The sequence below is a fragment of the Phocoena sinus genome, chromosome 11, assembly GCF_008692025.1.
Source record: "Phocoena sinus isolate mPhoSin1 chromosome 11, mPhoSin1.pri, whole genome shotgun sequence".
Taxonomy (NCBI): domain Eukaryota; kingdom Metazoa; phylum Chordata; class Mammalia; order Artiodactyla; family Phocoenidae; genus Phocoena; species Phocoena sinus.
The window spans coordinates 88,996,739-89,484,325 of NC_045773.1; the positions used below are offsets into that span (position 1 = coordinate 88,996,739).

The window sequence follows — 487,587 nt, forward strand, 5'->3', positions numbered from 1 at the left end:
CTCATGGCACCCAGGTTTGGGTCTGTGTTACTGTGAGAATTCCTACCAGTAGCTGAAATTTACACAGTCATGGGAAACACAACATTTTTACCCGTGGACATTGCAAGTATTGAAGGATGCTTCAACATTCAAAGATCAGAATGACAGAGACCTGGTGCCTGTCTTCCTTTCTCCCTCCCTCCCTCCCTCCCTTCCTCTCTCCCTCCCTCCCTTCCTCTCTCCCTCCCTCCCTTCCTCTCTCCCTCCCTTCCTCTCTCCCTCCCTTCCTTCCTTCTTTCCTACTGTGGTAAACTGTATGTAACATAAAATGTTTACCATTTTAACCATTTCTTTTTTTTTTTTTTTTTTTTTTTTTTTTTGCGGTACGCGGGCTTCTCACTGTTGTGGCCTCTCCCATTGTGGAGCACAGACTCTGGATGTGCAGGCTCAGCGGCCATGGCTCACGGGCCCAGCCACTCCGCGGCATGTGGGACCCTCCCAGACCGGGGCACGAACCTGTGTCCCCTGCATCGGCAGGCAGACTCTCAACCACTGCGCCACCAGGGAAGCCCTATTTTAACCATTTCTAAGTGGCCTTAAATGCATTCACATCGCTGTGCAGCCATCACCATCGTCCATCTCCAGACCTCTTTTTGTCTTCCCAAACTGAAATTCTATCTCATTAAACAATAATTCCCCATTCCTCTTACTCCCAGACCCTGGCAACCACCCTTCTACTTTCTGTCTCCGTGAATTTGATTATTCTAAGTACCTCATATAAGTAGAACCATATGGTATTTGTCCTTTTGTGACTGGCTTATTTCACTCAGCACGTTTTCAAGGTTGATCCTTGTTGTGGCATGTGTCAGGATTTCTTTCCTTTTTAAGGCTGAACAATATTCCGTTGTATGGATGTACCATATTTTGTTTATCCACTCATCCATCCATCCATGGACATTGGGTTATTTCCACCAAGGCTCTCTTTTAAATTATGCTGTTCTCATATCTGTCCTCTCCTACCATCACGTTAAGCCAGTGCCCTTTCTTGGTAGACATTATTTAGTTGCTATCAACAGAAGTATCACCTCAATTTAGAGTCCACTGCCCTGTCACAAAAATGAGGCTATAATTGTGGTTGGTTTTCTGGCTATTTAAAGTGGAGAGGGGCTCTGATCCAAACAGAGCATGGGGGAAAACTAAGAGATGGGGTGAAGAGAGAATATTCCTGCTCTATTAAAAAAAAAATTTATTATAGAAACCTCTAAAATATATGGAAGTGGAAGAAAGACTAGTTCGATGAGCTTCCCATAAATCGCCATAGTCAATCATTGACAAATTACAAATATTTTTTCATCTCTACTTCACACACTGCCTCTCCCATCCTGGGTTGTTTTTCAATTTCCCCCTAACTCTTTTTATTTTAACAAGTTCAAACCTACAGAGAAATTTCCAAGAAAAGTGTTAAGAGCAACCATTTGTCATTACCTTCACACTTGTCTTGGAAATCACCAATTGTTAACATTTTGCCACCTTTTCTTTATATTTGTCTGTCTATCTATCATATATCTGTACTTTTTTTCTTGAGTCATTTGAAATTAGTTGCCTACATGATGACACTTTATCTGTTACTACTTCAGCATCTATCTAAAAACAAGAACGTTCTCCTTCATAACCAAATGCAATGATCATACTCAGGAATTAAACATTTATACATGATTAGCTAATAAACAATCCATATTCAATTTTCCCCAATCATCTCAACATATGCTGCCATATATATCTATATCTATATATCTATTTATTTATTTTAGAAAATCTAGGAAGGGACTAAGCATGACATTTCCTGGTCATTTCTCTTTAGTCTCCTTTAGACTCCTGACCCTTTTTGTCTTTGATGCCACCCAGCTGTTTTGGGGTGAAGGTCTTGCAAATATGTAATTTAATCTCTGAGATGGTGAGAAAGAGGATGATGATTGTTTCTGAATCTAGTGTCATCATGGACTCATAAATGTTTACATTGTTGTTAGCAGAGGTAATTCGGGAGTCGATAATATTTAGAACCTTCTGTTTGGCATCCAAATGTCTTCTGAGATATTTGCAAAGAGCAAGAATGATGAGCCATTAACTAATTCCAATAAATGAGTCACACATTAGAGAAACTTTTCACTTCTGCCTTTGGAACTGTTCCTGAAAGAAGGGCAGGTTTGCCTTTCATCTCGGCAGGGACTTACAGTTGGCTCTTTCTAATGTAAGTCTAAATTTATTTTTGAACGTTCACTAATTAAATCTTGTAAGACTCCCAAAAGTCAGGACATTTCTCATTTATATGTGAAGGAAGTGAACATGGGGGCATCTAGGGTATAAGACATCCAGACAGAGAAAACTGTCTCTGATTTGTTGACTATTTCCTAGGACCACATAATCTACATGAGAGCACTTAACAAGTATTATCTCTCTATTAGTGTGCCCAAACTCAAACCAGTGAGAATGCAAGATGGTTCCTAGTTATTTGTTTTGAATGGTTAAGGCTAGTAAGGTATCTGGATGCAGCAGAATTCTGTTGTCATGTAAAGATGTATTGGTTTTGTATATAATATTATTTATAATTTTGAAGAGTCAGAAACATCATTCTACTTAAATGCTCACTTAGGTCTTTAAAAAGGCCAAATAGACATTTCTAAAAACCATCCAAAAAGAGGATAAAAACTTTAAGTTTGGCTTTTTTGAAGGGCGAGTATACATAGCAGCCAGAACACAGACCTGCCTATTATAAGGTAGTGGACAAGGTTATTCTGATCTTTGTACCCATGGTTTAAATAATGATAAAAGAGTGTTGGCCTAGAATACTTGTTAGATGAAGTCTGACATTTTGAAGTTTATGTTTGTGTTGGGTACCGAGAGAAAAATGTTTTGTTCAAATTTTTTTCATTTCGCTGATGAGAGAGGTCTTGCTGAGGTCTGTCAACTGGGCCATTTAACAAAAAAACAAAAACTCCTTTTATTTTTAAATTCACCCACCATGTACCTAAAGTATTACCTTAAAGGACCCCTGCCTGTGGTGTCCAGCATTTTAGACAAGAGCCTGTGGACTCCTGCCACCGTATGGCTTACAAACAAAAAACTGTGAGCCTTTGGGACATTGAGATCATGAAGTAACACCAAAACAGTGAGCCAGGGAAACCCATGTGGCTGGGAGACAAGCAAGGAGGATAGTTCCTGAACTGTCAAGATGCCCTTGCTTAATGAAGGGTGGATTCAGAGGAAAACTGCTGGAGAAGTAAGAAGTTAAGATCGAAAGAGAATATGAACAGAGCTATTTACAAGGATTATGTACCTGCATGTCTTTCTGTGTTTTTGTTTTAAAAATTTATTTATTTTAACAAGGTTTGCTTAACTAAGCCATGGATTACCTAGAGTGGTTTTATTTTACATGTGTTTTGAACTTACATTGTCAATCTTTCTATGCCTCTTCTTGGAAATCTCATGGAAAACAGGGATTACCTTAATTCCACTTGGTGTCTCCTGGGAAATCAAGATAGTTTTCATATAGTTCTCTTTAACTAACTACAACATTTTATAGGATTCTGGGATTAATCAAGACTCATGACACAAACGTCTTCATGCTTATGTTGGTTTGGGGTAACAGATTTCCTTGTAGAAAGGAGGTTGCGATGAGCTGGGTATTTGGCAAATATAGGGAATATGGAGATGGTCACTTGCCCCAAAGTGTTGGGACTTCACTCTCTATGTTTACCTTTATCTGTTTGGGATTATTTTGTTTCCTGGCAGTGCTACAGCTGAGTGAATCTCAGAGGCACACACCTAGCCCTTCATTCCGTATAAGCTTCTTGTCTTACCCTCTCCACCAACAGAAAACTCTAATTGAGAAATCTGTTTCTTTATTACTTATTTCTCTTCCACAGTAAAAATGTATCGTTCTTTCTGATCCTGGTATTACACTGGGAAATAATAGCAGTAAATAATTATTAAATGAAGCATTTCCAATAAGGTACTGATGGACTAACAATGGATTGGCAGTTTCTATCTATCTCCAGACTTTCAAAACTTTAATAGGTCTATAGGAGATATAATGTTGTACTCTAAAGAAGTACGTGTGGTTTAGCAATGGAAACGTAGAAAAACAATTATGTAAGTTTGGATCTGTGTCCAAGGCCAAGTTCGTCATATAGGGTGATATGTGTGTGTTCAAGCTGTGAAGATTGAAGCCGTCAAAGTGGGATGTGATGTTGGTCATTATCATACTCCTCCCAGGCATTAGGGACCTTCCTGCTTTATTCCTGAGTGCCTATCCTCACACTACATTGAATACCAATGGTGGGGATTAGTAGGATAATCAGCATAATTGACCCATTCTGACGCTGGCCATCATGTCCCAAGGGGGATCTAGGGCTCAATACTCTATTAAAACTGGTGTTTAGCTGTCATTCAGACAGATAGCGTGGGGCTAGGCAAAAGCTGAGCATCTAAACATGGCAGCACGTGATTCCAATGGCAGGAATATGAGCTTAAAGTAAGCCTACAATTTCAAGGTATGGAGGAAAGGAAGATATCTTTGTACAAAGTCCAGTTGAAGTCTAGGATCTGGAGAAGCCAGTAATCAGGCAAAAGGAGAGCCACAGAAGGCCCACAGGAAAAATCTGAGATGGCAGATGCCTAAAAGAGGTTTAATAAACTCAGGAATTAGGAGACTGGACAAAAGGGTAAAATCACTGTGGGACCTAGAGAAAAGATAGAAACCCAGTTTTGAAGAGGTCTAAGTACCAAATCTAGGATGGCACCAGCAAGATAGATTTGACACTGGTTAACAACCTCCCTCCTTCTCTCCTTGAGATTGGTCCCAGAATTTGGAAATGTGTATGTGTTTTCAGTTAAACAATCTCAGTTTCTATATTAGAAACAAAGGACAATGGTTATGATAGGGATTCAGGCAACTTTTACAGAATCGAAAGGCATAGATATGGGGGTTAGTGTTCTATGCCCTGTGTCCAGCTTCTGAGATACAGTCTGGCTTTGTGGTATTCCTGAAGTCACACCTAATGGTAAGACATAGATTCTGTGCTATGGGCCTTCTCTCATAAGCAAGGTCGCTGATCTCAAGTCCCCTAAGCCCCTTTGCTGTCCTGGAGGTCTAAGTGACTTTCTGAAGCCTAGACAGCTTGGCCTTATCAGATAAATCTGCCTCCTGTGATTCAAGGAGGGGGTTTGTCAGACTGAGCATTTCTGTGAGGTGGTCCTACCTGCCTCATGAGAGGTGAATCCTATGAGGCAGAAAGGATCTGGGAATTCAGCAGTTGCCTTGGTTTCCAAGAAATGTCCCCACCCTTCAGTTGGTTCTGAAAATAACAGTCTGTTTCACTTGAAAAGGGAATGCATGCTGAGTTCTCTTCTCGGCTGATAAATTATGCTGTATTAACACTGGCATCAGTTTCATTTTCACTGTGTAAACATGAGGCAGCCCAGAGTGGAAAGAGGGTGGGAAGGGCCGGCTGCCAGGCCCCAGCAGAGATGCGTGTGCAGCGCTTTGAATGTTGGATGGTGTTCATGCTACGTTACAGTTGGCTTCCCCAACACCTGTCCCCAGCGCTCAGGCCTTTTTAAAAAAAATTATGAACACTTCGCCACCTACGTTGGTTGGTTTAGTGCTAGGTGATGTACATGGTTAAGTAAATGCTATGATTCAAATAGCCCTGAGAAAGGGGGCTCAAAAATGTCCAGTGTCTGGTCACTGGGTCTGTGATTCTATTATAGATTCATCTGTAAGGGTTATGATGTAACATTTTAAAACCTCCCTCTTCTACCATAAATATACTAGGGATGGAATCACATATTTATTTCACTAACCCTTTTACTGAGCCAGATCTTCTGTTGTAGGCAAGGCACCTTGGTCCCAAATTAAAATTTCTATTGCCATTATTGGCCATGAAGAACTTAGCATGAACTATTTCATCAATGATTCCAGTCAACCAACTTGACAGGTGCAACACAGGGTGACTAAATGGATAGTGAAGATTAAGGCACAGGAATAGCAAGATACATATCTAAAGAGCACAGACCTAGGTAGCCTGGCCAGGATCGTTGGTGGCCCAGGGACAAAGTGAGGGCGATGATGGACTGAAGGGAAGGAGTGGGGGTGTCACAGAGGGGAAAAGGACATAGAAGATGTAAAAATGGAAAACAATAACAAAACCCTTTCTCGGCTACACAGTTTTGTTTTAGAGGTCACTTGTACAGCCATACACTTTGGAGTAAGATGGTCCTTTTGAAACAAGAGAAGGACTTCTAAACATGAAAACTCAGTATATTAAAATCCATAAAAGTTAGAATTCTTATTTAGAATTAGAAAAGTAAAAACATTTAGTCAAAATGTCTATCTGAAATGTGAAGTTTTGTAGAAGATTCTCTAAGGCAGTGTTTTTCGAGGTGGAACATATCAGTCGTGATGGTGTCTGCTGTAGGTAACTGAAGATCCAACTCCACAAACAGGCTTAAATGAGAGGGACATTATTACCTTATGTAAAAAGACACCCAGGGCTTCCCTGGTGGCGCAGTGGTTGAGAGTCCGCCTGCCGATGCAGGGGACATGGGTTCGTGCCCCGGTCTGGGAGGATCCCACATGCCGCGGAGCGGCTGGGCCTGTGAGCCATGGCTGCTGAGCCTGCGCGTCCGGAGCCTGTGCTCCGCAACGGGAGAGGCCACAGCAGTGAGAGGCCCGCGTACAGCAAAAAAAAAAAAAAAAAGACACCCAGATGTCAGAGTGAGCTTTAGGGTTAGTTGAGTCAGTTGTTTAATAATTTCATAAAAAACCCAGTTCTTGCCTTCTGTCTACCCTAATAATGCCAGTGTTATTTAATCCCAGAAATGATCCCCCAGTAGTCATCAGATGGCTACTATGCACCAGGCTACAATATTTTCCTTGTTCACAGCTGGTGGGAGAGAGAGTTTCTCTCTTAACATGGAATTAGCTTCTTTCCCTTTCGTCTCAGTGAGCCACCCACGTTCACATACCTGCAGGGAATGGCATCCACTGATTGGCTTCTGCCTGAGCCCCTGAACCAGTTAGTAAAAGGGACTTTGAGATTATGTGATTGGCTGGAGGACTAATCGGGAACTAGAATCAGTTTCTCATAGTGCAGAACGAGAGACCAGTAGAAAATGGGATGAATGGTCCACACCCTAATTACCGACGCCACTATTGAGGTGGGAGTGGAAGGCACAGTCACTCCTCCCCCTTGCTCACGCCTGCCTCTCATTTATCTTTACCCTTCAAACACTACTTTGTACTTTCTAGGAGCTTCTAGGATTCTAGTTTGAAACCACTGTCAGAGCAAGGGCGGCATCAACCCAAGAAATCAAATAGGTGTGAAGTCTGAGTAATTACCTTCTCTAAAGGCTTAGAAATTCTGAGCTTACATCAGAGACTCTTTTACCACATATAAACGCTTCCTTGTCTGTGCAAGGAGAAGTAACCCAGAATAATGGGTAGGAAGTTCCCGGCCCCAAAAAAGAAAACAAAGCAAAACAACACAGAATTCCATAATTAAGAATTTCTTTAAAAAAGAAGGAACATAAGAATCCCAAATAGACTCTTATGTACGTCAACAAATATTCTATCCTTCATGTGCACTATTGGGAAGATTTTTTGTTTGATTTTTTTTAATGTTTAAATTTGTCAAAGGAACTTAAAAATAAAAACTACTTGGATGCAGATTGTTTGAAAAAAAATAGTTCTAGTTTGAAATCATGTTTTAGAACTGCAGGCATGGCTCTCAGCATCCCAAAGCACATGGCCTGGCAACTGCACTGAGCACCAACGAAGCCCACAGGAATCTGAAACAAGGCCACCCCAGGAAATCGGGAAGGCCGTGTTGATACTTACAGTGAGCTTCACACCAGAGCATTGGAAATGGTTAGTTTTAGCCATTAACTGGCAAAATGGGTCTCCTTTATGAAAATTTTCTTTTTTCTTTTTTTTTTTTTTTTTCACTTCTTGAGAAATCTCTAAGGAACTGTTTTGGTTGACCACTAGAGTGAACCAAATAACACTGTCTATTTTAACGTCATAATTTAATGCTGTTATTCTCTTGCCTATGTATCCTATTTGTAGAACTTAACACTAGTGTTTGCCCCAGATTGCATGTTCTTATAGGAACTTACTGCAGGTCATTTGCCTCTTTGCTCTCAAATGTATCCCATGCGTTTTCCCTGTATCACTGGGGCTGAATCCTTCATCAACATTTCCGGACTTCTTGGCCAACTTGCTTCCAGCTAAGTCCTAACAACAGGAGGCCCTAGTGGGAGATTGGAGGATCAGAGGGAAGGAGACATCAGATTATTTCCCTGATTCTCTCTGCCAGGAAGGGTCTCTTTTGTGTCTTATCAGTGCCTTCAGTTCCCACTAGTCAGTTCCTCCCTTCGTGTTCCCACCTCCTACCAGGCAGACATGCTACAATTTCAGCTGCCACCGGCTGAACTGTTTGGGTGCAAAATCTGACATACTTGGTTGAATAATTAGTTTGATTTCTTTGAAATCATATTTTATAAGAGCACCCGTGGCTCTCAGCTGCAACATCCCAATGCACATGTGTGGGCAGCTGCAATCAGCACTGAGGTCCCAGTAACGTCATCCCTTCTCGTTGTCCCTCTAGCCCTATGGGTGGTAGTAAGTAGCTCACTATGGTTTCTACTCACCTTCCTCCCCTGGTTGCTCCTTCAGCTATTGTAAAAACATTGAAAACATTTTCTACTATTACATTCCCCCTTTTGAATTATCTGACATAGGTTTGTTTTCTGAGTTGGAACCTGATGAATACTATAGGGAAATACTAGTTGCTTTAATAGGATGTTCTTTTGATATACCCGCCATGCTACCAACAGAACTACAAATGATAATAACATTCTTTGAAAGTGGAATCATCTTGTGCTAAATTGACTTCTGTTTTTCTTTGTTTCCTTTATAGAAAATTTAAAAATTTCTCCTGCAGACTATATGTTTTGCATTGATGCTTGTCCACATGTTTGGGTAGTGAGGACTTGAAGTCCTAAGTGTATCAGATAAGCATGCAGACTATCAATATGGCAGAAAAAATAATGCATTGAGTCCCTTGTGTGGCCTTAGTTTTTGCACCAATGTCTTTCAAATTTCATGTTAAATGTTTTAAGTGCTTTTCAATACCAAGAATGCTAGAAGAATCTTTTGAATTTAACTTAAAATTGAAAAAGCCAAATAAAGAAACTATGTTCAAAATTGACATATCTCCCATACTTTCCATTTAAAATACTGGCACATATTAAAAGGCATACATAACTTGTAGTTTTTGACCAAAGATCAGTTGAATTAAAGGGCAGCAGGGAGTGAGTATTGGTTAAGTCTGAAGCTTTGGTTGAAAATCCCCAGAGGGGTCTCAAGTCAAATTACATGGAAGCAGAAGCAGACATCCCTGGCAGGACTTGAAACACTCTGGGGTCAGCCATCTTGAGCACAAAGGTGGGATGGCTGAGTGCTTGTCTGTGTTAATTACTGCTTAAATCATTGGGTAGGATTAGCAGAATATGCATAACTCAGGTGGGTCTTCATTTGCACCTAATGACTTTGGTCTTTCCCATAGCAAATGCTGAAGTGTACTACGAGAAAGAAAACGTCCATAATTACTTTTTTTTTTTAAATAGAATGGCTATAATTTCTTTAGAGAAGGAGTTCAAGTTTTCCATTTTGCTTTTAAGAAGGACTCAGGAAAAGGTTACATTAGACAATTTTGCATAGGGCTGCTGACAAAAACCAAAAAAGTTAGAGTTGGTGGGGTGTAGAGAGAATGCCCCACCCCTTGCAAAAAAAAAAAAAAAAAAAACCACATAAAGCAAATTAAACAGAAATACAAGCAATCGCTCTCTCCTACACCCCACACAAAATAACAAAGAAAAATCTGTATTTTGTTTTTCAAGGTATAGTAGAGAGATTTTTTTTCTTTTAATATGCTTTCAAATCCTCAGGGACTTTATAATTTATCAAGAAAACACATTCTTCCTAATGAAAGGTTACTGACCTTCATGAATGTGACAGTTCAATTACAGCCCATTCATATGCAGAGCAGCGCTGATAAAGGATTTGGGAAATGTGACTAGCATAGCAAAAGAAGAAAAATGTCTAGGAAATTATTATTAGTTTAAAAAAAATTTTTTAATTGTGAAACAAGAATAATAAATAAGATTTGCTCAGGTAGTAGACCCTTCTGGGCCCCAGCAGCCCATTAGATTTGCTTCAATGGGTATGCTGCCTCTTTTTTCTTCCTAATATATCTGCCTTTTTAATCCTCTGAGCCACTAAACCTAACAAATCAGCAAGCCCTTCGGGTTCTGAAATGCAGGGTTTCAATTTTTTTTCCTTTTCCCTTTGACTGGCAGGGCAAGGTGGAACGTGTCTTAATGTTATTTTAAGTGCTTGACTACTATTTAGATGCTGAAGGGATGGAGAGTTATAAGAGGGAGTGTTATATACTCTCAGCCACCCACATACATGCACTCCAGCCCAAGCTCACAGGAGGCAGGCAGCAGAATAGTTAAGCCAGATCCTGGCTAGACTCACTGGAGCCAGCCTCAGCCAGACTTGGGTGACACCTGTGAGCTGCTATGTGCTGAGCCCCTCCAGGTGTGGGAAAGAAAATCCAACTGCCACTTTGTAGCCCAGAATGCCCCTCTGCCAGAGATCTCTGGAATATCCCAGAACCAGTTTCTTTTTTAGCAGCTGTTGGTAGGGATTCTCCTTTAACAATACCTTCTTCATTAAAAATAAGACAAAATGCATCAAAATATAAAATTCTCCTTGGGATATAACCAATATAAATATTTTAAACAACTCTGAAATATAATCGTTGTTTTCATTTTTAATATTTTACCTTGGAAATGAACATCAGCCACACATGTGTGGTGTGAGTTGTCAAACGGTAAACTTTACTGAGAGTTTTGAGAGAACATACATGTCCCCAACACCCATCATACTGCCTGGCACATAGTAATAATTCAATATTTGCTGAATGAATCCCCGTTCTTATAGCATTTCTCTCCACTCTGTTTTTGGATAAGTACTCTAGCCTAATTAGCAGTTATTCCTCTAAGATATTTACCCACCCTAATTTGCTCTTACAGGTTGCCTTCTTCCTCCACCACTTCTGGGCTATTTGACTTCAAATCACTTTCAGTCACATTGCATTTTTTAACATAAGTCTACTACAGAAGGCATTTTTAAGGGAAGGATTTGAAGAAGGAAAAATAAGGAGAAAGGGTATCAGTGTCACTTTTGTGCATTCCTAAACCTGACAAAGCATAATCCTTTTCCCTTAGGCATTAATATGTGAAGTCATACCTTACTGGCAGAAAACTTTCAAACAGACAATGAACAGCAGCAAAGATGGTACTGTTGAGTGTAGCCTAACTTTCTCCATTTCCGCTTCTCTTGAGCAATATTCTGAAAAGCTTTATCAGGTCTTCTTTGTAAATCAGTATGTTAGGAATTTGTGTGGAATGGAATTCAAATAAAATCACCTCAAAGTACTATTTCTTGAGTCTGAACATCCGTTTCAAAAAGACAACATTTGAATATAATATTCTGAGAAATTAAGATACTTTGAGAATATAATAATTTAAAGACTAGTAGGGTAGTCTAAGGTTTAGATTAGCTACAGTAAATATTTTAATGTGTGTCTCTTTTTATTTTGTCCAGTTTTTATTTTGTCCCATGTATAATCTGACTTATTCTATTTTTAATATGAAGGGAGGAGGTAAGTATGCTGCATCAGACACACACACACAGACGACACGCACACACTTTTATATACTAACACATACCTTAGATGGCAAGGAAGTTAGTGATTTGACAGTAAGATCTTTTTGAATTTTGAAATAAATTTGTGCCACTTAAACATGATTGATATATGTTTTTAATTAAAGTTCTATAAGCTTTATTTTCTCAAAGTTCACTTTTGTTTAGGTGTCTTATTTATTTTTTGCATAACCTGAAGGACATAGCAACATGTTGAAAGATGGTCAATAAAAATTTCCTTCAATTACTATTTTTCTGTGTGTCAGACCTAGACACATTCAGAACTCTGGTGTAGTTTTGGGAAGCTTATCAGTTCGGACTCAATGCTGTGAGAAAGTGAATTTGGAATTTTAAAAAGTACTCTAGATCAGAGTTGCCTGCTTTATACCTCTTGATACTGTTTCTGATGTTTCTTCTAAATATCCTTTTTTACTTTGTTAATTTTTGATACCACCCAGAACCACTATTTAACTACTAACAAACTTTCTTTGAGCAAATACTATGCATACAACACTATATTATTCATTTTTTTTATGGATAAAAAACAGAGATAGTAAGTGGTAGAGCAAACCCTCAAACCTGTGTTTGCCCGACTCCAAAATCTTTTCACTTAACCAATTCACTACAGTGTCAGAAAATGCACTTAGCAACATTTAACAGGAAATCTAACCCGAAGTGGCTTAAATAATAAGAAAATTGTATTATCTCATATAACATGTGATCACAAGTAGGGTGGCTGTATCATCGGATATTCAGTAGCTCAGAAATATTACAGAGAACAGAAATTCTTTCCGTCTCTCTTACCTGTTATTCTCAGTGGATATGTGGAGTCTCCTCATGGTCTTGAGATGGCTGCTATAGCTTTAGGCATCCCATTCTTATATTTCAATGTCAAAAGTCAAAATATGGTACGAAAAGCTCATATTTTTTCTGGACACTTTTTAAGAAGCATTTCTCTAAAACTCTCCCTCATATTTCATTAGCCAGAGCTGGGTCATATGGCCCTTTCTAAATAGATCATTGATAAAGGAAATTAAATTACCACAATTGATTTAGACAAATCAAAATTTATTGGAGCTAGAGCTGTCCTTTCCTCAAGGACACACTGCATGGAAAAAATGTGGGTATCAGAGCAAAATTTTGTTTCTTTATCAAAAGTGGGGCATAGTTCCAGTAGGCAACCAATAAAGTCCGTTAGAGCCATCTTGTGATGGCAAGGGACAAGGAGAAAGACAGGGAAACACTAAAAGGGGAAAGTTGGAGATCAGTGGGAAAAGAAAGAAAAAAATAGAAATCTTGTGTATAGCAGGTGTTCAATAATTGCTGATGACAGAAAATGAATGAAATACAATTTACAACAAAGTTAATCTGACACATATTTAATGATATGTGTTGTTCCATGACATTTCAGGCCAATAGTTTAGTAGTCCACATAAATAACTGTAATTAGTACTACTTTTTGACAGATCTTTATAGCTTATAATCTTTTCTGTTGTGAATTAACTAGTTTAAGAACAAGCATCAATGTTCAGAGGCTTTTTTTTCCACTCTTCTTACAAACGGTTGACCCTTAATCATATATTTGCTGACAAGTACTGGAATGATTCCCCAAGAAGTGGAGTAGCCCATGATTCCTCTGTTCTTCTCCACCTACCTGATGGGGTTCAGAAATGACCCCCTCTCTCACCCCCCTCATCTCAGAGAAGTAACCAGTGGCGACTAGAACATGTCAAAGTCTCAGGACCTATTGTTATCTGACTCAATCAGATCTGGAGGCAAGGCTTTCAGAAAGCACAGCAACAAATAACTGATTCCAGATCTTTCCAATTTTGGTAAGAAAGGAGAAACCAGAATCATAGTGAAAGTTCATAAGAGGTTTCCATCCTGCATAACAGAAACTGCACTAGATAATAATCTGGAAATTTGGTTCTTCTTTGGCCAAATCCTTTAATGGTTAAAGCTTTGTTTCCTTAAATGCAAAAACAGTGCTTGGGAATAACTGATCTCTAAGATTCTTTCTAGCTCTACCTTCAATAATTCTACCTTACAATTTTGCTTCGGGCCAGAATAGTTTAATTCAATTATGAGCAGACATATAGAATTGTATCTGAGGTGATTTCATATACTACTAGGAATCCTGATTTCAATTGGTTAAGTAGAATCCTGGAAATGTAGGCTACTCTCTGTGTTTTGGTGTTGCCAATAAAGGGCTCTACTATAGCTATAGGCTCCATCAACTCATATAATCTAAACGTGTGCTAGTTTCTTGAGAAAAGGTAAAGCATTTTGTTATATATATTGTTCTCTTTTTGGAACCCTGAGCCCAAGTTTGAAGTTTTTAAGCCAGTCCAAAGAAAACGGAGATCAAATATGACAATATTATTCTCTGTTATTATTACTGTGGTTGTTATTCTCTATTGGTGGCATAAGAAACTCCTCTGCTGCAACATCATTAGAATGCCAAAAAAAGGGAAATTTCTGAGGAATGTCCACCCTTTCCTTGATCCTGAGGATGCATCTTCTAGACAATCCGCAGCTTCAAAAGATGAGTTATTCTTGCCGATTAGCCTTGAATTCCTTGGTGGACCTTTCCCAGGCCATCTGAGATGGGACTACACTTGTCAGGGAAAGTGTGGAAGTTCTCCATCCCAAGTAGCTCTCTCCACATGCCCTTGCCCTTGTACTGTTATCCGTCACTCTTCTCTCCCACTCAGTGTGTCACTGGTCCTTTTTATTATTTCACTGTTGATCTCAAATCCTTGCCTACCCAGTGTGCTGACCAAAAACCATGCCCAGGGCACAGCGTGCCCCCTCCCTCTGCTGGGTGATTCCACTGCCAGTGCCATACATGTGTTACCAGGGGCAGGCTCTACTGTCATCCCCACCTCCACCTTCAGCAAGACCACTCTGACCTCTGGGCTCTTTCTCAGAGAAATCCTGAATAGTTTTACTGCCCTCGGAAGAAATGTGGTCCCTGGACACAACCTGGTTCTGCTAGCTCTTCCCACCTTCCCTCTTGTCCATCTTTTTCTTGGGGGAACTGAGGAAAGCGGGAGTCTTGGAGTTATGTTTTCTCTTTGGGGCTGTGCTCTCACATGGGCAGGAAGAGTCTAAGGTGAGAATTCTAGCTCTCCTGGAGGAAGGGTTCAGAAATGCTCATCTGTCTTCTTGAATCCCGAGAGCGCATTCGAGCTGTCGCTGAGCAGACTTGGCACAATTACTTTGGACACCAACACGTGTGTGCTTATGTTATTCGCCACCCCAAATGCCCAGCTTTCCAGAAGGAGAGGCTTCTCTTTCCAATCTATGCTCAGCCCTGACTTTCCAGACCTGTGCAGATTATGCATCCCATTCAGCTAGCATCTCTCTTTGTCCTAAGCAGTTCTCAAGTACCAGATTTTACATTCATCTAGTTCACTGATGTAATTTAAGCAAAGGAACCATCATGCACATAAATTTATCTGGGAAGGTTGAGCCCACAAGCACAATTTCACCTTTCTTTATGCTTACCTACTCTTCAGAATATGTGTTATTACCAAAAAAAGTACATTTCAAGGGTAGAAAATCTGAAATAATCATAGCATCTTGGTCCAAAAATGTGTACAAGAAGAAAAGGGGAAATGCTAGTAAATATTTGTTAATTTTCACACATTTACTGATTGTTGTTTGAAATGTTTTGCTTAATGTTACTTGATTTTAATAAAATATTCAGTCTAATTGGAGAAGATACGCATACTGGACGCAACCTCAGCATATGCTTTGCGAAATTAATTAGAAACTGGCTAGCGTGACTTGGTGAGACTAGGTTATATTCGCTGAACTTGAGATGAGAAATTTTCTTTTGTTTCTTTTAAGCAAGATGCAGGTGGTTCAATAAATGCCACTTAACTGGGGCAGACTTGATCGGGGAAGTTGCTGAATTGGGAAACCAATTAAGTCTAATGATAATTAGCATGCACTGCTGCTTAATTGGGATAGGTGGTCCATTGAGTTGGTATCACTGTAAGTAATTAAATGATGCTCTTGATGGATAAGAGATAGAGTCTTCTTGATGGTTTAAAGACTGAGGGCAATTTATTTCCTCTCTTGATCATGCTATTGGTGGTTGAGGAGAACTCAATTTCTAAATGATGCCTTCAAAAGTTCTACTTGTTTTAAAAGGCCCTCTGTGTGTGTGTGTGTGTGTGTGTGTGTGTGTGTGTGTGTGTGTGTGTATTTCTGTCTCTAACTGGACTGACAAGAAATGAAGGATTATGTATTTTTTTTTCAAATGCAAAGAATGAGACATGGAAAGTTTGAGTGACTTCCTCATAGTTGTAACCATATAGTGTTGGAACACAGATAAGAACAGGGAACTTTAGTATTCCTCTCGAGTGATTCAGCACGGAGTTTTCATCAGTTGCCCACCAGGTTCAGAGGGGCTCGATGGGGCAGTGGGAACAGCCTGCCTGGGAGTTTGCCGCTGCCCCGCAGAGATAAGACACTTTGCCTCTCTGGGCTTCAGGTGTTGCTTTTATTAAGTGAAGGTGTGGAACTAAATAGTCACTAAGACTCCTTCCGGCTGTAAAAACAAAAGTGCTTCAATTTAGTGGCTTTACTTAAAAATTGTTACTGGAGAAAAAAACTTCACTGTTGACATTCAAAATTAATAATAATCTTGGGCCCCATTTTAAAAAGTATTATTGCACAAGATGTAGCTGTGTGCTTTTTGTAAGGTTGGGAGAGAGGTGGGGGTGGGTACTCATGGAATGATTTTTGTCTGTGCTATGAACAAAGCATAAATCCACAGAGAGAGAAAGAACATGAAAGAGATACCCAGGAATCTGGACAACCTAAAAAATATGTGGAGGGGGCTTCCCTGGTGGCGCAGTGGTTGAGAGTCTGCCTGCTGATGCAGGGGACACAGGTTCGTGCCCCGGTCCAGAAGGATCCCACATGCCGCGGAGCGGCTGGGCCCGTGAGCCATGGCCGCTGAGCCTGTGCGTCTGGAGGCTGTGCTCCGCAAAAATGAAATAGAAACAGAAAGTGGAAGACAATGAGATGTATTAAGCTCTGTGAAAGGGAGAAGAACTTGGGTGAGGCGATGATGTAGAACACTGGTTCTAGGAGTCCTGCAGGACAAGACAGTTGAATAACCTTGGACAGAGCATTCGGGAAAGATGGGAATGGGGAAACCACGCTCCTTTGGGAAGCATGTCCCAATGGCCGAGTTAAGACACAAACAGCAGTTATTAGTGGGATCTACTTTACTTTTTTTTTTTTTTGCGGTACGCGGGCCTCTCACTGTTGTGGCCTCTCCCATTGCGGAGCACAGGCTCCAGACGCGCAGGCTCAGCGGCCATGGCTCACGGGCCCAGCCGCTCCGCGGCACGTGGGATCTTCCCGGACTGGGGCACGAACCTGTGTCCCCTGCATCGGCAGGCGGACTCTCAACCACTGTGCCACCAGGGAAGCCCCTACTTTACATTTTTTTGACTTAGATATGAGTTTAAGATATTGGATCAAAAACTAGTTTCATCTATATTTTTCCTATAAAAGTCAGCATAATACCAAGCATTTGGACCAAGATACTCAATCATAATAGAAATGTGATGGTTAAACAATGTGTAACAGCCAGCCTCCCCTAGCTCTTTTTTTTCGTTTCTTAATTTGTCTCTCTAAGCTCATCATTTACACATCACCTCAAAGTAACATCACCATCAATTCTAGATCGCTGATGACTCATTATTATACTTGGAATACTATCCAAATTTTCAGAGTCCTACATTGTCTTTTGAGTTTGCAGACTGCTTTAAATGTCTCATTGACCTGCTAACAGTAAATTCTGTCTAAATATTTATTTTGGGGTCATGGTGTGGAGATAAATATAGAAATATATGTAAATACATGCACATATATACACACAGAGACGAAAATATAATTATCTCATATTTTGGGAATAAAATAATATGTACTTGAAAATGTGTTTATTTTTTTAACATCCTTATTGGGGTATAACTGCTTTACAATGGTGTGTTAGTTTCTGCTTTATGACAAAGTGAATCAGTTATACATACACATATGTTCCCATATCTCTTCCCTCTTGTGTCTCCCTCCCACCCTCCCTATCCCACCCCTCCAGGTGGTCACAAAGCACGGAGCTGATCTCCCTGTGCTATGCGGCTGCTTCCCACTAGCTATCTACCTTACGTTTGGTAGTGTATATATGTCCATGCCTCTCTCTCGCTTTGTCACAGCTCACCCTTCCCCCTCCCCATATCCTCAAGTCCACGTGTTTATTTTTAAAAATGATTTTGCTTCACCTATGAGTCACATCCCAGTTAAAGCCAGTGACAGGGCACATTTAGGTTACTTTACTCTTTATTCCTATTTGTGTTAAGTTATTACATGCAGGCTTGTAAAAAGTCCATAAAACATTGCCAACTACAGTTTGAGAGAATGCATGTGGTTGACTTAAGAGTAAATCAGCAAACAAATAGACATAACATTGCCAGTGGACTCATTCAGGTTCAGCTGCCATTGCCTTTGTGGAGGAGTTATTGATGATCATGCACCCAATAGGAATCTGATGACAGTGGCCCCAATGGCATGAGTTCCAAGCTCCACTGTGAAATTTATCTACTTCTATTTCCTTTTTTTTTTTTTACTTTTGTAAATATAAAATCTACTTCTGGTGTTAACTTAGCATTATCCTATTATTATTTTATTACTCAGGTGGCCCTTGAAGAAAGATATCTTCGGCACATAGACTTTCTGAACCTTTCCTTCATTAAGAAAAAAACCTATCCATCTGGAATTAAGGGCCCTGGTACAAATAAATCAACAGTATCTCCTTTAAGTGTGTTCTTTGCTGTCACTTGGGAAGTGCAGTCAGGCTTACAGGGAGCAGAACTTTGGGGCAACTGCAGCAACCTCTCCAGCCAAGCTCCTTCACCAGGGGAACAAAACAGTTCACTGCAGCTTCAGCTTTGGTGACCTTTATACTCTGAATGCTTTACCGCTTGATTAAAAATGTGCTCATGCTTAAAGGCAGATTGCCAATGGGGTTTATACTAAGGTATAAACGTGGAGAGATTTATTAGAGGTACTTTATGTAACCATTTTTCGGGAATATGATTTTGTTTGAGAAGTTACTAGAGGCTGGAATGACAACTGCTATGTAACTCCCCAGTAAGTTTTCCAAATCAATTCATGTGGAAATCAAATTGCACCTGAGCAAATATTGAAGGGTGTAGCAAAAGGAAGGAATAGCTTTCATTTTGCAACCACAAATATTACAATAGCTTATGCACATATTTTAGGAAGACATTTTTTTCTTATGTGAAATCACTTTGCATGAAATTGCAGGATCAGTTTTGGTGGTGCGGATAACCTGAGTTGTTCTTTCACAACTATAGCCTCCAGGAGAATTCGGATGTAACTCCTTACAGAAAAATAAATGGGGAAAAGAGCTCATCTTATGTTTTGCCACCTAACAAACAACGTTAGTGGTATCATTTTACAACAAGATAGTAGATGGAAAAACACAACCTAGAAATTGATAAAAGCACTCCAAATCTTGCTATAAAAAAGATTATAATCATAAAACAGGGCCAATATTTAAAAATTGATAATGATAATAATAGCTACTTGTAGAGTGTTTAATGTTCCAAGCACTGTTCAAAGAGCTATACGTGGCTTCTATCACTTAATCATCACAGCATTTCTATGAGTTAAGCACAGTTATCACTGCATTGCACCACTAAGGAAACTGAAGCACAGAGAGATTAAGCATCTTGTTCTGTTATACAGACATTGTGGTAGAATTAGAATTCAAACTGAGACGGTCTAACTCTGAAGACCTTTCTCAAGCCATATATGACACACCCTCCTTACATGTACTTTATAAACAAAGATGGCCTTAGTGACCGGAGAAGATCAAACCATCGATACCAGGGTTTCTATTTTGAAATAAGCTTCAAAAAGTAGGAAAGATCCCACGAAGTTCTCCCTGAGTAGCAAGACCACCCGAGTAAACTTGTATCTCTCTCTCTCTCTTTTTTTTGCAAAGAAGACTGCAGAGGGTGAAAACATGAACTTCTGGAGCCAGACACACCAGCAATAAACACTTGGTAAGTTATCTAATTTTATCTATGCATATTTTCCTACTAGAAACGGTGATAAAAAGAGTGCACCTCAGATACTTTTTTAAATCAGGAACTAAAACAGATGATATTCCTCAGCTTCTCAGTACAGTGTTTGACACTTAATATACAACCCGTCAATGGCAACAGTCACTATTATTAATTAAAAACATTGAACGAGGAGCCTTAACTAGAACTGAGAATTCCAACTTATTTGCCATTTCTTATTTTCTATTCATATATTGTTTTTCTTTTCTCTCTCTCTCTTCTTTTCCTGTGGATATTATGAAGGGGAAAGATCTCTTGGAAGAGTATTTTATAACATCATGTTTGAACTCTTTGGGCAAAAAAAAAAAAAGTTCAGATCTACTTATAAGTAGCAATGAGGGATTAAAGAAAGGATTGAGACAAAAGTCAGTCTATGGGCAAGGAAAATGGCTTATTTGGGGAATGGTACTAAATTAAATTAATAAATTGAAAAAAATGCATGAAAAAGAGAGAGAGGACATGTCTTATACCAAGAAAGGGCATGCTTAGAAAGATTTTGACAGGGGGAAGGTGTTGTTAGCTAAACTGATAACAAGTGAAATGTCACTACTTTAGAGCCTAGATTCAAATGGCATCTGATTGCATATGAGTAAGTGGTGGCATTTCAGAACACTGCCTTGGACCATAACTGAGAAACTGTAAAAAAACATCCCCTCCACTGATTGTGTTTTTAAACCATTTTTAAAAAATTTTAGTCAAATTTTAGTTTTCCATTGACGTCTACTAAGAATCTGTTAAGAAAATTCATCCATTTAATGGCCATCTTCCAGAGCATAGTGAAATGGCATGGTTGTGGAGTCAGAAAGACCTGGAATGTAATCCCATCTCTAACATCTTGTGGTGCGTGATTTTGGACAAGTCATTTCATGTCTCTGAGCCTAACTATGATAACTGCCCCAAAGGTGGTTGTATGTCCTGTGATAATGTGCAAAGTGCTTTGCACAGCGGTGCTCGGCCTGTGGTCCCCAGCCGAGCCTCATTAGGAAACTTATTAGAAATGTAATACCTCATGCCTAACTCTGCAGGTGGAGTCCAGCAATCTGAGTTTTATCAAGCCATCAGGGGATTCTGATGCACTCTAAAGTTTGAAAACGACTGGCCTAGCATAATTTCTGACTCATAATTGGGGTCAGTAAAAAGCAAATAGGATTATTGATATTATATGGCAAGCTCTGGAGCTGAGGACACAGAAAGAAAAACAATGTTTGTGTTTCTATCTAGAGGACTCAACTGTCGAGTGTGATCAGAATACTTGAGACTATCCTTTGGTCTAAATCCATGGATCTCAGATTTAGCTCTACTGAAACAGCTGGGAAGGCTCTACACTTTTTTCTTAATAGTGGAAAATATATATAACATAAAACTTACCATTTTAAACATTTTTTTTGGTGTACAATTCAGTGGTATTAAGTGTATTCACACTGTTGTGCTACCATCACCACCAGCCATCTTCAGAGCCTTTCAATCTCATCAAACTGGCCTTTCTTCCTCACCCCGACCCCTGGCAACCACCATTCTACTTTCTGTCTTTGTAAATTTGACTATTTTAATCACCTCATATAAGTGGAATTACACAATATTTATCCTTTTGTGACTGGCTTACTTACGTAGCATAATGTCTTCAAGGTTCATCCATGTTGTAGCATGTGGCAGAATTTCCTTTTTTTTAAAGGCTGAATAATATTCCATTGTATGTATATATCATATTTTGTTTATCCACTCATCATCTGATGGACATTTGTCTTGCTTCCATCTTTCGGCTATTGTTAATAATGCTGCGTTAATAATGAGTGTACAAATATCTGAGTCCCTGCTTTCAATCCTATTCAGATTTCCCACTTTTTCCATAATTCAATCATGGAAGGTTGTGTGTTTCTAGGAATTGGTTCATTTCATCTAGCTTATCCAATTTGTTACATATAATTGTTCATAGTACTCTCTTACAATCCTTCTTGCTCCTGTAAGATAGGTAGCAATGCACTCCTTTTTTACTTCTGACTTTTTTACTCTTTTTTTTTAGCCAATATAGCTAAAGGTTTGTCAATTTTGTTGATTTTTCTGAAAAACCACTTCTTGGTTCTGTTGATTTTCTCTATTGTTGGGGAAGCTTTTTAAAAAAGTGCCGATGCCCTACTCCAGATGTCCTGCTTTAATTTAGTGTGAGATGGGGTTTGGGATATCAGTATTTTCTAAAGCTTCCTAGGTGGTTTTAATGTGCAGCCACATTTGAGAATCACTGTATAAGAAATTCTTGATTCTGGAGGAACTTAATGGCATTTCATAATTCACTATTTAGGTTTATACAGGGAAATTCTTGTAGAAAGATAATGTAAAATAATGCTATTATATGGAATTGGTCAGTAAAAAGTGGTAAGTTGGAATTTGAATGCTGGATTCCTCTTTTTCTTTTCAGTGATTTTTGTCCCCTCATAATGAATGACTACTTGTGTTAGGATGATGTAGTTAACAAATATTCACAATAGATTAGGTATTGTATTGAATAAGTAAAGTGTACATTTAATCTCTGCACTCAAAAGAACTGACAAGAGTCAAGAGAACCAAACGTATATCATTCAAGTTGATTGATAAAACTTTTATCTCTAATACTCCTGAGTTCACTTCCTAAGTTTACTTCCTATTACCTCCCCATTCCTAGAACTACCAAAACAAAACTTTCCAAGGAATTCCAACTTCTGTATTTCATGTAATCTAAGACACCATCCATTTTAAGATGCAATTATTTTTAATATTTTAATAAAATCTCCCCAAACAGAACTTTCAATAAAGATTGTGACACAGCATCAATTGTAAAATGCATCCTAGTTTAAGACCTATTAAAATGTGGAAAAAACTAGCATCTTTTGATCAATGAAATCTGCAGTTTTTCTCCTCACCTAAGCAGAGAGATAAATTGATGGGGACAAAATAATATAATGTATCTTAAGGCCCAGTATATTTAATTCATTGCTTTTTTTGCTGATGTGGGTTGTTTATGCCAAGGGATGCTTGCAATTATATGGCTAACCAAAGGATGGCTATATACCTATTTATCTGGGATAGTGGACTTTTGCTATAAGAGTCAAAGGGGACTTCCCTGGTGGTGCAGTGGTTAGGAATCCACCTGCCAATGCAGGGGACATGGGTTCGAGCTCTGGTCTGGGAAGATCCCGCATGCTTCGGAGCAACTAAGCCCATGTGCCACAACTACTGAGCCTGCGCCCTAGAGCCCGCGAGCCACAACTACTGAGCCCACGTGCTACAGCTACTGAAGCCTGCGTGCCGAGAGCCCTGCTTCGCAACAAGAGAAGCCACTGCAATGTGAAGCCTGCGCACTGCAACGAAGAGTAGCCCCTGCTCGCCACAACTAGAGAAAGCCCGCGTGCAGCAATGAAGACCCAATGCAGCCAAAATAAATTAATTAATTAAAAAAAAGAGTCAAAGGAGCACAAGAGATGTGTTCTCGATGTCTCTTCCAGTGCTCTTAATATAAATTCAAAACCTTAAGGCCTAAATGTTTACCAGCTAAATCAAGACATGTGCTTTCAATAGAAGGGGCAGTCAGACTGTCTATTCTAGATATTTGCTCTTGCCAGGGTGTATTTGTCGTGTCCAGATTGGGATGAAGCCAGTTCATCTCAGTCCAAGTCTCCACCTCACTTATGCTGAGAAAGCAGACAAAATGAAGCATCTGGATTAGATGAAATACTAAGACCACAAATCTAAATCTATGCCCATGATGGTGGTCCTGCAGAAACCAAATGCAGTGTGAAGAACTCTCCCGTGTTATTTGGGAATTTGGCCAGGTCACAGGAGGAAATTCTGAGTGGAAGATGTGAACATTAAAATACTACAGGAGGAATTCAGAAGATCATGATCACCTTCAACCCAAACAAATGAAATGACTTGCCAAGTTATGTGGCAGTGCTTCCAGATTAGAACTCAGGTCAAGTTGTCTGTGTAGAAAATAAGGACCCCCTTGGCTCATTTGCTTTTCCCCCCTCACACTTTTCTCTTCCCATGTACATGTTTTGTGAAGATTCTTAAAGTTTCCTCATGTAATATGCCACCCTCACCCCATTATTTTCTCCTTTGAAAATGTAAAAGACTCCTTTAAATAGAATTTGCTTTGTTGAATCCAAGATAACAAAGGATTAAAGAAACAGCCAGCTGTTTTCAATAGTTAGGAGGGGAGAAGGAACAAACTAGAAAAATTCCTGTTTTAGGCATGTTTAGCTGCTCTTAGGTGCCTTCTTCTTTACTTTATTGTCTTCTTCCCTTGGGCTGGGGCACCAGGTTATCATCCTCCACCCATGATCTTCAAATCTTATGAGGAAAAAGCAGCGTGACTAAACTGAACTCTATTTAAGTCCTCTCAAATTATCCACCCCCCACTGTCTTCCAGACACAGACATGCAAACTCATAGTTTCATATGTAGCCTTTTAGTTTTGCTTTTCAACTTGGGGGATATAATTCTTTTCAACTTCTCATTGATATAACCCTAAAAGTGCATGAAAAGGAGTGAAAGTAGCTGAAAATAACAACAACCAAGAATACAAAATTGGTTCTTGGACAGACTTCTGGAACCCTGAATAGCCAAAGCAACCTTGAGAAAGAAGAACAAAGCTGGAGGCATCACTCCCATATTACAGAGCTATAGTAAACAAAACAGTATGGAATTGGCATAAAAACAACACATAGATCAATGGACCAGAATAGAGAGCCCAGAAAGAAACCCACATATATATGGTCAATTAATTTATGACAAAGGAGCCAAGAATTACAATGGGGAAAGGACAATTTCCTCAATAAATTGTATTGGGAAAACTGGACAGCCACATGCAAAAGAATGAAACTGAACCTCTTGTCTTACACCATACACAAATATGAACTCAGAATGGATTAAAGACTTGAACGTAAGAGCTGAAACCATAAAACTCCTAGAATAAAATATAGGCAGTAAGCTCCTTGACATTAGTCTTGGCAGTGATTTTTTAGATTTGATAACAAAAGCAAAGGCAACAAAAACAAAAGTAAACAAGTGGGACTACGTCAAACTGAAAGCTTCTGCATGGAAAGGAACCCATCAACAAAATGAAAAGGCAACCCCACTGAATGGGAACAAATATTTGCAAATCATATATCTTATAAGGAGTTAATATCCAAAATATATAAAGAACTCATACAACTCAATAGCAAAAAACAAATAATCTGATTTAAAAATGGGCAGAGGATCTGGATAGACATTTTCCAAAGAAGACATATAGACGGCTGACAGGTACATGGAAGGATACTCTATATACTACTCATCAGGGAAATGCAAATCAAAACCACGATGAGATATCACCTCACATCTGTTAGGATGGCTATTTTCAAAAAGATAAGAAATAACAAGTATTGGTGAGGATGTGGAGAAAAGGGAACCCTCATGGTGCACTGTTGATAGGAATGTAAATTGGTGCAGGTACTGTGGAGAACAGTATATGAGTTCCTCAAAAAATTAAAAGTAGAACTACCATATGATCCAGAAATTCCACTTCTGAATATTTATCCAAAGAAAATGAAAACACTGACTCAAAAAGATAGATGCACCTCATGTTCATTACTGTACTATTCACAATAGTCAAGATATGGAAACAACCTAAGTGTCCATCAACAGATGAATGGATAAAGAAAATATGGAGTATATATAATGGGATATTATTCGGCTATAAGAAAAAGGAAGTCTTGCCATTTATGATGGACCTTAAGGGCATTATGCTAAGTGAAATTAGTTAGAGAGAGACAAATCAATATTTTGTCATGTATGTCTGGAATCTAAAAACAAATAACAAACTTATAGATACATAGACCAAATTGTTGGTTGCCAGAGATGGGGGTGGGGGTGGGTGAAATATGTGAAGGGAGTCAAAAGGAGGTACATACTTTCAGGTACAAAATAAGTCATGAGGTTGTAATGCACAACATGGCGACTATAGTTAACAATACTGTATTGCATATTTGAAAGTTGAAAGTTGTTAAGAGAGTGGATCTTAAAAGTTATCACAAGAAAACAAAATTCTGTAATTGTGTATGGTGATGGATGTTAACTAAACTTATTGTGATCATTTCAAAATGTATACAAATATATATCATGTCCTATCTCATGTCAATCTGTCAGAGCTTCTCTCTGGAGCTGTTAATTCCCTGGCACTTCTAGGCAAGGGAAGAATAGCCTTCTATGGATTGGGAAAAATCCCTTGGGCACAGAGATGCAGACCCTGACAGTTGGAAAGCATCTAGAGCATGTTGGAAATACACAGTAACTTTAAAATTCTCCAGTATCATTAATATGTCATTTCAAGTTATTTAAAGATTCAAATTACATACCACCATGTACAGTTCTTGAAAAACTTACCCAGAGTATATTCTAGCTATTAATTTGATGGACTATGTTAAAATGCAAGAAAGGAGAAAAAGCAGTAAACACAGAAATGTATCTAATTACCAGTGAATGTGGTAACAAATGTAAATTCAAAAGAAAAAAGTGATTTTTGAAAGAGAATATTTAATTTTTAAAAGCCAAATTAATTCAATAATGTCAGCATTCTTGGCTGTTACCAACAGATTTTATTCATCATGATCAGAAAGGGGAAGTAGAGGTGAATCAAAGTAAAATTATGTTAAATTTCTCTTTTTTCGTACAGAAGAATTTTAAAGTTACAATATATTTCAAATATAAATGCAAAGAAAACTGTAAGCATAATAGCAAAAAACAAAACAAAACAAAAAACCTAGGTCATATTTAAATAAATACTGAAATAAAATCACACTTTCCTGGACACAAGTGACAAAAATCAACTGTAGGTTGCCTTCATAGTGAAATAATAGTGGAGAGTCTCGTGAGACTCAAGGGCAACAGTGCAGTGGGGCCTGAAGATTAGAACTGGAGAGCCAGACACCTTTGGAACTCACTCCTGGTCCCACCTTTGCTCCCCTCTCCATGAAGACTTATCTCTAACTCTGCAGACTGATATTCTCTCTTTCCCTGGCCCATTTCAGAAAACGTGGCCATCGAAATCTCCTGCTTTCAACATTTCAAGTGTAAACTTTTCATGAGCTTTTTCACTAGCTTTTTACTTTACACCTGGAAGTCTTTCAACCCAGAGCAGTGGTTTGTTTGCTACTCGATAACTAAGATCTGATAAAAATGCAATGGATTGCATTTTCCCAGGCAGATAGCATAGTGGATCATTGAAGAATCCTTAACCACTATCTCATGAGCATTGAGCAAAGAATGAAGATTCAATCTATATATAATAATTGTCCCTATAAAGGAAAACAAAACAAATGGAGAAGCAATGGCAATAACCACGTAAAGAAGGAACCAACCCCATGCCTTCCAGATAGGGGTTCTCTAAAGAGAGCACTTAAACAAGAGGTGGAATTTAGCTACTTAAAAAGGGGCTTGTCTCCCTCCTTCCAAAAAGTGTGGACTAAGCAAAATATCCTATGATTTGTTAGGAACTGCTAGCAAATGGCTAATAAACTGGGGAACCTCTCTCAGGGTCTTTGGTAGGACTAATAATAGTGATATTAAAGATGCTAATGATAATAACAATGGCTGTAGAGATTTGAGGAAATGACATCTAAGCTGAGAGTTGAAGGATCAGAAGAATTAAGCCAGATGAAAGAGAAAAGGGAAATGTGTTCCTGCCGAAGTGAATCTGATACAGGGGTAAAGACCTAGAGGATAAAGCACAATATACTGAACATAAATATAGAATTGAGAATTGAGGTATGGCTGAAGGACAAAGTGGTGAGAAATGAGGATTCTCTTCCTGGCTTGTAGAAGGCTGGAGATTGAGAGAATGAGAAAGGTAGAAGGCTGGAGATTGAGAGAGAGGGAGAGAGGGAGAAGAGAGAGAGAGAAAGAGAGAGACTTGCTCGATCTCTGGTGTCTTTACTTATAATGGCACTAATTGCATCCTGAGGGCCCCACTCTCCTGACCTCATCTAACCCTAACTACCTCTTAAAGGCCCCATGTCCAGACACCATCACATTGGTGACAAAGGCTTCAACATAAGAATTTTGGGGGGACACAAACATTTCTGTTATATATGTATTCATACACACACACACAGAGTCCTAAAATGTTAACAATGGCTATCATTGGAACTATAATCTAAAAGTCCACAATAGGTTCTATAGGTTTTATATCTTTCTTTTGCCATCAAAGGTGCTCTCTGGTATGTTTTTGTCTTTATGTTATTGCATTGCCATACACATATCTGATTCATTTCCATCCTCCTTTCTTCCCTCCTTCCTTTCTTCCTTCTTTTAGTTACCTCATGACATACCTTCTTTAAATGTAAAGCTGTTACAGCTTACTCTAAAATCAATTTCCTTTGAACAACACCCTTCCACTATTATAGTACAGCTGCACCTTTGTAATGGTCTCATGCTATATGAGAGATTTTTCCAACTTTCTAAAGATACATTTTCTATTTATTTTATTATCTTTGTACTAGGATAAGGTCACATAGCATAGAAGTTAAGACCATGGATTCTGAAATCAGATTTCCTGGGTTCAGTTTCTAATTATATTGTTAGTAGTGTTGTAACCTTAGATAAGTAATTTAATCTAGAAATGCCTTGGTCTCACATCTATAAAATGAGGGCAGTAAACGTAACTACTTTACAGACATGCTGTAGGAAATCAATGAGTTCATGTGTATAAAGTACTTAGAACAGTGTCTGCACATACAAAATACTCAATAAATGTCAATTACTATTATCATATTCTATCGTGATTTCTACTTTTAAGGAATTGTTTCTTAAGGAATTGTTTCTTACCACCTTGTAGACTGTGTTTATTTAAAGCTATCTATTATTGTTATTTTAAAATGTATCTGTTATCAGTTATAATACTTGGGTTTAGAGCTTAACTGCCCCCTCTCCAGAGATATCTAGTTGATAAATTTTTTGTGAAAAATATCTTTCCTGATCTGCATAGCTGTATTACATTCCTTGCCAATTTATCATTCCATTTTCGTAAGCTAGAAGAATTAATCCTAATTTTTGATAACATATATAGAATCAGCCATTCTTTTCTATAATTCTCTTTTAAAGGTCATTATATTTCAACTAGAAAAGTGGAAAAAAAATGCTTCTCTTCCTTCCTTCCTTGATTCCTTCCTTTTCAAGGCTTTCAATATATTATCCACTCTTAAATCTAACTTTAAAAAATTTACACACTGCAATTTTATTTGGTCTTGTTTTTCACTCCTCTGTATTCACAGAATATGATTGTGGTCAGTAGGTTTGGTGAATCTGGCAGATACTTTATGATGCAAACTTGCAGCCATAATGCACTGGAAAGAACAGGATACAGGGAGTTAGGACATCCATGACCAAGACTAAAGCTTTCCAGAGTATAGCCTGTGCAAGTCACTTAATTTCACAAAGCATCATTTTTTTTCCCTCTAAAAGATGAGAAATGCAACTGGAGATCTCGAAAGTTCCTTTCAGTTTGGAAACACTTTGACTGTAGGAAGATGGCATATGTCTATGATCAAGCCACAACAGCCTGAACTACACTGAGTTCTGAACCCCAAAGCAGGATAGCAATGCTATTTGTCCCCATTCTATAGTGTTAATAGCAGGATTTCTTGAATTTCCTATACCTATAAGTTTTACTTGACTTTGGTGAAACATGGATGGGGTAACCACTGTAGCTTATGAGTGTAACAGTGGGTGTGAAATAGCTAAATGGTAAAATCTTAAGCTTCTACAACCAGCAAATGCCCCTGCAGGGGGTTCCTTCCCAGCCCAAGAATGATGCTTATGCTAAGAAAGAAGGAACACTGATAATTAAGAACATTTTATTTAATTTACAGCTATTCTAATGATTACCAAGATTATTCTTAGTGCTCGCTTCTACCTAATGAACTTGCAATTTGTTTAACTAGAAAAGAGCAAAATTTCAAAAGATGGTTTATATTTGCCCCTGTTGTTCTGTAAATGGGATCACCTTTATAAAAGCGTTCTTTCCTTCTCTCTGTTTAGGTTGTGCTTAAATTTTGTCCAGCAGAATTCTATGAAGTGTATTTCTCCCTTCTTGTCATAGAAACATAATTTTATCAGTGTTCAATAAGAGAATTTTTCCCCTTTCAAAATTGTGTGGGTTGAAAAATTCTCCTTGCTGTCAAGCTCTTCATGACTAATAAATGTTACCTGTATCAAGTCTTCTAATTATCTCCAAGATTTTGGATTTTAGAGCCAGCAATTTTATTATTTTACCATCTGTCAGAATGTTTTTGGCAGGGTTCAGTAGAAAAATAGGCAATGTGTATGAAAGCTTAACTAATTAAATACTAAACCTAAGTATAAAAATGATACCATGAAGTTTTGCTTAAGCCAACCTGCAACTACATTTGGTACTACTAGGTCCACGTGAATTTAAGTGCTTACCATGCCTTACCTCCTGACCATGTCATTCACACCAAAAGAAATTAAAGAGGAAGAAAAAAACACTTGCTTTTCTTAAATTTATTACAAAAAATTTTTTTAAATTTTTTTAAATGGCATTTATATTCATTTATTTATTGTATAACCAATACATATTCTCATGGAAAAATGAGCAAATGCAAATGGTTAGAAAAATTTACATCTAATATCATTCCATGATATACCCTCATTTTGATTTTCATCCTTCTAGATTTTCTCATATGCCTATACATAGGAATAAATATATATTCACAAAACTACGATCATACCATAACTTTGGAAACCTGTTTTTGTCAATTTATATGTTTATGATCATAAATACAGATCTACGTTATCATTTTTCTAGATGCTTAGAATTTAGGCAGACTCCCATTCTTCCTGTGATAAACAGCGCTGAGCTGGGATGACTGTTTGTGGTGCTATTATTGTGCACTTGTCCAGCCATTTCCTAGGGCCTCATTTCTTTGTTCTGAATTTTATTTTATTTTTTATACAGCAGGTTCTTATTAGTTATCCATTTTATACATATTAGTGTATATATGTCACCCCCAACCTCCCAATTCATCACACCACTCCCCACACTGCCACTTTCCCCTCTTGGTGTCCATACATTTGTTCTCTACATCTGTGTCTCTATTTCTGCCCTGCAAACTGGTTCATCTGTACCATTTTTCTAGGTTCCACATATATGCGTTAATATATGATATTTGTTTTTCTCTTTCTGACTTCACTCTGTATGACAGTCTCTAGATCCATCCACATCTCTACAAATGACCCAATTTCATTCCTTTTTATGGCTGAGTAATATTCCATTGTATATATGTACCACGTCTTCTTTAGCCATTCGTCTGTCAATGGGCATTTAGGTTGCTTCCATGACCTGGCTATTGTAAATAGTGCTGCAATGAACATTGGGGTGCATGTGTCTTTTTGAGCTATGGTTTTCTCTGGGTATATGCCCAGTAGTGGGATTGCTGGGTCATATGGTAATCCTATTTTTAGTTTTTTAAGGACCTCCATACTGTTCTCCATAGTGGCTGTATCAATTTACATTCCCACCAACAGTGCAAGAGGGTCCCCTTTTCTCCACACCCTCTCCAGCATTTGTTGTTTGTAGATTTTCTGATGATGCCCATTCTAACTGGTGTGAGGTGATACCTCACTGTAGTTTTGATTTGCATTTCTGTAATAATTAGTGATGTTAAGTAGCTTTCCATGTGCTTCTTGGCCATCTCTATCTCTTCTTTGGAGAAATGTCTACTTAGGTCTTCTGCCCATTTTTTGATTGGGTTGTTTGTTTTTTAAATATTGAGCTGCATGGGCTGTTTATATATTTTGGAGATTCATCCTTTGTCTCTTGATTTATTTGCAGATATTTTCTCCCATTCTGAGGGTTGTCTTTTCGTCTTGTTTGTAGTTTGCTTTGCAAAAGCTTTGTAGTTTCATTAGGTCCCATTTGTTTACTTTTGTTTTTATTTCCATTACTCTAGGAGGTGGATCAAAAAAGATCTTGCTCTGATTTATGTCAAAGAGAAAAAATACTTTCTATGGCAGTTAATATATAATTTCTTCTGAGAGTGGCTTCTTACTTAAATGACATAATTTTAGGTTATTAAAAATAACAAATTAACAAAGAAAACTAAAAACACAAAGTAATACATTAAAAAAAACATTTTATATTTGCCCAGAAATAATGTCTGCAGCGAGACCTAGGGTATCTTTTGTGATCCGTATAAATTCTTTTCTATCCATCACGCAGGGAATGTAGGCATATGAATTGCAGACTGCCTGAATAGTTTAGATACCTCATCGATTGAATCAGTTGCTTCTAAACAAAAATGCTGCATGTATGCTCTTTTACCTAAAGTAGATACCAGTTCTTTCTCTGCTATGAAGGTGCCACACTACCATTTTAATGGAGAATTGATGTGGTAGCATGCCCCATGCATTATCCTGAAAAGACTATACTGACACTCAGTGCTGGTATACCTGTTCACAGGTGCTTCTACATCTTTGGAGCCTGTATTTGAACTCCAACTCTGCCACCTCCCATCTAGCCATCAGGACATTATTTAACCTCTTCACTGTGCCTCAGATTCTGCCTCTATAGTGTAGGGATGATAAGAGTACGTATTTCAACAGACAGATGTGAGGATTAAATGAGTCAATATATGTGAAGCATGTAGAACACTGGTACATAGTGATGCCTCAATAAATGTTACCTATGTATATAAATATTATTTGTATCACTTGACATAGAAATTATATTAAGCAAAACTTCTTAAAACATATACGTATGCAGAAATACACATTGCAATGTTTATAACAGAATAATTATGGAAGCAATTATTGATATAATGACCAAATATAAGAGAAATAATAAGAGAAAGAATAAGCAAGTGATGGTATAGCCACGTAATGGAATATTAAATGAAGTATGTAAAGATTTAAATAAAATATAAATCCCAATATTATAATATTAAATAATAGAAACATGACATAAAATTTTGTAAATATAATTTCAGTTATATAAATCAATAAGGAAAGAATGAAATATAAAACAATGTTTGACCAGATTTATGGGTGATTTTATTTGTTCACATCTTTGTGTTTTTTTCTATAATAAATATGACTACAGAAATTAAGAGACAGAGAGATTTTACTGTTACTCCATGTCTCTTTACCTCCCCAGGCATCTCTTGACTGTAGAAATAATCACCCAGTGCCTCTGACCAAGCTATGTTTTAACCTAAGAGTAGCTACCCTCTGAGAATACTGCCTGTATCAGGGAGTGGGGAGAAAATGGTCTGGACCATGCTGACATTTATTACTATTGGCTGCCCAGTGAAGCAAATGTGCAAGCAACAAGAGAAAGGGGAACGCCTAGAAAGCTCTCCCTAGGCCAGGCCATATATGTGCACCCTGGAGCTCTCCCACTGGAAGCTGTTTGCCACACATTGGGACTCATTCACTTTTTTTCTCCTCTAGGTGTTTAGTCAAACTTTTTGTTAGTTGCAGTGGCATCTCCAAATTTGAGTTGAAGCGAGGAAGCCAGAAGCCTGGACTTGTTATTTGCTTATAAATACCTACTATATCATACTATATTGGATGATGATTATTTTAGTATGACTACAGGACAATATAGATGTCACAGAGGAAACAAGCTTGGATAATTACTGTGGAAATTAGGCTATGAGTATAATCATTATGGAACAGCATGACTTTTTTTGAATAAGAGTAATATGAAACAATGAATTATTTAGAGAGATATTTCTAGTAGGCGTTTAAAGAATCATACATGTGCTAATTTAATTCATAGGTAGAGTGAATTTTAGTTCTCTCCAGTGCACTCTTATGGTCAAATTGTGTTAACAATGGAAGTCTATTAGAGGAAAGAAGATGTAATAATCTGTATGAAGAGACAGAAAGAAATATTGTGCAAATGACCTCTTCTCCTAACAAATGCCACTTATTCACAAGAAATATACATATATATACTGTATCATTTATATGTAAACTATAAGTATGTTGACTTGTTTCTTGGCCAAAGTAGGAATCTATAATTTAATGTCAGAAATACACAGAAATTTTAACTAAAAAAAGACTATTGTGAGCACTATAAGAAATTAACATAGTAGTAAAAATTTTAAAGATGCAAAGTATAGGTACAGAGAACCCCCCCAAATATAATAATAATATATTACTATAGAACACATGTTAATTTGTATTCTACAGAGAGAAGATGCTTCATTTTTAAAGGTATTCATTGCATATTGTACCTATAAAGCTCCAGAGGAAACTTCAGTAAATTTTAAAAGGTAAAATTTTAACTGATCACATTTTCATATTGAATTGTTGCCAAACATTTTTGGAACAACAATCATTAAAGGTTAAGGAATCACCAGCAACAATAGAAAAAATCCAGCTTCTTAGAAATTAAAAAGTATCTGCTAAATACCACTGAGATCAAATTACAAATTAAAATGCTGGTTATATATTAAGATTGGCCAGAGTGTAGGAAAATGGGCATGAATATATACTATTGTTGTACAAACTGATACAACCTTTTGTGGAGTGCAGTGTGAGAGTGCTTATCAAAATTAAACATGTACATGCCCTTTGACCTAGGAAACGCACTCCCTAGAATCTACTGTAGAGAAATATTTATACATGCAGGCAATGACATGCGCACAAGAGTGGATATTTACAGCCTTTTTAATGTAACGTATATTTATATGAATAAAAGAATATTTGAAAGAATAAAGAGACTATTAGCAGTTGGTACCTTGAAAAGTTGGTTTGAGGTAATTTAGAAGAGAAAATTTATTTATTCATAGTTATCTATTTCTGTAGTACTTAAAATTTTATAATTAATAAAAAATGAAATACTGATATTTTCAATTTTAGAATATTTAGGAAATAATCCTACTGTGATTTAAAAATATTATTATGATATGTGGCTAAAGATAGAGTCAAACACCAATTTAGATCCTTCAATGCCAACATTATACTAGAAAGAATAAAAATATATAACTAAAATATTTGATGATATAAATTAAATATGTACAACAAAGCAAGTCTAATGAAAATAAGAAAAGTTTTAGAAATGAAAGTTGACAATTAATGTTTAGCATATATATCCAAGCAGTGGTTCTTTGAAAAATTTAATAAAATGGAAAACACTTTGGGAAGTCTAGAGAAAATGTAAATGTTCAAAATTAGGAAAGAAAAAGTATATAACTACAGAGAGAAAAATACAAAAATAATATTTTTATACCTTTAAACTTCTAAATTTATGTTTTGATGCAATTCATGACTTTCTAGAAAAAAATCACAAATTCATCCTTTTACCTAAACTATTGAAAAAACAAAATAAACCAAAAACCAAGACCTACTAAAGGTTCCAGGACCTGATAATACTTTAGAAACTAGTTTTCAGATTTTTAAGGAACTTAAAAATAAGTTCATAAAATAAGTGCCTATGAATATTTATTTTATCCTTTGGCTTATAATCTAACACTAATATTATTGTTCAAATTGTTCCAGTTTTGGCCATTGGGAGCATTTTCAGGTTTACTTTTTGTCCTTTAAACATGCTGCCATCTTTTCATATTTTCTTTTTTAAAGCATTTTCTTAATGTAATGCTCAAGGCTCAACTTGTATTTGCTTGTTCCATCCCTGGGATCAACCACTTATCGAAGGAGCCCTGGTTCCTTTTATTGGATAATGGTATTTAGAAGTCAAGAGCTGGGCACTAGGAGTGTTCATTGTTACTGAAGTGTCACTGTTTCTATGCCTTCTCACTAGACAGCAGTAGGAAATTTATCCATGTATGTATGTATCCATCCATTCAGGTGTATCAATGCATCTGTATTCATACCTATCTATCTACCTATCATCTATCTGTTTATCTACCTATATCTATCATCTATCTAATCATAAATTTATCCTGATATTTCTGGTCTAGTCCAGCACCATAGAGTAGACTACTCTTTGCACACAACATACAACTATATTTGCTAAACATGTGACAGATTTACCAACTATGCCACACTGTTTGCCTTTAGCCTTTTCCATTCTTAATTGAATTGTTTGTCCCACTATTGAGTTAAAAGTCCCTTGCCAGATACACAATTTGTAAATATTCTCTCCAGTTCTGTGGATTGTTTTCACTTAACTGATAGTATCATTTGCTGCATAAAAGTTTTCAATTTTGATGAAGTCCAAATTATCTGTTTTTCCACTGTCACTTGTCCTTTTTTTTTTTTTACATTTTTTTTTTGTGGTACGCGGGCCTCTCACTGTTGTGGCCTCTCCCATTGCGGAGCACAGGCTCTGGACGCGCAGACTCAGTGGCCACGGCTCACGGGCCTAGCCGTTCCGCGGAATGTGGAATCTTCCCAGACCGGAGCACGAACCCGTGTCCCCTGCATTGGCAGGTGGACTCTCAACCACTGCGCCATGAGGAAAGCCCATGTCACTTCTGCTTTTTAATTTGGATTTCATTTATCATAGTTTTATAGTTTTCCTCATATAGATACTGTACATATTTTGATAGGTTTATACCAAGTATTTCATTTTGGTGGGGTGCAAATGTAAATGGTATAGAGCTTTTTTTTTTTACATCTTTATTGGAGTATAATTGCTTTACAATAGTGTGTTACTTTCTGCTGTATAACAAAGTGAGTCAGTTATACATATACATATGTTCCCAGCTCCTCCCTCTTGCGTCTTCCTCCCTCTCACCCTCCCTATCCCACCCATCCAGGTGGTCACAAAGCACTGAGCTGATCTCCCTATGCTATGCGGCTGATTCCCACTAGCTAGCTCTTTTACGTTTGGTAGTGTATATATGTCCATGCCACTCTCTCACTTTGTCACAGCTTACCCTTCCCCCTCCCCATATCCTCAAGTCCATTCTCTAGTAGGTCTGTGTCTTTATTCCCATCTTACCCCTAGGTTCTTCATGACATTTTTTTTCTTATACTCCATATATATGTTAGCATACGGTATTTGTCTTTCTCTTTTTGACTTACTTCACTCTGTATGACAGACTCTAGGTGCATCCACCTCACTACAAATAACTCAATTTCGTTTCTTTTTATGGCTGAGTAATATTCCATTGTATATATGTGCCACATCTTCTTTACCCATTCATCTGTCGATGGACACTTAGGTTGCTTCCATGTCTTGGCTATTGTAAATAGAGCTGCAATGAACATTTTAGTACATGACTCTTTTTGAATTATGGTTTTCTCAGGGTATATGCCCAGTAGTGGGATTGCTGGGTCATATGGTAGTTCTATTTGTAGTTTTTTAAGGAACCTCCATACTGTTCTCCATAATGGCTGTACCAATTCACTTTCCCACCAGGAGTACAAGAGTGTTCACTTTTCTCCACACCCTCTTCAGCACTTATTGTTTCTAGATTTTTTGATGATGGCCATTCTGACCGGTGTGAGATGATATCTCACTGTAGTTTTGATTTGCATTTCTCTGATTAATGATGTTGAGCATTCTTTCATGTGTTTGTTGGCAATCTGTATATCTTCTTTGGAGAAATGTCTATTTAGGTCTTCTGCCCGTTTTTGCATTGGGTTGTTTGTTTTTTTTGTTATTGAGCTGCATGAGCTGCTTATAAATTTTGGAGATTAATCCTTTGTCAGTTGCTTCATTTGCAAATATTTTCTCCCATTCTGAGGGTTGTCTTGCAAAAGCTTTGTAGTTTCATTAGGTCCCATTTGTTTATATTTGTTTTTATTTCCATTACTCTAGGAGGTGGGTCAAAAAGGATCTTGCTGTGATTTATGTCATAGAGTGTTCTGCCTATGTTTTCCTCTAAGAGTTTGATAGTTTCAGGCCTTACATTTAGGTCTTTAATCCATTTTGAGCTTATTTTTGTGTATGGTGTTAGGGAGAGTTCTAATCTCAGACTTTTACATTTACCTGTCCAGTTTTCCCATCACCACTTATTGAAGAGGCTGTCTTTTCTCCACTGTACATTCCTGCCTCCTTTATCAAAGATAAGGTGACTATATGTGTGTGGGTTTATCTCTGGGCTTTCTATCCTGTTCCACTGATCTATCTTTCTGTTTTTGTGCCAGTACCATACTGTCTTGATTACTGTAGCTTTGTAATATAGTCTGAAGTCAGGGAGCCTGATTCCTCCAGCTCCGTTTTTCGTTCTCAAGATTGCTTTGGCTATTCGGGGTCTTTTGTGTTTCCATACAAATTGTGAAACTTTTTGTTCTAGTTCTGTGAAAAATCGCAGCAGTAGTTTGATAGGGATTGCACTGAATCTGTAGATTGCTTTGGGTAGTAGAGTCATTTTCACAATGTTGATTCTTCCAATCCAAGAACATGGTATATCTCTCCATCTATTTGTTTCACCTTTAATTTCTTTCATCAGTGTCTTATAATTTTCTGCATACAGGTCTTTTGTCTCTTTAGGTAGGTTTATTCCTAGATATTTTATTCTTTTTGTTGCAATGGTAAATGGGAGTATTTTCTTGATTTCACTTTCAGATTTTTCATCATTAGTGTATAGGAATGCCAGAGATTTCTGTGCATTCATTTTGTATCCAGCAACTTTACCAGTTTCATTGATTTGCTCTAGTAGTTTTCTGGTAGCATCTTTAGGATTCTCTATGTATAGTGCCATGTCATCTGCAAACAGTGGCAGCTTTACTTCTTTTCCGATTTGGATTCCTTTTATTTCCTTTTCCTCTCTGATTGCTGTGGCTAAAACTTCCAAAACTATGTTGAATAAGAGTGGCGAGAGTGGGCAACCTTGTCTTATTCCTGATCTTGGTGGATATGCTTTCAGTTTTTCACCATTGAGGACGATGTTGGCTGTGGGTTTGTCACATATGGCCTTTATTATGTTGAGGAAAGTTCCCTCTATGCCTACTTTCTGGAGGGTTTTTTTAATCATAAATGGGTTTTGAATATTGAGACGATCATATGGTGTTTCTCCTTCAATTTGTTAATATGGTGTATCACGTTGATTGATTTGCATATATTGAAGAATCCTTGCATTCCTCAAACCCCACTTGATCATGGTGTGTGATCCTTTTAATGTGCTGTTGGATTCAGTTTGCTAGTATTTTGTTGAGGATTTTTGCATCTATGTTCATCAGTGATATTGGCCTGTAGTTTTCTTTCTTTGTGACATCCTCGTCTGGCTTTGGTATCAGGGTGATGGGGGCCTCATAGAATGAGTTTGGGAGAGTTCCTCCCTCTGCTATATTTTGGAAGAGTTTGAGAAGCACAGGTGTTAGCTCTTCTCTAAATGTTTGATAGAATTTGCCTGTGAAGCCACGTGGTCCTGGGCTTTTGTTTGTTGGAAGATTTTTAATCACAGTTTCGATTTCAGTGCTTGTGATTGGTCTGTTCATATTTTCTATTTCTTCCTGATTCAGTCTTGGCAGGGTGTGCATTTCTAAGAATTTGTCCATTTCCTCCAGGTTGTCCATTTTATTGGCATAGAGTTGCTTGTAGTAATGTCTCATGATCTCTTGTATTTCTGCAGTGTCAGTTGTTACTTCTTTTTCGTTTCTAATTCTATTGATTTGAGTCTTCTCCCTTTATTTCTTGATGAGTCTGGCTAATGGTTTATCAATTTTGTTTATCTTCTCAAAGAACCAGCTTTTAGTTTTATTGATCTTTGCTATCATTTCCTTCATTTCTTTTTTATTTATTTCTGATCTGATCTTTATGATATGTTTCCTTCTGCTAACTTTGGGGTTTCTTTGTTCTTCTTTCTCTAATTGCTTTAGGTGCAAGGTTAGGTTGTTCATTCCAGATGTTTCCTGTTTCTTAAGGTAGGATTTTATTGCTATACAGTTCCCTCTTAGAACTGCTTTTGCTGCATCCCTTAGGTTTTGGGTCGTCGTGTCTCCACTGTCATTTGTTTCTAGGTATTTTTTTATATCCTCTTTGATTTCTTCAGTGATCACTTCGTTATTAAGTAGTGTGTTGTTTAGCCTCCATATATATATATATTTTTTAACAGATCTTTTCCTGTAATTGATATCTAGTCTCATAGCATTGTGGTCGGAAAAGATACTTGATACAATTTCAATTTTCTTAAATTTACCAAGCCTTGATTTGTGATCCAAGATATGGTCTATCCTGGAGAATGTTCCATGAACACTTGAGAAAAATGTGTATTCTGTTGTTTTTGGATGGAGTGTCCTATAAATATCAATTAAGTCCATCTTGTTTAATGTATCATTTAAAGCTTGTGTTTCCTTATTTATTTTCATTTTGGATGATCTGTCCATTGGTGAAAGTGTGGTGTTCAAGTCCCCTACTATGAATGTGTTACTGTCAATTTCCCCTTTTATGGCTTAGTATTTGCCTGATGTATTGAGGTGCTCCTATGTTGGGTGCATAAATATTTATAATTGTTATATCTTCTTGGATCGATCCCTTGATCATTATGTAGTGTCCTTCTTTGTCTCTTCTAATAGTCTTTATTTTAAAGTCTGTTTTGTCTGATATGAGAATTGCTACTCCGGCTTTCTTTTGGTTTCCATTTGCATGGAATATCTTTTTCCATCCCCTTAGTTTCAGTCTGTATGTGTCTCTAGGTCTGAAGTGGGTCTCTTGTAGACAGCATATATATGGGTCTTGTTTTTGTATCCATTCAGCCAATCTGTGTCTTTTGGTGGGAGCGTTTAGTTCATTTACATTTAAGGTAATTATCGACATGTATGTTCCTATTCCCATTTTCTAAATAGTTTTCGGTTCGTTATTGTAGGTCTTTTCCTTCTCTTATGATTCTCGCCTAGAGAAGTTCCTTTAGCATTTGTTGTAAAGCTGGTTTGGTGGTGCTGAACTCTCTCAGCTTTTGCTTGTCTGTAAAGGTTTTAATTTCTCTATCAAATTTGAATGAGATCCTTGCTGGGTAGAGTAATCTTGGCTGCAGGTTTTTCTCCTTCATCACTTTAAATATGTCCTGCCAGTCCCTTCTGGCTTGCAGAGTTTCTGCTGAAAGATCAGCTGTTAACCTTATGGGGATTCTCTTGTGTGTTATTTGTTATTTTTCCCTTGCTGCTTTTAATATGCTTTCTTTGTATTTAATTTTGGACAGTTTGATTAATATGTGTCTTGGCGTATTTCTCCTTGGATTTATCCTGTATGGGACTCTCTGTGCTTCCTGGACTTGATTAACTATTTCCTTTCCCATATTAGGGAAGTTTTCAACTATAATCTCTTCAAATATTTTCTCAGTCCCTTTCTTTTTCTCTTCTTCTTCTGGAACCCCTATAATTCGAATGTAGGTGCATTTAATGTTGTCCCAGATGTCTCTGAGAGTCTCCTCAGTTCTTTTCATTCCTTTTTCTTTATTCTGCTGTGCAGTAGTTATTTCCACTATTTTATCTTCCAGGTCACTTATCCGTTCTTCTGCCTCAGTTATTCTGCTATTGATCCCATCTAGAGTATTTTTCATTTCATTTATTGTGTTGTTCATCGTTGTTTGTTTCATCTTTAGTTCTTCTAGGTCCTTGTTAAATGTTTCTTGCATTTTGTCTATTCTATTTCCAAGATTTTGGATCATCTTTACTATCATTATTCTGAATTCTTTTTCAGGTAGACTGCCTATTTCCTCATTTGTTAGATCTGGTGGGTTTTTATCTTGCTCATTCATCTGCAGTGTGTTTTTCTGTCTTCTCATTTTGCTTATCTTACTGTGTTTGGGGTCTCCCTTTTGCAGGCTGCAGGTTCGTAGTTCCCCTTGTTTTTGGTTTCTGTCCCCAGTGGCTAAGGTTGGTTCAGTGGGTTGTGTAGGCTTCCTGGTGGAGGGGACTAGTGCCTGTGTTCTGGTGGATGAGGCTGGATTTTGTCTTTCTGGTGGGCAGGTCCACGTCTGGTGGTGTGTTTTGGGGTGTCTGTGGACTTATTATGATTTTACACAGCCTCTCTGATAATGAGTGGGTTTGTGTTCCTGCCTTGCTAGTTGTTTGGCATAGGGTGTCCAGCACTGTAGCTTGCTGGTCGTTGAGTGAAGCTGGGTGCTGGTGTTGAGACGGAGATCTCTGGGAGATTTTCGCTGTTTGATATTATGTGGAGCTGGGAGATCTCTTGTGGACCAGTGTCCTGAAGTTGGCTCTTCCATCGCAGAGGCACAGCACTGACTGCTGGCTACAGAACCAAGAGCCTTTTATCCACACGGCTCAGAATAAAAGGGAGAAAAAGTAGAAAGAGAGAAAGAGAAAGAGAGAGAGAGAGGGAGGGAGGGAGAGAGAGAGAGAGAGAAAGAAAGGAAGAAAGAGGATAAAATAAAGTAAAGTAAGGTAAAATAAAATAAAGGTATTAAAATAAAAAATAATTATTAAGAAAAAATTAAAAAACAACAATAAAACAGACGGATAGAACCCTAGGACAAATGGTGAAAGCAAAGCTATAGAGACAGAATCTCACACAGAAGCATATACATACACACTCACAAAAAGAGGAAAAGGGGAAAAAATAATAAATCTTGCTCTCAAAGTCCACCTCCTCAATTTGGGATGATTTGTTGTCTATTCAGGTATTCCACAGATGCAGGATACATCTAGTTGATTGTGGAGATGTAATCCGCTGCTCCTGAGGCTGCTGGGAGAGATTTCCCTTTCTCTTCTTTGTTCACACAGCTCCCGGGGTTCAGCTTTGGATTTGGCCTCACCTCTGAATGTAGGTCACCAGAGGGCGTCTGTTCTTTGCTTAGACAGGACGGGGTTAAAGGAGCAGCTGCTTTGGGGGCTCTGGCTCACTCAGGCCGGGGGGAGTGAGGGGTACGAATTCGGGGCGAGCCTGCAGCGGCAGAGTCTGGCATGAGTTGCACCAGCCTGAGGTGCTCCGTGCGTCCTACCGGGGAAGTTGTCCCTGGATCCCAGGACCCTGGCAGTGGCAGGCTGCACAGGCTCCCCGGAAGGGAGGTGTGGATAGTGACCTGTTCTCGCACACAGGCTTCTTGGTGGCGGCAGCAGCAGCCTCAGCGTCTCATTCCCGTCTCTGGGGTCCACGCTATTAGCCGCAGCTTGTGCCCGTCTCTGGAGCTCCTTTAAGCGGCGCTCTTAATCCCCTCTCCTTGTGCACCAGGAAACAGGGAAGAAAAAGTCTCTTGCCTCTTGGGCAGGTCCAGACTTTTCCCGGACTCCCTCCCGGCTACCCATGGCACACTAACCCCCTGCAGGCTGTGTTCACGCCGCCAACCCCAGTCCTCTCCCTGCGCTCTGACCGAAGCCCGAGCCTCAGGTCCCAGCCCCCGCCCACCCCGGCGGGTGAGCAGACCAGCCTCTCGGGCTGGTGAGTACTGGTCAGCACCGATCCTCTGTGCGGGAATCTCTCCGCTTTGCCCTCCGAACCCCTGTGGCTGCGCTCTCCTCTGCGGCTCCGAAGCTTCCCCCCTCCACCACCCGCAGTCTCCGCCCGCGAAGGGGCTTCCTAGTGTGTGGAAACCTTTCCTCCTTCATAGCTCCCTCCCACTGGTGCAGGTCCCGTCCGTATTCTTTTGTCTCTGTTTATTCTTTTTTCTTTTGCCCTACCCAGGTACTTGTGGAGTTTCTTGCCTTTGAGAGGTCTGAGGTCTTATGCCAGCGTTCAGTAGGTGTTCTGTACGAGTTGTTGCACGTGTAGATGTATTTCTGATGTATCTGTGGGGAGGAAGGTGATCTCCGCGTCTTACTCTTCCGCCATCTTGCCCCTCTCTCTACCACACTTTTATTTCTTTAAATTGGTTTCCATTTGTTTTTTGAACATATTCATCGTAGCTATTTTGAAGAATTTGTGTGTTATGTATAACACATGGACCTTCTCAGAGGAGTTTCTTTTACCTGTTTTTCTCGTGCTGCCTATCAATCACAGTTTCCTATAGGTTTGCATGTCTTGTACATTTTATTGATTTTGGGGCATGTAAATAATATATCGTTGCACCTCCAGATACAGATTTCATTTACCCCTTCCTGGGTTTTGTGTTTTTTGTTATTGCCTGCGTGTTTATTTAGTGACTTGACTAGATATTTAAGTGAAGTATACTTCTCCGACCATGTGCATTCTCTGACGTTGCACCTCAGAGGACGCAGCTTTGAGCATGCACACAGTCACCCTGAGCACCCTGCCCCCAATGCCCAAAGACAACAGTGGTTTTAGCTAGTCTCACTTGAACTCTCTTCCTCTGTTCTCTCTGTTAAGCTTCTAGCTGGTCTGCCTAGACTGATACCACACCCAGGCTGTTAGCCTCCACTTATTGCACTACTGTTTACAACAATGACCTGGGGCACAAATTCCTCCACAGTCTGATCCAGTTTAAATTATACCCTTGGTAGGACTAGTCTTTGAAGCCAGTCATTGAGGCTTTCTCTGACTCCAAGAGGTTTTCCTCATTTTTTCTCTTAAACTTCTAACTGGTTTACACTTAAACAGGGTTATGTCTCTTTATGTAATATAAGAAGCTTATAACACTATATTTCCAATTCCCCCTTTTCATTCATAGTGCTGTTATCATATGTTGCACTTTTCTATATGCTATAAATACAGTATATATTCCTACTGTCTTTGATTTATATAATCAGTTGTGTTATAGAGTAATTAAAAATAAAGCAATTTCATTTTACTTCCATTTCTAATGCTCTTCTTTTTTGTGTAGAGCTAAGTTTCTTTATATTGTTGTATTCCTTCTGCCCAAAGAACTTCACCCAATATTTATTTCCTGTTGATTAGGTCTTCTGTCAGATTCCCAGGATTTACTTTGTTTAATCTAAAAACATTTTTTTAATTTTTAAAATACATTTTTGCTGAGTAGAAAATTCTGGACTGACAGAATTATTTTTCTTTCAAAAGTTTAAAGATGTTACACCATTATTTTCTAGTTTGCATTGCTTCTCGTAAGAAGTCTGCCCTAACTGTTATCCTCAATCTTGTGTAGGTAAAGTGTCTCTCCCTCTGATTTCCTTCAAGATTTTCTTTACCTTTTGTTTTTAACAGTTTGAATATGATATACTTAGGTATGATATAGTGTGTGTGTGTGAATATGTGTTGGTATGTGTTTGGTATTTTTCCTGCTTGGTGGTCCCTGAGCTTCTCGTATCTGAGGTTTGATGTCTGTCATAAATTTTTAAAGATTCTTCACTTTTATGTCTTTAAATTTTTTCTCTACTCTGTCTCTTCACCTTCTGGGATCTTAATAACATGTATGTTAGACCATTTGATATTGTTTCACAGCTCTTGGTGATCTCGTCTGTTGGGTTTTCCTTCCCCTCATTTTTTATTTCAGTTTCAGTTTGTATAATATCTATAGACTTATCAAGTTCACTGAAACTTTCCTTGTGTTACAGGCTGTTATGTTGTTCTCTCTCAAAAGGAAAGTTATATTTTGAAGTCCTAATCCCAGCATTTCAGAATATGACTGTTTTGGGTATAGGGTCTCTTTTGGTGACCTCTTTAAAGAAATATTAAGTTAAAATGAAGTCATTAGCTGGGTCCTAATCTAATACTGCTGGTGTCCTTTCAAGAAGAGGAGATTAGGACATATAGACACAAACAGAGGGAAGTTCATAGGAAGACACAGGGAGAAGATGACCATCCACAAGCCAAGGAGAGAGGCCTCAGAAGAAACCAACCCTGCCAACTCCTCTAGACTGCCAATTTATGAGAAAAATTATGTTGTCAAAGTCACCCGATCCATGATACTCTGGTAGGGCAGCCTTAGCAAACCATGACAGCTTGGCCCTGCCAAGTCTACTAATAAGTCTGTCAAAGGTACTTTTTATCTCCATTACTTTGTTCTTCATTTCTAACACTTCTATTTGATAATTTCTTATAGTTTGCTTTTCTCTCCTGAAATAACCTAACTGATATTGCATGTTATCTATCTTTTCAATTAGTGCTTTTGCATATTAATCATAGTTATTTGAAATTCCTTGCCAGATAGTTCCAATGTTTGTGCCATATCTGAGTTTGCTTTTAAGAACTGCTTTGTTTCTTGGGAATTTTTTCCTTTCTTTTTTAATGCTTTGTAATTTTTATAAAGATAAGATATCTTATGTACTACAATAAAGACTGAGGTATATAGTGTTTACGCCTAGAAATGGGTACACCGTTTTTTCTGCTGGGACTTTACTGTGGGAGTTACAGTTAATCTAATTAGAAACTGAGCTGGATTTGAGATTTGTTGTTGCTATGGTTATGCTCTGTGCACTACATATTTTTTTAGTGAGTGGGGAGCGTTCTGTCAGAAGGTTTTTGCTTTTTCCTAATGTCTTCTCAACCCTCAGCTTTTAATCTTTCTTTTGTGCAGTGCCTCAAAGAGGGTCTATCTCTTGTAGGTTCCTTCTTACCCAGAGTTGATTAGCCTGGCCTAGAGGTTTGGGGTCTTCTCTATTGCCTGACTAAGCTTCTGTCGACATTAGGCCTAGACTGATACTTAAGCATATGCTCCTTTCTCTCCCATCTTGTAGTCCTGAGCCCAGTATGTATTCCTCCTCTTTCTCTAGTGGCAGAGGTTACTTTTCCATTCCTTTCCTCTATTGGCAACAGACAATAGTGTTTGTTGTCCTTCTCCCTTGAGAATCAAGCCTTTTGTTCTATACAGAAGATAGGGAAGAAGGGTCTTGGCAAAGTTCTCTCACTACTCCAAACCCTTTCAGAATATTTTTCCTATCTTCTTTTAGGAAGTACTATTATTACCACTACATGTAAAATATATCCTATGAGGTTTTAAATTTTTTTTTATTGAGAGGTCAAATTAAATCTTAAAAAGCTATGGAGAAGTCCTTCTCATTTCTCTATCAGTAACATAGAACAGAAATACAATGAAATATTAGCAAATGTGTTCATTTCTGGTAGTCATTAGGACTGTTCAGTGATAACTCAGTTCTTTCCATTTCAGTCACACTGTGAGTTTGCATTTTCCCACCCCCATGAAGTTGGGTATGTTACTTTCCTTGCTTTGGCCATTGGAAATTAAGTAGAAGTGTTAAGAGTTTGAAATTCTGCGTACTCTCGTCTCCTTACCATCAGAGGAACCTGTTATACTCTAGGTAGTGACAGGGCTTCCAGCCTGGCACCTAGAGTGAAGATGTGTGAAATGGATCCCACAATTTGTAATAAACATGTAATGTAAACAAGGAAGAATCTTTTGTTGTTATAAGCCACTAATATTTTAGGTGAGTTTTTTACCTCACCATTATCTAGCTATTCCAACCAATACTGCTGCATGTTTCAGGGAAATTAACTTCAGCAGTACTATCTACATTTCAGCCAACATCTGGGCTACCCCTGAATGTGGAAGACCCAGCTCTCGAATTACATATTTTATCAACAATCGATGGTATTCTTATTGTAAAAATGACACATTAGCATTTGCATGAAGATTGCAAGTTTTACTCAGGGACGTAGGAAGTTGGAAATAGAGCTGGTGTCTACTTTGTACAAATATCTTACCAAGGGTAACTAGGTTTCCTTAAATGTGTCTCTCGGCTTGTGTTTTTATTTTCACAAATCTCTCCAAGTTCCTGCTCTTCCTTCTCCATTTAACACATGTAACAAATAATATCCTTTCTTACATCCTTTGGGAATAACCCTTTTAGGCTAATGTGTTTGCTCTTATAAGTTATACTCTTCTCCTGTTTTAAATTGCCACATTACTCCAAAATGATTATGGTGATGTATGTCATTCAACCATTCACATATTTAATGAGAGACATGTCTGTTTGGAGATATAGATACATAGATATATTACCCCCCATATCCACTTAATGTCTACTCGTACAGAATTGCTGTGAAAAACCATGTACAATTATGTTTTCCGAACTTCTAAAACTTTTAGTTATACATATGGCCACTGTAATTTTCCTTTTAAAAAAATATATGTTTATGGTGAGATACATGATTATATATAAGGGAGAAATTATTTTGTTATTTTTCAATAATCACCAGTAGCTGAGGCAGTAGTAGGAAAAATTACACTTTAATTAGATAGAAGATCTAGCATTCCCATTCCTTTAAGGCAACAACAAAGAAGTTTGTGCACCCTGTTCTGAAAAGCTTATGGTGATACAGACAAGAACTTGGGGAGGCAGGGACTCATACTTGCAGGGTAGGTTGACAATGAATACAGCTCTCTCTCCACTAGTGATTAATTTTCAGATGATCTTATCACCGGCCAGTGCAGAAAGAGGTTCTGAGGGTGCCTTATAGGGAAGAAAAATCAGCCTTTGAGTTCTGGGCACCCGGATGTTTGACTTTTTCAGGTACTTTGCTCATTTGGTGATACCATTTCATGAGAGATTTTGTTTAGTTTTTCTATCAGTATTTCCCCTCACACTTCAGTAAAATGTAAAATAAACTTACTGGCTGCCAAAATCAAGCTTATAAGTAAACAGTGGTGGAGAGAGCAAAGGCAGAGTGCTGCACCAGAGGCCATGGAGAGGAATGAGGGTCCAGCCTTCCCTAAGCCTTTATGTGATCCTCCTTGAAATGACTAACAAAAACAGACTAAAATATCCAGGAGGAAAATATAATTTTTAAAAAGATTATAAAGCAAAGATGCCAGAAACAAATATGTGGCACAACGTGTTCTGAAGCGACTTCACTTCTCTCACTGTCCAAGCTGTTTGGGCTTGATTTCAGGCTCCAGGATATGGCTCAAAGGCACTGCTGTCTCTTGGAAATTTTGTCTGTGCCAAGAACCCATGGTCCAGAATGCCGCTGAGAGCCTGGCTTGGTTCTGGGGAACTGGCATAGACTCTGGGGACTTAGAGAGAAAAAACTATTTTTTTATTCTGAAACCTTCTTCCTCCCCCTAAACTAGTTCTATCTCTTTCCATTTTCTTCACCGTTTGAGATATCATGAGATAGATGGAAAGCAACCAGTAACATAGAATGGTAAGTGAGAATGAATTTTCCAAAGTTCTTAGACCAGAGTTATAGGGAAGAACACAAGTGAACTTTGCTCAAGCCTCCAATGAATCCTTTTAATCTGTTCCCATATAACCCCTTCAATCATTGCTCCTGTCGACACAATTTTATCTTTATCTGAATTCCTGTGGTTCTTACAGCTTCTATAATTTATGCTGATTCTTTATTTTTACTCTAGGATTATTCTTGGAGATTTCAAATTTTCATGGTCTCATCACAGTTTTGTATTCGCTTTTTAGCGTTTATACTCCATCTGTTGGAAGCTAGACATAGGTTCCCTTTCTTGCTTAACTCTTTCAAAGTACAACGTTATAGAATCCCTGTATAAACATGGCTGAGAAAGTTATCATAGTACACTCTTTGCTCCTGGACATCATACAATAGCAACAGAAGAACAATAGCAAAAATCCTCTAGAGCTCTAATTTTTTATCAAACCTGGAAGACAGGTATAATCCAAAAAAAGCAGGGATTTTGGAATTGTAAAAAATTGTTAGGATTCTCTTGGGAGGCAGTGAAAATATGAAACATCAAAAGTGAGAAGGGGCCCAACAGAAGTAGAGCTCGGAGGATAATAGCAAAATTATAGTTCTTGAAGGCAAGGGGTTCACCTTGAATTTAAAATTTAGAATCTTTTTTGGAAAAAAAATTCTGCTGGAACTGCAGTCAACAAGCTTTTGACAGAACCCCACCCTTCACAGTTTGACTCAGAGAATCAGAGGGATTAGGGGTACAACACATTCACACACAGTTGAGCCAAACTTGTATAGAGAACTCTCTATCTTTGTGGCAGCAAATTAAGATCCTTTTTGTAGTAAAAATTCAATGGTTACTCCGGCAGCAGCTTCCTCTCTTTCCCACCAACTCTGTAGAGATACAAATCCAAGAAAATCCAACTCATTCAATGACAAATAATATGAAAAGAACCAGCACAGCAACCATACAAAATTCTTACATGAAAACTAATGTGAAAAACAGCATCAAAACTCACTCCAAAATGAATACTCACAAGAAAAATGGTGACACAGGGACTAAATATTTGACCTCAAAATTTACCAATAAGTAAAATAATTAAGCAGTACCCTTTATAAATTTAGAGCACTAGCTAGAATTCAGAGAAGAGAGGGAATTACAACAGGAGGAGATGAAAGTTGAACTGGTAGAACTCAGGAAAAAGTGAAGAAAAACCAAAATCAGCACATAGACAAAGAGGAAAATGCAAGGAGCTCTATCCAGGATATACATACACTATGGCAAATATAGTAAAGGAAATAGATGATAGAAATGAGAAGAGTAAACAAAATGAATTAGAAATAACAAAATGACTGAAAGAGGGTAGAGATAAAATGAGATACAGAAGACAAGCAAAAATAAAAAATCCAATGTACATATAATTGGAATCTCTGAAAAAAAAGCAACAAAATGGAAAATAATTTAAAGAAATAATTCAAGAAAACATCTCCAAAATTAATATGTCTTGAATTTTTACGTTGGGAGGACAACATACTAGGGAATACTAACAGATCAAAGAAACAGATCGAGCAACACCATAACTATGCTAATAATGTCAATAATGCTAATAATGTTACTGAAACTTCAAGATTTAAACAAAAGGATCATTTTAGTGATCAAGAAAAAAGACTACACTATATATAAGGATAAAATAAAACAACCAGGCTGTCTGCATGTTTCACTACAGCCACAAACAAGGTCAGAAGTCAGTATAGCAACGTATAAAAGGCATTTAGTAAAAGAAAGGAAGAGACCCATATCTTATAACCAGGTAATATTATCTTCAAGATTTAAGTTTTAAACATATAAAATCTAAGCTCCTTTTAAGGAAAATACTAGAGGATAATCTTTAGCCAACTCAGAGGTGAGTGGGATATATGTGACAATAAAACTGGTGGTCAGCATTGAGTTTATTTACTGCCCCCTCCCCAAATTGAGGACAGAACAAATGTTGGTAGAATGTGGCAAAAAATAATAATAATTATTATCATTGCATCATCTGACAATATAGATATTACATATCAAAAAAACTGGAGAGGTGAAAGAAGATGGGTACATTTTTGGGTTAACTACTCTGTGACAGCTCAGGGTCAAAGATTATCAATGCTCATAACTCACATAACGGAAATATAGGCTTATTTAATATACAAAGTAAAATGAGGAAGAAAATCTTGATAAAGAAAATAAGATGGAGAAAGGACGGGTATAGGAAGAAAACACAGGAAAATTGTCATTATTATTCATATTAGGGAACTAATAGATACTATGTAAAGAAATATGTATCTAAAGATATATTAGGTAGAGACCAGCAAATCACAGCTTATGGGCCAATGCCTATTTTTGTACAGCATACAAAATAAGAATGGTACTTACAGCTTATGTCATGGTTGGAAAAAAAGGAACAATAATAGTTCACATGTGAAAATTGTATGAAATTCAAAATTCAGTATCCATAAAAAAGTTTTATTGGACCACAGACATACTTATTCATCTACATATTGCCTAGGGCTGCTTTTGTGTTAAAATGACAGAGTTGATTAATTATGACAGAGACCCTATGGCCTATGTTTTCTAATGCTAGTGAATTAGAAAAATGGTAGATCTAATCTACAAAGACAAAATCTGGTTGTTTAGAAAAACAGAAAATCATTAGCTAACTTAATCAGGAAAGAGAAAACTGCAAATAAAAACAAACAAAGAAACAAAACTAAACAGTAAAGGGAGAATTAGCCACACAGGAACTAAGGAAATTAAAGAATCTTAAGAGACTAAATTGAAAAACTTGGATGAAATAGATTTTTCAAGGAAAATATGATTTACACTAAATTACATCAAGAAATAAGAATCTAAACAGAACTATTTCAATAGAAGCAAAAGATAAAATGATCAGAAGGTTATTCCCAGCAAAACTGCAGGTTTAGACACGTTCACAGGGGAATTTAAAAGCAAATAAAACCAAGGCTATTTCAACTTTTCTAGATAATAGTAGACAAAGAATTCCTTAACATTATTTTTGGGAAAAAATGGTATAAAATTGATAATAAAACTTGACAAAAATGTTTTATACACAAATAAAATTATAGATTAATCTCAGTTATAAAAAAAACTCTCAGTTATAAAACCATTCCAAAGAAAATGTTAGCAAATGCAATCCAAAAGCATATAAAAAGAATAATTATGACAGAGGAATTTATTCCAGAAGTACAAGGATGGTTCATTATTAGGAAATGTATAGAGTTTATAATGTTAGAGAAAAATTATGATCATTTTCATATATGATAAGTCATTTGGCAAAATACAAGAGCCATTCTTCAAACACAGTCAGTTAAATAAGGATAGATGGACACCTTTTTCACACAGTGAACATATATTTATCTCAATCCAGAAGTCAGCATCAGGCTCAGTGGAGGTAGACTAGAGGCATTCCTATTAAAATCAAGATCAAGACAAGAATGCAGACCATCACCTCTATTTTCCCACAAAGTACTGGCATTACTAGTTAATACAGTTAGACAAGACAGAGGAAAACAAGAATAATAAACATTATAAACTGTAACTATGTGGAAATGACATGGTACGTTTGAAAATCCAAGAGAATCAACTGAAACACTACAAAGAGTAACAGAATTCAGGGAAGTAATAGGATACAAACATTAATAAGTAGAAAGCAATAAATTTATTATGTACAAAAAGCAAGCAGTTAGAACACATAATGGGAAAAACGTTTAAAACAGCAAAAACAAGCAAAACAGTATCTCTAGAAATAAACTTTAAAAAAGTGTACAAACCTGGGACTTCCCTGGTGGTCCAGTGGTAAATAATCCGCCTTCCAATGCAGGGGACATGGGTTTGATCCCTGGTCGGGCAACTAAGCCCGTGCACCACAACTACTGAGCTCTTGTGCCTCAACGAGAGAGCCCACGTGCCGCAAAACTACAGAGCCCATGCGCTGTGGAGCCCGCATGCCACAACTACAGAGCCCACGCACCCTGGAGCCTGTGCTCCACAACTAGAGAGAAGCACACTTGCCCCAATGGAAGATCCTTCATGCCTCAATGAAGATCCCACATGCAGCAACTAAGACACGATGCAGCCAAAAAAATAAAATAATATAAATAAAAATACTTTTTAAAAGTGTACAAACCCACGTGAAGAAAAATTAAAGCAAATGTGAAGGCAAAGATGGATTTTTCAATAAATGGTGTTGTAGTATAAGCCGTCTGGGGTAAAACAAAATGTTGAATCTGTATTTCACACCAAACATCAGGAACAATCCCAAATCGAATTTTTTTTTGAAGAAGTCAAGTCTTAAAAACAGTAGGAAAAAGTGGAAAAATTCATTTGTAAATCTGAAGTGGGGAAAGTCTTTTTTAACCAACAACTCAAAATCCAAACAAACATAAGAAAAGACAACATAAGAAAACAGAAAAGAAACTTCTGCAAGCAAAAGTAACAAAACAAAATACCATGAATAAAGTCGAGACAAATATAAATTGGGGGAAAATAGTTGTAATTCATATCATAGGCACAGAGATTTCTTAATATACAAATAGCTTCTTAAAGTCAATAATAAAAGACAAACAGTTGAATAGAAAAAAAATAGATTGAACAGTTCACAGTCAAAAAGCTTATAAAAACACTGAAACATACGGAAAACAGATATACCATTATTTTAACCTATTGGGTTAACTCAAATTCCAAAGTTTATAACTCTTCATATGGTGAAGCTAAGTGGAAGAAGGCATCATGCACTGCTGACAAACATGTAGCCACAGAACTTTCCAGCCCAGGTTCTGGGAGATACTGATCTCGGGCCTATGGCGGCTAGATAGATCCTGGTCAGTTAGAACTAGTAGGCTTATTCCCTTTGGCCACAGGCAATCTTTTATAAGGCTTCAAATCTTTTCCAGTTTATACACTTTGACTGTTACGACGGGAAAAAGCTTGGGAAGCCCTGAAATAGTACAACTGCTACAGATAGCAATTTGGTTATATCTATTAAAAATTATAAATTTGTGTAACTTTTGACACATTTTCAGTTTGGGAATTAATCCTATAGATATACCTGCAGATGTGTTCAATGAAATATATCCAAGGTTATTCAGTGTATCAGTATTTGTAACAGTAAAACATTGGAAACAATCCAAATGTCCATCAAGAATTTACTGGGGATTAGATAAATTATAATCACTCAAACAATGGGACACTAGGCAGTGACACTAACAGACAGAGAGCGAAACCATATACTGATACAGAAAAATCTCCGAGTAAATTATTAATCGGAAAAAAAGGAGTGTGCAGAACAATGTATACAGAATGCTAACTTTTGTCTAAAAACAGAGAAATAATACATATTCATATTTGCTTACATATGTATTAAGAAGCTGTGGAAGAATACATAGTAGACAGTGCTTTCCTGGGGTCAGGCAATGCAGGTTGAGGACTGCTGGAGAGAAATGGGGATCAAAGGTAGGAGGAAAACATTTCACTGTACATATTTCTGTATTTTGTAATTTTTTTATTTTTGAATAATGTAAATGTATGGCCATATCAAAACTATTAAAATGAAAACAATGCAGCCTTATCTGTCTCCAAAACTAGGAATTAGGAAAAGTGGTAGAATTAATGAGGAAACCTGTTACATAAAATTTCATATGCAGAGGAATATACATTGAATCCCTCAGGGCATATCGTGGTCAGGAAGTGGTAAATGTTCTCCTAAACATGTTTTTCCCCATACTGCTGGTAATGGCACACTCTGCTCTGATGTTTTAAGGAAATGAAAGAGTGGTCTCCTTTCTGAGCTATTTGCTTTCCCTCAAACAGGTTCAAAGCAGCTACATATTGGTAGTATACTTTTAAGGAAAGCTAGAATCAAATCATTATTCTAAGGCAATAGAGTGTGGAGATCCCAGACTCTGGGAGAGTCTGTTGGGCAGGAGTTTAGATTCTACCTTTAGAAACTTTCTTATTGTGCTATAAGATTAAGATCGCCTCATCAGAAAAAGAGAGATCATAATATTACCTACCTCCTGAGTGCTTATAAGAGTTAAAAATACATCTAACATGCCCAGGAGAGTGTGCACCACTTAGAAAAGTCTCCACAAGTGTTAGTTATTCTTTTTGTTATTCAGCTCTTATAATTGTCAATAATGTCTTATCCTATAAGTTCTACCATGTATTTCTTCTTTACCCTCCACTGTGCCCTACAGAAGGACTGTGTACAGCCTGCTGTTTTTTAAGTTAACTTGGAGAGCAGCCACCAAACTAGTTTTCTGACATTTTAGTTTTTATTCAAAGGACAGCTAAGTCTGAAGGTGACAGATTGTCTCCGAACTAGTACAGTGCAGTGACCAAACATGAGCCTGAGGATCAGCTAACTAGAGATCATGTCCCAGCTCCACAAATTACCTACATCTTCTCTATCTCAGTTTCCTCACCCCAATCAGCGGAATGCCAAGCTCATAGGGGTGTTGTGACAGTAAGCAGATGCTGCTTGCACGGTGCAGGCAAATACGAGATGCTGATTAAATAGGTGCTTTTATGTTTCTCTTCTACTATGTCATCATGACCCACCTCAGAGACATCTAGCACACAGTAAATAAGGAGAGAAAAGTTGCAACCCAAAGACAGATTCCCAGAACTAATGCCTAATATTTACATTGAAGGGAAGGCTGAGGTTAATTTTTTGGAAAACTTCCATCTCATCCATCGCCAGATTCTATTCCAGGGCTTAAAGGTCAAAACTGGTATCATTTTCTAACTTCAGAGGTTCATTATACCGTCTCCAAACTCTATGAAACATCAATTGTGCTTTATGTTTTAGATCTTGGCTCTTAGAGGAATACTCTCTTTTTTTCCTAAATAGTACAAGGTCACGTGTTATAAAAGCCTTACAATTCACAGGAGAGAATCTTGTGAGGGCTGCAGCTGTCCCAGATTTTACCGATGAAAGCTTTGCTTCTTTCCCTTGCCCCAATACCATTAAATGTTCATTTGGTAAATTTTATTTTACTATAATAATAGTAATTCAAATTAAGTTCAGAAGTGTAACCATCTTGCTTGCTACTGCTCTTGCTGTCTCCAGACCTTCTGGTAAAAGGTTTTTATACAATTTGCCAAAAGGCAGATATTCTTAAGCTGCCTTCCTGCTGTTTGAGTTGAGTATATCAAAATAAATGTACAGTCCATGATGACAACTTCTTTGAGAGCCATTAAGTAGAATGCTGCTGCCCTAGCCACATCTCTGGAGTCCTGGCTATCTAGTATATGGACTTCTGGGGTATGAGGTGCTACTTGTTTTCAGTTTCAATCTGTTCCAAGTCCATGGGGAGACCCCAGCGATGAAAGTTATTGCTAATGAACATAAAACTAAATAATCTACTGTACCAATACAAGCCTCAGATTATTAAATGTATCAGTGGATAGACCATCTGTCATGATATAAACTGATCAAAAATAGGTCTGGGAATTTATAACAAATTTCATTACACGGTAAAAGATTTGTACCCCAATGATAGAGATGCATAGTATATAGCTATGTATCATTAGAAATGTGTATATGCACATCTATCACTAGAAATACATATATATCTGGATTTCAATTTTACCAGTTTTGTAATAGGGATAATAACATCTCACAGTGTAGGTATTACATGCTGTCTTTATAAGTATAGGTATAAAAATTGAGTAAGAAAGTCAGTTAAAAGTTTCATTTCATGTATCTCAGTCAGAATGTAAGAAAATTTTAAAAAGTGTTTTCAGAGCCTGGGTATACCCTTTAGTAGGCATTCATCACAGCACCTTTAAAGTTCTACTTCTTGTCTTGAGGCAAAAATGATAATCTAGATGGGCTTGCAGAACTAACTAATTGGATAAATTAAGCATTGTTAACTGTAGTGACATCAGTAACCTTGGAGTGAAAGGCAGCTTAAATGTCATCTTTTCAACCAAATGCTTTTTATAAAAGTAAGTTATAACTTGGGTTTCTTAACTCTATTCCCTGTCCTTACTGTTTCTTTTTTTTAAGGAACTCTATTGGAGGGATTTCATGTCAGATAGAAAGGGTATCATGGAGCCATGAAAAACCATATATTCTTGGGTATATAGGTTTGCCCCTTATTTGAATCATATGACAGGATAACACTGAGTAGAACTTGTTGTAGTACCACACATAAACACTCAAAATGGATTATTTTTATTTTGTATTATGTTCTAGTTGGAGTCTATTAAACAAAAAGTCACCATTTTTCTACAACCACCAATTCTATAGCAGATGGTGTACATTCCTGGAAAGCAAAGACTGTGACTTATTCATATTTGTATTTCTATCAGTGCCTAGGTAATTTCCATATACAAGATTTCTAATAAATGCTTGATGGATATATTAACAGTTTCTTTAGAAAGTCCTTCTTGATAACTCATATATTTAAAGGAATATACTACTTGGTGTTATAACTTAGTACAGATTTATATTGTTTAATAAAGGATGTAATTCATAAAATAATTGGAATTTGCTATTTTTCCATGTGGCTTTGATGTGGATAATTCCCACAAGGAATGGATGGAAAGATGAATTTAATTAATGTTTCTTTCTAGGTCAATTTTTTCTGGAGGAATTTGTCAATGTTTTAGTATCAAATACAAATGTTACATGACTCCTTCCTCTCAGTGTTTTTCCTATTGATCTTAATTTCCAAGTGATAAATGTTCATTAGAGTTGCAGCATAAAATTCAATTTTTATTTACTAGCACAACTGCAGTGTTATGAAGGACAAAATTCACACTCCATCTTTCTCAAAGCTTTAAGAGACATTTTGAGGCTATTCATCAGTTTTCTTTGAAACCTACAAAAAAGAAACAGCCAAAGAGATGACACCATTTTGAGTAAGAATTACTCTCAACAAAGAGCAATTCTATCCTATCTATCTATCTATCTATCTATCTATCTATCTATTTGCCTATCTATCTATCACCTATCTCACTGAGATAGGTTCATTTAGCTGATGAGAGCTTGGGATCCCTAAGGATAAGCCCACAGATTAACACACAAGGGATTGGTTATATGACCATGAGCAGCTCTCTTGATCATGGGGACCAGGCTTGTACGTACATGTTCTGGTCACCAAAGGGCTGGGTGATGAGTCTGTGCACATGATCACTACTAGAAAAAACAACTCAGAATGTGAGCTCCATGTTTTGTGGATCTATAGTTTATACTTTGTTACTTATTTCTCAGTACCTCTACTTGGTACTATTCTGGGTGTTATGTAGGTATGTAGAATACATCAAATTGACCCAGGTACACAGGTAACACCCTCACTCTCCTATGCTCTCCATATTCTACTGTTTGCTTTTCTTCGTCCAGTGCTCATTTCCACATCAAGGCCTTCACTCCTGTTTTTCCTTCAGGTCCAAATATTCTCTTCCTTCCACTCCCTTTATTACCCTTCCTCTTTTCACCAGCCCAATTTCTAATCAACAATCAGCTCTCACTTTGAATGTCATTTCCCTTCATTATTTTCTGATAGCACCTTCCCCACCCCCAGATTTTATAGACTCTTAAAACTTTATATATGTCCTTTGTAAAACTTATCATTACTATGGTAGAAGAAATTGAGAGATTGTTATAAACTGTGTCTTCTCCATAGGATGTTAGCTCCATGAGGGCAAAGACAATGTTTTCTTGTTCTTCTACACATTCCTAGCATATAATAGAGATTTAATTATTATTTTTGAATAAATAACTAAAATTATGCTATTCTTATACTTGTAGGTTGCTGGAAAAATTGTATAATACTTCATACACAATAATTAAGCTTTCAGTAGGTTAGCATATACTATAATATTTTGAATCTGTGAGAAAAGGAGTTTTGAAATATAAGGAAAACACATGGGTTGGAAAGTTAAGTGAGGAAAAAGCAGGATACAGCACTGTAAGAACAATATGACCTAACTGGTGTATGCATAGGAAACCAGGAAGAAAATTCACTGAAATGCTCAAAGCATTTTTTCTCAAATGTTCAAAGATGAGATTTTAAAAATACTGTTCTGTAGTTTCCATATAATTGGGAAAGTAAAGTTATTAGAGAAATAAATATTTTAATTATTTATCCATTATTGATTAAACACTTTTTCCAGACTCTGGGCAAAAGCAAGCATTTGCAATAAAAACAGAGCCTCTGCCTGCTTGAACTTTAATTCTTATGGGAAGAAAGATCAATAAATCAGTAAATACACAAATAAATAAGAGAATGTCATATAGTAATAAGTACTTTGAAGAAATAACACAGGGCATCGTGGCAGAAAATGACTGATGGTAGAATTTTAGATGAGGGGCTCATGATGAGCTGCTCATGACAAAAATAACAGCTAACAATATGTAAACAACTGCTCTGGGCCAGGCAACCTGATGGACATCTCAAATGTCTGACCTCATTTGCTTTTAATAATCCTAAGAGACAGGTGTTGTTCTTATTCCCATTTTAATAACACAAGGAAGTGGACATTTAGAAAGATCACATAATCAAGATTTAACAGCAACTTTATGGCGTACCTCAATCACAGTATTTATCATATTGTACTCACTCATTTAATTCCCTGTCTTCACTGTAATACTCTCTGCTTCATGACTGGAGCACATATTTCAGAGGCTGAAACATAATTTAAAAATCACATGTTTGTTAAGTGAACAAATATATGAATTAAAAAAATTTTAAAAACAAGAGGAAAATTCATCATTAGAGAAAGGAAGTATTATTCTGAAAATTCACAAAAAAAGTGTTAATTCACAAAATAAGTGGAAAATTATTCTGTAACATGTACTCTTATCTGTTCATGTTCTTGTATAATAGAGGAAAAAGTGTCTATGAAATAAGAACAGAAATTCATAAAAAAGTGTTAAGGTGAATCATGGATTAAAGAGAGCTAGTTGGTTTTATAAAAAAACCTACAAGGTAGTTTAAAACATCATAACATATTTAAAATCCAAATTGCAAGATGTAAAAACTTTAATGGGGTAACTTAACACACTCAAACTTTGTCAACCTAAGTATCTGAAAACTAAACAAGGAAATTGAGCATTTGCAGTGTAATACAATTAATAAATTCAACATGATAGCCCATAAGAACCATACAAAGAAAAAACTGTAAAATTTATGAAAGATATCAGGAAAGGTTAATCAATAATGAGTCACATGTTCTTGTAAGAGTGACTGTTATAAAGATATCAATTCTTATATATTAAATTTACAGATCTAAATATTGTTCCAAGTACCACTTAAATATATTTAATTCTGGGGTTTTGACAAAATAATTAAAAGCCTTCCTGAAGGGCTTCCCTGGTGGCGCAGTGGTTGAGAGTCCGCCTGCCGATGCAGGGGACACGGGTTCGTGCCCCCAGTCCGGGAAGATCCCACATGCCGCGGAGCGGCTGGGCCCGTGAGCCATGGCCGCTGAGCCTGCGCGTCCGGAGCCTGTGCTCCGCAACGGGAGAGGCCACGACAGCGAGAGCCCCGCGTACCACAAAAAAATAAAGAAAAAAAAGCCTTCCTGAAAAATAAAGTTTTGGATACATTAGAAAAAACATGAATAGAGAAGACATAAGAATGGGATATTAGGTATTGGTATGTTTTGAAGCTGTAAAAATTTAATCAATAGAATGGAAAGACCATTGGGATAGAAAGCAGTATAGCATGGTAGTTATGTGCACTGGCATTGGTTTCTAAAAAATCTAGGTTTAGAGACATCTGTTTTCAGCCTTATCATGTAAAAAGCTTGGAAGTCATTACTCCCATTCTTAGAACAAGCAAATAACTGACTAATCAGAAAATCATTGACTTAGACTCATCACAGAATTGAGGTCACAGGGTAAACTGCCACCTTGAAATCTACAGAGACTGAATAAAGAGTATCACAGCTAGGGTAAGTTTACCTGTGGCAGAAGATGCTAGAGCCATAAACTGGTAGAAACACTTAAATAGTAGTTTAAATGAATTGCTGGAGGCTGAGTGTGGATTAGCTTGAGAATGAGAAACTCCTAGGGACCCAGTCTTAGGCCACCACAGTTTCACCTCCAGGAATCCCACCAAGGTCTCAAGAGTTGAAGATCCAAGAAAAAATCCCCTTGTGTCTTGGGCAGGGATGGTGAAAAGTAAACATTTAGACATATACCTAGAGTGTTTTTTCATAAGAAACACCTACTCTCCAAGGGAAACCAGAGCCTCATCTACCTGATAAAAGGTCAATTAGCTAACTCCAGCCCTGTCTAGGCTTCCTATATTACATAGGGAAGAGAAAAGGGCCAAGAAACTTCTCAAGGTCATGATTCAGGTACACAGGCCCAGAAAAAGACTGAGATATAAACGTAAGATTATTGGATATTTTCCCTCCCTGACACCTTACCACCACGTCAGTAGGGCTCCAGTAAAATAGCAGTAATTTACAACTGATAGAGTTGCAAGATAGAAGCCCTATTTAAGAAGGAATTCTTAGGGAAAACCAAAGACGTCAGAGAGAACAACCACAAAAATACTAGAGGAAACTGAAGCCTCTGGCAACTACAGCTGCAGCAAACATCACACACAGCCCAGCTCCTAGGCAGATTAACATAAAACTTCACTTCAAAGGCCAACTTACCTTTACATTTACCATTCTTATTACTTAATACGTTATGTTAGGACTTCAACAAAAAAATTACAAAACATGCTAAAAGGCAAAGAAAAACCACAGTCTGGAGAAACAAAGCAAGCCTCAAATCCAAACCCAGATGTGACACAAATATGGAATTATCAGATAGAGAACTTAATTATTAGTAATATGTGGAGTTCTAATGAAAAGGTAGATAATATGAAAGTGCAGACACTGTAAACAGAGATAAAATTCTAAACAATAATCAAAAGGAAATGCTAGGAATCAAAAACAGTAACAGGAATGAAGAATTCTTTTGATGGGCTCATCAAGAGACTGGGTATGGCCAATGAAAGAACTGATAAGCTTGAAGATATATCATTAGAAACTTCCCAAACTGAAATGCAAAGGAAAAAAAGATGAAAAAAGAAAAAAGAATACCTAAGTCTATGAGATGATTACAAATAGTATATCATACAGGTAATTGGGATAACAGAGTAGAAGACAGAATGTAACAGAGGAAATATCTGAATTAATAATGGCCAAAAATTTTCCAAAATTAACAACAGACAGATCCAGGAAGCTCAGAAAACACCAAGCATGGTGAGTACTAAAAAATATACTCCTAGGTCTATCATTTAAACTGCAGAAAATCAAACACAAAGAGAAAAATTTGAAAGAAGCCAGAGGGGAGAAAATATCTTACCTTTACAGCAATGAGGATAAGAAGAAAAAACACAAATTACTGACATCACAAATGAAAGAAGAGTCATCATTATTACATATCCTTGATATGATGTCCTGAAGTGGCACTTTATGGGATCTATATGAGGAAAACTATAGAATTCTGATGAAAGAAATCTAAGATGATGTAAATGAATGGAGTGTTATTGCAAGTTCATGGATAGGCAGACTAAATATTGTTAAGATATCAAGTCCTCTCAGTGTAACCTATAGATTCAATAAAATCCCAATCAAAATCCCAGAAAGTATTTTGTGGATATCAACAAAACTATTCTGGAAAGACAAAAAAAGAATTAATAGCCAACATAATACTGAAGAAGAAGAACAAAGTTGGAGAGCTGACATTATCTGACTTCCTTACTATAAAGCTACAGTGATCAAGAGTGTGGTGTTAGCAATAGATACATAGATCAATGGAACAGAATAGAGAACCAAAAATAGAACCACACAAATATAGTTAAATGATCTTTGATAAAGGAAAATAGACAATTCAATGGAGAAAGAATAGTCTTTTCAACAAATGGTGCTGGAACTATTGGACATCCATATGCAACAACAAAATAATCTAAACACAGATCCTACACTTTTAACAAAAATAACTCAAAATGGGCTATAGGCCTATATATAAAATGAAGAACTATAACACTTCTAGAATATAACACAGGAGAAAATCTAGTGACTTTGGATTCAGTGATGAACTTTTACATATAAGCCAAAAGCATGATCAATTCAAGGGAAAGTCTCTTCATGACTTTGAATGCTTTTTCTTTACAATTTGCTGAGTTTTTAAATTTATGGATGCCCAGCAGGCATACGTAGGAACATTCTTATCTGTTTTCCATTTCTATTAGCTTTTGTCTGTTGCTTTAATCTCTGTATTTTTTCATGAGCCTTCCCTTTGCTTACCTTAAACTTTTCCTCATTGTAATTATCAATTATGTGTGTTGTGGTTCTTGCTGTTTCTAATTTATTTGTTAGTTGTCTAATGATGTTATTTTCATCCTTAATTTGTTTGCTTAAGCCTATGATCTCTCTTCATTCTCGATATATTAAACTTGTGTTCTTGGGAAGCTTTTTTAATAGAAGAGATATATATATATATATATATATGATTGCATAATGTTAATTCTCTGAGGTAATTTGCAATCTATCTTAGAATACCCAGTCTCTGGCACTTACTAGGTTCCATTAAATGTACAATGCCAGGGTTCACCCCATCTAATAAGGAGGCATGCCGCATTCCCACAGAGGGATAGTCTTAGGGTCTAGATATCTCCCCCAAGTGATATAAGGTTTTGACATCCTTCTGAGTCAGTCCCTTTGGACCTTTCCCATTTCATTCATTTCTCCCTAGCAGCTACTGCCACTACTTCCTAGGAGGAGGAAGGAAATCCCAGATAAGGGTATCTTCTCAGAATGGATCTCTCACACTTGTGGGTGTTGGAGAGAATGCTGAAGTTTGGGTTGACTCATCAGTGCAACATTTGTGGGCGAGGGTAGTAGTTATTGGAGCCACGCTCATTTGCATTGTACTTTTGCCAAGTTCCTGAATTTCTTTCCTTGGTTTTTATTCCCTGACATTTATGACGTTGGATCATCCTTTCATAATGGGTCAATATAAGGGATTTCTGCATTACTACACTCAGAACACCATCATTGCCCTGGATCCTGTTCTCCCATCTGTGGGCGCCTGACTCTTTGGAATACAAAGACAAAATAGAATGAGCCATGCAGTTATTTCAGGTGCAAACCATGAACTCTAATTATAAAGTATCTTTCTTCAACAAGTCTTTGAACCCAACGTGAAAAATTCTCCCTAACAAATCTATTCATTCACTCTAGTACATGAAGTGTGTATGGTGGGGGAAATCATAAAAAATGATTTCTGGTGAAATTTAGAATGGCACTCTGAGGAATATGCTTTGTTGTGCTGATACTTATTGGGGATAATGAATACACTCTGAGTAGTTCTTTACTCTAGGAAGTTGTCCTCACCTTATGCTCAGTTCACTACATAAACACATTAGCCAGATGCTTTCTCAGATATATTCTACTGCTGTTGTTTTGACATGACCACTGACAAAGTGCTTCTGGCTTCCAGCATTGGGTCAAATCTAACATAGCCAAAGCTTTTCGTGCAGCTGTATTTTCCCATAGTTGTAATGCAATAAAGTTTGAGAAGGCCACATAAATATAGTCCTGTCACAAAGCTAGAGGTCACGGGTTGATCTGCATGAAGACCTTGTGGGAGGTGCTGAGCCTTGAAGGTTAATCCTGTAGAAAATTTGGGAGCCCTGAAGGTTACGTTGGAGACTGCTGGTGTAAGAGTTCACATTGTAGGCACTCAGTCTATACTTCATAATTGATTGATTTTCCTTCTGGAAGCTTACAAAGACCTATGGCAAAAAACAAATAAGAGGATCATTTCCCTTAACTTCACCCTAGCGTGCTTTTAAGTTTAGAGCAATGAAAACCAACCAATTTATTATTCTTGGAATGAAAACTTCACATTTTGTTTTGATTTTATATATGTAACAAGCCAAATTTAAGAAGGTGTTTATAATCAGGTATGAAACCTGAAATAGATTTACAAAGAGAATTATTTTGCCCTATCACCATTCCCCTCCAAAACAGACTAACACAATGAAAAATTGCAAATAATTCGTTGAAGTTCTTTCTAGGTTTCAAAGATAAATGAAGCGTTTAGTATCATCTCTAGAAAGTGCTCTTAAAATTCAGTCTTTGTCCTACTTTCTTCTTACATAATGGATTTCCAGAGCTGCGGAAAGGACAGCTTTATGCATGGTAGGCACTAGAGTACGGGATATTAGTGCTGGTGAAGGGAGTTTTAGCAACGCTCTCTCCTGTCCTTCAGCCTTCTAGCCCCTTCATAACCACCTGACACTCTTCTTCTGGGATTACAAAGAGCGATTGCTGTGGTCAGCAAGATAAGGCAATGCAATTCTTTTGGCCAGTCCCATACTGTTAACCACATTGAAGACTGATGGAAGTGAGAGAAGAGGAGATAAGAAAAGAGTTGCTTCTTCAAGGCCATCCTATACAAGCCGTTATCTAAGTTACAGGCTGTATCCACCTGCTTCCTTGGGAAAATGAAATTTAATCTCTTTGCATTGGGCTTAGGTCTGCAAACTTAAGAGAATGGAGATGTATCTTCCAACCAGAAAAGGATTTAGAGGAAGGCTTTTCTCCCGGACCAAACAGGAAAGGTCCATATAAGCCCCAGTCCCTCCCTAGTCTGGGCTATGTTCACTGTATCACAGGTAATTTGCAGCATCCTGGTTGAGGTAACACAACAGCAGACTTCAGGGCTGGACACACATGAACCTTGTTGAGGAGTAACAGGGTGAGCTCTTATGGCTATAAAAAGAAAAACATGCTTTCTCATTCACTTCAGAACTGTAGGAAAGAAAAAAAAGTTAACAGAGACAGCAGGCTGAATACAAAAAAATGCAATTATCTTTTATTCATTCATATTCCATTTGGTAAGAGAAAAATTATATGCTGTTGGGCTTGGTACCCTTTAAAACATTGAAAAATCAATCAACCACATAAATTAGGTACTTTGGAATTTTAGAGCCAATGCCAAGGACATGCCGTAGGGATTGCTTGTGAATTCAGAACTATTTTTTAATAAGATATATCACATTAAAAACATTTTGAAATGATTTGAAACAATACAATATAACAAAAATAAATGTGGAAGGAGAAATAATAACAACTGTGGGAAGGGCCTTCATTTGGGAAGGGAAAAAAAGTCCATGCAAAGCTTGGCCCTGTTCAATTTTAAATGTGGTATCAGGGCTTTATTTTTCAAAAGAAACTTCAAAAAGTCAAGCGTGCTATAAAGCCTGTGGTGACCTTATTGTACAGTGTGGGGATAGTCTTTGCCACATATTTTGCCTGAGAATTCATTATGCAGGGTTAACGGCTCCTCCCCAGCTAATGTCCACATTCCCTGGCAATTCTAAGGTCAGTCCTTGTACTAAAGCCCATGGCAAATGCTTCATGGACTTAGCTGCCAATGTGAAGGCAACACTGTGTGGATCTTCGACTGTCTATCCAGCTATCTAGCATTGCAACTATTCAGTTATAGGCTGATTGTCATCGGTGGACATTTGCATACACATTTTAAGCCACAAATTTATCAGTTGCTTTGTATATTTTCTGTTATCAGAGCTTTAACATCTTAACATAGTTATTAGTTAACACTTTTTTGTACTCTTCTAGTACAAAGCCCAACATATATAAAACAAAAGTGTAGTACACAATGCCAAAATATTCCCTAGCTTTTCAAGAACAGATTCTATTCAGTGTAATTTTAGTAGAAACTGTATTTTAGTCATACTCTAATATTTTAAAAAGATGTTCATCCATATATGTTACATTTGGGAATTGCCTTTATCTGATATTTGATTATTCATGATATATAACTTCTTAACTCTTTCTGGTAACAGAGTTTATTTTACACTGTGATATCTACCTATTTAAATAGTCATGTCTTAGTTATTTATGTCATCTGACAAACCATATCATGATACTTGAAATGTGTTTCTGGATTCTTTAAGGACAGAGCACAAGGGCTCTCTACATTAATGTAAACGGGGACATTTTGGTCATGGGAAAATCACCATCAGAAAAATAGAAGAGAGCAGAAACTCATAGGAGGGAAGGGGGAGCCCAACACCATGGTGGACACTGAATCCAAGAAGATGAGGACGATAGGGGACATTTTCTAGAGGCAAGAGGGTGGGATTGGCAAAGTTAAAAAAGGAGAAGTAGCTTTCATAATTTTTCTGCACTATAACAGCACTGTGTAGCCCCAGGCCTTCAGTGATATCTGCTGTACACTTACCTTTAGGCCAGTGGTACTCTGGGAATTGAAGCCATCCTGGCTTTTCCAGTGATAAGATAGAATGTTGAAAGAAAGAGTACATTCAAGATATTGAGTGTAGAGACTGAGAACAGAAGCAGGATATAAAGCCAAGTAATTAGAAGAAATATTGTTCCCTAAAGAATCTTTAGCAATAGTGGATAAGATGCTGGGTTTCCCATGTTACATGGGATAGGGGCGTAAGCCAATATATCATTACATTTAAAAATATTTAAAAGCCTTGAGAGGATCTGAAAATGTATAGGTTACATTGTTATCTCAAAATCCTTAGTAAAATTCTATTTAGGAGAAATATAAGAATGTGTCAAGGCAGGGGGAAACGTATTGTAACTAAAGTAAAACCTCAGAGTTCTGGTCATATTAATCTAAGTACTAAGTAAGGTGGGTCAGAGGGCACTGAATCCAGGAACTCTTAGGAAAAGAAGGTTGAAGTTAGCATTGAAATGAAAGGTGAGGCTTCTGAGATCAATTTGTTCATATAAACGTCATTATGTGTTCATTCTAACCCGAAGATGTGAAAGAATCCTACCTTTCTGCCCTTACACTTCTGCCAAAACTTAAAGCACTTGTGGGTATGAAATAGTTGTTTGTGATTAAATTATGTTTATATGATCAAACTGCAATGGTTTGACCTTTGTGAGGCCAGCCCACCTAGGATGATTAGCTGTGTGACAGGACAAGTTACTAACCATTCTGAAGCTTAGACTCCTCATATGCAAAATACTATAAACAGGCAACTCAGCAACTGTTGATAGGATCAAATGTAAAAAGTGTCTAGTCCAGGTCCTGGTTGAACAGTGATACCTTTTAATCCCCTTCCTCTTTTCTCTGGGAGTCCTCACCAAAAGTTCCCAAGGAAGAGGGGTCGTTTAGAGTCTACAGTCCAGGCAGAAAGCATTGACTGGGCCATTTACCAATCGCCACAGTTGGGATCAGGGTATGAGGGCTAGGGGAGATATGGGAGATACGAAAATAGTAATAGGGAAGAGTCAGAATGTCCTAGAATATGGCTTGACTTCAAGGGTTCGAAGTCCAGGAAAGCCCCAGAGACTTTCTGGACAAATAATCAAAGTCTGTGGATCTAACGGCCAGAAATCTGAGCAAGATGGGCTCTTGGGGAGTATTTTTTTTTTTAGGACACAGAGATTGAATGCTTAGTAAAGTAAAAAAAAAAATTGAAAACTTTATGCTTTGGCCAGTCTATTGGGAAGTTCCAATGCATGAGAAGTTCATCTCATTAGAGCCATTTCAAAAAGCAGCTCCCAGTTGGTTAATCAATGGAAGCAGTGCACTTGAACATTTTTTGAGTCATCATCAGGGCCAAATTTTATTACTTCTCACGACTACCTTAGGTAATCATTAGTAATCCAATACTTCCCATTCAGTCTGCAGAATTACTTTCCAGAATCAACTGCATCTATCAACTGCATCTGCCTCACGCCACAGCCTAGGCCAAAACTGGAATATTATGGCTCCATACAAACAGCACTGTACCAAGAGGAGGACGACTCGACTCTCGTCTTCCCTTTCACTTTCCTTCCAGACTTTCTCACCTTCTACCTGCCTTGTTCTAAAAGCTTCTGGGACTTATCACTGAGACTTATATGTCTTTGGCAAGCCTCAATTTCTTGGCCAATGCTATGTGATTTCTGGAGGACCAGATGGCAACAATATGCTGGCAAGTGCCTTGGAAAGTAAACGTGTTATGCAAAGAGAAGCCACTTAATACGAGAGAGTTTTGAGGGCAAGTGGTAGATGAGTGTTTCTCCCAGAGGTAGAGGAAAGGCTTGTGTTCCTTATTCAGCACCTTCCCGCTTTAGTTTCCGACTCTCCTTTCTGCTCTTGTCTTTACACATACATTTGTTCATGATTAGCCTCAGATTAGCCAGGTGCCTCTGCTAGGGATATACAATAATTTTTTTTGTTTATTTTGTGTTTGTTTCATCCCTACTTCAGTACATCATTAGGAAGGAATGGTGACTAATTGAAAACATTACTTCTCTACGTAATGGTCAGCACACTGCTATCAGGCACCATCTTACTTATGATGCTCTAACTAAGGGTAACTAAGGGTGACTAGAAAGAGTGACACACAGGGATGGTTTTCAAAAATGCCAAACCTGGATGCAGGAAAGTATTTGACCACTTTAGCAGAAGGACTTTAGAAACCAAGGCCAACTCTTCAAGAATTTACTATCAGAATATCAACTGAAAAGTGTCCTGGATAGCATCAGAGTACCAAGATTTTCAACAAACGTCCTCCAAGAGGGTGGGAGAACAGTATGATGTGCTCATAAAAAGTAAATGTATTAAGTTAAATTTATAGGCAGTACCTAAAATAACCACTTCTGCTGTTTAAGCCCATATATCTTGGAAAGATGTACCATGGCTCATTTACAGAGCTGTATGACCCATATGGACACGAATGCCTGGTATATAATAGGTCCTCAACAATTTTTGATACATTAGTAAATGTTTGTATAACTTGAGTGAGTAATTTCTCATTTCCCAGACTTAATTTAAAAGGGTATTATAGGGGCTTCCCTGGTGGCACAGTGGTTGGGAGTCTGCCTGCTGATGCAGGGGACACAGGTTGGTGCCCCGGTCCGGGAAGATCCCACATGCCACAGAGCGGCTAGGCCTGTGAGCCATGGCTGCCGAGCCTGCGCGTCCGGAGCCTGTGCTCCGCAACGGGAGAGGCCACAACAGTGAAAGGCCCGTGTACCGCAAAAAAAAAAAAAAAAAAAAAAGGGTATTATTATACTTATGAACGGAGAAAATCCTTATATGCTTTTACAGTTATCTACCTATCCAACAATGGCAAAAGCACTGCACTTGCAGTCAGAAAGAAACCTAAGTCTGCCACTAACAAATGATGAAACTTCAATTTCTTTATCACTAAATTAAAACAGTTAGCTTGAACATTCTGTTCTGCTGTATACCATACAACTGTATACAAATACAAACAAACAAATAGATCCTGGTTGATAAAGGAAAATCGTGGACTCTGCCAATGGCACAGGCCAGGTGTGGGTGCCATATTTAAAGGTGTGATTCAAGTTCATGACCATCTCTTTAATGCAGAAGAAATTTGGAGCTAATTATATTTTTAAAAAGTGTTACCAGGCTTTCTTGTTTAAATACTGATAGGGGCCTTGTATTCAACCTTTGAACATTCCCAGTAAATCCTCTATGTTCTGTTACTGGGTTCTCAAGGCAAACCTTGTACCTCCCACTGCTCCTAGGTCTCCCAAATTACAGAGAAGTGGGGTGGTTTTGTAGAGATAAGGAAATAAAGAGCAGCTGAGTTCCCCAAGGAGAAGCAATGGCTGCTCTGGTGAAGATGATCCAATTACGGAAAAAGAAATCAGAAGAGAGAAGCAGCTGCAGCTGGAAGCATGCTTATGGGATTGGAGAGTGTTTAAATCTGTGGTTCAGGAGGACCTTCAAGATGGCCTCGGAGTAAGACGTGGAGATCACCTTCCTCCCCACAAATACATCAGAAATACATCTACATGTGGAACAACTCCTACAGAACACCTACTGAACGCTGGCAGAATACCTCAGACTTCCCAAAAGGCAAGAAAATCCCCATGTACCTGGATAGGACAAAAGAAAGAAAGAAAAACACAGACAAAAGAATGGGACCTGCACCTCTGGGAGGGAGCTGTGAAGGAGGAAAAGTTTCTACAAACTAGGAAGCCCCTTCACTGGTGGAGACTGGGGGTGGGTGGGGGGAAGCTTTGGAGCCACAGAGGAGAGCGCAGCAGCAGGGGTGCTGAGGGCAAAGTGGAGAGATTCCTGCACAGAGGATGGGTGCTGACCAGCACTCACCAGCCCGAGAGGCTTGTCTGCTCTCCCCGCCAGGGGCTGGGAGCTGAGGCTCGGGTTTTGGAGGTCAGATCCCAGGGAGAAGACTGGGGTTGGCTGCGTGAACACAGCCTGAAGGGGGCTAGCTAGCCGGGAGGGAGTCTGGGAAAAAGCCTGGACCTGCCTAAGAGGCAAGAGACCATTGTTTTGGGGTGAGTGAGGAGAGGGGATTCAGAGCGCCACCTAAACGAGCTCCAGAGATGGGCGCGAGCCGTGGCTATCAGCGTGGACCCCAGAGACGGGCATGGGATGCTAAGGCTGCTGCTGCCGCCACCAAGAATCCTGTGTGCAAGTACAGGTAACTATCCACACTGCCCACCTGGGAGCCTGTGCCACCCGCCACTGCCAGTGTAAAATGATCCAGGGACAACTTCCCCGAGAGAACACACAGTGCGCCTCAGGCTGGTGCAACGTGATGCTGGCCTCTGCTGCCACAGACTCGCCCTGCATTCCGTATCCCTCCCTCCCTGCCCACCCGCCCCCCCCGGCCTGAGTAAGAGCCCCCTAATAAGCTGCTACTTTAACCCTGTGCTGTCTGAGCTAAGAACAGACGCCCTCTGGTGACCTACACGCAGAGGCGGGGCCAAATCCAAAGCTGAGCCCCAGGAGCTGTGCGAACAAAGAAGAGAAAGGGAAATCTCTCCCAGCAGCCTTAGGAGCAGCGGATTAAATCTCCACAATCAACTAGATGTACCCTGCATCTGTGGAATACCTGAATAGACAACAAGTCATCCCAAAATTGAGGTGGTGGAATTTGGGAGCAACTGTAGACTTGGGGTTTGCTCTCTGCATTTAATTTGTTTCTGGTTTTATGTTTATCTTACTTTAGTGTTTGGAACTTATTATCATTGGTAGATTTGTTTATTGATTTGGTTGCTTTCTTCCTTTATATATATATATATATATTTCCCGTTTCTCTTTTTCTGAGTGTGTATGTGCATTCTTCTTTGTGTGATTTTGTCTGTATAGCTTTGCTTTTATCATTTATCCTAGGGTTCTGTCTGTCCGTTTTTTGTTTTGTTGTTTTTATAGTTTTTAGGGCTTGTTACATTAATGGATTTGTTTATTGGTTTGGTTGCTCTCTTCTTTCTTTATTTTTTTAAACTTTTATATTTAATAATATTTTTATTTTAATAACTTTATGTATTTTATATATTTTCCTTTTTTTTCTTCTCCCTTTTCCTCTGAGCCGTGTGGCTGACAGGGTCTTAGTGAACTGGCTGGGTGTCAGGCCTGAGCCTCTTAAGTGGGAGAGCCAAATTCACGACACTGGTCCACCAGAGACCTCCCGGCACAATGTATTACCAAACAGTGAAAGCTCTCCCAGAGATCTCCATCTCAATGCTAAGACCCAGCTCCACTCAAGGACCAGCAAGCTACACTGCTGGACACCCCATGCCAAACAACTAGCAAGACAGGAACACAACCCCACCCATTAGCAGAGAGGCCGCCTAAGATAATAATAAGTTCACAGACACCCCAAAACACACCACCAGGCATGATTCTGCCCACCAGAAAGACAAGACCCAGCCTCATCCACCAGAACACAGGCACCAGTCCCCTCAACCAGGAAGCCCACACAACCCACTGAACCAACCTTACCCACTGGGGGCAGTCACCAAAAAAAAAACCGGGAACTACAAATCTATAGCCTGCAAAAAGGAGACCCCAAACACACAAGTTAAGCAAAATGAGAAGACAGAGAAATACACAGCAGATGAAGGAGGAAAGAAAAACCCAACCAGATCAAACAACTGAAGAGGAAATGGGCAGTCTACCTGAAAAAGAATTCCAGTAATGATAGTAAAGAGGATCCCAAATCTTGGAAATAGAATGGAGAAAATACAAGAAACATTTAACAAGGACTTAGAAGAACTAAAGAGCAAACAAACAATGATGAACAACCCAATGAATCAAATTAAAAATTCTCTAGAAGGAATCAATAGCAGAGTAATGAGGCAGAAGAATGGATAAGTGACCTGGAAGATAAAACAGCGGAAATAACTACCACAGAGCAGAATAAAGAAAAAAGAATGAAAAGAATTGAGGACAGTATCAGAGACCTCTGGGACTACATTAAATGCACCAACATTTGAATTATAGGGGTCCCAGATGAAGAAGGGAAAAAGAAGGGGACTGAGAAAATATTTGAAGAGATGATAGTTGAAAATTTCCCTAATATGGGAAAGGAAATAGTGAATCAAGTCCAGGAAGCACAGAGAATCCCATACAGCATAACTCCAAGGAGAAAATGCCAAGACACATATTAATCAATCACAAATTAAAAACAAAGAAAAAATATTAAAAGCAACAAGGGAAAAGCAACAAATAACATATAAGGGAATCCCCATAAGGTTAACAGCTGATTTCTCAACAGAAACTCTGCAAGCCAGAAGAGAGTGTTAGGACATATTTAAAGCAATGAAGGAGAAAAAACTACAACAAAGATAACTCTACCCAGCAAGGATCTCATTCCGATTCAACAGAGAAATTAAGCAAAATTAATTTTAGCTTTACAGACAAGCAAAAGCTAAGAGAATTCAGCACCACCAAACCAGCTTTACAACAAATACTAAAGAAACTTCTCTAGGCAGGAAACACAAGAGAAGGAAAAGACCTACAATAACAAACCCAAAACAATTAAGAAAATAGTAGTAACATACATATCGATAATTACCTTAAATGTAAATGGATTAATGCTCCAACCCAAAGACACAGACTGGCTGAATGGATACAAAAACAAGAGCCGTATATATGCTGTCTACAAGAGAACCACTTCAGACCTAGGGACACAGACGGCAAGTGAAGGGATGGAAAAAGGTATTCCATGCAAATGGAAATCAAAAGAAAACTGGAGTAGCAATTCTCATATCAGACAAAACAGACTTTAAAATAAGGACTATTGCAGGAGACAAAGAAGGACACTACATAATGACCAAGGGAACAATCCAAGAAGATATAACAACTGTAAATATTTATGCACCCCACATAGGAGCATCTCAATATATAATGCAAATTATAACAGCCATAAAAGGGGAAATCGACAGTAACACAATCATAGTAGGGGACTTTTAACACCGTACTTTCACCAATGGACAGATCATCCAAAATGAAAATAAACAAGGAAACACGAGCTTTAAATGGTACATTAAATAAGGTGGACTTAATTGATATTTATAGGACATTCCATCCAAAACCAACAGAATACACTTTCTTCTCAAGTGCTCATGGAACATTCTCCAGGATATATCATACCTTGGGTCACAAATCAAACCTTGGTAAATTTAAGAAAATTGAAATCATATCAAGTATGTTTTCCAACAACAACACTATGAGACTAGATAACAATTACAGGAAAACGTCTGTAAAAAATACAAACACATGGAGGCCAAACAATACACTACTTAATAACCAAGAGATCACTGAAGAAATCAAAGAGGAAATCAAAAAATACCTAGAAACAAATGACAATGGAAACACGACAACCCAAAACCTATGGGATGCAGCAAAAGCAGTTTTAAGAGGGAAGTTTATAGCAATACATTCCTACCTTAAGAAACAAGAAACATCTCAAATAAACAACCTAACCTTACACCTAAAGCAGTTAGAGAAAAAAGAACAAGAAAACCCCAAAGTTAGCAGGAGGAAAGAAATCATAAAGATCAGAAATAAATAAAAAAGAAATGAAGGAAACGATAGCAAAGATCAATAAAACTAAAAGCTGGTTCTTTGAGAAGATAAACAAAATTGATAAACTATTAGCCAGACTCATGGAAAAAAAAAAGGAAGACTCAAATCAACAGAATTAGAAATGAAAAAGAAGTAACAACTGACACTGAAGAAATACCAAGGATCATGAGAGATTACTACAAGCAACCATATGCCAGTAAAACGGACAACCTGGAAGAAATGGACAAATTCTTACAAAAGCACAACCTTCCGAGACTGAACCAGGAAGAAATAGAAAATATAAACAGACCAATCACAAGCACTCATTGAAACTGTGATGAAAAATCTTCAAACAAACAAAAGCCCAGGACCAGATGGCTTCACAGGTGAAGTCTATCAAACATTTAGAGAAGAGCTAACACCTATCCTTCTCAACTTTTCCCAAATATAGCAGAGGGAGGAACACTCCCAAACTCATTCTATGAGACCACTATCTCCTTGATACCAAAACCAGACAAAGATTTCACAGAAAGAGAAAACTACAGGCCAATATCACTGATGAACATAGATGCAAAACTCCTCAACAAAATACTAGCAAACAGAATCCTACAGCACATTAAAAGGATCATACACCATGATAAAATGGGGTTTATCCCAGGAATGCAAGGATTCTTCAAAATATGCAAATCAACCAATGTGATAAACCATATTAATAAATTGAAGGAGAAAAACCATATGATCATCTCAATAGATGCAGAAAAAGCTTTTGACAAAATTCAACTACGATTTATGATAAAAACCCTTCAGAAAGTAGGGAACTTACCTCAACATAATAAAGGCCATATATGACAAACCCACAGCCAACAAAGTTCTCAATGGCGAAAAACTGAAACCATTTCCTCTAAGACCAGGAACAAGACGAGGTTGCCCACTCCCACCACTATTATTCAACATCGTTTTAGAAGTTTTAGCCACAGCAATTAGAGAAGAAAAAGAAATAAAAGGAATCCAAATCAGAAAAGAAGTAAATCTGTCACTGTTTGCAGATGACATGAAACTATACATAGAGAATCCTAAAGATGCTACCAGAAAACTACTAGAGCTAATCAACGAATTTGGTAAAGTAGCAGGATACAAAATTAATGCACAGAAATCTTTTGCATTCCCATACACTAATGATGGAAAATTCGAAAGAGAAATTAAGGAAACACTCCCATTTACCAGTGCAACAAAAAGAATAGAATACCTAGGAATAAACCTACCTAAGGAGACAAAAGACCTATATGCAGAAAACTATAAGACACTGATGAAGGAAATTAAAGATGAAACAAACAGATGGAGAGATTATACCATGTTCTTGGATTGGAAGAATCAACATTGTGAAAATGACTATACTACCCAAAGCAATCTACAGATTCAGTGCAATCCCTATCAAACTACCAATGGCACTTTTTACAGAACTAGGACAAAAAATTTCACAATTTCTCTGGAAACACAAAGGACCCCGAATAGCCAAAGCAATCTTGAGAAAGAAAAATGGAACTGGAGGAATCAGGCTCCCTGACTTCAGACTATACTACAAAGGTACAGTACTGGCACAATAACAGAAATATAGATCAACGGAACAGGATAGAAAGCCCAGAGATAAACCCACACACATATGGTCACCTTATCCTTGATAAAGGAGGCAAAAATTTACAATGGAGAAAAGACAGCCTCTTCAATAAGTGATACTGGGAAAACTAGACAGCTACATGTAAAAGAATGAAATTAGAACACTCCCTAACACCATACACAAAAATAAAGTCAAAATGGATTAAAGACCTAAATGTAAGGCCAGACAGTATAAAACTCTTAGAGCAAAACATAGCCAGAACACTCTATGACATAAATCACAGCAAGATCCTTTTTGACTGAACTCCTAGAGAAATGGATATAAAAACGAAAATAAACAAATGGAACCTGAAGAAATTTAAAAGCTTTTGCACAGCAAAGGAAGCCTAAACAAGATGAACAGCCAACCCTCAGAATGGGAGAAAATATTTGCAAATGAAGCAACTGACAAAGGATTAGTCTCCAAAATTTAGAAAGAGCTTATGCAGCTCAATACCAAAAAAACAAACTACCAAATCCAAAAATGGGCAGCAGACCTAAACAGAAATTTCTCCAAAGAATATATACAGATTGCTATCAAACACATGAAAGGATGCTCAACATCACTAATCATCAGAGAAATGCAAATCAAAACTACAGTGAGGTATCACCTCACACCAGTCAGAATGGCCATCATCAAAAAATCTACAAACAATAAATGCTGGAGAGCATGTGGAGAAAAGGGAACCCTCTTGCACTGTTGTTGGGAATGTAAATTGATACAGCCACTATGGAGAATAGGATGGAGGTTCCTTGAAAAACTAAAAACAGAACTATCATATGACCCAGCAATCCCACTACTAGGCATATACCCTGAGAAAACCATAATTCAAAAAGAGTCATGTACCACAATGTTCATTGTAGCTCTATTTACAATAGCTAGGACATGGAAGCAACCTAAGTGTCCATAGACAGATGAATGGATAAAGAAGATGTGACACATATATAGAATGGAATATTACTCAGCCATAAGAAGAAACGAAATTGAGTTATTTGTAGTGAGGTGGATGGACCTAGAGACTGTCATACAGAGTGAAGTAAGTCAGAAAGAGAAAAACAAATACTGTATGCTAACACATATATATGGAATCTAAAAAAAAAAAAAAAAGGTTCTGAGAAACCTAGGGGCAGGACAGGAATAAAGACACAGACGTAGAGAATCGACTTGAGGACACGGGGACAGGGAAGGGTATGCTGGGACAAAGTGAGAGAGTGGCATGGACATATATACACTACCAAATGTAAAATAGATAGCTAGTGGGAAGCAGCCACATAGCACAGGGAGATCAGCTTGGTGCTTTGTGACCACCTAGAGAGGTGGGATAAGGAGGGTGGGAGGGAGATGCAAGAGGGAGGAAGTATGGGGATATGTGTATACGTATAGCTGATTCTGTTTGTTATACAGCAGAAACTAACACAACATTGTAAAGCTACTCCAATAAAGATGTTAATAAATAAATAACTGGGGGAAAAATATCTGTGGTTCAAACTCTAAGAAATCCTGTAATCCTTTCTCACCTTCCTGTCCTTCCTCCTCAACCTAACCCTATCACAAAAAACTTGGAAAGATCTCGTTTGGCAAATTGGCATGGGAACTTTGGGATGCAGTGGGCAGAATGTACTGCAATCTGAAATCAGCATGGCCACAGAAGTGGAGCTGTGGGATTGCGTGGGAATAAGATGTCCCAGAAATGTGCTCAATGCCTGTGTGTCAGATACTGTGTGAGAGACTCTTACATACCTTGTCACTTTACTCTTGAAAAATTATTTTCCTAAGTATTAAATATTTTCAAACATACAGAAAATAATATAAGATCACTGTATTCACCACCCAAATTCAACACAGGTTAATATTAATACAGGTAAATATTAATGCTAATGTTTTGTGACTTTGACGAAGACCTTTCTTTTTTAATGCAGAAATAAAATCTTCCACACTCAGTTGAAATACTACCTCTTCACACATCCAATTTTGTTTCCTCTCCCCTTTCTCACGATTCACCTGAAGAACAGAGGTGCTGTCCGTCTGTCAGAAGCACAGCATCTGACGGGGGAGTCAAAGCTGACCAAATGGGGGCCAGCAGGAGAGGTGCCATGATCGTGCCAAGGTAACTACAGGTGAGAGATATCCAGGGTTGGGGAGTTTCTGAAGAATCCATAAATATGCCCTGTGAAAGAAAGGGCAGCAATGGAGCATCTGCCAGATCCAGTTGGCACCGATGTCCAGATTGTAGTTATATCAGGAAAGCAACACCATTTCTGCCCTTACCTTACTCTCTCCCTATCTCCAAGAGTGCACAGGTCTTATAAATTAAATCTGTATCACTGATTCAGTCATGGTCCAACAGGAAACAGATGGCACTCTCAAAACAGTATAATTTGAGGAGGGTTTATTTACAACAGGACTGTTTACAAAGATATGGGTATAAGGGAAACCACAAAAGACAGCAAAGTAACCCAGGACTAATAGCAGCTGGGTAGTTAACCTCCAGTTCCATAGAAATAAGGGGAGGGAACACTTACTGGGACCCAGAAGAAGAGAGAGTTAAGTAGAGTCTCCTCCTTTGAGAGGAGTAGTAAACTTGTGGGATATAGCCAGCCTACCTCTTGGGCTGAATGCCAGAAGAATAATCTCTTAACATCAATTTCCTAACTCAGTCTGGTCCCCTGCTGTGGCTCCGTTATGAAGCCAGAGGGCATTGGAACCCATTTACATAAATTTATACAGGTCAGCCATAAATTTACATGCCACTGATATTTTAGCTGCATTACAAAGTTTGGCTATGTGATATTTCATTGTTTAGTTCTAAATACTTTGCATGTTCAATTACCATTTCTTTGACCCAAGGATTATTTAAATATGAATTTCTAAGTTTTCAAATTTGTAACTTTATGATTATCTTTCATAATTGACTAACAGTTTTCTTGCTTTAAAATTGGAAAGCATAGTCTTTCTTATAAAATTTTTGTTGTTATTTCTTGAGTCTTTTGTGACCCAATAGATGGTCAATTTAAAAATGATCAATTTGGGGGGACCTTGAAGATGGCGGAAGAGTAAGACGCGGAGATCGCCTTCCTCCCCACGGATACACCAGAAATACATCCACACGTGGAACAACTCCTACAGAACTCCTACTGAAGGCTGGCAGAAGACCTCAGACCTCCCAAAAGGCAAGAAACTCCCCAAGTAACTGGGTAGGGCAAAAGAAAAAACAGAGACAAAAGAATAAGGACGGCACCTGCACCAGTGGGAGGGAGCTGTGAAGGAGGAAAAGTTTCCACACACTAGGAAGCCCCTCCGCGGGCGGAGACTGCGGGAGGCAGAGGGGGGAGTTTCGGGACCGCGGAGTAGTGCACAGCGACGGGTGCGGAGGGCAAAGCGGGGAGATTCCTGCACAGACGATCGGTGCCGACCGGCACTCACCAACCCGAGAGGCTTGCTGCTCACCCACCGGGGCGGGCGGGGCTGCGAGCTGAGGCTCGGGTTTTTGGTTTTGGACGGAGCTCAGGGAGAGGACTGGGGTTGGCGGCTTGAACATAGCCTGAAGGGGTTAGTGCACCACGACTAGCCGGGAGGGAGTTCGGGGAAAAGCCTGCACCGGCCGAAGAGGCAAGAGACTTTTGCTTCCCTCTTTGTCTCCTGGTGCGCGAGGAGAGGGGTTTAAGAGCGCTGCTTAAAGGAACTCCAGAGACGGGCGCGAGCCGCGGCTGAGGGCGCGAGCCCCCGAGACGGGCGCGAGCCGCGGCTGAAAGCGCAAACCCCAGAGACGGGCGCGAGCCGCGGCTAAAACCGCGGACCCCAGAGACGGGCGGGAGACGCTAAGGCTGCTGCTGCCGCCACCAAGGGGCCTGTGTGCGAGCACAGGTCACTCTCCACACCCCTCTTCCGCGGAGCCTGTGCAGCCCGCCACTGCCAGGTTCCCGGGATCCAGGGACAACTTCCCCGGGAGTACGCACGGCGGGTCTCAGGCTGGTGCAACGTCACGCCGGCCTCTGCCGCAACGTCACGCTGCCTCTGCAGCTGCAGGCCCGCCCCGCACGTAGTGCCCCTCCTACCCCCATCCCCCAACCCCCGGCCTGAGTGAGCCGGAGGCCCCGAATCAGCGGCTCCTTTAACCCCGTCCTGGCTGAGCGAAAAAACAGACGCCCTCCAGCGACCTACACGCAGAGGCAGGGCCAAATCCAAAGCTGAGCTCCTGTGAGCTGTGAAAACAAAGAAGAGAAAGGGAAATCTCTCCCAGCAGCCACAGAAGCAGCGGATTAAAGCTCCACAATCAACTTGATATACCCTGCATCTGTGGAATACCTGAATAGACAAGGAATGATCCCAAATTGAAGAGGTGGAATTTAGGAGCGAAATCTATGATTTTTTTCCCTTTTCCTCTTTTTGTGAAGGTGTACGTGTATGCTCCTGTGTGACATCTAGTCTGTATACTCTAGCTTCCACCATTTGTCCTAGGGCTCTATCCGTCCATGACTTTTTTTTAAAAATTCTTTTTCTTAATAATTAAGTTTAATTGTAATAACTTTATTATACTTTACCTTCGTTCTTTCTTTCTTTCCTTCCTTCCCTCCCTCCTTTAGACAACGAATCACCCCAAATTGAGGAGGTGGTCTCAGGGAGCAGGATTTATGATTTTCCCCCCTTTACCTCTTTTTGTGAAGGTGTATGTGTATGCTTCTGTGTAAGATTTTCTCTGTATAGCTTTGCTTCCAACATTTGTCCTAAGGTTCTATCCGTCCCTTTTTTTTTTTTTCTAAATATTTTTTAATTCAATAACTATATTATACTTTATTTTATTTTTACTGTATCATCTTTCTTTCTGTCTTTTTTTCCTTCTTTCCCTCCTTCCTTCCTTCCTCCCTCCCTCCCTCCTTTCTTTCCTTCTTTGCTTCTTTCTTCCTTCCTTCCTTTCCTCCTTTCCTTCTTTCTTTCCTCATACTTCTACTAATTCTCTCTACTTTTTCTCCCTTTTATTCTGAGCCGTGTGGATGAAAGGCTCTTGGTGCTCCAGCCAGGAGTCAGGGCTCTGCCTCTGAGGTAGGAGAGCCAACTTCAGGTCACTGGTCAACAAGAGACCTCCCAGCTCCACATAATATTAAACAGCGGAAATCTCCCAGAGACCTCCATCTTAACACCAGCACCCAGCTTCACTCAACAACCAGCAAGCCACAGTGCTGGACAACCTATGCCAAACAACTAGCAAAACAGGAACACAACCCCACCCATTAGCAGAGAGGCTGCCTAAAATCATAATAAGGCCACAGACACCCCAAAACACACCACCAGACGTGAACCTGCCCACTAGAGAGACAAGATCCAGCCTCATCCAGCACAACACAGGCACTAGTCCCCTCCACCAGGAAGCCTACACAACCCGCTGAAACAACCTTAGCCACTGGAGACAGACATCAAAAACAACGGGAACTACGAACCTGCAGCCTGCAAAAAGGAGACCCCAAACACAGTAAGATAAGCAAAATGAGAAGACAGAAAAACACACAGCAGATGAAGGAGCAAGATAAAAACCCACCAGACCTAACAAATGAAGAGGAAATAGGCAATCTACCTGAAAAAGAATTCAGAATAATGATAGTAAGGATGATCCGAAATCTTGGAAGTAGAATGGACAAAATGCAAGAAACAGTTAACAAGGACCTACAAGAACTAAAGATGAAACAAGCAACGATGAACAATGCAATAAATGAAATTAAAATCACTCTAGATAGGATCAATAGCAGAATAACTGAGGCAGAAGAACGGATAAGTGACCTGGAAGATAAAGTAGTGGAAATAACTACTGCAGAGCAGAATAAAGAAAAAAGAATGAAAAGAACTGAGGACAGTCTCAGAGACCTCTGGGACAACATGAAACGCACCAACATTCGAATTATAGGGGTTCCAGAAGAAGAAGAAAGAAAGAAAGGGACTGAGAAAATATTTGAAGAGATTATAGTTGAAAACTTCCCTAATATGGGAAAGGAAATAGTTAATCAAGTCCAGGAAGCACAGAGGGTCCCATACAGGATAAATACAAGGAGAAACACGCCAAGACACATATTAATCAAACTGTCAAAAATTAAATACAAAGAAAGCATATTAAAAGCAGCAAGGGAAAAACAACAAATAACACACAAGGGAATCCCCATAAGGTTAACAGCGGACCTCTCAGCAGAAACCCTACAAGCCAGAAGGGAGTGGCAGGACATACTGAAAGTGATGAAGGAGAATAGCCTGAAACCAAGACTACTCTACCCAGCAAGGATCTCATTCACATTTGATGGAGAAATTAAAACCTTTACAGACAAGCAAAAGCTGAGAGAGTTCAGCACCACCAAACCAGCTTTACAACAAATGCTAAAGGAACTTCTCTAGACACGAAACACAAGAGAAGGAAATGACCTATAGTAGCGAACCCAAAACAATATATAAAATGGAAATAGGAACATACATATCAATAATTACCTTAAATGTAAATGGACTAAATGCTCCCACCAAAAGACACAGATTGGCTGAATGGATACAAAAACAAGACCCTTATATATGCTGTCTACAAGAGACCCACTTCAGAACTAGAGACACATACAGACTGAAAGTAAGGGGATGGAAAAAGATATTCCATGCAAATGGAAACCAAAAGAAAGCTGGAGTAGCAATTCTCATATCAGACAAAATAGACTTTAAAATAAGGACTATTAAAAGGGACAAAGAAGGACACTACATAATGATCAAGGGATCGATCCAAGAAGAAGATATAACAATTGTAAATATTTATGCACCCAACATAGGAGCACCTCAATACATAAGGCAAATACTAACAACCATAAAAGGGGAGATCAACAGTAACACATTCATAGTAGGGGACTTTAACACCCCACTTTCACCCATGGACAGATCATCCAAAATGAAAATAAATAAGGAAACACAAGCTTTAAATGATACATTAAACAAGATGGACTTAATTGATATTTATAGGACACTCCATCCAAAAACAACAGAATACACATTTTTCTCAAGTGCTCATGGAACATTCTCCAGGATAGATCATATCTTGGGTCACAAATCAAGCCTTGGTAAATTTAAGAAAACTGAAATTGTATCAAGTATCTTTTCCGACCACAACGCCATGAGACTAGATATCAATTACAGGAAAAGATCTTTAAAAAATACAAACACATGGAGGCTAAACAATACACTACTTAATAATGAAGTGATCACTGAAGAAATCAAAGAGGAAATAAAAAAATACCTAGAAACAAATGACAATGGAGACACAACGACCCAAAACCTATGGGATGCAGCAAAAGCAGTTCTAAGGGGGAAGTTTATAGCAATACAAGCCCACCTTAAGAAGCAGGAAACATCTCGAATAAACAACCTAACCTTGCACCTCAAGCAATTAGAGAAAGAAGAACAAAAAAACCCCAAAGCTAGCAGAAGGAAAGAAATCATAAAAATCAGATCAGAAATAAATGAAAAAGAAATGAAGGAAACAATAGCAAAGATCAATAAAACAAAAAGCTGGTTCTTTGAGAAGATAAACAAAATAGATAAACCACTAGCCAGACTCATCAAGAAAAAAAGGGAGAAGACTCAAATCAATAGAATTAGAAATGAAAAAGGAGAAGTAACAACTGACACTGCAGAAATAAAAAAAATCATGAGAGATTACTACAAGCAACTCTATGCCAATAAAATGGACAATCTGGAAGAAATGGACAAATTCTTAGAAATGCACAACCTGCCAAGACTGAATCAGGAAGAAATAGAAAATATGAACAGACCAATCACAAGCACTGAAATTGAAACTGTGATTAAAAACCTTCCAACAAACAAAAGCCCAGGACCAGATGGCTTCACAGGTGAATTCTATCAAACGTTTAGAGAAGAGCTAACACCTATCCTTCTCAAACTCTTCCAAAATATAGCAGAGGGAGGAACACTCCCAAATTCCTTCTACGAAGCCACCATCACCTTGATACCAAAACCAGACAAGGATGTCACAAAGAAAGAAAACTACAGGCCAATATCACTGATGAACATAGATGCAAAAATCCTCAACAAAATACTAGCAAACAGAATCCAACAGCACATTAAAAGGATCATACACCATGATCAAGTGGGGTTTATTCCAGGAATGCAAGGATTCTTCAATATACGCAAATCTATCAATGTGATAAACCATATTAACAAATTGAAGGAGAAAAACCATATGATCATCTCAATAGATGCAGAGAAAGCTTTCGACAAAATTCAACACCCATTTATGATAAAAACCCTCCAGAAAGTAGGCATAGAGGGAACTTTCCTAAACATAATAAAAGCCATATATGACAAGCCCACAGCAAACATCATCCTCAATGGTGAAAAACTGAAAGCATTTCCACTAAGATCAGGAACAAGACAAGGTTGCCCACTCTCACCACTCTTATTCAACATAGTTTTGGAAGTTTTAGCCACAGCAATCAGAGAAGAAAAGGAAATAAAAGGAATCCAAATCGGAAAAGAAGAGGTAAAGCTGTCACTGTTTGCAGATGACATGATACTATACATAGAGAATCCTAAAGATGCTACCAGAAAACTACTAGAGCTAATCAATGAATTTGGTAAAGTAGCAGGATACAAAATTAATGCACAGAAATCTCTGGCATTCCTATATACTAATGATGAAAAATCTGAAAGTGAAATCAAGAAAACACTCCCATTTACCATTGCAACAAAAAGAATAAAATATCTAGGAATAAACCTACCTAAGGATACGAAAGACCTGTATGCAGAAAATTATAAGACACTGATGAAAGAAATTAAAGATGATACAAATAGATGGAGAGATATACCATGTTCTTGGATGGGAAGAATCAACATTGTGAAAATGACTCTACTACCCAAAGCAATCTACAGATTCAATGCAATCCCTATCAAACTACCACTGGCATTTTTCACAGAACTAGAACAAAAAATTTCGCAATTTGTATGGAAACACAAAAGACCCCGAATAGCCAAAGCAATCTTGAGAACGAAAAAAGGAGCTGGAGGAATAAGGCTCCCTGACTTCAGACTATATTACAAAGCAACAGTAATCAAGACAGTATGGTACTGGCACAAAAACAGAAAGATAGATCAGTGGAACAGGATAGAAAGCCCAGAGATAAACCCACGCACATATGGACACCTTATCTTTGATAAAGGAGGCAGGAATGTACAGTGGAGAAAGGACAGCCTCTTCAATAAATGGTGCTGGGAAAACTGGACAGGTACATGTAAAAGTATGAGATTAGATCACTCCCTAACACCATACACAAAAATAAGCTCAAAATGGATTAAAGACCTAAATGTAAGGCCAGAAACTATCAAACTCTTAGAAGAAAACATAGGAAGAACACTCTATGACATAAATCACAGCAAGATCCTTTCTGACCCACCTCCTAGAGTAATGGAAATAAAAACAAAAATAAACAAATGGGACCTAATGAAACTTCAAAGCTTTTGCACAGCAAAGGAAACCATAACCAAGACCAAAAGACAACCCTCAGAATGGGAGAAAACATTTGCAAATGAAGCAACTGACAAAGGATTAATCTCCAAAATTTACAAGCAGCTCATGCAGCTCAATAACAAAAAAACAAACAACCCCATCCAAAAATGGGCAGAAGACCTAAATAGACATTTCTCCAAAGAAGATATACAGAATGCCAACAAACACATGAAAGAATGCTCAACATCATTAATCATTAGAGAAATGCAAATCAAAACTACAATGAGATATCATCTCACACCAGTCAGAATGGCCATCATCAAAAAATCAAGAAACAATAAATGCTGGAGAGGGTGTGGAGAAAAGGGGACACTCTTGCACTGCTGGTGGGAATGTGAATTGGTTCAGCCACTGTGGAGAACAGTATGGAGGTTCCTTAAAAAACTACAAATAGAATTACCATATGACCCAGCAATCCCACTACTTGGCATATACCCTGAGAAAACCAAAATTCAAAGAGAGTCATGTACCAAAATGTTCATTGCAGCTCTATTTACAATAGCCAGGACATGGAAACAACCTAAGCGCCCATCATCGGATGAATGGATAAAGAAGATGTGGCACATATACACAATGGAATATTACTCAGCCTTAAAAAGAAATGAAATTGAGCTATTTGTAATGAGATGGATAGACCTAGAATCTGTCATACAGAGTGAAGTAAGTCAGAAAGAAAAAGACAAATACCGTATGCTAACACATATATATGGAATTTAAGGGAAAAAAATGTCATGAAGAACCTAGGGGTAAGATAGGAATAAAGACGCAGACCTACTGGAGAACGGACTTAAGGATATGGGGAGGGGGAAGGGTGAGTTTTGACAGGGCGAGAGAGAGTCATGGACATATACACACTAACAAACGTAGTAAGGTAGATAGCTGGGGGGAAGCAGCCGCAAGGCACAGGGATATTAGCTCGGTGCTTTGTGACAGCCTGGAAGGGTGGGATGGGGAGAGTGGGAGGGAGGGAGACGCAAGAGGGAAGACATATGGGAACATATGTATATGTATAGCTGATTCACTTTGTTGTAAAGCAGAAAACTAACACACCATTGTAAAGCAATTATACCCCAATAAAGATGTTTAAAAAAAAAAAAAAAAAAAACCCCAAAGCTAGCAGAAGGAAAGAAATCATAAAAATCAGATCAGAAATAAATGAAAAAGAAATGAAGGAAACAATAGCAAAGATCAATAAAACAAAAAGCTGGTTCTTTGAGAAGATAAACAAAATAGATAAACCACTAGCCAGACTCATCAAGAAAAAAAGGGAGAAGACTCAAATCAATAGAATTAGAAATGAAAAAGGAGAAGTAACAACTGACACTGCAGAAATAAAAAAAACATGAGAGATTACTACAAGCAACTCTATGCCAATAAAATGGACAATCTGGAAGAAATGGACAAATTCTTAGAAATGCACAACCTGCCAAGACTGAATCAGGAAGAAATAGAAAATATGAACAGACCAATCACAAGCACTGAAATTGAAACTGTGATTAAAAACCTTCCAACAAACAAAAGCCCAGGACCAGATGGCTTCACAGGTGAATTCTATCAAACGTTTAGAGAAGAGCTAACACCTATCCTTCTCAAACTCTTCCAAAATATAGCAGAGGGAGGAACACTCCCAAATTCCTTCTACGAAGCCACCATCACCTTGATACCAAAACCAGACAAGGATGTCACAAAGAAAGAAAACTACAGGCCAATATCACTGATGAACATAGATGCAAAAATCCTCAACAAAATACTAGCAAACAGAATCCAACAGCACATTAAAAGGATCATACACCATGATCAAGTGGGGTTTATTCCAGGAATGCAAGGATTCTTCAATATACGCAAATCTATCAATGTGATAAACCATATTAACAAATTGAAGGAGAAAAACCATATGATCATCTCAATAGATGCAGAGAAAGCTTTCGACAAAATTCAACACCCATTTATGATAAAAACCCTCCAGAAAGTAGGCATAGAGGGAACTTTCCTAAACATAATAAAAGCCATATATGACAAGCCCACAGCAAACATCATCCTCAATGGTGAAAAACTGAAAGCATTTCCACTAAGATCAGGAACAAGACAAGGTTGCCCACTCTCACCACTCTTATTCAACATAGTTTTGGAAGTTTTAGCCACAGCAATCAGAGAAGAAAAGGAAATAAAAGGAATCCAAATCGGAAAAGAAGAGGTAAAGCTGTCACTGTTTGCAGATGACATGATACTATACATAGAGAATCCTAAAGATGCTACCAGAAAACTACTAGAGCTAATCAATGAATTTGGTAAAGTAGCAGGATACAAAATTAATGCACAGAAATCTCTGGCATTCCTATATACTAATGATGAAAAATCTGAAAGTGAAATCAAGAAAACACTCCCATTTACCATTGCAACAAAAAGAATAAAATATCTAGGAATAAACCTACCTAAGGATACGAAAGACCTGTATGCAGAAAATTATAAGACACTGATGAAAGAAATTAAAGATGATACAAATAGATGGAGAGATATACCATGTTCTTGGATGGGAAGAATCAACATTGTGAAAATGACTCTACTACCCAAAGCAATCTACAGATTCAATGCAATCCCTATCAAACTACCACTGGCATTTTTCACAGAACTAGAACAAAAAATTTCGCAATTTGTATGGAAACACAAAAGACCCCGAATAGCCAAAGCAATCTTGAGAACGAAAAAAGGAGCTGGAGGAATAAGGCTCCCTGACTTCAGACTATATTACAAAGCAACAGTAATCAAGACAGTATGGTACTGGCACAAAAACAGAAAGATAGATCAGTGGAACAGGATAGAAAGCCCAGAGATAAACCCACGCACATATGGACACCTTATCTTTGATAAAGGAGGCAGGAATGTACAGTGGAGAAAGGACAGCCTCTTCAATAAATGGTGCTGGGAAAACTGGACAGGTACATGTAAAAGTATGAGATTAGATCACTCCCTAACACCATACACAAAAATAAGCTCAAAATGGATTAAAGACCTAAATGTAAGGCCAGAAACTATCAAACTCTTAGAAGAAAACATAGGAAGAACACTCTATGACATAAATCACAGCAAGATCCTTTCTGACCCACCTGCTAGAGTAATGGAAATAAAAACAAAAATAAACAAATGGGACCTAATGAAACTTCAAAGCTTTTGCACAGCAAAGGAAACCATAACCAAGACCAAAAGACAACCCTCAGAATGGGAGAAAACATTTGCAAATGAAGCAACTGACAAAGGATTAATCTCCAAAATTTACAAGCAGCTCATGCAGCTCAATAACAAAAAAACAAACAACCCCATCCAAAAATGGGCAGAAGACCTAAATAGACATTTCTCCAAAGAAGATATACAGAATGCCAACAAACACATGAAAGAATGCTCAACATCATTAATCATTAGAGAAATGCAAATCAAAACTACAATGAGATATCATCTCACACCAGTCAGAATGGCCATCATCAAAAAATCAAGAAACAATAAATGCTGGAGAGGGTGTGGAGAAAAGGGGACACTCTTGCACTGCTGGTGGGAATGTGAATTGGTTCAGCCACTGTGGAGAACTGTATGGAGGTTCCTTAAAAAACTACAAATAGAATTACCATATGACCCAGCAATCCCACTACTTGGCATATACCCTGAGAAAACCAAAATTCAAAGAGAGTCATGTACCAAAATGTTCATTGCAGCTCTATTTACAATAGCCAGGACATGGAAACAACCTAAGCGCCCATCATCGGATGAATGGATAAAGAAGATGTGGCACATATACACAATGGAATATTACTCAGCCTTAAAAAGAAATGAAATTGAGCTATTTGTAATGAGATGGATAGACCTAGAATCTGTCATACAGAGTGAAGTAAGTCAGAAAGAAAAAGACAAATACCGTATGCTAACACATATATATGGAATTTAAGGGAAAAAAATGTCATGAAGAACCTAGGGGTAAGATAGGAATAAAGACGCAGACCTACTGGAGAACGGACTTAAGGATATGGGGAGGGGGAAGGGTGAGTTTTGACAGGGCGAGAGAGAGTCATGGACATATACACACTAACAAACGTAGTAAGGTAGATAGCTGGGGGGAAGCAGCCGCAAGGCACAGGGATATTAGCTCGGTGCTTTGTGACAGCCTGGAAGGGTGGGATGGGGAGAGTGGGAGGGAGGGAGACGCAAGAGGGAAGACATATGGGAACATATGTATATGTATAGCTGATTCACTTTGTTGTAAATCAGAAACTAACACACCATTGTAAAGCAATTATACCCCAATAAAGATGTTTAAAAAAAAAAAAATAAAATAAAAATAAAAATAAAAATGATGAATTTAAAAATGTTCATTGTGTGGTTGGTAAGATCGTATAGTCTCTAATCGTTGATTATAGAGTTCAATATACGTCTATTAGACATAGTTAATTTTGTTGTTCAAATTTTATATATTCTGACTTTTTTCTCTTATATGCTTTATCTAAGACTTTTAAAGTTTTATTTGCTTGGTGATTTGGTTTTTGTGGGTTTGGTCAACATTTTTAACTTTGCTTTTTTCAGTTTCTTATTGCAATTCCGTCAATCTATATGTTTATAAAAAATACAATTATGTAACTAAAATTAAAGTAACTGCCAAAATAATTTAGCATAGCTATGTAAATCTTACTATTTCCTTCTATTATTATAATAATCCTCTTTGTCCTTAATGAGCCTTTTTTGTCTTTAATAACTTTTTCCTGGAATTCTATTTTATCTATTACCATAGCTAAACAAGCTTTATTTTTGACATTATTCTGTCAGATATATTTTTCATCCTCTAATTTTCAAGCCTTTTGTGTACTTACAATTTGGATATCTCATAAATAACATACAGCTAGATTTTATTCTATATTTTGGTCACTGAGAAAAAATAAGAGGCAATTTAAATCTCTCCACTTTTATTGAGATTACTTATACATTTGGAATCTTTTTTTGTTTGTTTGTTTCTGCAACTATGCTTTTCTTTGCTTTACTCTTCTCCTTTCCTATCTTATATTGGATTGACCAAACTTAACTCCTTCCTCTCTCTTCCTCCCTCCCTCCCTTCCTTTTTTCTCTTTATATCTGGATTGAAATGTATACATTTATTGACTTGATTTCTATTTTCTAATGGCATTCTTAATTCAACAATGCCTAAAGTTAGGCAATTACTCTACTATACTCTCACAAAAATAAGAACCTAAAAATACTTTAAACTTTCCATTTTCCATTTTGTTATTACTAATTTGTGTTTATTTCTACTTTGTTCATAGACACCACCAAATTATTTATTTTTATTATTGACTGTTTGGAACTGACGCTTCCTTAGTTTTACCCATCAGTTTCTTTGCTCACTTTTGCTTCGTAATCACTTGATTCTTGAACTTTTGTTTCTTCCTTCAGGTTGAATTCCTCTCCTACTGATGTTCATTCTTCTGCAGTTTTTACAGCAAGGGTTTGTGAATGGTAAATTCTCCCAGTATTTTTTTTCTAAAATTATCATTATCTCACTTTTATGTTTTGGAATAGTTTGAAAATTTTAAGTTCATAGTTATTGTCTCTCAGTCCTTTGGGAAGTCTCATTTCTTTGTCTTTCGACTTCTTTGTTACTAATTTTTTTTTGTTGTAAGTAATCTGCCTCATCTCTCTGGTTGCTTTTAAGATTTTGTAAGATATCAGTTCCTTGAGTGTCATCACATATGTTTAGATGCAGAATTGTTTTTTAACCTTTCTCAGTGTGCTTCTTCAATCTGAGAACTCATTACTTTCTTCAGTGCCAGAAAAATCTCAGCCATCATTATTTTGAAAAGTGCCTCATGTCTTATTCTATCCAACTTATTTTTCTGGAAAGCCTACCATTTGTATTTTGATCATTCTCATTTTGTCATCTATAAATGTTGACCACTCTTTGCTATCATTCTTATTATTTGCTGTAGTAGTCTGTGTAATTTCCTCATATCTATCATCCATCTCTCTAACTCTCTCTGCAATTGTGTTTTTCCCAGCTGTTTAACCTGCGTGTTGAGTTTTATTTCAATGACTAATATTTCTACTTGGATATTTTACAAATCTGCTTTCCCAATGGAATCATTTTTTTATTATGGTTTTTATGTTCTCTTTTGTCCCTTTATCATGTTCAGTGTACTTATTGTGTCATCTATTTTAGATATCCTATTATCAGAAGTTCTAATTTTCCTTTTTGTTTTTGCTGACTCTTTTTCATGGCTGACCATTTCCTTGGGTGACTGATTTTTTAAACTTATCTTCCATGGAGCTTGTTCTTCTGTGGTAGCCTCATTCACCCTGGGTTGTGTCCTCATAGGAGAGTTATATTTTTTTCTCTTATGGTGTCTGGGATATCTTCAATTTAAGATCAATTTTTATGCATTCATTTATCACTTGTGATTCTTGAATTGGTAGCAGAAATTCAGACCCTTTTTTCCACCACAATCTCAAGGTGTACTTTTTCTAGTCTAGTTTCCATATAGAAGGAGCAACTCTTCCAAGGACCCATCTTTACAGAGAGGTTTCAGTTATAGGTCTTCACCTTTCATGGGTTCAAGGCCACATTTGTTTTCTCCAGCCTGGGCATTATAACCCTTTTTAGTTAGCTGTTTGATGTATGTTCTCATTTAATGTCCCTTAGGTGTCCTTAGCATTAGCCAAGTTCAAACTCTGGCTTTGATTTCCCTATTTATTTTAACAGCATGAGGATTTTCCGTTCCTCTATTTTGAGCTTTGTTATACTAAAAGCATCATTTTGTTATATCCTGTATTTCTAAGTGTTTGAAGGAGAAAGCAGGTGCACATTCCAGCAACTGAGCTTGCTTTTAATGTATTTGACAACTTTGTGAGGCAGGGATATTTTTAATTCCTTTTACAAAACCTCACGGAACATCTACAATGTGCAATGTTCTAAATCCTGGGAATACAGAAGTGACTAAGAGGTAGTCCGTGATCTAAGTTACATGCAAATAATGATTACAATTAAAGGTGAAAATTTATGAAATAAAGGTATGAATAAAATGATACAGAGAGAAAATCTGGCGCTCCATTTTTTTCGAGGGTAGAACTGAATTTCAAGCTATTGATAATGACTTGCCCAGTTTCAAACAGGTAATAAAGATAGAACCAGGATACATGTTCCACTTTTCTAACAGAAAATCTTGTGCTTTTTAAAGCATAAATAGCAGCTGCAGCTTCAATGTAAGTATTACTTTGTGAGCAGTGGGGGAGTTCACTTAGAGTGCTGGTTACATATCAGATTTATGATGAATAAACACTTATTAATTAAATACTCTTCAGAGAGCCTTGCATCTCTCACCCCGAGCCCCATTTGAGAAAAAAATTTTTTTCTCTAAGCCTGAGCTTTCTCCAGCCACTGCTTTCACAGCACCGAGGACAGAGAACTCAGGGGCTAAATGAAGGTAGATTGCAAACCAGAAATTGGTGTTCTAAAAGTTCTGAAGTGATAGAAGGCAACAGAAAAAGCCCTACTAGGATGAGAATTTAATTCTAGAGCAGAGGCTTGATAAGAGTTTTATATTCAGTGGGAGGGAAGGAGATAATATCTAGGACAGTTTATAGCCTCACTAAACAAGGACTTCACATTGAAAACATGTAGAGAACCACAGCCAAGCCTCCTGCTGTTCCCTACTATTGAGGAGCAGAGTCTTTTCAGAGACCTTACCTTAATTTCCTGTCCAGTTGGCAGCCTTTGAATTTTTCAATAAGTTTTATGTTAAATAATGTTGGGTTTTTTTCCTCTTTAAATGCCAATTTTGTCAGGTGATTGTGTGTCTGCTTTTGATCTGGAAAATGCTCTGAAAGGCGTTGTTTCATCTGATATTAATTTGAAATGCAAAACAGAAAGAAGGGGCAGGCAGATTTGCTACACTGATGATGTTTTGTAGCTAATTTGATTTATGGGATAGAAGGGAATGTCAAGAAAATCTTAAGTATTCAGTTCAGCAGGTATGTCTGATGGCTCTTATTTAACCCACCGCTATTTTCTTTTCAGAAAATACTATATGCATAGGGGGAAAAAAAGCCTATGGCTATCTGTGTAGCCTGTTCAACTTGGCCCAATAGTTCAACCTTAGCTGATTATCAGATTTCACAAACTTGTCCACTGGTGCTTTGTTTCTTAGAGTCTTGAAAGAATTTCAGTTTTCTTAACATTTCCAGTCCCTCACTATTAAAATACAATTCCTTATCAGCTAATAATTTAGGATTTGACAGCTACGGGTGATAGAAATATGGACTGAAGAAAAGGAGTTTTTCAGAAGGACAACATGGGACGATGAAAAGAGAAGACAGGGCATTATTTTAGGATCATATTTGTGTGAATTTGAAAGTATATCTTCCCCAGATCTCACTCCTTTACTCCAGATATATGTATATTAAACCACCAACCAGACACTCCACCTGCCTGTTGTATATATGCCCAGTGTGTCCAGATTGAATTTCCAAAGCCAGAAACTTGGGCAACAGTCTGACTCCTGTGTTGTCCTTTCCAAGTCCTGCACTGTAATATAATTGGCTATCACTTACTGAGCACCTCCGTATCACCTCCTACATGTCGGGCTATGTAGCAGGTGACAGATGTATATTAAACTATCTCATTTAATGGTAAGAACAGCCATCTTTGCAACCTGTTACTGTTCCATTTTTCAGGTGAGAACATTGAAGCTCAGAGAGCTTCAGTAACGTGCTCACGCTCAGCTCGGCAATAAGTGACAGAGTTATAATGCATTATCTTCAGTTTCCTGAACGTGCCTCAAGTGGTTTCTAGAAATTCCCTTCTCCACTTCTTTGTCTGACTATCCCTTATCTTTCTGTCAGGACTCAGCTTAAAATGCACTTCCTCCATGATCTCTGGGTTTTCAAGTCCGGTCTGAATGTCTCTCCCATCCCCATCACCAATATCTCTTCCGCTATGATTATCCTTATTGCATTAAACTTTGTTAAATTGTCTGCATCCACCATTATTTGTATATGAAGGTAAAGACTACTTTCCTTGCCATCAAATCCCTAGGCCATAGCATGTAACAGATACTAAGTATTGGTTTAAAGAATGGAAGAGTGTTAGGAGAATAAGAAACACAAAGTCTGTTGACTTCTGAATTATTGCCTTGGGCTGGCCCTTTCAAATTTTCCTTTTTCTAGAACGATTCCTCGTCCTCAGAGCTGTTCCATCTTAGTTCCCATGTGTAAAGCTCACTGCCAGATTCTACCAGTTGCTCAACTGCAGGGAGCAAATACAAGCATTTACCTTGTTTAACAAAGCAGAATGTTTGCATTTTGCTGTTTTATCCTATCAGCTTGGTAGGGACACGGCTTTCTTATTTATCCTTCCTTCATTATGCCATTTCATAGGATTACGGGGTGTCAATGTTCAAATGGAACTTAGAGACCATTTAATGAAGTCCCCCAGAGAAAACGTAGTCCCAGAAAGATAAGGCAATTTAACCAAGATCCTGCTGCTAACAAGCAGTAGCCTCTTTCTGTTTTATTTATTCTGTGTCTCTCCACAGTTTTCCATCTCTTGGGGTCAGATTGATCTCCATTTGGGAAGGTGGTCACACCTACTAGTCTGAGGTCTACCAACCTACCTTTGGACCCTCAAAAGGACTTTACTTCTTTGCGGTTTGCCAAAAATCTGACTTCAGTATTAAAAGAAGGTGTCCCCTTATCTGGTGTCATAACCTTAGAGCAGCCAGCAGAGTGATCAGTCACACACTAAGAAGAAAACACTGGACAGAACAACAGCCAATTCTGTCACGCCTCCAAGGGTTTGTAGCTCAGCCATGACATCTGGCTAAAGTATTTGCAGAGACCAGTACTGAACTCACTGAAGCCATGTACTCCATCTGGAGTCTAGACTGAGTGGCTCTCTCATTTGGGCTCACAGACTCTTCACACCTCCTGCACCTCTCTCTCTAGCTCTCTCACTTTACTTTTTCACTTCGCCAACTTTTTTTTTTTCTATCTGCCTCTACTGATTTTTTTTTATTCTTTCATTTATCCTTTCATTTTTCTTTTCTCAAATTACTTCTGGCTTAAGTTTTTCCAGATATTCCTGACAAACATCTTAGAGAAAAGGTTTTCCCAACAATGAGGAGTCTATCAGGGCATGATGTCAAACTGTATGGTGTCTTAGAAAGGTTCAAGACCTTCCACTAACCAGCTGCATCTCTTTGGAAACTCAGTATCATTGGGGCTTGATTTTTCTTATCTTTAAAATGAAAAAGTTGGATCACATTTGTCATATTCCAACTAATTTTAAAGTTGCAGAATCCTTTCTTCAAATAAAATCTTACAAGAAGCATCAAGATGGAGAAAATATTGGAAGAAAAGCTTTTCTGGCTAACATGGGAGTGTGGGGAGAATAACTGTTTCACCTTCAAGAGTTCCTTATGGATGCTGGGAGCAGTAGAGGTCCTGAAATGCACAGTTGGAAAACCCCTGGCCCAGATGATCTTTAAGGTGTCTTCTATCTAGTAGGCATGGAAAAAACAATAATGATCATCACATATTCTTTGCTCCCTTACATACCTCAACCCCTTGAGTTAAGTATTGCAATGTGAATGATCTGGCTAACATGGGCAGAAATGATTCATCACCTCTGAGTTGAGACAAAGGAAACTCATGTGTGATTCTTCATAGTTTCTTCCCTTGCTACTGTGACAAAAGAAGCTGCCTCTTGCACAGGGTGCAGCTGTAAGATTACGGACCCCTTGTCAGTCTGAGTCCTTGAATGTGCTGAGCAGAGAAACCTGTGGTGCCACGATGGACACGTTGTGATTGAAAAATAACCCTTTGGTGTGTTACGTCATTGGGATTTGGGAGTTAATTTTCATGCTGGAATAAAGCTAGCCTATGTTGATTAAGGTAGCAGGCAAGGACAACAAAATTATGAGAACAAGATCAAACTCTAATATTAGATCTTATTCAACCATCTGCTTGTGTGCAACCATCTCTTTCTACTGCGTCATACTGGCAGATAAAACCAGCAGTCCCTGTACTGGATTATTTGAATGAAATTCAGCAGAAAAGGGGTCTACTGATTAACATAAATGGGAACAATTTCAACGTCATTAATCCTGAACTCTTCAAATCCAAATAATTTTTAAACAGAATACTTTCCCCAAATAGAAGCCTATACAATTGTATAGAAGCCTATACAATTGTACAGAATCCTATACCTTGGAGATTAAAATGTTAGACCTCTGGATTGGCTGGAGCAGAGGCTGACTTCTCACTGTAACGCATGATGTCTAATGTCCTTCCTGAGGCTTTGGCTCCCCTCTCCCTTCCCATTCCTGCTCATTACCACCTGGGGGCAATGCTAGCTGAGGATTATTATTAGCACGTATCAATGTAAATACTCCAGCTTCTTCTGGGGGCAAGGGGAAAGTGGGGATAACTCTGAGTCATCAGAGTCTACGTTGATGTCTAGGGTCTATGCTGAATCCCTGAGTTTCCCAGTAGGATTAAGTTCCAGTTATTCAATGGGTTCACTGATAAAATAACATATCCTTTACTGGCTGCTTTCCTTTCTCTGTCTCACCCCTTTTCCCCCCAGTTGTTATTTCCTGGTATCACACCCAAAAAGCCACTTAGGGGCTTCCCTGGTGGCACAGTTGTTGAGAATCTGCCTGCTAATGCAGGGGACACGGGTTCGAGCCCTGGTCTGGGAAGATCCCACATGCCGCAGAGCAGCTGGCCCCGTGAGCCACAACTACTGAGCCTGCGCGTCTGGAGCCTGTGCTCCGCAACAAGAGAGGCTGCGATAGTGAGAGGCCCGTGCACTGCGATGAAGAGTGGCCCCCACTTGCTACAACTAGAGGAAGCCCTCACACAGAAACGAAGACCCAACACAGCAAAAATAAATAAATTAATTAATAAACTCTACCCCCAACATCTTCTTTTAAAAAAAAAAAAAAAAAAAGCCAGTTAGACTTGAATCCCTATCTCAAGATTTGGGTGGAACTCAAACTAAAACAACGGCCATCTATCCCAACCACTCTGGCTTCCATGGGCTCAGATCTCACCTCTCTCTAGGAGCTGTCTAAATGGATTTATTGGATAAGAGGCAATTTTAGGCAAGTGGGTGGGTTTTTTTTTCATGGATATCACAAAGGGCTTGAAGGTTTTTAAATTAATTAAAAAATTTAAATTAATTTGGAAATGTTATACCTTCTACTATGGAACCATAGATGTGCCTCCTGATGTGTTTTGCAGTTAAGGAGATTGCTAGAGCTCATCCCTCACTTGTTAAAAAAAAGCTTGTAAGAAGAGGTGGCACCATGCTTTTATTTTGAGTCTAACATTTCCATTGGTTCACAAGTAGAGGTACATTGTCACACGACCAGTGTCTCCAGAATGTTCCTCTTTTCCTAGGTCTAAGTAGTTCAGGGTTCTTGGGAGAGTGTTGAACTGTGGAATGGAAAGGAGTAATGGATAGAAAGAAAAGGAGTCAATTTATAGAAGGGCTTAATATCAAATAGTTTAGTGCACTGGAAACATTTGAGCGCATGAGATGGGAGCAATGATGTTTCCAGTCACAGTGTATTGACTGAGTTTATCATTTCAGGAGTAACACAGTAACAAGTCGTAACAAATCATGAGGTGTGGCCACAGAAGGGAGTAGCTAAGATGAAGTGGGGACAATGGAAAGAAGATCAAAGAAGTGTGGAGCCTCAGAGGGGGGTTGTATTTGTAATATGTGTTAGTAATGAACTTCATGTTTTCAAAAGCAATGTGCATTTTTCAGTCTTTGATTTCTCAGAAGTATTATCATTGTCTATTTCCTTTTTCTGGCAATATACTCCCCTTGGCTCCATGGCTCTACAATTTTAAGAGGTTTCTTTCCTACTTTTCTCTTTCCATATCCTCTTTTTAACATGCTGGAGTTCCTTAGGTGTAAGTCTTACACTATCAGTAATTCTCAGTCAGCCTTTTGCTCTGGGTAATTATATCCACTCCATGGTGTTAACTCCCACCTGGATGCCGATGAGGCCCAAATCAATGTCTCCAGCCCGGACTTTTTCTTGCGCTCTTTCAATAACTCTCTACTCGGATACCTCACTGGTACCTCAAACCCAACATGTTCATAGCAGAATTATACTCAACTTCTTCCCACTTCCCCCTCAAAAAAAAAAAAAAAACAAACCTTACAAAACATTGTTTCTATTCTTCTTTTCTCTATCTTAATAAATGAGGATGCTGGGACCCAAGTTACATGAAGCCAGGGATAGTTAGAAGTTTTGTCCACTGATGTATCCCCATTAGAACCATGCCTAAAAAAGAGTAGTTATTAAAAAAATACTTGAATGAATGAATCCTTGGCTTGTCTATCCTCTATAAAATCAATTAAATTCCTAGCTCTGATTAGCTGCTAGCTAAATTTATGTCCTCATCAGAGCGCAAAAACTTAGTAAGAATCCAAAAATAGGAAATAAGTTTATCACGTCATTATTAGTGGCACCAAAATTTAGTATCAATATATATGACTTTCAATAGAGAAATAATTAAACATATGACATTCCAAGACTAATAATAGTGCTTAAAAAGAACTTTGAATATGATGGGAAAAAGAATAATATATAATGGTACATTTTATTAAAGAAGCATGGATTATTTTAAATATCGGATATCTTGAGTATACATACATAATATGCGTGTACACAAGATCTTTAAATAACCCATGTTAAACATGATTCATGTTGTGCACAGAGGAAAGGAGTTTATATCTTAATTTCAAATATTTTGGATTTCAGAGAACAATATCCAGGAACCAAACGACTCTCTTTGGTTACATCAGGGTTCAATACTGAGAAGGAAGATGCAGCATATTCTTTCTTTACTCTCCTCCCAAACACCTACAAACTTAGTCTTTCATGTTGAGCAAACAGAGTTTTACGTAAGCCTCCTCATTGTTTCCATTAAGCTTTCCAGCACACACTCAATCACCCTTCTGTACTATTTTGGAATAAGCAGTGGTGAAATTTTGCTGAAAATTTCTTACTATGCCTTCAAGATTAATTCTCTCCATTAAGTGAACACGGATGGAAATAATTAACCTTTTACTTGGTATTAATAGAAAAAAGTAGAATTTCAGTAGTGCTAACCTACTTTATAGGCTATTACTTCTGTTGTCTCCATCCCATCTCTGTTCCCACATGTGACCATCTGGCTTGCAGAATGCAGCTGTTCGCTGGTGCTATTTGCATGACTACGGGTCCAAAGAGCATTATAGGAGATTAAGGAAACCATGCACATGTTGGAAGGAGACAGCTGAGTTATGTACCCCAGGAGTTCTCATTTTGGTTAATTTTGGAAAGTACATAGTACATCGCTGCTGGGCAATGGGATGGTTAAATCGCTGCTCTGACCTCAGAAAGAGACTGTGGGTGCAGCAATTGGTGTTTGGGAAAAGAAATATGTTTACAGTATTATATGTTCAAATGACATGTGAGATTTAGTAAGTGTGAATACAATATCCCCTGACTTTACTATACATCTACTCTAATCACAGGAAATGCAGTGTGGTGCTTGATATTGTTAGACACATAATCCTGCCTTCTATGGAACTGAGAGGACTTCTTGGCCCCTGAACTCTGCATTGGGACCAGAAATCTGGGTTTTAACAAGCCCAGCAGAAGATTCTGATTCATGCTCGGATTTGAGATCCACAGCCATAATTCTTCAGCCATTAACTCCAAGTGATGTTTCTTCCTACTGTTTTAGGTCCAACTGTGCTGGGGTTTTTTTGTTGTGGTGTTTCTTTAACCTCTTCCATTCCTTTTGCTTTTTCAGATACTCAGTATCTCCTCCTGGAAAACTGAAATAATTCCTGACAAATTTTTCTGCCTCAAATATCCATCTCCTTTGACCTTTTAGTCTTTCTTAAACAACTGTTTCATCATGGCCCCTTATTTCAAATCCCCAGAGTTTCTTCACTGCCACCTGGATGAAGTCCAATTGTCCTACACCATTTTTTAACATTCCATATTGTACAAATTTCTGACCTAACTTAAGAACTTATTTCTCCTTTCTGCCCAAATTGATTCTCACTCTGGTGAGGTTTATTTTCTTAATTTCTATAGCATTCCTTGCACGGATTTTTCCTCTGTGCTTTTGTATATGCTCTTCTCCCAGATGTAGATCAGTCTTCCTTAACCCTTCTTACGCTTTCAAATCCTAATCACCTTTCAAAGTTCCCTTCCTCCAGGAAGACTTCTCCATCACCTCATCACACCTTGATCTCTCCCTTCCTGTTCATTCCTCTCCTCTGACAACCACTTATACACTACCTTGTATTATTATATACATGCTGTCCTCATGAACTAAAATTTTGATTTCTACATCTTTGTATCTTTTCACCCAATAGCTTACATGCAACAGCCTTGTGTTCAAAAACTGTATTGGCCTTTGAGTCACAATACCAAAGTTTTGAAAAATTGACAAAATGCTTATCTTCAGCCAAAGTGTTATTCAGATGATTGAAACATTATTATTTATTACTTGGTCATAATTCACTGTACTAAGTGGAAATTACTGTAGTGCTTTGGGATAAGGGTAACTGTGATGAGAGGTCATTCTCTGTAGAGGCAGAGGAACTATGATGCCCAGTGGTAGTGAACAGCTCTGAGGATGAGTTTTTGGACCAGGATAAGGAAAATGAGCATTGTCGTCAGGGTGTATCGGAGAGTTGCAAATAGTCCAGAGACACAAAGATAATGTTCTGGGTTTTTTAGTTTGTTTGTTGCCAGTGATATAAAGACTGAAAAGAAGAAGGGAGGGAGGGAGGGAGGGAGGGAGAGAGGGAGGGAGGGAGGGAGGAAGGAGGGAGGGAGGAAGGAGGGAGGAAAGGAAGGAGGGAGGGAAGGAAGGAGGGAGGGAAGAAAGGAGGGGGGAAGGAAAGAAAAAAGAAGAAAGTTTACCCCTTCTTGCCTTTTCTGGAACAGAGGAAAAGTATTTTGGAAAATGATGTATATTCCCATCAAATATACATCATATGATAAAAGAAGTCCTGATTGTAAACTCCCGACAAAGCTCTGACTTGCTACAAGGTGTTGGTCAAGTTACTTTCTGACTCTCAGATTCTTCATCCATCAAATGAAGATCCATAGTGTTAAGTGCCTGACATTAAGCTTCTGATTACCAATGCACCCATTTCAAAGACATCCATATCGAATAAACATAGTGCCAGCTACACAACTAGATAAATAGCCAGGTCACTCTACCCATGAAGTTCCCCTTTTAGAAAGCCCCTGGCAACCTAGGTAACTGACCTCTTGAGTGACCCTGCTTTTCCCTTCCCATGCCCTAATTCCCACTCTTATGCTTTAAATTCTCCAGTAAAGAGTAAACCTATGAAACCTTAGGCACCCCACCCTAGATCCCAATAAAGGGAGCACCCAGGTTCACACTCTCTCTCTCTACCCAGGACCTCCCTGTGTGGCCCCAGGTGTGCTATGTACCATCCAAGAACTGTGAGGAATCAATCTTGTTTTTCAGAGTTCCCAGGTGGTTGTTTCTGAGGTGCATCTTTCAATCATAATAAGAACCACAAGGCCCAGTCCAGCCACAACACTGGCTCCATCCAGTCCAAGCAGGGAACTCCCTGTGGGGACTCACCACAAGTAGTATGGGCCCAGGCGAGTGTTCCCAGGCATTTCTAGTCATAGCATCACTACTGATAGTCTGACACCAACACAAAACAAGATCATACATCTTTTCCTTGAGGCTATTGTAAAGATTCAAGAGATAGTGGCTATTCTTGGATCAGAGTTTGGAAAATTAAATCCTTGTTATTTGGGGGCTAGTTTCAGGACAAGGTGTGAAGTGTGGAACACTCATAATACCAGAGGACGTGACAGCCTTTATTCCTATAGTCTACGTTCCACGCTGACCATTGAAGCTTTCAGCCCTACAGGAGCTGTGAAGAGGAGAAAGTTAAATGCTTGAATAGATATGAGAAAAATATCAGGGCTACACCTGTATCTGGAACAACAGATGTTCTCCCTGAGTCTCCCTGGATACAGAAACACCAAGGTCCATTTATTTTTAGAAGGTATCATTGCACAGAACCTACAGATTTACAGAGTGCCTGCCATGTGCCAGGCAACATGCTAGGCACATTTGTATGTGTTATCTCATTTCATCCTGCTCACACTTCCAATACAGGTAGCCCAGACAGGAAATAAGTCAAAAGAGGATAAGTTGATTTCCCAATAGCCAAACAGAGATTTTTTTTTTTTTTTTTTTTTTACTTCAAAGATGATGTCTTTTCTGCTGTGCCAGGATGAGATTCTGAAGTCAGCATAAGCTAGTAGTAGAAGGAACCTCACCCAAGAGAAGGTGAACTTATGCTCATTGTACAGAATATTTGATACAAATGGGAAACTGCATTATAGAGCCCTGAGCTCCCTACTTTATTTGGGATAAGCTATGCAAAGACATATAAGCTAAGAATATTGAAGAGTGGACATCAGTAAAGATATCACACATCCATGCCTAGGATACAGTTCCACAAAACTGTCAAGCAGTAGAGGATCCAGTTTCATGAATAACTAGCATAGATCACTCCAACTCTCAAAATCCTGGGGTTTTTGCTCCTCCGCTGCTCCATTTGGTATGTAGTGGACTTTGGACATCAGAGATAAGCCCCTACATGGTGGTTCATTAACTATTAAGGAATCATAGGTATAAGTATGAGATAGGTCCTCTAGCCCAGCCATTGGTCCTAAGCACTTATAAGGGGATGTTCCTGCATACTTCATTTGGTCCATTGGCTTCAGCATGCCCCTGGCCTTAGAATATCATTAAACATCCTGAACCTATTTCTTTTTCCTATTCTGTCCTCAGTGTCCTGTCAACCCCTGATTATTTTAAGATCCTCACAAAAAGAGCTCCTTCATGACTTTCCTCTTGCAAAAGAGCAGATTAACTCTCCTAGAAGAGATTGATAGCACATTCAGAAAGGCCCAATTTCTATAAACACAAACCAAGTCTTACGTCCAGCTTGGCAAGGAGATGGAGCAAGTCCCTATTATTTGCTCCCAATGCTTCACCCCTCAAAAGACCAACAAAAAGGTTGCTTGCTATAGCTATGAAAAATAAAATACAAGTTAAATCCTCAAGGCACACCACAAGACAAGCCTTTGGCAGCATGCCTTCGTTCATTTATATTTCAACAGAGCCCATTTTTCCATACTAAAATGAACATATGGAAATTAGAAGAAGGAAAAGGAGAGGAAAGGATGAATGCAGTAGTAAAAAGAATCCAAATGGAAGAATTTAGGTATCAGATTAATAGTGTATTTCTGAAATTTTGTTCTGTCAGTGCTTAATTAATCTGTGTACTAATCAAGGTAAACACTTGCTACTCTAACCTTGAAATTTCAGTGACTTAACACAGTAAAAGCAAATCTTTCCACACACCACAGCCCAATGCATATCAGCCCTTGGGAAACATGGGCCACTCTGCTCCACATGGTCATTCAGGAACCCAGCCTGCCACCTTTAAGAATTTCATAGTCTTAAATTACATCAACTGCTTTTGGCAAAGTGAAAGAAAATCAAGCACAAGTGGAGAATATATTAGGAAGTTTCTAAGAATCAGGACTGAAAGGGATATCCATCACTTTCTCCCACATTCCATTGGCCAGAACTCGGACACATGATCTCATCTATCTGCAATGAGAGCTATAAATATGGCTTACTTGTGCAAACAGGAATAAAAAGAACAGGGTTTAAAGAAAACCAGTTTTGTCTGTGTAACAGTTAGGGACCAGAGCTAGGAATTATTCCCCCCCAGTAGTACCCCTGGCTGAATGAGAGGGGAGTATCCAGCCAAACTATAGAAGTCTCTGGTTAGTTTTCTTACGTTCAAATTGTTATGTGGTAAAAGTAATTTTGACTCCCTTTTGCACTTAGTACAAATTCACAAAATGTACTATTAATTTTTTTCAATGTAGATGAAGAGGTTTTTATGTACTAGTTCAAATCTATATACCTGATGCTATGAAAACATTTGATAGGTGTCTATATTTGTGCTGGCTTAGAAATTTAAGAGATTTTCATGGGAAATTACAATTTGGAATGTACCTGGGATGGATTTTTTTTACTGGATGGTTTACTAACCTTGAACACTATAAAAAACAAACAGGCAAAAAAAAAAAAAAAAAAAAAAAAAAAACCCAAACCGGTGTGTTATTTTCTTCCAAAAACTCATTTCAGCAAGATATATTTTCTTCTACTCACTCAAAAATGCATGATAGGACTTCCCTGGTGGTACAGTGGTTAAGAATCAGCCTGCCAAGGCAGGGGACATGGGTTTGATCCCTGGTCCGGGAAGATCCCACATGCTGCGGAGCAACTAAGCCCGTGCGCCACAACTACTGAGCCTGCTCTCTACAGCCTGCAAGCCACAACTACTAAAGCCCAAGCACCTAGAGCCTGTGCTCCGCAACAAGAGAAGCCACCGCAATGAGAAGCCCGTACACTGCAACGAAGAGTAGCCCTTGCTCGCCGAAACTAGAGAAAGCCCACGTGCAACAAAGACCCAACACAGCCAAAATAAATAACTAAATAAGTGTTTCTTTAAGAAAAAAAATACAAGATAGCAAATACTCCATAATTAATTATAGCTCAACATCATGACAATAGTTAGGTTTGTTGCAATTTTCCCAATACTCCTCTAGGTTGTTATCAGAAGGCACTAAAATAACCCTAAACATGTTATTAGTGCTAATGATAAACGTTATGTGCATAGAGGTGTAGAGGTCAAGGTTTAACCAGAAAAACAAAACCAAGTTCAGATATCTACACTCAGGGACTTGGTTATACAAGTGATGGTTATACAAGTATACTGAAAAATAGATAGTCAGGTAACCCAAGAGATTCTCACAGCAGGAAGTCACTCCCACTCCTAGGTTGGAGAGACAAAGTGAGGAGATGGTGTTCCCTGAGCCCATGGACCAGCATCGCTTGATGGAAACTGGAATCATAGCAGTTATGTCTGGTAGGAGCTAATGATGTGGAATGTATGAAGCCAACACCCAAGAACCTGCCCAAAGCAAAGAAGGGATAAAAATAATTGGCTTATTTTCCCTCTTCACCTCCCACAAGGCCCTTTCTCTGCCTGCCATTGATCAAACACAGCCAAAGGGTGGATGGCAGACTGACTGGAAAATGCTTAACACCTGCTCTTCCCCTGATGCTACAGAGGACAGGAGAGTGAAGAGGAATGCATCTGAGGAAAGCAGCAAAAGTGATGAATGTACCAAGGAAGAGAGCATCGTGATTTATATACTGCACTGATTTAACTTACTCAATGCAAAGTGATGTCCTCCCTCCACATAGCTGTCTAAAGAACACTTGCCAGTTCAAAAGGATTCCAAATCCTTCCAGTCATGTCTGAGTAAAAGTAATGTTCAGTTTAACCAAATTGCTACCTAAGGTTTCAAATCACATCTAATCCACTCAATGTTTAGATTTCTGTCCTTTCTGAAGAAAAACAAAATAAAACAAACTATCAGTAAAGTAGTTGGGTAAGTGCATTTAGATTTAGCACATAGAAGGTCTTCTCCAAAAATGTCTTAGAGATGAACATAGGAAAGAGATTGTGTTCCTTGAGAATCAGAGTGGCAAATACTTTCAACTAAATGTCGAACCGACAAAACAAGCTGATAAACCCTGGGAACTCATTCTCTAATAAATTTTAAGTTAAAATTACACAAATAAATCCCCACACTTCCTACAGATCTCGGAAAAGCTATAACCGTTCTTTGGAGTTAATTCATAATAATGCAAATAACCTAAAAAAATAAATAATTTCAGACAGGCAGCTCTTTGAAAGGTGATAGAAATGAAACCAAGGTAGCAGAAATAAAGAGTTGGGTGCAAAAAGAGTCTCAGTGCAGTAATGAAAATGACACATTTTCAACCTGGCAGTGCTAAACCTTATGAAAGAAATGTCTAGAAACATGTAAAATGCTTTAATCGTTCATAAAAATAATTATGGTTCTCAGCAACTTTAGCCAAATGGATGTCACAGGAATTCTCTAAGGATGATGTCTAATGTGTACTTTGTCGTTGAAAGGATATTTTTTCAGAAAGTAGTGTGGTCTAAATGGAAAGAGACTGAACTATACGGCCAAAACAACATAAAATTAAAATTCAGATTAGGTATATGCAAAATGTATGGTCTTGGAACAAAGCATTTTACCACTTGGACCCTCAGGTTTTTCTTCAGTGAAAATGGGATATTTCTTCTCCTATGATTTGTAATAAGAATTAGCAATAATGCTTATAATGGATGTGACACATAATCAATGTTCCATAATTCTTGGTTATAATTATCTTATTATTTGAACATTTGCATATCACACATTGACAAACTAACTTCTTCTAATACTATATTTTTCTTCTCATCAAGAAATTGTACCTTCTCGGAAACCACTTCAAAAATGCAAATACTTTTGGGGGGAGTTACTCTTTTAAGCAGTATCTGTGAACAATGTGATTATTTTTAACACCTCTGCAAAGACTGATTGACAGCCACCTAAGAGCAATTTTGGCAAGGGTAGTTGGTTGGAAGAACTAGGACTTAAAGAAAGCTTTATTTCACATATTAATTGAAGTGTCTGTCGAAAGTGCAGGCAAGTAAGTGCCATCCCTGGCGTATTAGAATCCAGGAATCCTCATTTTTAATATCAAGCCAGTTGAATCTGATTCCTGTGGTGCAGGATCCCACCTTGAAGATCACTGCTTTAAAGACAATATGAGGAATTAGGCAGGAGCTATTGAGGGGCTTAGTGGTTATCTCACACAGACTACAGCTCCTTTTTACGATAAAACTGGGTCCAGGTTTTGCTAAGCTTCTTGGTTCTGCCCTATCTCATCGCTAGGAAAACAAGAATAGGCTGAGGGTAACCCAAAGGTTCATATGGCTTGATGCTAACAGCAGGGAGTTCAGTAAATCCCTTGAATGCTAGGCCCTGGTTGGGGGTGGTGGTAGGGGTCCTATAATTACATATTTAGAATTGCATTTGGCAAGATAAAAAATTCACTCTCTGCAAAGTATATTGAATTTATCAGTACAGGTAGCTCTGATTACCATGGAATGGGCAGCCCTCATTTTGCGCAGAGATGGAGCCTTTGCAGGCTGTTATATCCCTGACTCATGCCTAAAAATAGTTAACTGTGCTTCTTGCTGGCCACTTGACCTTGACCTTTCTTTCCTTGCTTTTTCTATTTCTGACTTCTCTCTTCTACATTTTGTACTCCCCACATCTGCCACCCTCACTTCTGATCTATCAATGACTTGAGTTGGCCTGTGGCTACAATGGGCACTGACCACTCCTATGCATCCTAGCCTAAATGAAAAACAGGTTTAATCACTGGTTTTATAATAACTATTATTAACAGTAATAAAAATTAATAGTAATAATCATGATTGCTTCCTTTATTCTTACTCCTGCCACTAGAAATATAAAAAGTAAATGAAAAGTTATGGTAAGAAAATTAAAAACAAAATTTTAAATGTTCTTATTATGTCTCATATTATCCCCATTAAAAACTTGAAAATACATAGATTCATTGTTATAAAACCATTCTTCAGGGCCAAGATGAAGAACCATCAGTAAATTCATACCAGATTCAAAAGTATTATAAAGCAATTATACTCCAATAAAGATGAAAAACAAAAAAACAAGAACAAAAAAAAAACCAAAGTATTACACATTTGTAGTTTGCCCCTTCTCCTCTAATGACTGTCTTTCTGTGACAGAAACACCTCAACTGCTAAATCAGAGAATAAATATGCAAACTTCCTTTGCTGGTAGAAGTCCGTGAAATGCATTCCTCCTGCTTTTTCAGTTTCTGCACGTGGAATTGAGTACCTTGTTCTTGGATCCAGTTGACAATCAAGAGAAGCACACTGTTCCATATATTAGCCTTAGCTACTCTGATTGCTTCAGACCTGGGTGATTTATGAAACCGATAGCAGACCTTCAGAATCAGAACGGGGCTAAGGCCCAGGTTCTTATTTAATCTGATTTCATGGAAAGCCCTCTTTTCCTTTTGGTTCAGAGGTGCTGTGAAGTATAAAACTTGAGCTGTATATCAATTTCCGGTTGGTGCAGGCTAGCAATTTTACATACCATGATCAGTTTCACAGCTGATTCTCTTCCTTACCCAAAATCTGGAGAAATGGTAAATTTACTGACTCTGGTTCTTAGTAAATAAGAAAAATATTTGATAATGTTTGTTAAAATCCTTAAACTCAAATAGAGCCACTAATTTTCCTCCTTTATCAGAAATATAAAGGTTTCACTGTGGCTTAAGTTATAATAATAAAACTACCATTTATTGTGTGTCATATGCTAGGAGATGTATATCCACTTATTCCTCCCCAAAACCCTGTGAGGTGGTATCATTAATATCCCCATTTAACAGATCAGACCACAGCAGCTTAAAGTTAAATAACTCGTTCATGGTTACCAGCTAGTATAAGGCAGAGCCAGGATTAGAAGGTACCAGATGATTCAATGAATGGAGGTCTGAACCACCTTGTGACATTGACTCTATGTTTCCCTCTGAAAGTTATAACTCTTCACCTCAGTGGTGTTCTCCAAGCTGGTGGTAAAATCATCATGGGAGTTCTGCACCTCACATATATTGCAGTAGTTTTTTTTTTTTTTAAATCAATAATCTTTTTCTCAAATGACCTTTTAAATTCCCTCCTGCCATCTCACTGGCCCACTTGGATCATATGCCTACTGAGGTGGGTCATATGCCATTGCTAAAAACATCCCAGTGGGCTGGGGAATGATGAGTGCTGATTGGCTGTGGTCTATGTTCCTGAACCAATTATTTTGACAAGGGAACTGAAATTATCCTTAGAAATACAAAACCCCTTTTGCTGAAAATGGTCAGATTTCCCTACATGGGGTGATGATGTTAGGAAGACACCTATTTGGAAAGGAACTGGGTTTTGAGTGGATGGCCAACAATTTCCATTACATCTGTTTGTACACTTCTGTTGTCATGTTTCACCTTCCAACTTTACCTTCTGTGTGCTTTCCTTATCTTCAGTGAAACTGGACTACCACTGTTAGCAAACATCCTCTTCCTAAGCCACTTCTGTGTCTTTGCTACTTTGTCGAGGCATTAAACACGGGCTTTTGAGTCAGCAATACCTAGTTTCAGATTCTGGCCCTACTTCATACAGTATGAATAACTTACCCTGCCCAAGCATGAGTTTCCACCACTGTAAAGATAGGAACAATATTGATTTCAGAGAGTTATATTAAGTATTAAATTAAAAGGAGAACTTATCACAATGCTTGTAGTAAAGAATAATAAATGATTCCTCGTCCCTTAAAGTTCCCTTGAAATACCTTCTTGCTAATACTGCAGAAACCGCTTCTGGTTTTTCATCCCCATTTATTCTTATCTTATTCAAGAGTTAAAAAATAACCAAAATATAGGAAGTGGGAAATACAGCAGCAAAAGTGCTTTCCTTAAAGTCTGAATTTAGACAATTGGCAAAAAGGACTTTAAAGTACATCCAGAATACTGGCAATGAACTCTAGGCAAGAAAAGAAGCTGCCTCGTACATCACTTTACATTCCCTCCAAAAAGTGGCTCATGGTGCCTAGAAAGCCTGACTATCCTTCCTTCTCCATTTCCCATCTGGCCAATCCCTTTATTTCTCACCACAAATGTCACTTCCTCAGGGAAAGGATGTTGCTTGATCTTCCAATCCTCCAAACTAAATTAAGACCCTTTGTCACTGGTTCAGCAAATGGCATCTTTCCCCTTCCGTAACCCTCGCCATATTGGTAATTTCAGATTCTCTCTGTCTTCCTCCCTGCCCTGTGATTTCTAGAGGACCCGAATGACTTTATCTATTTCACTGCCATAGTCCCGTTGCCTATTATTGTACGTACTCGGCACACACACAAAAGGCACTCAAAAATAGCTCTCAATTAAATGAACGAACAATTACAACATGGATTGAAAGGTGACAATGCTCAGAAATCAGAAAATTTGTTTCAAAAACTTGTTTGCTGTATATGCATGGAAAAGGGTAAGAAAAGTCAGCAGAAATAAAATATTCCTAAAATAGAATACAGATCTCTTTATAGTCCTGTGCGAGTACCCAAGGTCCAGGATGTCCAAAGACAAGTAAAAAGAAAACTACTTCGGGCAAGTGTTGATTCCAGTTGACAGACACTTTCTTATTTAATAAGCTCCATATCACTCTTATTAGATCAAACTATAGTTCACAGATGCAAAAAAGAAAAAAAAATAAAACAAGGAAGAAGAAAATGGAATATAAAAGAAAATGCAGGTAGACATGACAAAATTATTTAAATTAAAATCAAGCATGGAAGGCAAAACTCCCTCAAATATCTCTAAAAATTCCACAAAATATTAAAAAGAAAATACTTAGAATCACTTAAGTCCAAATGAAGTTCCTAATCTGATTAATATGCCAATCATATTAGACAGTGCTTTGAAAAATAACGTATGCAAGTCCTGCTATAAGACTTGCTGATTTATTTTCACTGGTTCCTGAAAGGTAGCACTGAATTTGAACACTTCAAATGACTAAAGATCCCAAATGCAGCTCCCTGAAAAACTGATAAAATCCAGTATAACGCTGTGTAAAGTTCCATGTATTTTCACGTTTTCAATTCTCCTTGAAAGGGGGAGGAATGTAAAGACTATAAGGTGATTCTGATCAAGAGATCTGCAACATGTGATTAGTGTACACTCTGTATTTTGAAAAGTTGAAGCCTGAGTGAAACATATTCAGAGAACCTTTATGGTAAGAGGGGTATGGTACAGAATACTGATTTTGAATTCAGATTTTCTTGAGTTTAAATTCTGATTTTCTATATGGTTTTTGGTCACCTATTTAATTACTCCGACATTGTTTTTGAAGCTATTTAATAATGATGATAATAATAACTCCGTATTATTTTTGTCTGACTCCGAACTGAAAATGTGACACACAGTGACCAAGCACCTGACACACAGTGTGTACAACAGCAAGTTTAATTTTATTATGTAAGAGGATAAGAAGCCGCCTCTGTCAGCCAGACAATAGGCAGCTTCCTTTAACATGGAACCCCGTTCATCTCAACATTAAAGTTGGAACCACCAGTGGTTACAAATACCCAGGTAAAAAAAGCAATATATTTGGCAGGTGTAGAATAAAGGAAGTGCTTTTGTCTGCAACAAGTTGCACATGTCACGAATCCTACTGACAGCTTTGGTGAGAAGACTTCAAAAGGAAAATATCTGTAAAACTGAGAAATGCATTGAGGACCCAAAGGAGAAAAGGACACTATTGCCAGCAAAAATGCCTGCAAGAAAGCTCTGTTTTCACTTGAACGTTTTCCTGCCAATCTCAAAACCACCAGTTTCTTGCACCAACTGCAAAAACAAATAGAGAGGAAACAAAACTGATGGATGAGTTCAAAATCAGATTTCTTTGAGTCTGTGATGGCAGGGTGGTTTCAGGGATAAGGATTGCTCCTTCAAGAGATCTGATTTCTTGAACTTAATTTCACAGTCTATCAGCTACCTGAGAGACATTATTTTCTTCGGCCTGGTCAAGTCAAAAGCAAGATTTCACAGATATAAAGAAAGGGAGGGAATAATGTCTTCTCTCAAGGGAATATTAACCCCTGGAGACATGAGCCAATTCCTTATAGCTTCTTGCCCCTCTAGTGTTTTCTGAGACATTGGTTAAATCATAGAATACCTTTAATAACTTTAACTTCTCCATGTGGAAAAAAAGACCCAACAATATCTTAAAGGTACAAAGAAGGACATTGCACCTCTATAAATGTAACTGTAAGACTGAAAATATCAGTGGTGTTATTCTTAGGTATATTAGCATGCCTTTAACACATTTCTCTTGAATACATTGGAAAACAGACCTCTTTGGCTAATAGACACAATGGCAAAATAATTAAACGATTTTCAGAAGATAGTAACCTTCTGTGGTAGATTTGTGGACTGTGAAATGTAAGAAGGCTAGTGGTGGTAATTTTGATTTATTTATATGTTAATTCATTTTTATGTATTTACATCTTTCCTTGTGCCAAAAAGGATTTAAGATGTCTAAGAACAATATTTATATGATTTTTAAAAATTAAAAATGACTTAGTGAGGGTATCAGGGCAAATAAGAGTAAGAAAGATAAGACAGATTTGATGTCAGCACAAAGGCTGCTGCCCACGTGGTTTTGTATATGTGCTGGTTTTGTCTGACTCAGAATTAATTTACAGTCAGTAAGCAGTTGACCAAAAAGCTATGAGCCAGCAGAGATTTTCACTTTTCAAAGACCCAGAAGAGAGAAAGCAGCCCTGAACGCTTGCTCCTGGAAACCCTATCTTGGGCCCCACTGTAACGGTTGGTGGCCCAGTCTGTTTTGATGAGGTTACTGCATTTGACAGCCTGTAATCCCAGTTTGATAACTGGTGAGACTTCAACATAGGGAAAAGTGTATGCTACAGACAATGAGAGTTAAACTTATTTCTCTGTCATGCTCTTTATTTTTCATGTGATTATCACAGATGTGCCTGCCAGGAAGGCATCAAAGCTTCTTGAGGCAAAGTCAAATCAGAAGAAAATAACCTCAGAATGTAAAGGGCAGCTTCTATGGTAGAGATGACCACTTGAATCTACAGAGAAGTTTCCAAGATCATGACTGTAACTTTTCTTTCCCTCAGATTCTTACCCAGGGATCTCCTATGTCAGGAATGACAAACAGATTTTTATATTGAGTTACAAATTAGGTCAACTGTCAGTTGGGAATAGATACCTAAAGCTTTATGTTGAGAACAATTCTGTGCTCATATCTGGGCCCAGTGGGCTAATGTGATCAATGAACAATATTGGCCAAGAGAGTGGGAAGCAGAGTGGTGGTAGTTGTATTGAACATGCGTGGTTTCGAATGCTTTCTGGTTCTTTGATTCTGATTATACTGCAGAGTTGTAGGAAATCTACTTTACGGTACCTGTATTTCTTTCCTAAGACCCTGTTAGAAAGGATAATCAAGAGTCAAACATTTTTTTCCTCTTTACAACATGCAGACTGACGGTCCTCTCCCATCCTGTGATTCCTCCCATCTGTATTTATTGTTGTCAAAAAAAAAAAGTGTCAAGATGCACACAGTATATACTGTATATTGAAAAAAATCCCTAATTCAAATAGGATTGAATTGAAATTGGATAAACACAGAAAAAGAATGCCAAAGCCCCATATACCCAGGCCTATGTCTTTCACAACTTTGCAGATTCTTCCATTATATTAATTTGCCAGAAATATGCAGTTTAGACAATCTTCTGCTTCCGGTTTGTAAGTGATTTCCAATTTTAGACTCTTCTTATTATGGATGGTAGGATGATTCCAGGTCCAACATAAGTCATGTTTGCCTTCTAAGGTTCTGAAGGTATTACTCAATCCTTGAGGAATAGGAAAATTATTGTGGACATTGTCATTATTAAAAGGGTAAACACAGATGTGTGTTGCCAGTGAATTTTTGAGCATACATAGTGTGAGAACATCATCAGTGGAATTCTAAGAACTTGAAATGCTGTGGGAAACTGGCTTCCAAGGAGTTATACGACATCTGACATGCAACTGTCCTTTCACTAATCATTTCATTAAGAGTCAAAATGTTCATAAGGCTAGTGGGCTGCTGAAAAGTGTTCATGGGAGAACATTTGAACTCTAGTGAAACTGTAACTGTAGGTTAAGATTTTTAGTTGACGATAACGATAATAGAACCTGACAGTTATTGCTAGTTTTCATGTATAAATGTACAGTATATTGCTCCATTACTAGAGTCATGCATGAGGTTGCTGGAAGGAATCAAACTTGCTCAGAGAGCTAAGATATCCCAACACCGGTAGCTGAATTTCTTTTACTGATGTTGGATGTATTTACATTTTAATTATTGGAATAGAAATCTGTTTGGTAGGATGTGAACAGGTGTCTCTGAAGAGATATCACAGTGGGAAACGTTCATGGAATTTCCATACTTGGTTTCAACCCAGTAGTACATATTTCATAACATTTCAGCTAAATTAGCACATCCATTTTTGTATTATATGGGGGTGGAAAAAACTAACCTTTTCGAGCTCTTGAAAATTAATCAGACTGTTTTAGCTTTCGTTTTGTGTTGAAATGAAAAAGAAAAAAGTTGCAAATATGAACTTCCACCTTGGCAGAATTATAAAGCTCATTCAAGCATGAAGAAAATCAATGCCAAGTCAGGAGAAAAAGGAAATGAGAAGACTCAGTTTTGGGGATCTGAAATATAACTCCCTGTGTACAATGAGTCCAATCTTTTTTTTTTTTTTTTTTTTGCGGTACGCGGGCCTCTCACCGTTGTGGCCCCTCCCGTTGCAGAGCACAGGCTCCGGACGCGCAGGCTCAGCGGCCATGGCCCACGGGCCCAGCCGCTCCGCGGCATGCGGGATCCTCCCAGACCGGGGCACGAACCCGCGTCCCCTGCATCGGCAGGCGGACTCTCAACCACTGCGCCACCAGGGAAGCCCCTGTGAGTCCAATCTTTTAAATGTCACCCCTGGTGGCCGGTGATCCCTACAGAGGCATGGACTTATGAATCAAGAAGTGCAGTAGAGCATGGTGGACAGGAGACACTCAGGGGAAAGGCCTCTTCAAGGCTGCTGGGCTTTTGGGGAATTTCATGACCTTCACAGATACGTCTAAGGTGGGTACTTGGGAGACAGAAGCTTGATGCTAATGTTTATGCCTCACATTCCTTTCAGTGGAATGATCAAGACCTGGAGGCTGGAGCTGAAGTTCGTAGCTGAGATTGCTGGCTGATCACCAAACCCATTTAAAATTATTCTTGGGGCTTCCCTGGTGGCGCAGTGGTTGGGAGTCCATCTGCCGATGCGGGGGATGCGGGTTCGTGCCCTGGTCCGGGAAGATCCCACTTGCCGTGGAGCGGCTGGGCCCGTGAGCCATGGCCGTTGAGCCTGCACGTCCAGAGCCTGTGCTCCGCAACGGGAGAGGCCACAACAGTGAGAGGCCCGCGTACCGCAAAAAAAAAAAAAAATTATTCTTGGACACACAGCTAGACTACACTTCCTAGCCATGTTAATGAGACCCAGCCAAGGGGATACACCACTTTTAGGCCTGATCTATTCAAAAGGAAACCCCTCCTTCCTCTTCCCCTTTCACAGCTTGATGCTGAAAACTTGGTGTCCTTAGAAGCCGTTTGTTAAAGATGCTGAAGCTCTAGGATAGAAGGAGCCTGAGCCAGGAATTAGTACTTGAGGAAAAGCCACTGGTCAGAAATATGCATTAGGCTGTTATATGAATAAAAAGTAAACTTTTATTGTATTAAGCCATTGAGATTTTGGAATTTTAGCTGCTAGTATCACCTTAAGTAGTAGAGACAATTTTCCTCATAATCTCCAGAAAGTCCTCCAAAGCTTCTCAAAATAAACATGCAACTGACGTGAAATGATGTACTTGCTAGAAAAGCCAGCTTTCAGGCAAGTACTCTTGAACTCAAGTCTCTCCTGTATAGAAATTGTGGAATAGCTTCCAATACCCCCCACCCCCTCATGCTTCCACTAAGGGGTACAGAGTGGAGAAAATGTCAAATACAACGGTATATTGTGATCCTACCAAAGGTAAGATCTCCAACTGAATTCTAGGTACTACTTTTATTTTTCTAAAAAACAAACAAAACACCTTGACAATGAGGTTAGGAAACTTTAACCAACTTAAGGCCTAAGAAAGTCAACGTGCTTTGTCTAAGGTGAAAGTTGTTTATTAAAATTGATCTTCTTGAATACTCTGTTTGCTGACACGCTTCTTTTCCTTTCGCATGGAGTATTGAAGCAGTGGAAAATCAGCCTAATCATGCGGCTGAAACATAGAATTTACAGAAGTCGTGAAAGCAAGGATTTATGCTTCCAACTTAAAGGGTAACCTCATGAGCCCAGACTGGCAGAACCAAAAGTCCACATCACTGTCAGTCATCTGGAAGTTTCCAAATGTTCACATGTTTGGCACTAAGTAAACAAAAGATCTGGATGAGTCACGGATTTTTTTTTAACTTTTGGGGAAATTCAGTACACAATGTTAAATGTTAATTGAGACCAGATATTTCACATAGCATTATAATTATATAACAATGTAGTAGCTACCACTATATAAAAACCATCAGGGATAGCTTTGATAAGAGGGTTATTCAGAGTCTACTTTACATGTTTTATTGTCTGAGAGATTCTGCCCACACATTTATAAAATATCTCTCCAGAGATATGACAATGGAGTCCTGAAAGATTTCCTATTAAGGTTTTAGTGTTTTCCAGTATATTCTGAATATACTTATGCTTATATGCTTATATGGAAATGTGAGGACTTGTATTAATGGGTGGTATTACTCCTGAAGAGCTGACTTTTTGAGGCTGATCTTAAAGAGTATGATGGCATAAATTAGTGAAGGGTAGGGCGACAGAGTTCCAGCTGTCGTGGGATGAGAGCAGGGAGGAATCACTAGTGGAAATTCACATTACAGAATCTTCCATTTAGGTGAGAGTTTAATTTACCTTGAGAAGGAAGCATCTAGGTATTGTCCTTTTGTGTCACTTTCAGCAGATTTTTTAGTTCATAATTTTCCTCTGGCCATGGTTGTAAGATATTTATGCTCGACTGTGTTCACTGTTTTTTGTGAACTTATATAAAAATTGCTTTTTTATTAGTCTATAAAAGCCATGTTTGGAGACAGACTAAAATAAAAATTAATGCAACTTATCACCCTACAGCACGGAACAAGTGCCTATTTCAGTCCCGTATTTAAGTACCACAGATGCGTTGAAACCTAATAAAAATTGTTCCCTGGCCCATCAACCCTAACCAGGGAGCAAGAAGCTGAAATCTGTGCATTGCCCACAACCAAAAGGGAAGTCTTTTGAGAGCTGCATTGTAAAACCTCTGAGAACTGGTATGTTCTGACTGGAAGCATAGAGTCTGGGCTTTGTAAAGAAGTCCAGACTTTATCACTTAATAAACACCTTCTTCCTCCGTTACCTTGACTTTAAAAAAAAAAAAAAAGTCCTCTTGATTGTGATATGCCTCACTTTGGCTTTAAAGTCTATCTTATTTTTTAAATTTTTTAAAAAAAGTCTATCTTATTGAACAAAAAAGTAGGCTGGTCCTTAAGTAATAATTGCAAGCAGTGAGATATATGAGATTTGCTAGTTTAAAGCACGTTCAGCAGCTATATTCCCATGTCCATGAGGGCATTCACAGTGTGATAGGAAATATGTCAAATGGACCCGTTTGACAAAATCATAGCGACCACAACAATGAGAACTGTTATTATTACTATTACTATATTACAAACTCAAAACCAAGAACTTGGCTCACAGCCCTGCAGATGGGATTGTTTCCCAGGAGATATTTTGGGCAGTGGGATAGCTCCCGGTTCACTTCTCAATGACACCCAGGGGTGCACTGCCGCTCGCCAGCACTTGCTGTGAGCCAGGTCACTGGCACACAGAAAGCTGAAACCTTCCTCAAGTTTTCCTATGTAGTCTTCTCATGAGACAGAAAGGCCAATAGCCTTCAGCATGTCGATGCGTCCTCAGCGTTCTCACCTCCTTCGGTCTCCAGCCCCTGCTCTGGGCCAGGAATCTTACTGTGTGTGTCGTGCCCTTATTCTCATCAAAAGCAGCCCTGGGTTTGGGGATGAGGGCGGGGTACAGAAGGAACCGATAGGGAAATACTGCCCCAATACTTTCTCCCTCAGCTTGCTTTTTAGATGTATTCTCAAGGACATGTCCATCTCTGAATGAGTATTTTTATTCCTAGACCCCACTCTTTTCAGCTGGCTCTCCCAATCCCTTATTTGAACTGTGAAAATTAAAAACTGTGTCTGGTTAATCTTTAAGAAAAGTATGCTGGCCCTCCCAACTGTGATAAGAAGCTGTTTAAAATGATCTGGGTGTTAAAGCAATCACAGCGGAAGAACTCCAGCTGAACAGATACCATCTGTACCCCCAGAGTGAGCACGTCCTGTCCAGCTCCTGACCCCATCATCTCTGAGGTGTTGCTCTTGGGGCTTAGTCCCTGAATACATGCCTGGGGTTCCCAGGACACAGACCGATTGGTTGTGCAATGAACACTTTATGAGAAACTCTTTTTCCCCCCTTTTCCTCAGGGCTTGAAATCAGCAAGCCGAAAAACATTTTATCCTAATATAGAAAAGAATTAGACAGCAGACGCTTCTTCACAGCAGCCTGCGTGCTGGGGAGAGGGAAAAAAATGGCGCAGCCCTCCCTCTGGCAAGAGTTAAGGCTGAATCATCATGGGAGTGTTTGTGTTAAAATTCACATTTTTCTTTTAGATAGTGGAACTATTATCACTGGGCTATGGACAGCTAGTCCAGAGTGACTTTGGTGAATCTACTCTTTTTCACCACATAAAGAGTGTGTCTTTGGCTCCAAGGGAACAAAACATACAAGACTATTATCGTGGGAGGAGAGCAGATAGAAGGAGACCCTGGAAAAAGTTGGCTGAGATCAAGAAGTGAGGAGAGCCAACAAAGTAATGAAGAGAATTTGTTTTCTTTTTGAACTCAGGGTAGGGATTTGGGTCATATCCCCATAATCATGTGAAAACAAAAGGTCACCCCAACGAATTATTTTCCCAGAGGCCCCCATGAGACAAGCTACAAAATCAATTCTACATTTCTATCTCATCCAACCAAAGACCACCACTAGGTGCTGGGATAATTTATTTGGCTTGGTGAGTGAAAACATATTTTCATCTATATTACCTCATTACCCAGAGGCTTATTCAGACCAGGAAGGGAAAGAGGAAAGAAGAGACAGTGAAGAAGCTCCTTCAATATTGGATTTTTTCCATTTCTAATGCTTGAGGTCTTCACCTATACACGACAATTGCAATAGATGTCTACCTTGACTCTTGCCACCTGTCTTTGTCTCATTTAATCAGTTCTTCCAATTGGCCCTTGTTTGATCTTTCTAAATATTGTCTCCTATAATCCTTTCCCATTGCTAGTTCCCCACTACCAAGAAAAGTCCATGTTCTTCAGCCTGAACATGTATAACGTATGGATGCTCCCTGATTCTTCCAATCCTACCTCCCACTAGTGCTGTTAACAGTCTCTCTAATCCAAGAGGCCTTTCTTCTCACTAGTCCTGGGAGATGTCACCTTCATTTCTATGGATTCACTCCCTTGATGATCCTGTCCCCATCAAAAGTCTGTACTATATTCTATACATCTGTCCATCCTGGTGTCTGTTCTCCAAGCCTCTCCTTCAAGATCAACTTCAGGGCTCCTCCAGTTGTAGATCATGTATCTCTGAATCCCTATAGCAGCCAATATTTATACTTCTGTAATGTTAGCACTTCATTCAGGCTTATTTGGATTTTTACAACATTATTGTGTATTTGTACAGAACGTCTTTCCCATGGAGAGTGAACACTCCTCTGTGACATGGACTGTGTCACAGACATTTTTATATTCCACATAATATCTCAAAAGAGTTTATATAAATATTCCAAATATTTTCCCCCAAATCCTTTCAGCATGTGGCCTTTAAACCTCATTGCCAGGCTCTGCAAATGGGAAAATACATCCAAATGAGGCAAACAGTCAGAAGCTCTTTCAGAGTCATCATCAAATATCGTTATGCCTCTGCCTCTCTTCTCCCCACTGGGTCACGAGATCATAGGAACCTTTGAGCTGGCCGGGGTACTAGATGACATCAAACCAAACACTCATTTTAGAGATGAGTACGTGGCCGGTCTTGATTGAGGTCGCACAGTCATTAGTAGAGTGCCGACTGAGAAATCACGTCGCTAGACTCACAGATCAGTAGTCTCATCCCTATTTGTTTATATTGCTTCTTGTCTTAGCTTTCTCATGGCTGCTGGAACAATAAATATTATTAATCTGATTTAGGGTTTGCCTGAAATAGCCCTCAGTTTTTCAGTGCATGTTTGTCAATTATGATTGTTTGCACTCTGATTATGTTTCAGTCGTTTCTTTCTAACATTTTAGAAGTTGCTTTGGATCTAATTAGCCATTTGCTTATGTCACTAATTATGCTCCATCATCAAAGAAGGGCCCCATTCTGTCTTCCGTGTAGTTGGGTTGCTGTTCATTTTTCTGCCCTCTGAGAGACAGCAAAAATCAAAATACTAGGCTTAGAAAAGATACTACCCAGAGGGAGTTCCTGTGAAAATGTTGATGAAATATTCAAAAGTAGACAAATGCTTACAATGTAAGAAGAAGAGTAGGTATTTGATGCACTTCAGAGGTATTCTAAGATTACTACTTTTATGTCTTGAAATGCCAAGAGGCATTCCTAGAAGGAATAAAATAAAAATATCAGTATGGTTTTAATAAAAGAATTTTAAAGCAAAATCCCAAAGTCCTGGAATCCAGCTTTTTATCAAGGCATTGGTCATTCATTTCCTTGAGTGCCAGTTTCCCCATCAGATGAGTTACACTTGTTCTGCACAACTCATATATTTGCTTTTATTGTTGGAAGTACATATAAAGTGTGTGGAAAATTTATTTACATATCAAATTTACTTTCTGTGGGCTTCAAGAAGATTGTGCCCTGGGCTGGAGTTTATTTTGCAGGCTTTGTTATACAAATTCCATGTGTATTAGCTGGGAAGAAAATAATAATAAGATTTCTATTATTTAAATGTGTGACTTACCACTCAAGCTACAAAACAGACGGAATCAACCACATAGCGCACAATTTTGAATTCTTTATGCTTCTATGCTGTCTCCCCGCCATTTCTCTCCAATCCCCACCTTCCATCACGCCATTCTAATCACTTCAATCAAGGTACTATTTTTTCCTTGTTCTTGTCCCCTAAGCAGTTAGTTTCACAACTGACAGGAGCTACTTAGGAGAGATCCAGCACCTCACAACACACAAACCATATATGATTCTGACAGTCCCTATTAGAGGTGGATGCACACAGGATAATGACAGAGCAGCAAATAAATAACTAGCAGTTTGGCTTATTTACACTGAAGGAGTTTTGCATGGTGGGGTAGTTACATACCCATTTATTGCACCCTCATTTGTAGCCACTGATTTAGTCTACTTGACCCTTTATTTGAGTTTTGCTGTGAATGCCCACATAGTCTCATGGTAAGAGAGATTCCCAGACCTGAGCAAAAATCCCTCACTTTCTCTCCCATAACTATCTTTAGGATCACTATAGGGCAATATAATGTGTTTCTGCAGAGCAACTTTCTCTTTTCGTATGTACAAAACTAATCCTGTTAATATAGCCACTTCTAATCTGAGTCTCAATTTCCACTTTCAGTTAAGATATTTTATAGTAGACTAAACTTTTCAGTGATGAGCTATGGGAAAAATGGATCAAATGAAACAAAGGATTACACAATTTAAATTTAAAAATAATATATACTGTTTACAATAGCCCAAAAATAAAAAACTGTCAAATACCTAGGAAAGAGGTGCAAGACTTCTGCAGTGAAAATTAGAAACACTAATGAGAGAAATTAAAGAACATCTAAATAAATACAAGCATATTCCATGTTTACAGATTAAAGACTCAATATTTTCAAGGTTTCAATTTTCCCCAAATTCATTCATATAGTTACCACAATTCCTATCAAAATCTCAGGATTTTGTTGCATTGCTGCAGTGGGGGGAGGGGGGAGACTGTCAAGCTTATTCAAAAATGTATATGTAAATGAAAGGCTATCTTGAGGAAAAACAAAGTTGGAGAACTTACAATACCAGATACCAAAACTTATTGTAAAAACTTTATAATTAAGGTAGTGTGGTACTGGCCTAATGATAGACAAATAGGCCAACAGAATAGCATCGAGAATCCAAAAATAGACTGGCAAATATACAGTCTCCTGAAGTATAGCAAAGATGTCACTGCAATGCAGTGAGGGAACAGATTGTATTGTTAATGAATGATGCTGAGTGAGACATATATTTATAGAGGAAAAATCAATAGAATTCATATTTCAAGGTGGCTTATAGAGCTAAATGAAAAAAGTAAAAACCTTAGGGCCCCTAGAATGTAACAACAGAACATTTTCATGAAATTTGGGTAGAAAATGATTTCTTAAATAGGACCCCCAAAATTACTAATCATAAGATAAATTTTGGTAAAATGGACAAAATTTAAATTAAAATGTATGCTTATTAAAAGACACCATTAAGTGACAAGGCAGGCTACAGAGACATTGGCAATGCATATATATAACAAAAACATACTGGAAACACATAAAGAGCTACATATCAATAACAAAAAGACATGACAGTAGAAAACTGAGATTTAAGATTTTAACAAACTGTTCCAAATGACCTACAGGCATGTGAAAATTGTCCACCTTCATTAGTTGTCAGGGAAATTCTAATTAAAACTAAAATGTGAACCTCCTACACACCCATCAACTGGCTAAAATAGCAAAGACCAGCAATACCAAGATTTTGTGAGTACATGGGGCAACTGGAAGCCTCATGTACTTCTGATGGGTGTGTGAACTAGTAAAGCTGCTCTGAGAAATACTTTGGCAGTATCTACTAATGTATACAATATGCACACTTTATGACCCCAAAGTATATGCTCAACAGAAATGCCCTTGTATCTGTGCCAAAACAAAGATGATCATAGCACTACTTGTAAGAGTCCAGATAGTAATGGACATTTGACATACTGTAGATATTTACAACAGGATACTGTACAGCAAAGAGAATAGCAACCTACTATCACAGGCAACAACCAGAGTGAATCTCTGTGAACATACTATATAGTGAAAGAAGCCAGACACAAAAAATTACGCACTGAATAATTCTGTTTCTATCGATTTCAAACACTGGCTAAACAAAACTATGGTGATAGAAGTCATGAGAAGTGATTACTTCGGCGAAGTTGCATGTATGGGCAGGGAATGCGGGGAGGCTTCTTGGGTGATGGTTAATGTTCTATTTCTTCATCTGGTTGATAGTGAAGTTAGGAGAGTGTGTTGACTTTGTATAATTTCATCACACTGAGTAGTTAACATTTTTGTTCTTTTCTGTATGTGTATTACGCTTCAGTAATAGTTTACCGAAAAACAGCCCAGATCCCCTAATTCCCTTACTTCTACTATTCACTCTAAGTCATTTAATTCAATTACTGTTGCTCTCTAAAACTGCTGTGCAAGATTTGTGTAGTATATAGAACTTGGCCTGAAATAATCAGGAAATTCCAGCTTTAAAGGTTTCATGTTGTTGTCTTTTAAAAATCAACACACATACAATCAAGCTGTTAGGACCCAGCTTGTCTACCAGAGATACGGAGATTCAGATCAGGAAGAGAATTTTAATATGGTCATGCATTATCTACAACCTGTAGAAGGAATAAAGGTAAGAATGAGAGTGGACTTCACTGAAACTAGACTTGTGATAAAAACAAGTCACTTTATTTCAATGACACTCACTTGTACTGTGATTTTTATCTGGTGCTTATTTAGTTTCCAGGCCCAAACCAAAAAGGCTTGTTTTATTCTTTCTTTTCATTCTTTTTTTTTTTGATTCTTCACTTCTGCAAGGTCAATGTAACCTATGGAAATTAAACTGCCCTTGCAGTTGCTTTGCAGAAGGTCACCGAACACGTAGTTCAGAAGGAAAGCCGGTGTGAAGCTAAAAGTATTTGTAGTCTGAACTACTTGTTCTGAAGTTGAATTTCAAAAACATTGTTTGAAGTGACTGTGATGTTATTTTGATTTACTACCCTTAGAAACAGCCCTTTTCTCAGTTGGTTCAGATTTGCAAGCCAGCCACATAAATTAAACAAAACAGAGTCTCATGGGAGGATTGATGAGGGAGAGAGAAAAGACTCTGGTATCATCCTGCAGGCCAGCAAAAGTGAATGTTTTTATGTAAAAGTTCTAATGTATGATCATTGCTGATTAAAAGTTCTCATTCTTAATTTCCAAATGATACTCTCGTCAGTCAGTTTAAATACTACGTGAAGTTTGGTTCATTCAGATGCATCACCTACAACAGTTCATTTGATTGCGACTGTATTCCTCTCTGGTTTCTCTTGTTTTGTTGCCCTCACTTTATACTTGGTCATCAAAATATAAAGACTGGGCCACCTTGAAGCAATATCCCCAAAGGAAGAACAGAAATAAAATCATTTGGGGGCATTTTTAGTGTTAACTTGAAATTTCTAGGTAAGGAAATATAAAACTGGTGGGAGTGAGAGATGAGAGGGCGAAAAACCATACTTAAGCTAATCCTAAGGAAACAGAATGATGACATCTTGTAACCAGGATTCTCTGAATAGGTGATAAGAAGCGAATAAATGGATTCACTGGTCATTTAACTTAAGGATGTTTGCTCTACTATAGTTCAATGTGTGCCTTTAGAAAACTTCAGTTTCCTAGAGATGTGGGTAGATACTAATGAGGCCATGTTAAATTTACTGTGATCAAATTCCTCATTGTAGGTGACTCTGGAATTATACTTCTCTAATTTAGCAAGCAATAAACTGGAGTTGTCTGAAAGTAAGAAAATAAATCTATTTAGTAAAAGGACATTCCACAGAAGGGCTGTTCATAAAAAATATAACTTTATATTCTAAACATTTTTGTGGCTAAAATTGCACTTTTTAATACAATGAATAGCCTCACTAGAAAACTCATACCACTAACTTAGCCTTACTTACTGACAAAGCAATTTTCACCATCTCTTAAGGGACAACAGCTGATTCTTCTGATCTATATGCTTTCTGGAGAGATGTCCACTTTCCCTGAATTAGTTTTCTGTTTGGAATCATAGCATTTTTTTCTATCCACAGTCTTTTCAAACAAATTCAGCATGCTGACTTGCTCTAATGTATATCACTGTATGTTCTAACACTAATAAATGCCCCTCCCCTTACCCTCACCATGACAGTGTTTGATCACATGGCACAGTGATAATTATGGTATGGAAAGAGGCACAAGTGTGTTAAGCTATTAACATGAAACACACCCTTGCTGCAAAGGGAATGGTTATACCAAGGCTTAAACCATATTCTGCAACTTTCTCAATGAAACATTGAGATATGCTGCTATTGATTCATGCCTCCCTGTAACCAACTTGGCAATACTGGAAAGTTTTTAGACGGCAGCTTTTTCCAGTGCTGATACTTTGTGATATGCATGTGTGCATGAGTACCTTTGCGTGAGTACTTTAACCAAGATGAATGGGCATTCATTGTGTTCCATTCAATGAATAAAACATTTAGAAAGTAATGCACTGTTACATCTTGTATCTGGCATGTAAAATTTTAATCAAGTGTATGACTTTATGAATCTATATTTGCAAATAATCAGCTCTATTGATAAACCAGAAAACTTAGATATAGCTTTCGTTTTCATGTTTTTGTAAATCAAGCGTTGCTGACTCTAGATTTTACGGAGTGGTTAGACAACATAAGTTGTTCCATTGAGTGGAAAATGAAGAGCCTCTGGTCCCAGCCTTCTAATGCTGTACTTGGCTTAACACATGGAAGCTAAATCATATACACATAATACTCTCATTTACATCTTGTTTTTAAAAAGGTTTTATTTTAATTTAATTTAATTTTTTTATACAGCAGGATCTATTAGTTACCTATTTTACATATATTAGGGTATGCATGTCAATCCCAATCTCCCAGTTCATCCCACCACCACCATCCCCACTTTCCCCCCTTGGTGTCCATACGTTTGTTCTCTACATCTGTCTCTATTTCTGCCTTGCTATCCGGTTCATCTGTACCACTTTTCTAGATTCCACATATATGCATTAATATACGATATTTGTTTTTCTCTTTCTGACTTACTTCACTCTGTAGGACAGTCTCTAGGTCCATCCACATCTCTACAAATGACCCAATTTCATTCTTTTTCATGGCTCAGTAACATTCCATTGAATATATGTACCATATCTTTTTCATCCATTCATCTGTCAATGGGCATTAAGGTTGCTTCCATGATCTGGCTACTGTAAACAGTGCTGCAGTGAACATTGGAGTGCATGTGTCTTTCTGAATTATGGTTTTCTCTGGGTATATGTTCAGTAGTGGGATTGCTGGATCATATGGAAATTCTATTTTTAGTTTTTTAAGGAAACTCCATACTGTTCTTCATAGTGGCTGTATCAATTTACATTCCCACCAACAGTGCAAGAGGGTCCCCTTTTCTCCACACCCTCTCTAGCATTTGTTTGTAAATTTTCTGATGATGCCCATTCTAACCGGTGTGAGGTGATACCTCATTGTAGTTTTGATTTGCATTTCTCTAATAATTAGTGATGTTGAGCAGCTTTTCATGTGCCTCTTGGCCATCTGTATGTCTTCTTTGGAGAAATGTCTATTTAGGTCTTCTGCCCATTTTTGGATTGGGTTGTTTGTTTTTGTGATATTGAGCTGCATGAGCTGTTTACATATTTTGGAGATTAATCCTTTGTCAGTTGCTTCATTTGCAAATATTTTCTCCCTTTCTGAAGGTTGTCTTTTCATCCTGTTTGTGGTTTCTTTTGCTGTGCAAAAGCTTTGAAGTCTCATTAGGTCCCATTTGTTTATTTTTGTTTTTATTTCCATTACTCTAGGAGGTGGGTCAAAAAAGGATCTTTCTGTGACTTATGTCAAAGAGTGTTCTTCCTGTTTTCCTCTAAGAGTTTTATAGTGTCTGGTCTTACATTTAGGTCTTTAAACCATTTTGAGTTTATTTTTGTGTTGGTGTTAAGGAGTGTTCTAATTTCATTCTTTTACATGTAGCTGTCCAGTTTTCCAGCATCACTTATTGAAGAGACTGTCTTTTCTCCATTGTATATCCTTGCCTCCTTTGTCATAGATTAGTTGACCACAGACACGTGGGTTGATTTCTGGGCTTTCTATCCTGTTCCATTGATCTATATTTCTGCTTTTGTGCCACTACCATACTGTCTTCATTACTGTAGCTTTGTAGTATAGTCTGAAGTCAGGGAGTCTGATTCCTCCAGCTCCGTTTTTTTCTCCCTCAAGACTGCTTTGGCTATTCGGAGTCTTTCGTGTCTCCATACAAATTTTAAGATTCTTTGTTCTAGTTGTGTAAAAAATGCCATTGGTAATTTGATAGGGATTCCATTGAATCTGTAGATTGCTTTGGGCAGTATAGTCATTTTCACAATATTGATTCTTCCAATCCAAGAACATGGTATATCTCTCCATTTGTTGGTATCATCTTTAATTTCTTTCATCAGTGTCTTACAGTTTTCCGCATACAGCTCTTTTGTCTCCCTAGGTAGGTTTATTCCTAGGTATTTTATTCTTTTTGTTGCAATGGTAAATTGGAGCGTTTCCTTAATTTCTCTTTCAGATTTTTCATCATTAGTGTATAGGAGTGTAAGAGATTTCTGTGCATTAATTTTGTATCCTTCAACTTTACCAAATTCATTGATTAGCTGTAGCAGGTTTTTTTTTTTTTTTTTTGTGGTACGCGGGCCTCTCACTGTTGTGGCCTCTCCCATTGCGGAGCACAGGCTTTGGATGGCACAGGCTCAGTGGCCATGGCTCACGGGCCCAGCTGCTCCGCGGCATGTGGGATCTTCCCGGACCGGGGCACGAACCCATGTCCCCTGCATCGGCAGGCGGACTCTCAACCACTGCGCCACCAGGGAAGACCTGCAGTATTTTTAACATGCATTTCTGATAATATGTCTCTACCCTGGAGTTTGCAAGCTTGTTAGGAACCGGAATGAGATTGCCTGTTAGCAGACGCCAATGCTTTACTGTCCCAATATTTTCTCTTCCTGTGATAACAACCATCATCATTCTCTTTTTAGGAGGCAGAAACCCATGCACAGAAATTTGTGTGCTGTTATTTGCAAGGTAACGATATTTGAGTAGTTACTCTCACACTGGTGTTAATTAGTTCACAGCATATTTAAGTCTGGGAACAACGCAAGTCAGCTAACATCTCTGAAGGACATCTTTTACACAGCTACATTATGTTCTGACAAAACCCAAGCAGCACTGCCAAGACACCAATGGTGCCTGGTAAACACAGTTTTGGCAAAGAGTGTAGAGGGATTTTTCTCAACTGGCAACCTGGCAAATCCAAGTTTACAAATGTGCCACCCTTGGTTAATCAGTGACTGTGTTGGCTTTTAATTTAATTTGAAGCAACGTGAGAAAAAAATCAGGGGGAAAAAGTAGATAAACAAGCCCACTAGTCTCACTGCTGGAGAAATGAAGTTACACAAGCATGAATGATCCGGTCTCACAAAGAGCTTGATGGATGTGGTTGCTTCTGAAACACAAGAACATCTGGCTACAGTGCACAGCTGAGGGGGGAAAAAAAAGAAGAGTCCAAATTCATGGACACATTTCTGTCAGAGACATCCGGCAAACAGATGGCACTGATACCAAATAAAGTCCCATAGACATGCTGAGACGTTTTTGAAAACTCATGTGTTCATAAATGCATTCTTTTTACCCCTTTATTTCCAGCTCAGTAACTTGTCATCAGCTCTTCTCTACTCGCTATCTTCAGAGCGATGGTATTTCTGTAGACAGAGGACTGAAGAGGGTCTGAATTATATTCTCGACCAAGTCTGGCCTGCTGTGATGGGGAAGAACGGTTCACCCTAATGGCAGGTCTCAGTCTAGGCTACAACCTATTGTTATGAGAATGAAAACTTTCCACTTAAATGATAGGTTAATATATTGTACCAGCCAGCAATAATTGAACACTTGCGTGCCAGACCGTGGATGAAGTGCTCATCTTATCTCGTGTAATCTTTGTTGCAGCTGTTGGTAGTGGCTACTGTTATGACCACAGGTTTGAAGATGAGGAAATTCAGGGACATACCTGAAGTTTTCCAATTCATCAGTGGCAAACATAACATTCACCCTTAGGTCCCTCTTGGTGAAAGGATGGATTCTTAATCACTTCCCTGCTTATGAGTATTTTGGGAAAATGATGCACTCTTTGTCTGTGGTGGGCAAGACTCAGGCAACCAGATGAGATGTATCAGTCAGAACAGTGAGTTGCTATAGTCTCCTGAACAGAGAATAATATATTGTTGGGCAAATACATATAGAACCTGAAATTTAAGAGGGATTTTTGCTTCTTGCTATGATCCACTTCTTGTCCAGATGACGCTTTAAGCGTGGAAGGGGGTGGGGGGGACAGAGTGCAGCAGTAGAGACTATCTGGAAGCACAATGGAAATTGGTATTTGCCGGAGGACTGCAGGCCTCTGATGAGTATGGCCAGCACCCCAGGGACTCACACATTGCCCCTCATCTGCCCCTAACTGAAACCAAACAGGAACGGGGTAATCCTAACAGAAAGGAAACACCCCTGGGTTTACTCACTCCCTTTCTCGTAGGTGATCACAAATGTCCACAAACATCAACAACATCCATGCAGACGAGATGTAAGAGAAATTCGAAGCATACATTTAGAAATCTTAAAAGTGCCTTGCACTCCATGACGTGTAACGGTATCAGCAATCCTACAGTTCTTAAAATCAGACATGACACTGGCAACTGGTGATGCTGAAGCAACGTATACTTTCAGTAAGTGTGACTCTAATGGTCTAATTCTTTCATGCATTAAAAGGATCTGGTAATAAGACCTTCTGCAGAAAAAGGCTTAAAAAGGCAAGAGTGATGTTAGTCCTGTTACATTATGTGTGTCATACAATTTGTGAGACACAGACTTGTGGCCTGAACTGATAGTGGAATCTGTATACGGCAATGAATAGCTTGCATATTTTCAGACTTCTGAGACAGTGAAAAAATCCACAGAGTAATTTGGTTCAGTTTTTAGATATTTGCAGCTAACTTGATCCCTTAGAGTGGCAGCAAACAAAGTTAGAGGACTTGGATTTCAGGTCCGAGAAGACATTTCACAGAACTGTATGAAAAAGACTTTATTCTTCCAAGATTCATATCGTTACACATGTAACAATACATGTGAAGATAAGGAAATGCCTGATAAATGTATACGATGTGAACTCAGAATGCAGGTTTTGTAGCTTATTGAGCGTGTTTACAATTGTTGCTTCTATTTCTATCCTCACTTCAGAGTGGGTCCAGGAGCTCTTACCGATTACCATGGAGGCAATAGCAAGCATAATGTTGGGATAAACCCATACAGGTGAAAAATGATTAAGGGGTCTCCTAACTGCACCTAACACCAGGGGAAATGTCATCAGCAGCGGAGTTTTTGGCATAGAGAGAGGGGCACTTCCCTTGTAAGCTGAAAAAACCCACAGCTTCAAATAAACCCCAGTCTGTGGAAGTGCTCTGGATGGGGGATGACAATAATAATCATGATAATAATAACTGGTAACATTTATCAAGTGTTTCTATATGTTCCAGGCAAAGTGTTTCAACCCTTTATGGACATTAACTCATTACAATAACCCTATACAGTAAGTTCTATAATTATTCTCATTTATCATTTGAGGTAACTGAAGTCCAGAGAGGTTAAAGAGCAAATCTCGAGAATCTTCTGCCATAGCAAGAAGCAAAACCAAGCTCGAAAATGACAGAATGTGGATTCAAATTCCAGTCCATTTGAATGTCAGAACCCTCAAACTTCACTATTATTTTTCCACTGAGTGTATGAGGGACCTAGGAGCAGAATGAACATATAATTTAACATCCTCTCTGGGACGTATCTGAAAGTGAAAGGAGGTGCTATTGGTAATTACACCAGGACAACAGGGCAAAAGGGGTATATGACCATACCACTGAAGAAGGAAGTTGATATGAGACGGACACTTGCCTGAGAGATGAAATGACAAATCTGGATCCGGTTGGATACGACTACATATCAACTCAACGCAGATTTTAGTAGGAAAATTTTCAAAAGAGAGGCCACTACCCCCAGACAGGCAGCTTCCTCTCATCTGCTTGAGATGAACACCTGCTTAAAAAGTGGGCATCTGTTTGCCTCTGCCTAGTTTTCAACACCTTTTTCTTAGTTTCATTTTGTGCTGTCCCAAGCATTTTTTAAAAATCAAGAACATTTTGCTTTTAAAACATTTATCTAATACTTTAATATACATTTTCTAGCTCAGGTTGTCATTAAAATAAGTTGTTTTATATAGAGACACTAAGGCAGAACCACAGAATCTTTACACCCAAATGACCATTTTCAAATGGTTTGGTTTTTAAAGTCTTGGCTCTAACAAAAATGTGCTTACAGCACCTGACTTAAAATGTTAGTTATCCCAGTACACAGGAAGCTGACGTTGGGGGAAATATCAAAGAAAGCAGTATCAATTCTAGCTATTCTCTCCCCACACATTGCCTTTCCCAAGGTGGTACACACATAATAGTAGCACAACTCCCAAACACAGCTCCAATACTGGAACCTCTGATCACATCTGACACAGTGGACCCATTGCCCGTTTTTCCTGAAACTTTGCTCTAATGACTTTCTGGCAGCTTCTTCTTCCCTCTCTTTACCTGCCCCTCTCTGCTCCTGTCTTTTCCACCTGCTCTCCTACCCCTCTAAATGTTGTCCCTGCCCCTATGTCTCACTATTGGCTTGCTTTTACTTGTTTTTCTCTATATGTCGTGTCATTTGTCAATCTCATCTGGTTTCATGTCTGTGATCAATATTTCCACGTGGTATAACACTTCCAGATCTTTACTTCCAGCTCTGGCATTCTCTCTCTCCCAAACTGTAAAACTCTGTCTATCTGAAACTTCCTGTCAAGATATCCTTCTGGCATCTCAAATGCAATGCATCCAAGCTGGTCTCCCCAGCTCTCTCTCCAGAGCACAGACACACATCTCAACCTCCCTCTATTCCAAGCATCCTCCTGCCTTAAATTTCCTCTTTGCAAATTGCACGTTACTTAGGCTCACAATCTTTTCATTCTTTTCTTTTTCCCATCTAAAATAAAATTGGTTGACAAATTCTCCCAGGTCTATAACTGCAGTACATCTAAGATCTATCCATTTCTCTAAATTTTTCCGGACAAAATTGTTCAAACACTTACTACTTCTTACCAAAAGTGTGCTAACTGGTCTCCCCAACTCAGTTTCTCCCTTACTCATATTCATCCAATGTAGCAGCAAGATCAGACGTCATAAAGAACTGTTTGGATCATATCATTTCTTTGTTCAAATTTCAATGCAAACAACCTAACTTATTCTACACTGTTCATATTTCTCAGCCTGGCACCCAAGATTCCAATATTGCTGTGACCCTACATCATTATTCGGATCTTACTTGGCATGACATTTCTTCTGAGAGTTCTTCCCTGAGCCCACAAGCGGGTTATGTAGCTCTGCTCTGAGCTTTCACAGCACCTGTTTCCCCGAATGTGCCCTGCATCATACTGTATTTTAAAGATTCATTTACCTGTTTATCTTCCCTTAGGCTTTATGAAGTCCACAAGGGCAGAAAGAATAGAACACCTATTTACAGTTATATTCCCAATCCTGGACCATGGGAGGAGTTTAATATACATTTGTCGAATTAACTAGCAAATAAATGAAATTACTCACATTAAACAAATAAACAGATCTACTCACTCCAAAACTCCGTGACTCTGGACCAAGTGACTCACTGTCCCCAGTTCAGCCATTTTCCTGTCTTGATGTGGTCCTTAGCTGGTCCTACTCACCAGTCTCCACAAGTTAAATTTAACCTACTTTGGCAGAAGTGTAACTCAAAATGCTCACTCCACCCTGAAACCTTCCTTGAGTCTCTTAGATATGAATGACCTCTTCTACTTCTAAACTCCTGCAATATTTTCTTTGTACCTCTTTTATGATACTAAATACGATATTCTTTTTTTTTTTTTTTTTTTTCCGCGGTACGCAGGCCTCTCACTGTTGTGGCCTCTCCCGTTGAGGAGCACAGGCTCCGGACGCGCAGGCTCAGCAGCCATGGCTCAGGGGCCCAGCCGCTCCGCGACATGTGGCACCTTCCCAGACCCGGGCACGAACCCGTGTCCCCTGCACCGGCAGATGGACTCTCAACCACTGTGCCACCAGGGAAGCCCTGATATTCTTTTTAAATTTTATTTTTAAAATAAAATTGTATACATTTAAGGCATACAACATAATGATAGGATGCACATATACATGGTGAAATGATTACTACAGTCAAGCTAAGTAACGTCATCTCACACAGTTACTTTCTGTTTTGAGAGCACCTGAAATCTACTTCATAGCATGCATTTCTTACCTCCCCAACAGCTCTGCAAGCTCTGGGAAGACAGGGCTTTTCCTTGTTTCATTTTTAACTAAGTATCTAGTATCATGCCTTACAGAAAGGAAAAGCTGAATACATCAGTATTTATTGCTTGCGATGACTGAATGAATTAACTATATCAACAAATTATGACACTATAGTATCTCAAACCATCAAATCTGTATTTCTCAGAACTCTTTTGTAAATTTTTGTCCAGAGGCAGATTTTTAATTTGAGAAATAGTGAGGTCCCCTCCCTCAGTAACTTTAAGATTTGCACTTAACTCCTCAATAAAGATCTTCTACTTGAGGAGCTGATTTCTGTGTGTGCATATGTGTTCGTATGTGTGCATAAATTCTATTAAGGTATAAAAGACAAATAAAAGTTCAAATATCACAGGTGGACCATTTGATGAATTTTCATAAAGTAAGGGCATACATGCAACCACTACCCAAATGAAGAAACAGAAAATTGGCACTTTTACAAAAGTCCCCTCATGGTCCCTTCCAGTCACTACCTCCCCAAGTGTAACCATTATCTTGACTTCTAATATAGATTATAGATTACTTTTTCCTGTTTTAAAATTTTATGTAGATGGAATAATAAAATATATACTTCTACGTCTGTCCAACATTTTATTTGTGAGAATCATCCAAGTCGTCGTGTGTAGCTATAGTTCTTTTTCATTCTCACAGATGATTAGAATCTACTGCATTAATATTCCGTAGTTGGTGTATTCATTTTACAATGGATGGACATTTTGGCTGTTTCCATGTTGGTACTATAGTGTGTAGTGTTGCTATGAACATTCATGTTCTTTTGGCAAACACATTTAATATGGTATAATATCTAGGAATAGAACTGTTTGGGTCACAAGACATGTGCATATTAAGGTTTAGAGGATGCTTGTAAGTATTCTTACAAAATGGTGGTATCAATTTATACTCTCAACTGCAGTGTATGGGAATGCCAGTTATTCCTCAGCCTCATCAAAAGTTGGTACTGTTGGAACACATGAAAGAATGCTCAACATCATTAATCATTAGAGAAATGCAAATCAAAACTACAATGAGATATCATCTCACACCAGTCAGAATGGCCATCATCAAAAAATCTACAAACAATAAATGCTGGAGAGGGTGTGGAGAAAAGGGAACCCTCTTGCACCGCTGGTGGGAATGTAAATTGATACAGCCACTGTGGAGAACAGTATGGAGGTTCCTTAAAAAACTACAAATAGAACTACCATATGACCCAGCAATCCCACTACTGGGCATATAGCCTGAGAAAACCATAATTCAAAAAGACTCATGTACCAAAATGTTCATTGCAGCTCTATTTACATTAGCCCGGAGATGGAAACAACCTAAGTGTCCATCATCGGATGAATGGATAAAGAAGATGTGGCACTTACATACAATGGAATCTTACTCAGCCATAAAAAGAAACGAAATTGAGCTATTTGTAATGAGGTGGATAGACCTAGAGTCTGTCATACAAAGTGAAGTAAGTCAGAAAGAGAAAGACAAATACCGTATGCTAACACATATATATGGAATTTAAGAAAAAAAAAAAGTCATGAAGAACCCAGGGGTAAGACAGGAATAAAGACACAGACCTACTAGAGAATGGACTTGAGGATATGGGGAGGGGGAAGGGTAAGCTGTAACAAAGCGAGAGAGAGGCATGGACATATATACACTACCAAACGTAAGGCAGATAGCTAGTGGGAAGCAGCCGCATAGCACAGGGAGATCAGCTCCGTGCTTTGTGACCCCCTGGAGGGGTGGGATAGGGAGGGTGGGAGGGAGGGAGGGAGACGCAAGAGGCAAGAGATATGGGAACATATGTATATGTATAACTGATTCACTTTGTTATAAAGCAGAAAGTAACACACCATTGTAAAGCAATTATACTCCAATAAAGATGTAAAAAAAAAAAAAAGTTGGTATTGTTGGGCTTCCCTGGCGGCGCAGTGGTTGAGAGTCCGCCTAACGATGCAGGGGACACGGGTTCATGCCCCGGTCTGGGAAGATCCCACAAGCCGCGGAGCGGCTAGGCCCATGGGCCATGGCCGTTGAGCCTGCGCGTCGGAGCCTGTGCTCCGCAACGGGAGAGGCCACAACAGCGAGAGGCCCGTGTACTGGAAAAAAAAAAGTTGGTATTGTCAATCTTTTTTGTTTGTATCATTCTGGTGGTATGAAGTAGAATCAATTTGGGGTTTGAATTTGCTTTCCCCTGATGAGCAATGATGTTAAACATCTTTCATAACTGGTCATTTGCATATCTTTTTTGTGGCATTCAAGACTTTTCCCCATGAGATTGTTTACTTTTTCAGTTTGATTTGTTGGAATTCTTTACATATTTTGATATTAAGTCCTTAGTCAAATACATGTATTGCAAATATATTCTCCCTCTCTGTGGCTTGCTTAGCACGCTCTTAAAGAGGTGAACTTCTGTTTTTCCTCTTTGATATTCTGGTTCAAGGACCATACCATTCAGGAAACATACCTGAATTTGGTAGATCGTACCTTGAATCATGGCTGCCTCTCGGTGCTTCCTGAGTTAGATGATGAGAAGGATGTGTCAGCCTCCATGGTAACTGGCGACTGTCCCAGAACTACTTGCCCTCCATGCCCTTTGGGAGCTAATTATCCTGGTCACACAGAGTCACATAACATGTAGACCATGGAGTAAACTGAGTGGGCACTTGGTTCAGTATATATAAATTGGGATCCTCTGAGTTCCAGCGTCCCTTACATGTTAGGTTTGGGGCTGATAAGGGAGACTGAGCTGGGACTTCACGTCTTTCTTCAATCTATGCAGCTTCACTTTCATCTTTCTTTTAAAAAAGAGGGTTGCTTAAGATTGCAAAAGTGGAATCTGTGCTTGAAAACCTAGATCTTGTTCAACCATCTAAAACAGTGCTTGCTGAACAATGGATTTCCATGTGTAGCTGCTGGGTTAAGTAAAGTTGCGTTTAATTGGTCAGAACACTGAGGCCTGGAAAAGTTGAATGATGGAGTGACCTTTATAGAGTGGATTTGGCACCTCTTATCCATCACTCCAGGGCATCCATTGCTTCAGTGACCACTTCCATGCTGGCTTTGTCCAGACATGCAGGTACAACAGGCAAAGCCCTGCCTTAGGCCTGGACTGTATCTCTTCCTGTCCTGGGACTTCTATGATATCAAAGTAGGAAATACCTCATGGGAACCCACTTCACACTCATACAGTGCAAGCCAGAAGGGCAGAGGAGTTAACAAGTATGGGTATCAGGTGCCAGTGGCTGAAGGCTTCACTCTTCTGTACTTGGATGGGCAGTTTAAGACCCATTTCATAATGCTCTTTTGATGCTAATGGGATGAAATTCTAGTCACCCTTTCTGGTAGCCAACTTGATAACACTTCCTTATATTGACTTTTTTTCTTTCCTATTTCATTCCCTCTGCCCTGTACACTTGCTCTTTACCATTACATCCCTCAGGAAACTACCTCAGCTACCTCTCATAAGACATGGTCTCAGTTCAGAGCTATTAATTTAGGACCAGACCCAAATCTTTGGACTTTAGCTCTAGAAGTTTAAAATGCATCTCTGTAATCCTCCATCCCAGTGAGTGACAGCACTGCAGTGAATCATCAGATTCTCATTTTATTATCTCTTTAAGACACATCACACCTAGAAGTAGAATTAAAAACAAAGAATTTTTGCTGGTTACTATGACTTCTTTTCCTAATAAAAAATTAAATACCCATTGTCCAGAAAACTTACAAGCACATGTGATATTTATGTGTATATTGCTTTTTAAATGTTTTTTTAGCAGAGCTGATTCTCTGGAAAAAGAATAGATTGTGGCCTTAAGTGCAGACTTGGACTGCTATGGTTGTGGGTTTAAAAGTCTGTGGTTAACTGTGATTATTAGTGCTGAACTTACATATTAATGGAGAGAAAAAAAGAAATGAACTGAAAGTAAATGAAAAACTCTCTAATGGATATGCAAATACCACGCAGATAACCAGGAGCAGACATCAAAGAAAATAAACTGACTAAAAGCCCAATGGGCCATATCACATGGGCAAGCCATCACATTCGAGGAAGAGGCACCCGAGAACATATACCTTGTCGCTAGTTTGTGCCAGACATTGTCTTAGGTGCTTCGCTCACATACTATGGGCCTCTGCAGGCACCCCTAAAATGATATGAGTAATAACGTATTTATCATAATTGCAGCTGTCCTTTATTAAATATGAGCCATGCGAAACATTTAAAACCAAATGTTATTTAATACTCACAAGAACCTTATGAGGTAAGTACCCTTATTATTCCCATTTGTCAGGCAATGAGATTAAGGCTTAGGAAAGCTGCTGTAACTCATCTGAAGTCACACAGCTGGAGAGGGAGAGAAACAGAAAATGGGTCCAGGTCTATAAGTCATGACCCTGTGTTCTTAAATTCGATTATTTCTGGAACTCCAACGACTTGCCCTCCCCTGGTGGACCCCCAGATATTAATCTTTCTCATCTCAGACGTTCTATGCTAACACATTTCAGACATGCTCCTTGCTGCAAAACTCTGTTCTTCATCTGTCTGATCACCTAAGTCTGGATCAGTTTCACCATCTACTGCTCACTATTTCCCGACAATCTCAACTATTCTCTTGCCTGTCCCATCCTCTGAAGTATCACTCTGGTCAGCAGTGTTTGGTGAAAAACTGCTCAGTAATGTGGGCAAGCAGACTTCCATTCATCCTACGCAGATGGAGTTTCAATGTAGTTCTTTTTCCAAGGCAATTTCTTCACCATGGGGAAGCAAGGTTAGCAAGTGAATGATTTACCATTTGTTTATGCTCAGGCTTCCTGAGAATTTGAACCATTTCTAAGAATTTCTGTTGTGATATGTCACAGACAGTCTCAAATACAAACGTTTATTTGCCAAATAGCCATTCTTGACCATTTTCTGGTGGGCGTGCTTTGCGGGTTTATTTAAAACCACTCTATTGCAAGAGCCACTTTCAAGTCCCAAAGTATGCTGACCTTTATGTAAGTACATTACAGAGATACATTAATACACACTTCCTTCATATACCATTTTTTCCTAGCACAACAAAATCCCTTTTTTAAAATAAACTTTTATTTTAGAACAGCTTTATGTGTACAGAAAAGCTGTGAAGATAGTACAGAGAGTTCCTGTATACCCACCTTCAGTTTCTTCTTTTATTGACATCTAACACTAGTATGGTACCTTTGTTATATTAATGAACCAACAGAGGTACATTTTTATTAACTAAAGTCCATACATTATTCTGTTCTAAGACCCCTTTTTCTGTTCTAAGATCCCAACCAGGACACCACGTTAAATTTAGTTGTCTCCTTAGGTTCCTCTGGACTGTGGGAGTTTCTCACACTTACTTTGTTTTCGATGCCCTTGACAATTTTTGAGGAGACTGCTCAGGTCTGTTGAAAGCTGTCCCTCAACTGGGACTTGCTGGCGCTTTTACTACGCTTAGACTGGGGTTATGGGGTTTTGGATGGAAGACCACAGTAAAGAGCCATTTGCAACACATGAGACCAAATGCACGTACCATCAACATGACTTATCACTGCTGACGTTGATCTTGACTGCCTGGCTTGGGCAAAGTTACTGCTTCTTCCTTCTTTCTATTCTCTGCTCTTTGGAAGAAAGTCACTACACTTTCCCCACTAAACGTAAGCACTGGTGAGTTATGCACTCCTTCATTTAGGGTAGAGCATTTACATAACTTAAGTGGAATTCTTCTGTATGGGTAATTTATCTCGTCTTCTCCATCTATTTATTTATTGAACCATTTATTGATATCAGCCTGGCTTCATGGATATTGTCTTTGGGTTATGAGCCAATGCTACTTATTTATTGTGTCGCTCCAAGTGTTCCAGCTTTGGTCACTGAGAGCTCTTTCCGTTGCCTCCTCTGTCCCTTCAACACACCCTCGTTGTTGTGAGGTACTTTTTGTTTCTTTGTTTTGCTTTTAGCACTACTTTACTTTCTGGCACTATAAGATGCTCCAGGCTCATCATCTCATCCTGTGTCCCCAGGCCTAGAAATAACCATTTCTTCAAGGAGCCATGGTTCCTTTTACTGGAGAATAGTATTAAAAACCAAGATCTGGGTGCTAACTGTGCTTGTTGCTACTGGTTGCTTTTAGGCCCCCTCATGCCAGTAATATGTTTGTACACTAACCCTTGGATATAGACATATCTATAAACATTTCTACATGTAGCCATCTATATCAATATTAAGTTTTACATGAGTCCGTAATGATGTCGCCAACTCTAACCCATTTCTTCATGGATCATTCTAGCCTCTTTCCCTTGTTTACCTATTAACTCCCACTCCTACAGTGAGAAACCTGGCTTCTACCATCTGCCAACCATTTATTTCATTGTTCAATTCCAGTACACATGTATAACGGTATCAGCATTGTTAACCCATACCACATGGGAAACAAAGTTATCATCTAGAGTATGGCACAATGCCATGTTTTTGAAATTCATGTATGAAAAAAATAATTCCAAAGAGATCCCTCCATGCTTTTGTTTGTTTATTTCTTCCTATTGATTTCTGCCTTTGGTCCACTTTGTAAAAGGAATAAAAGCTACAGACCAGAATAAACCACAAGTTATCTAGAAAAGGCTTAAGAACAAGCAAAAATGAAACCCACAAATACAAATAGAGAATTGACATGGCAGGGCTGTGAGAGGAGTCAGTGCAATTTCAGATACAGTTTTACCAAGCCCAGTGCAGACAGGGGCATTGCTTGCTGATGAGCAGAGGACAAAGCTGACTTTGGAGGACACACTATCTGAAAGCTCGTGACCAGCAACAGCACCTGTTGCTTCCCTTCTCGGGTACCTGGGCTTCAGAAACAAGCTTGACCCTTTTGATTGCTGGGTGAAGTTAAATGTAGATGACAAAACTAAAGGCTGTTTGTTTCTAATAGACTTGATTTTTCAGAACAGTTTTAGGTTCACTGCAAAACTGTGTACAAAGTACACAGTGTCCCCATGTGCTTCCTGCCCCACCTCCCCACCGCCTCCCTCACTACCACGATAAGGCACCACAGTAATGGATTTGTTAAAATCCGTGAACCTACACTGACACGTCGTTATCACTCGAAGTCCCTAGTTTACATTAGCGTTCACTCATCCTGTTGTACGTTCTATGGGTTCTGACAGATACATAATGACATGTATCTACCATTATAATACCATACGGAGTAGTTTCACTGCTCCGAAAACTCTCTGTGCTCCGCCTATTCATCTCTACTTCTCCTCTAATACTTGGCAACCACGGATGTTTCTACTGTCTCCATATTTTGCCTTTTCCACAATGTCATATAGTTGGAATCATACAGTCTGTAGCCTTTTCAGATTGGCTTCTTTCACTTCAAAATATACACTTAAATTTTCTGCATGTTTTTTCAAGGCTTGAAAGCTCATGTCTTCTTAGCACTGAATAATATTCCATTTTTTTGGAGGTACCACAGTTATTTATCCATTCATCTGCTGAAGGACATCTTGGATGCTTTCAGGTTTGGGCAACAATGAATAAAGCTGCTATAAACATCTGTGTGCAGGGTTTTGTGTGGACATAATTTTTCAACTCATTTGGGTAAATACCAAGGAGCACCCTTGCTGGATCGTATGGTAAGAGTATGTTTAGTTTTATTAGAAAAAACTGCCAAATTGTCTTCAAAAGTGGCTGTACCATTTTGTATTCCCACGAACAATGAATGAGAGTTTCCTTGGCAGCATCTGGTGTTATCAGTGTTTTGGATTTTTCACTGTTGGAATAGGTCTGTCGTCATAATTTGTTTTACTGTGCGGTTCACTAATGACATATGATATGCAACATCTTTCCCTATGCTTATTTGCCATCTGTACATCTTTTTTGGTGGGGTGTCTGTTCAGATCTTTTGCCCATTTTTTAACTTGGTTGTTTGTTTTTTCCTAGTAGAGCTTTAAGAGATCTGATTTATATTTTGGATAACAGTCCTTTATCAGATATGTCTTTTGCAAATATTTTCTCCCAGTGTCTAGCTTGTCTTCTCATTCTCTTGACAGTCTTCCCCAGATCAAAATTTTTTATTTTTAAAATCCGACTTATCAATTATTTCTTTCATGGATCATGCCTTTGAGGTTGTATCTAAAATGTCATTACCAAACTCAAGGTCATCTAGATTTTCTCCTATGTTACCTTCTAGGAGATTTTTGATTTTGCATTTACCTATTTTACATTTAGGTCTATGACTCACTTTATGTTAAATTTTGCAACCAGTGTTAATATCTGTGTCTAGATTCCTTATTTTACACTCGTATGTCCAGTTGTTTTAGCACCATCTTTGAAAAGAATATCTTTTTTCCATTGTGTTGCCTTTGCTCCTTTGTAAAAGATCGGTTGACTATATTTATGTGGGGCTATTTGGTCTCTCTAGTCTGTTCCATCGATCTATTTGTCTATTCTTTCACCAATACCAAGACTTTCTAGTAAATCTTGAAGTTGAGTAGTGTCAGTCCTGCAACTTTGTTCTTCTCCAATATAGGCTCATTTATAGACTAGTTCCTTCTGAATGTAGTACAAAGGTACTCAATTCTAGTACTCAATTCTAGTTTCTTCTCTCTCTCCTAGCTTTGACTTTTCCTACAGTGCTCACCCAGGGAATAGTAGACAAAATGGCATTCTGTTTTCTCTTTTTTCCTTACCTTAAGGAAATTTGATATCAGAGGCATTTTTAATTAATTATCTGTTTTGTGAGAGAGGAAGAAGTGGTCTTTCTATCTAGTTGGATGACTGGGTAGGGGTTGGGGGGACCGCTCCTGGATGCTTCTGGAAAGATTCCAGACACTCTTTTCCTGGAAGATACCTGGCAAACAAGCCATCACTGCCCAGAGGGATTTAGTCTGCTCTTGGGCCACACCCTCTCCTGTGACCACCAGGAATGGGACAAATAGTTTTAAACACTGACTCGTGAAAAGTACTTTTTTCAAATAGCGTTCAAAAATAAGGAGATACTACAGTAAGAAGATTTCACACATACTGAAAATCCTGGATTTTCTGAATTATATTTTCTAATGTTGATCACATAGGAAAGAATGAAAATGTTTTTTAAAATATAAGTATAATGTATATATTGTTCTAATTAGAAAAACAATCTTTCACATATTTAGTAGTGTTCAAAATAGGATGAAGAAAATGACTCAAAATGCTTAAGGCTAAAGCATGTACTTCAGATTGCCTTTTGTTATATAAATGTGATTCGTTTAATAATTCATATTTTGGAATACATTAATGCAAATAATAATTTTAGATTGTCATCAAATTTTTAAATATGCAACACAAGAAATTTTCATTTTTGTTAATATTCTCAGATAAAATTTGACACTTCAGACATATGCATAGTTTCACCCATGGAAAAGCATCCAAATTGTTTTAAGTAATATAGAATTAAGAAAGTTACTCATATTTTATTTAAAATGAATAGTGCATTTCTGGCTATGAAAAGTTACTGAAATAGGAAAAGTAAGAAATGTTGTGCTTTATTTTCTAGAATAACTGGAAAGGCACAGGGATATTTACAAGGTCCCCACAAATGATCTTGTAAATAATGTATTTCTTGGTTTTGGAAATGAGGTATTTACATAGAGAAAGACTCTTTAAAGTATCTAATTACAAAGAATGAAGATCAGATAGAATGATTCTTGAAGAGCAGCAACCAGCATCTACAAAGTCACCTGGGACTATTTTTAAACATCGGTATAAGATGCATTTTCTACTTTTTAAATAGCTGATTAGTATTATTTGGAAAATTTCACCTCCCAGTACTTTCTGAGTCATGATTCATCACATGTATAATTATCCCTTATAGATGAAGAGAGTTCACACACGAGTTTGTTGTTATTGTTTATGTGTTTCTTGTTTTTGGTCCAGTCCTTGATCCCATCAAGTTTGCTTTCAACAATTTACTCTGGAATGCACCCTAGAAAGGCGTCTGATCTAAAATTACTCTATAGCACTACTTCTCCCTCAGATGAATCAAACATACCCCACATTTACACAAGGATTAGGATGATCTTGTGGTTTATCATTCAAATAGGGCATTTTATTGCTGTTATGGGTTGTGTCCCCCCAAAATATATGTAAAGACCTAACTCACAGTACCTCAGAATGTGACCTTATCTTGGAAATAGAGTTTTTATAGAGCTAGTCAAATTCAAATAGGATCATTAGGATGAGCTCTACTGCAACATGACTGGTGTTCTTATAGAAAAGGGAAATTGGGACATAGAGACAGACCCACAAGTGGGGAAGATGATGTGAAGAAACACAGGGAGAATGCTCTATGAAGATGGAAGATTGTAGTGATCCATCTGTTTAATCCCTGGAATGCCAAAGATTGCCAGCCAGCCACCACAAGCTAGGAAAAGTCAAGAAAGGACACGTCGACAAGTTTCAGAGGGAACATGATCCTGGTAACCTTAATTCCAGACTTCTAGCCCTCAGAGCTGTGAGACAACAAATTTCTGTTTAAGTCAGCCAGTTTGTGGTACTTTGTAACTGTAACCCAGGTAAATGAACACCATCTTTTTTTCTGACCTCTCTTATTTCTGTTGAAAAGGGTGTTATGTTAGTACTTTCAGGGTGTTGTATCATTTTTCCCTGTTTTAAGATTTTCCTTTTGCCTTTGGTTTTCAACAGTTTGACTCGAACGTGCCTATATGTGGTTTTCTTTGCATATATCCTCTTTGGGTCCCATGTTTCTTTGACCTGTGATGATGTATTTCATAGGTTTAGAAATATTCTTTGAAATAACTTTTCTAATAATATTTTCCACATTTCTCTCTCTCTCTCTCTCACTTCCATATGGGATTCCAAATACACATTATGTTAGTCCTGTTTACCAACTTCCATATGTCTCATGACATTTTCTGTGTTTTAAGCTTTTTTCTCTCAATACTGCAATCTGGATATTTCCTATTGTTCTATCTTCCAATTCACTAATGCTCTCTCTTTCTCTCTTCCGTTAAACACATATTTTGAATTATCAATTTTAGGTTATTGTATGTTTTTAGTTCTGGACTTTCCATTTGAATCTTTATTATATATTCCAATTCTCCTGTGATAGTTACTGTACTTCCCAAACTGCTATCATTGAATATATTAATCATAGTTATTTGAAAGTCTGGTTTGGATAGAAACTGCAGTCTCGGCATCATCACAGATCTGTTTTATTGCGCAAATTCCCTGTTGGCTTTCTGTCACTTGGTCTCATTTACTGGCAAGCCTGGTAATTTCAGGTTGTCTGCCAGACACTGTATATGAAAAATTATAGGTGCTCTTGTTGAAGTTATCTTCCTCCAGAGAGAAGTTAGTCACCTTCTGGCAGCAAGTAGGTATGAGTAAACCATTTGAATACAATCAGGCATTGAGATTATTCAAGGCTATGTTTCAGCTTTGTGATGTTTTGCTTTTCCTAATTTACTCCTACTCCTATAGTGCAGCCCTCCAGAGGTCTCAACAGAAAGCCTGAGGTTTCACTGAAAAGGTCATAAACAGATTTCAATTCCAAGTTTTGTTCTTCAGAACTGTAAGTCAGGTAAATCTTCAATCTGCTTCTTATGAGCTGGTTTTGCTCAATTCCTTGACCTCTTGCCCCAGGTCTAGAGAGCTTAGGAACTGGCAAATTTCTTGAGAGAAAACTGAACACAGAACATAGAGCTAATTCCTCTGTGCTTCTTCTTCCCCCAGGATCTTTGATTTCCTGAACATGGGGACCTATTTTTGTCTCTCCAGTCTAGTGAGCCTACCATAGACACGAGGATTTCTATTTAGGCTAGGTTTCTCCACATACGTGAACCAACTGGAAAATCTTTGTTGAGTATAGGATTCAACTGAGTGACATCTTCTTTTCTCTAAGATCGTAGCCCATAAAATCTGTTAGCATTAGTTGATCTCTACTGTTTTCAAATAGCTGTCTTGTTAAATATATATTCTCTTATCCTATTTTTATCTGTTGTTCTCTAGGAGTTTTATTCCCTGACACGAACTTTTTTGTTTTGGGGCAGAAACCCATTTTTACAATATCTGTATTTTATCTATTTTTATTTTCTCTTCTCCATATCTTTCCACCACTTCCCTCATTTTCCTTATGTTCTTCATTCTTTTAGTAAATAAAATATGATCTAATTATGGAAGTAAGCATAGGATTGGTATTGATGATATATATACTAAAAAAATTTTAAAAAGGAATAGCCATAAATGTTGAATAAACTTAAAAAAGAAAGCCATCGTTCCTACTCTACGATTATTCTTTTCCATATGCCCTCAGTCCCTAAGCAACCGACCCAGATATCAAATCCAATATTTTTACCACTTTTAAACTTTCTGTCATGATCCTTTGCTTCACTTCTCTCTTTAGGTTTCCTATTCATCACTAGAAGCATTTCACTTCAAATACGTTCAACAATTTTTCTCTCTCCATCAACAGTTGAACATATAGTGCTAGCTTTTGTCATCTGTCCCTTAGTACACTAGTAGCACCCTTTTACCCTAAAATTACTATATATTGCTATCAGTAGCCATTCACACTCAGCAAGATCTCAATCCTAGCTGAACCAAAATATGAAAATTTTATACTGAGCTGCAGACTAATTTATCCAACTGCCTACCTGACATTTGCTCTATAAAGTCTAATAGCTAAGTCTATAATTATTAATAATATCCCCCAAACAGAATTTTTGTCCTCCCTACCCCATCTCCTTAAACTAGTCCTCCTCCTGAATCCTCAGCCACTATAAATGGCACTAGCATCCACCTAGTTGCTAGAGAAATAAATCTGGGAGTCATTGTTAGGTTCTACCCTTCCAGCTACCCAGGAAATGTATGTTGAATCCTCTTCTTTCCATTCCCACTGCCACCCTGCATCCCAATACACCATTATCTTTCTTAGATTGAGGTTAAGAGCCTCTTAACCTCAGTTTTTTGGGTTTTTTTTCTCTATATGGCTCCAACATTAACATTTTTTAAATGTAAAGATTATAAATGGGAGCTGAGAATAGGGACTATAGCTTGCGAAAAATACATAAAAAAGTAATCCAAGCACCACATTTTTTCATGAGTAAGGGGCCTGATCAGTAAGTGGTCTGCTGTAAGAAGTGGTCTTGTAGTCTGATGGCATTACTGCCTTGATTAAGGGCTTTATACCTTAGCTTTAGTAGCTTCTCATTGCTCTCAACACAAAATACTCACCACGGCCTATGCACACCTGCTTGAGCTGCCTGTTATCCCAAACCATCCCCCTCTCACTCAGCCACAGCCACACTGGCCTTTCACTTCTGGTCCTTCACCTTATTATCCCTTCTCTTTATAATTCTTATTGCTTATCTCTTCCATTTCATCTTTCAAGCATCAGTTCAGCAATCATTTTTCTGCTCTGTCTTAAGTGACCCTAGTTACCCCATCATGCCACATAGCTTACTGACTTTGCTATTTATGTAACAATGTAAAATCCTTTTTTTTTGTTTCTGTTTTTATTTATTGTATATTGTTTATTTTTGCCACTGTAATAAAGTTTTAGGAACGTTATCTATCATGTTTGCTCCTTCCGTCCTTAGAATAATAGCTGGCTCAGAGTAGGGGATCCCTGAATAATTACTGAGTAAATAAATTTTTGGAAGGGCTCTAAAGTTTCCTCCAAAGTTCCAAAAAGTTCTAATTAATCTATATTTTGCTGAAATAAAATGTAATTTCTCAGATATTAGCATTTGTAATAAAATGATTTATTCTTCAGCTTTATGTTCTGATTTTATATATAGTATAGCCAATTATATTTTACTGCAAGTCTAAAGCAGCTCTGTTATATCCTGGATCCAATAGGTTTTATGAGCCTTCAAGGGAGCCTAAACTATATTTATTACATTGTTTTTGTATGAAAATGTGGTCTGTGGTCCAAGTAACAAGAATTTTACTTCCAACAAACTTTGAGTTCAAAAGTAATTTTTACATTTATGACAGTACATACTGAGTTCTGAGTATTCATTATATCTTTGGGTCAGAAAGCAAGTTTCACTATGAACATCTGAATATCCATGCAGCAACCACATTAAGCCCTGTTTTCAGAAGCAGGGATGATGTAAAGAGCAAACAGGTAAATAGAATTCTTTTAAGAAACAAGGAAGGTATACGATATACAACTCCAGCCTTGTGTTAAGTACATTCTGCTTCTGACATTGGATTTGAATGAAATAATCTGATCAGAAAGATAGTCCTTAAATGGATCTCTGTACTACAGACAATGTAAAAATATCATTAAAAAAGAAGATATTTATTGGTACAGGTTTGGTGGTCATTCCAAAAATCTTTAGGGTTAAATTCTGTTCAGTTTCTTAAAATTCATCTGAAAGAAGATGTAGAGAAGGCATTCTCTTCTATAATAATGTTTTTGTTTTGCATTCATGTTTCTCTTTGATATATATATAACTAGTTTATGAGATTAATAGAGGGCTGTATTCTGTACTATTTAGCCCAATTATTTTTTACTTCCTTAAATAATTATTTTATATAAGTAAGAGTTTTATTTATATTTTTTTACATGAACAGGAATTTAATGTGTTTTCCTGGCCAGGAATTAAAATCTAATTCACTCAAAACAGATAATACCCTAATTCCTGTATTAATACTCACAAAGTGTTCTTTCAATAAAAATTATATAAATTTAATGACTCTCAGGGAAGAATTAAAAATACCTCCATGTCCATATATCAGCAGAACTCAACTTATACTTGTTATTCTTTTTTTTAAGTGAGGTATAATTGACATACAACATTGTATTAGTTTCAGAAGTACAACATGTCTAATGATTTGATATTGGTATATATTATGAAATGATCACCACAATAAGTCTAGTTAACATACATCACCATACATAGGTACAGAATTTGTTTCTCTTATGATGAGAACTTTTGAGATTTACTCTTTCAGGAACTTCCAATATGCAATACAGTATTAGCTATCGTTGCCATGCTGTACATTATAGCCCCATGACTTATGTATTTTGTAACAGGAAGTCTGTATGTTTTCATCCCCTTCACTCCCTGCTTCTGGCAACCACCAATCTGTTTTCTGTACCTACAAGCAATTTTTTTTATTCCACATGTAAGGAGGTCATATGGCATTTATCTTTCTCTGTCTGACTTATTTCACTTAGCACAATGCCCTCAAGATCCATTCATGTAACTGCAAATGGCAAGATTTCATTCTTTTTTATAGCTGAGTAATATTCAATTGTTTGTGTATGTGTATCATATTTTCTTTATCCATTCACCTTTCAGTGGACACTTAGGTTGTTTCCATATCTTGACTATTATAAATAATGCTGCAATGAACATGGGGACGTATATATCTCTTTGAGTCAATGTTTTTGTTTTCTTTGGATAAATAACCAGAAGTGGAATTGCTGGATTATACGGCAGTTCTATTTTTAAGTTTTTGAGGAATCTCCATACTGTGTTCCATAGTGTCTGCACCAACTTACATTCCCACCAACCTTTACTCCACATCCTTGACAACACTTGTTATCTCCTATCTTTTTGATAACAGCTCTTCTAATAGGTGTGAGGTTATATCTCACTGTGGTTTTGATTGGCATTTCCCTGAATATTAGTGACGTTGAGCATCTTTACATGTATCTGTTGGTCACCTGTATGGCTTGTTTAGAAAAATGACCATTCAGTTTCTCTGTCCATTTTTTTACATAGATTGTTTCGAGGGTTTTTTTGGGGGGGATTGGTATTAAATTGAATGAGTTCTTTATATATTTTTGGATATTAATTCCTTATCAGATATATGATTTGCAATTATTTTCCCCTATTCAGTAGGTTGCCTTTTCATTTTGTTAATGGTTTCCTTTGCTGTGCATAAATATATTTGCTATTCTTTTTTAAATTTTTTAATTTAATTTTTTATACAGCAGGTTCTTATTACTCATCAATTTCATACACATCAGTGTATACATCTCGATCCCACTTGCTCAATTCATCACACAACCATCCCCAGCTCCTGCGGCTTTCCCCCCTTGGCATCCATACATTTGTTCTCTACATCTGTGTCTCAACTTCTGACCTGCAAACCAGTTCATCTGTACCATTTTTCTAGGTTCCACATACATGCGTTAATATACGATATTTGTTTTTCTCTTTCTGACTTACTTCACTCTGTATGACAGTCTCTAGATCCATCCATGTCTCAACAAATAACCCATTTCCATTCCTTTTTATGGCCGAGTAATATTCCATTGTATATATGTACCACATCTTCTTTATCCATTCATCTGTCAATGGGCATTTAGGTTGCTTCCATGACCTGGCTATTGTAAACAGTGCTGCAATGAACATTGGGGTGCATGTGTCTGTTTGAATTATGTTTTTCTCTGGGTATATGCCCAGTAGTGGGTCATATGGTAATTCTATTTTTAGTTTTTTAAGGAACCTCCATACTGTTCTCCATAGTGGCTGTATCAATTTACATTTCCACCAACAGTGCAAGAAGGTTCCCTTTTCTCCACACCCTCTCCAGCATTGCTTGTTTGTCTGATGATGCCCATTCTAACTGGCGTGAGGTGATACCTCATTGTAGTTTTGATCTGCATTTCTCTAATAATTAGCGATGTTGAGCAGTTTATCATGTGCTTCTTGGCCAACTGTATGTCTTCTTTGGAGAAATGTCTATTTAGGTCTTCTGCCCATTTTTGGATTGGGTTGTTTGTTTTTGTGATATTGAGCTGCATGAGCTGTTTATATATTTTGGAGATTAATCCTTTGTCCATTGATTTGTTTGCAAATATTTTCTCCCAATCTGAGGGTTGTCTTTTGGTCTTGTTTATGGTTTCCTTTGCTGCGCAAAAGCTTTGAAGTTTCATTAGGTCTCATTTGTTTTTTATTTCCATTACTCTAGGAGGTGGATCAAAAAACATCTTGCTGTGATTTATGTCAAAGAGTGTTGTTCCTATGTTTTCCTCTAAGAGTTTTATAGTGTCCGATATTACATTTAGGTTTCTAATCCATTGAGTTTATTTTTGTGTATGGTGTTAGGGAATGTTCTAATTTCATTCTTTTACATGTAGCTGTCCAGTTTTCCCAGCACCACTTATTGAAGAGACTGTCTTTTCTCCATTGTATATCCTTGCCTCCTTTGTCATATTAGTTGACCATAGGTGCGTGGGTTTATCTCTGGGCTTTCTATCTTGTTCCATTGATCTATGTTTCTGTTTTTATGCCAGGACCATATTGTCTTGATTACTGTAGCTTTGTAGTATAGTCTGAAGTCAGGGAGTCTGATTCCTCCAGCTCCATTTTTTTCCCTCAAGGCTGCTTTGGCTACTGGGGGTCTTTTGTGTCTTCCATACAAATTTTAAGATTTTTTATTCTAGTTCCATAAAACATGACATTGGTAATTTGATAGGGATTCCATTGAATCTGTAGATTGCTTTGGATAGTATAATCATTTTCAAAATATTGATTCTTCCAATCCAGGAACATGGTTTACCTCTCCATCTGTTGGTATCATCTTTAATTTCTTTCATCAGAGTCTTATAGTTTTCTGCATACAGGTATTTTGTCTCCCTAGGTAGGTATATTCCTAGGTATTTTTTTCTTTTTGTTGCAATGGTAAATGGGAGTGTCCTTAATTTCTCTTTCAGATTTTTCACCATTAGTGTATAGGAATGCAAGAGGTTTCTGTGCATTAATTTTGTATCCTGCAACTTTACCAAATTCATTGATTAGCTTTAGTAGTTTTCTGGTGGCATCTTTAGGAGTCTCTACATATAGTATCGTGTCATCTGCAAACAGTGACAGGTTTACTTCTTCTTTACCAATTTGTATTCCTTTTATTTCTTTTTCTTCTCCAATTGCCGTGGCTAGGCCCTCCAAAACTATGTTGAATAGTAGTAGCGAGAGTGGACATCCTTGTCTTGTTCCTGATCTTAGAGGAAATGCTTTCAGTTTTTCACCATTGAGAATAATGTTTTCTGTGGGTTTGTCGTATATGGCCTTTATTATGTTGAGGTAGGTTCCCTCTGTGCCCACTTTCTGGAGAGTTTTTATCATACACGGGTGTTGAATACTGTCAAAAGCTTTTTCTGCATCTACTGAGATGATCATATGATTTTTATTCTTCAGTTTGTTAATATGGTGTATCACATTGTCTGATTTGCATATATTGAAGAATCCTTGCATCCCTGGGATAAATCCCACTTGATCATGGTGTATGATCCTTTTAATGTCTTGTTGGATTCTCTTTGCTAGTATTTTGTTAAGGATTTTTGCATCTATATTCATCAGTGATATTGCTCTGTAATTTTCTTATTTTGTAGTATCTTTGTCTGGTTTTGGTATCAGGGTGACGGTGGCCTCATAGAATGAGTTTGGGAGTGTTCCTTCCTCTGCAATTTTTGGGAAGAGTTTGAGAAGGATGGGTGTTCGCTCTTCTCTAAATGTTTGATAGAATTCACCTGTGATGACATCTGGTCCTGGACTTTTGTTTGTTGGAAGATGTTTAATCACAGTTTCAATTTCATTACTTGTGATTGGTCTGTTCCTATTTTCTATTTCTTCCTGATTCAGTCTTCGAAGGTTATACCTTTCTAAGAATTTGTCCATTTCTTCTAGGTTGTCAATTTTATTGGCATAGAGTTGCTTGTAATACTCTCTTAGGATGCTTTGTATTTCTGTGGTGTCTGTTGTAACTTCTCCTTTTTCATTTCAATTTTATTGATTTGAGTCCTCTCCCTCTTTTTCTTGATGAATCTGGCTAATGTTTTATCAATTTTGTTTACCTTTGCAAAGAACCGGGTGTTAGTTTTATTGATCTTTGCTATTGTTTTCTTTGTTTCTATTTCATTTATTTCTTCTCTGATCATTATGATTTCTTTCCTTCTGCTACCTTTGGGTTTTGTTTCTTCTTCTTTCTCTAGTTCCTCTAGTTGTAAGGTTAGATTGTTTATTTGAGATTTTTCTTGTTTCTTGAGGTAGGCTTGTATAGCTATAAACTTCCCTCTTAGAACTCCTTTTTCTGCACCCCAGAGGTTTTGGACCGTGTTTTCATTGTCATTTGTCTCTAGGTATTTTTTTATTTCCTCTTTGATTTATTCAGTGTTCTCTTGGTTATTTAGTAATGTATTCTTTAGCTTCCATGTGTTTGTGATTTTTACATTTTTTTCCCTGTAATTCATTTCTATTTGCATAGCGTTGTGGTCAGAAAAGATGCTTGATATGATGTCAATTTTCTTAAATTGACTGAGGCTTCATTTGTGACCCAAGATGTGATCTATCCTGGAGAATGTTCCATGAGCACTTGAGAAGAAAGTGTAATCTGCTGTTTTGGATGGAATGTCCTATAAATATCAATTAAATCTATCTGGACTATTGTGTCATTTAAAGCTTCTTTTCCCTTATTTATTTTCATTTTGGATGATCTGTCGATTGGTGTAATTGAGGTGTTAAAGTCCTCCACTACTATTTTGTTACTGTCGATTTCCACATATATAGCTGTTAGCAGTTGCCTTATGTATTGAGGTGCTCCTATGTTGGGTGCATATATATTTATAATTGTTATATCTTCTTCTTGGATTGTTCCCTTGATCATTATGTAGTGTCTCTTGTAACGGTCTTTATTTTAAAGCCTATTTTATCTGATATGAGTATTGCTTCTCCAGCTTTCTTTTGATTTCCATTTGCATGGAATATCTTTTTCCATCCCCTCACTTTCAGTCTGTATGTGTCCCTAGGTCTGAAGTGGGTCTCTTGTAGACAGCATATATATGGGTCTTGTTTTTGTATCCATTCAGCAAGCCTGTGCCTTTTGGTTGGAGCATTTAATCCATTCACATTTAAGGCAATTATCGATATGTATGTTCCTATGACCATGTTCTTAATTGTTTTGGGTTTGTTTTTTTAGGTCATTTTCTTCTCTTGTGCTTCCCATTTAGAGCAGTTCCTTCAGCATTTGTTGTAGAGCTGGTTTGGTGGTGCTGAATTCTCTTAGCTTTTGCTTGTCTGTGAAGCTTTTGATTTCTCTATCTAATCTGAATGGGATCCTTGCCGGGTAGAGTAATCTTGGTTGTAGGTTCTTCCCTTTCATCACTTTAAGTATATCATGCCAGTCCCTTCTGGCTTGTAGAGTTTCTGCTGAGAAATCAGCTGTTAACCTTATAGGAGTTCCCTTGTATGTTATTTGTCATTTTTCCCTTGCTGCTTTCAATAATTTTTCCTTGTCTTTAATTTTTACCAATTTTATTACTATGTGTCTCGGCGTGTTTCTCCTTGGGTTTATCCTGTATGGGACTCACTGTGCTTCCTGGACTTGGGTGGGTATTTCCTTTCCCATGTGAGGGAATTTTTCGACTATAATCTCTTCAAAAATTTTCTCAGGTCCTTTCTCTCTTCTCCTTCTGGGACCCCTATAATGCGAATGTTGTTGCATTTAATGTTGTCCCAGAGGTCTCTTAGGCTGTCTTCATTTCTTTTCATTCTTTTTTCTTAATTCTGTTCCACAGCAGTGAATTCCACCATTCTGTCTACCAGGTCACTTATCCGTTCTTCTGCCTCAGTTTTCTGCTATTGATTCCTTCTAGTGTAGTTTTCATTTCAGTTATTGTATTGTTCACCTCTGTTTGTTTCTTCTTTAGTTTTTCTAGGTCTTTGTGAAACATTTCTTGCATCTGCTCGATCTTTGCCTCCATTCTTTTTCCGAGGTCCTGGATCATCTTCACTATCATTATTCTGAATTTTTTTTCTGGAAGGTTGCCTATTCCACTTCATTTAGTTGCTTTTCTGGGGTTTTATCTTGTTCGTTCATCTGGTAGATAGCCCTCTGCCTTTTTATCTTGTCTATCTTTCTGTGAATGTGGTTTTTGTTACACAGGCTGCAAGACTGTAGTTCTTCCTGCTTCTGCTGTCTGCCCTATTTGCTATTCGTAAATGGATTTTATTTTCCCTGAATTTCAGCAAAACAACTTGGAAAATTAGTTAAATCTGTGCTATAATAAATGAATACTGAAAATTAAGATTACATATGTTTGTGGATGTGTATGTGTGTGTATGTTCCTCATATCACTGAAAAACGTTTTTACTCCTGCAAGCCTAATCTTAGGCATAAAACTTCTTATAACAGGCTGTATTGGTCAGTGTGTCCCTGGAAGAAGATATTTTGTATCTCTGAGGTAGCATAAGCACCATTAGACGTGGTGTCGCTATGGTAACTGCTTTCTCTCTTTTTCTAATTGAAGAGCATAGTAAGTAGTCTTATAAAATCCACCAACCCGTAACTTTCTGGTGCCTCAAGGTGGGTTTAACTTAACCACCTTCTCTTTGTCTTTATTTTTTCAATCTACAAGATTCAGGTGTCTGGCTATACCTGTTTTATGAGTCTGATGTGCCTTGAAACTTAACCCTTGGGTTGTTGACCACAGAGAATTTCTAAACAGAAGCTCAGTGTAGTTATAAAATCATGGAAAGAAGACAAAATTTGAATTGCAAGAACAAATGCACACTTCTACATGAGGCCATGCCTACAAAATTCAACCTGAATAAAACCACAGTATTTGATCAGCTGACTTCACCAGAACTTATATACACGTGGCACAGTGCAAAAACATCATTCTAGAAATGCAAAAGCCATAAAGGGTATTGGGTCAATATAAATCTTGAGCAACAAGCTCACGTATTTTAGTTTAAACAGAAATTCTCCAGTGGATCCAAAGAGCCCTATTTTCCTTTCTGACTCAAACACACACCTCACAAAATATCTATGCCTTAGTGCACAGATGTTGCATGGGGTTACATAAAACCTGTTGTAATTCTTTCCCCACCCTCCTTTGCTTCTTAGAGAGACAGATTCTTTCTGGTTATTTTGCTAGTTATTTATGCTCATGCTGTTAGTAAATCTCTTTAAAGACAAAATTGAACATAAAAGAGTTTCTAGTGCTCTATAGAAAAATAGGGCTCATAACTTGTTCTATTTGTGGGAGAAAGTGTAGCATGATGAGATTAAAAGATAATTCCAATAATTTAACCTGGTGTCAACAAGTACTCTCTTCCATGTAACATTATGATTTTCCAAAAGACTGAGTGGAAAAGGACAACGAGAGATAACTGTCTGCAAGATTATACTGGGGATTGACCCTGCACAATATCAAAGAATCACAAAGTTGAGAATTTAAAATTTACCTTGTCCAACTTCCCATGCAATTAGATCTTCTTTACAATATTACCTGATGTTAATCTGAAAACATGTTCTATCTAATCTCTCAGTGCTCCAAAATTTTGATACAACACAAATATAGTTGGTTTCTTTCTTAACATTGCTAACATCTTTTCACAAAGTGAATAATGTAATTTCTATTTAGGCAATGATTCTTTGCAGGGTGTTCCTCTGCCCAACTTGGAGAAAGCCCAGAGGAAATAAAGGGAATAGAACACGGAATTAGGTATAATATTGAAATGTATCCATAGTAGCTATGGAAGAAACACATCTCATTGAGCTGAAGGTATGCAGAAGTCCAAATGAGAGATATCGGGTATACTCCCCTATAGGTCTCTTTTGCTTATACTGTCTTTCCGAGTATGCAAAGAATTCAAGGCCCTAATCACTCTTTATCTCAACATTTTTTAGTGTTGTGTTTGCAGCGAACAACCTTGGTGGAGGAAATGAGGCAAAGAGCAGTCTTGCTTACTGCTTGCTATAAAACAGCAGGTTCCCAATATGGGCTCTCTGCATCACCCCTGTGGGCCATGAGGCCCAAGGAGAAAAGGATGCAAACTTCCTGGTGCTTATGCTGCTTGCTTTCTTGTAAGTAATGAAGCCCTTTCTCTCTGACTCAGGAGTCTTGTGTCTTCTCGCAGAATTTATGAAAGAGTAACAGGCTTATTTATCAGTTTGCAAGTAGAGTAAAATTTCAGACCAGATAGGAGGAAGTTACATTAATTCATCCCTGCATCCTCTTAGGAGTGACATTAATAGACCACCCAAACTGTAACCTGATTCTTGCTAGAAAAGTGGACTATAATTTAATTATTCTAAATCTGAAGCTATTACCTCAGTAAACGTTCTAAAAACAAGTAAAACTCTTTTAAAGCACATACAAAAGAGGGAAAGGATAGTACTGCCCAAATGTATGTATTAGTTCTATAAACAGATGAGGATCCCCCCACTGCTCCTTATGAGGCAGATAACTTTTAGACTAACATTATTCTGCCATGCTGTTTGAAACAGAATTTTGGACCCTTGACCACCTATGTATTTATACGATATAAAGTAATTTTGAGTCAATCATAAGCAGAATCTTAGCATGGTCTACAGACTGTGTCACCTTCTAGCAGAAGTGGCATTTGGGTCACAACTCAGGTTTCACATGAAATGTCAAATGTTTCCCTCCACAGATATCTGTTTGGGCATAGTAAGTATGTGTTTTCCATTGGAAACAGGCCAATTGTACTCTTGGTCAGAGTAGATAATCTTGGTCAGAGTAGACAATCTAATGATCCGTAGCTATCAAATCCACTAATGCGAGCAATAATATCTAAGAAGATAATCTGAAGAATGAGCAGTCAGTCTATTTCCCTAAACCATTATTTCCCAACTTTTAATTTTTTTAAATTGCTCTCTTATGGAACCTTTTCAGACATTCCCCCCTGAGGACTCCCTGCCTCCATTGAAACTAAAATACTAGAGATATAATTCTATTATAAAATTATGTAATAATAATTATATCAGGATGATACAATTGAACTTGTATATAATATGTACAGCATGAAGCCTAGCTTATAGTAGACACTTTATAAATACAATTTGACTCATTTCCCTTTTCCTAGTGGGAGAATCAGGGGCTTCAGATTGACCCTCAGGTTAATAATAGAAAAAATAAAGAATTTCTTTCCCTAAGTGTCTATATTACATTCATTTAACCTAAGAAAAACAGACCTCAATTAAGTCTTTTTTGACTAAAGTTAAAGTTCCCTACCCATGTCCATGTACATCTCCCTTCCCTTAATTGTGAGAGGTGCCCTTGAATATGATAGGACATCTCTGATTAAGTTACGTGGCAAAAAGGATTTTGCAAATGTAATTTTGCTTACTACTAATGCAAAGAACAGAGCCAGATGAGGCACAGAAGGCTGCAGTGGCAATGGAAGGCCTTCGTTCCGGCAGAGAAAGGAGATGCCGTATGCTCAAAGTCATCAAGCAGTGAGAGCAGAAGTGGGCTGTGAGGTAGTTACCAAGGAATTAGTTAACATATTCTCTATTAAACAACTGGGCAAGTAATGTCTTGGTACTCATAGCTCCACTTAAACCCATACAGCATGACTCACAATCATGACCATCCTGTGATACATCCAGAGAGCTGCCACTTAAGAAATGGAACTGTCTGTCAGGGGAGAATTAAGGACCATGGTGTAGGTGCTGGTACATGAAAAAGAATTAGAGCAAAGATTAAACCTTCCAAGAAACGAGATCTTTTAAAAGACAAATCTGACCAAGAGGGGAAAGTGATAATGTGTCCTCAGAGTAATTCATATTGGCTGGCTCCTCCAATGTGTGTATTTTTTTGATGTACAACTAAAGTCAGTCATGCTGCAATGCATACCTTACCCATGCACACAAAGCCTGCAGTCAGCCCACCCTTTCAAGAAAGACTAATGGGAAAGCAGACAGCATAGCGAGAGAGGAAAACCATTCTGGTAACCTGCTAATATATGTTCAATTGATGCTAAGTTCTAAATTGTGTGCTTTTGACTTTCAGTGAATAATAGGAGATGGGAGCTGCTTGTGAATGCTGGGACTATGAATGTCTTACATAGAATGAAAGTCATGGACCATCCACTATATCAAAACTACTTTGTGGTTCACTAATAAATATGAATGGGTAACCACGGGTCACCATACATTTGAGTCAAACAACAATGAGGCTTATAAAATCAACAGAAGAGGGCCTATAGAAAAGAATAATTGATTCTGGAAAGAAAAAGGTAATTCAGGAGGGAAACAGAACTTAAAAAATACTATTTCAGTACTCTCAGAGAGATTTGAGAAACTATCTTATCCAGAATTGAACAGAATCAAAGCACTAGAAACTGTTCTTAGAAATGATACATATGGCTGCTAAAATAAAACACTGAAGAGGATAACTGAATAATAATTTGGACACAAGTTATTTAAGTTGCTGATCTGAAATGTTTATCCCTCTCTGCACTTATACCTAAAAACATAAAGCAAAACCACAAAGAGATGAAAAACATGAGAGAAAATACTGAAACATGGGTAATATTTATTTAAAATATGTTTTATAAAGTGTTCAAAAACAAAGTAAAACAAATTGTTGAAGATGTAACAGGAAAATTTCTCTGAGCAGAAGAAAGAACTACATCTTTAGATCTGAAAAGGGATACAAAGTAATTGTGTATTAATTCATTGTTTGTTTACTTATTCAGCAAAGTTATTGAGCTCAGGTTATTCCAAATTTGGGGGATATAAAAATGAGTATCAAAAATAATAAAAAATAATTTTAAAAAAATCTGTGGTAGGCAGTATTTTAAAATGGCCTCCAAGATTCCCACCCCTTTTTGTACATGCCCCCTATAATCTTCCCTTGAGTATGGGGAGGAACCTAAAACCTAAAACTATGATGGCTCTTACTCCCATGCTACGTTACATTGTATGATAAAGGTGAAGGGACTTTGCAGATATAATTAAGGTCCCTAAACAGTTTGACTTTGAGTTGAGTTATCCATATCCAGAATAGTCTCCTAGGTAGGCCTGACCTAATCAAGTGAGCTCTTTAAAAGTGGATTTAGGACTTCCCTGAGCTTAGAGACTAGAAGAAGAAACTCTTTCTGTTGCTATGTTTGAAGAAGGAACTTTCCATGAATTCTACAGCATCAGGGAAATAAATTTTGCCAACAACCTGAGGGACCATGGAAATAAATTCTACCCTAGTCGGGCCTCCAGATGAGAATGCAGCCAAATAAACACCCTGATTTCAGCCTGTGAGACGCTGAGCAGAGGACTTTACTAAGCCTTTCCTGGAGTTCTCACGTACAGAAATTATGCTATAATAAACAGGTGTTATTTTAAACTGCTAAATTTGTGGTAATCTGTTAAGCAGTAATAGAAATCTAACACAGTATCTACACACATTATTGCAAAATTTCAGAACTTCAAGTGTAAAAGAAAGCACCATAAAGCTTTCAAAAGAAATTTTAAAAGCTATAAAAATCAGAATAACTTGAATATTTATTAAAAATACCATATTCTAGAAAACAATGGAAGAATTCCTTCAGTGTTCTAAGGGGAAATGATTTAAAAACAATTAAAACGAGAGAGTGAAATGGAGACATTTTCTGACATGCAAGGACTTTGAAAGTACACTGTCTGTATGGCATGATTTGGAGAAAATCATAGAATATAAGGTAAGAAAGAATCAATCTGACCTTCACCCCTGGAAAAGTCTCCTTAGAGGCATACACATGAATATGTGCCAAATGGGTCGCTTGAATCTGGAGTATTTGCAATATCAGTGTCATAAACGCCAATTATTGTTTTTCTTTTTATGTTTTTGTTGAGGTAGAATATATATAGACTAATGAGCATCAAGTTGGCTAATCTTTATAAGATTTAATGAATTTTTAAAGGTGTATACATCTAAGTAATGACTACCAAGATTAAAATATAGAACATTTCCAGTGCCCCCAGAAGGTTAACATTAAGCCCCTTTCCAGTCATACCCCTCCCACCCCAAAAATGGTAAATACCATTTCCACTTCTATCACCATTGATTAGTTCTGTCAGTTCTTGAACTTCATCTATATACAGTCCTATGTTGTGTATTATTTTGTGCTTGGTTTCTTTTGCTGGGAGAGTCATTCTTTTTTTTTTTTTTTTGCAGTACACGGGCCTCTCACTCTTGTGGCCTCTCCCACTGCAGAGCACAGGCTCCAGACACGCAGGCCCAGAGGCCATGGCCCACGGGCGCAGTCACTCCGCAGCATGTGGGATCCTGCCGGACCGGGGCATGAACCCGCGTCCCCTGCATTGGCAGGCGGACTCTCAACCACTGCGCCACCAGGGAAGCCCGAGTCATTCTTATAATCATGTTTGCCAGTAGCTCATTCTGTTTTCATTGCTGTGTAATATTTAATATATTACTTCACTTATATACCACAATTTAGCCATTCTCCTTTCGGACATTTGAGTTTGTTTTGGTTTTTGGCTATTATGAATAAAGCTGCTGTGAACATCCTTCCACAGTTTTTGGTGGTTGTATGAACTCATTTGTGTTCAGGCAAATACCTAGGAGTGGGATTGTTGGGTAAAAGGGTACTAGATAGTTTTATTGTTTTTAACATTTATATTGAACCTATAGGGAAAACATGGAAGGCTCACAGTAATAAAGTAAATCAAATAACAAAAATCTTGGCAACTTCAAAGCAAGGTTAAGACTGACGGAAGTAAAAGCTAGATGGAAAAAAATACCCCAGCTCATTTATTTATATCCATGAAACTATAATCAGGGTAAACTTTTTGGAACTCTATTCTGATAACGATTTGCCTCTACTTAAAAACCATTAAGTGCCTTTCCCTTGCTCTTAGGAAAAGGGCAAAACTCCTTAATAAAGCCTTCAGGCTCTGCATGGCCAGACTACATTTATCTTTTTGTCTTAACTCTCTGCTCTTCCTGACTTTCTCCACTGAGTCCCACTGACTTCTTGCATATCCAACTCTCCATGACTTTTCTGCCACAGGGCATTTACATGAGCTGCTCCTCTGCCTGGAATGCTCCTATTACCCTTCTGCACATAGTTAAATCCTACTCATCCTTCCGATCTCTTATCAAGGGTAATCTTTTCTGAGAAGCCATCTGAAACCTCCTTAATGTAAATTCTCGTAACTTTATTAACTTCTGGGTAGTACTTATCACTGCAATTTATTTGTTTACATTATCAATGATTGATTTTTGCCCTTTCATTAGGTGGTAATTTCCATAATGACAGGGTTTATGTCTGTTTTAGACATTTTGTTGCCAGAATCTAACACAGTATTTGGTCAATGTGGGCACTCAATAAATATTTATCAAGCAAAAGAAGCAATCTTACATGGTGAAGATAATTTTGAAATTGAAGAACCAGTATCATTTAAAATCATGAAGGTAATAACTTGAAGAACTTAAAATAATAATATAATATAAATTGGAATGCAGATAGGAGAAGACTCTAGTAAGTGAACTAACTTCCTCTTATTTCTAGAAAGGAGTCTTTATAAGCTATTGAAAGCCTAGTACTTATAATTATAATCACTATAAGAACTAAAATTAGAAACACTTAAATGTAATTATCTGCTTTTCCCAATCACCCTTCCCCACACTCCCAATGCAAACTCTCTTTGCTGCAAACTTCAGCATCTCAGCAACCAGGAGTGCTGTGCCTCAGACAAACAGACAAGGCTGGTGACACTAGAAGTACTTTCTTCCCTCTCATGGGGCTTTGCAGCTTGGAAGAGTTGGTATGAAACTTTCCAGGCCCAGCAGAGGTGAGACAGCATGACCTCGGGCCTTCTGCTAGACCTGCCTACACCTCCAGCCACACTTGAAACCCCAAAGGATAAAGGACCTGCAGTTACGAACATCCAGTCATCTGTCCCAAGCACAGTTACAGAAGAACAAGGGCTCCTGAAAAGAAGAAAAGGCTGAGTTTTTTCAGAACTTTATCCTTTCTCTACCGTGTGGTTGACAGGGTCGTGGGGATCCAGCCAGGTGTCAGGCCTGAGCCTCGGAGGTGGGAGAGCTGAGTTCAGGACATTGGTCCACTAGAGACCTCCCGGCCCCACATATATCAATCGGTGAGAGCTCTCCCAGAGATATCCATCTCAACGCCAAGACCCAGCTCTACTCAACGACCAGCAAGCTCCAGTGCTGGACACCCCATGCCAAACAACTAGCAAGACAGGAACACAAACCCACTCATTATCAGAGAGGCTGCCTAAAATCATATTAAGTTCACAGACACCCCAAAACACACCATCAGATGCACTCCTGCCCACCAGAAAGACAAGATCCAGCCTCATCCATCAGAACACAGGCACCACTCCCCGCCAAACCAGGAAGCCTACACAACCCACCGAACCAACCTTAACCACAGGGGGTAGACACCAAAAACAATGGGAACTACGAACCTGCAGCCTGTGAAAAGGAGATGCTAAACACAGTAAGTTAAGCAAAATGAGAAGACAGAGAACTACGCAGCAGATGAAGGAGCAAGGTAAAAACCCACCAGATCGAATAAAGAGGAAACAGGCAGTCTACCTGAAAAAGAATTCAGAGTAATGATAGTAAAGATGATCCAAAATCTTGGAAATAGAATGGAGAAAGTAAAAAAACATTTAACAAGGACCTAGAAGAACAAAATAGCAAACAAACAATGATGAACAACACAATAAATGAAATTAAAAATTCTCTAGAAGGAATTAATAGCAGAATAACTGAGGCAGAAGAAGGGATAAATGACGTGGAAGATAAAATAGTGGAAATAACTACCACAGGGCAGAAAAGAGAAAAAAGAATGAAAAGAATTGAGGACAATCTCAGAGACCTCTGGGACAACATTAAATGTACCAACGTTCAAATTGTAGTGGTCCCAGAAGAAAAAGAGAAAAAGAAAGGGTCTGAGAAAATATTTGAAGAGATTCTAGTTGAAAACTTCCCTAATGTGGGGAAAGATATAGTCAGTCAAGTCCAGGAAGCACAGAGAATCCCATATGGGATAAATCCAAGGAGAAACACACCAAGAAACAAATTAATCAAATTATCAAAAATTAAATATAAAGAAAAAATACAAAAAGCAGCAAGGGAAAAGCAACAAATAACATACTAGGGAATCCCCATAAGGTTAACAGCTGATCTTTCAGCAGAAACTCTGCAAGCCAGAAGGAAGTGGCAGGGCATATTTAAAATGATGAAGGGGGGTGGGGAACCTTGAAGATGGCGGAAGAGTAAGACGTGGAGATCGCCTTCCTCCTCACGGATACACCAGAAATACATCCACACGTGGAACAACTCCTACAGAACTACTACTGAAGGCTGGCAGAAGACCTCAGACCTCCCAAAAGGCAAGAAACTCCCCACGTACCTGGGTAGGGCAAAAGAAAAAACAGAGACAAAAGAATAAGGACGGCACCTGCACCAGTGGGAGGGAGCTGTGAAGGAGGAAAAGTTTCCACACACTAGGAAGCCCCTCCGTGGGCGGAGACTGCGGGAGGCGGAGGGGGGAGTTTCGGGACCGCGGAGTAGTGCACAGCGACGGGTGCGGAGGGCAAAGCGGGGAGATTCCTGCACAGACGATCGGTGCCGACCGGCACTCACCAACCCGAGAGGCTTGTCTGCTCACCCGCCGGGGCGGGCGGGGCTGCGAGCTGAGGCTCGGGTTTTGGTTTTGGACGGAGCTCAGGGAGAGGACTGGGGTTGGCGGCGTGAACATAGCCTGAAGGGGTTAGTGCACCACGACTAGCCGGGAGGGAGTTCGGGGAAAAGCCTGCACCTGCCGAAGAGGCAAGAGACTTTTTCTTCCCTCTTTGTTTCCTGGTGCGCGAGGAGAGGGGTTTAAGAGCGCTGCTTAAAGGATCTCCAGAGACGGGCGCGAGCCGCGGCTAAAAGTGCAAACCCCAGAGACGGGCGGGAGACGCTAAGGCTGCTGCTGCCGCCACCAAGGGGCCTGTGTACGAGCACAGGTCACTCTCCACACCCCTCTTCCGCGGAGCCTGTGCAGCCCGCCACTGCCAGGTTCCCGGGATCCAGGGACAACTTCCCCGGGACAACGCACGGCGGGCCTCAGGCTGGTGCAACGTCACGCCGGCCTCTGCCGCAACGTCATGCTGCCTCTGCCGCCGCAGGCCCGCCCCGCACGCAGTGCCCCTCCTTCCCCCATCCCCCAACCCCCGGCCTGAGTGAGCCGGAGGCCCCGAATCAGCGGCTCCTTTAACCCCGTCCTGTCTGAGCGAAAAAACAGACGCCCTCCAGCGACCTACACGCAGAGGCAGGGCCAAATCCAAAGCTGAGCTCCTGGGAGCTGTGAGAACAAAGAAGAGAAAGGGAAATCTCTCCCAGCAGCCACAGAAGCAGCGGATTAAAGCTCCACAATCAACTTGATATACCCTGCATCTGTGGAATACCTGAATAGACAAGGAATGATCCCAAATTGAAGAGGGGGAATTTAGGAGCGAGATCTATGATTTTTTTCCCTTTTCCTCTTTTTGTGAATGTGTACGTGTATGCTTCTGTGTGAGATCTTGTCTGTATACTCTTGCTTCCACCATTTGTCCTAGGGCTCTATCCGTCCATGATTTTTTTTAAAAATTCTTTTTCTTAATAATTAAGTTTAATTGTAATAACTTTATTATACTTTACCTTCGTTCTTTCTTTCTTTCCTTCCTTCCTTCCCTCCTTTAGACAACGAATCACCCCAAACTGAGGAGGTGGTCTCTGGGAGCAGGATTTATGATTTTTCCCCCTTTACCTCTTTTTGTGAAGGTGTATGTGTATGCTTCTGTGTAAGATTTTCTCTGTATAGCTTTGCTTCCAACATTTGTCCTAAGGTTCTATCCGTCCCTTTTTTTTTTTCTAAATATTTTTTAATTCAATAACTATATTATACTTTATTTTATTTTTACTGTATCATCTTTCTGTCTTTTTTCCTTCTTTCCCTCCTTCCTTCCTTCCTCCCTCCCTCCCTCCCTCCCTCCTTTCTTTCCTTCTTTGCTTCTTTCTTTCTTCCTTCCTTTCCTCCTTTCCTTCTTTCTTTACTCATACTTCTACTAATTCTCTCTACTTTTTCTCCCTTTTATTCTGAGCCGTGTGGATGAAAGGCTCTTGGTGCTCCAGCCAGGAGTCAGGGCTCTGCCTCTGAGGTAGGAGAGCCAACTTCAGGACACTGGTCAACAAGAGACCTCCCAGCTCCACATAATATTAAACGGTGGAAATCTCCCAGAGACCTCCATCTTAACACCAGCACCCAGCTTCACTCAACGACCAGCAAGCCACAGTGCTGGACAACCTATGCCAAATAACTAGCAAAACAGGAACACAACCCCACCCATTAGCAGAGAGGCTGCCTAAAATCATAATAAGGCCACAGACACCCCAAAACACACCACCAGACGTGAACCTGCCCACTAGAGAGACAAGATCCAGCCTCATCCAGCACAACACAGGCACTAGTCCCCTCCACCAGGAAGCCTACACAACCCACTGAAACAACCTTAGCCACTGGAGACAGACATCAAAAACAACGGGAACTACGAAAGTGCAGCCTGCAAAAAGGAGACCCTAAACACAGTAAGATAAGCAAAATGAGAAGACAGAAAAACACACAGCAGATGAAGGAGCAAGATAAAAACCCACCAGACCTAACAAATGAAGAGGAAATAGGCAATCTACCTGAAAAAGAATTCAGAATAATGATAGTAAGGATGATCCGAAATCTTGGAAGTAGAATGGACAAAATGCAAGAAACAGTTAACAAGGACCTACAAGAACTAAAGATGAAACAAGCAACGATGAACAATGCAATAAATGAAATTAAAACCACTCTAGATAGGATCAATAGCAGAATAACTGAGGCAGAAGAACGGATAAGTGACCTGGAAGATAAAGTAGTGGAAATAACTACTGCAGAGCAGAATAAAGAAAAAAGAATGAAAAGAACTGAGGACAGTCTCAGAGACCTCTGGGACAACATGAAACGCACCAACATTCGAATTATAGGGGTTCCAGAAGAAGAAGAAAGAAAGAAAGGGACTGAGAAAATATTTGAAGAGATTATAGTTGAAAACTTCCCTAATATGGGAAAGGATATAGTTAATCAAGTCCAGGAAGCACAGAGAGTCCCATACAGGATAAATACAAGGAGAAACACGCCAAGACACATATTAATCAAACTGTCAAAAATTAAATACAAAGAAAGCATATTAAAAGCAGCAAGGGAAAAACAACAAATAACACACAAGGGAATCCCCATAAGGTTAACAGCTGATCTCTCAGCAGAAACCCTACAAGCCAGAAGGGAGTGGCAGGACATACTGAAAGTGATGAAGGAGAAAAGCCTGCAACCAAGACTACTCTACCCAGCAAGGATCTCATTCACATTTGATGGAGAAATTAAAACCTTTACAGACAAGCAAAAGCTGAGAGAGTTCAGCACCACCAAACCAGCTTTACAACAAATGCTAAAGGAACTTCTCTAGACACGAAACACAAGAGAAGGAAACGACCTATAGTAGTGAACCCAAAACAATATAGAAAATGGAAATAGGAACATACATATCGATAATTACCTTAAATGTAAATGGACTAAATGCTCCCACCAAAAGACACAGATTGGCTGAATGGATACAAAAACAAGACCCTTATATATGCTGTCTACAAGAGACCCACTTCAGAACTAGAGACACATACAGACTGAAAGTAAGGGGATGGAAAAAGATATTCCATGCAAATGGAAACCAAAAGAAAGCTGGAGTAGCAATTCTCATATCAGACAAAATAGACTTTAAAATAAGGACTATTAAAAGGGACAAAGAAGGACACTACATAATGATCAAGGGATCGATCCAAGAAGAAGATATAACAATTGTAAATATTTATGCACCCAACATAGGAGCACCTCAATACATAAGGCAAATACTAACAACCATAAAAGGGGAGATCAACAGTAACACAATCATAGTAGGGGACTTTAACACCCCACTTTCACCCATGGACAGATCATCCAAAATGAAAATAAATAAGGAAACACAAGCTTTAAATGATACATTAAACAAGATGGACTTAATTGATATTTATAGGACAGTCCATCCAAAAACAACAGAATACACATTTTTCTCAAGTGCTCATGGAACATTCTCCAGGATAGATCATATCTTGGGTCACAAATCAAGCCTTGGTAAATTTAAGAAAACTGAAATTGTATCAAGTATCTTTTCTGACCACAACGCCATGAGACTAGATATCAATTACAGGAAAAGATCTGTAAAAAATACAAACACATGGAGGCTAAACAATACACTACTTAATAATGAAGTGATCACTGAAGAAATCAAAGAGGAAATAAAAAAATACCTAGAAACAAATGACAATGGAGACACAACGACCCAAAACCTATGGGATGCAGCAAAAGCAGTTCTAAGGGGGAAGTTTATAGCAATACAAGCCCACCTTAAGAAGCAGGAAACATCTCGAATAAACAACCTAACCTTGCACCTCAAGCAATTAGAGAAAGAAGAACAAAAAAACCCCAAAGCTAGCAGAAGGAAAGAAATCATAAAAATCAGATCAGAAATAAATGAAAAAGAAATGAAGGAGACGATAGCAAAGATCAATAAAACTAAAAGCTGGTTCTTTGAGAAGATAAACAAAATAGATAAACCGCTAGCCAGACTCATCAAGAAAAAAAGGGAGAAGACTCAAATCAATAGAATTAGAAATGAAAAAGGAGAAGTAACAACTGACACTGCAGAAATAAAAAAAATCATGAGAGATTACTACAAGCAACTCTATGCCAATAAAATGGACAATCTGGAAGAAATGGACAAATTCTTAGAAATGCACAACCTGCCAAGACTGAATCAGGAAGAAACAGAAAATAAGAACAGACCAATCACAAGCACTGAAATTGAAACTGTGATTAAAAACCTTCCAACAAACAAAAGCCCAGGACCAGATGGCTTCACAGGTGAATTCTATCAAACGTTTAGAGAAGAGCTAACACCTATCCTTCTCAAACTCTTCCAAAATATAGCAGAGGGAGGAACACTCCCAAATTCCTTCTACGAGGCCACCATCACCTTGATACCAAAACCAGACAAGGATGTCACAAAGAAAGAAAACTACAGGCCAATATCACTGATGAACATAGATGCAAAAATCCTCAACAAAATACTAGCAAACAGAATCCAACAGCACATTAAAAGGATCATACACCATGATCAAGTGGGGTTTATTCCAGGAATGCAAGGATTCTTCAATATACGCAAATCTATCAATGTGATAAACCATATTAACAAATTGAAGGAGAAAAACCATATGATCATCTCAATAGATGCAGAGAAAGCTTTCGACAAAATTCAACACCCATTTATGATAAAAACCCTGCAGAAAGTAGGCATAGAGGGAAGTTTCCTCAACATAATAAAGGCCATATATGACAAGCCCACAGCAAACATCATCCTCAATGGTGAAAAACTGAAAGCATTTCCACTAAGATCAGGAACAAGACAAGGTTGCCCACTCTCACCACTCCTATTCAACATAGTTTTGGAAGTTTTAGCCACAGCAATCAGAGAAGAAAATGAAATAAAAGGAATCCAAATCGGAAAAGAAGAAGTAAAGCTGTCACTGTTTGCAGATGACATGATACTATACATAGAGAATCCTAAAGATGCTACCAGAAAACTACTAGAGCTAATCAATGAATTTGGTAAAGTAGCAGGATACAAAATTAATGCACAGAAATCTCTGGCATTCCTATATACTAATGATGAAAAATCTGAAAGTGAAATCAAGAAAACACTCCCATTTACCATTGCAACAAAAAGAATAAAATATCTAGGAATAAACCTACCTAAGGAGACGAAAGACCTGTATGCAGCAAATTATAAGACACTGATGAAAGAAATTAAAGATGATACAAATAGATGGAGAGATATACCATGTTCTTGGATGGGAAGAATCAACATTGTGAAGATGACTCTACTACCCAAAGCAATCTACAGATTCAATGCAATCCCTATCAAACTACCACTGGCATTTTTCACAGAACTAGAACAAAAAATTTCGCAATTTGTATGGAAACACAAAAGACCCCGAATAGCCAAAGCAATCTTGAGAACGAAAAAAGGAGCTGGAGGAATCAGGCTCCCTGACTTCAGACTATATTACAAAGCAACAGTAATCAAGACAGTATGGTACTGGCACAAAAACAGAAAGATAGATCAGTGGAACAGGATAGAAAGCCCAGAGATAAACCCACGCACATATGGACACCTTATCTTTGATAAAGGAGGCAGGAATGTACAGTGGAGAAAGGACAGCCTCTTCAATAAATGGTGCTGGGAAAACTGGACAGGTACATGTAAAAGTATGAGATTAGATCACTCCCTAACACCATACACAAAAATAAGCTCAAAATGGATTAAAGACCTAAATGTAAGGCCAGAAACTATCAAACTCTTAGAAGAAAACATAGGAAGAACACTCTATGACATAAATCACAGCAAGATCCTTTCTGACCCACCTCCTAGAGTAATGGAAATAAAAACAAAAATAAACAAATGGGACCTAATGAAACTTCAAAGCTTTTGCACAGCAAAGGAAACCATAACCAAGACCAAAAGACAACCCTCAGAATGGGAGAAAACATTTGCAAATGAAGCAACTGACAAAGGATTAATCTCCAAAATTTACAAGCAGCTCATGCAGCTCAATAACAAAAAAACAAACAACCCCATCCAAAAATGGGCAGAAGACCTAAATAGACATTTCTCCAAAGAAGATATACAGAATGCCAACAAACACATGAAAGAATGCTCAACATCATTAATCATTAGAGAAATGCAAATCAAAACTACAATGAGATATCATCTCACACCAGTCAGAATGGCCATCATCAAAAAATCTAGAAACAATAAATGCTGGAGAGGGTGTGGAGAAAAGGGGACACTCTTGCACTGCTGGTGGGAATGTGAAATGGTTCAGCCACTATGGAGAACAGTATGGAGGTTCCTTAAAAAACTACAAATAGAATTACCATATGACCCAGCAATCCCACTACTGGGCATATACCCTGAGAAAACCAAAATTCAAAAAGAGTCATGTACCAAAATGTTCATTGCAGCTCTATTTACAATAGCCAGGACATGGAAACAACCTAAGCGCCCATCATCGGATGAATGGATGAAGAAGATGTGGCACATATACACAATGGAATATTACTCAGCCTTAAAAAGAAATGAAATTGAGCTATTTGTAATGAGATGGATAGACCTAGAGTCTGTCATACAAAGTGAAGTAAGTCAGAAAGAAAAGGACAAATACCGTATGCTAACACATATATATGGAATTTAAGGGAAAAAAATGTCATGAAGAACCTAGGGGTAAGACAGGAATAAAGACGCAGACCTACTGGAGAACGGACTTGAGGATATGGGGAGGGGGAAGGGTGAGTTTTGATAGGGCGAGAGAGTCATCGACATATACACACTAACAAACGTAGTAAGGTAGATAGCTGGGCGGAAGCAGCCGCAAGGCACAGGGATATTGGCTCGGTGCTTTGTGACAGCCTGGAAGGGTGGGATGGGGAGAGTGGGAGGGAGGGAGACGCAAGAGGGAAGACATATGGGAACATATGTATATGTATAGCTGATTCACTTTGTTATAAAGCAGAAACTAACACACCATTGTAAAGCAATTATACCCCAATAAAGATGTTTAAAAAAATAAATAAATAAATAAAATAAAATAAAATAAAATGATGAAAGGGGAAACCCTACAACCAACATTACTCTACCCAGCAAGGATCTCATTCAGATTCGACGGAGAAATTAAACTCTTTAAACACAAGCAAAAGCTAAGGTAATTCAGCACCACCAAACCAGCTTTACAACAAATGCTACAGGAATTTCTCTAGGCAGGAAACACAAGAGAAGGAAAAGACCTACAATACCAAACCCAAAACAATTAAGAAATTGTTAATAAGAACATACATATCGATAACTACCTTAAATGTAAATGGATTAACTGCTCCAAACAAAAGACATAGACTGGGTGAATGGACACAAAAACAAGACCTGTATATATGCTGCCTATAAGAGAACCACTTCAGGGCTTCCCTGGTGGCGCAGTGGTTGAGAGTCCGCCCGCCGATGCAGAGAACGCGGGTTCGTGGCCCGACCCGGGAGGATCCCACATGCCGCGGAGCAGCTGGGCCCCTGAGCCATGGCCGCTGAGCCTGCGTAGCTGGAGCCTGTGCTCCACAACGGGAGAGGCCACAACAGTGAGAGGCCCACATACCACACACAAAAAAAAGAGAACCACTTCAGACCTAGGGACATACACAGACAAAAAGTGAGAGGATGGAAAAAGATATTTCATGCAAATGGAAATCAAAAGAAAGATGGAGTAGCAATTCTCATATCAGAAAAAATAAGACTTTAAAGACTATTCCAAGAGACAAAGAAGGACGCTACATAATGATCAAGGGATCAATCAAAGAAGAAGATAGAACAATTGTAAACATTTATGGACCCAGCATAGGAGCACCTCAATACATAAGGCAAATGCTAAGATCCATAAAAGGGGAAATCAACAATAACACAATAATAGTAGGGGACTTTAACATCCCACTTTCACCAATGGACAGATCAATCAAAATGAAAATAAATAAGGAAACATAAGCTTTAAATGACACATTAAACAAGATGGACTTGATTGATATTTATACAACATTCCATTCAAAAACAACAGAATATTCTTGTGTATGGTGTTAGAGAGTGTTCTAATTTCATTCTTTTACATGTAGCTGTCCAGTTTTCCCAGCACCACTTATCAAAGAGGCTGTCCTTTCTCCATTGTATATTCTTGCCTCCTTTATCAAAAGTAAAGTGACCATATGTACGTGGGTTTATGTCTGGGCTTTCTATCCTGTTCCATTGATCTATATTTCTGTTTTTTGCGCCAGTACCATACTCTCTTCATTACTGTAGCTTTGTAGTATAGTCTGAAGTCAGGGAGTATGATTCCTCCAGCTCTGTTTTTCTTTCTCAAGATTGCTTTAGCTATTTGGGGTCTTTTGTTTTTCCATACAAATTGTGAAATTTTTTGTTCTAGTTCTGTGAAAAATCCCATTGATAGTTTTTTTTTTTTTTTTTTTGTGGTACGTGGGCCTCTCACCGTTGGGGCCTCTCCTGTTGCGGAGCACAGGCTCTGGATGCGCAGGCTCAGCGGCCATGGCTCATGGGCCCAGCCGCTCTGCGGCATGTGGGATCTTCCCGGACTGGGGCACGAACCCATGTCCCCTGCATTGGCAGGTGGACTCTCAACCACTGAGCCACCAGGGAAGCCCGCCACTGGTAGTTTGATAGGGATTGCATTACATCTGTAGATTGCTTTGGGTATTACAGTCATCTTCAAACTGTTGATTGATCTAATCCAAGAACATGGTATATCCCTCCATCTGTTTGTATCATCCTTAATTTCTTTCATCAGTGTCTTATAGTTTTCTGCATAGAGGTCTTTTGTCTTCTTAGGTAGGTTTATACCTAGGTATTTTATTCTCTTTGTTGCAGTGGTAAATCGGAGTTTTACCATAATTTCTCTTTCAGATTTTTCATCATTAGTGTATAGGAATGCAAGATTTCTGTGCATTAATTTTGTATCCTGCTACGTTACCAAATTAATTGATTAGCTCTGGTAGTAGTCTGGTAGCATCTTTAGGATTCTCTATGTAGAGTATTATGTCATCTGCAAACAGTGACAGATTTACTTCTTTTCTGATTTGGATTTCTTTTATTGCTTTTTCTTGCCTGGTTGCTGTGGCCAAAACTTCCAAAGCTATGTTGAGTAATAGTGGTGAGAGTGGGCAACCTTGTCTTGTTCCTGATCTTCGTGGAAATGGTTTCAGTTTTTCACCATTGAGGACAATGTCAGCTGTGGGTTTGTCGCATATGGTCCTGGGGTGTTGTTTGCAGGAAAATTTTTAATCACAGGTTCAATTTCAGTGCTTGTGCTTGGTCTGTTTATATTTTCTATTTCTTCCTGATTCAGCCTGAAAAGGTTGTGCTTTTCTAAGAATTAGTCCATTTCTTCTAGGTTGTCCATTTTATTGGCATAGGGTTGCTTGTAGTAATCTCTCATGATCCTTTGTATTTCTGAAGTGTCAACTGTTACTTCTCCTTTTTTATTTCTAATCCTATTGATTTGAGTCTTCTCCCATTTTTTCTTGATGAGTCTGGCTAATGGTTTAGCAATTTTGTTTGCCTTCTCAAAGAACCAGGTTTTACTTTTATTGATCTTTGCTATTGTTTCCTTCATTTCTTTTTTATTTATTTCTGATCTCATATTTATTATTTCTTTCCTTCTAAATTTGGGGGGTTTTGTTTCTTTTTTCTCTAATTGCTTTAGATGTAAGGTTAGGTTTTTTATCTGAGATGTTTCTTGTTTCTTAAGGTAGGACTGTATTGCTATAAACTTCCCTCTTAGAACTGCTTTTGCTGCATCCCATAGGTTTTGGATCATCATATTTTCATTGTCATCTGTCTCTAGGTATTTTTCGATTTTCTCTTTGATTTCTTCAGTGATCTCCTGGCTATTAAGTAGTGTGTTGTTTAGCCTCCTCATGTTTTTGTATTTTTTACAGATTTTTTCCTATAAGTGATATCTGGTCTCATAGCATTGGGGTTGGAAAAGATACTTGATATGATTTCAATTTTCTTAAATTTACCAGGGCTTGATTTGTGACCCAAGATATTATCTATCTTGGAGAATGTTCCCTGAGCACTTGAGAAGAAAATGTATTCTGTTCGTTTTGGATTGGAATGTCCTATAAATGTCAATTAAGTCCATCTTGTGTAATGTGTCATTTAAAGCTTGTGTTTCCTTATTTATTTTCAATTTGGGTGATTTGCCCATTGGTGAAAGTAGGGCGTTAAAGTCCCCTACTATGATTGTGTTATTGTTAGTGGGAATGTAAATGGATACAGCCAGTATGGAGAACAGTATGGAGGTTCCTTAAAAAACTAAAAATAGAACTACCACACGACCCAGCAATCCCACTACTGGGCATATAGCCTGATAAAACCATAATTCAAAAAGAGTCATGTACCACAATGTTCATTGCAGCTCTATTTACAATAGCCAGGACATGGAAGCAACCTAAGTGTCCACTGACAGATGAATGGATAAAGAAGATGTGGTATATAGACACAATGGAATATTACTCACCCATAAAAGAGAACAAAATAATGCCATTCACAGCAACATAGATGGACCCAGATATTACCATACTAAGTGAAGTTAGAAAGAAAAAGAGAAATATCATATGATATAGCTTATATGAGGAATCTGAAAAATGATACAAATGAATTTGTTTACAAAAGAGAAATAGACCCACAGACTTAGAAAACAAACTTATGGTTACCAAAGGGGAAACGTGAGGGTGGGGGGAGGGATAAGTTAGGAGTTTGGGATTAACATATACACACTATTATATATATAAAATAGGTAACCGACAAGGACTTACTGTATAGCACAGGGAATTTTGTAATAACCTACAAGGGAAAACCTTCTGAAAAATTATATATACATATATGTATATATAACTTAATTAGTGTACTGCACACTTGAAACTAACACAACATTGGAAATCATCTATACTTCAATAAAAAACTGCAAGAAAAATTGAAAAAAAACAAAAACAAAACACCAAGAACATTAGAATACACTTTCTTCTCAAGTGCTCATGGAACATTCTTCAGGATAGATCATATCTTGGGTAACAAATCAAGCCTTGATAAATTTAAGAAAATTGAAATCATATCAAGCAACTTTTCCAACCAAAATGCTATGAGATTAGAAATTAACTACAGGGGGAAAAAAACCCACAAACACATGGAGGCTAAACAATACATTACTAAATAACCAAGAGGTCACTGAAGAAATCAAAGAGGAAATCAAAAATTGCCTAGAGAAAAATGCCAATGAAAATACGATGATCAAAAACCTATGGGATGCAGCAAAAGCAGTTCTAAGAGGGAAGTTTATAGCAATAAAATCTTACCTCAAGAAACAAGAAGACCCTCAAATAAACAACCTAACCTTACACCTAAAGCAATTAGAGAAAGAAGAACAAAAAAAACCCAAAGTTAGTAAACGGACAGAAACCATAAAGATCAGATCAGAAATAAATGAAAAAGAAATGAAGGAAACGATAGCAAAGATCAATAAAACGAAAAGCTGGTTCTTTGAGAAGATAAACAAAATTGATAAACCATTAGCCAGACTAATCACGAGAAAAAGGGAGAAGACTCAAATCAACAGAATTAGAAATGAAAAAGAAGTAACAACTGACACTGAAGAAATACCAAGGATCATGAGAGATTACTACAAGCAACCATATGCCAGTAAAATGGACAACCTGGAGGAAATGGACAAATTCTTACAAAAGCACAACCTTCCGAGACTGATTGAGGAAGAAATAGAAAATATAAACAGACCAATCACAAGCACTGAAATTGAAACTGTGATGAAAAATCTTCCAACAAACAAAAGCCCAGGACCAGATGGCTTCACAGGCAAATTCTATCAAACATTTAGAGAAAAGCTAATAGCTATCCTTCTCAAACTCTTCCCAAATATAGCAGAGGGAGGAATACTCTGAAACTCATTCTACGAGAGCACCATCACCCAGATACCAAAACCAGACAAAGATTTCACAGTAAAAGAAAACTACAGGCCAATATCACTGATGAACATAGATGCAAAAATCCTCCACAAAATAGTACCAAACAGAATCCAGCAGCACATTAAAAGGATCATACACCATGATCAAGTGGGATTTATCCCAGGAATGCAAGGATTCTTCAATATATGCAAATTAATCAATGTGATACACCATATTAACAAACTGAAGGATAAAAGCCATATGATCATCTCAATAGATGCAGAAATAGCTTTCAACAAAATTCAACACACATTTATGATAAAAACTCTCCAGAAAGTAGGCATAGAGGGAACTTACCCCAACATATTAAAGGCCATATATGACAAACCCACAGCCAACATCATTCTCAATGGTGAAAAACTGAAACCATTTCCACTAAGATCAGGAACAAGACAAGGTTGCTCACTCTCACCACTCTTATTCAACATAGTTTTGGAAGTTTTAGCCACAGCAATGAGACGAGTAAAAGAAATAAAAGAAATCCAAAGCAGAAGAGAAGAAGTAAAACTGTCATTGTTTGCAGATGACATGATACTATATGTAGAGAATCCTAAATGTTACCAGCAAACTATTATAGCTAATCAATGAATTTGGCAGAGTAGCAGGATACAAAATTAATGCACAGAAATCTCTTGCCTTCCCATACACTAATGATGAAAATTTCGAAAGAGAAATTAAGGAAACAGTCCCATTTACCATTGCAACAAAAAGAATAAAATACCTAGGAATAAACCTACCTAAGGAGACAAAACACCTGTATGCAGAAAACTATGACACTGATGAAAGAAATTAAAGATGATACAAACAGATGGAGGGATTGGATACAAACAGATGCTCTTGGATTAGAAGAATCAACATTGTGAAGATGACTATACTACCCAAAGCAATCCACAGATGCAATGCAATCCCTATCAAACTACCAATGGCATTTTTCACAGAACTAGAACAAAAAATTTCACAATTTTTATGGAAACAGAAAAGACCCTGAATATCCAAAGCAATCCTGAGAAAGAGAAACGGAGCTGGAGGAATCAGGATCCCTGACTTCAGACTATACTACAAAGCTACAGTAATGAAGAGAGTATGGTACTGGCACAAAAACAGAAATATAGATCAATGGAACAGGATGAAAGCCCAGAGATAAACCCATGCCCATATGGTCACCTTATTTTCGATAAAGGAGGCAAGAATATACAATGGAGAAAAGACAGCCTCTTCAATAAGTTGTGCTGGGAAAACTGGACAGCTACATGTAAAAGAATGAAATTAGAACACTCTCTAATACCATCAACGAAAGTAAACTCAAATGGATTAATGACCTAAATGTAAGACCAGACACCATAAAACTCTTAGAGGAAATCTTAGGCAGAACACTCTATGACATAAATCACAGGAAGATCTTTTTTGACATACCTCTGAGAGAAATGGAAATAAAAACAAACAAATGGGACCTAATGAAACATAAAGGCTTTTGTACAGCAAAGGAAACCATAAACAAGATGAAAAGACAACCCTCAGAAATGGGAGAAAAATATTTGTAACGAAGCAACGGGACAAGGATTAATCTCCAAAATTTACAAGCAAGCTCATGAGCTCAATATCCAAAAATAAACAAACCAATCCAAGAATTGGCAGAGACCTAAATAGACATTTCTCCAAAGAAGATAATACAGACTGCCCACAAGCACATGATAAGGGAATGCTCAACAACACTAATCATTAGAGTAATACAAATCAAAACTACAATGAGGTATGACCTCACACCAGTCAGAATGGCCATCATCAAAAAATCTACAAAGAATACATGCTGGAGAGGGTGTGGAGAAAAGGGAACCACACCCTCTGTTGGTGGGAATGTAAACTGATACAGCCACTATCAAGAACAGTACGGAGGTTCCTTAAAAAAGTAAAAACAGAACTACTGTATTACCCAGCAATCCCAATACTGGGCATATACCATGAGAAAACCATAATCCCAAAAGAGTCATGTACCACAATGTTCACTGCAGCCCTATTTACAATAGCCAGGGCATGGAAGCAACCTAATTGTCCATCAACAGATGAATGGATAAAGAAGATGTGGCACATATATACAATGGAGTATTACTCAGCCATAAAAAGCAATGATATTGAGTTATTTGTAGTGAGGTGGATGGACCTAGAGTCTGTCATACAAAGTGAAGTAAGTCAGAAAGGGAAAAACAAATACCGTATGCTAACACATACATACAGAATCTAAAAAAACCAAAAAAGATTCTGAAGAACGTAGGGGCAGGACAGGAATAAAGACACAGACGTAGAAAATGGACTTGAGGACACGGCAGGGGGTGGGGGGAAGGGTAAGCTGGGACAAAGTGAGAGAGTAGCATTGACATATGTACACTACCAACTGTAAAACAGATAGCTAGTGGGAAGCAGCCACATAGCACAGGGAGATCAGCTCGGTGCTTTGTGACCACATAGAAGGGTGGGATAGGGAGGGTGGGAGGGAGATGCAAGAGGGAGGGGACATGGGGATATATGTGTATGTATAGCTGATTCACTTTGTTATACAGCAGAAACTAACACAACAATGTAAAACAATTATACTCCAATAAAGATGTTAAAAAAAAAAACCCTTCCTAGGATCTGTCATTAGCTAGAACAATAAGCACTTCTGAATAGCTAGTGAATAGCTAAAGCAGTACAAGTCTGTGTTATTATGTCTTTTCAATATTACTTCAAAATTTCAAGTTAAAATAGATTAAACTCACAAATGAAATTTAAAAAAATAAATAAAAATAAATGGAATTATCTCTAGGGAACATGTCTGGGGCTGGGGAATTGAGATTGGGGAGATGGATTTTAACTTTTAAAATTTTACACTTATTTTAAATTTGTTTTACTCTATTACCTTTATTCTAGTGCATAACAGAAAGCTGAAACCCAAGGTTATTATACATTTCCAACTTTAAAATCTTTGTAAGTATAGGGGTTCAGAACAGGCCTCCCCAAGATGTCTTCTTTGACGTGTGGATTATTTTGAGCTAAAGGTAGTGGAGTCCCTTTAAGCTCAAGAGAAACTACTGACCCTCCCTTAGCTACTTAGAGAAGTTTATATTGGAAACTTTTCCCAGAAAAGAATTATGATCAGAGATAAATTTTATCTAAGCGGACCCATCTATCTGGCAGGACAAACATCTAATTATTAAACATCTGCTCTTCTTATCATCCTGTGAATGACCCTCCTGTCCTTGGATTTCCCAGGCCCTTAGCCCATTCCTTAGCTCAGGATGGCATATACACCTCCTTTTACCTTTCTGCCTCTGATCTTCTCATGTATATAGGATTCCTGTACATATGAAGTTAAATTTGATTTTCTTCTGCTAATATGTCTCATGTCATTTTATTTCACGAGCCACAAAGAACCAAAGAAGGGAAGGGGGGGCAGGAAATTCCCCCCTTCCCAACAGAAGATTGGGGAACCCAATTTGCATATCTGCCCCTGTGTCAGGGGTCAGGTTTAGGGTAAGGCACATGGGATTAGGTATTCGAGGTTGTTGACAAATGTTCTAGATCTGTGATAAATTCAAGCCTTCTGGGGTAAAGTAATGAAGCCACAAACTGATTCAAAGACTATAAAGGCTAACAGCAGGTTTTCGAAGTTCACACAGTAATATGTCCAGGTTCCCTGGAATTAGTTCAGGCAGTCAGGGATTAGGGCAAAACATCGCTGTCCTGGATGGTTCCTGCATTTTCCCCACACTAGTCATAGGCTAGGTGGTAGGAGTACCAGGCCAAATTGGTCACATATCACGATGCCAGAGTGGAATAAAGGGAATAAAATATTTGTCATATTATAGGTTTCAAATAGAAGATCTCAACAGCTGAGGAAGAGCAAATACTTTTAATCTAACTGCTGAATCCAAGCTAAGGCGTTGGATCAGGAGAAAACTTGATCGTAAGGTATGGGAACTTGGGTGCAGGGTGGTCCATATTAATTCTGGTAAAGCATGACTGACTTATTGTCTAAGTAACTTTCTTGAAGGGCCAGGCTCTTGGCATTTAACATATTTAGTAAATGCCAACCTGTTCTCTATTCACAAAACTCTTTTTGAAGGCTTTCTGTTGCCCAGAGCCAGAAATAATTCTTCTCTTCTTCATCTCCCAAAGCACTTTTTCCAATTTTATGGCATTTAGCATGTTATGTTATGTACTCTGATTACGTATGTGCATTTGTTACTTCCCTCATTAATCTCTGAACTCATGGAAATTGGGGTATAGGCATTTGTCACAGGGACTGGCCATGGGCCGTGCACATCATTTGTGAAAGAAGATTCAGTACCAGAGTAAGTACTACCTGAGGACCCCAAGATGAGAAATTTTGCCCATCTCTTTTGAGACTGAATTGTCACCTGCAGTGTGCCTTATGACCATGCTTTGGATGCGTCACAGAATTCAGTGTTTACATTACCATATACAAGCTATAAGTATATACTATTATTTCCACTTATAACCTTTAGAGGAATGGAAATGTTTTCCATTGGTGTTAACAGGTACTACACATCTTTCTAGATTAGATATTCGTGTTAAGAAACTAAACAATGATTTTCATTAATAAGAACTGAGAAGATATTTGAATATGTCTGTTTTAATAATAACAATTTCTTCAGGCTGCATAGTTTAAGCTACTTTCTAAGATTACATCATCTAAATCCTTATAAAAGTTACAATATTTTTCCACAAAGACAAACTAAGACTCTACATATCCACTGTCTATAAACCTAAAATAATAATGAAAATGTCTTAAAGAAACAGAAGCAAAATTCATGCAAGCAACATTCAAAGCAAGCAATTTTCTGTGATTTTAAGCATATGCAAAGAAATTCTGAGTAACCTACACATTCAAGGTGTGTCTTCTAAGAAATAAAGATCTGGGGTCTACTTATGTTCCAGAGAATTCCTTTTGTCCTCTCCTCCTAAGGCTGTTATCTCTTGTTATTATGGATGAAATTGGTTTAGAACATAAAAACCAGAACTGATATTTGATCCTTGAATAATGCTGAAGATAATATATGCAGGAAAGTTTTTCCAAGCATGTCTGGGTATATACCTTTGAATTTTACTGGAAAACATGTCATTTCATTCAGAACTCTGAATTAAGATGCACAATTTTTTTGCTGAAGGCTATTTTAAATTAGGCTAATAAATTGCTACTCTCTGCCTTGCGTGATAATGCATTACATTATCTACTGATGTACATGTATTGTTTGACTCTAATGGTGCGGAAATTAAATGTTAGACATGGGCCAGATGTTCCTATAGATGAACATGAAGTATGACTCTGGCATAGTTATGTCTCACTGGGACAGAGAGAAAAATGTGGCAACCACCAAGAGCAACCACCTCAAAAAATATCCTCCGATATTGGTCTCGTAAGAACTAACATCGTGTAAGCCTAGACCTTCTCTTTGCCCTTGTCTTTGAGAAGTGTTATAAATGTCAGTAGTATTTGCACCTGTTCGTGAGGAAAGAAACCTTGTTTCCTAAAACACAGAATAAAACAAATCATGAGTATAAAACTACCTGGAGGGGTATCCAGAGATGGTAAATATCTGTCATCTTTATTGGACAGACAGCAGCTGCTTGGAACGTTTCCCTGGACTGAGCACCTCAACGTGGCAGTGAGGGGTCATTCCTTTGCAACTGCAAAGAGTTCACAGCAGGGTAGGAGGGATGTGGAAGTTGGGGGGAAGGGAAATGGCAAACAAATGGGCCTTATGGTGAATTTTAATCAAGATTCCCTGCTGGCTTTAAGCCCATTGGAAAAAAAGGAGGAAAAAAAGAAACCCATAATCTCCTATTTGAGGCTAACTTACGAATGGGATCGTAACTCAAATAGCAGAAACATGTCATAAGAACGAGGTGTCGTGGGGGAGTACACAGAGTGTTTGATGCTCTTGCTTCTACTGATGCTTAACAGACTACTACTAATATGTCAATATATATTTGGAAATCATCAGAGAAGTGGCATAGGAGATAAATACATTACATCATCTTCCCATAAGTCAGTCACCCACTCACTGAGAAATGTTTTTTTTTTTTTTTTTTTTTTTTTTGTGGTACGCGGGCCTCTCACTGCTGTGGCCTCTCCCGTTGCGGAGCACAGGCTCCGGACGCGCAGGCTCAGCGGCCATGGCTCACGGGCCTAGCCGCTCCGCGGCATGTGGGATCTTCCCGGACCGGGGCACAAACCCGCATCCCCTGCATCGGCAGGCGGACTCTCAACCACTGCGCCACCAGGGAAGCCCTGAGAAATGTTTTTGAAGATCTGTCCTAATGGATGCAAGGATGGGCTTCTGGAAGCTTAGAGGTGGGTGCACTTCAGTTGTGGATAAAAAAGTGAAGAAGGAAATCTATGGGCATGTTCAATAATATCCAAGAAGAACTGTGGAGATAGACAAACACATCTCAGTGCAAGGCTAGGTCAGTGTTTGCAAGTATCTTCTTTTAAAAGAGCTGCTGACTTCCAAGAGGAATATCATGAGAAAATGCAACATGGAGAAAGAGAAGAATTTATCCCTTCATGAGTTATTTCAGCTGCAAGTGTTGCTATCATTTTCCCCCCTCACTCTCTTGTGTTTTGCTTGAAATATGGACAGTGAGGGATTCATTGCTCTGTGCACTAGAGGTTTCATTCGTATGCTTCTCACTAACAGTGATATTTCCTTTCTGATTTATGAGACTTCATTTCTTTTTTCTTTATTTAGCATCATTTCTGATTTTTAGTCCAATAAACTGATTTCTCAGGAGTCGCCTAACTTTTCTCTTTTGCCTTGTTCATCTCTCTTATTTCTTTCTTTGTTATGTCACTTTTGGGGAAAAAAAAGTAGTGTTCTGAAAATCTTTTTCTTATTAATCATAAAGGCAAAGTAGTCAGTTTTTATCTCTGACATGAATTTTCTACACAGATGAATGTCATGCCATTCTGGATCTCCCTCTCAAGCTATACATGAACAGAAACCTTTCATTTTCCTATTATAAAATATTATTAGTCACATGTTCAATATGTTCCTAATGTCATCAACTCCAGGCAAATTAAAATAATCTATTCCTGCCTTCCAGGACCATTGAGGTTCATGAGTTGATAAGTAACTGTCGGGACCCTTCACCTGTTGGATAAAATTGCTCCCATTTCTCTTAGTCCCGGAAGTTTTCCTTCCTTATCATCTAACCAAATGGCTTCTAATGATCTCTGAAATAGACAGTTGGCAGACTACCCCTCGATGGGTTGATGTTGGCATTTTTGTGCTTAACAAGTTTCCTGGTTATTCTGCCAAAATCAACAATTGACATCTTAAAGTCAAACTGTTTTGCTCTTTTTTTTTATGTGCTAGGAGATATCTTTAATAATGAGACAGATTAAATGCAGTCACCAAACAAGCAGAGCAAAAAGGGGGGAATGAGGGAGAACAAGAAGAGAAAACATGAGTTTCTGATGGTCTTGCTCTTAATTGGTCATTTCCTCTAGACTCTCACGTCTTCAGCTTTGGTACAGTAAGTGGATGGACTCAGGAAGAAGGGAAGAAGGAGGCTATTTTGACCCTTAGCCTCTACAAGAAGAGTCATCTGCAGAACCATTATGAGTTCACTATGTATTTTACTGAGGTTGGAGACTAAAGCCTTAACTGGCTTTGTCCTCTGGACATGTTTCCCTGCACACCTAAAGAAGCAGATTACCATGGCAGGATAACCTGGGAATCCAGGATCCTTAATAATATTCAACTACTAAATATTGTGTAGCTAGAATGGTATATTGGTAGAGAACATGAATTTGGGAGTTAGGGAGGCTTGAAATAGAATCACATCATCACCACCAGTGGTCTGTATGGTCATGGCCAAGTTGTTTAAATCCCCTCAACCTCAGCTTTCTTATCTGTGCAGTGAATGCGACTACAGTACGCACTGCGTAGGATTATTGTGATTATTAAATGAGATAATATGCATTAAGATGTTTCATCAAGCGCTTAGTGCGTACACCCTTAATACATGCTATCTGCTATTAGTAAAGCATTAATACTAATCATAATCATACTGGTAACGGTTAGTAGGAAAACGGGTTTTTTAAAAAGTTCAGTCACTCTGGCTGTTTAGGATAAACTGAGTATTCTTCCTAAATCCAGCAGTCTTGGTAGACTGCAATCTTGAAAATAATTGGGGAATTGAGGCTAACACATACGAAACAACATGAATGCAGAGATAAAAACAATATTTTATATACGAACTTTGCTTTCAAAACTATTATGAGTTGTACCTATCCACTTAGGTCTTTTTGGTCTTAGGTCTTATTTTTTGCTTTGCTTTTTTTTTCTTCAAAGAGTAGCAGGAGGTTTCCTGTGTGAGTTCTGGACCTACTACAATCGCTCACTTGCTTATCAAACACTGCTTGCTTGAAACTGATTTGCCCAGAAATTACTAGATGTGAGGTCTTTATGTTAACCCAGAATATATCATCTCAGTTTGACCTCTGCCATCACTATTATTGTAAGGGTTTAGATTTGGCATCCAGTCCCTGCTTTCTTCAGCTTCTGAACCTTACCTCCAGTTTTTGGAATTGCTGTCCTTAATTTCACTCTGGCAGTGCCAAAAGACTGCTCAAAATGTTGCCATGGTATTTGTATTGTGTTTTACAGTTTAGCAAGTGTTTTTGCATGCAATTGGTTCATTTAAACATATGAATAGGCACTAAATTATGTAGCATGTAATGTGTGGATTGTAAGAGAGTAGATACAACAAACCAGTAAAAGATGTATTGGTCTAGGAAGACTTCGTATACTGGAGGATTGGGCTGAGCATTGAAGATGGAGCACGATAGTGTTTATCTTTCATACCGTCTCACTTCACTCATTTTGTTTAGTTTTATATAACAAATGAATATATTCTCCTTAGTGACAGCAAAAGCAACTGGGGTAAATTAAATAATTGTAGAAATTGAGAATTTTTTCATCATATGAGATAATAGATACTAAAAGATTCCTCTAAGAAAAACATTATTAAATCCATCAATAAATTATAGTCAATATGGATTTAATTTACATATTTTAAAATTAGTAACCTCTATGCCTCCTTTCCTCTGAGTTTATTGCTTTATAATATTTAATTTTTGAGTTTATTATATAACTGTGGTAATAATAATTACCCAGTGGTTTTACCTTAGAGTTATATTAAATGAATTATTTGACCTCCTGTCCTATTATCATGGTTTTCTTAATTTCTGTATTCTTTACTTTGATTCACCTCTTCATTGGTTGCATTTAATCTTGAAGTAGGTTTCTCAAAAAAAATTTCATTGCTGCTGAGTTTCACTGAACATGTTATTTCACGTGTGGAAATACTTTTGTTTTATGTTGTTTTCATCTGAAGAGAAAACTGATTTGATATAATGGAGATTTTGTTATATTATTTTAGGAACTGAGTATTTATTGTGAGACCAGTCAGATTTTCCCACATATATGTTACTTGCTTTTTCTTTCTGGAAACTTAAAGTGTCCTCTGTTATTCAATAACTTAACTAAATGTTTTTTATATTACTAGCTTTATATCAACTCTTCTTGGTAATGATGCATCCTACCAACTGGAAGATTCAGTCATGATTTTACTTCAGGTAAATTTTCCTGTATTATATCTCTGGTTATTATCTGTGCTATTGGTTGGAGTCTTCACTTCAGCAATATCAATCACCTCTATGGTGGATATAGTTTCCATATCTACTGCCTTTCTAATTATTTTAAACTTATTATCTCTTTACTTCTACTCACTATGAATAAATAAAGTCTTATCTCCATGATAATTTTCCGTTTCTTGCTGCTTCTAGTTTATTTATTATTTCTTTTTTATCTTACTTTTTTTCTTTACAACATCCCCTTTCTTCTTATTCTCATCTTTTTCTCTATTATTGTGTTTTCCTTGTGTTACTGAATCCATATCCTTATTGGATTACTCAATGGATACAAAGCACCAGCAGAGACTCTGCCTTGGTTCCTTGGATTGCATATTTTTTCATATTGAAGTAATATCTATGTTACCTTTCAAAATAAATGCCTCTCTACACTTACAAATTTTGATTTTTGTGGGTTTTAAAATAATTTCATAGCTCTCAAACCATTTCCTTTCCTTTTCTACCTTTGTTCAGATCTTAATTTTTCTCTGAAATAGTGTTTGTGATTTTACCTGGACATCATTCCCACTTTACCTGGGATCGCTTGTCTTCCCTTATGAACTAGAAGGCATACAGAGCAGGATGTAGAGAAGGGGAAAGCACAGCTGAGGCTGACTGCAGTCTTTGCTGAGCTCCCAAGTTCACTCTTATTGCTGAGATCCCACCAGATGTCCTTTATTAGACTCATTCCACCCAGCTTGGCATGAATTCAACTCTTTGGGGCTTTGGCTCACTCCCCCAACTTAGCACTATATGCTGAAGCAAGAGAATTGGGGCCTTCCTGTTTCTGTCAAGGTCCAGATATAGTTTGTAGAGCATTTACTCAGTGTTCATCTTGATTTTCTCAGGCACATCTACTCATCCCTTTAGCCTACTTCTTTTCAAGTTACAGTATTCAGAAGTATCCTTAGGATTTTTGTAACTTCCTATATCCTTAGTCCTATTTCCTGAGGTAGGAGCAGGGTTGGGAATCCTGTCAACTTGGTCATTATACCAGAATCTTCTTTCCTTTCACTGGTCATCACTTTTTGAAGTTTATAATTTTCCGTATTTCTTTCTACTGATGGAAATTTTGTTGTAGGGTTGTTTGTTTTTGCTTTTGTTTATTGAAGGTGGGAGATTCTGTACCACAATTTCATGGTGCCACCACCCCTCAGACTCAAAGTTATATTCAACTGTTTTTGTGAGATATGCATCTTAAAAATGTAGATTAAATACTAATGTATTGAAATAAATAAGAAGGTATGTGAAACACTTAAATTCAATGGCTTGGGCTATCAAAAATATTAAAATGTATCAACACTGAGTGTTCCTTTTGTATGAAGTTTTGGATCTAGTGGTGTGAAAGACATAAAGGCAAGTAAATAGAGACAGGGAAATGGACAGAGACACAAATATGCTTATGATTATTCGACAAAGGAGCATTAAGTACTTTCAATAACAAATCGTAGACTCAATGTTTAGGTGAGTTAGTATTCCCAGTTAAGGGAATATCAAAAGGCATAATGGAGAACACAGCACTGATAATGTATTTCAGAGATAATTAGGGAAGAGGATAAAGTCATAAATTTTAGATATGGAGGTAGAAAAGCTGAGACTTTAGTAGGAAAAAAACAAACTATACGATAAGCATATAATTTTACGCACACAGGTGCATTGGGGGCAGTGGGAAAAAAGACTAAAAGTGGAGTGTGGAGCTGCAGTGTAGGCCACTGAACACCAGAGTGACTTATCTAATGGATAAAACTAGATAAGTCTTACTATTGAAAGCCACGAATAGTTACAATAAGCAAATAGTAACAATAAGCAAGAGCATGATACAAATAGGTCAGCAAGGATGAACATTAAGCTGGTGGGAGGACAGAAGTTGAATCCTGAGATATTGCAAAAAATGCCACAGTAGGTATCATGAGACAGTCTCCCCTTGCAGCTTTTCCACACTACCCAGATGTGTGAGATAGTCATTTGACCCCTCCTGACCCCACTGCTCTCTTTGTAAAATAAAGGCGGTGAACTTGGGTTCTGATATTTATTCTAGCTCTCACATAGCAGAGGTCTGGATATTGTGATAAGGAAAACATGGGAAATACGAAGACTCTTTAGAATATAGTAATAATTTTTGCAAAAATAAATGGAGGGAATGAATTATGGTGATTGGAGTACTTATAGAAAATATTTTTGTAATTCAAGGGAACTTTCAGAGGAAGAATCAAGTAGGAGAAATTGTACTCTAAGATGATTCCAAGTGTCTGATTTTGTGTAACAGGAAGATACAGATGACCTTCAGAAGTGGAGAAGCCAGGCTAAGGAGCTGCTTTTAAGAACAGGATCGTTACATCAGCATGGAATATTGGGATGTTAAGGTAGTGATGCCTACATACAGTGATGGTAATTTGGCAGTTAGAAATACAAGTCTAATGCCATGAAAGAAAAATGTAAGAAATTTAATAATCAGCTTTATAAAAGTGATCACTGAACTATAAAAGTGGAATGTAGTTTGTGAGATAGAGAGGAAATAAATAGAAAATGCAGTATAAAGTCAACCTTTAAAGGAATGCTTAATAGTAGTTAAGATGCTCTAGGCAAAATATAAGGGGTAGAGAAAGGAAAGATAGTAACATGAATAATTTGTTCATTGATCAACCAATGTTCGAGGGGTACTTATTGAAAGACACTGAACTGATACTTTAGGAAGGAAAATTAAATTCCACCCTCAAATCTGACAGAAATATGACATGTGTTGTTTTTTAGTTTGGTTAATATGTACATCTATTAAGAGCTGTGGCTAAATGCCTTGAGAATTCTGAGAGCAGATATATTATTGAATACTTTTTACTGGGAGATACATGGGAATATTACTTTACATAGTAATTGGCATTTCTTCCAATACTTAAAGATAGATAAAATATTCATATGGAGAGAATTCGGTAGGGAAAGCCCCAGATGGAAACTGATACTAGTTGTGGTCCTATAGTAGTGGGGATGCTTGTAGGAAGCCTAAAGCACAATCTGATGGAGATCTGGGAATACTTGAGTCACTATTTATAGGGACTGTTTATAGAGGTGCTAGCAGGATTAAGGGATGAACAAGGGATGCTGAGGGGCCCAAGGACACACAACAGTGAGAGGTCACACCTAGGAAAGAGTGTTCTAAGAATCATTGAAGATTGGAGACATGGAGAGAGGACCCCCTGGCAGAGCTGTAGTCCTGGAGGGATACAGCCACTACAAGAGCCATGATGCTGAAGCAGGACGGGAGCAGGTGGGGAAAACACCCAGTCCCTTTTTTTTAAATTGAAGTATAGTTGACTTATAGTATTATATTAGTTTCAGGCAAACAGCATTGTGATTCAGTATTTGCACAGATCATAGTCCATTAAAAGTTATTACAAGATAATGGCTCTAATTCCCTGTGCTAGGCAATATATCTTTGTTGCTTATCTATTCTATACATGGTAGTCTGTATCTCTTAATCTCATACCCTAAGTTGCCCCTCGCCCTCACCTCCATCTCTTTCCTCCCACTCCTCAGTCTTCTGCCGTGACTCCCATCTGTAGATTCCAACAACAAGCAAGGGAGCAAGGGAGCTAGGTTACACAGTGAGGAGGGACAGCTCCCTGGATCACAGCTCTGAGGTGGATAGTGGATTGGGATAGGGGCCAAATGAAGAACAACCACCATAACTACTTAGTTGGCAGAGAATAAAGCATGTATATGATAAAAACAAATAATTCATTTTGACTCGAATAAATAATATATGAGGGTGAGAAGCCCGAAGTGTGCTTATAACAGTAAGCGGTGAGGGGAGCTTCAAGATGGAGGAAGAGTAAGACGCAGAGATCACCTTCCTCCCACAAATACATCAGAAATACATCTACATGTGGAACAGCTCCTACAGAACACCTACCTAAAGCTGGCAGAAGACCTCAGACCTCCCGGAAGGCAAGAAACCCCCCACGTACCTGGGTAGGGCAAAAGAAAAAACAGAGACAAAAGAATAGGGACAGGACCTGCACCAGTGGGAGGGAGCTGTGAAGGAGGAAAGGTTTCCACACACTAGGAAGCCCCTTCGCGGGCAGAGACTGTGGGTGGTGGAGGGGGGGAAGCTTCAGAGCCGCGGAGGAGAGCACAGCCACAGGGTTGCGGAGGGCAAAGCGGAGAGGTCCCCACACGGAGGACTGGTGCCAACCGGCAGTCACCGGCCCGAGAGGCTCGTATGCTCACCCGTCGGGACGGGCCAGGGCTGGGAACTGAGGCTCGGGCTACAGAGGCCAGATCCCAGGGAGAGGACTGGGGTTGGTGGTGTGAACACAGACTGAAGGGGCTAGTGCGCCACGACTAGCCGGGAGGGAGTACGGGAAAAGTCTGGGGCTGCCGAAGAGGCAAGAGACTTCTTCTTCCCTCTTTTCTTGCCTCTTTGTTTCGGGGTGCGGGAGGCGAGGGGATTAAGAGTGCTGCTTAAAGGAGCTCCAGAGACAGACGTGATCCGTGGCTATCAGCGTGGACCCCAGAGACGGGCATGAGACGCTAAGGCTGCTGCTGCCGCCACCAAGAAGCCCGTGTGCGAGCACAGGTCACTATCCACCTCCCTTCCGGGAGCCTGTGCAGCCCGCCACTGCCAGGGTCCTGTGATCCAGGGACAACTTCCCCGGGAGAACACATGACGCGCCTCAGGCTGGTGCAACATCACGCTGGCCTCCGCTGCCGCAGGTTCGCCCCACATCCGTGCCCCTCCCTCCCCCCGGCCTGAGTGAGCCAGAGCCCCCGAATCAGTGGCTCCTTTAACCCCATCCTGTCTGAGCAGGAACAGACACCCTCAGGAAACCTACATGCAGAGGTGGGTCCAAATCCAAAGCTGGAACCCCGGGAGCTGTGCAAACAAAGAAGAGAAAGGGAAATCTCTCCCAGCAGCCTCAGAAGCAGTGGATTAAATCTCCACAATAAACGTGATGTACCCTGCATCTGTGGAATACCTGAATAGACAACGAATCATGCCAAATTGAGGAGGTGGACTTTGGGAGCAATGATATATACATATTTTCCCCCTTTTTCTCTTTTTGTGAGTGTGTATGCATATGCTTCTGTGTGTGATTTTATCTGTACAGCTTTGCTTTTACCATTTGTCCTAGTGTTCTGTCTCTGTATTTTTTTTTTTCTAATATAGTTTTTAGCACTTGTTATCATTGGTGGATTTGTTTTCGTTGCTCTCTTCTTTCTTTTTTTAAATATTTTATTACGTTAAAATATTTTTTAATAATTATTTTTTATTTAAATAACTTTATTTTATTTTACTTTATTTTATCTTCTCCTTTCTTTCTTAATTTTTTTCCCCCTTTTATTCTGAGCCATGTGGATGACAGGCTCCTGGTGCTCCAGCCAGGCGTCAGGGCTGTGCCTCTAAGGTGGGAGAGTCAAGCTCAGGACACTGGTCCACAAGACACCTCCCACCTCCATGTAATACCAAATGGCAAAAATCTCCCAGAGATCTCCATCTCAACGCCAAGACCCAGTTCACTCAAAAACCAGCAAGCTACACTGCTGGACACCCTATGCCAAACAACTAGCAAGACAGGAACACAACCCCACCCATTAGCAGAGAGGCTGCCTAAAATCATAATAAGTCCACAGACACCCCCGAAAAACAAGACCAGACATGGACCTGCCCACCAGAAAGCTAAGATAGAGTCTCATCCACCACAACACAGGCACCAGTCCCCTCCACCAGGAAGCCTACACAACCCACGGAACCAACCTTAGCCACTGGGGACAGACACCAAAAACAATGGGAACTACGAACCTGCAGCCTGTGAAAAGGAGACCCCAAACACAGTAAGTTACACAAAATGAGAAGACAGAGAAACACACAGCAGATGAAAGAGCAAGGCAAAAACCCACCAGATCTAACAAATGAAGAGGAAACAGACAGTCTACCTGAAAAAGAATTCAGAATAATGATAGTAAAGCTGACTCAAAATACTGGAAGTAGAATGGAGAAAATACAAGAAACATTTAACAAGGACCTAAAAGAACTAAAGAGCAAACAAACAGTGATGAACAACACAATAAATGAAATTAAAAATACTCTAGAAGGGATCAATAGCAGAATAACTGAGGAAAAAGAACAGATAAGTGACGTAGAAGATAAAGCAGTGGAAATAACTACTGAAGAGCAGAATAAAGAAAAAAGAATAAAAAGACTTGAGGACAGTCTCAGAGACCTGTGGGGCAACATTAAACGCGCCAACATTCGAATTATAGGGGTCCAGAAGAAGAAGAGAAAAAGGGACTGAGAAAATATTTGAAGAGATTATAGTTGAAAACTTCCCTAATATGGGAAAGGAAATAGTTAATCAAGTCCAGGAAGCACAGAGAGTGCCATACAGGATAAATCCAAGGAGAAATACGCCAAGATGCGTATTAATCAAACTATCAAAAATTAAATACAAAGAAAAAATATTAAAAGCAGCGAAGGAAAAATAACAAACAAGGGAATCCCCATAAGGTTAACAGCTGATCTTTCAGCAGAAAAACTGCAAGCCAGAAGGGAGTGGCAGGACATATTTAGAGTGATGAAGGAGAAAAACCTACAACCAAGATTACTCTACCCAGCAAGGATCTCATTCAGATTTGATGGAGAAATTAAAAGCTTTACAGACAAGCAAAAGCTAAGAGAATTCAGCACCACCAAACCAGCTTTACAACAAATGCTAAAGGAACTTCTCTAGGCAGGAAACACAAGAGAAAGAAAAGACCTACAATAACAAACCCAAAACAATTTAGAAATTGGTAATAGGAACATACATATTGATAATTACCTTAAATGTAAATGGATTAAATGCTCCAACCAAAAGACACAGATGGGCTGAATTGATACAAAAATAATATGCTGTGTACAAGAGACCCACATGAGATGTAGGGACACACACAGACTGAAAGTGAGGGGATGGATAAAGATATTCCATGCAAATGGAAATCAAAACAAAACTGGAGTAGCAATTCACATATCAGAAAAAATAGACTTTAAAACACAGACTACTACAACAGACAAAGAAGGACACTACATAATGATCAAGGGATTGATCCAAGACGAAGATATAACAATTGTAAATCTTTATGCACCCAACACAGGAGCACCTCAATACATAAAGCAAATACTAACAGCCATAAAAGGGGAAATTCACAGTAACACAATCATAGTAGGGGACTTTAACACCCCACTTTCACCAATGCACAGATCATCCAAAATGAAAATAAATAAGGAAACACAAGCTTTAAATGACACATTAAAAAGGATGGACTTAATTGATATTTATAGGACACTCCATCCAAAACCAACAGAATACATTTTCTTCTCAAGGGCTCAGGGAACGTTCTCCAGGAGAGATCATATCTTGGGTCACAAATCAAGCCTTAGTAAATTTAAGAAAATTGAAATCATATCAAGTATCGTTTCCGACCACAACGCTATGAGACTAGATATCAATTACAGGAAAAAAATCTGTAAAAAATACAAACACATGGAGGCTAAAGAATACACTACTTAATAACCAAGACATCACTGAGGTAATCAAAAATTACCTAGAGACAATTGACAATGAAAATACAATGATCCAAAACCTATGGGAGGCAGCAAAAGCAGTTCTAAGAGGGAAGTATATAGCAATACAATCCTACCTTAAGAAACAAGAAACATCTCAGGTAAAAAACCTAATCCTACACCTAAAGCAATTAGAGAAAAAAGAACAATAAACCCCCAAAGTTAGCAGAAGGAAAGAAATAATAAATATGAGATCAGAAATAAATAAAAAAGAAACAATAGCAAAGATCAATAAAACTAAAAGCTGGTTCTTTGAGAAGAAAAGAAAAATTGATATACCATTAGCCAGACTCATCAAGAAAAAAAGGGAGAAGACTCAAATCAATAGAATTAGAAATGAAAAAGGAGAAGTAACAACTGACACTGCAGAAATACAAACAATCATGAGAGATTACTACAGGCAACTCTATGCCAATAAAATGGACAACCTAGAAGAAATGGACAAATTCTTAGAAACGCACAACCTTCCGAGACTGAACCAGGAAGAAATAGAAAATATAAACAGACCAATCACAAGTACTGAAATTGAAACTGTTATTAAAAATCTTCCAACAAACAAAAGTCCAGGACCAGAAGGTTTCACAGGCGAATTCTACCAAACATTTAGAGAAAAGCTAACACCTATCCTTCTCAAACTCTTCCAAAATATAGCAGAGGGAGGAACACTCCCAAACTCATTCTATGAGGCCACCACCACCCTGATACCAAAACCAGACAAAGATGTCACAAAGAAGGAAAACTACAGGCCAATATCACTGATGAACACAGATGCAAAAATCCTCAACAAAATACTAGCAAACAGAATCCAAAAGCACATTAAAAGGATCATACACTATGATCAAGTGGGGTTTATCCCAGGAATGCAAGGATTCTTCAGTATATGCAAATCAGTCAATGTGATACACCATATTAACAAACTGAAGGAGAAAAACCATATGATCTTCTAAATAGATGCAGAGAAAGCTTTTGACAAAATTCAACACCTATTTATGATAAAAACTCTCCAGAAAGTACGCATAGAGGGAACATTCCTCAACATAAGAAAAGCCATATATGACAAACCCACAGCCAACATCATCCTCAATGGTGAAAAACTGAAACCTTTTCCACTAAGATCAGAAACAAGAGAAGGTTGCCCACTCTCACCACTATTATTCAACATAATTTTGGAAGTTTTAGCCACAGCAATCAGACAAGAAAAAGAAATAAAATGGGGCTTCCCTGGTGGTGCAGTGGTAGAGAGTCCACCTGCCGATGCAGGGGACACAGGTTCGTGCCCCGGTCCAGGAAGATCCCACATGCCACGGAGTGGCTGGGCCCGTGAGCTATGGCTGCCGAGCCTGCATGTCCGGAGCCTGTGCTCCGCAATGGGAGGGGCCACAACAGTGAGAGGCCCATGTACCGAAAAAAAAAAAAAAAAAAAAGAAAAGGAATCCAAATTGGAAAAGAAGAAGTAAAGGTGTCAGTGTTTGCAGATAACATGATACTATACGTAGAGAATCCTAAAGATGCTACCAGAAAAGTACTAGAGCTCATCAATGAATTTGCTAAAGTAGCAGGATACAAAATTAATGCCCAGAAATCTCTTGCATTCATATACACTAATGATGAAAAATCTGACAGTGAAATTAAGAAAACAGTCCCATTTACCGTTGCAACAAAAATATCTAGGAATAAACCTACCTATAGACACAAAAGATCTGTATGCAGAAAATTATAAGACACTGATGAAAGAAATTATAGATGATATAAATAGATGGAGAGATATACCATGTTCTTCGACTGGAAGAATCAACATTGTGAAAATGAGTATACTACCCAAAGCAATCTACAAATTCAATGCCATCCTTATCAAACTACCACTGGCATTTTTCACAGAACTAGAACAAAAAATCTCACAATTTGTATGGAAACACAAAAGACCCCGAATAGCCAAAGCAATCTTGAGAAAGAAAAACGGAGCTGGAGGAATCAGGCTCCCTGACTTCAGACTATACTACAAAGCTACAGCAATCAAGACAGTATGGTACTGGCACAAAAACAGAAAGATAGATCAATGGAACACGATAGAAAGCCCAGAGATAAAGCCACACACATACGGTCACCTTATCTTTGACAAAGGAAGCAGGAATACACAATGGAGAAAAGACAGCCTCTTCAATAAGGGGTGCTGGGAAAACTGGACGGCTACATGTGCAAAATGAAATTAGAACACTCCCTAACACCACACACAAAAATAAACTCAAAATGGATTAAAGATCTAAATGTAAGGCCAGACACTATCAAACTCTTAGAGGAAAACACAGGGAGAACACTCTATGACATAAATCACAGCAAGATCCTTTTTGACCCACCTCCTAGAGAAATGGAAATAAAAACAAAAATAAATAAATGGGACCTAATAAAACTTAAAAGCTCTTGCATAGCAAAGGAAACCATAAAGAAGACGAAAAGACAACCCTCAGAATGGGAGAAAATATTTGCAAATGAAGCAAATGACAAGCAGCTCATGCAGCTCAATATCAAAAAAATAAACAACCCAATCCAAGAATGAGCACAAGACCTAAATATACCTTTCTCCAAAGAAGATATACAGATTGCCAGTAAACCCATGAAAGAATGCTCAACATCATTAATCATTAGAGAAATGCAAATCAAGACTACAATGAGATATCATCTCACACCAGTCAGAATGGCCATCATCAAAAAATCTACAAACAATAAATGCTAGAGAGGGTGTGGAGGAAAGGGAACACTCTTGCACTGTTGGTGGGAATGTAAATTGATACAGCCACTGGAGAACAGTATGGAGGTTCCTTAAAAAACTAAAAATAGAGCTACCATATGATCTAGCAATCCCACTACTGGGCATATCCCCTGAGAAAACCATAATTGAAAAAGTGTCATGTACCAAAATGTTCATTGCAGCTCTATTTACAATAGCAGGACATGGAAGCAACCTAAGTGCCCATCAACAGATGAATGGATAAAGAAGATATGGCACATATATACAATGGCATATTACTCAGCTATAAAAAGAAACGAAATTGAGTTATTTGTAGTGAGGTGGATGGACCTAGAGTCTGTCCATACAGAGTGAAGTAAGTCAGAAAGAGAAAAACAAATACTGTACGCTAACACATATATATGGAATCTAAAAAAAAAGAAAGAAATGCCATGAAGAACCTAGGGGCAAGATGGGAATAAAGACACAGACCTACTAGAGAATGGACTTGAGGATATGGGGAGGGGGAAGGGTAAGCTGTGACAAAGTGAGAGAGTGGCATGGACATATGTACACTACCAAGCGTAAAATAGATAGCTAGTATGAAGCAGCCGCATAGCACAGGGAGATCAGCTCGGTGCTTTGTGACCACGTAGAGGGGTGGGATAGGGAAGGTGGGAGGGTGGGAGATGCAAGAGGAAAGAGATATGGGGGCATATTTATATGTATAAATGATTCACTTTGTTATAAAGCAGAAACTAATAGAACATTGTAAAGCAATTATAATTCAATAAAGATGTTTAAAAAAAAAGTAAGTGGTTGGTGAAACTCATTAGGATAATGACAAGGGAAGAGGGGAAAAAATTCTTGTGAACTTGGTGCTTAATTCATCAGGGAAGTTCGGTGCCTTTCTTGAAAATCAGTACATGAAAGCATCAGGGATAAAAAAAACGACATCAAAAAATAAGAGATATTGCAAAAAATAAGTTAGAGTTTAGAAATATTAAATAACTGTAGCCAAGAAAAGGCAGTAGGAACAAAGGAGTTCCCTTATTGAATCCTTCTTTTCACCTTGTAAGTTGAGTACCAAGAATGCCACTTATTTCCTTGGACAAGGGCTGGGATCAGGAGGGACAGATTACTTTCAGATCTAGGTGATTGTGGAGAATTGGTGAAGAAAAAATAAAGGACAGTTCACACTAAGCCAGGAGTTCCTGGGAAATGTCTGTGGGACTAGTAGGAGGGAGGGCAGCAGTAGAGTGGGGAGAGGTGGAAAAGAGCTAAAGAGGAAGGAAAGAGTAAGAAGGGAAAGCAGAGGAAGGGGCTGTGTGCCTACAATGGTGACTTTCCATAGCAGGATCAGAGAGAACGTTGTTGGAAGGCTTAGCAAATATATATTAACCACTGTGAGAATTCTATAGTGAGGAAGACCAGCCAGGAGACCCTACTAGGTCTATAGTCTTAAAAGAAATCTTGGTGTTTGAAAGTGGGTGTCAAGAGGGACCTGGGAGGTGATGAACCATCACCTGCAGTGGTGTGTGGGGGCCGCTGGCTCTGACTCCTGAGAATCGACTGTACACTTTTCTTTCCTACTCTGGGCTCTGTGCCTCTTACTGGTACATGAAAGAGGTCATGGTAAGTGTATTTACACCACAAAAATTGACAAATGCTACAAATCGGGGTCCCCCCTCCACCTTAGAGCCAGTTGTTAAACATTCCCTGATCTGCTGCCACAACTCAAGTTGAGAATAGGCTGTTGCATCAAGCAGTGAGGATGGAACCCCGTGAGAACATTCTCACGAGAGGAGGGACACCCTCTTTGCCACGGTGAGTGTGTACAGAGTAGGTACAGGTATGTTTTTCCTTGAGATACTGTAACAAATGGCTGTTCACTGGTCAGAACCGTCTACTGATCCATCTGAGAGAATTCCAGAGGATACGACCGGAAGAAGTTGAGCAAATGAAAGTAAATCATAAACAACGCATCAGGCAAGCAGAATTCAGTCAAGAGAAAATTAACCCATTCCTTTGAACCAAGCATGCTTGGTGAGCCTTACAAGTTGAAGCTGGCGCCTTCTTCCTGTTTGCACCCACTGCAAGCATGTAAAATTACATCCCACCTACCTGAAGCCTGTCACGGTTTCCTGTGATCCTTTAGAAATCCTTTCCACTACATCCTAAGTTGCGGCTAGAAATTTCCAGCAATTGTGTCTGTGTTTTCCAATTCGTGGAGGAAATAAATACTTTCAAGGCCCCACTGTTGCCCTGTTCCCACCTTCTGAATCCTCATACTGGGTTCAGTGCTTTCAAATAAACTCTGCTGCCGAATAAAGAAGCTGTTATTCTAGGAATATAGCACTAAATGAGAAAAGCGAGTTATCAATTTTGTCTTCCTTATAATTTTCTGGGTCTCTCCCCCACCTTTTTCCCTTAACTTTCCTTTTTAATTTTTTTTTCCATGTGGCATGTTTTCCATGCCAGTCTTATACACAGGGTTTCTTAGGGACTAGAAACGCATAAGAAGCTTAACAAGTGGAGATCTACCTAGTAACTATAGTGCTCACATAGCAGAGTTATCCATCACTCATTCAATAATATTTGTTAATCATGACGTGTGTGATAGACACTGTTCAAGGAATCGTATATCATACAGAGCAGTGGCTCACGAAGTACATGTCGAAACAGCAAGAAGATGCAGCCATCAGGCATGTACTTTCTACCTTGACTTGGGTTTAAATTAAATGGCTTCTTATTTGTAACTGTATTTACCTGAACACGCCTGAGTACTGACCTTGTGAATGCCTTTTCCTTTGTTATTTTTAGTTTTTTAGCCTTACATCTTGGGAAATACTTAGTTTTCAGAGTGGACACAATTCAGGTTAGTCATACTCTAGGAAATATATTGAGATTGCTATAAAGGGTACTTGTGGGAGACTGCTGTGGATTTGTTCCCCCAAGGGCAGCCATATATGTCAGTGAAATGGTATGTGTGTTGGAGGGTAGAGAGGAGGGAGTCAAAATGTTATTTAAAGGATGGCTATAGGTCTTAATGCACGAAAGGATCGCCTCCATACTTCAGTTACCATGCCTGGCCTCTCTACCATTCATCACCCTTTTTCTAATACAATAAAAACCTTTGTTAAAATGTAAATAATATTAACCACCTATAACATTTCTTAAGGAACGTCCTAAACAGAGATCTGAGTGAGTTTGTCAAATTACATGTACGTTTTCACAGGAAAGGAGGGTTTAGGAAATAACTGGGGTATAGGCTTTGCAGAGAAGGATGTGCAGGGGAGGTCAGGAGGTTGCATGAGAGTACTCTGGGGAGGTGGCCTGCGAAAGAGGGGTATTACTAGGATGCAAGATCTATTGCAATTAGCAGAGATACAAAATAACACTGGCCAGAGAGAGAGAACTTTCTTTCTTTCTCACTGAATGGCATAGAGAGAGATGGCTGGGGCCAGTATTGTGGGGTGGCTTCATGAGGGACCTAGGGACCTAGGGACCTAGGGACCCAGGGACCCAGGCTCCTTCCCTCTTGTTGCTCCACATGCCGCCTAGAATGTTGTCTTCCCTCTAAGCCTCACTAGCTGAGGGTTCTCGAATGTTAGTACACATGTGCTCTCAAACAATTTTGCTGTGCCCTGCTCCACTGCCACTCTACCTGGTAACCACTACATCCTTCCATCCAATAGGTGGTTAACACTGGCACTCACAGATCCCACACACTCTCAGGCTCTACCGCCCACTGGTGGCTTGTTTTCGTGGTAAGTCTATGGGGTTATCTGTGGCTCAGCGGGGAGGCATGTTCTTTCCTCTTTGGTTACACTCTGGTCTAGAGTTCCTGAAATAAGACTGTTTATGCTTCATTGTTCTGCAATTGTCTCAGAAAAAATAAAACAAAATCATTTCAGCTTTAATATACAGTCTCTGCTCTCCACTGCCCTTGATATGCATCCAGAGAGCTAGGTTGCAAAACGCATCTGGGAGGCAGCAATCAAGCTGTATTCAGAATCACTTCTCCTCTCCTATAATGAAATATTTATCACAATAAGCTCATTAACGTAGGATCCTTCTTCCCCAAAACAAGATCTCTTATCCTCGTCTCTCACGCTAAATACCTTTCTTTGGACTTTGCCCTATTAGTTTAGCAGACATGCTCAGATCATTCACATTTAAAGTGGGGACTGAGTGGGCATAGTATTGGATATGGGTTGGGGCATAACATTTTGAAAACCATGAGACATGAGAACTGAACAATGAATTTCTTCACTGGGATCCCTCCCTAGCATGAAACATACCATTCAATACAGCAAAAGTCTCTGAAATTGTGACATTTGTATTGCTCTAATTAGCCAACTGGCGAGTGCAGCATCCCACTTGAGGGTTGAATGTATCTGATTGAAACTTCTGTTGTGATTGTAAAGTGAATTTAATCTCCCATGTTGTAAACGACAGTGACAATAAATTCTCTAACAACAAAAATAGAGGTTTTATGATCCAGCAATCGTGCTCATGGCTGTTTACCCAAATGAGTTGAAAACTTATGTCCAAAAATATGCACAGGGGTGTTTATGTCAGTTTTTTTCACAATTGCCAGAACTTGCAAGCAACCCAGATGTTCTTCAGTAGGTGAATTAATAAACTGTGGTACATTCAGACAATAGAATATTATTCAGCATTACAAAGAAATGAGCTATCAAGCCATGAAAAGACAAGAAGGAAACTTAAATGCATCTTAGTAACGAAAGAAGCCAATCTGAGAAAGCTACAGACTGTATGATTCCAAATATATGACATTCTGGAAAAGGCAAAGCTACAGAGACAGTCACAAGCTCAATGGTTGCTAGGAGTTTGGGGAGGGAGGAGTGAATCTGTGGAGCACAGAGGATTTTTAGGGCAGTGAACCTATTCTGAATGATACTATAACTGTGGATATGTGTCACTATACATTTGTCAAAACCCACAGAACGTGACAAGTGACCCCTAATGTAAAGGATGAACTTTGGGTGGTGATAACGTGTCAGTGTAGGTTCATCACAGTGACATACCACTGTGATGTGGGATATTGACAGTGGGGAGGTGATGCGGTGTAGGGACAGCGTGTAAATGCCAACTCTCTGTACTCTCTGCTTGATTTGGCTGTGAACCTAAAATTGCTCTAAAAAATAAATCTATTTAAAAGCAGGAAGTAACCTGGAACTTTCATGAAACAAATATTAACATCCTCAATGTAATCTATATTCCATTAAAATAAATGAAGGCCTACAGTCCACCTACAAAAATGTCTATTCCCAAATTCATGAACCCCAGTATTTTTTCAATAATAATTATACTAATATAGGTAAAATTTTTGTAAAAAAATCCTGAATAATTTAAACAAGAAAAAATCCACATTCTTCCTTCTTTGAGATTATATCCCATATGTTTCAAACCTGACACACTAAATATAATAATCTGGATGAGATCCATATCACAGTTCCCTGACCTTAAAGAATACAGAGGAGACAGATGTCAACAGTTGAAATGTGTTAATGTATGCCAGCTACTTGGAATGTATTATTTCATCGTAATCTCTATAACAGCTTTTACACAGATATTATTCCCACTTTACTAATATTTTGCATGAAACAGGGTCAGGATTTGGCCTTACAAACATGTTTTGTTTTGGAGTCCCTAATTCTCCAGGTACCCAAACTCCTAGATAAGAATACTGGGTTTCCTCAGGTTATTCGCTCAGAATTATATGAGAAAATTTAACAACTGGGCCAGAGGCCTTGAATAGGAGGAAACACTGGAGACCTAGCCCTGTGAACTAGAAGTAGGAAAGGATAGCAGAAAAAGTAGGAACTAGTCTAAGGCAGCTAAAACTGGGGTTAAAAGAACCCTCAGGAAGGAGAGCAGCACACTGATCCACGATGGGATAAGAAATGCAGCCATTTTCCTAACCAGGATGAGAAGGTTAAAGGAGGACAAGGAAAGGATGGCTACAGATGAAAAAAAATTAAAAAAGGAAAAAGAAAAGATGAAGATGAACCACAAGTGGAGGCACCCAGCAATTGTGGGCCAGTAGTGGGGAGTGGGGAGTGGTGGTGATGGTAAGCCGTAAAGGGGAAGGAGGGGGTTAAGAATTTTAAAAATTTTTATTTTTATATTTTACTTCTGAATCCTGGCTCTAACCAGCTTGAAATTGACCTCACTCTCACCGTTCCATGTACTGATATGGGAAATAGCATCATTAAAGCAACAATCTACTAAGTTTGTCTTTGAGGCTTTGAATCTGAAATATGGGGATGACCCTGACATTGGAATCCCGGTCACTTGCTCAATGTCAAGGTCAGGATCTTGCCAATATGCCACATCCCTGCCATGGAGTAGGAAGAATAAATAATAATTATTTCTAATAATTGTCGGTTAGCTCAAACCCAACTAACATTTTCTTTCCTTTTTACCCCCTTCCTCCAGATGATTAGACATGTTTCTGGCTCCTGTGTGTGTCTTCTGCTCCACTGATGAGAGTTGTGTGAAGCTGCGGTGGTTCTCAAGCCTAGCTGCATATGAGACACACCTGGGCAGCTTTTAGAAATAAAAAGCCTGGGCCTCACCCCAGTAAAACTGAACCAAAACCTTGGGGGCAGGGAGGGCCTGGGCAATGGTAGGTTTCAAACCCTCCCTAGGGGATTCTCATGTGAAGCAAGGGCTTAGAACAACTGATAGAGCACCTTTCTCTCTGAACTGCATGTTCAAAGAAACAAAGGATGAGATGTTATGTATTGAATTCTTGAGCAGGCTTTATATTCTTATATGTGAGCTAGGACCTCTGCTGTGAGATAATTTGTTAATAAAACTACCTTCAAAATTTTAAAGATTGAGATTTCTTGTTTTCAGCACGAAGAATAGCATATGCCAGTATCAAAAGGAATTTGGATTTAAACAGATCTGGCATTTTTCCTTTATATCTTTTTTTTTTTTTTTTGGTCAATTCATTATCATCTTTTCCAAGAAAAAGAGCAAAAAGTGAACATTTCCTTTGTATAATCACTTGAATGTGAATGCCAATAATTCCATTCTAAAAAAACCCCAGGTACACAACTAGGGTCTGCTAGGAAGAAAAATTAAATATATTAAATTCACAAGAATGGTTTCCAGATACTGAACCTTTAAATAACTTCAGGTTTTAGAGGGTCACTTATATCTGAAGTGTGACTAGCAACAATAAGAAGCTACAGGATCCTGACAAGTGCTCCAGCACTAGAACATAACATGATGAAAAACCTGCAAAGAATTGCTTGTTTCCTAGAAATACGAGATCTTGTTAAGAATTTTAAAACTATTAATTTTTAGAAGGGGGGTGATTTTCAGGACTCTCTATTTTAGGACTAAAGTCTCTTGTAATTGAATAAAAGTAAAAGGAACATTAAATATCAGCATTTGCTGTCACGAGCTAAGGATGTTTCCTTAGATACAGACTAAGTTTCTCTCCCCCAGGGCACCCTGCCATAGGGATTGCTTAGGATGTACGTTTGCACTAATGTGTACATCTGGTAAAATGACATACATGTGACCTTCAGTACTTTCAACCTGCGTGAAGCTTGCAGACTGCCTTTGGTGTTGACTTTCCTCTCTCTAGAGTTTGCAAGAAATTTCCATAGTTTCTAAGTAACTTGGTGTTTTTCACAATCTGTATTTTCCATTTATATACATATATACACACACACGTAACTCTATCCATGACAGAATAAAATCCTGAAATCTCACCTTCTTTACGAAGATTTTAAAAATTGAGTTCTTCAACTGACTAGACATGTTCACAAGACTCTCCTGGTTATTTGCCACCAGTAACTCTTGTATATAAGAACTACATCCCCTTGCTTGATGAAAAGGCAGGGCAAATGGACGCTTTTGTAGCAGGGAAGGACTTTCAGACTCATGAATATTAGGCCCCATTATGGTTGGCTTGCAAAGACCCCATGTCAGATCTATAAAAATATTTGCAGAACCTTGGTCCTCCTTGTCAAGTGGCAGACAGGGAAACATCAAACTCCAAAAGATGTGTTTTTTTGTTTATTTGCTGATGATTGCATGGTAGGAAATGAAAACGATCTATTAGATACTGAAAGAATTGATTATGAAATGTATTATGTATATAAAGCAAACAGTTTAAAAAATTTTTTTAAAGGATGGAAAAATCACAAACCCACCATACAGATTTGATAAACAGATCTGGGTTCCAGTCTTGCTTCTATATATCCTTACTTAATATTCAGTAATTTCCAAAGTATCTCCAAGCCTTAGGGTCTCAACTGCAGTACAGCCATAATACTTCCTACCTCACAGGTAGCTGGGAGGGATTAGATGAGAAAAGGTTTTCAACACACCTAACATGGCATCTGGAATATATGAGAGATAGGACTTAAAAAATGTCAATTACCAACTCCTTCCCCTTTGTCCTTAGAAATGTAAATGCAAAAGTAGTATTACCACCCAGGACTTCAGAGGAGCTGAATTCTGACACTAGATCTTAATAGTTCATTAAATTTTTCTCTTGGACCCTGAAAAAGTGCAGGGTGAAGCCAGTTCTTTGAGTATGAAAAGTAAAATATGATCCCTGTAAGGAAAGCCTGGATGTGTAAGCTGGTGTTGCTGGGTTGCTTTTATCTGGGATCATGATAACCCATTATGAATGTGCTTCAGCAACCTTGAAAGTGGATAGCAGCAAAGTGCAGCTCACTGTACAAAAGCAGTAGGAGACAATGCATCTTTCAAAGATGTTCTGAAATCCTGATCACGGTACTGTCACAGAGATTAATGGTAAATTATAAAGTAAGTGCATGATAGCAATACATTTTTAAATAAAAGTGAGGGTGTGTGAAATCATAATAGGCATCTTCTTTCTGAATTTCTTATTTCCATGTCTTTAGTGAAAGAAGAGACATAATCAAAAGTAGATTAGGAGCACAACCCAGAAGTTGGTCAGGATAATACGGCTTTAAAAGGTGAAGGTCATGTCACCTTCTCCATTTTAGCCTCTATTACCCTCCTGAAGACAAAGATAAGCATGTTTTATTTCATAGAGTAGCCACAAAACCAATACAGAGAAACTGTTAATACTTAGTGCAAATACCACTTGAAGCAAATACCCTCAAGAAAAAGAGACTTTGAGAGCAAAAAGGGACTTTGGAAACAATCGTACCCAGCTGTATCATTTTACAGGTGAGGAAAATGAAGCCCTAAGATGTAAAGAAGACATGGTGGTTAGTTTCAAAGCCTAGAATTGAACTAAGGCCCTCTGACACCATAGTGGTTCTCTTACCATCATTTGTATGGTTGGGTCTAAGAGTGTGAGTTGAAAGCATTCAAGTACAGCTACTATTTCCACTCTCTAACAGGATTCATTAAAAGTCACAAAACAAGTAAACGGTGATTTTCACCAACGAAAATGTTTTTATTCTAATCGAAACTATTTATTTCATCATCTATAATTCTGCACAAATTGAAAAGACTAAAAGGGTAGAAGAGAGTGATGGATAGGTTTTTCACATGGGGTTCAAGTGGAAGTGGTTTGATATAAAAAAATTATTTTATTTTCTTATTAGGTTTATAAAATTTGGCAGCCATGCCTATTTCCCTAAAAGTACTGCCTTTGGATTATACAACTTGGAGGTCAAGAATAATTAATGCTTCAAAGTCCTTCTCCTTCTTTGCCCAACTCCTGTTCAAATTTGTCTTCCTGAAAGAAAGAAAAAAAAGGCCCTGCAAAGTCTTGCCCAAGCCTGAGAAAGCTTTATGTTAGGTTGTAGGGAAAAACAAGGCAAAATAATATAAACAGCAACCCTGACAGCTGAGATGAGAGCCCTTCTCACCGTGCTTTCCCTGGCTGCTCTGTCAAGATCTTGATGCCTGGTGATGAACAGACTGCATGTGTGCAACAGAAGATAAAAATGATCTCTGCTGGCCCTTTCCCAGCCACAGATGTCATGGCCTTGACCTTAAATATCTTATTGCAGCCCCAGTTTGCTGAAATGCTCGAAGGCAAAATACTGTGTCACTCCACCTCAGTGCGGTGAGAGGCTCCCAGAGCCTGGGAATGCGTTCATATTTGGTGATGTCTTCCTGCGTCACTAAAGCAATCAGATGGATCCAGCCTGAGGAGACAATAAGGGCTGGACAAAAGCTGAGAGGGCAAACAGATGGGTAATAATCCCCTCTTTTATTATTCATGCCTATGGAGAATTATTCAGCAGAATTGAATTCTCTGACGAACAGAGCCCCAGACGGCTTTATGCAGTTAAAATTATGGGATTTTTCCTTTCTATTTGCTTCTGTGCTTTGAGGGAGATGGTAAGATGATATTCTTATTCATAACAGTAGTGATATTTGCAAAATAAAAAGGGATCCACTGATGTCTGTGACAATCAATAGTGTGATGCCAGAGAGCGCGAGCTCCATTCAGCCAGAGCCCCTTCATCGTGGATCAGAATATATGTGGGATATCTGTCAACACCCTCTGTAAGTTCCCAGGGTCTATGATGGACAGGGCTCTGGAAAAGAGATGGGACATCCGCTATTCAGAATTGACTTTGGAAATCAGAATGACCCGGAGAGCCAAGCAGATAATAACCGCCCCCCTGCATTTCATAAGTTTTGAAATAATTCAGTCATCTGTGACTCAGAAAGCTTCAGCCAATTGATTTGGGAAAAAGAAGTCCCCCATAACCCAGGATTAGTAGGCTGGAAAGTGAGGAGGCATTGGCTGCAATGGAAAGTGCACGGGCTACTTTCCTATTTTACATGCCCTCCCATGTCCCCAGTCCACTGCCTGGCTCCACGCCTGCAGGCGGTGTGGGTACCAGTGGACAGCAGGGGTGAGGCACGAACTCTAGGGCTGCTTACCACTGCAGGGCACCCCAGCCAACTGCTGCTATAATCTTGCTGAGTGTAGCTTTTGTAGGCTCACATTCCCCAGAAATGTAGCAGGATAGATCTTCTAAGCTTAGGCTTAGAACCTGACCAGATGTGGAAGAATTCTTTCAGACTCGATTACCTTTGTTTTGGGGCTGCTGTTCAACAGGTGTTTAAAAAAGAATAAGTAGTATAATAACCTATGCTATTGCATACCCTGGGAAAAAAATCTATTTCTCATCATAGATGTTTTGTTAAAGAAAAACAATAATAGCTACTATTTATTGAGTTACTAAGGACGTGTGTGTGTGTGTGTGTGTGTGTGCGTGTGTACACTTACAGTATGTATGTGGATATATATCTTTAGAAGTTAAGTGACTTTCTTAAGATAATACAATTAGTAAACTTTGGAGCCTAGGACTGCCTGATTCCAAACCTCAAGGTCCTTCCACAAAACCAAGCTACCGCATCTCTTGCACTCAGTTGCAATTGATCCTACACTGCCTTATCCCCTTAACTCTCTTTTCATATTTCCTTAACTACATTGTAAGCAACTTGAGAGCAGAAGCCCCATTCTATATTTGTCTTCCCCACAAAACCAAATAGGAGTCTAGAGAACACTCTCTTCAGGCCACAACCAAACTTCCTTGCGATGAAAGTCTATTGTATACATCCTGTGATTATTCGATACTGTTATGAGACCTCAAGACCTCATTTTGTTCGAAAGACATGGTGGGAATAGTTGGGATCAGACTACTGAGGGCCTTGTATGCCATGTATGGCATAGACACTGCTCACTGGATATCCATGTGCCCCTACATTTCCCAGCCTCTCCCCATTGGCAGCATTTGGGACATACAGCTAGTTCTGAGGGCTGGGCTGTGAGCAGAAATGACATGCATCTGGACCATGGCACTTTAGAGTTAATGTTCCTTTTCCATTCTTCTCCTTCATCATCATGGTGCTATGAGACGGTAGCATCACAAGATAAACAAAGCCTGCATTTCTCAATAATTGGATGAGAACTCTTTCATCAGACTTTGCTAGTGAAAGACACTTTTGTTTTCCTAAACCACTGAGATATAGGGGTTTACATACTACTACTGCAAACCCTATCTTCTAAAAATTTATATACCGTGCCATAAGATTTGGACTTTATTTTAATGGAATTGGCACATTAGAAGCTTTCGTATAGGGAAGCAGCAATGGAAAATATCTTAACTATCAAATTAGCTCTTTTTAAAATCACTTCCTTGTATTTTCTTTCCTACTGGCATTTCCCGAAGGTCATTTACTTTTCACTCATTCATTCAACAACTGATTGTTAATCATCTTATTTATCCACTAGGATATGTCTGGTACAGGACATTCAGAGATGATGATCTGGTTATTTATTAAATATAGAAATAAAGTATATTATATGCCAGACACTGTTCTGGTACTTGTCAAATATTTACTTATTTAATCCTCATAGCAATGCTAGAATGCACTATCATTATCCTCATTTTATATATTAAGGAAACTGGAACCCAGAGAAATTAAGTAACTTGCCCAAGGTCACAGAGCTGCTAGTGGGAAAAACAGGACTTGAACCCAGGCTGTCTTCCTCCAGAATCTGGGCTCTAATCCACCAAGTATGTTGATGACAGTGTGATAGTCTAATCAGTGCAGAAGATGGAGTCCTAACAGACCGTGATGGCCAACTTGGTCCTCGTCCCCCCAACCTCACCTCATGGGCCTTATTGAAGCTGAAAATTCCCCCCTTCTAATGCATCACAAATATCACCCTGGGAGTTAGGTTAAGACCAGGAAATTCTCAGAAAAATGCTGAGAGAACTAACAGGGAATTGATCCCATCTCTGCATTCCCTTAATGTTTTCTTTGCATTCCTATTAAGCCACTGCTTATACCACATCTTTATTTACTTACTTAGTTATACACAAGTTTTATTCATTTTGGTACGCTTACAGCACTTACCTCACTACACAAATATGCAGAGTAAATGTCTGACAGATGATGTAAATGAAAGAATGAGTAATATAACCTGAGCCATATCTACAGCTAAAATTTTAGCATCTTTGGATATTTCTGCTGAAATGGTGGGGTAGACAATCCAGCAGTTAATAAATTCTTTCTGCCGTATTATCAATCCTGATGATATAACACTTTGAACAAGTATTAACACTTAATTGTTGTTCCAACTGTGGAGTAATATTTCTATTCTAGTTCTGAGAAAATAATAATAAAGGGCATATACTGATTACTCAGTATGAGTTAGACAGTTGTTGTGGACTGTTTGTATCCCCCGAATTCATATGTTGAGCCCCAGTTCCCAAAGTGATGGTATTTCAAGGTGGGAAGTTTGTGATAATTAAGTCATGAGGGTATAGCCCTTGTGACAGGGATTAGTGCCTTTATAAGAAGAAACATGAGAGAGATGATCTCTCTCTCACCAACATGTGAGTATACAGCAAGAAGGCATTCATCTGCAAAGCAAGAAGAGGGTCCTCAGCAGGAACAGAGCCAGCCAGCACTGAGATTTTGGACTTCCCAGCCTCCAGAAATGTGAGAAATGTTTGTTGTTTAAGCCACTCAGTCTATTTGTTATAGCAGCCTGAACTAAGCAGTCTCATAAGGACTTTATATATAACTTATTTAATCCTCATAGTCATATACAGCCAATTCTCATTATTCATGGTCATTATGTTCTACAATACTGATCTGATGTTTCTAGGAGAAATAAAGGGTTAGGTTCCTGAAAGCATCTGGTTGAAATATTTTCTTTGACTGGTCAATACATAATCTTGTTTTATGTGTGTTTCTGTTGAAAGACACTTTATTTAATATATGATATTGATTAATTTACATTGAACTCATGGCCAATAGCACTCAGACCAACTCATGCCTGAACAAAGCTTCTCTAATGCATATATTTTCTCCATAAGGCACATCACAGCCCTCTTGCACTTAGAAGCACCAGATAGCATTTAATACTATGTTTAGGGTCAGTTTAAACAGTGAAATCACCAATAAAAGCACGAATATGTTAAACATGTGGCACTAAATAGACCATAAAAAGCACAATTGTTTACGGTATGAGAGCTGAAACAAGTCAGAGCATCACCTTGTCCAACCTCAGCTGGGAGTGTGCATGCTGGGCAACTCAAAATTTTCACCTTTCTTTGCATGCTTGCAAATGACCACAAAAATGCCATGAGTGTTGATCTTGGGGTCATAAATAAATTGTAGCGAGAGTAGGTAAATTCACAAACATGGAATCGGTGAATAATGAGTGCACAGGATGAATGCCTGTGTTCCCCTCGAATTTGTATGTTGAACCTCTACCCCCCAGTGTGGCTGGACTTGGAGGTGGGGCATCACCTCCAAGAAAGTAAATTAAGGTTAAATGAGGTCATAAGGGTGGGGCCCTGATCTGATAAGATTAGTGCCCTTAGAAGAAACATGGCAGAGCTCCCCACTCCAGCTTATAAATATTGAGAAGAAGCCACATGAGGACATGGTGAGAGGGCAGCTGTCTGCAAGCTGGGAGGAAAGCTCTCACCAGAAACTAAAACGGCCTGAACCTTGATCTTGGACTTACAGGTTCCAGAATTGTAAAAAAAAAAAAAGTAAATTAAATCTCTTTTGTTTAAGATAATCAGTCTATGGTATTTTATAATAACAGCTGAGTAGACTAAGACAATGAGGATCAACTATACTATCATAACTCCACTTTAAGGATGAGGAAATTCAGGCACAGAGATCATATGTAACTAGGACATAATGATAATATCTACTATATTTAATGGACCAGACTTCAAACCTAAGCAGTCTGAGTCCAGATTATATGATTTAAGTGCTGGAATATGTTGCTGGACTACTTCCCTTGATGAGACCACATGATTAGGCTGCCCTTCTATTTGAGCTCTGAAACACACCTCTTCCTTTCCTGACAATATAGGTTCTCCTGCAGCTCTTAGATTCCCTAATGGCTCAAGACTTAACAAAAGAGCAGAACATAGATATGACACATTCTTTGAGAGCTGGGAGATGATCCCCCTGCCTGGATAGGACTGGAACACCAGTTCTCTCAGCTTCCTGCAGTGAGTCAATCTCCTCTTGAAAATTTCCTCTCCTTGGTCATTTTGTATCCATCAACCAGGGAGAAAGCTTTCCCAGTGCACTGCCCATATTACTATATTGTAACAATTGAAACTATTAATTACTTTCTTTACATATGTTTGAGTGCAGCCAACATACTTTATTTAGTGATACTTGAGTTCATTGATTCTTAATACTTTTTGGTTCACGGACCATTTTGATAATCTCAGGAAAATGATTGACAGATTCCCCCAGAAAAACGCACATGCAGAATGACATCGAAGTTTTGCATAAATTTCAGAAGCTCAGGTACCTTCCCCCTTCTGAAAACCCTTGCTGTATTGATAGCCATCTCATTGACACAGGAAGGATGGAAGCCTCTGCTTCTCAACACAGTGTTAATGACAGCAAATGGACCATCTAGATGGGAAGGATGGGCATGAATGTGAAGGTGAGTCTCTGGTCATTGCAGAGCCTCTTTCATTACATCAGGCTTACCTTTATCAGGTTTCATTACATCAGGCTTACCTTTATCTTGTATTTCAACACCTCATCTTTATTCTCACAGTCCTTTAGCTGTTTGCAAGCCCTTCTCACTCTTAAACAGGAGCAAAGCACAACACGCACGTGTAAAGAAAGAAACGTTCTGCTTCCCTTCAGAGGCGCATTGGTTTCTGAACCTTGGGAAACGGGTGATGTTACCACATGGTCAGGCAGAGTTTCCAATGGCAACTGAAAGCAGAATAGCAGGAAACCAGTTCAACAGCTGACACCAAAATGCTTTTCCATATGTAAAGCTGTCTTAAACCCACAAGAGACACTGAGAATAAACTTTGTGCTTTCTTTTCTTTTTGCTTAATACCAAATGGGTCAGAGAGAAGCGCTGGACACTTTTAAAAATGCACTTATAATTTTGAATCCAAGCTGTGAGAGTACCCATTGGAGACAACTGTTCTCTCATGGCCTGCTTTGAATAAACAATCACGGCTCTGTGTGATATTACTTCTTAACTAGATTCTAGCATTGAACTCTTGGCTCGCCATGGTTACTTGCATTTTAAACCAGCGTCTCCTTTTCCTTCCCCTTGGCTAAGATTCCTGCTTACTTGGCAGTGGCTCCTTCTCATTTGAACTTTTGCCCTCTTTTAATCTCCACCAAATTTTAGTCTAAAAGAACCTTTCACAGGCACTTTTTGTTACTCTGAGTTTCTTTCTTGTGTGAGAACCAGCTTAGGGAGCTGGTTACTGGAAAACACTCAAGGGCCTCTCTTCCTTCTCTGGGAAGCCACCAGTGACAGGCTGTTTTGTGTGTGTAATTTCCTTTAAAAAAAAAAAAAATCGAGGAAGCACAAGATGCAAGCTGTTTGCTGAAAACAAAATGTTTGCTTTCAAAAGCAAGTGAACACACACATATTTGCATCTGTCCATGTGGCTTTGCTCTTGTCCATTCCAGGGCTACTCCTCCTTATTTCCCTAGCATATAGCACTGCTGAAATTATTTCAGATCAAAAGCCAAACCAGTGAAGACTTTATTCCCTCCCAACTTCCCATACCAGTTACATTTCAGAGAGGCGTTCCAGGTCCTCAACACCTGTGGAACCCATTTCCCTTTCGAAAGAAGAACCAGTATGTCAAGCCCTCTTCTCATTTAACAGTTAGATGATCTGCTTCCTACTTAAGCAGAGCCTACCGTCTACGCGGGACCTCACGCTTCTGCCTGTCCATTCTGCGGACTCACGCCCATGCCTGAGCTATAGACACTCCGTTCTGTTGTGCTCTCCTTGCTCACTCTAGCCATGCCTAAGCACCCAGACATGGCAGTTCCTTTCCCTGGATCAAATGCACCATCTCTCTACATTCCTTTTCCTGAACCTCAGAACATATAGGTCTCTTCAGAGCCACGAGCCCCACCAACAATCCAGTGTCCAACTGAAGCTGGAACCTACTTCACAGCCTGATAATTCAGTTCTACAAATTCTCCTCTACCCTTTGCTGAATATTCTAGACCTTCTCTCTCTTTCTTTTCACTCTGTCACTCTGAGTGACCTTCTTGCCTTCTACTTGACTCAGAAGACAGCAGTCTACCGGCTTACAACACTCCTTTTGCTCACACTCATTCTTTATTCACACCCATCATCCAGTCTTTCAGAAAGCCAATCCCTCCATCTGTGTGAGCTCTTGATAAAGACCTTCCAGATGCAGAGGAGCTGTGCTCCACATTTTCTTCACAATCACACCTATTTACTGTCTATCAGCTCCTACTCTCCTGCCTTCAAACATGCTGAAGTTATTAACAACAATAGCAAATTTCCAAGCAAACATTCCTGCTCTGTATGTTCTTCTAACTACCAACCAGCTTCTTTCCATCCTTAAAACCCCACACTTGAATTGCCTCTACCTGCCACTTTTATCCCCTCGTTCCCGCTCCTCTGCTCTCTCATGCCCTTTCGCTCGCTTTCATCTTCACCACCCTCCTAGGAATTTTCTTATGAAGGTCATCGATCAACACAAAGTTGTTCCCTTCATGTCCAGTCTCATCTTCTCCACTACAAATGGCCTGCTTTTAAGATAAAGCTCTTATTTTCTGGTTATCACAATGTTTTGATTTCCTCTCCTTTTATGCCTTCTGCTTCTTTATGGGTTCTGCTTTCCAAGGCTCATTCCTTAACTCAGTTACATTTATAAAAAAATTTTTTTGGATGTTGGCTCCATCATAACTCAAATGTAATGAGATGTGAAATAAGACTTTTCTTATTATCTGGAGACTATAGCTCAAGCTTCAATCCCAAGGATAATATGTCATAGGAAGGGCTGATATTCACCTAGTAGCTAAAACATAGACATACTTCTGGGCAGTTGGTAAACAGACACTTCCCTTAGCTCTACCACTCCACTACCTTGGCCTCTTCCCTGGAACCTCCCTGATTTTCTAATGATCCAGCAAATAGATAGTGGATCCTGGATCATCAAGGCCTTTCCAGAATGATGTTTTAATATCATGGTCTGAATCCATTCCAATGGTCTGCCATGATGGCCATTAAACACACTGAATATCTCTGTCAATAAGTCTCTCTATGTTCTAAAAAGCAGCCAAAAAGTTAACCTCAAAGGTTTCCTAAGAAGTGATCAGATGGGAACTTTTTTCCTTCACACCTTCCCCATCCACTCTATATAAGCAAAAGATAGGAGTGCCTGGAGAGGAAGATAAGTTGTGGAAGGAGAATCATCCACCTAATAACAAGTGCTGTTACCAGGAAAAATGCATATGAAGAAGGGAAGGAAGGTTTTCCCCACTAACCAAGTAAGAGGGGCTCCCTGAGGCTTTGAATGTCTGCAGAAGAAACCAGATCATAGATACTTTCAAGATGCAGATTTTTAGCCTTACCCAGTGCATCCAATTTTGATGAAGGAGGCCTTGGGAGCACTTGCCATTTAGGAGGAATTTATGTGTGTTCCTGAAGTTTGACAGTGCCCATAAAAACAGGTACTGGAACCTGCTGTCCATCTGGAAAAATCAGAAGATAAATGGCTGGCTGCGGTTGCCTTTTACGGCAAGACAAGGAAGAGAGAGTGGCTTGGGGAGTCGAGTACCCATAGTCTGGCACGAAAACAAGGAATGAATTTCTTTTTAGACTAAGTGATCTTGAGCTGTCTTGATGGACTCAAACTTTAAAAAATGCTTCTGGGGAAGTGGGGATGCGAACAGGATGGATCCCTCAGGACAAAGGCTAAAAGGATGTCACTCTTGGTCAGCTGGAAAGTACATCACCCATGTCATGAAGCAATGATCTGGAACAATCTCAGTGAACAGTGTTTGGAGATATTGGCTGAAGAACTCAAAAAAATGTTATACGTGAGAAAGCAGTATTTAGAAGCTTGCTATAATGGAGAACACACTGGCCATTTCCTATTAGCCAAGAAAGAACTACAAAAAACAGCAGCTAAATAAAGGCTTGAAAGAGGAAGGGAGAAATCCAAAGTTGAGTTCATGGCTTGTTCCCTACGGCAGGCCAGAGCCATGTGTCTAGCCTAAACCGTGAAAAGAAAGACTCTCAAATCAAATTAGATAAGGGACTGGAATTTTTATTTAAACTTGTTGAGAATTTTTTACTCTCTGAAAGTGAGCAATATGTACCTAAATATTCTTATAATCTAAAATGACTAGGAAACTAAGAATCACCTCAAAAAATAACAGGAATAAATTAGAGATATGACTAGCCATGTTAAAAGACAGAAATCAGAGAAAAAGAAAATTATTTTCTCTGTGTACCCCTGCTCAATAACTAGTTATACATGTTTTCAACTATTTTGATTACTAATGCACTTTTATTATTGATATTGTGATTTATAATAAGAAATAAATACTTGGTCTTTGTCCATTATCCCTGGCACATAGCTCCTAAAAACCTTGGACTTTCCCAAGTGATGGGAGTTGGGAATGTGTCTTTTGTTATGCTAATGAGGGGACTTTTGGACACAAGCAACCACAGAATTAAAGAGTTGGAACTTTCAGTCCCACCCCCGAATGACCCCCGGGGAGGGGAGAAGGGTTGGAGGTTGAATCCTGTTTACTATTTTTATCATTAGTAGATAGCATGATACATGGAAATTCAACAAATCACTTTTGAATTAATTAACTGTTAAAATAAGTAAATTTAGCCATAGAAAAGAACTGTCAGTCTCATTACCTATTTTACATTCCTATACCAGCATAGCCAGGAATTAAATGGGCTTGACTTTTGAACAAAACCAAGGAACAGGATAGTTTCATATAAAGAGAAATGGATTATTCTAGAATAAATATCCAAAGAAAAGAAAAGAAGATTTTCTTTGTGAAACACCCATCAGCTAAATTCTCTTCTGGAATCAAAATTCCATACACCTCTCAAAGATGCCCAACAATGTGAACTAAGTGGATTTTGGAATGGTTGGCTGATGGATGATGACATTAGCTGACTTTGGAATGTTTGGGGTTTATACCTCAATTATACATCACGTTCCATCAAATCTAACATGACGTTAATTGTTACAAGCACCATTATTTTACATACCTTCAAAAAAGAAAAGGAAAACCTGCTGATTATGATACAGTGTTTAGGAAATTTCTACCGTAAGATATACTTCAATATTAGAGATATTAAAATGTGAAAAAAATGTGTATCTTAAACTCAATTAAATATGTTAGATAAGAGTCAGAATTGTAGACTGAGGAAGAACCTAAGACTTCATCCAATCTAATCTTCATCAATTTACAAATGAACTGAGAACTCAAGAGTTTAAGTACAGACAGGTACACAGAAATAGAGCAAGTCAATCAACCTGTGAGACCAGATGGGCTGCTTTGTTTCAGAGTTAACATTTCATAATTCTGTGCACTAACATTAATATTAAAAAAGAGACTCGGGGGAAATATATGTCATAATTATGTTAGAGATAGATAATTTATCTCAACAAATATGTAACTTTAAATTCTCTATCCTCAAATACCTGAATCCTAGCATCTCCCCCAGTGAATCCAGGGTTTGCCTAGAAGGAGAAACCTGAATCCAGTTTTTGGTCATCAAGGAAATACCTAATGAGATGTATGTACGTCTAATGGTATACGGGATTTCTTTTCCTCTGTTCCTTAAATATCTTTCATTGGATCAAAGACTATTTTTATGGTGTTAGGCTATGTGACATTTCACAGGAAGAACAAATCAAATTTGCCATAATTATGATACATTTAAAATTCTACTTCTAATGGCAACTTTAAACTTGATCTTCTTCAGTAAATTTTAGCCTGCTTGCCACACAGCGCTATAAGTCCTGTTTTAAAAAACCACTTATTCACCTTCTCTTTCTTTCATTTTCCCCTTCCCTTAACACCGCAATTGAAAAACTCCCCCTGCCTCCACCCCCTCTCAAGTTCCCCCACCTACCTGAAACCTCAGGTCCTCCTTTCATTACCTTGCTAATAACAAAAGCATTTTCATTTTCTCTGGAACTCATGCAGAAGAAACATTTTAAGCTCAACTAAATAATTACCCATCTATTTTCTATTTCATCCCAAGGAAAAAAAAAATCCTGACTGAAAAATCACCAGGTTGTTGTCACCAGAATCCTTAATGTGAAACCTTCCTTACAATCTTCCTTCTTCAGCTTTCTGGTTTTGATGTGGGAAGTGGCAAAATTAAGGGCATTTGTGGGTTGTATTAGATAAATGAAGGCGTATTTAATCGAACCAGTCATCGTGAATGCATTCAGCATATGACTACATGCCAAAGGGGACCATGCGCATGAGTGCTGCGTGGTTATCTTCCAGTTTGCCACCGACCCCTTCAGCAGGCCTGCGAGGTACCTGGAGGAATGCACTCAAAGCAAAAGGCTCACAGTTCAGGGGCAACAGCTGGAAGGATGGTCGGGGGCTGCCAGCTACAGAATGACGTACCCAAGCAAGTAAAGACAAAGCCTCTCTTGGCAGATACCAATTCCAGTTGCTCCATCACCTTCATTTTGCAGCAAACACTCTGCCTAGAAAGGATGAAAGAAAATCATTATTTTAGTGAAGAATGCCTCTGACAACGCCACCTCAAAATTGTCTATTAATCCTTACTACTTACAAATACATACGTACATACACGAAACACACACACGTACATATACACACACATACATACAGAGCCAGTATTTTAATTGGCAAAAAGCCCTTTCTGAAGCCAGAGTTGGCCCCTGAATGAGACTGTGATTTAGCAAAGTGTGACTTGCTGTCCTCTCACTTCTCTTTTTTTTTTTTTTTTTTTTTTTTTTTTTTTTTTTATGCGTTACGCGGGCCTCTCACTGTTGTGGCCTCTCCCGTTGCGGAGGACAGGCTCCGGACGCACAGGCTCAGCGGCCATGGCTCACGGGCCCAGCCGCTCCGCGGCATGTGGGATCTTCCCAGACCGGGGCACGAACCCGTGTCCCCTGCATCGGCAGGCGGACTCTCAACCACTGCGCCACCAGGGAAGCCCCCTCTCACTTCTCTTAATGCCACCTTTCTTCTCCCTGTCTCATCTCAAAATGTCTCATTCCTGTTGTCTCTGACAGGTTTAAACTTCTTCCTGCTAATGTGCTTACTAATAACTAAGTACATATTTCAAAATTACTATCATGTCTGAGGCCTTTTTACTGGTAGCGAAAGGGTCTTCAAGGGCTGAGAGTAATTCAATGTGAAATGTGAACTTGGTAACTGGGAATCAGAAAATAAATCTCATTATTTCTTGGTCTTCTCAGCAGTTTGGTGGCCAAGAGGAGTCTATTTTATATATCATTTTCTTCTGCCAAAATACATTATCCATAGATATTTTCAAAAATATGGGAGCTGTAAAAGATCTTAACAGTCATCTTAAAGGATCTCCACATTTTATAGACTTAGAAACTGAGGCCCAGAGAGGCAAGAGAGTTATTGCCAGAGGTAGTCCCCACCCATCATCAGATTCCCAGGATAGTAGTTTCTAGAAATCTTGTCTTGGTAAAACTAACATTGCTTAAGGGCCCTGAATTTCTGGCACTTAGAAAGTTAAATAATTTATCATATGTCATTTGGGAAGGCTGAAGAACTATGTCTAACTTAAGGACCCCCATGTTTGATGGCATATCCAAACTCAACCAGTTTATTTCTATCAACAGGTCAACGGTTGCTTAAAAGGAGTCTTTCAACTTAATCCTATGGAGCCACATAGCCCTTGATAAAATGATACTGAACACCTCTGTGGTGGAAAGAAGCAGTCTGCTCCAATCCTCTAGGTGAGAAAGTCTTTGTAAAATCTTTTTGGCTATTTGCTTCTAGCACTATGGCTGACCAGGTGCTCTGAAGGCCTCCTTCTACTATAGTTTACCCAGGACACAGTCTTCAAAACACTGTTGTTTCCATTTGAGTTGGTGGAGATTTTCAGATTCCTTCCTTAATCCCTGCCATGGAAATTAGAGTGGATAACTGGGGACGGTAATCAGGACTCAGAAGGAACAGGCATGACCTGAGGATGGATCAGGATCATAGCACTGCTGCTGGGGACTGAGTCTTGGGCAAAAGCAAAGTAGGCAAGTTAAGTCTAAGATTTTTGAACTGGCTGACGGCTTTCAAGGTAAACAGAAGTTTCCAGCTATGGGCAACCAAAGCCACAGGCAGAAAGCACACCCACTCTGAAAGAAAGTCTTCTCAATTTTGAACCGACAAAATCTCACCAAAGAAATCAAGCAATGTGTTCATAATCAAAGATCAATAGCAAACAAAAAGGCGAGCTGTATTAGTTACCTGTTGCTGTATAACAAATTATTTTAAAACTTAGCTTTAAATGATAATAAATATTTATTATATCCCTCAGTTTCTGAGGTTCAGGAACTTGAGGATCTGCAATTTGGGCCCTGGCTCAGGGTCTCTCAAAAAGTTGTGGTCAGGGCTTCCCTGGTGGCGCAGTGGTTGAGAGTCTGCCTGCTGATGCAGGCAGGGGACACGGGTTCGTGCCCCGGTCCGGGAGGATCCCACATGCCGCAGAGCGGCTGGGCCCGTGAGCCATGGCCGCTGAGCCTGCGCATCTGGAGCCTGTGCTCCACAACGGGAAAGGCCACAACAGTGAGAGGCCCGCATATTGCAAAAAAAAAAAAAAAAAAAAAAAAATGTTGTGGTCATCTGAAAGCTGGACTGGGGCCGAGGATCCACTTCCAAAGGGACTCACTGACTTGGTCGGCATGTTGGTGTTGGTGTTGCTTGTTGGAGGCCTCAGTTCTCCTCCATGTGAGCCTCCCCCTTGGGCCAGCTAAGTGTCCTCAAGACATGGTAACTGGTTTCCCCCAGAATGCACGATCCATGAGAAAGGTATTCAGGCAGAAGCTATTCTATTTATGTGCCAATCTTTGATGAAAACAAGGACAAATTTACTTGTAATCTTGGGGCAAATTTAAGGTTAACCATGAATGAAAAAAATAATAAGTTCAATTATATTAAAATTAAGAAATTCTGTTCATCAAAAGGCATCATAAAGAGAATGAAAAAAAAATAAATAGCAAACTAGGAGAGATATTTACAACTCACTTAAACAATGTATTAGTATTCAGAACACATAAATAATATCTACAAATCAATAAGATAGAAAACCCAACAGAAAGCTAGGCAAAGACCACTAAGAAAAATAAACAAGTGTGGACAATATATATGTAAAAAGGTTCTCAATCTAGTTAACAGTCAAGGAAATAGAAATTACAACCATAATGAGGCACAATTTTACACCTATTTAGTTGTTTCAAATCAGAAGATCTGACAACACCAAGTGTTGGAGAGGAAGTGAATCAACAAGAAAGTCAGGCAACACTAGATTATTACAATTACTTGGGAAAACAATTTGGCAATTTGTTATGATGAATATTCACACACCTCATCTCCACCCAACAGTTGTATTTCTAGGTCAGTGATTTTGATCCTTGGAGAATATTTGGCAATGTATGGAGACATTTTCGGTTGTCTCAACTGAAAGGCACTACTGGCATCTAGTGGGTAGAAGCCAGGGATGCTGCTAAACATCCTACAATGCAAAGGACAGCTCTATACAATAAAGAATTATCTGGCCCCAAATGTCAACAGGGCCACCATCAAGGAACCCTGTCCTAGGTATACAGACAAGAGAAACTCCTGCACATAATGTGCACCAGGAAACATAGAATATATTCAAAACAACTACCACAAACTAGAAGTAATACTTCCCTTTTGACAAGAGAATAAATAAATCAACTATGAAATAGTTATTCAGTGAAATATATACGACTGAACTACAGCTACAGACAATAACGTGAGTGGATTTTAGTGATGTGATGTAAAGGGAAAAAGAGTAAATCTCATAAGAATCCAATGTGATATATTTAATGTAATATTCAAAAACAAGAAAAACTTAAAAATCTGTTATTTAGGGATACCTATAAACATATGCTTAAACTACAAATATAGGCTAGGAAATGATAATATAAAATTCAAGGTACTAGTTACCTCTTGTGTAAGACAAAAGGAAAACTGTGGAGGGTGGGTGAAGATAAACAGAGGAACACTGTTGAACACTTGGATTGTATAATGGGTTCACAGTTGTTTATTACATTATCATACTTTACAACTTGCATATAGATATAGATATTTACATACATATATATATGTCATATATCATTTTGTACCAACTATTATATTAAAATGTAAATAAACTGAAAAAATTATTCATGGCAGAAGTTGTAAGGATGGGATATACAATATGACCACACGAGTAGCTTTGAAATTAGGGCAATAAGTGGTTAAGAATCCACCTGGCAATGCAGGGAACACAGGTTTGAGCCCTGATCTGGGAAGATCCCACATACTGCAGAGCAACTAAGCCCGTGCACCACAACTACTGAGCCTGCACACCACAGCTACTGAAGCTCGCGTGCCTAGAGCCTGTGCTCCACAACAAGAGAAGCCACTGCAATGAGAAGCCCACGTACCGCAACAGAGTAGCCCCCGTTCGCCACAACTAGAGAAAGCCCACGGGCAGCAACGAAGACCCAACACAGCCAAAAATAAATTAATTAATTAAAAAAAAATAAATTAGGGCAACAAACCCACTGTTTATTTGGAGAGGAGATGCAAATACAAAAAAATTCAATATTTTTGTATTAAGAGTCAGGCTTAAAATGGAGTGTAATTTGCCCAATGTTTTCCTTCCTGGCAGTTCACTATAATACCAATCCCCACACAAATATTGTTGGCCTAAGCACCCCTTACTCTGAGATTTATTGGCAATAAACACGGGGCAAATAAAAGATAACATGAAAATTATAAGATATTTTTCCTCTTTCTGTATAATGTGATCATACACTGGTAGGGGCATAATAACATTATGTAACAAGAGGTGAGAAAGTAAATGATCTGTAGCTTTCCTTGTCCCCTAGGACAAGGGTGTCTTAGGGAAAACCCTGATTCCTTTTAAAAATCAAAGTTTAAACACAGGGTACTTTAAACCCTAGGTTGGCAAATTAAGGTAGCCCAAATAATCTGAAGTGCCATGACCCCTTATTAGCTTGAAGCAAAATTATAAAGATTTCCTTCCTTTTTCCTTTATGCTTCTCTCATTTTATTCTAACCAGGTTTTACAAGTGCCAACCTGCCCCCTTGTTCCTGTTCTCAGCTGACTTTCAAATAATCCCTGCTAGAGTGTTAATTGAAAAGTAAGGTATTAGCTGATTATAGCTTAGTATGATGCCTCCTAGGCTGCTTTTCATTTTCACAGGGGACTCATAAATGTTGGTGTGGGTAGCAGGGAGTGAAGGCTAAGAGATGACCTTCGGGAAGCTATAGCTAACTCCAACACCTGAAGAAGCAAATAAAGAATATCTGTTATGCAGCCTCTGAAAGGTTGGCAAAACCTTGCTTCAGGCCCTGTTTAAACATCCAGGCTCTGTCTACCACTTTTGGAACAGAGCTGCAATAAAACCTCTTACTTCCCTGACCCAAGAGGGAATATTTTATAAATTATAGTGTAGTGAATTATTTGGTCAACATTTAGACCTGAAATACCCTGAAGATGAGAAAGTTACAGAAAAAATAGATTTGGAGAAAGTACAAAGGCGAAAATTAATCAATAAAATGCTTAATGGTGTAAAGAGAAGAAACTTTAAGTGTCCAAGAATAAATGTTGAGTATTTCAACAAAACCCAGAAGGATTGAAGTTGAAGCTGTATAGAATAAAAGGGTGGGGGGTGCAGACAGAGAAGACTACTGTGGAGAATACAAGTGTGTCTTGTATCTTTATTTACAAAATAATTCTTCTACCACTTCCCTGCTTCACAGTACCTGATATTAGTAACTGCTCTGCCAGATAAGAAATGGTATCAGCCTTGTATAAAAGAGGTATCCCTGAATCAGGATGTGTAAGCCAACAGGAAACAGCTAGAATCAAATCCAAATGTGCAGTCCTGGTTTTTAAACTTCACTGTGCATAATCATCTAATGGTATTTATATAACATGAAGATTCTAGGACCCTAGCTGAGGTGATTCTGATTCAGCAGCCCTGCATCATGGCCTGGGACTCTGCATTTTAGAGCACTCCAGGGGAGTCTAATGCCTGCAGAGGGCCACAGTGAAACAGGCTTAAAGGAAGCCGAACCTTGGAAATTAACAAGACAATTTAAAATTTATATGTTAATATACAAGGCCAATTATAGCCAAGACGTTTTAGGAAAAAAACCCTACGAAAGTAAAAAGACTTACAGTACCAAGTTTGATTTATTATAAAACTACAGAATTATGACACTGTGGTACTGTCACAGTACTCCAACAAACAATGAAATATAATACAGAGTCTAGAAATAGATGATAGTCAGAAAAATCTATGTATCTACTTGATTTACAATAAAGGTGACATGGTTGATTGAGCATTGTGGAAAGGATGATCTTTTCAACACATGGTTCTAAGTCAATATTACATCCATATTGAAAGAAATAAATCTTGATCCCTATCACACACAATACACAAAATCAATTCCAGTCTTCCCAAGGCTGTCAGTCTTTACCAGGTATACATTTCATCAGAAAGAAAAGGATCTAAAGTCTAATCAGAGGTATATGTCTTTTAATAAGCCTTATTTTCATTTGTATTGAATTAGTAATTTAGGTAATCTTATTTATTGAGAGTAAGATTAAATCTTTAAGTATATTTTGGAAATTTTATTTTCCTCTCTCCACTTTCCCCCCATTTCGTTCCCCTTCTTCCTTCCCTTCCTGCTTTACTTTATGCTCTCCCACCATCTACACTTTTACTCTTTTAACTACGTGCATCAGATATCAGGGTAACAAATCAGCAGCTGCACATACCAAATCTGACCTATAGAACTATTTTAAAACAAATCGTGTTTTTTTTTTTTTTTTTTTTACAAAAACCCTGTTGTCAACATGATTGTGAGATTTCACAGAAAATTTAATTATGGAACATTTCTTGAAAATTTGGGAGATCTAGCTACCCTTAGCCAGCAGGAGTCCAAGGCAACTGCCTACTGGATTTTGTGCTTTAGACAGAGCAGCCCTCTCAGATTCACTTAATCCTCACTAGGCCTGCTTTACTAGTATATATGACCTGCCTGACTCCTGTAAGAATTTGTATTTAAGATCCCTGTTACCATTAATGCTTGAATAAAATAGCTAGATGTAAAAACATGTTTCTAAAAAATTATAGATACATAAATGTCAATATTGTTTTCTATTTATATACAGTTTTCAGTGTTCTACATATGGTAGCTAAAAAGATTTTTTCTTCTTTGCCTTTAGTTTTGGGCATAAATCCCACAGGAACATTAGCTCAAATTTACAGATACTGTGTGCTACAGATAAAATTGTTGCATTTAAAACCATATGTCACACTGAACTGTTCAAGAGGCATCAAGCCTTCCTTTCTCGCAGATCTTTGAAGATATAATTTTATGCTCAGTTAAGATGGAAAAGAGCATTAGGTTGGAATAGAAACCTATTTACTGTGGATGCATTTCACTAAATTATTTCACCAAATTACTAGGTAGAGAGACATTAATACAGTATGGTAAAGGATAACTTTTTCAATTTACATATGTCTTCCTCTATATTAATCAGCTGCTAGGGATTATAATTGTGATAGCAGCAGGATAAATGAGGATACTCCAAAGAGTCTGCCTCTTGTTTATTTACACATTCATATTTACATTTTAAAGATTACAATAAGAACCTCAATTCAGAAAGTGGCTTTGAATTCATTTAACACTTTATGGGAATTCTTGTTCTATTTCAGGCCATCATTATATTATGGCTATAGAAAGGCATAAAACTCTATTACGGTTTCATGGAGTCAAAAAAAGTCAACTTGAATTGTACAAAATAAGTAGTTCATATCTGTGAAAAGTCCTTCAGGAATAAGATGCATTTCACTATAACTATTTTCATTCCCATACACATAACTTGTATTTTTATTTTCAGACACAAAAGCATGTAATGGGAGCGAATGTTTTAAGAAAATATGACCCCGAGGGCCCTGTTCGCTTCAGAAGTACATCTCATACAAAACACGATTCAAATGACAACCAAACTGAATTCAGATCACAGCCTTGCAAGATTAGCTTCATTCAGCAGTTACACACACACACACACAAGCATTTTTTTCCTATCAAATGACAGGTCAAAATATGGAAAACTGGAAGTGACCATAGAGTACATCAGTGAAAAAATGTAGCTTAGTGGTGACCAGAACCCCTACACCACTTAACCGACCTAAGTCCTGAAAACAGTGACACTAAAATTTTAATGTTCTAAATAAATTTTTACGACTGGAGTAAATAAAAAGAATAAATAGTCAGTCTGGGATACATACATACACAAGCAGCCTAAGGCAATTTCTGACTTAGGAATGCCTGGACCACAAATCGCCACCATCACCATTTTGACTCATCTCTTTTAGGACTGAGAACTCATCCCCAGCATCTCACTTCGCCGGGTCCTTTACACTCCCATTCCAGCCCATTTCCTCTCCTCCATCCTGTCCCAGTTGCTTATTTTGAGCTCTAGGGTCAAAAAGAAATTATGACAACCCCTCCCCACACTCCCATCTCTGCCTCTTTCACTGTCCCAGTGTGCTGAGTGAGAAGGAAAAGAGGACATAGCCCTGAAAATGTGAAATGGGGATAGAAATCTAAAAAGGAAAAGGAAACTTTTATAAGCTTTTGACAGTCCATTATCATCCAAAATTCCCTTCTTTCACATAAACTTCATTCTGAACCTGCTCTTCAAAGCCCTGCATCCTTAAACATATTTAAAGCCCTTCTCCAGCTAAATTTCCTCTGGCCAGAGCATCTATCTTGAAAAGTACTCTTCCAACTCAATAGCCTTTTGTCCTCCTCTAGCTCCGAAGAGGCTCCCATCAGTTAATACTCCTCCTTTTAAATCTAAAAGTGCTTACCAAGTCTTCTGAATTTATAACCTTGCTTTGCAATCTTCAGAATCCTAATCAATAAATACCTGACAAGTTTCAAACATAAAATGTCCTATGAAAATTTCTTCTTACATTGGTATGACAGTGAATCCAAAATAAAATTCCCAATAAACCAGTAGTCGAACATTCAACGTCCCTCTTCTTGCTTCTGGGTCATCAATGTTGCTGGGGGAATTTGTATAATGTTATAAAATAAGGACCCTACAAATTTACGGCTTTCAGTGTCACAGGACAGCTAAAGCTCACAGCAAGTCTCTGACCTGACTTCAGTCTTCCTGTTCTCTCAAGCCCCTCCTTCAATATCTTTGTCATCAAACTTCAAGTGTAAGTGATGTGTGTGTATGTGTGCATGTATAGATAGATAGATAGATAGGTGGATAATCTGAATCCAACCAGAAGTCTTCTGTGTTCTCCAAATCTGTATCTCTCTTTCCTCTTTTCAAAATCAACATTGCCACTTGGGTCATGCTCTTTATCACATTTCTATCTCCATGGAGACCACACAATTCTAATTTCTCCTATTCTATCATATACCTCTTTCTCTTTGCTGGTTCCTGTTCTTCAGCTAATAGATACTGTGGTACAATAAAAGTATATATTTGGACTTTGACCCATGTTCCTAGCATAGAGCACCCCAAACACTTGGAATTCCCTGAGTAATAGGAGTGTCTTTTGTTATTCATAATGAGGCCCTCTAGAACACACCTGAGTCTTTGCTAGTGTGGTGATTCAGGGTGGGTTTCCTAGATAGTCTCAGGATGGGGTGATCACCAGAAAAACCAAACATGTGATTAGAGGGTGGGAACTCTCAGCCCCACCCCACCTTAAACTCTGGGGAGGGGAGTGAAGGGGAGTGGGGCTAGAGATTGGGTTATTAAATCTCCTGAACAATGGGACTCAAAGAGCTTCTGGATTGGTGAGCATGTAGAAGTGGGAGGGTGGTGTGCCCAGAGAGGGCATGGAAGCTCTACCCCCAACCGCACCGTACCTTGCCCTATGCATCTCTTCCATTTGGCTGTTCCTGAGTTGAATCCTTTGTAATAACCTGGTAAACTTACATGTTTTCCTGCATTCTATGAGGCATTCTAGTGAATTATCAAATCTGAAGGGGTAGGGGGTACCATGGGGAACACTTGAATTTGTAGCGAAGTTGAACAGAAGTGCATTTAGCTAGGGCAGTCTTGTGGGACTGATCCTTTAAACTTGTGGAGGCTGATGGTAACTCCAGGTAGTGTCAGAAGAGGATTTAATTGTTGGCCATCCAATTGATGTAGAGAAACAGAGAAATATATTCTGGTATATTTCATTCCTAGCTAGCTCTCCTCAAGTCTTTCTTTCTCTTCCCTTTAACTATGTAACTTCTTGAAAGACAAGTCCACAATAGACATTAGCCATTCCTTTCTTCATCTCTTCTCTCCTCTCCCTGCTCTTACCTGCCCTTCTCTCTTCTGCTCTTCTCCCAATCTCTGTGTACACATCTATATCCCCAGCAGTACCTATCTATGACTTTCATTAAAGCTCTGAGCTTGTATTACCATCTGCTAATTGGATATCTCCAACTAAAGATTTTACAGGCATCTCAAACTCAATATGTCTGAAACTAGATTTATTATCTCCCCTTTGCTAAAATATTCTTCTCTGCTACTTCGGAACCCAGTTAAAAGCATCATTTAGATTAATTACCCATAGTTTTCCCTCTTTGTTCTTCCTGTTCAATATGGACAAGAAGAGTTGCAAAGCACTAGGTTAGAGCTTAGCTATCCATTTAGCTAAGGATATCCAGCTAACCATAATGCTTCATTCATCAAACATTCAGGAATAACAGAAGTCCGTTTGCATTTGGGTGCTTCATTTGTGTCCCTTTTTGCATTATCTTCTTAATCAAGAAAGGGATCTATAATGACTGTGGATTTCCCTTCTATTTGAAATTCCTTTGTGTTCACATTCCCACTTCAGAAAAGAGGAGGGCAGTGCCAATTTTAATTAAAAATTTCAGGACATCAATTCACCTAGCCAGACATGAATTCCACAGAATGCTCTTCCTTAAAGATTATTTCCTAATTAATACACTGAGTATCTGTTATATTCATCTAAATAGGAATGGGATGAGAAACTGACATCACTTTTTAAAATCAGTTTTATTAAAGTATGATCCCCATGCAGTAAGCCACACCTATTTAAAGTATATAGTTCAATGAGATTTGACAATTGTATACATCTGTGTAAAGACCTCCACAATCAAGGTATAGAACATTTCCATAAAACCAAAAGGTTTCCTTATATCCCTTTGCACTAAGGCGCCTCATCTTTCTTTAATATCAAGGAAAAAACGTATCTGCATTCTGTCATTTGCATTTTCTGGAATTTCACATAACTGGAAGCATACCATGTTCACTCTTTCGGATCCAGATTCTTTTGTGTAGCATGAAGTTTTTGAAATTAAACCATCCTGTTGCATGGATCTTGCTTTTTATCTCCGAGTAGTTTTCTATTGTATAAATTCACCCCAAATTGTTCATCCATTCACCTAGTGATTGACTTGCTTCCAGTTTGGGGTTATAGTGAACAAAGCTTCTAAGAACATTCAGGTACTCATCTTCGGAAGGATATGTTTCTCTCCATTTCTCTTGGGTAAATACCTACCAGTGGAACTGAGGGTTAAATATTCAGTATAGGTTTAACTTGGTAAGAAACTTCCAAATTGTTTAACAAAATGGTTGGAAAGTTTTACATTCCCATCAGCAATGCTGATTCAGTTAATTTAATGATTATGTTTTACAAGTCTTCCATATTCTATTGATTTTATGACTACTATTAAAAAATTAACTACTGAGAAAGGAGTGTTGAAATATCCAGCTATAATAGTTTGTCTATTGCTAATTTCAGTTTGGTCAGATTTTTCTTCAGGTATTTTTTGAAGCTCTTAAATGCATGAACATTTAAAGTTTTTATATTATTTTGATAAATTGATTCCTAGATGAAATGTTCCCTTTTATTCCTGCTAATATTTCTTTTCCTGATGTGTACTTTGGTCACTGTTGGTACAGCCATTCCAGTTTTCTCTTGATTAGTATTTGCATATTATATTGTTTTCTATCTTTTACTTTTAATCTATCTATATCTTTATATTTGAAGTGTTTTTTCTTATAGACAGCATATAGCCATATCTTGCTTTTTAATCCAGCCTGACAGTCCATGCTTTTTAATTAGAATGTTTAGACTATTTACATTCAGTGCAATTATCTACAATATTGGGATTATATCAACCGTCCTATTTTTTTCTTTTTGTTTCATTTATTCTTTGTTTCTTTTTACTCCTTTTCCTGATTTCCTTTGGATTACTTGAATGTTTTATTCCATTCCACTTAATCTACACTAATAGCATTTTATTTTTTCAATTTTTTTTTGTCATTTGCATCTTTAACTTATGACAGCCTACTTTCTTTCTTTTTTTTAAACTTTTTATCTTATATTGGAGTAGAGCCGATTAACAACATTGTGATGGTTTCAGATGCACAGCAAAGCAACTCAGCCATACATGTACATGTATCCATCCTCCCCCAGACTCCCTGCCATCCAGGCTGCCACATAACATTGAGCAGAGTTCCCTGTGCTATACAGTAGGACCTTGTTGGTTATCCTTTTTAAATACAGCAGTGTGTACATGTCAACCCCAAACTCCTTAACTATCCCTTCCCTCCACCCTTCCCCACCAGTAACCAGAAGCTCATTCTCTAAGTCTGTGAGTCCGTTTCTGTTTTGTAATTATGTTAATTTGTATCATTTCTTTTTAGATTCTGCATATAAGCGATATCATACAATATTTCTCCTTCTCAAAGACGGCTTTCAAATAATGTACCACTTCAGGAATAATGCAAGAAACTTAGAACAGTATACTCATTTTTCTTCTTCTCTCCTTTGTGGTTTCCAATTAGGCCCAATTATAGATCACTTGAAGTTCTTTTATTTTTTATTGTTTTAGTGGTTTTTTTCCTTCATGTCAGTTTGGATAGTGTCTGATGCTAGATTTTCAAGTTCACTAATTTTTTCTTCTTCAGTGTCTAATCTACTTTTAATACAATTGAATATTTTTAAATGTATATATTGTATTTTTTCATGACCAGAGTTTGTGCTTTTCTATCACTTGTTTTGCTCATGTTTTTTTCTTTAAATTGAAAGAGCATAAGCATATCATTAAAGCCTATTTAAAATCCTTCATCTACTAATTCCATAATCTCTGTGATATATATTTCTATTTATTGGTTTTTCTCTGTCACTAGTCTCATTTTCCTACTTCCTTACATTTGTAATAGTTTTTATTAGATGCTGAACATGGTGAATTTCCCATTGTTGAATGCTAATTTTGCTGTTTTTTCTTAAAGAATTTGGACTTAGTTATGGCAAGAAGTAACCTGCAGTTCAGCTTGATACTTTCAAAACTTGTTTGTAAATGCTGTTATGATAGGTTTAGAGTTATCTTTACTCTAGATCTAGAGTAGACCTTCCTGTATTATGGTCTGAAAAGTGACTTTAAGCTTTCTGCTGTGTTTTCTGGGACGATCATAGTGCTCACCTTGCTTGTTTTCTTCTCTCAGGATCACCATCCTGCTTCATTTTTTGTCTAATGTCTGAAAGAGTTGCTTCATATATCTTGTTCATTTTTCTAGTTTTGTTCCCCTTTTCTAGACTTTTATGATGTGAGGATAAATCTGTTAATCCATAATGGCTGGAGGCAGAAAGTCTGACATCTCTTTCCAAAGAGACTTAGTGGGTAGTGATCTCTCTAAAATTTCTTTGGTTTTAAGAGGGAAAAGTTTACCTTTGCATGGTAGAAAACACTTCTTACCCCAAAGTTTACTCCATCTTTGTTGAATGGAAAATAAGTCAGTCGATAGTATGGTTTTTCAGTCTCACACCTATTTGCACTTAGAGAGGCAGAGGTTATTCTCTAAAATTCATACCATTTGTTCAGGAAAAAACACTGACTATTATATATGTTGCATTAGTTACTTACTACTATGTAACAAACCACCCAAAAAGTTTTGTGCCTTTAAGTAACAACCTTTTTTTTTCTCATGAGTCTACGGACTGATCAGTCAGTTCTGTTGATCTGCGTGGGCTTGCTGTGGCTCACTTACTGAACTGTGTTCAGCTGCAGGTCTGACAGTCTTCTCTGCCGCTCTTAGTTGAATTCTTTCACCTATCTTGGGCCTCAGTTGGGACAACTAAATTGGTTCCGCTTTATTCCATGTGGTCTACATTTGGTCTCATGGTGGTGGCAATTTTCCAAGAGAGCAAATGGAATTATTTAAGGCTTCTCGGACTGGCACAAACTTCTGCTGCACTCTTTTGGCCAACACAAGTCATAGGGTCAGCCCACATTCAAGGGTTAGAGAAATAGACCCTACCTCTTGATGGGAGGAAAGGCAAGTCATATTGCAAAGGGTTTGGATATAAAAAGCAGTGGAAATTTAGAGCCATTTTTACAATCCACCTACTACATATACTTTACCTATGCAAAATGATCTTATTTTAGGAAATCCACTAAGCTCAGAAAGATTACTGTGATCTGAAGTTTTCTCTCCTGAGCTTCACTAATCATGATGAGTCACTCTAGCATATGGGCAATGAGAACACTAGGAAATCTCATTAATCAGCCATCTATATCTGTCTCCTCTAGCCTCTGCCTATGACTATTTCCATCTCCTTTATTGTTATTTTTGCCAAATCTTAAAAATATGCCATAACCTATGATCAAGCAAATACTACTGAAATGAATACTAAAAGAAATACTAAATGAATAATAATAATAATGTACTAAATGAAAGCTATCCTCAGTGCCTTGGTGAAATACTTTCATTGCACTTTGCACCATCACCCTTATAACATTTATCATATTTTTCCTTTCATTTTAGCTATTTATTATTTATTTATTTATTTATCTTTGGGACTCACTCTTCAAACTTCCCATAGTCCCCAAATCTAGATAACTAAGATACTTAGGAGTCTCAGAATTCATTTTACCAATAATGACACTTTTGGCTGCAGCAAATGTCTAGTTTTCCTCATAGCATCACAGCAAATTTTTAAAGATTTTTAAAGAGAGAGAAGGCTAGAGAGCACAGAAGAAGGAGTGGGTGTGGTAGGCAAAATAATGCTACCACACACACACACACACACATACATGACCACATTTTGGAGCTGTGGATATGTTACCCACATGGCAAAAGGGACTTTGAGGTTGTGATTAATTAAGGACCCTGAGAGGGAGAAATTATCGTGAATTATCTAGGTATGTCCAACCTAATATCCACCTCCACCTCTCTTGGCTGTGGTCAGAGAGAAATGTGACAATGGTGGAAGAAGCGTCAGGGAGATGTGATGTTGCTGTCTGTGAGGATACAGGAAGGGGCCACTAGCCAAAGAATGCAGATATTCTACAGAAGCTGGAAATAGATTTTGCTCTGGAGCCTCCAGAAAAAAATACAGTTTTGCCAACACCTTGAATTTAGTCCAGTAAGACCTATGTTGGACTTCTGACCCACAGACTGTAGGATAATAAATATGTGTTGTTGACACCACTGCTTGTGGTAATTTGGTATAGAAGCAACAGGAAACTAGTATGGTGGGAATGCATAGAGATCAGAAGAGACATTTTCCAGAAATGCATGGCTGTTCTCAGGTGATCACATTTATGCTTTACTCAAAGATTCCTTTTAAAGTCATTGAATATAAGCCCCCTCATGAACAGTGAGGTTTCCTCTCCAAGGTAACAGTTATCAACAGAATTTTTTCTTCTCCATAATGTCACATCTCTGTGCACATGCATATATCTGAGATTAAAATAAAAAACAGAATAAGAGAAACAGAGGTTGTATAGGCAGGTAATATTATAAGCCTTCAAATCTCCATCCCTGTCATTGCCACAAACATTTGCCAACTGCCTGCTACATGGAAGGCATGTTGCTATGTACTGAGGATATAGAACTAAACACTTGGCTTTGACCCTCAATGCAATACCATTCACTTATTTGATGCCTTGCTTAGCTTATTTCTGAGCACTGCTCTTGGGAGGAACTAGTAAATGATTTTTAAAAGTTGACCTTTTTCTGTAATATAGTGTTTAACAATGGCACCTGATTTTCCCAATGATAATGGGTCCTGGAAGGCACTAAATCACCGAAGTGGAAATCTGTCTTATTTCCCATCCTGTGCCTACTAAGGTGAAGATTTAAGTGACATATTTTAGGAAGATCCAACAGAAACTGGAATAGTGAAAGGATCAGCACCAGCTGAAGGCGACAGGCCTATGAGCTCGTGTTAATGAACAACATATTGTGCAGTACCAACCAACTGAATAGAGGTATAGAAAGCCATTCCCAACTGTTGCGTATGTAGAGAGAGTGTCAATAAGGACTTTATTTCTGGCTGAAGGAAAGCTTTTCTTTTTAGAGATATTGGTGAAAACTGACCCTTCAAGGAGTGAATGATTGAGATCAAACCAATCTGTGATACCTTACAGTTGTATAATTTTGAGAAAGTTCCTCAACTTCTATGAGCTTCTGTTTTCTCATTTTTAAAGCATGTGTAATAAATTTCTGAATCACAGAAATGTTATCAGTATTATATCATATGGGGAAAAGATTGCAAAAGCACCTAATGATGTGTTTGGTCCATACACTATACATAAAAGGTCTTTTATTCATTGTTTCATTTATTCAAAGCCTACTTGGAATTTGCAAATACAGTGACACAATCCTTGAGCATAATGACTCCACGCACATAAGAACTGCTGACTTTCAAATTTTGAGATTTGCAAATGGAGTCACCAATCCGCCAAGATTTGCACAAAATGCTTCAACAGAGCAATTATAAATTAAGTCTCTCTTTTGTTTCATGTTTCATTTTAGATGTTTCATAACCAACTCCTTTGGAAAGGAAAAAACTATCTAGCACATCAGCATTTCTCTAGTACAATAAGATTTGAAGAGCTGAATGACAGTGTCTCCTGGAGAAGGGATTTTCTACTCACAGAAGCTGAGATGAAAATCATCTTTCCCAGTTTTACAAATTAGAAAATAAAGCCTCCACTGTCTTTTCTGCCAGTATTTTTCTGGTGTTGGAATTCTGATGGAAACATTCAAGTTTAATGCAACCTCTTTATCACTTTTGAAGGCAAGACCATGCATTTTTCTTTTATATCCTCTATGTTCTAATCCATAGTTAAGATATGTTTATCTTTATATATACATATATATGATATGTATTAGATTTCTGAAAAGAAAGAAAGACTGTTTTTACACGTCAGAATTAACTATATGGTTTTTAAATTAGAAAACTACTAAGGTGCATTTAACCTGCTTTAACCCTCTACCCGTAATTCTCAATCCTGGTTGCACAATAGAATGACTTAGGCAACCTTTAAGAAATATCTATATTCAGAAGTGCCCCTCTTCTAATTTAATTGGTCTGGGATGGGGCCCAGGGTACACTGTGCTTTTTTAAAAAGTTTCTCAAGTAATTTTAATGAGTAGCCAAAGATGAGAAATAATGACCTACACCAATGGGTTAGTGGTTTGTAGTCTCAGCAGTTCATTGGAATCACCTGGGGGAGCTTTAATGCTGATGTCCAAGGCACACTCCAGACCTATTAAATAAGAACCGGGGATGAGGGAGGAGTCAGTACTTTTTAAAGTTCCCCAGCATGTGCCACAGGGTTGAGAACCAGTGCTTCACTGTGCTAGTGAGTCATGACTATGATGTACATTAGGCATCAAATGATCCATCATGCAGCTTTATATTCCAGCTCACTGCAGCTGGGACTCATATTCAACTCATCTTTGTTTCAGATATGGAATTAACAAATTAATTTCAAGTTCCATCATACCTTTACTAAGATGAATATCGTCAGTGATCAGAGAACTGCCTCTAGTGCCACTGACATATTTGCTTTCACAATATTTTGAGAACTAAGAGTCTACTGTGAGCAAATATTAATATCATTCCATGTGATCGAATTTTGTCCCGGAATTGGCCTTGGACAATTCATGATTTCATGAGTATCGGGGTCTCTCAACCTTACTGATACCTTACGCTTTAGGCATTGTTGAACCATGCAGTTGGCTTTGGGTAAACTTTATAACCTTCATACTCACCACTTTTTAGTGTCTTCCAACCCCAGGGGAATACTTTTACTATTATAGGGAAGTATGGGGTCAATATTACTTATGTTATCACTATTTTTCTGAAGCTCAATCATGCCCAGAATTTCAGAGAACTTTCAGGGAAGCTACGTCTTCTCTTGGCACCTTACTATTACCTGTCTCTAAAGTAGAACCATCTTTGTGTTTCTCAGTATATATCTTCAACAAGCAATGGAAGCATCACTCTAGTGTTACTGAGTAATTTGACTTATTAACTATGAGAGTAGTCTTTAGTATGAGGAATTTTTATGCATTTTCTTACATGGTCTTTGCCTAGAAACATTTTATTTCGCGGTCTTTGTTGGCCCTCTTGTAAATCTGTTTTGGAACAGGTTCCTTGGGCAGCTGGATTTGAAATGAGGCTTTGTTAGTTGTGAAATCAAAATCACAGTCCTTCTGTGGTTTTGATGTGAGAGCTCCATCTGGAAATGGATCAGCCCTTACTGTCTCAGCATATGTCCCAGGGACTACATTCTCCCAATAATTCCAACAACGCTGTGGTTCCAAATTCAGCAGTTTCCCCCACCCCCTTGCTGTCATACATCCATCTATGAGCATCCAAACTTCAGGAAGCTAAAAAGAGTGTGGAGAGATATTTATAATGAAGAAATAAAATAGCCCCCGCATCAAAATTAAGTGAGGCTGAAATATTCTTCTGGTTTCTATTCTACTCAGGGTTACGGAGGGGCTTTACTTTGTTCTGACTTTGTTTACATGTAAGTCAGCTGAGTTCTCACCATTTCCCTGCAGATCAGCATTTCAGTGTCACAGACTGACCTTCTCTGCCATTAGGTCATCGGACATGCCAAACAACAAGGGGCCTTTCTAATTACAGAGCTCTGGGGCGCAACAGCGTGGCTCACATTGTTGAGGTGGAAAGAGGACAAAAAATGAGTTTTCTCATTCTAGGTTTGAGAAAAAATACAGAACAAAAGTGTCCATACCTCAGTATAGAATGTCCACACAATGCAGATGGCCACCATGCCCTAGATGGAAGAAATTCATACACTGCTTCCTCTGCCTTTTATATGAACCACCACAAATGGCCAGCCACAACCCTCAGAGATTGCTCTTTGATTTCTCTTGCAGTGTCAACTGTCAATGCCAATTTCTGGACCATGTCCATTGGCAACACAGGTGGAAACATAGTCATTAAAGCAGGATGAGTAAGAACTGAAGAATCAACCACCTTTCACCTGGCCTGGCATCCAGTGGGGAGGCTTCCCACAATAATAGTAGAGACATAGTTTCCTTCATGCCTCCCTTTATCCTGATCTGTGACAGATCCGTATGTATGCTCTGTTTCCAACTGAAACCGCCTGCTGCTAAATCCTTCAGACTGCTCTAATTCTAGAAGCTTAGTTTCAGATTACTGTACATCCTCTCAGAGGGAATGGAAGTCAGAGAGAGATCCTAAGGCCATAATTCCCAGAGAATAGCTCTGCTTGAAGATCTAGGGCTGCCATTTGAAAGAATGACCAAAAGGCCATTTTTTAGGTCCATGAGTCTCAAAAGTTAATGCCCATGAGTATCATTTCAGACACTTGTCAGAAATGAAGACTCTCAGCCCCCCTTTTTTTTTTCCAACTCAGAAGGTCTGGGTTCAGGCCTGGGGTGGGGTGGGGGGCCTGATATATCACTGCACACGATTCTGATGTAGTTGGTCTGTGGTATACACACTATAAGAGGCTTAGAAACATAGCAAGGAGAGTTTTTTATATTCTTCTTGAAAGGTGGGTTTTAAGGTATACTTGTTATCTATTCTCTTAGCTTATTTTGGGTACCAGGTAGCCTTGAGACTCTATGAAACCTGAAGGCATATGGAGTTCTCTCTGTTTTAGTGTGTCTAGGTACATGAATTGACTAGGATTAAATGGGGACACATCCAATCAATCAGCAAATAATAGCTGAACTCTTGCTCGGCTGAGAATTGTACCAGGTACTGCTGGCACACAGTGATAAGAAAAAAGTGTTACTAATGCATTTAGGGCAATGCAATTTACTTTGGAAGGGGAAACGTAACAGAGATGATGGAAGCTGAGCTTTGTTTTAAACTATTGCAAGAAAACTGCCAGGCATGGAAGAGAAGGAAGTTTCTGAGAAATAGGGAAAAAATCATATGCAAAAGCAAGGAGCTAAGAATTAGCCTTTTATAGTCTAGACATTTTAGGAAGTTCGACGAAGTTGGAAAAACACGTGGATGGTGAGAAGTGGCAGAAAATAAGGTGGGCAGGAGAGAGCCTTGAGATTGTATTACAGAGAGTTTTATACGACAAAACAAGAACTTTGATTTTGATCATGTATGGCACGAAACATTATTGAGAGAAACTAAAGAATCCCAAAACAAATGAAGTGCACCATATTCATAGATTGGAAGACTCTCAAAGACAGTATTTCAAAAATAACCATTCTTCCTAAATTGAACTATAATTCAAAGGAATCAGAATCTCTGAAGTTTTGTGAAACTTGATAGGCCTATTCTAAACTTCAGGCAGAGTGGTGCTGTCAGAAGAATAGCTAAATAGACCAACAGAAAAGCACAGAGATTCCAGAAACTGATGCACACACACAACGCCACTTGATTTATAAAGAGATAGCACTATACCACAGTGAGGAAAAAATGGCACTTTGAATAAATGGTACTGGGCCCATTAGCTATCTACATGGAAAAAACAATTTTTACCCATACCCCACTCCTTGTACAAAAGTTAATTCCAGATGGTCCATAGATCAAAAAGTTAAAGTTAAAATAAAAAACATTCCCAAAAATAACATCTTCTATACATTTTTTAAAACACTAACCAAAATGAAAAGCCTTGATAAATGGGACATTAGAATTAAAAGCCTAAGTTTATCAAAAGACCCCATTCTAAGAAGACCACAGAGTAGAAAATATTTGCCTCACATATAACAGACAAAGGAACGAAGTACCAAATACATAGAGAACTCCTACAAAAAACTGAGCCAAGTTTTTTTAAATGTTCAGAATATTTGAACAGGCACGTCACAGAAAAGACATCCAAATTAACAGTAAGCATGGGAAAATGTGGCCAATCTCATTACTCATCATGAACTGAAAGTTAAAAACGTAACGAACACAACTATATGCTCATTAATTAGCTGAGATTGAAGGTACTAACAACACCAAGTGCTACCATGATTTGGATTAAGGGACAGTCTCATATATGGCTGCTGGAAATAAAAATTGGTATAACCGGGCTTCCCTGGTGGCACAGTGGTTGAGAGTCCGCCTGCCGATGCAGGGGACACGGGTTCGTGCCCCGGTCCGGGAAGATCCCACATGCTGTGGAGCGGCTGCGCCCGTGAGCCATGGCTGCTGAGCCTGCACGTCCGGAGCCTGTGCTCCGCAACGGGAGAGGCCACAACAGTGAGAGGCCCGCATACCGCAAAAAAAAAAAAAAAAAAAAAAAAAAAAAAAAATTGGTATTAACCATTTGGGAAAAGTGGTAATATTTATAAAGACACATGTTCCTACCACCCAACAACTCCTTAGGAATATACTCAACACAACTGCATCCATATCTGTACCAAACTATGTATTAGAAATGTTAAAAGCATTCTTAAAGTAGCCCAAAACTGAAAAATTCAAATGTCAATCAATAGCAGATTTGATAAATAAACTGTGGTATATCCATACAATGGAATGTCATACTACAATGAGAATAAGCAAATTACTATTACACATAACGATGTGAATAAACACCAACTTTATAGTTGAGCGAAAGAAGACAGACACAAAAGAACCATACCATTATTCCCTTTATATAAAGTTCATATAAAGTTCAAAACAGGCAAAACTGATAGTATAGAAGTCCTGCAAATGGTTACCTTTGGGGAGGGAACATGAAAGAGTCTTCAGGAGTTCTAGAATATTCTTTTTTCATATGTGGTGGTTACACAAGTATGTTTACTTTTTGAAAATTGACTTAACTGTACACATATGACTTGTGTACACTTCTGTATTTATGATATAATTTAATACAAATTTTACTTCAAACATTTTCAAAGGAATTTAATCAGAATGGAGGAAGCATGCTATTTTCTCAGATGGGACATGACTTATTCTAGCATTATGTTGAAAGTTTTTTTCTTTTTGCTGATGTTTGTTTCCTCTAGGACAATGTTTTCAACAACAAATATCAAGCTGATTTGCCTTAAAAAAGATAGGTTGTTCTGCAAATGCAGGAAATAGATGAGACTCTGAATTGTGTGGAAATAGAAACGTGAGTCAGAAAAGAGGCAATGTTTCAGAGATAGAAATCACAGGACTTGAAGTTCAATTATCTACAGGACGAGGAAAAGGGAAGCTAAAAGTCACTCTGAAGTTTCTAGCTTGATAGATTTAATGATTATACAGTTGAACAACATGAATCTTTTTTTTTTATTTTGGACACATTTGGTTGGCAGTATTAGAGGGTTATCTAGATGGACATATATTTATGCAATTGAAAATATAGGGCTGAAACTTAGTAAAAAGGTCAAGACTACAAATGTAAATGTGGGTCTCTTCAAATGTGTGTTTTATGTTTCGAATTTATGTTTTGTGGCTAAAGCCCTGAAAATAAATGTATCCCTCTCCACCCTGAGGAAATGTGCTGGGTGAAGAGAGAGAAGGGTAATTAACAGAAGCTGGGAGCATTAGGAGGAGGTTTCAAGCAAGGAGCTCATTTGCAATTTATCTTAACTGCTTTTTTTAAGTGACCCTCACATATCTGAATATCTAAACACACAGTGGACCTAAGTAATTCTCATATTCTCTTGTTGTCCTTTAATATCTATCTTCTAAGTATAAGAATTATTTTAGAAGCATCACAAATAGTGTCTGGTGTTCCACAAAAGTTAATAAATCACTTGCATCTGAATCACAGTATTACCAGAAGACAGTATTAGATGGATCCTATTATAATGACAGTTATTTCAAAAGTATCCTACAACTTAAATAAAATTGATGTTAACTTAACATGTCTGTAGCCTCATAAGTGGATTTCAGAGGTGTGAATCAGATATCCATAATACTCTCCTGGAAAATGAATACCTTTCAGAAGAATCATATTTTAAATCAATGTGGAACATAAAATATTCCCAGGTTTGTATCAGATGATCAACATAGACTTATAAATTTATCTTGCTGCTAAAAATGTTAGTTTTATTCTAAAGCCTCTTATTCATCCATTACAATTTACTAAAGCTTACACCATATTCCCTGACGTCATACTAACAATACTCACTAAGGAAAGACAGACTCTACTCCCCTGTTTGTAAATCCATTGTTCTGGTTATCTATTGTTATGTAACAAATTACCCCAAAACTTAGTGGCTTAAAATGATGCCCATTTTATTAGATCTCACAGTTTTGGGGGTCAGGAATGCTGGCAGGGCTCAGCTGGGCAACTCTTCTGCTACATATGGCATTAATCAACATCCATTGATGGTATTCAGCTGGTGGATGGGCTGGGTAGAGTATTGATGTTCACTGCACTCAGATGTTTGGTGTGTTGGCAGAGATTCCTGGAACGCTGGGCTCAACTGTTGACTGTCACCTGGAGCACCTACAAGTGACCTTTCCAACATGGTGGTGTCAGAGTAGTTAGACCACTGGGGTGGTTCATGGTTCCTGGAGATGTTGTTCTAGAGGAAGTGGACACTGCTGGTTTCTTAAGGCCTAGCCTGGAAATGGGTATGTTACTTCTGCTATCATTTTGCCAGGCAGTCAGGAAAACTATTCAGGTTCAAGGAGAGAGAATATAGATAGGCCTCTAACTCTTGAGTGAACGTGTGTCAAAATATCTGAGGTTTTCTTTAATCCATGTAATAATTACAAATCATTTATGACCCTGAATTTTAAATGTTTGTATACCACCTTAGGTTGCAAAAATATAATGAAAGCAAACACGAAAATAGTCTAATTTCACGAAGTGCAATAATCTCTTTGAAAAGTATTTAGATCTGGACCTAGAAATATCTGGAATTAAAATTTGAGACTAAAAGTGAAATAGATGGTATGTATGTATATATTATGTATATACTTATAGATGGTATAAAATACATGATATGGTAAAAGTAGAGGAAAACTAGAAATTAACTCAATTATTTTTGATGCCTTTGTTTAGGGATAATAAATTTGGACTCTTTCACTTAGAAAAATAAATATGATTCTTGATTTTTCTCTACTAACAATTTAAAGGAATTCACATTCATAATTTTTTTTTTTTTTTTTGCGGTACGTGGGCCTCTCACTGCTGTGGCCTCTCCCGTCGCTCCGGATGCACAGGCCCAGCAGCCATGGCTCACGGGCCCAGCCACTCTGTGGCATGTGGGATCTTCCCGGACCGGGGCACGAACCCATGTCCCCTGCATTGGCAGGCGGACTCTCAACCACTGAGCCACCAGGGAAGCCCCATAATTTTTTACACGTGTAAATCTCTATGTATTTGGCTTTGACGCTTAAGTGTTCTGAAAGAGATTCACTGCATTTGTATCCCTCCTATACGTTAGGCCTGATGTTAAGCACACTGTTTATACAACTTATTTAATCTTCAGAACCAATCTTTGAATTGAGCACTATAAGCCTTATTTTATAGATGAGGAGACTGAGGGTCAAAAAAGATGTATGTATACGTGTGTATGCATGTGTGTGTGTGTGTGTGTGTGTGTATATATATATACACACCTGTGTGCTTATAAAAATGTGTTTAATATACAATAGGTATGCATTATATATGTATAGTAATAATATATGTATATATTTACATATATTATTACATAGTATACATACATATTATTTATGCATAGATATTTATTGTGATATGATTTACATATATATATATATATTTGAGGGACACTTTTCAGATTATACCTCCTTCTGTTCTTGAATAGAAGTTATTACTATGGTAATCTCTCAGGTGTATCATCCTACTGTCTAGTGCAGCATGCCAAAATAGCTTTTAAATTTTGAGATATCTTTTCATCATACATTATAGGTAAAATTTCTGTCCATGTCTTTTCTTCAAACACAACTTTAAAATTCAGTTAATATTAATTACTATCTGCAGTTTTTGCTGTAGATAAAACACACGATGTAGTTCCAATCTAAGGTTTCAAAAATAAATCTATGCCACAGCATAATCTGAGTTCCAATATTCCTTCTTCAGATGCTTGGCAATACTGAGCTGACAGCTGGGAAAAGCAGAGAAGATTGCCATGACATGATTGGGCAGGTCAAGACTAGTGTTAGCATGGTGCACAGGTCGGACTTTCAATCATCTTAATATCTTTCTGAGCTGGAGCACAAAGAATCTGATTGGTATTTGTCTAACACTGATTAGAGATATTGGTGTAAGACCTTCATTTGCTTTGTTCAGAAGGAGAAGTAACCTACCTACCTACCTAAAAGGAGCAGGTCGGAGATTCTGATTCAGACATGCTTCAGTATATCGGGCAAGAATGTCATGCTCCATCCTCCTTAAAGCACTTTACTGACCCAACAGTGCCCTGAGGATTAAGTCCAAATTCCTTTCCTGGCACCCTAAGTACTTGATCTGGCACCTGTTACTTCTCCAGCCCTGTCTCCACACCCTCTCTCGGTGGCACCCTGCACCTCAGCTGAACTGAATCTTCTTGTTTATAGTAGAGTGTGATGCTTTCACTTCTTTTTCCCTGCAGGTGTTCCCATTTGGTTGAGGAACTTGGGAAATTGCTGGGAAGCCCAAAATAGCAAGTAGGTAGAAAGATGCCCCAAGCCAATGTTGAATTGTATATAACGTGCATGCAAGATCAGCCCTAGCCCACAACATAGTGGGTAGATATAATTAACTATCCAGAGTGGAGCTGGAGGGAAACTTCAGCCCATATCTGAGCCCAACCAGGAGAAGCTAAGGCAAGGCAGACAACAACAGTGCAAACATAATCCAGGATACCCTACCAAGACCTTTGGGAGAAGAGAGATGGGCATGAAATAGGCGTCTGATTAGCACCCGTGAGTTAATCGCCATCTTCCCTCAACTCTAATTGCAAGACAATGTGGTTCAGGCCTACAGAACACCTCCCAGAGGTCTCAGGTTAGGAAGGATATTTGGGGGTAGAAGGTGTGTATGTGCTTCGCTGACAGAAGATGCAATGATAATTCATCATAAAAATGCGAGAGGGCTTCCCTGGTGGCAAAGTGGTTGAGACTCCGTCTGGCGATGCAGGGGACGCGGGTTCGTGCCCCGGTCCGGGAAGATCCCACATGCCGCAGAGCGGCTGGGCCCATGAGCCATGGCCGCTGAGGCTGCGCGTCCGGAGCCTGTGCTCCGCAAAGGGAGAGCCCACAACAGTGAGAGGCCCGCGTACCGCAAAAAAAAAAAAAAAAAAAAAAAGCGAGAATGATGGTAACTTTTCTGCATAGTGAAACAGGCATATCTATAAGGCTAGATGCTGTCTGCCTCAAAGGAGGATCTAAACTATGATTAAAATAAAACCTCAAATCAAAGTAACTTAATCAAAACTGGTATACCACGGGGAATATAAGTTGGTGCAGCCACTGTGGAAAAGTTTGGAGGTTCCTCAGAAAACTAAAAATAGAATTACCATATGATCCAGCAATCCCACTCCTGGACATATATTCAGGCAAAACTATAATTCAAAAAGATACATGCACCCCTATGTTCATAGCAGCACTATTCACAACAGCCAGGACATGGAAACAACCTAAATGTCCATCGACAGGTGAATGGAAAAAGATGTGGTACATTTATACAGTGGAATCCTACTCAGCCATAAAAAAGAACAAAATAATGCCATTTGCAGCAACATGGATGCAACCAGAGACCATCATACTAAGTGAAGTCAGAAAGAGAAGGAGAAGTACCATAAGATACCACCTATATGTGGAATCTAAAATATGACACAAGTGAACCTATCTGTGAAACAGAAACAGAATCACGGACATAGAGAACAGACTGGTGGTTGCCAAGGGGGAGGGGGTTGGGGAGGAATGGAGTGGGAGGCCATGATGAGCAGCAGATGGAAGCTTTTATATAGAGAATGGATAAAAAACAAGGTCCTACTGTATAGCACAGAGAACTATGTCCAGTATCCTATGATAAACCATAATGGAAAAGAATATTTTAAAAAAGAACGTATATATATATATATATATATGTATGTATAACTGAATCACTTTGCTGTATAGCAGTAGTTCACACAACACTGTAAATCAACTATACGTCAATTAAAAAAAAAAAAAAACGTACCACCACAGACAGCAGCCATACCTCAAGAAGGACAAGAAAAAGCCAAATGACTTTCAGCACCATAATTCAGAGTAGGGAAGCTACCAACCGTAAAAACATCATCCATCAACATGTGATTAGATTATTCTGTCCCTGAAAAAAAATATGATTATCTTTGTGAGCTGTTTATATTTTATAAATGATTAAGTTATAAAATCAGAGTCTCCCACTTGGAAAGAGACTAAAGACTGGACTGAAATTGATGGGCTTTACCTTGACCTGCACTCACTAGGCCTTTGGGGTCCTGAAATGACCAAATAGAAGGAAACATTGATATACATCCAGTCCAAGCTTGAGAGTTGCTAGACTCTGCAAGAGCCACAGGAAACCTAGAGGTTAGACTTCTTCTGCAACAGGGGAGGCAGGGCTTCTGAGGGAGAGCATTAAGGTTATCAGACTGAGAGATTTGACAGGAAACTGCCTGTGGATACGGGAACACCGGAGGAAAAAGGAAAAAAAAACTTATGGGTGAATAGAGCATTTATGAAGAAAATCCTATTTATAAAGGCTTTGATTGGTAAGAGCTTTTCTCTCTCAGGTCTAGGGAATGTCTAGTTAGCCAGCCCTTTAATCTTCAGAGCTTCTGGAGAGAAGTGGACAGAAAGTCATTGACTGCCTCAGGTAGATTATCACATAGGACCACTTTGGTTATCAGCAGAGAGAAAAGTATCCACTATTCAGGAAGCAACACAAAAGACCCCATGCATAAAAGATAGACCAAACTCCTAATTCTACCATGTAGGTTAGGGAAGGTCATCCCCTGAAATCAAAGATTTCAGTTTTGGTGAAGAAAGAGGGGCTTATTTTCAGTACCATAATTAGACCTCATTGGGGAAATCACATGTATTTTCTAAATTTATATTCACTTAAATGGATGTAGCAAATCAAAGCTTAAAATTGCCTAAGGCATCCATAGCACTGTGCAGAATTTTCAATTAATGGGTCCTGGTTCTCCTTTGTGCTGTTGCCTTATAAAAAATTTAATCTAAAAAAAGAGGGAATTGAAAGAAATGCCATTTAAGGGTATGTGTATCTCAAAACCCTAGAAATCTCTAGACCAGCTTCTCCCCATTCCGCCCCCCCGCAAAGACCCTACAAATATAAATAAAGCTTTAATACACGTTTTGTGAAAATTAGATCAGTGAGCTCAATGTGGAGGTATGAATTGTTTTGATAAAGATAATGGTGGTCAGTTATAGCAGAAGAAACAGGCAGTACATGGAAGAAGGGAAGGAAAAACAAAAGAGAAGTGAGGGAAAGAAGTTCTTTGGAGACTTTTGAGGTTCACTTCTCCCATCACTGTAGGAATGTTCCAAGGGCTGTAAAAATTTAGATAAGAATAAAATTTTGCTTCATTACTCATTTCAGTTGGATAGAAGCCAAGTCTGGACTGAGAAGTAGAAAATATTTCCATGTATGGAGAGCAGCCTTCTGAGAACATCAGTGGGGGAGGGGGAAGGATGGGTCTGGACCCCAGCATCTAAATTTTGGACTCCTAGCTACTCTGAAACAATATCAATCCATTTTACATGACAGACAAGTCTTAATTTGGATTGCCCCAGAAGCAGACCCTAAGACAAGTATTGAGGTCTATCGTGAGTTTAATGGTGGCCCCTCAAAAGATACGTCCACCCAGAATTTGTGAGTGTGACGTTAGTTGGAAAAAGGGCCTTTAAAAATGTAATTAAATTAAGGATCATGAAATGAGATTACCCTGGAATAGGGTGAGCCCAAAATCCAATGACAAGTGTCCTTAAAAGCGGGAGGTAGGACATTTAACTGCAGAGGAGGAAAAGGCATATAGGAGATTGGAATTATCCTGCCACAAGCTGAGCAATGCCTGAAGACAGCAGTCACCGAAGAGGTAAGCAAGGCTCCCTTGAACTGAAGGTTCCCCGAAAGTCTTCAGAGGCAGTGTGGCCCTATCGACACCTTGATTTCAGATTTTTGGCCTCCAGAACTGTGGGTGAATAAATTTCTGCTGGGGTAATTTGTGTGGCAGCTGCAGAAAACTAAAACAAGATGCAAGTAGTTTATTTGGGAGGCAAAAGAAAATATTGATAGGAGAAAGGAAAAGTGAGAGGGAGAAGTCAGCTAAAAAAAATAGGATATCTAGCTATCAGTGAGAGCAACTGGAGCTTACTATTCCTGGGGAAAGCCTGAGAGCCAGCATAAGATATATGCCTCAGAGTTTATGGATCTGGGGAGAAGGGAGCTGGGGTGTTTATACACTCATCCCAGTCAGCCATCGGCTGAGGGCTGCTCTCAGGGGTATTGGTTCCCCAGCACTTCCAGCTCCCATCTGAATAGCAAAGTTGGCTCCAGCAGCAGAAGAGCCCACACAAAGAACTGCAGGTACTATCTGCTGAGGTCTGGCCACTCTTGCAACGTCTTAACTATATTACTGAGTGAAGTACGGTGAGGTGAGACACATATTGAGAAAGGAAAAGCAGAAAGTGTCTTAACACTTTTGTTATGCTCACATTTCCCTGGAGAGAACACAGCAAGCCACGCACCCAGTCGGTCACAGGGCAGGAGAAAGTGACTGTTGGGAACAAGCACCATTATTGTGGTTTCCAAGGGAAGGACTGAGAGACACAGGGTAATTAAGTTTAGGATTGGCTCATCTGAATAATTTCAGGGGGCTCTGGGGTCATGGGGGCTGTCTCTAGTTATCTGGTACCTGGCTCTGAGGTGATTAAGGCAGGTGGATAGTGGGCCAGAGTATGAGAGCCCAATAAGAGAGATGACGGGTGGGATTGTGGACTTAATTTGCTGGTGAAGAAGAGGAATTGACCAGCTTCTAACCAGGACCTCAAAAGTAAGTTAAGGTAACATTTTAAAAAAACTATTTACAGGTAAGGGCAAGGAGATATGGGTAAAGTGACAAGACCACTACAAGAAAATCCCATTTTAATACACTGCAGTGAAAATAAGATACAAATTTCCATTATAACTTATAAAGCCCTGGAATGCACTTACAAGTCATTCATTAAAAGTCCCCTTAAGGGCTTCCCTGGTGGCGCAGTGGTTGGGAGTCCGCCTGCCGATGCAGGGGACACGGGTTCGTATCCCGATCCGGGAAGATCCCACATGCCGCGGAGCGGCTGGGCCCGTGAGCCATGGCCACTGAGCCTGCGCGTCCGGAGCCTGTGCTCCGCAACGGGAGAGGCCACAACAGTGAGAGGCCCATATACCGCAAAAAAAAAAAAAAAAAAAAAAAGTCCCCTTAAACAGTAACTTAAGAAATTGGTAAATATTATTCATCTGTGTCCACTGTCCCCTTATCAAAATTTGAAAAACATCCTTATCCATGTATGAATTTTTTCAGCCCACAAATGTTTATTGAGTGCTTACTCTATGCCAGAGACCAGACTCTGAGGATGCAATGAACAAAAGACGGCATTTCCTTATATCATTTACATGCTCTATAATTAGGGTGAGTGAGAGATGACAATTAAGAAGTAAGTAAATATATACAGTGTGGTAGATGGTAATTCTTTGGGGATTCAAAGGTCTTCCCATCTGGTATAATAATGACGACAAATTAAATGATATAAAAAAGCTTATTTCAACATCAAATAGCAATGTCCCAATTTCCAAGACATCCTTTCAATCACTGGTTGTTGCGGAAGTGTCATTTGATCCCATCTTTAGATGCTGCTGCACTCTGCTTGCCTCTACTCTGTCGTCTTGAAAAAGGATATGTACCTTTAAACCTAGAGAGCAGAGGTAACAGATCCTGTTTGAAATGGTTGCTAAGGGACCATTTTATAATTAGTGAACATCAACTCTGGTTTCAAAGGGCAAAGAAGGTCTCTCACATGAAAAGGGAAAATTACTGCCGGTGATTGCGAAAAGGCCGTCACAGGGTTTATTCACGTACACTAGTAGCATTATACTACTGCATAATTTCTTTTTTTTTCCTTTTTGTTTGGAGGCTTTCTCCTACCCTCACCCTTTATTGTTTTCTACAGTTTTATTTATTCCTTCTAATGTTTTTTGTACAGGAGACCAAGGGGAAGATCTGGGTAACACAGAGGGCAAGCAGGTCTTTTAATCCTTCAACAGGTAAGCAGAAGATACGCATGTCTTTCCTGCTGAAGGGCTAAAAGACTGAAGAGACACATTATCTTAAAAATGCCTGAAACTGCTTTTGGAGCTATACACGAGCCCAGGAAATTTTCTTTTTTTTAAATCAGAGATAGAAAGATTAAGCATGATTTCTGCAAAATTTTCATGGGAAGCAAGGGTTAGGTTAGGGAGCTAAGTATATCTGCATGTTTATATTCTTTAAGTATTGCTACAAATAGTTTTGCTGATTTTATAATTTGTTTAATATGCTTAGATATCTTCATAATTTTTTCATGAAAAAACTAGAATTTAGAAGAAAATCAGGTAAAACTGACTCAGATAACTCAAAGGAAGTCTAGCTGTTGGGGGCAAACAGACCAGGATAACATAATTGTTCATCTGATGACAAGTTAATTGAATTTCATGAATAATTATGAGAATGAAAAAAAGTTTTTACGAGCCTCATATTCAAGGCTTGTAAACATTGCAGGCATTAAAATAAGAGCTAAGGAAATGTAGAGAAAGTGTAAAGCTAATTTGCTTTCCATTCAGAATTTATATTTTATAATGCTGTCACATTTCTAAATGATGAGAACAATTTTATTTTTAAAAGTAAATGCTGGCAAGGCATTTTTACTCTAAGTATACTTTTGACATAAACTAACTCAAAAACAAAATCTGACTAGCTAGAGCAGTTACTTTATCAGGAAGATGTGATATTTTTTGCTTCCTTAAAGCTGATTCTCAATGAGATGAATAAGTAAGGAAAGACTTCCTAATATGTCAAATGGAGTTCAAACTATTCAGTCATAAGCCAAGACTTGCAAACTCCAAATTTATGTCAGCTTTCCACTTCAGATAAGATCTTTTTTTTTTTTTAATAAAGTATAGGAAAAACATCACCTTCATGTCCTTCTCTCCTGCTGTCCTACAAAATTTGCCCTCACTTTGCTTACATAGTCCTTGGTTGTTTGGTAAAGAGCTGGTCCTATGGGATCCTGATGGTAACACGATGGAGGCAAATGAACTGTTTCATTTCCCATATGTAAGTAATTACCAAAGGAATGGAAAGCTAGCACTTAAGAGATTTTTTTTTTAAGAGGGAATGACTACTCACAGTTATTTGAAATGTATCTAATTACAGATTAGGTTATGTGTATTTATCATAGGTGGGAAGGTTAGACTTTCACTTTGTTAAGAGGTGAACTAGAACACTGGTATGCACAGTGAGACTTCTGAAACCAAAGGATAACATCGGATATTTTCCTAGAACAAACTGGCACTAGATATTGGGGAAAATCAACATATCTGAGCAGTGTTGTCAGATAAGAAACATTTATGTGATGTTCACACCTAGTTCTTCCCACTGGCCTTTGTGAAACTGAATATTTGAAAAGACAAATACTAGACTCTTGGCTTATGTTCCCAAGTTCGTTTACCTTAATTTAGTAAGTGATATCTAGGAAACGGTTGACACTCTCTTGGCCTATACCAGAAGCTTCTCTGGAACTTAAGAATAATAAATGAATGTGTGAAAAATTAAACGAAAAAGGGAGGAGGAGACCAAAGTAAAAAGATTCTTCCCATCACTGAACTTTGCCATGAATCTGGCTTGGTACCAGGTACACTGGTTGGCTTCTCCCTTTCCAAACGTTTTAGTCAATGGGGACCATTGTAGATAGATGGCGAATCACTGAAGGAGCTCACGTGTGGGAAGGTTAGGTGCTTTCTGATTCCAGCCCTCAGCCCTTCCCTTCTGACTTGATCTAAGCTGCATCAGCAGGCGTGTGGAGAGAGCTTGCTTCTAAACTGATGATAATGGGTCAAAAACTGTAGTAGTATAGCCAGGGAAATGTAGGGCTAGGACGTACCACTCACAGGGGGACACGTTTTCCTTCATCAATTTGCCTTCCATGTGCGCAGAAGGTCATAGTCAGCTTTTACCTCTCCAAATGGAAACTCTTGGTTCCCATCTGACTACGCTGGTTTGTGCTGTTGCTTCCACAAGAGGACAGGCAGGGAAATATGTGTATGCAAAATGTCATATATCTTATGGTGTTAAAATGTACAAAATTATTACACATCCATTTCTACTAAGAACTGCTTTTTTAAAATTCCAACTAAGAATGAAACAAACATTTTCATTGCAAAACAGAATTTTTGCAGATCTGTTATGATTATTAGATAGGTAAGAGTTTGATTTCCCATGATCTAAAGAGAATTGTTTACAGACATCCACCTTCTAGTTAAATTTTAGAGTCCAAAGAAAGTCCACAATTGTCCATGGGCAACCAGCTAGGCCTCAGCACAGGAGGGCCACAACACCAATTTATTAAATGCATACCTGCCTCAAGACAATCTTTTCCTGGCAGATGCTCTAATTGTGCTCTGCGAGAGAGCCAGCCTGCCATCCCAAGAGGATGTAGTTCAAACACTGGTGCTCCTTGGAGGCTGACAGACGATGGGCTCCCCCTAGGGGCAGACGAGCTTCCGCAGAGGGAAAGCAGGTGGTAGGTTGCCAGGAAACCACCCCCTCGGTGCTCCTGACAGGAAAACACAGAAGCAGGTCTTCTTTCTGCACAGTGCTTGGTTAGGCAGTTTCATCTCTCTCTAGCACACCAGCTGAGTGCAGATCCTGCTTGAACACTCGGAAGCCAAGCTCATCTCAGTGAATCCCAATGGAGAAACTTTCCTATATCACTTTCTCTTTCTCTGGGGCCACCTCCCCTGATTTCCTTACACTCTTTATACTTGTCATTGTTGCTCTTGTAAACACAAGACAAAGCTTGAGGAGTGTTTTGGAAAAATAATGGCTGAGCTCCAGTAGCTGGCGGAGCAATGTGACTTAACAAGGGTACTTTATTCTTATGGCTTCATATCTACAGAGCTCTTTTCCTTCTAAAAGCTCAAAGAACAATTCCAGCCTTGATTTTTGCCTCTGCAAGACCCCATAAGGTTTAAGAAAATACAACTTCCAAAGGAGGCTCTAAAGAAAATCAGAGAGTATTTTTGTGTTTGCTATATTTATGCAGCATTATAAGATACTTAGTTATAGGTGTTTCTGGGCCAAGTTTTTTATTATTCTGATTATCCTTTGAATGGTCTTCATGTGCTTTAGGAAAATTTGCAATTATTTTCTTTATTTCCTCAGGTCTATGCTCCAATGTCTCTTTCTTGGTGAGGACTTCCCTGATTATATTACTTAAAATTGCAGCTCACTCCCCACCAGCACTCCCTCTGCCCCTACCCTGCTTTATATTTTTCCATAGAGAAAAAAAATCAGTTAAGGAAGTAGAAGCACTCAGAGTAGTATGGAACACGGGTGTGTTATAGAAATCAGGCCTGACCCAATTAGGAGAGAAGCTGGGGAAGCAGGGGTCTGCAAAGGGAACGGGGAGATCAAAGTCCTAACCCAGCCCTTCTGAAGTGGTGTTTCAGATGGACAAGTAGGCGCCTGCAAGAGAATGTGGGACGTGAAGCACGTCCAGCTGGAGCGGGGCAGCGCAGGAGAACCGGAAGAGAAGCCAATGGAAGGCTCTGCTGGTCAGCCTGGGGTTGAAGTAGGTCAGCAGAGCAGACAGTCAGCAGGAAGAGCAGGGGGAGAGGAGAGCAAGCAGGAATCCTCCGGCTCCTCTGTGTCTGTCTCTCCTGGGATCTAATCACGATGATCTTCAGATAGTATGGCTACTTCCTCACTGCCAGCTTCCCAACCTAGTGCAAATTCCATTTTCGGCTAACTCTAACTGGGAGCCATATAAGGAAAGGAATGAGGAGAAATATGGTTCCAGCTTAGCCAACTGGACACAGTACAAAACTACCACAGCCTTTAACCCCTCTTGCATACTACATACTTTAATTTTCTCTTCTCTGTATGTGCATGTGGGCACGAGCGTGTGTGCGTGCACGAGCGTGTGCACACACACACACAGTCCTAAACTCTATGAATGTAGGGATTTTTATCTGTTTTATACACCTCAGTGTCTAGAATATAGCAAATATTCAATGAATCATTGTTGATTGAATTTTTGATTGCCGGCCTTTGAATTACACCTGGGGGCAAAGCCTGAGTCAGGATCATTAACTTATGGCTGACTAAATCTAGGTTCAGGAAGTGAATAAGTGGTCAATTCCAAAAAACTAAGCAAGTCACTGCGTCATCACTGGACTCTTCAGGGTCTGCCAGTGCACAAGGCGTTGTCCAGCTAGCATACCATTTCTATTAGAAGTCGATTCGATCTACTACCAGCAGTGGCCTTATTTCTGTCTTTAAGCTCGGGGCAACTTACAGGTAGTTCAGGGTATGAAAGAAAGAAGGGCCAATGCTGATGAGGTTGGTTTGTCAGCCTTACCCACGGGAAACCAGGAATTCAGCTGCAGAGATGCATGTTTTTAGCACCAGGTGTCAAGATCTGGAGAATTCATTCTGTTAAGTGTCTTGAAAAAGGCCTTAATTCCTACAGCCTGAAGGACACACTTCCTCAACTTATTGTTTCCATAGCCAGATTTTATTCATAGCTGGCTGATCCTTAAAAGACATGAGTCCTGCCCCCAAATACGTCCACCATTGGACTGTCTGGTGGCCTTATATTTTAGAAGTAGAAATTCCTTAGGATTCTTCAGGCAAGCCTGTTTTCAAGAGTCCTTTACCCATGGAAAGGATCATACATTGAAGCCTATCATTTAATCACTTACAGAGGATTAAGAAATATAGCTAATTAAAAGACCTAAGAGAATCACAAATTGGGGCACATACCCTGATATGGAAGGCAGTAGGGCAGAACAGTGAAATGTAAACTGAAATCATTGCCCAGAACCTCAGAGATGACACGTCAGACACACAATAATTTGGACACTAAAACCTACCCTGGAGCCTTTTGGCTGGGACTGAGGCTTGATCCACTATGGCCCCTGTGTAACCTGTGACTCAGTTGGGATAGTCTGCATTGCCAATAAAAGCAAGCAATACAATGTGCCTTAAACAGTCTAGAGGGGTATCAGCTCACAGAAGTGAAAAGCTCAGCCTTAAGCCCTGGATTGACCAGAGCTCCAAATGCATTTCTTTTCTGTTTTCTTGTTGGCCTTTTCTGTCCATCACCCTCTGACTGCCTTCATAAGATGGCTGCCCACAGCAACCGATGCTACGTGTTTCCTCAGCAGTCACGTGCATCAGGAACAAAAGGGGCATTTTTCAACACCATTAAACAAAGTTCTGAGCGTGATGTTCATGGGAGTACTCCTGAACTAACCCCTGCGTCCAGAGAAATATAGGACTGACTGGTTTAGGTCAGGGTTATCTGAAAAATAACCCTGGTTGGTGGGGTAATGGGATGGATTGCCCTGAGACTCTAGTATAGGCCCCAGTGGATACAGTACTAGTTTTCTAGGGCTGCCATAGCAAAACCCAGAGATAGGGTGGCTTAAACAACTAAAATTTATATTCTCACAGTTACAGAGGCTGTAAGTCCAAGATCAAGGTGTCAGCAGATTTGGTTTCTCCTGAGGCCTCTCTCCCTGGCTTTCAGGTGACTGCCTTCTTGCTGTGTCCTCACATGGCTTTTCCTCAGTGCATGTGTGTATTCCTGGTATCTCTGTGAGTGTCCAAATAGCCTCTTCTTATAGGGGCACCAGTCAATTGTATTAGGGCCCATCCATAAGATCTCATTTAACGTCTTTAAAGGCCCTAGCTCCAAAAACAGTTCTCCTGGGGGTTAGGGCTTCAACACACTGGTTTGGGTGGGGGGAGCATAATTCAGTCCATAAAAGGTGCTAAGAGTAGGGATGATCCCTCTCAGTGAGCATGATTACAATAGTGTGGGGCAGAAAGAGATGTTGCGGAGATAGCCAAGATGTCCACTACAATCTGCAAAACCCCCTAAAGTCAGTTCCCTTTGTCCATGATTTAAATACAGGAAAAAAAAAAAACAACCCACCCACAAGTTAATTGCGTGTTGAGCTTCCCTAGGGCAGACTGCTGCTAGATGTGGGTCTCTTGGGCTTTATTGTTTTGTCTAAGCAAACGTTTCCAAAAGTGTATTCCAAGGAGCACTTGTCTTGTGACATACTCTACACACAAATGTTTCTTGGTTAAATAATGGGAAATCCTGCACAGTATCTTTATAAAGATCTTGAGTTACAAATTAGCATATTTAAATGCCCCAAATAAAGTCCACAGTTTAAAAAAATGTTTACTTTTATATAACACAGTGCTTCTCAAACTTCTTGCCAGCACGGCATTTTCCCAAATATCACCTACTAAAATTCCCATGGAATACCTTTTAGGAAATGCTCTTCTGAGGAAATGTTACCTTTTATTCAAAGTAGGAAGAGAATCATTGCAGAAGGGCAAACATAACAGGTTAAATAATGTGATAGGCATTAACGTTAGTCTAATTTAGTTTTACTTTGCTTTTCCCATAGAGGATTAAAGTTTACTGCTCTGGGAAAGGAAGCTGACAGATTTCTGTGCTAGTCTTTGGCTGTAACAGAAGGCTAGCTCTGGTGCTCACTTCACAGAAACTGCTCTAGCAGAACACAGGAAGCCTGTGGTCATCACCTATTTGCACCTGTTGCTGCCACAGGCTGAGAGAGACAGAAGCAGGAACAAGGGACTTTAAGGTTCAGCAATAATGAAGTGTTTGCGCCAAAAGCATTGTCCGAGAAGAACTCTGCAAAGCAGAAAAGTAAGGAGCCAGTGACCAGAGAAAATAATCAGTGGCAGCAGCTCAGAGACAAGAGAGGCTCAGAGCCTTAGTCTACAAGGACTATAGGGGCTCGTGTGCCAAGAGCTCAACTCCACCCCCTTGCTCATGGGATACTTTTTCCAATTTTAAACACTTGGACACCATAAGGAGTGAATACTTCCAACATATAACCCAAGACATCTGTTCAAGCAAAGTAAAACTGAAAAACCTGAAGATAATTTGGAGCCTTCGGGACACCTGTGAGTCAAATAACGCACACTCCGCCCCTTCTTTAAAAGTGCAGATGAGCTTGAACCTTCTGGGCATTTTAGCAGTTTGCCATCTGTACCGATAACCTTTTTCTGCAGTAAGGAGAGTCTTCTAGGAGGATGTAGAATCCAGGATCCAAGCTAAGGAAACATGTTTACACCTGCTACATCTGTTCAATCATTTGCAGGCCCTGCTTCACACTGGAGTCTGTGCAGGCACACTTTTGAAATCATTCTTGTCTGGTTAAATTTCACACATGCTCCATAAAAACAGAGAAGCAGAATGGAAAACCAACCTTAAAAGCTCCATGGTCTGGGGTTGTGTTTCCAGAGAATACTATCTCCATTTTCCTTTTATCTTAAACTATTGTGGAATCTAAGTCATCATTAATAAGGTTAAATATTTCTCTAGAGGTAGGTAATGCACTCACAAAAGATGGGAAGGGCATTACATTAGTTCTGTTGGAAAAGTAAAACCTGTAGACAAACTAACTGCAGTAAAGCAGCTGATAAAATAATAGGTTGAAAAACAACAATAATAACCAAACCACCTAGACAAAGAGCATAGCCATCTGTCTTTCCTCCGGGAAGAATATAACCCCAACCCATTTACTCTGATGCCAGTAGAGCCAGACACACTGGAATGTGCTGTAAAAAGACAATCAAGTCTTAAGAAAGAAACAGTGTGATTTGGGCAAACCATTCCGTAACAGTGATTCCTTTAATTTGTTAAATGGCTGCAGAAAGAATAGCACAGGTGAGTAGATGAAAAGTACTCAAGGGATTTCGTGTAAGAGCTGCACTGAGAAAAGTAAGGTACCTATATGCTACAGTCCACTTTGAGAACCTTTGAAGGAGTGTTGGAAAGCAGAGGCCAAACAGGATACCAATTTTGTAACAACACGGATCACCTCTGACCTGTTCCGAGCATTTAGGCCATGACATTCAAGGAAATTTACTGATACTTATACTATAAAGACCTACTTCATATTATAATAAGTACAACAGTGGTATTTATACTGAGAAATTTGGGGGGGTCCAGAGACAACAGGTGGCATGCAAGTTGATAATGAACCACATTTTAAAAGCAACCGTAATTCTGTTAGAGTTTCTTTATTGGGATCTATTTTTTTGCTCATCCAAAAATGGAATCTATTCTAAAGTGCAAAGTATTAAAACTAGATCATCTAGCCCAGTGTTTCAAACCCTCCTTCTTTGATTTTAAAATGAAACAACTAAGACATAGAAGACGGTACTGGTTCAGGGCATCAGAAACAATGGCAGAACCTGGACAAGAATCCAGTTTTCTGTTGGTAAGCCCCAGGCTTATGCAGAGATTCCTTCTGGCTACGATACTAAAAGAACCCAGTCTTCTCCACCCACAAGACACTGTGAGCGTGCAACAAACAGGTCATTTCTCTAGAAGACTTTCAGTTCTTGAAATTGGCTCAAACAATACCAAAGGTTAATATTTTCTATACATCCACTGAGAGATAAATACACAGCTCAAGAGTGTATGGTATCATTCTGCCTAATAAAACTTAAAGCTCGTGCTGCCTTCCCTTTCTGAAAGGGAAATACAAAATGAAAAGGCATTGTATCCCAAGTCAGCCATCACTACATTCACAGAACACATATGTGCTGCAACATACTTTTCGGGACCCTAGAGAAAATTTATAAAGAACTGATGCCTAATGGCAATGCTTTGTATATATAGTTCTTCTAACACAGTACTGGGATTTCAACTCTGTTATTGATGTTATAGTGGAAACGCATTACACCACAGAACAGGTCTGAGAGGAGACTTGAATTACCTTCCCTGAGATGACAGAACTGATCTAATACATTAGGCCAATTCAACTCAGACAGCTCTAATCCCCATTGCCAGCACTACAAAGGGACCACATGATGGATCTATGACAGAGGCAGGATTAGAACCTAGGTTACCACCCTTCCAAGCTAGTACTCATTTTATTACATCTGGTTTAAATCACCATAGTCTTCTAGTGGGCCAACTGAGCAGCATTACCTGATACTGACTGCTGATCAGGGACCAGATTTGTTCATATTCATCTTATCTTTAAGTCAATTTACACAAGTGAAAACCATTTTAGCTTTGGGTGGACTGAGGAGCAGGAAGTCAAAGCCTAGGATGCCTGGAGTGAGAGTTTTGAACAGAAGGCCCTTCTGTGGCTTTTTAGCCGCTGCCATTACCCATGGTGGAACTACCAACATTCCCCTCCATGTCTATACACACCCCACCTCTGATGTGGGAGGCCAACACTTTAATTCTAGTTAAGAAAATTTGCAGCAGGCTGTGCATACTTGCAGGCCGACTTTCCCTTCCAAGGTGTGATTTTAAGGGCAGCAAAAAGCTCTCCTTCTCCCCCAGATTATCATCTTGGCTTTGGGATAAGGCAACATCTCCTAAAAATCCACTGTCAAAATATAAATATTTAATCTGGGTGGAATAAATGAAATTAAGTAAATCATATTGTTGTCTTTCTAAAACCTTGTTTTAAAGGTGAAAGAATAAAACTGTTTGCCTTCAACTCCTCCTATAGCCCCATCCTAGTCCTACTCAACCCATACAGCTGACAATTAAGCTTCAGGCTTCCACGGCTTTCAGGTTCTAACTTTCATCTTCAACACCTGTAATGAGGATTTTCCACTACAGGTCAATAGCGTCTTACTGTCCTGCCTTGAACACTCATTCTTCGGAGTCCTACCCTCCCCCCTACAGACTCATGATGTTCTTTCTTCTTGTACAGTTTGTTCCCATCATCTCTACTCTTAAGGTTTACGTCAACTTCTAGCAACCTCAGCTCTTGGTTATACCTCTCTTCTCTGAGTCCTTGATGTTTCTGGGTCACGCACTGGAGAACAGAACCATGAGTTGCTTTCTATTGCTCTTTAATACTTGGTGTCCAAGTAGGCTTTCTTGTAGCTCCTTTCTACTTACTTCTCTAACACAGAGTAAAAAACCTGAATGTTGGGCTTCCCTGGTGGCACAGTGGTTGAGAGTCCGCCTGCCGATGCAGGGGACACGGGTTCGTGCCCCAGTCCAGGAGGATCCCACATGCCACGGAGCGACTGGGCCCGTAAGCCATGGCCACTGAGCCTGCGTGTCCGGAGCCTGTGCTCCGCAGCGGGACAGGCCTTAGCAGTGAGAGGCCCGCATACCACAAAACACACACACACACACACACACACACACAAAACCTGAATGTTTACAGGGGAACTTTATGACCATGAGTATTGGGAGGGGGAGGAAAAAGAAATAATTATTTCTTCAACAGCATTCACTAAGCACCTACTATGAACAAAGCACTTATGTGCCAAGTGCTGAAGACAGAGTAGATTATCCACGGGTCTTACCCCATAAGGAATTCGCTGACCAGTGGACGATACAGGAAAACCCAAGGAACCAGGGCTGGGAAAAGTGGGGCCACCAGCCCTTTTCCTAGTGTGGCCATAATAGCTCTCATATTGCATTACATTTTAGACACTGAAATTCCTAACATCAATGGTAACATGTGTCCATTTATATTACCACCCTCAAACACTTTTCTTGCTGATGAGAACCGCAGAACTCACTTAGTACAACTGAGTAATAATGTGAATTGAGTGCCTACTATGTGCCAGGCATGGTGCTGATTCTCTTGTCGTAGATTTATGTGTTAAAGCACAAAGAGTGATTTAGTATATAGTGACTCTAATATTTTAGAAAATCATACCAATGAAACCACCCAATTTAAAAAAGGTTTGTTTTCTTCCCCCTCTCTCCTTACCCAAACCTCAAGGTCAGATAATGTTTTGTCTGAAAGAGAAAAGTCAAGAGGAGACTTCCATTATGTCTTATCCTTCATTGTCTTAACTCTTGAGACTCAGACCATCTAGCCCTTTTATTATGAGATGGGCACCAGCTGCTCATAACTTATTCTGATTGCATCTTTCTAGTGGGAGAGGCTTCAAGACATAGTGGAAACAGCCTAGTCTTTGCCCAGACTTACACAGACTCAAATTGTAATTCCACAATTCAATGAGGTTTGTGGTCTTTGGGAAAATTAAAGGCACACCCTTTCTCTGGAATGACAAAAGCCTTCATTAGGGTGCACCACTGGGCAAGCAGAACACAAATGTGTTATCAGTCCCAAGCTCCTCCCTGTTCCCAGATGCTGCTGTGAAGTATACAAAATGCACAGCCTTGCATAGCCACCCAGACCACTCTCTTTGGTCATTACTTAAACTTGTGGAGCTTCAGTTTCCTAATCTGTAAAACAGGGGTAATAACAGTCACCTTCAAGGTTGTGAGGTGTAAGGGGATAATTTATTGAAAACGACTCATATATGGTTGGCATTCAACAAATATTCAAACTTTTTCCTTCATTTTACTGTATAAAAATTTCAAGTCTAGTTCATGCCTAAGCCTGATTTTCTGATGTTGTTTACCTGTCTCTGTTCCCAAGAATAAGTACTTTTCAAAACTGAGTTTTTTAATCTATGAAGTGAGAATTCTCGTATCCTTTTTTTTGCTTCCAAAATATTTTGAGGCTCAATTTCAAATGCCATGAATAGGTGTAGAACACACACACACACACACACACACACACACACACTTCTGTATACATACTCTTCTATATAATTATACATACCCTTTAAATTAATCAAGCTGATATTAGCAAATATTAATTGTCTCATTAAGATTCCTGTTAGCCAGAGCTGAAGTCAGGAATCCTTGAGAAATCTAATTGACTCAAGTTAATTGTAATTCTTCCTTGGGGTTTCAATGATAACTCCTACGTTGATTGTAATATTCTACATTTTGCATAGCACTGAGATTCTTGAAATGAATTATACTTATATGCTGATGAAACACTTGATCATAAAGACAAAGCCTATTGCATTTTATTTGGATTTTCTCTCCCTGTGCTCCATCCCAACCTCTTCCCATCCTCAATGTTTACTTCAACTCTTTCCTTTCTTTCTCTCTTTAGTTTTTTGTGGGTTTTTTAAAATGTATTTGTTGTACTATCTCTTTGTTAATCAGATTTGTGTTATAAGGTTCTTGTCCCTTTAAACAATCTTGGTGAGACATAGTGTAGCCAGGTAAAAAGAACATTTGCTCTAGAATCAGAAGAACCTCAGTTCAAACTCTACGTCTTTCACTTACTGTATAATCTTGGTAAAGGTAACTTGTATTAATTTTTGTTTTCTTAGCTGCAATAGTTCAATCACCCTAGTGTAATACTCAACATATACATGGGAGTAACTAATATAGCAGGTGTAAAGATGACCATTTAACATCCAGTAAGTTCTTTGAGGATATATCTCTTTACACAGCATACAATATGGATTTTTTTTTTTTTTTTAAACATCTTTATTGGGGTATAATTGCTTTACAATGGTGTGTTAGTTTCTGCTTTATAACAAAGTGAATCAGCTATACATATACATATGTTCCCATATGTCTTCCCTCTTGCGTCTCCCTCCCTCCCACTCTCCCCATCCCACCCTTCCAGGCTGTCACAAAGCACCGAGCTAATATCCCTGTGCCTTGTGGCTGCTTCCCCCCAGCTATCTACCTTACTACGTTTGTTAGTGTGTATATGTCCATGACTCTCTCTCGCCCTGTCAAAACTCACCCCTCCCCCTCCCCATACCCTCAAGTCCGTTCTCCAGTAGGTCTGCGTCTTTATTCCTATCTTACCCCTAGGTTCTTCATGACATTTTTTTCCCTTAAATTCCATATATATGTGTTAGCATACGGTATTTGTCTTTTTCTTTCTGACTTACTTCACTCTGTATGACAGACTCTAGGTCTATCCATCTCATTACAAATAGCTCAATTTCATTTCTTTTTAAGGCTGAGTAATATTCCATTGTGTATATGTGCCACATCTTCTTTATCCATTCATCCGATGATGGGCGCTTAGGTTGTTTCCATGTCCTGGCTATTGTAAATAGAGCTGCAATGAACATTTTGGTACATGACTCTTTTTGAATTTTGGTTTTCTCAGGGTATATGCCAAGTAGTGGGATTGCTGGGTCATATGGTAATTCTATTTGTAGTTTTTTAAGGAACCTCCATACTGTTCTCCACAGTGGCTGAACCAATTCACATTCCCACCAGCAGTGCAAGAGTGTCCCCTTTTCTCCACACCCTCTCCAGCATTTATTGTTTCTAGATTTTTTGATGATGGCCATTCTGACTGGTGTGAGATGATATCTCATTGTAGTTTTGATTTGCATTTCTCTAATGATTAATGATGTTGAGCATTCTTTCATGTGTTTGTTGGCATTCTGTATATCTTCTTTGGAGAAATGTCTATTTAGGTCTTCTGCCCATTTTTGGATGGGGTTGTTTGTTTTTTTGTTATTGAGCTGCATGAGCTGCTTGTAAATTTTGGAGATTAATCCTTTGTCAGTTGCTTCATTTGCAAATGTTTTCTCCCATTCTGAGGGTTGTCTTTTGGTCTTGGTTATGGTTTCCTTTGCTGTGCAAAAGCTTTGAAGTTTCATTAGGTCCCATTTGTTTATTTTTGTTTTTATTTCCATTACTCTAGGAGGTGGGTCAGAAAGGATCTTGCTGTGATTTATGTCATAGAGTGTTCTTCCTATGTTTTCTTCTAAGAGTTTGATAGTTTCTGGCCTTACATTTAGGTCTTTAATCCATTTTGAGCTTATTTTTGTGTATGGTGTTAGGGAGTGATCTAATCTCATACTTTTACATGTACCTGTCCAGTTTTCCCAGCACCATTTATTGAAGAGGCTGTCCTTTCTCCACTGTACATTCCTGCCTCCTTTATCAAAGATAAGGTGTCCATATGTGCGTGGGTTTATCTCTGGGCTTTCTATCCTGTTCCACTGATCTATCTGTCTGTTTTTGTGCCAGTACCATACTGTCTTGATTACTGTTGCTTTGTAATATAGTCTAAAGTCAGGGAGCCTGATTCCTCCAGCTCCTTTTTTCGTTCTCAAGATTGCTTTGGCTATTCGGGGTCTTTTGTGTTTCCATACAAATTGCGAAACTTTTTGTTCTAGTTCTGTGAAAAATGCCAGTGGTAGTTTGATAGGGATTGCATTGAATCTGTAGATTGCTTTGGGTAGTAGAGTCATTTTCACAATGTTGATTCTTCCCATCCAAGAACATGGTATATCTCTCCATCTATTTGTATCATCTTTAATTTCTTTCATCAGTGTCTTATAATTTTCTGCATACAGGTCTTTCGTATCCTTAGGTAGGTTTATTCCTAGATATTTTATTCTTTTTGTTGCAATGGTAAATGGGAGTGTTTTCTTGATTTCACTTTCAGATTTTTCATCATTAGTATATAGGAATGCCAGAGATTTCTGTGCATTAATTTTGTATCCTGCTACTTTACCAAATTCATTGATTAGCTGTAGTAGTTTTCTGGTAGCATCTTTAGGATTCTCTATGTATAGTATCATGTCATCTGCAAACAGTGACAGCTTTACTTCTTCTTTTCCGATTTGGATTCCTTTTATTTCCTTTTCTTCTCTGATTGCTGTGGCTAAAACTTCCAAAACTATGTTGAATAAGAGTGGTGAGAGTGGGCAACCTTGTCTTGTTCCTGATCTTAGTGGAAATGCTTTCAGTTTTTCACCATTGAGGATGATGTTTGCTGTGGGCTTGTCATATATGGCTTTTATTATGTTTAGGAAAGTTCCCTCTATGCCTACTTTCTGGAGGGTTTTTATCATAAATGGGTGTTGAATTTTGTCGAAAGCTTTCTCTGCATCTATTGAGATGATCATATGGTTTTTCTCCTTCAATTTGTTAATATGGTTTATCACATTGATAGATTTGCGTATATTGAAGAATCCTTGCATTCCTGGAATAAACCCCACTTGATCATGGTGTATGATCCTTTTAATGTGCTGTTGGATTCTGTTTGCTAGTATTTTGTTGAGGATTTTTGCATCTATGTTCATCAGTGATATTGGCCTGTAGTTTTCTTTCTTTGTGACATCCTTGTCTGGTTTTGGTATCAAGGTGATGGTGGCTTCGTAGAAGGAATTTGGGAGTGTTCCTCCCTCTGCTATATTTTGGAAGAGTTTGAGAAGGATAGGTGTTAGCTCTTCTCTAAACGTTTGATAGAATTCACCTGTGAAGCCATCTGGTCCTGGGCTTTTGTTTGTTGGAAGGTTTTTAATCACAGTTTCAATTTCAGTGCTTGTGATTGGTCTGTTCATATTTTCTATTTCTTCCTGATTCAGTCTTGGCAGGCTGTGCATTTCTAAGAATTTGTCCATTTCTTCCAGATTGTCCATTTTATTGGCATAGAGTTGCTTGTAGTAATCTCTCATGATTTTTTTTATTTCTGCAGTGTCAGTTGTTACTTCTCCTTTTTCATTTCTAATTCTATTGATTTGAGTCTTCTCCCTTTTTTTCTTGATGAGTCTGGCTAGTGGTTTATCTATTTTGTTTATCTTCTCAAAGAACCAGCTTTTTGTTTTATTGATCTTTGCTATTGTTTCCTTCATTTCTTTTTCATTTATTTCTGATCTGATTTTTATGATTTCTTTCCTTCTGCTAGCTTTGGGGTTTTTTTGTTCTTCTTTCTCTAATTGCTTGAGGTGCAAGGTTAGGTTGTTTATTCGAGATGTTTCCTGCTTCTTAAGGTGGGCTTGTATTGCTATAAACTTCCCCCTTAGAACTGCTTTTGCTGCATCCCATAGGTTTTGGGTCGTTGTGTCTCCATTGTCATTTGTTTCTAGGTATTTTTTTATTTCCTCTTTGATTTCTTCAGTGATCACTTCATTATTAAGTAGTGTATTGTTTAGCCTCCATGTGTTTGTATTTTTTAAAGATCTTTTCCTGTAATTGATATCTAGTCTCATGGCGTTGTGGTCGGAAAAGATACTTGATACAATTTCAGTTTTCTTAAATTTACCAAGGCTTGATTTGTGACCCAAGATATGATCTATCCTGGAGAATGTTCCATGAGCACTTGAGAAAAATGTGTATTCTGTTGTTTTTGGATGGAGTGTCCTATAAATATCAAGTAAGTCCATCTTGTTTAATGTATCATTTAAAGCTTGTGTTTCCTTATTTATTTTCATTTTGGATGATCTGTCCATGGGTGAAAGTGGGGTGTTAAAGTCCCCTACTATGAATGTGTTACTGTTGATCTCCCCTTTTATGGTTGTTAGTATTTGCCTTATGTATTGAGGTGCTCCTATGTTGGGTGCATAAATATTTACAATTGTTATATCTTCTTCTTGGATCGATCCCTTGATCATTATGTAGTGTCCTTCTTTGTCCCTTTTAATAGTCCTTATTTTAAAGTCTATTTTGTCTGATATGAGAATTGCTACTCCAGCTTTCTTTTGGTTTCCATTTGCATGGAATATCTTTTTCCATCCCCTTACTTTCAGTCTGTATGTGTCTCTAGTTCTGAAGTGGGTCTCTTGTAGACAGCATATACAAGGGTCTTGTTTTTGTATCCATTCAGCCAATCTGTGTCTTTTGGTGGGAGCATTTAGTCCATTTACATTTAAGGTAATTATCGATATGTATGTTCCTATTTCCATTTTATATATTGTTTTGGGTTCGCTACTATAGGTCATTTCCTTCTCTTGTGTTTCGTGTCTAGAGAAGTTCCTTTAGCATTTGTTGTAAAGCTGGTTTGGTGGTGCTGAACTCTCTCAGCTTTTGCTTGTCTGTAAAGGTTTTAATTTCTCCATCAAATGTGAATGAGATCCTTGCTGGGTAGAGTAGTCTTGGTTGCAGGCTATTCTCCTTCAGCACTTTCAGTATGTCCTGCCACTCCCTTCTGGCTTGTAGGGTTTCTGCTGAGAGATCAGCTGTTAACCTTATGGGGATTCCCTTGTGTGTTATTTGTTGTTTTTCCCTTGCTGCTTTTAATATGCTTTCTTTGTATTTAATTTTTGACAGTTTGATTAATATGTGTCTTGGCGTGTTTCTCCTTGTATTTATCCTGTATGGGACCCTCTGTGCTTCCTGGACTTGATTAACTATTTCCTTTCCCATATTAGGGAAGTTTTCAACTATAATCTCTTCAAATATTTTCTCAGTCCCTTTCTTTCTTTCTTCTTCTTCTGGAACCCCTATAATTCGAATGTTGGTGCGTTTCATGTTGTCCCAGAGGTCTCTGAGACTGTCCTCAGTTCTTTTCATTCTTTTTCCTTTATTCTGCTCTGCAGTAGTTATTTCCACTACTTTATCTTCCAGGTCACTTATCCGTTCTTCTGCCTCAGTTATTCTGCTATTGATCCTATCTAGAGTGATTTTAATTTCATTTATTGCATTGTTCATCGTTGCTTGTTTCATCTTTAGTTCTTGTAGGTCCTTGTTAACTGTTTCTTGCATTTTGTCCATTCTACTTCCAAGATTTCGGATCATCCTTACTATCATTATTCTGAATTCTTTTTCAGGTAGATTGCCTATTTCCTCTTCATTTGTTAGGTCTGGTGGGTTTTTATCTTGCTCCTTCATCTGCTGTGTGTTTTTCTGTCTTCTCATTTTGCTTATCTTACTGTGTTTGGGGTCTCCTTTTTGCAGGCTGCACTTTCGTAGTTCCCGTTGTTTTTGATGTCTGTCTCCAGTGGCTTAAGTTGTTTCAGTGGGTTGTGTAGGCTTCCTGGTGGAGGGGACTAGTGCCTGTGTTGTGCTGGATGAGGCTGGATCTTGTCTCTCTAGTGGGCAGGTTCACGTCTGGTGGTGTGTTTTGGGGTGTCTGTGGCCTTATTATGATTTTAGGCAGCCTCTCTGCTAATGGGTGGGGTTGTGTTCCTGTTTTGCTAGTTGTTTGGCATAGGTTGTCCAGCACTGTGGCTTGCTGGTCGTTGAGTGAAGCTGGGTGCTGGTGTTAAGATGGAGGTCTCTGGGAGATTTCCACCGTTTAATATTATGTGGAGCTGGGAGGTCTCTTGTTGACCAGTGTCCTGAAGTTGGCTCTCCTACCTCAGAGGCAGAGCCCTGACTCCTGGCTGGAGCACCAAGAGCCTTTCATCCACACAGCTCAGAATAAAAGGGAGAAAAAGTAGGGAGAATTAGTAGAAGTATGAGTAAAGAAAGAAGGAAAGGAGGAAAGGAAGGAAGGAAGAAAGAAGCAAAGAAGGAAAGAAAGGAGGGAGGGAGGGAGGGAGGGAGGAAGGAAGGAAGGAGGGAAAGAAGGAAAAAAGACAGAAAGAAAGATGATACAGTAAAATAAATAAAGTATAATATAGTTATTGAATTAAAAAATATTTAGAAAAAAAAAAAAAAAGGGACGGATAGAACCTTAGGACAAATGTTGGAAGCAAAGCTATACAGAGAAAATCTTACACAGAAGCATACACATACACCTTCACAAAAAGAGGTAAAGGGGGAAAAATCATAAATCCTGCTCCCTGAGACCACCTCCTCAATTTGGGGTGATTCGTTGTCTAAAGGAGGGAAGGAAGGAAGGAAAGAAAGAAAGAACGAAGGTAAAGTATAATAAAGTTATCACAATTAAACTTAATTATTAAGAAAAAGAATTTTTAAAAAAAGTCATGGACGGATAGAGCCCTAGGACAAATGGTGGAAGCAAGAGTATACAGACAGGATCTCACACAGAAGCATACACGTACACATTCACAAAAAGAGGAAAAGGGAAAAAAATCATAGATCTCGCTCCTAAATTCCACCTCTTCAATTTGGGATCATTCCTTGTCTATTCAGGTATTCCACAGATGCAGGGTATATCAAGTTGATTGTGGAGCTTTAATCCGCTGCTTCTGTGGCTGCTGGGAGAGATTTCCCTTTCTCTTCTTTGTTCTCACAGCTCCCAGGAGCTCAGCTTTGGATTTGGCCCTGCCTCTGCGTGTAGGTCGCTGGAGGGCGTCTGTTTTTTCGCTCAGACAGGACGGGGTTAAAGGAGCAGCTGATTCGGGGCCTCCGGCTCACTCAGGCCGGGGGTTGGGGGATGGGGGAAGGAGGGGCACTGCGTGCGGGGTGGGCCTGCGGCGGCAGAGGCGGCGTGACGTTGCGGCAGAGGCCGGCGTGATGTTGCACCAGCCTGAGACCCGCCGTGCGTACTCCCGGGGAAGTTGTCCCTGGATCCCGGGAACCTGGCAGTGGCGGGCTGCACAGGCTCCGCGGAAGAGGGGTGTGGAGAGTGACCTGTGCTCGCACACAGGCCCCTCGGTGGTGGCAGCAGCAGCCTTAGCGTCTCCCGCCCGTCTCTGGGGTCCGCGGTTTTAGCCGCGGCTCGCGCCCGTCTCTGGGGTTTGCGCTTTCAGCCGCGGCTCGCGCCCGTCTCGGGGGCTCGCGCCCTCAGCCGCGGCTCGCGCCCGTCTCTGGGGTTCGCGCTTTTAGCCGCGGCTCGCGCCCGTCTCTGGAGTTCCTTTAAGCAGCGCTCTTACACCCCTCTCCTCGCGCACCAGGAAACAAAGAGGGAAGCAAAAGTCTCTTGCCTCTTCGGCAGGTGCAGGCTTTTCCCCGAACTCCCTCCCGGCTAGTCGTGGTGCACTAACCCCTTCAGGCTATGTTCAAGCCGCCAACCCCAGTCCTCTCCCTGAGCTCCGTCCAAAACCAAAACCCGAGCCTCAGCTCGCAGCCCCGCCCGCCCCGGCGGGTGAGCAGACAAGCCATCTCGGGCTGGTGAGTGCCGGTCGGCACCGATCGTCTGTGCAGGAATCTCCCCGCTTTGCCCTCCGCACCCGTCGCTGTGCACTACTCCGCGGTCCCGAAACTCCCCCCTCTGCCTCCCGCAGTCTCCGCCCGCGGAGGGGCTTCCTAGTGTGTGGAAACTTTTCCTCCTTCACAGCTCCCTCCCACTGGTGCAGGTGCCGTCCTTATTCTTTTGTCTCTGTTTTTTCTTTTGCCCTACCCAGTTACGTGGGGAGTTTCTTGCCTTTTGGGAGGTCTGAGGTCTTCTGCCAGCCTTCAGTAGGAGTTCTGTAGGAGTTGTTCCACGTGTGGATGTATTTCTGGTGTATCCGTGGGGAGGAAGGCGATCTCCGCGTCTTACTCTTCCGCCATCTTCAAGGTCCCCCCCTACAATATGGATTTAATCAACTTTGAAAAAGATCTTTATGTAAGTAATTGTGACTTTCTAATTTGTTTTTGACAAAAGCTGTTTTGTTACTTTTATTTACTATTTTAATCACAAGTGTGTACTTGAAAGGGTGCTCTTCAGGAAAGATCATTCAAGCCCTGTCTCTTCTGTTTATTAGCTAAGTGACATTAGACGAATCATTTCATTTCCTGAATATGTTTTCTCACTTGTGAAATCAGAGTTGGAAAAGATCATCTCTATGGTGTTCCAGCTCTGAAAACTCTAATTCTAATTTTGCTTTACTAGAATAAAATACTAATTGCTCCTAATGAAAGGTGTTCAAATCAAGCCGTACAATAGCTTCTCCACAAATTCAAGTTGATAACATACAGTACTTAGGAAAAAACTGCTCAAGTTACACCATTAAGAATCTTTTGTTCTTCCTGATTTTCAGTTGGTGGATATTAATACTTATTACTGTTTTGTACTTAAGCTGCCATGTATGTGTTTGGTGCATACATGCTTTATAGTGTATGTATCATTTAGAGGACTATCAACTAAATAGCGCCCGAATTAATGTGTACTATTCCACATCCAGAGCCCGAAGAATATCCTTATAGATACTCCACAAAAACTGTGAGGACTGTGCCTATTTTAATCCTTCCCCAGTTTTCTGCCAGACACTGAACTCTATCCTCACACTCTATGCTTTGTTCCTCCAATTTAGAACCAAACATAAAGTAGCAGAGATAGAGTTGAATTTGTAACTATATTGTTGCCTCAATTATCAAAATTCAGTTCACAAATGGGCTTATATTCTTCTATATATATCTTCCTAAAGCTTCTCCAAAGACTTAATACCTAAATCAATTTTGTATTTCACATTCCATTTGGATAACTGTTGGATGGTAATGACATATCATATGTTTAATGTGTTCCCCAGATTGAAAGTCATTTAAATGTCTGTATTATAAGGCCACAGTTTCCAAAGGTGATCGCCCTGGTTTAGTTTGTGACACAAATGAGAAGTTTAAGTACCATTTTACATGTGCCATGAAAATACATACGGATGTACAGATACACATTACATGCATGCTATGTGTGGTTTATAGATTCTTTTTATTCAATATTGAAAAACAGCTAAATCTTATTAAAATCCATGAAGACTGAGCAAATAGGAAAATCAGATCAATCATCAACATGTTGAAAGACTGACTTTTCTAAAGGTGACATGATGCACTACAAAGGTTATGGGCTGGCATGTGGCTGACAGGGTCTTGGTGCTCTGGCCCGGTGTCAGGCCTGAGCCTCTGAGGTGGGATAGCCGAGTTCAGGACGTGGTCCATCAGAGACCTCCCAGCCCCACGTAATATCAAGTGGCAAGAACTCTCCCAGAGAGTGCTTGGTCTCAATGCTAAGACCCAGCTCCACTCAACGACCAGCAAGCTCCAGGGCTGGACACCCCATGCCAAACAACTAGCAAGACAGAAACACAACCACACCCATTAGCAGAAAGGCTGCCTAAAATCATACTAAGTTCACAGACACCCCAAAACACACCACTGGACGTGGTCCTGCCCACCAGAAAGACAAGATCCAGCCTCATCCAGCAGAACACAGGCACCAGTCCCCCACCACCAGGAAGCCGACACAACCCACTGAGCCAACCTTACCCACTGGAGGCAGACACCAAAAATAATGGGAACTAAGAACCTGAAGCCTGTGAAAAGGAGACCCCAAACAGAGTAAGTTAAGCAAAATGAAAAGACAGAGAAATACGCAGCAGATGAAGAAGCAGGGTACAAACCCACTAGACCAAACAAATGAAGAGGAAATAGGCAGTTTACCTGAAAACAAATTCAGAGTAATGATAGTAAAGATGACCCAAAATCTTGGAAATAGAATGCCGAAAATACAAGAAACATTTAACAAGGACCTAGAAGAACTAAAGAGCAATCAATGATGAACAACACAATAAATGAAATTTAAAATTCTCTAGAAGAATTAACAGCAGAATAACTCAGGAAGAAGAACGGATAAGTGACGTGGAAGATAAAATAGTGGAAATAACTACCACTGAGCAGAATAAAGAAAAAAGAATGAAAAGAATTGAGGACAGTGTCAGAGACCTGTGGGACAACATTAAACGCACCAACATTCGAATTATAGGGATCCCAGAAGAAGAAGAGAAAAAGGGACTGAGAAAATATTTGAAATGATTCTAGTTGAAAACTTCCCTAATATGGGAAAGGAAATAGTTAATCAAGTCCAGGAAGCACAGAGAGTCCCATACAGGACAAATCCAAGGAGGAACATGCCAAGACACATATTAATCAAACTATCAAAAGTTAAATACCAAGAAAAAGCAAGGGAAAAGCAACAATTAACATACAAGGGAATCCCCATAAGGTAAACAGCTGGTCTTTCAGCAGAAACTCTGCAAGCCAGAAGGGAGTGGCAGGACATATTTAAAGTGATGAAAGGGAAAAACCTACAACCAAGATTGCTCTAACCAGCAAGGATCTCATTCAGATTCAATGGAGAAAGTAAAACCTTTACAGACAAGCAAAAGCTAAGAGAAGACAGCACCACCAAACCAGCTTTACAACTGCTAAAGGAGCTTCCTTAGGCAGAAAACACAAAAGAAGGAAAAGACCTACAATAAGAAACCCAAAACAATTAAGAAAATGGTAATAGGGACATACATATCAATAATTACCTTAAATGTAAATGGGTTAAATGCTCCAACCAAAAGACACAGACTGGCTGAATGGACACAAAAACAAGACCCATATATATGCTGTCTCCAACAGATCCACTTCAGACACTAGGGAAACATACAGACTGAAAGTGAGGGGATGGAAAAAGATATTCCATGCAAATGGAAATCAAAAGAAAGCTGGAGTAGCAATTCTCATATCAGACAAAATAGACTTTAAAATAAAGCACTGGTCCAGACATTTTGGATGTAACAAGATTGTTACTTTCTCCTTCCACTCCTTGGTAAAGCATAGTATCTCTACTTCCTTAATGTCTACTTTGTTTCAACTTTTTGAGCACATACCTTGGCCCAGTACTGTACTAAAGGACAGTGTGCTGTCCTGGGAAGAGAAAGGTTTTTGTCATCAGACAGACCTGGGTTCAAAAGAAGTTTCTGTCGCTGTCGGTTGGGGGAATTATTTAATCTCTGTGTCCGTCTCCTTATTTGAAAAATCTCTGGTTTGTGCTTTAGAATGTGAAGATGTTCTGAGGAGGTTGTCATCAAAAGATCAGCAGACTGTCTACAAGAGACGCACTTCAGACCCAGGGACACAGACAGACTGAAAGTGAGGAGATGGAAAAAGATATTCCATGCAAATGGAAATCAAAAGAAAGCTGGAGTAGCAATTCTCATATCAGACAAAATAGACTTTAAAATAAAAACTATTACAAGAGACAAAGAAGGACACTACATAATGATCAAGGGATCGATCCAAGATGAAGATATAACAATTGTAAATCTTTATGCACCCAACACAGGAACACCTCAATATATAAGGCAAATACTAACAGCCATAACAGGGGAAATCGACAGTAACACAATCATAGTAGGGGACTTTAACACCCCACTTTCACCAATGCACAGATCAACCACAATGGAAATAAATAAGGAAACACAAGCTTTAAATGATACATTGAACAAGATGGACTTAATTGATATTTATAGGACATTCCATCCAAAAACAACAGAATACACTTTCTTCCCAACTGCTCATGGAACATTCTCCAGGAGAGATCATATCTTGGGTCACAAAGCAAGCCTTGGTAAATTTAAGAAAATTGAAATATTATCAAGTATCTTTGCCAACCACATCACTATGAGGCTAGATATCAATTTACAGGAAAAAATCTGTAAAAAATACAAACACATGGAGGCTAAACAATATGCTACTTAATAACCAAGAGATCACTGGAGAAATCAAAAAGGAAATCAAAAAAGACCTAGAAACAAATGGCAACAAAAACACAATGGCCCAAAACCTAAGGGATGCAGCAAAAGCAGTTCTAAGAGGGAAGTTTATAGCAATACAATCCTACCTCAAGAAACAAGAAGAAGTTCAAATAAACAACCTAAACTTACACCTAAATTAATCAGAGAAAGAACAAAAAAACCCCAATGTTAGCAGAAGGAAAGAAATCATAAAGATCAGATCAGAAATAAATGAAAAAAAAATGAAGGAAACGATGGCACAGATCAATAAAACTAACAGCTGGTTCTCTGAGAAGATAAACAAAATTGATAAAACACTAGCCAGATTCATCAAGAAAAAAAGGGAGAAGACTCATATCAACCGAATTAGAAATGAAAAAAGAGAAGTAACAACTGACACTGAAGAAATACAAAGGAGCATGAAAGATTACTACAAACAACTATATGCCAATAAAATGGACAACCTGGAAGAAATGGACAAATTCTTAGAAAAGCACAACCTTCTGAGACTGAACCAGGAAGAAATAGAAAATATAAATATATAGACTAATCACAAGCACTGAAATTGAAACTGTGGTCAAAAATCTTCCAACAAATAGAAGCCCGGGACCAGATGGATTCGCAGGCAAATTCCATCAAACATTTAGAGAAGAGCTAACACCTATCCTTCTCAAACTCTACCAAAATATAGCAGAGGGAGGAACACTCCCACACTCATTCTATGAGGCCATCATCACCCTGATACCAAAACCAGACAAAGATGTCACAAAGAAAGAAAACTACAGGCCAATATCACTGAAGAACATAGATGCAAAAATCCTCAACAAAATACTAGCAAACAGAATCCAGGAGGACATTAAAAGGATCACACATCATGATCAAGTGGGGTTTATCCCAGGAATGCAAGGATTCTTCAATATACGTAAATCAATCAATGTGATACATCATATTAACATATTGAAGGATAAAAACCATATGATAATCTCAACAGATGCAGAAAAAGTTTCTGACAAAATCCAATATGCACTTATGATAAAAATTCTCCATAAAGTAGGCATAGAAGGAACTTACCTCAACATAATAAAAGCCGTATATGACAAACCCACAGCCAACATCATTCTCAATGGTGAAAAACTGAAACCATTTCTACTAAGATCAGGAACAAGACAAGGTTGCCCACTCTCACCACTATTATTCAACATAGTTTTGGAAGTTTTAGCCACAGCAATCAGACAAGAAAAAGAAATAAAAAGAATCCAAATCGGAAAAGAAGAAATAAAGCTGTCACTGTTTTCAGATGACGTGATATCATACATAGAGAATCCTAAGGATGCTACCAGAAAACTACTAGAGCTAATCAATGAATTTAATAAAGTAGCAGGGTACATAATTAATGCACAGATATCTCCTGCATTCCTACACACTAATGATGAAAAATCTGAAAGAGAAATGAAGGAAAAACTCCCACTCACCAATGCCACAAAAAGAATAAAATACCTTGGAGTAAACCTACCTAAGGAGCCAAAACACCTGTATGCAGAAAACTATAAGACACTGATGAAAGAAATTAAAGATGATACAAACAGATGGAGAGATATACCATGTTCTTGGACTGGAAGAATCAACACTGTGAAAATGACTATACTGCCCAAAACAATCTACAGATTCAATGAAATCCCTGTCAAACCAATGGCATTCTTCATAGAACTAGAATAAAAAGTTTCACAATTTGTATGGAAACACAAAAGACCCTGAACAGTGAAAGCAATCTTGAGAAAGAAAAACAGGGCTGGGAGAATGAGGCTCCCTGACTTCAGACTATACTACAAAGCTACAGTAATCAAGACAGTATGGTACTGGCACAGAAACAGAAATATAGATCCATGGAACAGGATAGAATGCCCAGAGATAAACCCACACACATAAAAGAATGAAATTAGAACACTCACTAACACCATACACAAAAATAAACTCAAAATGGATAAAAGACCTAAATGTCAGGCCAGACAGTATAAAACTTAGAGGAAAACATAGGCAGAATACTCTATGACATAAATCACAGCATGATCCTTTTTGACCCACCTCCTAGAGAAATGGAAATAAAAACAAAAATAAACAAATGCAACCTAATGAAACTTAAAAGCTTTTGCACAGAAAAGGAAACCATAAGCAAGACGAAAAGACAACCTTCAGAATGGGAGAAAATATTTGCAAATGAAGCAACTGACAAAGGATTAATCTCCAAAATTCACAAGCAGCTCAATATCAAAAAAAAAACAACCCAATCCAAAAATGGGCAGAAGACCTAAATAGGCATTTCTCCAAAGAAGATATACAGATTGCCAACAAACACATGAAAGGATGCTCAACACCACTAATCATTAGAGAAATGCAAATCAAAAATACTAGATATCCCCTCACCCCAGTCAGAATGGCCATCATCAAAAAATGTACAAACAATAAATGCTGGAGAGGGTGTGGAGAAAAGGGAACCCTCTTGCACTGTTGTTGGGAATGTAAATTGGTACAGCCACTATGGAGAACTGTATGGAGGTTCCTTAGAAAACTAAAAATAGAACTACCATACGACCCAGTACTACTGGGCATATAGCCTGAGAAAACCGTAATTCAAAAAGAGTCATGTACCACAATGTCCACTGCAGCTCTATTTACAATAGCCAGGACATGGAAGCAATCTAAGTGTCCATCGACAGATGAATGGATAAAGAAGATGTGGCACATATATACAATGGACTATTACTCAGCCATAAAAAGAAACGATATTGAGTTATTTTTAGTCAGGTAGATGGACCTAGAGTCTGTCATAGAGAGTGAAGTAAGTCAGAAAAAGAAAAACAAATACTGTATGCTAACACATATATATGGAGTCTAAAAAAAAAAAAGGTACAGGAATAAAGATGCAGACGTAGCGAGTGGACCTGAGGACACGAGGGGGGGAAGGGGAAGCTGGGATGAAGTGAGAGAGTGGCATGGACTTACATACACTATCAAAAGGATGTCATGAAGAACCTAGGGGTAGGACAGGAATAAAGACACAGACCTACTAGAGAATGGACTTGAGGATATGGGGAGGGGAAGGGTAAGCTGTGACAAAGCAAGAGAGAGACATGGAGACATACACTACCAAATGTAAGGTAGATAGCTAGTGGGAAGCAGCCGAATAGCACAGGGAGATCAGCTTGGTGCTTTGTGACCACCTAAAGGGGTGGGATAGGGAGGGTGGGAGAGAGGGAGATGCAAGAGGGAAGAGATATGGGAACATATGTACATGTATAACTGATTCACTTTGTTATAGAGCAGAAACTAACACACCATTGTAAAGAAATTATACTCTAATAAAGATGTAAAAAAAATGTAAAACAGATAGCTAGTGGGACGCAGCTGCATCACACAGGGAGATCAGCTTGGTGCTTTGTGACCGCCTAGAGGGGTGGGGTAGGGAGGGTGGGAGGGAGATGCGAGCGGGAGGGGATATAGGGATACACATATACGTGTAGCTGATTCACTTTGTTATGTAGCAGCAACTAACACAACATTGTAAAGCAATTACACTCCAATAAAGATGTTAAAAGAGAAAAAAAAAAGAAAGGTTATGGGCTGGGCAAATAGGCAGATGTTAATTTGAATCTCAATTTCTACTTTGGTAAATTTTGGAAAGTTAGTCAACCAGTTTATCTGTTTGTTCACATTCAAGATGTAAAAAGTGATGTCTCTAGGACTGTTGTTAATGTGATAAAATGGAAATGTATTCAGCAGAGTAAGTAATATATGGTAGGTTCTCAATATATTCAATGAATTATTTCCTCTCGTACAAGTATTTCCACTTTCTATTTGCCGAGTATAGTCAGCTGAAATTGGTGTTTTCAGTTAGAAACATCACATAAAATCTCCCTATGTCAATGTTTTTGTGTCTTCTATATTTCAGATATAAAGAGAAAGAGGCCTTGTTAACAACCTTGCTATTTAAATATTTTCTTCATCAAAAATTATGTCATAATGATGGGTGTAGATTAATTTACAATCTGATATTTGTTAGTGCTTTTTGCTACCACCATTAAATCATATTCTGGAAATGATGTTTTCTAACCATGCGAGAAGGGAAATAAAATTTTATAATTATGAGAACTATAAAGTCATCCCAAATACATTACTTCAATTTAATGTCACATGTCTTGTATTTCACTTTGATTCATACTGGTCACTTTGATTCATATTTCATTGGCCAAAACAAGTGAGACATGCACACCTAATTCCAAGTGGGCAGACAAGTGTAATTCTACCATATGCTTGGAAGAAGAGAACTGAAATATCTGCAAACAATCCCATTAAATACAACGCAGTGATTCTTGGATTCTAGTTGCTTAAAATTATCAGAGAAACTTATTAAGAGGCAGGTGCTTGTTTGGGTTTCACTGCTAAAGATTCTGATTCATTAAGTCTGGAGTGGGCTCAAGGAATGAAGATATTTCAGAAACTCTTCTGGTAACTCTGAGGCAGGTGTCCCAAGGACTTCAAATGAGGACTACTTTTGTTAAAAATTTGAGTTCCCAGAGGACAGAATTCAGAATTATGTCTTAGGAATTAAAGGTCACCATAGTTAATTCACCAAATAACTATTTCCTGATATAACTGTCTAATACCATAACAGGGGAGGGAGGCATCACGAGGTAGGCAACACAGGGAGACAGATAAGGATTCAGTTCAACTGGGCTTGTGGAATTAGCTGCAGAGACAGATCATGAAGAAGTAACCCTCAGCTGTTTTCAGTCTTACTTCATCTTTATAATCACACTATCAGGGAAAGAAGATTGGCATTATTATTATTATATTCCCCACTTCTGTATTTCACAGATGAAAAGACTAAGGCTCAGAAAGTTTATGCAATTGCCCAAAGATATCCCACAGCAGTACTGAGATTCTCTAATCTCAGGATGGTATGGTTAAATGACAAAGAGAAGACTGGAAGTAAATACATGTCAAAATATTTATAACACACTTAGTGGATATCCTGTCTGAGCTCATCAAGGGGCCATGTCCTATTTTTTTACACTTATTCTTTTTTTTTTTTTTTGCGGTACGTGGGCCTCTCACTGTTGTGGCCTCTCCCATTGCGGAGCACAGGCTCCAGATGCGCAGGCTCAGCGGCCATGGCTCACGGGCCCAGCCGCTCCGCAGCATGTGGAATCCTCCCAGACCGGGGCACGAACCTGCGTCCCCTGCACTGGCAGGCGGACTCTCAACCACTGTGCCACCAGGGAAGCCCCACACTTATTCTTATCACAGCATCTAGAACACATATGGTGCTCAATAAACATTTCTTGACTGAAGAGCTATATCACTTTGTAATACAAAATATGGATAATAGATCCAGTTGGCTTTACATAATAGTGTGTCGTGAATCGTGACAGGTTTCTTTTTTTCAGTAGAACTGAAATAATCAAAGAAATCCAAAGAAATATTATTTTAGTAAAATGTTGATCTCTTTCTATTCTCTCTCCTCCTGGAAGTTCTCTGAAATCTCTGTCAATGGAGTTTGTTGACTCGGAATCACATTTTTGTTGCCTTGAAGTATGGGCATGTTTGAATGTTTACCATTCAGATCCAGCATAAAAGTGTTTTCTTTTTTAGGTAAGATCAGGCAAAGAGGTACTGAATGAATAACACTTGATTGGGAATGGTAAATAACCATGTAATTAAACTGCAAACACTGTGTGTGGTGATTTAATGTAATTTGAGGACTTGTAAATTACATGGTCATAAAATGGCACTTGGGCTTATGCTTTACAAAAATATCCATGTTTGCATGAGATTAATTAGTGGAGTTTGCATAAAAGACACTAAGTAAAAACACTTTCAGAACATTCTCATTTTTAAGGTTTTCTTATTCACAAGGCCTTCTTGAAAATTTTTTCCCCTCTCTGATCTTTAAGAAATTATTATCATTGTACACAGATTTCTGTAACTAAAAATTGGTCTGGATACATAAAACAGTTAATGGGTTAAGTTATACTTACAAATAAATTTTATTTTAGTTCTTGAAATGGGTTGGCCATTTTACAAGCTGATTTCACGATTACTTCTTTGGTTCAATTTATGGACAGTGCCCAAATGGGGCTTGTTTTGCTCTTGGAATGGTTCATGTACAACATTCTATAAATCAGACACCAAAGTTTCAGGAGAATAACCATATCAGAGTGGCCATTAAGTGCCTTTACCCCCACAGAATATTCTGCCCAGCAAGTGTCTTCTTCTGGTGTGATGGTAAGTGTACCATCAAGATGACCCTATCATCCGAGGCAGCCCTTATGTTTCTCCATGTCCAGGAAACTTTCACTTTACAAACTCAGACTCAAGCTACTAGGGTACTGTTAGGAATTTTCATAGGTCCATGTCATGGTGAAACAATGATGGAAGTGATGATGATATATAATTTTTATTAATGACCATTTTCCAGATGCTCTGCTAAGCATCACCTCATTTAATCCTCAACAGCAATGCTATTAAGTTGATATTATTCTCACTTTACACATGAGAAAACTGAAATGTAAAGAGGTTTAGTAACTTATCCAACATCACACAGCTACGTAGTGTCAGGGTTGAGGACAAACCCTGATGTGTCTGACTCCAAAGTCCTTGCTCTTAATCTCTGTAACGTTGCTTTAGTAGATTAGGTCTAAGAATCCCTTGAAACCCTGTGTCCAGCCTAGTTTCAGGGGTTTTTTGCATTAGATGCCTTATGCCTTAGGTGGATTTTTCTTCTTTTTAGCCAACAATTGAGTTAGCTAAGAGGAGACAAGAAGGCATGGCGACTGAGTTGCACATCTCACACATAAGGAGCTAACATTCCTAATTTGTTGTGCAACTGTCTATTGGTATCTTACATAGATCTTGGCTATATCAGAAATATCCCAGTCTGTTGCAAGAAATCTAGTTATTTCCTTTGGCAGAGTTGAGGGAGAGACAACATGGCATCGTGAGACAACCTGGCATGCCACTACAAACCACCTCCAAAGATCCAGGATGTATGGAAAGACTTTCAGTAGGAGGGCGTGATGGAGTGGTGGCTGGAATGCCTGCTCATATCATCTGGGAGCATGACCCTCAATTATCATGTGGTCAATGAAACACAGAGGTGGGTAAAGGGGTGGCAGAATTAGCCGTGTTTCCTGCTTTGTCATATTGAGAACCTGGTAATTTCACCCAAACTTTCCATTTTTCAACATGATGACTACCTTGTAAGCTTGATCTGAACAGGTCAAGGTATTAATTTCCAAATGCCTGATTATTAATACATTGCGAAAGAAGTATGACGTACAGTGCCAGATTTCAATAAACCAAAGTACTTACTTCATTAAAGCAAACAAATAATTGAAACTAGCCAGATACTTTTTAAAGAAAATCAGAGCACTAAGCAGGCCACGGGTTTGCAGTTTCATCCACATATTCGGCCCTTTGAACATCAACTACTTGTTAGCCATCATGTTAGGTCCTAAGAGGACAAACATGAATAAAATATAAACCCAAGTTTTGCCAATAGAGAACTACATATTGATTTTGGTTCAGTAGTAACTATTACTCACATAATATTGCGTGGTCATAAATTTCAACAAACTGGGAACAGTATGTGAGCATACATTTTTAGCACAGGTGGAGCTAATTACAGAGGGTTATTTTGATGTGGCCAGCAACATTACCCGCCCTTTCTCTGATCAGCAAACTTCTGTACAAGATTCAACATACTTTCGCCTCCCACATATTGTTAGTTATTAAGTCCAGCTGCTTCCTTCTCTGTAATACACTTAAAAATACCCTTCCTTTTTTAGGCTTCACCACCACATCCTTTTTCTAGGCCACACTGACCTTGTTCTATCAAACTGAAGCTGATAAAATAGTATTACAATGTGCAAAATTCCAGATTTTCTCCAATTCTGTAATTGTGAATGTGCGAAAAAGAAGAGTTTTGTTCTTTCATTTTGCTTTTAGTCAGTGAACCCTCATCCTTCTCACTTCGAATTCTGAAGAAAAGTATCACTTTTCAGGACGGTACAAACACAGCTTTTGCTCACTGAAGCGCAATTTTCAAGTATTTGATTCTTTCTCAGATTACTGTACTCCTAGGTAAATTAAATGTCAGTGTGAGGGACAGCTTCACCCACTTCTGTGGCTGCCCTTATTCAATCCAAAGCAGTCCTCAGGAACAGCCAGCACAACAAAGTGTGCACGATGAGGCAGGCTTTCTATCACATGCCAAAGCCTTTCTATTAAGGTTGGTTTGCAGGCTTCGCCCCCCCTCCCCCCGGCCTGTGCCCTTTCCAACCAGAAATTCCACAGAGGAGCTAAAAATATTCAGTGGATTTCAGAAATAGGATTGAGTAAAATCCTACCTTCAGGTATTACATAAAAGGAACCACCCATTTTGGATGACACCACATGAAGCAAACAGCTCATTTAAATAAACAAAACAATCACACAAGAAACGTGCCATATTTTCTTGGACTCCTAAAAATTAAAGAGAAAAGCAAAAGGACCAGAAACCTGGGGACCAGATGGGATGTAAGAAAAATGTAGGAAAGGGAAAGAGGAACGCTCTTCTCCCTACAATTCTCTCACAGGGCTTCCTTTCAGAGTGATCACCCCTTTCCTGCTGTCCTCCCCACCCCTGACCACAAGATCAATTGCCCGTGAGGGGAGAACCCAGCCGGTTCTCCCTGAGATTCCAGGTAGTACACCTGCACATTCCAGCCAAACTGAAGTCTGAGCTCAGTTTGGACTTGTTAGCGCCGGAGCCAACGCCAGGATCCCTTTGTGTGGGCAGGAGCGCAAATCACCTCCAGGTGTGTGTGAGAGATTAGCCCGTCAATAGAGCATAAATAGAGCCGCTCATCAACCCTCCCCACCTTCCTCCTTCAGCCCCAAGCTCCTGGGGTATGTATTAGGGAGAAAGGTAACATCATCTGCTAAGTTTTCCAGGTTCTTTTTGAAGAAAGTCTGGTTTTCAGTGGAACACGTTCTGCCTGGAGCAGGGTTCCTGGATCTGTCGTAGCCACAGGCAGCTGCAGAGACACACATGCTGGGAAGACAGGGCTCCTCCATCAGAGAGGGACTCAGGCCCCCATGAGGCTGCAAGTCCTTCCCTGGTCACTCTCTAACCTGGTCTCCTTCATGGCTCATTACTTAGGACCAGAGAGTTTGAAACTAAGTGGATTAGAAATAGCCCCAATGAACCCTCAGTTGGAAACACTCTCAAGGAAAAAAAAAAATACTCAAGTAATAGGTACTTTTACATATTGCTACTTCCTGAAGCAATGTGAGGGAACATAAGTATCAGAAATTTCCTCACTGAAAGCCAAAGCACAGAAGATCCAAATCTAGGATATTTTTTGAAAGAAAGAGCCTAATATTTTTTTATTCACCAGATCGTGGACCTATTACACACATATCTCTGCATAAATTTCAGAATACTGGAGCATCTAAGACTCACCATAAAAAACCTAGAATGTTAAATCCTGAAGAGTCCTGAGGGTTTACCTATTTATTTAAAGAAGAACCTGAAGACTACGTGAATGTATTTGCAGGATATTCTCTTCCTACAAACATGAGCTCTTGGAACTTTGGTATGAAGAGAAATTCCAAGGTTTGGGAGGAAAGCAGTATGTTTTGAAATTGACTTTGTTCAAAGCACTTAGCGTAATTCAATGATCCATGAAGGAGAGCCGTATCTGGGAACAGAACCAAGTTCTCCCATCAAACAAACTGGAGATGCAATCCGGTCTGTTGACACTAAAGGAATATACCACTTTTTCCACTGTGAGAAAAATCTGACCATTTTTGAAGCAAAATTAGACTCTCAGGCAGCATGATCTAGTCAGAATAGACCCAGATTCTTACCAGCTGCTGCTTGTGTTATTGCCATCCCTGGGCCAATAAGAGAGCAGACTGCTGAATTTGAAATGCTCCTTCTCTGTCTCTGGACTGCTATTTTGGCCACTCTGAGGATAGATAGCTGATTTTGAAAATGCTTTACATCAAAATGAATCTCACATTAGCACGCACTTCATGTTCATAACTATGTTACCCTAAGTAGATTTTTAATATTTTATTATAATTAGTATATGTAGCCTTGTGCCCCTCTCAAAACTAAACTTTTCTTTTATTAACCCCAGCTGTTACGGATTCTGCAACAAAAGGAACTCATCAGGGAAAGCAATAAACTAATCAACCAAGCAATATTTATTGCTTACTTGGACAGCTCTGGCAAGAGCTGCATAAAATCAGGCACTCTGGTATCTCCACCCTGGCCCCAGTAGTTACAAGGGTGGACAGCTGAGCTCTCTGAGGCCAGGTCCTGGGTCTTCCCAAGTGTTGGCACATTGCAACCACTCAGTGAATATTTATTTGATCAGTGAGCGAAAGACTTAAGATTTGGCTCTAAATTCTCCTCTATACTACCTTAGCAGAGGACCAGTTGGAATAATGTATGAATCTCAAAGCCCACTTATTTCCCTCTAGCTCAAAACTTAGGTTAGAAACAAGTCTGAACATTCAACTGTGCGACACACTGCGTCCTCATTTGTTTGTCCATCTTATCACGTGATGGGTGAAGGAAGATGAAATGGATTTTCTTTATTTCTGAAAGATTATACATCTCCCCTCATCAAAGAGACCCCACATTCGTCCTTGAAGCCTCGTTTTGGGATGTGATCCATATCAGAGATCCTCCACTTTCCACTGGCATGGTGTGAACATGGGTTAAGTGTAAGGCCCTTGAACTGTCTTACCCTAGTGTCCATTAAGTGGGTTATCAGGGAGTACAGGAGCCTCTGAAATTTTAAGTCCCTTGTCTTTTTTCTTCAATGAGAACCCATAGCTTCCACTAGATTCTCACACACACAATATTAAAATCTACAGCCCTACAAGTTACAACGTATAGGACCAAGGCTAACTCTGCGCCTGAAAGACAGCTCGAACCTGTGAAAGAAAACCTAAGGTACTGTGTCCTGACACCTGTGCTTACTTCCTAGTTGGAAACATAAGACTAATTTACAAAAGCTAGTTTACAGATATCACTTCTAAAAGGGAGTCTTCCCTTTACCAGAAAGAGTCACCCAGCTTCTCTTTACATTGTGATCTTTTATATCTGGAGTATGATCCAAATTATAAAATCACATTCCAGTACGCTTCTCAGGAAGCCATCTGATAAAGCCAATGTCTGTCTAGATATTCGCCTGATACATACGATATACTCAATAATTGTTTGTTGACTAAATAAATACGACAAAAAGGGCAGGAGGTGCATCTGCATTTCTATGGTTGCTTCCAACATGCATGGAAAGATGCGTGACGAATAAAGTTCTGGGATTCATTTTCATGTTTTCTGCCAAGATCTGATACTGAAATACGGAGCTAATCCACTAAACCTCACAATTATAAATGGGAGTTGTTTGCATTATACATTACTGTCCCAAAGTAATGGTGCTGAGCGTCTTTCAGTAATTTATGGAATAAATATACATGAAGACAAAAAATGAAAGATGAGGAAGGATCAATGATTGAAAAATATCACTACTGCAGAGAGGGGCTTTGGAAGCCATCAGACGTATACCTGTTCTAAACAATTTCACTGTATTGTTTAAAAATATATAGAGTACGCTGGAACTACGTTTTTACCATGCCACTAACCCTGAGTCAAATTTTGAATGCCACGATATAGAAAGACACAGAAAACTTTGAGGGCCAACATAAAGCAAGCCATAAAGATGGTTCAATTTTTCAAAAACCCAACATGAAGAATAAAGGTTATTGGTCCAGAAAATAAAAGTGAATGGGGGATTAATAACAAATCCTCAAGTATATCAATATTCTCACTTAGAGATGGGCACAGACCTACTCTTCCCTCAATAACCAGAAAAGAATAGATGGACTAAACAGTGGCATGAAGAAATTAGATGAGACATAAACAAGGGTTATCAGACTATTAAGTATCTCACAAAGGAAACTGGGCAAGTTCCCTTTCTGAGGGCTTTAGAAAACAGACGAATTTTAGCAAGACTGAATTGGTGATCTCGTCTCCTCCTCCAACCCAGTCGGTTTTTAATCTAATAGAAACAAATAAGGAATCAAATTCTGTCCAGTAAAAGAATTTCCTTTTTTGGCATCACTGCTGTATTCCTTTCGAAGATATGGCAATTGTTCAAAGAATTTAATACAAAAACAATCTGCTGGTCACTCAAAGAGCGATCCCATATGCATCAGCCACGCAAACCTGATTTCTTATTTCTAAAATGTGGCCCAAACAGCTTATCTAGTTTTCTGTGTGTATGATCATTGTATTTCTGAGATTAGACGTTCACTGCAGCAAAAGGCAATTAACTGAATGATGAGTCTGTGCTAATGTGCGTGCCTGTGTGGACAGCAGAGATAACTTAACATGCATCTAATGTCACTAGTCATTCATTTATCATCACTGCCATTTAATTTCAAAATACAATGATTTCTGAATCAATGGCAAAACACTTGAGAAAATAGTTTCTAACAATTTTATGAAAAAACAAGTTAATTGTACCTAAAACTATTTAACCGGTTAAACTTTATTCAGTATACTATAAGCCTTTTAATATACTTTGGTAACTTAAGGACCGCATTTTCAATGGTCTATTTATGTAAAGTTTTAGTCTATTTGCCATTACAACCATGCCTTTTCTTTTTGCATTTTAAGCCAAGTAAGAACTTAAGAGAATTTTGTGTTTAAGGTCATTGCTACAGAAGATGTTTAAACCAGCCTCATCATGCAAGTAAAACTACCTCACCTTTAAAGTCTCAAAAAAGGAGGCACACATATAGCATGTGACAAGACTGCAGGCACTAAGGGACTGCGGAGTTTGATAATCACGTGACCCTGGCTGGCCTTTTTTTCTTAGATCTAAGGGAAGTTATTATGGTCCATATATCTTATAGATCACAAGAGAGAGGTAGTGGGCAAGGTGTTAAAGTGCCTTTCCCCTTGGCTAGGGAGACCAGCCTTGAATATTTATTCTTTGTCCAGGCTCAGTGCCTCCCTTGGAATATTAAAATTATATGTTTTTCCAATTTGTGGACCAAGAAAGTGTCTGTCCTCCTTAACCCTAAAATAAAATTTTTAAAATGTTTTATTTACTTACCCATTTTACGCACTATGACTATTCATTTTTTCACCTAGAGGAAGGGACTTTGGATTTGACAGAGCTGCATTTAACTATTGATCATCTAATAGAAGCCCAGCACTGTCTTTCTGCAACCGATGAAGAAAATGCTTAAAGACAAACTAGTCTCATGGAGAGTTATATTAATTCCTACATTTAAAAAAATAGTTCTAGCAGATTACATTTACCGAAAAAAACTGAGCAAATAGTACAGAGAGTTCCCATATATCCCCTCACACACAGCCCACCCCACACCCCCCTAAGTCTTCCCTATTATTAACACCGTGCATTATTGTGATACATTTGTTATAACTGATAAACCAACAGTAATGCATTATTATTAACTAAAATCCATAGTTTACATTAGGGTTCAATTTTTGTGTTATACATTCTATGCATTTTGACAAATGTACAACGTCATGTATCCACCGTTACTATACCACATGGAATAGTTTCACCGCCCCAGAAAATCCCCCGTACTTCTATTCATCCCTTACTCCCTCACCCCAAACTCCTGGCAGCCACTGATTTTTTTTCACTCTCTCCCTAGTTTGGCTAGTCCTGCCTTTTAATTTTTTTCCTCCTTTAAGTCATCTTATTATTTTTCCATTTTTTAATTGAAATATAGTTGATTTACAATGTGATTAGTTTCAGCTGTACAACATAATGATTTGATATTTTTATAGATTACACTCATGCCAGCCCTACATTTTGATCACTTGATTTTCCCATCCCCTTTATCCACTTCCCCTTGGTACCTTCACTTTCTTCCTTATTCCACTTAAATTCCCTAGCCAAATATTATCACCACTTCCTTACATATACCCTTGACTCCCTTGCCCTCACTCACATCATCATACCCACTTGGCAAAACTACATTTTCTACCTAGTCCATGTGGACACACTGACTGGTCTCAAAGTAAATTCATGATCATGAACTTCAAAGTGAGCATCTATGCAGCCAGGCAAGCATAGGTCCATTCACGTGGTCACTCTCTCACTGGGTTATTTCAGACTATTTCCTCTTTCCCCAGTCTCCCAATAGGTCGTCTTCTATTCTTTCTATCAGACAATGGTGTTGCTTCCTGCTTCATTAGAAATCACTGAAGAGATCAGAAGACCTTCTCCCACTAACCAGCTGATGTACGATCCTGCCGGTTTTGCAGGATGAACCACTGTCCTATCCAAATTCCTCCTTTGTGCACTAGATCACATTCTTCTCACACACTCAGGGACATCCCTCCAGCTGTCCTCCCCTCTCTCTTTCACATCATTGATTTTTTTGCTCTCTTAGACTACTTTCACTGATGTACAAATCTGTTCTCACCTTAAAGGCAAACAAAACCTCTAAACCTCTTCACCACCTGGGATGGTTCATTTTATGTGTCAATTTGGCTAGGCCACAGTACCCAGTCTAGATATTGCTATAAGGTATTTTAGATATGGTTAACATCTAAACTAGTAGGCTTTAAGTAAAGCAGATTACCCACCATGATGTGGTGGGGGGCTCCCCTAATCTGTTTGAAAGCCTTAACAGAAAAGACTGAGGTCCCCTGAGAAAAAGAGAATTTTGCCTCCAGACTGCCTTCTGATTGGAGCTGCAACATCAACTCTTCCCTGGGTCTCCAGCTGCCAGCTTCTGTTTCTCTGGAGACCCCCATCTAATATACTGTGCAGCTCCCTCGTGCTACCATTCTACCACTCAATTTCTTTACTTCCTATTTACAACAAGACTTCCAGAAATGATTGTATGTTCTTGTTGGCTCCAAGTTTTTTCTTCCCGTTCTCCCTTCAACCTACGTCAATCAGGCTTTCATCCTCACCATTTCACTAAATTTTTCTCATCAAGTTTCCCCATAACCTCCTCACTGCTAAAGTAGTTGATCAATCTTTATCTTCCTTGAGGTATTTTATGCAGTCAATCTAACTCTCTTCCTGTTCCTTTTCTTTCCTTTGGCATCCAGGATCCCACACTCTCCTGAATTTACTCTTACCTTTTGGCCACCCCATTTTGGTCTCCTCTGATGGTTCTTTCTCCTTAACCTCTTTTTTTTTTTTTTTTTTTTTTTTTTTGCGGTACACGGGCCTCTCACTGTTGTGGCCTCTCCCGTTGCGGAGCACAGGCTCCGGACGCGCAGGCTCAGCGGCCATGGCTCACGGGCCCAGCCGCTCCGCAGCATGTGGGATCTTCCCGGACCGGGGCACGAACCCGCGTCCCCTGCATCGGCAGGCGGACCCTCAACCACTGCGCCACCAGGGAAGCCCTCTCCTTAACCTCTTAATGTTGCCCTTCCCTGGGGCTCAGTTCTTGTTCCTCTTCCCCACTCATTCCCACGGTGATATCACTCAGTCCCAGGACATTAAATGCTACCCTATACATCGATACGCTGGTGACTCCCAAATGGATATGTCCAGGTCAGACTTCTCCAAACTCCAGAACCGTATGCCCAGCTACCTAATCAACACCTTTGCTTGGATATAACACATATCTCAAATCAAAACAAGTTCCAAAGAACACCCAGTCTCAGGGCCCACACTGAAAACCTGCTCCCCTTGCAGCCTTTCCCATCTCAATTGATGGCAGCTTTCTTCTTTCAGTTGCTCAGAAGAAATCCTTGAAGCAATCCTTGACAGTTCTTTCTCTCACGTTCCGACGTTTAATCTAGCAGGAGATCCTGCTGGCTCTGTCTTCAAAACATGGTCACTTCCTACCGCGTCCCCTGCTATCCTCCCCGCCCCCATCCCTGCCACCATCACTTCCCACCTGTGTTACTGCCTCCTGACCGGTCTCCCTAGCCCCATGCTGACTAATCTCAGCAGTCCTAGGGCCTTTTAACAAGTACGTAAGATCACATCCTCAAAACCCTGCAATGGTTCCTCACTTCACTAAAAGTGAAAGCCTGCCTGCATACAGTAGCCACAGGGCCCTGCACACCTGGCCCACCAAACCTCTCTAACGCCCTTCCCTACTCCCCTCCAGCTCACTCTCCATTCTAGCCACAGTGGCCTCCTTACATTAACCACATATATCAGACATGCTGCCACCTTCGAGCCTATATTTGTTTTCTCTCGTCACCATAACAAATCACCATAAACAGTGACCAAAAACACATCGATTTGTTATATTACAGCTCTAGAGATCAGAAATCTGAAATGAGTCTCGCCGGGCTCAAATCAAGGTGTCTACATGACTGTGTTCCCTTCCAGAGGCTCTAGAGGAAAATTCCTTTTCTTACCTTTTCCAGTGTCTTGAGGCCACCCACATTTCTTGGCTCGTGGCCCCTTCCTCTGTCTTCAAAGCCAGCAACATTATTCCTTTCTGTGCCTTTCCTCCACAGTCACAGCTTCCTCTGACTCTCTCTCCTTCTCCCTTCCTCTGATTTCCTCTTCCACCCCCCTCTTGCACTTTTAAGGACTCCTGTGATTGCATTGAGCCCACCTGGGTAATCCGGGATTATTTCTCTGCTTTAAGGTCATATGATTAGCAACCATAATCCATCTGCCACCTTAATTCCCCTTTGCCACGCAACTTAACGTGATCACAAGTTCTGCAGTTTAGGATGTGGGCTTCCTGGGGAGTGGTGTTCTGTCTATCGCAGGGCCTTGCTCTAACTCTGCCCTCTGCCCAGAATGTTTCTCGTCTTGGCTAATTCTCTCATCTTCTTCAGGCCTTTTGATCAAGTCTCATTTCTTCCACGAGGCCTGTTTTGACTATGCTACTTAATCCTTTGCTATGACCCCAGCTCCACCATCAGCACACCTTATTCCACTTTCAGTTTCCTAAGGAGCTGAATCTAAAGTAGAGGTTCCTGTGCATGCAAGTTAATGAGAGTGTTTTCAGGTGAAGCTTGTAGGGGACGAGAAAGAGGATAGGGCAAGAAAGAAACTGGGTGAAGGTGTGGTTTACTTGAAGGAGCGTGGCCTGAGTCCTTGGGAGGTCTAGTTTCAAGTGCACTTGGCAGCACAGAACTGTCCCATTAGGGCACACCGATATACCCATATCAGCCAACGATCGCCCGCAGGCCAGCCCCCAACCCTGAGGTAAGGGGATACGGAACCTCCTCGGCCTATCTGAGAAAGGCAGCTCCATTGGCTGCAAACAGTACTTTTGAGAAGAGCACGGCCAATGCTCAAAGCAGCAGAAGGGACGGATACACTGGCCCAGTGGGGGCATCTGGGCAGTGCACCTACTCCGCTTTATCCCACTCTACATTTTCCTTTTTACATAATAGCTATCACCATTACACACTGTGTTCATTAATTACACATTACATTTTAGTCTCTATTGTCTGTCTCTTTCCACTGGTACATAACTTCCATGGGGTCAAAGATCTTTGTTTTGCTCACGAATGTACTCCAGACCTCTAGAACAGAGCATAGTGCATACTAGGCACTGTCTAATTAGATTTACCTTTGCTCATTGGGATCTAGCAATATTACACGTTTTATCACATTCTCTTTCTCTTAATTCTGCTTAAAAGAACTGGCTGCAATATATGACAAGCCCACAGCAAACATCATCCTCAATGGTGAAAAACTGAAAGCATTTCCACTAAGATCAGGAACAAGACAAGGTTGCCCACTCTCACCACTCTTATTCAACATAGTTTTGGAAGTTTTAGCCACAGCAATCAGAGAAGAAAAGGAAATAAAAGGAATCCAAATCGGAAAAGAAGAAGTAAAGCTGTCACTGTTTGCAGATGACATGATACTATACATAGAGAATCCTAAAGATGCTACCAGAAAACTACTACAGCTAATCAATGAATTTGGTAAAGTAGCAGGATACAAAATTAATGCACAGAAATCTCTGGCATTCCTATATACTAATGATGAAAATCTGAAAGTGAAATCAAGAAAACACTCCCATTTACCATTGGCAACAAAAAGAATAAAATATCTAGGAATAAACCTACCTAAGGATACGAAAGACCTGTATGCAGAAAATTATAAGACACTGATGAAAGAAATTAAAGATGATACAAATAGATGGAGAGATATACCATGTTCTGGATGGGAAGAATCAACATTGTGAAAATGACTCTACTACCAAAGCAATCTACAGATTCAATGCAATCCTATCAAACTACCACTGGCAATTTTTCACAGAACTAGAACAAAAAATTTCGCAATTTGTATGGAAACACAAAAGACCCCGAATAGCCAAAGCAATCTTGAGAACGAAAAAAGGAGCTGGAGGAATAAGGCTCCCTGACTTCAGACTATATTACAAAGCAACAGTAATCAAGACAGTATGGTACTGGCACAAAAACAGACAGATAGATCAGTGGAACAGGATAGAAAGCCCAGAGATAAACCCACGCACATATGGACACCTTATCTTTGATAAAGGAGGCAGGAATGTACAGTGGAGAAAGGACAGCCTCTTCAATAATGGTGCTGGGAAACTGGACAGGTACATGTAAAAGTATGAGATTAGATCACTCCCTAACACCATACACAAAAATAAGCTCAAAATGGATTAAAGACCTAAATGTAAGGCCAGAAACTATCAAACTCTTAGAAGAAAACATAGGAAGAACACTCTATGACATAAATCACAGCAAGAATCCTTTCTGACCCACCTCCTAGAGTAATGGAAATAAAAACAAAAATAAACAAATGGGACCTAATGAAACTTCAAAGCTTTTGCACAGCAAAGGAAACCATAACCAAGACCAAAAGACAACCCTCAGAATGGGAGAAAACATTTGCAAATGAAGCAACTGACAAAGGGATTAATCTCCAAAATTTACAAGCAGCTCATTGCAGCTCAATAACAAAAAAACAAACAACCCCATCCAAAATGGGCAGAAGACCTAAATAGACATTTCTCCAAAGAAGATATACAGAATGCCAACAAACACATGAAAAGAATGCTCAACATCATTAATCATTAGAGAAATGCAAATCAAAACTACAATGAGATATCATCTCACACCAGTCAGAATGGCCATCATCAAAAAATCTAGAAACAATAAATGCTGAGAGGGTGTGGAGAAAAGGGGACACTCTTGCACTGCTGGTGGGAATGTGAATTGGTTCAGCCACTGTGGAGAACAGTATGGAGGTTCCTTAAAAAACTACAAATAGAATTACCATATGACCCAGCAATCCCACTACTTGGCATATACCCTGAGAAAACCAAAATTCAAAAAGAGTCATGTACCAAAATGTTCATTGCAGCTCTATTTACAATAGCCAGGACATGGAAACAACCTAAGCGCCCATCATCGGATGAATGGATAAAGAGGATGTGGCACATATACACAATGGAATATTACTCAGCCTTAAAAAGAAATGAAATTGAGCTATTTGTAATGAGATGGATAGACCTAGAGTCTGTCATACAGAGTGAAGTAAGTCAGAAAGAAAAAGACAAGTACCGTATGCTAACACATATATATGGAATTTAAGGGGAAAAAATGTCATGAAGAACCTAGGGGTAAGATAGGAATAAAGACGCAGACCTACTGGAGAACGGACTTGAGGGTATGGGGAGGGGGAGGGGTGAGTTTTGACAGGGGGCGAGAGAGAGAGTCATGGACATATACACACTAACAAATGTAGTAAGGTAGATAGCTGGGGGGAAGCAGCCGCAAGGCACAGGGATATTAGCTCGGTGCTTTGTGACAGCCTGGAAGGGTGGGATGGGAGAGTGGGAGGGAGGGAGACGCAAGAGGGAAGACATATGGGAACATATGTATATGTATAGCTGATTCACTTTGTTATAAAGCAGAAACTAACACACCATTGTAAAGCAATTATACCCCAATAAAGATGTTTAAACAAAAAAAAAAAAAAAAAAAGAACTGGCTTGCAGTGGTGTCTCCTTTTCCTGCATTTACAGAGCATTTGGGCTACGCTATGTCTAATGTCCCGCACATGTATCCATGTCTGTCAGGAGACCAAGGTGCCAGCTGACCACACAGCTCAGTCTCACAGGATGAGATATCCTGGTGAGGTTCACCAAGATCTAAGACTTGGGCCTATGCTCTTCAGACCCAGAAATAAAAATTTGTCAGGGTATTCAAAGTTTACTGACTCAGGGATGCTAATTCAGACCAACAAAACTCATAAAAGGTATCACTATAGGCCCCCCAGTGCTAACTTGTTAGCTTATAATAGGTGTACCTTCTCATGAATAAGGCCGGCATACTCCTCAGCCAGAAGATGTGCAAAGTCTGGTGAATATGTTTGGCATATTAGTTAGAATTAGGTTTGGCTATAAGTAACCTCATATAAAGGCTACACAAGGTCATTTCTCTCCCACATAAAAGGTTTCTCTCCCACATAAAAGGTATGCCATCACAAGACATGTATTTCAGGGCTGAACCTGAAGCTCTGCCCCACGAAGTCCTCAGGGACCCCAGCTCTTTAACACGTCACTTCACTACTTCTAGGTGTGGCCCTGCATCCTCCTGGTCTAAGAGATGCTCTTCCATCCACATCCCAGACAGCAGGAGGGAGGAAGGGGGAGGAAAAGAAAGGATACAAACAGCACGTACAGTTGATTTTTAAGGGATGTGCCCACAAGTTTGCCACATGAAAATGTCCACTGAACATCCTGGTGACCACAGCTTAGTCACACGGGCCCTATGGGGTTGCAGGAGACACCGAGAACTGTCACCTTTGCTCTAGATGACCACGTGCACCACAGAAAACACTATTACTGTGGAGGAAAAGAGAATGAATGTTTAGGGACAATTAGCAGCTTCTTGTGAAATGTGTGTGTGATCATAGCAGAGCACTACAAAGTGGTGAGGACCCAGGTCTTTGTGGGAAGGATGAAACCCTCCTGCCTATGACTGATCCCACCCCTTTGATGCCCTAAACATCAACCTCACTGTCCCCTAAACAGTGCTGGGTAAGCACAGCCCATGCTTATTTCCTTGTCTCTCTTCTTTCTAGGTTCCTTGCAAATTCCACCCTCCTCAATTAATCTCTTTGTGAAACTGGATCCAGTACAAATGACTAGGTTTCAACAGAGGCCAGTTTCATGGGGGGCTACCAGGGCAGTCATAAGATCCGCACTCAGAAGGGTCCACGCGTGGCATTTAATGCCCTGCGGATCATCATCTCAGAATTCTTAATAATGTTACCTCTGGCTTTTATGTTTTGTAAGCAGAGCCCAATGGGACAATAGAACATGACCCAGGGCTTGGAGCTTTGGCTCACAGGCAGTCCTTCCTCGTGCTGCCCCCAGCGAACAGACTCTCTGCCACCCACCCACTGCCTCCTGGTGCCTAGGGTCCCACCTGATTTCTCCCTCCCTGCCTCTGCTCAGTGACCACTGCCATCCCCATTTCCTGGTGCCCACGGCCCCTGCCCTGAGCTCAGCAGGGGCCTCTGCACGATGGCCACACTTTTATAGTTGTGAAATGTAGACCATCGTATTTCCCTCATTTATACTCAGATAATACCTTCTCTGTCACTCCCAGGCACCTATCTTGTGTTGTAATCATTCACGCACGTCCCTTTAAATCTCCTCGGCACCTCATCAGGACCCTCACACAGAGTAGGTTGGCAGCAAATGTGGTTAAATATTTAACACATGTATGAATCCAACAAGAAAGCCCGCGGGTAGGTGTCCTGGGCCTTACCAGCTTCAGCACTGCCATTCTTCGGTTCACCGCAATGATGCCACAAGTAGGAGGACAACCCCTGAGGACTTTCAGTCTGTGGTCCCGGAGTTGCTGCTTTGTCATCAACTAGGCACCATGCCCTACGCGTCTCTCACCAGCTTCAAATCAATAGACATCACTCAGGGACAACATGCACCAAGCCCAAAGGTACTGGCGCGCTGTCTCTCCTTGATAAAGAGAGCTCTTGTTTATTCACCCAAGCACTTTTAGTTTTGCATTCAGAAGACAAAGCAGCAAGCAAGAGCTTGCTGGGAGGAGAATAAGAGCTGCCAGAAGTAAGAGGCGGGCGTGGGGGGTTCATTCTGTTGTCACTTGTAGACCATCCCTTGTCTGAAGCATCTGTAGCCTAATTGTCTCCCTCCCATTTCTGCGTCTGCGTCTCACACAGTGAACGCTCCCAGACAGCTTTATAAATTGACTCCGGAATTGTTAGGCAGTAAAAATTCCATTGAGTCTGAAAAAGACATACTGCTCCTCCCCATATTTATCAATCAGTTGCTATTTGATGCCCTGACCTCATCTATCTTCTTCGCTCCACGCTGCCCTTGGTGTTATTGAGAAATAGGCAAAGTTAGTCTTTGTTCTCTGCCCTTTATATCCCTGGTTCTGTAGTCCTTCCCTTATTTTAAAAGCCTCCCGCTCTCCTTCCCAGGGGTCTCTGTTTCTCCTGAGTCCCTGTCAGAGTCATGCCTTCATTCACACTAGGTTATGATTGACATAGTGTGTCACACTTCCTGGGAGTATTTTCATTCTAAAACACCTTGCGTAGAGAGGGCAATGCTCAACCTAAAGGAATAAAATCTGTTGTATAATTTTAGCTCCTGTAGAAGATGGATAGTATGGTATTTCAGGGCAAAGGGGTTCCTAGAATCCCTCAAATCATACTCAGAAGAAGCTGTTCACTATAGATCTTGGAATTAACAGCCCCCGTGATTCCCCTCCTCTTGTCACTGAACTAAGAGAACTTTATTTCTTTCTGTAGCAAAAAAACAACAAACAAAAAACCCAAAAACAAACCCAAAAAATCACTCAACATCCATTGCCAATGCAGTCAGCTCAGGGACCTGAAATGTAAAGTGAACAGGAAGAATATTCAGCTTATTTTAAATTGCCCTCCTGGTTTTCTAGATCCTAGTTCTGTCAACTTTTGCTTATTGCTCACAGCTTCTCAAGAGAAAAGTCAAAGCCTTCCAGGACTGATGGAATTGCACTTCCCACACTGTTCCCCATGAACTGGCAGGTAAATCTGACCCTGGCATTCCTGTGCTCTAAATTGTTCAGTGGTTCCCATGTCCTACAAAATAAAATCTTATCAGTAGCACAGAGCACAGGACTTTGCTCCTTGTCTAGCCCCCGATTCCTCTAACCAGTCTTTCCTCTTACCCCTGCCGCCACCTTTCTGGAAGACCTGCACATACACTGATGTTGCAGGAACACTCAAATGCTCAGAGGCCCAGGAGCAGGTATGTTTCCTTCGGCCTCTATACATTTTCCTGGGCTCTTTCCTCTCAAAACACCCTCTGCCTGGTAAAATTTTCTTAATGCTTTAGTTCAGGCAATCTTACATCCCCTTAACCTATGGTCTCATATGTCCATTAAAGCACAACGTATATCGTACTGTAGTTGTTTGCTTGTCTGCCCAACTACTCACAAGACTGTGAGCTCCTTGGGTTTTTACGCTTCCATATTCCCAGTGTCGAGCACAGAGCCTGGCACATAGTAGGTGTTAAAAACTTAGTAGGGGAAATTTCATGAGTCACTGAATGAATGAAGTTGAAACTGTCTGGGAATACTACACGCCTACGTTCATAAGTGCGATGGGAACTTCCCTTTTACACTGCTGGAACGGGGACCAGGAAACTACAGCCTGTGGATCAAATCTGGCCTACCACCTGTTTTTATAAATCAAGCTTTATTGGAACACAGCCACACCCACTCGTTCGTGTATAGTATATGACTGCTTTTGCACCCCAGCAGCAGAGCTGCGAAGGAGACCCTGTGAACTGCAAAGCCTAAAATATTCACTGACTGTACTATCTGATGCTTTAAAGAAAAAGTTTGTCAACTTCTTCCCTAGGGGATCTAGAGAAAAAGAGAGCAAGAGAGTTGTAACATGAAATGGAGGAATAGCAGAGAGATTTAGGAGAGAAGACAGGCAATCAAGTGCATTATGTCCTCCAAGGGTACAAGGCTCCAAAGGGAGGTCCAGGTCGTCAAATGCCCTCTCAGACTGGAAGAACGGGACTCCTGAGCAAAGACAGAAAAAGTTGAGAACAAATTCTCCACAGGAGCCTGGAACGCAAGGATGTTGTTTTCAACTGTTGACCAAGGCAGACAGAAAGGGCAAAGCTGATCTCAAGAAGTTAGTAAAAGCACTAATGCCTAATAATAACTGCAGCCTAGAGCTTTTCAGGTGCCCCGTTAAAAGAGTGCTTTGTCCTAATACATAGCAGAATAAGAGTCTGTTCTCAGAGCCCCTTTCCTGCTCTTTATTCTTAATGAGCCTTCTAATGAGAGCGCTGTAATTATTTCCCTGAGAGACTCATCATTCCCCATTTCAGCCTGTTACTTAAATATATGGCATGGTGTGAAAAGCCTGGAAAAAAAAGTCCAAGGACTCTTCTCTGTACCTTTTCCAATGGCTACGTCACCCGTGCAGGACAGAGGAGAGCGTATGAACTGGATTCATAAAATAATGACTCCCTCTACTTTTAACAAGGCAAAAATCACAAAAGCTGAGAAGTACTGCCAAACTCAGGATTGTTTTCTAGATATATTTGTTTTACAAAAAAAAGCAGCACTTAGACAATAATGGTTTCCTTGCTCTGCTATTTAGCTCTTTAAAAGACAACAACAGCTCTTGGCCTCTCAAAACAGAAGGAATCAGGGAGTTGGTAGGTTTACCTTAGAATTCAGGATTTGGCTATTTTATTTCATTTCATTTTGAAAGACTTTCTCTTTTTGTTATTCAAAAAATATAAATTACCACAGAAAGAAGGGAGTTACTCAGTAACTCTTGCATTATGAGTTGTTCTGGGATGTCAAGTTCTCCAAATAGGTAAGAATTTACTCTTGGTTTTTTTATGGCAGAGTATTAAAAAATTTTTTTCTTCCCATAACCATAACACCATTATCTTAGCTACCTAAAACAACAAACAGAAAGGAAAAAAACAAAAAAGCAAATGGTAATTCCTTAACATCACCAAATATTCTGTTACTATTTAAATTTCTCCAATTGTCTCATAATTGGTGGTTAGAATCAATGTGTATCTTAGTCTATTTTAATTTACAGTTTATTGCTAATCCTACTTATCCACTGTAATTTATTTGTTAAAGAAACCAAGTTTTCATCCTGTAGAGTTTCCAACATTCTGAATCTTACTGATTGTATCCTTGTGCCATCCTCCAGCATGCTGTTCTGTACTTCCTGTAGTTAGAACTAGAAGGTCATAAGGCTAAGGAAAACTTGTCCCTATTCTTTAGAGATGCATACTAGTGAAATTATATAATTTCTGGGATTTGTACCAAACTAATACAGTGAAGGGTAGGGATATAGAGGGAAGGGCTATAGATGAAACAAGATTGGACACACTGATAATTGTTGAAGCTGGGTGTTGGGTAAATAAAGTTATTTTTTCCACTTTTGTATGTGTTCAAATATACTTATAATTAAAAAGTTAAATATATATTTTATTAGTTTTAGATGAAAATTTCTGAAACACATCACACACTTTCTATCCTTCCTAAACATTTGACCTTTTCTTGATAACACTTGGTCCTCATTCTAAACAGTGCACTATAATAAATATCTCAATAAACTAGAAGAAACTTCTCATTAAGTGTTTCAGTTTATGGAAGAAATCATGCTAAATTCTTGGTTCATTTGAAATCTGGGTTTCTACACATGAAGAGAATTTCATGTGTCTATATTTTTGACTAATTAAGAATAAAAAAATAAAACCACTGATCTAGAAAAGTATTTCTCAAATAGGGATCACAATCCCTCAAAGGTACATGAGAATTATACGAGAATCCACTAGAAGCATATCCATTTCCTCCAATTCTAACTAGATACTCGAGACTAGATAAACCGGCTTTATTTTGTTTGTTTGTTTTATTAGTAACATGGTCCAGAAAAGGTGGTGGGAAAAGTCTGAGACGTACTGATCAGCCAACATCAAGTTACAGTAAAGCTTTCTTCCCATCTCAGTCCATGACTGAGATTAATGCAGGTCAGAATGGTCTGGACATAGAGCCTTCCAGCTCCTATTCTGACCTAAAAAACAGGAAGATACCCTTGCTGGAGCTGGAAATAGGCCATATTGATTTAGAGGGACAAAACTCACAATTCCAGGCACCTCTCCCTGTACCAACCCATTAACAATGGTTCCCGTAAAGTGGAACCTCTTTCTAAATAAGTCTGAGAGTTAGCAATTGTTTCCTTTCTACCACTTTTGCTCCAGGAAAGCCACAAAGTAGCCCATTTGCTGAGAGACAAGTGATGCCTGCTGCTAGGCTCAGGGCACTTCTCCAGGATCATGCTCTTCCGCATTGTCTCCTTGACTACCACTGCTCAGACAGCCCCCATCCAGACCTCAATGGGTCTCAGCTCCACACAGCTGCAGGTGCTTCTAATGAAGAGACCCAGTGTGTAGAGATCAGTGTGTAGCTCTGATCTGGGCAGTTAACTGGTCCTCCCATGACGAATGAGCATTCTGCCCTGAATCCCACATCCATCAGTGATGTGAGAAAGAGTGTCTTAAAAGCAATTTTAGTTCCTTCTAATAGAATCTTAGAACCTCGTCCTTGCTTAATTAATTTAGGATTGTTATTAAACGTTCATGTTGCTCATACTTTTACTTTTAAATTCTAACTATAGCATTATTTCTCTCTATAATCAATAAATATTCTCAAGCTCACATAAAATTATTTAACCCATTATAAAGATCGTTGAAGGTACTGTGAAAAGCTATCACTAACTCAATTTGAAGCCTGACAATATCTTACTTTCTTCCACAACTGCTTTTTCATTTCTGGTCTTTCTGGGCTCTGGAACGTTTTCTGTATCTAAATTAGCCTGGCGAGCTCCACTCACTTCCAGCTTTCTTAGGCTCCTCGCCCTTTGTCACTAGCAATGCCCCTGCTGACCTCCTTCTCTGTAGGCTAGCTTGATAGCATCCCCAACATCAGCACTAATTTTCACTTGCCTTTCAAATTACTGATGAAAACACATAAGCCATGAATCCTCTAGAATAGCACTGCCCAATAGATCTTTCGGTGGTGATGCAAATATCCACTATGGTAGCCACTAGCCACATGCGGCTATTGAGCACCTGACTACTTAAATATGAAGAGTGTGATCAAAGAAGCAAAATTTTCATTTTCATTGGCTTTATTCTATTTTAATTAACTTAAATAAAATTTTAAATAGCCATATGTGGCTAGTGGTTAAAAATTTGGATAAAAAAGCAGCTCTAGAATCTTCTACCAATCTCACAATTATTAAGATGTTATCCACTCTCAGTTATTATCAAGCGCTGCTACAAAACCACCAAGCACTGTGCTCAACTGAAACTGATTTCCTAGTGGCTAATAGTTACTTGTGTTTCGAGATTTTATCCACACACACACACACACACACACACACACACACACACACATAGTTTTGGAGGTGTATTTAAATAAGTATATATTCAGCATGGAATCCTGGAAAAAGTACTGATTTTGATATCATGTAAAACAATTTGGATACCAGTTTTACCCTTATTAGTGAAAAGGCCTTAGATCATTCATCTACAAGCCTCAATCTCCCCTTCTGGAAAACAGAGAAGATAATGCCTATCTTTCAAAATTGTTGTGTAAATTAAATGTATTAATCACATTAAATTACATTACATTAAAATAAATAACATAGGAATTGCCGAAAATGCTGCTCCTCTATAGCAGTAGGCATTCAATCAGTGGAGGCTACTATAGATTGTGGTGAGACATCACAAGGCATGTAGTCAGTCCAATTAATTCCTTCCCTAAAAGGTCTTGAAGTAAAAAGCACAGTAGACTTAAATTTCAGGGAGGGAGAATTCAGGACATTTACTGTGTTAATAGATTTTCAGGAGAGGCTGTGAAAACTCTCACCAGAAAGATAAAATGGCATTAAAATCATCTTTTTTCGATGGATTTTGATAGGTTTAATCACTGCAGGCAGAGAATAACGTTCCTCTTAAAACCACTTCTAAAAACATAAGTCTAGCAAAAAAACCACATAAGTCTAAATAAACGTACCTTTGCAGGTACCCGTATCTGGAGATTCTGTTTTTCTCTTGTGGTTTGAAAAATGGACCATATACAATTCCCCAGATAGAGCTAAATTCGATTGTTATTCTTTTCACTAATACGTTTTCCTGGTTACTGCTGCAAAGAACATGAAACAGAACTTGTGTTCAGCTTCCCAAAGAGAAAGAAGTAAGCAATCAGCTAGATGACATTCCTCACCCCAAATACGTGTAATTAACAATAAACTCAATGTCATTAATGAAAAGTCTCCCTGGCCATAATCAGAACATGAATCTGAGTTTGGTACCCACATAAAACATACTTAGAAGATACCAGAGTCTTCCAGGACATGGAAAGGAGAAGCAGTCCTAGTAAGACAATGTGGTAACTAGTGAGGAAAATAAGTCCTAACCAAAAGAGCACTTGAGAAATAACAAGTTATCCATAGAAAGTAGCAGAGCTAAAGAAAGTCACCACTCTTTTCATATATCAGTATCTTTCCTTCAAATATTTATGTTAAGTAGTTCATAGATTATTAATATTTTAGAAGAAGCTAAATATTAAAGGGAACAGTCAATAAGAGCAATGAGTGCTATGGCAATGAATGTCTTTTATTAAATGTGTCTTCATCTCTTTCCGTCTATGAAACCTAAATTAATTATATACTGAACTGGGGAATTAAGACTCCTGGAGACACACTCCTCTCTTTGGAATTGTATTTTCACTCCAAAAGCAAGGGCTATTTATTAATAATTAGACCCTACATCCAATTTACCTCAATGTCAATCAATACAGCACCTCAAATAACAAGAAACCTAGAAGCACAAGTCCTTCATGTTTTATATGTTATATTGATATATCACATGTGATATTTCCTATACTCATTGACTTATTTGGGACCCATGTCTCTCCTGAAGTTTTATAGATCGAAGTAAAAAGAAATCAATGATATTAGAAATGATTATCATCATCTCATTTTTATTAAGTGCTAACTATATCTCAGGAGCTGGTTTAAACAATTAGCATCCATTCAACTCTTTTAATCCTCATGAATGTCCTATTATCACGATTTACAGATAAGGAAACAAACTCTTTGTAAATTATTATCACAATTTACAAAGAGTTTAAGGTTTAAAAATAAGAAATCAGGTACTGTATGGCCATTAAGAATCATGCTCGGGCTTCCCTGGTGGCGCAGTGTTTAAGAATCTGCCTGCCAATGCAGGGGACACAGGTTCAAGCCCTGGTCCGCTAAGATCCCACATGCCACAGAGCAACTAAGCCTGTGCGCCACAACTACTGAGCCTGCAAGCCACAACTACTGAGCCCATGCACCACAACTACTGAAGCCTGCACACCTAGAGACCGAGCTCCGCAACAAGAGAAGCCACCATAATGAGAAGTCCGCGCAGAGCAACGAAGAGTAGCCCCCTCTTGCTGTAAGTAGAGAAAGCCCACGTGCAGCAACGAAGACACAATGCAGCCAAAACTAAATAAATAAATTTATAAAAATAAATAATAAAATAAAATGGTTAGTTCTATGTTATGTGAATTTCACCCCAAATTAAAAAAAAAAAAAAGAATCCTGCTCAATATAAATACTGACAAAATTCCATGATGCAAAATAGGTAAGTACTAACAGTGGTAATTCACAATAAGTGTTATGGGGTGGGGATGAGGAAAAGAGGGGAGGAAAGAGAGGGATAGAAACCAGAAGGACAGGCACTAAAATTGTACAGATTTTATCTCTAGATAGTGATGTTATCGCCTTTCTATGATTTATATTTTTCAAATGTTTTGCAGTGAGCAGATACCACTTCTATAATTAGAAAACGTAATAATTTAAAAAGTAACTGATTTCCTTCTTACATTTAATCAAAGTGTTGGTTGCCAAGTTTATTTGTTCATTCAACAAATAATTATGGAAAAACTTCCATGCAAAGCATTATTCTGGCCTCTCAAGTTACAGCAGTGAGCAAGGCTGACAAGGACCCTGCCCCACAAGAACTTGCATTCAAGTGACAGAAGCCATAAACTATAAAACAAATACACAAATACAATAATTTTGGAATGTAATAAATACTATAAAAGAAATAAACAGGTGATATGATAGAAAGTAACTTTTGTATGTTGGGGGTAGTTACATTCAAAAGGATGCCCTAGGTAGACCTCTCGTAGGATACGTTTGAGTTGAGACCTGAAGTATAAGAGGAAGCGAGCCATTTAGTGAGACTGAGGAAGGGTGGTGGCAGAAGGAATGGATATACAAAGACCCAAAGGTGGCAAAAGGCTTAGCAAATTCAATACCTAAACAGAGGCCCCGTGTGGCTAGAGCATAATGAGTAGGCGGGAAAGGACTGGGAAGATAGGCAATGGCCAGCTCAAGGAGGGCCATGGAGGCGCCCAAAAAGGTGATGGGAAGCCAGTGAAATGTTTTAAGTAGGGGAGTAACGATCATTTATCAACTTTCTAAAAGAAAGATCAGTCCATTTGTTGGGTGAGGAAAGGAATACAGAATCCAAGAATGGAAACTACAGCCAATGAGAAGGCTATTGCTGTAGTAATGTAGGCTAGAGATGATAATGACTGGGGAAGTAGAGTGGCAGTTAAAAAGGAAAAGAAGTGAACAATTCAAGAATATTTTCAAGATACAGCATACAAGACTTGGTGTCATTTTGGATCTAAGGCACTAGAAAAAAAGCAGTTAAAAATAACACACGGAATACAGGTTTAATCAAATGATGATGGTATAATTTCCTGACATAGGGAAGCTTAGGAAGAGATTAGGTCATGCATGGAAGGGTGACTGGAAGAAAAAAATGACATTTTACACATGTTAACAGGAAATGCCCATTAAGCATCCATGTGGATTTATAAAATAGACAGTTAGGTATATGAACTCAAGCTCTTTTGGAATAGAGATATAAAGGTACTGGTAATAAGTTATATTCTTTTATCAGCCTGGTAATAAATTATTTCCTCTTCTAAGGAGAAGCTACAGCTAAGAGTAGAAATATCAAAAGACAATAATATTGGGCACTCTTACATCTAGAAATTGGGTTAGGGAAGAAAAGCCAGCAAAGGAGCCTGAAAAAGAGAAGTTACAGAGATGAGAAAAAGACCAGGAGAGTGTGGGGCTGTGAGAATCAAGAATGTTTCAAAAAGGAGCGAAGAGGCAGCCATGCAGAATGACGCTGTGATTTCACGGACGATGGAGCTTAAGCAGCACCCACTGGATTCAAAACATGGAGACCGTCTGCAGCCACGACAAGTTTACATGGAGTAAGGGGAACAGATACCTGTTTGGAATGGGTTAAATGGTAAATAGGAGATAACAGATCCAAAATATAAGAAACCTGAAGTGACTTCCCACCTCTTTGTTGTCTTCATTGCCATTGTTCTCCCTGGAGGACTAATGAATGGGAGTCAGACTCTGTCTATGGATAAACACAGTCACTCCTGAAAAAGAGATGGTGCGATATGTTGCTTTTACTGCTAACTATTAATATTTGTTTTTAAAAAAGAACATATTCTTTTTGGAACACAGGAAACCATTCCCAAGTACAATCTTTAAATTTCATTTTTGTTAAAGAATAGATCTTGTTCCAAAATCAAGAAGCTTGGTTCTGCCCCAGCTTCAAAATACATGACATGACTAACAATAAGTGGTAGGACCCAGGTACAAAAATGTAGGTTTACCTATAGTTTTTTGACAGAGCTATCATTGAATGTGTCTTTCCATTAATAGTATATTCTAAAAATGTAGTAACTGTAAAAAGATTTATAAACATTTCAAAAATTTTTCCAAGATTACAGGCACAATTGGAATCAATACTTGTAGGAATACTTTTATCTTTAGCCTAATTGGATAATATTACCCAATTACTTCTGAAAGACAGCATAGTAATATTAAGTAAGAGAAAATCACCAACTAGTTCTATCCCATTACTTTTTAAGGCAAAACGTCAACTGTCACATCAGTTAGGCATCTCAGTATCAATCTCTCTTAAGCCACAGGCCACACACTGACTCAACAATAAACTGCAAATCGTTAATTCACATTTATTGGAAGAAAATGTATATACAATAAAATCCTCCCATTTGAAGTCTATATATCTATGAGTTTCAACAAATGTATATGCCTAAGTAACCACAGCAGTGATCAAAATATAAAACATTTCCATTACCCCCAAAACTTCCTTTGTGCTCCTTTCAAGTCAGTTCCCAGACTTTGACCCTAAGCAACCATGATGTGCTATTGGTCACGGTAAATTAGTTCTACAATTTCCTAGGAATGGAACCTATGGCTGGAGTCCTTCACTCTGCAGTTATTGCTATTATTGTTGTTGCTGTTTTTAGAATTATCCATGTTATTGGGTGTGTCAGTAGTCTGTGTTGTTTATTAAACTCAAATTTTAAGATATTACCTGTTTTTTGTTTATTAACAAAATGTGATTTGCTTATCCACTCACCGATTGGTAGGTATTCAGTTATGGGCTATTATAAATAAAGCTGCTCTGAGAATTCATGTAAAAAGTCTTAGTGTAGATACACAATTTCATTTCTCTTCAGTTGATACCTAGGAGGAGAATTTCTGGATCACATGGTAAGTGCATGCTTAAATTCAAATGGAACTGCCAAGTTGTTTCAAAGCAATTGTAAAGTCTTACATTCCCACAAACAATGTATAAAGTTCTATTTGCTCTCTATTCTCACCAACACTTGATACTGCCTGTCTTTGTAATTTTAGCCTTTCTGATGTGTAGTGGTAACATATTATAGTTTATATCTGCATTTCCCTGATGACTACAGTATATTTCTCCATGTGTTTAGGTCTGTCATTCAGCAATGTTGTACACTTTTCAGTATGTGGTCTTGCATATAAATATTTTAAATTTATTTAAAATTTATTTTAAATTTATTTCTAAATATTGTATTTTAATGCTGTTGTAGAAAATCTTCAAATTTCATTTTTCTTTATTGCTAATATTTAAATACCATTAATTTTATTTTTTTAACATCTTTACTGGAGTATAATTGCTTTACAATGGGGTGTTAGTTTCTGCTTTATAACAAAGTGAATCAGGTACACATATACATATGTCCCCATATTTCTTCCCTCTTGCATCTCCCTCCCTCCCACCCTCCCTATCTCACCATCAATTTTAACACTTTATTAAGGAAATATTCAAAAATGCATTTTACAGTGAACTCCTATATATCATTAGCAATTTTGCCTCTAACATCTTAATATACTTGATTTATCACATATCTATCCATATTCATTCTTAAATCCATCCAATCCATCTACTTTATGCATTTTGAAATAAATTGCCAATTTCATATTACTTTTCCCTTAATACTTCAACATGAGTATCTTTAACTAATTTTGATATATTTTGTGTTTTTAATTTTGGTATAATATGTACACTAAAAGAAAAGCACAAATCTTAAGTGTACATCCACTGAGTTTTGAATACATGTACCTGTGTAACCAAAATACCTGTCAAATCTGAATGAGATCCTTGCTGGGTAGAGTAATCTTGGTTGTAGGTTTTTCTCCTTCATCACTTTAAATATGTCCTGCCACTCCCTTCTGGTTTGCAGAGTTTCTGCTGAAAGATCAGCTGTTAACCTTATGGGGATTCCCTTATGTTTTATTAGTTGTTTTCCCCTTGCTGCTTTTAATATTTGTTCTTTGTATTTAATTTTTGAAAGTCTGATTAATATGTGTCTTGGCTTTTTTCTCCTTGGATTTATCCTATATGGGACTCTGTGCTTCCTGGACTTGATTAACTATTTTCTTTCCCATATTAGGGAAGTTTTCAACCATAATCTCTTCAAATATTTTCTCAGTCCCTTTCTTTTTCTCTTCTTCTTCTGGGACCCATATAATTCGAATGTTGGTGTGTTTAATGCTGTCCCAGAGGTCTCTGAGACTGTCCCCAATTCTTTTCATTCTTTTTTCTTTATTCTGCTCAGTGGTAGTTATTTCCACTATTTTATCTTCCAGTTCACTTATTCGGTCTTCTTCCTCAGTTATTGTGCTATTGATTCCTTCTAGAGAGTTTTTAATTTCATTTATGGTGTTGTTCATCATTGTTTGTTTGCTCTTTAGTTCTTCTAGGTCCTTGTTAAACCTTTCTTGTATTTTCGGCATTCTAAGATTTTTGATCATCTTTACTATCATTATTCTGAATTCTTTTCAGGTAGACTGCCTATTTCCCCTTCATTTGTTAGGTCTGGTGGGTTTTTACCTTGCTCCTTCATCTGCTGTGTGTTTCTCTGTCTTTTCATTTTGCTTATCTTACTGTGTTTGGGGTCTCCTTTTTGCAGGCTGCAGGTTCGTAGTTCCCATTGTTTTTGGTGTCTGTCCCCAGTGGCTAAGCTTGGTTCAGTGAGCTGTTTAGGCTTCCTGGTGGAGGGGACTAGTGCCTGTATTCTGGTGGATGAGGCTGGATCTTGTCTTTCTGGTGGGCAGGTCCATGTCTGGTGGTGTGTTTTGGGGTGTCTGTGGCCTTATTATGATTTTAGGCAGCCTCTCTGCTAATGGGTGGGGTTGTGTTCCTGTCTTGCTAGTAGTTTGGCATAGGGTGTCCTGCACTGTAGCTTGCTGGTCGTTGAGTGGAACTGGGTCTTGGCGTTGAGATGAAGGTCTCTGGGAGATTTTCACCGTTTGATATTACCTGGAGCTGGGAGGTGTCTTGTGGACAAGTGTGCTGAACTTGGCTCTCCCACCTCAGTGGCACAGCCCTGATGCCTGGCTGGAGCACCAAGAGCCTGTCCTCCACAAGGTCAGGTACGTGGGGAGTTTCTTGCCTTTTGGGAGGTCTGAGGTCTTCTGCCAGCGTTCAGTAAGTGTTCCGTAGGAGTTGTTCCACATGTAGATGTATTTCTGATGTATTTGTAGGGAGGAAGGTGATCTCCGCGTCTTACTCTTCTGCCATCTTGAAGCTCCCTTAACAATTTTAAAATGTTAATCAGTCTTGCATTCTTGAGATAAACTCCACCTGTTCAGGATGTATTATCTGTTTTATGTAGTGCTGGATTCAATTGGCTAATATCCTGTTAAGATTTATACTTCTATGTGGAAAAAAATTATTAATTCATAGCATTTCCTTGAAATGACTTTTTTATAACTTTGGTCTCAGGGTAATGCTGGGTTTATAATGAGTTTGGAATCATCCCCTCTTCACCTATCATCCAAAGGTATCTGTTTCGGATTGATATTATTTATTTCTTAAATTGTTAATAGAATTCACCAATGAAGCCAGATGGTTCTGGAGTTTCTTTGTGGGAAGGTTTTAAAATATGACTTCAATTACTGTAATTAAACAGACAGATATTTAGATTTTTCTCTTTCTTCATGTATCAGTTTTGATAATTTTTGAGCTTCAAGAAATTTGTCTATTTCTTCAAAGTTGTCAGAAAATTGGCATAAATATATTTTAAATATTCTCTTATTATTATGTTAACATCTCTCGGAAATGCAGTTCCTGCTTTTTAAACTCCCAATATGGGTAAAGTGTGTCTTCTATCTTTTCTTTTTTTCTTGATCAGTCTAGCTAGAGTTTTATCAGTTTTAATGATCTTTCCAAGGAAGCAATTTTGGTTTTTTTTGTTGTTGTTTTTTATTTTATTTATTTATTTATTTTGGCTGTGTTGGGTCTTCAATGTTGCACGCAGGCTTTCTCTAATTGTGGCAAGCGGGGGCTACTCTTCACTGCAGTACATGGGCTTCTCATTGCAGTGGCTTCTCTTGCTGCAAAGCACAGGCTCTAGGTGCGTGGGCTTCAGTAGTTGCAGCATGTGGGCTCAGTAGTTGTGGCTCACGGGCTCTAGAGCACAGGCTCAGTAGTTGTGGCACACGGGCTTAGTTGCTCCGTGGCATGTGGGATCTTCCCGGACCAGGGATCAAACCCGTGTTCCCTGCACTGGCAGGCGGATTCTCAACCACTATGCCACCAGGGAAGCCCCGCAACTTTGGATTACACTTCTCTTGTAATTTCTTCTTTGAACAATGGATTATTTAAAGGGTGTTATTTAATGTGAAATAATTTTGAATTTTTCCAGATATCTATTATTGATTATTATTCAATTTGTTGTGATAAGAGAACATATTTGTATTATTTCAGTCATTTTACATTTATTGATACTTGTTCATGAGCCACCATATGGTCTATCTTGGTGAATGTTTCATATACACTTGACAAGAAGATGTATTCTTCTGGCTTTGGATGGAGTGCTCCATGTACAATATGTCAACTAGGGCAGGTTATCTGTTTGAATCTTCTATATACTTTTCGATTATCTGCTAGTCTGTTATATATAATACTGAGAAAGGAGCATTGCTATTTCTAACTATAACTGTGAATTTGTCTACTTCTGCTTTAAGTTCTATCAATTTGCTTCATGTTCTTTTAGGCTCATTCATAAGGTACATAAACATTTAGGAATACTATGTCTTGATGGCTGATCCCTTTATCATTATGAAGTTACTCTCTTTATTCCTGGTAATACTCCTTTCCAGAAGTCTACTCTATATGGCATATTAATAGCCACTCCAGCCTCTGGCATTCTAATATTTAGGGGTTGCGTCATATATTTTCCCATCACTCTACTTTGAGCTTCTCTGTATATTTATATTTAATGTGCATTTTTTCATAAAGAGTAGAGAGTTGGGTCTTATTTTTTACCCAGTACAACAACTTCTACCTTTAAAGAATACATTCTCGGGCTTCCCTGGTGGCGCAGTGGTTGAGAGTCTGCCTGCCGATGCGGGGGACACGGGTTCGTGCCCCGGTCCGGGAAGATCCCACATGCCGCGGAGCGGCTGGGCCCGTGAGCCATGGCCACTGAGCCTGCGTGTCCAGAGCCTGTGCTCTGCAACAGGAGAGGCCACAACAGTGAGAGGCCCGCATACCACAAAAAAAAAAAAAAGAATACATTCTCACCTGTTCTTTCACACTTTAAGGTGTATTTGCTGATTATAGTGGAATTAAGAAAAAGAAAGTTGGAATAGTTTGTCTCTTGAAATGCTCTATAATATAAAGGCATTAGTAGCCAGTATAAAGCATTAGTGTCCAGACTACCAATGTGCTGAGTCATTCTAACTATTCAACATTCTAAATGATTGTGCACTGTGGAAATCTTAGAGAAGTCATGTCCATTTTCTAGACTTTTTTGTATGTTGGTGGTAATGACAATGAAAATCACTGAATTACAGACTTGAAGGAAACATTAGAGCTTTTCTGGTCCAAGCCCCTAGTTTTACAGCTATGGAAAATAAGATGAGAGAGGTTAAGTAACTTACCCATGAGCACAAAGGAAGTAATCTTTCTGAGCCAAGATGACAGTGCTATTCCACCAACTCAATATATGTTGGGTAAACACGTGACACTTTTGAGCTATAAATCACTGAACACTAATCCTCAACGTGTGAGTCTTGGTAAGAGGCAAGACTCTATCTCCCACTCTGGAATTGCATGGGCCATACCACCCTCCTTGCTTCCTCAGCAAGTTGGGTGTGAGCATTTTACCTTGGCTGTGCCAACTGCTTCCTCCATTCTGAATGGGACCTAATGAAACTTCAAAGCTTTTGCACAGCAAAGGAAACCATAAACAAGACAAAAAGACAACCATCAGAATGGGAGAAAATATTTGCAAATGAAACAACTGACAAAGGATTAATCTCCAAAATTTATAAGCAGCTCATGCAGCTCAATAACAAAAACAAACAACCCAATCCAAAAATGGGCAGAAGACCTAAATAGACATTTCTCCAAAGAAGATATACAGACTGCCAACAAACACATGAAAGAATGCTCAACATCATTAATCATTAGAGAAATGCAAATCAAAACTACAATGAGATATCATCTCACACCAGTCAGAATGGCCATCATCAAAAAATCTACAAACAATAAATGCTGGAGAGGGTGTGGAGAAAATGGAACACTCTTGCACTGCTGGGGGAATGTGAATTGGTACAGCCACTATGGAGAACAGTATGGAGGTTCCTTAAAAAACTACAAATAGAACTACCATATGACCCAGAAATCCCACTACTGGGCATATACCCTGAGAAAACCATAATTCAAAAAGAGTCATGTACTAAAATGTTCATTGCAGCTCTATTTACAATAGCCCAGAGATGGAAATAACCTAAGTGTCCATCATCGGATGAATGGATAAAGAAGATGTGGCACATATATACAATGGAATCTTACTCAGCCATAAAAAGAAACGAAATTGAGCTATTTGTAATGAGGTGGATGGACCTAGAGTCTGTCATACAGAGTGAAGTAAGTCAGAAAGAGAAAGACAAATACCTTATGCTAACACATATATATGGAATTTAAGAAAAAAAAATGTCATGAAGAACCTAGTGGTAAGACAGGAATAAAGACACAGGCCTACTACAGAATGGACTTGAGGATATGGGGAGGGGGAAGGGTAAGTTGTGACAAAGCGAGAGAGTGGCATGGACATATATACACTACGAAACGTAAAATAGATAGCTAGTGGGAAGCAGCTGCATAGCACAGTGATATAAGCTCGGTGCTTTGTGACCCCCTGGCGGGGTGGGATAGGGAGGGTGGGAGGGAGGGAGACACAAGAGGGAAGAGATATGGGAACATATGTATAACTGATTCACTTTGTTATAAAGCAGAAACTAACACACCATTGTAAAGCAGTTATACTCCAATAAAGATGCAAAAAAAACAAAACACAAAAAGCTACTGAGGGCAGGATGCATCACAGAGGGAGGTCAAGATTCTGGCATCAGCTATTAGGAGACAGCTGCAGCACCATCGATAGTCCAGCAGGAGGACTCACTCTGTGGTGTGACCTCAGCTGTGCTCCATTCTGTCTAATCTCCCTTGGTTTATGATGACTTTCCATGCCTTATTCTCCAGGCTTCCCATAGGTTCTGTAAATTTCCAGATTTAGCTCCAAGACTAACTTAGATTTTGTTTCTGTTCCTTGTAACCAAAAGAGGAGGGTGAAAACTGAGATCCATTCCTTTGGACATTTGTAGAAGTGGCAACATAGCTGCTGATAGGCTGAATTTATCTATAGATGTGGTGGAGATATTTCTGGTGTACACAATTTTAAAAAATAAAATTAGTCACTAACATTCAAAAATAGATAGGGACCATTTCAAAATCCTGATCTCTGGCTTATCTTGAAAAGGCAGGATATATGGCAGACTGCATGGCATGGCAACTGCCCAGCTGGAAATGAGCAACAAGCCCCTGCCCACTATGGCAAACACATAATTTACAAGTCACCAGCATCTCCACGTAAACCATTTACTTCATTCACAATTATGTGCCGTCTGGTGGGCATTTGAATTGGTGGCCCCTGTTTTAGTCATACAGGACTCCTTCCAGTTTTGTATATATATCATGCAGTCTCATAACTTCAGGGCTTTATACACTATGTACCCTCTGCCTCATTCACTTCTATGCCTTGTAAATATTTAATATCCTTCACGGTTATGACCAATTGTCTTGCGCACTTTGAAAATGTTCCTGGTTTCCCCAAGCAGAGGTGATCACTACTTCCCTTGAACCAGCTCCACATCCTGTACATATCTTCTAATTTTATCACAATGATTTATTTATACACCTGCCTCTTTTGATTTGTTGGCTTCACAGAAGTCAGGGCCCACTGCGTGTGTGTGTTTGTGTGTGTGTGTGCGTGCACATGTGTTTGCACACATGCATGATTTCACCCCAGAATCTCAGGCACCAACAAACGAATGACTCTGTGAACTTGGTGAACTCCTCATCTATTACTGTCTTTATAAAGTATTAGTAACAATTTTCACCTGCCTCACAGGGATGTCTTAAGATTTGATTCACATTTACAAAGCACTTGGAAATCCTTGGATTTGAAATGCTATAGAAGTGAACACATTATTATTTTTATCAACTTGAGGCAGATAAATTGTAAAGAGAACACACAGGACTGGGATCACTTGGTATTTACAATAATATAAGTCTCTTTGCTGGGAATGCTACCTCTCTGTAAATGCATATTAAGAATTACATTTTCTGGGCTTCCCTGGTGGTACAGTGGTTGAGAGTCCGCCTGCCGATGCAGAGGACGTGGGTTCGTGCCCCAGTCCAGGAAGATCCCACATGCCACGTTGTGGCTGGGCCCGTGAGCCATGGCTGCTGAGCCTGCGCGTGCAGAGCCTGTGCTCCGCAACGGGAGAAGCCACGACAGTGAGAGGCCCGCGTAACGCAAAAAAAAAAAAAAAAAAAAAAAAAAAAAAGAATTACATTTTCTTTCCCTAGAAAATAGTTCTTAAAATCAAGGCAGACCTCTGTGCTGGCTATACTTTGCTTCACCTTTAGATTTATATAGCTCAGAGCAACATAGTATCCAGCCTGCTCTGAAACACTTTGGATACCCTCAAGGTATATATAAACATAGACAAAAAGGAAAGGTAATTTTCTGTTTTTATGAACTAGCTCGATGAAATGTCATTTATACTAAATCATATAAAACAAGCCTTCTGGATATTTAAAGTAAGAAATCAGAATTTGTTACACAGGTTTTGTTTTTTATCACAGCCAAGCTGTAGGGGGAAATGTGTCTGTGTCTTCAGCACTTTTTCAACTCTCTTTTAAGCTGCCTAACTTAAAGGGATATGAGCACCTCAAGCCCACATACTCCTTTTCAGCAATGCTCTGAAATTTTCTCTTCTCCCATCCACAGTTTTCTGATGCATTACCACTGCCACTGCTTCTTGCTCCATTTCACTGTTGGGGAAGTTCACATTCTGATAAGCCCACTTGCAGAAAGATTTCCCCTTCTACTTGCCAATCCGTTCCTTGTACTCCTTTCATTGACAGTCTTTTTGAAGTGTGTCTCTACTTTCTCATCTCCCCACTCATGTGTGATTCCAATCTAATCAGGCCTCCATTCCCTTAACTCCATTGAAACTGCTCTGGCAGAAGTTTCCAGCAACCTCTGAACAAAAGCCTTTGCTCATTCTGCTCTCTCTACATAAATGTTCTTCCACGATAAATCCTGGCTCTCTCTCAAAACTCATCGTGAGGGGCACCTTCTTATACTGATGCCAGGCACAGCATCCTTTCCCAGACTTGGTCAAATATCCCTGTGTCTCCAGTGTACTCTACATATAATTCCATCAGAAACTGTATTGTTCTTATATTTTATACTTTGGCCTCCTCCTTTATACCATAAACTGCTTTAAGAGAGTTTACTCTCAAACAACGCGGGGGTTGGGGGCGCCAACCCTCTGCTCAGTTGAAAACTCACATATAACTTACAGTCAGCCCTCCATTTCTTTGGTTCCTCCACATCCATGGTCCCGCATCCATGGATTCAACCAACCTCAATCTGTAGTATTGTACAATTTACTATTTTTTTAAACTCTGCATATAAGCGGACCCCTGCAGTTCAAATCCCTGTCGTTGAAGGATCAACTGTATTACTAATTTAATCTCTATAAGTTCTAGTATAGTACATACTGAATAAGTGCTTTTTGTAAGGGGAAAATAAATGGAAGGCTAATAGGTGGTATCCAGATTAATACGCTACCCCTGCTGGTATATTGTGATTTTAACAGCAATATACTCATAGATGTTGCACAGTAATAAACGGAAGGCTAATAGGTGGTATCCAGATTAATATGCTGCCCCTGCTGGTATATTGTGATTTTAACAGCGATATACTCATAGATGTTGCACAGTAATAAATGGAAGGCTAATAGGTGGTATCCAGATTAATATGCTGCCCCTGCTGGTATATTGTGATTTTAACAGCGATATACTCATAGATGTTGCACAGTAATAATAACCCTGAAGGTTTTGGATTGGAAGGGATTTTGCAGATTGATGATTCCCAACTTTCTCCCTTGGAATCTAGTTATTACAAGATGCTAACACATTTTCTTAAAAGAGGCTTCCATGGTCTAAAAATGTGAGGAAATAATGTACAGAAAAGCTAATCTAAGTTTGTATTATTTCTGACTTCAGGATTTCTGAGAGCCTTTCCCATACAACCAACCATAGATGTCTAAAAGCGTTATATGAGTATTTCCCAAATTTAAGAGCAGACCGTTTTATTTGTAGAGCATCCCATAGAACTGGTGTTCTTGGACAAAACTAGTGAGGCTGATTACTTGCATTTAACAGAGGAAGAAAATGTTGATCAGAGACCAATGGTAATACCCAATGTCTAACTGACATTAGAACTGGGTCTTCCAATTTCTTGACCAGCATTCTTTCCAATAATAGATGATGGTAGAATTCTCAACTCTTTGGGAAGCCATTTGAGATTAGATATAAAAAGAGAGAATTTAAGAGAATTCATGGCTTAACAGGACAAGATATAATAAGTACGATTGGTAAGTGTTATAATTCAGAAAGAAAGGTGATTATCATGGTGAGGGCCTGAAGGTGATGGGAGGGGATGAAACACAGAGCAGAGGTGACAAATTTTGCATAGCATTGTGAGGCACTGCCCTACTGAAGTGGGACGCTCCTGAGAGCATAACTTGGGAATAGGAATGTGTTCTCAAAACACACAAAATAAACCATTATTTACTCTACCTCTGAGTAAGGCTAACTCATTATCCATTTAATGAGAAACCGTTGCATACTTGGTCCATGGAAAGTAAGTAGATTTGGACACTCCCTCCCTTTAAAATTAAGAGGAAAAAATGAGGAAAACAGACATATATACAGTCTGTTTTACACGGTAAAAAATTTACAGTGGAATCCAAAACCCCCTACTTATCATAGTTTCTCACGCTCACTGACTTAAGAGTCTTGATCAATACTGTATTGAAGTATCCAATCTGAATAGTGGGTTTTAACCATTCTTAAATATGCTGGGTTGTAAGCCTGATTTTCCCAAAGCTGACCTATAAACATGTTTAGTTTTCTTGTTCCTTTCATAATCAGCTTGGACTCAGAATCTTTCAAATAACATTGCTATTTCCTATACCAGCTGTTAGACTTCCTTCCCTGGATATAATTCAGAAGGAATCAGAGGGTGAAGTCCAGGTGAAACTAATTTAGGTATTAGCTAGAGGGAACTACTTGTAGATCAACTTTACTCTGACAGATAAATTTGCCTTAGAGATCCAATTACATACAATATTAAGACTAGCATGAATCACTTATCATACTTGGAAACAGCTACTAATTAAAGCACAGAGATACTAGAAGATCCAGAGAACACACTGAAATAGAGTTAAGGATTCAAAGTGAAAAAAAAAGAAAGATTATTATTTATTTCTAGAAGGTAAATTCCAGCAGTCATGCTTGTAGGAGACTATTTCTGGGTTCAACGAACTACAGTGAAATTCACTTTTACAATTTTTGTTATCTCTTTGATTTTTTTATTCCAACCTCCCTATATAGTATGAAAATTGTAATTGTTTTGCCAAGAGCCCATGAAAGTGTTATTTTCCTAATACAAAGCGAGTGTAGTATAGTATAGTAGCTAAAAGCATGGGTCCTAGAATCAGACTGGTTTAAAAACACAGCTCTACCACTAACCAGTTATATGATTTTATATAAGTTACTTAAATGATCTAAGTCTTAGCTTCTGTTAAAAACCATAATGTGGAACTAAGAATAGGAACTGCCTCCTAGTGTTGTGGAGAGGATTAAATGAGTTAATGTCTGTAAAACACTCAACAGAACGTTTGAAAGAGAGTGCACCCATGCACAAACACACCAAAGATACACACTCAGTTAGTTTTTGTTTCTTCTTTATCACGTGGCTCCTTGAAAAGAAATGAGGACTTTTCACTATATTACATAGGTTGCTTTTTGATGCATTAGGAATTACTCTTCACTATTTGCTTAGATATATCTGGAAATCATCAATTTCTATGGCATTTAAACTCACATGAGTAATATGGATAGCAATATTTCATTACTTAGAACAATAAAAAGATAAGAATCTAAAATAATGTCAACATATCTGCACTGATTATAACTACCTTGCTGTGTCTGGCATCCTTCACACCCCCAGTCATTAATGCCATTCAAATGAATCTTTGGGGCAAACATTCATTCATTTGTTCAACCAATAGGTACTGAATGCTTTCTAGGTGTCTGGCACTGGGCATATAGCCTGAGAAAACAAAAGGACACATGTACCCCAATGTTCACTGCAGCACTATTTAAAATAGCCAGGACATGGAAACAACCTAAATGTCCAACGATAGATGAATGGATAAAGAAGATGCAGTACATATACACAATGGAATATTACTCAGCCATAAAAAGGAACAATATTGGGTCATTTGTAGAGATGAGGATGGACCTAGAGTCTGTCATACAGAGTGAAGTAAGCCAGAAAGAGAAAAACAAATACCATATATTAACGTATATATGTGGAATCTAGAAAAATGGTACAGATGAACCTATTTGTAGGGCAGGAATAGAGACACAGACGTAGAGAACAGATGTGTGGACACGGGGCGGGGAAGGGGAGGGTGGGACAAATCAGGAGATGAGGTTTGACATAAATATACTACCCGGTGTAAAATAGGTATCTAGTGGGAACCTGCTGTATAGCACAGGGAGCTCATCTCAGGCTCTGTCATGACCTAGGTGGGGGGCGGGGGGGGAGAAGGGAGGTCCAAGAGGGAGGGGACATAGGTATTCACTTCATTGTATGGCAGAAATTAACACAATGTTGTAAAGCTACAAAAGCTTTACAATTGTAAAGCTACAATTTTACTACAATAAAAAAAAATGAGGTATGATACACTCCTTGAGAATCTATATCTTCTGATCCATACACACAAACACTTATTTTTTTTACTTTCAAATTATACTAATGGCTTTATGACTCCTCAGTTGCAAACACTGTTTGTCCCTCTCTGTTTTCTCATAGAAATATAATTAATTGAACAGATTTTCTCCCCTCAGCTTACTAGGAGCACTAAGGCTCTAGCAACATGATGCATCTTTGCAGAGCAGAGGTTTCATGGAAATGTAAATTTTGGGGAGACAGGACAACAAGGGTGTTGCTTCAAAGAAAGGTACAAAACCCCAAGTAAATAATTTTTAATTTTTTTTTAGGCCATATACATTTAATAAAATTACAGATATACTGACTTAAATCCAATATTTTACTATTTGTCTTCAGTTTTTCCATCTATCTTATGTTCACTTATCTCTCCTTTCTTGTCTTCTTTGTGATTAATTAAGTATTCTTTTATTATTATTATTAAATGAGGCCGTCTTGATGCAGTTTGTGGTATCAATAGTTCTGGGGTCAGAGGAGAATGTGAGAGAAACAAAGATATTTTCTTCCTGGGGAACCTATCAAAAGACATTGTCAATATTTTTACATATCATGAGAAATATATTTGAATTAAATTATTTAGGCATATAAATTTAGAAAGAACTATATAGATTGTGACCTGTGTTAAGGCTCAATGTCCTCCTCATTGTTAAAAAAAAACATCAGAATGATTGAGCTTAAGGGAAACATCAAGTCTGAACTTCCATTTTAGCTCCCAAGTTAGAAATCCTTAGCTGTCTTGAGGTGAGTTACATAACTCAGGTGGTTAAATCTTCATTAAAAATGAGATCACAATTGGAAATTGGTATTTACATTGATTTTCATTAAGAGAAATGAACCTAACTTAAGAGTTAGGGCGTTATAAAGCAGGGTTCTTAAACATTACAAGTGCTTTTGAGAGTCTGCTGCAAGAAGCACACATATACAAAATTCTGCACAGGAGCTTCTTGGAATCCCTTCGGAAACCACATCCAGAGAAACTAAAGAAACCCATGGATACTTAAGAAGGAAGCATGTTCTTACTGTTTGTGTGTGGTTGCAGTTAGGTAGCTTATACACAAATGGTAACTATGTGAGGTGATAGATGTGTTAATTAACTTGATGGGGTTAATTTCACAATGTATTCATATATTAAATTATCATATTGTACGCCTTTAAAAAAGTCATGTGTTACAACCTAAGTATATACAATTGTTATTTGTCAATCATATCTCAATAAAGCTGGGGAAAAAATAATACCTTAATACAAACCAAAAAACAAACCAAAACAAAAAAGCTTGGATTGGCCTCCTAACTCTCCTACTGCAACCATCTTGCACTAATGCAGCTCCTGTCTAATTTTTGTTCTTCCCTCAAATATAAACTTACACATTGAGTCCTGCACTTCCTATAGGAAAAGTCGAGCCCACTGCAGCTCAGCTGCTCAGCCAGGTCTCTCAGTGATGTGGCCTGAGGGTTAGAGCTGGGGTTGGGAGCCGTGAAAAGTGTAAAAGCTGAACTTGTACTCTGCTACACCATGTTCACCATGTATCTGAGCTTTTCAGAATCCAGGAAGGCTTAAATGGGGAGTGGCTCAGGAAGACCAGGAGGGAGGGAGAGATTGCTGCCCAAAGCCTAGTTACGTTCCCCTCTAACCTCTCTGTCAGCCCAGTGTTTAATTTCTTCCAGCATAAATGTCTGACATTAAGGTTAGAATGGGGAGGAGAGAGCATGGTTGGTACAGAGTAGGTAGTAATAGAGACTGGCTATTTATCTTAATTCCTCAAAAATTACAACGGGGGTGATTCATAGTCTTCATAAGAATTATTTTTAAGTTGCATAATATCCCATATAGTGGATGATTTATTATTTTGTTTTTATTTTTTTATATTTGGGTAGTACTTTAATTTTCCTTGAAATTAATAATGCTAAAATAAAGCTATGATGCTCTTTAGGCAAATAAACTTTTCCACCCAAATTATGCAATTATAATTTCTTACAAACTACAGTTTAGAGATAAACAAAAACATAAAGCTAGCATTCTTTCTACAAATAGCCCATTCAAACCAATTCCCTAAAACAAAACAAAATGAAAAACAAACAGACAAAAATAACAGGATAATTTCTGCTCTTTATGTAATATATTATGAACATAACATGAAGACAAAAAGTCCATGCATCATCTATACTTTCAGTATATGGATGGGAGATCAGATCTGGAAAAATATGGCAATATGGAACATGAATTTTTTTGAGGCCACCAGATTACTTAAGCATTTTGCCAATACTTATGACATAAACACAGAAGAATGAAAGTGAAAAAGATGTTAGACTTTCAGGCCACTAAGTGTTTATTTGGAGACTGGAGAGAAATAGTTTGTAGAAAACTTCTGGGTGATCCTGCCAGAGGAGTTCACACTGTCGACAATGATCTTGCAGAAAAATGGAAGAACCAGGATTTTAAGGCAAACAACCTAGCATATTTAGGTTAATAGATGCTTCGTAGAATTTTTATTTACCAAATTTTGAAAAGAATCTATATAAGGCCATATTTTCTCTATCACTGATCCATTAATTTTAATCAAATCATGACCTTATCAAAGTAGTTTTTCAGGGTGGCAGCCAACCACACTGCCTTTCATGAATGTTACCTGAGATGGTTGATAAGGGATTACTGTGTTTCTTTGAGTTAGGTTCCCAGAGGTGGGATTAGTGAGGTTATAAGCATTTTTATGACTCCTGACATATTGGAAGCAATACTGCACTTGCAAAGCTTTTGATACATTTTGCTGGATTATTTTCCCAAAGGACTGTATTAATTTATAATGCTACCAGAAACACATGAGGCGAGTAATTTCCTCTCACCTTCAAATGTTTAGACTTTGCAATTTTTTTTTCTGTATTTAAAAGTAGATGGAAACAGGCATTTAGAAACTATTAAGAAGTGCCCTTCTCAGCCTGAAGCAGCAAAGGAAATCTCAAATTCCATCATGTTCGATTTTTAAATGGCTGGAGCCCGAATATCAAAGACATGTCTAATTCATGCCACCTTGGCCTGTCCTGACCACCCAGGAAATTTTAGGGTCTTTCCTGGCTCAACAGTTAATGTGTGCTTAGGTTGCTTTACTTGAGAAAATGACAGTTAAAAGGTGACTGCCATGTAGAAATTTTGGTTATGTATATAAAACAATTCATATTTTAATTAAAGGCAAAAAAATATTTTATTACCTGATTGTTCTTATTACAGGTATTTCTGTTCTTCTCCTTGAACAAAGAAGGAGACTGTACAGCATATGCCCATTACAAACCAATAATGGTGAACTTGATATCTCTGCAAATATCTAATAAGGCTGAGAAAAAGCTCCCTGCGAAAATTCCATTTTCTCTTCTTCCTTCCTGGCTTATGGAAAACTATACTTCCCAATCCCTTTGCAGGTAGGCAAGGCCATGTGACCAGTTCTGGCCAATGAGATTTGGGAAGGAAGGCGATATGTCATTTCTGAGCTCTGGTAGTGGAAATTCTCTTTGTGATTCTCCAGATTCGTTCTTTTCATGCTCTAGCAAACCTCATGGGACGTTGCTGAGGCGCCGGCCAGTGTGGATCCTGACTGACCACGTGGAGGACAGTGCCACTGCCTTCCCCCATCCTGCATCCCTACGACCTGCGACAGAATTCATGAGCGATAACCTCGGGTTACAACCTTGGGTGTATTATGGGATCTGGTAGTGAGTCTGTTTTTGCATTTAGCATGACCGTCCCTGAATAGTACCTCAGGTGTGGTCACAGACTCTACTGCCAAATCTGTTCCCCCAGCCCAACAGCCCGAATAGGTAGAGCAGGGATTTCTGGAGTGCCTAATGAGGGAAGTGTTTACTGCCCTGAGACGCCCAGTTCTAAGGGGAACTATCCTTGCATTTCATAAGCACCAAATACAAATAGAGAGATTAAAATGTATGGAGAAGAAAAGAATCCTCAGAACAACAGTCTAGATTTATAATAACAAACTTCAGAACACTCATAAAAGCCCATCTGTTCTGTGAAGCATTCCAACAAAAATGACCACTTGGCATTCACTCTTCTGTGCCACTGTTTGTATCATACTTGTGTGTGTGGCTCTCATATCCCCAAGTGTGCCTCAAAGCCAGGGCTCTGCAGGGCAGGGAAGTTTACTGTGTTTTCTGCATGGCAGTTCACCTAGGATAAATGAATAGAGGGGAAAAAGGCAAATAGAAGGAAAAAAACTATCTCTTTCTACAGATGTGTATACTGGAATTTCAATTCTACAAACCAGTCAGAAGCAGAAAAGTGCATTTTCTCTGTCCTTCCAAACTGCCATTTCATAGGGCTTCCCATCCTTTATATCTACAAAGAAATGATCTCTGACAGCAGGCACAGGGAAATAGAGTAATAACCAGATTGCTGACCTCCTCTCCCTTCTATTCCGGAAACGTACAGCTCAACCAACTGCTGTGTCCTAGACACTACGGTTTAAAGTGGAGTTTGTTCTTTGGAGGAAGAAGATTGTTGACTGAGACCGAACACGTTACCTAAGCAAAGACAAGGAAATTCAGGGCCACCTACCACATGCCAGGCACTTACTAAGGCACGTCACATAAATGAATTCTTTTAGCCCGCCCCACATCCCCGGGTTTTTCTCATGTACAAGTGACGAGGCTAACAGTATCTGTGAGGATTAAATGAGGTTAGGCGCGGGAGAGTTCTTCGTAAATTGTACAGGAGCACCACAGAAACGGAAATTATTATTTTCAAAAAGTTGGCTCTTTCTCAAAGATGAGCAATCTTCTCTGGGATGCAGGAAAAGTATTGTTTGCCTTGCAGTGCTTAGTAAGTAACAACTAACAGGTGAAAGGGTATTCATCTTCAAATGATGTCGGAGAGAAGGTTTTTAGCAGCATCTTTGTGTGCTAAGAGAGAGGGAGGAAGGAAAAGAGTGAGAGGGAGAGAAAAAGACAAAAACAGGGAAGCATAAAGGGCAGGCAGACAGACAGAAAGACAGGTACCAAAGAACAGAGAGAGAAAGAGAGTGAGCAAACTAAACCTGTTAGAGGAAAAACTCTATGTATGTATGTGTAATATATATGTATGTGTGTATCTATCTATCTATCTATCTACACAGTAAGTCCCCTACATATGAACATTCAAGTTGGGAACTTTCAAAGATGCAAACGTGCATCTGGTTCCAGCAAGGAGCCAGAACCTGTGCCATCAACGTCAGGCGTGAGTGACATTGCAGCTTGCCCTCCACCTCCTGTTGCTGATGATCCTTCAGCTCTACCACCTCCCACCTCCTCTCCCTCCTCCAGGGGGTAACTCTTCTTGCCTGTTCACTCGATGCCAGCCCCTGTGTGCCAGCTGTTGGACTGAACTACTGTACTTTTCAAGGTACTGGACTATAAAATTAAAAGTGCTTTCTTCACATTTTGTGTTTGTTTCTTATGCATAATTTGGGTGAAAAGTATTATAAACCTATTACAGTACAGTACTATATAGCCAATTGTATTATTTGGGTGCCTAGGCTAACTTTATTGGACTTATGAACAAATTGGACTTACAAATACGCTCTCGGAACAGAATTCGTTCGTATGTAGGGGACTTACTATATATATATCTTTTGCCTGTGTTAATTTGGGGGATACTGGGTATCACCTTCCATTAAACCTCAGAAATTTTGAGATGTCTTACTTAAGGACTGACAAATAATATGCCTTTATGCATGTTGGGAGGAAGCAGTCTGGGTCCTCTGGCTGGGCTCAGATTCGTCTGATCTGTACTTTTATGTCCAAGTAGGTGTTTTCAATTTTTGCAGTGAAAGAGCATTTTAATATGCAGAGGCCTCACAGCAGGCAACAGAATGGACGGCCAGATGTCAGAATCGTTAGTCTGCAGTCAATACACAAGCAACCACCTCCGAGCACAGTCCAAGAGCTGCACTTCTCCCTCCCAGGCAACTTGGCAAATCTGTGCCAGTTCTGTGTCACTGAGAGCCATGCTCTGGTCTAGTCTAGCCATGTTACACATCAACAGAAACCCCCACCCACAAAGAAACCTCGGAACATGCAGCCAGATTTTGGTTCCATTCCTAGGATCCAACTGCACTGATCTCCTAATTTTGAAACCTACAGAATCCTTCCAAGTAAGCACCCAAGGCTTCATCTGGACCCAGTTGTTGGCAAGGCCATAGAGGAAAACAATGAGAGGCTGCAACCCCACCTGCTGTGCGCCAGGCCGCTCCTCCCTGCTTTCCAGTGTCTTCTCATCTAATCTTCCCAGTTACGCTATGAGGTCAGGACAATTATCCTTACTGTTCAGCTGTGGAACCTAAGCTCAGAGAGGTTACTTTCCACTAGATTATGTGCCTAGTTAGGCACAGGATCCTAAAGTCAAACCAGACACTACCTTTTCGTACCCATATTTACAGAAAAACAAACAGAGGAAGCTCTTCCTGTTCCTAGCTTGCTGCACATTCATGAGCCCCCGTAACAAGGTATGCATGTGCTCAAATTCGCTGCTCTGCATTTCATGAACTCACCTCAAAAAAAAGGGGGGAAACTTTCAAAAATATGCTTATTGCAAAAAAAAAAAACACCACCAATAATATAACAACTGTTTTTTTCTGATTTCAGATAAGGGTTTGAAATGTCTTCTTTTTTTTTTTTAAAGTCATTAAAAATGCCTCTGACAGAAGGATTCCCAAGGACCAGGTTAAAAATGAGAGGTGACTATCCCAGGGAAGTGGCACTAGAGATGCCAAAATGCACGAGGCCTCCAGACGGTGTTGAGATGAGCCTCAAGACAGAAAGCGCGTGTTCAGAGAAAGGTTACGGCATAAAGAGGGAAAAAGAAGTTTCTTCTTTATGTGCTGACAGAGACACGAGGGGGGGAGCAGAGGGTGTCGATGAGGCAGTTAATGCACCACAGAAGGGAGGTTTGTCTGACAAACCAGTAGAGCTCCCCGGGTCCATCTTCCCCTGCCTGTCTCCTCGCCCAAGGCAGGAGATGCAGTGGTTGCTAAGGCAGCATTGCCCCAACCTTCTCAGAATTTTACTCTTTTACAATATTCCATAGATGTTTAACAGAAAGGGGGCACCTGGTGCAATACATTTAGAAGACCATGTCCACAGCATCTCCTCACCAGGGTGGTCCTAACGAGCATTAGCGTATTAATCACTATGAGAAGACCTAAGGTGGACACACTTATCAACGTTATTGAATCCAATATCCTGCAAATAATCTTTTATCTGTAGATTTTTCAAAATGGAATCTTCCCTAGAAGAGAGTTTGTTCAATGGAAATGTTGTCTAATGGAAAGGTGGTGGAATATTCCTTTCGTCCACTGCTGCAAGGCTCCTGGGACCAACTGGAACAACTGTCCCTTTGTAAGCCAGCCCTCCACATGGAGCTTTTCCATAGCCATTAATGCCTACAGTCTGAGGGAAGGAACCTCCCTTGGGAGCCAGCAGAAGGCTCAGCAAAACTTTTTAAATGAGAGAAAGTTTATCTTAAAGTTTTCTGAATCAGTATTTACGAAGAGTACTTATTTCACCTGAGTATTATTCTACACCTGTTCTACTCTTATAGAATCAAAGAGAAATGAAAGACTTAAATGCATTTCTATTTTAATAGAAAAATCTTCTGTTTCTCGTATCTTGTTGAAAAATGTATCTGCAGGAAAACAGTTGGGAGGCCACAGAAGATAGCACGGCTCCTGAAAATCGCTACCTATAAAAGGCACTTCTCTGAACCTGGTGAAGGTTAACAGATTTTTAAATCCTTTAACCTCGAAGCATAAATCATTCTAAGTAGAGACTGTTCTATCACCTCAAACATTTTAGGTGATCATGTCCATCCCATTTATATTTTTTGAGATGCATTTCTTATCTCTCTTACAGTAACAACGGAACACCAGGAATTACTTCCATTGTTTAACTAAATTCAGAAAATAAGAGAATGGAAGGATCCAAAGGCCTTATAACCACAGTTACTATCTCATTCAAGCCACCTGGGAAGCATAATGTCCTTCGTGCTTATAGGGCAAGGAGTTTTACTCTCCCGCAAGTCTTTGAACTGTGGAATCCGGTTCAAATACAAATCTACATTTACAAGTACAGAAATTATACCTCTGGTTTCTCATTGTCCACATCCTAAACCTTAATTAAAATATCAACATCAAAAGTAGCAGTACCCTCATCCTCCGACTGGAAATTGGACTAGAACAACTAAAAAGCTGTAGGGTGAAAATATTTTTCATGATAGGGTATCATGCAAGCCAAATAATTTAAATTTCTTAAGAAGTAAAATGGTCTATTATAATTTGTCCTACATATTTCAACTTGGAAAAATTAAATTAGCCATTTCCTATCAAATGAAAAAGTAGTTCTAACAAGCAAGTCTTTTTCGTGAGTCACTTGGGATTCTATCCATTAGGCACGAACTAGATTAAGTTTCTGCATATAACTAGTAATTGCCTATAACATAATTTAATATCAGTTTTGAATAAAAACCCAAACATTGTCATGGTTTTGTTCTAGGTCTCTGAGGTATTTTTTTTTTACCATATAAATAGTATAATTAGCATTTATTTTGCAAAAAAACAATTATATTCTTACTATGAACTGAGTCTCCCTCACTAATTTTTTCTTTTTCTTTTTTTTTGAAGAGGACCATCTTTGCGTTTCCTATAGAGGCTAAAACGATGCCTTGCATACTGTAGCAGGTAATCAATGCTTTAGTGAAACAGTTGTTGATACAGCTGGTCAGATAGATATGAAATTAAGCAAAGTAGGGGTGGAACAAATCCTACAAACTGGTTCCCCACAAGACTCCAAATGGAAGGTCCTGATTCAACCTGACAACCATACCTCCTTACCATTATACAACAGACCTACCCCAAATTACCAAAGGGTCATAATGGCCTATTAGTTTTTCTGCCATCATAAGCTAAATTCAGAGAGTAGAAATATCAGCAGAAACAAAATTCCTCTGAGGTAGCCAAGAACTGTAGGATAAAAAATGACTTTATCTTAGGACAGGTTTTGTCACCCACACGACGAATATGACCTTACACAAATCATCTTCTCCATCTGTGTTCTATATGACTCAACTTCAAAATCTAGACAGTACTGCCAAACTCCATATCAGTCTCACAGCAATGTGATAGAGAGCTGTGCCCTGGTAGTCAACTTGAATTAGGCACTCTAGGAATCAAATGATGTAAGTGTCCCTAAGAACAGATTCCTAAAAGTCTCATTTCTGAAACTAAATCACTCTGGTTTATTCATAGAATCCCTAGAATCACAGACTATTGAATATGAAGCGTTTGTATTGATAACTAGTTTTACTCATTCCACTAAAACAGGAAGAAAACAAAGTCTCCCCAATGAAGCAACTTACCTGAGGTCTTAGAGGTAATTCAAGGTACAGCTAAGGAACCAGGGCTCCATCCAAACACTTTTATAACTCTGGGGTATTTCCACCACACAACAAAACTTTCCTACAAAGTCTGCACTGTTGTGCATGAGAGAATTACTATAATATTGAGAAGGGAATATTGATAGAAATGTAACAGGCCATATACCAATTTAGGCCTCTATTTAATCCATCAAACCATTTACAGGTTTTTGGGTTTGGGGTTCTGTTCCCCCCCAAAGCTACACACATCCAGAAGATATACACACCCACATTCAGACATTACTTTTCGGGACTTGCGTGAGTAAGTGGCTGACTGACTAATCGAGAAGAATCTCCTCAGTCGGAAATAGGCATCTTTGAAGAACACTCACAAACCTATCCCCTATCTCATGTTAAACTAAAGGACTAGTTATTCAGTGATCAGTAAGATCACATCGTCTGCCCAACCAAGAATCCATTCTTTACACAGCGGTAAGAATACTTCAATTATGGCTCAGAGGGGAAGCAATCATTCAGGAATCCAAGGACATTTACTCAAAGATTTCTTGGGAATGGTTTAAGAGATACAGAATCAAATTCAAAATGTAAACTGAGATCTCCTTCCCTAAATTTATGTTTAAATGAATAAATCTCACATTTCTCCTCCTTCTCTAGTACCATAATATTGTTGCTTGCTTTATAAGTTCTACTCCATGCTGTTTCATAGGAAGCTACATTGTAGTGGAGAGCAAGCTAATTCTATATGTATTTGTAGAAAAGTATATTACTGTTTTTTTTAAAAAAAGCAACACAATAACAAAATACTGGGAAATCAAATGTCAATCACAAGCCCAGTTTGGGCTGACTTAGCTCTATCTTCCCATCTCCAGATATACCAAGAAGGTTACAACTTTCTGTTGCTCCAGTTATCTTAGAGTCACTGGGCCTGGTCCCTTAAAGGTCGCATACACAAGAAGGGACTAAGGCAGTGTTAGCACAGTTCAGGTTGAACAACTCTTCCACCTCCAAACTACAAAGCAAATATTACTCAAGGCCACTTCCACTTCCTCCCCTTTTATGTTATTTTCCCTTTCTACTCCAAACAGAAAGTTGATTTTCCCTTCTCTAAGCCTCTATTAAGTAGATATTTTGTTCCCTCATTTTTATTTACCATATACTGCCTTGTAATGTTTTTTGTGATTTTTTTTTTTCCTAACATTTCACTCTCTGCTTCTCCCTTAAAGCCTTTCCTGATCTCCCCATTAAGGAGGCTGGCTCACTCCTAAGAGTCTCTCTTGTAAATGGTATAAACATACCACAGCGTACATAATACTTTTGTCTGTGTATTGATCTGCTTCTCAGTAATCCCTTAAGTTAAAGATAACACCTTAGCACTTTGGGATCTTTACATCTTATAATACTTCCCAGCACAAAATAAATATTTGTTTGATTAGTTAATTAATACCATAAATTCCTGCATCATTAGCCCTCACTAATTATAGGATATTTTCCATTTTGTTGTTTTATGACTATTATCCCGATTGTAACTGTCCCTTTCTCTAGCTGACATCATCCTGTATAGTCAGGGAGAACGGGTAGTCTCAGTTCACTCTACTGGCACTTGGGGGTCAGCATTGTTGTGACTGCAGATGAATTCAGGGATGCCAGTCCCTTGGCAGTGATGAATGTTAAGCTAACATAGGGAGTGGTCACTTCAATAATCTAGGAGAGGATATGGAAAGCTTGTATTTTCTCTCCCCTCACACAAAAAACAAAGCTTATACCCCTGGGCTGGCTACAAATCCAAAACAAAATGGCACAGTGGCCACTCCAGCTGTCTTGGTTGACGGGACATTTCATCAGCCCGATGGTCAGATATCTGAGGAGTACGCAAGAGATGTAAAGCATCCTTTTTCACTGGGGACCCTGGCTTGTTCAAGAGGGATTTGTTGGATAATCAATTCCCCAAACAGCTTGTTTTGTTTTGTTTTGCTTCCTTTGTATGTAGGCAGATTGTCGTAAGCTGCCAAAGTAGGAAATAAATAGCATTGAAAATGTGTTCCTGTGAAGAAGCAAATTATCTCTTTTACCCTAATATTCATCAGAGATTTCCTGAAATTTTGAAACAACACAATAATCACAAGTGGTATTCTTGTGATTCTTCCCTTGGACTGCATCTCATTTCAGTTTCTTTCTTTCTGCACTTTAAAGTTGCTAATGTCTGTAGCAGTATGCAATATCACGCCAGCTCTAATTCAGGTGAAGCTAAAATTAGAGGTAAACTTGCTGGTTAAGTGGTCTCATATCACATATCACACCAAAGCTCAAAGTAGACACTTAGGGCTAAATTTTTTAAAGGACTCTCCAAATTTGCATTGACAAAACCCTCATTGGTATGCATGAGCAGCTGTCTAGTTACCCACCCCACCCAACTGCAAGCTGGTGACTTCCTTATCAAAAGCTGTACAAATCCTGAGCTAAGGCTATAATTGCAAATTGATAAAGCATTGAAACCTTGAGGACAAAACTGCAACCAGTATGCTCATATTCCTTGTGCTAGAATGAGCTAGTCTATATAGACTATCAACAATACACTCAATATTTGAACTTTTCTATAATGTCTTCCTTTACTCTAACTCAGCAGTGACATGCATGTTCTCATTCAATCAAGTATCACTGGACCATGACCAAAGTATCTCCTGTGATATAGAACCCAGCAGCTGGGGAATAAGGCACATACAACCTAAATCTGCAGAAGCTGATCTGTAAACCAATCAATCTAACAAAACAGATATAATTCTTTCCTCCCATTCACTCACTCCCCATATGAAGATTGTCATGGACTGACTGTTTGCGTCCTCCCAAAATTCGTATGTTGAAGATATAACCTTCAAAGTGAGGGTGTTTGGAGATGGGCCCTTTGGAAAGCCATTAGGGCTAGATGAGGTCATGGGGGTGGGGCCCTCATGATGGGATTAGGCCCTCACAGGAGGACACACCACAGAGCTCGCTTGCTCTGGCTCTGCCTGCCATGTGAGGACACAGTGAGAAGACGACCTCCTACAAGCCAGGAAGGGAGCTCTACCAGAAATCGAATTGGCTGGCACCTTGATCTTAGACTCCCCAGCTTCCAGAACTGTGAGAAAATAAATTTCTGTGGTCTAAGTTACCTAGTCCATGGAATTTTGTTACGGCAGCCCTAGTTGACTGAGACAAAGAAACAGTTATAGAAATAACTATATATATAAATACATAAATAAATATTACTATAAGAGTTGCTACGACATTGGTATCATCGTACGGTTCCAATGTAAATTTAGTTCAGCTCCACAACATGAAGTACAGTTGTAGTTTAAGTCTTCAGCTGGTAAAAGTTTCTCTCTCTGTTTAGTCCATTTGGAAAAGGTATTCCCTTTGGGGGACTGTTTAATAAGTCAAAGACATAACAGAAACAGTGTTGACCTCATTAACATAAGCTCCCTTCTCCTGTTTATAACTTGGTCATAAACCTTCATAACTGCTCAGTAAGAAAACCGTCTGGATGATAATAGGACTCAGAGGTGGTGGTGTTCTCAGATCAGTGAAGCCAGGCCACATGTCCCTACACCAAAGAGCTTTAAAAGTGCTACTCTCAGTGAAAACAAAATTACTTTAAAAATTATTAACACATCAAGACCACCATACAGAAAAACTGTGAATATACAGAATATAGAGGAAAGATTTTTCTTTACACATCTGAGCTAAAGCAGGTTTACTCACACATTCCCTTGATTCTAAAATGCAATCACTTGCAAGGCCCATTTTAGATTCAAATTAGCTTTTGGAAATATACATACACACATACAAACACAGATGTACACACTGTACACAGTGATAGTGACACTTGTCCTAATAATCAATGTTATATGAAAAATGTGTCAGAAAATTGAGTAAATGGGTTACATTTATTTTGCAGTTCTATTTGTCTCTGTGTGTATATGTGTGTGTTTGCGTGTGCTGCAGAGTCATGAAGAGGAGGAAAACCTTTAATCTGTGAATTTGCTCTTGTGATCGCTAAAGTGTTGGTAAGCTGCACATACACAGCTCATCAGGGAATATGATTAGACAAAAAAAATGAAGGGAAAATATGAATCGAAAGGAGTAGTCTAGATGTGGCTGTTTCTTCTTTAATTGACAATGCCTCATTAGCAAAAAATGGTAAATTTAGTTTAATTTCAAAAACATGTTGAATGCACTGTCCAAAGCATCATCTATCTTTTTGTACTGGTTAAATACCTGCATTCAATATCCTCTAGAACCTGAACAATGTCGTAAAATAAAAGCTGACTTCTAAAATTCAGTGAGTACACATGTCCAAGTTAGAGTCCAGAATTATGTGAAATCATAAAGTGTGAAAAATACTGCAAAAAATTACAGTACTTCGGAAGTAAATGAGGATCACCTTCACATAATAGTCAATGTCAACATCACCAAGAGTGAGCCAACCAGACTCATGGCCCCTATGCCTCACCCCTGAAACAGTCTTTCTAATTGGAGAAACTGTCACTCTAATCCAAATTGTAGATCTAATTTCCAGCTAACAGGAACAGCAGCTATGAGAGGAACAAGTCAAATAAGGAAGCAGTCTGAGAAATCTAGATGGTGGAACTTTCTATAGGATAACCAGCTGGGTCTACTCAACAGGGCCATGGCATGGGGGAAAGGGGTGGAGGGAGGGTACATCAGTTCCTGATGAAAAGCTATTAAGAAAAAACAGCCAAAGGTAATGTGTGGATCTTAACTGGATCCCACTTTGAACACACCAACACTAAAATGCATTTAAAGGCTAATGAGGGAAATTTAAATATAGATGGGATATTAGTTAATATTAAGGGCTATGGATGATAATATCAGGTTAAGTAGGTGGTTAAATAGAAAAACTTTACTTGGGGAGTATGCCTTCTAAAGTATTTAGGGATGAAATATCATAGTCTACGATTTATTTTAGATATTTCAGCAAAAAATGTAGAAAGCAAATATGGTGAAAGGTACACAATGATTAAATTTACCTGATAAACGTATGGGTGTTCGTTATACAATTCTCTTTACTTTCCTATAGACTTAAAAGTTTCCTGATGAAAAGTTAAGGCAAATGAATCTCAGTTAATGACTAAGTTGTATTACAGAAGTGACATTATTTCAGTGTCTCTAAAATACTGAATAAAAGTATGTACATAGGGGGCTTCCCTGGTGGCGCAGTGGTTGAGAGTCCACCTGCCGATGCAGGGGACACGGGTTCGTGCCCCGGTCCGGGAAGATCCCACATGCCGCCGAGTGGCTGGGCCCGTGAGCCATGGCTGCTGAGCCTGCGCATCCGGAGCCTGTGCTCCACAACAGGAGAGGCCACAGCAGTGAGAGGCCTGCGTACCGCAAAAAAAAAAAATTAAATAAAGTACGTACATAAGTGCACCTGAAGATCTGTTATTAGGGAACTGATTTGCTAAGTAATTATTATAAAATGCAAATCCCAGTTTACTTCATAGTTGACTTACCTGGTGAATCAGGTAAATCTTATCAGACGGGTTCACTAGTAAATTAGGAAGAACGTAACTTCCCCAAAACATTGTGAGGATGAAATGAAGTAATGTTTTATAAACTATATGTTGTGATGTAAATGCTACTTACAGTCACGACTCTAGTTCTGAATTGGCTCTTGCCTTATAATTTTCTAATTGCAATGAAAGTGTTCCTTCTTCACTTAGAAATAGAAATGTACCCCTAGATTCACAACTGTAAACTTTCATGACGTCAATTACATTTCCTATTTTTCCGTCCTCCGGCAAGGAAAGAAATAATAGTACTTATTTCCAAGAAAAGCTAACATATGCATGCACACATTTAGAGTAATTTATGGTTATTGAAGATAGTTCTCTCAGTATACATTTTAATTTCTCCCCAATTCACCTTACATCCTTCCTGAATACTGTTAAGATCAAAGACCAGCATTATCAAATCAAAAGAGATAGCTATTTCTGCAGTTTACTGGGGCATCTGACAAAAGGAGATGCTAGAATCCTGTTATGAAACCCTATACTTTGCAGGTTTTGAGCACATCAAGCAGATGTTTAACTTCTAAATTTCTAAATCTCCTCACCAATATCTGCTTTAGTTATTTGAACCACATCTCCTTTTGTTACATCACCACTGAGATGAACCATTTTATACAACTGGTCTTGTGAGACTGACATTACAAGTGACCAAGTTTATCAGAAATTAACTATTCTTGTAGACATATGTACAGGATCCTTCAGTTTTATATCTATTACTTTAAAAAAAAAAAGTAAATTACCAAATCATAAACAACTAAAACACATTTCAATGGAAAATGAGACCTAGAGTCTGTCATACAGAGTGAAGTAAGTCAGAAAGAGAAAAACAAATACTGTAAGCTAACACATGTATATGGAATCTAAAAAAAAAAAAAGGTTATGAAGAACCTAAGGGCAGGACAGGAATAAAGACTCAGACATAGAGAATGGACTTGACACGGGGAGGGAGAAGGGTTAAGCTGGGACGAAGTGAGATAGCGAGTGGGAAGCAGCCACATAGTACAGGGAGATCAGCTCGGTGCTTTGTGTCCACCTAGAGGGGTGGGATATGGAGGGTGGGAGGGAGACGCAAGAGGGAGGAGATATGGGGATATATGTATATGTATAGCTGATTCACTCTGTTATAAAGCAGAAACTAACACACCATTGTAATGCAAATATACTCCAATAGAGATGTTAAAAAAAATAAACTGTAAGCAAAGATAATAAATTAATAAATAAATAAAGTTACACTGAACCCCCAATGCTATTAGGAACTTAGAATTCTTAAATTGAAGGTGCTGGTCTACAGTTACAATTTCCTGCCAGACATCTGCCATTGCAAGGGGCAGGAAGACCTTACAACAAAGGATGCCAGATGCTCAGTTCCAATCTAGAATCCTGGGAGATAATGTCACTGAGCTTCAAACCGTACATGAGAACTGAGGTAGGGCACCTACCTGGTTAGCAGGTGGTCCAGCAGCCAGGGGCAGTGATGGTGCACTGGGTGGGTGCAACAAAACAATGTGCTCCATCAACTGGGACCCATTGGAGACAGCTAATAACCACAGCCACAGAGAAAGGAGTCATCTCAGCAGAGGCCAATAAGGACACAAGGAGCAGGCAGAGTCTACAAAGCAGATACGTCCTCCTTGTTGCCTTGGAGCTTCTCACTTCCTGTCTACACACTGTCCTGGAAGAAGAGTGGAGAATATTTTAGAGAGGAAAATGCCCTGATTGGGATTTTAAGCTGACTTAGCAATTGGAGTTCGGTTTTGTAGAAATACAACGATTTTTCTGTACATTTCAGTGTTGCCTATAAGTTTCAATTCCACCGCCAACCATTTAGAACATAGCATCTAGTACTCTGGCTCAGACTCACAGAGGCAGGCTTTCTCAGCTCCTCAAGATGGAGAACTCAAAATTGCTAATAAAGAGTTGAATTCTTTCACCTTTTCTTCAGCTTGATTTTCACTGGGTAAACTCTCCCTTGATCCAGCTTCCCTGGCTCTGGGGATTATGTAAAATTGTCAGTGCCTGCCATTGTAATATGTTTCAGCACAGCAGGCTCATGAAATGTGGCAGCTGGAAGCAGGTGTGAGATGGGAGCTGGGTATGCCAGCCTCTAAGAGAAACCAAGGTTTTCCCAGGGAGGGATTTAAAGGCAAATGTACATTACCAACTCCAGACTAGAACAAAATTTTGACCCTAGTACTCAAAGAAAGAGAATAGGGTCAAAGACAAACACAAACGTTGTAAAAGAATGGCACCCCCTGTTGTTTGCAACAGTGGGGTGAGGAAAAGGAACCTGAGGGGAGGGATAAGCTCAGAGATAAACAATACAGGTAGTAGGATTCAATCACACACAGAAACCAAGAAGGTGACCACACAGCACTTAACCTGGATTGAGAGGAAAGGGGGGAAGGGTATTCTTCATGTTTTTCAACTTTATAAACCTTTTGGGGGGGGCTGGGGGGCAGACAAAATTTTAGTTCACTGATCTCAAAGATTTTGCTTTGAGTTTCTGCATATGACAATACATGTCCCTAGACTTTTCCTTAAGTACTTACATGAGTGTATGTTTGTGTGTAAGTCTATGTGTGTGTAGGGCTGCTTAGGGGTGTGTATGTGTGTGCCTGTGGTTTAAGCAGTAGATATAGTAGCCTACATATCTCCAGTGGTTAAAAGAGAGTGTAAAAATCATTGCTAATCCAGACAATATTCTCTACAAAGCACCCAGAGCAGGTTACCAGAAGGAGGGTGTGAGACCAACAAGCAGAATCAGATAATGAGATTTTACTAACATCTGGTGTTGACCGTCTACACAAACTGTTTAGAGAAGTGACATTAAGAATATTTTTTTCCAAATGTAACTGCAGTTGGCAGAGTAAATCATCATGGTATCACGGTAAACTCACCACAGTTTCTGATCTGACATTGTAGTTGAACCAGGTGACATCCTGAACCAGGTCCCCACAACATGCACCCTTGTTTTGGTTAAGATCTTTTTGTCTCACATCACCTTGTATTTCCTTGACTAATGGGTTCTGAGCTCTTCTGTTCCTGACCTCTTGCTTTTCTCTCATGGCTGGACTCAAAGTCCTGAAATATTCCTGAGGACTTCACTCCTAGGCATGGCATGTAGTGGCCCCTATAATCACACCATTTCTGACCACACTGGGTCAGAAGCCCACTCCAGCCCAGCCAGCAAAATTTAGCAAGAATGTCTGAGCTCTTGCAAAATGGAATGAGACACAAGATTTCTGCCAATCGTAACCACCAAACTGACTTCTCAGTTTGTGTCTGTGATCAACAAAGCTTTAGTGTCTAGACTCTCAAATTAACATCCTTCAGCAGTATCTCCACTATCAAGAAATTTGAGTTTTATAATAATTGCCCACACAGTTGGCAAGGTTTATTCATTCTTTCATTCATTCACTCATTCATTCATTCTTTACTAAAAAATAAAACAAAACAAATAACCACAACAATTATATTGAATACCTCTTATGGGCTGGGAACAGTGAAAGGCCCAGGGACATAAGCCTAATTCAGAAGCAAAATTGACATCTGTCTGTACAGTAGGATTTGGAAGTACCATCTGTCCCAAACACACCTTTTTAAAAATTCTGCCACTGTGCCTAATCCAGGCATTTAGATCCAAGAGAAAACAGATTGTCTACAAGGAAATACGAGTTAGATTTCTCATCAGCAAAAACAGAGATAGAAGGTAACACAGTAAGTGAAACTGTGAAAATAAAATATATACTAAATTGTCATTCACTTGTGAAGCATACAAAGACTTAGAGAATTTATCATCCACAGTCAAACCTGTCTGAAAGAATTATTAAAGGATATACTACCTCATCAAGAAGAAACATAATGAATGAAAAGGATCAACAGGTAAAAACTTCTAGTTATAAAATAAATCAATCATGGGGATGTAACGCAGGGCATGGTAACTATAGTTGATAATACTCTATTACATATCTGAAAATTGCTTGTTTCCCCACGAGAAAAAAATTTGTAACTATGAATGGTGATGGATGTTACATTTGCCACTTTTTATTAGACATTAAAACTGAAAAATTCAAATATATATTTATTTTAAATGAATGATGATAAACCCATTATTTTTTAAAGAAAATGATATATTTTTATAAAAGATAATTATATTTCCCAAAGAAAAGAATTGTGAGAAGAGCAGCAATGTTTTACATTTTTGCAAATATCATTAATGTTCGGCTTAATAGAAGCAGCTGAATTTTCATATAAGGGTCTATATTCTACATGTTGAGAGGTTACTCTTGCTGAAGTGTATGAAAAACATCTGACTTCATACAGATAAATACTTAAGAAAAGGAGAAGTATCTTCATAGCTCTTTTCAGATGATTATGGATATTATTTATTGAAACTACACCAAAACTCAGTAAGTGGAAGTTTTTTAAAATTTAGTTACAATGTGGAAACTTCAATTGTCTAAGTAAATATTTTTACTCTATTACATTAAAATTGATTGGTCTATCTTGTACATTGAATGGTTCTCTTACCACACATAATTCTGTGACATTATACATTGATACTTTTTAGAAAATATTCGTTTACTAAGTTATACTGATCTTCCAAATGTTCACACATTTCACTACACAATATCAAAAAGTCACCCTTGTATCACCATTGAGCTATCAGAAAAATCTTTAAGAATGGGAAGTTTTCAAGCTCGGGGTAGACACAAGTTTTCAAAAATGTAAATTTTTACCTGAAATTTCCAATTTTATCCCTGGCAAAAAATATGGTAGTTTGTTTCCTTGAATTGATGTTTTTAAGGAAAGGTCTGTCGAATACACAAATCTGAACAACCATAGATGTGTATGGTTGTGTATCAGTGGCTCTTTCAAGGAAAAATGGTATTCTATGCAAAAAGCCAACAGTTCAGCTCACAATTCAACCTCATGAGAGCCTTCGTACTTCAATATAAAGCAAAAATGTTTTATGTATACCTCCCATTTTGTCACACAAAATATTAAAAAGATAATTACTCAAGGGTCAAGGTTTAATAAAATTAATAAATTGTATTGCTTCATTAAAGACAATTTTAAAAGAAACTGGCTTTTTGTTTTTTAACCGGAAAGACTAGGATAACCGCTCTTCAGTTTGGTGCCACTGCCTTGATTATTAAATGCTAGAAGTTTTACCCACCATTGCTTTTGCAACATCACTGCAAATGTCAATACCATGTAAGAGGCAAATAACATTCTGGTTATTATGAAAACAGTTTTGGTCTTGCAGACTCTCTGAACATGTCCCAGGGACCACCAGGTTTCTACGGACCACTCTTTCAGAACCACTCTCCTTAAAAACAAAAAGTTTACTGACAAACAGTAGGATTTTATAAAAATTTGCTGAATGAGAAGCTATAAATGTGGGATGCTTTAAGAATGACCCATAAAATTTTGCCAGAATCAGTGATACTTTCTCACCTGTGAATATGTCTTAGGACTTGTGCCGAAGAAACTCAAATTGGGCCAGTGAAGTGACAGTGAGAGAAAGGAGATGTGAGGAGCCAAGGGGTCTTATGACAAAACTGGAAGATTGGGAAAGAAAGGAAGGAAGGAAAGAAAGAAGGAGGGAGGGATGGAGGGAGGGAGGAAAGGAGGGACAGAGGGAGGGAGGGAGGAAAGGAAGAAAGGAGGGGGAAAGGAGGGAAGGAGGGGGAAAGGAGGGAAGGAGGGGAAAGGAGGGAAGGAGAGAGGGATAGAGGGAGGGAGGGATGGAGGGAGGGAGGAAAGGAGGGAGGCAGGGAGGAAAGGAGGGAGGCAAGGAGGGACGGAGGGAGGGAAGAAAGGAGGGAAGGAGGGGGAAAGGAGGGGGAAAGGAGGGAAGGAGGGAGGGACGGAGGGAGGGAAGAAAGGAGGGAAGGAGGGGGAAAGGAGGGAAGGGGGAAAGGAGGGAAGGAGGGAGGGACGGAGGGAGGGAGAGAGGGAGGGACGGAGGAAAGGAGGGAAGGAGGGAGGAAAGGAGGGAAGGAGGGGGAATGGAGGGAAGGAGGGAGGGAGGGAGAGAGGGAGGGAGGGATGGAGGGAGGGAGGAAAGGAGGGAGGGACAGAGGGAGAGAGGGAGGAAAGGAGGGAGGGAGGAAAGGAGGGAAGGAGGGGGAAAGGAGGGAAGGAGGGGGAAAGGAGAGAAGGAGGGAGGGAGGGAGGGAGGAAAGAGGCGGGGAAAGAAGATCAAATCATCCAGGTGAACCTTTGAAATCAGAGGAGCTGAAGAAACAGCCTTTTCTAGAAGGGCCTTTTATATTGTCTAAGGTGTACTTTAAAATATTTCGGCATAGATAGTGTGATATAGTCACAGGTTAGAGTTTGTGTATATCCTAGGGTTCATTAGTTAACATTCGATGTATTCTAATTAGGATACATACTATGGAGTGTTTAGTTAGCATCTGAAAGAATAATCAAGAATCTACACTCCAGAGAGCTACCAGTATCAACTCTCTTGAAGGTTTTACCACTGCTGAAGGGTTTTATAATTAGCATAAGAAATGGTTTTCCACTGCTGAAATGAGTTCAAGATTGGCAGAATATCATATATCACATATACATGTGTCATATATCTTTCGCATTTGCTGGACAGAATGTAAGAATCTGATGGCAGGAGCAACCTACAACCTTAAGAAAGGGCCCCCTGGACGTAGGGCACTGGGTTCTGTGCTCAGACTCAAAATGATTCTGTCACCTAACTACTTATCTAATCATGAAGCTAGAACACTTTCATATCTGCCTCAAATGAACTTTTTGCTCAAGGTTGGTAGAATGCCTTAAAAGGACAGAGAGCCAAGACTTTATTGAATTTTAAAAGTGCTTTTGCACTCTTTCAAAATTTATTTCTCACCTGCCTGCTAATAAGGGTTTGTATACATGGCAGAATTCATCCTGAGACTTGCCTTCTGAAACATACCACCTGGTAGCAAGGTTGTCAAGAAGGAGACCCCAAATATTCATTTATCTCAAACTAAAATGTTTCTGCTGGTTAAAAACTATATTTCTAGGGCTTCCCTGGTGGCGCAGTGGTTGAGACTCCGTCTGCCAATGCAGGGGACGCAGGTTCGTGACCCGGTCCGGGAGGATCCCACGTGCCGCGGAGCGGCTGGGCCCGTGAGCCATGGCCGCTGAGCCTGCGCGTCCGGAGCCTGTGCTCCGCGGTGGGAGAGGTCACAGCAGTGAGAGGCCGGCGTACCGCACAAAAAAAAAAAGAAAAAAAAAAAAAAAAAAAATATAAATATATATATATATATATATTTGTAAACAACAACAAAAATTCTAACAGTTGGAGACTTCCCTGGTGGCGCAGTGGTTAAGAATCCATCTGCCAATGCAGCGGACATGGGTTCGAGCCCTGGTCCGGTAAGATCCCACATGCCGCGGAGCAACTAAGCCCGTGCGCCACAACTACTGAGCCTGCTCTCTAGGGCCCACGAGCCACAACTACTGAAGCCCGCGCGTCTAGAGCCCGTGCTCCACAACGAAGAGCCACCACAATGAGAAGCCCACACACCGCAACAAAGAGTAGCCCCCAGTCGCCACAACTAGAGAAAGCCTGCGTGCAGCAAAAAAGACCCAAAGCAGCCATAAATAAATAAATAAATTTATTTTTTAAAAAAAATTCTAACAGTTGGAAAAGACCAAAACATTTTTAACTGGAGGCATAAAGTACCTATGCAGCAAAGGATTATTCTTGCCCAAAGACAGGTCTGGCTTTTGTGTTGTCTCCTAAGAGGTCTAAGCCTTTTGAATGTCCTGCCTGATAAGAGTGTGCTTACAAACTTGGGACATGCCAGATAGTCTATGCTGAAAATGTGATTTACTATATCAGTTCAGCCTTTGAAGGGGCTAGAGTCTAAGGTCAGACACACGGGTGGTCAAGCATGTCTACATGACTGAGCCCCAATAACACTCTGGACACCAAGGCTGGGGTGAGCTTCCCCGGTTGTCAATACTCTGTGTGTATCTTCACACATGGTTACTGAGACAAGTATACACTGTCCATGTAAGTCACCGAGAGGGTAACTGAAAGCTTCCTGCTTGCAACTCTCCCGGGGCCCTGTCCTATGCCCCTCTTCCCTTGGCTGACTTTAATCTGAATCATTTTGCTGTAATAAACCACACGCCTGAGAGAGTTCTGGGTCCTTCTAGCAAACTATTAAACCTGAATGTGGTCTTGATTATCCCTGAACTTGCAACTGATGTCAGAAGTGAGGGTGGTCTTGAGGACCTCCAAATTGTGTAGTACCTAAATAAGACATCATTTTATTCCTCCAGAAACTAACATGGGATTAAAGGTGGCTCAGACTCGGAGTAGAGAAAGAGAGAAAGCACACTAAACTGACCAGATCTTCCCCTGCAGGAACTGGAATCTGAGAGAAGGGTCTAAAGAGTAAAAGAACTGAAAACATAACAAACAAATTTCATACTTTAAACCCAAACAAGTAGTACTGGGTAACATGAAATACTATGTTAAATTTACCTCAGTTGTTTATAGATGGAATCATGAATTTCCCTTACATTTTTTGAACTTGAATTACTTTCAGGGGCAAAAATGTAAGGGTGATCAGAGTGGGAAAAGTTGCCAACTGGTAAAGCAAAGGGGTCCCAGAGTCACGGTCCTTGAAGGGGACAGTTCCCTCTTTTAACCCTAGGAGATGGCAGAGCATGCAGTTAAGTTCAGAGCCAAGGTGAGGAGGTGTGAGAAACTGGCTTTCAGCCAATTTGATGACTTCAACAGCCGCCTTTACCCCCGTGTCTCAGAGAGCCAAGCTCCCAAGTTCACACTTTATGTAATGACAAAACAGAATGACAAGTCAAAAAGGAAAGCCAGAGCCCTAAGGGCCTCAGCACAGCCAAGTATATATTTCAAAGTGAGAACTGTTTGCAAAACATGATGTTTCTATTATCCTGGAGGTGAAAGTTATATAACATCTGAAGGAACAAAGCATCAATTTATCTCCCCTTCAGGACATTCTGTTTTCCTCTCAACGGCGTATGTGTACTGTACACATCAGCTGATGAAGGACAGGTAGGTGGGTTTCAGTAACCTGTTTTCTTGAAAGCTGAGAAGGCAACCATATGCAAAGCAGCATCTGTTGCAGGCTCTAGCTGCCTGCTGTCAGCAATGTTGACTCTGCATTGTTTACAGGGCAGTCCTCTGAAACGATTTTCATTTATTGTAGAACCCCACCCCCCTTTCCATGAATGCAAGGCCGTGACACACTGAATACTTAAGATGTCACAACAGACTGTTTTCAAGATCCACATGTTCCAGAGTCAAATAAAAACTACGGAAGAATTATTGGTTTGGTCCATCGGAGCTTCTGCTCTCTGCACTGGTTTCAGAAGACCCAGAGGCCAGTGTGTCCCTGCTTGGTCCTCACATCTATTTCATCTTCAACCTTAACACCTTCGTCAACTCATTCAACAAGATTTTTCTAAGTCATGAATAAGCCTCTCATGAAAATCCATTTTGCAAAGTTCAATTCTGCAAACCAAAGATAGTAGATTTTTGCTTCATTAAAGAAGCAGGGCTTTGTAATTTCTGGATCTGAACATTTTCCCAGACTGGGTGATTCCTTATCATTTGACAAGCTGTGAATTTTCTGAGTGCTTTTCACACACTGAGAAAACAGGCAAATAAGATGATGCCTGGGCTTAGGTGGGAATCACTATGTTATATGGATCTGTCAAATGACCCTTGATTTTAAGTAGATTTACTTTAATTTAGTAACAATTCATTTTACCAAGCACATTTATAGAAAATATATTTTCCACTAAGTAAGGTAAGGCTTTCCTTGAGTTCTTGACACCCACTGCTATCCATTTCTCAGTCTCTATTTGTGTGTCTGTGTGTGTGAGTGTATGTGTATGAGAGACACAAGTCTACAAAGAAAATCAGACATATTTCCTCATTCTGGATCACAGCTGGAATTTATATTATCTTAGGAATCCAAAGTATCAGAGGAGGTCTAAGTAGGAGAGATTGATATCCATCCTTTCACATATTCATTCTCATTTAAAGGGATATTGATCATTGGGGATAAAATGATGCAGAAGACTGTTGTGGTCTCTGGCCTCATGAAACTCAGCATCTAATGGAGAATATAGAAATCAGGTAAGATATTCAGATCCAGTATGCTATTATGCTTGATAAGGCAAGGGTGTGGTACCTTGGGAATATACCAGAGTTTAGTAGAGGAAGTAATACCTAAGCTGAAACCTAAAGACTGAGTAAAAGTTAACCAAGGGAAAAGGAAAGGGAAAACTGTCCCAAAGAGGAGGAACCAAAGGTGAAGGCACATGGGAAATTCTAGAAGTAATGGAGACTCTTCTGGGAGGAGCAGCAAGATAAGAAGCAGACAAATTGGCATCAGCTGGATGCTGGGTGCCCTCGCATGCCACGCTGAGAAGCTGAAAACTTATCCAGACAGCAGTGGGCTTTACCTGAAGATTAACACAATTACACATAAAACTTTCAGTGGCTTTAGGATCAAACCTAACCCCCTTTACTGGGCTAATATGACACTAGGAAACATAACATCAGGAATCAGAGATCCAGTCAAGAAGATCTTACAAGTTCAGAGATAGGAAATCCAGTTGGGGATGCAGCATTGAACAGAGACTTTCGAGATGGGAGTTACTGAAAAACAGGGCCACTAGTTCAGATTATGACCAACAGAAGAACTAGCTAGATCTCTTGACATGATTCCTTTTATTCCCTGTCCTAGATAGCAAGGTCTGGCGTGAGGCTCAGCCTAGAGTGTGGAAGACTCAGTTCCAAATATTAGAAAGGTTTGAGGGATACAGGGTCATCAATTCAATGAGCCATTCATTCTTTCCTTCACTTATTTTCATTCACTATTCTTGCACAGGAAGCCATCCTAGGAAAGCATCCATCTTTGCTCAAAAGTTCAATACCTATGTAGGTGAAATAACATATTATAGAACACTTGAAAAACTAAATACATGTACAGCATGTCTCCAGTGTGTCTCTAAGGTCAAATACCTGACACAGTATCAGCAGTAGACAAATAGGAAACCAAGCAATGTTAATGGCCAAAATGGCTTGACTTCACTAGCTAGCCGAGAATATTCTAGAACATGACGGCAATGTCGGGATCAGCCTAACAACTAGCGTATTTATTAAGCATTATTTTATCAGTCTGCCACCAGGGTATTTTTTAAGAACTTACTATTATAAGGCAGACTCAGTGCTAATGTTGGAGAATTAAAGAAGGCTGAGAGATGCTGCCCCTCATTTCATGAGATTATAATCTAATTGTAAGTTACCTAAATATATAGGATAGGAAAATAAGTGTCAGGGTCTACACAATGGGTAAAGTGAGTTCACAGTGGGCAAGGTTCGTCAGGTGAGGCTTTATGGAGGACGAGGGGCTGGACCTAGGAACACAGAGAGGAGAAGTTATAGGGTTTAGTGGTGACAGTCTTACAGAACTATAGATGGCTGCTAGTAAGACGGCATCTTTTTGCTTTCTTTTAATAAGGAAACATTCCAAAGTCGACCATATGTTTGGATCCTGATTCAAGATGCCAATAGCAACATTGCTATCAACTTGTTGCTATGGCTCCCATACTTTCCAGCCCTCCAACCAATTGTCATGATCAGACCCAGCAAACCAATACTTTTTCTTCCAGATTCTTTGTAGCTACTCCTCACCTATTTTAACACATTTTCTTAGATCAAGAAGATGTTTCTCTTCCTCCTCCAAACAAAGCTCAGAAGCCTCTGAGGTAAAAATAGTTTCCTACAGTTTCAAGCTACAGTGACTTTCAGGGAGCCATCTTAAGGGCATTCTTAATGACTTGGGAGACTTTTGGATGGTGGGGTAGTTTACTGGTACCCTGAAATTTACTCAGCCTACTCTTGTGAGGACACTTCTCTAGCAGGTCAGTGAACCTAGAGACACTTTCTGAATCATAAACACTCTTAGAGGGCAGTTGTGACTCATATATACTCTTCAGTGAGATATCTAGAACACTCTCTATCTTGATGTCTGTCAGATTCACTCTCAGGTGTCTAGTAATTACTAGTATTGAACCCAAAAATCACTCTTATGCTTTACTGATAGATCCTCATCAATCCCTCCTCCATTCTTTCCCCTCTGAAGGCTATCCTGGAGAGTGATAGATTCTCATACTCCATTCCTACTAGGATAAAGTCTCAATGCTATTATTCATTCTGACCTGATATTTAAGGAGCATCTGAGCCCTGCTTCATCAACAGTCTCTTACTTTCTCATGAATATTTCCTAACAAAGTCCTCTCCCCTGATATGCAGGCAGAGAGACATAAGTATTTTTATCTACCATGTCTCAGCATTTAGTGTTTAATATTTTACATGCACAGATTTTAAGGCAAATCTACAAACAACAGCAGCCAGACCTTCTGTGAAAAAAAATTATAGTTAGGGCAGCAGGTCTACATTTCAGAACACTGTCAGTAGATCTCCTTAAAGAGTCTATTTTGGATCATTAAGAACTCCAGGAGAAGAAAATTTATAATACCATTTTGGGGATAGAGTACAAAGAGGATAAAATTTAATGGACCTTCATTTTATGTAAATACAACAAAACTTTGGATTTACAGAACTGATAACATCAGGGAACTCATTTAATTTTGTATAACCCAAGGTCCCAACCTTAAGGAATTCACCTGTTAAAGGTATTGCTCTGTTAGACTAAGGGCCAGTAACCTTGTAAAGTATGTATGCCAACACACCAACCTGAGTGGCAGGGAGATGACTGAAGTTTCAGTCGATGCAGTATAGGAGGGAATGGTTTTCTCATAGATGAAAGAGAGTGGGTTCACTTGCAACAACTGTCCTATTGTAGATAAGTAAAGGGACACACGAGTGGCTCATTCTTAATGCAGTTGGAACTTGTCAGAAAGCTGTCTTCAGGGGTTGGTCCCATGAAGGAAGCAGACCTGGGGAATCCCAGGCAATGTACTCCAGGAACACATGGAAGGGAGGTGAAATCATTCCACACATGACTGAAACCAGGTGAAGGAGATAAGTTTGCGCGAGACTGGGGAGTTGAGGGTAACATGAAAAAACCTGGTAAACCAAGATGCAAAGGCTGAAGGTGGGGTTAAAATGAGAGGAGCCAGAAGATCGAGTTAGAGGGTTGTTAAGGAGAGCAACAAAATAGGGCAAAGATTTCAGCTCTTCACTTCTTTACTTATGTTTTAGCACAGTACTAATTAGTTAGGCATTGAGTCCAAGATGAGATAGCTGACCAACACGTAAACTAGGGTAATCTGAATGAGGGCATAATAAACTATTTACAAGTATGTGGGTGGGATGTAGGAAAACTGTAAGGAATAGCATCATAACCTGCTAGAAATAACAGCAGAGCCACTCTCACTCCTGGACCCCAATAAAGTGAGACAAGGGAGTGGTCCATTGGTACTCAGAAGAAGAAATTAGTGACTAGAAGGCCACCTTGAGACCCTAAGATCTTAGGTTGAGGGACATAGACAACTTTGAAGCATCTTCTCACGGAGGAAGCTAGAGGAATAAATACCTGGACCCAAATCTTCTCCCTCCAGTCTCCCATCAGGGCTCCACGTTGACTGAACCCAACCAGAAACCAGAGAGCATGGGAGCTTGTTGGTGCAGTTCATGTGAATCAGCCTCCATTGCGTGGAGAAGGGTGGAGAGTGAGGGCAGGAAGAGTCCAGCAGAAGCTATCTACCTTAAGTATCAGCCCCCCATTTGAAAATGGGCAGTATACACATACCAAGGAAAATCATCCCCAAATACATCAACCGAGGGACGAAGGTTGGTCTCCAAAAGCCTCCAGAAGCATGTGGCATTTAATCAGTCCAAAATACTTTCTCAAACAGTTAATAAAATGGATTCTGCACTCAGTGCTGGAAACTAAAGAGACTGACATACTTCCTGTTTCAACGAATCTTACAATCAACTTTGTTCATATGATTAAACAAATATTTGCTGAATTTCTAATGCTTGTTAAAAACAGAGATATATTGCATCTATGCCTTCAAATAACAAAACAAGCTCAACAGGTCAACGAGATTAACAGTGAACTATAGTGCTACTCCTTAGCAAAACCAATACCCCCTTCTTTCTGTGGTTAACTTTGCTTTCTTATAAAGATATTTCCAAATTCTAAAGCCATGGGCTGCTTTGTGCCTCTATTCTATTTTGCTCTTTCTTTATTTCTATTTGTGAGCCTGTCATGATCCTCTTTTAAAAACATACATTGACCCTCTCCCTGATATAAGTGCAGTGTAATGACACACCTTGATATGGGCCATCAGAGGACCAACTGACAAGGGCATGCTGCAGGCAAAAAAAAAAAAAAAAAGCTACCATATATATTTTTTAAAAATTCACCAGAAGAGGAGACAGCAGGCTTGGATTTTACATGTGTCCACGGTACTAATTTAAAGTACGTTGAGTAAGACTCCTCTGTGCCTCAGTTCCCGCATCTACGTAACGAACTTTCATTAGATCAGTAAGGTCTCCTTCAGATCTAACTTTCTGTGGTTCTCTCATGATTAGAAAAAGAAAATGTGATTTTTTTACAAAGGAAGTGCCAGACTTTCTATTTTGAGTATTCTCTTAGGATATCTGTACAGTGTTATTATTACTGCTTTAAAGCTCTGTCCCCAGTTTCCAAATCACACATCCCAATGTCATTTCCTCTATTTTTCCCAGAGCTGAACTTCTACTTCTGTGACTGCTATGATCCCCTTGATGAAAGTGTTTTCTCTCTTGCCCTCAAAGCCACCTGCTAATTGGCGTGTGATGGAGCATCCCACCTGTACAATACCTCTCTCCTACTAATAAATGACACAAATTAAAATGATCACACTTATCGTATATTCCACTTGAGATTAAATAAGGGAATGTTTTATTCTGTGTAAGTATCTTCCAGCTGTAGGAAGAAAATGTTAATCCGACATTAAAGATGCCAAGAAAAATAAATTCAATATGTAAATAGCTACTTTGAGTAATTAGCTATTTACTATTTAATAAATGCTAAATAAGATCTCCCAGTTCACCGCAACACTAGAGAAAAAGTACTTCGAAGGGCACGATAACAGGTTAGTGTTGACAAGAGCCTACAGCCCCTGTGAAACATCTAAAAGTTTAATCAGGTTCTGGTGGCACTAAAAGAGCCCAGGATCAGAGCTCAAAGCAATTAGAATTGGTCTGGGTGGTAAGGGAGAAGGATGATGGGACAGCTCTTTCACATGACAGAGTGAGGTCTGCAAATACCAGATGATCACAGAAACCTCTTCAGTTACACCTAAATTCTGAAGGAGCAATGAATGGATTTAAACCCTGACAATGGATCATTACTTGGATGCTAAAGGCAAGCTTTGACTTTTTGCCACTAGTGTGGGTGAGCATCACCCAATCGGTTGAGGGCCGAATAGACAAAAGAGGCAGAGGAAGCGTGAATTTTTCTCTCTGTTTGAGGCTGAGAACTTACTTCTCCTGCCTTCAGACCCTGGTGCTTCTGGTTCTCCAGCTCTCTGAATCAGATCAAGTCTTACATCATCAGCTCGCCAATTCTCAGGCCTTCAGACTAGGGCTGAATTATACCACTGGCTTTTCCAGCTTGCAAACAACAGATGGTGGGACTTCTTGGTTCCCCATAACTGTGTGAGCCTATTCCTATATATATAGGAAGATAGATGTTATAGATAGGATATAGATGATATAGATGACATAAAATGATATAGATATATATAGATGATATAAATATAGATGTATCTCCTATTGGTTCTGTTTCCCCAGAGAGCCCTGACTAATAATCTGGGGTTTCACTTTGCAAAATCACAAATAAGGGAAGTAAAACCATGAGAGCAACAGCTTATCCAGAGATTCTTACAAATGGAAATGGGCTAAAGGTTGGCAGGCATAGTCTCACTGGTCCTTTTCGATGCCAAGATCTCACTGGGGATGAAGACCTGCTGTCTGTGAGTCACCCCAAGGGTGAAGAGCTTTGCATTCAGTGATCTCTTTAAAGAAGAACCCCGCCCGCCCCCGCCCTCCGCCAGCCAGCACTGAGGGCTCCCTTCAAGAACCATTATCAGTGTGTACAAAAGCATGCAGCCCCACAGATATTTGGGTGGCTAACTGTGGAGCTAATGAGTCTCTTTTGCCCACGTACGCTCTTCTCAGAGGAAGCACACCAAGCAAAACTAAATTAAGCTAATTATTTTCTCTTCTTAAAACAACTGAGTATATTACTTGGCTCTAGAACTGAGGGCACTGTTTTGAAAAAGATTTTCCTCTCTTTCAGGCTCCTGCTTCCCCTTCCACCCCATTATCTTTCTCACGTGGTACTATCGGACCTTCCCCGGTCCCAAAGCTGTTATTAAGAGACCACCATCTTACAATGTGAATTCACATTAAGCCTTAGTTCCAGGTGTGGAATAAGGAAACTGGGGAGACAGTGTGTACAGTGGTTCTACTCAGACTCCAGAGCCAAAATGCCGTTGAGTCATTTGCTCAACTTCTGTCTCAGGGACCTCCAAGTGTAAGATAAGTAGATGCAATTATAGTACCTACTTCAAAGATCTGCAGTGAGGAGAGCCAGTGCACTGTGATGTTCACTGCAGGGTTAATTATATTAAGGAAAACTGGAAGGCAGCCTAAATGTCCAACAGCAGAGTAATAGTAAATTATTCTTTACTCATAAGCAGGATATTACGGTGTTTTGAAACAATTTAAATGAAAAAGGGAAACACTGGAGTTGAAAGGAACATTGGTAATCATAGCCTCTTCATTTTACTAGATAGTCTGGAGCGGTAAAGTGATTTGCGCAAGGGTACGCAGTAAGGAAGGATGCGTTGTGGTTACCAGCATGCGCTCTGGAGATAAACTGACCTGACCTTCGAATCTTACCACTTACTAGCATTATGAAGTTGGGGCTCATATGATCCCCGAGACTTAATTTCCTCATTTGTAAAATGGAGATGATAATAATAAGGCTTTGTGAGAGTTAAATGTACCTGTTGCATATCAAGTCCTTAATAAATCTTTGTTATTAATATGCTTGTAATATAATAAAGAATATATCTAGTCTTTGTTGCCAGTTCCTGGAACAACCTTCAAAAAAAAAAAAAACAAAAGATCTGCAGTGAGAATGGAAAGAGTTTATACCTATGACGTATTTAGAACTATGCCTGGCACAGACTAAGCAATTAGCAAGTATTAGCTACTATTGTTTTTATTTTTATCATTTATTCATTATAAAAATTTTTTAAATGGAGAAAAGAAGACAATGAAAACCACATCTATTCCTAACATCCAAAGACATCCATTGTCAATATGTTGGTATAGTTAGCAATTTACCAATATTTGGTATATACACAAATATGTTTAAGTATTTAAATAAAAAGGGTGCCATATTATATAATTTTTGTTGTCTACTCTTTTCACTTAATACTATATTGTCTATGTTCTTAGTATTCTTCAAAGACATGATTATAATGGGTATATTATATGCTACCATATGGTTATGATACGATTTATTTTACCATTCCCTGACTACTGAGCCTTTAGATAACTTTCTGTTTTCCACTATTACAAACAATACTGCAGCAAAGAAACCTAACTGATCATTTTTATCTGCTTCTTGATTGCTTCTGATATAGGAAGTGGGATCTGAGAGTATTTCTGGTCATCTCTACTATCAGGCCTTTGGTAATCAAAGAGAGTTAACAGAAATTCATCCAGATTCTGGCAACAGATTTTCTGTATTATTTTTACCTTTTTCTTTGCCCACATTGGTATTTTAGTGAAAAATCTGGAGCTACTATATCAAGAAATGCCCAGCGATCTCTATTTTATTAATACTTCTCTATATAATTTAAAATGTGTAATTATGTGTTTAAGATCCATAGATACACAGAATTACATCGATCACACCTATCATGCCTGGCATGCTACCATCTGTGGTTAATGCAACTCTCCTCTTTTTTTTCTTTCTGCATCTCTTTTATCCAATTCCATTCCCCTCCCCTAAAATACCCATTCTCAAGTATTTAAGGTATGTATATTCAGTCTAAATTTCAGGTCCTTATTTCTTATATGTGTATCTATGAAAAAATATGACGTTCTGTGTAATTTTATTTATTTTTTTATAAATGTATTTATTTATTTTATTTTTGGCTGCATTGGGTCTTCGCTGCTGCATGCGGGCTTTCTCTAGTTGCAGCGAGCAGGGGCTACCCTTCATTGTGGAGTGCGGGTTTCTCATTGCGGTGGCTTCTCTTGTCGCAGAGCATGGGCTCTAGGCGCACGGGCTTCAGTAGTTGTGGCACGTGGGCTCAGTAGTTGTGGCACATGGGCTCAGTAGTTGTGGCTCACAGGCTCTAAAACGCAGGCTCAGTAGTTGTGGTACATGGGTTTAGCTGCTCCGCGGCATGTGGGATCTTCCTGGAGCAGGGCTCGAACCCGTGTCCCCTGCACTGGCAGGCGGATTCTTAACCACTGAGCCACTAGGGAAGTCTGGTCATTTTAAAATGTATATAAATTTCAGTTTGCTACTAATTTCACATTTCTTATCTTTTATCACTATAGCATTGTTTTTGAAATCTGCCATGTTTCCATTTATAGATTTAGTTCATTCCTCCTGTATATTATTCCTTTTGGTGCATATTCTATATTTTACCTCTCTATTCTTCACAAGATGGTCACCTAGGTTGCCTTCAACTCTTTGCTTCCATCAATAGTACTTCAACAAAATACCTCATCTTTGTAATGGTTTCTTGCAGAAAAATATTTGTGTAAGTTTTTCCCCATGGAAAAAAATTCAAAAGAGAATTGCTGAAGCACAGGGAATTTTTAACTTATTTTCACTATTAAATTGTTTTTCAAAAGGGCTGCACCAGCCCTCACAACAATTAGCAGTGATTGAGGGTACAAGTTTCTCCACAAGCTCACCAGCACTAGATACTGTCCTAATTTATTTTTTGCCAACCACATAGATATAAGCTGGTATTTTATTTTTATTTTTATTTATTTCTTTATCAATGAGGCTGCACATCTCTCCTTATATTTCTCAACCATTTAGATTTCTCTTTTGTAAACTGATTGTTTCATTTGCCCACTAGGATTTTATTTCTGTTGTATATTTTATAACTATTTCTTACATATTTTAGATTAATACTTTATCAGAAATGTAACTATCTTCTTGCAATCAAGCACCCAGCCAAACTCTATTTTTTTTTAGTATATAGATGGCATTTTTAAAAAATTGAGGTATAGTTGATTTACAATGTATTAGTTTCAGGTGTACAGCAAAGTGATTCAAGTATATATATATAATACTCTTTTCAGATTCTTTTCCCTTATTACAAAATATTGATGTAGTTCCTTGTGCTATACAGTAGGTCGTTGTTGCTTATCTATTTTATATATAGTAGTATGTATATATTAATCCCAAACTCCTAATTCATCCTCCCCCACCCCACTTTCCCCTTTGGTAACCATAAGTTTGTTTTCTATGTCTGGGGGTCTATTTATGCTTTGTATATAAGTTCATTTGTATCATTTTTTTTTTTTTAGATTCCACATATAAGTGATATCATATGGTATTTGTCTTTGTCTGACTTACTTCACTTAGTATGATCATCTCTAGGTCCATCCACATTGCTGCAAATGGCATTCTTTCATTCTTTTTATGGCTGAGTAATATTTCATTGTACCACAGCTTCTTTACCCATTCATCTGTCCATCAGCCAAACTCTATTTTAAATAATTCATACTTTCCTACTATTGAAAAAATTCTAGTTAGTGGAGGAGATTGTGTTCGAAGAAACAGACATGTAGCTCCCTTGTTTCCTTGCCTTTTCCCGACCACTAAAACACTCTATTCTCTTGAAATCTTGCCACTGGCATTTGCAACAACATGGATAGACCTAAAGGTAAAATAAGTGAAATAAGTCAGACAAAGACAATATTGTATGATTTCACTTATATGTGGAATCTAGGAAACAAAACAAACAAACAGAGCAAAACAGAAACAGACTTATAGATACAGAGAGCAAACTGGTGGCTGCCAGAGGGGATGGGGTGGGAGGACAGGCAAAATATTGATAGATGAAGGGGATTAAGAGGTACAAACTTCCAGTTATACAATAAATGTCATGGGAATGTAATGTACAGCATAGGGAATATAGTCAATAATATTGCCATAATTTTGCATGGTGACAAATGGTAACTAGACTTATCATGGTGATCATTTCATAATGTGTAAAAATATCGAATCACTATATGGTACACCTGAAACTAATACAATACTGTAAGTTAATTATAATCCAATAAAAAGCACTCTGTTCTTGGATTTCTAGGTTTTGTTTTTCAAACAGAATATAACCTTTCTTTTTACTGTTTGTTATAATTCATAGCTTTAGTAGTAATGGCAATAGTAGTCATAATGTAGCCTTTATTGCAAACATTGTGCATAAGAAATATTCCATAAACGGGAAACTATAATAAATACATCCTTGGCATATTACGGCTTATAACGGGTGAGAGAGAACCAAAGATTGTCTGGATTTTTCCACATCATTTGTGTTCTTAAATAATAATCCTTTCTTCTCGTAACTATTATTTTATGTACATGTTAATATTTTCTGCTATTCCTACTTTCCTTATTAAGAGTTTGGTGTTTGGAAAAATGGTCAACTGACAAGGGTATGTCAAGCCCTCATTTGTCAGAGCCTCTCATAATTCTGGGAGTTTAGAGCAGTCACAGGTGTCCCAGAGAGAGGGAAGATAACTACACATCATCCTAGTCTGAGACCACAGCTGCGGCGCTGCACTGGCTCCACCTTTACTCAGATACTCAACGCCTGCAAACATTCCAGGCATACAATCTCATTCAGTCTATGTTAGGGTTAGGCTAGGGATACTTTATGGAGGGTTACTGAACAGAAACATAGGCTCAAGGCCAATGAGTTTTTTAAGCTATATGCATAAAAACAGCTCAGGATGTGTGTAAGGGGGTGGTGGTGGATGTTTTCTCACTGATGAAGTTGCCTTTCATGTGTAGGGATATAAATTCGAGTGGTATTGCTGGCCTGCAATGCTACCCTTTGCTTGTCAGTGGCCTACTTGTGATTTTGAAAGGAGAAACGTGGGCACGTTAGCCCAGGTGATCCTGCCACTGCCTCAAGGGATCAAGATGGCCTTAGAGAGCTTACATTGTCTCCTCCTCCATTCCAGAAGTCTGCAGCCCAGTGGTGAGGTCTTCCTGGTTCAGCATTACCTGTGTCTGAGAGGATGCTTTTCTAATTCTGGGGCTCAGCATTAGAAAGCAGGCTTACAGACATAACTTGCCTCTTCCAACCTAAATCTTAAGAGTAATCAATGTAGTATGTTGGGTCCTTTTTCTTGCTTCTCTATTGATTTTGAACTCTGGAGGTGAAGAGGATCATTGAGGCTCCCAACAAGAATAGAGTTTGTTAAACAATACAGGTGAGTAGACTTCACCCCCAGACATTTTGATTTAGTAGGTCTAAGGTGGGACAACTCATAGAAATCTTCTTTATTTATTTATTTATTTTTGGCTGCATCGGGTCTTCGTTGCCTACATTGGCAGGAGGATTCTTAACCACTGCGCCACCAGGGAAGCCCAGAAATCTTCAGTTTTAACAAGATTCTCAGGTAGGAATGCAGTAGGCTCCCATGCCAACTCTGGAAACATTGTTTTAAATGCATTTAGGAGAAGTTGTGATGTCCCAGCACTTGGAAGATTTTAAAATGGAACTCTTCAAATTCATGTAATGGGAATTTTATTTTTTATTTAATTTTATGTAAAATTTTATAGCAAAAGTCAATATTTATTGAGCAGCTATCTTTTATTAGTCACACTGTCACAAGCTTTAGATACATGATTCCAACCTTTATGATAATTATAAAGGCATGTATTTTTTACTCCAAATTTTTCCAGATGAGGAATTCAAGGCCCAGAAAAATTTAATGATGTTCCTAAAGCTTTATAGGCAGCTACATGACAGCTACAAAGTTTGAACCCACATGTTTGTTGCAGTTTTTTTCCACTACACTACCTTGCCTTCTTATTTATACCTATATATATTCATGAAATAACCATTAATCGCTGTGTCCAAAGAGCTAGAGTTCCCTCCTACCTTACAAATATTAACCAAAAAATCTGTTTTATTCCAATATCAAATTTTTGTCTCCAGATCATGTTTGGTACTTATAATATTCTCCAAATAATAGAGTATACCTTCATTGAGACAGTTCATGGATAAATTAAAGGGATATAAATTCATATGACATAAATTCATGTGACTCCATATTCTCTTCCCAATGGTGTATAATAATTAATAAACAAATCATGGCTTCCTTTTCATACCTTATTTTCTACATAGTCATCAAAAGTGAAAGGCATTAATTTGGTACTGTAATGGAAAGAGCATAGAAATTGGAGTTAGGCTTCCTAGGTTTTAATTTTATCTCTTTTACTTTCTGGCAAAGTCATTTGCACTGCTTAATCTGAGGTTTCCTCAACTATAAAATAACAGAGTTGGTCAAGATCAAGAAAGTGTATTGCCATTTCTCCCATTTTATCCCACGGAAAACATAACAAACTGATCATGACATTTTTTTTTTTCTTAATTGACCTGCGGGCATAGCTGCAGTCTTCTCAGTCCAGGGCTCTAGAAAGCTACACCAATTGATCAGAATTGGCATGCAATCTGACCTCTATTTACCATTGCTGAAATAGATTGCACCTAAAATCTTGCCGCCTTTAAGTCTAAGACTGCTGTCAGTAGAGACCAAAGAGACAGTAGCAAGTTAATTAAAAAAACCCTAAACCAGGACTTAACGTGTACCTAAAAGAGTTTAAGGAAGACCACATTATCATAATGGCTTGTTTTGGATACAGTCACTTTCATAAAAAATTTCCATAACCAGTGATTTTTCTCCATATCTGAAAACATGCAGCTTGACCCCTGGGTGAGGAAAAGAGTAGGAATCTTCTTCCCTGACATCTCTCCATCAGGTGATCTAAAGCATTATAAGCAATGCCAGCAGAGTACTTGATATAAAATTTAGAAAAGCCCTGCAATAAATATGATCTCATCCCAATTTCAAAGCCCCTGGGTAAGGAAGGACCCAACGGCTATGTCTGTCCTTTAGGGCAGGTGGAGTAAGCACTTCAGGAGCCACCAGGGCCTTGTTAGTGACAGCATGCAGCCTGCTCTCCCCAACTGCAACATGGTCTTTCTCCTTCCCTTCCAGTAGCCCCACCTAGAGACTGTACCTGGCTAGTCAGCATCTTCTAGCAGAGATACTTCAAAAATCAAGAACCATCTTTAGATAAATGAGCTCTCAGGAAAATGTCTGTCCACCAGGCAGATACCCCAGGAAACTAGTATTCCCTCCAGGAATCAAGAATCCCCCAGCCTGGAATCCACCATCACATTAAATATAGTTTGTGACAGTAAATGATCCAAGTTTCTAAATAATATTACTTTGGTTCAGATCCATAGGCAATTCTGTGAGTCTGATCAAGATTTGGAGTTAACATGTTCATCATCTGTGCATCTAAACAATATTTATATTTTTCAATTGTCTCCAACCTTCTCCCTACCCCACTCTTACCAAACTGATGAAACAGTATTATATGTTCCACTTCTGAGTACTCCCCATGTGATACATATTTTCCCTTTGCTGATAATATAAGCTTCCTGCCACCTGTGACCCAATAGGTTGAAGTTGTTTGTTTGCTAATCGACAGGAAGCTCTCTTCTGCTTAGCCCTGCACTTGACCCTGTACTGCCTCATATGCTAGAGTCTAATAATTTCCCCTGAGTTCTAGTTACAGCTTGCACCTGGTGTTTTCTTTATTACCAGAAGCATTCCTAGCAGCACATTCTATGCTACATCTAAAAGCAGAAACACACCATGCTTTAAGGATGAAAATCAGGTACTCACAAAATGTAAAATTCAAGAACTCCCTGTCCTTTCCTGCCATACATACCCACGTAGAACACCTTGTGTGTGCTTTCCCTGACAGTGTGAAAGGGCCTTTGAGGTTTAATCAGTAGATAGTGGCAAAAGGATAACACAGTGTTCATAGGGGGAATTCTTATCTCCATGCTGCTGCCAGCAGAACACCAAAGACTGCATGCTCTTCAGTTTATGTAGCTGTTAGGAATAGGGGTCTGGGAGATTCTTGGGTTACTATATATAAAAATGCTACTTTCCAAACTCAAGTGATCTCAAGGCAATATGTAACAGCAATTTTTAAGAAGTTCAAGGTAAACTATTTTAAGGGAAAGTATTCCTTTCCCCTACAGTTCATATTATAATTCCTGAATTATTAATCTTGGTCTTTAATTTTCTTTTTGGTGTTCATTTTTACTTTTATTTTTAGCAAATGATCATTCCTAATTAAGTCAATGATGGAAAATTTAAAAGATGGACTTTGAAAATTAATCTCTTTTGGGACTCCCCTGGTGGTACAGTGGTTAAGACTCCACGCTCCCAATGCAGGGGGCCTGGGTTCGATCCCTGGTCAGGGAACTAGATCCCGCATGCCGCAACTCAGAGCCCACGCGTGGCAACGAAGACCCCACGTGCCGCAACTAAGACCCCACACAGCCAAACAAACTAAAAAAAAATAATAATAATCTCTACTGATGCACCACAACAGGAAGAAAAAAGAAACTCCATGACTTGCAGTGACTAAGCAAACACTGATTTTTTTTTAGAGCAGTTAAGACCTAGATTCATAAAGACAATTCAAAAATCCTGTGAAAACACCTGAGTTTTTAAATACAAAAATTGTACATATTTAACATATTTACTATATATATATTGTATAATTATTCTTTATGGTTCTATTAGAAATGCTAAAGGCGGGGGAGGAAGGGATAAATTAGGAGTTTGGGATTAACAGATACACACTACTATATATAAAATAGATAAACAACAAGGTCCTACTGTACAGCACAAGGAACAGGGAACTATATTCAATATCTTATAATAACCTATAATGGAAAAGAATCTGCAAAAGATTATAACTGAATCACTTTGCTGTACACCCTGAAACCAACATTGTAAATCAACTATACTTCAATTTAAAAATAGCATTTAAAATAAAACGCTATTTAGCATTCCAATTATTTTATTAATTCAAATTTCTTACAAAACATTGTAAACTGCTTTGCTACTCTTAGTGTAGTCCTTGGACCAGGAGAGTTGGTATCACCTGAGGATTTTTTGGCAATGCAGTTATTTGCAAGCCACCCCTACTGATTCAGAATCTGCATTTTTAACAAGATCCCTAGGTAGTTTAGATGTACGTGAAAGTGTAAGAAGCTTGTGGATAAAGAACTGAGCCTGGCAATTGTGCAATTGTAAATAATGCTGCTATGAACACTGGGATGCATGCATCTTTTCAAATTAGTGTTTTTGTATGGAAGCAACCTATATATATATTGTGTGTTCATTATATATATATAATGAAATACTACTCAGCCATAAAAAAGAATAAAATTTTGCCATTTGCAACAGCATGGATGAACTTGGAATTGGAGGACATTATGCTAAGTGAAATTAGTCAAAGAAAGACAAATACCATATGGTATCACTTAGGTGTGAAATCTAAAAAAGACAACAAACTAGTGAATATAACAAAAAGAAGCATGCTCACCGATAAAGAAAACAAACTAGTGGTTACCAGTGGGGAGAGGGAAGGGGGGAAGGACAATATAAGGGTAGTGGCTTAAGAGGTACAAACTATTATATATAAAATAAGCTACAAAGATATATTGTACGACGCAGGGAATATAGCCAATATTTTATAGTAACTATAAATGAAGTATAACCTTTAAAAATTGTGAATCACTATGTTGTACACCTGTAATATATAATAAAGAAAAAGAAAAAGAAATGAGCCTGGACTTTCAGTCCCACAGACAAGACCTCAGATTCAAGCTTCATGACTTTTGACTTTAGATGCTTTCAAATTTCTTTAAACACCGTATTCTTCTTTTTTAGAAAGAGCACAATATTACGGAATTGTTCAGAGGCTAAAGATAGTTAACACATATAAAGAAGTTAATTAGCAAAAGATTTCGTTTTATTTTGTGCATCTATTAGCAATATGTGTCCGAAGGTAATTGCTTCTTTGCTTTATACCATTTTGGTTTATGAAAGGTTCTACAGGAATGCTCTACTTTTGGATAGCAGGGAAACCTGTATTTATATTTTCTCTTGCTTTTGTAAACTTTAGGCTATTTTCCTGGTATAGTAAAGTCATCAATTCTATTCACTTTGATCATAGATTAAATATAATCCATTCAAAATTTCAACAGAATTTCTGGTTAATTGACAATCATATTCTGAAATGAATAAAAGAAAACAAAGTACTTAGGCAATATTGAAAAGGAAGAACAAAGCAGGAGCACTTAATCTACAAGATAAGGAAATTTATTCTACAGTTATAATTAAGACAATTAGATATTAGCATAGGGCTAGGAAAATGGCCCTGTGAAACAGAATAAAGAATCCAGCACAGACCTATACACATACAGTCATCTGATTTTATGACAAAGGTGACATTGCAGAGAGTAGCTAATGAATGTTTTTTTTTCAATAAATGGTGCTGGATCAACTAGATAAACTATGGGGAAAAACTGTTGACCATTATCTCACTGCACATGCAAAAATCAATTCCAGATAGATTATAGGTTTAAATGTGAAAAAATTTTTAAAGGGGAGCTCTTAAAAGGTAACTTAGGACAAAAATTCATGATACTGGTACAGACAAAAACAATTAAACAAAACCCCAAATCAATAACCATAAAATTTTAAAAATTTTAATTAGATTATTGTAAAATAAAATATGGTTGTTTATCAAAAGATACACTAATAAAAGTGTAAAGGCAAGCCACAGAGTGGAGGAAGAAATTTTTGATACATATATCTGTAAAGGACTAATATGAGAACATATAAAGAAAACCTACAAATCAATCAAAAAATGCTGGAATCCAAATAGAAAAATCGGCAAAAAATTTTATCACTTTATTGTAAAGGATATCCAAATGGTCAATAAGCATAGAAAAATTGTGTTCAGCTTCATTATTCTATAGGAAAATGCAAATTAAATTAAGATGTTTGACTACTACTCCATACCTTCTATAATACCAAAACGAAAATAACAAATACCAAGGTTCAGTGATAATGCAAATTCATTAGTACTCTTAAGTTATATCCTTATAATTTGTGCACTCACGTGTATATATGTTATATTTCAATCAAAAGTTAATTAAAAATCTCTGCTCACTTATGGTAAAATTCTTAGCAAACAAAGCGGGAAACTCTCTTAAACTGATTAAGGATATCTAAATGACACAAACAATAAACACCACATTTAATGGTGAAATATAGAAATTTCCCCCTCAGATCTAGATCACTAACACCTATTTGGCATTTCATTAGAGGTCACAGCTAGTAGAAAAAGGAAAAAGAAAGGAAGAAAGGAAATAAAACTTACAGAAAATATGCAAGAACCCATAAACAAACAATTGGTATTAATACACAAATTTAGAAAATTACTGGCTAAAATGTAAATTTTTGTTTCTTAATATATAAAAGTCTTCAAATAAAATTTTAAAATTAGGCAACCCAATATTTTTAATTATCAAATTACACAAGCAAAATATTGAAATGGTCAAAAAAGCCAACATGTTCTCAATCTCATTACGTATAAGAAACACAAATTAAAACTCCAAGAAAACGCAAACCAATCAGAATGACTACAGTTAAGAAAATTGACAATTTCAAGTTTTATCAAGGATATTTTAGTAACGGGAACTCTCATTCTGTGCTAGTGGGAACACAAATTGTTTCAAGCACTTTGGAAAATGGGAAGATCTATAAAACTGAACTTTTTTATATCCTATAACCAGCAATATTACTTCTAGGCATAGATACCCATCAGAGATGTGCGTGCATGTATGTGTGTGTGTACACCAAAATACATGTAAAAGAAAGTTTCTAGCAGCACTATACGTGATAGCCAAAAACAGGATATAATTCAATTTTTTTTAATGAAGAATGGATAAATGATTGTGTTATATGTAGTAAGCAGTTAGTATACAAAGGATATTCTGTTGGTAAAGAGTCTTTAACTCTATTAGTGACTTTTTCTTTCTTACATTGGTTAATGGGTATGTGAGCAGCTGTGGAGTTTTTCTGTAAGCAATTTTGTACTTTAAACTTCAAATAATTTTTTTAGTATTTCTTAACCAAAAAATGCAGATAAAAATATATTTATAGCTTTCAAAACAGCAAGCAAAACACGAAATAAACAAAGTATGGATAATTAAACAAAAATTTTATAATTCCAACAGGCAAAGAAAGAGAGAGAGAGGGAAAGAAACAAACAAACGAAGGAAGGAAGGAAGGAAGAAAGAAAAGGAAGAGAGTTAGATTTGCCTTTGATGTGAGAAGCTGAAAAATACCATCATTTTATTTTTCTTTTCAACCCAGTATACAATGATGTATGTATTAACGTGAAAATATATTCATGAAATACTATTTTGTGAGACAAGTATGTAACTAAACTTCTAATATTTTTAAACAATGTATTAGTTTTATAGCCGGAAAATCAACAATAAAGATACTGTCATTAAAAATACAGATTGGGCTTCCCTGGTGGCGCAGTGGTTGAGAGTCCGCCTGCCAATGCAGGGGATATGGGTTCGTGCCCTGGTCCAGGAAATCCCACATTCCACGGAGCAGCTGGGCCTGTGAGCCATGGCCGCTGAGCCTGCGCGTCCGGCTCCGCAACGGGAGAGGCCACAACAGTGAGAGGCCCGCGTAACGCAAAAAAAAAAAAAAAAAAAAAATACAGATTAAGGGCTTCCCTGGTGGCGCAGTGGTTGAGAGTCCGCCTGCAGAGGCAGGGGACACAGGTTCGTGCCCCAGTCCGGGAAGATCCCACATGCCGCGGAACGGCTGGGCCCGTGAGCCATGGCCGCTGAGCCTGCGCGTCTGTAGCCTGTGCTCCACAACGGGAGAGGCCACAACAGTGAGAGGCCCGTGTACCAAAAAAAAAAAAAAAAAAAAAAAAAAAAATACAGATTAATATCTACAGGTTCAAATTTTTCTACCCCACCTTTCACCCAATCCATACAAAGCATAAAACAGGCTCCAATGCCACAGTCCATTTTGCTAGTACTGGTTATAGACTACTTGTTCCTCCCTGGGTCTCACAATTTTTAGATTTTCAATTTTTTCTTTATATGTGGACTTACAACAGGTTTTGCTTCTCTCTCTTTCACTGGATGTCTGTGTTTAGACTCTAGCATGTATAGAGCTTTGGCATTCACCAAATGGTCCTTTCCAGGTTCTTTCCTGTCTTGAATCTATGCCACACGTACCCTAAAATGACATTTTTTCCTAGCTGTCAATTCCACCTCCTTGCCACCATCAGGCCCCTTAAATTCACTTATAATTTAAAAGATATTGAGCAGTTCTTTTTGCTCCTCTTTCAGAGATACAATACAAAGGTCAATGTTATGGTGTATTTGTGAGTTGCAATTATTTTCACTGATATACACCACATACATGTACAGTTATAAAAAAAATCTGTGGAAAATGCTGATAAGAAAGAATTGAATTTGAACTCTGTGTCTTTTGTGATCTGAGCTAATATTACATTGGTAGAAATATAGCATTATCTGACAGAGGTCTTTTGGGTTTTTGATTATGGGCCCAAACAAATCACAATGTAATCCATCACAGTTATACACAGACAGTCGGCTTTGGGTTGACTCACTTGATTGTCCTTGAAGGTGCTGCTTTTATTTTTATTCCAGCCACTATGGAAAAGGTGCATTGTATGGTGCAGGCAATCACACTCACTAGAAAATGCCCTTGGCTTGCTTATGTGCATGGAGGTGAGGAGAGAAAAAAATAAACTCAGTAGTTATTTCCTTCAACCTTGAAAAGAAAAGCAAAATTAATCTATAGAAACTTCTTTCAATAGAGTTCCAAGTACAAATGTCAGTGTCATATATTTGGCTAACAAGAAGAAGAAATCTGATCATGAATGAGCATGTGAAACACGTCCGTAGTTCAGTCAAGTTGAGTTAAGATCTCAGGACCTGTGTCTAGTCCAAATTTCAAATATGCTTATTATGGCTTGCTCAAATCTCATGTGCTGTGGGGTATGATAATTCCTGAAAAAGCAGTTCCTCTGGCAGATTAAGAGAACAGTTTGCTTTTGCCTCAGGCCATTAACATTTTAATAAAACAGTAGTCAACTGTGATAACAATTCATCTTTAGGGGACTTTATCTATTATTAACCTTATTAAATAACAAGTTTATCATTGCTGACATGTAGATTTTCCAACCTTCATCAGACATGCTTCTCATTCCGGCTCTCTTTCACTCTCTCTCTCTTTAAAAATTTAGTTCAGTTAAGCTGAATTTCTGTGCCAAGCGCATGTTTACAAGTTTGTTGGTCTGTTTTCCTTTAGAGCAATTTGAAAATGATCATCATTCCCAGTAACAGTTAATTAAGCTAAACTCGTTTCATGTGCTTTGTTGAGGGCCACAGTCTGTTAAGCAGGCATAATTTACTAATTCTGACTGATTTTTGTGAATTAGACAGTTGTCAATCTTAACAAAATTTTGCTCTAGGAAAGAGCAGGAGGTCAAGAATAAAGTTAAATTTTATGTTCACATGGCAATAAGGCGGTATAATAGGCAATTATGTTCCTTACCAACAGGATGATGCCCAACATCTTTAATTGAAATAATCATAAACATCCTATTTAATCTACAATTGACAAGAGAAAATAAATCCAACATTAATCTTCTAAACTGCATGAAGAAGAAAAGGAAGGTATGGAAATGTAATTGTTCATGAAGAGCTTGGGGGACTCAAAATGATCCACTACAATGACAGTCAAAGGCTGGACGAAGAGAAAGAAGAGTTAGAAGGTAGGATTTTACAAACTGTTTTAGAAATAATTTTAAAGTATGAAAACTCATAAATGTTTAACCTAAAATAAAAGGAAGTCAGGAAGGATGCTCTGATTCATTTACATCAGGGGAAGGCTAGTTAGGACTGGGACTTTAAAACTCTGCAGCAAATGTACAGAATCCGTTCTGCTGTGAAGTCTGGAAGCAGGTAAACCCTACCGAAGGTAGTTACAGGAGGCTACACAAAAGAGGGAGAGGATCTAAACTTGGTAGAGAGGGGAGTATGGAGGCAAATGAGATACACAATGGTCACTTCGAAGAATATTCAGTAGAACCTGATGAAAGATGAAGGACGCTTAGGAGAAAAAAATAACTCTGGGATTTTCAGTTTAAACAACTAGAGTGTTGATGTCATCAGCCATCAATTGTGACAGAAAAGCACAAAGATATATGTTTTAGTGAGAAGATATTGAGTTCTGTTGCCATATGTGTATGTTTGGAGTTTATGGATGACCTCTAGGTGCTGAAACAACAGTTTCTACTGAGGTAGGAAAAAAATCAACAAAGCTGCTATGTTGTACATTTACATTTCTAGAACTAAGCAAACCTAACCTTGTGGGTTAAAAAAATACACGTGTACTTGAGGTCCACATTAGGACAAAACATTTTCCCAGCTTGGATTCGCTCCAACTTCTATTCATTTTGCATTTGTACTTCCTAAAACTATCTCTAATACATCTCTTTCTGTCCATTTCCACACTCACTGACTTACTCTTGCATGGTCTAGTATAATAGTCACTCAGCTGGTTGTCCTGCCTTCAGTTCAATCCCTGACAGATATATTTACTACACAGCTATCAGAATGACTGCTATAGAATGGAAATATATATGTTAAAACAATACTTCCAGGGGCTTCCCTGGTGGCGCAGTGGTTGAGAATCCGCCTGCCAATGCAGGGGACACGGGTTAGATCCCTGGTCTGGGAACATCCCACATGCCACAGAGCAACTAAGCCCGTGCGCCACTACTACTGAGCCTGTGCTCTAGAGTCCGTGAGCCACAACTACTGAGCCTGCGTGCTGCAACTACTGAAGCCTGTGTGCCTAGAGCCCGTGCTCCACAACAAGAGAAGCCAGCGCATTGAGAAGCCCGCGCACTGCAATGAAGAGTAGCCCCCACCTGCCGCAACTAGAGAAAGCCCACATGCAGCAGTGAAGACCAAACACAGCCAAAATTAAATAAATAAAATACATAAATGTATTTTTTTAAAAAAACAATGCTTCCAGCCAATGGCACTATGGACCATAAAACCTCCTTTTTAAAAAATTGATTTTGTAATGCATTTTTACTGTCCTGAAATAAAATTTATATATATATTTAACCCACCAACACATTTAGTTTAAAAAAACTAAACGTAAAATAATATAAAATAAAGCTGAAATAGAATAAAAGAAATCTGTGATAAAATAATATGTATCTCAATATGTGAATGCTCAGGCACCAACCAGAAGACATAATGAAAAAAACCATTGATTGTGTGTGTGTGTGTGTGTGTGTGTGTGTGTGTGTGTGTGTGTATATATATAATCTCAATGGTTAAATGGACAAATGTAGTCCAGTGCAGATATATGGGTTGATGACAGAAAATCTGATGTATAGTATAGCAAGTACTATGCACATAAGTGTAATGTAGATTTAAGGTGAAGGTTTAGATCAATCTAATTCAGCTTTAATAAAAATGAATGTTGAACATGACACTTCAAAGTTGCATGGAGGGAAGAAGAAATTCTTTATTATGTGGAAATGTCCCACACATTGTAAGAGAGTATAATCTCTGGCACTCTCCTACTAAACGTCAGCAGTACCTCCTAGATGATATAAAATCTAACACTGCTCTCCTAAGGAGCATATTACCACCATTGAGAACAAGCTTTATATCTTTCAAAGACTGTACATGTTCCAAAAGTTTCAAATTTTGTTCCATGCTGCATGGTGCCACTTATGATCTGATCCCAGCTGCTTCTTTCATAACTGCTGCCTCAACATTTATGCCCCAGTCATTCTAAACTGTTTTGTATTTGGGGGAAATGTGTTTGTTTGCCTTTTCCTCATACGGTTCACTCTGCCTAAAATGATGATGATGATAAAGATGATGGTATTAAAACAAACTTATATCTAATATTTCTAAATGCTAATTAATCACATCTTTCCTACTTTTTAAGCACTGAGTCAATAGATAATAGACACAAAAATGTATTTGGAGATGAAAATGTACTATCAAGGGATTTCTACTTTTAGTGGTAAACACTGGACTTGTCTTTTACAGACAATTTCTTTTGCTGAGAACAACTATAAAATCTAGAAAAAATATGAAAAAAACACATTTGTGTACATTGTAGAACTACCAACGTAGCAAAGACATGACAGGCCATATGTGAAAAGAAGAAAAACACAGAAGGATGACTCTAATATTCATTGCTATTTTTTTCTCTTGGAACATTTGCTGATTCACAGGCAGTGGCTGACATGCTGAGAAGCTGATCAAGAGATGGTAGGTGAAAGAAACTGAGCAGAGACTCCAGCAGTCTTATGGGCCTGGGAACATTAAGTGTTGGGTCAGAATCCACGAAAGAGAAGGAATATGATAATCATAACAGATGTTTGGTTGTGATTTTCAAAAATAACTTCAGAAAAGTAGCAGTTAACTAGAAACAGATCATCCTTTACAGAGACTGAATTCCAGCTTCAAATCAGCTTAATTCCTGGAAAAAGTGATTGTTCTGTATCATAAACACTGCACAGAAGAAAAAATTACAGCCTATCTGAAGGAAAATAGCATCACTTAGAGCCTTAAATTTCTTTACAATGGTTTATACAACATTATACATTGTTGGGCATGTAAGAAAAAATTACCAGGTATTACCAAGACAAAAACCAGTAACCAAAATTCAAGAGGAAAAACATATGCAGAAATAGACTGAAGAAGTGGAGATATTGGAGTTATTAAACACGGAATTTAAGATATTTGCGATTAAAATGTACAATGACTTAGACTATAAAATACAGAATTTCAAAAACAACTGCGTTTGTTTTTTAAAAAATCAAACAGAAATTCTGAACTGTATGACAAGAACTTTCAGAACTAAATTGAGATTTGAACTACTAACCACATAAGGTGAGAGAGAACTTACAGTCTGAATCTAACTGGGTTGACAGCCAGCTGAAAAAAAATTCAAGATTTTCCAGAGGACTATAACAGAACTCAGTGACTACACAACAATTATAATCTCCAGGGCATATTCCAAAATTGCTTAACTTACAAAGAAGCTGAAAAATTTGAGGGGAAAGACAATGAATAGATTACAGACAAAGAAGAGAAAGGGAATTATCAAAGATTTAAAATCAGCCACCATAACAATGAACAATGTGGAAAGGAAAAGATCCTTGAATTACATGAAAAGACAGAAAATCTCAGCAGAGAAATGAAAATACATAAAGATAAAAGGAAATTTAAAAATTTTTAAATATAATATCTGAATTTTTAAATGGATTTAATATGGCCTTAATATCAGGATGGAAATTTATTTAGAAGTAATTTAACTTGAAGATAGTTCATAAAGGTGGTCCAACCTGAAACTGGAAAGATTAGTTTAAAAATGGACTAAATTTCAGGGACCTATGAGACAATGTCAAAAATAATAAGTACATATAATTTGAGTCCCATTAGGACTAGACTGGGAAACAATGATATTTGAAGAAATAATGGTGAAAAACTTCCCAAATTTGGTGAAAATACAAATCTACAGTTTAAGAAGCTCTGCAAATCTAAACAAGATAATTTCAAGGAAAACCATGCTTAGATACATCATAATCAAACTATTAAATATCAAAGATAAAGTATGGAAAACAGAGAAAACATGACACCCTACATACCAGGGAACAGTGATTAAAATAATTGCATATTTCTCATGATAGGCAATGAAGCACATCTTTTAAGGGGCTACAAGTAAAAAAGTCAGAACAAATTTTACTCACAATGTAACCTTCAGAAATGAAATCAAAAGAAAGACATTTTCAGACAAAGTAAAACTAACAGAATTTCTCACCAGCTGACTTGCTTTATAAAAAATGATAAAAAGGGGTTTCCTCAGACAGAAGGAAAATGATCCCAGAGAGAACCTAGGATCTTCAGAAATTAAGAAAGAGGATCAAAAATAGTAAATGTCTGGGTAAATATAAGACTACATTTAACTCTTTAGTTTTTAAATTATATGTAAGTATTTAAAGCAAAATTATACCATTATCTGGTGGAGCTGCCAAAATATCGAGTTAATAAATGTGAAATGTTTTAAGGAGAGTGGGTATGAGAACTTTTTTCTAGGTTTCTACATGTATGTGACATAGTACAATTTTAGTTCTAAGTAAACTATGATAGATTAGATATGTATATTGTAATCCCTAGAGCGAGGAGTAAAAATTACAAAGAAATAGAACCAAGAAAGTCAAGAGGTAAATTAAAATGTTGTAAAATATTCAAATAATACAAAAGAGAGAAGAAAAGTGGGAAGTGATGGAAAGAAAAACAGAAAACAAAAAATTAAAATAGTAGACGTAAAGAGAAGCAAGTAATTGTTACCTATAAGAAAAAAAAATTTTAATTAAAAATCAAATTATCATATGACCCAGCAATTCTACTTCTGGGCATATGCCAAAAAAATTGAAAGTGGGGACTCAAATATTTGTATTCCCAAGTTCACAGCAGTATTATTCACAATAACCAAAAAAGGGGGAGTAACCCAAGTGTCCAAAGATGGAAGAATGGATAAGCAAAATGTGGAATATATATTACTCAGCCTTAAAAGGAAGGAAATTCCTGATGAATCCAGACGATGTTATGCTAAGTGAAATAAGCCAATCATAAAAAGATAAATAGTGTATGATTCTATTTATATGAAGTTCCCAGAGCAGTCAAATTCATAGAGACAGGGAGTAGAAGGGTGGTTGTTAGGGGCTGAGGGAAGGGTAAAATGTGGAGTTGCTGTTTAATGGGTTTTGCAAGATGGAAAGTGTTCTGGAGATTGATTGCACAACAACGTAAAGATACTTATTACTGAACTGCGTGCTTTAAAATGGTTAAGGTGATACATTTTATGCTATGTGTATTTTACCACGATTTAAAAAAATCTCTTCAAACTCACAATAAGATCACAGACAACCCAATAAAAACTAGAGGAAACATTTGAACAGACATCACACAACTGAAGACATACAAATTGCAAAAAAAAACAATCAGTAACATTGCTAGTCATCAGAAAAAGGCAAATTCAAAACACATATAACTACATCCCATTATAATGGCTAAAATTAAAATTACTTACCATACAGTATTAGAAAAGATGTGGAACTGCTTGTGGGAATTCAAAACGATACGACTAACTTAGAAAACTGGGTTTTTCTTTAAAAGTTAAACATACATCTGTCACTTCTCTTCTAGATAGTTCCAAAATATGTGTGTGACCACACAAAGACTATGCCATCGAAATTTATATACCATTTATATCATTAAAAGTAATAAATATTTAGATTTAAAATAAATATGCATCTTTATATATCCATATATACATTACATTGTCAATTTTTCTCAGCACTTTAAATGCTGTTTTAGGTGAAATAATTACACCATACTGCATTCACATTAAGCTTTTATAGAGTAATTTGTTATATAAAGGTAGAGTTACAAGAAAGTAATACCATTTCTTAAAGTTCTTCTATGTGTCAGATCTCTTATATACACTGTAATGTTTAATCCCTACATCAAATTACATTGGCTAAAATTAATCGAGCACTTGCTATTTGCTAAAAACTTTAAATAAGAAATTTGATGTATTTTCATTGTCTTCCTTTTACTTGGCTTTTATATAGAAAAAGAACCAGTTACACACTTAAAAGCTCACAGTCCAAAGTAAAGTTTTGCTCAGAAGCCCTTAGACCAGTGGTTCTCAGTTGGGGGGATAATTTTGTCCCCCAGAGGACATTTGGCAAGCTCTGGAAACATTTCTGGATATAACAATTGGCGAGATACTATTGGCATCTAGTGGGTAGAGGCTAGGAATGCTGCTAAACGTCCTACAACACACAGGACAGTCTTCCACAACAGAGAATTATCTGGCCAAAAATGTTAATAGTGCCACCGAGCTGTGCCACCTACATTAGACATATAACCCAAAACCCTCATCTCTCTGCTAGGATTATACTCCACTCACTTTTTCTTCCCAGGTCCCATCCCCCCTTTCATGATTGCATGGATTCAGTGTAAAAGGAGAAAGAGAAATGACGATGGGGTCTATGTACACTTGCCCTATTCCTGGAAGCTGCCCTCATGTAACTGCTGTCATAATTTTCCTGCTTTTAATCCTTTCTCTCACTGATGGTGCAACCTATTTAGCACTTCCTCTGTGATGGCTAAATACTCACTTCTATACATCTCCCTTCTGTGTATGAATATTGGGATTTTGGTAGAGCAGCAACAAGAGGCTGCCTGGCTCTTAACATTTTACTATGTCCTTTCTTGTTTTACATGCCCCAGTCCTCTTCGTGATTTAACCATCAGCCTTCCACAGGTGTCCTACATTACACCTTCTCTTTGTGCACTAACATTAAGAAAAGTGATCAAATGTATAGCCTTACAAAGTACAAGAACAGAAAACAGCAAGTTGGTTACAAATTTAAATCTAGACAGCTCATTCTGAACTATAATTCCATTCCATCTTCTCTCCTGTCCAATCAAAAGAGCCTTGGCACCCATTTTTTGGCTAATCCAGCACTGACTACTTTTTGTCAGGGTGACAGCTGCAATAATGGACTTGGAATTAGAACAGAATATTCTATGTCAAGACGATGCTCACTTCAAGCTCTCTATCTAAAAGGCCTCGGGATTTTTCTTGAATGAAATACTGTAAAGCCAGCATTCCAAGTTGCTCTTGGCTTTACCCACATCTTCAAAACTGCAAAATTAAATAGTAACCTTCTGTAATAGAACATTGCCTCCACCTGCAGTTAGAAAGACATTCACAACAAGAACCCCACTTCTAAAAAAAAAATAGTTTTCCTTAGCAAAGAACTTGGAAGAAGATGGTTTATTTAGAAGAATTTCAGATAACCATTAATTTTGAATTACCTGAAACAGTATGACTTCCAGAAAGTTAATAATAGATAGATTTCTATATTTTAACTGATGAATCATGGGTACACATATTATTACTCTGGTTTGGCTAAAATAGATATTTAATTAGAGTGAGGATCCAAGGATTTATCTGAAGTATCCCTGATTGTGTTGGTTCAGTTTTATCCTCACCAAATCATCTGTATAAGGTTTCTTCTTACATTTCTCAGTAACTGATCTAAAAGTTTTATCCTAGGTATCTCCACGGCTGGGTCTTTGGTGCCCTACATCACTGTAGATATGAAACTTCTGAGAAGGTAGCAAGAACTTTTGACCTGCACATTTTATTAAATTTATATTTCTCTCAAATGTTCATGCTTATTAGTATTCCTAAGTTGTCAAAAACTAGACATTAATGAATTTACAAAGACTAAGTCTAGAAAAAAAAAAGAGGAGACAAAGCTGAAAACCCAGCAAAGACTCTACACAAGGTAACAGTAGTTCTTGCTCATTTTGAAATGTATTCTTTCCCTCTGACTTGAGATTGGCCATTTTTAGGATGGTCCCAATTCAATGTGATCATGGGAATAGCCTAAGATGAGTTAGGTTCCTTTCTGACTACACCCAAATATTACTGGCTACTGAACAGCCAGAAAGCAAAGATGAAGGATATCTGAGATGGGCACAGAGTGATCACAATGGAGTATAAGCATCTCATCCAAGGAGGGCAACTTCTGAAAGCTTTAGGTGTTAAGCTTAGAACCTCTTCTTGATACAGTATCGATTACTCTGATACTCAATGTTAAATAGAAATAGAAAAGGGTGAGATTAATTTGCTAATCTATGTAACTTTAGAAATGAATTGAGTCTGTAAGAATTAAAGCAAAGGACCTGTACACAAGCACTGTACCCTAGGTGATGAGGTTTCTCTAACTGGAGTTCAGGTTAACAATTCTGATAACATTATACATATATACTGAAAATGAACAACCCAAGTAAATAGGTGGCAGACGGTAGGAGCCAGGTTTCTCACTGCTGGAGTAGGACGCTACAAACAAGAAAGAGGAGAAACCAGAGTGATCCATGTGGTGTAATGGATTAGAGTTGAAGCCATCAGTATGATCTCAGATACAGATGGTTACATGCAGAAATATTTATAGAAATGTGTGTATATAGCCATATAAATGTATATATGCACATAATGTAAGTATACATATGTATAGATGTACATGCGTGCATGCGTGTGTATATATATATATATACACACACACACACACACACACATATATAACCATACATACATATATTTCCTGCTGACAGCTGAGAAGGCCTGGTAGCAATGACAGTAGCAACTAGCGCACCTAGTGCCCAAATCTGTGTTTCTAGTACCATTCTCCAATAAAAGGCTCCTTGGAGAAATGGCTGTTTCTAAGACTTGGGAAGCAAAGACACATGGACCATCATGTAGTGTCAGGATGTTAGAAAGTGCTAAAAATGAACAAAAAAATAAAAAGCCTCCACAATAATGGGAATGTATCAAAGGAACAGAGGAACCGACTGAAAGAACTCCCAATGGCCAAAGCTAGAATAATTTGAGCAAGAAAATAGTAGTACTGGACTATAACCCAAAGTACAAAATAAACATCCCTGAGTTCACGCCAATGTAATTAACGACTGAATAAATGGCAGGGAACAGAAAAATATTCCTGTGCAGAAACAATTTATGTAGCTCTTCCATATTAAAGAGACAGAGCATAACTCCCCACTCTAAATGTGAACTGTGCACGGTGACTTTCTTCCAAAGAGCACAGTATGGACAGCGAGGGGGAAAAGAGTAACTTCATAGTGGAGAATTTAAAAAACACTAACAAGCCAGGTGATCAAGGTCAACATCAATGGTGACAAGTTATACTGATAGTGTGTACCCTTGATATGATGTGATACGAACGCATTTCATCTCTGTGGATTTCTTCCCCAAAACCCATAACCTCAGTTTAACCATGAGAAAAACATCAGACAACGCCCAATCCAGAGACATCCTACAAGGTACTTGATGGCCAGTTCTCCACAAAATTGTCAAGGTCAATTAAGAACAAAAGTCTGAGAAACTGTCACAACCAAGAGGAGCCTAAGGAGACCTGACAACTAAATGCAGTGTGGTACCCTGGATGGGATCCCGGAACAGAAAAACAAAAAAAACAAAACTGAGGAAATCTGAATATATTACAGACTTTAGTTAACATTAATGTATAAATATTGGCTCATCAATTGTAACAGTTATACAGTTATGTACGTAATACAGCTATGTAAGATGCTAACAGGGGAAACTGAGTATGAGTATACAAGAGCTCACTGTACTACCTTCACAATAATTCTGTAAATCTAAAACTGTTCTAAAATAAAAATATTTAAAAAAATAATAAAATGTTCTCATTTGAATTTACTGTACGTCTGCAAAAGTGAGACGGACCCCAGGCAGAGCCAAACATATGAAAGTTGCATGTGGTGCCAAACTTATCACCCGAACGCTTGCTCCAGACACGAGTCTAAGCCTGATATCCATAATCTCAGCACCCTTCCTTAACCGAGCTCAGTACCCGTTATCAGACTTCCCTCTCTATTCCATATTACAGTCCCATACATGAGTACTCAGCAAGTCAATCTGATAAGCAAATCTACGGTAACACAACAAGGTAAAAGAGCATCAGCCAGTTACCATAGCAGCACAATCAACTGCGGTCTCTTGGAGGTAAGACACTCCAATCCCTTAATGACTCTCATAGTGGGGATGTCAAACAAGGAAGGAGAGGGTGAGGTTCGACAGCAGAGGCGTATTAAGCTAGGCCATGCAAGGTCTCTATTCCCTTATGTATATTTATGCACCTAAAGTAGGTCTATCTCTCTGGAAGTCAGTCATCAGATGTCTCAAGATATCCCATAACACAGAGAATTAGCCAGTGAGAGCTTGTAGAAATAACCATGAAAAAAAAAGATCAAATTATGTTAGTCTTCAGAAGACTGTCATAGACCTTTCCTATTTCATTAGCTTTACTCTATTTGGGAGATCACTGCTGGGTATACGTTTCCTATCATGTTCTTCCATGAAATCACACCCTTTTCTATTTTCTCTATAATATAAGGCCTATGGCAAAAACACTCCATGGATGACCATCGTATTAATATACCAGGAAGAAAATGTCATTCAAAGGACTCTATGAAATACCAGGGCCAAATTACATTGGCTTGCAAAGCAAGCATACCTCATCCATTTCGTCTCTAGCTAGGTATTCTAGTAGCTGCCTCTTAAAAAAATCATTTAAATCAAACCACACTTCCCCTTACAGACAAACAAAATCACTTGCAGCTAATCCATCTCCTACTTTATTGCCCATAGAAATGAAGAACAGGTTGCACAAGTACAGTGTACAACAGGAGGCTGGGAGACAGCAGTCATCCATTTCCTCATAGTATACAAGTTCGATCGTGTTTGCCTAATTATCCCATTAACCTGTACCTAAAGATCCAATTACTCCAGCTGCGGGTGATTGAATAAAGGGCAATTGCAACAGATACCAGGCAGGGGACACGTGCATTCCTCATCTGTAAAGTTTGTAATTGCTGGTTTGGTCTTTCACCAAGAAGTTCCTATGGCAGCAAAGATAACTGAAGTGTTTCCGAAGGGCAGTTTCTAAACTGGTAAATACTCATTTAAATTTTAGATGTTTATTATGAATCCAAGTACTCTTCCTTCTCTTAAGTTCACATTTTTTCTATTACCACACTTTTTCTGATAGGATTTAAAAGATCAACCCTACTGAATCAGATTCTTTCTTTCCAGGCATTTTCCCTCCAATTCAGGTAGCTGTCATTAGGAACAGAAGTCCCCAATTCACGTTAGGGAATGCATGAACCAACACTTTCTTTGGATGTGATTAAGTACGTATAAATGATTAGAGTATAATTTTCCTATAAAAATAATCCTGTATTAAATAACTAGCATAAACATTTAGTTATGGTCTCTGATCTCAGATGTACTCTCAGTGTTGCCCACAAATCTTTTCATTATTTTCTAGTCAGGTGCCCAAGAGAAACTCACAAACTTTTTGTCTCTTCATCTTAAATATTCAATCCCATCTCTACTGTCAGTCTGAGCAGATGAGCTCACGCTACCTCACAGTGAAACAGACATCATCATCAAAAAACCATTAAATGTCTGCTACATAGATCCCTTCAGCCACACGCAACTTCTCCTCTTCCTACTTTCCACCAAAGTCTGACCTGGATCTCAATCTCTCGCATCTTCCCAGAAACCTATGTACTCAGTTGATTATCTTCTCGTTTCTTCTCATTTCTCATTATGTTCGGCCACTACCTCTTCCTCTCTATTTGTTTCTTCTCATCAACATTTGTACATGCTCAAGACATTGCTATCTTAAAAAAAAACACACAACTCTTCAGCTGGCATTCTCCCCCAGCAACCTCACTATCACTCTCTTGCTTTTTACAACCAAACTTCTTTAAAATACGTTATCAGTTCTTTCTGTGTGGGCGCCGCACCTGCTCATGGCTCAATCCACTCTGATGGAGTTTGTGCTCGTGCTGCTCCAAAGTGGATGTCGTCACGGCCACCAGTGAAATCAACAATCATTAATACTGACTTCATATCCAATTGTTAAGCACCATCTTTTTCTCCTCTTTTCTTGGTTTACATGACTATTCATTTTTGTTCCTCCTTCTTTTCTATCTCCTCTTATCATTTACCTATTCCTCCCCAGATAGCTATATGGCATATTCCCTGACTTTCTTAAGGTTCTTACTCAAATTTCACCTACTCAGTAAAGCTTTCTTTCCTCATCGTATTAAAAATTGATAATTTCCAAAGTAAGATAACAAGTATTGATGAGGCTGTGGAGAAACTGGAATGCTTCTGCACTCTTTGTGGAAAGTAAGATGGCGCGTTCACTATGGAAAACAGTATGAAGGTTCCTCAAAAAAATAAAAAAGAATTACTAAATGATCCAGAAATTCCACCTCTGGGTATATGCCCCAAATAATTGAAAGCAGGGACTTGAACAGGTATTTGTACACCTATGTTCACAGCAGCATTGTTCACAACAGGCAAAAGGTGGGAAGCAACCAAAATGTTGAGGACATTGTGCTAAGTAAAACAAGCCAGCCACACACAAAAAATTACTGCATGATCCACTTTTATGAGGTCGGCACTGCATTAAAGTTATAGATCAATATGCGGAAATCTGATCTACCTAAATATTGAATCTTCTAATCCATCAGCATGGTATGTTCCTCAATTTGTTTAGTTATTTAAAAATATATCAATAATGTGGAAGGAAGAAAGAGGGAAGGAGAGAAGGAGAAAGAGAGAAAGAAAAGAAATGATTCCTACTCTAAGCCTGATTCCTTTGCTATGATCAATGCATCATCCTTTTGGTGCCTATTGATCTCCCATCTCTTAAAAGATGACAGGACTAATTACTCAATTTTGTTAGTCTACTATTCCAGACAGTTCTGGTATCCACGTGTGTCATCTAAAAGTACATAAACCTTATCCAGATCAATAATCCATTTACTCACAGAAGATGGAGAGAATAAAAATGGTATCATATAGTTTAAAATAAAGAGTAATGTATATTCACATAGCACTCTTGAGTTTACAAAGCAGCTTCATACATTATAATTGAATTGTTTTGACAATTACTCTATAAGGTATGTTTGATAATAATAATAAATAGCATTTATTGAGAACGATGTTCTACTACAGCTTGTGTTTTTATAATACCAACTACTCAGGAACAATATCATTATAACATGGTAGTAGTTGTGTTGGTTCATACACAGTTGTGTTGGTTCTAGTTCCTAAGTCCTAAGAAAGATCTGGAGTACCAGAATTATAACTAACCAGAAGAAAAGGCAAAAGCATAGACAAATAATTGTAAAAAAGAAAAATAAAGTCAAAGTACTCACTTTACCCTGTTTCAAGACTTATCATAAAGCTACAGCAACCAAGACACTGTGGTATTGTTAAAAAATAGATAAGTGGAACAGAGCACATAGTTCAGAAATACAGTCAAGTGATATTTGACAAAACTGCAAAATCAATTCAATTGAGAAAGTATAGTATCTTCAACAAATAGTACCGGAACAATTGGATGTCCATAGATAAAAAATGTAAACCTCAATACGTACCTAACACCTCATACAAAAATTAATTCATTATGGATCACAGACCTCAATATAAAATGTAAAACTATAAAAATCTAGGAAAAAATATAGGAGAAAATCTACATGACTTTGGGTTTGGAGACGAATATTTAATAACCCATAAACCCAAACCTTTAAATTAAAAAACTGACAAATTAGGCTTTATTAATACTTAAAATTTGTGCTCTGCAAAAAACACTTAAGAAAATGAAAAGGCAAGCCACAGAATGGGAGAAATACTTGCCAATGATATATAAAGTAATTTGTATCCAGAATCTATAAAAACTTCTGAAACTCAACAATTAGAAAATTTTAAAACACAGTTAAAAGTAGGCAAAAGGTATGAACAGAAATTTCACCAAAAATTGGCAAACATTTTGGCAAATAAGCATGTGAGAGATTTTCACCATCACAGTCATTGGGAAACTGAAATTTAAAATCACAATGAGATACCAGTCTACACATATTAGAAGAGCTAATTTAAGAAACAAACAAACCACCTAACAATATCAAATGCTGATGAGGATGCAGAACAACAAAGGGCTCTCATTCATTGCTGGTGAGAAGACTAAATGGTGCAGCCATCTTGGAAAACAGTTTAGCAGGTTATTATAAAGTTAAACACAGATTATTCAATCCAACAATCGTGCTCCTGGGTATTTGTCCAAGTCAAATGAAGGCTTGTGTTCACACAAAAACCTGTATGTGATATTCACAGCATTTATTTATAATTACCCCAAACTGGAAGCAATAAAGATGTCCTTCAACTAGTGGATGAATAAACTGTTCCATCCATACAATAGAATACCATTCGATTGTAAAAATATCAAGCTATTGATTCACATGACATGGATGACTCTTAAATGCATTTTGCTAAGTAAGAAAGTAAAACCCCAAAAGCTACAAATTATAGGATCTCATTAACATTACATCAGAAAAAATCAAAACTATATGAATGAGGGGGGACCTTGAAGATGGCGGAAGAGTAAGACGCGGAGATCGCCTTCCTCCCCACGGATACACCAGAAATACATCCACACGTGGAACAACTCCTACAGAGCTCCTACTGAAGGCTGGCAGAAGACCTCAGACCTCCCAAAAGGCAAGAAACTCCCCACGTAACTGGGTAGGGCAGAAGAAAAAACAGAGACAAAAGAATAAGGACGGCACCTGCACCAGTGGGAGGGAGCTGTGAAGGAGGAAAAGTTTCCACACACTAGGAAGCCCCTCCGCGGGCGGAGACTGCGGGAGGCGGAGGGGGGAGTTTCGGGACCGCGGAGTAGTGCACAGCGACGGGTGCGGAGGGCAAAGCGGGGAGATTCCTGCACAGACGATCGGTGCTGACCGGCACTCACCAGCCCGAGTGGCTTGTCTGCTCACCCGCCGGGGCGGGCGGGGCTGCGAGCTGAGGCTCGGGTTTTGGTTGTGGACGGAGCTCAGGGAGAGGACTGGGGTTGGCGGCTTGAACATAGCCTGAAGGGGTTAGTGCACCACGACTAGCCGGGAGGGAGTTCGGGGAAAAGCCTGCACCGGCCGAAGAGGCAAGAGACTTTTTCTTCCCTCTTTGTTTCCTGGTGCGCGAGGAGAGGGGTTTAAGAGCGCTGCTTAAAGGAACTCCAGAGACGGGCGCGAGCCGCGGCTAAAAGCGCGAACCCCAGAGACGGGCGCGAGCCGCGGCTGAGGGCGCGAGCCCCCGAGACGGGCGCGAGCCGCGGCTGAAAGCGCAAACCCCAGAGACGGGCGCGAGCCGCGGCTAAAACCGCGGACCCCAGAGACGGGCGGGAGACGCTAAGGCTGCTGCTGCCGCCACCAAGGGGCCTGTGTGCGAGCACAGGTCACTCTCCACACCCCTCTTCCGCGGAGCCTGTGCAGCCCGCCACTGCCAGGTTCCCGGGATCCAGGGACAACTTCCCCGGGAGTACGCACGGCGGGTCTCAGGCTGGTGCAACATCACGCCGGCCTCTGCCGCAACGTCACGCTGCCTCTGCAGCCGCAGGCCCGCCCCGCACGTAGTGCCCCTCCTACCCCCATCCCCCAACCCCCGGCCTGAGTGAGCCGGAGGCCCCGAATCAGCGGCTCCTTTAACCCCGTCCTGTCTGAGCGAAAAAACAGACGCCCTCCAGCGACCTACACGCAGAGGCAGGGCCAAATCCAAAGCTGAGCTCCTGTGAGCTGTGAGAACAAAGAAGAGAAAGGGAAATCTCTCCCAGCAGCCACAGAAGCAGCGGATTAAAGCTCCACAATCAACTTGATATACCCTGCATCTGTGGAATACCTGAATAGACAAGGAATGATCCCAAATTGAAGAGGTGGAATTTAGGAGCGAGATCTATGATTTTTTTCCCTTTTCCTCTTTTTGTGAATGTGTACGTGTATGCTTCTGTGTGAGATCCTGTCTGTATACTCTTGCTTCCACCATTTGTCCTAGGGCTCTATCCGTCCATGACTTTTTTTAAAAATTCTTTTTCTTAATAATTAAGTTTAATTGTGATAACTTTATTATACTTTACCTTCGTTCTTTCTTTCTTTCCTTCCTTCCTTCCCTCCTTTAGACAACGAATCACCCCAAATTGAGGAGGTGGTCTCAGGGAGCAGGATTTATGATTTTTCCCCCTTTACCTCTTTTTGTGAAGGTGTATGTGTATGCTTCTGTGTAAGATTTTCTCTGTATAGCTTTGCTTCCAACATTTGTCCTAAGGTTCTATCCGTCCCTTTTTTTTTTTTTTTCTAAATATTTTTTAATTCAATAACTATATTATACTTTATTTTATTTTTACTGTATCATCTTTCTTTCTGTCTTTTTTCCTTCTTTCCCTCCTTCCTTCCTTCCTCCCTCCCTCCCTCCCTCCCTCCTTTCTTTCCTTCTTTGCTTCTTTCTTCCTTCCTTCCTTTCCTCCTTTCCTTCTTTCTTTCCTCATACTTCTACTAATTCTCCCTACTTTTTCTCCCTTTTATTCTGAGCTGTGTGGATGAAAGGCTCTTGGTGCTCCAGCCAGGAGTCAGGGCTCTGCCTCTGAGGTAGGAGAGCCAACTTCAGGACACTGGTCAACAAGAGACCTCCCAGCTCCACATAATATTAAATGGTGGAAATATCCCAGAGACCTCCATCTTAACACCAGCACCCAGCTTCACTCAACGACCAGCAAGCCACAGTGCTGGACAACCTATGCCAAACAACTAGCAAAACAGGAACACAACCCCACCCATTAGCAGAGAGGCTGCCTAAAATCATAATAAGGCCACAGACACCCCAAAACACACCACCAGACGTGAACCTGCCCACTAGAGAGACAAGATCCAGCCTCATCCAGCACAACACAGGCACTAGTCCCCTCCACCAGGAAGCCTACACAACCCACTGAAACAACCTTAGCCACTGGAGACAGACATCAAAAACAACGGGAACTACGAAAGTGCAGCCTGCAAAAAGGAGACCCCAAACACAGTAAGATAAGCAAAATGAGAAGACAGAAAAACACACAGCAGATGAAGGAGCAAGATAAAAACCCACCAGACCTAACAAATGAAGAGGAAATACGCAATCTACCTGAAAAAGAATTCAGAATAATGATAGTAAGGATGATCCGAAATCTTGGAAGTAGAATGGACAAAATGCAAGAAACAGTTAACAAGGACCTACAAGAACTAAAGATGAAACAAGCAACGATGAACAATGCAATAAATGAAATTAAAATCACTCTAGATAGGATCAATAGCAGAATAACTGAGGCAGAAGAACGGATAAGTGACCTGGAAGATAAAGTAGTGGAAATAACTACTGCAGAGCAGAATAAAGAAAAAAGAATGAAAAGAACTGAGGACAGTCTCAGAGACCTCTGGGACAACATGAAACGCACCAACATTCGAATTATAGGGGTTCCAGAAGAAGAAGAAAGAAAGAAAGGGACTGAGAAAATATTTGAAGAGATTATAGTTGAAAACTTCCCTAATATGGGAAAGGAAATAGTTAATCAAGTCCAGGAAGCACAGAGGGTCCCATACAGGATAAATACAAGGAGAAACACGCCAAGACACATATTAATCAAACTGTCAAAAATTAAATACAAAGAAAGCATATTAAAAGCAGCAAGGGAAAAACAACAAATAACACACAAGGGAATCCCCATAAGGTTAACAGCTGATCTCTCAGCAGAAACCCTGCAAGCCAGAAGGGAGTGGCAGGACATACTGAAAGTGATGAAGGAGAATAGCCTGCAACCAAGACTACTCTACCCAGCAAGGATCTCATTCACATTTGATGGAGAAATTAAAACCTTTACAGACAAGCAAAAGCTGAGAGAGTTCAGCACCACCAAACCAGCTTTACAACAAATGCTAAAGGAACTTCTCTAGACACGAAACACAAGAGAAGGAAATGACCTATAGTAGCGAACCCAAAACAATATATAAAATGGAAATAGGAACATACATATCGATAATTACCTTAAATGTAAATGGACTAAATGCTCCCACCAAAAGACACAGATTGGCTGAATGGATACAAAAACAAGACCCTTGTATATGCTGTCTACAAGAGACCCACTTCAGAACTAGAGACACATACAGACTGAAAGTAAGGGGATGGAAAAAGATATTCCATGCAAATGGAAACCAAAAGAAAGCTGGAGTAGCAATTCTCATATCAGACAAAATAGACTTTAAAATAAGGACTATTAAAAGGGACAAAGAAGGACACTACATAATGATCAAGGGATCGATCCAAGAAGAAGATATAACAATTGTAAATATTTATGCACCCAACATAGGAGCACCTCAATACATAAGGCAAATACTAACAACCATAAAAGGGGAGATCAACAGTAACACATTCATAGTAGGGGACTTTAACACCCCACTTTCACCCATGGACAGATCATCCAAAATGAAAATAAATAAGGAAACACAAGCTTTAAATGATACATTAAACAAGATGGACTTAATTGATATTTATAGGACACTCCATCCAAAAACAACAGAATACACATTTTTCTCAAGTGCTCATGGAACATTCTCCAGGATAGATCATATCTTGGGTCACAAATCAAGCCTTGGTAAATTTAAGAAAACTGAAATTGTATCAAGTATCTTTTCCGACCACAACGCCATGAGACTAGATATCAATTACAGGAAAAGATCTTTAAAAAATACAAACACATGGAGGCTAAACAATACACTACTTAAGAATGAAGTGATCACTGAAGAAATCAAAGAGGAAATAAAAAAATACCTAGAAACAAATGACAATGGAGACACAACGACCCAAAACCTATGGGATGCAGCAAAAGCAGTTCTAAGGGGGAAGTTTATAGCAATACAAGCCCACCTTAAGAAGCAGGAAACATCTCGAATAAACAACCTAACCTTGCACCTCAAGCAATTAGAGAAAGAAGAACAAAAAAACCCCAAAGCTAGCAGAAGGAAAGAAATCATAAAAATCAGATCAGAAATAAATGAAAAAGAAATGAAGGAAACAATAGCAAAGATCAATAAAACTAAAAGCTGGTTCTTTGAGAAGATAAACAAAATAGATAAACCACTAGCCAGACTCATCAAGAAAAAAAGGGAGAAGACTCAAATCAATAGAATTAGAAATGAAAAAGGAGAAGTAACAACTGACACTGCAGAAATAAAAAAAATCATGAGAGATTACTACAAGCAACTCTATGCCAATAAAATGGACAATCTGGAAGAAATGGACAAATTCTTAGAAATGCACAGCCTGCCAAGACTGAATCAGGAAGAAATAGAAAATATGAACAGACCAATCACAAGCACTGAAATTGAAACTGTGATTAAAAACCTTCCAACAAACAAAAGCCCAGGACCAGATGGCTTCACAGGTGAATTCTATCAAACGTTTAGAGAAGAGCTAACACCTATCCTTCTCAAACTCTTCCAAAATATAGCAGAGGGAGGAACACTCCCAAATTCCTTCTACGAAGCCACCATCACCTTGATACCAAAACCAGACAAGGATGTCACAAAGAAAGAAAACTACAGGCCAATATCACTGATGAACATAGATGCAAAAATCCTCAACAAAATACTAGCAAACAGAATCCAACAGCACATTAAAAGGATCATACACCATGATCAAGTGGGGTTTATTCCAGGAATGCAAGGATTCTTCAATATACGCAAATCTATCAATGTGATAAACCATATTAACAAATTGAAGGAGAAAAAACCATATGATCATCTCAATAGATGCAGAGAAAGCTTTCGACAAAATTCAACACCCATTTATGATAAAAACCCTCCAGAAAGTAGGCATAGAGGGAACTTTCCTAAACATAATAAAAGCCATATATGACAAGCCCACAGCAAACATCATCCTCAATGGTGAAAAACTGAAAGCATTTCCACTAAGATCAGGAACAAGACAAGGTTGCCCACTCTCACCACTCTTATTCAACATAGTTTTGGAAGTTTTAGCCACAGCAATCAGAGAAGAAAAGGAAATAAAAGGAATCCAAATCGGAAAAGAAGAAGTAAAGCTGTCACTGTTTGCAGATGACATGATACTATACATAGAGAATCCTAAAGATGCTACCAGAAAACTACTAGAGCTAATCAATGAATTTGGTAAAGTAGCAGGATACAAAATTAATGCACAGAAATCTCTGGCATTCCTATATACTAATGATGAAAAATCTGAAAGTGAAATCAAGAAAACACTCCCATTTACCACTGCAACAAAAAGAATAAAATATCTAGGAATAAACCTACCTAAGGAGACGAAAGACCTGTATGCAGAAAATTATAAGACACTGATGAAAGAAATTAAAGATGATACAAATAGATGGAGAGATATACCATGTTCTTGGATGGGAAGAATCAACATTGTGAAAATGACTCTACTACCCAAAGCAATCTACAGATTCAATGCAATCCCTATCAAACTACCACTGGCATTTTTCACAGAACTAGAACAAAAAATTTCGCAATTTGTATGGAAACACAAAAGACCCCGAATAGCCAAAGCAATCTTGAGAACGAAAAAAGGAGCTGGAGGAATAAGGCTCCCTGACTTCAGACTATATTACAAAGCAACAGTAATCAAGACAGTATGGTACTGGCACAAAAACAGAAAGATAGATCAGTGGAACAGGATAGAAAGCCCAGAGATAAACCCACGCACATATGGACACCTTATCTTTGATAAAGGAGGCAGGAATGTACAGCGGAGAAAGGACAGCCTCTTCAATAAATGGTGCTGGGAAAACTGGACAGGTACATGTAAAAGTATGAGATTAGATCACTCCCTAACACCATACACAAAAATAAGCTCAAAATGGATTAAAGACCTAAATGTAAGGCCAGAAACTATCAAACTCTTAGAAGAAAACATAGGAAGAACACTCTATGACATAAATCACAGCAAGATCCTTTCTGACCCACCTCCTAGAGTAATGGAAATAAAAACAAAAATAAACAAATGGGACCTAATGAAACTTCAAAGCTTTTGCACAGCAAAGGAAACCATAACCAAGACCAAAAGACAACCCTCAGAATGGGAGAAAACATTTGCAAATGAAGCAACTGACAAAGGATTAATCTCCAAAATTTACAAGCAGCTCATGCAGCTCAATAACAAAAAAACAAACAACCCCATCCAAAAATGGGCAGAAGACCTAAATAGACATTTCTCCAAAGAAGATATACAGAATGCCAACAAACACATGAAAGAATGCTCAACATCATTAATCATTAGAGAAATGCAAATCAAAACTACAGTGAGATATCATCTCACACCAGTCAGAATGGCCATCATCAAAAAATCTAGAAACAATAAATGCTGGAGAGGGTGTGGAGAAAAGGGGACACTCTTGCACTGCTGGTGGGAATGTGAATTGGTTCAGCCACTGTGGAGAACAGTATGGAGGTTCCTTAAAAAACTACAGATAGAATTACCATATGACCCAGCAATCCCACTACTTGGCATATACCCTGAGAAAACCAAAATTCAAAAAGAGTCATGTACCAAAATGTTCATTGCAGCTCTATTTACAATAGCCAGGACATGGAAACAACCTAAGCGCCCATCATCGGATGAATGGATAAAGAAGATGTGGCACATATACACAATGGAATATTACTCAGCCTTAAAAAGAGATGAAATTGAGCTATTTGTAATGAGATGGATAGACCTAGAGTCTGTCATACAGAGTGAAGTAAGTCAGAAAGAAAAAGACAAGTACCGTATGCTAACACATATATATGGAATTTAAGGGAAAAAAATGTCATGAAGAACCTAGGGGTAAGATAGGAATAAAGACGCAGACCTACTGGAGAACGGACTTGAGGGTATGGGGAGGGGGAGGGGTGAGTTTTGACAGGGCGAGAGAGAGTCATGGACATATACACACTAACAAACGTAGTAAGGTAGATAGCTGGGGGGAAGCAGCCGCAAGGCACAGGGATATTGGCTCGGTGCTTTGTGACAGCCTGGAAGGGTGGGATGGGGAGAGTGGGAGGGAGGGAGACGCAAGAGGGAAGACATATGGGAACATATGTATATGTATAGCTGATTCACTTTGTTATAAAGCAGAAACTAACACACCATTGTAAAGCAATTATACCCCAATAAAGATGTTTAAAAAAAAAAAAAAAAACTATATGAATGAAACACAGATCAATGGTTTTCAGGGGTTGGAGAAATGAGAAAGGATGACTAAAAAGGGAAGCACAGGGAACTTTTCATGGTAATGGAACTGTTCTCTATAGTCCTGGAGTGGTGGACTGTATGCATTTGCCAAAACTCATAGAAATGCGCAATACACGTCACAAAGAGTGAACATTAATATCTGCACGTTGAAAGCAAAACCAAACAGATGGAATATAAAGTGTGACAAATAAATCTAACTATATTACAAATGTATAAATAACCTCACTGGAGGGGTGGTAATAAAATTTTTTTAAAAAGCTGATCTAAATAACTTTGAAAACAGTGTTTTGACTAGAAATTGTAAGGCTAAGTAAAGACAAAAGGAACTGCACATAAACATTGCACTCTAGTTGGTAGCTTTGTTTTTCATGAAGAAATGAATTAATTCTGAAATTGCCTTAAATAAATACTGGCAACAAACAGATAAGTAAATGGACAGTGGATGTTGAGAGCAGCTTTATCTCTGTCAAAGAAGGAAGTTACAGATAAACAAGGTGTAAAAGGGAGCTAGAATGAACCATGGAATACTGCAGTAGAGTCAGAGACATGAACTCCTGTTTAGTTTACTATGTAAACAGACGGACAGATGCAGAGAAAAAGTAGCATGATATGTGTATGTGTAGGTTAGTATACATATATATATTTCGTAACTCTGCTAAAAGGGCTTAGAAGCAGTGACACCCCAGCGAGAGCATGCATACGCAGTACCCAAATCTTGGTTTCTGTGTACCATTCTCCAATGACACGAAGCTTCTGGGATAAGTAGTTAATTCCAGGACTATAACAGGAAACTACAAGTTGAGCCTGGAGCATCTTTTAGGGCCAGAAATCAAGGAAGTACCACCCCCCAAAACAAAAAAGGGATATTAGCATGTCAAGAGACACAGAAGCCAACTTGAAAGTGCTTCCAATGACCAAAGCTGGAAGAACTTGAGTTACAAAATAAATTATGTACTATGGTATTATAATCCAAAGAATTATATAAATAATAAATAAATATGCATGAATCCATACTGATATAAATAAATGACTGGAATAAATAACTAATCAGGGTAAGAGGCTAAACCTTTCTTACAAAAAAATTCCAAATATATATGGAATGAAGCTTAATTTCCTCCTCCTGAGTGTGGGCGGGACTTGGTGCTTCACTCACTAATGATAGAGTCTGTAAAGTTACAGTATGTAAAGTTACAGCTACAAACACCAGCTTGTCACACGAATAACATATGTTCCCTACATGATGTGTTTAGAAAGATACTGCACCTCGTGGTATTCTTTCCCAAAACCTATGACTACTGTTTAATCATAAAGAAAATAGCAGACAAACCTCAACTGAAGAACATTCTACAAAATACCTGACCAGAGCTCCTCAAAACTTCCCAGGTCATGAAAACCAGAGAAAACTGTGAAACTATCACAGACCAGACGATACTAAGAACACATGAACTAAATGCATGTGGTATCCTGGATTGGATCCTGAAACAAAATGGACAATAATGGAATGGTTGGTAAAATCTGAATAAACTATGAAGTTCAGTTAATTGTAATGTACCAATGTTGATTTCTTAATTGCGACAAATATATCATGGTAATATAAGATGTTAACATTGGGGGAAACTGCGTGAGTTTAGGAATTCTCTGATTATCTTGGCAACTCCTCTGTGAATCTAAAATTATGCCAAAATTAAAAGTTTATTTTAAAAATCTTAAAATATTTAATTAGTTTTAAAAATAAGAAATTTTAAAATTCAACTGTATGTAAATGTTTTTATTTAATATTTTGATGTGAATTTAGAAAAATTTGTATTTTGTCTTGTCATAAAGTACTTAAAAACCTGTGAAAATAACACTTTTAATTTTATGTTTACTCTAAAATTCATTGTTGATGAAATATGTAAAAATTTTGGACTTAAAATGCATTTAGCTTATTACTCTGGATAAGAAGACATTATACCAAAATCTTGATTATAAAGGCAAGTAAAATAAATCTGGGGAAAAAGTGTCAACTCAAAGGCTTAAAACTTCCTGCTTCTCTGCCTGCGATCTTCCTCTAGTCATGGGATCTTGCTCAGACGGTGCACAGAACAGCCCGAAAGTATGGGGAATTTAATACTCTCAGAGACAATCACCAACCAAAGAGAGTCAAAGTCGATGAATAAATTCCCCCTCACTGTGAAACAATTCTTAGATGTAGACCAGACTAATGAAGGGCACTAATGAAAAATGCATTCAGGTTAATCAGCTATTATTAGAAAGGGGAAATAGTTTCCGAAATGCTTCAGAGGAAAATAAACTAATCAACCTGCAAACATGCTTCCAGCACAGAAAATTAATTTCCTATAATTGAACTACATATTAAAAAGAAATAACTTCATCATGATCATGGACAAAGGCAAAAGTTGGCTTTTTAAAGATATGCTTCCAAGCTGTCCACAATGGTAGGTTGTTCACTAACACACAACTTTTTGGCTTTTCTCCCCTTGCTGTCAATTTCCCTGCTCTCTCCCTTGTACTTTTTAGGATGACTTCCTAAATTGGTTATGTGCACCAAAATTCTTTCCTCAGGGCCTCTTTTCATGGGGAAACATCATTCCACAATCAAGAGAACACTCAGATATATGCAATAATAATAAAATTCAGCCAGCTTTGGGGTTTTTTTGCTAATTTTTAGTCACGCTAAAGCCATACCTTGGTACCTTTATATGTAATTCTGATGCTGCATTTTTCAGAGTAGGAAGATAGAATGTATTTTACTTAGAAAATTCGATAAGTAGATATAGAACTTTTAAAATATTTAGACATATAATGGGTGGGCCTCCTACCCCAGGCTCCAAAATATTTGAGACAGATCTGTCAACAGCAAACTCTTAAGTCACAGCTAGGGTTCTGACTAGTGGTGACCCTCTTCACCTGTCCACTGGTGAGGACGCATCCATGGCACCTTTTTAAATTACAGCTCGCTAGTTTTTCTAAAACACATGTAGCAGTAGTTCTCATGGGAGGAATAAAACTAGGGGTCTTAGTCTGGTCTTCGAAAGACCTCTGAAGTATTTTGCTGTGCCATGCTCCCAGAACTAATGTCAGATGGGTCATTGTTCTCATAGCAAAGACATCTCTCGAGAACCCCACCTCTTTCTCTAGCAGCGGTGCCCTGTATCTCTCAGGAAAAATGTGCTGAAATAAAGTTCTGGCTTATGGACTAGAGTTTTAATGATAACACACTCCCTTCAAACAATGATTCCTTAAAAGGAAAACTGGCATTCTACTCTAAGAAACAGGTTTCTATTTACACATATTTCATTCATTCATTCATCCAGTACCAACTCATGAATTCTTATATTATTATTCCTATTTTGTTCAGCGGGTTATAACTCATTACATTATTTGTTTTGATGCCCTAATTTTCCAAGATTTAGCCAGTGGAGCCCCTTCAGGCCACGTGTGATGTCACTTTTTCATGCTCCCATCATTTTTCAAGAACCTCTATGCTTTCTTGTTCCACAGGATAGTCCAAGCTTATCTTGCATTTTCCCATCCCCAGGAACTGGCCATTCTTCAAGGATCCAGACTCCTTTTGGTGGAAAATAATATTCAGAACTAATAAATGGAGATGGAATTATGGCATTAGAAAATCATGATTTGGCATCTATTGTAGTAATAATTGTTTCAGATAAGAATCATCAATGGATGCTAAAACCAGTGGGTGAAAATTTAATGAGCAACAGGACATTTACATAGCTTCAAAGTATCTCCCCACAAAATACTTGTTAACTACAAAGAAAAAATAGTAACTTTAAAGTGGAAAAATGTATTAGACACCATTTTAACCAAGTCATCGAAATTACCATCACCAGTAATGGTTTAAAATGACATCATGTGAGTCCTGATACACTGTACAGAGAATACAGTGTCACTGACATGATAATCTTGCAAAAAATACCCAATCTAAACCTAATAATGAGGAAACATTAGACAAACCAAATTATTCATCTGTACTCTTAAAATATGTCAAGGTTATGAAAACCAAGGAACTGTTCCAGAGTAAAGTGGACAAGACAGAGTAACTAAATGCAATTCACGATTGAATCCTGGCCACAATTTTTTTTTCTGTAAAAGTATTAAATGAGACAATGGCTGAAATTTGAATAATCTATAAATTCAATATTAATATCTCACAAATGTTAATATCGGGTTGGCCAAAAAGTTCGTTCAGGTTCCTCTGTAAGATGTTACAGAAAATGTAGCCAACCCAATGTTATGATTTTCACAATTGTACTGCAGTTATGTAAGAGAATTGCTTCTTCCTTAACTAATAGACAGTAAGATATTTGGTGGTAAAGGACATCATGTTTAAACTTACACTCAAAGGGTTCAGAAAAAAATGGTATATATGTTTGCGGAGATGTAGGGGGAGAAAAAAGAAGAGAAAGTAGATGACAAAGCAAATGTGATAAAATGTCAACAACTGCACTATACGTGTAGCTTTTCTGTAAGTCTGAAATTATATCAAAATAAAAGTTTACAAAATAAAATTATACAGTTGGTGTGGAGACTATATGCTGTGTCAAGAATCCCCAGGGAGACCTGGAAAAACTAGCCTGATACAAGGTCTCAGAGAACGAGCACTGTTGTCTCAAATACCTCATGGGGCACGGTTTTTGCAAAGACCAACATGGGGAAAATACTCTTAGAGTACAACATGGCAGTGCCCTTTCTACCATATTCAGCAAATACATGGAGAGATGGCACTTATATTCATGTCCCTTGATCCATGAGAAACCACACTCCTTGCTTGAAAGTGAGTTTCAAGATTTTCAGGTTCCTAGTCCTATAGCATTAGAATGTATCTGAATGAAATTTTCATGTGAAAATAAAATACCAGCTCCTTGAATCATTTTTAAAGGGTAAATTGGGGAGCAATGGGCTTCCCTGGTGGCGCAGTGGTTGAGAGTCCGCCTGCCGATGCAGGGGACACGGGTTCGTGCCCCGGTCCGGGAAGATCCCACATGCCGCGGAGCGACTGGGCCCGTGAGCCATGGCCGCTGAGCCTGCGCGTCCGGAGCCTGTGCTCCGCAATGGGAGAGGCCACAACAGTGAGAGGCCCGCGTACCGCAAAAAAAAAAAAAAAAAAAAAAATTGGGGAGCAATGATTTATAGTATCAGCCCATAAAGTATTTTTATTCACATTATATAAGCAATTCTCTCAGCCCTAATAACTTTGTGGCTATCTGATAAATTCTGGGGGATACTTAGCAGATAGCCCTCTAAGAATTTATGCAGGGACCAAGACAGAGCCTTAATAAGAATGCATTCAAGTTATTAGCTATTATTAGAAAGGAAAGTATTTTCAGAAATGCTTCAGAGGAAAATAAACAATTCAACCTATAAACATGCTTCTGGAATAGAAATTTAATTTTCTGTATTAAAGAGAAGCAGCTTTTTTGGCAAAGAAGTTAAAATTGGGCTTTTTTGAATTAAACATATTCCTTGTCTCTAAAAATATTAACAGTATTTCCTACAAACCATTATGATTAAAAACTCATAGTGGTTAGATGATCACCACGAAGCCTGGGGAGATTCATACTGCTTTTAAGGGTCAGACAGGAAAGCGATCAGAACACTTTCACCATTTTGATGTATTTTCCGTTTTACCCATTTGGTGTTCATCATAGGATTTCTGGTCATAAGCATGCCAGTTTCTTCACCTACCATTATTTTGAGAAAAGAAAGCAGCTCTGAATGTTCCAGGCTTTTGGGAAGGATTAATAAGTTAGATAGCATAGGAAATGCACTTACAGACACGTATTAAATACTCTTCTTCAAACAGAAGGTGATTTAAAACTACATTCTCAACTGTGCTCAACGGTTCTCACTTGGAGTGCTGAGAAAGGGGCCATTTTCAACCATTTTCTCTTGAAATTATTCATTTTGGACCAGTTTCCTCTTCCATTCTCTTTCTCTGCCTATCATCTAACTCTATTCCTGTAACTATTAAATTTTTCCTGTTGTTTTTTTTTTTGTCTCTGCCTATCACTTAGCTCTATTCCTATAACTGTTAAATTGGGTTTTCACCCTTGAACAAAATCCCAAGTACAACCATTTTATTCTGTACGTTTTTTCACATTTGTTGTAAGAAAAACATTTATTTACAGTCATGCATCTTACTGGGCAATTTTACTAACAGTGATAACTGAATCATTAAAATATTAGTATTAATAGTATTAGAAGTTGCTTTCATTTGAAACTGGAAGCATGTTATTACAATACACCTGCTCTTTCAAAACCACCATTGTCTATTTAAAGGTTAAAACCATATTTTCTATCTCAATGAATCTGTTAAAGTGCATTCTTTCTGAAAATTGGCAACACTCACATTTCAGTTCAAAATGTGACTTCAGAAAGGCCCCGTAGGGTATTTCCAGGTTTGCTACCATATGTGAGTCATGTTCAAGGCATGGGCCTTGAAAGGGAGAGAGGACCCTTTCTGTGCCCGTGGTCCTAAATGGCGGGGGCGGGGGGGAATGATTTTCCTTCCCAGGGAATATTTGGTCATGTCTGGAAACATTTCTGGTCGTTACAACTTGGGGAGAGTTGTACTGGCATCTAGTGGATAGAGTCCAGGGGTGCTGAGCACATACCCCAACAGCAAGAATTATCCTGCTCAAAATGTCAGCAGTGTTGAGATTGAGAAACTCTGCTCTAAGGAACCTTAGGTTGGAGGGATCCATAAAATGCTCTGGCAATGCAGAGGTAAAATGCTGCAGGTTGAGGGAATATATACTGAAAACAAACAAAGTATGATTAGATGTTATAATTCTACCAATTGAGTCCCACCCAATTGTTAAAAAAACCTTGCAGAAGTTGGCACCCAGGGCTTCCCTGATGGTGCAGTGGTTAAGAATCTGTCTGCCAATGCAGGGGACATGGGTTTGAGCCCTGGTCCAGGAAGATCCCACATGCCTCAGAGCAACTAAGCCTGTGAGCCACAACTACTAAGCCCGCGTGCCACAACTACTGAAACCCACATGCCTAGAGCCCATGCTCCACCATGAGAAGCCACCACAATGAAAAGCCCGTGCACCACAAAGAAGAGTAGACCCCGCCTGCCACAACTAGAGAAAGCCTGTGTGCAGCAATGAAGACCCAACGAAGCCAAAAATAAAAATAATTTAAAAAAAGCTGGCACTCATAAAGTTGCAACCACAGGCCATATGTACATGTTGATGTAGCAGCACACCATGTCTAAGCAAAGCCCAGATATCCACAGAGGATTACAGAATGTACCAGAGTTTTACAACAGTTATCTCTTTGGGAACCTACTCTGCTCTCTGAGATTAGTCTGGAAGGAACTCACTGGCCTTCTGAGAAAAATCTCAGGACTCCCACCATTAGCAACATGACGTTCGGAAAAAAACATCAATAATGGAAGCTGCATAGTTATATAGAAAATACAGGAGAAGCTTTCCTTTCACAAATATAGACATCTAGCCTGTACTTCACTTCTTGTACCTAAAGCCATAAAAGAATAGCTCGTATTTATTCAGATGCTAACTGGTGAACTATTGGGTATTATTCCATGAAGCACTACAGGTATTTTGTTGGCCCAGGCCCAGGTATTTAACAGACTGTAGTATTCAGTGCAGCAGTGTGACAAGCAAGCCTGGGCATGTTTTTGTTTGTATTCATGTTATTTAAATAAGATTCAACTTCTGTCACTTTCATTAATTACTGTGAAACTCATTAGTCCTATTGTTATTATTAGAAATGTTCCCTTTCCAAGGCATTCAAACAATGTGGTCTCATTGCAGCTACTCATTTCCAAGTCATCATAGCAGTTGACACGGGGATAAAGGAGCTGTAGTACCAGGCCTCTGATGGGCCTGATCTCCTTTCAAAATATTTCTTACAAATTCATAGCTCCTGGGATGCCTTATGTCCTTCTTCAGTAACCACTGGGGATTCACAGAGAAGTGTTTTTAGCCCAGGGGAAAGCCCAAAAGTTGTTTATCTACAGAAATAGCGATAGCATTATTGACAGTGATATTTAATTAAGGATAAGGGAAAGAGGGCGTTCAAACTAAGGTATGTTTCAGGAACCTTAATCTTAACCACCCACGTAGTCTGATGATTTTACAGTTAAAATAAGATACAAAATGCAATTCTTCCTTTTGACTCAAAGCAAAATGTGAAATAGGACACATTACATACCAGTACTTCTAGATAATAAACAACTTGTTTCTTAGTTTGGGTGTTAAAAAAGTGTCCAGCCTAAGATTCTCAGTCTCATTGTACCTATGAGATACCTAAGCATCTTAGCATCTTGTACCTATGATTAGCAATACTGCATTGTGCACTTAAAAATGTAAGAAGGTCTAAATGTTCTTACCACAGTTAAAAACAATGCTCCCTCCCTTAGCTAAGGCCTCCTTCAGGCTGGGATATTGAGGACGCAGTCAGGGGCATGTTCAGTTTCTTCTCTCTCACCTAACCCTAACTCTAGTTCTAAACCTAACTCTATCTCCTTCAATCAGTCTTGTTCCTATCTCTCCAAGGGGCTGGATTGCAAGAAACACATAAACTGAGGGGACAGTTGTGCCCAGTTGGAAAACAGACAGTGGATCCTCTAGACATCCACAAAAATTGCCCAAAAGACAGACTCATCTTTGGACACCTGCCATATCTAGCTGGCACCCAACAGCAGATCACAGTGGTACCAGGCAGGTAAGACTCTGCCATTCCCCATTACTTCCCTCATTTTCCCCTCCAAAGCCAGAGGGGTCAAAAACCACAGGAAGTTTTGAAGAAATGACCCTGACCTTTCCCTGGATTCTAGGATTTCATGCCTGGGTCAGACCCAAGGTGGGGGAAGGAAGACGACTTACCTGGATAGGCATGTGACGTCTTGATTAATATTCTGGACTGGAGTTGTGTGATTATTAGATCAGACTTAGGTTTTAATCCCCAAACAAGGGACTGTTTGTTTATCATCTGAGGGGTAAGACCTGTCTAAGGGTTCATCCAGGGGCAGAAAAAGGACTAATTCATGGAGAGTGCTTGAAGGAACTGGAGATGCATTTTGAAGGGAAAATTACATTGTTTCATGTTTGTATTCTATAGAGTCCAGATTTTTCAGTGAACCAGTTACGCCTTTATTTCATTTTTGGTGGGGTGTCTGCCAACTCGAAATGAAAGCACATTCCCTTCCTCATTTGCACTTAACCATCAATACTTCCTGAACACCTTTTCACAGGAAAACTCCTTGAGAAACCCATAATTATATGTCTTTATTCTGTCTTTATAATATGGGCATGTTTAAATCTGAGAACTCCAATGGACCAAGATGGATGGACAACATGTGAGGGCACAACTGTAAGGTTTAAGGTTGTCTGTACATTTGTTCTGGCTTAACCATACTTATTACAGAAATTAGGCTAACGTATACTAAGAAATCACCTACTCAAACCTGATCACGTTACAATGTGGAAACTGGAGCTTAGCTAAAGAAAGATACTTACCAGAGCATATACAATAGGTACTTACCACTAGGACCCAAGCCTCATACTTCTTTTTCTAAAAACCTTGCTTCTGGCTTTCCCTAGTCCTTTGCTTGTATTCATTAATTTTTATTTTGCTTCTTACCAGGAGTGGTCTAGTCTAGACCACACTGAAAGAAAACTACACACAATAGAACTATAGAGTGTTTAAATTCACATGCCCTGATGCAGAAAAAAATAGATACATTAGATATAGATATAGATATATTTGTGTGCTTCATTTCCCATCAATTGAGACTGATATTTTCAACACATCATCATCATGTAGATGTAGGTGTATTGAGCACTTGTGCTCAATACACCATCATTAGAGTAGCAAAGAATGCATTAGGCTGGCCCTTTTAGACACAGTACATCATGGGCACATATGGTCATTTCTGCACCAGGTACACTATAAATCTTGCCAAATTAGGCTTACTTAGTGCCAAGTTGATAGGTATTGCCAATTTCTCTGTCACCCTGGAAAATTATGTGGTTTTTTTTCTGATGAAAGAAAGCACTCATAAGCAGAAATGTAAACACCTGCATCCCATTCTTGGTCTGCCTCTTGCCTTGAGAACCACTTTGGTTGGCCTGCAATACCTGTGGGTACTTCAAGGACCATGGGCTCTATGGACATAATAATATCCATTCTACCTGTTGTTTCTGGAAAAATTAAAAATACAACCTGCTTAGAGGAGAAATCATCTCTTTCAAATAATTGAACATCTGGGGATTTTAGTGGGGCATTTGGTGCCTTTAACATCTTCAAAACAGAATGCCTTCCCCCAGTTCATTATTGAAATAATATGCGCAGCAATTTATAAAGTGATAACAGAGCAGCTATTATGCTTGGAGACAGAATTCTTGACTGGAAAAATAAGTAGACCTGAGTTAAATGCAGTGTCAGTCTTCCTACTCTTTAATATTGTAAGCCACTGATCTCTTGGACATCTTTAAATTTTCATGTATTTGGACTGGGGCCATTTGGTTCAGGTAGCCTTGTTAAAAAGGGATTTGCAGGTCTTTGCAGTGTTACGGCCCTGCCAAGTTAGAATAACTCAAGACAAGGTCAATGTCTAGGACTCTCTTGTATTAAATCAGCAAGTAAGCTTATATGCATTGCAGATTCCTTGCCCATGAGATCTCTTGTCTAAAGCAATCTGCTGAAAGGTGATGGGGTTGAAGCATGGGCTAGACAACATGCATATGGCAGGGAGTTTGTAATATTCTAAGTGGCATCAACAGTGTCCCCATGGGTCGAGATAGGAACAGTACTGGTAAATCAATAGTTTAATCCATCTGAGACAAGACTATTTATCAAAATTCTTTCTTATTAAACGAATTCTGCTCAAGAAAATCCTCTTCTGACTTAGTTGGCAGGAGCCATCTTGCATCATATGGCATATCCTACGCACATTAAAACAGTAATCAACAGCTACAGTCTTCTTGTATTTCTGCTCCGACAGAAGGTTTGCTAAACAGACCAAGTGTTCTCCTTATGCTTAGGCACATGGCTATTAAGTAATTTTGACAAATTGAATTATAATTATGGAAGATTTGGAGAGTAGTGACATTATTCAAATATTAAGTCATAACTGAAATCATTAAATCACATGCAACATTCAAAAAAATTTGCTGAAAATCTACAATGGCTCATCTGTAACTTTAAAAGAAAAATCTCTTTATTATAATGGTTGGTCAGATATACAGAGAGAGAAACTTTTAAAATAGTCTTTATATTGAAACCAACCTACCTGATTTGATTCAAAAATGAAAAACAAAGACAAATAACAATCTATAGGTTCTCTTTGGTTCTAAAATATTCTACAAGCCTTCCATAAAAAGTGAAAATTAAAATCATTAATTTAATATACCAGAAACCTTCCCTGAGCTTTCAAGTTCTCTAAAGAATGAAAGAGAACTTCAGAGAGATAACAAAGAAAATCCTCCTTATAAGCATTATAAGTCAAGAGCAAGTGTCAACAGCAGACATCTCAGTAGAATGATTTCCTCACATCTCACGGCATCTTCCATTTCCTATGCCCATGGCTGGGAGCTACAATCACTGTCAGGAGATGGGATTTTTGAATCTTCTCCAAGGTGTCATTCTACAGAGAGCAGAACAACCATGGTCACCCCTATAATCCTACTTATGGGCAAATTATTCTCTATGCTCCCACCTTAACCTTACAACTTCTACCCAATGAATATTTCTCAACAGTACAAAGGACACAAGATTTCTAGGATACTGGGCAACCAAATATGTATGTGTTTGTTCAAGGGACACTTTACACACACCTCTGCTCTTGCTACCTGGATGAGGACGTGGGTTTACTGATGATGCATTTGGTTCAAGGATCAGAAGAGCATGATGTTTATAAATATTCCCTTAAAATGGAAGACAGACGATTAATGTAAGTTCTTCAACAACAGAGAGATGAATATATAAGCCTAAATATAAAAGGGCAATGGCCTAGCAAGAATTTATCTCCCTTCTCAATTCTGATGGGATTTTGCCTGCTGAGAATGTGTCAGCAACTAAGTAATATGAGGACAAAGGAAAACCCTTTGTCAAAGACAATGTGCATCTGGACCTACAACTGTGTAGCCTCCTCACTTATGGGAAGTTCTGTATCCTTGACTAAATATTCCAAGTAACCTTATCATTTTATGCCAAGCGTGTATGTTTGTGGTAACGGCTGTCTCTTTAATCCACAAACCATCTGCCTTGCAGCAGTAAGTTAAACTTAAGAGCGCTTGAAGGGAAAATAGGTTAAAAAAAAAAAAAAAAAAACGGCCTCAAGTATTCTTGGAAGAAGGGTGTAAAAGACAGAAGAAATTCCATCTTGGTGAGTTGTTGTGAGGTTGGCTGGATGGGTGTCACTCTCAGTACATGTTTTAGCAATAGCTGAAAATAATTATGGCCTCCAAGAAGTATTGCCTAGATCTATTGGCATGGGTCCTTTCAAAGAGCAGTACAGGGGTCTTGGCTTGATTTAGGGTATCCTGTACACAACACTAGAGTGAAACTGAATTTCTCAGGCAAGTGTCCTTGGTGTTTTACCTTCAACTATGTGTATCCTGGGATGGACCTAGACTTAGTTCAGGAGCCATGCAGATGAGAGATCCACTGAAAAGAAATAATGTGAGAATTTCAGACTTCTGTCCTCTGAAAAGCATGTTAGAGCTCTAGGATTAGAGGAAAAGTGCTGCTATTCATTCAAATCTCTGCTATTAGCATTAGATGTTCCAGGAGTTAATGCCTGTCAATGTCTTGTTCTCCCTAGTTTCTTTTAGATCATTCTGCTTCCCAAGCTCAAACTGGAGCATTTCAGGAGTCACTGAGCATCAATGGCTGAGCAAATCCTAGCACACTGTCAACAGCATCCTCGTTTCTAATAAAATTAAATGACCAATTTCCTCTATTTTCTAGTCCTGATACTAAAGCAAGCAAAGGAACTAGCTGTAATCCTCCAGTTTAGTAATCAAACTCATAATTACACATCCTTACATTCACATAGTACTTCACCATTTACAAAGTATGTTCATGAACATTTTCTCATTGGTTCTTCACAAGAATTCTATGAGGTGGACATTGTTATCCCCACTTTATGAATAAGAACACTGAAGCGTGGACTCAGACCCAGGGAATTTGACAATAACCTCAGATCTCTTTCAACTCTTTTACAACTGCCTCTTTCACTTCAGAAATCTTTCGTTTATTTACAAGTCATTTAGTACACTGTGGTTTATGGCCAGTAAAGACATGATTCTACATTAAATTTTCTCTGGTGAAACTATGATTGCCTGAGGCTTCCTAGCCTCCCTCCACCCTTAGTCAGTATGTGCTCAGGTAATACAAGCAAATTCATTTTACCAGTATCCTAAGTAAAACATAATCACAAAGGTAAAAAATCTGGGAAAAAAAATTATCCATACAATGTGTGGATCCAAACTTTACACTGGTAGTAGCTGTGGAAAAGGTAAGATTCCTTCCATGAGAATATATGCTCCCCAAAACATCTCCTCATAGAATCTGTGCACTAAACAATTTATTCACGGATCATTCACTGAACGGCCTTTTTTATTTTTTTTTTGAGTACTGTTCTAAGTGCCAGAGTATAACAGTGAACCGTGGAAACAGTTCCTGCAGTCAAAGACCTATAGTCCAACAATCAGGCAACTGCAGCAGAGTGAGGGAAGTGCTTATACACTAGGAACAACCCCAGGAGCTACAAGTACAGAAAGAATGGTCCTTTACAAGTCTTTGTGTGTCCAGGAAGCAATGCCCAAAAACCATGCCCGAGGAAAAAAAGGACAAGCAGTAATTAATGTGGCATGGAGACGGGGGAATGGGAAGCTAACATTTTTTCCACCTTGGACATACTCTGTGGCCTGGGTATTTCTTTCTTAGCTGCTCTATAGCTTTTACTAGCCTGGTTTTTCTATTTTCATTTTATAAACTAGGAAAGGCATGTTCAGAAATTTTGAGAGACTTATCCAAGGTCACATAGCTAGTAAGTTAGAGACCCAAGAACTATTACGAAGCCTGTATGACCACAATGGATTTAGAGAAGAAAGAGCACCGGACTGGATGAAGTCAGGCAACTGGAATTCTATTCTGTCACCAAATCCCTGTGCAACCTTCAACAGGTCACCGAACAGCTATGCTCTGCTTCCCTTATCTGTAAGATGAGAGGATTTAAACTAGATGACCTCTAAAGTTTCTGAGTTTTTAGTCCAATATATTGAACTCTCATCTCCTGCTCAGAACAATTCAAGGAAATCCTGAAAAATAAAGAGGAACTACAAACACGTATCTATAACAATAATAATTCCTCTCATAGACATACACAGAAGGGGAAATATACCACAATACTCTAAAGCATACTATAATTTTTCACATGATGAATGTGCTATTTTGGACTAACCACTCTTGGATAAACAAAGAACATTGCAAAATGACTACAATTTGATAGTATTTCACCTCTGCGGTTGTTGGGATGGTGAATGGAGAATCAGACCTATTAAGGGATTTTTGTGGCTACATCTCATAATTTTTTTTTATTTTGCTATGTTTTTATTTTCTAGTTTATTGTGTAGGTTGTGGGAAAGCCAACGCTCTAAGTATAATGAATAAGACACTTAAGCTTACTTGAAAAAAACTCACGTACCCAGGGAAATAAATTATTTAAATACATAAAAATGGAAGAAGAGAGAAAATGAACTGTTCAAGAATATTTATGAACTGCTGAATTTTTCGGGTTCTACCAGAGATATTTTTCAAGGCTAAAATCTTGTTATGAAGTACTTTTTAGTGATAAAAAAATATTTGTAACAGAGTTTTAAATTTATCCTTTCCATAGCACTGCCTGCCTTTAAAGTTCATTTAGTTTTACCTTAAGACATGAATTTTATCCTGATGTAATAGATTTCAGAACATCTGAAATTTATCCGGATGTAATAGATTTCAGAACATCTTTCACATATATTACTATCTTTAACCTCATAATATCATGTGAGTTAGTTAGTGAATTCATTTTTTAGGACTGCTATAAGAAATTGTCACAATACTGGGTGACTTAAAACAATAGAAATGTATGCTCTCACTGTTCTGGAGGCTAGAAATCCAAAATCAAGTTGTCAGCTGAGGCCAAGCTCCTTCTGAGACTCTGGATAAAATCCTTCCTTGTGTCTTCCTAGCTTCTGGTGCCCTTGTAGTTTATATGGCCTTCTCTCCGTGTGTCTCTATGTCCAAATTTCCCTCTTCTTATAAGAAAAGCAGTCAAATTCAATTAGGGTCCACCCTAATGACCTCACCTTAACTTGACTACATCGTCGAAGACCCTGTTTGCAAATAAGGTCATACTCACAGTTCCAGAGATTAAGGCTTCAATATATATTTTTGCAGGTTACAATTCAACCTATAATAGGTAGCCTTGGTGTGGTTATTATTTCATACATAAAGAAACTAAGACATGGAGCACCTAAGTGTCTTCTCTAAGGTCATACAGAATGTTACTAGCAGGACAGATACCAGACATCCTGTCTTCTAACACTTACAGCAGGCTTACTCTATCAAAGTGTTAGGTTTTCAAATCAATTATTTGCTTAGAATCAAAACTTATATCACTCATTTATCTAGGCACCTGTCTTGCCTCAAGTCCAAATCACCTGAGTCTCTTGAAGGATACTAGGCAACATGCTAGGTTATTACTTATAAAAAATCAAATCCAATTGCCTTTGAGTATAACTGTACCTCACTTATTTTCCCTATAAGTTTGATAGGGAAAATGTACTTATGCTCTGAAATACATTTTATGGTGTCTACTTTCAGCTAACCTAGGTGAAATAATAGGCCATTCTTTAACTCCCTCCATTCATAACCCCAGACATTCTTTGGCTGCTGTGAATGGTGCTGAAATAAACCTGAAATATTCTGCGGTAAATGGGACATGCTGGAACCTTTCTCTTAAGTACATATGCCAAGAAATACTTCATTTGGGGTCATGGGATGAAAGGAACAAAATTAAAACATGGATTCTGCAAGCACCAGTATACATATCCCAAGGAAACTGAGCCATCTCAACTCTTTGCCCTATTTCTCAACTGCATCTTCCAGCTAGACAACTGTCTTCACAGACAGCCTTCTCCACTTTGGGATTTCACTTATTTACTGATGTATTTGTCCAGCTACGAAAAGTGGCTGTGGGCCAGGGTACAAGGGATAATTAAACCATCCCTTGGCCTCTCCTCTCTAATTCAAGTGATTGTTTTTTAATAAAAAAAAAAAAAAAAAAAAAATCTATTTGTGGGAATTCCCCAGGAACTCCTTTGCATGGCCAGCTGCCTGATGGTTGAATGAATGATTTTGGATTGAATGTAGCTTCACTTGATGTTCTAACCTAGAGATACAAGCAAGAGAAAGAAGTTCAGGTGACTAATATGACATAGCTGGTAAAGATTATAAAGCCAATGAAAAAATCAAACTCTACATGTCTTTAGATTTTGTATGTTATTTGCAAAGCTGAATCCATTGGCTTTTCATGACATCCTGTGAACTGTACTTAATTGTGGTCAATAGCTTTTATTTCATTCATTTATTAATTCTTTTACCATATTTATTGAGCATCTACTACATATCAAGCACTCTTCTGGCACTGGGGATGCAGTCGTGAGCCAGAGACAAAGACCTTCCTTTTATCATGGTAGACACTTTTCTTTTCCAAAGATATATTATAATGGCCCAAGTGAAAGGAGTGTAAGATAGGTATTTCCACTGGGAACTGGACAGCCTGTCCTCCGTCCCTGTCTATGGGCCTTCTGCTCTCTGGAGCTCAGGTAACTTGTTTACAAAAAAGGAAGAAAGGGATAAACAAACTTTGGGACTTCCTTCCATTCTTACCCTCCTATTAGCTACCCCTTCAAACACCTCGACATGCCAGACCCAACAAACTGTTGTGAATACCTGGAGCTTACATTCAGGCTTCCTCCAGAATTCAGAAATGACAGGGAGGGATGCGGCCTTCGGAGATTAAAGCACAAAGTCAGCACATACTGAAGCAGAGCACAGGTACATAAAGTCTCCTTCAGGAGAGAGGGCAGGCACAGACCAGTATGTCTTGACCACTGTAACAATATGAGCTGAGACAATAGCATTGCTTAGCAATAACAGGCAGTCCATAAATATTGCACAATCCTAAAACTCTGTATTGTGTCACTGAATGGAGGTAGCTTCTTAAAGGAAAGAGTTCTTTAAACAAAAAATGTCTTTTCATCTGAAATTTGGTTACTTTTTCTTTGGGAAATACAGATCACACTATTCTGTAATTCACAGAATTTCCATAAGGGTAGGGGCTGTGTCAGTCTTGTTCATCACTGGAACCCCAAACTTAGGGACAGCATCTGGCACTCAGTAAATACTGGCTGAATGAATGATTTAATAACTATAATAACGAATGAAAAAAACTCATGTACAAACAACATCCCTATAGCACCCCCAGTTACCATTGCAATGTTTTCTTCCAAAAGGCCAAAACAAAACATTTTAAACAATCTTACATATATGTTTAAACAGAGTTGTGTTTTTTTTTTTTTTGTGGTACGTGGGCCTCTCACTGTTGTGGCCTCTCCCTCTGCGGAGCAGAGGCTCCGGACAGCGCAGGCCCAGCGCCATGGCTCACGGGCCCAGCCGCTCCGCGGCATGTGGGGATCCTCCCGGACCAGGGCACGAACCCGCGTACCCTGCATCGGCAGGCGACTCCCAACCACTTGCACCACCAGGGAAGCCCTAAACAGAGTTTTTAATCACATGCCTTGCTCTTCCCTTCCCTTTCACTCTTACCTGCCCAGTAAAGTATTCTGCTTCCCCATGCCTTCTGAGAACAACCTGTGGGGCCTTTCTGCAGCACCTGAAGTCAGCTGAGGGAACCAGGGTAAACCCAGATGTAGCCTGTACCCATCATCAGTGCCACATGCTTAGAGGGTTCCCAGTCCTCAATTCCCTGCTCACAAATATAAGAACTTTACATTAAAAACACCAGTTTGGGGCTTCCTTGGTGGTGCAGTGGTTAAGAATCTGCCTGCCAATGCAGGGGACATGGGTTTGAGCCCTGGTCGGGGAAGATCCCACGTGCCGCGGGGCAACTAAGCCCATGCGCCTCCAACTACTGAGCCTGTGCTCTAGAGACCGTGAGACACAACTACTGAGCCTGCATGCCACAACTACTGAAGCCCACATGCCTAGAACCTGTGCTCTGCAACAAAAGAAGCCACCGCAATGAGAAGCCCACGGACCGCAACGAAGAGCAGCCCCTGCTCGCCCCAACTAGAGAAAGCCCACGTGCAGCAACAAAGACCCAATGCAGCCAATAATAACTTAAAAAAAAAAAAAGAAACGCACCAGTTTTAAATCCTTCCTGCATCCATGGAATTACAAGGTATAACAGAATAGGGACTCCCTGGTGGTCTAGTGCTAAAGAATCTGCCTTACAATGCAGGGGGACGCAGGTTCAATCTCTGGTCAGGGAACTAAAATCCCACATGCTGCGAGGCAACTAAACCTGCGCCACCAGGGTTTCCCTGGTGACGCAGTGGTTGAGGAGTCTGCCTGCCGATGCGGGGGACACGGGTTCGTGCCCCGGTCCGGGAAGATCCCACATGCCGCAGAGAGGCTGGGCCCGTGAGCCATGGCCACTGAGCCTGCGCATCCGGAGCCTGTGCTCCGCAACGGGAGAGGCCACAACAGTGAGAGGCCCGCGTACCGCAAAAAAAAAAAAAAACCCACGCACCACAACTACTGAGCTCACACTCCTTGGAGCCTGCACACCACAACTATTGAGAAGCCCATGCACTGCAATGAAAGATTCCACATGCCTCAACGAAGATCCTGCGTGCCGCAACTAAGACCCGAGGCAGCCAAAAATAAAATAAAATTAATCAATTAATTAAAATAAAATAAACAGAATACTAGGTCCATAAGAATTTGGGAAAACAGTTTAAACGGTGAAGAATTAATTTCTAGTCACAATTCCAACAGCATGCCTGTAAGGCTTTCAAAGGCATGGTGCGCGTGCAGGCACGCGTGCGCGCGCGCGCACACACACACACACACACAAACACACACACACACACACACACACACACACACACATGTACTTTCTTGTTTCCATAAGGGTCCTAGTGTGAACTCATCTACAATGCTCCTCGTCTAATATGAAGACCCTATTATGCATCATAAGATGTGGAATTTGGAGAAAATTTTATTTAAAATCCTATGCCTGGTCATCATAGGAATCTTCAAGGCATCCAGTCACAGTTATGCAGCACTTATTATTCAAGAGCCTGCTCTGTAACTATCAATATGAGTAAACTAAGTTTTAAGACAAAAATCTGGTTAAAAAGTGAGAACTCATTGGCCTTACTGCCTCCACAGACTCTATTCATCAGTAATGGCAACTCTTCATTTCCATTTCTATATCTTTAGGAGCATCTACCCTTGATGCAAGCCTAATTCAAACGGACAAATGGAAATTTCCCAGCTCACCTGCCTGTATTTAAATCTAGTTGACCACCAAGACAGATAAAAATAAAGATGTTACCATATCTATTTTTTTCCAGCAGCAAAGTAACATCAAGAGAGTAAAGACTGACCTTGATTTATAGATATAGAAGAGAACAAAAAGTATGAAAAAAATAATTGCAAAAGCCAAGCACCCAATGGATGTGTTTATTTATCTCAATGTTCCATTGCACTTCATTCTACTAGTACAGTGCTTTAGAGTACTACTTTCTGTTGTGGGTATTGGGTTGTGAGTTAACTCATTAAGAAACCAAGTTCCTACTCAAAATAATGTTTTTTAGAGTACGTGGCACAGACCTCTGCAACAAGAAAGAGATATTCAATGTATGTTAGAAGATTCTGAGGCTATTTGCTTGCTGAAGAGGGAATAGGCACAGTGAGAACTAGCATTATTAATTAAAACCTGTCAGGTAAGAAAATAATTCGTCATTCTTAGAGAGACAGAGTTACATGGTAGAAATCACTTAGACTTTGAGATCATATGGACCAAGGTTAAAATCCCAGTCTCAGTTACTTTCTCTGAGCCATGAATTCAATTCTCAATTTCTTACTTATTAAATGGAAAGATGTATCTACTTTCCTGAGTTGTAATGAGCAATTATAAGTAAATAATATAAATATAATATAAAGCACCTACCACATAAATGGTATAGGCGGTGCTAAATAAAGAGTATCTATAGTTTTCATAGTTTGGTCCCAAATGGCATAACTAGTGATGACAGTTGGAAGTATAAGGAGGCTCATTTCAGCTCAGTAAAGAAGAAAATTTTCTATAAGTAAGAACCGCCCAAAGATCAAATCAACTGGGTGGCTTATTATGAGGTGGTGACTTCCCCTTCATCAAGAGCCTTCAAGCAAAACCTAAATGATCTTTTACGAGGCATGATGAATAGGGAATTAAATATAAAATTTTAGACCTTTTAAATGCTAAGTTCCTATGATGCCTTGAAATTCCTGATAAGATTCTGAAATGATGAGCATAATTTTTCTGACTATTCTTGAAAAGAAAAGATAACAAGTTTACACAGAAGGGAGGAAATCTGTCATGAGACATTGAGTTTAGCTTAAATGGTAACTTTGCATGTCTAGAAAATTAGTATTCAGAGTCATGATTTTTTGCCAGCAATAGACTTTAGAAAAATAGAAAGGTCTAAATGTTCCCAAGCCTCTGGCTTCCAGTTGTCTATTTAAATAGCTCTCACTGTTCCACTTCATCTTTTTCTCTAGTTGAGAAGCAGACATGACAAAAGTAGTTAAATGAGTGCTGTTGACTAGCATTAGGAAAACATCCATTTACTTCTAATTCATCAGGATATGTCCTGGGAATTATCTTCTCCAACCCTCTCTCAGTTTCTCAGTTGGCTGAAGTTCTCTCTCCCTTCTCCCTACTTCATGCGAAAAGAGAAAAAAAATCTCTTGTCTCCTGAACAGTTTTCCTCTCTTCTCTGAGACTCAGCATACTTAGTCCTATACAGAATTGCCTACTTTAAGAAGGTCTCTCAAGCAATTTCCCAACAAGACTATTCTGTCACCAAGTGGAATCCTCACACCACCCACCAAAAGAGCCATTTTCTTCATTTCATCACAATGCACTGTCATACAGTAGCTGAATGATCCTAGAGAAGGGGCACAACTTGGGGAGAGGTGGACACAGACTCTTTAAGTGTTCCATGAAGTGGCTTCAGGATGCTTTGTGAAATCCCTGAAAATATGAGCAAAATTTTACAGGAGTGTGAACTTAGCTGTGTGAGAGTCCATGAACTCATCAGATTCTTAAACACCGCATACGATACCAAAAAAGATTAAGAATCAATGTCTTATAGGAGAAAATATCTGCAAATAACGTATCTTGATAAGGATCTCATGCACGCTAGAGTTCTTTATAGAACTCTTTGCGATCCAATAATAAAGAGATAAAGGACCCAATTAAAATGGGCGAAAGATTTGAATAGACATTTCTCCAAAGAATATACACAAATAACCAATACAGGTTACACACAGGTACAAGTGATTAACATCACTAGTCACTAAGGAATGGCAAATCAAAACCACAATGAGTTAAGGACTTCCTATCCACTAAGATGGCTATAACCAAAAGGACAGACGATAACAAGTATTGGTGTGGGTATGGAAAAACTGGAAGCTGGTTCTTTCTAACCAGTAGGATATTGACCACAAGTTGGCAACACAAATGAAATATAACAAATTACTGATTTTAGAGAATGGGCATCTAAGAGCACACTCATGAGCCTCTCCAGCTACTGGAACCTAGATAAGTAACCATCAGTGGGAAGGTCTTCAATTTGCACCACTGAAACATGGTGGAACCTTGAGATTGTGCTTCTAAATTTCTAAATTTCCAAGCTCACAATGAAGTAATGATACCTTCCTTCCTGGTGTTGTTATGAAGATTAATGAAATTGCATCTGTCACATAATTTGAGTCTTTGCCTGAAATGTTTTCTGTGACTTTAACAGGACATCCACATGCCTTTCTGTTTACCAAATAAAATGTTAGCTCAAAAAGGTGTTTGGATGTGTTGCTAAAGATATTGTTTTATTCCAATAAAATTGAGGCCTCATGGACATAAAAACTGATTTGAAAGCCAAGTGACCTACTGTTTCAATTACCTATTGCTGCATGACAAGCTAACCTAAAGCTTAGTGATTTAAAATAACTTCCATTTTGTTCATGACTTTGTGGGTCAGGGATTTGGAAAAGGCTTGGCTGAGAGTTTTGTCTCTAAACTGTGTGTCATCAGCTGGGGTGACTGAGGTTAGAGGATTCACTTCAAGATGACTTATTACTAATGTGACTGACATCTCAGTGCTCTTTGTGGTATGTGTGTGTGTGTTTGTCTGTCTTTCCATGCAAGCATCTTGTCACCCGAGGAGTCTCCATGTGGCTTGGGTTTCTAACAGCACTGTGGTCTCAAAGAAATCACACTTCTTGCATGATGCTGGCTTCTAAGAAGGAGGAAGCAGAAGCTGCCAGGTCAATTAAGAGCTATGCCCTGAACTGCAGTGTCACTTGTGCTGTATTCTATTGGTCAAAACAGTCATAGAGCCTTCCCAGATTCAAGGGAGGGGAAAATACACTCTACTTCCTGGTGGAGGACTGGCAAGGTCACACTGCTGAAGAGCATTTGGGATAGGAGATATGTTTGCATTCATCTCCGGGAAATACAACCTGCCACAGCCAGGTTCTCATCTCGGTACAATTTCCATCAACATTTCATAATGCTCCAAATAAACCTATACCTATACCTACACAGGTACATATACCTGTACCTCTACTACCTACAATAGGTCTCATTGCTTGAAAAATGCAGGAATTGGACCAGAGTTCTTCTTAGGATCCTTTGATTGCAAGGACCCAAGATATCTTACGAAAAATAGAATTCTCATAGGAAAACAACAACTGACTGTCACTGAAACAAGCAAATTCTCAGGCATCAGCTATGCTCCTTGGCCTCTCTTAGAATGTTGGAATGTGTGGTTTTCCTTTCTTGGGCAAGTGGCATCCTTACAAATGTGATTTAATCATTTCCTAACCCTTCCTCACAAGTCCACACTTTGTAGGGTCTATCAGGTTTAAACCCCAGTTAAACAATTACATTGTCTCCTAGTTTTTCACATCTTTCTACAGTAGGGCAACTACATGTCTCTTGCTCCAAGGATTGCACTTTTTGTTTTATCAATTACACACTTTTCTCTAATCAGCAGTGGCAGTGAGGGAATGGGGAGGTTGGTGTTAAAGATAAAATTACTTTGGTACAAAAAAAATTGGCCATCTCATCAGGGTGATTCCATGAGTGATACAACTAACTAATCTCCAAAGTCATTCCAGCTCCAAGCGTGTATGGATTTTGTAAAGGAAATTTCCATTAGCTTGTGCAGTAACACAATAGCCTACTCATTTCACAATGCCTCACAGGGTGTTCTTAAAAAAAAAAAAGGAGCTACTGAGCAGCTTCCATTCCTTGGAGAGAAGAAAGAGGGCTCCAGGGACCCAGCCTAATTTCCTATAGCCATTCTATTATCCCAGCTGTATCTACGGTTTCTATTAGCCCTTCTGTGCTATTGATCAGCCTGGTCACAATGAAAGAGCTTTATTGAATTCCAAGTAATGGAAACTCATTACATGGCCTAGATAATTAATTACCAATTCTTTCCTTTTAGTGAAATTGAAACTGGCTGTGGAGATCAAGCTGAGTGAGCCCAGTAATGCAGCCTGTTAGAAGCTTTATTTAATGCATATAAGGAACACTCTACACTGGCCTTGCAGATGCGTTTGGTGCACTGCAGACCCTTAAAACAACAAAAGCACTTTCCTTTAAAATAAACCACCTTGGAGAGACCTTCAAGATGGTGGAGGAGTAAGAAGTGGAGATCACCTTCCTCCCCACAGATACACCAGAAATACATCTTACACGTGGAACAACTCCTACAGAACCCTACTGAACGCTGGCAGAAGACCTCAGACCTCCCAAAAGGCAAGAAACTCCCCCACGTACCTGGGTAGGGGCAAAAGAAAAAAGAATAAACAGAGACAAAAGAAGAGGGACGGGACCTGCACCAGTGGGAAGGAGCCGTGAAGGAGGAAAGGTCTCCACACACTAGGAAGCCCCTTCGCGGGTGGAGACTTGCGGGTGGCGGAGGGGGTAAGCTTCGGGGCCGCGGAGGAGAGCACAGACCACATAGGGTGCGGAGGGCAAAGCGGAGAGAGATTCCCGCACAGAGGATCAGGGCCGACCGGCACTCACCAGCCCGAGAGGCTTGTCTGCTCCCCCGCCGGGGCGGGCGGGGCCGGGAGCTAAGGCTCGGGCTTCGGTAGGAGCGCAGGGAGAGGACTGGGGTTGGCGGCGTGAACACAGCCTGAAGGGGCTAGTGCGCCACGGCTAGCCGGAAGGGGAGTCCGGGAAAGTCTGGAGCTGCCCAAGAAGCAAGAGACTTTTTCTTACCTCTTTGTTTCCTGGTGCGGCGAGGAGAGGGGATTCAGAGCGCCGCTGAAGGAGCTCCAGAGACGGGCGCGAGCCGTGGCTAACAGTGCGGAGCCCAGAGACAGGGCATGACACGCTGAGGCTGCTGCTGCTGCCGCCACCAAGAAGCCTGTGTGCGAGCACAGGTCCTCTCCACACCTCCCCTCCCGGGAGCCTGTGCAGCCCACCACTGACGGGGTCTTCCTCCCCGGGAAAATGCACACCGCGGCCTGAGGCTGGTGCAACGTCATGGCGGCCTCTGCCGCCGCAAGGCTCGCCCCACACTCCATGCCCCGCCCCTCCCCCCCAGCTGGAGTGAGCCACAGTCCCCAATCAGCGGCTCCTTTAACCCCTTCCTGTCTGTGCGAAGAACAGACCCTCTCTGGCGACCTACACGCAGAGGCGGGGCCAAATCCAAAGCTGAGCCCCGGCAGCTGTGCGAACAAAGAAGAGAAAGGGAAATCTCTCCCAGCAGCCTCAGAAGCAGCGGATTAAATCTCCATAATCAACTTGATGTACCCTGCATCTGTGGAATACCTGAATAGACAACGAACCATCCCAAATTTAGGTGCTGGATTTTGGGAGCAACTGTAGACTTGGGGTTTGCTTTCTGTGTCTAATTGGTTTCTGGTCTTATGTTTATCTTAGTTTAGTATTTAGAGTTTATTATCATTGGTAGATTAGTTTATTGATTTGGTTGCTCTCTTCCTTTTTTATATATAGATTTTTTTTTCCTTTTCTTTTTTTGTGAGTGGGTATGCGTCTTTCTGTGATTTTGGGCTGTATAACCTTTGCTTTTACCATTTGTGCTAGGGTTCTGTCTGTCCGTTTTTTTTCTATTTTTTAGTATATTTTAGTACTTGTTAACATTGGTGGATTTGTTTTCTGGTTGCGCTCTTCTTTCTTTCTTACTTTGTTTTTTCTTTTTTATTACTTTTTATAATTAAAAAAATTTTTATTTTAATAACTTTATTTTATTTTATATTATTTTATTTCTTTTTTTCTCCCTTTTCTTCTGAGCCATGTGGATGACAGAAACTTCGTGCTCCAGCCAGCTGTCTGGCCTGTTCCTCTGAGGTGGGAGAGCTGAGTTCAGGACATTGATCTACCAGCAACCTCCCAGCACCATGTAATATCAAACAGCGAAAGCTCTCTCAGAGACCTCCATCTCAATGCTAAGACCCAGCTCCACTCAACGACCAGCAAACTACAGTGCTGGACACCCTATACCAAACAACTAGCAAGACAGCAACACAACCCCACACATTAGCAGAGAGGCTGCCTAAAATCATACTAAAGTCACAGACACCCCAAAACACACCATCAGACACAGTCCTACCCACCAGAAAGATAAGATCCAGCCTCATCCACCAGAACACAGGCACCAGTCCCCTCCACCAGGAAGCCTACACAACCCACTGAACCAACATTTGGTGTCTGCCTGGGAGCAGACACCAAAAACAACAGGAACTATGAACCTGTGGCCTGTGAAAAGGAAACCCCAAACACAGTAAGTTAAGCAAAATGAGAAGACAGAGAAACACACAGAAGATGAAGTAACACCTGACACTGCAGAAATACAAAGGATCGTGGGAGATTACTACAAGCAACTATATGCCAATAAAATGGACAACCTGGAAGAAATGGACAAATTCTTAGAAAAGCACAAACCCTCAGAGACTGAACCAGGGAAGAAATAGAAAATATAAACAGACCAATTACAAGCACAGAAATTGAGACTGTAATTAAAAATCTTCCAATAAACAAAAGCCAGGACCAGATGGCTTCACAGGCGAATTCTATCAAACATTTAGAGAATAGCTAACACCTATCCTTCTCAATCTCTTCCCAAATATAGCAGAGAGAGGAACACTCCCAAACTCATTCTAACGAGGCCACCATCACTCTGATACCAAAAACCAGACAAACATGTCACAAAGAAAAAAAACTACAGGCCAATATCACTGATGAACATAGATGCCAAAAAAATCCTCAACAAAATACATAGCAAACAGAATCCAACAGCACATTAAAAGGATCATACACCATGACCAAGTGGGGTTACCCAGGAATACAAGGATTCTTCAATATATGCAAATCAATCAATGTGATAAAACATATTTACAAATTGAAGGATGAGAAAAAATATGATCATCTCAATAGATGCACAAAAAGCTTTCAACAAAATTCAACACCTATTTATGACAAAACCTTCCAGAATGGTTGCCATAGAGGGAACTTACTTCAACATAATAAAGACCATATATGACAAAACCACAGCCAACATCATTCTCAATGGTGAAAAAATGAAACCATTCCTCTAAGATCAGGAACAGGACAATGTTGTCCACTCTCACCACTACTATTCAACATAGTTTTGGAAGTTTTAGTCACAAGCAATCAAAGAGAAAAAAAGAAATAAAAGGAATCCAAATCAGAAAGAAGAAGTAAGCTGTCACTGTTTTCAGATGACATGATACTATACATAGAGAATCCTAAAGATGCTACCAAAGAAACTGCTAGAGCTAATCAAATGAATTTGGTAAAGTAGCAGGATAGAAAAATTAATGCACAGAAATCTCTTGCATTCCTATACACTAATGATGAAAAATCTGAAAGAGAAACTAAGGAAACACTCCCATTTACTATTGCAAAAAAGAATAAAATACCTAGGAAATAAACTACCTTGGGAGACGAAAGACCTGTATGCAGAAAACTATAAGAAACTGATGAAAGAAATTAAAGATGATACCAACAGATGGAGAGATATACCATGTTTCTTGGATTGGAAGAAATTAACATTGTGGAAATAACTATACAACCCAAAGCAATCTACAGATTCAATGCAATCCCTATGAAACTACCAGTGGCATTTTCACAGAACTAGAACAAAAAATTTCACAATTTGTATGGAAACATAAAAGACCCCGAATAGCCAAAGCAATCTTGAGAAAGAAAAAACAGAGCTGGAGGAATCAGGCTTCCGGACTTTAGACTATAGTAACAAAAGGTACAGTAATCAAGACAGTATAGTACACAAAACCAGGAATATAGATCATGGAACAGGATAGAAAGCCCAGAGATAAACCCACACACATATGGATCACCTTATCTTTGATAAAGGAGGCAAGAATATCCAATGGAGAAAAGACAGCCTCTTCAATAAGTGGTGCTGGGAAGACTGGACAGCTACATGGAAAAGAATGAAATTAGAACACTCCCTAACACCGTACACGAAAATAAGCTCAAAATGGATTAAAGACCTAAATGTAAAGGCCAGACACTGTAAAACTCTGAGAGGAAAAACATAGGCAGAACACTCTAAGACATAAATCACAGCAAGATCCTTTTTGACCCACCTCCTAGAGAAATGCCAATAAAAACAAAAATAAACAAATGGGACCTAATGAAACTTAAAAGCTTTTGTAGCAGCAAAGGAAAACATAAGCAAGACAAAAAGACAACCCTCAGAATGGGAGAAAGTATTTGCAAATGAAACAACTGACAAAGGATTAATCTCCAAAATATACAAGCAGCTCATGCAGCTCAATTTCAAAAAAACAAACAACCCAATCCAAAAAAATGGGCAGAAGACCTAAAATAGACATTTCTCCAAAGACATACAGATGGCCAAGAAACACATGAAAGGATGCTCAACATCACTAATCATTAGAGAAATGCAAATCAAAACTACAATGAGGTATCACCTCACACCAGTCAGAATGGCCATCATCAAAAAATGTACAAGTAATACATGCTGGAGAGGGTGTGGGAGAAAAGGGGAACCCTCTTGCACTGATGGTGGGAATGTAAATTGATAGAGCCACTATGGAGAACAATATGGAGGTTCCTTAAAAAAACTAAATATAGAACTACCATAAGACCCAGCAACCCCACTACTGGGCACATACCCTGAGAAAACGATAATTCAAAAAGAGTCATGTACCACAATGTTCATTTCAGCTCTATTTACAATAGCCAGGACACGGAAGCAACCTAAGTGTCCATCAATAGATGAATAGATAAAGAAGATGTGGCACATATATACAATGGAATATTACTCGCCATAAAAAGAAACAAAACTGAGTTATTTGTAGTGAGGTGGATGGACCTAGAGTCTGTCATACAGAGTGAATTAAGTCAGAAAGGGTAAAACAAATACCGTATGCTAACACATATATATGGAATCTAAAAAAACAAAGGTTCTGATAAACCTAGGGCAGGACAGGACTAAAAGGCGCAGATGTAGAAAATGGACTTGAGGACATGGGGAGGGGGAAGCGTAAGCTGGGACGAAGTGAGAGAGTGGCATCCACATATATACACTACTAAATGTAAAATAGATAGCTAGTGGGAAGCAGCTGCATAGCACAGGGATATCAGCTCGGTGCTTTGTGACCACCTAGAGGGGTGGGATAGGCAGGGTGGGAGGGAGATGCAAGAGGGAGGAGGTATGGGCATATATGTATATATATATAGCTGATTCACTCTGTTATAAAGCAGAAACTAACACATCATTATAAAGCAATTATACTCCCATAAAGATGTTAAAAAAAAAAAAATTAAAAAAAACAGAATTGTGAAGAAAGCATTCAACAGCAGAAGAAACCATAAACAATTAGAAATGACAACCCTCAGAGTAGGAGAAAATATTTGCAAATGAAGCAACTGACAAGGGACTAATCTCCAAAATATACAAACAGCTCATGCAGCTCAATGTCAAAAAAACAAACAGCCCAATCAAAACATGGGTGGAAGACCTAAATAGACATTTCTCCAAAAGACATACAGATGGCCAAGAAACACATGAAAAGATGCTCAACATCACTAATTATTAGAGAAATGCAAATCAAAACTTCAGTGAGGTATCACCTCACACAAGTCAGAATGGCCATCATCAAAAAGTCTGCAAACTGTAAATTCCAGAGAAGGTGTGGAGAAAAGAGAACCTTCCTACACTGTTGATGGGAATGTAAATTGGTACACCCACTAAAGAACAATATGGAGTGTTCTTAAGAAACTAAAAATAGAACTACCATATGACCCAGCAATCCACTCCCAGGCATATATCTGGGAGAAAACCATAATTCAAAAGGATGGCATGTACCCAATGTTCACTGCAGCACTATTTATAATAGGACACGGAAGCAACCTAAATGTCCATCGATAGAGGAATGAATAGAGAAGATGTGGTACATATATACATTGGAATATTACTCAGACATAAAAAGGAATGAAATAGTGCCATTTTTTTTGCAGAGATGTGGATGGACCTAGAGACTGTCATACAGAGTGAAGTAAGTCAGAAAGAGAAAAGCAAATATCATATATTAACGTGTATATGTGGAATCTGAAAAAATTGGTATAGACGATCTTACTTACAAAGCAGAAATAGAGACAGAGATGTAGAGAACAAACATATGGATACCAAGGGGGAAAGGGGAGAGTGGGGTAGGATGAACTGGGAGACTGGGATTGACATATATACACTATGACATATATACACTATATACACTATGACATATATACAAATATATACACTATGTATAAATTAGATAACTAATGAGAACCTACTGTATAGCACAGGGAACTCTATTCAGTGCTCTTTGATGATCTAAATGGGAAGGAAGGAAACCATAAAAGAGGGGATATATGTATACGTATAGCTGATTCACTTTGCTGTACAGTAGAAACTAACACAACATTGTAAAGCAACTGTATTCCAATAAATTTAATTTTTAAAATAAATAAATTAATTAATTAAATAAACCATCTTTTCAAATGGAATCAATTGAAAGGAGGAGGCACTTAAACCATAAGAAGTAAAATAAATCAAAACAAAAATATAAATCACGTAAGGATATGAATGTAAGGCATCACTTTGCTGGTACTTTTAAAGCAGGCCATCAAAGTGTTTTTGCAAACCACTAAGTCAGATGTAGGAGGTGGGTTCATGCCTTCAATCTTGTCTTTTATTCTCCTTGCCTCATATGACTGCTAGGTACATTGCCTATGTGATTTTCAAATACTGAGTTACTAGGCAGGCATGAATACCTATGTGGAGAACTGATAACATCATCACTGGGATGGATTAAAGACTGAGGAAGACGGTTACTAACAAGAGCTGGCATTGATCAAATGCCTACTGTGCATCAGGCACTGGGCTAGGCCTTTTGCATATATTATATCATTTAATTCTCACAACTCTACAATCTAGGTTATATTAATACTTATTTTGAAGGTGAGGATAACAAAACTCAATCAAACTGCCCCAAATCACAGGACTATAATTCTATAAATCCAAATTTAGGTTTGCCTAACTGATTAAGCCTATTCAATCCATTATGCCATGCTACCCTCCACCCAGAATTAGTATGATGAGACAAGACTTCAAAAATCATTTACAAGAAACACTGAGAAAGACTTGTAGTTTATACAGAGATCAAAGTGAAACGTGTTAAAGACATTATGCCTGGAGTTAGAAGCATAGAAGGAAATAGTTCTTTTATCGCCATCACATCCCTTCTTATGGATGCTACCGATGACAACACAGAATGCAGTGTTAATCTGTGTTTTGGCAAAACTTGGTCCTACAATATTTGAAGCCTGGATGGGAAGTATAAAAACTAGCAATGACAGACTTCCAAAGCCTTACTCAATCCTCTGTGTTATAAGAGGTGGAGATTTGTGAAATTTCAATTACATTGGATGGATTCGAAGCCAATTTTTTCCGAAAGAAACACAAGTCAGACTCTGAGAAGCGTTGAACTGGCCTTGATGTTCTTCATTCTCTGTATCAAACTCTATTATAACCATAGCATACTGAACACTGCAGATAGTATGCTACTCCACTCTCTGGTACAACTGACATATTTCTCCTACCAGCAATTAAGTTCTCTGCTCATCTAGAGTCAGTAGTGTTTGTCCTCAAACCTGATTATACCAGTAGTACTTGCTACCAGTTGTACTTGCTACAGTGATCATAACATTTAGTCTATTATTATATAAATCAATGAAATGAGAAGTGTATAAGGTAAAAGAGTTGTTGGTTGTAGTGAAAAAGGAAACAAGATTGAATGCTTTGTAATACTTGAGTATTGCTTAAAATATTGTTGTTGAGTTGGGTGTGGGTAAGAAAACTGTTAAAGATTAGGGATTATGTAAAACTACACAATTATTCTGCACTTAAATTATCTCACAGGTACTTCTAAGGGATTGCTCCAAATTAAGAAAATAAAGATTGAAATTGATTAATTATGGGTAGAGTTTATGCAATAAAATAATTCAGATATCTTGTCTCTGACTCAAACTCACTTAATAGCTCTTGGCCCTACCTCAACATATGTACTTCCAATTTAAAATTAAAACTTTCATGAAACATTTTTTTCCATTCCCACAATAACCATAACCATATATATTTTTAAATTAATCAGTTACCATTAACCAGTTTGTCTGAGCTAAGAGGATTTCTAATATAATCACAGATGTACACCAAAGTTTTCTTTAGAGGAAGCAAAGTGAGACTATATCACGTGCACTGTGAAAGCATTCCTAACATCCTTTTTTGGGTACACCTTTTTTTTCCCTAAAGCTCCACTCCTTCGTGCCGCTATCTTATATCTATCTAAACCCCCCAAACTCCTCATTCTTCAGCCATCTGACTGTCACTGACTCTACCTTTCATTGTCTCTCCCTCATCTTTTCTCATACAGACCAACTGAGGTTCTTTGGCTTTTTCCAGTTCTGCTCAGCTTCTGAAAGGCCCAGGAGGCCCCCAAAATGGAAAATACAGAATCTCCTTTAAAAAATTAAAGTAAAAGAAAAGGTTACACCTGCATATATTTTAATATTTTATGCCCTTTATATTTGAATAACTAATTTGAGCAGACCTCTTTTCATTCTGAGGAAGCCTCCCCAATGAGCCTTTTACTTGTAAAATATAAAGCAAAGACCCTGGGCTGAAATGAATGTCTTTGGAGAAATCTGTCACTACTAAGCAGCCAAAACTCTGCTTTGATAATGAGATGAGAAAATCAAAAACATTCTGTCGGGGAGAGGGAATTGTATGTAGGAGGAATACGTAGCTGTTCAGAAGCATGGATTGAGTGATGGGGACGTGAGGACAGTGAGGCACTGACATGGAAGTTTCTTAGTTAGGACCTGATTTCCAGTGGTTAGAGGGGCATGGACCAGAAGCTGACAGAACAGTTATTGAGGGATTTGATGTAGTTCTTGACATAAGCAGGGTTAGGAAGGAAAGGAATATCTGCAAGGCAGAAGTAACTTGCAGATGGTTTCCAGTTTACATAGGGTGGATTCGTGGGTTAGAGGGCTGAAGTGAGGTTGTGATTGATGAAGAAGCCAGGTGGCTATCTAGATATCTGCAGGTAGAATACTCCAGGCAAAGGCAACTCCAAAGTGCAAATGTTCTGAAGCAAAAAAAGGGCTTGGTGTGTTTGAGGAATAGCAAGGAGGCCAGGTGGCTGGAGCCGATTGAGCCAGGAGGGGAGTGGCAGTAGATAAGATCAGAAAAACGAGGGATGACATTACTTTGTGGACCACTGTGAGGCCGCTTTTTACTCTTATATAATCAAGGAGACTTTAAAGAGAACTGTTGAGACAGATTTAAAAGTCCATACAAAACTGAATATTATAGAAGTGAATAGATGTGACACTTATTTTTCCATTATTCAAATGCTTACTATGTGTAAAGTAAGAGCTAGCAAAGTGAAAGTGAAATACAGACATTTTCAGATAAAAAGTCTTCTAGGTACAAACGAGAGACGAAAGTTTAGTCCTAGGTGTCTACCAACTGATAAATTATAAAGGTAACAAAATGAAATTAAATTTACTAAAGGGCTATCAAAAGAGTCTCAACCATGTCAGGTATGTAAACATGAAGAAACTGTCTCTGTAAACCTTAGTTTCCTAATCTTACAAAGTGAGGGATTTCATTGATAGGATTCTTAGAGGCTCTCACAGCACTGAAATTTGGGATTTGCTACTGATATTTGACGGCCTGGGACTTATGTCTGAAATGAAAGGGATATGTCCAAGTTCAAGAGGCACAAATCTAAAAGGGAGAAGGAAACACTGTGTATCGGGAAGGTATGTACATACCCGTAATTAAATTTACCATCCGAGCAGTACTGTGAGCACACAGAAGGACAAGCTAATGTCATATTGTTGTAAGAGACTTCCACATATAACCCAGACAAATAGAGGCTACAAGATAAGTTTTTGTAATAGAAATTACAAAATTGGCACAGAAGCAAGATAAAGAATCATTGGGGGACTGCTATTATCAGGGTATCTATGGGAGTCTCATTCTCTTAAAAAGTAGAGCATCTGATAAATTATTGTCTTGCTGACAATTTCAGCTTTTAGAAGATGGAGGGAGCCAAAGGGGCATTACGGATAAGATGCAGATGAACAAGGAAGAATGAAATCGTGAATAGGAAATTGACAGGTAGGCAACCTAGATTTTAGGAAGGCTGATTTCAGGATACAGGAAAAAATGAAATGCCATGGATAGGATACCTTGAATATGGATTATGTGCAAAGTGAGGTTTCAGTACATGCAATTTTGACTGCATGGCTATAAGTAAGGCCAGGAAGAAAAGAGGAAAGAACTCTTAAGAACCCAAAAAACAGGAAAGGTACTCTTAAGTACAGGTGTTAAAAGTATGAAGGGAAGGACAGTTCATCAAGCACCACATTAACTTTGCTGGTGTTTAATAGATTGAATATGTTCAACAATAATCTTAATTTCCTTCAGATATCAGACTTGCACTGGCCAAGACACTAAGCTACTTGTGGCTATTAAGTATTTGAAATGTGACTAGTTCAAATTGAGACACAGTGTAAGTGTAACATACACTTAGTAAAAAAAGATTAATATGGAACAAAGAAAATAATATCTCTGGTTAATAAATTATATTTTTATTATAGTTAATCTACATGTTGAAGCAATATTTTGAACATATTAGGTTTAAAATATACTATAAGATTAATTTCATCTGTTTCTCTTTTTACTTTTTAGTGTGGCTACTAGAAAATTTTAAATTACATGTGTGGCTCACATTGTATTTCTATCAGACAGCTCATACCCTCATTTTGTGGAAGAGGAACAAACCTAAAAAACTTAACGAATTTCTTCCAAGTCACAGAACTACTATACTATTAAATAATTTATAATTTTTTCTTTAATAAAATACAAAAAAACAAAGATTTGGAGAAACTGTAAAGACAAAAACTGAAAAATTTTAAAACCATACATAAGTCAGAAAATATATAAAAGGATAGGCCTTCACCTGAGGTAGGGTAGGGGGAGGGATAGGAATACATGTCCAGGGGAAGTAATGTCTGCACGTCTGCACGTTGATCAAACATCATACATCTGGGCATGCAATGACACACTTGAATATGTCACCAAAAACAACAGGAATAATGATGTGTTTTAGATAAAAGTGCTTTCGAAATGGAAAAAACACCTTATGAATATGGCCCACTTCATCAACATAGAGATACAAGAAAGTCACATGTCGTTTATTTTTCTAAAAAGCTGGAAGTTCAGTATCTTTCTCTTGAAGTCCACTCTTTCCTAGAATCTGGAAAGATTACAAACAAATTGACTTGGCTTCAGTGGAAGAAGCAATAAGGTTTGCGGTTGGAGATATGAAATTTAAAGACATATGAACTGGCCAAGTGGTAGTTACCATTGAAGGAAAGAAAATTATATGAATTTCATAAAATTGTGGCCTAATGTGATAGAAAAATTTTTAAATCTTAAAAATATATTAGTCTAATTTCCTCATTCCAATATTATTCAAAGATGATGCATGTTTCATTTACTGCACAGTCAATATTATAGCAACAATAGAAAAATCAAAAAGATGTGAGACATCAGCAAGATGGCAGAATAGAAGGCTCTTGACTTTCCCTTCTCCCACAGATGCACCAAATATACAGCTACATAAGGAACAATTCTCTCTGAGAGAAATCCAGAAATGTTAAGTGATTGTTACACATCAAATGACTGAGAAAAAACCTGACAATAAAATGAATAGGAAAAGCTGAGACACACTCATGCCACAAATCCCACTCCAGGCACAGCACCTTACAATCAGGAGAAAACACCCAACTCCAAGTTTCTTCCTGAGTAGTCCAGAGTTTGGAAAACACATCTAGTACTCCAGCTTTTATGGCTGCCACTCAAGGGACTAGCTCCCAAATCACATAGCTCAGAAATCTAATGGGACTTAGCATTTGTGAATCCACCCAAAACCACAGGAAACAAACAGGTGATTTTTAAACACATATGACCACTTCCTGTGGTTATCCCCTGGGGTTCAGTGCAGAGTGAGGCAAAACACCCAGATCGCAGTTTCTTCCTAGAAGATGTTTCACTGCATACATTCCCAGCTGCTGCCCAAGGGTCAGGCTTTTAATCAGCCTGTATCTGGGAGCTGACTGAACTCCGCCTGAAGCCTGAAAGGGCTTGTGGGTGCTTCCCCTGCCTTGTCTCCCTGGCTCATTGCAACAATAAAATATAAAAAGTCTCCAGTTTCTCCTGGGAAGGAACTTGTTCACACGTATAGCACTCCAACCTTTATGGCTCCCACCAAAGGCATGTACTCTCAAGTCACTAGTTCTGAGAAGTGATAGGACTTGGCATTCACAAGTTCCCCAGGACTACATTAAATTAAGAGGAAGTTGTGAACAGAAGTGTGAGCACCTCCTGCCGCTATCCACACTGACCCAGTGCAGAGATGACAGGCAAAAAATACAATGCTCCCAGTTTCTCAAGGAAGGAGTTTGACTACCTACTTTTACAACTGCTTTCCAAAGGTTGGGCTTCTAACTAGCCTGCACCTGGAAACTGACAGAGTATATAATTAGTAGTCCTCTAGGAGCCTGCATGGGTATATGGGGACTTCCTGTGACTTTTACCCTCTGCTCCCCCAGAAATAAAACCAACTCTCCAGCTTCTCCCTAAAATGACTTTGTCCACACATCTAAACTACTTCCACAAGAGGGACTGGCTCTTATATCATCTCATTCTGGGCGTTAATAGGGCTTAGCGTACATGAGACCTACAAAGAACAAAGAGAAGGTTTTATGTGGGAACAGAAGCACTCTCACAAGCTATTCTCCCTGGCTCAGTACACAGTGAATAAACAAAAACACCCAGCCCCTAGTTTCTCCCTGATAGGGCCTAGATTGCATGATATAAAGTCCTAACTTTCCCAGCTGCTGCCTAAACACAGAGTTTCCAACTAGCCTGCATCTGGGAGTTGATGGGGTAGGCAATTTGTAGTGCTCTCTGAGCCTGAATGGACACATGGGCATTTATTACACCTGTGGGGCACTGACAGGACTAGGCACACCCTAATTTCCTGAGAGCCACTAAAACAAAGATGACAGCTTTGACAAGCACAAAGGTTTGAGAGGCACCAAGACTCTCAATCAGAGCTGATTGGTAACTTTCATAACTGACATGAGGTCAATCTATAAAGACTGGGAGAGGTGGGTGTTTTATCTAATGCTCAGAAACAAACATGGAGAGTCAAGGAAAATGAATAAATGGGGGAACACATTTCAAACAAAATAACAAGATAAATCTCTAGAAATCACCCTCATGAAATAGAAATAAGTGAATTACCCAAAAGTGAGTTAAAAGTAATAGTCATGAAGATGTTTCAGTTAGGTCAAGAGAGCAATGAATAAAAAAATGAAAATTTCAACAAAGAGGTAGAAAATATTAAAGTACCAAACAGAAAATCACAGAGCTGAAGGATAATTGAACTGAAAAATTCAATAGAGAGTTTCAACAGCAGAATAGAACAAGTGGAAAAAGGATCAGTGGAACTAGAAGACAGGGGAGTAGAATTTATCCAATCAGAATAAAAAGGAAAAACAATAGGAAAAAAAAGTGAAGATACTTAAGGGTCTTCTGAGACACCATAAAGGGGACCAATACACACATTATACAGGGGAAATAAGAAAGAAGCATAAAGATAATTCAAGAAATAACAGCTGAAAACATCCCAAACATAGGGAAAGAAACAGACATCCACATCCACAAAGCCTAAATAATACCAAAGAAAGATGACTCCAAATAGATCCACACTGAGACACATTATTATGATCAAACTGTCAGAAGTTAAAGACAAAGAGAATTTTGAAAGCAGCAAGAGAATAGTCACTTGTTACACACTAGGGAACCACTGTAAGACTGTCAGCTGATTTTTCAGCAGAAACCGTGAAGGATAGAAGGGAGTGGAATGATATATTCAAAGTACTAAATGAAAAAAACTACCAACTAAAAACACTTAACATGGAAAAGTTATCCTATCCTCAGAATTGAAGGAGAGATAAAGATATTCACAGCCAAATGAAAGCTGAAGGAATTCATCACTACTAACCAGGCTTACAAGAAATGATAAAGGAGGTTTCTTCAAGCTGAAACAAAAGAATGCTAATTATTAACATAAAAACATGAAAGTATAAAACTCACTGGTAAAGGTAAATATATAGTAAAATTCAAAATACTCTAAAATGTAAGAGTGGTAAGTAAATCACTTTCAACTCCAGTATAAATGTTAAAAGACAAAAGTATTAAAAATAACTATAGATACAATAATTTTGTTAATGGATACACAATATAAAAAGATGTAAATTATTATATCAAAACAAATAAAATGTGTGTGGCAGGTGAGAGCTTTTAAAGTTAAGTTGTTATGCTTAAAATAGGCTGTTATGACTATAGGATGTTATATAAAAGCTTCAAGGTAACTACAAAGAGAAAACTTATAGTAGATATATAAAAGGTAGAAAGGAACCAAAGCAGAAAATCATCTAATCACAAAGGAAGGCAGCAATAAAGGAAGAAAAAAAACAAAGAATTTTTAAAACACTGAGAAAAACTATTGACAAAGTGGCAATAGTAAGCTTTATCTATCAATAACCATTTTAAATGTAAATTGAATAAATTCTCCGATCAAAAGATGTAGAGTGGCTGAATGAATAAGAAAATGAGACCCACCTATGATATGTTGCCTAAGAAACTCCCTTCAGCTTTAAGGACACATATAGACTAAAAAATGGAAAAAGATATTCCATGCAAATGAAAAGCAAAATAATGCAGGCATAGCTATACTTAGACAAAGTAGATTTAAGCCAAAGACTGTAACAAAAGACATGGATAGTCATTATATAATGATAAAGGGGTTAATTCATCAACAAGATGTAACAACTATAAATATTTATGCACCTAACATTGATACATGTAAATATATAAAGCAAATATTAACAGACCTAATGATATAAATAGACAGCAATACAATAATAATAACTGGGGAACGTCAGTACCTCACTTTCAATAGTGGTTAGGTTATCCAGACAGAAAATAAATAAGGAAACGTTAGACTTGAACTGTCCTTTGGACCAAATGGACCCACCAGACATTACAGAACATTCCCTCCAAGCAGCAGAGTACACATTCTTCTCAAATGCATAAGGAACATTATCTATAGATCATATGTTAGGCCACAGAACAATCCTTGAAATTTAAGAAGACTGAAATCATATCAAGCATCTTTTCCAACCACAATGGTATGAAATTAGAAAATCAGTAACAGGAGGAAAAACTGGAAAATTTACAAATTTACAAATTTAATTATGTGGAAATTAAACATGCATGAACAGCCAAAGAGTCAAAAAAGAATCATGAGATAAATCAAAAAGTATCTTGAGACAAATGAAAACAGAAACACAACATAAATTTCCAAAATACTGAACAAGAGGGAACACTTCCAAACATATTTTATGAGGCCAGCATTATCCAGACATGGACACTAGAAAGCCAGACAAGGACACTAGAAAAAAAAAAAGTACAGGCCAACATCCCTCATAAACAGAGATGTAAAAATCCTCAATGAAATATTAGCAAATTAAATTCAACAGCATATGAAAAGGATTATGCACCATGAGCAAGTGGGATTTATCCCTGGGAAGCCAGGATGGTTCACTATATGCAAATAAACAAATGTGATACATCATGTTAACAAAATGAATGATTTAAAAAATGATCATTTCAATATATGTAGAAAAAGCATTTGAAAATTACAATTTCCTTTTATTATTAAAAACTCTTACCAAATCAGGTAAAGAAGGAATGTACCTTGACATAATAAAGGCTATATATGACAAGCCCACAGCTAAAATACTACTCAATAGTGAAAAGCTGAAAGCTTTTCCTCTAAGATCAGGAACAAAATAATGATATCCACTCTCCACCACTTCTATTCAACATAGTACTAGACGTTCTAGCCAGAGCAATTAGGCAAGAAAAATAAAGAAAAGGCATCCAAATCATTGGAAAGGAGTAAAATTGCTTTTGTTTGTAGATGAAATGATTTTATATATACAATACCCTAAAGACTGCCAAAAACCATTAGAATTGATAAATAAATTTTGCAGAATACAAAATCAATATACAAAATTTAGTTGCAATAACTCAAGTTAAAATGAGAACAGTAATTGAATAGATATTTCTCCAAAGACATACAAATAGCAAACAGCTATATGAAAAGATGCTTAACATCATTAATCATCAGGGAAAGGCAAATCAAAACCATGAAGAGATATCACCTCACACCTGTTAGGATAGCTGTTATCAAAAAGTCAAAAGATTGGCAAGGAAATACTAAGCTAGATGGATAGAAGAGTTGGGAAGAATGGACTCGATAGGGAAAGGGCATGAGGAAACTCTCTTGAAGGATAGAAATGTCCAAGACTTTGATCTGAGTCATAGTTACATGGGTGCATACCTATGTAAAACTTTGTAGAGCAGTGAACTCCAGATCTGTATATTTTACTGACTGTACAGCATACCTCAATTTATTTAAAAAAAGAATACAAGGGGTCTGCTAACATTGAATCTAAGCCTTTCAGGCTCAGTAAAGTTTCACAGAAACTTAAGAAAAGACATTCCCAATTTATACTGATTTTCTTGTTTCGGTTCTGTTTTTCACCCAGAATACCTGATTCCCAACTTTTCACAGTTAGATAAATTTTTTAACTTATTAAGTCAGCAGTCCTTGCTATCCAGAATTTTCTTTAAAATTTTTAAAAATTAGCCCATCTCCATTCTATTCCTTCAATCTTAACCACTACTTGTAATAATACTTAGATTTACAGGTTTTCAAAGGAATATATAATGCATTATTTATAATCTTTCATAAGCCAATCAGCACAAACTTCCCATCACTATTCACCCTTCTCTTAAAGAAATCATTACTCTAACTTCTGTCACCATAATTAGTTTTGCCTGATATTAAAACTTCATGTAAATGGAACCACAGAGTACTATTTGGTACCTGGCTTCTTTCATTCAACTTAACGGTTTTGAGAAATAGTAGTTTGACCATGTCCAGGCAGACAGACTTAACTGTACAAAACTAAAAACAAAGGGAACTCAGAATCTGGAATGAGTTCTGCCCACTGTTATACAGAAGTCCTGAAGCTTGAGATCCAGCTGCCAATGATGGAGAACAAGTTTCTGTCGCTAAACTAATTTGACATTGCTAACATTTCATTCTAGTTTCAGGTCCCAGGTAAAATGTAAAATCCCTTAAAACTCTGAAAGAACACAAAAACACTTTTAAGTTCTTTTATAGAAAGGAAAAATAAATAAAAACATAAAAGCCAGGGATTTTCAGATACTTTTATGTTTCATCAGTTAAAATATTGTACAGTGCATTGGTGATGCCTAATTTTAAGGCATGAACATGTACTTATCTTTCATATTTTTTTCAGATGAGTGCTTTACCATTAAAGTTTGGCAGAAGTAAAATTATTTCATTGTTCCTGTTATATTGTGGTATTCTATGAGTTTTCTCCTTTAACCACAGAATAAACTTCTAAAATTCATAATTTTAAAAGAACATTCTGTGGTTAAAAATCCTGCCCATGTGCATTTATAATGTAATTGGTTTTCCCTTCAAAAACCACAACATACTTTCAAAGTTTATCAAATATTTTGGATATTCCCACAATCATCAGTATATTATAGGTTTTTCCCCAATGTCACATTATTCAGCGTTCCAGTCCATTGCATAATCAGTAAGTAGGTTTTAGATATGAAAATGATAACTATGATAGATTTCAAAAATGAACATACCACAAGGGCCAACTGAGAGAGTTCCCAAACCTAATCCATTTTACAATTTCCTCTCTATCTCCTTTCCGAATGTGACAATTTTAGGCTATAGGGGCTAAGCCTGGCATTGTCTAACCACTGCTTCTACTGTTGTCAAGTGAGTGACAATAACGTACAATGTGAATGTCACTCACAGAAGGTATGAATTATTCTGCAAGATTCAGGAAACACCAGTGATCCAAGTAAAGGAGGGAAAACGCTTCTTTCTTGGTGAGAAGATATGTATGTCCACTTCTATTTAGATCATACAAAATCTCACAGAATCTCTAAGACTAAAAAATTATTTTTTGACTAATCTGGATATAGAACAAGAACGAAAGCCAGTAGACTCTTCCTTATTATTAATGCACAGGGTACCACTAGAGTCAACTTTGAATTCCCACTTTAATTACTCTTGGTCTGGAGATTGTTTTGTTCTTTAGTTTTACTGAAATACCCTCAGGAGGATTAAACTTTGCTTCCACGAAGTCCAATTATCATAAAACTTCAACAAGCCAACTTATGAATATTTAGTCTTCTCCTCATATTCAAAAACATCTAAATAAAGATGATAATATAAACAAATGGTCCCTAACAGGCATGATTATCAGCTCTAAAGAAATGTCAGTGTCTATGGATTTGAGACATGCAATGTATTTAATATTTAAAAAACTCTTTAACAAGGTATGAACTTTCCTCTTCAATTAATTGTTGATCCAGGCACTTATCTCCTTTCCATTTAAAACTTTTAAACAAAGTGTCTGAAGCACTTGGGTGCTAGAGGAGAACACAGTCATTGACTTGAGTTGTTTGGAAGTGTGATCAGAAAGGAGCTTTAACAGTGAGGAAAACACCCTGTACAACAATCTTCCATTATTCGTACATTTGATATTGCTGGAGCCATCAAGCAAACACTAAATAACAACAAGCAAATTCTGTTGAAATGTTTAGCTAAATGGAACCAAAACAGTCACAGTTGACAATTTCATAAATACATTAACTAGAAGTGTCTCCAAATAGCATGTGATTTTGAATTATTAACATAAAACACTGCATTATAAATGACTGCAAATTGCATTCCTAGTGTTCTCCATGCTAAATTTATTATGCCATAGGAAAATTTGCAAATTACTTCACTGTTTTACACTTAATGGCTAGTTTTATGTGTATATTATTACTTTAAGATAAAATTAAATTCGTGTACATATGTGATATGTGACATGTTATAGGAGACACTCAAATTTGGGTCAAAAAACGGCCAATCGCCTTTCTTATTATGAGTATACTGCATTCACAGTACTTTGTTGCTAAGATTCCACTTAAATACTGGCTACCCTTCTCTGTCTCGGTGAGCTCTCTCCTTTCTTCTCTAGGGTTGCAGTCCATGTATATTGGTACAAAATTTTTACTAAACTGAGCAAAGCATGGCTTTTTGTCAGTGAGCACTTCTTGGTATCACACTCATAAACATATAGAGATTGAACTCTCTGAGTATGAAAGAGCCAGGAATCTGGCCAAACTTAACCTTGATGGATATTGCCATTCACACTATGAGAACACATTCTTTATTTGAAAGCAATGATCTATGTAAGCATTTTCAAAGACTATAATCCTTATGATTTTGTCTTTTATTTCACATTTATACTGCTATTTTATCTACATACTTTATAAAGAATGATTTTTCACTTGTTCTTTTTTTTTTAGCTGTAGAAACCCTTTATTAAATAAAACTTAAAAGCCATTAATCCCAGTCTGAATAGAGTAAGCCTTATCCAGGTATTTAAGAGGCTAACATAGTATGAATTTTGAAATTACACGCAAAAATAATTTATCTTAAAGGTAGGAATCTAAGGAGGGGAACCTCTCCAGGTTCTCGCTTCTAAGACAGATCCCTTCCCTCCCCTAGGGATACCGAGGTATTGATTTGCTCACATTTTCTATGAGGAGCGATCACTGTGGTTAAAAAGTCATGCACCACAATCTGACCCCTATTCATCTTCATTTCCATCTATGTTGCCAGAACCAAAAACTGAACTACTCTCCTCTCTTTATTTTGAATACTTATTGTAACTGGCTGTATTATTCTGCTTTTAGTTAGGGGAAGAGAAAAGGCCCTTAGGCCTTGTCTAGCATGGGCCATATGCTCAAGCTCAACTCACTGGTGTTCTGTGGTAGAGATTCATAAAGTATGAATTGCCATCTTCTTAATTTCTCCTCCTCCTTTCTCAGCAGAACTTCTGTAGAGTTTGTACATACATTATCCCTATTTTCCCATATAGTGTTCCCTCTTCAATCCACTACACTCTAATTTCAACCTTACCACTCAATGGAAATTGCTCTTAACAAAGTGACCAATAAACTCCTGATTGCTAAATCTAATAAATTTGTTGTTGGCTTTAAATTTTTCACTTATACAGTTCCTCTGTAAATTCTACAGCTGGCTGTTCCTGATTAATTAAGATTCGCTACTTCCATGACTTCTACAATAAACACTGCCTTCCAAATTTTTTACCTTTCTGGCCAGTTTTACCCATGTTGCGTTGTAGCCTCATCTTCCTCTACTTGTGCCTTAAATGTCAGCATTTATCCAAGTTCTCTCGTCACATACTCTCCTCAGTTCTTTTTATCCTACCCAGTTGAAAGCATCCTCCATCTAATAGACTTACCTCACATATCAGTACCTTCACCTTGATTCCGATTTAAACTCCAGATCTGTATATTCAACTGCCTACTACAAATCCAAGTTTGAAAGAATCTACATGCCTTGGAGAAACAAAAATGGCAGAGTAGAAGGACATGCTCTCACTTCCTCTTGTGAGAACACCAGAATCACAACTAGCTGTTGGACAATCATCGACAGGAAGACACTGGAACTCACCAAAAAAGATACCCCACATCCAAAGACAAAGGAAAAGCCACAATGAGATGGTAGGAGGGGCGCAATCACAGTAAAATCAAATCCCATAACTGCTGGGTGGGTGACTCAAAGACTGGAGAACACTTATACCACAGAAGTCCACCCACTGGAATGAAGGTTATGAGCCCCACGTCAGGCTTCCCAACCAGGGGGTCCAGCAATGGGAGGAGAAATTCCTAGAGAATCAGACTTCGAAGGCTACTGGGATTTGATTGCAGGACTTCAACAGAACCGGGGGAAACACAGACTCCACTTTTGGAGGGCACACACAAAGTAGTGTGCACATTGGGACCCAGGGGAAGGAGCAGTGACCCCAGGAGAGACTGAACCAGACCTACCTGCTAGTGTTGGAGGGTCTCCTGCAGAGGCGGGGGGTGGCTGTGGCTCACCGTGGGGACAACGACACTGGCAGCAGAAGTTCTGGGAAGTACTCCTTGGCGTGAGCCCTCCCTGACTCTCATTAGCCTCACCAAAGAGCCAAGGTAGGCTCCAGTGTTGGGTCGCCTCAGGCCAAACAACCAACAGGGAGGGAACCCAGCCCCGCCCATCAGCAGTGAAGCTGATTAAAGTTTTAGGGACCTCTGCCCACCAGAGCAACAGTCAGCTCTACCCACCACCAGTCCCTCCCGTCAGGAAACCTGCACAAGCCGCTTAGATAGCCTCATAGGGCAGACAGCAGAAGCAAGAAGAAGTACAATCCTGCAGCCTGTGGAGCAAAAACCACATTCACAGAAAGATAGAAAACATGAAAAGGCAGAGGACTATGTACCAGATGAAGGAACAAGGTAAAACCCCAGAAAAACAACTAAATGAAGTGGAGATAGACAACCTTCCAGAAAAAGAATTCAGAATAATGATAGTGAAGATGATCCAGGACCTCGGAAAAAGAATGGAGGCAAAGATCGAGAAGATGCAAGAAATATTTAACAAAGACCCAGAAGAATGAAGGAACAAACAAACAGAGATGAACAATACAATAAATGAAATGAAAACTACACTAGAAGGAATCAATAGCAGAATAACTGAAGCAGAAGAACAGATAAGTGACCTGGAAGACAGAATGGTGGAATTCATTGCTGCAGAACAGAATAAAGAAAAAGGAATGAAAAGAAATGAAGTCAGCCTAAGAGACCTCTGGGACAACATTAAACACAACATTTGCATTATAGGGGTCCCAGAAGGAGAAGAGGGAGAGAAAGGACCCAAGAAAATATTTGAACAGATTATAGTCGAAAACTTCCCGAACATGGGAAAGGAAATAGCCACCCAAGTCCAGGAAGCACAGAGAGTCCCATACAGGATAAACCCAAGGAGAAACACACTGAGACACATAGTAATCAAATAGGCAAAAATTAAAGACAAAGAAAAATTATTGAAAGTAGCAAGGGAAAAATGACAAATAACATACAAGGGAACTCCTATAAGGTTAACAGCTGATTTCTCAGCAGAAACTCTACAAGCCAGAAGGGACTGGCATGATATACTTAAAGTGATGAAAGGGAAGAACCTACAACCAAGATTACTCTACCCAGCAAGGATCCCATTCAGATTCGATGGAGAAATCAAAAGCTTTACAGACAAGCAAAAGCTAAGAGAATTCAGCACCACCAAACCAGCTCTACAACAAATGCTAAAGGAACTTCTCTAAGTGGGAAACACAAGAGAAGAAAAGGACCTACAAAAACAAACCCAAAACAATTAAGAACATGGTCACAGGAAAATGTATATCAATAATTACCTTAAACGTGAATGGATTAAATGCTCCAGCCAAAAGACACAGGCTTGCTAAATGGATACAGAAACAAGACCCATATATATGCTGCCTACAAGAGACCCACTTCAGACCTAGGGACACATACAGACTGAAAGTGAGGGGATGGAAAAAGATATTCCATGCAAATGGAAATCAAAAGAAAGCTGGAGTAGCAATACTCATATGAGATTAAAAATAAAGAATGTTACAAGAGAAAAGGAAGGACACTACATAATGATCAAGGGAACAATCCAAGAAGAAGATATAACAATTATAAATATATATGCACCCAACATAGGAGCACCTCAATACATAAGGCAACTGCTAACAGCTCACAAAGAGGAAATAGACAGTAACACAATAATAGTGGGGGACTTTAACACCTCATTTACACCAATGGACAGATCATCCAAAATGAAAATAAATAAGGAAACAGAAGCTTTAAATGACACAATAGTCCAGATAGATTTAACTGATATTTATAGGACATTCCATCCAAAAACAGCAGATTACACTTTCTTCTCAAGTGTGCACAGAACATTCTCCAGGATACATCACATCTTGGGTCACAAATCAAGTCTCAGTAAATTTAAGAAAATTGAAATCATATCAAGCATCTTTTCTGACCACAACGCTATGAGATTAGAAATCAATTACAGGGAGAAAAACGTAAAAAACACAAACACATGGAGGCTAAACAATACATTACTAAATAACCAAGAGATCACTGAATAAATCAAAGAGGAAATCAAAATATACCTAGAGACAAATGACAATGGAAACACGATGATCCAAAACCTATGGGATGCAGCAAAAGCAGTCCTAAGAGGGAAGTTTATAGCTATACAAGCATCTTAAGAAACAAGAAAAATCTCAAATAAACACTCTAAACTTACACCTAAAGGAACTAGAGAAAGAAGAACAAACAAAACCCAAAGTTAGCAGAAGGAAAGAAATCATAAAGATCAGAGCAGAAATAAATGAAATAGAAACAGAGAAAACAATTGCAAAATCAATAAAGCTATAAGCTGGTTCTTTGAGAAGATAAACAAAATAGAGAAACCATTAGCCAGAGTCATCGAGAAAAAGAGGGAGAGGACTCAAATCAATAAAATTAGAAATGAAAAAGGAGAAGTTACAACATATATGGCAGAAATACAAAGCATCCTAAGAGACTACCACAAGCAACTCTGTGCCAATAAAATGGACAACCTGGAAGAAATGGACATATTTTTAGAAAGGTATAACCTTCCAAGACTGAACCAGGAAGAAATAGAAAATATGAACAAACCAATCACAAGTAATGAAATTGAAATTGTGATTAAAAATCTTCCAACAAACAAAAGTCCAGGACCAAGTGCCTTCACAGGTGAATTCTATCAAACATTTAGAGAAGAGCTAACACCCATCCTCTCAAACTCTTCCAAAAAATTGCAGAGGAAGGAACACTCCCAAACTCATTCTATGAGGCCACCATCACCCTGATACCAAAACCAGACAAAGATATTATAAAAAAAGAAAATTATAGAACAATATCACTGATGAATACAGATGCAAAAATCCTCAACAAAATACTAGCAAACAGAATCCAACAACACATTAAAAGGATCATACACCATGATCAAGTGGGATTTATCCCAGGGATGCAAGGATTCTTCAATATATGCAAATCAGTCAATGTGATACCCCATATTAACAAATTGAAGAATAAAAATCATATGATCATCTCAATAGATGCAGAAAAATCTTTTGACAAAATTCATCATGATTTATGATAAAAACTCTCCAGAAAGTGGGCATAGAGGGAACCTACTTCAAAATACTAAAGGCCATGTACAAACAAACCCACAGCAAACATCATTCTCAATGGTGAAAAACTGAAAGCATTTCCTCTAGGATCAGGAACAAGACAAGGATGTCCACTCTCACCACTATTATTCAACATAATTTTGGAAGTCCTAGCCATGGCAATCAGAGAAGAAAAAGAAATAAAAGGAATACAAATTGGAAAAGAAGAAGTAAAACTTTCACTGTTTGCAGATGACATGATACTATACATAGAGAATCCTAAAAATGCCACCAGAAAACTACTAGAGCTAATCAATGAATTTGGTAAAGTTGCAGGATATAAAAGTAATGCACAGAAATCTCTTGCATTCCTATACACTAATGATGAAAATCTGAAAGAGAAATTCAGAAAACACTCCCATTTACCATTGCAACAAAAAGAATAAAATACCTGGGAATAAACCTACCTAGGGAGACAAAAGACCTGTATGCAAAAAACTATAAGACACTGATGAAAGAAATGAAAGATGATACCAATAGATGGAGAGATATACCATGTTTTGGATTGGGAGAATCAATATTGCAGAAATGATTATACTACCTACAGCAATCTACAGATTCAATGCAATCCCTATCAAATTACCAATGGCATTTTTTTACGGAACTAGAACAAAAAATCTTAAAATTTGTATGGAGACACATAAGATCCCAAATAGCCAAAGCAGTCTTGAGAGGAAAAACACGGAGCTGGAAGAAACAGACTCCATGACTTCAGACTTTACTACAAAGCTACAGTAATCAAGACAATATGGTACTGGCACAAAAACAGAAACATAGGTCAATGGGAACAAGATAGAAAGCCCAGAGATAAACCCACGCACCTATGGTCAACTAATCTATGACAAAGGAGGCAAGGATATACAATGGAGAAAAGACAGTCTCTACAATAAGTGGTGCTGGGAAAACTGGACAGCTACATATAAAAGAATGAAATTAAAACACTCCTTAACACCATACACAAAAATAAACTCAAAATGGATTAGAGACCTAGATGTAATACCAGACACTATAAAACTCTTAAAGGAAAACATAGGAAGAAGACTCTTTGACATAAATCCCAGCAAGATCTTTTTTGATCCACCTCCTAGAGTAATGAAAATTAAAATAAACAAATGAGACCTAATGAAACTTCAAAGCTTTTGCACAGCAAAGGAAACCATAAACAAGACAAAAAGACAACCCTCAGAATGGGAGAAAATATTTGCAAATGAATCAACAGACAAAGGATTAATCCCCAAAATATATAAACAGCTCATGCAGCTCAATGTTAAAAAAAACAGACAACCCAATCAGAAAATGGGCAGAAGACCTAAATAGACATTTCTCCAAAGAAGACATACAGATGGCCAAGAAGCACATGAAAGGCTGCTCAACATCACTAATTATTAGAGAAATGCAAATCAAAACTACAATGAGATATCACCTCACACCAGGTAGAATGGGCATCATCAGAAAATCTACAAACAACAAATGCCAGAGAGGGTGTGGAGAAAAGGGAACCCTCGTGCACTGTTGGTGGGAATGTAAACTGATACAGCCACTATGGAGAACAGTATGGAGGTTCCTTAAAAAACTAAAAATAGAATTACTATATGATCCAGCAATCCCACTACTGGGCATATACCCAGAAAAAAACATAATTCAAAAAGACGCATGCACCCCAATGTTTATTGCAGCACTATTTACAATAGCCAGGTCATGGAAGCCACCTAAATGCCAAATGACAGATGAATGGATAAAGAAGTTGTGGTACATATATACAATGGAATATTGCTCAGTCATAAAAAGGAACAATATTGGGTCATTTGTTGAGACATGGATGGATCTAGAGACTGTCATACAGAGTGAAGTAAGTCAGAAAGAGAAAAACAAATATCGTATATTAACGCATGTATGTGGAACCTAGAAAAATGGTACAGATGAACTGGTTTACAGGGCAGAAGTTGAAACACAGATGTAGAGAACAAACATATGGACACCAAGGGGGGAAAGTCACGGGCGGGTGGGGATGGTGGTGTGATAAATTGGGTGATTGGGATTGACACGTATGTACTGATTTGTATAAATTGATGAGTAATAAGAACCTGCTGTATAAAAAAATAAATAAAATTTAAAAATTAAAAAGAAAGAATCTACATGCCTTAAAATCAGCAATTGTAGAAGTAAACACATTCTCTTTTTTGCCACAAGTTTCTTCATGATCTAAGGTTCTATTTCTTCAGGAATAATACAGCTATCAACCAACTCATGCACCTCTTGAAATAATTTCCACTCATTCTTTTAAATTTTCTTTAGTGTACCTCTAATCTGTCTCCTCTCAATCTCCACTGCCAACAGTTTGGTTCAGATGTCCAACATTCTCAAACATCTGTCACCTAAATTACTATAACAGCCTTTTATCTGTTCTATCTCTAGTCTTACAAAATAAAACCCAATCTCTTGCTTATTCCAGAGATACAGATTTATAAAATGCAAACTGATCATGCCACTCCCCTCATTTTACAATGCATCAGTGGTTTCCTATTTCTTATAAGATTCCTTGCTAGGACTTACAAAGCCTTCCTTAATGGTCTTCCCTTGTTAAATTCTCCAGTTTCATCATTTTTGGTGACCTCAGCATATACCTAAGTGTTCTACTTGTGATTACCATAATATAATATATTCCTTCCCAATTCTATGGTTTTATACATATCTGTCTCTCTGCCTGAATCTTCTCCCTTTTTTCAATCTTCTTTTCCTATATAAACTAGACTCATCCTTCAAGAATCCGCTCCTGGGCTTCCGTGGTGGCGCAGTGGTTGAGAGTCCGCCTGCCAATGCAGGGGACACAGGTTCGTGCCCCAGTCCGGGAAGATCCCACATGCCACGGAGCGGCTGGGCCCATGAGCCATGGCCTCTGAGCCTGCACATCCGGAGCCTGTGCTCCGCAACAGGAGAGGCCACAACAGTGAGAGGCCCGCGTACCGCAAAAAAAAAAAAAAGAATCCGCTCCGACAACAGTTAACATACTGTCATATTACTGCTGTATCATTGTCTCTTTTCCCAACAGCCTGAAAAATCCTCCATGTTCAGAGATTGTCCCACTTATCCATGTGCATTTAGTGATTTCCCTTGTCTGTCACATATAAGTGTTCCAAAATGACATGAAAAATATGTTGAAAACTCAAAAGGCTGAGAACCCATTGTCTACTTGTATGATCAGAGAAGTATTGATGGCAAAATAAGATCTGAACAGTAGATAAGAGGAAATAATGGAAAACTACAATTTCATGGGCAGAAACAAACTGTGCAAATATACTAGACAGGGAATAGTAACATGTCCATTCAAACTAAAAGAGCTTGGTTAAGGAAGGAGAGAAGTCTTGAAAATGAAATTGTTAGCTGTAATGCCAAACCAAGAATTTTAGAATACATTCTGTAAGCGATACAGAGGAACTATAGTTTTGTGAGCAAGGAGATGGCATGCTCAAAGCAAAGGTAGCCCAGCCTAACAGAGCATCTGAACTTCCTGGAGTTTGGTTTTTGTTTTTGTTTTAAATACCAAATGCCTGAGATACAAACTGTTATGTATAAAATAAATAAGCCACAAGAATATATTGTATAGCACAGGAAAATACAGGCATTACATTGTAACAACTTTAAATGAAGTCTAATTTAAAATTTGAATCACCGTGTTGTACACCTGAAACTCATATAACATTGTAAATCAGCTATACTTAAATTTAAAAGAACCACAATAGGAGAACATTCAAAGGCATTCCACCCTTGTTTCTACCCTCCTGAACCAAAGGAGTAAATTCTACAATTGGTAGGAGCACTTCTGAGCATGTGAAGGTCAGTGTCTCTGGTGGTTGCAACTTTCATGTTTGGCTAGTCTAGTTGGATAGAGACGTTCCCTTCTATACCAGGTGGAAGTCATACCTATCTCCAAGTCTGGAGGCCTACATTATTAAGGCCCAGTTTCTATAGGATCTCAAACTGGCTGTGTCAATATTTCCCGTTTATAAATTTAGGTGGGTTTCAACTCCACGCCTTTAGAAAAGTAATAAAAATCCAATGTTGCCACAGTCTATCTTATCTCATCCAGCTTTTCCAGGAACAAAGCTGATATTTCTTCCCCAATATGATACCTGTCTACTTCTCAATTGATTCCCATATGTGGAGAAAAAGGTTATAAGGGGGAAGACATGTAAATAGAACCTCAAGAAGAGATTCAGGGAGAGAGATTGAGGAGGAAATATGAGAGTAAAAACAGGAAGATTAATTAGAAATCTGTATATCTGAAATTCTCAAATATCCTATGTGACTGACCTATCTCCTCCACACCAATAAACAAGCTTTATGAACACATAAGGAGCACATATTTAACTTTTTATTGTGTTATTCTTAAACAAATGTGGGCAATGAAAGAACATCAAGTTTTTTTTCAGCCATGCCATGTGTCTTGTGGGATCTTAGTTCCCATATCAGGGATCGAACCCGGGCCCCCTGCAGTGGAAGTGAACAGTTCTAACCATTGGACCACCAGGGAATTCCCAGAAAATGTTTTATACTATTTAATCTTTCATTGGTATCTTCAGAGGCATTTGAACACATATTTTATCAATAAAACTAGGACAGAGTACTATGGGGAAAAAAGGAATTCTCAGAGAACAAGAAAAATATCTTAGGAATTAATAATAGTAATGTTAATTTTTAAATTTCAGTATTTACCTGAAAGAATAAAAAGATATTTTTTACACAAAAACCTGTGTGCATAATCATCTAAAATAGGAAAATATCCAAATGTCCTACAATTAGCAAATTCATTCTAAATCAAAATAAATCTAAACTGTGCTATATCTACACAATGGAATACTACTCTCAATGCAAAGTAACAAATTATTGATACATACAACAAAATGGATTAAATTTAACTGTATGATTTTAAGTTAAATAAACCATACATAAAAGGCTTCATACTATATCATTCCATTTTTATAACATTTTCAAAAGGGCAAAACTGAAGAGACAGAAAAAAGATCAGTAGTTGCCAGGAGCTGAGGGTAGGAAAAAGAGATGACTATGATGGGCAACAGGGAATTTTTTCTGATCTACAACTTGATTGTAATGATGGTTACAGTACTGTGCATATCTGCCAACACTCATAGAACTGTACACAAAAAAAGAGTGAATTTCACCATATTAAAAAAATAAAGAATTAAAAGAAGACACACTTAAACAAGTCATTATGAACCTGGAGATGAAATGAACTGGAAAGAGCATTACCCCAATGTTACAACAAGAAAATAGCTAAACAAATGGAAAATTAACGACTTTCACTGAAGCCATCATAAAATAAAGTTTAGGGTAAGTAACAAAACCTGAAATCCAAGGAAAGACAAACCCTGCAGGGAGAAACAGGACCCAAGTATTTCCTAACCTAGGGGAGATACTACTGGATACCATATAAGCTAGTAGGAAGATTCAGCTAAAAATTTTAATGAAGTTCGAAAGACCAGTGGTGTGCTAGTGTGAGTCCCCGATTCCCATAGACATAGTGACTTTTATCCTCTTGAAGGCTTTTCTTCCACAAATATCACCAAGTACTTACAAGAAACAATGGGGAGAATCCTGAGAAAGCTTCCCTCATAGTACTATCTGGGGAAGGAGGATAGTATGCACAGCTGAAGTCCACTAGAACCATCCTCCCTATCTCCCATATTGAATAAAAGCCTTAACCTGCATAAAGGAGGGCACCAGAATTATTACCTTAGGGCAAGGATGACACCCCCTGAAGCTATGGGAGGGATAAAGAAAGGGGAAAGAAATGTACTCTACCCCTAGGGAAGAGGAAAATATATGTGGTAGGTCCAGCATTACATCTAGAAGAGAGGCAGAAGTACTCATGAAGGCCACCCCCAATGCCCAGGCTCACAGTGTCTGCCTAAGACTGAGATTCCATCAGAACATTACAGAACTCATCCTCCACTATTCCCATCAATGCATTAACAAGCTTTGAGTAAAAATAACTGTGGAATACATCTGGTAGAGCAGCACTGAAAAAAAAACTCTCTCCAGGGAATACAGCAAAGAGAAGACACAAAGCCAAGAGAGGAATAGACATTAAATAAACCTTCTAGCAAACTAGCCTACATGCTAAACACAGGTATCACTAAGTTACTTGAAATCTGTTGTTCACTGAGGGTGACTCTAACAACGAACTTCAATCCCAGCTCACTTCCTTACTAGATCAACACAAACATCCGAACTGAAGGCCTAGTAGAAGTAAAGGCATGCCGGTACTCATACTCATCACTAAGAATAAAAAACATTTAACTCAACACAACATACCAAGTTTCAACAAAAAAATCACAAAGCACACAAAAATGCAAGAAAAACAATCATCAGACACAGGAATGACACAGATGTTGAAAAGGAAAAGGAAAATAACATGAAAATTAATATGTAAAGGGTCTAATGAAAAAAGGCAGACAACATACAAGATCAATTGTAATTTCACTAGACAGATGAAAACTATAAGAAAAAATCGAATATAAATTCCAGAAATCAGAAACACCGAAACAGTGATGAGTATCTTCAAAAAGTTCATTAGTAGAGGCAATACAAATAGGAAAGAACCCCTGAACTTTGAAGCAATGTAAAGAGAAACGCAAAGAGATAAAACTAAAACAAAAACCAGAAAAGGGTATCCAAGAGCTGTGGGGCAATATCAAATGGTCTAGCAAATGCATAACTGGAATCCCAGAAGATGAATGAGAGAATAACTGAAGAAATATTCTGAGAAAAAATGACTGAGAATCTTCCAAATTTAATGACAGATACCAACTACAGATCAATCTCAGAGAAAAATAAGCTGAATAAATACCCCCAAATAAAACACACTTGAATATATCACATTGAAAATGCTAAAAACAAAAGAAAAAGAGAAAATCTTAAAGGACAGCCAGAGAGAAAAAGACATATTATCCACAGAGGAATAAGGATAAGAATTACAGCAGATTTCTCATCTTAAACTGGATAAACATAAACTGAGGGAAATAATGCCCTGTATGAGAAATAGTAAAGGAAGTTCCTCGAGAGGAAAAAATATAATATAGATCAGAAACTTTGGTCTACACAAATAAATGAAGAACTTTGGAAATGGGACGGGTTATTATGAAATGTGAGAACACCAAAGAAGAGATCCTAAAAGATTCCAGGGAGACAGAGATAACTGGGTGCATAAAAGTTCAGAATCACAGATCATCACATCTTATCATCAGCAAAGATGGATGCTGGAAGACAGTACAGTGAGTCTCACAAAGAGGAAAATTTATTTTCAACCTAGAATTCTATATATCTGGCCACTCAGTTAAATTAGAATAAAGACACTTTCATCCCTTCTTGGTGAATTTCTCTGAATATCTTTCTACAAATTTTGTGAGGAAAAAACAAGGCAGAAAATGATGGGATGCAGTAAACAAGGTGTACAACCAAAAGAGTAGGCAATGAAGTTCCAGGTGATACCCACTTTGATCTTAAAGAGCATCCAATCCAGTCAGGAGCAGAAAGAGAGATTTCTAGATTTGAAAGAAATTAAAGGAAAGGATAAACTAATTAAGAGTTTGGAAGAATTTGAGATAAATTATTTGGGTGGATTGTATAACAAAAAGGAGAATCATTTTTCTAATTTGAGACTAGGAAAATTCTTATTTAAACAGCACTGAGCCCACAGCAAAGAAAATATAATCCTACCACACTATTTGGAAAAGAGAAACAAAATGATCTGACTTATCATTTTTAAAAGGATTACTTTAGCTGCTGTGTCAATAATAGACTGGTAAAGAATGAAAGACCAATACAGTCTGGGAAACTGTTGGCAATGAGGACACATGATCAGCTTATGGATAAGACTTGCTTGTTGATTGACTGTGAAGTGTGAGAGAGATAAGTCAGTGACAGCTTCAACATTTTGACCACAAAAATGATGTTCTCATTACTGAAAAGGAGAAGCAGGCTTGGGCAAAGAATAATATTTCATTTTGAACATGTAAATGTGAGATGGTTATTAAACATCCAAATACAGTCACTGAATGGTCAGCTAGATATCAGATATCTAAATGGATATATTAGTTGGATATATGAGTTAACATTCAGGGGAGAGATCAGGTTGAATATGTAAACTTGGATTTCAGTAGCATATAGATGCAATTTAAAACCATGAACTGAATGAAATCACCTGAGAAATGTTTATAGCTGAAGAGTAGAATAAATACTAGGATTGAGCCCCAGAACACTCCACATTAGAGAGATCAGCTAGATAAACAGAAGCAGCCAGTGAGGGAAGAGAAGGATCAAGTATCCTGGAAAACAAATTTTTAAAAATGCTTCAAAGAAGGAACAATCAACTATGTCAAAAACTGAATACTGGTGAAGTAAGAGGAGGACTAACAAGAGACCACTGTATTTAGCAAATAGAGGTCAATGGTGATCACAAGAGCTGTTTTGTTTTGTTTTTGTATCATAGGAAAGAAAGACTGGAGTAAGCTCAAGAGAAAATGGGAGAGAAAAAAGTAGAAAAGCAGGATATACAACTCTTTTTTTTTTTTTGGTAACAATTTTATTGCGACATCATTTAAATACCATACAATTCACCACTTAAAAGTGTCCAATTCAATGGTTTTTATTATATCCTTATATACAACTATTTCCAGAAGTTTTGTCCTTAGATAAATGGAAAATTCACTTGAAAGATAAGTCAAGAAAGAGATGTAAGAAATTACAGAATGTGTGTACACTAACGAAATGATTCAGAAGAAAAGACATATGGTACAGGAGATAGAGGAGACAATTAATTGTTGGAGTGATGTCCTAAAGAAGTAATAGGCATATTGTAACTAGGACACAAGTGGAGACACTGGCTTTAGATAACAGAACAGGCAGTTCATTCACAGTCACAGGACAGATACAGGTAAGGTGGTAGTTGTGTGCGTCAGAGCCTTGAGAAGTTCTCTTGTCATTGCTTATAATTTCTCAGTGAAATTTAAAATAAGGTCATCTTCTGAGAGTGAGTATGGGGAAGAAAATGCTGGAGTATTGAGGGCAAGAAATAAAATAGTGTCCAGGAGGGTAAAAGTATGAATAAACTATAGAAATATAAATACTGGGCAACAAGGTTATATTTAATTTTAGTGGTTATGAAAATAAAGTGAGACCAGTCAACTTAGCTGTACATTTTCCTTCAGACATGTTCAAGTATCCAGGTACTGACACAGAGCAGGTGACAATGTAGATATAACCAGGAATGAGGCTATGCCATGTGAGTAAGATAAAGGGAAAAAAGGAGAAAATTATGAAGGGGAATTATTACAATGATAGGCTATTGAAACTGAGTCCCCATAAAACTGAGTTCCCTGAGTTTATGATTAGTCTTTCTTTCCAAAACTTTATTCCCTTTTGTATCACCTCTGACCTCAATCTTGTACTAACTGAACACTTATCAACCAGGATCAGATGACTAAAAATGCTGTTGGCAAAAACATCGATAATGTACTAAAATTGATATTATAGACATCATCATTAATGTACAAACTCAGGTTTCTCCAGGGCAAGATGAGCTAACAGACCCCCCCATCCATGGACCTCCAGGCCTGAGAATCATAAACCAGAGACATCCTGACTCCTGAAATTACAATTAAGAATTGTCACAGAGATGTCACAAAACAATGATTAATCCCAGTCTCTTTGTTCTTCCCCTTTAAGAAAACCTCTAACTCAAAGACCAAGTTGAAGTGGATCTGAGGCTTGTCTCCCACTCCCTTGCTTGGTGCTCTGCAATAAGCACCGTGCTTTCCTTCACCACAGCCCAGTGTCAGTACACTGGCTTTGCTGTGTGTCAGAAGAGCGGGCCCGAGTTCAGTTCCATAATATTATTGAATCTAAACAAGCTAAGCAAGGAATTATGGCCACAAAGTATAAATGAAGGTGAAAAGATATTAGGACCAAAATTCAGGTGGTCTCAATAGGATAGTAAAAATCAGAGTAGATGAAGCTGATGTTCTTCTATGGTCAATGCACATAAAATAGTTACAGTACAAAATGTTAAAGTTAAAAAGCTTGACTACATGCAAGCAAAGTTAGAGCTGGATAAATCTTGAAGGTACTAGGAAAGACATAAGACAGGAAAAAGGCTGAATGTACTAATAGACCTCAAAATACAAAACAAAGAGTCAAGAGGCATTGCCTATGGTTAACGGAAGAATAAATAGAAACTTAAGTGTGTCATTTGAAATTGTAGTGGAGGGACTTCCTGGTGGCTCAATGGTTAAGAATCAGTCTGCTAATGCAGGGGACACAGGTCTGAGCCCTGGTCCAGGAAGATCCCACATGCCGTGGAGCAACTAAGCCCATGCGCCACGACTACTGAGCCTGCACTCGAGAGCCCGTGAGCCACAACTACTGAAGCCTGCACACTCTATGGCCCATGCTCTGCAACAAGAGAAGCCACCACAATGAGAAGCCTGCACACTGCAACAAAGAGTAGCCCCCGCTCGTGGCAACTAGAGAAAGCCTGTATGCAGCAATGAAGACCCAACGCAGGCAAAAATTTTTTTTTTAATTTTTATAGCGAAAGAAATTGTAGTGGAAACCGGTATAGAAATACTGAATAACTGATTTGGGAGGAAAAAGAGGAAACAAACTGGAGTGACAAAAGGGGGTTAAGTCTTCATCTATTATAGCAGTCAACAGACAATATCTCATATATCTGAGAGGATAACAAAAATCACTGTTTGCCCCTGAGGAGCAGAAATAATGGAAAGGATGGGTAAGACAGGAGTATACTGCTTTTGATGAGAAGCCTGTCTGTACTGTTTGAATTTTAGCCATGTTAAGACATTACTTTAATAAAAAATATAAATTAAAATTTTCACAGCCTTATAAATTAAGTCAGATCTGATAATTCAGTTGTACCTTTATCTTAGTATACAGAAAAAAAACATATACACTTTCTGATGCTGGAAAAATTGCCATTTCATCTTGAAACTAAGAGAATAAAATGACTGAACTCATAACCCTCTTATTTCTCTAGTCTTATCAATCAGAGAAGAAAAAGAAATAAAAGGAATCTAAATCAGAAAAGAAGAAGTAAAACTGTCACTGTTTGCAGATGACATGATACTATACATAGAGAATCCTAAAGATGCAACCAGAAAACTACTAGAGCTAATCAATGAATTTGGTAAAGTAGCAGGATACAAAATTAATGCCCAGAAATCTCTTGCATTCCTATATACTAATGATGAAAAATCTGAAAGAGAAATTAAGGAAACACTCCCATTTACCACTGCAACAAAAAGAATAAAATACCTAGGAATAAACTTACCTAAGGAGACAAAAGACCTGTATGCAGAAAACTATAAGACATTGATGAAAGAAATTAAAGATGATACAAACAGATGGAGAGATATACCATGTTCTTGGATTGGAAGAATCAACATTGTGAAAATGACTATACTGCCCAAAGCAATCTACAGATTTAATGCAATCCCTATCAAACTACCAATGGCATTTTTCACAGAACTAGAACAAAAAATTTCACCATTTGTATGGAAACACAAAACACCCTGAACAGCTAAAACAATCTTGAGAAAGAAAAATGGAGCTGGTGGAATCAGGCTTCTGGACCTCAGACTATACTACAAAGCTACAGTAATCAAGACAATATGGTACTGGCACAAAAACAGAAATATAGATCAATGGAACAGGATAGAAAGCCCAGACATAAACCCATGCACATATGGTCACCTTATCTTTGATAAAGGAGGCAAGAGTATACAGTGGAGAAAAGACAGCCTCTTCAATAAGTGGTGCTGGGAAAACTGGACAGCTACATGTAAAAGAATGAAATTAGAACACTTCCTAATACCATACACAAAAATAAACTCAAAATGGATTAAAAACCTAAATGTAAGGCCAGACACTATCAAACTCTTAGAGGAAAACATAGGAAGAACACTTTATGACATAAATCACAGCAAGATCCTTTTTGAGCCACCTCCTAGAGAAATAGAAACAAAAACAAAAATAAACAAATGGGACCTAATGAAATTTTAAAGCTTTTGCACTGCAAAGGAAACAACAAACAAGACAAAAAGACAACCCTCAGAATGGGAGAAAATATATGCAAACGAAGCAACTGACAAAGGATTAATCGCCAAAATATACAAGCAGCTCATGCAGCTCAATAACAAAAAAACAAACAACCCAGGACTTCCCTGGTGGCACAGTGGTTGAGAATCTGCCTGCCAATGCAGGGGACACGGGTTCGAGCCCTGGTCTGGGAAGATCCCACATGCTGCGGAGCAACTGGGCCTGTAAGCCACAGCAACTGAGCCTGCACGTCTGGAGCCTGTGCTCCACAACAAGAGAGGCCGTGACAGTGAGAGGCCCGCACACCACAATGAAGTGTGGCCCCTGCTCGCCCCAACCAGAGAAAGCCCTCGCACAGAAATGAAGACCCAACACAGCCTAAATAAATAAATTTATAAAAAACAAAAACAACCCAATCCAAAAATGGGCAGAAGATACAAATAGGTATTTTTCCAAAGAAGATATACAGATTGCTGACTAACACATGAAAGGAATCTCAACATCACTAATCATTAGAGAAATGCAAATCAAAACTACGATGAGGTATCACCTCACACTGGTCAGAATGGCCATCATCAAAAAATCTACAAACAATATGTTCTGGAGAGGGTGTGAAGAAAAGGGAACCCTCTTGCACTGTTGGTGGGAATGTAAATTGATACAGCCACTATGGAGAACAGTATGGAGGTTCTTAAAAAACTAAAAGTAGAACTATCATATGACCCAGTAATCCCATTACTGGGCGTATACCCTGAGAAAATCATAATTCAAAAAGAGTCATGTACCACAGTGTTCACTGCAACTCTATTTACCATAGCCCGGACCTGGAAGCAACCTAAGTGTCCATCAACAGATGAATGGATAAAGAAGATGTGGCACATATATAGAATGGAATATTACTCAGCCATAAAAAGAAATGAAATTGAGTTATTTGTAGTGAGGTGGATGGACCTAGAGTCTGTCATACAGAGTGAAGTAAGTCAGAAAGAGAAAAACAAATACCATATACTAACACACATATATGGAATCTAAAAAATAAACGGTTCTGATGAACATAGGGCCAGGACAGGAATAAAGATGCAGACAAAGAGAATGGACTTGAGGACATGGGGAGGTGGAAGGGTAAACTGGGACGAAGTGAGAGAGTAGCATTGACATATATACACTACCAAATGTAAAATAGATAGCTAGTGGGAAGCAGCCGCATAGCACAGGGAGATCAGCTTGGTGCTTTGTGACCAACTAGAAGGATGAGATAGGGAGGGTGGGAGGGAGACGCAAGAGGGAGGGGATATGGGGATATACGTATGCATATAGCTGATTCACTTTGTTATACAGCAGAAGGTAACACAACATTGCAAAGCAATTATACTCCAATAAAGATGTTAAAAAAAAAAAGAAAGAAAAAAGAAATCCAAAGTCAAAGAGTCTTCATATTCAATGTTTCTAATTTCACTTCTTATTCAGAAGGGAGAGTACAGGAAGTTCTGACAAAATTTTAAGGAAGAAAAAACTAAGAATTTGTTTTTTAGCAAATAGATTTTACCCATAAACATTTTCATGATTCTAGTGGAAACAAACCAAAAGTAGTACAAAAATATGTGGTTTGTGGGGGTAAAGTGTTAGAAAAACACATCATGCTTTTCCTTATTGCAAAATATTTCAAAATAAATTTTTGACTTTGTTGAATGTGCAGAACAAATAGACTCTCCTCCTCCAACTTCTGGCTTGTTTGCTGTATGCCAGAATTTGGGGAAGAAGAACATGGGAATTATTAGCATATGGAGTATAAGGCTGTGTCATGCCATAAGTCCATCAGATTTCTCTCAAGAAAAATCTGTTAGGTATTTTTAAAACTTTTTATGTTCAAAGTTCCAAACATATACAAAACTAAAGAGAATAGTATGATGAATTCCATGTACGCATCACCCAGCTTCAGTGATTATCAACTTATGGCCAGTCTTTTTTCATTTATACCCCACCCACATGCCCTCCTTCTTATTATGTTAAAGTAAACCTCAGACAACATATTATTCCATCTGTAAATATTTCAGTGTACATCGCTGAAGGCTCTGTACTGTTTTTTAAACTCCACGACATTGTATTATCATACCTAAAAATTAGTAATTCTTTAATATGATCAAGTATCTAGTTAGTGTTCACATTTTCCTACCCCTAATAGTCTTTTTTAATAATATGTTTGAATTGCGTCCAAATGAAGTCCATGTATTACAGTGAGTTGATATGCCTCTTAAGACTTTTTCATGTAAAGTTTCCACCTAAATTTTTTTTCTTTTGCAATTTTTTGTTGAGGAAACCCAGTTATTTGTGGTAGTAGCATGCCTCACAGTTTTGATGTTTTATTCCCAATGGTATTATTTAGACATGTTCCTTTCATTTAAAATGTTAGTTAGATCTAAATGTTTAATCAGATTCATGATCAAAAAATTTTAAAAACTAGTTCATAGGTGGTGCTGTGTGCTTCCATCTAGAGAAACACAATGTTTTGTGGTGTTAGCAGCCCTTGGTAATCGTTGCCTAGATCCACTGAAATCTATTATGATATTTAAATAGGTTTTCTGCTCACCAACTACAATGTGTGTGTGTGTGTGTGTGTGTGTGTGAGTGTGGTGTGTTGTGTGAGTGTGTGTAAGAGGAGGAACTCCCACCACCAATGAGCAATTCTCTGGATACCAGATCAGTGTCCCACAATTCAACTCAATTCTGACACTACCTACTGGGAGCATTAGATTTCACAGGTTAAGGGTTCAATCCCACAAAACTGCCCCTCCCACACACACTTTAGACACTAGTCACAAGCCCAGGTTATTAACTGTGCTTCTGACCAACCAGCTACAAATTGGATGTTCCAACAACACCCTCCAACTCAGGATGACAATGTCAAGTCCAGCTTGTCACGTGTACTTCTGACCAACCTCTGGCTACAAATCAGAGGTTACCTCTAGTGTTCAAGTAATTTGCTATTGATTACTCTGAGATTCAGCTGTATACGAAAGGCAAGAAAATGCTGCGTTTTTCCCCCTTATTTATTAGTTTCCAAAATCATGAGTAAGTTCCCTAGTGCAGGGGTTCAGAACGAGCATCCCAATAATATGCTACATTTGCATGAGAATTATTTTGAGCTAAAGGCAATCAAGACCCTGTAGGTTCAAGAGAAACAACTGCCCCTCCCTTAACCACCTAGAAGAATTTAAATTGAGGATTTTTCCCAGAAAAAGAGTTATTATGAGAGACAAATTTTATCTAAGTGGCCCCATCTGTATGGTACAGCAAACATGGAATTACCAAAAATCTGTTCTTATTGTCCTGTGAATGACCCTCCCTTCCTTGGAAGCCCCAGGTCTTTATCCCATTCCTCAGTTCAGGATGGCTTATATACCTCATTTTACTTTTCTGTCTCTGAACTTCTCATGTATGTGGCTTTCCGTACACACAATATTAAATTTGATTTTCTCCTGTTAATCTATTTAATTCTTAGACAAGCCAAAAGAACCTAAAGGAAAGTTTTCTTCCTCCCTGATACCAATATTCTCCAAAGGTGACCAATTGTCGTTCGTTATTTCTAGACCTTTCAATGGCAGAGAGAGATTTTTTTAATTCTTCTAACTTTTAATATTGAAATAATATTAGAGTTTTTAAAAGTAGAAAAAATATTAGAGAATTTCGGTATATCTTTCATCAGTTCCCCCTAATGTTAACGTTTTTTATAATTATAGTACAATATTAAAACCATAGTACAATTATTAAAACCAGGAAATTAATATTGACATAATATTAAGTAATCTACAGACCTTATTAGAATTCTCCACTTTTTCCAATAAGATAATTTTTCCAGTCCAAAATCCAATCCAGGATATCATGTTACATTTAATTGTCACACATCTTTCTCTAATCTGTGACACCGCTCCAGTCTTTTGAAGACTTTGTTTGCTTTTGTTTCTTTATGACCTTGACACTTTTGAAGACTACTGATCAGACATTTTGTAGGTCTCTCAGTTGGTATTTGTCTATGTTTCCCCACGATTAGGTGGAGATTATATGGTTTTGTCAAGAATACTACAGATGTGATGCTGGGCCCTTTTCAGTATATCATATCAGTTAGGATCAGAATAGGATGGACAGCTAAATCAGGCTCTGAGTTTGAAGAATTTCTGTGATTCATTATAATAACACTGAAATCAGTCATTCTGTTCATTTACTCAACAGACATTGAATTTTCCTTGTGTCCACCTACTGCATTAGACTTTGAAATATAAAACAAAGATGACAAAATGACCCATGTCAGAAGCACACACACTGTGCCCAAGCAAGGAGATACCTGTTTTCACCCCTTTTCCTTTTTAAAGAGACATTTTGACTACGGGCCCCCATTACTTCCAGAGCACTTATCCTGTAGAATTAGTCTTTATAACTAGTGCTCCAAAGAAATCTGCGTTATCTCCATTCATCTTAAGAAAATATATTCACAATGGTTTTCAGTTTGCAAAATGATGTTAAAAAGTAGCTAGCAACTGTGACTCAATAGTGACATTGCATTTAGCTCCTGAAGAGTATATTCATCAAAATCTACCAAGTTCCTAATATCCCTGAGTGAATGAGTGTGGTCAGCCTGATTGGTAAGTTAGCTTCAGTTTATAATATGTCCTGGAGAAGGCTATACCTCAAAAATATCTACTTGGTACCATTTTGTGTGGGGTTCTGAAAGTGGATACCACAAAGCCTTAAACACAAGAGACCCAATAAACATTGCATTTGTTTGTTTGTTTGTTTACTGGTTTGTTTCAGTTGGTCTCAGGCTATTTAGAGGAATTCAAAATAGGGAACTAATCTATCCCTGGCATACGAAACAATGAAATTGATCCTTCTTAGCAGCAGACGCTTCTATAAAGGGAAAAGAGGCAACATTGTTAAGTGCTTGGACGAAGAAGAATGTGACACCAACCGTCTTTGCCCTCCCAACCCCATACCAATTTTCCCCCCCAAGGTCCCAAGACAGCAGGAGTTCACAGTCCAGGTGCCCTCTGCCGACGAGTCCCTTCCAAAGCTTCTGTCCGGGAAGAGTTGAAGGGTTTGAGTTCATTGTAAGGGCACTATCTGAGCAGTAAAGAGGGGCTGGTGCACTAGGCAGACCTCACAACTGTGGTTCGGATCCCACAGGTTCCCTCCTCTTGCTCTTTAACAAAAACAGGGTCTAACCCTCATTGGTCCATGCTCCCCAGATTGCTATGTCAAAAGCGTGGACCTAACTTTCTCTGCAGCTTCTTTACTTCTAAGAGTCACTGATTAGAAGAAGAGGTAGGCTAACCAATTTAATTTGCTAGGCAATAGAAAGTTTTGAAATAGTAGAAAAGAAAAATGCTCTTACAATTAAATCTTGTGGACCAGTATAAAACTACCTCTATTGAAGTACACTCTGAATCCTAAATTAACAGCTGTCATATTCTCTGTTCCCAAGACAATCAAAACAACGATCTTTAAGAAAATTTCCCATTCATCTGTCTTCTTTCTAGTTTTTTCCCATGACTTCCTTTAAAAAACCAATGGTAAGTTAAGTTGGTTTTTCCAAAATTGGATACAAGTGTGCCTATGCAGCTGGGTTTTTTTTCAGATAGGTCATTCCTTAATCATTAAAGCACCAAAGTATGGGACTTCTTCCTGTATTCAAATATTTTTTTGAAAACATTTAAAATTAGAAGAACCATGAATGTACTGTTAAACAGAATGGAAAAATTCACATTAATTGTTAAGATAAAATATTAGACTCCAAAAATATTTTTTCTCTTCTGCAGCAGCTGGTATCTGACTACAACTACCCTCCTCTCCCTCCACGATGACCATCCTTTGCTCTCTTTTCTCTGCCATTGAGAACACTTTAAGATTGCTTCAGTAGAAGAGTTTGAGAAGCACCGTTTATGGTAACATCTTAGGGTGAAGGAAGGTATTGTAATTTTATCCTGTAACTTGACATTTGGAAGACATCTAGAAATTGAAGACCAAAGAGTTTCCTAAGTGTCTGATCTTTTAGCCTTGGTTAATCTGAATTTGGGGAGGTACTATATGAGCTTGCATTTTCATTTCAGCACATTGATCTCTAGGAGGATATTTTAAGTTAATTTTTAGCTACTTAACATGAGCATATACATAATTTGGACATGTCTCACACACACACACACACACACACACACACACACACATAAAATTCTTGAGACAATAGGCCCAAGAGAGTAAATGTGGAAATTCAAGAGCTAGGTCCTCACACAGTGCCCTGCTAAGAACAGAGGTGACTTACAGCAAAAACATGAGGTCAGACCTCTGGGCCCCACAAGCTTTCAGAAAACTGTTTTTCTATAGTTTTGATGCTTCTCCCCAGCCAGTAAGCAGCCATGTTCTATCTGGCTTCACAGAATCCCTAATGCAGCAGCTCACCAGGACTCCAATAGATTTTATTTTTTTACTTTTCAGCCTAGTTTACAATGCACCCATTGGCTGACCTCTTCAAGCAGGACATTGCTTTCCCCATGCTAGAAACCGTGTGCGGTAATATCGTGTTTGTTTTTGTTTTATTTATTTGCTTGCTTTTAAAATATCCAACGTGCTAATTCCTACTGATGCACATATTAATTTGTATCCATTCTAGAATGCCATAATTCTCCAAATGAAAAAATAGACACACCAGCTATACCCTGTAAAGAGACAGATCAAAATCTCTGGCCTGACATTGAAAAGTTGGAGGCAGGGGTAGAGAGAGATTTTTTAAACTATCCCACGTTCTCTATGCCCAAGAGATCCTGAATCACCTTGGGGTGGAATATCTTGACCCATTCTCCATTTTCATCTCCTATTGAGAAGCAGAGAATGTAAGGACTAAGGTTACTGATGAGTATGTTGCCCATGTAAATCATGTGAAGGCAGAAAATTAAAGGTTGTAAATGAAGCCTACAAAATATTATTTCAGAGACTAATTTTCTGTCAGAAGGGCCTTTTGATATCTCATAATTGCCTGAAAGATATACAAATGCCAGGCACTTCATAGTTCTCAATAAATATTTGGTGGATTAACCCTACCCAGAGTTACATAGAATTAAAACTCAATAATTAACTACCAATAAACATGTAAAGCAAAAATGGCAATGCCCTGTGAATAAAATTGGCAAAGCTGGTGTAGTAAGAAATCAAACCAAAGCCATATCTTCTAAAAGAAATGACTGAAAGTGTCTCTGATCACCACACAACACAACATGCCATACAGCCTGGAATGGTCAAGGAGTTAAATGTTGTCTCTGAATCTGTCCCAAGAAGCAGCCACCAAATCGTTCAAAAAATTTGGCAAATCTCAAAGTCTACTGTTCGCTTTTATCAACCATCTTCTTTTGCCCTGGTATCTGGGTGAGCAGCTTGCTCTGGAGCTATAGAGATTAGGAGAAAAAAGTCAAGTGGGAGCAGTCTTCTGTTTCCATGAACCTGAGGAGGTAGACTGGCGGGGGAGGACTTTAATTTAATCAATTTTAGATTCTCAAAACAGGTGGTAGAGTCAGTGTTCAACATCAGCTGTCCCAGTGGGCAAAGGTAGGCTAAAGCAGTAGATCCCTGTGGGTTAAGGGCCTGGAGTCTGCAAAGGATTATCAAGAGAATGACTGGCACTCTCCTGCTGTCATTTCAATTCTACTTGAGCTCTGTACTCAAAAAATGCTTTACGCAAAGAACATATCACATGGTGCTTCAATCCAATGTGATCTGAAAGGAACAATACCAAGGCATGAAGAGGACCTCATAGGTTTTTTTTTTTCACTTGCTATTGGTGCTTTTGGATGTTTGCTGTCTCTGACTTTCAACCCTTATTTATTAAATCAACATCGCCTTAAATCCCAACTGGAATTGTCCCCATGGTCTATGAGGTTGGGGTTAGGTTCACTGATGGCCTTGCAAGTTCTGATAAGACCAATATCTTCTCAAAGGGAAAAAGCCAGGTTTATGAATCCATGACTCTCTACATGCGTTGATTTCATAAGCTCCAAAACCCTCAAATTTTTTGCTTCCCCACCTACTGACTCTCCCCCAAATTCCACTACTGGAACATCACGTTTTTAAGTTTAATCGAGTGTTCCTTATAAAAATATAAAACCCCAGTGAGGACTAACACTACAAAATATTTTAGCCCTTTCAATTTGCTTTGTTTTCTAAGAGCTGAAGAGCAGGCTTTGATCAACTGAGGAGAGAAATGAGATATTCAGCCCTACTAAGGAAGAAGCAGAAGAGGGCAGTCAGAATGGGGCACAGTCAGCAACAGAAATCTCTCTCTTATGACCTGATGGGAATGAAAATATGAATATCAAAGAGGGATGCTACGCCCAAATCTCTAATATACTAAGTAACATATTGCCCCTAGGAAAATAGACCTGACCTGCCTAGGATATATTCTCAAGGTCAAGACATCAGAGCCATTATAAGTTTTGTTTTATTTTGTTTTTAACCATTGTACATAATGTTTTGGATCCATTAAAACATAGAATATTTTCATAACAACGAGTACTCATTGAGCTAGGTTCTCCTAGTAAGTTACCTCCTAGGAATAGGCCCGTAAACCCTGGGGACAACTCATGAATCCTTTTAGACCACGAGGGTCCCATTAAATGGATTACTAACTCAGTATATTAAACAGTACCCAGGTGGCTTTACAAAATACCCAACGATTCATACCAAGCAGTTTGTGTCCTAGGAGGATCTATCTTGTTGATCATTCATCTTGCCTCATATACTATACCAAAACTGACATTGTATAATTTTAGATGCCTGTATCATGTCCAACTCTCATAACCTAATTAAAATGCAAAACAAACACACACACATGCACGCGTGTGCATACACACACAGAGTACACATTGCAGGCACTCTTTTTCATATTCCTTCAAATATCATCTCCAGATACAAAGTGAAAACCTGAGTTTAAAGCTGTTTATTATTCTGAACAATGTAAAGATCCAAACCATTCTTATTTCCTTATCCTCACAGTCTCCTATTCAGGCATGTTTTTAAACCTAATGATTTAAGCCTTGAACCTCAGTATACTGAATACCATGTTTTCATGAAAGCACGCACACAGGCTGTGCTCGTCTCCTTTTCTTTGCAATTCACACAAAATCCCTACCATCATTTCCCCCTGGTATTTTTTGCTCGGCTATTCAAGTAGGTAGCATATTCACAGTAACAGAAGGGTAGAGCAGTGAAAACTCCTTCCCAGAGAATGCTTGCTTCTCTGCAAGTCTCAGACCTAAAACACGTGCCCTTCAAACCGCACAATCCTACAAAAGCATTCGCTGCTCTTTGTTTTCTCTGCAATCTACTCCTTCTAACTTTCCTGAAATGCATTTTTCTCTTCATTTCCTTGCTCTCTTTTTCGCTCTCAGGTGAATTTGTTTATATTGAACCCCCTTTTTCCATCTTTCCCCTCTCCCCCTCTTGAGAACAAGGTCCATTTTCTTTTGCTGTGGACTATAATTACTAAATAACATACAAATATATGGCCATGTATATTCTAAAGAAACAGCTGCAAAATTGCTAATATTAGGTCTAATTTAGCTACAATAAATTAGCAAATGTGTGAAAGCACAATGATGACAGCATACTTATAACAAAAGTCGATGTGCTGAAGTATATGGATGACAATACATACTAATTTTACAGAGGAAAAAAGAATCCTACACCAAATGAAATGCATGCAATGAACTGACGGGACTAATAGCTCAGATACATATACTTAATGCGGCCAGTCACTGTAAAAACAAAAAGATAGATGAAGCTGTTCAAAAATCTAGCACTAACAAGCAATGTAGTCTGAAACCATTAACCGTCAGGGGTAATAACACTCAAAGTGCTGAAGTGCAGTAAAACGACAGCGCTTTCCCCGGACGGTGGCCGTTGTACCAGTGCACACCTGTGAAGAGGGCGCTAAATCTATCCTCGCATTCATTATAACAGAGGGAGGAAAAAAAACACTAATGATGTAAAGTACAAACGGAAATAGCAGACAGCAGAGAGTGACATTTGCATGGTCCCAGTCAGCTTGTTAGCTGAAGTGGGTTTTAATTAGCTATTTTCCAGCAAGCAAACGAGCAAATTAGTGGCAGCCATAAACAAGAAGAGACAATCAGGCCCAAAGAAAAGGAAAAATGATCAGGGTGCCTTTGCAGGAGGTGGGGAGGGAAGGGCAAGGAATTACAAAGGTTTTACTGAAAACTGTTTTCAATCATAGAATTAAAGAATGTTTTCTCTTGAATTCACCTTAGGGATTATCCAGTCCTCCTTTCTTTTCCGGGTGAGGAGACAGGTCCATAGAAGCTAGCTGACTTGTGCAAGGTTACACCTCTGAATACAGCTTTCAAAAACAAAACAAAACAAAACAAAAAGGGGGCATCTTCCAAGTCTAGGTTTTCTCAAAATCTGCTTTTGAAATACTGTGAGTGGATCAGCCTCTTAGGAACACAGAGAAGTGTAAAGCCATGTGGAAAATTTGCATAGTAATCCAGGGATACAACTGGCTATAACTGTAGGTTCAACTATGCTGAGATATAAAACAAAATGAGAAAGAGTATTAGAAACAGAATAACAGAAATAGCTTCCTTTAGTCAAAAGCACCTTTTGAAAAAGTATTGTTCTGAACAAATACTCATCACATGGTCAGTGAGCGCTTATTACGTTCTAGGCACAGTATTAAGTGCTGAGGATGCAACTTTTACTCTCTGGTAGGATGTGCAGACAGACTTTACAAACAGTGGGTTGCAAAGTCTGATGCAGCACATCAGAGATACCGCTAAGCTTAATGTGGGGAGTCATGAGGAACATTTGAGAGGAAGGGCCATCAAACCGGGACCTGAAGGATGTACAGCAGGATGCCAGCTTCCTCGTAACTCCACAATAAGCAAGCGCCTAGGTATTTAAGGTAGCCACCTCTGTAAAAAGAACCATTTGTCTCACTGGACTAGATAAGAAAAGGACTCCAAAATGCATAAACAAAGAAATGCGTTATACAGTTTTTATCGTACAATTTCATCTGATTCTCAGTCTGAAATATGCTGTTAAGAAAGCATAAAATGATTGGGAAATAGGGGAAAACTTGAGGTGGGGAATAATAGAAGTCAGTGGGCTTATTCCCTTATGTCATAAATTCACTTGCTATATTAAGATTTAAATGTATTGAAGCATGATATAACCCAAGGGAAATACAAAAGGAAAATATAACAGGCAGGACAAAAGACTGAAGCAAACATTACCACAAACCTTTGCCACTGCTATAGATAATAAACTCAGGGACAGTTTATATGAAAGAGAGTAGGAAACTGGAGGCTGTATTTATCAGGAGGCATCGACCTCATAATCATTACAGTGTGCAGTTACAGAATCACTATTATTGGGAGACATTTCATAGAGCAGAAAATTGGTCCTCTATCTTGACTTCACTACCCAAAGAATGACTTCAAATATGAGATACACAAAAGGATGGATGAACACAGAAAAATGAAAAGAGTACGTGTCCTCTCTCAACTGCACAGTTAAACGAGATGTACATGCAGTACCATTAATTTTTCATTTGTCCAACATTTACTGAGCTCCTACGATATGCAAGCATTGGATTAGACACTGGTTATACAGATACGAATAACTCTTAAGGTCATTCAAGCATGTCTATTTCCTTTCCCACCAGTCAGATATTTAAACAGCGAAAGACAATTATCATGTTTTCTGATTCTTCTTCTCTTGATGCCTAACAACCATATTTACTTCATCGTTTTCCATATAACATTTCCAACTGCCTTCAACCTCCTTCCTCCTCTAGCATTTAGATTGTTTCTGTCCTTTGAAAAGCATGATATTCAAAACATCATTGTCTGTTTATTACAGACTTAAACATAATTATCACCTCCTTTGGTCTAGATATTGCTTCATTAATCTAACCCAAAATCACATCTGCATTTTCAGCAGCTACACACAGTGTTAACTATCTTTAACTTTACTATTAACCAATAGCTCTAAAATATTATCACATAATGATAATATCACACATTTGGAAGACTCAACTGCAGGATCTTAATCTATCAATATAAAACCTTGTTAGATTTTATCTGTTTTTCAGCCTATTAAAAATTACGTGGATCCCGATTCTGTTATCTAACATATTCACTACATCTCCTCCTGTACCTATACGATGTCATCTCCAAATCTGTTAAGAAAATTTCTCCATTTTTATTCAATTATTTATGAAATTATGAAAGATAAGGCAAAATTACATTCACAGGGTATCATTAGAAACATCCCTTTTGACAGAAACCAATTAACAACAATTATTGTTAACGGTTTATGAAATGATTTTCGTCTCTTAGAATCTGGATTTAAGGAAAGGTAGTTTATTTGGAAAGTTTCCTCAGGGAGTGCTGGTGGAGGAGAGTGAGAAGTGAAGCAGGGAAGGGAAGTAAGGAAGCCGATACAGGACTCTCTGTGGAGGGATGAGAAAACTGGGTTACAGAGCCATGGACTTTCGTCTCTCAATGACTTAGGGCTGTTGACAAGGCGCTGACTCCCTGGCCTATACATGGGCCAAGCACACTGCTGGGGACCGATAAGTCCTCAGGCAGGAAGTGGCAGGTGCTTGCAGTAATGAGCTATCAAAATGCTGAGTGCTGAGGGGATATGGACAGGGCACCAACATCTGCTACACTGAAAGCTCATCCAGTAAGATTGCGTAAGACTTCTTTTCAAAAGTCTCCCTCAAATTGAGATACATAGTACCAATCCCATCACCCACACTCATTGATTCCTTTAAATTTTTTGATCATTCTTTGTTTCCTAATGTTGCAGACACAATCCTTATTGTCTGACACTCTCTAACTTGAGTGACCTCGTCCAAAAATGATATTCGTCTTAAAACTTATATTTAATAAGTCAATTTGAACCCTAGTGATTTTTGCTTAAGTATTTCCCACCAATCTTTTAATAGTGTCTTTATAATATTCTGGAGAACTGACACATGCCAATCAATCACAAACCCATAGAATACTTTTTTCTTCATTTCTTTCTTACTTTTTATAAATCATGCATCCCCATTATTAAATATTTCTTCGGATCTTGAAACTTTTTAAGACCCCAAAGCATTTCTATTTGCAAGATTATGGCAGATTAGAAATTTCCCCATGCCAAAAATAAGAAACTAGAATTTCTGTGGAAATAAGCATAACAAACATTCTTATAAATGCACAGCTGAATTTATAGGAAATTTAGTGGTTAGGAGACTTGAGTTTTAATAGTATGTGGTGGTAAATTTGAGTTCATACAAATTGGTGACTTGAAAATACCCCCAGTTCCCAACTGAAAAAAGGCTAAATCTTCACAAGGCTATACCCTTGCTCAAGGCTTCGGCTGGAGAAAATTTCTCCTGTTAACAAAAAAAGAGAAAAAGACACTGTTCTGTCTCATCATCAAATCCAAGTAAGATAAAACAGTCTCTCCCAGTAATTTAAGCCAAGCAAGTTTGGGGCTAAAATATACACTATGACCCCCCAAAACCTTAAGGCAGTGAAACTACATTATATTGATACTGTAATGGTAGATAAAGGCCATCATACATTTGTCAAAACCCATAGAATATACAACACCAGGAGTGGATCCTAATGCAAACTATGGACTTTGGGTGATAATGATGTGTAGACACAGGTTTACTGATTATAACAAATGAACTGCTCTTGTGAGGGATTTTGATAGTGAAGGAGGTCGTGCATGTGTGTGGGCAGTGTATGTACAAAATCTCTGTACCTTCTGTTCATTTTTTCTGTGAACCTAAAACTGCTCAAGTTAACAAACTCTATTTTAAAAAATAAGGAATAAAGCCATAATCATTAAATACATTGATTTAAAATGTAAAAAACTACCTATACCAAAAAGATGAAAAATTGAAGTCTGGATAATTTTTTTTGTTGCTTCAATCACTCAATGAAAGATAAAATTCCAAATTTCATATAACCTATTCTAAGGAATAAGAAAACTTAAAAATAAATCCATCTTAATTCATTATGAAGTTATCATAACCTGATACCGAAAATAGAATCAAAGAGAAAAGAAAATTACCGGCTAATTTCACTTTTGAATACAGATGAAAAATCTAACGTATTAGAAACAGCCACCACAACATCATGGCCCAACTGGATTTATACCAAGAATGCAAGTATTCATTAAAATTTGAATATCTATCCATTTTTACTGTTAAAATGAGAAAAAATAATATCCAAATAGATATAGGAAAAGCAAGTCTAATATCCTAAGACCTCTTTGTGATTGGAAAGAAAGTCTTAGCAAACTGAAAACAGAAGAAACATCCATAATCTCATATCTGTCAAAAAAAAAAAAAAAACCCCACAGTGGACAATATGTTTAAAGGTTAAAATTTAGAAATGAAAATGAGAAATGAACATTATACCCAGTTCAAAATGGTTTTTAAAATTATAAGAATTGCAAAGAAGTAAAAAATATACCACTTTGGCTGACAAATATTGCTTAGTTCAAAAATTCAAAAGCATTTAATGTGTTGGAATTAAAGCGCTCTGCAATGCCATGCAATCAATATACAAAATAAGAAAAATCACATTTCTATATTATATATCAACAAAGAACAGAGAATGTAATCAAAGGTCATCAGCAGCCATTCAGCAATCCCAGTGAAATAATCCCTGAAAAGCACTAGGATACAGTGTTTCTGAACCATGGATTTGTACTCCTTTTACACAGTTATGTACTTTTGTACCCTCTTTACCTATCCTACACTTCCTTTCTTTTCCACGTGTCTTTAATGGCCTTTTCAGTTAGTTCTTTTAAGAACTGCTTACTTCTATGCATCCCTTAATATTACACCATCAACTCAAAGCATAAAAACTACATTTTTGTTGCTTTTCTCCTTGCTAACCAAATCTTTCTATTGCCTTCAGCTATTTTTCAAGTTTCATATGGTATTCTAGCTTCTCTGAAGCTTTACAGTATGGTTTCATTCTCTTACATTTGTCTTGGGTCTGTTTCTTTCTGCTTATTATTTTTTTCCATCTTTTTGAAATTTGGACTAGCAAGTGAGCTCTTTGCTATCTGCTTCAGTTTCTTTAAGGTACCAATCACCATTCTTCTAAATTAGAAATATTTGCATAGTTGGCACTGTATTATTTGAGGGCTTTGCAAGATGTGCGAGTATTCTCTTTTAGAGTCTCATGCTGTGAATATGCCCTAGTTTCCCCAAGTTAATCTTGCTGCCTGTATCAGTTAGGACGGTCAAGCTTAGGCTGTGTTGACAATTCTAAAATCAAAACGGTTTATGACAAGTTAAATCTCTTGTTCCCGTTCCACGTCATCTGTGGGTCAGCTATGGCTCAGCTTCATGTTATCATTATTCCATATCCCAGGCTGATGGACCTGCCTCTACCTATAACATTGCCTGTCTCAAGGGAAAAAAGAAAAGATACATGTTATTCTTACAGTTTCTGCTCTAAAGTGACATATGACACACTTTTACCACTTTTCTTTGGCCAAGACATTCGTGCACATGGCCACCCCTAATTTGAACAGGATAGAGTTGCATAATGCCCTGGTAGGAAGGATCATGAGTCATAAAATCTACCACAATCCATCCTCCCAGTCACCAAATACTGAGTTCAACACCACCAGATAGACAGGTCCTTTTATTTTTTCCTTTAGTACTGTAATGATACTGTTCCACTGTCTTTTGGCTTTTGTAGCCTCCAGTGATAAGTCAGCTGTCCTTCTTATCTTTGTTCCTTTTTGTCTTTTTCTCTGGCTATTTTTACAATTTTCTTTTCATTATAAGTTTTCAGCAATTTAATTATGATGTGCCTTGGTTTGTTTTTCTTAATTTCCTCTACTTTGCGTACAATGAATTCTTTCAATCTGTACATTTCTAATTTTTATCACATTTGGAAAAATTTTGGTCATCATTCCTTCAAATATGTTTCTTTCCCCTTCTTCCTTTTTTGTTTTTTTTAATCTCTAGGATACCAATTACACGTATGTTAGATTGCCTGAGAGTTTCCTAGATCACTGGTGCTCTATTCTTTTTTTTTTTTATTCTTTCCCCCACCCCACTTTCTACTTCATTTGGAAAAATTTTATTGCGTTTTCAAGGTCACTGATTTTTTTTCCTGCAATGTCTAATCTGACATTAATCCAAACCAGTGTATTTTTCATTCTATGTATTTTATTTTTAATTTTTAGAAGATTCATTTGACTCCTTTTATATCTTCTACATTTCTCATCATGTTCATGCTCTCCTCAATCTCAACCTTAATGAGCGAATATGGAGCATATTTATAATAGTTATTTTTAACATCCTTGTCTGTTAATTTGATCATTTCTATTACTTACGAGTCTGAATTACTGATTGATTTTTTTATGGGTAATATTTTCCTAAATCTTTGTATGCCTTTCAATTTTCTTTTGTATATAGGACATTGAATTTTATGTTGTGGAGTGGAGGATTTTGTTGTATTCCTTTAAATGGTGTTGACCTCTTTGTCTGGGATTCAGTTAGATTACCTGGTCTTACTTTGTTTCTGTATAGGATTGAAGCTTTGTTAGGTTAGGTCCAGAGTGGCCTTTATTCTAGAGATAATTTGACCCTACAACTAAGATAATTTTCCTCTAAGTATTTTACCCAATGCCTCATTTATTATGAAACTTCATGAATCTGACACAAACAGAAACTACTCTCAGCCCATGGTTAGCTTCAGGAATTGTTCAGCCTACTTATTTCCAGTGGTTCTTTTGCCAGCTTTGGATAGTTTATTCTCATTCATGAGCAGATTGGTACTCTGCCAAAGACTCAAGGGGACATCTCTGCAGATCTTTCAAGCTCTGTCTTTGTGGAGCTTCCTTTGCTCCAATATTTTGGCCTCCCTATTCCAATCAATGTCTCTAAGACTCAGTGAGATTCCATGGCTTTAATCTGCTTCCTCTGTCCCTGCACAGCAGAGAGTATACAGGCTCTAGGTGGTAAACCGGGGCAGTCATACAGCTTTCACTGTAATCAGGGATAATAATCATGTGCTATCTGCCATGTAATGTCTGATAACAATTGCTTTATATATGCTGTCTGATTTCTTAGTTAGTTAGGGTGAGAAAGCAAATCTGGTCCCGTTACTCCCTCCTAGTCATATCCAGAATTTTCTTACTTTTCATTTAGTAGAAGGATGACTTTAACTATACAGGCTATGTCACTGTGCTTGTGGTTGCTGTGTTTTATTTGAGAACACTGATGAGCGAGAGGGGCATTAAGTATTACCCCACAGTGTGGGGCTAGCATATGTGAAACATAGTTCATATATACTGTCCATCTTGAATAATGAACTGATACTTATTAGTTAAGGAAATATTTTCAGGCCTCAAAAATGAGAAGTTACATTTGCTTGAGATGTTAATATGAATATTCCCATGTGCAGAACTCAATCCAACATAGTGGGTTTTGAACACCATTCAAATTTTTGGGGGGAAGAAAAGATATGTAAGGATAGGGAGTTTACACATACCAAGCAAAACTTGACTTTTTAAAATAAGATATAATATAAAGGCATGTAAACACTTTGGCCGTATTTTGATAACTGTCCCTAGGTGAATTTAAAAATGTACTGTTTAAATATTTGTCATGACCAAAACTTGGATAATTTTATCACAAAATTTCGTTGAAAAAACCTTCCCCAAATTGCTGGCTCTGTGAAACATTTGAAATGTTCATTTACAGATGCCAACTATTTCTCTACATACCAGTGGTCTCAGAGAATATAAGCCTATGCTTATGGCAGACAGTTTTAGAATTTTCCCTGCATATGTATTAGTTTTCATGCAGACCAAACAAAAATAATAGAAAGCAAAGGGAAAGTAGATTTAGTATGTATCAGGACCCATTGTCAATCATGTCCTGTATTTATTTGTCTGTTTGTTTTGTCATCAGATATATTTTGGTGTGAAACTTTTTAATGGGTAATGACTCTCCAACCATGTTATACTTTGATAGATTCTGGGCTTTTTTTGTAAAATGTATCCTAAATTTAAAACATACAACAAAAAAGCCTCTTGTTCATAAAACAACCAAGACAGATTTTTACCAGTTATATAAAATAGAGTCAAAATGTTAGTATTTGCTTATATATTCCTAAATAGATATTAAAGAATGATATCACCAACACCAAAATGTTTGAACAACATGAACCTTGATTAAAATTCACTTTTCTTCTGATGAACTGCCCAGATTTCAACAAAACCTTCACCCCCAGCATATAGCTAAAGCAATCATAGTATTTGAAGGTGCTGGCATGTTTTAGTTTTATTCCTGATTTTTTTTTCATTACTACTCAGGAAGAATAGTATGCCAGATTCAAATATATGAATATACTATTTTAAATTGTCTGTCTTTGAAATTTTAACTGCTTTTTTGTAGTTTTGAAATTAATATGTATGTTTCTGTAATTAACTTGATATATTTACAATCTTTTAAAATTTTTCTTTCAAATGTCACTGTCATTCTGAATCTAAAATATCATAGTTTTTTCTTTCTCACAGGATAAAGATATCTTCAATTGATTTTACATATTTTTTAAATTAAAGAAAGTCATTTATGTCAAAAGAGCAAAATGCATGTAATATTTATTATATTCAGCATTAATATCTCCTTTGCCATTATGTGCTGTTACATAATGACATAATGGAGGGATTATTTTCATAACTGATATTATACGTCCTACCTAAAGGCCATAAGATTTCTCTTATGGCTCCAAAGATATTCCTGCTACCCGTTACTCTAGTCTATTAGACATCGTAATTATGTAATTAGATGTTCTTTAAAGACTATCTCAGGCACCCCATAGATTAAAATGGTTCCTCTGAAGCAGTTACCAGATCTGTTACGTAATTACATAATTAAGTTCATGTAGTAAAAATCTTAACCCTTCTAAAAAATAAACAGTCTGCAATGGAGCAACAGATGACTTTGATTGCAAACTGGAAGTGGAAAGAAAGTGGTAATATATCCAATGTCAAAAGTAAAAGTCTCTCAATACTAATTTTTATATTGAGATCTCATCCCTCAAAAGAAAGCTCAAAGGAGTTGGATCTGGCCTCTCAATTGTCTAGAACATTGGCTGATGGTTTCATTAGCAGCATTTCAAGAGAATTTCTTCTCCATAAACTTGTCAATCCACCTTCCTCAGAAATATTCATAAACTCAGTATAGTTAGGGGGCTACCAAAAAGATAAACAGTGACTATAAAATACTAAATAAAATGAATGTTCTTCATATTGTCATTTAGTGTATTTTAAGTCAATTAAATTCTGCTACATCCTATGTAGCTCTAGTGTATAATCTTAAATTCCAATTACTTATATGCATTTGCAAATTAAATAAAATGAAATCTGGAGTTAGTACCCATCCCAAAGCTCACAAAGATAATACTTTTTAAAAACACCATTGGCACAGAAATACATAGAAATTATGTTACTAAATTACCCAAATACAAAATCAATGTATGTGAAATATATCAACACTGCCCTCCGATGTTGGCCCCCCATACTATATGAGACAGACACAAAGATCCATCAATCTATAGGGGAATAGACGTTCAAGGCAAAAAGTCATTTAACCCTTAATTTGTCCTTTCAAAACACCCTATCCTTTAGACTCCACAAATCCCCAAGTCACCTCAACCCTTGACTTGCATACTGTACCAAACTGATTCTTAATGGCCATTTTACCAGGTCTCTTAATTCTCTCTACCACCAACCCCATGTTAAATTTTACATCCCGTTCATTTCTTAATTGCTTCTCACCTCTCCATTCTCTTCATCAGTTAATTTGGAATGTTGTCTTCTATGACTGTATTTCCACTTTGAAAAAAGCTGTCAGTGACAGCTCCAATGTTTAGTGGCTGCTAATTTTTAAAGAAGGAGTATTTCAAACCAAAGAGCTTGTGTTTCCTCTGTATTAATTCACTGTATTGGTTTTCTACGGTGACACAACAAACCATCCTAAAGGTTAGAGAGGCTTAAAACCATGATTTATGATTATCCCTCCCAGTTTATACCATGCTGATGGAAACTTCAACAGCTACAACACCTCTGGAAAGGAACCTTTACAGTATGTTCACCCTGCTTGACCCAGTCATGCTACTTATTGGAATTAAGTCAGAAAATATACTAAACTACAGAAAAATCTTTTCACACAAAGATGTTTATCCCAAGATTATTTTATGGATGAGGGAACTAAGATTTGAAGAAGCTGAATCACTTCCTTGAGTTTACAAAAACAGAGGAATAAGAATTGGAACTCTCACACTCTGTCTTCACATTCCTGCATTCATGACCTTACTATACCCCTTCTGATGAAAAGCTTTAGCTTAAAAAAAAAATCACACACACACCATTTTAGAGAGAATACAAATGCAACTAGTTTACAAAATAAAATATGCAGGAAGCAGCAAGACTGGAAGAATATAAACTAAAATACTGATAACAGTTGCCTTTAAGTGGTGATACTCTGGGTTGTTTTCCCTTCTCCTTTATATGTTTTTAAGATGTTCTAAAATAAAAAAGATTTTTTTAGTCCCATAGGGGAAAGGAGGATTTTTTTTTAATCCTGAGCTGCTATTCCTTTTTGTGCAGATAAGGGCCCCAGCTATGTGCATATCTATCACAAATAACCTGGGGATGTAGAATTTTAACACAAGCTAGTAACGTTGGAATTAAGAAAGGAACCTGGGGAGATCCTTAAAAGTTAGGAAGACAAATGCTGCCTTTCACTTGATAAGTGGTAAGCATGGAAAACATTCTTTCCAGAATGAGGATTATTTAAATAAAGGTGTCTGGCAGAAGAAAGGCTCCAGGGGCTTTGTCAGCAGCCAAAGTGCAGGGGATCACAGAGTTCCTGGAGTTCTGCTGAGTCAGATTTACCAATGCCTGGAAAGAACCAAGACAGCAGAAGCTTTTCTGATATAAATTGCAGATTACGGACGAGGTATGCAACTGGATCTAGGTTTCTTGTTAATCATGATTGATTGATTGATTGATTAACTCTTGCACTAAGCTTTACATAGATTCAACAATATAAATTGAATAAAATATTTATGTTCACTCTTTTATTAAAAATTAATTTTGTAAACGATATATTGAATGGAAAGCAGGCACATCCTTATTTTCTCACTGAGTACATCTGACTGTTTCAGTCTCCAAGACCCCAGCCTTGTGGTAGTTTATCTGAACAACTGACAACGTAACACACGTAGATCTGTGGTTATTAGCCTTACAAACCCAAATCTCTGTTGGCAGCAAATATCACAGAACTGTAAGTAACACAATGATTCAAGAGGTTCCTTTCACTGTCCATCCCTGTATTTGCACTTCCTTCTTTAGTGACTAAAAAGGGCAGCAACAAGGGGAAAAGGTAACTTAAAAACGAATAAGCAAGAGCTCATCCCAATTATTAGATTTCCCCTTTCTTTTCAAATGAATTTTTGAAACAAAACCAAAAAAAAACCCTAGTCCTGTAGCATTTCAGTAATTTACTAAGTTCTAAGGTAACTGACATTTTTTTAAAAAAAGAGCTTCACATAAACTTAATTGACTAATTATAGCAGGGAAAATGTGAGAAATTATACACATATCCAGAAAAGTCCCCATCAAAGGAACAGAAAAAGAGTAAAGAGCCCACTGCCTGCATTTCTTCTGGCTTGTCCCTTTAATCTTCTATTTCTTCTGTGAATTGCTATTTAACTTGATTTTCACTTGCCTTCAAGAATTTGGAAATCTAGGTCTAAAACCTTTAGTCTATATAGAAATATGGTACATTCTATGGTGTGCCATAATATGGTACACATTCACAAAAACACAGAACCAGCTTAGCATGCTTCTACACTGGCTTCTCATACAATCAATAAAGCTTATAAAGCCTTTTTTCTGGTCTTTGTTTCATCCAGACTAACTGTGCTATACAGATAACTCCTAAAAAGTCAGAAAGATTGACCATTTATTGAGTAAACAGTATTCTAACTACAGTGAGAATGTATTGATTGCTTACAGTTTACACTTATTTTACATAAATATTTTATTTAAAATATAATCTCCAAGTTGGTTCCAGTATAACTGGCTTAGTGCCTTCTTCAGGGATACAAAGGTTGCCTATAGTAGTTTCCCAGGCTTGTCCCTCTAGTATCTCTGGGGTTGGTGCCAAAACCTAATTAACACTGAGCAATTTGAATTTTAGACATGAAAGGAAACTTGGACACCAATAAAATCTGTCTTGTAAAGACACTGCTGCTTCTCTGAGCTGAGGAAGTTTAATTATTGTCGCTTTTCTCAGAGTCTGCAGCATGATTGTGATTATCCTTAGTAAATTACAGCAAATATCTTCCTTTCCTTGAAGATGAGTCCCTTCACTATTCTCTTATTCATCATCCACTTCCAGCCCTTTTCCTCCTCTCCAACAAGGTCTCCCCACCCTTCAAAGTCAAGCTCAATTAATTCTTGACACTACTGTGGGCCTTTTTCATCATTCCATCCAAAACAGATAATTCTTTTTCTGAACTCTATGGCATTCAATATCCACACCGTCTGTTTGGGTTGAATTGTGTCCTCCAAAAAGATATGTTGAAATCCTAACTTCTGGTGCTTTTTAACATGACCTTATTTTGAAATAGGGTCTTTGCAGATGTAATCAAGTTAAAATGAGGTAATTAAGTGGTCCCTCATCCAATAGTATTGGTGTCCTTATAAGGAGAGGAGAAGAGATATACAGGGAGAATGCCATGTATAGACTGAGGCAGAAAATGGAGCGATGCATCTGCAAGCCAAGGAGTGTCAAGGATTGCTGGCTATCACCAGAAGCTAGAAGAGAGAGGCATGGAACTGACTCTCCCTCAGAGTCCCTCAGAAAGAACAAACATGCTAACGCTCTGAATTCAGACTTCTAGCCTCCAGAACTGTAAGAAAATAAATTTCTGTAATATCAAGCCATCAATTTTGGAGTCCCTTGTTATGGCAGCCTTAGGAACTTATATACCATCCACTTGCAACCCTTTCTTTCCATGTATCACCTGGTTACCTATCTAAGTCCATGCCTATATCCTTAACTTAAAAAAAAAAAAAATTCCTTAGAGAGAAACCAGATCTTAAGTTTTTATTCTTATACCGAGATTATCTCATATTTATGGTAGGGTTGCCAAATAAAATACAAGACAGCTAGTTAACTGGGCATCCTGTATTTATATTTGCTAAATTGGGCGACTATAATTTATGTACAAAAGAGATGATCAGTAAATACCTGAGGAAAAAATGGATGAATTCCTAGTTTATCAATTTTATGAAAAGTTCTTTCTTAATATTTATAACAATCAATCATCAACAGGTATACACTGAGAAACTTTAACCTACCTTCTATTAAACTTTGGTGGCCCACACCTGGAATATTGATTAAGATATTATAAGGGTACATCAGAAGTAGAGAAGACCAAAAAATAACAATTACGATGGTCAGAAATATAAAGGCAGGTGCCATTGTGAAGACAGGAACTCAAGAATTTCAGACCCTGCCATTTGAAAAGGTTGACTTGAAAGATTCATTATCAAAATCTAGAATCATAACAGATACACTAGTGAAATGATTAGTTCACCAAATCTATAAAGACTATGCTGAGAATGAAACTAATATTAAATGATTACTTTTCTATTTGTCATGCCTTTACATACATTAATCCATTTCACCTATGTTAGGATGTAGGTATTATTACCCCTGTATTTCAGAGATAAGAGAACTAAGGTTTGGAGGGCAGAGTCAGAATTCAAACCCAGGATGCAAGACCTATGCTCATTCCACACTCCCAGATTGCTTCTCTAAACCTTTCTTCCCTGAGCAGTGCAAATTAGAAACAATTAAAGGAAGCACATATTTACTAAGTAGATAATACATATTAAAAACCCGTTGATGCAGAGAGCAGCCTGGCAGCAAATATAAAGTGATGCAAAATTGATGGATAAAGTTATGAGTTAGAAAGCCATTAGAGGAAGAGGACTCACACAGAACTCACCTTTAAAACTGACATCAGAAGCTACTAGAACTTCTAGAACACCTAGCTAAATTGACTTGGGGTCCATTTCAGGATGACCTTGTCCATACTCCTGTGCAAATGATCGACTTAATGCAAGTCCGTTTACTTCATTAGCATTTGGGGAGCTATAAAAGCTGGATCATGTATTGTAAAGAGCACTGTACTTGTAATGATGGAATCTCAGCCTGCTTCATTCTGTTACTTATTAGATGTGTGACAACAGAATTAAGTCACAAGAAATCTTGGCTCAGTTTCCTCCTTTGTAAATAATAGACTGCTTTCTAAATTCCTATCTAGCAAACACTTATACTATATGCTGCTTTTATGTCATAATTATATCAGTGTTTTTCAACTGCTGTTTCCCCCACATCTTAAGCAAAATGCTTCTTTTCTTTACGTCTTTGTACTTCATTCATTTATTCTATAAACTGATCTCCTACTCTATGTCAGGCACTGTGCAAGGCACTGGGATATAAGTGATAAACAAGAGAGACAAGATCCTTACTTTTATTAAGATTAAAAATTAAGATTAAGGGGGACTTCCCTAGCAGTTCAGTGGTTAAGACTTCACCTTCCAATGCAGGGGATGACGGTTCAGATCCCTGGTTGGGGAGCTAAGATCCCACATGCCTCAGGGCCAAAAAACCAAAACAAAAGACAGAAGCAATAGTGTAACATATTCAATAAAGACTTTAAAAATGGTTCACATCAAAAAGAACTCAAAAAAATTAAGAAAAAAATAAATAATTAGAATGGTCAGAATTAGGCAGAGGTCATTGTCAAGAGAGCCTAAAATAATAAATAAATAATTACAATTTTAATAAATGTTTTGAAGGACAATTATAGAGTCGTGAGAAACTATTTAACACTTTAACTTGATTTAAGTCTCTAGGGTGAAGGAAAACTTCCCTGAGGAAATTAACATGTAAATTTAAACTTCAAGGGTGATGAGAATTTGGCAGATAAAGAGGTTGAGAAAGGGCACTCCTGATAGAAAGAACATCAAATGTGAAGGCTCTGATTCAGGGAGGAGTTTGGTACTAAGAGGAAACAAAAGAGGTCAACACAATAAAGTGTAGTCAGGGCGAATACAACAGTTTAAGATGTGGCTGAACAGTCACAAAGGGAGAACCTGGAACACAGAATGCAGTTTAAAAGTATAGAATGGACAAGGCTTACATGCTTATTAAAATATACTCTCTTTGAGGGTGCACTGGAGTTATCCAAACAGAGGAAGGTAGGGGGGCATTCTAGGCAGGGATGAAAACATGCAAAGCCATGAAGTTTAGTTGGGATAAAAATAAGCTATTTTGAATTCAAAAAGTCACGGTTACATCAAAGGATACAATCAACAGAGTGAAAGGCAACCCAGAGAATGGAAGAATATATTTGCAAATCATGTATCTGATAAGGGGTTAATATCCAGAATATGTAAAGAATTCTTACAATTCAACAACAAAAAACAAACAAGTCTATTAAAAATGGGCAAAGGACTTGAACAGACATTTCTCCAAAGAAGATAAACAAATGGTCAGTAAGCACATGAAAGGACACACAGCATCACTAATCATTAAGGAAAAGTAAATCAAAACCACAATGAGCTACCACCTCACACCTGTTATTTGGCTATTAAAAAAAAAAACAGAAAATAAGCACTGGCGAGGATGTGAAGAAATTAGAACCCTTGTGCACTGCTGGTGAGAATGTAAGATGGTACAGCTGCTGTGGGAAACAGTATGGAGGTTCCTCAAAAAAAATATGAATTATCATATAATCCAGCACTTCTGGGTATATACCCTACAGAATCCAAATCAGGGTCTCAAAGAGACATTTATGCACCCATGTTGGTGGAAGGAACCCAGGTACCCATCAACAAATGAGTAAATAAACAAAATGTGGTATATACATACAATGGAATATTATTCAGCCTTTAAAAGGAAGGAAATCCTTCAATCCCCATGTTACAACATGGAAGAACCTTGAGGACCTCATGCTAAGTGAAATAAGCCAGTCATAAAAAGACAAACATTGTACGATTTCACTTACATGAGGTACCCAGAGAAGTCAAACTCATAGAGACAGACAATGGCATGGTGGGTGCCAGGGGCTGGAGGAGAAGGGAATGAGGAGTGGTTGTTTAATGGGTATAGAATTTCAGTTTTTCAAGATAAAAAACGTTCTGGGGGCTTCCCTGGTAGCGCAGTGGTTGAGAGTCCGCCTGCCGATGCAGGGGACACGAGTTCGTGCCCCGGTCCGGGAAGATCCCACGTGCCGCGGAGCCGCTGGGCCCGTGAGCCATGGCCGCTGAGCCTGCGCGTCCGGAGCCTGTGCTCCGCAACGGGAGAGGCCACAACAGTGAGAGGCCCGCGTACCGCAAAAAACAAAAACAAAACAAAACAAAAACAACGTTCTGGAGTGTTGCTTATACGATAACATGAATGTACTTAACATTAGTGAACTGTTCACTTAAGAACTATTAAAATGGTAAATTAAAAACAATACTCTTTTCTGTTTGGAATAGATTACAAAAAGGCATGAAGGAATAACAGGAAAACTACTTTTTTCTGCTACCTTTTAGATTAGGCATTTTTATTTTCTATTTTGTCTCCACTATCAGCTTATTGTTTGTGGTTTTTTGCTGGTTGTGCTAGGGCAGGAGTCCCCAACCCCCAGGCCATGGACTCGTAGCGGTAGCAGTCCATGGCCTGAGAACTAGGCCGCACAGCAGGAGGTGAGCAGCGGACAAGCAAGCGAAGCTTCATCTGCCGCTCCCCATCACTCACATTACCACCTGAACCATCCCCCTGCTCCATCCGTGGAAAAATTGTCTTCCATGAAACCGATCCCTGGTGCCAAAATGGTTGGGGACTGCTGCCCTAGGGTTTACAATATATATCTTTAATGTAAAAGAGTCTATCTTTGAATGGTACACTGTTTCACGTATTGTGTAAAGACCTTAGAACATTATACTCCAAAATCCTAAATTGTCACACATTTTAGCTTTGTGATATAAATACGCAACACATCGATAGTACTCTTTTTGTGTAGAGAACAATTAAAATGAAGAAAAATTTCCATTTACCTCAAATATGCCATTTCTTATACTCTTCATTTCTTTGTGTAAATCCAGGTTTCTGTATGATATTACATTCCTCTGCCTGAAGTCCTTTTCTGAACATTTCTTGTAGTCTGCTACAATGAATTTTCTCATATTTTGCTCATCTGAAAAAAAAGTGTTTATTTTTCCTTAATTTTTGAAATATATTTTCCCTAGGTTTCAAATTGCTGGTTGAAAGTTTGTTTTTAATTTAGCATGTTAAAGATGTCAATCGTCATCTAGACTCCATAGTTTTTAAAAGATAATTCTATAGTAATTCTTTTCTTTGCTCTTCTGTATAAATGTTTCTTTTTTCTCTGAGTACTTTCTCTTTCTCTTTGACTTTCAGCAGTTTGAATGAAAATTGCCTAGGAATGTTTTGAGGGAAGAGTACTATTTAGCTGGGTGTTTTCTGAGCCCCATGGATCTATAATTTTTGTGTCTTTCATTAATTTTGGAAAAGTCTTGGTCATTTTATCTTTAATGTTTCTTCTGTCCTGTACACTTTCTCTTTTTCTTTATGGATTCTAATTATATGCATATCAGACCTTTTGATACTGTCCCACAGCTCTTGAAGCCTCTTGTTTCTTTGTTTTACTTTTTTCTTTTTGTGTTTTAGTTTGGGTAATTTCTATTGAACTATCTTCAAGTTTGCTGTTTATTTCCTTAGTTTTATCAAATCTATGGATGAGCCCATCAAAGACATTCTACTTTCCTGTTACCATGCTTTTTGAAAATTTTCTAGCACTTCCATTTGATTTTTTTATGATTTCTGTCTCTGGGTTGTAATTCTCCATCTGTTCATTCATGCTGTTCACCTTTCCCACTCTTGCCTTTATAGTATTAATCATAAAAATTTTAACTTCCCTATCTGATAATTTCAACAATTGGGCATAACATGAGTCTGGTTTTGTTAACTTCATCTCCTGATCATCTGTTATCTTGGTTTTTGCTTTTGGTGTGTTGTTTTGTTTGAAAGCCAAACATCTTTTGTAGACTAAGCCAAACATCTCTTGTGTACAGGGTTAGATAAATAGTATGTATTCCTGCAAATGGGCACACTGTTTCCTTTGCTAGGTCTCTAGCATGCTGTGAGTCAACCTAGTCAAGAATTGAGTTGCTTTGGGGATTTATTGTTGCTGTGGTTTTTCCTAGTGCATGACAGGCTTCAAATTCCTTTAGTGTTATCTTATGCTTAGGGCAGGAGTTGATTCATCAGAGGGTTTTCCTCAGTGTTTGTTCTACCCACAGCTTCAGGTCTTTTATTTGCACTTGCACTTCAGAGAGGGTCTCTTCACATGCTTATACCCCTCTCCCAGCTGTAGACCACTAATACTTGTTACTCAGTGCTTGGTAGCCAGGTGGTGGAAACAGGGGGATGTTTTCTGTTGTTCTGGTTTAGCTTCGGTCTTTGACAGATGCTGTGTCACTGGGTCTCAGAGGTGGAGACTTCTTACTGTTCCCACCCCTCCAACCAGTAGCAGGAGATTTCTAATGATCTGGGCCCAGAGCATTTTCTTGTCCCACTAAGGGATAGAATATTTTGTTGTTGTTGTTCCCTTTTTCCAGCTGCAATGGGTTTTTAACTGTGGCCTGAAGGCAATAGAGTTTGGTACCCTTCTCACAGAAGCTGGAGGTTTTTGATCAGTAGGAAAAATAGGAAAGAAGGGCATTACATCTTCCTGCAATGCTGCTGTTCCTCTCCAGAGGGCCTGCACTGCAAGAAAGGCTTGCCCCTCAGTCTTTCTCATGAGTACCCATGGAGAAGAGGATGCAAGTGTTTCTGAACAACCCTTATGTCTATGGTTCTCACCGTTTCCATACTCTCATGCTAGCCAACATTCACCCTTTAGAATTTATTAAACTTTTTAGCTAAAACTTTCTTGCACAGTTGAATGAAATCCAATATCTGCTACAGGTAAGCAAGTGCTTGTTGCATTCCATTTCTATTTAGAAACACCAGTCTTACCTTATATTTTAAATTGTTTGTTTGTCCTAAGACGTAAGCTCTCTGATAGTTCAAGAAAAGTTGTGAATTCAACAATTAACTGCCTTTTTGTTGTGGTGAGAGTAAGAATGGTCTCTTTCCAGTATTCTGCATCCCAAGTGGGAGCCAGAAATTCCCACTTCACTTTTAGTTATCACCGAATTTCTCTCCTTTTAGCAGTAAAACCTAAAAAAGAAATTGTCTATACTCACTTTCTTCAATTTATCTCATCCCATTTTTATATTTTTCCCCTACCACATATGAAAGTTTATAAACTATAAGATTATCGGTGACCTACAAGTTACAAATCCCTGAGTTAATATTTAGTCCTTATCCTAATTAGCATGTCAACAGTTCTTAACACAGCTAGCCTCTTCTGTCCCCTGAGATATTTTCTTATTTGCCTCCAGGATGTCACACTCTCTGGATTCATCTCCTCCCTTCATGGCTACCCCTTCTTGGTTTCCGCCCTGAGAAGATTCCTTACCTTTCAATCTCTAAATGATACAGTATCCCAGGAATCACTCCTGGGACTTCTTTCCTCTATCTACATTCACACCTTCAATCTCATCTAGTCTCAAGGCTTTACATATCATCTATAAATTGATGACCCCAGATTAATATCTACAGATTTATATATATATCTGGAATTCTCCTCTGACCTCCAGATTTACATGTACAACTTCCTACTTGATGTCTCCATCACTTAGGATTTCTAGAAGGCATTTCAAAAGGAATATATCCAAATCTGAGCACCTGATCACCCTGGTAATACTGTTCCTCCTATAATCCTCCCCAACTCAGTAAATGGCAAAATCCATCATCAAAAAATCTACAAACAATAAATGCTGGAGAGGGTGTGGAGAAAAGGAACCCTCTTGCATTGTTGGTGGGAATGTAAACTGATACAGCCACTATGGAGATCCTTAAGGAACTAAAAATAGAACCACCACACGACCCAGCAATCCCACTACTGGGCATATACCCTGACATAACCATAATTCAAAAAGAGTCATGTACCACAATGTTCATTGCAGCTCTATTTACAATACCAGGACATGGAAGCAACCTAAGTGTCCACCCACAGATGAATGGATAAAGAAGATGTGGCACATATATACAATGGAATATTACTCAGCCATAAAAAGAAACAAAACTCAGTTATTTCTAGTGAGGTGGATGGACCTAGAGTCTGTCATACAGAGTGAAGTAAGTCAGAAGAAGAAAAATAAATACTGTATGCTAACACATATATATGGAATCTAAAAAAAAACAATTGTTCTGATGAACCTAGGGGCAGGACAGGAATAAAGATGCAGAGGTAGAGAATGGATTTGAGGACACAGGGAGAGGGAAGGATAAGCTGGCACAAAGTGAGAGAGTGGCATGGACATATATACACTACCAAATGTAAAATAGATAGCTAGTGGAAAGCAGCTGCATAGCACAGGAAGAGCAGCTCGGTGCATTGTGACCACCTAGAGGGGTGGGATAGGGAGGGTGGGAGGGAGACGCAAGAGGGAGGGGATAAGGGGATGTATGTATATGTATAGCTGATTCACTTTGTTATACAGCAGAAACTAACACACCATTGTAAAGCAATTATACTCCAATAAAGCTGTTAAAAATAAACAAACAAATGGCAAAAAGCACACTGCTGTTTGCTTATGATAAAAATTCTCACATCAATTCCTCTACTTCTTTTTTTTATTTTTTAATTTAATTTTATTTTTTTAAACAGCAGGTTCTTATTAGTCATCAATTTTATACACATCAGTGTATACATGTCAATCCCAATCACCCAATTCATCACACCACCACCACCACCACCCCGCCGCTTTCCGCCCATGGTGTGCATACGTTTGCTCTCTACATCTGTGTCTCAATTTCCGCCCTGCAAACCGGTTCATCTGTACCATTTTTCTAGGTTCCACATATATGCATTAATATACGGTATTTGTTTTTCTCTTTCTGACTTACTTCGCTCTGTATGACAGTCTCTAGATCCATCCACATCTCAACAAATGACCCAATCTTGTTCCTTTTATGGCTGAGTAATATTCCATTGTATATATATACCACAACTTCTTTATCCATTCATCTGTCGATGGGCATTTAGGTTGCTTCCAAGACCTGGCTATTGTAAATAGTGCTGCAGTGAACATTGGGGTGCATGTGTCTTTTTGAATTATAGTTTTCTCTGGGTATATGCCCAGTAGTGGGATTGCTGGATCATATGGTAATTCTATTTTTAGTTTTTTAAGGAACCTCCATTCTGTTCTCCATAGTGGCTGTATCAATTTACATTCCACCAACAGTGCAAGAGGGCTCCCTTTTCTCCACACCCTTTCCAGCATTTGTTGTTTTTGATTTTCTGACGATGCTCATTCTAACTGGTGGGAGGTGATACCTCATTTTAGTTTTGATTTGCATTTCTCTAATAATTAGTGATGTTGAGCAGCTTTTCATGGGCTTCTTGGCCATCTGTATGTCTTCTTGGGGAAATGTCTATTTAGGTCTTCTGCCCATTTTTGGATTGGGTTGTTTTTTTTCATATTGAGCTGCATGAGCTGTTTATATATTTTGGAGATTAATCCTTCGTCTCTTAATTCGTCCGCAAATATTTCCTCCCCTTCTAAGGGTTGTCTTTTTGTATTGTTTATGGTTTCCTTTGCTGTGCTAAAGCTTTGAAGTTTCATTAGGTCCCACTTGTTGATTTTTGTTTTTATTTCCATTACTCTAGGAGGTGGATCAAAAAAGATCTTGCTGGGATTTATGTCAAAGAGTCTTCTTCCTATGTTTTCCTCTAAGAGTTTTATAGTATCTGGTTCTTACATTTAGGTCTCTAATACATTTTGAATTTATTTTTGTGTACGGTGTTAGGGAGTGTTCTAATTTCATTCTTTTATATGTAGCTGTCCAGTTTTCCCAGCACCACTTATTGAAGAGACTGTCTTTTCTCCATTGTATATCCTTGCCTCCTTTGTCATAGATTAGTTGACCATAGGTGCGTGAGTTTATCTCTGGGCTTTCTATCTTGTTCCATTGATCTACGTTTCTATTTTACTGCCAGTACCATATTGTCTTGATTACTGTAGCTTTGTAGTATACTCTGAAGTCAGGAAGTCTGATTCCTCAAGCTTCGTTTTCTTCCCTCAAGACTGCTTTGGTTATTCGGGGTCTTTTGTGTTTCCATACAAATTTTAATATTTTTTTCTAGTTCCGCAAAAAATGCCATTGGTAATTTGATAGGGATTGCACTGAATCTTTAGATTGCTTTGGGTAGTATACTCATTTTCACAATATTGATTCTTCCAATCCAAGAACATGGTATATCTCTCCATCTGTTGGTATCATTTTTAATTTCTTTCATCAGTATCTTATAGTTTTCTGCATACCGGTCTTTTGTCTCCCTAGGTAGGTTTATTCCTAGGTATTTTATTCTTTTTGTTGCAATGGTAAATGGGAGTGTTTCCTTAATTTCTCTTTCAGATTTTTCATCATTAGTGTATAGGAATGCAAGAGATTTCTGTGCATTAATTTTGTATCCTGAGACTTTACCAAATTAATTGATTAGATATAGTAGTTTTCTGGTGGCATTTTTAGGATTCTCCATGTATAGTACCATGTAATCCGTAAACAGTGACAGTTTTACTTCTTCTTTTCCAATTTGTATTCCTTTTATTTCTTTTCCTTCTCTGATTGCCGTAGCTAGGACTTCCAAAACTACGTTGAATAATAGTGGTCAGAGTGGACATCCTTGTCTTGTTCCTGATCTTAGAGGATATTCTTTCAGTTTTTCTCCATTGAGAAGGATGTTTGCTGTGGGTTTGTCGTATATGCCCTTTCTTATGTTGAGGTAGGTTCCCTCTATGCCTGCTTTCTGGAGCGTTTTTATCATAAATAGGTGTTGAATTTTGTCAAATTTTTTTCTGCATCTATTTAGATGATTATGTTGTTTTTCTTCTTCAATTTGTTAATATGGGGTATCACATTGATTGATTTGCATATATTGAAGAATCCTTGCATCCCTGGTATAAACCCTACTAATCATGGTGAATGATCCTTTTAATGTGTTTTTGGATTCTGTTTGCTTGTATCTTTTTTGAGGATATTTGCATTTATATTCATCAGTGATATTGGCCTGGAATTTTCTTTTCTCATAGAATCCATGTCTGGTTTTGGTAGCAGGGTGATGGTGGCCTCATAGAATGAGTTTCGGAGTGTTCTTTCCTCTGCAATTTTTTGGAAGAGTTTGAGAAGGAAGGGTGTCAGCTCTTCTCTAAATGTTTGATAGAATTCACCTGTGAAACCATCTGGTCCTGGACTTTTGTTTGTTGGAAGACTTTTAATCACAGTTTCAATTTCATTATTTGTGACTGGTCTGTTCATATTTTCTATTTCTTCCTGGTTCAGTCTTGGAAGGTTATACCTTTCTAAGAATTTGTCCATTCCTTCCAGGTTGTCCATTTTACTGGCATAGAGTTGCTTGTAGTAGTCTCTTAGGATGCTTTGTATTTCTGCGGCGTCTGTTGCAACTTCTCCTTTTTCATTATTAATTGTATTCATTTGAGTACTCTCCCTCTTTTTTTGATGAGTCTGACTAATGATTTATCAATTTCGCTGATCTTCTCAAAGAACCACTTTTAGTTTTATTGATCTTTGCAATTGTTTTCCTTGTTTCTATTTCATTTATTTCTACTCTGATCTTTATGATTTCTTTCCTTCTGCTAACTTTGGGTTTTGTTTGTTCTTCTTTCTCTAGTTCCTTTAGGTGTAAGTTTACATTGTTTATTTGAGATTTTTCTTGTTTCTTGAGGTAGGCTTATATAGCTATAAACTTCCCTCTTAGGACTGCTTTTGCTGCATCCCATAGGTTTTGGATCATCGTGTTTCCATTGTCATTTGTCTCTAGGTATTTTTTGATTTCCTCTTTGATTTCTTCAGTGATTTTTTGGTTATTTAGTAACATATTATTTAGCCTCGATATGTTTACGTTTTTTACGTTTTTTCCTCTGTAATTCATTTCTAATCTCAGAGTGCTGTGGTCAGAAAAGATGCTTGATATGATTTCAATTTTCTTAAATTTACTGAGGCTTGATTTGTGACCCAAGATGTGATGTATCCTGGAGAATGTTCCGTACACACTTGAGAAGAAAGTATAATCTGCTGTTTTGGATGGAATGTCCTATAAATATCAGTTAAATCTCTCTGGACTATTGTGTCATTTAAAGCTTCTGTTTCCTTATTTATTTTTATTTTGGATGATCTGTCCATTGGTGTAACTGAGGTGTTAAAGTCCTCCACTATTATTGTGTTACTGTTGATGTCCACATTTATAGCTGTTAGCAGTTGCCTTATGTATTGAGGTGCTCCTATGTTGGGTGCATATATATTTATAATTGTTATATCTTCTTCTTCTTGGATTTATCCTTTGATCATTATGCAGTGTCCTTCCTTGTGTCTTGTAACGTTCTTTATTTTAAAGCCTATTTTATCTGATATGAGTATTGCTTCTCCAGCTTTCTTTTGATTTCCATTTGCATGGAACATCTTTTTCCACCCCCTCACTTTCACTCTGTATGTGTCCCTAGGTCTGAAGTGGGTCTCTTGTAGACAGCATATATATGGGTCTTGTTTCTGTATCCATTCAGCAAGCCTGTGCCTTTTGGTTGGAGCATTTAATCCATTCACATTTAAGGCAATTATCGATATGTATGTTCCTATGACCATTTTCTTAATTGTTTTGGGTTTGTTTTTGTAGGTCCTTTTCTTCTCTTGTGTTTCCCACTTAGAGAAGTTCCTTTAGCATTTGTTGTAGAGCTGGTTTGGTAGTGCTGAATTCTCTTAGCTTTTGCTTGTCTGTAAAGCTTTTGATTTCTCCATCAAATCTGAATGGGATCCTTGCTGGGTAGAGTAATCTTGGTTGTAGGTTCTTCCCTTTCATCACTTTAAGTATATCATGCCAGTTCCTTCTGGCTTGTAGAGTTTCTGCTGAGAAATCAGCTGTTAACCTAATGGGAGTTCCTTTGTATGTTATTTGTCATTTTTCCCTTGCTGCTTTCAATAATTTTTCTTTGTCTTTAATTTTTGCCAATTTCATTACTATGTGTCTTGGTGTGTTTCTCCTTGGGTTTATCCTGTATGGGACTCTGTGTGTTTCTTGGAGTTGGGTGGCTATTTCCTTTCCCATGTTAGGGAAGTTTTCAACTATAGTTTCTTCAAATATTTTCTTGGGTCCTTTCTCTCCCTCTCCTCCTTCTGGGACCCCTGTAATGCGAATGTTGTCGCGTTTAATGTTGTCCCAGAGGTCCCTTAGGCTGTCTTCATTTCTTCTCTTTTTTTTTTTCTTTATTCTGTTCCACAGCAGTGAATTCCACCATTCTGTCTTCCAGGTCACTTATCCGTTCTTCTGCCTCAGTTATTCTGCTATTGATTCCTTCTACTGTAATTTTCATTTCAGTTATTGTACTGTTCATCTCTGTTTGTTTGTTCCTTAATTCTTCTAGGTCTTTGTTAAACCTTTCTTGTATCTTCTTGATCTTTGTCTCCATTCTTTTTCTGAGGTCCTGGATCATCTTCACTATCATTATCCTGAATTCTTTTCTGGAAGGTTGTCCATCTCCACTTCATTTAGTTGTTTTTCTGGGGTTTTCTCTTTTTCCTTCATCTGGCACATAGTCCTCTGCCTTTTCATCTTGTCTATCTTTCTGTGAATGTGGTTTTTGTTCCACAGGCTGCAGGACTGTAGTTCTTCTTGCTTCTGCTGTCTGCCCTCTGGTGGATGAGGCTATCTAAGAGGCTTATGCAAGTTTCCTGATGGAAGAGACTGGTGATGGGTAGAGCTGACTGTTGCTCTGGTGGGCAGAGGTCAGTAAAACTTTAATCTGCTTGACTGCTGATGGGTAGGGCTGGGTTCCCTCCCTGTTGGTTGTTTGGCCTGAGGCAACCCAACACTGGAGCCTACCTGGGCTCTTTGGTGAGGCTAATGAGAGTCAGGGAGGGCTCACGCCAAGGAGTACTTCCCAGAACTTCTGCTGCCAATGTCCTTGTCCCCACAGTGAGCCACAGCCAGCCCCTGCCTCTGCAGGAGACCGTCCAAAACTAGCAGCTAGGTCTGGTTCAGTCTCCCCTCAGGTCACTGCTCCTTCCACTGGGTCCTGATGCACACACTACTTTGTATGTGCCCTCCAAGAGTGGAGTCTCTGTTTCCCCCAGTCCTGTCGAAGTCCTGCAATCAAATCCCACTAGCCTTCAAAGTCTGATTCTCTAGGAATTCCTCCTCCCATTGCCAGACCCTCAGGTTGGGAAGCCTGATGTAGGGCTCACAGCCTTCAGTCCAGTGGGTGGACTTCTGTGGTATAAGTGTTCTCCAGTCTGTGAGTCACCCACCCAGCAGTTATGGGATTTGATTTTACTGTGATTGCGCCCCTCCTACCTTCTCATTGTGTCTTCTCCTTTGTCTCTGGATGTGGGGTATCTTTTTAGGTGAGTTCCAGTGTCTTCCCGTAGATGATTATCCAGCATCTAGTTGTGATTCTGGTGTTCTCCAATTCCTCTACTTCTTTTGTATGCTATATCCAGTAAGTCAACAAAACCCATCAGATCTGCCTTCAAGATACTTGCAGAAGATGACCACTTATATTCGCCAGAATGACCACTTGAGAAAGCCACCATAATTTTTGTCTTACTGCAAAAGCCTCTAAGCTGATTTCCCTGCTTAACTATTCTGAAGCCAGATTCTGGTAGGTATAAGTCAAAATCTCATTTGTGCACGCAGAATCCTACAATGTCTTCCCAAGTCACTCAGAGTAACAGCCAAAGTCCTTACCATGACCTGGAAGACTGCACAGTCTGACCCCCCAGCACAGCTCTGACTTCACCTTCTAGTACTTTCCCTAGGTTTCTCTTTGTTTTAGCCTCACTGACTTTTTTTGAAGTTCCTCAAATATGCCAGGTAAGCTTCATGTTACTTCAGGGTCCTTGCAATTGCTCTTTCCTTTCTTGAGATGTTTTTCTACCAAAAAATCTATGTGTTTTACTTCTAAACCTCCTTCAGGCCTTTCTTTACTCAAATACCACCTCCTTGGAGGCCTTTCCTGGCCACTAATCTAAAATTGCAGCCTCCTCTCCAACTGTCTCTTGCCCTAATTTCTCACTTTGTTTTTCTCCTTAGAACTTACAGCCATCTAACATAATACATATTAAACTATATATGTTTATTGCCTTCATTTATCCCACAAGAATATAAAGGTATGGAATTTTGTAAGCATTGTTTACTGCTGTATCTTCAGCCTTGATAAACATTCATAGCCCATAGTAGGGGCTCAACAAATATCTGTTGAATCAATGAAATCTGTCACAGTCTAGAATTTTTTAAATGGTTGGGAACTTCACTCAGCCTTCGTGTCAGAGCCACTTTTCTTTTTTCTTTTTTTCCCCTAAAACCATGAAATGGTGCTACCATCCTCCTTACTGCATCAGGACAGTACAAGTAAAAAGTTTAATCTGCTTCTTGCACTGGCAGCTCATGAGCTCAGATTTACTGATCTCTGAGGGCATTTATGTACCCACTGTTTATTTTGGAATTATTTTATTATCAGCTTTGCATGGTCACAAACCATTGCCAGGATCGAAAGCCCTCAGAGGACTGTTATTACTCATCTTCAGGATGCTCCCTGACCTGACTTTCAGAAATAACTGCAGCTCCTTTCAGAAGCTGGAGATAATAAAATCTTCCTTACTTGCTCTGGCTGGAAGAGATTACTACCCAGCGCCAACAACAAGCTGCAACTCTCAAGAATCATCACGCCTGCCCACGATGCACCACAAGAGATACACCTTTCCTCACATTAGAAAGGCCATTGGAATCACCCAGTGGTGTGTTTAAAGGCTTTGTTCATGTGTAGGTCTTTCTCTTCCCACAACAAACAAAAAACAAATAAGAAAACAAAAAACAATTTCTGCCTTCATTCTTTAACTTAAAAAGGAAGAAAATTCTTTAAATTATGGGAAGAAAATTATTCTATAGAAAGTTTCAAAAATAGAACAAGTTGCCTATAATCACACCATTCCAAGACAACCAACTTCTTCAATTTTGTATACCACTTTTCTGTCTTTTTTCATATAAATAATTTATAGTAGTAAGTTTAGTGTACATGCAATTGTGTATCTTTTTGAAAATAAATATTACAATCATCATTTATTAGGTGGTTAACAAAAATTTAATGAGCACAAACTATGAGCCATGTACTCCTCTGGACATGTGGCTTATGTAACCAAGAATTACAGCCTGTCTTCCAGGGGCTCTAAATCAGCATTTTTCAATAGCGACATAAGGTAAGCAACATATATAAGCTCAAATTTTCCAAGAAATGGGTAAAATTGGTTTTACTGACATATTTTAACCCAGCATATCTCAAATATTATCATTTCAACATATAAATGATATAAAATTGTTAATAAATTATGTTTATAATTATTAGTAATTATTATAACTGTTATTAAAGTATGTTACTCTTTTTCCAAACCAAGTCTTCAAAATCGGATGTCTATTTCACTCCTGTATCATATCTCAGTTTGGATGAGCCCCATGTCGAATGCTTAAAGGCTAGCAGCAACCATACTGGACAGGGCACTTTTCCATGTTTCTAGTTGTTTTCTTCACAGTTATCATCTTTCATGTTTTCCTAACAAGCCATTGGATTTATTGTGTCCTTCTCTTCTTAATGAACCTTTATCTCCATTTTTTTCACAATTATAAATCATACAGCAATGAATTTATTTTTCCATATTTTGAATTAGTATTTAATTAGACTACTCTCACAGACATGAATGATTGAGGCAAAAGGTTCAAACATGGTAACAGTTTTGTTACACATTTCTGAGCTGCTCTGCAAAAAAACAGAGTGATTTTACCTACCCCCAGCCATGTGTATGAGCCAGCTTCACTGAGAATACCCTACCCCCACCTTGCATTTCTACATCCTTCCCGATGTCCTTCCAGGCTTCTTGGGCTTTAGCTTTCCAGAGTTGTCTTCTGTTATTTTGTTTGCCTTTTTTTATTTGGTTTCTTTGGTTCTGCTTGCTTTCCTTGATTTAGGGTATACATTGGTTTTGCTGTTGCTGTTGTTTTTATATTAGAAAATAAACTCCCAATTCTAATTCCTCTCACTCCTAACAGAATTTCTCCTCAATATGGGGCCAACCCCTACCCAGCAAGGAAATGCAGATTAAAGCAGGATGGAATTTTCAGTCACCTTTAACCCTTTTCTTTCTTATTCTCACTCCTAAAAGGAAAATATCTTCTAGAATGGTAATATACCTCATAGTTATGCTATGAAAAACAAAAAATTAATTAGGAAGAGATATATTTGCTGGTTTATCTGTTTTATGAGTCTAAACAATATGAAAACCCAGAGTTAATCGGGTCTGCCCATTTTGAATGCAAAAGGCAGCAGCCGGATGAAGAAAGGATCCAAAGGAAGAAGAAGAGAAAACAATGGAAGGGGAGGTAGAATTTTGCACATGCAACCCTGAAGGAAAGGACAGCTGAGGTCAGCGTTAAAGAAATATTTATGATCTGTTATAGATTTTAAGAAACAAGACAAGCCTAAGTTTGTGTTATTTCTGGTTATAGACTGGGCCTGTCTGTGCACCTTTCTTGTCATTGTGGGTCAAAATAATAGGGTCACATGTATTTTTGCCTAATTAAATAATACAAACATATTCCATCGGTATTTTGTTTGCATTTTTAAGACAACAAAAATGAAATATTTTCTATAACTCTGTTTCTGGTTGGAACATATTTTTTACTTTTTATCTTGAAATAATTTTAGACCTACAGAAATGTTGCCAAGGGAGTACAGAGAATTCCCATATACACTGCACTCAGCTTACCCAATGTTCACATTTCACATAACCATGGTAAATTTATTTAACATCAGTACAATACTACTAACTAAACTACAGTTTTTACTTGGATTTCACCAGTTCTTCTACTAGTGTCCTTTTATTTGTTCTAGGATCTTATCTAGGACATCACAACACATTTAGGGATCATGTCTCCAATCTGTGACAGTTTCTCATTCTTTCCTTGTCTTTCATGACCTTGACATTTCCAAAGGGCATTCAGGTCAGGCATTCTGTAGAATGTCCCTCAATTTGTGTTTTGTAATGTTTTCTCGTGGTAAGACAGGTCATGGGTTTGGAGGAAAAATACTAGAGAGGGGAAGTGTTAGTCTCATTGCATCATATCAAAGGTATCTGATTTCATCATGACTTATTACTGATGATCTTGTATTTTCATTTAATGTGTCCTTGGTTTAATTTACCCATGGTCTTTCTTCACAGCTACTGATATCTCAAAAATTATAGAAGAGTGAAGAGTGACATTTGAATACAAATAATGATTTTAAGGACATATGAAAAGTTACATTCTGAATTTTATTGTCTTCGAATATGACACCATAAGAGACTTCATTTTCCAATGAAGGTAGCACCATTTTATTTTTCCACTTTTATATGTTTATTTTTTATTTTTAAAATAATTTTTGCAAGAATAGTACAAATAACCTTTTTACTGAACTATTCAAGGGTAACTTGATTACCTAATGCTCCATTGCCCCTGAACACAAATAAGGATATTCTCCTACTTAAC

General features: G+C 38.5%; 2 long non-coding RNA genes across 2 annotated transcripts; both read right to left on the minus strand.

The window, feature by feature from the left end:
* Positions 1-54,189: 54,189 nt before the first annotated feature.
* LOC116762333 lies at positions 54,190-78,458 on the minus strand. The gene is made up of 3 exons (XR_004352243.1): positions 78,364-78,458; positions 59,474-59,538; positions 54,190-54,332 (listed from the first exon to the last, which is right to left on the minus strand). It is a non-coding gene; the product is annotated as an uncharacterized LOC116762333 (long non-coding RNA).
* Positions 78,459-212,425: 133,967 nt separating this feature from the next.
* LOC116761574 lies at positions 212,426-476,073 on the minus strand. The gene is made up of 5 exons (XR_004352061.1): positions 475,911-476,073; positions 473,927-474,066; positions 334,625-334,857; positions 218,227-218,309; positions 212,426-212,529 (listed from the first exon to the last, which is right to left on the minus strand). It is a non-coding gene; the product is annotated as an uncharacterized LOC116761574 (long non-coding RNA).
* Between the last annotated feature and the right edge of the window lie 11,514 nt (positions 476,074-487,587).